A 576716-nucleotide genomic window follows, 5' to 3' on the forward strand; every position below is an offset into this window, starting at 1 on the left:
ACTTGCTGGCTGATTTGTGCCGCTCTGCCGTTAGCTTTGCGAAAATGGCATCTCGCCCTTAACCTCCCCATGAGTTTCATGAAGTTGCTGTATTTGCACATTAATTGCCCACCAAACGCGCCACAGAAAGTTAGGTCTAATGATGAACAGTGTGAGTACCCTGTTAACAATATGATCATTGTTAACGACTGCCAATCAACCTCCCTTGCCCAGAAAGTAAACAAGTAAAAGTGTGGAGTCTCATCCCTTCAGCTAGTGAATTGTAGATTTTTTAAATGTCATATTTTTAAGTTTGATTTTTTTTCTTACTTTTCCTTTCTGTCTTTTTTTTTCTCTTGTTCTTAATCCAATCTTTCTTCCCCTCTCTTTATTTCTCTTACCATACCTTTCAATCAGACATTTCTTTTTTTTGAGTGGCATGTCAGGAAATTTCTGAACACGATACTAAACGTCTGATTCTAATAACAGAAGTTTATTTTTCCTGCGTACTGAAGTATCAGTTATTAAGTTTATTAAAGTTTTTAATGAATTTTTACCAGTAGCAAAGCAAGCATTGAAATATAGGCTATGATCTCATCCACTGTTCGCTATTCTAGTTCCTCTCTGGTTTTTGATTTGAGACAAATATGCAGCTGTTGATCTTATATAAAACAGCACTTTGTACCTCTCTAGATGCATTCTGTGTAATAATATATAACTATATATCATTATTTTTGACATCATTGCTACATGATTTTCTTGTGCACAAGCGTCTAAAATTGCCTCTACCACCCACTGAAGTTCATCCACAATTCTGTCGAGTATAATTTCTGTTTAGATTTATTGAATAGGGAATGTGGAGCTTCCAACTGCAGCATTATCTAAGCATATCGTTTGTGTAGCTTTATTGTAACTTCTATCTCAACTCATAATAATAAAATGTATAGAATCATTTTCACGAGGAAAATAAACCTAAAAATATATACAGGTAGACTACCCTTTATCCGGACTTCCGAAAACCGAAACCCTCTAAAAACCGAAGGTTTTTTCGGTCAGCGTAAGTCGTGCGCACGACATGACCAGAGTGGCGCACGACTTACAGGCCTAGCCGGATAAGGGTTAGTGTAGCATTTTTCCGCACTTCTGAAAACCGAAATCGCTCAGCGTAAGTGTACCAGCCTTTATCCGCACATCCGAAACCAGAAAACCTCTGAAAGCCGAAAGTGGAGCAAAGCATGACTTCTGAAAACAGTATTTATAGTCGTTATTTATCCCACCCTTTCGGATAAGGGATAGTGTATCCTTTATCCGCACTCCCGAAAACCGAATTACCTCTGAAAACCGAAGTGTTTTCGCGCACCTTCCGAAATCCGAAATTTTCCTAAAACCGAAACACGGCTGGTCCCGAGGTTTTCGGATAAAGGATAGTCTACCTGTAGTATAAAAAGGCAGATAAAATGATATCAAACAATGGTTAATTCTGCACTCGCCTGAAAAGAGTAAACATGCATTGGCATGAACAAGAATTGCAGCAGATTACATCATTTGATTGTGTAATGTGAAAGAAATGGCTTGTATGTTATGAGATAAATGCCTTCGACCATATGCTTAATAATTTCTTGCTGAAAAAGTGCCACACCTGATGCATTAGAATATTATAAGGCATTTCTGAGGAGGCCTAGCTAAATCATCAATGGTGCTATCTAAATTTCTGAAAATGTAATCCAATAGCTCCCTCTACACATATAATCTGAAAAATCACATCACCTGGTACTGTTGCTAAATAATCCATTTCCTGTTCAATCAGCAAGATATACATACATACAGGAAACTTTTGTTTAATTCAGGAGCCATTTCCTATAAGTTTTTTTACTTCTCATTGCTTTTTTTTTCCAGTCAGGCTCTGCAAGGTCTAGCTGAAGCTATTGCTTAGCTACAGAGATGCTTTTAAGCTGCAGCCAACTGTTTTGAAGCTGTTGCAACAGGGTTTGTTGATTCACACGGAGCTCAAAAGCTCCGTATGTTTTAACATTAGCACTGGTTTCTACGGCAGTTTTGATGGTACGGCACCAGCTCGGTCCCATCAGTGCCGGATACCAGAAAGTTTTCTGTACAACATATATTAAAATAATGAATGCAAGCAAGAAGGGCTAAATATTTCATATAATCCTGTGACTCAAAACTGCAACAGATTGGCCATATAAATATTCATATATAAATACATTTTTCTCTGAAGTGGATCATGACTTTATTTTTTTGCGGTTGATATATCTATAATAGATTACAAGTCTTGCATACTATGCACACTTCCTGTTGGTGCCACACTAACTTTCGCTCATGCGTTCCCCATCACACTTTGTTGATAACATCTGTCATGTTATAAAGCAGTGTATCCTCCAACTCACCATAAGCAATGCCATGGGAGATCTGCCTGTAGCATAAGAAAATATTCACATGCAAACTTAAAATCTCAAAATTAAATCCTTTGCAAAAAAAAAGAACCAAAGTTATGGCAAAGAGTTACGCCCAAAATATTAACATGTTCTCTCTTTGCAAATGCTACATATTAGGGATATTGAAGGTGATATATGCTTAGAGGCACAGGGCAAGGCTAGAATACTCAATGAGTACTTTGTATCGGTGTTTACTAAGGAGGTGGATGCTGACAAAATATCGGTAGAAGTGAAAAAGTTAGAAGCAATGGAAGGGGTGAAAATTGATAGACGAGATGTACTAGAAAGGCTAGATATGCTTAGAGTGGATAGGTCGCCTGGTCCAGATGGCTTGCATCCCAAGTTGCTGAGGGAATTGGGGGAGGAGATAGCGGAAGGGCTTGCCATAATTTTCCAATCTTCCCTAGATGCGGGGGAGGTGCCTGAGGATAGGAAAGTGGCAATTGTGACACCATTGTTCAAGAAAGGGTGTAAGGACAATCCTAGTAACTATAGGCTGGTCAGTTTAACATCAGTGGTGGGTAAAGTTTTAGAAACAATAAACAAGGGAAAAATTAACGGGCACTTGGAGAGGCTTAAGCTAATTAAGGAGAGCCAACATGGATTTGTAAAGGGCAGATCGTGTTTGACTAATCTAATTGCATTTTTTGATGAAGTAACAGGGAGGATTGATGAAGTGAATGCAATGGATGTTGTCTACATGGATTTTCGGAAGGCATTTGACAAAATACCACATAGAAGGCTGATTAACAAAATTGAGGCTCTTGGAATAGGTGGGTCAGTGGCAGCTTGGATAAGGAATTGGTTTAAGGACAGAAAACAGCGAGTTGTGGTAAATGGCTATTTTTCAGATTGGAGGATGGTGGACAGTGGTGTTCCCCAAGGTTCAGTGCTGGGGTCACTGCTTTTTTGATATATATAAATGACCTGGATATTGGAATACAGCGTAGAATTTTTAAATTTGCCGATGACACCAAACTTGGGGGTGTGGCAAACAGTGAGGATGATACCAATCAACTGGAACAGGACATAGAAAGGCTAGCAGAATGGGCAGACACGTGGCAGATGGAATTTAATATAGAGAAGTGTGAGGTGATGCATTTTGGCAGAAGGAACAGGGAGAAGCAATATACACTTAATGGCACAGTTTTAAAGAGTGTGCAGGGACAGAGGGACCTGGGAGTTAATGTGCATAGGTCCCTGAAGGTGGCAGGACATATTGAGAGAGTGGTTGGCAAAGCATATGGGATCTTGGGCTTCATAAATAGAGGTACTGAGTACAAAAGTAGAGAAGTTATGCTGCACCTTTATAAAGCGCTGGTTAGGTCACAACTGGAGTATTGCGTCCAGTTTTGGTCACCACACTTTAGGAAGGATGTGAAGGCCCTTCAGAGGGTGCAGAGGTGATTTACCAGAATGGTTCTGAGAATGGGGAATCTTAGTAACATAGACAGGTTGGAGAAGCTGGATTTGTTTTCATTAGAGCAAAGGAGGTTGAGGGGTGATTTGATAGAGATGTACAAGATTATGATGGGTTTGGATAGGCTAGGCAAGGAAAGGCTGCTTCCACTAGTTGATGGTACAAGGACTAGGGGACACAGATTTAAGGTTTTGGGCAAGAGATGCAGGGGGTACGTGAGGAAAAACTTTTTTACGCAGCGAGTGGTGATGACCTGGAACTCGCTACCGAGGGAAGTGGTGGAAGCGGAGACACTCGGGGCTGGACTTTCATTGAGGAGGCGGGTAGGAGGTGGGACTACAACTTTTGGGGTTGTAGTCCCGCCTCCATCGAGTTCTAGCCAACCCACGCGATTTAGACTTGATTGACCTTGTTGAGCCCGCGCAGTGGGCTCAGCAGGCCAATTAAGGGCCACCCAGCAACAGGTGACATCACAGATTGAAATTTCATCTGTCAAGACCTTTTGACAGATGAAATATCAGCATTCAACAGCTGTCTGAAGCTGTCAAACACTGACAATCTGTACTCCAGGCTAATTCCTTCCTCTCAGGATGATTTAGAGATCTCCCTGGAACAGAAAGCAGAGGCTGCAGATTTTGACAGCTGGCGGCCATTCTGCTTTCTGTGCCAGTGAGATGAGGGACTGAAGGAAGGAAGGCTGTAAAGGTAAGTAAAGGTTAGTAGAACTTCTTTAAACACTTTATGTAAGAGTTCACACAACACCAGGTTATAGTCCAACAGCTTTATTTGAACCTGACTGACCTGTTTGGACACCATTCACACCTTTGACTGCTGTGATTATCTCTCTGCCGAGGTGTGATAAATGGCAGTTGGAAAGGTTACCTGTAAACATCTGACATGATTCTCTGACTATATAAGCTGTGTCTTTATGCATTTCTCCACTTCACCTGAAGAAGGAGCAGCGCTCCGAAAGCTTGTGATTTCAAATAAAGCTGTTGGACTATAACCTGGTGTTGTGTGACTTCTTACATTTGTCCACCCCAGTCCAACTCCGGCATCTCCACACTTAAACACTTTACACAGACCAAACACACTTACCTCTGCACTCATGCACCCATCACTCACCTGAACACCAGACATCTCGACCCCTCCAAGCCCTTCATCCCGACGGCCCGCCTTGCTAACTTGGCGCGGTTTGGAGCTGTCGGGAACAATGAAAATAGGGATTAGGCTAAAACCTACCTGTTAACAGGCAGTTAATTGGCACGAATCTCCTTCCCGCCTCGGGGAGGCGGGTCCCAGTGCGGGGCGGGTACCCGCCTCCTTTGAAACTTGCATGGAGGCGGATTGGGGGGCGGGATGGGGTCGGGACCCCCGATTTCAGGTTTTTAAACCCCCACACATCTCCAATCCCGACTCCACGGCCCAATGAAAATCCAGCCCTCAATGTTTTCAAGGGGAGACTGGCTAGGCACTTGAGGGAAATAAACTTGCAGGGCTATGGGTATAGAGTGGGGGAATGGGACTGACTGGATTACTCTGCAGACAGCTGGCATGGACTCAGTGGGCCGAATGGCTTCCTTCTATGCCATTATGATTCCATGACTCTATGGGGTCGATTTTCCTGGAGCCATCAGGCGGGGTTTCAGGTGTGTGGGGGGGGGGAAATCGCAAAATTAGGGGGTCATGACCCCCCCTGCCTGATTCCCCGCCCCATCTGACTTTCACCCCGGCATTTCACTCCTACCTGAATCAGTCCCGCCCGCAGCAGGCTGGACTGGTCTTTAGGCACCCTAATCGCCAATAATTGGCATCTATAATGCCATTTTAAGGGGCCCTTGCTACTTTCAGCCTTTTCCCATGCTAAACACGACTGGTGGGAACACCGCTGATGAAACCTGGCGTGAACAATATCGGCTCACTTACTTTCAGCTGCAGGTCAATCAGGAAAGAAGAGATTTAATCAGACAGCATTTGTAGTTTGCAGGACCTTGTTGTTTCAGGCTTGGGGCAACTTGTTCAAGGCTTAGGCACAGCTGTGGAAGGTTGGAGCCTCACACACTTATCCAGTGTGAGCTCCTGGGAAGCACCGCTCGGCACCCTCACTCAGCGCTTCCTCAACGGAGGCATCTACCAGAATTATGGGAGGCCTTTTTTCCCTTCCCTTCATGCCATTAGAGGATCTCCAGCAGCAGAGGCATCAGCAGCAGAACCAGGAACAGTAGCATCAGCAGCAGGAGTGCCAGGCTACTGCTCAGTCACCTGAAGCTGCACAGGCCAGAAGGGGCCTGTAATGATCAATAACATGTCATTCTAGAATAACACACTAGGTGGAGCTATAGAGCTATAGAGCTGTAGAGCTGTATAGAGCTGTATATTTAGTTGTATGTGTTTAAGACTACACTACCCACAATGCACTCGGCTACCCAGAAGGCAGTAATCAAGATGGCTGCCTGCACACAGAAGTACACATGCTGAATCTCTACAGGATGCTGTACCTAGAGAACATGTTTTGAATAAATGACTAGCCAAAGTTAGCTGTTCATAATAAGAATGTCTATTTATTAATGAACATAACATGGTACCAGGATTGGTGAAGATCTGCTGAAAATTGTGAAAAGCGACATGGAGAATTTGAGGCCACCGGAGTTTTTGAATCTCACGGGAAATGTCGACTACAATTGGCGGACTTTCAAACAACAATTCGAACTCTACATTGCTGCCATCGGATTCGGTACGAAGCCAGATGCAAGAAAAATAGCGTTGCTGCTTACGGTTGCAGGCCCACAGGCGACAGAGGTATTTAATACATTTGTATTTAATCCAGAGGAGAACAGAGAAAAATTAGACGATGTGCTAAAGAAGTTTGATACACATTGTTCTCCCAAAAAGAATGAAACCTATGAAAGATACGTGTTCCGTTCGAGGACACAGCGACAAAATAAGACTTCTGATAGCTTTGTGACCGATCTGAAACTGAAAGCACAGACATGTAATTTCTCTGAGCTGAAAGCATCCATGATTCGTGACCAGATTGTGTTTGGTATTCATGATAAAAAAAAGTCAGGGAATGTCTGTTGAGAGAAACCGAACTAACATTGGTAAATGCTGTGAATATATGCCAAGCCAGTGAGCTAGCTCAACCGCATGTGAAGACTTTCAGTGAAATCAATAATGATGCGATTGTAGTAAGTGCTGCTGTCGGTGCTGTGTTATACAAGGGGAAGCAACATGGGCAGAACAGAAATGAAAAGCAATCGGAGGAAGGAATTTTTAATTGTAAATGCTGTGGTTACAAACACCAGTTAAAACAATGCCCAGCGTTTGGAAAAATGTGCACAAAATGTCATGGAAAGAATCACTTTGCCAAACAATGCTTTTCAAAAGCAACAACAAAGAAAGGCAACAAGTCAATATGATTGAGGGCACTGATTTAAGTGAGACATTTTTTGTACGAATGGTGTCATGTGACAATGTCAAAAATGATACAGAAAATGTGCAGCCCTCAGATATGGACAATGCTGAACATAACGTCAATGCAGTAAAAGAGGACAAATGGATGATCCTACTGCAGGTAAATGGAGCATTAGTTACATTGAAACCAGACACTGGGGCAAAAGCAAACTTAATCAGTATGAGTGACATTAAAAATATGAAAGAAAAGCCCAAAATACAAAAAAAGTCAGTACTACTGAAGAACTATAATGGACAGAAAATAGATAGCTTAGGTGTATGCAGACTTAAAGTGACAGTCAAAGACAAAGTGCATCATCTCATGTTTTCTGTTGTGCTGAAGGACTTGATTCACTGCTAGGTGACAAAACTTGTGAAGACTTAGAACTGGTCAAGAGAGTATACCGTATAAACTGTGCCATAAGCAGAGCAGATGACTCGGTGGATTCTGTAGTAAATAATTTCCAGGATGTGTTCAAAGGATTTGGAGTTCTACCATTCACTTACAAGATGCAGCTAAAGGAGAATGCTCAGCCAGTGGTACATGCTCCACGAAGAGTTCCAGCACCCCTGCGTGACCGGCTCAAGAAAGAACTGGACAGAATGACCACACTAGGAGTCATCAGGAAAGTCGAAGAGCCAACAGACTGGGTTAACTCCATGGTATGTGTAAAGAAAAAGAACAATGATCTAAGAATATGCATGGATCCAAAGGACTTAAATGCAAACATAAAACGTGAACACGACCAGATTCCCAAGCGAGAAGAAATCACCAGTGAAATATCAGGTGCCAGATACTTCACAAAGCTCGATGCCTCACAAGGATTTTGGCAACTAAAACTGGATGAAGAGAGCACCAAATACTGTACCTTCAACACACCATTTGGCAGGTATTGTTTCCTCAGAATGCCTTTCGGGATAATATCTGCATCTGAAATCTCTCATAGAGTGATGGAACACATAATTGAAGGTCTGGAAGGAGTTCGGGTCTATGTTGATGACATCATCATCTGGGGCTCCACATTGAAAGAACACAATGAGAGACTGACTAAAGTGCTACAGAGCATACGCCAGAATGGACTGAAGCTCAACAAAGCCAAGTGTCAGTTTGGCGTCCAGGAAGTCACTTTCCTAGGAGATAATCTATCTGGTAAAGGAATAGAGCCAGATATGGAAAAAGTAAACGCCATACTCAAAATGCCCCGACCCACTGACAAAAAAGGAGTGCTACGCATCATGGGGATGATAAACTTCATTGGAAAGTTCATTCCTAACTTGTCAGCCAAGACAGCCTGTCTGTGAGACCTGCTACATAAAACAAATGAGTTCGCATGGACAGAAAGACATGAACAAGAGTGGATGAACCTCAAAACAATGCTGACAACCACACCTGTACTCACTTTCTTTGACCCGACAAAACGAATCAAAGTGTCAACGGATGCATCAAAAGATGGCCTAGGCGCGGTCTTGCTTCAAGCAGAGGGTGAAGATTGGAAGCCTGTTGCCTATGCCTCCAGGTCTATGACTGATTCTGAGTGTCGATACGCCCAGATTGAAAAGGAATGTCTAGGCTTGGTAGTTGGATTAGAAAAGTTTCATGGCTACATATATGGACTTCTCACCTTCACAGTTGAGACAGACCACAGCCCACTGGTTGCCATCATAAAAAAAAATCTGAATGAGATGTCTCCAAGGATTCAATGACTCATGATGAAGCTGCAAAGATATGACTTTGAACTGATCTACACACCAGGCAAATACATAGGGCTAGATTTTCAGTTGATAGCGCCAGCAGTTAGCGCCTTAAGAGAAGTGATTTTCGGGCGCTATGCGTGTAGCGCCCGTGCGCAGCGCAGTTTGCGCCCTGCCCCAAATTAAGTTGCCCGTTAGCGCCGGCGCAATGTTTAGCGCCCGCCCGGATGTGCACGCAGAAAATGACGTCACATCCTCGTGCAACGCCCTTTGTGCGCCCCGATTCCAAACTTCAGTCGGACCGCCCCATTGTGCGGCTGGTGGCTGGAGCGTTTGGAAAAAGGAACGCAACACAACCAGCGCGGGCCCCGGGGGGCGCAAATTAAAGGGGACGTGCTCTCGAGTATAAAGGCCAGCCTTCTTTCAGAAAACAGTCTTGTGCAACGCATTTCTGGAGACAAAACAACGAGGATAGCTAACTGGTTTCAAGCAGCAAGAGCTCAGGTATTTTTGGACTCAGGCCAGAGCGCTGCAAGTGGCCTTTTGGAAATTTGAGTGTTTGCCAGGATTTGACGGGGGTTGCATGGGGTGCCAACGCGGAGCTGCAGCTCCATGTCCGTAGGGCTCGCAGACGCATTGTGAGAGGGGCAGCCCTGGCTAGAGGCAGAGGGGGCTACAGGCGTTGGCCATGTAGGCCTTACCCAGTCAGGCTATACCGCCAGCAGCGCTCCTACCTAAACATGAGTGCCGCGCGATGTGTTAAAAGGCTCCGATTCCGAAAGGAGGTGATTGCAGAGATCTGCCACCTGCTTCGCCGAGATCTGCGGCCAAAGCTCAGGTGCAGGACGTCTCTGTCGGTGGAAGTGAAGGTGATGGTGGCATTGAACTTCTATGCCACCGGCTCCTTCCAATGCGCTGCTGGGGACATAGCAAACATCTCCCAGTACGGCGCACATGGCTGCATCCGCCAGGTGAGTGAAGCACTGTTCAGAAGGAGAAGCCAATTCATCTCCTTCCCCATGGCCCTGGAGAGCCAGCATCAGCGCGCATTGGGATTTTCCAGACTCGGGGTATTCCACTTGGTGCAGGGCGCCATTGACTGTACGCATATGGCTTTGCGGGCCCCTCTGGAGCATGGCGAGCAGTATCGCAACAGGAAGGGCTACCATTCTCTGAATGTGCAGCTGGTCTGTGACCACAAGGAGCGCACCATGGCAGTCAATGCCAGCTTCCCAGGCAGCAGCCACGATGCCTTTATCCTGCGGCAGAGTACTGTGCATGACATGTTCCAGGCACAGCCTCCCCCAAGAGGATGGCTACTCGGGGACAAAGGCTATCCTTTGTGCACCTGGCTCATGACCCCGCTCCGCGCGCCCAGGACCGCTGCTGAAGAGGCCTACAACGAGAGCCATCAAACCACCCGCAACATCATCGAGCAAACTATTGGGGTCCTCAAGCAGCGGTTCCGCTGCCTTGATCGCTCCGGAGGAGCTCGCCAGTATTCGCCGGACCGGGGTCTCCCAATTTGTGGTGGTTTGCTGCATGCTACACAACCTGGCTATCCGCAGGACTCAGGCACTGCCACCTGACGTTGGACCAGCACCTCAGGAGGAGGAGCAGGAGGAGCATGAGGAGGAGGAGGAGGAGAAGCAGGAGTACGTTCCCAGGAGGGAGCGACCAGGGCCAAGGGCCGCACGACGCCACCTTATTACACGGTACTTCTAAGCCCCCTGTCAGGGAATGGCCAGGGGCCATGAGGGAAGATGAATGCAGCTGCTCCACAAGCCCTCAGCCGGCGAAGCCAACAAACACTAAGAAGAACAACCATGGAGACTGCATGAATAAAGATAATTTTTTATTACACAAAAATGAAAAGCCCTTCCCACATGAATCCCCAAAAACAATAAACGGGCCCCACAAAAAGCCCAACAAACGACTCACTCCCACAAACTGGGGAGGAGTCACTCCACCTTTCTTCAAACCGGGCCTCAACGTCGGCCTAACGCAAAAAATAAGCCCTCCAACAACACAACCATGGGCAAAATAAAGATGGCCACCGCCAAATAAAAGGAAAGCTGGCCACACCCTCTACTGAGTGGTCCGCGAGGACGAGACCTTGCCCAGCCTTTTGCCTCCCCTGCCCGGCCTGCTGCTCCTTCGCAAGCTCTGCCCAGTGGCTGCTGCGAGGCTGGGGGAAGGTGCCTGAGGCTCAGATGCCCTTCCGCCAGATGCCGCTGCGGGGCGGCCTACACGGCGTTTGGGTCTCGAGGTGCCGTCTGCTGAGTGGTGCACCTGGGCCTGGCCACCATCAGCTGCAGCCGCTTGCCCTTGACGCCCCAGTGGGGGAATGGCGGCGACGGATGGCGCAATGTGGGCCAGCTGGCGTCTGGGATGCGCTGGCTGGTGCTGTGGCGCGGTGGCACTCGGCCGGGCCCGCACTGCAGGATCCGCAACAATCAGCCGAGGGGCGGCTTGCTGGGATGCTCCAGCGCGGCGGCTGCCCTGGCGATGCCTGCCTGAGACAGCGCGTGTGGCAGCAGTGAGTGCCCCTGTTGTCCTGGTGTGCGCCCGCATCACATCCGCCAGGGTCTTGACGGCATCAGTCAGCATGCCGCCACTCGCGGCAGTTGCTGCCCCGAACTCGCGCACACTGGTCACCAGCGACTCGATGGCCTCAGGCATGCGCCCCACCACACTCATGAGCTCCGTGTGGCGCCGGTCCGAATCCTCGGCCATCTTATCCAGCTTCCGCACCTCCTCCGAGGTGAAGGTGTCCGGACTGGAGTCGCGACTCTCCCGCTGGGGAGGAGGGGGCCGAACTAAGGGACCCTTGCCACGTTGGTGGCGGCGAGTGTGCCGATCAGCAGCACTCCCCTCTGATCCTTCCCCCCTTTGGGGGGAAGGCCGCGGGCCACGCGCATGGCTCCTGGGTGGCTGGACGCCACTGGTCCCAGAAGCTGCATTGCACTGCGACAGTTCCTCCAGGCACTCGTCCAGTGAGGAGGTGTCAAGCATTTCCTCCTCTCCTGCGGGACGTGACTGTTCCCCCGATGGTCTGGCTTGCTCCTCCTCCTCCTCCTGCTTGGAGGTGCTGTCACTGGCAGCTTCAGGGTCCTGGTCGTCACCAGCTGAAAGCAGGAATGCACAAGAGTAGCTTCAGAGTGAGGAGACGGCGTCAGCAAGGGAGTTAGGACTGGTGGCATTCAGCGCATTGGTGGGACAGTGGCAAAGGAGGTAGCTCGGATGGGCCAGTGCGACGCGAGAGGGCCAAAAGGCGAGGTCCTTACCATTGCCGGGCAGTGGAGGGTCGGATACTCCGCACGCTGTGGGGACGATCACACGGGCTCCCATGAGCACACACACGCGCTCCTCCAGCCGAGTGAGCTTCTGCAGCTTGGCGCGGCCACCCCTGGCACGGGCCTGGTGATTAAAGGCTGCTTTAGCCTGCAAGAGAAAGGACGGGCTGTAAGTGCGCTGTGTAGCCCTGATGTAGTGTGCACTGCCTCCCATGGTGGAATAGCTTGGCCAGAGTGAAGCCCTGATGTAGTGTGCACTGCCTCCCATGGTGGAATAGCTTGGCCAGAGTGAAGCCCTGACGTAGTGTGCACAGCCTCCCATGGTGGAATAGCTTGGCCAAAGTGTAGAGTGCCGAATGGCCATTTGATGCTCATGACTGTCCCAATGCTGCTAGCTGAGGGCTGGCCAATAGGACTTTCAGCTCCCTTTGCCCATCATGTCAGGTGTACATGCAAGAATGAGGAGGAGACTGGAAAGGCTACTCAGCTTGACAATCCTGTTCAGGTCGTTGTATTTTTTACGACATTGTTTGTGGGTCCTGGGGGCATCGCCGGTGAACGTCACCCTCTGGGCGATCTGCTTCCAGGCTTTGGTGTAGTCGTGGTGGGTTGAATTCCTCCCACTCTCTGGGAACAAGAACTTGCGCCTCACCTCCAGAGCTGTGACCATTATGTCCAGATCACCCTCTGAGAAGTGCAGGGCACGCTGACGGGCCTTCTCTGGCGTTGCCATGACTCCCTGGGGCTGAGCAGCAGTGTTGAGGCCTCTTTGCAAGGCTGCAGTGTGCAGGGCGTGGCAGCAGACCAATTCGTCCCTTCCCCCTTTAAGAGCTGGTCGGCGCCACGGGGTCTGCTGTCAGTCCAAAAATGACCGCACCCGCGCTGCGCCCCGCCTGGGCGCTATCCCTCTGGACCGCCGGCTTAGCGCCTAAAGATAGTAGTGGACCGCCTCTTTTAGCGCTCGACCAACCTCTTAGGGCGAAGCCACTGAATTCCCGGCAACAGGGCGCTACTTTGGGGCGGGCGCTAACTTCGGGCGGGCGCTAAGGTTAGCGCCCCAAAACTGCCTATACTGAAAATCTAGCCCATAGTGTTAGCAGATGCACTATCCCGAGCACCCACAATGAGTCATGTAAGTTCTACTGAAGAAGACGTGGATGTTCATGTGAGTATGGTCACTGCTGCGCTGCCCGTGTCAGACACAAAATCAAAGCAAATAGCAGAAGAAACAATAAAAGATACAGGGCTAGATTTTCAGTTGCTTGCGCCAGCAGTTAGCGCCTTAAGAGAAGTGATTTCCGGGCGCTATGCGTGTAGCGCCCGGGCGCAGCGCAGTTTGCGCCCCGCCCCAAATTAAGTTGCCCGTTAGCGCCGGCGCAAAGTTTAGCGCCCGCCCGGATGCGCGCGCAGAAAATGACGTCACATCCTCGTGCAACGCCCTTTGGCCGCCCCGATTGCAAACTTCAGTCGGACCGCCCCATTGTGCGGCGGGCGGCCGGAGCGTTTGGAAAAAGGAACGCAACACAACCAGCGCGGGCCCCGGGGGGCGCTAATTAAAGGGAACGTCCTCTCCAGTATAAAGGCCATCCTTTTTTCAGAAAACAGTCTTGTGCAACGCATTTCTGGAGACACAACAAGGAGGATAGCTAACTGGTTTCAAGCAGCAAGAGCCAGGTATTTTTGGACTCAGGCAACAGCGCTGCAAGTGGCCATTTGGAAATTAGAGTGTTTGCCAGGATTTGATGGGGGTTGCATGGGGTGCCAACGCGGAGCTGCAGCTCCATGTCCGTAGGGCTCGCAGACGCATTGTGAGAGGGGCAGCCCTGGCTAGAGGCAGAGGGGGCTACAGGCGTCGGCCACGTAGGCCTTACCCAGTCAGGCTATACCGCCAGCAGCGCTCCTACCTAAACATGAGTGCCGCGCGATGTGTTAAAAGGCTCCGATTCCGAAAGGGGGTGATTGCAGAGATCTGCCACCTGCTTCGCCGAGATCTGCGGCCAAAGCTCAGGTGCAGGACGTCTCTGTCGGTGGAAGTGAAGGTGACGGTGGCATTGAACTTCTATGCCACCGGCTCCTTCCAATACGCTGCTGGGGACATAGCAAACATCTCCCAGTACGGCGCGCATCGCTGCATCCGCCAGGTGACCGAAGCACTGTTCAGAAGGAGAAGCCAATTCATCTCCTTCCCCATGGCCCTGGAGAGCCAGCATCAGCGCGCATTGGGATTTTCCAGACTCGGGGAATTCCCCTTGGTGCAGGGCGCCATTGACTGTACGCATGTGGCTTTGCGGGCCCCTCTGGAGCATGGCGAGCAGTATCGCAACAGGAAGGGCTACCATTCTCTGAATGTGCAGCTGGTCTGTGACCACAAGCAGCGCATCATGGCAGTCAATGCCAGCTTCCCAGGCAGCAGCCACGATGCCTTTATCCTGCGGCAGAGTACTGTGCATGACATGTTCCAGGCACAGCCTCCCCCAAGAGGATGGCTACTCGGGGACAAAGGCTATCCTTTGTGCACCTGGCTCATGACCCCGCTCCGCGCGCCCAGGACCGCTGCTGAAGAGGCCTACAACGAGAGCCATCAAACCACCCGCAACATCATCGAGCTAACTATTGGGGTCCTCAAGCAGCGGTTCCGCTGCCTTGATCGCTCCGGAGGAGCTCTCCAGTATTCGCCGGACCGGGTCTCCCAATTTGTGGTGGTTTGCTGCATGCTACACAACCTGGCTATCCGCAGGACTCAGGCACTGCCACCTGACGTTGGACCAGCACCTCAGGAGGAGGAGCAGGAGGAGCATGAGGAGGAGGAGGAGGAGGAGGAGGAGGAGCAGGAGTACGTTCCCAGGAGGGAGCGACCAGGGCCAAGGGCCGCACGACGCCACCTTATTACACGGTACTTCTAAGCCCCCTGTCAGGGAATGGCCAGGGGCCATGAGGGAAGATGAATGCAGCCGCTCCGCAAGCCCTCAGCCGGCGAAGCCAACAAACACTAAGAAGAACAACCATGGAGACTGCATGAATAAAGATAATTTTTTATTAAACAAAAATGAAAAGCCCTTCCCACATGAATCCCCAAAAACAATAAACGGGCCCCACAAAAAGCCCAACAAACGACTCACTCCCACAAACTGGGGAGGAGCCACTCCACCTTTATTGAAACCGGGCCTCAACGTCGGCCTAACGCAAAAAAAAAGCCCTCCAAAAGCACAACCATGGGCAAAATAAAGATGGCCACCGCCATATTAAAGGAAAGCTGGCCACACCCTCTACTGAGTGGCCCGCGAGGGCGAGACCTTGGCCAGCATTTTGCCTCCCCTGCCCTGCCTGCTGCTCCTTCGCAAGCTCTGCCCAGTGGCTGCTGCGAGGCTGGGGGAAGGCGCCTGAGGCTCAGATGCCCTTCCGCCAGATGCCGCTGGGGGGTGGCCTACACGGCGTTTGGGCCTCGAGGGGCCGTCTCCTGAGTGGCGCACCTGAGCCTGGCCACCATCAGCTGCAGCCGCTTGCCCTTGACGCCCCAGAGGGGGAATGGCGGCGACGGATGGCGCAATGTGGGCCAGCTGGCGTCTGGGATGCACTGGCTGGTGCTGTGGCGCGGTGGCACTCGGCCGGGCCCGCACTGCAGGATCCGCAGCAATCAGCCGACGGCCGGCTTGCTGGGATGGTCCAGCGCGGCGCCTGCCCTGGCGATGCCTGCCTGAGACAGCGCGTGTGGCAGCAGTGAGTGGCCCTGTGGTCCTGGTGTGCGCGCGCATCACATCCGCCAGGGTCTTGACGGCATCAGTTAGCATGCGGCCAGTCGCGGCAGTTGCTGCCCCGAACTCGCGCACACTGGTCGCCAGCGACTCGATGGCCTCAGGCATGCGCCCCACCACGCTCATGAGCTCCGTGTGGCGCCGGTCCGAGTCGTCGGCCATCTGATCGAGCTTCCGCACCTCCTCCGAAGTGAAGGTGTCCGGACTGGAGTTGCGACTCTCCCGCTGGGGAGGAGGGGGCCGAACTAGGGGACCCTTGCCGCGTTGGTGACGGCGAGTGTGCCGAGCAGCAGCACTCCCCTCTGATCCTTCCCCCCTTTGGGGGGAAGGCCGCGGGCCACGCGCACGGCTGCTGGGTGGCTGGACGCCACTGGTCCCAGAAGCTGCATTGCCCTGCGACAGTTCCTCCAGGCACTCGTCCAGTGAGGAGGTGTCGAGCATTTCCTCCTCTCCTGCGGGACGTGACTGTTCCCCCGAAGGTCCGGCTTGCTCCTCCTCCTCCTCCTGGTTGGAGGTGCTGTCACTGGCAGCCTCAGGGTCCTGGTCGTCACCAGCTGAAAGCAGGAATGCACAAGAGTAGCTTCAGAGTGAGGAGACGGCGTCAGCGAGGGAGTTAGGACTGGTGGGATTCAGCGCATTGGTGGGACAGTGGCAAAGGAGGTAGCTCGGATGGGCCAGTGCGACGCGAGAGGGCCAAAAGGCGAGGTCCTTACCATTGCCAGGCAGTGGAGGGTCGGATACACCGCACGCTGTGGGGACAATCACACATGCTCCCATGAGCGCACACACGCGCTCCTCCAGCCGAGTGAGCTTCTGCAGCTTGGCGCGGCCACCCCTGGCACGGGCCTGGCGATTAAACGCTACTTTAGCCTGCAAGAGAAAGGACGGGCTGTAAGTGCGCAGTGAAGCCCTGATGTAGTGTGCACTGCCTCCCATGGTGGAATAGCTTGGACAGAGTGAAGCCCTGATGTAGTGTGCACTGCCTCCCATGGTGGAATAGCTTGGACAGAGTGAAGCCCTGATGTAGTGTGCACTGCCTCCCATGGTGGAATAGCTTGGACAGAGTGAAGCCCTGATGTAGTGTGCACTGCCTCCCATGGTGGAATAGCTTGGACAGAGTGAAGCCCTGATGTAGTGTGCACTGCCTCCCATGGTGGAATAGCTTGGACAGAGTGAAGCCCTGATGTAGTGTGCACTGCCTCCCATGGTGGAATAGCTTGGACAGAGTGAAGCCCTGATGTAGTGAGCACTGCCTCCCATGGTGGAATAGCTTGGACAGAGTGAAGCCCTGATGTACTGTCCACTGCCTCCCATGGTGGAATAGCTTGGCCAAAGTGTAGAGTGCCGAATGGCCATTTGATGCTCATGACTGTCCCAATGCTGCTGGCTGAGGGCTGGCCAAAAGGACTTTCAGGTCCCTTTGCCCATCATGTCAGGTGTACATGCAAGAATGAGGAGGAGACTGGAAAGGCTACTCACCCTCACAATCCTGGTCAGATCGTTGTATTTCTTACGGCATTGTGTGTGGGTCCTGGGGGCCTCGCCGGTGAACGTCACCCTCTGGGCGATCTGCTTCCAGGCTTTGGTGTAGTCGTGGTGGGTTGGATTCCTCCCACTGTCTGGAAACAAGATCTTGCACCTCACCTCCAGAGCTGTGACCATTATGTCCAGATCACCCTCTGAGAAGCGCAGGGCACGCTGACGGGCCTTCTCTGGCGTTGCCATGACTCCCTGGGGCTGAGCAGTAGTGTTGAGGCCTCTTTGCAAGGCTGCAGTGTGCAGGGCGTGGCAGCAGACCAATTCGTCCCTTCCCCCTTTAAGAGCTGGTCGGCACCACGGGGTCTGCTGTCAGTGCAAAAATGACCGCACCCGTGCTGCGCCCCGCCTGGGCGCTATCCCTCTGGACCGCCGGCTTAGCGCCTAAAGAGAGTAGTGGAACGCCTCTTTTAGCGCTCCACCAACCTCTTAGGGCGAAGCCACTGAATTCCCGGCAACGGGGCGCTACTTTGGGGCGGGCGCTAACTTCGGGCGGGCGCTAAGGTTAGCGCCCCAAAACTGCCTATACTGAAAATCTAGCCCACAGTGTTACAAACAGTAATAGAAAACATTCATCATGATTGGCCAAAAGGTTCCTGTCCAAAATACTTTCACATAAGGTCAGAATTGAGTGTCGCAAGTGGACTATTACTAAGACAGAACAGAATAGTCATTCCACAGGCTCTACGTCAAGACATGCTCAAAAGGATTCATGAGGGACACCTCGGAATTGAAAAATGCAAAAGGAGAGCAAGAGACACTGTTTATTGGCCTGGCATAAATAAGGACATTGAGAACATGATAGGCAGATGTGAGACATGTCAGAAACACCAGAGCAATCTCATGAAAACACATCAGACTTACCTGTGTTGAGAAGATCCACACGCGAAGTAAAAAAGCCTGATAGACTTAATCTTTGAGTACAAAGAACAACTATATTGAAAATGTATTGACTGTTGTGAAAATGTTTATGTTTATAGAGCACTAACAAAAGTGTTACTGATATCATCTTTATCGTTTTTCTTTGAAAGTTGATTGATATTGATTTTGTTAACCTCAAAGAAAGGGGGATGTAATGATCAATAACATGTCGTTCTAGAATAGTACACTATGTGGAGCTATAGAGCTATAGAGCTGTAGAGCTGTATAGAGCTGTATATTTAGTTGTATCTGTTTAAGACTACACTACCCATAATGCACTAGGCTACCCAGAAGGCAGTAGTCAAGATGGCTGCCTGCACAGATAAATACACATGCTGAATCTCTACAGGATGCTGTACCTAGAGAACATGTATTGAATAAATGACTAGCCAAAGCTAGCTGTTCATAATAAAAATGTCTATTTATTAATGAACATAACAGGGCCAGCGCTTGGATGTGGCTTGAGAGCACCTTGCTATGCATCAGGGGGCCATGGGTACCTGTATCTGCACTGGCAGTCCTACTCAGAAGGATTTCCATGAAGGTCTGGTTTCTCTGTTCAATAGATGCCCATCGCTCCTCAAGAGATGTCATTCCATTACGAACACTCACCATGTTTTCCATACCCTGGCGACTTATCTCCTGCATGGAGGGTGCCAACCTTTCCATGGTGATGCATTCATGCGCCAATGACTACGCAAAGGCTCAGCTCATCTTCGCTATGGAGTCCTCCATTCACTCCACACTCACAGCGACCCTAGAGACAAAACCTGCCAGAGACTCCTGCATCTGTGCATGGAGTTCCATCACCTCTGATCTTATGGATGGACCCAGATGCAGAGGGTCGACATGCAGGTGAGCTGAGCTGGCAGAGTCCTGCGCCCTCCGACGAGGACTCTCCACTGCTGTCCCTGTCCCCGCAATCTGCTGATGCTCACTTGTGAGCTGTGAAACACCAGGTGACAACACTACTCTATGTCCCGAAGGTCCCCCCGAGGTGTGAGTGTCTGCGCTGGTGCTGGGTGCGCTTACTTCTGCTAACGCTGCACCCTCTGAGGTTGGAGCTTCCTCTGAAGAGTTTGGCTGCACAGTCTCTTCCTCCTCCACAGTGGGGACGGGGGCTCTGGATGGTACTGTGGGGGAGTAAAGGAAGGAGTTAGAGATGTAATGCCAAGGTTCTTCTGGTGACTCCCAGCAAGTTGACATCTGCTGACACCTGCATCAATGCAGCCTTGGTCTCAGTGGGAGGCCTCTTCCTCCCTGACCTCGGGAAGAGGACCTCCCTGTGGGCCCTAACCACATCCAATAATGCCTGCAGTGCAGCCTCGTCGAATTTGGAGGCAGCTTGGGGTGTAGCACTGGCCACAACTGCTGCAGGCTCCTCTGCCATCCTGTATGGTTCGTTTGGAAGCCTTCAGAGGATGCACTGCTTGCTGTGGACCTTGAAAGCACCACGAATGATGACATCATACTGTGGGGCTTTCAGGCTGGAAATAGTCAATTAGCAAGGGTTCCCACACGCTGCAAATGAATTGGCCAATTGAGGGAAAATTGCATCTATGTGGCAGACCCATTTAGATTTGTGTGGGAACCCCAACATTCGGGGAACACGACAATTCCCCGCACTTGCGGGAAAATCAGCCCCTATGATTTCCAGCATTTTCTGTTTTTGTAGCACAAAATGTGTGGCCCACCAGTACAAAACAAATCTCTTCATGTGGTAATGTTATATATACACAAGTGGTGATGTTCTAAATCCAAGCCATCAGTTCATAAACAAAGTTGTATACATACTGTGGTCAGTAACAGGATATTATTGTACCACGTCCTTTGTCACTGCACATTGTTCAATTTGAAATCAAAATTACAGATAAATGCATTATAGAAATTTGCATGGTAGCAGGTAGCATTTCCTGAAACAGAATTTAACTCGGGAGCCAAGTTGGTGTAGTTTAAGCAGACTTTCATATCTAACTATTTTAAGAACTATACCTGTATGAAAGCTCTATATTATGTGACAAAACCCATTTCAAAAGCATTATTTAAGGAGTCAGCTATTCATCTTCTTTGCATTCAGGATAAAAGTAGTTAAAAGGCATCTATCGGAGATGATTTTAACCCTACCCGATCAGCAGAAACCTGGCAGGTGGGCAGTTTTAATCACCCTGGCTCTTACCTGTCTGAAAGCCGCCATCATCACAACATCTGCAATTTTAACCTGCTCTCCTGAGCAGGCAGCAAGGACATGCACCCGGAACCAACAGGGTCCTTCTTTACATATGCATGTTGTGGTCCGATTACATCATTGAGATACAGCTGTAATTTTAACTCCAGCTTGAGCAGGAAATCCACCTGGAATTAAAATCAGGGCCCAATTGGCTTCAAAAGAACATTGTGCAAAATGTTATTGAAATCTTCTGCATGTATCTCAGAGACATTAATTATAATTAATGTATAGAATGGATTGCTTGGGGAGGCAAAGGGGCTTTATTATGTCAGCAAATTCAAGAGAAAGTTAGATAATTATCAACTTTTTCTTCAGGTAAAGGGTACAAGAGGTGTCAGGGGAAAGGGTGTTTCCTGGACACTGGGACTGATCAGGTGGATTGCAATCATCTTTCCAGTCCTGTACATTCCTATGATCCACTTCACTTTTTGAAGTATGATCTCCTGATCATTCCAAGTTAAGGCTAAACATTTAGATACAAATAGAGAAACTGTTACTTACTTGGAATGCTATTACTTAAGTATTATTTAACGTGTCCAGGTGCTATATTTTTTGAAATATTACTGTTGCTATGCCTAAGTCTCTGTTTCCTGGGTTTGCCAAAGATAAAGCTGTTTATGTAGTGCTGGTTATCCGTAATGATAAGGCTTAATGTAGCACTAAATTGATGGATATTTACATTCCTAAGAACTCGTGGATTAGAAGAAATAATAGTCTGTTACAGGTTCCATAGCACAGCATTTTGCCTAAATTGATGACACAGAAGGATTCCAGTCATGTCAGAAAAAGAGTTGTACAGAGAGCTGAATTACGAGGTCAGAACACAAAAACAGGCCTTCGAGTGGGCATAGCTGGGCCTGATAAAGGATGCAGCAAGGAGCCGTAGGATAAAAAAGCTGTCTACGAGAGGGCAACAAGACCTTTAGAACCGAGATAAGGAGGAAAATATCTTCATGAAGCTGGGAGGGGCTGTCATAGATACCTATTCCCCTGTAATTAGACAATTGAATGGGTAACAAATGATTGACGTAAGGTATCCACCGGACCACCAGAATAAGGTATATATAAGGGCAGTCGAAAGGGAAAAACAGGCAGAGATTGGGAGAGCTTCCCCAGGGAGGCAGAGAGAGGGAGCTTCCTCGGGGCAGATTCAACACTAGCTTTGGCTTAACATGCTGGTCAAGCTTAACCTCTGAGGTGGATATCAATGCTTGCTTTGGCCTAACACCTCCACCAGCTCGGGAGATGACCAAAGAGGAAGAGACCACTGCCGCAGGCTGCAGGGATCCGAAACCACCATTCTGCCTCCACATCCGCCCATCCGTCTGTCCGTTCCGGGGCCAGTAAACCATTCTCATCTGTTACAGGTTGTATGCCTACTATTGCATGCTGTACTTAACTTAAACTGCCGTTCCTTAATAAAGTGACCTATGACTCCTAAGACACTTTGCGGGAGAAATTGGGTGAGTTGCGCCACTTGTTAGCGCCTAAAGAGGCAGGCAGTGGCTGTAGCGCCACTGGCTGCACCTCCCGCGATATTGAGATGGGGCGATAATGGTGGCGTTAGCCTTTTGCGCTGCGCCGCCACCGATGATGTCATCGGTGTGCGCAGCGCCCCATTCACGCCCCGTTCACGATATTTGGTTGCGAACGGCGCAGTTGTGCCGTTCGCTACCTGCGCCCGGTTCACGGGGCCTTACTGTGCTGGCAGCGGCGCAAGTTAAGGTGGAGGTGCGGGGCGGCTGTCTTTTTCGGCAGCCGCCTGCCAGCACCTCCGTCCCCGGCCTCCTGACCCGCCCCCCCCCCCCCCCCGCCGCGGCATTGCCAGCTGTTTCCCGAGAGCCCGGCACTTCTCCTCGGTGCCGGGCTCTTTTGCCAGCATTCACGATCGGGGATCGCGTTGTTGCAGGCCCCTCCCCCTTAACAATGGGAGGAAGGCCTGCAGTACCGCAGTGTGCCGTGCCGCAGTGTGTGGCGCTGTGGCACGTTGCGCTGCGATATTCAGTTTCAGCGCCCTAAGTGGGATGCGGAGCGCCTGTAGCCTCGCCCCGTCTCCCTCTAGGGGCAATGAAACTGAATATCGGACGATCGCTGAAGACTCGAACGCTGCGCTAAATCCTGTGCTCAGGTGAACTTGGCGCCAGTTTGGCGCCTCAACCCAATTTCTAGGCCTTTGGGTAATCTGTGTGTGACCTGTGATCCAAAATCTTACACATTGTTTTAGTCAAATTGACATGTTGGTGATAATAGTCTAATAACCTGCACAAAGTAAATGTGGAGGATTTTATAATTCAGAAAAGGAGGACCAAGAAATTGATAAAGAAAGGGAAAATAGAATATGAGAGTAAACTAGCGAGAGACAGAAAACATAGAAAACATAGAAAAATAGGAGCAGGAGTAGGCCATTCGGCCCTTTGAGCCTGCTCCGCCATTCAGTATGATCATGGCTGATCCTCTATCTCAATACCATATTCCCATTCTCTCCCCATACCCCTTGATACCTTTTGCGTCTAGAAATCTATGGCCTAGAAATTGGGTTTAGGCCCGCTTGGGGCGTTAGAATTGGCGCAGCGCAAAGTTTATAGCCAGACGCAACTTATCGCCACCTGCCGCGATATTGGGTTGCATCGCCCCTAAAGGTGATTGAGGCGCGAATTCAGGCGTTACACGGGGCTCCTAAGGCGCTAAACCTCCGGCGCAACCCAATATCGGAGCGGACGGGTGCAGCGCAGGTGCTCTCAATTACCGATGACCACGAGACTTCCAGGCGCCGGCCAGCTCTTAAAGGGGTGGGTCAGTCAGCTTCAGCATCCACACTCTGTGCCTTGCAGGCCTCAGAATCCACACTCTGCGCCTTGCAGGCCCTTCTCTGGCGCAAAAAACTTGGACCAGATGGAGAAGGTGAGACAGAGAGCAGAGCGCTTCACCAATGAGGCTCTGGAGCAATTGGTGGCCGCAGTGGAGCGCCGGCGAGATGTTCTCTACCCAGACAATGGCAGGAGGCCGAATCATAAGGACTACCGACGAGCTTGGAGGGATGTATGCCAGAGGGTCAACTCCAGCAGCATGGTGACCAGGAGCCCTGTCCAATGCAGAAAGAAATTCAACGACCTCACTCGGGTCGTGAGGGTGGGTGTTGTTTCTGCAAACTTCTGCATCCCTTCATTTGCACCTGACTTTATGGCTACAGGGTGGCCTGTGCTCCATTGGCCATCTGTCAGCAAGCACCCATGGCCCTTTCTGGGCACACACATGCACATTTGACTCAAGGCGTCATGTAAGGGCTCTTGCACCATGGAGGGCATGAGATGATCACTCAGGGCATCATTTAAGGGCTCTTCCACCATGGGGGGCATGAGATGATCACTCAGGGCATCATGTAAGGGCTCTTGCACCATGGGGGGTATGAGATGATCACTCAGGGCATCAGGTAACATAACTTCCCCTCCTTTCCCCTGCAGTCCAAGCTGGCGAGAATTGGCAAAGACCAGCTTCGCACCGGTGGAGGACCTCCACAAGTGGTCACTCTCACGGATCTCGAGGAGAGAGTCCACCAGATTCTTGGAGGACATCTGAGTGGTCCTGTAACCACTGCAGCTGCTGACCCCATTGTCAACAGCGATGGTAAGGTTCTCACCTTTTACAACTGTCTCCTTCCACTTGTTCCCCCCGCCAGCATGCTTTCTCACTGTGGACCCATGTCATAGCCTTGCCGCAATCCGGCATCCCTTGCTGCCAAGCTGTCCTTTTGCTAAAGCCACTCTTCCACCTCCCTGCTTTCAGATGCTGCATCACCAGCTCGGGAGCCAGGCCCTCAAGCTGCCAGTGCCAGTGCCTCCGAAGGCTCAATGAGAAAATTACTGTCCAACAGAAGGTCAGCAACTCTCTCCAGCAACGATCAGAATGGCCAGCCCAAATGGCTGCAGCTTTTATACTAGTGCTGTCCCCTTTAAATAGCGCCCCCCGAGTCCGAGAAGGGCCTGGGAACGCTCCATCCAACTGTCACTAATAGCGCCAGGCAGAAAGGTTGCGGGCGCCACCGAATATCCGGTCCGGGGCGCCAAAAAGGCGTTGCACACTGAAATGACGTCATGATCTGCCTGCGCCCGTGGGCGCGCGCAAAGAGTTAGCGCTGGCGCTAAAAGGATACTCAATATGGGAGGTGGCGCTATATTCACTGCGCCCGGCCGAAAATTGGGTAACGCCCCAATTCTCAGGCTCTTTAGGCACTAATCGCTGGCGCTACCAGCCGAATTTCTAGGCCTATCTGTCTTCTTCTTAAATATATTCAGTGACTTGGCCTCCACAGCCTTCTGTGGTAGAGAATTCCACAGGTTCACCACCTTTTGAGTGAAGAAATTTCTCCTCCTCTCAGCCCTAAATGTCCTACCCTGTATCCCGAGACTGTGACCCATCGTTCTAGAGTCCCCAGCCAGGGGAAACATCCTCCCTGCATCCAGTCTGTCTAGCCCTTAGCCCTTATTAAATCGCCCCTTAACCATCTCTGCTCGAAGGAGAACAATCCCAGCTTCTTTAAGTCTCTCCAGTAGCGGGTATGGGCAGAGAATTCAAATACATTGTGTGCAGGTCCTCCCCATTTCACAATCAGTATAAACAGACTGACAAAGCTTCTATAGGTATGTAAAAAGGGAAAGATTTGCGAAAGTAAATGTGAGTCCCTTACAGGCTGAGATAGGAGAAATTACAATGGGGAATAAGGAAATGGCAGAGAAATTAAACAAATACTTTGGGCTGGATTTTGCTGGTGCTCAGAGGGTGGGTTTGGAGGCGGGTAGGAAACCTGCTGTCAACCTGCCTCCACGCGAGTCTCCCAGGTGTCAGGTCTGTCTGCGGAGAACTGACCCAACACAAGGTGGCGGGGGAGACAATTTAGATAATTAAATGCCTTTTTAACAGCCTATTTTATGTTATTTTGAGGCTACCTTGCAATTTTACGTGCTCCCCCACGGGTTACCCACTGTTCGGGGAACACGCCAGCTCACCCTGTCATGATTTGAGTCTGCTGTGATGTTTCTGATAAGCTGACAGCTGCAGAAGTGGTGTAAAGGATGCCATGTTGCAGATGTTCAGTTTCAGAGCACAGAAACTGTTGGTTACTGCAAATGTAAGACATTTGGGGCGCTAACTTTGCCGGGGCGCTACTTTTAGCACCCTGAAAAAATTAGTGCCCCCGTGGCCGAAATTGAGTGGTAGCACCTCAAGAGGGAAGTGGTGCACTACAGGAAGCACCCCGCCTCCCTCTTGGTGCACTGTGAGGGAATAATGCGGCGCTATGTGCCGCAGTGCCACGTGCTGCAGCACATCGCGTCGTGGTATTGCAGGCCTTCCTCCCCTTCTTACAGGGGAGGGGCCTTCTGCAGCATGACCCAGGGCCCAGCTGGGCCACTGGGATCGAAGTGCCGGCAAGGGAGATGGCACTCAAGAGAAGTGCCGGGCTCATGGAGCACAGCCGGCACTCTGCAGGGTGGGGGGGGCAGGGTTGCTCAGGAGGCCAAGGATGGCAGCGGAGGCAGGTGCTGGCAGGCGGCCAGCAACAAAAATGGCCGCCCGGCACCTCGCCTTTAAATAGCACCGCCCCGGCCGCAGGTAGGGCCCCCCCGACCCCATCGGACATAGTGTCCAGCGGTAAATCAGAAGGCGCTACCGAAGATTGCGGCCGGGGCACGAGCGAGGCGTTGCGCATGGCATGGCGATGATGTCATCGTCGGTCACGCAGTGCCATGGGGCGTTAATGGTTACCGCCGCCGCTATCCTCCCACTGAATTTTGTGGGAGGCGTCGGCGGTGCTGCAACCAGGCGCTAGTTGGTTTGCGCCCCGTTAGCGCCCTCTTAAGACGGTAACGGGAGGCATGAAGCAAACATATTTTCCCCCCATAGAGATTTCTTTAGCTTGCAAGTGTTTAGAGCCAACTGTATATCCAGTGCCACCTCATTGGAACAACCTCTTTCACCATTGACAGATCACTTCTGTCATCTCACCTGCAGCTGCCATCTATTGCAGCAACATCAGTGCCCTTGGAAAAATCACACCTTGGTCCTCGGAATCCTTCCACGATCAGCCCCAACACCAACATCACCAGGCACACCAACACCACCAACAACATCACCAACTTTCTCTGCCACCATCTGATGCTGCAGAGGACACAAGGCGTCAGCCCTTGACAACATTTCTGCCTGGGAGGCCAGCGATGGCATCACCATGGCCAGATTTACTTCACTGAATGCTGTAAACCCTGGCTGCCACGTAATGCACCAAGTTGACACCATCCCACATCAGCACCGTAAAGCATCCCTTTAATGTCCAAGTCATTCCATTCACACTCCTCACTATAGCGGGGGTGGGGTGGGGGGGAGTTATGTCTCAACATTAACTGGAAGTCACTTAGACACTTCTCAGGGTGCACACAGATCTGTCCAATAAGGTGAAGTGTTGAAAATATAGATTTCACTGTATGACAACACATTACCAGTAACTTCACATGAACATTGGCTAAAACACTCAAGTGCCTACCATTGTGTGTTAGTTGGTATGCTTGCAGTAGGATGAGAGTGAGTGTGAGGGGTGGCTGGTGAGATGGGTAAGAGATATTGGCCCAGAAATTCGGGTCGGGTGCTTCCCACGGGTGCAAGCCCCTGACCTGCACTTACCTAGCGCGCCGGCCGCTGAGCTGTGGGCCCACGTGGGATTCCGATCCTCGGCCTCCTTCAACTGCCGCCGCGCAGTGCTTGTGTATCCCAGGGGCGCAGTTAGTTCAATGCGTCCCCTGGGATCACGTGGGCCATGGAGAGCCAATGGTAGCAGGGAATGCTTCATTCATAAGTTTGACAGGAAGAGCTGTCAAACCTATAAATACTATAAGCCCCAAAACATCACTAAAACTTCAAATACATTTTTTTTTAATCACATTTTTAAAATAACTATAAATTACATGAAATAACTATTTTAAACAATAATTTAAAATTTTGAAAAAATTAATTATATTTTCTAACGGGGCTGAAAATAAACTTACCTTTTTTTAAAGTATTTAAAAATAATAAACCTGTGGAAAAAATGTTTTAATTTTAATTAATCCACCACTTACCTTGTTAAAAGCAGGCCTTGCGCCTGCTTTTTAAATGTGTAACTGTTGGAGACGTACCCTCCCGGAGAAACCTGCAAAAAAAAGTAAGTTCGATGCGCACGCGCTGCCTCTCTGGCGCACACATTCCACCTGTCAACCCCTTCTTTCAGGGGAACGGAAATGCCGGTTTCCCGTGCATGCGTAGTGCATGCACGAAACCGGCACTTTCGTTGGGCCTACGCGTGAGTACCCCATGCGTACTCACGCATTGGGACCCGAATTTCTGGGCCAATGTAGATAAAGAGGGATGGGTGGAGGTGCAAGGTAAGTTGGTGTGAGTAAGGATGTGCAGGAGAAGGGTACAGAAGGCAGAGTGATGGGGATGTGATGAGTGGCACAGCAGGGTGAGGTTGAGTGTGGCACTGCAGTAACGTTTTGTGATCTACTGAGATCATTGAAAGGTTTGCGCCTCTGCAGCCAGGGACTCCTGACAACATCCCTGCTTGTGTCCTCATGTGCAATGTGCAACCAGAATGCATTGATCTCCTGGACAGATCGCCTCTGCCCATGGGAAGGGTAGAGAACCTCCCTGCCTGCTGTGACTCCCTCCATAATCATATGGAGGCAGTCATGCATGAGCCTGGGTGCAGACGTGCACCTTTGTGCAGTGTTTGTCGGTGTTTGCAGCACCTCAATGCTGCAGAACACTGCCAGCAGAACTGTCAAAATGAATGCGACCATGGTCCCTTTAAGGAAACCGTCTGATGACGCATCATCAAATGACATCATCAGACCCGCTTCCTGTTAATTGGCCAGGAACCCCACAGGGCAGACTTAACGAGGCCAATCTACGAAAAATCTTTTTGACAGAGCAGCTGCAGACGGGAGTGGGTCCAGAACCTGCCATCCAGCTCTCCTACCGCCAGCCCACCTCCGCAGGGAAAATCCAACCCTTTTTGTCTGTCTTTACGGAAAAAGATGCAAAATACTTCCCGGAAATAGTGGACATCCAAAGGTCTAGTGAGAATGAGGAACTGATGAGGAACTAATTTCTGGCCAACTCAGGGTGACATTTTTACTTTTTCACTACTATAGCTACTGGTCTTAGACTAGTGTCTGTACGGTGCAATCAGCAGCAGCAGCTCACTGGAATTATACTGCCATCTGTGCATCACAACTAGTTGCACTGAGGTTAACCCTTGTGATGTTGAGATGAAGGTGGAGGCAGCTAATTTTTAATGTAAGGAGAGCACAGGCTGGAGTACTACTCCTCTACTGGCTTTAAAAACAGTGAAAATGTATTTATAAAGTGCCCCAAGAGGACCACCTGAACATTTTTATGTAACTGCTTTGCGCCATGCTGTTGTTATACTGCATGGGATGTAAACTCAAACTGATGAGAGGGTCTGATACCTCCTGTCTCAGGAATCCGATCAAGACATTACTCCTAAGGTATGCTGCCACTTTTGTATGAATGCATAACCAAAACATTTTTGATTCAATGCAAAAAATGGCAGTACATCTGTACCTTAGTAACCTTTGGTATCATTTGTATTAACTGCTGCCACTATGAACCAAAGGTCCATACCCCATGTGTACCCTGTGTCCTAATCAGTTACAATGAGTCATTAGCGTTTTACATAGTTGTTAAAATTGATGGTAAACTACATACATCACCAGAGTGAAATATTCCCTCAGTTCGCTGTTGGTTGTGAAATTGTAAACATGAGTCTAAAGCTTTTGTTTCTGATTTTGCGACAGATATTGAATGGAGGAAATCTTCCCCTGATTCCCTTAGCTCCAGGTCACTTGGAGCAACGATTTTCTCTGTAAAATTGTAAACTCATTTATAAGGAATGCATCTGAGATTTCATTAAAAAAAAAGAACTTGCATTGATGTAGACCCTTCCACAAACTTGCAGCACTCGATAACGTAATCAAGTCTCCAGAGTGGGGCTTGAACCCACAACTTCTTGACTCAGAAGTGAGAATACTACCAACTAAGCCAAGGTTGACACTATGTCATAAGTGTACAGAGCGAATCTTCCCTCAGTGTAATAATAATGGCGCCAGCTGCTTTAAGAGCAGCCCAATTTTACAAAACGGGCCTCAAACAGGCGTTAGGCCCCATATTTGCATAAGCACGGGCCTAAAATCTATTCAGGCATGGACCCTGAAAGCCTCTTTTGGTGCCTATTCCAATATGGCGGGCAGCACATTTCTGGCATGGAATGTGCGTGTGCACGCCTCCCGCCATATTGAACGCTTTGGCTCCCATATTACACCTGTAATACAGGCGTTGCATCATTGAATTTCTAGACCTATTTTTTATTTGCAAAAAAATCTGTTGATTTATTTTTTAAGATTTATAATTATATTTTGTTGCTATTGTAAGCTTTATTAGCATTTCTGAAATTAATCTATGACATCATTTATCCATTAGCACTTCTTCCATCAGAAACAATGGTGTTTGTGCATAGGTACTGCCTGAAGGATTCATTATTTTTCTGTCCTCTATTTACACTGTGAAAACATACTCTAGATTTTTGATAATATTTTTTCTGGTGCTGGCAAGGGGTCTTCAAGTCTAACCCTGCAGGCATAGTGACAGGTACAATTTGTGCTTGCAATATCATAGAAGTTCAGGCCTGTCATTTGTGCTATAGACTCATATATATGGGAAGAGCTGCTATTTTTAGATCAATACATGGTATCCAATCAATAGATGTCAGATTCATGTGCTTACTATTTGCTTGAAAGTCACACTGCACAGGATCCAGTGTCCTTGTAGTGTCAGCTTTGGTTCAGTGCTAATACTCTCACTGCTGAGGCAGAAGGTCATGGGTTTAAACCCCACTCCAAAGTACTAAATCTTCCTCTGCATGGTAGATTTGCTGGTTTGTGTGCATTAACTGAAACAAAATGTCACGAATGGTAAGTATTATCAGAAATTCCTGAAAATCCTGAATTAAATGTGATAACCCCAGGCAATTACACTGATATAGATTGACTATTTTTTTTAAAAACTGCAAAATTCATTATATAGGGTCAGAACTTCGGGTCCCCACGGGTGAGTACGCGCTGGGTACTCACGCGTAGGGCCAACGAAAGTGCTGGTTTCGTGCATGCACTGCGCATGCGCGGGAAAACGGAACTTCCATTCCCTTAAAGGAAGGGGTTCACAGGTCGAACACGTGCGCTGGAGAGGCAGCACGTACGCCTGGAACTTATGTTTTTTTTGCAGGTTTCTCCGGGATGGTAAGTCTCCAGGAGCTACGCTTGTAAAAAGCAGTCGCAAGGCCTGTTAATAACAAGATAAGTGGTGAATTAAGTTAAATTAAAACATTTTTTCCACAGGTTTATTATTTTAAAATACTTTAAAGAAAGGTAAGTGTAAAGTCTGTGGCCTAGAAATTGGGTTCTGGTCTTGCCAGGGCTGTAGCGCCAGAAAGTTTGCGCCAGCGGTAATGCGGCAGCGCCCGACGAAAATTCGGGTGCGCCGGGCCCAGACGGCGGCGGGCGCTAAAACCCTCCTTTAGCGCCTCAAAACGGGCGTGAACTTGGGTTTCCTGGCGCTAATCCCCCGCTGCGGCACCCGATGCGGTGCGGCAGGCGGGGGAACTGCAGGCCTCCTCCTCCTGTTAAGGAGGAGCTGCCTGCAGCCGACAACTGTCCGGCGGATTGACCCGACATCTGAGCCCGGCACCTCGGGGAAGTGCCGGGCTCGCATGAGACACTGATCAGGGCCGCGGGGGGGGAATGCAGGAGTCCGGGAAGGGAGGTGCGGGCAGGCGGCCGCCGGGAACGCGGCCGGCCGCCGCTCCACCTTTATGCGCCGGCGCACACTGGGGGAAGACTCTGTTGCCACAGTCTTAGTTGCGCCTGCCACGGGCGAGGCGGGCGCAACTGAATTTCGGCTTGGGGCCGGGTTACCACGGCAACCGGGACGCTGCGTACACTGATGACGTCATCGGTGCCGGCGCAGCGCTACCGGTCTACCGCCGCGGAAGGGCCCCAGGCAATTTAGGAACCGGCGCCAATTGCAGCGCTAGGCCCTCTAGCGCCGCAAAATCGGTGCTAAGGGCACTGAATTTCTAGGCCTGTAGGTATTATGGCGAATTAATACACAGACTACAAGAGTAACTTTAACAGGACTTTACTATTCGAAGGTCAGGGCGAATCTGCCCAATAAATCCTGACACAGCACTTATATACCGGTGTGGTCACCGTCGGTATTACAGTATACAGCAGCCAAGATAAAGTAGTGCCACACCTAAGATAGTTCTCTTAAAGGTGGACGGTTACATACAATAGTTCTCTTAAAGGTAGAACAGTTACATACACTACAATCCTCCCTTTTTAGCTTACAACATACTTATTCCCCATTAACATAACATCATAACATATATACAACTTATGCAAAACAGTTCACAGATTCAGTCTCTCTGGAGGCTTCCTGACTCTGTCCGGATAACGCCTCGGTGGTGTAGTAGTTTTCGGCGGGGTAGTAGGTTCTTCTGGCAAGGTCGATTCGGCTTGAAGGACAGTGTCAGGTTCATCTGATTCCAGTATTACCAGATCGGAGGTAGGTGCTCTGGGTATCTCTGCTTCAACATTAGCCGTGTAAGGTTGTGGAGTAGGTTGGTCCTTTGTGGATGACCCTATGATCTGGTCAACATGGCGCCTTATTATGCTGTCACCAATGTCCACGGTATACATCAGCGGCCCTAGCCTTTTCCCAATAGTTCCAGGCTGCCATTTCTCGGTACGGTAGTCCCGGGCCAAAACTTGTTGACATATCTGAAAGGATCTAGTTGGCCTTTCATTCATGCCCTGAAATTGCCGGTTCTCTACGTCCCTTCTGACGTTTGGCTTAATCAAATCCAGCCGGCATCTTAGTCTTCTATTGAAAAACATCATGGCGGGAGTTTGGTTTGTGACCGCATGTGTTGCATTCCTGTACGCCAACAAGAAGTTATCTACCTTATGTTGTAGGTTGATGTCTTCATTACCCATGGCCTTTATGGCCTTCTTGAAGGTCTGGACAAACCTTTCAGCTAATCCATTGGTGGCGGGATGGTATGGGGCTGACGTGTAGTGATTGACCCCATTCCTTTTTAAGAACTTCCTGAATTCTGCGGACACAAATTGCGGTCCATTATCAGAACAGATCTGTTCCGGCAGCCCATTCCTGGCAAATATGGTCCTTAATACTGTGATGGTTTTTTCCGTGGTGGTGGAGGACATCTTTATTACCTCCGGCCACTTGGAGTGTGCATCCACCGCGATTAGAAACATTGAGTCCATAAATGGACCAGCAAAGTCGACGTGTACCCTTTGCCAAGGAGATGAGGGCCACTCCCATGGATGCAGAGGAGCTTGTGGTGGCGCGTTTTGGACCTTCTGGCATCCTAGACAGCTCTTGGTTATTTCTTCGATGTCTCCATCAATACCTGGCCACCACACAAATGCTCTTGCTAGGTTCTTCATTTTCACTTCACCCAGATGCCCCTCGTGAAGCTCCTTTAGCACCTTATGCTGAAGTTTGGGCGGAATCACCACTCTAGATCCACACATCAAGGTTCCTCGGCACACTGACAGCTGTTCTTTTCTTTGCGAAAATGCGGGCAGCGTTGGTTCGCCATGTGCTGGCCATCCCTCCACTGTTAAATCGTAGACTCGTGAAAGAGTCGGGTCATTTCTTGTTTCATTTTCGATCATCGAATTTGTTACTGGTAGACATTCCACTATGGATGAGTGGAACATCTCTACCGGGTCCACTGTAGCCGCCTCTTCTACTACTGGCAACGGTAGGCGCGATAACCCATCAGCATTTCCATGCTGTTTGGACCTTTTGTATTCGATGTCATATTGGTGTGCCCCAAGTAACACGGACCACCTCTGTAGCCTTTGCGCTGTCATAGTGGAAACGGCCTTGTTAGGGTTGAATATGGACACCAACGGCTGGTGGTCTGTCAGTAATGTGAACTTCTTGCCCTGCAGGTAATGATTGAATTTCTTTACTCCCCACACAAGGCTGAGGGCCTCCCTATCTATCTGAGCATAATTTCGCTCAGCGGAGGTCAATGAGCGGGACGCAAATGCGACTGGCCTTTCCGAGCCATTTGGTAACTTGTGTGAAAGTACTGCTCCAATTCCATAAGGGGAAGCATCACAAGCTAGAGGGAGAGGTAACGTTGGGTTGAAATGAGCCAACACTTCCTCAGAGGTAATCAACGCCTTGCTTCTGCGAAAGGCCTTCTTACAGTCCTCGCTCCACTTCCATGGTACTTCTTTCCGCAACAGAGCATTCAGCGGATGCAGCACCGTGGATAGATTTGGCAGAAACTTGTGGTAATAATTAATCAACCCCAGAAATGATCTCAACTGTGATACATTTTCCAGAGCGGGGGCCTTCACAACAGCTTCTATCTTGTCAGGTGACTTGTGCAGCCCCTCTTGGTCAATGACATGACCGCAGTACGAGATCCGTTTCTGGAAGAACTCACATTTCTGGCGATTAACTCGAAGGCCATATTCCTTCAACCTGGTGAGCACCAGTTTCAAATTTGTGAGGTGTTCCTCCTCGTCTTCTCCCGTAATCAGGATATCGTCCAAGTAACACTGCGTGCTTGGAATACCCTGTAAGACCTGCTCCATGGCCCTCTGCCAAATTGCTGGAGCTGAAGCTACTCCAAAAACCAGTCTATTATAACGATACAAGCCTCTGTGCGTGTTGATTGTGAGATACTGGCGCGACTCTTCCTCGACTTCCATTTGTAAGTATGCTTGTGCCAGGTCTATCTTGGTGAAGTGTTTCCCGCCAGACAATGAAGCAAAGATATCCTCAATCCGCGGGAGCGGGTATTGTACCGTGTGAAGCACCGGATTAACTGTGATCTTGAAGTCTCCGCAGATGCGGACCTTTCCCGGTCCCCCTGGCTTGTTACTTGATGAAGACTTCATGACGGGAACAATGGGCATGGCCCACTCACTCCAGTCCACCTTAGACAGTACCCCTGAACGTTCAAGCTCTTCCAGTTCTGCCTCCACAGCAGGTCGTATCGCGTAAGGTACCGATCTGGCTTTGAAAAATTTTGGGCTTGCATGTTCTGCAATCTTGATTTTTGCTTTAATTCCTCTCAGTGTTCCCAGTCCATGCTGGAATACCTCTTTAGCTTCGTCCAATATTCTGGACAACCGTTCAGGTTTGACATCTTCCTTTCTGGAATCTACCGTCATTGTGTTTAGTGAATGCCAGTCTATCTTTATTTTCCTGATCCACTCCCGTCCCAGAAGTGGTGGACCTCCCTTGGGCAGCACATACATGTCCATCCCTTGGTGATCTTTGTCCTTGTATCTCACCTTGACTTTTATCTTTCCGATGGGGTATACTTTGTGCCCCGTGTATGTCTGCAATACTATCTCCGTATCCCGTAGGGGAATATGTTTGAATAACTTTTTGTAATCTTGCTTATTCATGACCGTCAACGCCGATCCGGTGTCCACTTCCATCTTCACTTGGACTTTTGCAATCTGTAGTGTGACCCAAATAGTTTGTCGGTCAGCTTCTTTACTCACATTGTGAATCCTCAGACTACCCAGTTCCTTGCTGTTGGAGTCTGAGTCCGAATTCTGTTCATCTGGACTCTTCCCAGTCACCTTATGTACCTTTCTGTACTTCTTCTGCGGTGACTTATTATTGCTGGTCTTCTTTCCTGACTGGCATACCTTAGCTGTGTGACCAAGCTTGCCACATTTTCTACATTCCTGGTTTTTAAACCAGCATTGGTTCTGGTCGTGTGTTGTCTTCCCACAACGATAACATTTCGTTGTACCCGAAGTCATTTGATCCACACTGAGTACCGCTGTCTTCCGCTGCATTTCCGCCGTGCCTCTCGCTGCGGCTTCGTGCGATGCTGCAATAAGGACAGCCTTATCAAGTGTAAGATCGTTCTCTTCGAGCAGTCGTTTTTGTGTTCCTTCCTTCGACATCCCGCACACGAACTTGTCTCTCAGTGCCTCTGTCAGATTTACCCCAAACTGACAGTATTTTGCTAGCCTACGCAGTTCAACCAGGTACTCCGCGTTGCTTTCCTCTTTTCGTTGCGTTCTCACGTAAAATTTTGATCGTTCCGCTAACATCAGCGGTGCGGGGTTAAAATGATCCTTCAGGACAGCAACAATATTAGCGAAAGACTGATCCGCTGGTTTAGCTGGTGATAGAAGATGCTTCAATAACCCGTATGTCTTCGCACCCATTGAGTTTAGTAAGGTTAGAGCTTTGTCATAATTTGCTATCTTATTGACCTTACAATATATCTCGATGCGTTCTACATACGTGGCCCAATCTTCCACCTTGGAATCGAACCCGTTGATGTTACTATGCTTAGGCATCTTCACACTCTTCCTGAGAAACAACAACGAAATATTTCTTTAACTTTTTTTTTGCAAAATGGCGGTTTCCCGCGCTTGTCTTCTTTCCCCGCCCACTTTCAAAATGGCGGTTTCCCGCTTCTGTCTTCTTCCCCGCCTACTGGCGGCTTCCCGCGTTTCTTCCCCTGGCGGGAGGGGTAAGCTTTTCCCTCGGGCGACGACCGCTGGCTTTCGGGGTTCGCAGCCTGCGCGTCGGCTTCAGTGCGTTCCTTGTTCCCTTTTCTCGGCAGGGCAACCGGCGCTGGGTACAACCCGTTGGCGGCGAACAGTTTCAGCTGCTGGGCTGGATCTCGCTCAGTCTCCCTCGCTCGGGCTCTGTCTCTCCCGCTTGCTCGGGCTCTGTCTCTCCCTCAGCGGCTTCCAATCGCGCCTCCCAGCCCTCTCGCAGTCCGGTGCTTTCCTCCCCGGCTGCGGCTGAGTTCTCCGCGATTTATTTATTTTTATATCTTCCCGCGCCTTACGATCCCGGTCGCAGCGCTTCGTGGCCTCGGTCGCTGCCCGGCCTTTTTCACTCCAATCGCACCTCCCAGCCCTCTCGCAGTCCGGTGCTTTCCTCCCCGGCTGCGGCTGAGTTCACCGCGGTTTATTTATTTTTATATCTTCCCGCGCCTTACGATCCCGGTCGCAGCGCCTCGTGGCCTCGGTAGCTGCCCGGCCTTTTTCGCTGGTCGCGGTCTAGCTGTCTCACGACGCCATTGCGTCTCCCAGCCCGCTTGTACCGCGGCTTCCGTGCTCCACGCTGCCCCAGTCTCAGCGCCTCTGGGCCCGACTTCTGTCCAGCTCCTTTCCCCCGACCGTGGTCGAGTTCACCGCCCTTATCCTCCGTTTATTTTTTTTATTTTCCCTTTACTCACAGTCACCGTGGCCGACTTGCTTCTCGTGCTGATCGGCTCACTCACCACCGTGGCAGAAGGGACAATCAATGCCTGTTGCTGATGGAAGGCTTCGTGTCTGAATTCTTCCTTCTTCCTTGCTCTGCAGACTCGAGTTTTCTCTCAGCAGAACGACGAGGGCGGGTGCCTCTTCTCGACGCTCGTTAACTGCTTCGGAAGTATTGTTGCCGCAGGGTAAGATCGAACTCGTCGCCACTGTAAAGTCTGTAGGTATTATGGCGAATTAATACACAGATTACAAGAGTAACTTTAACAGGACTTTACTATTCGAAGGTCAGGGCGAATCTGCCCAATAAATCCTGACACAGCACTTATATACCGGTGTGGTCACCGTCGGTATTACAGTATACAGCAGCCAAGATAAAGTAGTGCCACACCTAAAATAGTTCTCTTAAAGGTGGACGGTTACATACAATAGTTCTCTTAAAGGTAGAACAGTTACATACACTACAGTAAGTTTATTTTTAGCCCCATTAGAAACTGTAATGAATTTTTTCAAAAATTTAAATTATTGTTTAAAATAGTTATTTTATGTAATTTAGTTATTTTAAAAATGTGTTTTTTTTTTAATTTATTTGAAGTTTTAGTGATGTTTGGGGCTGAATTGTATTCATAGATTTGACAGGTTTTCCTGTCAAATCTATGAATACAGATTCTCTGCTACCATTGGCTCTCCATGGCCCACGTGATCCCAGGGGACGCTTCAAACTAACTACACCCCTGGAATACTCAAGCACTGTGCGCCGGCAGTAGGAGCATGCCCAGGATCGGAATCCCACGCGGGCCCACAGCACAATGGCCGCGCGCTAGGTAAGTGCAGGTCAGAGGCTTGCACCCACGGGAAGCCCCCGACCCGAATTTCTGGGCCATGGTAGTGAAAGGATTTCCTTGTTTGACTTTTTAAAAAGTTCTGGAATGTAAAACGAAGGTCAGTATAAATCATCATTTTGTCAGAAAAATAAGTCAATCATTTAGCAGATTCTGAGATGGGGTAGAAATTCGTCTCAGGCCGTGGCACAAAACCGGCTCATCGGATCAGCGGCCCATTATACGCAGCACCTGATGTTGACTGCAATGGAACTGGCTATCAGGTGCCGCATATGACAGGCGGCCGATCCGATACCGTCTGTTTTGCTCCACCATCCGAGACGTATTTCTACCCCATAATGTGGTTCCATTATATATAGTAATATATTTACATAATGACTGATCAGACCAAATAATGCATAGGACATAGAAACATAGGAACGGAAGTAGGCCATTCAACCCCTCAAGCCTGTTCCGCCATTCAATGAGATCATGGCTGATCTGTGACCTAACTCCATATACCCGCCTTTGGCCCATATCCCTTAATACCTTTGGTTAACAAAAAGTGATCAATCTCCGATTTATAATTAACGATTGATCTAGCACCAATTGTCATTTGTGAAAGAGCGTTCCAAACTTCTACCATCCTTTGTGTGTAGAAGTGTTTCCTAATTTCACTCCTGAAAGTTCTGGCTCCAACTTTTAGTCCTAGACTCCTCAAACAGCAGAAATAGTTTATCTCTTTCTACCCTATCTGTTCCTCTTAATACCTTGAAAACTCCAATCAGATCACCCCTTAACCTTCTACATTCTAGGGAATGCAACCCTAATTTGTGTAATCCCTCCTCGTAAATTAACTCTGGGAGTCCAGGTATTATTCTGGTAAACCTGAGCTGCACTCCCTCCAAGGTCAATATATCCTTCCTAAGGTGCGGTGCCCAGAACTGCTCACAGTACTCCAGCTGTGGTCTAACCAGGGCTTTGTATAGCTGCAGCAAAACTTCTACCCCCTTGTATTCTAATCCTTTAGCTATAAAGACTGGCATTCCATCAGCCTTTTTAATTATTTTCTGTATCTGTTCATGACATTTTAATGATTTATGTACCTGGACCCCCAAGTCTCTTTGGACCTCCACTGTGTTTCGCTTTTCACCATTTAGAAAGTAGCCTGTTCTGTCCTTTTTAGGTCCAAAGTGGATGACCTCACATTTGACTGCATTGAAATCCATTTGCCACAGTTTTGCCCATTCGCTTAATCTATCAATATCCCTTTGTAAGTTTATGCTTTCATCTACACTGCCTACAATGCCGCCTATCTTTGTGTCATCGGCAAATTTGGATATATGATTTTCTATGCCATCATCTAAGTCATTAATTAATACTGTGAATAGTTGAGGCCCCAACACAGATCCCTGCGGGACACCACTAGTCACATCCTACCAGTTAGAGTTCCTACCCATTATCCTTACTCTCTGTCTCCTGCCGCTCAGCCAATTTCCTAACCAGATCAATAATTTGCCCTCAATCCCATAGGCTTCTACCTTAGTTAACAGTCTCTTTATTAAATGCCTTCTGGAAGTCCATATAAACAACATCCATAGACATAACATCCATAGACATTCCCCTGTCCAATACTTTAATGACCTCTTCAAAAAATGCAATCAGATTTGTCAGGCATGACCTACCTTTCACAAATCCATGCTGGCTTTCTCTGATCAACTGAAAATTTTTGAGGTGTTCAGTCACCCATTCCTTAATTATAGGCTCTAGTAATTTTCCAACAACAGATGTTAGGCTAACTTCCCTGGTTTCCCTCTCTCGCCATTCTTAAATAGCGGAGTGACATGCACAATTTTCCAATCTAAAGGAATGGTTCCTGAATCAAGAGAACTTTGGAAGACTATAGTTATTGGCATCTGCAATGTGCTCACCTAATTCCTTTAAAATCCTGTGATAGAAACCATCTGGTCCTAGGGATTTGTCACTCTTTAGTGCCATTATTTTCTTCATTGCTATTATTTTACTTATGTTACTTTCATTGAGTCCCTGTCCCTGATTCAATATTAGTTTCCATGGCATTTCCAGCATGCTATCTTCTTCTTCTACTTTAAATACTGATGCAAAGTAATTATTCAACATATCCACCATTTCCTTATTATCATTGACAATATCACCGGTTTCAGTTTTTAAGGGGCCAACATTGTTCCTGACTACCCTCTTTTTCCTAATGTAATTGTAAAAATTCTTTGCATTGATTTTGATATTCCTTGCAAGTTTGTTCTCATACTCCCTTTTTGTAGCTCTTACTATCTGTTATGTGACCCTTTGCTGTTCTTTGTATCTTTCCCATTTGCCAGGATCTGTGCTATTTTTTTGCATTTTTGTATGTTTTTTCATTTAGTTTTAAACTTACTTTACCTCTTCTATGGCTGTTTTTTGGCAAGTAGAGCTCTTGCAGTACAAACTGGTTCTGTATCACATTAAGTTCTTTTTTGAACATCTCCCACTGATCTTCTGTCATTTTTCCCATTAACAGGTTTGCCTAGTTTACTGTGGACAGTCTCTGCCTCATCCTGTTGAAATCGGCTTTGCCTAAATCTAGAATCATAGTAGCTGTTTCATGTTTCTCCCTTTCAAATGCTACATTGAACTCGATTGCTATTGGATAAATGTTCACATACAATTAGGCTGTTAACCAAATCTGGCTCATTACTCATTACTAAATCTAATATGGCATTCCCCTCTGTTGTCTCTAGGACATATTGTTGTAGAAAACTATCCCAGACACACTCAATCAGTTCACTACCTTTCTGACATGTGCTAGTCTGCTTATCCCAATCTATACAAAGGTTAAAATCCCCCATTAAAACCACTCTGCCTTTACTACATGCTTGTCTAATCTCTGCATTTATAAAATCTAGCACTTCACAGCTGCTAGCAGGGGGCCTATACATAACTCTCACTACAATCTTAAATCCTTTCTTATTTCTTAATTCTACCCATAAAGTCTCCACTGCCTGCTTACCTCTCTTTATACCCTCTCTTATCACTGAAGTGATTTGATCCTTAATCACTACGGCTACTCCTCCCCCTCTACCATTTTCCCTATCTTTCCTGTAGACCTTATAATCTGGTATATTTAGTTCCCAGTCCTGACTGTCTTGCAGCCGCGTCTCAGTAATGGCTACCATGTCATACCCTCCAACTTGAATTCGCGCCTGCAGTTCATTCAATTTATTCCTTATACTCCGTGCATTTGTATAAAGAACGCTTATTTGGGCCACACACCCTAGCCTGTCCTTCAGCTCTAATGTTTTACTCACATGTCTCATATTTCTCTCCTGGTTTAATCACTTTACATCTTTTAGTTTCCCTTTACCTGTAGTGCCTAAAGCACAATTTCTGACTGTTACTCTACTCTCTTCCCTTTCATTTGTTTTTGAACTACAATTTCCACCTGAGCCCTCCTTCCCCACCCCCACCCACCCATTTATTAGTTTAAAGTCCTTGTGACCACCCTATTTATCCTTTAATCCTAGGACCCTGGTCCCAGACCAGTTCAGGTGGAGCCCGTCCCAACAGTACAATTCCTTCCTATCTCAATACTGGTGCAATTGCCCCATGAAATGGCACCCCTCTTTCCCACACCACTCCTTTAGCCACGTGTTCACTTACCTAATCAGCTTATACCTATGCCAATTTGCACGTGATACATCTGTGATGATGTTGCGGATGTTTGCATACTGAGGCCATGAGTTGTATAAATATTAGGGATGATAAAATTCTAAACCACTATTGTTAATTTCACTATTACTATTCCTACGATTTGTGCTGCTACTATTTCCACTATTAGTACTTCTACTATTAATAGTTCTGCTACTATCACTACTACAACAACTATTACTTCTACTACGACAACACACCTCATGGCAGAAATATCTGAGGCTGAAATTTTCTGGGGGGTCAGCAGATGGGATTGGTGGTGGGTCAAGTGGGAAATTTGATATTTTTGACAACGGGTTGGGAACCCGTTGTCAACTCGCTCCCACGCGTCTTTCCCGATGTCGAGACTGTCAGTGCTGAGCAGACATGACAGGCAGTGGCGGGCAACCCAATTCAGGTAATTAGTGGCTTGATTAGAGCCACTTAAGAATGATTTTCAGCTTACCTTTTGCATTTGACAGCTCATCCACGGAGTCCACGCTGGTCGTGGATCACGTCTGTCAAGCTGAGGTGGGAGTTCAGTGGCCATTGCTCCAGCTGATTCCTTGACAGCTTCAAATGTACAATAAAACCTCCCACCTGACTGGTATTCACTTTCCTCAGGCAGAAGCTTTTTCTCACTCCATTTCCAGTGCACATTCTGCAGGCTTTCCACTTTCCACTCTCCAACCACTCTCACCTCATTGGAAGAACTCTCTCACCATTGACAGAATGCTTCTGTCATCTCTACTTCACCTGCGACCTATTCCATCAACATGGGTGCCCTTTATACTCTCTCACCTTGGTCCACAGAATCCCACTATGATCAGCCCCAACACCAGCAGCATTAGGCACACCAGCAGCACCACCAACAATACCAACACCAACCTTTTCCGCAATCAACTGATGCTGCACAGGACACAGGGCCTTAGCACCTGACCACATTGCTGCCCGGGAGGCCAGCGATGGCTTCACCATGGCCAGGTTTACTTCACTTGATGCTGTATACCCTGGCTGCCATATGATGCACCAGGTTGGCACCACCGCACACCGGCACTATAAAGCATCTCTACAATGCCCAAGCCATTCATTTCACACTCATCAGCATTGCGGGGGGTACTGTTATGTCTCACCATTCACTGAAACTCATTAAGCCACTTCCAAAGATGCACACACATCTGTCCAAGAACGCAAAGTGTTGAAAATAATGGTTTCAATGTTTGACACAACATTAACAGAAACTTTACATGAACATTGCATAAAACACCCAAGTGCCTACCCTTGTGTGTTGTTAGTTGGTATAATTTGAGTAGGAAGAGGGTGAGTGTGAGGGGTGGCTAGTGAGATGGGGATGTGATAATATCGATAGAGAGGGATGGGTGGCGGTCCAAGGTAAATTTGGTGTGAGTAAGGATGTACAGGGTTGGGATGGGGATGTGATGAGAGGCACAGCAGGATGAGGTTGCGTGTGGCTTTGTACTGATGTTTTGTGATCTACTGAGGTCATGAAATGTTTGCAGCACTGCAGCCAGGTCCTCCTGACCACATCCCTAATTGTGCCCTCCTCTGCAATGTACAACCAGGCTGTGTTGATCTCCTGGGAAGGTCTCTTCTACTCATGAGAAGGGAAGAGGACCTTCCTGCATGCTGTGACTCATGGGAGAGCCTAGGTGCAGCCCTGTGCCTTTGTGCCATCATTGTCAGTGTTTACAACACCTCAATGCTGCAGAACACTGACAGCACAAATGTCAAAATAAATTTGGCCATGGTCCCTTTAAGGAAGCCGACTGATGACGCATCATCAAATGACGTCACCAGATCCGCTTCCTCTAATTGGCCAGGAAATGCGCTGGGTGGGCTTAACAAGCCCAATCAAGGGAAATTCATTTCAGACAGCGAGATGGAGCCAGCAGCAGGGTCAGGACCTGCCACCGACATTGCCCGTCACAGACCCGCCGAGGTGAGCAAAACCCCGGCCAGAGTGTTTAACAAGGCAGAAAAATGATGGCAGGAAATTTATGGTGGAAGACCAAAAGCTGAAACCAAAGGGCCGATTTAGCCAATCCCATGCAGGGGAAAACGAGCAGTTAAAATAGCCACGGAGCGTTACCCGCTGCCTGTCAGAACTTTAACCTGTTTTTTTGAGTAGGCGAGCGGGACACCTGCCGGAAGGCAGTGGGGTTCTGCTTTAAATATACAGATCAGGTCCCAGTGACATCATTTTAACCTGAGGCCTACGCAGGGAAGCCATCACGGGTTCCCCGTCAGGCCACCAGGTGGCAAACAGAAGAAATCCATAAAGCTGAGTAAAGTATTAATTTTGTTTCCTTGTGGGCCAAGAGGAGCAAGAGTGCTCCTCATATGCACTAATTTCAGTGTAAAATCCCTTTCATACGCTCACAGAATACCGATAAATGTACTTCACATGTGTATATTTACTTAACAAACATTTACCACTATTCAGTAACCATGGAATTAAAGTAGTCACCATAATCAAAAAACACTCACACACTGCTTTTCGTCTTGCCATTTTATCAACAAACGCACAAAAAGGTTCAAGTTCACTTGCGTATGCATGTGAATATGAGTATTGAGATCATATTCCTAACAGTGGTGTCAATTACTCATTTTATATTAATAATCAGAAATGCATGTGGCGAATGTTTTGGGCAACACTGTTCTATGCATAGCATGGTCTGGTAGTTACAGTATTTAGATTTTTTGTTTTCTCAAATCAAAAGCTCATGCAAAGTTACTTCACAGCAGTGTTGTGTTGAATAATAAAAGGTGATTCATTAAAATAAGGGCAGTATGTTGGGTAGCACAGTGGGTTAGCACGCTACTTTTCATCTCTGGGGCCTCGACTTAAACTAGCACAGACTGCTGACAGGTGTGAGGGCTCTATGTGAAATTAATTTACGCAGTTCAACACAGTTTTGGGTAGTAACTAATACAGGAAACTTTGGTTTATCCGGAGGTTGTATGTCCGGAAACCTCGATCTACCGGCAGAAATCAGGAGCCGTTTGGTTAGGTTTTTTTTCTTCTCGTGGCTTTGTTTTCAACAGTCGGGCTCTGGAAAGTCTCTCTGAAGCTGTTGCTAAGCTACAGAGAAGCTTCCAAGGTACGGGCCGACTGTTTACAAGCTGTTGCTAAGCAACAGTGTTTGTTGTCAGATACAGAGATGAAAACCTCCGTATGCTTCAACATTAACTTTGTATGTCCAGCAGTTTTGATAGATCGGCAGCAGCTCGGTCCCATCGGTGCCGGATATAACAAAGTTTCCTGTAGTACAGAACTACCCACATCCAGTCCTAATTGGTACTGGATTAGAAATCTCATTCATAAGGATATATGGGAGATGGGCAAAATACTCTGAATCATTAGTCTACGCTTCTGAGGTTAGGGTTAAAAAGAATTGTTGGGACAATATGAAGGAACCTTTACTCAGTATCCAATTACACTATGGGCTGGATTTTCATTGAGGAGGCGGGTAGGAGGCGGGACTACAACTTTCAGGGTTGTAGTCCCGCCTCCATCGAGTTCTAGCCAACCCATGCGATTTTAACTTGATTGACCTTGTTGAGCCCACCCAGCGGGCTCAGCAGGCCAATTAGGGGCCACCCAGCAACAGGTGATGTCACAGATTGATATTTCATCTGTCAAGACCAGCTGTTTGAAGCTGTCAAACACTGACAATCTGTACTTTAAGTTAATTCCCAGGATGATTTAGAGATCTCTCCAGAACAGAAAGCTGAATGCTGCAATTTTTGACAGATCGCGGCCATTCTGCTTTCTGTGCCGGTGAGATGAGGGACTCCCGAGACCTGAAGGAAGGAAGGCTGTAAAGGTAAGTAAAACTTCTTTAAACACTTTAAACACACCAAACACACTTACCTCTGCACTCATGCACCCATCACTTACCTGAACACCGGGCATCTCGACCCCTCCAAGCCCTTCAGCCCGACGGCCCACCTCGCTAACTTGGCGTAGTTTGGAGCCATCGGGAATCCCACATTTCACCAATGAAAACAGGGATTAGGCTAAAAACTGCCTGTTAACTACCTGTTAACAGGCAGTTAATTGGCACTAATCCCCTTCCTGCCTTGGGGAGACGGGTCCAGTACAGGTTGGGTACCTGCCTCCTTTGAAACTGGCATGGAGGCGGGTTGGGGGCGGGTTGGGTTCGTGCCCCCCGATCTTGAGATTTTAACCCCCCACATGCCTCCAATCCCATCTCCAAGGCCCAATGAAAATCCTGCCCATATGTCAAACATAATTTACATGCCCTGAGTTTTCTTTTAATATGCAAAAAGGCAGAAGCAAGATTCATGCTGTGTAATTTAAGTGTTCCTGTGCAACATTTTCCGCATACAGCTTATCATATATAACTAGAAACACGCTAAACAGTGAAATAGAATGCTTTTCCATATTCTTAAACCATATAATAGAACAGTAGTTTGTATGTTATGGTCAACATCCAATAGCCCTGGGTTCACTTGATGATGGCCAGTGGCTTATAAACAGGTCAGTTAAGATATAATTTTGAATGAGTAATGCTGACATTCCCAATGTGAAAAGTGTTCTTTTTTCCAGCTGCATAAAAATAATTGCATCTGAAAAATACAAGTAGAGGTCAGGGCGTGTAAGTCACTGAGTCCTGATGGCACATACCCTAGTCTGTCAGAGAGGAGATAGCAGAGGCTCTGACCAAAATCTTTTATGCTTTTTGACTGAAGTGTAGCCAATATAGCCCCTTTATTCAAGCAGGGAGAGAAGGATAAATTGGTAATGATAGACCAGTTAGTCTAACATCAGTTGTGGGCAATACTCTTAAAATTTGTAATTTGAGATAAAATTAATGAGCATTTAGAAATGCATGGAAAAATGAAGGACAGCCAGCTTGAATTTGTTAAAGGCAAGTTGTGTTTAACAAATCTAATAGTTTATCAAGGAGGTGATTGATTGGATAAATTAAAGAAATGCAGTAGGATTCAGTACATATGGATTTTCAGAAGGTGTTCAATAAAATGTTTCATAAGCAAGTTGTTAGAAAAATTCAGGCATATGGTAGAAGAGAAATATAGCAGCATCGATAGAAAGTTGGTGGCTGGACAAAAATAGAGCTTTGGCAGACAACAAGGTGACGGTAAAAGACTTCGGGAAGACTTAGGCAGGTTCGTGGAATGGGCAGCCAGGTGGGGATGTAATTTAACATGGATAATTGTGAGGTAATGCATTTTAGGAGGGGAAAAAAAGAGTAGGAGTACTGTATATACTCAATGCAGAGATGCTGAAGAGTATGGATAAACAGAAAGACCTACAGGCTCAAATTCATAATTCTCAGAAAGTACATGTTCAGGTAGCATAAACCATAAAAAAGGACAGTAGCATTTTAAGTTTTATAAATAGGGGCATAGGGTATGAGTAAAGCAGTAACACATTTAAATAAAACATTAGTTGGACCACAGTTTGAGTATTATGTGCAGTTTTTATTGCCCCATTATAAAAAGGACATTAAAGCTATGGAGAGAATACAAGAGTACAGTGTATGTTCATCAGAATGATGATAACTACAGGAAATTATAGATATAGGGAAAGATTTTAATATACTTTGGCCTAGAAATTTGTTTCAGGCGGTGTCGCAAAATAGACGGTATGGGATCAGCCGCCTGTTGTACGCAGTGCCTAATATTCAGTTCCATTGCAGTCAATCCGATACCGCCCGTTTTTCGCCACTGCCTGAGATGAATTTCTAGGCCTAGCACTGTTTCCACTGGAGTAGAGACGTCTGAAAGATTTAATGGTGGTTTCAAAATTATAAAGGGTTTTGATGACGTGAATATGATAAGATTATTTCCTCTGGGGAGGCAGTGACAAGGGTTCAATTTAAATTGTCACTGAGAGTGCAGAGAGGTTAGAAGAAAATTCTTTATACAGGTTTGTTGGCGCATTAAATGATTTAACACAAGAAATGGTCCAGGCAGGGATCACTGCATCTTTTAAGTGAAAAGCAGAGGAAGATGAGGGGGGAAAGGGCGGAGGAGGGGGGCAAAGGGATTGGTTTTGGAACAAAGACAAAAAGTGCTGGAGCTACTCAGGTCAGCCAGCATCCGTCAATATAACATGAGACAGTTAACCTTTCAGGTATAAAACCTTTCCTCACAACACAAAATATTACAGATGAACAGCATTTAAGAATGAACAGAATGAGGGCAAAGGGGAAAACACACATACATAAAGGCCACACACAGAGGAAAAGATATAGAATGACCTAGAATGTGCTACGGTGGGAATCAGAAAATGGTTAACGGGAAGAAGTAATATGTGCAGGAGACAAATGGGAGTGTAATGAGGGAAATCAAAGAAATAAAAGACATATACAAGACACTGAGAAGGACTAAAGAGGGATAGGTACGTAGAATTGGAAGTCCTAAAACCTGGCAAAGTGGAGCAGGCTCCGAAGGCTCAGGAGTCTGGTGGAAGTAAAGTAGGTCTACACCAAAGGTGCAGACCACCAAGCTAACACAGTGTTCCGACAGGGAGGGTGAAGGTGGTTGGGGGCTCTCCACTCTTGGCAGCAGCCTGCTCGCCTGCCCCGTCGCTGGAAACAGTGGTACCCCACCCCACATTGCTGGAGAGAAAATGGAAATTATAGTTAAGGTCTGAAGTTGTTAAAGTCAATATTAAGGCCAGAGGGTTACAAAGTATCGAATAGAAAGATGAGATGCTGTTTCTTGAGCTTGTGTTGAGCCTCACTGGGACAGTGTAGAAGGCAAAAGACAGAGTGGTCAGAGTGGGAGTGGAGTGGCGACAAGCAACAGGGAATTTGGGGTCATGCATGCACATAGAGTAGAGGTGGTGATCAAAATATTCAGCTAATCTGTATTTGGGCTCCCCAATGTAGAGGTGGTGAATAGGCATTTCCTGCACTTTCATGGGTAGATGATAGGGTTGATGGAAGAGCGTGTCTTGGAAGGTTCGCCTTCTTTGGAATGCAGGCAGGGAAGCGAAAGATGTGTTTGGTGGTGGTATCGCGCGGAGGTGGCAGAAATGGTGGAAGATGATCTGCTGAATGCGGAGGCTGGTGGGTGCAGGGTGAAGAGAAGGGGGAACCCCATCACTCTTCTGAGAGAGGGGAGAAGGGTAGAGGGTAGAAGCATGGGTCATCTGGTCATTTGCTCCATCTGGCCTAACATTCATAAGAAAGTATGGAGCTAGAAAAGACAATTCAGTTCATGCAGCCTACTCCATCCACAGATCCTATTTATATGCCATATCATGGATACTACCAAATTCACTCAACCTCCTGAGTAAGGTGACTAATCAAACATAAAACCTCCAAGAGCATAAAATTCTGTGACATTTTCCCATGACCCCAAGATGATCCATAGTGCTCAATGAACCAGTCACATTCCACAAACATCCATAATTCCAGCAGCACAGGAAACACTACTGTACAGTGTTAAGGACTCTGTGAATAAAGGGAAACTGTTTCCAATGGTTGAGGGATCAATAACTAGAAGGCACAGATTTAAGGTATTTGGCAAAAGAACCAAAGTCAACATGAGGAAAACCTTTTTTATGCAACAAGTGGTTAGGATTTGGAATGCACTGCCTGATAGTGTGGTGGATACAGATTCAATAGTAGCCTTCAAAGGGAATTGGATAAATATTTGAGGGAGAAAAAATTGCAGGGATATGGAGAAAGAGCAGGGGAGCGGGACTAACTGGATTGCTCTTCGAAAGAGCCGGCGCAGACCTGATGGACTGAATAGCCTCCTTCTGTACTGTACTATTCTGATTCTGTGGGCTAGAAATTCGTTACAGCCAAGGAACGGGCAGTGTTTAGACTAAAAATTGTTAAGTAGTGCCAGATGAAAATCGTCTAAACTGCATGCAAAATTTGTCCTCACTCCTCAATAAAATGATTGCAATCATTATTCTAGTCTAAAAACCCAAGCTCATTGGCATTATACTGAAAAGATGGACCAATATTGGGTGTAGTCTAAATGCAAGTAATGATTGCCAAGGGCTTTTCTCACTACTTAAAGGGGAGGTTCATTGATGCTGCAACACCTCATTCTCAGCATTGTTGGTTGTGCAGCTGCCTCAACAATCATAAGAAGAAGAACAAGAAGGAGATTGCCGCCCCAGGGAGAGAGCCCGCAGGTTTTCCGATGAAGCTTTGGAGACGTTGGTTTTAGCGGTGGAGAGAAGGCAGGCAGGCCTGTACCAAGTGGCAGGAGGCCCTCGCCACAAGTCTGCCGGACTACGTGGAGGGAGGTGGCACACCATGTCACGGGCAGCACTGTGCTCCCCAGGTCTCACACCCAGTGCAGGAGGAAGTTTAACGAGTTCACACAGGTAGTCAGGGTGAGTGAAGGCTTCAACAAATGCTACATACCACCATATGTACCATAAGCTTCACACACTGCTCAATGCACCACACCCCCAGCACTCACCCACCAACAATCTCTACCTAACAACACTCACACCCACATCTCACACCTTGCACACAATGACAGCTATTCAATTATGGCAGGCACAAGGGTCATTAGTTATTAGAATTCATGTAATATGTGTGATATATTTATAGATAAATGTATTAATTGTGTTTGGAATATTTTGTGGTCTCTCATTTCACTTTTGCACCCAGGAGGACCCTGTGATATGGCATGAGACAGGGATGGTATGATGAGAATGTGGTGAGCAACGGGGATCTGGGGTTTCGTTCATTTGAATTGCAGTCTGATGAGCTGGTCACGGACAGCCTGTCTGGAAGGCTGATTGTCTTGCTGCCTCCTGCCTCCCTCCTGTTCCTCCTTCCTCCCTCCTGTTTCTCCTCCTCCTCATCCTCCTCCTCCTCCTCATCCTCATCCTCATCCTCATCTTCCTCTGCCTTGTCATCCCCCTGAGGTGATCCCGCAATCCTTGCTGGCAAGGGCTGCAACCTCATTATGGCCAGGTTGTGGAGCATGCAGCACACCACCACAAAATGGGACACCCGCTCCGCCGAGTACTGGAGGGCTCCTTCCGAGCGGTCAAGGCAATGGTCTGCTCGATGACATTCCTGGTGGCAGCATGGCTCTCATTATATGAGTGCTGGGCACGAGTGTTGGGGTTGCAGAGGGGAATCATGAGCCAGGTGGTGTAAGGGGTTTTCGATCGCTGAGGTCTCTCTCTCTCGCTCTAGAGGCCTCGCTCTCTTGCACAGTAATACACCAAGTGGTTCAACCCACTCACCCCTTAGGTTCTATACACTGGATCTTGAGGCAGGAACTACAATGCAGAGAATACTCTATAGACCAAAGTTTAATGAAACTAAATGAAATTTTATTGCACAAACGAAAAATTGAATATCAGCCAATAAGGTACATGGGAGGGAAAAGCAAATAATTATACAGTACTAACCAACATATCTACAGGCATATTATGTTTTACAAGGTTCATCCTGAAATAGGGAAACACACGGAACATCGAGGGACAACCACTCATTGTTAAATTATACCCAAAATGCCCACCCCCTAAGCCTAGCTAGATTAGATTATGAGGGGCCAGAAACATGCTCACCAATCCCAGTTAGAAACATAGAGGTTTTGAAGTGTGCATTTTGGTCCTCTCAGGCGTCCTGTCTCCATGTGGTCAGTGGACTGTAGGTGCAGCGGGCTGTCCAGGCTGATGGCGTCTCTCTCTTCAGCAAGACGCGCTGACCATCATTTCGCCCGCAGCTCGTTTTTCTCCGTACTCCTACACATGTCGCTGTAGGGCGTTTCGTCTTCTCTTTGTCTCGTCAATGGCCCAGGGTTTTTGTCGATGATCTCCCGATGACTACCCTGGGTCTCGTCTTCTTCTTCTACGAACCAACTTCTCCGATGTCAAGCCTTCCCAAGGCTAAGAAGCGTACCGAAAACTGCAAACGCTGCCAAAGCTCTCCACCAAGCTCCAAAAGCTGCAAAAGGCCTCCCGATGGCTCCCCGGGACTCCAGTCACACGTCTCAAAGAGGCCCCCATCTCCCGCCAAACCAAGGCCAGTCTTCGTCCAACCCCTGGTGGGCCTGTAGCACAGCGGGGCAGTCCCTGTTCTCAAAGTATCTTCGGGATGGCCGGCAGCTGCCATCTCCGGTCCGGTACGACCCCGTACTGTCCCTCTTCGAACCCGAATCCATTCCCCTCCATCTGGGTAACCCAGATGGCCCCCATCCACAGGCCGACCCGATCAGATCTGCATCCAATCCACACGTATGGGGCTCTGTCTGGCCTCGTCTTCCCCGAAACTGCCCCCCAGAACCCGCTGTGGGCCGAATCCACAAAAGCCGTCTGGGGACTGCAGGAACCACTCCAAACATAAGAACATAAGAACATAAGAAATAGGAGCAGGAGCAGGCCAATCGGCCCCTCGAGCCTGCTCCACCATTCAATAAGATCATGGCTGATCTGATCCTAGCCTCAAATCTACTATCACTCTACATTCCTCCCGAACCCATGTGATCTCCTGGGAGAGGCGAAAAACGAGATAAAAAACCCAATGGCCAATTTGGGAGAAAAAAATCTGGGAAATTCCTCTCCGACCCATCTAGGCGATCGAAACTCATCCAGGAGATCACTGTCCCTATATTTTCTACAGTACTTACCTTCTGTAAAAGGTGATCTCCACCCCAGCCAGGAACAGGAATAGAACCATCTCCTGAAATCTAACACATAATTAGAACACAAGAAGTAGGAGCAGAACCAGGCTACACGGCCCCTGGGCCCGCTCCGTTACCCACAGGGTCATGACCGTTCCGAACATAGACTCATGTCCAATTTCCTGCCCGCTCCCCGTAACCCCTAATTCCCTTCACTTCTAAGAAAGTGTCTATGTCTGTTTTAAATTTATTTAATGATGTAGCTTCCACAGCTTTCTGGGGCAGCAAATTCCACAGACCTACTACCCTCTGAGTGAAGAAGTTTCTCCTCATCTCAGTTTTAAAAGAGCAGCCCCTTATTCTAAGATTATGCCCCCTAGTTCTAGTTTCACCCATCATTGGGAACACCCTCACCACATCCACCCGATCAAGTCCCTTCACAATCTTATATGTTTCAATAAGATCGCCTCTCATTCTTCTGAACTCCAATGAGTAGAGTCCCAATCTACTCAACCTCTCCTCATATGTCCACCCCCTCATCCCCGGGGTTAACAGAGTGAACCTTCTTTGTACTGACTCGAGAGCAAGTATGTCTTTTCTTAAGTATGGACACCAAAACTGTATGCAGTATTCCAGGTGCAGTCTCACCAATACCTTGTTCAACTGCAACAATACCTCCCTGTTTTTATATTCTATCCCCCTAGCAATAAAAGCCAACATTCCATTGGCCCTCTTGATCACTTGCTGCACCTGCATACTAACTTTTTGAGTTTCGTGCACCAGGACCCCCAGATCCCTTTGTACTACAGTACTTTCCAGTTTCTTGCCATTAAGATAATAACTTGCTCTATGATTTTTCCTGCCAAAGTGCATAACCTCACACTTTCCAGTATTGTATTCCATCTGCCAAATCTCTGCCCACTTACTTAGCCTTCCTATGTCCCTTTGCAGGTTTTTTATGTCCTCCTCACTCACTACTTTCCTTCCCATCTTTGTATCATCTGCAAACTTTGATATGTTACACTCGGTCCCCTCCTCCAAATCATTAATATAGATTGTAAAGAGTTGGGGACCCAGCACTGACCCCTGCGGAACACCGCCAGTTACTGATTGCCAGACTGAGAACGAACCATTTATCCCAACTCTCTGCTTTCTGTTAGATAGCCAATCCTCCACCCATGCCAGAATATTACCCCCAATCCCATGATTTTTTATCTTGAGCAATAATCTTTTGTGTGGCACCTTGTCAAATGCCTTTTGGAAGTCTAAATACACTACGTCCACTGGTTCCCCTTTATCCACCCTGTATGTTACTTCCTCAAAGAACTCAAGCAAATTTGTCAAACATGACTTCCCCTTCATAAAACCGTGCTGACTTTGTCCTATTAAATTATGTTTATCCAAATGTCCCGTTACTGTCTCCTTAATAATGGACTACAAAATTTTACCAACCACAGATGTTAGGCTAACAGTACTATAGTTTCCAGCCTTCTGTCTACTACCCTTTTTAAATAAGGGCGTTACATTAGCAGTTTTCCAATCTGCCGGGACCTTTGCTGAGTCCAGGGAGTTTTGGAAAATTATTACCAATGCATCCACAATCCCTACCACCACTTCCCTTAAGACCCTAGAATGTAAGCCATCAGGTCCAGGGGATTTATCCGCCTTGAGTCCCATTATTTTACCTAGTACCACTTCCATAGTGATTTTAATCGTATTTAGCTCCTCCCCCCCTAGAGCCCCCTGTTTGTCCAGTGTTGGGATATTCTTAGTGTCCTCTACCGTAAAGACTGACACGAAATAATTGTTCAGCGTTTTTGCCATCTCCATGTTTTCCACCATTAATTTCCTGGTCTCATCCTCTAAGGGACCAACATTTACTTTAGCCACCCTTTTTCTTTTTATATAACTATGGAAACTTTTGCTATCTGTTTTTATATTTTTTGCTAATTTACTTTCATAATCTATCTTCCCTTTCTTAATCAATCTTTTAGTTATTTTTTGCTGTCTTTTAAAGACTTCCCAATCTTCTATCCTCCCACTAGATTTGGCTACCTTATATGCCCTTGTTTTTAGTTGGATACTATCCTTAATTACTTTACTTAGCCACGGATGGCTATCTTTTCTTTTACACCCTTTTTTCCTCAGTGGAATATATATTTTTTGGAAGTTGTAAAATAACTCCTTAAATGTACACCACTGATCATGTACCGTCTTACCCTTTAATCTATTTTCCCAGTCCACCCTAATCAATTCCGCTCTCACACCTTCATAGTCTCCTTTATTCAAGCTCAGCATGTTTGTTTGAGATCCAACCTTCTCACCCTCTAATTGAATATGGAATTCAACCATGTTATGGTCACTCATTCCAAGGGGATCCTTTACTAGGACATTTTTAATTAATCCTGTCCCAAAAGCTGGCCAAGGGGTCTGGCGGCCACCCTGCATGTTCCCCCTTTCTGGGCTTTTTCCAAAACAGTGCTCAAAAGTTAAGGCCTTTTCTGCCAATAGACCCCCACAGGACAATGTTCAACTTTGCAAATTCTACAGTCCCCCCTGATGATACTATAACTTGATTGAAGTATCATAATTCTGGGTGAGCATAATTTTTTGACTCTCCATAATCAAACCATCCCCTTTATTTACCTATCTATGACCCCACGACACATGCATTTCCCATTTCAGAGAAAACCCACAGTGTACATTAAGCAACTATAGATGGCAATACATTGGAATTAAAATCTGATACACACATTTCCAGGCATGGAGGGGGGCCTAATACCCCTACACCACCTGGTTCATACATATTATTTTTATTAACAACAACACACATAATAACCTTCAATAAAAATAATAAAGAAAGAAAATACACACAAAATCACACGTGAATACGATCAAAAGTAGAGGAGGGAGGGGAACTTTAACTCTATACATAGCAGCAAAATTTAAACGGGTCTCCTCGTCTACCCGCACATAATGCTCCCTCCATTCTCCCCTGTTCTCATACTTCTGGACACGCTTGTCCCTCTTACAATGTACAAAGAGTAAATAAATCACGATAAAAATCTGACATACTACGAGGATGTGTGAGGCTATCCTAATCCAAGAAGGGATTTCTATATTAGTGAACAGGTCCCACCACTGTGGTGTCACTATATCTAATATGTCTGCCCCTATTTCTAATGTCTTCTGCTCCAGCGTGTAAAAATGTTTCTGTGAAACGGCAACGGCTTTTAGTATCTTGGTGAGGTGTTCAGGGAGAGGGGGAATGATATAGCCAAAATGTGCAACGAATCGTTGCAGATCGGTGAAATTTACCTTGACAGTGAGGTGAACAGTGGAAGGTTCAGGAATAGGGACAATTCGCTCTTGGGCCACTTGAGCTTCTGCCTTGGGTTTGAAGCAGAAACTGCTGTCACTGACCGGACACCAGCCATGCTGTCCATGTTGGTAGTGGGGCACTGCAGTGGTGACACAGTATGTCCCACCTCCTATATATGCCACCTGCGGGGGCACATGGCCTTGTGCCATTGTCTCCATGGTGCAATTTATAGGCTTCGCGCCAGCAGTTCTGAACTTGCACTGTGGTTTCAAATAGGCATTCAAGTGCTGGGGACAGAGGATGATGTGTGCTCCCCAGCTCGGCACACCAAGAGGTCGGTACCCGTCATTGCATGCTCCCATCGAATGACGTAAGGTCGGACCGCTGTGTAGCGAATGTGTGCACCCCCTTGAATGACTCCAATGTTCTCCACCCTGTATACCAGGGCGGGTTTAGCTGTCTTTCCCATAACCGGCATTCTTACCACTATACCCATAATGGTGTGATTAGACTGCCCACAGTCCATTGGGACTGGGTAGGCCTCTTGAAGCTCGTCTGAGCTGGCATGGACTTAATGCATTCTCAAAAGGGTGGAGGGCTGCGAGGTGCTTATTGCCGATCCAGGAGGTGACCAAACCTTGTTTTAAGTCCTCCAGATGATTGCGGCCCTCGCCCAGTAATCACGCCCCATACAGCACACACGCTTCGTTCTGCGCAGCCTGATCTGATGCATTCCGATCCTCTCTGATGAGAGCATTTACCGTTTTAGCGTGTTTCTCCAGCTCAGCTATGATTTCCTTTAAGTGTAGTGTCATGGCCTGGTCCTCATGTAACTCAGAACCCACTACCTTATTCTTGTCCGTCAGTATCTTTCTTAACCGCCCTTTTAAACCATTGTTCTGGGTCTGCAGCTCCATGTCATCCAGAGTGTTGATGACAGAAGTCCCTGTGTTAAAAGCGGTAAAAACATCATTGACTGTACCCCTTCTTTGTCTCCCTACCCTGTCCACGACCTCGTGTGGTGTGCTGTACAATCCGGCTCGTTCGACATCGGCAAAGTCGAACTCATAAAATTGTCTGAACATGTTTGTTAACTGGACCTGGTGCAATTGCTCCGTTTCCTTGGGGCACCACTCTGGCAATCGCACCTCGGTGAGGTTTAAAATCACTGAGGCCACCGCGTAGTGCACCCCTTGGTACAGCACCTGACCTGTGGGCACTAATACCAATCCGTTCCCGGGTCCTTTGGTAGTGGTGGGGCACCCTTCCTTGTGGGCTTTGGCTACCGGAATCGTGGGCAGGTGCTTGCGGAGGCGGGTGAGGAGCTCAGTGGCATTCACCGGGATCTGAGAGTATGGGACTTCGCACAACCATGTGCTGACGCCCCACCTCATCCCTTTCCCAGCATCCTGCCACTGTCTTTGGAAAAAGATGGAGATGCCTGTGGGGCAGACGCGTTCTGAACCCCACATCCAGATGTAAATCCCCTCATCTGGTTCCCACCATTTGTCCCAACAGACACTCAATCCCCCATGAGTCCCCGTAATAGTCCAATGGGTATTGTTACCCAGTCGCTCCCACTCGACCGTGGAGTTCTTCATGGTCTTGCTCAACTTCCGGCGCCACCACCATCTGTCCAAAGGAACATGTCCATGGCAGATTAAACAAATCTTCCTTCCGACGGTGACGCTGACTCTGGGCGCGATGATCCTCACCCTGGGACACATTAGAGAAGTCTCTCTGTATGCGAACCCGGACTGGCTGGAGTATTCCATAGAGTTCGACCCCAGCCATCCTGGCCACCTCCCTTCGTGGAAGTAGATAGCTGTTTCTTCAATGTCCTGTACTCCTGTCACATCAGTCGCAATGGGGGCTGTGTCCCCGGAACATCCATATACGATGGAGTCCTTGGTGTAGCCCCGATAGGCCAAGCTACACCCGATCACCGCGAACACGATGAGAATCCTTTCCATAGTGCGTTTGGTTCCTGCAGCAGATTGAACGATACAGCCAGGCTCCCGAGAAATTCTGGCCTAGGTGAAGGCATGATCGGGTCTTTCGACCTCGATCCAAAACAGACACACATGCTGGGCAGATTCTAAAACTATTCCTTATAACACCCATCACCTTAAAAATTTACACACCTTATACTTAACCAAACTTAAACTTAACTTAACTTATGTACAGCGCTGCCCGCCCCCGGGCGGCCTACCTAATCCCTGTTCGGACTGCAACTCACCGCTCCCTGTGGTGGGGCCGCACTGACCTGTAGCTTGAGTCCCCTGCAGCCTTTTGCTGCCAATTGGGAACTGCGTCTTTCTAGGGATTTCCCAAGTCGGTGTCTGCCGAAGTAGGGGAATCGGGCCAGGGCTTTACTGGCTGAGGCGTTCGAGACGACCTGCGAGGGGATGCCTTGGGCGAGGCTCCCTTAGCGAGTGGACCTGTGGTTGGGACTTTAGCCCTCATAGCCCGTGGCTCCACCACGACTGCCGGCTTCGGCTCCCTTCCCTCAGGCTCCGCCCCTTTGGGATTTGGGTCTGTGGCGGACGACTCCTCCCTACCTGTCCCTACAGGTGGAGAATCCCCGCCCCCAAGTTCTACCTCCCCTACGCTTGAGTCGAGGGCGGGACCTCCGTCCTCCAACTGCACCTCCTCCAGAATCGTGTCAAGAGCGGGGCCCAGCTGTTCGGGCTCCCCACTAACTGTGCTCGGGTCAGACGACCTGCGGGGGAGTACTTCGGGCGAGGCTCCCTTTGCGAGTGGACCTTTGGTTGGGACTTTAGCCCTCACAGCCCATGGCTTCTCCATGACTGTCGGCTTCGGCTGCCTTCCCTCAGACTCCGCCCCTTTGGGATTTGGGTCTGTGGCGGACGACTCCTCCCTACCTGTCCCTACAGGTGGAGAATCTCTGCCCCCAAGTTCTACCTCCCCTAAGCTTGAGCCGAGGGCGGGACCTCCGTCCTCCGACTCCACCTCCTCCAGAATCGTGTCATAGGCGGGGCCTAGCTGTTCAGGCTCTTCCCCGTCCGAGTCCCAGGCCAATGGGGAAACCTCCCAAGTAAGCGGGATAGCTCCTCCCCTCAAGCAGGCTGTGGTGCCAGCCTGTGTGGTTTGTGACTTATTGCACGCCTCAGGCTGAGGATTTTTACCCTCAGACCTGGCCTCGGTTGTTGGCTCTTTTGCACCCGGCTTAAATAGTTTGCACTGGTTTACGTAAAACCATTTAGTGCGCCAGGGCTCCAGTCATTGGGGTGAAGCGTTCGGGGCTGCGGGAACGACAGGACCGGTGGTGACTGCAATCTTCCCCTGTGAGATCATAAGAGACCGCATTGTCTCTAAAATTGATTCTATCGCAGCGGGATCTATAGCTGCACCGGCTCCTTTTCCTGGGGTGGCGGTCTGGGCTTGGGCTTGGGCTATGGGAGATTTTCCCTTATTATCCTTCCACGGATTTTTACAGTCCCTGCGCCAATGTCCATCCTTCCCACACCCGCAGCAATTGAGCTTGGCTTGGGGAGGGCGATTCCCCTCCTGATGCCACTCCTTTTTACTTGGGGCTGCGGGTTTTGCCTCATGCACTTTTCCCTTAGAGGGTGGTGCCTCCTGACTCCTCCCATTCTTGTAAGCAATGGTGAGCTGTCGGAGCACTGTCTCCTCTGTGGTACCGGGACCTTGGGGGTCAAACCAAGATTTGGCTTGGGCCTGTACCTGTGGTAAGCTGTTGGCAACCAGGCAGTGGAGCCAATGAACGCGCTGAACATCATTCATTGCGACCCGTTCAGGCCTGCCCGGACAGCTGCGTCGATACACTGGCCACAGCCTTTCTGCGAAAACCCGTGGGGGTTCTCCAGTTAGCTGCACAGTCCCTTCCACACGGAGGAACGGATTGCCGTCGTCAACTCCCATAACCTCCAGGACCTCGTCCCTGAGTTCCACATACCCTTTCCGTCCTCTCTTACTCCCGTCTGAGAGGCAACATTTTCGCCTGTTCAGGATCATCACAATCATTGACGGCGGCTGTCTCCTCTATCTCTCTGAAATGGACTGAGGGATCTCCCTTCTCAGTGAGTTTTGGGAGGTGGCTCACCATCGCTCTGAGTTGTTGGGCACCGTGGGGCAACACGATCTGGTTCAGGAGGGGTCCGTCCGCGCCATTTGCGTCGGTGGGACCGTACCTCTGGTGCCGAGTAGGACACATTGGTGCCAGCTCCGGCTTCACTACCAGGGGTTGTTCCTCCACCGGTTCTGCCTCGGCTTCCTCCCCTTCCACCACCCCCCCTTTGGGCCAAACCTCATTATAGCTCGGCGGTGCTGAGGGTTCAGTGGCTGGTGCCACAACTACTTCGTGTGGAATCAGTCTTTTGGATTCCTTCAGGAAGTCTATTTGACTCGCTTTTGGGCTTACGAGGCATACCTTTTGCCTTTGCCAGGGCCGTTCTTAGGTCTCTAATGCCTTCTGGCAGGGGCCGTGGTCTGCACCCTCAAACCCGTTCTCAATGGCCAGCTTGTAAGCTGCCTTGACCTCTACTACTCTCTCCTCCTGCGCTCTTAGCTGTTGTGCGAGGCGGGCGCTTTTCTCCCGTACTCTCGCTTCATGCAACTTTGCCTCAGTAACCTGACATTCCAGGTACTCTATTTTAGCCTGATGTTGGCTGGCTACAGTTTGGCGTTCCTGATTCAGCGTGTGAAGTGCTGCGATTAGCTTTTCCCCACCCATGGCCTTTTCCTTTATCTCTGAAGCCTGGGTTTCGATCTTGGCTGCCTGTGCTGCAACGACTTTGTCCAAAATCTGGACTTGTCTTTTGTAGCACATCAACCACACTGCCTTCTCTACTGACTTTTTATGTTCTTTATTCTCTGTCCACCTGACGGCTGCGTCTACCGGACGCCCATCCAGTAAGGGCAGCACGGTGGCATAGTGGTTAGCACTGTTGCCTCACAGCACCAGGGACCCGGGTTCGAATCCGGCCTCGGGCGACTGTCTGTGTGGAGTTTGCACATTCTCCCCGTGTTTGCGTGGGTTTTCTCCGGGTGCTCCGGTTTCCTCCCACAGTCCAAAGATGTGCGGGTTAGGTTGATTGGCTATGATAAATTGACCCTTAGTGTTAGGGGGATTAAATACGTGGGGTTACGGGGATAGGGTGGGATATGTGTTGGTGTAGGGGTTACGGGGATCGGGTGGGATATGTGTCGGTGCAGGCTCGATGGGCCGAAATGGCCTCTATCTGCACTGTGGGGTTTCTGTGATTTCTGTGATTTCTGTGTGAAGAGATCGGAAATCCGCTGCTTAGTGAGATTTACATTGCCAAAAACATAATCCGCTATCCTTTCATCCATAACATTTCATCCATTTAAACCTGGGCCTAATACATTGCAATCCTGCTGCCAATGGCTTGCCGCGGTCGCCATTTTCTGTAAGGGGTTTTCGATCGCCGAGGTCTCTCTCTCTCGCTCTAGAGGCCTAGCTCTCTTGCACAGTAATACACCGAGTGGTTCGACCCACTCACCCCTTAGATTCTATACACTGGAATTTGAGGCAGGAACTACAATGCAGAGAATACTCTATAGACCAAAGTTTAATGAAACGAAATGAAATTTTATTGCACAAAGGAAAAATTGAATATCAGCCAATAAGGTACATGGGAGGAAAAAACAAATCATTATACAGTACTAACCAACATATCTACAGGCATATTGGCCTAGAAATTCAGTATAGCCACGTTTGGGGTGCTAAAGTCGGGCGGCCGCTAAAGTTCGCGCCCGGCGCAAAGTCGCGCCACCTTTGCTGATATTCAGTTGCATCGCCCCAAGAGGTTGCTGCTGCGCTAAAACAGGCAATGCACGACTATCTTTAGGTGCTAAGCCGGCGGTGCTGAGCGATACCCCCGAGGCCGGGCGCAGCGCAGGTGCGGCGAGTTGTTGATTGACGGCAGACACTCTGGCGCCGGTCAGCTCTTAAAGGGGGAGGGTGGATTTGTTTGCCTGCCACGCCCTGCACACTGCAGCCCTCAACCTAGGCCTGACCACTTCTGCTTCATCTGCACAACGCCCAGGGCTATGGAGAAGGCCAGGGAGAGAGCGCAGCGCTTCAGCGACGGTGACCTGAGGGTGCTGGTTGGCGGAGTGAAGCGCAGGCGCCATGTTCTGTTCCCAGAAGGTGGCAGGAGGCCGCTGCCCAGCGCCTACCGGAAAGCCTGGAGGGAGGTCTCAAACAGGGTGTCTTCCAACAGCGTGGTTGCCAGGACTCCTGTGCAATGCCGGAAAAAGTTCAACGACCTCACTCGGGTTGTCAGGGTGAGTACACTTTCCAGTGTCCTCCTCATCCCTGCATGTGCACCTCAGTTTATGGGCAAAGGGACCTGAAAGCCCTAATGGCCAGCCCTCATCCAGCAGCTATGGGACTGTCATGAAAATCACTTGCCCATTCTGCACTTTACACACTGTACAAGCTATTTGACCATGGGAGGCATTGCAGACAAGTTCAGGGCTTCACACTGTACAAGCTATTCGACCATGGGAGGCAGTGCAGACAAGATCAGGGCTTCTCACTGTACTTAGAGGCCGTCCTTTCTCTTGCAGGCCAAGGTGGCGCACAACCGGCGGAAACTAAGTGAGACTGGGGGAGGCCGTCCTGACGTCAAAGAGCTCTCCGACCTCGACCAGCATGTGGAGCGCATTATGGCAGGCCAGCTGATTGGCCCCGTCACCAGTGGAGATGCCGACCCTGTTCTGGGCACCAATGGTAAGGGCATCACCTTTTTGACCTCTTTCTTTCCACTTGCGCCTCAGATCAGCATCCTTTGCCACTGTCCGACCAATGCAGTGCATGGCAGCACTCATGCCTCCCTCGCTGCCGCCCTGTCCTCACTCTAAAGCTACTCTTGTGCCTTCCTGCTTTCAGATGGTGAATCGCCAGGTGAGGAGGCGGGCCCTCAAGCTGCCACTGTCAGTGATTCTGAATTCGAGGAGGAGGAAGAGGAAGCCGGCCCATCAGCGCCACCCTCAGCCGCGCCAGCCCATGGCGATGAAGGGGTCACGTCTTCCCTGGAGGGGAGCCGGGGGGAAGGGTCGGAGGAGAGTGAAGCTCCGGGGCCCAGCGGCCTGCAGCAACGCGGGAGGGGTGGGGAAGCTCAGCGGACTTCTCCCCAGAGGGTGAGTGCGGCCTCCAGTCCTGCGACGGTGAGCACAGAGGAGGTGCGGCTCCTGGAGGAAATGGCCGTCCAGGCTGTGCGCAGGCACAATGAGCTCATGGCTGCAGTGGCAAGGATGCCTGACTCCATTGAGTCTTTGTCAAGGAGTGTGTAGCAATTTGGAGCAGCACAGGCCAGGAGTCTACAGGACTTCGCGGCAGCACAGGCAGCTTCGAGCCAAGTGCTCAGTCGTGCCGTCCATTCATTGGCTGTTGTCATGCGGACACAGACCAGGGCCACATGGGCACTAACTGCTGCCACCCTCGCTGGATCAGCCAGGCATCGCCAGGGCACTCGCCGCGTAGCAGCAGCCCAGCAGTCTGTTCTTCAGCTGTTTGCTGCGCATGCTGCAGTGCTGGCCCGTGCGAGTGCCAATGTATCAGGCGACCAGGGAGCACCTGCGATCTGTCAGGTTGGTATCATTCCTGCAGCCGACACTGCCACTCCGCCATTGCAGCTGCCACGAGCCGCTGGACAGACTGCTGCCACCCAAGCAGAGTTGGAGCAGTCAGCAGCCGGCCCCTCCAGGACCAGAGCTGGTGCAGGCCGACCCCCAAGGGCATCTGCCGTCTCGCCATCTGACCCTCAGCAGCCTTCCCCCAGCCTTGCTGCAGCCACTGGGCTCCCATTGAGGAGGAGCTGCAGGGCAGACAGGGGCCAGGCAAGGATGCGAAAGGCATCGCCCTCGCAGGGCAAAAAGTAGAAGGTCTGTACAAATGCTTTGTGGTTGTTGAAAGGCCGAGACTGGTGTAGTTGTGTTTTTGTAAGGCCGAGACTGGTGTCTTTCTTTGTTTTTGTAAGGCCGAGACTGGTGCCTTTCTTTGTTTTTGTAAGGCCGAGACTGTTAGTTTTGTGTTTTTGGAGGGGGCTTCTCAACATGAGGTTGTAATGTGGGAAGGGCAGAGGTTTGCAATAAATTAATGTTCTTAAATCGCACTGTGCATGGTTTTTTTGGCAAGTCCTGGTTGCCCTGCTCGGCTGAGGGCTTGTGGAGCGGCTACATTCATCTGCTGACATTGGCACAAGCCATTCCCTGAGAGGGGGCCTAGAACCAACGTTCAATAAGCCGGCGACGGGCGGCTTGCACTTTCTGCCTCCCTCCTGTGCTGGTCCTCCTCCTCCTCCTCCTCCTCAGGTGGTCCTCCAATCTCTGGTGGCAGTGGCTGAGTCCTGCGGATAGCCAGGTTGTGCAGCATGCAGCACACGACCACGAAATGGGAGACTCGCTCCGGCGAATATTGTAGGGCTCCACCGGAACGATCCAGCCAGCGGAACCGTTGCTTCAGGACGCCGATTGTTTGCTCAATGATGTTCCTGGTCGCTTGATGGCTGTCGTTGTATCCCTCTTCAGCAGGGGTGCTGGGCGCACGGAGCGGGGTCATCAGCCAGGTACACAAAGGATAGCCTTTGTCCCCGAGAAGCCATCCTCGTGGGTGAGGCTGGGCCTGGAACATGTCTGCCACAGAAGTCTGGCGCAGGATGAAGGCATCGTGGCTGCTGCCTGGAAAGCAGGCATTGACAGCTAGGATGAGCTGCCTGTGGTCACACACCAGCTGGACGTTGAGCGAATGGTAGCCCTTCTGGTTGCGGTAATCCTCGGAATTCTCCAGAGGTGCCCGCAAAGCCACATGCGTGCAGTCAATGGTGCCCTGCACCATGGGGAAGCCCGCGAATGCTGCAAAGCCCATTGCACGCTGTTGCTGCTTGGCAAGGGCCATGGAGAAGGAGATGAACTGACGTCTCCTTTTCAAAAGGGCATTGGTCACCTGGTGGATGCAGCAATGCACGGCGAACTGGAAGATGTTGGAAATGTCCCCAGGAGCGGATTGGAAGGAGCCGGTGGCATAGAAGTTGAGAGCCACCGTCACCTTCACTGCCACCGACAGAGACGTCCTGCTCCTCAGATGTGGCTGCAGATCACCGCCAAGCAGGTGGCAGATCTCTGTGACCACCTCCCTTCGGAATCGCAGCCTCCGAACACACTGCTCGTCAGACATGTTCAGATAGGAGAACTGCTGGTGGTATACCCTGGGTGGGTAAGGCCTCCGTTCCCGACGCCTGTTGCCCCCTCTCCGTCTAGCCAGGACTGCCACTCTCTCACGGCGTCTGTGAGCCCTTTGGATGCAATGGAGAAGGCCAGAGTTTGCACCCATTGCAGCCCCCATTATATGTTAGCAAACAATGATATGTCAATGAAGGCAAAGACAAGTGGAAAGCTGTGGCCTGAAGCCACAAGTACCTGTCCGAGTGTTGAGCCAAAGCAGAAAGCTCTCTACCTTGGTCTCTCTGCAAAGATCCGTCGCTCAAGAAGGAGTGCTGCAAAATGGCAGCCTTTTCTAGTGCAGGAGGAGTGCCCTTTAATTTGCGCCCCCCGCGCCCCACATCGACTGAGCACCGTTCCACTCTACCAGTCGCTAGGGGCGCCAGGCGCACAAGAGGGCGTCATGACTGAATTTCCAGTTTGGGGCGCACAAAGGGCGTTGCACGAGGAAATGACGTCAGGATCTGCGCGCGCAGCTGAGCGCGCGCAAAGACTTTGCGCCGCCGCTAAATCGTGAGTGAAGTTGGGGAGAGGCGCAGATTGCGCTGCGCCCGGCCGCTAGCCGCCTAGCGCCCGACATCTACTCCTCCTAAGGCGCTACCGGCTGGCGCAACCAACTGAATTTCTAGGCCATTATGTTTTACAAGGTTCATCCTGAAATAGGGAAACACACGGAACATCGAGGGACAACAACTCATTGTTAAATTATACCCAAAATGCCCACCCCCCGAAGCCTAGCTAGATTAGATTATGAGGGGCCAGAAACATGCTCACCAATCCCAGTTAGAAACATAGAGGTTTTGAAGTCTGCGTTTTGGCCCTCTCAGGCGTCCTGTCTACACGTGGTCAGTGGACTGTAGGTGCAGCGGGCTGTCCAGGCTGATGGCGTCTCTCTCTTCAGCAAGGCGCGCTGACCATCATTTCGCCCGCAGCTCGTTTTTCTCCGTACTCCTACACATGTCGCTGTAGGGCGTTTCGTCTTCTCTTCTTGTCAATGGCCCAGGGTTTTTGTCGATGATCTCCCGATGACTACCCCGGGTCTCGTCCTCTTCTTCTTCGTACCACCTTCTCCGATGTCAAGCCTTCCCAAGGCTAAGAAGCGTACCGAAAACTGCAAACGCTGCCAAAGCTCTCCACCAAGCTCCAAAAGCTGCAAAAGGCCTCCCGATGGCTCCCCGGGACTCCAGTCACACTTCTCAAAGAGGCCCCCATCTCCCGCCAAACCAAGGCCAGTCTTTGTCCAACCCCTGGTGGGCCTGTAGCACAGCGGGGCAGTCCCTGTTCTCAAAGTATCTTCGGGATGGCTGGCAACTGCCATCTCCGGTCCGGAACGACCCCGTACTGTCTCTAATGTCCCTCTTCGAACCCGAATCCATTTTCCTCCGTCTGGGTAAACACCCAGATGGCCCCCATCCACAGGCCGACCCGATCGGATCTGCATCCAATCCACACGTATGGGGCTCTGTCTGGCCTCGTCCTTCCCGAAACTACCCCCCAGAACCCGCCGTGGGCTGAATCCACAAAAGCCGTCTGGGGACTGCAGGAACCACTCCAAAGTGTCCCAAAAGCTGGCCACGGGGTCTGGCGGCCACCCTGCGTGTCCCCCCTTTCTGGGCTTCTTCCAAAACAGTCCTCAAAAGTTAAGGCCTTTTCTGCCAATGGACCCCCACAGGACAATCTTCAACTTTGCGAATTCTACAGTGGAGAGCGGATAGCCCTTGTCTCCGAGCTGGAAGATTGTTGGCATACCAGTCTGGTGCAGGATGAAGACATCATGGCTGCTGCCAGGATAGTGGGCATTGACATTGAGGATTCATTGTCTGCGGTTGCACACCAACTGCACATTAAGTGAGTGTGTGATTTTTAGCAAGTGTTATACTTTGAAGGCTTTCAAAACTAACGAGGGAGTTTTGTACTTGCCAGAACACTCCCTGATACCAAAGAAACTTGAAATGACTAAGCAACACTCTTCCAGTAGCAGCAACTAGCACACAGCCACTCATTCTTCAAAACCCTGACAGGTGCAAGTGATTGGTGAGGATCCCTTTAAATAGCATTGCTGAAGCCAGCTTCCAGCTGCTGTAGTCCACTTGAAGCTGCCGTTGCTGTCTCCAACTGGTAAGTACCTTGGCTAAAATGAAGTTGAGAGATCAGACATCCAGTGGGTGTTGCACACTCACTGACGTCACGATCTCCATCATGGCGAGCTCCCTGGCGATTGAGGTTATCGGCAGCACTACTGGCACCAATGTGGTGTGTGGTGCTGGAACCGACATCAGCTGTCATCACAGCTGTCAATGGCACTTTAGCGCCAGCTGGCACTAACGTGTGGCACAAGCCACACGAATTTCTCCCCCTATGATTCTATGTCATCTATTGATTTACTGGTAACCTACAGTCCAAAAACATAATTAACCTTATGAGATATTGATTTGACTCTTTTTTAAAAAAGCTTGATATCTTTTGCTGGAATTCTAAACCTGGATCACTGTCAATGTTCTTTTCTGCAGCAAAGAGTTTAATTCTCTGAGCCTATCTTCAAAACGTAAACCCAAAATCCCACATTCATCCTTATCGCTCTTTTGCGAACTGTCAAATATCTCAATTTTCTGCTGAAGGTGCAGCACCCAAAATCATTGTAAATATGTCCTCACCAGTGAATTGTACATAGTTAGCAAAATATGCTTCAGATAGATCACAGTACTTGATGCATTCTGTTGATATTGATTGGTTGATTGGATAATTTAGTGAATGGTTAATAATCACACCCAGATCCTTTTGTCTTTTCAACTTTTGATAATGGATTCCCATTAAATATGTACATGTTTCAATGTTACAGTGCTCAATACTCTACATTAATATTGTATTGTCATTCATTAATCAATTCCATTTATTAGTCTAGAATCCTTTAAGTTGCTACCCATTTCCCTTGTATTTGCCACCTGGCCACATAGTCCTGTGTCGTTAACTATTTTTTCATTTTTCTGCAGCAATTTCCATCTGACATTCTTTAGCCTAACTGCATAATTTTCCAGATCCCTATCAATGATATTGGGCCATAATTTGCGGCCCCTTTTGGTGCGTACAAGGTGCACATGCGCCCGTAGGGGCCGCGCAAGTTCCGGGTTTAGGCATGTGCTAAAACACGGAACTTGCGATCTGTCAAGAATTCTCTTGACAGATCATAGCCATTCCCGAGAAATGGACATCCGCGGGTGGAGATTTGGGCTATTTCCCAACTGCTGCCCAGCGAATGCCTGTGAAATTCTTACGCCTGGCAAAACCAGGCATAAAGCCTGCTTTTTATCAGCGTAAGAGTTTTAAAAAACAGAAAAATAAAATTTTATCAATAATTTATACATTAAAAAACTTGTTCAATAAGGTAAGTTTTTTTAGTCCCTTTAAAACATTTAAATTTATTTTTCAAAAAATCAAATTTTTGTTCAAATATTTTAAAATGAATGCCATTTTAATTAATTTTAATATATGATTTTAAAACATTTTTATTTGATGTCTAGATGTATTTGGGTATTCCCATTCATACTTATGGGGTTTCCGTACATACGGAATCCCCATAAGCATGAATGGGGATTCCCTTCTGTCATTCATTGGTCCGGCCCACATGATCCCAAGGGTGCTCGTGAACCGCCTGCACCCCTGAGATACATGGGCCTCTACCCACATGTACCCGGGGAGTCCCAGAAGCGCGGGTCTCTGTGGATCCCGAGGTCTCAGGTACGTGGGCATTTTATTTGCGGATCGGAGGCATTTCCCCGCGGGAAGCCTCCGACTGCAAATTCAAGGCCATTTATTTGCCATTAACTAGTCAACTTGATGTCATTTATACCCAACAACCAGAAGTAGGGATCGTGGTGTTTTTGAATCATGGATAGGTTAGTTCAGTAGCATAAATTATATAAACATCAGTGCCAATTTAATTAAATTGAAACAGAAATGTTTCGATGCAGACTCCTCGCAATTGAAAAATATTCAAGTTCCAAAAAAAAGTCTAATTTCTGCCAAATGAGGCCGCATTTTAAATCCAAGTTGAATCACTGTGTATCTTTTTTCATGTTTCCTTTCACAAATGCCACTGATGCATTAAAATGTCTTCTCCAGACTCTATTTCCTTGACAACCCCAGTCACACTTATAGATTCAACCTTGAAGAGGATTATGCTGCCTGGCTGTGTGAACAGCACAACTGCAAGTACTTCTGGTGAAAATAGCACTCTTACCCTGCTTGTTCAGCTGTGCATTTGCATCTTCCTGCATAGAACAGCAGTTCCTGACAGCAGACCTGAAAACAACAAGCAGTAAGAATAAAAACAGGAGAAGAAATCTACTTTTCTAATTACGATGCTCAGTGGGAGAAATATGGATGTGGAGCATCTTAAGGGTTTGCTGTTCCAGCTGCTCACATTTCTCACTCTGCTCTTTCTCTCAATGCTCTTATTGCAGGTTAATCCTAGCATCACGGTGTGAGTGTGCTGCTTATTCCACTGATCATAGGATGGATTATGCACGTATTGAAACCCAAGATATCTGGAATAACCCCTGATTCCAATCAAAACAGACTGTAGTATCTTCTGACTATTTCCCTTGTTTGTCTCTTTTTGGCTGCTTCCGTCATATAGTCACCGCTATATTTTTGTGCTCAAAGTAGAAAAGTCACTCGGATGGGATGCATCCTAGGTTGCTGAGGGAAGTAAAGTTGGAAATTGCAGAGCTTGACCACAATCTTCCAATCCTCCTTAGATATGGGGGTGGTGCCAGAGGATTAGAGGATTGAAAATGTTACACCGCTGTTCAAAAAAGGGGAGAGGGATAAACCCGGCAACTGCAGGCCAGTCAGCCTAACGTCAGTGGTGGGGAATCTTTCAGAGACAATAATCCAGGAAAAAATTCATTGCCATTTGGAAATGTCTGGGCTAATAAATGAAAGTCAGCATGAATATGTAAAAGGCAAATCATGTTTGACCAACTTGATTGAATTCTTTGATGAAGTAATGGAGAGGGTTGACAAGGGTTGTATGGTTGATGTTGTTATATGCATTTCAAAGTGCCACATAATAAACCTGTTAGCAAATTGAAGCCCAAGAGATTAAAGTGGTGTCCAGGGGGCGGTATTAGGGCCACTGCTCTTTTTGATATTTATTAATGATCTGGACTTGGTTATACAGGGCATAATTTTAAGGTTTTAATCAATGGTGTAAGTACCCTTTTAGCAATATGATAATTGTTAATACGATAGCAAAATACTGCGGATGCTGGGAATCCAAAATAACAACAGAAAATGCTGGAAAAACTCAGCAGGCCAGGGCAGCATCCGTGGAGAGAGAAACGGAGTTAACATTTCAGGTTGAAGATCCTTCGTCAGAACTGGAAAAAAAGCAGGAAAAGGGATAGATTTTAAAGCAAGTGGTGGCTGGGAAAAGGGGGAGGGGATGAAAGAACAACAGGGAAGGTCAGAGATAGGATAGAAAGCAGGAGAGATTAAGAGACATTGAGAGACATTAAGAGATATTCAAGGAACAAAGGATGACTCTAGATGAAGTGTGAATGACCCTGGCAGAATGAAGGGCAGCTGCCATGTGGGAGGGAAGAAAAAAGCCCAGACAAAAGTGTGGATAAAAAAAAGAGAGAAAATATATATATATATCTTATATATATATAAAGCGGTCGATCTGTCTGTCTGTCATTCCGTCTGCCTGTCTGTCTGTCTGTCTGTATTGATTAAACTCGAAAGTTATAGAGCGTACCTACACGTGTGTTACATCGAAAGAAAGCTTACGATTTCAGAACCGTCATAAGCGTATTTACGTTTTGGCCAGACAAAAAATGCGCCCGCGGTATCCAGAAAACGTTCAACATTCCGCTCATTATCCGCTCATTAGCATCGAGTGACGTCGAGGTCGACCAATCGTACGGTCGAGCGACCCGACGGTCGACCAATCGCTGCGTGGTGGGGGCGGGTTCCTGGCACTTGTGGGCGAGCCCTCCTAGAGTCGAGTGACGGGACGATTGACCAATCCTACGCTTCGGTGACCTGAGGGTTGAACAATCAGTGCGTGTGTGGGCGGGCCTTATCGTTCTGAACCGAGTTGAGTCGCCGCCATCTTGATTCTAAACTTTTCATTTCTTTTTCCCGCTTTCTGTGTGTTTCTTTTCAAATCTACATTTCCAGCAAAAAAAAAAGTTGCTTTTAAAACATAAATTGTTTTTAAAAAAAGTTAATTAATTTGTAAATCTTTTCTGTAACATCTAGAATTTTCTTACCTTTAACCGTTTTTCCAGGCCTGTAAGCCTGGGCCTCTGTTGCCCAGCCACGCCCGAGCTAGGCACCTCCCGTCGCGCTGAACAAGCGGCTCACGATCTCCGCCATCTTTGTGCAGGCTGGAGGGGGCGGGCCTGAGCCGAGCGTCGCCACCCGCCGCCATGTTAGTAAAGGCGGGTGGGGCAGGAGTCAGCGCGCGCGACTTGAGTCCGGCCGGGCCTCACGCGGGAGGTTGCGCGGCGGCGTCTCTATCTCTGCTCTTGAAGCCGGCTCGGGCGGGAGGAAGGGCTCGGGAGATCGGGCCTCCGGAGATCGGGGAGGGGTGAGCCTCGGGAGATCGGGGGGAGATCGGCGCTCGGGAGATCGGGCCTCGGGAGATCGGCGCTTGGGAGCTCAGGCCTCGGGAGATCGGCGCTCGGGAAATTGGGCCTCAGGAGATCGGCGCTCGGGAGATCGGGGGGCAGGGCGTGGGGCTCCGGAGATCGGGCCTCGTGAGATCGGGCCTCGGGAGGGCGGGGCTCGGGACATCGGGGGCGGGGCTCGGGGACTCCCCCCCTCCCCCCTCCCTCCCTCTCCCCCTCCTCTACTCTCCTCCCCTCCCCCCCTCCCCCTCCGTTCCCCCTCCCCTCCCCCTCTACTCTCCCCCTTCACCCCCTCCCCTCCACCTTCCCCCCTCCCCTCACCCCCGCTCCCCCTCCCCCTCCCCCACCCCTCCCCCCTCCCCCACACCCCCTCCCCCCTCCCCTCTCCCCCTTCCCCACCTCCCCTCCACCCCGCTCCCCCTCCCCTCCTCCCCCCTCCCCCTCCCCCCTCCTCCCCCTCCCTCTCCCCCCTCCCCCCACCACCCTCTCCCCACCCTCCCCCTCCCCGCCCCCAATCCCCCCACCCCTCCCCCCCGCCCCCTCCCCCCTCCCCTCCCCCCTCCCTCCCCCTTCCCCTTCCCCCTCCCCTCCTCCCCTCCCCTCCCCTCCCCTCCTCCCCTCCCATCCCCCCTCCTCCCCTCCCCTTCCCCCCCTCTTCCCCCCTCCCCTTCCCCCTTCCCCCCTCTCCCCCTTCCCCCCCTCTTCCCCCCAGTCGCTCTCTCTCTTCCCCCCAGTCGCTCTCTCTCTTCCCCCCAGTCGCTCTCTCTCTTCCCCCCCAGTCACTCTCTCTCTCTTCCCCCCCAGTCGCTCTCTCTCTTCCCCCCCAGTCGCTCTCTCTCTTCCCCCCAGTCGCTCTCTCTCTTCCCCCCCAGTCGCTCTCTCTCTCTCTTCCAACAACAACATGCCCTCAAAAAAGCCTCGGCACCGCCGGGCACTCCAGCTAGTATCTAGATATATAAAGCGGGCGATCTGCCTGTGATTCCGTCTGTCTGTCTGTCTGTCTGTATTGTATAAACTCAAAAGTTATAGAACATAAGAACATAAGAACATAAGAAATAGGAGCAGGAGTAGGCCAATCGGCCCCTCAAGCCTGCTCCACCATTCAATAAGATCATGGCTTATCTGATCCTAACCTCAAATCTTCTATCACTGTGCATCCACCCCAACCCATGTGATCTCCCGGGAGAGGTGAAAAACCAGATAAAGACCCAATGGCCAATTTGGGAGAAAAAAATCTGGGAAATTCCTCTCCGATCCATCTAGGCGATCGAAATTCTTCCAGGAGATCACTCTGTCCCTATATTTTCTACAGTGCTTACCTTCTGTAAAGGCGATCTCCACCCCAGCCAGGAACAGGAATAAAACCATCTCCTGAAATCTAACACAGAATTAGAACACAGTAGGAGCAGAACAAGGCTACATGGCCCCTGGGCCCACTCCACTACCCACAGGGCCATGACCATTCCAAACCTAGACTCATGTCCAATTTCCTGCCCGCTCCCCATAACCCTTAATTCCCTTTACTTCTAGGAAACTATCTATTTCTGTTTTAAATTTATTTAATGATGTAGCTTCCACAGCTTTCTGGGGTAGCAAATTCCACAAACCTACCACCCTCTGAGTGAAGAAGTTTCTCCTCATCTCAGTTTTGAAAGAACAGCCCCTTATTTTAAGATTATGCCCCCTAGTTCTAGTTTCACCCATCATTGGGAACATCCTCACCGCATCCACCCGATCAAGCCCCTTCACAATCTTATATGTTTCAATAAGATCGCCTCTCATTCTTCTGAACTCCAATGAGTAGAGTCCCAATCTACTCAACCTCTCCTCATATGACCACCCCCTCATCCCCGGGATTAACCGAGTGAACCTTCTTTGTACTGACTCGAGAGCAAGTATGTCTTTTCTTAAGTATGGACACCAAAACTGTATGCAGTATTCCAGGTGCGGTCTCACCAATACCTTGTACAACTGCAGCAATACCTCCCTGTTTTTATATTCCATCCCCCTAGCAATAAAAGCCAACATTCCATTGGCCTTCTTGATCACTTGCTGCACCTGCATACTAACTTTTTGAGTTTCGTGCACCAGGACCCCCAGACCCCTTTGTACTACATTACTTTCCAGTTTCTTGCCATTAAGATAATAACTTGCTCTATGATTTTTCCTGCCAAAGTGCATAACCTCACACTTTCCAGTATTGTATTCCATCTGCCAAATCTCTGCCCACTTACTTAGCCTGTCTATGTCCCTTTGCAGGTTTTTTATGTCCTCCTCACTCACTACTTTCCGTCCCATCTTTGTATCATCTGCAAACTTTGATATGTTACACTCGGTCCCCTCCTCCAAATCATTAATATAGATTGTAAAGAGTTGGGGACCCAGCACTGACCCCTGCGGAACACCACTAGTTACTGGTTGCCAATCTGAGAAGGAACCATTTATCCCAACTCTCTGCTTTCTGTTAGAGAGCCAATCCTCCACCCACGCCAGATTATTACCCCCAATCCCGTGATTTTTTATCTTGAGCAATAATCTTTTGTGTGGCACCTTGTCAAATGCCTTTTGGAAGTCTAAATACACTACGTCCACTGGTTCCCTTTATCCACCCTGTATGTTACTTCCTCAAAAAACTCCAGCAAATTTGTCAAACATGACTTCCCCTTCATGAAACCATGCTGAGTTTGTCCTATTAAATTATGTTTATCCAAATGTCCCGTTACTGTCTCCTTAATAATGGACTCTAACATTTTACCAACCACAGATGTTAAGCTAACAGGTCTATAGTTTCCAGCCTTCTGCCTACTACCCTTTTTAAATAAGGGCGTTACATTAGCAGTTTTCCAATCTGCCGGGACCTTTGCTGAGTCCAGTGAGTTTTGGAAAATTATTACCAATGCATCTACAATCCCTACCGTTACTTCCCTCAAGACCCTAGGATGCAAGCCATCAGGTCCAGGGGATTTATCCGCCTTGAGTCCCATTATTTTACCAAGTACCACTTCCTTAGTGATTTTAATCGTATTTAGTTCCTCCCTCCCTAGAGCCCCCTGTTTGTCCAGTGTTGGGATATTCTTAGTGTCCTCTACTGTAAAGACTGATACAAAATAATTGTTCAGTGTTTTTGCCATCTCCATGTTTCCCACCATTAATTTCCCGGTCTCATCCTCTAATGGACCAACATTTACTTTAGCCACCTTTTTTCTTTTTATATAACTATAGAAACTTTTACTGTCTGTTTTTATATTTTTTGCTAATTTACTTTCACAATCTATCTTCCCTTTCTTAATCAATCTTTCAGTTATTTTTTGCTGTCTTTTAAAGACTTCCCAATCTTCCATCCTCCCACTAGATTTGGCTACCTTATATGTGTGGTGTATGTAACCTGTTCCACCTTAAGAGAACTTAAGCCTGTTCCACCTTAAGAGATGTACTACTTTCTCTGGCTGCTGTATACGTAATACCAGTGGTGACCACACATATAAGCACTGTGTAGTAATATTGTATTCAGTATAGTCCCGACCTCCAACCAGTAAAGACCTGTTGAATTTGCTCTTGTAGTCTGTGTAGTAATTATCACTATAACATACAGACTTAACAGTGGCGACGAGTCCGATTCTTACCCTGCGGCAGTTATTTCCACGGCGGCTTCGTCCACAGACAGGACGTCGAAGAGAGGTTTCCACCCTCATCACCCTACTGGAAGACACGTCGAGCAGCAGGCATGGAGAAACCGGAGTGCAGAAGACATCCTGACCTCAACGCCTCCATCAGCGACTGTCAGCTTTCTTCTTTCTACCTCGGTGGTGGGTAAGCCGGGCAGCGACGCGGCAGAAAGTCAACCGCGTTGGCTGTACAGACGGGGCTGGGAAGACGGAGGAATAAGGGCGGTGAGATCGATCGGGACCGGAGATAAGGGCCGGGCCACTTTCGAGCGAGAGGCGCAGCGCGGGGACATCGATCGTGACCGGAGATAAGGGCCGCATTCGGGCTAAAAGGCGCAGCGTCTGGGGAAACTGAAGGCGCGAGAGCCGCAGTGAAGCGGAGACAGCGTCGGGGGACGGTTGAAGACTGCCAAGCACGGGAAAACCGCCATTTTGTGGGCGGAGGACGACGACAAGAGCGGGAAGCCGCCATCTTGGATAACATAAAAATACAATAAATTGCAATGATGCCTAAACATGGGAACATTAATACCTTTGATAGTGACATCGAAGATTGGGCCATGTATGTAAAACGCATACAAAATTATTGTAAGGCAAATAAAATTCCGGATGCAGATAAAGCACTAACATTATTAAATTTAATGGGTGCGAAGACATACGGGCAATTGAAACACCTGTTATCACCAGATGAACCGGCGGATAAGACGTTCGATGAGATTGTTACTGTCCTGAAAAATCATCTAAACCCCACGCCGCTGATGCTAGCGGAACGATTTAAATTTTACGACAGAAGGCAGCTGCAGAATGAAAGCAATGCTGAATATTTGATGGAATAACGTAAGCTAGCAAAATATTGTCAGTTTGGAACGGGACTGACAGAGGCACTACGAGATAAATTTGTGTATGGTTTATTTAAACAGGATACACAAAAGCGACTGCTCGAGGAGAATGAGCTGACGCTTGAGAAAGCGGTCACTATGGCAGCAGCACACAAAGCCGCAGCGAGAGGCACGGCAGTAATGCAGCTACGGTCACCGGAACTCGGTACAAACAAATTGGGTTTGAGTTCTGTCAAATGTTATCGTTGTGGAAAGACAACGCACGATCAGAACCAGTGTTGGTTTAAAAACCAAGAATGCAGAACGTGTGGCAGGCTTGGCCACATAGCTAAAGTATGCTGGTCAGGAAAGAAGACCAGCAACAAAAAGTCACCGCAAGGAAAATACGCAAAGGTACACAAGGTGACAAAGAACAGTTTGACCGAACAGAAGTCAGATTCAGACGCTAGCAGTAATGAACTGGATAGCTTAAGAGTACACAACATTGGTAAGGATGCAGATCTCCAGACAATTTGGGTCACTCTTCAGATAGCAGGAGTCCAAGTAAAAATGGAATTGGACGCTGGATCGGCATTGACGGTCATGAATAAGAAAGATTACAGAAGGTTATTCCAGCATATTCCCCTACAGGATACGGAGATTATATTGAAAACATACACGGGGCAAAGAGTGTACCCCATCGGAAAAATAGAGGTAGAAGTGGTCCACAAGGGCGAAGAAAGCCAAGTAATGGACTTATATGTGCTACCTGAAGGAGGTCCACCACTACTAGGATGGGAGTGGATTAGGAAAATGAATATGGACTGGCACTCCTTGAAGGCACTAACGGTAGATTCCGGGGAAACAGATGTCAAACCTAAACGATTGTCCAGAATATTAGATGATGCTAAAGAGGTGTTCCAGCAGGGACTGGGAACACTGAGAGGAATTACGGCAAACATCAAGATTGATGAACATGCACAACCAAAATTTTTTGAAGCCAGACCGGTACCCTATGCAATACGACCTACTGTTGAAGCGGAACTGGAAGCACTAGAACGTTCAGGTGTACTGTCTAAGGTAGATTGGAGTGAGTGGGCTATGCCCATTGTTCCCGTTATGAAACGTCCTGCGAGCAACAAGCCAGGAGATCCAGGGAAGGTTCACATCTGTGGAGATTTCAAAATCACCATTAATCCGGTGCTTCACACGGTGCAGTATCCGCTTCCACGGATTGAGGATATTTTCGCTTCATTGTCTGGCGGGAAACACTTCACCAAGATAGACCTGGCGCAGGCGTACTTGCAGATGGAGGTTGAGGAAGAGTCACGCCAATACCTCACGATCGACACGCATCGAGGGTTGTACCGGTACAATAGGCTGGTTTTTGGAGCGGCATCGGCTCCAGCAATTTGGCAGAGGGCCATGGAGCAGGTATTACAGGGAATTCCAGGCACACAATGTTACCTGGACGATATTCTGATCACAGGTGATGGTGATGAACAACATCTCGCAAACTTGGAACTGGTGCTCAACAGACTGAAAGAGTATGGACTTAGAGTAAATCGGCAGAAATGTGAGTTCTTCCAGAAGCGGATCTCGTACTGTGGCCATGTCATTGACCGGGAGGGGCTTCATAAGTCTCCTGACAAGATTGAGGCAGTTGTAAAGGCTCCCGCTCCGGAGAATGTCTCTCAGCTAAGGTCGTTTCTAGGATTAATTAACTATTACCATAAATTTCTGCCAAATCTATCCACGGTACTGCACCCGTTAAACGCTCTTTTACAGAAAGGGGTACCATGGGAATGGGGCGAAAACTGTAAGAAGGCATTTCGCAAAAGCAAAGAATTGATCACCTCAGAGGAAGTGTTTGCTCACTTCAACCCGACACTGCCTATTCGGTTGGCTTGTGATGCTTCTCCATATGGTATTGGGGCAGTACTCTCACACAAGTTGCCAAATGGCATGGAAAGGCCAGTCGCGTTTGCATCCAGATCATTGACCTCCGCTGAGCGCAACTATGCGCAGATCGATAGGGAGGCTCTTAGCCTTGTATGGGGAGTGAAGAAGTTTAATCATTACCTGCAGGGCCAAAAATTCACACTTCTGACAGACCATCAACCGTTGGTATCCATTTTTAACCCTAAGAAGGGTGTTTCGGTGATGACAGCGCAGCGTCTCCAGAGATGGTCTCTTTTCCTAGGGGCACATCAATATCAAATAGAATTCAAAGGTACGAAACAGCATGGCAATGCTGATGGGCTGTCGCGCCTGCCACTACCTGAAGAAGAAGACACGACGAAAGTTGACCCTGTTGAGTTATTTCATTCGACCATCATCGAGTGTTTACCAGTCACCAATGCAAGATTTGAAAGAGAAACCAGGAACGACCCGACACTGTCCAGAGTCTACGAGGTGACAGTGAAAGGATGGCCAACACGGGGTGATCCTCTGTTACCGGCATTTTCGGCAAGGCGAGACCAGCTGTCCGTCTGCCATGGTACCTTGATGTACGGGACAAGAGTGATTTTTCCTCCCAAGTTAAGGGAAAGAGTTTTAAACGAACTGCATGAAGGTCATCTGGGGGGAGTTAAAATGAAAAGTCTTGCTAGGGCTTATGTATGGTGGCCGGGTATTGACCAACAGATTGAGGAGTTAACGAAAAGCTGCGCTGGGTGCCAAAAAGTGCAAAATGCACCTCCGATAGCACCACTACACCCATGGGAATGGCCTTCAGCCCCATGGCAACGCGTACACATTGACTTTGCTGGTCCATTCATGGACTTCATGTTCCTAATCGCGGTGGACGCACATTCCAAATGGCCAGAAGTCATCAAGATGAATACCATTACTTCAGAACAGACAATTGCGGTGTTAAGAACAATATTCGCAAGGAACGGATTGCCAGAACAGATCTGTTCGGACAACGAACCACAGTTTGTATCGGAAGAATTCCGACAATTCGTAAAGAAGAATGGAGTAAAACATTATACCTCTGCCCCATATCATCCGGCGACAAACGGGTTGGCTGAAAGATTTGTCCAGACATTCAAAAAGGCAATTAAGGCCATGAACGATGATGATCAGATTCCGCTGCAACACAAGGTCGACAAGTTCCTGATGTCATATCGAAACGCCGATCATGCAGTGACTAACCAAAGTCCTGCCATGATGTTTTATAACAGGAGGTTGCGGTCCAAGTTGGACTTGTTAAAACCAAATGTGCGGAGGGAAGTGGAAAACAAACAGTTTCGGCATATTAACAACAAGACCACTCGAACTTTCGACGTAGGACAACCAGTGTTGGCAAGGGGCTATGGAAATGAAAAATGGCAGTCCGGAACAATTCGGGCCAGACAAGGACCTCTGATGTACACAGTAGATATTGGTCATAATGTGATAAGGCATCATGCGGATCAACTGGTAGAGTCGAGAGCAAGGGTCGAACCCATGGTTGTGACAGAGACAACTGTGGAAGACGTTAATGAACCTGAAGCATCTACCTCAGCAGGGAATGTACTTGATGATGATGACACCCAATACATTGGAAACCAAATAGAGGAGGCACCTCAACAACAAGAATCAGAGACTACTGAGAGGCGTTATCCAAGCCGCATCAGAAAGCCTCCTGAGAGACTGAACCTTTGAACTGTTATACCTGAAGTTATATATGTATATATGTTATTATGTTATGTTAAATGGGGATATGACTGTTAAGCTAAAAAGGGAGGATTGTGGTGTATGTAACCTGTTCCACCTTAAGAGAACTTAAGCCTGTTCCACCTTAAGAGATGTACTACTTTCTCTGGCTGCTGTATACGTAATACCGGTGGTGACCACACCGGTATATAAGCACTGTGTAGTAATATTGTATTCAGTATAGTCCCTACCTCCAACCAGTAAAGACCTGTTGAATTTACTCTTGTAGTCTGTGTAGTAATTATCACTATAACACACAGACTTAACAATATGCCCTTGTTTTTAGTCGGATACTATCCTTAATTACTTTACTTAGCCACGGATGGCTATCTTTTCTTTTACACCCTTTTTTCCTCAGTGGAATATATATTTTTTGGAAGTTGTAAAATAACTCCTTAAATGTACACCACTGGTCATGTACCGTCTTACCCTTTAATCTATTTTCCCAGTCCACTCTAATTAATTCCGCTCTCATACCTTCATAGTCTCCTTTATTCAAGCTCAGCACGCTTGTTTGAGATCCAACCTTCGCACCCTCTAATTGAATATGGAACTCAACCATGTTATGGTCACTCATTCCAAGGGAATCCTTTACTAGGACATTTTTAATTAACCCTGTCTCATTACACAGGACCAAATCTAAGGTTGCTTGCCCCCTGGTCGGTTCAGTTACATACTGCTCAAGAAACCCATCCCTAATACACTCAATGAACTCATCCTCAAGGCTGCTCTGCCCAATTTGATTTGTCCAGTTAATATGATAATTAAAATCCCCCATAATTATAGCTGTTCCCTTATTACAAGCCTCAACTATTTCCTGATTAATACTCCGTCCAACAGAGTTGCAACTGTTCGGAGGCCTATAGACTACACCCACTAGTGTTTTTTTCCCCTTATTTTTCCTTATCTCCACCCAAACTGTTTCACTATCCTGCTCCTTCGACCCAATATCATTTCTCTGTATTTTAGTGATTCCTTCCTTTATTAACATAGCCACCCCACCTCCTCTCCCTTCCTGCCTGTCCTTCCTGATTGTTAAATAACCTGGTATGTTTAATTCCCAGTCATGGTCACCCTGCAGCCATGTTTCTGTAATGGCCACCAGGTCATACCCATATGTCGTTATTTGTGCCGTTAACTCATTCATTTTGTTACGAATGCTACGTGCATTCAGATAAAGAACTTTCAAATATGTTTTGTAACACTTAGTTCCTGTTTTTTCCCTTTTTAGTACTTTACTTTTTGCTCCATACCTTCTGTCCCTTCCTGACACATTCTGTTTTTTAATTCCCCCACTGCTACCTAAGCCTATGACCTTCTCTGTTGCCATTTCTATTATTTGCTCTCTAGAAACCTCCCCCCCACTAATTAGTTTAAAGCCCTCTCTACAGCCCTAGTTATATGATTCGCCAGGACTCTAATCCCAGCACTGGCCAAGTGGAGTCCATCCCAATGGAACAGCTCCCTCCTGTCCCAGTATTAGTGCCAGTGTCCCAAGAAGCAAAACCCATTTCTCCCACACCAGGCTTTGAGCCACGCATTTAACTCTTTAATTTTATTTATCCTAGCCATATTCGCTCATGGCTCAGGTAATAACCCAGCGATTATTACCCTTGAGGTTCTGTTTTTTAATTTGACCCCTAGCTGCTCATACTCCTTTAACAGAACTGTCTTCCTTGTCCTATCTACGTCGTTTGTACCAACATGGACCACGACAACTGGATCCTCCCCCTCCCACTCCAAATTTCTTTCCAGCCCAGAAGAGATGTCCCTAACCCTCGCACCGGGCAGGCAACACAGCCTTCGGGACTCCTGCTCTTGACTGCAGAGAACCTTATCTACCCCTCTAATGATACTATCCCCTACCACTACAACATTTCTTTTTACTCCCTCCACTTGAATGGCCCCCTGTACCACAGTGCTGTGGCCAGGTTGTTCATCCTCCCTGCAGTCCCCGCTCCCGCCCTCACAGGGAGTAAGAACCTCGATCCTGCTGGACAAGAACAAGGGCTGCGTCTCCTTCAACACTACATCCTGGATCCCTGTACCTTCCTCACTCTTAGTCACACCGTCCTGTCCCTGACCACGGACTACATCTGCAGTAATTAACTTCATAGGTGTGACCACCTCCTGAAACATAGAGTCCAGGAACTTCTCCCCCTCCCTGATGTGTCGCAGTGTCTGAAGCTCAGTCTCAAGCTCCATAACATGGAACTTGAGTTCCTCTAACAGCAAACACTTGTCGCAGATGTAATCACCGTGAGCCTCAATGGGGACCACCGGCTCCCACATCTCACAACAGTAACACATCACCTGCTCCATTCTATATAACTAATTAAATTTCTTATTATTAGTTATGAAGACCCTGCCCGGATATAGATGATAATGTCACACCACTATTCAAAGGACTTACCAACTTAAAGGTATAAAAGAGAAGAGAAGGGGGAAAACCAACCAACCAGCTGATCACCAACCTCCTCCTTGAATACTGTCTGTGGGGCCTGTTTGGTTGACTCGTCTCACTGCTCCGCCTCCGCAGTGTTGTCCAAGCCTGGGAGTGGGGAACAAAACAGAGCAAAAAACACACCCTCACCTCCCACTTATCCGAACTCTCCCACTTAGCAAAACTCCAGCACCACTCAATGCACAAGGCACTCCGTGCACTGCACTAGCCCCTCCCCTTTTATACCCGGATTCTACTTCCGGTTTAAACTGCCCAAGAGTTTAAAAATCCCTTAAAAAATTAAACTTACTTCAAATAATTGACTTCTTAACACACTAAAATTCACAAAATACACTTAAATGATTTTTCTCCCATTTAGCAAAACTCCAGCACCACTCAATGCACAATGCACTCCGTGCACTGCACTAGCCCCTCCCCTTTTATACCCGGATTCTACTTCCGGTTTAAACTGCCCAAGAGTTTAAAAATCCCTTAAAAAATTAAACTTACTTCAAATAATTGACTTCTTAACACGCTAAAATTCACAAAATACGCTCAAATGATTTTTCTCCCACTTAGCAAAACTCCAGCACCACTCAATGCACAATGTACCTACACGTGTGTTACATCGAAAGAAAGCTTATGATTCCAGAACCATCATAAACGTATTTACGTTTCGGCCAGACAAAAATTGCACCCGCGGTATCCAAAAAATGTTCAACATTCCGCTCATTATCCGCTCATTAGCATCGAGTGACGTCGAGGTCGACCAATCGTATGGTCGAGCGACCCGACGGTCGACCAATCGCTGCATGGCGGGTTCCTGGGGCGTGCGTGCGGGCCCTCCTAGAGTCGAGTGATGGGATGATTGACCAATCCTACGCTTCGGTGGCCTGACAGTCCACCAATCGGTGCATGTGTGGGCGGGCCTTATCATTCTGAACCGAGGTGAGTCGCCGCCATCTTGATTCCAAACTTTTCATTTCTTTTTCCCGCTTTCTGCGTGTTTCTTTTCAAATCTACATTTCCAGCAAAAAAAAAGTTGCTTTTAAAAGACAAATTGTTTTTAAAAAATGTTAATTAATTTGTAAATTTTTTGTCTAACCGCTATAATTTCACCGTTTTTCCAGGCCTCAAAGCCTGGGCATCGGTTGACCAGCCATGCCCGAGCTAAGCGCCTCCCGTCGCAATCGATAAAAGGCCAGCGATCGCCGCCATCTTTGTGAAGGCTGGAGGGGGCGGGCCTGAGCCGAGCGTCGCAACTGCCGCCATCTTAGTAAAGGCGGGCGGGGCGGGAGTCAGCGTACGCGTCATCTTCCGCCCGGAGCGCGACTTGAGTCCGGCCGGGCCTCACTCGGTAGGTTGCGCGGCGGCGTCTCTCTGGTCTTGAAGCCGGCTTGGGCGGGGGGCGGAACTCGGGAAGGCGGAGCTCGGGAGGGCGCGCTCGCGGGGCTCGGGGCTCGGGAGAGCGCAGCGGGAGGGCGGGGCTCCGGAGAGCGGGGGGGCAGGGCTCCGGAGAGCGGGAGGGCGGGGCTCCGGAGTCCGGTGCTCGGGAGGGCGGGGCTCGGGCTGAGCCATGTCAGTGCGTGGGGCGGCAAGGAGCTCCGCGGAGCCATCGGGTCTTCTAGCTCCCCCCCTCCCTTTCTCCCCCCACACCGCCCCCCTCCCTTCCCCTCTCCCCTTCCTCCCCCTCCCCTCCCCCCCTCCCCTCCCCCCATCTCCCCCCTCCTCTCCCCTCCCCCCTCTCCCCCCACACCCCCCTCCCTCCTCACCCCCCCTCCCCTCCCCACACCCCCTCCCTTCCCCACATCCCCCTCCCCTCCCCTCCCCCCATTCCCCCCTCCCCCCCATTCCCCCCTCCCCCTCCCCTCCCCCCCATTCCCACCCCCATTCCCCCCCATTCTCCCCCTCCCCCTCCCCCGCCACCCCCACCCCCACCCCCTCCCCCTCCCCCACCCCCTCCCACTCCCCTTCCCCCACCCCCTCCCCCCCAGTCGCTCTCTCTCTTCCCCCCAGTCGCTCTCTCTCTTCCCCCCAGTCGCTCGCTCTCTCTCTCTCTTCCCCCCCAGTCGCTCGCTCTCTCTCTCTCCCCCCCAGTCGCTCACTCTCTCTCTCTCCCCCCCCCAGTCGCTCGCTCTCTCTCTCTCCCCCCCAGTCACTCACTCTCTCTCTCTTTCCCCCAGTCGCTCGCTCTCTCTCTCGCTCTCCCCCCCAGTTGCTCTCTCTCTCTCTTCCAACAACAACATTCCCTCAAAAATCCCCTCAGCACCGCCGGGCACTTCAGCTAGTTATATATATATATGTGATAGGGGCCGAGGTTATGATCTGAAATTGTTGAACTCTATGTTGATCAGCCATGATCTCATTGAATGGCGGAGCAGGTTCGAAGGGCCGAATGGCCTACTCCTGCTCCTATCTTCTATGTTTGAGTCCAGAGGGCTGTAGAGTGCCTAATCAAAAGATGAGGTGCTGTTCCTCAATCTTACGCTGAACTTCCGTGGAACAATGCAAGATGCCGAGGACGGTGATGTCTGCGTAGGGATGGGGCGGTGAATTAAAGTGACAGACCACCGGGAGCTCGGGGTCCCCCATACGGACTGAATGGAGGTGTTCCACAAAGCGGTCACCCAATCTGCATTTGGTCTCCCCAATGTAGAGGAGACCACATCGTGAGCAGCAAATACAGTATACAGTACACAAATTGCAGGAAGTACAAGTAAATCACTGTTTCACCTGGAAGGGGTGTTTGGGGCCCTGGACAGTGGGAAGGGGGGAGGTCTAAGGGCTTGTGTTGCATCTCCTGCGCTTGCACAGGAAGGTGCCGGGCGAAGGGGAAGGCGTGCTGGGGGTGGTACAGGAGTGGACTAGGGTGTCGCGGAGGGAGCGGTCCCTATGGAATGCTGAAAGGGGAGGTGAGGGGAAGATGCATTTGGTGGTGGGATCACGCTGGAGGTGGCGGAAATGGCGGAAGATGAACCATTGAATTTGAAGGCTGGTGGGGTGAAAGGTGAGGACAAGGGGAACTCTATCGTGGTTCTGGGAGGGAGGGGCAGAAGTGCGGGAGATAGAATGGACACGGTCGAGGGCCGTGTCAACCACAGTCGAGGGGAATCCTCGGTTCAGGAGAAAGGAAGACATGTTGGAAGCACTGATATGGAAGGTGGCGTAATCAGAGCAGATGCGGCAGAGACGGAGAAACTGGAAGAATGGAATAGAGTCCTTACAGGAGGCGGGGTGGGAGGAAGTGTAGTCCAGGTAGCTGTGGGAGTCAGTGGACTCGCACTTCCAGCAACTTTGTGAGTAAAAATTTATAAAACCTAAATATACACGAACAAGTCTAACTGACGGGGCATGTCGCAAGATGCAGAATCTGACCCATTAGGTTATTTAATTGGGACACATTTAGGAGCAATGGCTCCGATCTGATAACATGGGGATGGACTGCAGTATGTACGGACAGAATGTCCAGGTCTGGTTTAATTTGATTGATAAGTTGGTAAAGGGATCCGTATGCATATGGTTGTCTCCCGAACTGCATGTGATGCCTAGTCATGTTTCATTACTGGTTGCAATTCATGCTTAGTGCACAAGCTCAATAAATATTAATATAAAAATAATTTCAGTTGGGGGAAATCAATACATGCCTGGCTGTCAAAACACTTTAATTCAGCAAACTCGATCTCACATGATTTTAATGGGGCGGAGCTATGATAATTAGCTGTTAAACTTTTTTGATGAGGGTCTCTGTGGAGCAGTGCAAAACTCCCAACAAATTTTAGTGAGCTGTATGTAATAGCATAAGTCACTCATGCCATAACTTCCTGGAATTTCTGCACCATGATAATGGCATGCGCCATTGATGCGTCATTACTATAGTGCAAGTTTTCAGCAAATTCAGGCCCATCAAGAATATAAGTACAGGATTCCAGAATGGGATTAAAAGTGAATGTTAAGGCTGTAACACACAATATCTGAAAAATTAAAGACTTTACATCTGGAAATAGATGAAGATTACCTCAATTAACAAAGAAGAAATACAGTGAACAGGGACATCGGCCATAAACCAATCAAAGCCTGTTGTTTCAAGTTTCAGGCCTGCCTTAGATATTCTCAGGTACAGTATTGTGAGTCATTTGCATCAGTGGTCCAAGCATCTTGCATCCAGGAGTATGCCTGTACTGCCCAATATATAATCATAGAATCATAGAATAGCACAGCATGGAAGGAGGCTATTCGGTCCATCGAATCTGCCTAGCTCTTTCGAAGAGCAATCCAGTTCGCCTCACTCCCCTGCTCTTTCCTCATATACCTGTAATTTGCTCTCCAAGTATTTATCTAATTCTCTTGAAGGCTACTATTGACTCAGTATCCACCACCCTATCAGGCAGTGCATTCTAAACCCTAACCACTCGTTGCAAAAAAAAATGTCCTCAAGTCGCCTCTGGTTCTTTTGTCAATCACTTTAAAGCTGTGCCCTCTGGTTATTGACCATTCAGCCATTGGAAATAGTTTTGTGTGCTACCTAGACCACTTTGACCCAGCGCAGCTAAACAGCACTGGGCTGTGACACCGCCCATATCCAATTTCTAGACCCATATATTTTACAGCTTCCACTATAGCATTTTAATTGCCCATTCTAGATGGCAGGCATCACCTTTCAGTATTTTTGATTTTTTTTTTCAGGGAAAGGATTTTGTGATTAAGTTGGACATAATCCAGTTGAGGTCAAGTACTTTGTCCCTCTCATGGCCTGATTTACGTGTTTTTGGCATAAATTATTGTTACACCCCTGGGTTATGCTAATATATTAGACAGGCTGCTGGAATGGGCGGACACATGGCAAATGAAATTCAATGCAGAAAAGTGTGAGGTTGTAGGAATGTCTAGTTCCTATCAAGAGACTGAGGTCGACTCAGGCGATCAAACAAACGATGTTTAATGTAAAACTAATTGAGTTTAACAAACAGATGCAAGAAAACTACGAATACAGGTCTAGTCAGATCGGAGGCTCCACGAGGACTGCTTGGGCAGTCCTGTGGCTGGCGTCATGACGTCATCACGTTTTTCCCACCGGTGGGGGATCACGTGATGAACGGCATGATGTCATCGCGTTTGCCCGCGCTGTTAAAGGGACCGCGCTCTGTACATGCAAACAGTATATACAAAGATACAGACTCAGGCTGTAGTTAACATATTGTTAAAGGGAATTATATACATTTGATCAGAGTCCCTTAGTGGCTCCGCCACATGCCCCCCCCCCAGAATTGTCTTTAACAGAAAAAGTGAAATGGCGAGGAGGCCTGACAAGCCTGTCAGAGCGACTTCTGTACACTTGGAGTGGAAGCTGCTGGACGCCGGGCGGGTTGGCGGGCGGCTGCGCTTGATCTGGCACGGCGACTGTGGGCGGTTGGCCACGTTTTGGCGGCTGTGTGGTCTCGACCGGGCGGTCAAGGTCCAAGTGTGCCGGCTTCAACCGGTCAACCGAAACGTGGTCCGGTTTACCTCCGATATCCACCGAGAAAGTTTTGTCTCCCGGCTCTAACACGTGGAAAGGACCAGTGTAAGGGGCCTTGAACGGATCCCGATGAGCGTCGTGGCGGATGAACACATATTCGGCATTCTTCAGCTCTGCTGGGACGTGGGAGCTCTGAAAGCCGTGATGCGACGTTGGTACTGGTGCAAAACACCTGGCTGCCTCCTGGTGGCTGATGAGTTGATTGGATGCGGACCATGGCTCTGTTGGAGTCGGAAGGAAATCCCCCGGTACGCGTAGCGGCTGGCCATAGACGAGCTCTGCCGAGGACGAGCGAAGATCTTCCTTGGGTGCCGTGCGAAGACCCAACAGAACCCATGGTAGCCTGTCCACCCATCCAGTGCCTTGGAGGCTGGCCCTCAGTGCGGCTTTGAGCGACCTGTGAAACCGTTCGCACAGGCCGTTCACCTGTGGATGGTAGGCTGTGGTGCAATGTAGCTTGATGCCGAGCCCCTGAGCCACTGCGTTCCAGAGCTCAGAGGAAAATTGCAGTCCACGATCAGAAGAGATGTCCGCCGGTACCCCGAAACGGGCGACCCAAGAGGAGATGAATGCCCTGGCTACGTCTGCCGAAGTGGTGGATGACAATGGAACTGCCTCTGGCCATCTAGTGGTGTGGTCTACCATCGTAAGGATATGTGTAAACCCATGAGAAGGTGGAAGTGGCCCCACCAGGTCCACATTCACGTGATCGAACTGTCGCTCCGGAACAGCGAAGGTGGCCAATGGAGCTTTGACGTGACGCTGCACCTTGGCCTTTTGGCAGACCACGCAGGTGTTGGCCCAGTCGTGGACATCCATATGCATGCCCCGCCAAATGAACTTGGATGACATCAGCCTTTGCAAGGCCTTCATGCCAGGGTGTGACAACCCATGTATGGCGGCAAACACTTTTCGGCGCCAGGCGACCGGCATGATAGGGCGAGGATCTCCTATGGAGACATCACAAAGTAACGTGGTGCTTGCGGCATGGAATTTGACGTCGGCCGCTTGGAGGCTAGAGGGGCTGGTTCGGTAAGCTTGCACCTCTGGATCCGAGGCTTGATCCGCAGCCATGAGGGCATAGTCGATGCCGAGCTGGACTGCCTGAACGGTCGCATGGGAGAGGCAATCCGCCACCAGGTTGTCTTTACCGGCCACGTGCTGAATATCAGTAGTGAATTCAGAGATAAACGTTAACTGACGCTGTTGTCAGGCTGACCACGGTTCGGCAGTCTTGGCCATAGCGAACGTTAGTGGCTTATGGTCTACAAAAGCAGTGAAAAGACGTCCTTCCACCAAGAACCGGAAATAGCGGATGGCCAGAAAAAGAGCCAGCAACTCCCGGTCGAAGGTACTGTACTTCCGCTCGTTTCGCCGTAGTTTGACGGCTGAGGAACGCCAGCGGTTGCCACGTTCCATTCACCCACTGGTCCTGCACTGGCGTAGTCTGACGCGTCGGTGGAGAGGGCGATGGTGGCACCTGGAGGCGGGTGCGCCAGCATGGTCGCGTTGGCGAGGGCACTTTTTGTGTCAACGAACGCCCGGTCCATGTCGACCGTCCAGCTTACCGGGTCCTTGCCAGACTTGCCCTTGAGGGCCTTGTACAGGGGCTGCCTTAGGCACGAAGCGGTGGTTAAAATTTACCATCCCGAGGAATTCCTGCAGGGCCTTGATGGTCTGCGGGCGCGGAAAGGATGTCACCGCCTCTACCTTTGCTTGCAAAGGCACCGTTCCCTCCGATGTAATGTGATGTCCCAGCAAATCAATGTGGGGCAGACCAAACTGACACTTGGCCGGGTTGAGAATCAGGCCGTGTTGGCTGAGGCGATGAAAGAGGGTGCGTAGGTACGCGATGTGTTCCTCCTTATTTTGACTGGCCATGAGGATGTCGTCTAAATAGACGAAAAGGAACTTGAGGTCCCGCAGCACGGAGTCCATGAGGTGCTGGAAGGCCTGGGCAGCGTTCTTCAACCCAAAAGGCATCCTCAAAAATTCAAAAAGACCAAATGGGGTGATGACTGCGGTCTTCTGCACGTCCTGCGGGTGTACCGGGACCTGGTGATAGCCTCGGACAAGATCCACCTTGGAAAACATGGTGTTCCCAGCCAAATGGGCAGAGAAATCCTGAATGTGGAGGATCGGGTATCGATCAGGAGTGGTAGCGTCGTTAAGTCGCCGATAGTTGCCGCATGGCCGCCATCCGCCGCCAGGTTTCGGTACTATGTGGAGAGGCGAAGACCAGGGACTATTGGACCGGCGAATAATCCCCAGGCTTTCCATCATAGCGAACACCGCCTTCGCGATCGCCAGCTTGTCGGGTTCGAGGCGCCGGGCCCGCGTGTGGACTGGGGGGCCGGTGGTGGTGATGTGGTGTTCCACACCATGCTTCGTGGCCGTAGAGGAGAACGTAGGTCTGGTCAGGTCCGGAAACTCACCGAGCAAGTGCAGGAGACGGTGCGCGACATGGTGGTACCACGGTGGCAAGGAATGGAGTGAAACGTGGCCGCGTTGATCAGCCGCCAGTTCCTCACATCGACCAGGAGGCCATTGGCGCACAGGAAATCCATGCCGAGGATGGCTTGTGAAACCCTGGCTGTAACAAATTCCCAAACAAATCGTTGGCCGCCGAAGCACACCTGGACCCGCCGCTTGCCGAAGGTCTGGATAGCTCCACCATTAGCCGCTTCGAGTGAGAGGCCGTGCCTCCCAGCTTGAACATCAATAGCGGACGCGGGTATAATGCTGCACTGAGCACCGGTGTCGCATAGGAATCGCCGACCAGAGATGGAATCGAAGATGAACAACAGCTTGCCAGAATTTCCGATTGCCATCACAGCCGTGGGGAACCCGTCAGACCCGTTCTTCTTTTGCTGGGGTTGCAGTTGTTTTTTTTTGGGAGAGGAGCTGCAGGGAGGGCGGCAACATCTGGCTTTCATGCCAAACCGTGCGTGGTAGGAGCACAGCCCCGAAGGTTGAGGAGCTGGGGTGGCATCTGTGGGGGATGGGCGCCTCGTGGCAGCGCAGTACTGCTGCGTCACTGCGAAAATCTTGTCTGCTTCGGCAGCAAGTGCTGCACAGTCTGAGACTTCGGACCTGGCCAGGGCAGCTTGTACTTGCTCCGGTAACTGACTGAGGAAGAGCTCCCTAAAGAGGAAGCATTCCGGTTCGGAGCCAAGGAGCGTGAGCATTTGGCTCATGAGCTCAGACGGCTTGCAGTACCCGAGGCCGGGCATAGCGAGCAGTCGGCGGGCGCGCTCCGACTTCATGAGCCCGAAGACCTGTAACAACCGCGCCTTGATTGTTTCATACTTGCGGTCGTCTGGGGGGTTCTCAAGCAGGCTGACGATCCACGACGCAGTGGAGCTGTCGAGTGCGGAGACCACGTAAAAATATCGGGTCTGATCCGCAACTATGTTCCGTAATGCAAACTGGGCTTCGACCTGGATGAACCAGGCGGTCGCTTGTTGCTCCCAGAATTGCGGTAGCTTCAATGCAACAGCATTCGTTTCCATGCTTTGTTCCTTTTGCGAAAACCGTTCGCAAAAGTCAGGGTCACCAATGTAGGAATGTCTAGTTCCTATCAAGAGACTGAGATCGACTCAGGCGATCAAACAAACGATGTTTAATGTAAAACTAATTGAGTTTAACAAACAGATGCAAGAAAACTACGAATACAGGTCTAGTCAGTTCGGAGGCTCCACGAGGACTGCTTGGGCGGTCCCGTGGCTGGCGTCATGATGTCATCACGTTTTTCCCACCGGTGGGGGATCACATGATGAACGGCATGATGTCATCACCTTTGCCCGCGCTCTTAAAGGGACCGCGCTCTGTACATGCAAACAGTATATACAAAGATACAGACTCAGGCTGTAGTTAACATATAGTTAAAGGGAATTATATACATTTGATTGGAGTCCCTTAGTGGCTCCGCCACAAGGTGATACATCTTTGTAGGAAGAATGAGGAGAGACAATACCAGCTAAATGTTACAATTTTAAAGGGGGTGTAAGAAGAGAGAGACCTTGGGGTGTTTGTGCATAAATCTTTAAAGGTGGTAGGAGACAGGTAAACAAAGCAGTTAATAAAGCATATGGGATACTGGGCTTACTCAAAATACGAGCTCATATCTGTAATGATATCAGCAAATAGTGATGGCATTTGCCTGTTTGATTATGATGCCTTACCAGCATATTTGCCTGATTGATTACTTATGCCTGACCAGCAGAAGGCATGTGACAGAGACAAGCAGTTTGGTTTTGGTTTCGTTCTAGATGGATCACTAGCATGGTGTCTCCTGTAATGCTGTAAAAAGAGTTGAACAGACTTTAGATTAAAAGACATTGGCCGAGAAATTCATTACAGCCACTTTTGGGGCGGTAAAGTCGGGCGGCCGCTAAAGTTTGCGCCTGGCGCAAATTCGAGGCCACTTCTCCGATATTCATTAGCTTCGCCCTAAGAGTTTGCTCGAGCGCTAAAACTGGCGATGCACGCCTCTCTTTAGGCGCTAAGCCGGAGGTGCTGAGCGAGAGCGCCGAGGCCGGGCGCAGCGCAGGTGCGGCCATTTCTTGATTGACAGCAAACACCCTGGCGCCGGCCAGCTCTTAAGGGGGAAGGGTCGACTTGGTCTGCTGCCACGCCCTGGATAGTGGAGCCCTGCAGCTAGGCCTGAACACTGCTGCTGGACCCAAATAGCGCCTGAAACCATGGAGAAGGCCCGTGAACGAGCGCAGCGCTTCTCAGAGCTTGATCTGAGGGTGCTGATTGGTGCTGTGGAGAAGAGACGCCATATTTTGTTTCCAGACAATGGCAGGAAGCCGCCGGCCCGCGTCTACCGGAGAGCCTGGAGGCATGTCGCCACCAAGGTGTCATCCAACAGTGAGGTCCCCAGGAGCGGTGTCCAATGCCGCAAAAAGCTAAATGACCTCGCCAGGATTGTCAGGGTGAGTACCCTTTCCAGTGTCCTCCTCATCCTTGCATATGCACCTCACATTATGGGCAAAGGGACCTGAAAGCCCTAATGGTCAGCCCTCATGCAGCAGCTATGGGACACTCATGAACATCAATTGCACATTGTGCACTTAACACACTGGCCAGGCTATTCGACCATGGGAGGCAGTGCACACAAGATCAGGGCAACACACTGGCCAGGCTATTCGACCATGGGAGGCAGTGCACACAAGATCAGGGCTACACACTGTACTTAGAGGCCGTCCTTTCTCTTGCAGGCCAAGCTGGCCAATAATAAGAGGAGCCGGACTGCGACCGGGGGAGGCAGACCCCAGATCCAGCCGCTCACCGAGCTGCAACATCGTGTGGAGCGCATCATGGGTGCCCGGGTGATTGGCCCCGTTGCATATGGAGATGCCGACCCTGTTCTGGGCACCAATGGTAAGGACATCACCTTTTGGACCTCTCTCGTCCCACTTGCGCATCAGATCTACATCCTTTGCCACTGTCCGACCAATGCCCTGAATGCCACCACGCATGCATCCCTCGCTGATGCCCTCTCCTCACTCTAAAGCTACTCTCGTGCCTTCCTGCTTTCAGATGGTGAGGAGGAGGTCCCTGAAGTTGCCAGTGACAGCCCCTCAGAAGAGGAGGAGGAGGAGGAGCAAGAGGAAGGCGGCCCATCAGGGGCACCCTCAGCCGCGGCAACCCATGCCAATGTAGGGGACACGTCTTCCCTGGAGGGGAGCATGGGGGAAGTGTCGGAGGGGAGGGTAGCTCCTGGGACCAGCGGCCTGCAGAAACGCGGGAGGGGGTGGAAGCTCAGCGGCCTTCTCCCCAGAGGGGGGAAGGGTCGGAGGGGAGTCCAATTGCTGGGCCCAGCGGCGTCCAGCAACGCAGGAAGGGTCGGCCAGCTTGGCGGCCTTCTCCCCAGAGGGAGAGTCCGGCCTCCAGTCCGGAGACGGCCAACGCCGAGGAGATGCGCCGCCTCGAGGACTTGTCCGCGGACTCGGAGCGCCGGCACACGGAGCTCATGGGGGTAGTGGCACGGTTGCCTGAGGCCATCGAGTCCCTGTCTCGGAGTGTGACCGAGTTCGGGACCTCACAGGCCACCAGTCGGGCGGAATTCGGGGCAGCTCAGGCAGCGAGTGGCCAGGTGATCAGTGGTGCCGTGCAGTCACTGGGTGCTCTGATGCAGCCACTGAACAGGTCAACACGGGCACTCACTGCTGCCACACTCGCTGTGTCAGCCAGGCATCGCCAGGGCACCCGGCGCGCTGCAGCAGCACAGCGGTCTGTCCCTCGGCAGATTGGTGCGCATGCTGCAGTGCTGGCCCGGCCGAGTGCCAGTGCCTCAGGCGACCAGCGAGCGCCTGCCATCCGCCAGCTTGCCCCCATTTCTCCAGCCACCACTGCCACTCCCCCAGTGGAGCTGCCAGGAGCTGCTGCAGCGACTGATGCTGGCCAGCCACAGCTGCAGCATTCACCAGCCGGCCCCTCGACGGCCAGGCCTCGTCTAGGCCGACCCCCAAGGGCATCTGCCGTCATGACATGTGCCCCTCAGGAGCCTGCCCCCAGCCTTGCAGCAGCCAATGGCCTCACTTTGAGGAGGAGCAGCAGGGCGTGCAGGGGCCGCCAAATTTTGCAGAAGGCATCGCCCTCGTGGGCCACTAAGTAGAGGATGTGTCCAAATGTTGTGTTTTCTGGAATGTGTGTTTTCTGAAGGCCGAGGATGAAGGCCATTTTTATTTACATCTTTTGTTAATGCTCCCCAGGTTGTGGGAGTGAGTCATGTGTGTGAGTGTTTTTTTGGGGGTTTCGTCTGTTTTTGGTTTTCATGTGGGAAGGGCCCTGAGTTTGTACAATAAACCATTTTATTTATTCACATTGTCCATGTTTGATCTTTGAAGTGTTTGTTGCCTTAACCGGCTGACGGCTTGCGGAGCGGCTGCAATCATGTTCTTTCATTGGCACAAGCCATTCCCTGACAGGGGGCCTAGAAGTGACGGTCAATAAGCAGCCGACGGGCGGCCCTTGGACCTTCTGCCTCCCTCCTGGGCTGGTACTCCTCATCCTCCTCCTCCTCCTGCTCCTCCTCCTGAGGTGGTGGTCCAATGTGAGGTGGCAGTGCCTGAGTCCTGCGGATAGCCAGGTTGTGCAGCATGCAGCAAATGACGACGAATTGGGAGACTCGCTCCTGCGAATACTGGAGGGCTCCCCCGGAGCGATCCAGACAGCGGAACCGTTGCTTGAGGACGCCGATTGTTTGTTCTATGATGTTCCTAGTCGCTTGATGGCTCTCGTTGTATGCCTCTTCAGCAGGGGTCGTGGGCGCGCGGAGCGGGGTCATGAGCCAGGTACACAAAGGATAGCCTTTGTCCCCGATAAGCCATCCTCTTGGGTGAGGCTGTGCCTGGAACATGTCAGCCACAGTTGTCTGTCGTAGGATAAAGGCATCGTGGCTGCTGCCTGGAAAGCGGGCATTGACAGCTAGGACGTCTCTGTGGACGCAGATCTCTGTGCAGCAGCTGGCAGATGTCTGCAACCACCTCCCTTCTGAATCGCAGCCTCCTAACACACTGCGCGGCAGACATGGTCAGATAGGAGGACTGCTGGCGGTATACCCTGGGTGGGTAAGGCCTCACTTGGTGACGCCTGTTGCCCCCTCTGCGTCTAGCCAGGGCTGCCACTCTCTCACGGCGTCTGTAAGCCCTTCCGGCATAAGGCTGAAACTCAGCGTTGGCACCCAATGCAGCCCCCATTATATGCTGGCAAACACTGAGATCTCAATGAAGGCAAAGATAATTGCTAAGCTCTGGCCTGAGCCAAAAATACCTGTCCTAGTGTTGGGCCAAAGCAGTAAGCTCTCCTCCTTGGTCTCTCTCCAAAAAACCGTTGCACAAGAGTGAATGCTGCAAAATGGCTGGCCTTTATAGTGCAGGGTAAGTGCCCTTTAATTTGCGCTCCCCGCGGCCCGCCTCGGCTGTGTACCGTTCCACTTCACAGTCATTAGGGCTGCCCGGCGCACAATGGGGCGGCGCGAGTGAAGTTCCGGTTCCGGGCGCACAAAGGGCATTGCATGACGAAATGACGTCATGATCTGCGCGCGCAGCAGGGCGCATGCTAAGACTTTGCGCCGGCGCTAAATGTCTACTGAAGTTGGGGCGAGGCGCAGATCGCACTGTGCCCGGGCGCTAAGCGCCTAGCGCTCGAGATCTACTCCTCCTAAGGCGCTAACGGCTGGCGCGCCCAACTGAATTTCTAGGCCATTCTCTTTCATAAATGTCTTGTCATTGATCCCACAAAGAAATCAATACATGATGTCAGAAGTGATTGAAAGAGATGAAGAGGAAAATCTGAAGTTAAATCAGCTCTCCACATATTAACAAGCCAAAAGAGAACATCGTTACTTACCATTGGAGAATAGCTAACGAAGTGAAAAAATGGTAGGATTACACCCACCGGCGAAGCTTCAGTTGACAGGTAATGTGGCTGAAAATTGGAGGAGATTCAAACAACGTGTGGGGTTGTATTTAGCGGCACTCGGAGCTGACGAGAAAAGTGATAAAAAGAAATCGTCAGTGTTCTTACATGTCGTGGGTGATGGAGCGCTGGAGGTGTATAATAACTTCACATTCGCTGCTGATGGAGTCAAAATGAAGCTAGATAAAATATGGAACAGTTTGAGGCCTACTGCATACCTAAACGTAACGTGATGTTTGACAGGCACAGATTTTTCACATGTGTACAGAAAACGGGAGAGACTATTGATCAGTATGTGACTGAACTGAGAAACAGAAGCAAATTGTGTGAATTTGGGGGACTGACAGACTCGCTGATAAAAGACAGACTGGTGTGTGGTATTCCGGATAATGGTCTAAGGGAAAGGCTGCTAAGAGAGCAAGATCTAGACCTGGGAAAAGCCATAGCACTGTGTAGGGCTACAGAGACTGTGAAGTTGCAGGCAAAGGAGCTGTTCAGTGACAATAGCTGCAACATGGATGCAGTGAGAATGAACGGACACAAACCGGTTAACAAAAAGAGCGCTAATGTGAAAAAAGAGGCGTGGCCAGCGAACAAAACTGAAAGGGACAATCGAAAGTCATGTAATCGATGCGGTACACAGCATACACCAAGAAAGTGTCCAGCATATGGTAAAACATGCAATAGTTGCAACAAAAACAACCATTATGCCCGTTGCTGCAAGAACCAAGCGCAACAAAGCAAGGTCCATGCAGTAGATGAAAGCGAGATAGAGGAGTCCAATGTAGATGTTGTGTCTGAAAACAAAGAAGAAAAAAGAGACTGGACGTTGACACTAAAAGTGAATGACATACACATTCCATTTAAATTGGATACTGGAGCACAAGTTAATGTGATATCAGAGACTGATTTTAAGAAAATTAGACCCAGACCAAAGATACAAGGAATAAAAGTGAAAGTGACAGGATACTCAGGTACTGACATACCAGTGAAAGGAAGATGCATTGTCAAAGTGACACACAAGGACAGAGAGCACACGCTAGCATTAATCGTGGTGCCAAAGGATGTGCAAGCCATACTAGGTTTAAAAGCCTGTGAGAGACTGAACCTGGTAAAGAGAGTCCTTGTTGTGGAAAGCGAAGGAGAGACAGTCTATGATGAACTCATGAAAGAGTACAACGACCTATTTAAGGGTCTAGGCTACATTCCAGGAGAACACATGATCAGAGTAGATAAAAGTATGCCAACGGTCATACATCCATGCAGAAAAGTTCCGTTTGCTCTTCAAAAGCAACTGAAGGCAGAGTTGGACAGGATGGAAAGCCTGAACGTGATTCAGAAGATAGATGAGCCAACTGAGTGGGTGAGTTCCCTCGTCGTTGTGGACAAAAAGAATGGAAAGCTCAGAATTTGCCTGGATCCAAGAGATCTAAACAGAGCAATAAAGAGAGAACACTTCAAGCTTCCTACACGTGAGGAAATCATTTCACAGTTTGCAAATGCAAAGTATTTCAGCAAGTTAGATGCATCATCAGGATTTTGGCAGATGAAATTGGACGAGGCAAATTCAAGACTGTGCACGTTCAACAGTTCATTTGGCAGATACAGATTCCTAAGGTTACCGTTTGGCATTGCCTCAGCTCCTGAAGTGTATCACAAAACTATCCATATGATCTATGAGCACCTGGAGGGAGTTGATACATCAATGGATGACATCATAGTATGGGGAACCACGAGAGCTGAGCATGACGAGAGACTGAAAAAAGTGTTGGAAGCAACAAGGAAAACAAACCTGAAGCTGAATAGAGAGAAATGCCAGCTCGGGGTGACAGAACTGACATTCGTGGGAGATATCCTTAGCGGTGAGGGCATCAGACCAGATCCCAGAAAGGTGTCCGCCATTGAGAATATGCCAAAGCCACAATGCAAAAAGGACGTGCAGAGGTTTAATGGAATGATCAACTATATGGGTAAATTCATATCCAACCTCTCAGAAAAGATGGCGCCACTGAGAAGACTAACTGAAAAGAACATAGAATGGGAATGGAATCATGAGCATGAGAAGTCATGGAGCGATCTAAAGAAACTGCTCACAGAGGAACCAGTTCTGAGGTTTTATGACCCAGCGAGACCCATCAAGATATCATCAGATGCATCACAGAGTGGGCTCGGTGCCGTTCTTCTGCAAAAATATGACTACTGGCAACCTATTGCATATGCATCGCACTCAATGACAGACGCGGAGACGCGATATGCTCAAATAGAAAAGGAGCTGCTCAGCATCACATACGCCTGTGAAAGATTTCACCAGTTTGTGGCAGGACAAGCAATCAGTGTAGAGACTGACCATAAGCCCTTGATTGCATTGTTCCAAAAGCCACTAAATAGCTGTCCGCTTAGAATACAAAGAATGATGATCAGGCTGCAACGCTATACACTGAATGTTGCGTACACACCAGGTAAGCTGATGTACACAGCAGACACGTTGTCCAGAGCTGTAGACCCAAGTGAGCCCGCAAACACCACAATGGATGAAAAAGTGAACGCCTACGTGGACATGATCACAAGTGCACTGCCCATAGCAGATGCAAAAATGGAGCTCATAAAGACTGAGACAAACAAAGATGAAACAATGAGACGACTGAGGAAAAGCATCTTGGATGGATGGCCCAACATGAAGCAAGACTGCTCACCTGACATGGCAGAGTACTGGAACTGCAGGGCGGAACTATCAGTGGTCGAAGACATCATCTACAAAGGAAGTAAAATAGTTATCCCAAAGAGTCTGAGAAAAGAGATGCTAAAAAGGATCCATGGAGGACATCTGGGAATCGAAAAGTGTAAGAAAAGAGCACGAGAGGTGATGTACTGGCCACGAATCAACCAAGATGTGACAAATGAGGTGTCAAACTGCACAATATGCCTGAAATATCGAGCAAGCAATCCGGTAGAACCACTAAAGCCACACCCAGCACCAGACAGACCTTACCAGAAGGTAGGCGCTGACCTATTCGTATGTCAAGGGAAGGACTATCTTGTAGTCACAGACTATTACTCCCTGTATCCAGAGGTTTGTAGACTGTACACCACCACTGCAGATGCTGTGATAAGATGTATGAAAGCCATATTCTCCAGACATGGCGTGGCAAGCGAGGTCGTCACAGACAACGGACCTCAATTTTACAATGCAAGTTTCCGACACTTTGCCAAAGAGTGGGACTTTGTCCACACAACGTCAAGTCCTCACTTTCCACAGTCCAATGGATTAGTGGAAAAATCGGTCCAGACAGTGAAACGACTGATGTACAAGGCAAAAGACAGTGGAACTGACTTCTACCAGAGCATGCTTGTATACCGCACAATGCCGCTCAAGTGTGGTATGTCACCAGCCCAACTCTTTATGGGACGTCGGCTAAGGTCAAACCTACCCATCCCGGAGAACCTCCTGAAAACAAAAGAGGGGGAGAAAGTGAGGAAGTTCAAAGAGCAACAGAAAGAAAAGCAAAAGTATTACTATGACAGAGGAACACAAAACCTACCTGAACTCCACACTGGTGACCAAGTTAGGTTCAAAGACAAAACAAACATATGGACTCAGAAGGGAACTGTCCTGAGTGAAGTTCAACCAAGATCATACACCATTCAGACAGATGAGGGTGTTGTTCTGCGAAGAAATCGTCGAGATCTTCTCATGGGACCAGCCACAGCAAGTCAAAAGACTGATACTGTTGAACAACCTGATCACACAGCAGGTCAAAAGACTGATACTGTTGGACAACCTGATAACACAGCTGAGAACACATCATCTGAGGCAACAACTCAGATTCAAGGACAATCAATCAGAAAATCCTCAAGATGCGTGAAGCCTCCTGAGAGACTCATTGAGCAAATTTAAGGACTATTGTTATAGAAGGAAGTAATGTTATCTTATTCTTTCTTCAAGTTCTAGTATATTTACATATTTCATGTGAACACACAAAACAAGGTTAAAAAACCTTGATCGTGATAATGATAATGTAAGTTCATTAAGTGTTACAGTTAAAATGCAGATTAATACAAAGAAAACATGTTGTTCGTTAAAAGTAAAATACTTTTGTTTTAAGAAAAGGAGATGTAATGATATCAGCAAATAGTGATGGTATTTGCCTGTTTGATTATGATGCCTTACCAGCATATTTGCCTGATTGATTACTTATGCCTGACCAGCAGAGGGCATGTGACAGAGTCAAGCAGTTTGGTTTTGGTTTCGTTCTAGATGGATCACTAGCATGGTGTCTCCTGTAATGCTGTAAAAAGAGTTGAACAGACTTTAGATTAAAAGACATTCTCTTTCATAAATGTCTCGTCATTGAACCCACAAAGAAATCAATACAATATCGTTGGGGGTAATATATTAGCATGGTGGCAGATTGGTTAAAGAACAGAAAACAGACAGTAGGAATAAACAGGTGATTTTCAGGTTGGTAAGCTGATAATAGTTTTGTGCCACAAGGATCAGTGCTGGGGCCTCAACCATTTACAATCTATATTAATGACTTAGATGAGGGAACGAGTGTAATGCATCCAAGTTTGCTGACGATACAAAGCTAGATGGGAAAGTAAGCTGTGAGGATACCACAAAGAGTCAGCAAAGGGATAGAGACAGGTTGAGTGAGTGGGGAAGAAGATGGCAGTTGGAGTATAATGTGGGGAAATGTGATATTATTCACTTTGGTAGGAAGAATAGAAAAACAGAGTATTTCTTAAATGGTGAGAAACTATTAAATGTTGGTGTTCAGAGAGATTTGGTGTCCTTGAAGAAAGTTAACATGCAGGTACAGCAAGCAATTAGGAAGGCAAATGGTATGTTGGCCTTTATTGCAAGGGGGTTGGAGTACAAGAGTAAGGAAGTCTTGCTGCAATTGTACAGGGCTTTGGTGAGACCACACCTGGAATACCTGTCTGTTCACACATAGTGGGCTGGATTTTCATTCAGGTGCGGGTTGGTGTCGTGTAATCCACATTGCGTGTTATCCACACAAATCTAATTCGATGTGGGAGATTGATGCAATTTTAAGATAATTGCCCAATTGAGTTCCAGCATGTGGGAACCCATGGCAAATGAGTATTTCCAGCCGGAAAGCCGTATAATATGACATCATTATTGCTGCTGCATTTAAGGTCTGCAACAAGCCTTGCTTCTTCTGCAGGCTGCCAACCTTTTGGCATTTACTGTAAGAGGAACCTGGAGTCACAATGGCCACGACAGACCTAGGGCTGCTCCCAGGTTCGATGACGTTGCCCTGCAGGCTTTAGTGGAGGGAGCAAGAGCTCACAAGGAGGTGCTCTTCCCTTCATCAGGGAGGAAGAAGCCTCCCCAGCAGACAAAGGCTGCGTGGCAGCAAGTGGCAGAGGAGGTCAACTCCTTATCATCTACCCGCTTAAACTGGATACAGTGCAGGAAGAGATTTCATGACCTTCAGCGCACTGGAAAAGCGAGTATGAATTTCCCATCACTCTCAATCTGATCCCCATTGCCTTTCCTCACCAGCACTCAGCTTTAGCAATCTCTTCCTCCACATCCCACTTGACACTGACATCCATGCACCCTTACCCATTCCCTCTCTCTCTATGGTCACATTCACCTAACTATTCAACTATGCAGCCCTCACACTCCCTATCACTGTGATGCTATGAAAACAACTGACAACACACAGGGAGGGTCATCATCATCACAGAAACCCCACAGTGCAGATAGAGGCCATTTCGGCCCATCGAGCCTGCACCGACACATATCCCACCCGATCCCCGTAACCCCTATACCAACACATATCCCACCCTATCCCCGTAACCCCACGTATTTAATCCCCCTAACACTAAGGGTCAATTTATCATAGCCAATCAACCTAACCCGCACATCCTTGGTCTTGACACCTCACTCCATTTTTGTCTCCTTCTAAGCATCTATGCTATGGATTCTCTACACTGACTCCTTCATTCTCACTCAGCCTCCACATGTCTCCCTCATTGCAGGAAAAGAGAGCTCACAATAAAAGAGAACGAGCGAGAACAGGAGGAGGGCCACCATCAGTAGCCCACCTCAGCCCCTGGGAGGAGTCGGTCCTGGAGATCGTAGGAGTGGAGGACAACGCGCATGTGGGAGACAGACAGATGGGTGCATCACACCAAGCTGGTGACAGAATAGTTTTCCATCTCATTGACATTGCATGAGTCACTGATAATGTTTCGGAAGCTCTAACAGATGGACTAATGATCATCTGCAATGTGCAATGTGCATGTAACCTTGGCATCACATCTCTGACTCTTTCCTTTACTCCCCCACAGGACCATCGCAAGCACCCGTCCCCACTAGCCAGGAGGAACAGGCTGAGCCTCCAGAACCATCAGAGGAAGCTGCAACCTCTGAGGGTGCAGAGTCAGTAGAATTCAGCGCACCCAGCACCAGCGCAGACACTCACACCTGAGTGGGACCTTCGGGACATAGAGTAGTGTAGTCACCTGGTGTATCACAGCTCACAAGTGAGCATCAGCAGGTTGTGGAGACAGGGACAGCAGTGGAGAGTCCTAGTCGGAAGGCGCAGGAATCTGCCAGCTCGGCTCAGCTGCATGTCGACCCTCTCCCTCTGGGTCCATCCACAGTATCAGCGGTGATGGCACTCCAGGAAAAGATGCAGGAGTCTCTGGCAGGTTTTGTTTCCAGGGTCTCTGCGAGTGTGGTGTGAATGGAGGAGTCCATAGCTGTTACGTCCATGTGTAATTGAGACACGGGCTGCAGGAGTTGGTTATAACAGGTGTTTACTGAGTGGAGACAAAACTGGAACTACTATACAAAGTTACTACACAGGCTTATATACAGGGGTGGTCACTACTGGTACTGCAGTATACAGGGGCTGCAGAATATAGTTCCTTCTTCAAAGTACATACACTATAATTCCTCCCCTTTTAGCTAAACAGTACATAACATTTGATTAATAATTAAATAACATATTTACAATTACAGTTGCTATACACATTAGCTGAAGTTAAGCAATTATAAATTCAGTCTTTGAGGAGGCTTCCTGATTCTGTCTGGATAACGCCACTTTGGGGTATCAGGTTCTTCTGGCAAAGTTGATTCAGGATCAACGTCGTTGTTTGGTTCGTCTGCTTCCAATATCACCGATTCTGAGGTAGATGCAATTGGTACTTCGGTTTCATCACCAGGTGTATCGGATCGTGGTGTGGATTTGACGTTTTCCAGTGACTCTAGAATCTGGTCAGCATGGCGTCTTACAATGCTCTCTCCAACGTCCACGATATACATTAGAGGTCCTTGCCGTGTGCAGATCGTTCCTGGCTGCCATTTCTCTGTGCGGTAGTCCCGGGCCAAAAATGGTTGACCTATCTTAAAACTCCTGGTCGGCCTTTCATTCATATTCTGAAACTGCCTGTTCTCCACATCTCTTCTGATGTTTGGCTTAACCAAATCCAAGCGGCATCGTAGTCTTTGATTGAAGAACATCATGGCTGGAGTTTGGTTGGTAACCGCATGTGTCGCATTCCGGTAGGCAAACAAGAAGTTATCCACCTTGTGTTGTAGGGGTATGTCTTCATTTCCCATTGCCTTGATAGCCTTCTTGAATGTTTGAACGAACCTCTCAGCCAATCCATTGGTGGCTGGATGATATGGGGCGGATGTGTAATGCTTAACACCATTGTTCTTTAAGAACCTCCGGAACTCTTCAGACACAAACTGTGGTCCATTGTCGGAGCAAATCCGTTCAGGCAGCCCATTTCTGGCGAATATGGTTCGTAAGACTGTGATAGTTATTTCTGTGGTGGTTGAGGACATTTTTATTACTTCTGGCCACTTTGAATGTGCATCCACCGCAATTAAAAACATCGAGTCCATAAATGGACCAGCAAAATCAATGTGCACCCTTTGCCATGGAGATGAGGGCCACTCCCATGGATGTAGAGGGGCTTATGGTGGGGCGTTTTGGACCTTCTGGCATCCTGTACAGCTCTTGGTCATCTCTTCGATTTCTCTATCGATTCCCGGTCACCACACAAACGCTCTGGCTAAGTTCTTCATTTTTACCCCTCCCAGATGACCCTCATGAAGCTCATTGAGCACTCTATCCTTCAATTTGGGTGGAATTACTACTCTGGATCCACACATCAAGGTTACTCGGCACACTGACAGCTGTTCTCTTCTCGGCGAGAATGCTGGCAACAGTGGTTCGCCATGTGCTGGCCATCCCTTCACCGTTAAATCATAGACCCTGGAGAGTGTCGGGTCATTTCGTGTTTCCTTTTCTATGTTTGCATTCGTCACAGGTAGACATTCGACTATGGTCGAGTGGAATATCTCCTCAGGATCCACTGCAGCTGCTTCTTCCACCGTCGGCAACGGTAGGCGCGACAATCCATCAGCATTCCCATGCTGTTTAGTTCCTTTGTACTCGAAGTCATATTGGTGTGCCCCTAGGAAAAGGGACCACCTCTGTAGCCGTTGTGCTGTCATTATCGGGACGCCCTTCTGAGGGTTGAAACTGGAGACAAGAGGTTGATGATCAGTTAGTAGAGTAAATTTCTGACCGTGCAGGTAGTGATTGAAGTTCTTCACCCCCCACACCAGGCTGAGGGTCTCTCTGTCAATCTGGGCATAGTTACGCTCGGCTGAAGTTAACGAGCGTGACGCAAAAGCTATCGGCCTCTCTGAACCATCAAGGAATTTACGTGACAGTACCGCCCCAACACCGTAGGGAGACCCATCACACGCCACTCTTATCGGTAATGATGGGTTGTAGTGAGCCAATACTTCTCTTGAAGTGATTAGGTCTTTACTCTTCTGAAAGGCCCGCTTACATTCATCGCTCCATTTCCATGCTACTCCAATTTGTAGTAGGGCGTTCAGTGGGTGCAGAATTGTGGACAAATTCGGCAAAAACGTATGGTAGTAATTCACCAATCCGAGGAATGACCTCAGTTGCGACACATTTTCAGGCACTGGAGCCTTAACTACCGCTTCAATTTTGTCAGGGGACTTATGTAACCCCTCTTCATCAATCACGTGGCCACAATACGATATCTGTTTCTTAAAAAACTCGCACTTGGGGCGATTGGCTCGTAGCCCATGTTCTTGTAGTCTAGAGAGCACCTGCTCTAGGTTGGCAAGGTGTTCACTGTCATTTTCACCTGTCACTAGGATGTCGTCCAAGTAACACTGAGTCCCCGGAATCCCTTGCAGGATTTGTTCCATCGCTCTTTGCCATATCGCTGGAGCTGATGCTACTCCGAATACCAGTCGATTATACAGGTAAAGACCTTTGTGAGTGTTTATCGTGAGATACTTCCTAGAGGATTCTTCACCCTCCATCTGCAAATATGCTTGTGCTAGGTCAATTTTTGTAAAACGCTTCCCTCCAGATAGTGAGGCGAAAATATCTTCTATCCTCGGGAGAGGATACTGTACTGTGTGAAGGATTGGGTTCACCGTCACCTTGAAGTCCCCACAGATGCGAACCTTCCTTGGCTCCTCAGAATTATTGTTTAACGTTTTCTTCATGACAGGAACGATGGGTGTCGCCCACTCGCTCCTGTCTACCTTAGATAACATGCCTGCATTCTCCAGATTCTCCAGCTCTGCCTCGACGGCTGGGCGAATTGCATACGGTACCGGTCTTGCTTTGAAAAACTTGGGAATTGTATTCTCTTCTATTTTTATCGAGGTGGTTACGCCTTTAAGAGTTCCCAGTTCTTGTTGAAATACCTCTTTAGCGTTAGCTAAGATTTTTGACAATCGTCCAGGTGTGACGTCGTCATCCTTTTTACCAGCCACAGTCAGTGCCTGAATGGAGTGCCAGTCTAAACTTATCTTTCTGATCCACTCACGTCCCAATAACGGTGGTCCACCATCTTGCAGTATGTACAGATACAATTTCTGTATATCCTTGCCGTTGTATTCGACAGGCACCCTTATTTTCCCTCTGGGGAATAATTTCTGCCCCGTAGACGTCTTCAAGACAATGGATGTGTCTTTCAAGGGTATGTGTGAGAATAGCCGCTCGTAGTCTCGTCGATTCATGACTGTCAGGGCTGATCCTGTATCCAATTCCATTTTGACTTGGGACCCTGCTATCGTGAGGGTGACCCAAATGGTTCGGTGATCCTCTTTTGCGATTATGTTGTGAAGTTTGAGACAGCTTAGTCTCTTGTTCCTGGATTCACTATCGCTCTTCTGGTCTTCGGAACTACTGGCCGTCATCTTTTGTACTTTCCTGTACTGTTCCTTAGTAGCCTTTTTGTTGTCATTAGTCTTCTTCCCAGACCTGCAAACTCGTGCAATGTGTCCCATCTTTCCACATTGCCTGCATATTTTGTCCTTGGACCAGCAGTCCTTCTGTTCATGGGTTGTTCTGCCGCAGCGATAACATTTTTCAAATCCCCGTGTCATTTCATGGGTGCCGTATTCCTGTGGCTTTTGCTGTATTTCCGCAGCTCCCCTTGCTGCTGCTTCGTACGATACTGCCACGCTGAAAGCCTTGTCTAGCGTCAGCTCTTTCTCTGAGAGTAATCTCTTCTGGGTTCCTTCACTCAGGAGTCCACAGACAAATTTGTCCCGTAGGGTATCTGCCAGTCCTGCTCCGAACTGGCAGTGCTTTGATAGCTTGCGTAGTTCCGTAAGGTAATCAGCATTGCTCTCATCTTTATGCTGATTTCTCTTGTGGAATTTAAATCTTTCTGCTATCAGCAGCGGTGTAGGATTTAGGTGTTCCTGTAGGATATCAACAATTTCGTTAAAACTCTTTGCCATCGGTTTGGCTGGAGTGATCAGGTTCTGCAATAGGCCGTATGTTCTTGCGCCCATTAAGTTTAGTTGTACCGATGCCTTTTTCTCATCGGCTACTTCGTTTGCCTTGCAATATAATTCGACTCTTTCCACATAGGTGGTCCAGTCTTCTATTGCATTATCGAAGGCAGTGATATTGCCAGTCTTCGGCATCTTGGAGATCTAAGATGGCGCCTCCCGCGCTTTGCCTTCTTCCCCGACTGAACAAAATGGCGCCTCCCGCGCTTTGCCTTCTTCCCCGCTGGATTAAGATGGCGCCTCCCGCGCTTTCTGTCTTCTCTGCTGCTGCTAGCACTGTTGCTGGCGTTTTTATGCCTTGATGGCGATGCCCTATGGTCTTCGCGCACTTCCCGCCCGCGCTGCTGCTAACGCCGCTCTCCGCGGTCCCTGTGGCAAACTGCAGCTCCTCGCGGCTTTCTGCGCTTCTAATTTATTTTATTTTAATTACTGTTCCCGTCGTCAGAGCAAACCCTACGGGACACTTTCCTCCCTCTTCTCGGGTCTGTACACTGCCCGGCTTTGTAGCACCAGCCGCGCCCTGTGTGCTCCACCCTCTCTCTCTCTCTCTCCTCTTCCCGACAACGCTGCTCGGCCCCGTTGAAAAGCCACCCGATCGAGCTCTAGCCCGCCGCAGCCCAGGAAGGATCAGTGTACTACCTGCCACCAACCCGATTAGCTGGAACACCACAGGCAGGATAACCAAGCCCCGCTCTCGACAGCCTCTCCTGCAAATCTTCTAATTCGATGAATCAGAGGCGGTTGCCCACGGTCAATGCCCGTTTCTTCTGTTTGTTTGTTTTTTCTTTTCTTCCTTCTGGCCTCGACCTCTAACAACTTCGCTTCAGGGATGGATCCCCATGAGGTGGTGCAGAACTGTAGGTAAGTTCGGATCTGTTCGTCGCCAGTGTTACGTCCGTGTGTAATTGAGACACGGACTGCAGGAGTTGGTTATAACAGGTGTTTACTGAGTGGAGACAAAACTGGAACTACTATACAAAGTTACTACACAGGCTTATATACAGGGGTGGTCACTACTGGTACTGCAGTATACAGGGGCTGCAGAATATAGTTCCTTCTTCAAAGCACATACACTACAATAGCAACCATGAGAATCATTGGTGCATGAACGCATCACCACGGAAAGGATGGCAACCTCCGTGGAAAGGATGGCTGCAGTAGAAGAGAGGATGGCTACGGCCATGGAGGAGCTAAGTCACCAGAGTGTTGAAAATATGGTGAGTGTTCAGAATAGACTGCCATCTCTGGAGGAGCAATGGTCAGCTATTGAACAGAGAAACCAAACCTTCATGGCAGGCCCTCTGAGTAGGACTGCCAGTGCAGATACAGGTCGCCATGGCCCCCCTGATGTGCATCAAGGTGCTCTCAAGCCACTTGCAAGGTCTGAGGGGGACCTGACCCATGAGAGGGAAGTTGGTGGCAGACATCAAGGAAGTGGGGGCTCCTCTCCAAGCGTTCACACTTCCATGCCACTGCAGAGCCCTCAGTCAGATCCCCACCAGAGTACACACCCAAGTGAGATAGGCGTCTCAACCTCTGCACAGCCGCAGGAGCAGCAGACTGCTGATGAGCCCTCACAGGTTCGCCACCCCAGAGGACGCCCGCCAAAGGTGTCAAGACAGGAGCAGCAAAAAAGTGAGCAAGGGGCCTCCACACCTGCTGAAGCCACAGGGGACGCACCACGTAGGAGCACGCGTAAGAGAAAGATACTGCACAAATCATCACAAGGGTAGTCACTTGGGTGAAATTTGATGTTTTATGTGTAAAAGCCATCATATGAATCATGTACATAAAAAATCTGATGGCTACTGCTGTAGTTGTGGCGGTGTCATTTCACAAATGGGACTTCCACATTGCTGGTTTAGGATTACTTGCAATTGTCAATGTGGTGGTCAAATTGTTAGGAATCAGCTGGTTCATGGCCATTGTCGATGCTCAGGTAAGAAGATGCGAGGCTAAGCTAAGCAAATTTGGCCAAGATGAATGCGTTCCTTGCATCCCAGGCAGCTATGTTCTCGTGTACTGCTGCCGCTGGTTGATGGACCTCTGCAGGATGTTCATTTTCGCTCTCCTCCTCCTCCTCATCTGAGGAGGATATGTGAGGAGCCACTTGATCCTCAGGAATCTGCAAGACACGACGCTGTGCCATGTTGTGAAGCGCACAGCAAACCATGATGATTCTGGAGACCCTGGCTGCTGAGTACTGCAGGGCTCCACCTGATCTATCCAGGCATCTGAAGTGCATCTTCAGCAAACCGATGGTTTGCTCGATTATGGCTCTGGTGGACATGTGGCTGGAGTTGTAGCTCTCCTCAGTTTCATTGGATGGTCTCCTCAACGGCGTCATTAGCCACTTCCTTAGGGGATAGCCCTTGTCTCCAAGTAGCCATCCGTTAAGTTGATCTGGCGGACTGAATAGCGGAGGCACACTAGACTGGTGCAGTATGAAGGAGTCATGGCAACTGCCAGGGTACTTGGCACAAACATGCAAAATTTCCTTCTTGTGGTCACACACCAGCTGAACGTTAAGGGAGTGGAAGACCTTGCGATCGACAAAAATACCTGGATTGTGATGGGGTGCCTTAAGGGCCACATGTGTGCAGTCAACGATGCCCTGCACCCTTGGAAAGCCTGCCAGATGAGCTAATCCAACCGCACGCGCCGTGACACTTGCTCGATCCTTGGTGAAATGGATGAGATTGTGCACGAGGGCAAAGAGGGCAACGGTTACCTGTGTGATGCAAGTGTGTGCGGCCGCCTGGGAGATGCTACTGATGTCTGCTGCTGATCCCTGGAATGAGCCTGAGGCAAAAAAGTTGAGTGCGGTGGTGACTTTGACGGCCACTGGTAAGGCTTGTCCACCTGGTCCTCTGGCCTGCAGGTCTTGTTGCAGCATTGCGCAGATGTCACCCACTACCTCTCACGAAAGTCGGAGCCACCTTTGGCACTGCTGCTCAGACATGTTGAGATAGCTGACCCTGTGTCTGTAGACCCTGTTTGGGGGGTATCTCCTGCGCTGATGGGCTTCCAAGCACTGGCCCCTTCTGGCCTGTGCATCTTCAGGTGGCTGAGCAGCAGCCTGGCGCTCCTGTTGTTGCTGCTGCTGTTGGGGCTGCTGCTGTTGTTGCTGCTGCTGTTGGGGCTGCTGTTGTTGTTGCTGCTGTTGTTTGGCCTCATCTAATATCCAGAAGGGAACGAAATAAATGGCCCCCATGCTTCTGGTAGATGCCTCAGTTGAGGAAGTGCTCAGTGAAGGTGACGAGAGGGGTTTCCCAGGAGGTCACACTGGAGATGGGTGTCAGGCTCCAAACTTCCACAGCTGTGGTTATGCCTTCTAAAAGTTCCCCCAGACCTGAGACTACAAAGTCCTGCCACCTGCAAATGATGGCTGATCAAATCTCCTCTTTAATGGTTGACCTGCAGCTGATAGTCAGCAATCCAATTGTGCTCCCACCAGGTTTCACCGTCTTGTTTCCCACCAGGCGTGTTTCACGTGGGAAAAAGGTTAAAATCGCAATGGTCATTCAAAATGGCATTATAGAGGCAATTTAGAGCTTGTTAAGGGCCTTAACGGTCTATCCCGCCTGCTGGAGGCGGGACAGAGTTGGGAACATTAGACGCGAATTTTTGAAAATTGCGAGGAGGTGGGATGGAGTCGGGGTCTGGCTCGCCTGCCAGTTTTTGCAATTTTAACCACACACATGCCTCCAATCCCACCTCCACGGCCCAATGTAAATCCTGCCCACTCTATCAACTAATCACCCTTGTGCAATCCCTTAGTGCCTGTCATTCGGGTGCACACGACTCAGATGAGGACCTCGATGGGGCAGCCTTCAAAAGAAGGGTGATGGACATGCATACCGAGTTGCTAGCTGCAATGTCAAGCTTGCCAGAGAGCTTCTTACAATGTCAGGGAGCATGGAGGAGTCCACTTCCAAAATTAGCCAGGGCTTTGCACAAAGCTTGGAGCCCATGATTTCCAGGCTGGAAACGATGGAAAGACCAGGAGAGATCGTGTCAACCCAGGCATGATGCTGCGTGTGATGGGTGATGTTGCGGCAGCCATTGCAGCACATGCAGAAGCGACCTAACGTCTTAGTGCTGCGCGGAAGCGCAGTCGGCTGTCCTACAGTTTCAGCTTGCTGTTACGCAAGATCAGACTGCTCTCATGCAGTATCAGCTTCCTGCCACCCAAGTTCAGACTGCTACTATCATGGCTGGGTTTACCACTGCCGAACGGGGCTTGCAGGGTGTTGCAGCAGGCCAGCAATCTGTCCTCCAGCAGATTGCTAGGAATGCTGTGGTGCCACCCCTAGGGAGTGTCAGTGGGTCTGTGGAGCAGGACCCTGCCGTCCTCTCTCAGGATAACAGCATTCCTGTTCCTACCACTGCCACTTTGCCATTGCCCTTGCCCTTGCTGCTGCTTGTCAGCCCGCAAGCCCAGATTACTGCCGCCCATGCCAAAGTGGTCCAGTCCACATCCAGGCATTCTATGTCTTGAGCTGCTCGAGGTCGTCCTGCAAGGCCATCTGAAGTCTCCCATATGGAAACTCAGCAGCCTTCCACCAGCAAAGCTGCAGTCACTGGGAGAGCACTTTACAGAAGCACTAGAGCAGGAAAGGGCACCCGAATGACAGGCACTAAGGTATTGCACAAGGGTGATTAGTTGCTATAGTATGTGTGAATTGATTAATTTAATAATTTTGACTGGAATCTTTGTTTTGTGGTGGCTCCCATTTCAGCTTTGTGCCCAGGAGGATGCTGTGATATTCTGTAACAGAGGGATGGTATGATGGGGATATGGTTGATGAGGATGTGGTGAGCAACGGGGATCTGGGGTTTCATTCACTGGAATCGGAGTCTGATGAGGCGTTCACAGACAGCCTGTGCCTTAGGCAGATTTGCTGCCTGCCTCCTCCCTTCTTCCTTGTCCTCCTTGTCCTCTTCCACTTCCTCTTTATTATGTCTGTGTATAATTGAGACACGGACTGCAGGAGTTGATTATAACAAGTCTTTACTGAATGGAGACAACCTGGACACTGAAAATACAGAAGCCTGCTAGGGCCTTTTATACAGGGGTGGTCACTGCCGGTACTGCAGTCTGAGACCAGTTATTCCCTTAAAGGTACATACACAACAATTCCTCCCTTTTTAGATAAACAGTACATAACATTCATTTAACAACTAAATAATAACTAATTACAATTACAATTACGGTTGCTAGATACATTGGTTGAAGTTAAGCAATTATAAGTTCAGTCTTTGAGGAGGCTTCCTGATTCTGTCTGGATAACGCCTCTTTGGGATATCAGGTTCTTCTGGCAAGGTTGAGTTGGGATCAATGTTGTTGTTTGGTTCGTCTGCTTCCAATATCACCGATTCTGCGGTAGATGCAATTGGTACTTCGGTTTCATCGCCAGGTGTATCAGATCGTGGTGTGGAGTTGACGTTTTCCAGTGACTCTAGAATCTGGTCAGCATGGCATCTTACAATGCTCTCTCCAATGTCCACGGTATACATTAGAGGTCCTTGCCGTGTACAGATCGTTCCTGGCTGCCATTTCTCTGTGCGGTAGTCCCGGGCTAAAACTGGTTGACCTATCTTAAAGCTCCTGGTCGGCCTTTCATTCATATTCTAAAACTGCCTGTTCTCCACATCTCTTCTGACGTTTGGCTTAACCAAATCCAATTGGCATCGTAGTCTTCGATTGAAGAACATCATGCTGGAGTTTGGTTGGTAACCGCATGTGTCGCATTCCGGTAGGCAAACAAGAAGTTATCCATCTTGTGTTGTAGGGGTATATCTTCATTACACATTGCCTTGATAGCCTTCTTGAATGTTTGAACAAACCTCTCGGCCAATAATTTAGTGGCTGGATGGTATGGGGCAGATGTGTAATGCTTAACACCATTGTTCTTTAAGAACCTCCGGAACTCTTCAGACACAAACTGTGGTCCATTGTCAGAGCAAATCTGTTCAGGCAGCCCATTCCTGGCGAATATGGTTCGTAAGACTGTGATAGTTTTTTCTGTGGTGATTGAGGACATTTTTATTACCTCTGGCCCCTTTGAATGTGCATCCACCGCAATTAAAAACATTGAGTCCATAAAGGGACCAGCAAAATCAATGTGCACCCTTTGCCATGGAGATGAGGGTCACTCCCATGGATGTAGAGGGGCTTGTGGTGGGGCGTTTTGGACCTTCTGGCATCCTGTACAGCTCTTGGTCATCTCTTCGATTTCTCTATCAATTCCCGGCCACCACACAAACGCTCTGGCTAAGTTCTTCATTTTTACCCCTCCCAGATGACCCTCATGAAGCTCATTGAGCACTCTATCCTTCAATTTGGGTGGAATTACTACTCTGGATCCACACATCAAGGTTACTCGGCACACTGGCAGCTGTTCTCTTCTCGGCGAGAATGCTGGCAGCAGTGGTTCGCCATGTGCTGGCCATCCCTTCACCGTTAAATCATAGACCCAGGAGAGTGTCGGGTCATTTCGTGTTTCCTTTTCTATGTTTGCATTCGTCACAGGGAGACATTCGACTATAGTCAAGTGGACAACTCCACTGGATCCACTGCCAGTTCTTCTTCCACCATCGGCAACGGTAGGCGCGACAATCCATCAGCATTCCCATGCTGTTTAGTTCCTTTGTACTCGATGTCATATTGGTGTGCCCCTTGGAAAAGGGACCACCTCTGTAGCCGTGATGCCGTCATTATCAGTACGCCCTTCTGAGGGTTGAAAATGGAGACGAGAGGTTGATCATCAGTTAGTAGAGTAAATTTCTGACCGTGCAGGTAGTGATTGAACTTCTTCACTCCCCACACCAGGCTGAGGGCCTCTCTGTCAATTTGGGCGTAGTTACGCTCGGCTGAAGTTTACGAGCGTGATGCAAAAGCTATCGGCCTCTCTGAACCATCAAGGAATTTATGTGACAGTACCGCCCCAACACCGTAGGGAGACCCATCACACGCCAGTCTTATCGGTAGTGATGGGTTGTAGTGAACCAATACTTCTCTTGAAGTGATTAGGTCCTTACTCTTCTGAAAGGCCCGCTTACATTCATCACTCCATTTCCATGCTACTCCCGTTTGTAGTAAGGCGTTCAGTGGATGCAGAATTGTGGACAAATTCGGCAAAAACTTATGGTAGTAATTCACCAATCCGAGGAATGACCTCAGTTGCGATACATTTTCAGGCGCTGGAGCCTTAACTACCGCTTCAATTTTGTCAGGGGACTTATGCAACCCCTCTTCATCAATCACGTGGCCACAATACGATATCTGTTTCTTAAAAAACTCGCACTTAGGGCGATTGGCTCGTAGCCCATGTTCACGTAGTCTAGTGAGCAACTGCTCTAGGTTGGCAAGGTGTTCACTGTCATCTTCACCTGTCACTAGGATGTCGTCCAAGTAACACTGAGTCCCCGGAATCCCTTGCAGGACTTGTTCCATCGCTCTTTGCCATATCGCCGGAGCTGATGCTACTCCGAATACCAGTCGATTATACTGGTAAAGACCTTTGTGAGTTTTTATCGTGAGATACTTCCTAGAGGATTCTTCAACCTCCATCTGCAAATATGCTTGTGCTAGATCAATTTTTGTAAAAAGCTTCCCTCCAGATAGTGAGGCAAAGATATCTTCTATCCTTGGAAGAGGATATTGTACTGTGTGAAGGACTGGGTTCACCGTCACCTTGAAGTCCCCACAGATGCGAACCTTCCTTGGCTCCTCAGAATTATTGTTTAATGTTTTCTTCATGACAGGAACGATGGGTGTCGCCCACTCGCTCCAGTCTACCTTAGATAACACGCCTGCCTTCTCCAGATTCTCCAGCTCTGCCTCGACGGCTGGGCGAATTGCATATGGTACCGTTCTTGTTTTGAAAAACTTGGGAATTGCATTCTCCTCTATTTTTATTGAGGCGGTTACGCCTTTAAGCGTGCCCAGTTCTTGTTGAAATATCTCTTTGGCGTCAGCTAAGATTGTTGACAATCGTCCAGGAGTGACGTCGTCATCCTTTTTACCAGCCACCGTCAGTGCCTGAATGGAGTGCCAGTCTAAACTTATCTTTCTGATCCATTCACGTCCCAATGACGGTGGTCCACCATCTTGCAGAATGTAGAGATACAATTTCCGTATTTTCTTGCAGTTGTATTCGACAGGCACCCTTATTTTCCCTCTGGGGTATACTTTTTGCCCTGTATACGTCCTCAAGACAATGGATGTCTCTTTCAAGAGTATGTGTGAGAATAGCCGCTCGTAGACTCGTCGATTCATGATGGTTAGAGCTGATCCTGTATCCAATTCCATTTTGACTTGTGTTTGTATTCCTGTTTGTCCTGTTTGTATTCCACTGTGTACATGCCTGGACATGCCTTGGCTGACTCCTCCCACAGGTCCTAGTATAAAGGTGACTGCTCCCCAGCCCTTAGTATCATGGACCGGTCGACCACGCGAGGCAGACCTCCATTCTGTTGTTAATAAAAGCCTTTGGTTACTCTTCTAACTCTCAGTCTTTTATGAGTAATTGATAGCGCATCAATTTTATTAACAACATTTTTATAATGGAGAAGATCCTCACACCAGCATGCCTGGACTTAGATCATCGGGAGGCGGACTCATCCACCAAGTTTACTCACTGGCTTAAGTGTTTCGAAAAATTCCTGACCGCCTCCGAAGCAATCAAATCGGACGAGGACAAACTGGATGTCCTGACCTCCAAAGTGAACCACCGAGTGTACTCGGTCATCCAAGACGCGACCTCGTACGCGGACGCTATCAAGCTCCTCAAGGACCAGTACACGCGCCCAGTGAATGAAGTGTACGCCAGGCACCTCCTGGGGAGTCGTAAACAACAACCTGGGGAATCGACCGTGGAATACCTTCAGGCACTGTTTGTGCTTGGCCGGGCCTGTGGTTGTAAGGATGTAAAGGCCGCCGTGTACACAGAGGAACTTATCCGGGACGCTTTTGTAGCGGGCCACAGATCCAATTACACCCGACAGCGACTGTTGGAGCAGAGTAACCTCGACCTCAACAAGGCCTCTGAACTCGCACTATCGTTGGATGCAGCCTACCAGGGCATGGATGCCTACTCCTCTGCACCGTGGACGCCGCGGGGAATGACAGCCTGGGACACGGTAGGACCGCCTCATTGCGCCGTGCCACCCCAGCCACACCCCAACAACGGCCCAACTACCGCAGCAGTGTCCCAAGGCCAGACAGCAGTGCCCCAAGGCCAGAAATGCTACTTCTGTGGCCAGGCAAAACACCCCAGAGCGCGCTGCCCGGCGAAAAACGCGATCTGCTCGGGCTGCGGGAAGAAGGGACACTACGCTAGCGTCTGCAGGGCCAAAGCCACCCCGAACCCCAGCAGCGCCGCATGTGGGCCATGCGGGCCGCCATCTTGGACCTCCCCGGCCATGTGCGAATCACCGGTACAGCAGCCATTTTGGACGCCTCCAGCCACATGGGGATCATGGACGCCGCCATCTTGGACGACAGCCGGGACGCAGCAGGCCCCCGACACTGCCTCATCTGATACCCGCAGCGACACGCCGACCCCTACGCTGGCATCCGTTACACTGGACCAAGCGAGACCGCACCAACTGGCCAGTTCCACAATGGACATTAAGGTAAATGGTCACGATACAATCTGCCTTTTTGACTCTGGGAGCACGGAGAGCTTCATCCACCCCGACACAGTGCGGCGTTGCTCTCTCCCAGTCCTGCCTGCGCAACAGCGGATTTCTATGGCCTCCGAGTCCCAGTCGGCGGACATCGGCGGCTACTGCGTGGTGACACTCGTAGTAGACGGGACCGTGTACGATCATTTTAAACTTCTGGTCCTGCCTGACCTCTGCGCTGCCGTCCTGCTGGGGTTAGATTTTCAGTGCCACCTTAAAAGTGTTACGATGGCGTACGGTGGACCCCTACCCCCACTCACAGTCCGCAGCCAGCAGCTTCCAAACTGCCCGCCGCGCACCAGGTGCAACCTCTCCACACTCAGAGTCACCCCCCCCCAACTGTTTGCTAACCTCACCCCCGACTGTAAGCCCATCGCCACAAAGAGCAGGCGATACAGTGCCGGGGACAGGGTTTTCATTAAAACCGAAGTGGAGCGGCTCCTGAAAGAAGGGATTATTGAGGGCAGCACCAGCCCCTGGCGAGCCCAGGTTGTGGTCGTTAAGACCGGCGAGAAGCAGCGCCTGGTCATCGACTACAGCCAGACAATAAATCGCTACACCCTGCTGGACGCCTACCCACTCCCCCGAATAGCTGATATGGTCAACCAGATCGCGCAGTACCGCGTCTTCTTGACCATTGACCTGAAATCAGCGTACCACCAGCTCCCCATCCGCCCTGAGGACCGCCAGTACACTGCCTTTGAGGCAAACGGCCGCCTCTATCACTTCCTTAGGGTTCCCTTTGGCGTCACCAACGGGGTCTCCGTCTTCCAAAGGGAGATGGACCAGATGGTAGATCAAAATGCGTTGCAGTCCACTTTCCCATATCTGGACAATGTGACCATCTGCGGCCGTGACTTGCAGGACCATGACGCAAACCTCGAAAAATTCCTCCGCACCGCCCAACTCCTAAACCTGACATATAACAAGGAGAAGTGCATATTCCGCACAAACTGCCTCGCCATCCTTGGCTGTGTTGTGGAACACGGAGTCATCGGCCCCGACCCCGACCGGATGCGTCCCCTTATGGAACTTCCACTGCCCCACTGCCTCAAGGCCCTGAAGAGGTGCCTAGGGTTTTTCTCTTATTACGCCCAGTGGGTCCCCTACTATGCGGACAAGGCCCGTCCGCTGATCAAGTCCACCTCTTTTCCCTTGACGGCAGAGGCCCGCTTAGCCTTCCACCGTATCAAGGAGGACATTGCTAAAGCCACCATGCACGCAGTGGACGAATCCATCCCCTTCCAGGTGGAAAGCGACGCGTCTGACTTTGCCCTGGCCGCTACCCTCAATCAGGCGGGGAGACCCGTGGCCTTCTTTTCACGAACCCTCCAAGGCCCGGAGACCAGACACTCCGCTGTTGAGAAGGAGGCCCAGGCGATTGTGGAGGCTGTGCGTCATTGGAGGCACTACCTGGCCGGAAAACGATTTACCCTGCTCACTGACCAGCGTTCAGTTGCTTTTATGTTTAACAACAAGCAGGGGGGCAAAATCAAAAATGACAAGATCTTGAGGTGGAGAATCGAACTTTCCACCTACAACTACGAGATCTTGTACCGGCCCGGGAAGCTAAATGAACCCCCGGATGCGCTATCGCGTGGCACCTGCGCCAGCGCGCAGATCGATAGACTGCGGGCCCTCCACAATGACCTCTGCCACCCGGGGGTCACCAGGTTCTTCCACTTCATCAAGGCCCGCAACCTGCCTTACTCTATTGAGGAGGTCAGGACCATGACCAGGAACTGCCAAGTCTGCGCTGAGTGCAAACCGCACTTTTATAGACCAGACAGGGCCCACCTGATAAAAGCCACTCGCCCCTTCGAGCGCCTGAGCGTCGATTTTAAAGGGCCTCTCCCCTCCTCCGACCGCAATGTGTACTTCCTCAATATTATTGATGAGTACTCCCGTTTCCCGTTTGCCTTCCCCTGCCCGGACATGACCAGTGCCACGGTCATTAAATGTCTGAACAACCTCTTCACCCTGTTCGGCTTCCCCAGCTATATCCATAGCGACCGGGGCTCATCGTTTATGAGCGACGAACTCCGTCAGTACCTGCTAACTAGGGGTATTGCCACAAGCAGGACCACCAGTTACAACCCCCGGGGGAACGGACAGGTGGAAAGAGAAAATGCGACAGTTTGGAAGGCCGTCCTGCTAGCCTTAAAGTCTAGGGGCCTTCCAACCTCCCGCTGGCAGGATGTGCTCCCCGATGCGCTCCACTCTATTCGGTCACTGCTCTGCACTGCCACTAACGCCACCCCTCATGAGAAAATGTTTGTCTTCCCAAGGAAGTCCACATCAGGGACATCGCTACCGCCATGGCTGACGTCCCCAGGGCCGGTCCTACTGAGAAGACACGTGAGGACCCATAAAACGGACCCCCTGGTCGAGAGGGTCGACCTCCTCCACGCCAACCCCCAGTATGCTTACATCGCATACCCGGACGGGCGGGAGGACACAGTCTCCATAAGAGACCTTGCACCCTCGGGGGCCGCAGTAACCCACTACCCACTACCACCCCCCCCCACGATCCGATATCCAGCCCCAGCAGACGGCAGGCCTGGGCCCCGCGACCCGCTCGACATCTACGAGGACGACACGCCTGTGCCACAGCCTACGCTGGACTCGACGCCGGAAACTTCACTACCCCTGCCGTCGCCACGCAGATCACAGCGGCAGACAAGACCTCCGGAGAGACTCCAATACACTAACTTTTAATACACTTCACCCCGCCGGACTCAATTTTAAACAAGGGGTGAATGTGGTAAACCACTGTTTGTATTCCTGTTTGTCCTGTTTGTATTCCACTGTGTACATGCCTGGACATGCCTCGGCTGACTCCTCCCACAGGTCCTAGTATAAAGGTGACTGCTCCCCAGCCCTTAGTATCATGGACCGGTCGACCACGCGAGGCAGACCTCCATTCTGTTGTTAATAAAAGCCTTTGGTTACTCTTCTAACTCTCAGTCTTTTATGAGTAATTGATAGCGCATCAACTTGGGACCCTGCTATCGTGAGGGTGACCCAAATGGTTCGGTGATCCTCTTTTGCGATTACGTTGTGAAGTTTGAGACAGCTTATTCTCTTGTTCCCGGATTCACTATCGTTCATCTGGTCTTCGGAACTACTGTCCATCATCTTTTGTACTTTCCTGTACGGTTCCTTAGTAGCTTTTTTGTTGTCGTTGGTCTTCTTCCCAGACCTGCAAACTCGTGCAATGTGTCCCATCTTTCCGCATTGCCTGCATATTTTGTCCTTGGACCAGCAGTCCTTCTGGTCATGGTTTGTTCTGCCGCAGCGATAACATTTTGCAAATCCCCGCGTCATTTCGTGGGTGCCGTATTCCTGCGGCTTTTGTTGTATTTCCGCAGCTCCCCTTGCTGCTGCTTCGTACGATACTGCCACGCTGAAAGCCTTATCTAGCGTCAGCTCTTTCTCTGAGAGTAACCTCTTCTGGGTTCCTTCACTCAGGACCCACAGACAAATTTGTCCCGTAAGGTATAGAAACATAGAAACATAGAAGATAGGAGCAGGAGTAGGTCATTTGGCCCTTCGAGCCTGCTCCGCCATTCAACGAGATCGTGGCTGATCATCCAAACCCTAGCACCCGATCCCTACACCGACAGCCATCCCACCCAAGCCCTATCCCCGTAACCCCACGTATTTAATCCCCCCTAACACTAAGGGCCAATTTTTATCATGGCCAATCAACCTAACCCGCACATCTCTGAACTGGCAGTGCTTTGATAGCTTCCGTAGTTCCGTAAGGTAATCAGCATTGCTCTCATTTTTATGCTGATTTCTCCTGTGGAATTTAAATCTTTCTGCTATCAGCAGCGGTGTAGGATTTAGGTGTTCCTGTAGGAAAGCAACAATTTCGTTAAAACTCTTCGCCTTCGGTTTGGCTGGAGTAATCAGGTCCCGCAATAGGCCGTACGTTCTTGCGCCCATTAAATTTAGCAATACCGATGCCTTTTTCTCATCGGCTATTTCGTTTGCCTCGCAATATACCTCGACTCTTTCCACATACGTGGTCCAGTCTTCTATTGCATTATCGAAGGCAGTGATTTCGCCAGTCTTTGGCATCTTGAAAATCTAAGATGGCGCCTCCCGCGCTTTGCCTTCATCCCCGATGGATCAAAATGGCGCCTCCCGTGCTTTGCCTTCTTCCCCGCTGAGTTAAGATGGCGCCTCCCGCGCTTTCCCGCCGCTGCCGCTGCTGCCAACGCTGTTGCTGGCGATTATATTTATTTTACTATCCTGTAATGGCGACGCCCTATGGTCTTCGCGCCTCCCCGATCACTGCTGCCAACGCCGCTCTCCGCGGTATTTTTATTTTTCTATCGCGCTTCAATATTTGCTCCGTTAATTGAAGAACCATTCCCGTCGTGGAGCGGACCCTCTGGGGCACCTCCCTCCCTCTTCTTAGGTCCGAACGCTGCCCGACTGTGAAGCACCGGCCGCGCCCTGTGTGCTCCACCCTCTCTCTCTCTCTTTGCTTCCCGACTCGCTGCCCGGCCCCATTGCAGAGCCACCCGATCGAGCTCTCGCCCGACGCAGCCCAGGAAGGATCAGTGCATTACCTGCCACCAGCCCGATTAGCTGGGAAACCACAGACTGGAGACCAAGCCTGGCTCTCGACAGTCTCTCCTGCACTTTTCAATTCAATGATTTGGAGGGCGGTTGCCCACGGTCGATGCCCGTTTCTCAAGTTTCTTTGGATTATTATTTTTTCTTTCTTCTGGCTTCGACCTTCAATAACGTCGTCTGAGGTGCTGCCGAGTTGCAGGTAAGTTCGTTTCTTACTCGTCGCCAGTATTATGTCCGTGTATAATTGAGACACGGACTGCAGGAGTTGATTATAACAAGTCTTTACTGAATGGAGACAACCTGGAAACTGAAACTACAGAAGCCTGCTAGGGCCTTTTATACAGGGGTGATCACTGCCGGTACTGCAGTCTGAGACCAGTTATTCCCTTAAAGGTACATACACAACACTCCTCCTCCTCTCCCTCTTCCTCTTGAGGTGGAAAGGGCTGTGCCCTCATGATGGCCAAGTTGTGAAGCATGCAACAGACACCCTTTCCATCAAGTATTGGAGGGCTCCTCCCGAGTGGTCAAGGAACCATTGCTTCAGCAGCCCGATGGTCTGCTCGATGATGATCCTGGTGGCAGCATGGCTGTCATTATGAGTGCTGGCCACGAGTGGTGGGATTGTGGAGGGGAGACATCAGCCAGGTGCAGAGCAGATAGCCCTTGTCTCCGAGCAGCCACCCTTGGGTTTGACATGGTGGCTGGAAAATTGTTGGCACAGGGCTGAGGCAGGGTGAAGGCAGGCTGGCTGCTGCCGGGATAGCCGGCATTGACCATCAGGAAGTGCATGGCATGGCTGCAAAACAACTGCACTGTTATGTCTGACATTGGTGATAGGTACTCGATTACCTTGGCCTGAGAACATGGAGTTTGATAGTGCTGTTATCATTGTGTTGTGTATAGGTATTTGATTGCTTGTGCCTGGAAGTGTGTGCGTGTGGCAGCCATTATAAAAGCACCATGAACTGAACTCTGCTGACGGTCTCTGGATTATCTTTGCAAACGCAACATTTGGCAACAAGGATGGCTGAAATCTCTCTTCCACCACCTCCTCCCTTCCTTGCACCACCAGGTGAGCCCCTAATCCCATGGGTTCACTGGTTACAGTCCTTTGAAACCTACCTCATTGCTCTTGGACTAGAAACTGTGAGTACGGCTCGGAAAAAGGCACTGTTATCCCATTGCTTGGGAGCGGAGGGCCAGCGTGTTCTTGGGACATTATGCACAGCAGACTCAATCCAAACATATGATGAGGTTGTGGCTCTGTTAAGCACACACTTCTCTGCCCCACAAAGTGCCCTCCTGCGGCGATTCATTTTTGGACAGCGTCACCAACTCCTTGGCGAGTCGGTGCATCAATACGTGGCTAATTTGAGGGGGTTAGCTAGCTCGTGCAAGTTTGGTGCACTACAAGATGAGATGGTGCGTGATCAACTAATAGAGCACACAAACAACGTGAGAGTGCGTGAAAGACTGTTACTCGAGTCCGACGATCTGTCGTTGTCACAGGCAGTCAACATTGCCTTTCAAGTGGAGTCTGCAGCCGAATGTGCAGCGAAACTAGCACACACACCCAGTGACAGCGCCCTCGGCCCCGACAGCTCTGACACGGTAATGCTTGCACGACGGCAGCAATGCGCGCTACCGCGGCAACAGTGTGGAAACTGCGGATCTCGTTCACATGCTACCAGAGCGCAGAATTGCCCCGCGCGCAGCCAAGCCTGTCGCAATTGTGGAAAACAAAATCACTTTGCCAATGTCTGCCGCTCTGCCCCGGTTGCTACAAATGAACACTCTCAGTCCTCAAGCACTATAATTCACAACATGAGCCCTGGGCCAGTAGTGGCTTTCAAGTCATGCACAATTAACCTGAATGATGTGTGCATCCCGCTGTTGTTGGATACCGGTGCCAGCGTCTCACTGCTGAATGTGGACACATTCAAACGCTTTTTCAGCTCCCTGCCACTCTCTGCGCCCTCCACTACCCTTTGCGGGTATGGTAATTCGAAAATTGGACTAGTGGGCTCAGTCAACCTCACTGTACGCTATGGAACAAAAGTTTTGCCAGATTTTTGTTTTCATGTGGCACACCAAGGAGCTAACCTGATGGGACTGGATCTTTTCACTGACCTGGGTTTTTCTCTCTTGGACACCGGCGGGTCTGCGATTCTGCACGTTGCCTCACCATGGCGCCAAACATGGCCAGCACTCTTTGAGGGTCTGGGCTGCCTGACTGCCTTCACCCACCAGCCCATGGTTAACTCCACCGTTACCCCTGTCATTCAGCCACTGCGCCGCATCCCACTTGCTCTCCGCGATGGGGTCACAGCTGAACTAAAGCAGCTACTGGAAGCCGGCATCATCGAACCAGTTGATGTCTCCCCATGGGTCTCCAACCTGGTGGTCGCAACGAAAAAGTCAGGTGGTCTACGCATCTGTGTCGATCTTCGAGCAGTGAATAAGGTGGTAATCCCTGACAAGTATCCACTGCCTACGTCAGAGGAACTCACAGCGCAGTTCTATGGTTCCATCCTGTTCTCGAAACTGGACCTTCGACAGGGCTATCTACAGGTTCCCCTCCACCCCAGCAGCAGGGACCTCACTGCTTTTGTGACACATGCTGGCATCTTTCGGTACACCAGGATGTCATTTGGACTTTGCTCTGCACCCAGCTGCTTCCAAAAGGTGATGTCCTCTGTGCTCGCGGGCATTCCTGGGGTGGCCATCTACCTGGATGACATCGTCGTGCATGGGCCCTCGACCTCCACTCACGACGAACGCCTTCACAGAGTTTTCACAGCACTAGCAAAACACAAGCTCACACTGAATGGCGAAAAGTGTGTCTTTGCTGTTTCAGAGATCGAATTTGTGGGGTTTCGGTTGTCGGCTGATGGTATATCCCCACTCCAGTCAAATGTGGATGCCATTCACAGCATCCCAGAACCCAGCTCTGCAGCACAGGTTGCCTCCTTCCTTGGCATGACTGGGTACTACCTGAAGTTTTTGCCCCAGTACTCAGCCACCACAGCCCCACTGCGCCAGCTTCTGTGAAAGGATGATCCCTGGGTGTGGTCACAAGCCTGTACGGAAGCTGTTCGCCTCCTCAAATCGCAGCTCACGTCGCCTCCAGTTTTGGCTCACTTTGACGTCGCCAGCCCCACCCTCGTCACCTGCGATGTGTCCGCTGCAGCTGTGGGGGCGGTGTTATCGCAGATACAGAATGGAGTGGAGAAACCAATCGCCTTTGCCTCCCGAGCCCTTAGCCCCACCGAACAGAAGTACTCAGTAGGCGAGCGTGAGGCGCTGGCGTGCGTCTGGGCATGTGAGCGGTGGCACCTGTACACGTATGACCGTGCCTTCACCCTGCGAACCGATCACCAGGCTCTCACTGCCCTGCTGTCGACATCCGGCACGGGCCACAGACCACTGCGTCTACACCGCTGGTCTGACCGCCTCCGCCAATACAATTTCAGTCTCCAGTTCATACCAGGACGTGACAATGTTGTTGCAGATCTGCTCTCCTGCACTGTCTCTGCCCCAGCCCCACTCGTCGGGTCTGAACATGTGGAACAGGATATCGTCCAGATGTTGCACATGCCTCTCCAAACCACAGTCTCTCTCCAGGAGCTCAAAGAGGCCTCTGAACAGCATCCGGCCCTCTCCCAGCTGTGCACCTTCATCAGAGATGGCTGGCCTCGCAAGGTGCCTGAGGAACTGTCTGCCTACTCCAGAGTTAAAGAGGAGCTCTCCTGCTGGAATGACTCCTGTGTTGCATGTGGGCTCTGCACTGTGGTCCCAAGGGCCCTTCGTGCGCGTGTTTTATCCATGGCGCATGAGGGCCACTTGGGCATAGTGAAGCTCAAACAACGATGCCGAGACCTAGTGTGGTGGCCGGGTATCGCCAGGGAAATCGAGGCCCTGGTCAAGGACTGTGCAGCCTGCCTTGTAAGTGGCAAGACTGGCCACCAAGCTCCCCCGCCCCTGCAACCCTTTGCCTGGCCCTCTCAGCCCTGGGAGCACCTGCAGCTGGACGTCTGCGGGGAGATCCATGGTGTCCCCCACCATCAACGGTTCCTAGTGGTGACCTATGACCTGCACTCAAAATGGCCAGAGGTCACTGCCGTGGGCTCTGTCACCTCTCGGGTCATCATTGATATCCTTGAGTCCCTCTTCTCCCGCTGGGGGCATCCAAAGGCCATCACCACAGACAATGGCCCCCAAATGGTCTCTTCGGAACTCTCCTCTTACCTTGAGAGCAAGGGCATCCGTCACATTCGCACAGCGTACTACCACCCCGAGTCAAATGGGAGGGTGGAGCGTTTTAACCAGACACTGAAAAATGGCCTCAGAGCACACCTATCCCAGGGGTGTGCGTTTGACAAGGCCCTCCTCCACACACTGCTGCACTACAGAGCCTCCCAGCATTCCACTACAGGGGTCTCACCCGCATCCCTCATGCTAGGCCGTGAGCTCATGCTGCCCCTTGGCAGGCTCCGCCCCTCGCTAGCTCAGAGCCCTGCTCCACCGGCTCAAGCCACAGTCGCTAGACAGCAGGAGAAGATGAAACTCTGCTTCGACCAGTCGAAGAGGGCCAAGGCGCCCAACATCTCAGTCTCCGATTGGGTCAGAGTCCGCAGGCCTCACCGCAATAATAAGATGGCGTCATTCTGGTCCTCCCCTCTCCAAATCAGCCGCCAACTTGGACCAGCCACTTTCTGCCTCACTGACGGCTCTCGGTGGCATGCCAGCCGTCTTCGGAAGGTGCCAGCACCCCCTGATGCGGGATTATATGGATCTAACCCCTAAGCCTTACCCCTAGAGTGGCGGGATGCACATGTGACTCAGCCAGCCAACCCCCAAGCAGATGTTGTGCCTCATCCTGCTCCTCAGCAGTCCCCACTTTGGCCTGCTCTTCACCAGTCCACACCTCGGCCTGTTCGTACTCGTTCTCGCCCTGGCCACCTACAGGACTTTGTCACTACATTTCATGTTTGAAATTCTGTGAGGGGGGAGGAAATGTTATATCTGACATTGGTGATAGGTACTCGATTACCTTGGCCTGAGCACATGGAGTTTGATAGTGCTGTTATCATTGTATTGTGTATAGGTATTCAATTGCTTGTGCCTGGAAATGTGTGTGTGTGGCAGCCACTATAAAAGCACCATGAACTGAACTCTGCTGACGGTCTCTGGATTATCTTTGCAAACGCAACATGCACATTAAGTGCAGTTACAAAAGATCTCAGGATTTTTATACGGCGCCCGTAAAGCCACATGGGTGCAGTTGATGGTGCCCTGCACCATGGGGAAGCCTGCTATCCTGGCAAAGCCACATGCGCACTCATCCTGCTTCTCTCTGCTCAGAGAGAAAAAAATCATAATCCTTTCTCCTGGCGTAGAGAGTCTCAGTGACCTCCCGGATTCAGCCTTGGACGGTGAAATGTGAGATGTTAGCAATGTCTCCTGTTGCAGACTGGAAGGATTTGCTGGAGAGGAAATTGAGGGCCTTGGTGACTTTGAGGGCCACTGGGAGAGCCGTGGTCGCCCTGCTCTCAGGCAGCAGGTCTGGATGCAGGAGGTGGCAGAGTTCTGTGACCACCTCTTTGCTGAAGCGGAGCCTCTGAATACACTGCCCCTTGCTTAAATGGATATAAGAGAAGTGCTCTCTGAAGACACTAGGTGGGCAAGGCCTCCTGTTGAGAGCCCTCCTGGCCTTCCTCCTCCACCCTCTGCACGTATCTTCTCTTCTTCTCTGCCTCTGCTCCATCTCCCTAAGACACTCAAGCGTGAGGGGGACTGCCAGTAGAGCCTCCATGCCTGTGTGCAGGTATTGTGAGCAGAAGCCATTAACTAAGAATGGAGGGGTTCTCCACTTGCCCCAACACTCCCTGTTACCTTAAGACCTTGAAAGAAGTTTATAAAGCTGCTGGAGTTGCAGGAAGTTCCACAGAGCGACTCAAACTGCAGAAACATGTCAGCTGCAAGTTGTTGCTGATGATCCTTTTAAATAACGCTGCTGGAGCCTCCTTCCTGCTTGTCAAATGATTGCTCAGCTGGTCGCAATTAAGACATGCCGATAAGTGGAGCGGCGAACTTGAAAAGCACAGATTTGGCTTCAAATGAGCATTGCACATCACAATCTGCATATTTTCCATAATTATAACTAACGTGGACATTGGCAGTGCAGCTGCCTACCCAAAAATGGCGGCCACCGCGAGACCAGCAGGCAGCGGGCAGAATTGCGGCAGCCGTCACTTTTTCCCCCAAATCGGACGGTAATGGTCGGCCCTAAACTCCTGAATTTCTAGGCCACGGACTTTCATGGAAGGGCCTGGGGCATAGGAAGCCAAGATAATTCCTAATATCATTTGATTGATGGCCTACAACACAAGACATAGCCTGAGGAATAAATGTAAAGCACCATCGGTTCACTGCTTCTCTTCTGTAACCTGATTTCTTGGATACTACGTGCACATGTTCACTCACTCTTTCCGTCTGTCTGGCTCTTCCTTTCTCTCTCTTTTTCTCTCTCTCTCTCCCTTTTTCCTCTCTAATACACCATCTCCTTGGTCATTATTTCTACATCTGAATTCTTAGATTTTCAGTGTTAAATGGAGGAAGGGAGTTTAACTGCACAAGAGACAGCCCGAGGATTTTCTCACACTGGGAGATGGTTTTCAGGTTTGACAGAACTAGGGTGGGGGTCCTGGATTTTGGCAGCATGGGAAGGATCCTCTGGTCTGGCATCACAGTGGAGGGGAATCCTAGGCTTTGGCAGAACTTGGAGGTTGAAATATGGGGCTTGGCTGGTTTGGATTCCTGGTATATGTCAGTAGTGAGAGGAGGGGAAGGTTATGGGCTTGATCGCATTGGCTTTGGGGAACTATGGCAGCATTGGTTTGCGATTGGTATTGTGATTGGTTCTTTGATGTACATCTCTGTGTCTTGCAAAGATGTTGTAAAAGGACAAAATGGTGTGCTTTGTTTTATAAAGAAATAGTCCTGTTAATAATAATCTGTGGTTGTTGGAGGTCATTCATCTCAATCACATGACATCTCTGCAGGAGTTCCTCAGGGCAGTGTCCTAGGCCCAACCATCTTCAGCTGTTTCATCAATGACCTTCCCTCCATCATAAGGTCAGAAGTGGGGATGTTCGCTGATGATTGTACACTGTTCAGCACCATTCGAGACTCGTCAGATACTGACGCAGTCCGTGTCCATATGCAGCAAAACCTGGACAACATTCAGACTTGGGCTGACAAGTGGCAAGTAACATTTGCACCACACAAGTGCCAGGCAATGACCATCTCCAACAAGCGAGACTCTAACCATCTCCCCTTGACATTCAATGGCATTACCATCGCTGAATCCCCCACTATCAACATCCTGGGGGTTACCATTGACCAGAAACTGAACTGGACCAGCCATATAAATACTGTGGCTACAAGAGCAGGCCAGAGGCTGGGAATTCTGTGGCGAGTGTCTCACCTCCTGACTCCCCAAAGCCTTTCCACCATCTACAAGGCACAAGTCAGGAGTGTGATGGAATACTCTCCACTTGCCTTGATGAATGCAGCTCCAACAACACTCAAGAAGCTCGACACCATTCAGGATAAAGCAGCCCGCTTGATTGGCACTCCATCCACCACCTCCAACATTCACTCCCTCCACCACCGGCGCACTGTGGCTGCAGTGTGTACCATCTACAAGATGCACTGCAGCAACTCGCCAAAGCTCCTTCAACAGCACCTTCCAAACCCGCGACCTCTACCACTTAGAAGGACAAGGGCAGCAGACGCATGGGAACATCACCACCTACAAGTTCCCCTCCAAGTCACACACCATCTTGACTTGGAACTGTATCGCCGTTCCTTCACTGTCGCTGGGCCAAAATCCTGGAACTCCCTTCCTAACAGCATTGTGGGTGTACCTACACCATATGGACTGCAGCGGTTCAAGAAGGCGGCTCACCACTATCTTCTCAAGGGCAATTAGGGATGGGCACTAAATGCAGGCCTAGCCAGCCAGCGACGCCCACATCCCATCAATGAATAAAAAAAATAAAAAAAATACCCTATTTGTCTTGGCTATTGCTTCTCGGCACTGCTCATGAATCTTTAGAGAATTTTGAATTATAACGGCAACATCCTCTTTTCTCTCAATCTGTTTCAGTTCTGTTCCATGTACAGTTTAAGTTTACTTGATGTTGGCCCTGCCCATATAGAGAACACTATCCTTATACAATTTGCCAGTGTTTCACCCACTCTCCCAGTGCATCTAAATCTACTTACAGAATTTTGTTCTCCACCACAATCGTAACACTTTTCACAAATTTTTGTATCATCCATAATCTTGCAGACCTTTCCAGCAATCCTATACCTAGGTAATTTATAAAGATAGTGAATAATCAGAGCCTTTCTGTTAGCTTTCAAAATTTAACTTTTAGTGGAAGAAAATCTCAGACTATAAAAGGTGGAAACACACACTGGCCGCAAAATTTGGCTCCTTGGCGCCTGCCATTAGCACCTCCAGGGACTGCTAACGGGGCGCAAAGGGCTTATCGCCCGGGCAGGGGCAGAGGCAGTGCCACAGAGAAATTTGACGGGGCACTACCGAGGTGCTAGCCGATAGCGCTGCACCCCCACCGGTAGCACCACAGGCCGTTGCGCTGCCAGCGATGACGTAATCGGCTCGCGCCTCGACCCCTTACCACCCTGTGGCAGAAATTCGGCTGCGATCCGCAAGGCTGCTGTGGGCAATGTTAGCGTCAGCTGGGCCGACCTCTGCTCGCGGGACGCTAATTAAAGGGAGGTGTGGCCGCAACCCGCACTGCAATGTAATTTTTATTTGCCCGACCTCCAGTTCAGCCCTCCATGGCGACGCTTGCCGTGGTCCGTGGCCACCATCCGGCAGCCCGGCACTGCGTCTCAGTGCCAGGTTGTAGCCACTGCACCATGCCGTCCTGGTGGGCTAATGTGGGCCATCGGAGGCCCTGCAGAGCTCGCAGCGTCTCTCCCCTTTAATGGAAGGGGAGGGGCGCTGAAATGCATCAGCGCTATACATAGCGTCCACATAGCGCTCCAGCACTACGGTGCTTTGTGCCCCCGACACCACCCCGAGAGGAAGTGGAGCACCCGAGATAGCGCTCCGCTTCCTCACCGGGGCGGGAAGCCGAATTTAGCGGCCGGGGCGGTACTTCCGTGCAAGCTGCTAAATCTCCAGTGATAATTCAGTTACTGCCCCCAAACGGGACATAACTGAATTTTGCCCCCTCTCTGTTTCTTTCAGTTCAATTCATTTTCTGAAGTTTAGAGAATAGTAGTTGATCTTTCATGACTTTGTTCACAGGGAACCAGAGGATTTCAAGTGTTCGAAGGAAGTGGATCTTTAATGGCACTGGTTATAGTAGGTCAGGCAATGTGGTATGTGGATTAGATTATTTCGTTTCCAAGGATTTGAGAGGGTGTGAGAGTAATGATGTGGTTTGGGATTGGTGAAGAAAATATTGTAAATTGTAACATAGTACTTGGGGCATTATATTGAAGCATTGCAGAAAGTATTGCAGTAGTAAGCATTTGGGGTGATTGAAGTTCTGAAGAAGTGAGTTTTTTTTTAAATTTGTTTATGGGATGTGGGTGTCGCTGGCAAGACCAGCATTTATTGTCCATCCCTAATTGCCCTTGAGAAGGTGGTGGTGAGCCGCCTTCTTGAACCGCTGCAGTCCGTGTGATGAAAGTACTCCCACAGTGCTGTTCGGGAGGGTGTACCAGGATATTGACCCAGCGATGATGAAGGATCGGCGATATATTTCCAAGTCAGGATGGTGTGTGACTTGGAGGGGAACTTGGAGGTGGTGGTGTGCGCCTGCTGCCCTTGTCCTTCCAGGTGGAAGAGGTTGCGGGTTTGGGAGGTGCTGCCGAAGAAGCCTTGGCGAGTTGCTGCAGTGCATCTTGTAGATGGTACACACTGCAGCCACAGTTCACCAGTGGTGGAGGGAGTTAATGTTTAATGTGGTGGATGGGGTGCCAATCAAGCGGGCTGATTTTTCCTGGATGGTGTCGAGCTTCTTGAGTGTTGTTGGTGTTACGTCCGTGTATAATAAGAAACGGACTGCGGAGAACGGTACAACAGATGTTTACTCAACGTGGTTCAAACTGCAACTGATCTGTACAGATCACTACTCAGCGTTATATACAGGTGTGGTCACTGCCGGTACTACAGTATACATGAGCTGTACAAAGTAGTTCCCCCCTTAAAGGTACATACAATACAATTCCTCCCCTTTTAGATTAACAGTACCATAACACTCATTTAACAATTAAATATCAAACTAATTACAATTAACACTTTTAACATGCAACATTAGCTGAAAATAGTCTATTTATAAATTCAGTCTTTGGGGAGGCTTCCTGATCCTTTCTGGATAGCGCCTTTCCCGAGTGTCTTGCTCTTGGTGCGGAGGCGATTCTGGCCCCCTGTCATCGGTTGGTTCATCAGCTTCTGATGCTACTCTTTCTGGGGTAGATGCTACCTGTATGTTGGGTTCATCACCAGGTACGTATGGGCGAGGCATGGGGTTGACTTGTTCCTGTGACTCTAGGACCTGGTCAGCATGGCGTCTCACGATGCTCTCCCCAACGTCCACTGTGTACATTAGTGAGCCCTGCTGTATGCATATCGTTCCTGGCTGCCATTTTTCTGTTCGGTAGTCGCGGGCCAAGACTGATTGCCCTACATTGAAGCTCCTTGTTGGCTTCTCATGGATGTGCTGGAATTGCTTACTCTCAACATCTCTTCGTACGTTTGGTCTGAGCAAATCCAGGCTAGATCTTAACCTTCAGTTAAAGAACATCATGGCTGGGGCCTGGTTGGTGACTGCATGTTTCGCATTCCGGTAGACGAACAGGAAATTGTCCACCTTGTGCTGCAGCGGAATGTTGTCATTATACATAGCCTTTATTGCCTTCTTAAAGGTTTGTACGAACCTCTCAGCCAATCCATTTGTGGCTGGATGATACGGGGCGGATGTGTAATGCCTTACCCCATTCTTTTTCAAGAAGCTCCGGAACTCTTCGGACACAAACTGTGGTCCGTTGTCGGAGCAAATCTGTTCTGGCAAGCCATTCCTGGCAAAAATGGTCCGTAGGACTGCAATAGTTTTCTCCGTGGTGGTGGAGGACATTTTGATGACCTCAGGCCATTTCGAGTGCGCATCCACGGCTATTAAAAACATTGAGTCCATGAATGGACCAGCAAAATCAATATGCACCCGTTGCCATGGAGATGAGGGCCACTCCCATGGGTGTAGAGGGGCCTGTGGTGGTGCATTTTGGACTTTCGGGCATCCTGAGCAGCTCTTGGTCAGGTCCTCGATTTGTTTATCGATTCCTGGCCACCACACATAAGCCCTGGCTAGGCTTTTCATTTTTACCCCTCCCAGATGACCCTCATGAAGCTCATTGAGCACTCTATCCCTTAACATGGGTGGAATTACCACTCGGGATCCACACATCAAGGTCCCCCGGCACACTGACAGCTGTTTTCTCCTTGTCGAGAATGCTGGCAACAGTGAGTCGCCATGTGCTGGCCATTTCTTCAGCGTCAAATCGTATACCCGAGACAGTGTCGGGTCATTTCGGGTTTCCTTTTCGATACAAGCGTTAGTTACCGGTAGGTATTCAACTATAATCGAATGGAATATTTTGACAGGATCCACTGCTGGTGCTTCCTCCGCAGTAGGCAGTGGCAGGCGTGATAGCCCATCAGCATTTCCATGCTGTTTCGTGCGCTTATATTCAATCTCATAGTGGTGCGCCCCTAGAAAAAGTGACCATCTTTGTAGTCGTTGCGCAGTCATCACCGGAACGCCCTTCTTCGGATTAAAAATGGAGACAAGAGGCTGGTGATCAGTCAGCAAGGTGAATTTCTGCCCGTGCAGATAGTGATTGAACTTTTTCGCTCCCCACACTAGGCTGAGGGCCTCCCTGTCAATCTGGGCATAGTTACGCTCGGCTGAGGTTAGTGATCGTGATGCAAAGGCTATTGGCCTCTCTGAGCCGTCCGAGAATTTGTGCGGCAGCACCGTTCCAATGCCGTAGGGTGACGCATCACATGCCAACCGAATTGGTAATGCTGGGTTGTAATGGGCCAATACCTCTTTCGAAGTGATTATTGTTTTGCTCTTCTGGAAAGCTCGTCTACATTCGTCACTCCACTTTCATGGCACCCCAGTTTGCAGTAAGGTGTTCAGTGGGTGTAGTATTGTAGACAAATTTGGCAAGAACTTATGGTAGTAGTTTACCAGCCCGAGGAACGACCTCAGTTGTGACACATTTTCCGGTGCTGGAGCCTTGACTACTGCCTCAATCTTCTCTGGGGACTTATGTAACCCCTCTTTATCGATAACGTGGCCACAATATGAGATCTGTTTTCTAAAAAACTCGCATTTGGGGCGGTTAGCTCGGTGCCCATATTCCTGCAATCTAGTGAGCACCTGCTCCAGGTTGGCAAGGTGATCACTGTCATTTTCGCCCGTGACCAGGATGTCGTCCAAATAACACTGGGTCCCTGGGATCCCTTGCAGGACTTGTTCCATTGCCCTCTGCCAAATAGCCGGAGCTGATGCTACCCCGAATACTAGCCAGTTGTATTGGTAGAGACCTTTATGGGTGTTGATTGTGAGGTATTTTTTTGATGCTTCTTCTACCTCCATTTGCAGATACGCCTGGGCCAGATCAATCTTAGTGAAGCGTTTCCCTCCAGATAGCGAAGCAAAAATATCTTCAATCCGTGGAAGTGGATATTGTATGGTGTGAAGGACCGGGTTCACTGTTACCTTAAAGTCCCCACAGATGTGAACCTTCCTTGGTTCCCCAGGCGTGCTGCTCAACGACTTTTTCATCACAGGGTCGATGGGAGTAGCCCACTCGCTCCAGTCTACCTTGGACAATATACCTGAACGTTCCAGACTCTCCGGCTCTGCTTCGACGGCTGGGCGGATCGCATGAGGTCTTAAAAAATTTTGGGCTTGCGTTTTCTTCAATTTTAATCGTCGCTGTCATGCCTTTTAGTGTTCCGAGTCCTTGCTGGAACACTTCTTTCGCGTCAGTTAGGATCTTTGACAGTCGCCCAGGTGTGACGTCGTCATCCTTTTTGTCAGCCACAGTCAGTGCCTGTATGGAATGCTAATCCAGTTGTATTTTCCAGATCCATTCACGTCCCAGTAATGGTGGTCCTCCATCTTGCAATACATACAGGTCTAGTTTTGGTGTTTCCCTACCGTTGTATATAACGGTCACCCTTATTTTTCCTTTGGGGTAGACTTTTTGCCCCGTGTACGTCTTCAAAATAATTTTTGTTTCTCTCAAGGGTATGTGTGAGAATAGCCGCTCGTAGTCCCATCGGTTTATGACTGTTAGGGCTGATCCTGTGTCCAATTCCATCTTTACCTGGACTCCTGCTATCTTGAGAGTGACCCAAATGGTTCGGTGATCCTCCGTTGTGATCACATTATGTAGTTTCAGACAACTCAGTTCCCTGCTTTTGGAGTCGTTATCACTCTTTTGTTCATCTGAACTATTCTCCGTTATCTTATGTACCTTCTTGTACTTCCCTTTGGTCGGTTTCTTATTGCTGGTTTTCTTTCCCGACCTGCAGACTCATGCTATGTGTCCTACTTTTCCACACTGTCTGCACACTTTGTCTTTGAACCAGCAATCATTCTGGTCGTGTGTTGTTCTGCCGCAGCGATAGCACTTCTCTGTTCCATATGACATTTCGTTTGTGCCATATTCTTGCGGTCTCTGTTGTATCTCTGCAGCGCCCCGTGCTGCTGCTTCATATGATACCGCAATGCTGAAAGCCTTTTCCAGCGTAAGGTCCTTTTCAGATAAAAGACGTTTCTGGGTTCCTTCACTTTGAATCCCACACACAAACTTGCCCCTTAAGGTATCTGCCAGTCCCGCTCCAAACTGGCAGTGTTTCAATAGTTTGCGCAGTTCTGTTAAATAATCAGCATTGCTTTCCTCCTGATGCTGGTTCCGTTTGTGAAACTTGAATCTTTCTGCTATCAGCAGCGGTGTGGGGTTTAAATGTTCCTTTAGTATCGTTACTATGTCTTCAAAACTCTTTTCCATTGGATTTGTTGGGGTTACTAGATTTCGTAATAAACCATACGTCTTTGCACCCATTAAATTTAACAATACCGACGCTTTCTTGTCATCTAACACCTCATTTGCCTTGCAGTACACCTCTATTCGTTCGACATATGTAGTCCAATCTTCGACTTCATTGTCAAATGCGGTGATACTGCCACTCTTCAGCATTTTGTGTGTGGTTTAAAATGGCGTCTCCCAATGGCTTAAAATGGCATCTCCCGTGCTTTCCTTCCTCCCCCGCTGCTGCCGACACCACTCCCGGCGGTCCTCGTGGCAATGGCGGTGCCTCGCGGGTTTCTGCACGTCTCTCTCTCCCTCTCTCCGATGCTGCTCTGCCCCTGAACACCGGCTGCACCCTGTGCGCTCTGCCCACTCTCTCTCTCCCCGTCGACACTGCTCGGCCCTTTGCTGTGCCGCTCGGTCAGGCTCTAGCCCGCCACCGTCCGGGAAGGGTCTGTGCACTACCTGTTGCCAGCCCGTTTCGCTCGACCACCTCGACTGGAAAGCCAAGCCTGGCTCTCGACAGCCTCCCCCGCAATTCTCGAGTCTCTGCTGGATGACTGGGCGATTGCCCGTGGTCGACGCCCGAGTCTCTGGCCTTGACCTCCAATCCACTGATCTCCAGGAACGAATCCCCGGGAGGTGATGCAGAGTTGCAGGTAGGTTCGAACCTGTCTCGCAGCCAATGTTACGTCCGTGTATAATAAGAAACGGACTGCGGAGAACGGTACAACAGGTGTTTACTCAACGTGGTTCAAACTGCAACTGATCTGTACAGATCACTACTCAGCATTATATACAGGTGTGGTCACTGCCGGTACTACAGTATACATGAGCTGTACAAAGTAGTTCCCCCCTTAAAGGTACATACATTACAGTTGGAGCTGCACTCATCCAGGCAAGTGGAGAGTATACCATCTTACTTGAGCCTTTTAGATGGTGGAAAGGCTTTGGGGAGTCCGGAGGTGATATACTCACCACAGAATACCTAGCTTCTGACCTGCTCTTGTTGCCACAGTACTTATGTGGCTGGTCCAGTTAAGTTTCTGGTCAATGGTGACCCCCAGGCTGTCGATGGTGGGGGATTTGACGATGGTTATGGCGTTGAACATAAAGGGGAGGTGGTTAGTGTTGGATCCATGGTTCAGTGGATATGCTGTTATTAAATAATCACACGGATGCTGTACATTAACAATAAACAGGTCTTTACTGGAGGAGGGTAGTCTGAAGACTGGGGGTACAGAGGCATGCGCAAAGCTTATATACCGGTGTGGTCACTGCCGGTACTACAGTATACAGGAGCTGTAAATGTAGTTCTGACTTAAAGGCACATACACTACAGTTAGACTCTCGCTTGTTGGAGATTGTCATTGCCTGGCACTTGTGTGGCGCGAATGTTACCAGCCACTTATCAGCCCAAACCTGAAAGTCGTCCAGGTCTTGCTGCATGTGGGCATGGACTGCTTTATTATCTGAGGAGTTGTGAATGGCGCTGAACACTGTGCAGTCATCAGCGAACGTCCCCATTTCTGAACTTATGTTGGACGGAAGGTCATTGATGAAGCAGCTGAAGATGATTGGCCTAGGACACTGCCCTGAGGAACTCCTGCAGCAATGTCCTGAGGCTGTGATGATTGACCTTCAACCACTACAACCATCTTCCTTTGTGCTAGGTATGACTCCAGCCAGTGGAGAGTTGTCCCCCCAAGTCCCATTGACTTCAGTTTTACTAGGGCTCCTTGATGCCACACTCAGTCAAATGCTGCCTTGATGTCAAGGGCAATCACTCTCACCTCATCTCTGGAATTCAGCTCCTTTGACCATGTTTGGACCAAGGCTGTAATAAGGTCAGAAGCCAAGTGGTCTTGGCGGAACCCAAACTGGGCATCAGTGAGCAGGTTATTGGCGAGTAAGTGCCACTTTATAGCACTGTTGATGACACCTTTCATCATTTTGCTGATTGAGAGTAGACTGATGGGGCGGTAATTGGCCAGATTGGATTTGTCCTGCTTTTCGTGCACAGGACATACCTGGGCAGTTTTTCACATTGTCACATAGATGCCAGTGTTGTAGTTGTACTGGACCAGCTTGGCTAGAGGCATGGCTAGTTCTGGAGCACAAGTCTTCAGCACGATAGCCAGGATGTTGTCGAGGCCCATAGCCCATATCCAGTATGCTGAGCCGTTTCTTGATATCACTGACTTCTGTGATGGTGAGGACCTCAGGAATAGGCCGATATGGATCATACAACGGCATTCTGGCTGAAGATGGTTGCAAACGCTTCAGCTTTGTCTTTTTACTCACATGCTGGGCTCCACCATCATTAAGGGTGGGGATATTCATGGAACCTCCTCCTCCCGCCTCATCCTATTCCTGGCCCACAGCGCCTCATGGATGCCCAGTGTTGAGCTGCTAGATCTGTTCTGAATCTATCCCATTTAGCACAATGGTAGTGCCACACAACACAATGGAGGGTGTACTCAGTGTGAAGATGGGACTTCATCTCCACAATGACTGTGCGGTGGTCACTGCTACCAATACTGTCATGGACAGATGCATCTGTGACAGGTAGATTGGTGAGGACGAGGTCAAATAGGTTTTTCCCTCATGTTGGTTCTCTCACCACCTGTCGCAGGACCAAACTGGCAGCTATGTCCTTCAGGACTCGGCCAGCACATTCAGTAGTGGTGCTACCGAGGCACTCTTGCTGATGGACATCGAAGTCGCCCAGCCAGAGTTCATTCTGTGCCCTTGCTACTCTCAGTACTTCTTCCAAGTGGTGTTCAAGATGGAGGAGTACTGATTCATCAGCTGAGGGAGGGCGGTAGGTGGTAATCAGCAGGAGGTTTCCTTGCCCATTCTTGACCTGAAGCCATGAGACTTCAAGGGGTCCGGAGTCAATGTTGAAGACTCGCAGGGCCGCACCCTCCCGACTGTATAACACTGTGCCATCACCACTGTGCTGGTAGGATAGGACATACCCAGGGATGGTGATGGAGGAGTTTAGGACATTGGCTGAAAGGTTTGATTCTGTAAGTATGACTATGTCAGGCTGTTGCTTGACTAGTCTGTGGGGCAGCTCTCCCAATTTTGGCACATGGCCCAAGATGTTGGTGAGGAGGACTTTGCAGGGTCGACTGGGAGTGGTATAAATGGAAAAAATTCCAATCTGTCTAATGAGTTACAAACTGTCCTTACAAACCAGCTGCAATGTTTAAAATATTCCTCTTTCCATGTATTAAGATCCTTTCAATAATGCCATTTTTTTCCATTATCTACCATTCTACTTGAATAAAAATAATTTGTATAAGACATTATAGACAAAGTAATCAATGTGCTTGAAGTGCTGCAGTGACAAGTTTCCAATGCAATGCGCAACCAATCTCAGTCACACTTCTATTCAAGCAGAGTGTTTGGAATATAAGTTGTACTTGTGTTTGGTGTTGGAAAACTAGAGTATTAACTGGATGATCCATTTTGATCTTAGCTATTTTCCTAAACTCAAATAAAAATTTGAAGCTCCCAAATTCAGTACATCCGTTCGCTGGTGTATAAAAGATAATGGGGATGAAATTGATCTTGTGCAGTAGCACTGACTTTCCATTGACTTCAATGGAAAGGAAAATTGGGTGGGGTGTAAAAAGGGCTGCTGATTCGCTATCGCCCATTTTGCGCTATCGCCCAAGACCAATTTCACCCCCAATATTTTGTAGTTGTTTGTGTAGAATATCACAACAGCTAGTCATTTCAGAAAGACACCATCAGTGAACCTTATTCAAACTAGAATGAACAACAGCAGAGAAGCATCTCCCAGTGGCTGGGAACAGTGATAGCGGCATCACATCACATCAATCTGATTATGGCATGTAGATATAACGAATCTACTGCAAACCAAACTTTCTAGTGATCCGCTGCTCCAAGCAATCTGATTATACCCTTTCATCAATCATTTTAACACTCTGACACAAAGTGCTGATGATGTAGAATTGGCATGATGGTTAATTGCTCCCAAAATAATTCATGTAGTTGGATACCGAACAGCTTCCATTGCACTACGAGCATCTTCCATGTAACAGCAAAGTGCTGCAAAGGAAGCTCGGGCAGCTGCCATCGCGGCTCTGGGCTCCTCAGTTGAAAGGAGCTTACAGAGTCTCTCCACTGCCCAGAGATCTGTCCTCCAACAGATCACAGGGCTGGCTGAACAGAGGCCCCAAGGTAGTGGCGTGGGAAACATGGAGCAGGAACCTACTGGCCTCTCTCCGGATGGCAACATTCCTACTCCCTCCCCCGCCACTCCACCATTGCCCTTGCAGTTGCCTGTAAGCAATGCGGCCCAGGCTGCTGACGCTTATGCTGTGATGGTACAGTCTGAGGCGGGGCCATCACAGCTCACAGCCTCTCGAGGGCGTCCCAAGAGGACATCTGAACTGCCTTCTTCAGATTCTCAGCAGTTGGGATGCACTTTGTAGAAGCACCAGTGTAGGCAAAGCACTTATGGGATAGCCAGTAAGGATAAGCACCAGGGTAAATAGTTTAATATTTGTAAGTGCTGTTGCTTGTTGTAATGTTTTCATTGTTTGTTTTTGGTATAGATAAAGAGTGATTATGGTAATTGGGTAGTGCTGAAAACGGTGGTCTTTTTCATTGTGTTCATGATGGGGAAGGGGTTGAAAGGATTGAGTGCAAATGGTGGACTTTTTGATGGATCCTCAGTCCTGGAAGGTAAGGCATGTGGCAACAGTGCTCTGAAGTGTGATGGTGGAGGCTGTCTCTCAGAAGCAGTCTTCAATTAGATGGTGGCGAGGTCTCTCCCAGGTGTGGGCCATCCACCTGGAACCCTCTGGTACTCCCCCTGTTACCCCTCATCATCCTCCTCCTTCTGCTCTTGTGGCTCCTGAGCTTGGCCCTCTGGCACAATTGCTGGTGGTAATGGCTGGACTCTCATGATCACCAGATTGTGGAGCATGAAGCAAGTCAGCACGAATCTGGAGACCTTCTCGGCCAAGTACCGCAGGGCACCACCTGAATGGTCAAGGCATGTAAACCTCTGCTTGAGGACCCCAATGATCTGCTCAACGATATTCCTGGTAGCAGAGTGGCTTTCATTGTATGAGTGCTCAGCTGGTGTCTGGGGCTTTCTCAGGGCAGTCATGAGCCTGGCATCAGAGGGTATCCCTGGTCAGTATGCAAAGATCTGTGGGACGGAAGACTGTCTCATTATAAAAGCATCATGGCAGCTCCCTGGATAGCAGGCATTCACCTGCATGATGTGCTGCCGGTGGTCACACACGAGCTGCATATTGAGGGAATGGAATCCCCTCCTGTTCCTGATCACCTCCGAGTTTAAATGAGGGGCTCACATGGCCACATGAGAGCAGTCAATGGCTCCCTGCACCATGGGGAATCCTAGAGTTCTCTGCCTGTGGTCTTCTCTGGCAATGTGGAATTATATAATAATTTCTTACAGCATATAGAGCCTTGGTGACCTCCCTTATACAGAAGTGCACAGAGGTTTGTAATATGTGACTGATATCACCTGTGGCAGCCTGGAAGGTTCCAGTAGCATCAAAATTAAGTGCTACTGTGACCTTGACTGCCACAGGCAATGCAGTCCTGGCTGTGCTGTGAGGTCTGAGTCTTCCTTCCACGAAGCCACAGATCTCTGTGATGACCTTCTGGTAAAGCGCAGCCTCCCCATGCACTGGTCTTGGGTCTGATTGCATTAATTACAGAGGAGTTTCCCTGCTGTCTACCACAGGGAAAGTCATCGCAAGAATCCTCCTTAATCGCCTACTCCCAGTGGCTGAAGAGCTCCTCCCAGAGCCGCAATGCGGATTCCGCCCACTAAAGGGCATAATGGACATGATCTTCACCACGTATCAACTACAAGAGAAATGCAGGGACAACACCAACCGCTGTACATGGCCTTCTTTGACCTCACAAAGGCCTTTGACATTGTCAACCGTGAGGGATTATGGAGTGTCCTCCTCAAATTCGGCTGCCCTCAAAAGTTTGTCACCATCCTCCGCCTGCTTCACGACAACATGCAAGCCATGATCCTGACCAACAGTTCCACCACAGACCCAATTCACGTAAGGGCCGGGGTCAAGCAAGGCTGTGTTATCGCACCAACGCTCTTCTCGATCTTCCTTGCTGCAATGCTCCATCTCAACCTCAGTAAGCTCCCCGCTGGAGTGGAGCTAATTTACAGAACAAATGGGAAACTGTTCAACCTCCGTCGTCTCCAGTCATGATCCAATGTCGTCCCATCCTCTGTTGTCGAATTACAGTATGCAGATGACACTTGCGTCTGCGCACACTTGGAGATCGAACTCCAAATCATTGTCAACACCTTCACCGAAGTGTACGAGAGCATGGGCCTTACACTAAACATCTGTAAGACAATGGTCCTCTACCAACCTGCCCCCATCACACAGTACTGCTCCCCAATTATCAAAATCCATGACAAGGCCTTGAACAATGTGGACCACTTTCCATACCTCGAGAGCCTACTGTCAACAAGGGCAGACGTCGATGACGAAGTCCAACACCACCTTCAGTGTGCCAGTGCAGCCTTTGGTCGCCTGAGGAAGAGAGTGTTTGAAGACCAGGACCTCAAACCCGGCACCAAGCTCGTGGTCTACAGAGCAGTAGTCATACCCGCCCTCCTGTATGCCTCAGAGACTTGGACCATTTACGGCAGGCACCTTAAAGTACAGGAGAGGTACCACCAATGCTGCATCCGCAAGATCCTGCCAATCCATTGGCAGGATAGGTGCACCAAAGTCAGTGTTCTTGCTCTGGCCAACACCCCCAGCATCGCAGCTCTGACCACGCTCGAACAGCTCCGATGGATGGGTTACATCATCCGCATGCCCGATACAAAACCCCCAAAACAAGCGCTCTACTCGGAGCTCCGACATGGCAAGAGAGCCCCAGGTGGGCAGAGGAAATGCTTCAAGGACACCCTCAAAGCCTCCTTGAAAAAGTGCAACATCCCCACCGACACCTGGGAATCCCTGGCCCAAGACCGCACAAAGTGCAGGAGAAGCATCCGGGAAGGCGCCAAACAGCTTGAGTCTCTTCGCCGGGAGCAAGCGGAAACCAACCGCAAGCAGCGTCAACCCAAGCACCCCACCCACCCGTCCCTTCAACCACCATCTGCCCCACCTGTGACAGAGACTGTAGGTCCCGCATTGGACTCATCAGTCACCTGAGAACTCATTTTTAATGTGGAAGCAAGCCATCCTCGGTTCTGAGGGACTGCCTAACAGAGAAGAGAGGTCTTGGGTCATGTGAACGTGGGAGTAGTGCTCTCTGAAGACGCTGGGTGGATAGGGCCTCCTGCCCTTCTCTCCTCTAGCAACTGGGGTTGCCCTGCCTGGCCACATCCTCCTCCAGACCAAGGGGGACCCCTAGCAAGATTTCCATGACCAACCACTCCCTTTCTCCTGGTGCCTCCCATAATATCTCAATAAGGTGCAGTATCGCAGCACTGACTCTTTTTACGTAAAATCCTCAGAGTGTTGGTGAAGTTTTGACAAAGTGTTCAAGAAAGTCTCCCTATGTGAATCAAAATCCCTCTTCAAACACAGTGTAGTCAGTCAACCTCAATCAGCAAGTGAACAGTGAAAGCTGAGCATGGCTTTCAGTCGCGCTCGCATTCCTCACCAATGACTTCTTTACTCCTATTCAGCTGGTTGCTGTTAGGAGAGGTTGTTAATTGCAGCACTAGCCAGCAAAATGGCATGCAGCCTCTTTAATAAGCATTAGGAGCCAATTTAATTGGTAATCAGAGGCTTAATAATCCTTGGGGCGGCCGTTCTTAGCACGCGCTTAAACTCCTTTACCAAATCCCTGTAGTAGGATGTGTCACCATACCAGTGAAATACAAGGATTTTTGTCGGCGATATTTTTGCACCACGCATTCTGAGAGAGAGAGAGAGACTTCTGAAGAGATTCAACACTGTATGAAGGAGTTTTGGGTACTGAGCAGCACTTTGCAGGTTCATTTTGATTTGACCTTCCTTGCATCGATTTAGAAGAGACTATGAGGGCTGCACTCTGAGCTCTTTCACTGGGCTTCTCCATTGTTCTTTCCAGCAGATTTGATGTACAGGTCTCTCCAGGCCGAGATTCAAGGCTGCAATGAGCAGGGTGTGGATGGAGAGCAAGATCGACCCTTCCCTTTAAGGACTGGCCAACGCCAGTGTGTCTGTGTTCCATTGCTGACTGACATCACATGAGCTTCGCCCGCGCTCTGAGTTAGCGCCTTGCTTCTCGGCCTTTGCACCTTAAGACAGGTGTGCAGCGCCTGATTTAGCGCTCCAATCAGCTCCAGGGGCAATAAAAGCCAAGTTTGCAGTCGGAGGCGATAATTAGCACCAGGCGCTAAACTTTGCGCCCAGCTGATAATTGCGCCCCAAACGGGGCAATACCGAATTTCTACCCCATTATCTCTAAGGTAGATCTGAGTAATTGAGCTACACCCATTGTTGTACCTAAGTCAAATCGTAAGGTAAGGTTGTGTGGTGATTATAAGGTAACCATAAACCAGGTTCTAGAGTGTAATCTATCCAATACGTTGCCAAATGTGGAAGATTTGTTCACAACGCTGACAGGGCCAGATCTTTTCAAAGTTAGATCTAACACACGCCTACTTACAACTTGAGTTAGATGAAGAGTCCAAGTCATGCTTGACTATAAATACTCACCAAGGCCTATATCAGTTCAGTAGGCTACCATTTGGAGTGTCTTCTGCCCCTGACATATTCCAGGGAGCGATGATCCAAATTTTTCAAGGGATTGAAGGGGTAGTGTGTTATTTGAGTGACATACTCATTTCAGCACCAAACAGGAAAATCCATGCTGAGGCATTGAATGAAGTGCTCAAATGGCTAGAGAAGCACAGAGTACGATTGACAGCTCACAATTGTGAGTTGTTTCAAAACTCAGTGGAATATTTAGGGCACAGAGTAGACAAAGATGGTTTACATCCAACCAAGGGAAAGCTGGATGCAATCAGAAATGCACCCACTCCCAAGAATGTTTCTGAACTTTAATAATTTTTGGGTCTTTTGAATTATTACGGAAAGTTCCTCCCAAACTTAGCTACATTGTTACATCCACTGAATGAGCTGTTGAGAAAACAGGTCCCAAAAGAATGCAACACAGCATTCCAAGAGTGTAAAAGCCAGTTAGTAGAGAGTACCATGTTAGTTCACTATGATGTATCTAAGGAGATCAAGTTAGCGTGTGACGCTTTTCCGTACGGAGTTGGGGCAGTGATCTCTCATGTACTAGATAGAGGGGAGGAGAGACCAATTGCTTTTGCTTCATGCACTTTCAGTGCCAGTGAGCAGAATTATGCGCAGATCGAAAGGGAAGCTTTGTCATTGATTTTTGGGGTCAAGAAGTTTCATAAATACTTGTTTGGTAGTAAGTTTACCATAGTTACTGACCATAAGCCCCTGACAGCAATCCTCCATCCAAAGTCCCCAGATCCAACCTTAGCTGCAACCCAAATGCAGAGATGGGCTTTGATTTTGTCAGCGTATACGTCTGACATTGAGTACAGACAATCAGCTGACCACAATAATGCTGATGCTATGTCCAGGTTGCCATCCCCATCACAAGTTACACCCAATAAGGAAGAAGTGTTCTATTTCTCGTACATTGCTGAGCTGCCAGTCACAGCTGAAGAGATGGGTAGGGCAACCAAACGTGACCCAATTATGTCAAAGGTGCATGATTACATAGCAAATGGATGGCCAAACCAGGTATCAGAGGAAGATATCCAACAATACTTTGTCCATAGAAATGAATTGTCAGTGGGTAAAGATTGTATCATGTGGGGAGCAAGAGTCATTATCCCAAAATAGGTTCAGGTCTAAATTGTTAGGAGATCTTCATGACCAACACCTGGGAATGTGCTTGTGGAAGAGCTTTGCATGCAGTTACTTATGGTGACCAGGTTTAGATAAAGAGATAGAGTACATAGTCAGTCAGTGTACAACATGTCAATCGGTGAGCAAGAAACCATCATCAGTACCATTACAGCCATGGAAATGACTTCCCAGAGTGTGGCAAAGGTTACATGTAGATTTTGCTGAGCTAGAAGGACAGCAATTGTTCATAGTGATAGTCACTCAACGTGGGTAAAAGTGTTTCCGATGCAGATAATAACAATAAGCAAAACACTAGACAATTTGCGAAGATTGTTTTCTTCATACAGCCTCCCAAAAGAAATTGTGTCTGATGATGGGCCGCAATTTTGTTCAGAAGAGTTCACACAGTTCATGAGCAGAAATGGTGTGAAACATACTAAATTTCCACTGTACCACCCTACTTCAAATGGTGCAGCAGAGCGCACAGTACAAATTGTCAAACATGCCCTCATCAAGCAAATGTTGGATCCAAATCCAAAAAAATGTCAGTTGTCGTTAGACCACAAACTGGCCAATTTTCTGATTACCTATCAGAATACGGCTCATACCACTAGTGGTAGAAAACTAGTGGAGAAATGAGAACCACGAACCAGTTTCTCGTTGTTAAAGCCAAGCTTGGCACAGTCCATAGAAGAGAAACAATCAAGGCAAAAATAGAGTCATGATAAAGGTAGAGTCAGAGAGAGGAGTGTGATGTTGAACCAAAAGGTTAAAGTGAAGAACCATCACCATAAATGGTTAAAGTGGTTACCAGAAAGAATAGTGAAGATATGTGGCCCTCGCACATATTTGGTCAAGATGCTGATCATGGAAAGGTTAGGTTTGTTCACATTGATCATATCTTACCTAAAGATGTGGAAGGAGTTGAGAGCTGGGATGATTCAATTTATTCTGATGAGTCAGATAGTCTTGTTACAGGTAGAGTACAAGTAGCAAATCCTACATCAGAAGTGCCAGAAACAAGTCCAAGACAAAGACAGAATTTAAGTCTGAGCCCGAGTCAGGCAGGCAAACAGTCTGAAAGAGTAGAGAGTCCAAATGTAGATCAAGGAGAAAAATCCTTCGCAGGCTCAACCTAGAATGAGTCAAAGTCGTACAACAAGATCTGAAAGTTCTATTCAAGAAAGAAGGTATCCTCTTTGAAACAGAAAACCAGTGGTTAAGTTTAATCTGTAAATATGGAAAATAAGTTCATATCTTTTGTTTGTGTTACATAAGAACATAAGAAATAAGAGCAGGAGTAGGCCATCTGGCCCTTTGAGCCTGATTCGCCAATCAATAAGAACATGGCTGAACTTCAACCTCATCTTCACTTTCCTGCACTATACCCATATCCCCTGATTACCTTAATATTCAAAAATCTATCGATCTCTGTCTTGAATATACTCAATGACTGAGCTTCCACAGCCCTCTGGGGTGGAGAATTCCAAAGATTCACCACTCTCTGAGTGAAGAAATGTCTCCTCATCTCAGTCCCAAATGGCCGACCCCTTATTCTGAGTCTGTGACCCCTGGTTCTAGACTCCCCAGCCAGGGGAAACTATCCTCCCTGCATCTACCCTGTCATGCCCTGTGAGAATTTTATATGTTTCAATGAGATCACCTCTCATTCTTCTAAACTCTAGAGAATATAGGCCTAGTCTACACAATCTCTCCTCATAGAACAATCCCCCACCCATCCCAGGAACTAGTCTGGTGAACCTTTGTTGCACTCCCTCTATGGCAAGTATATCCTTCCTTAGATAAGGAGACCAAAACTGTACACAATACTCCAGGTGTGGTCTCACCGGGGCCCTATATAATTGCAGTAAGACGTCTTTACTCTTATACTCAACCCTCGTGTAATAAAGGCCAACATACTATTTGCTTTCCTAATTGCTTGCTGTACCTGCATGTTAACTTTCAGTGATTCATGTACAAGGATACCCAGGTCCCTCTGAACACCAACATTTCCCAATCTCTCACCATTTAAAAAGTATTCTGCTTTTCTATTGTTCCTATCAAAGTGGATAACTTCACATTTCTCCACATTATATTCCATTTGCCATGTTCTTGCCCACTCACTTAGCCTGCCTATATCCCCTTCAAGCCTCCTTGCATCCTCCTTACAACTTACATTCCCACCCAGCTTTGTATCATCAGCAAACTTGGATATATTACATTTGGTCCCCTCATCCAAATCATTGATGAAGATCATGAATAGTTGAGGCCCAAGCACTGATCCTTGCGGTACCCCACTAGTTACAGCCTGCCAACCCGAAAATGACCCGTTTATTCCTACTCTTTGTTTTCTGTCCGTTAACCAATCCTCAACCCATGCTAGTATATTATCCCCAATCCCATGAGCCCTAATTTTGTTTAATAACCACTTGTGTGGCACCTTATCGAATGCCTTCTGAAAATCCAAATACACCACATCCACTGGTTCCCCCTTATCTATTCTGCTAGTTACAACCTCAAAAAACTCTAACAGATTTATCAAACATGATTTCCCTTTCATAAATCCGTGTTGGCTCTGCCTAATATTATTATTTTCTAAGTGCCCTGTTACCACATCCTTAATAATAGATTTTAGCATTTTCCCTACTATTGATATCAGGCTAACTGGTCTGTAGTTCCCCATTTTCTCTCTCCATCCTTTCTTAAATAGCTGGGTTATATTTGCTACCTTCCAATCCGCGGGAACCATTCCAGAATCTATGGAATTTTGGAAGATGACAACCAATGCATCCATTATCTCTATAGCCACCTCTTTCAATACCTTAGGATGTTGGCCATCATGTCCAGGGGATTTATCAGCTTTCAGTCCCATTCATTTCTCCAGTACTATTTTTTTACTAATACTAATTTCTTTAAGTTCCTCATTCTCACTAGAGCCTTGGTTCTCCACTATTTCCGGGATTTTTTTGCGTCTTCTTCCGTGAAGACAGACAGAGAGGCCACGATTTTATCAGCACTGAGTGGGCGGGTTTGGAGGCAGGTCAAAGGTTAAAATCTTTCTGATTGACGGCAGGTTGCGATCCCGCCGTCAACGCGTCTCCACGCTACTTTACCAACTGCCGGCTCTGGGAGTTCCAATTGTTCCTGCCACCAAGCGGTGGGAGAGGCACTTAAGGCAGAGGAGGAGGATGAGGATTAGGATGAGCAGGAGGAGGAGGAGGAGAACCTTGCGGAGGCGGATGTGCCAGTTCCGCCAGCACGCGAACACATTGCTGCCCGTGATGCAAGGGATGCACTAATCTATGCCAGATTCGCTTACATAGACGAAGCAATCACATGTGGCTGCCACCTTCTTAACACACCATACACCATCTGTACAATAAACTGTGGGTTCCTATCACTCTCACCACCATCATTACAGATGAAAGGTGCCCTGGCACCTCACTGTGACACTTCCATTTCTGGGCACACATAGGCCAACTCTTTCAATGTTTGCCATCGCATTTCTTTATTGACATTGAAATGGCGATGATTATATTAAAGATGTATTACATCAAAACACCCAAATGACTACCCTTGTGACTATAGGTGCTTCATCTTTCTCTTACGCGTACTTCTACATGGTGCTTCACCTATGGCTTCAGCAGATGTGGAGATACATTGCTCACTTTCATGCTGCTCCTGCTTCGACACCTTTGGCGGGCGTCCTCTGGGCTTGCGAGCCTGGGAGGGCTCGGCAACAGTCTGCACTTCCTGCGGCTGTGCAGGGGCTGAGACAGCCATCTCAGTTGGGTGAGGACTCTGGTGGGGCTCTGAAAAAGGGCTCCGCAGTAGCATAGGAGTGTGAGCGCTTGGAGAGGAGCCCACACTTCTTGTTGCCTGCCAGCAACATCCCTCTCATGGGTCAGCCGCACCTCAGTGCTGGCAAGTGGCTGGAGAGCACCTTTCTGCACATCATTGGGGCCATGAGGACCCATATCTGTACTGGTAGTCCTCAAAAGAACATCCATGAAGCTCTGGTCTCTGCTCAATAGCTGCCCATCGCTCCTCCAGAGATGTCATTCTATTCTGAACATTCACCATGTTTTCCTGACTCTGGCGACTTATTTCCTCCATGACCGTAGCCATCCTTTCCACGGAGGTAGCCATCCTTTCCATGGTGGTGCGTTCATGCGCCATTGCCTCCACAAAGGCATTGCTCATGTTAGACATGGACTCCTCCATCCTCTCCACTTTCGCAGTTACCCTGGATTCAAAACCTGCCAAAGACTCCTGCACATGTTCCTGGAGTTCCAGCACCGCTCTCTTTCTGGATGGCCCCAGAGGCACAGGGTCCAAATGCAGCTGAGCAGAGCTTGGAGAGTCCTGTGACCTCCGACGAGGACTCTCAACTGCTGTCCCTGTCTCCACCATCTGCTGATGCTCACTTGTGAGCTGTGACACTCCAGGTGACAACACGACTGTATCTCTCGAAGGACCCACCGAGGTGTGCGTATCTGCGCTGGTGCTGGGTGCGCTTAATTCTACTAACGCTGCACCCTCAGAGGTTGCTTCTTCCTCTGAGGATTCTTCCAGCTCTTCCGCCTGGACAGTGGGGAGGGGGACTCTCGATGGTCCTGTGGGGGAGTAAAGGCATGAGTTAGGCATGTGATATTAACATATGCACATCAAATTGTGCAGATGATCATAACTCAATCTGTATCAGCATCAGATGCCATATCAGTCACTCATGCAATGTAACTGAGAGGGCTGCAAATCTATTATGTCACCAGCTTGCTCTACTATGCCTGTCTGACAGTCCCCCACTTCCCACAGCTACCTGGACTACACTTCCTCCCACCCCGCCTCCTGTAAGGACTCTATTCCATTCTCCCAGTTTCTCTGTGTCCGCCGCATCTGCTCCAACGATGCCACCTTCCATACCAGTGCTTCCGACATGTCTTCCTTTTTCCTCAACCGAGAATTCCCCTCTACCGTGGTTGACACGGCCCTCGAACGTGTCCGTTCTATCTCCCGCACTTCTGCCCTTGCCCTGCCCCTCCCTCCCGGAACCACGATAGGGTTCCCCTTGTCCTCACCTTTTACCCCACCAGCCTCCACATTCAACGGATCATCCACTGCCATTTCCACAACCTCCAAAGTGATCCCACCACCAAACGCATCTTCCCCTCCCCTCCCCTTTCAGCATTCCGTAGGGACTGCTTCCTCCGAGACACCCTAGTTCACTCCTCTATCACCTTCAGCACCCCTTCCCCTTTGCCTGGCACCTTCCCGTGCAAGCGCAGGAGATGTAACACCTGCCCTTATACCTCCCCCCTTCCCACTGTCCAGGGCCCCAAACACCCCTTCCAGGTGAAACAGCGATTTACTTGTACTTCTTGCAATCTAGTATACTGTATTCGCTGCTCACGATGTGGTCTCCTCTACATTGGGGAGACCAAACGCAGATTGGGTGACCACTTTGCGGAACACCTCCGTTCAGTCCATAAGGGTGACCCCGAGCTTCCGGTCGCCTGTCATTTTAATTCACCGCCCCATTCCCACTCGGACCTCACCGTCTTTGGCCTCTTGCATTGTTCCACGGAAGCTCAACGTAAACTCGAGGAACAGCACCTCATCTTCCGATTAGGCACCTTACAGCCTTCCGGACTCAATATCGAGTTCAACAATTTCAGATCATAACCTCGGCCCCTATTACATTTTTACTTATATTTTTTATCCACACCTTTGTTTTGTGCCCTTCCCCCTCTTTTTCCCTCCCACATGGCAGCTGTCTCCCATTCTGCCAGCACATTTCACACCTAATCTAGAGCTGTCTTTTGTCTCCACTAGTCCTATCACCATCTCATCTCGTTTTGAATACCTCTTAATGTCTCTTCTTCTCTTTTGTTCTCTCCCAGCCCGGCCTCTTAATCTATTTCATTCCCTGTGCCTCTTTAGTCTTGACAAAGGGTTTTGACCCGAAACGTTGACTCTAATTTCTCTCCACGGATGTTGCCTGGCCTGCTGAGTTTTTCCAGCATTTTCTGTTGTTATTCCCCACTTCCAGATCCTCAGCACCTCCTATGATCTCCAGAGCAGCTTCCTCAGCGGTGGTCAGCTGGGCAATGGAAGGTGGCCCTCCTCCTGTCCTGGCCCTCTCTCTCTTATTGTGGGCTCTCTTTTCCTCTAATGAGGGACACAAGTGGAGTTGGAGTGAGAATGTTGGATGGAGTGTAGGGAATCCATAGCATAGATGCTTAGAGGGAGACAAAGATGGAGTGAAATGCCAATACCAATGGCCCTCCCTGTGCATTGTTAGTGGTTGTCATTGCATAACAGTGATAGCGAGTGTGAGGGGTGTATAGTAGAATAGTGAAGTGAATCTGTAAATAGAGGGAGAGGGATGGTTAAGGGTGCAAGGGATGTAAGGGTGAAGTGGGATAGAAACATAGAAACATAGAAGATAGGAGCAGGAGTAGGCCATTCGGCCCTTCGAGCCTGCTCCGCCATTCAACGCGATCATGGCTGATCACCCAAACCCTAGCACCCGGTCCCTACACTGACAGCCATCCCACCCAAGCCCTATCCCCGTAACCCCATAACCCCACGTATTTAATCCCCCCTAACACTAAGGGCCAATTCTTTTTTTTATCATGGCCAATCAACCTAACCCGCACATCTTTGGACTGTGGGAAGAAACCGGAGCACCCGAAGGAAACCCACGCAAACACGGGGAGAATGTGCAAACTCCACACAGACAGTCACCCGAGCCCGGATTTGAACCCGGGTCATTGGCGCTGTGAGGCAACAGTGCTAACCACTATGCCACCGTGCTGCAGGAGTAGGTTGACAATGCAGAGTGCTGGTGATGAGAGGAGATGGGGAGCAGATTGAGGGTAAATGTGATGTTATACTCACTTTTGCTGAGCGTACCAAGTCATTAAACCTTTTTCTGCACTGGACCCAGGAGCGAGAGCACAACGATCTGGAGCTGACCTCCTGAGCAATTTGCAGCCAGGCTGCTTTGCTTTGCTGAGGAGGCTTACTCCGCCCTCTCACTCTCTCCACAAGAGCATGGAGGAAGTCATCATCATAGCGGGGAGAGGCCTTAGCTCTTGCAGAAGTCATGGCAACAATTTCAAAATGAGAAGCAGCAGGAAAGGAAGGATTTGAAACAAAGCTGCATGGGCCCCTTAAATACAGCTGGCTGACAGACGTCAGCAGAGGTGAGCAACAGACCCAAAACCACTAATTGGGACGGATAGCACGCATGGACACATTAAGTAGGCCACAGAAGAGAAAATCAATTTTTCTGGATAGCTGAAATCGGAGGTGAGACCGCCGAACCTGAAACCCGCACCCAACCCGCCACCAATGATAAAATTGCGGCCAGAGTATTTGTTTAATTTCCTCACCATTTCCTTATTTTCCATTATAATTTCTCCTGTCTCAGCCTGTAAGGGACCCACATTTACTAATGTTTTCCTTTTTACATACTTATAGAAGCTTTTACAGTCTGTTTTTATGTCTCTCGCTAGTTTACTCTCATATTATATTTTCCCGTTCTTTATCAGTTTCTTGGTCCTCTTTTGCCGAATTCTAAAATCCTCCTAATCCTCAGACTTACTACTTTTCTTGGCAACATTATAAGATTCTTCCTTTGATCTAATACTATCTTTAACTTCTTTTGTTAGCCACAGTTGGACCACTTTTCCTGTGGGGCTTTTGTGCCTTAAAGGAATGTATACTTGTTATAAATTATATATTAATTCTTTAAATGCTAGCCATTGCTTGTCTACCATCATACCTTTTAACGTAGTTTCCCAGTCTACCTTAGCCAACTCGCCCCTCATACCTACGTAGTTTACTTTGTTTAGATTTAAGACCCTAGTTTCGGATTTAACTAAATCACTTTCAAACTCAAAATAAAATGTTATCATATTATGGTCACTCTTCCCTAAAGGCCCCTTCACTGCAAGGTTATTGATTAACCCTTTCTCATTGCAACATACTAGATCTAAAATAGCCTGTTCCTTTGTTGGTTCCTCAACATACTGATCTAGAAAACTATCTTGCATACATTCCATGAATTCGTTCTCCACACTATTACTGCAAATTTGGTTTGCCCAGTCTCTATGTAGATTAAAGTCCCCCATGATTACTGTATTACCCTTGTTACATGCGCCTCTAATTTCCTGATTTATACTCTGCCCTACATTACAACTTCTTTTTGGGGGCCTATAAACAACTCCCACCAATGTTTTCTGCCCCTTGCTGTATCTTAGCTCCATCCAAACTGATCCTACTTCTTAACTTTTGGAGCTATTGACTTCTATAGTGGAATTTGGAAACAAAGAAGGGGTTCCATTTGAGAAATGCATACCAAGAGTTGTGTATACCATGCAAGTCATGTACAATGATTATTTGCTATGATTAACTTCTTCAATAAGGAGGGAGGAGTGTAATAGAGCCACCTGGTGAACTACTGATATATATATAATAATAAATAATAAAGCCATGTGTAGTACAGTTCTTACTGGAAACCATGTTGTGCTGCTTTATGTATATGCTGTGTCCCAAGATATCACAGGGCGGTCGCTTGGTCAGCTAACTCAGTACAGACAGGGTATTGAACTCAACACCTTCTTGGACCGTATGGCTTAACTACTGATTGGTAAACTTTCTGTGCCATTAATGGAGCTGTGCTCATTTCCTTATGTTTCTCATTCTTCCCCTCCTCAGTTCCTACTTAATTTGTTTTTGAACTTTATTACTTCTCTTCTAGACAATCGTAAGCAGAACATTTTATTTTGTTACTCTTACCCTTCCCCTCCACTATTCTTCCTTCTACTTTTGCTTTTCCTTTTCTGATAAATTCTATAGAAGTTTCCCTTTTCTTTTTTGAGCTATCAACTATTTGTACTTACTTTATTTTCCAATTGTATCTGTTTGTTAAATTTCTTTAGCGAGCTATTGTGCAAGTGGAATGGATTTTTGCCACAGTAAAGAGCAGCATGTGCTGTAGAAAGGCTGCCTTCTGTGTGTCTCTGCATTTTGAGAAATTCATTGCCGCATCTAGCCTGAGCACCATATTGGACTCAGAGCTGGAGCTGAGATTCAAGGTGGGGTGGCGAGAAAAGCATGAGGAAGGCACAAGCTTATGAAGGCCGGTGGGGGTAAGTGGGAGTGGGACGCAAAGATCCTGCTGTAGATCAGGACTGGTAGAAAACAGCAGTTTATTCAACCCTAAATTATCACTATATGTAATACATTTACTGGAAGGCTGATATCCTCCCCACTCCCTTTACATAACCCCTGCAGCCATGAATTTTTTGCATCTCTAAAGCTGGCTGGAGCTTCTGATCATCATCCGTGAGAGTTTCAATTTTGTGCTGTATGAGATCATTAGAATCTCTTTGCAGCCTGATGTTTCTGCTGCCAACATCAATTATTCTATAAATTACAACATCAAATCTCCTTGGGTCTCAGCCTGGTCAGTCAGCAGGAGGGTTTTTTTTATGGTTTATCTCTGTTGGAATTGAAAATGTTCATTTAGTTAAAGGAAAAAGGAAAATCAGTTGTTGCAGATTCAAACTGTGCCTTGGCTGTCAGGCACCACAGTCTCGTATCAAAACCAAGGGTGGTTGAGATCTGTGAGCAGCTCCTTACTTGGCTGTCTCTGACAGCACGTAAAAGTAGTGAGTGGTAATGTCATCACTGATGAAGACAAATGGTGGGGTTCAGCAGTAGAAATGTGCTTGTTTCAATCCTCCTCCTGATCAAGAGGAGATAGACATGTTTATAGATGTCACTCACATCCATCAGCTCAATCCAAGCCAAACTGTTTCTGTTGCACTTGAAAATGGTAACTATTTGGCAAGTTCATTACTTGTCCACAGCCTCCATTTCTGTCTCTATTGTTGTTTAGCCTTCCCTTGGTTTTTGACAGCCGCATTGTTTCCCCTATACAGCCATTGGAAAGGCTGAAAAATACATTTAAAGTATTTGCAGCCTTTGGAAAAGCTGAAATAAATTTTGTCCCCCACTTATCTTAAAATGGCTGCATCGCATAAATGTTGCCTGCAGCCTGTTTAAAAACTGATTACTCTTAAAATTTACTACTGCTCTCCTCTTAGACAAGACCTGAGCCCTGGTCAAGTATAGGATGGTTGGGTGGTGGTGGGGGTGGGGGAGGGACCCATGCTAATTAGGGATGGCCCTGGGAAATCCAATGGGTTCGGCCCAAGGTGATGTCTGTGAGCGCTAAATTTGCTGTTCTCAAATCCTGCCGTTTCAGCACTGGGACTGGATAATTCTTCTTCATGTGACCTTTAAAAAGGTTCCTCAACAACAATATCCTTACTCAAAGTGTATAGTCCCTCATATTTGCACTTTCATTGTTGGCCCTTCATTGTTATATAGTAAATAAAATGATCCGGAGAAGTGTATTTGTTACAAGCTTGGGAACGATGCTATTGTTTTTCACATTTTCTAAGTACATTTCTATTTTTTAAATGTGCTTTCTATGTGATCCACAATAACACTTGTGGTGAACAGCTTATGAAATTGATTTACAGTTTTGAGGTTATCATGAGATTGAGAGCAATATTTACCTAATAGTGAATCTAGTAACAGACTGATGCAAATTAATTTAAAACAATCCTAATATCATTTGCTGTTACAATCCCAGGTGCCAAATAATTTCAATTTCCAAAGATAATTAATTTGCTCCTGTTTCTCCTACTGTATTGGAGAGGATTTAATCAACATAATGAGAGGGAGAGCAGATGTGAGTCCTTGTTAATGCTGGACTCTTAATTGTTTTATGGAAAGTGTATTCCTCAATAAATATCAGTGTTTTCAATTATTTTACTGCCAACAAATTCATGCTTGCAACTTTTTAAAAGGCTAGTTTTTTTAGTCAGTTCTGCAGAATATCAATGTGCATTTATTTCAGTATTTTATAGATGATTATTAGTATTTACATACCATTCACCTCTTACCTGCATTTAATTTATTGCACTTTATTTGCCAAACATTCTGGCTTTTAAAACAAGTCTTTGTTTTATAAGATGAAAGAAACGCAGAACCTTTGATGCTGTCAATTTTCAACACTGCATTTCGCTCTCTTCCACATTTAATTATGTAGTCAAGCTTTTTTTCCCCCTTGGATCTTAGCCTCCTCCAGCATTTTTTGTGATCAAAGAAGTAAAATTGATAATTGAAGTGCATTAAATACAGAACAAATGTAACCAGCTGACATCATCAAAAATTACACTTTCAGAAAAGATGATATCATTAAGCAGACACTGTATTGGGAAATAAATTTCCTTCTTTCATTTGATACCAAGGCATATTGAACAGTGCAGAGCTGAGGTCAGCTTTTCTATCCTTTGAATACTGTGAATAAGAATGTTACCTTTTACTTCACTATTATTTTGCTGAACATAATAGGCTGTAGTGTATGAAGCATTTTTCTATCAGCAGACTCACACAATAATTACATTCAATAAACTTCACACTATACAATGAAAAGAGAATATAGTTTCTTTTATCACCATTAGAAAATGCTGAATCTCACTATACTTTTAATATTTCAGGTCAAACTGACTCCATTTGAACTGCCCCTCCATAACATGTAACAGCCCTGCAGATATTTTCCTCCCTTTATTCCAAATCGTCCTCCATGACAGCAGTAAAAAGCAGAAAGCACACATAGCTCTTGGAGTGAAACACAGGCCACTTATGAAAAAGAGAGGAGAGAAGTGAGGCAAATGGGAGGGTTTACGTGCAATAGAATGAGAAAGGACTAATTCAGAATCCCGCGTTAAATGTTTCTCACCCCACACAAGCTCTTCAAATTCTATCCTATCTTATCACACGGTGCAAATTTTGGTCGTGCTCCTGGCACCAGTCCTTTTGTAAAGAGGTCTTGGGTGCCGCAAGGCCCATGAGCAGCATTGCCCATACCAAACCCATGATTATTAGGTCTCCTGCCAACAGGACAAGGAACTTCTGAAACTCTCATTCTTGCAAAATTCTCACACTTAGCTGAGGGGAGTAGCATTTCTTAATTGTGGGCCCATTGTGAACCCCGATAACAAGTGAGTGGACAAGATACCTGCGTGATGTACTAATCTGAGCGAGTAATGCGCAAGCTTCATCTAGAGCAGGGAAAGCAGCAAAAGGTATGGACCCCATTCTTGTGGGTTCACTACACCCAAGCCCCAAACCCAACTACAGACTGGAAACCACATGCAATTCCAGTTATTCTCTTTCAGATGGTTTACAACCTTGGTGTCCTATTTGACCCTGAGATGAGCTTCCGACCCCATATCTGCTCTATCACCAAGACTTCCTGTAATGTATGTACCTTTAAGGAGGGAACTACTTTTTACAGCTCCTGTATACTGTAGTACCAGCAGTGACCACACCTGTATATAAACCCTGAGTAGTGATCTGTATAATTAGTTCTAGAGTAACCCTCATTCAGTAAACATCTGTTGAATCGTTCCCTGCAGTCTGTTGTCTGATTATTGAAGGACACAACATTAAGATACACGGATCTAACATTGGCGACGTGGCAGATTCGAACCTACCTGCAACTCTGCATCACCTCCCAGGAATTCGCTCCTGGAGAACAGTGGAAGAAGGTTGAGTCCAGAAGCACGGGCGTCGACCACGGGCAACCGCCCAGTCATCCAACGGAGATTTCAGCATCGCAGGGGAGGCTGTCGAGAGCCAGGCTTGGCTTTCCAGTCACGGTGGTCCAGCGAAACGGGCTGGCAACAGGTACTGCACAGACCCTTCCCGGACAGCGGTGGGCTAGAGCCCGACCGATTGGCACAGAAAAAGGCCGAGCAGCGTCGACGGGGGAGAGAGAGAGGGCAGAGCGCACACGGCGCAGCCGGTGTTCAAGACCGAGCGGCGTCAACGGGGGAGAGAGACGAGAGAGAGCAGAGCGCAGCCAGTGTTCAAGGGCCGAGCAGCGTCAATGGGGGAGAGAGGCGCACAGGAAAACGTGAGGCGCTTCCATTGCCACGAGGACCGCAGAGAGCGGCGTTGGCAGCAGCACAGGAGCAGCGCACGAAACCCACAGGGCATCGCCATTTGCCACGAGGACCGCCGAGAGCGGCGTTGGCAGCAGCGCGGGATACGCCATTATAAGCCGCAGCGGGGAAGAAAGGAAAGCGCGGGAGACGCCATTTTAAGCCAGTCTAACCACACCCAAAAATGCCGAAGAGTGGCAGTATCACAGCGTTCGACAATGAAGTCGAAGATTGGACGACATATGTCGAACGCATAGAAGTATACTGCAAGGCGAATGAAGTGCCAGATGACAAGAAAGCGCTGGTATTGTTGAATTCAATGGGTGCAAAAATGTATGGCTTACTTCGAAACCTAGTAACCCCAGAGAAGCCAGTTGAAAAGGATTTTGAAAACATAGTGTCAATCCTACAGGACCACTTAAACCCCACACCGCTGCTGATAGCAGAAAGATTTAAGTTTCACAAAAGGAACCAGCATAAAGACGAAAGTAATGCTGAGTATTTAACGGAACTGCGCAAGCTATCGAAACACTGCCAATTTGGAACGGGACTAGCAGATACTTTAAGGGACAAGTTTGTGTGTGGGCTTCAACGTGAAGGAACCCAGAAATGGCTTCTATCAGAAAAGGATCTTACGCTGGACAAGGCTTTCAGCATTGCAGTATCACACGAAGCAGCAGCATGGGGCGCGGCAGAGATACAATGGAGACCGCAAGAATATGGCACAAATGGAATGTCATACGGAACAGTGAAGTGCTATCGCTGCGGCAGAACAACACACGACCATAATGAATGCTGATTCAAGGACAAAGTGTGCAGACAGTGTGGAAAAGTAGGACACATAGCAAGAGTCTGCAGGTCGGGAAAGAAAACCAGCAGCAAGAAATCTCCACAGGAGAAGTACAAGAAGGTACATAAGGTGACGGAGAGTAGTTCAGATGAACAGAAGAGTGATACAGACTCCGGAAGCAAGGAGCTGGGTTGTCTGAAACTACATAATGTGATCAAAATGGAGGATCACCAAACTATCTGGGTCACGCTCAAGATAGCAGGAGTCCAAGTGAAAATGGAATTGGACACAGGATCAGCCCTAACAGTCATAAACCGAAGGGACTACAAGCGGCTATTCTCACATATACCCTTGAGAGATGCAAAGAATGTCTTGAAGATGGACACGGGGCAAAAAGTCTACCCCAAAGGAAAAATAAGGGTGAACGTTATATATAACGGCAAGGAAACACCAAAAATGGACCTATATGTATTGCCAGATGGAGGACTACCACTACTAGGACGTGAATGGATCCGGAAGATACAGCTAGATTGGCATTCCATACAGGCACTGACTGTGGCTGACAAAAAGGATGACGACATCACACCTGGGCAACTGTCAAAGATCCTAACTGATGCGAAAGAAGTGTTCCAGCAAGGACTCGGAACATTAAAAGGCTTGACAGCTATGATTAAAATTGAAGAAAACGCAAGCCCAAAATTTTTTAAGGCCAGACCGGTACCTTATGCGATCCGCCCAGCCGTCGAAACAGAGCTGGAGAGTCTGGAATGTTCAGGATTACTGTCCAAGGTAGACTGGAGCGACTGGGCTACACCCATCGTCCCTGTGATGAAAAAGTCGTTGAGCAGCACGCCTGGGGAACCAAGGAAGGTTCGCATCTGTGGGGACTTTAAGGTAACAGTGAACCCGGTCCTTCACACCGTACAATATCCACTTCCGCGGATTGAAGATATTTTCGCCTCGCTATCTGGAGGGAAACGCTTCACTAAGATTGATCTGGCCCAGGCGTATCTGCAAATGGAGGTAGAAGAAGCATCAAAAAAATACCTCACAATCAACACCCATAAAGGTCTCTACCAATACAACCGGCTGGTATTCGGGGTAGCATCAGCTCCGGCTATTTGGCAGAGGGCAAAGGAACAAGTCCTGCAAGGGATCCCAGGGACCCAGTGTTATTTGGACGACATCCTGGTCACAGGCGAAAATGACAGTGATCACCTTGCCAACCTGGAGCAGGTGCTCACTAGATTGCAGGAATATGGGCACCGAGCTAACCGCCCCAAATGCGAGTTTTTTAGAAAACAGATCTCATATTGTGGCCACGTTATCGATAAAGAGGGGTTACATAAGTCCCCAGAGAAGATTGAGGCAGTAGTCAAGGCTCCAGCACCGGAAAATGTGTCACAACTGAGGTCGTTCCTCATGCTGGTAAACTACTACCATAAGTTCATGCCAAATTGGTCTACAATACTACACCCACTGAACACCCTACTGCAAACTGGGGTGCCATGGAAGTGGAGTGACGAATGTGGACGAGCTTTCCAGAAGAGCAAAACACTAATCACATCAAAAGAGGTATTGGCCCATTACAACCCAGCATTACCAATTCGGTTGGCATGTGATGCGTCACCCTACGACATTGGAGCAGTGCGGTCGCACAAATTCTCAGACGGCTCAGAGAGGCCAACAGCCTTTGCGTCACGATCACTAACCTCAGCCGAGTGTAGCTACGCCCAGATTGATAGGGAGGCCCTCAGCCTAGTGTGGGGAGTGAAAAAGTTCAATTGCTATCTGCACGGGCAGAAGTTCACCTTGCTGACTGACCACCAACCACTTCTCTCCATCTTTAATCCAAAGAAGGGCGTTCCGGTGATGACTGCGCAACGGCTACAAAGATGGTCCCTTTTTCTAGGGGCGCACCAATATGATAACGAGTATAAGGGCATGAAACAGCATGGAAACGCTGATGGGCTATCACGCCTGCCACTGCCTACTGCAGAGGAAGCACCAGCAGTGGATCCTGTCGAAATATTTCATTCGACTATAATTGAATACTTGCCAGTAACTAACGCTGGTATACAGAAGAAGACCCGAAATGACCCGACACTGTCTCGGGTATATGATTTGACGGTGAAGGGATGGCCAGCACATGGCGACTCACTGTTGCCAGCATTCTCATCCAGAAGAGAACAGCTGTCAGTATGCCAGGGGACCTTGATGTGTGGATCCCGAGTGGTAATTCCACCCAAGTTAAGGGAGAGAGTGCTCAATGAGCTTCACGAAAGTCATCTGGGAGGGGTGATAATGAAAAGCCTTGCTAGGGCTTATGTGTGGTGGCCGGGGATCGATCAGCAAATCGAGGACCTGACAAAGAGCTGCTCAGGACGTCAGAAGGTCCAAAATGCACCACCACAGGCCCCTCTACACCCATGGGAGTGGCCCTCATCTCCATGGCAACGGGTGCATATTGATTTTGCTGGTCCATTCATGGACTCAATGTTTTTAATAGCCGTGGATGCGCACTCGAAATGGCCTGAGGTGATCAAAATGTCCTCCACCACCACGGAGAAAACTATTGCAGTCCTACGGACCATTTTTGCCAGGAATGGCTTGCCAGAGCAGATTTGCTCTGATAACGGACCACAGTTTGTATCCGAAGAGTTTCGAAGATTTATGAAAAGGAATGGGGTAAGGCATTACACATCCGCCCCGTATCATCCAGCCACAAGTGGATTGGCTGAGAGGTTCGTACAAAGCTTTAAGAAGGCAATAAAGGCTATGTACAATGACAACATTCCGCTGAAGCACAAGGTGGACAATTTCCTGTTCGCCTACCAGAATGCGACACATGCAGTCACCAACCAGGCCCCAGCCATGATGTACTTTAACCGAAGGTTAAGATCTCGCCTGGATTTGCTCAGACCAAACGTACGAAGAGATATTGAGAGTAAGCAATTCCAGCACATCTATGAGAAGCCAACAAGGAGTTTCAATGTAGGGTAACCAGTCTCGGCCCGCGACTACCGAACAGAAAAATGGCAGCCAGGAATGACATGCACACAGCAGGGCCCACTAATGTACACAGTGGACGTTGGGGAGAGCATCGTGAGACGCCATGCTGACCAGATCCTAGAGTCACAGGAACAAGTCAACCCCATGCCTCGCCCATACGTACCTGGTGATGAACCCGACATACAGTTAGCATCTACCCCAGGTTCTCCTTTATCCACCCTATATGTTACTTCCTCAAAGAACTCCAGCAAATTTGTCAAACATGACTTCCCCTTCATAAAACCATGCTGACTTTGTCCTATTAAATTATGATTATCCAAATGTCCTGTTACTGTCTCCTTAATAATGGACTCCAACATTTTACCTACCACAGATGTTAGGCTAACCAGTCTATAGTTTCCAGCCTTCTGGCTACTGCCCTTTTTAAATAAGGGTGTTACATTAGCAGTTTTCCAGTCTGCCGGGACCTTTGCTGAGTCCAGGGAGTTTTGGAAAATTATTACCAATGCATCCACAATCCCTACCGCCACTTCCCTCAAGACCCTAGGATGTAAGCCATCAGGTCCGAGTGATTTATCCACCTTGAGTCCCATTATTTTACCGAGTACCACTTCCTTAGTGATTTTGATCGTGTTTAGCACCTCCCCTCCTATAGCCCCCTGTTTGTCCAGTGTTGGGATATTCTTAGTGCCCTCTACTGTAAAGACTGATACAAAATACTCATTCAGTTTTTTTGCCATCTCCATATTTCCCACCATTAATTTCCTGGTCTCATCCTCTAAGGGACCAACATTTACTTTAGCCACCCTTTTTCTTTCTTTATAACTATAAAAACACTTACTATCTGTTTTTATATATTTTGCTAATTTACTTTCATAATCTATCTTCCCTTTCTTAATCAATCTTTTTGTTATTTTTTGCTGTCTTTTAAAGTTTTCCCAATCCTCTATCCTCCCACTAGATTTGGCTACCTTATATGCCCTTGTTTTTAGTCGAATACTATCCTTAATGTCTTTACTTAGCCACGGATGGCTGTCTTTTCTTTTACACCCTTTTCTTTTCAGTGGAATATATTTTTTTTGGAAGTTGTTAAATAACTCCTTAAATGTACACCACTGATCATGTATCGTCTTACCCTTTAATCTATTTTCCCAATCCACTCTACTCAATTCCACTCTCATAACTTCATAGTCTCCTTTATTCAAGCTTAGCACGCTTGTTTGTGATCCAACCTTCTCACCCTCTAATTGAATATGGAATTCAACCATGTTATGGTCACTCATTCCAAGGGGATCCTTTACTGGGACATTTTTAATTAATCCTGTCTCGTTACACAGGACCAGATCTAAGGTTGCTTGTCCCCTGGTCGGTTCAGTTACATACTGCTCAAGAAACCCATCCCTAATATACTCAATGAATTCATCCTCAAGGCAGCCCTGCCCAGTTTGATTTGTCCAATTAATATGATAGTTAAAATCCCCCATAATTATAGATGTTCCCTTATTACAAGCCTCAACTATTTCCTGATTGATACTCTGTCCAACCGAGTTGCAACTGTTCAGAGGCCTGTAGACTACGCCCACTAGTGTTTTTTTCCCCTTGTTATTCCTTATCTCCACCCAAACTGTTTCATTATCCTGATCTTTTGACCCAATATCATTTCTCTGTATTACAGTGATTCCTTCCTTTATTAACATAGCCACCCACCTCCCCTTCCTTCCTGCCTGTCCTTCCTGATCGTTAAATAACCTGGTATGTTTAATTCCCAGGCATTGTCACCTTGCAGCCATGTTTCTGTAATGGCCACAAGATCATACCCATATGTAGTTATTTGTGCCATTAACTTGTCTATTTTGTTACGAACTTTCAAATATGTTTTGTGACACTTAGTTCCTGCTTTTGCCCTTTTTATTACTTTACCTTTTACTCCATACCTTCTGCCCCTTCCTGACACACTCTGGTTTTTAATTTCCCCACTGCTACCTAAGTCTATGACCTTCTCTGTTGTTATTTTTATTATTTGCTCTCTAGGAACTTCCCCCCCACTAGTTTGTTTAAAGCCCTCTCTACAGCCCTAGCTATATGATCCACCAGGACTCTAGTCCCAGCACTGGCCAAGTGAAGCCCGTCCCAATGGAACAGCTCCCTCCTGCCCCAGTACTGGTGCCAGTGTCCCAGGAAGCAAAACCCATTTCTCCCACACCAGTCTTTGAGCCACGCATTTAACTCTCTAATTTTATTTGTCCTAGCCAAATTTGCTTGTGGCTCAGGTAATAATCCAGAGATTATTACCCTGGAGGTTCTGTTTTTTAATTTGACCCCTAGCTGCTCATACTCCTTTAACAGAACTGGCTTCCTAGTCCTATCTACGTCGTTTGTACCAACATGGACCACGACGACTGGATCCACCCCTTCCCACTGCAATATGAGAGTAGAATGGCAGTTAATATAAAAGGGAACTCTAAAATCTTCCACCTGCATTTGAACAGTAAGTGGGTAGTAAGAGGCGGGGTGGAGCCTATTAGAGACAAAGAAGGTGATATATGCTTAGATGTGCAGGGCAAGGCTAGATTACTCAATGAGTACTTTGTATCGGTGTTTACTAAGGAAGTGGATGCTGACAAAATATTGGTAGAAGTGGAAAAGATAGAAGCAATGGAAGGGGTGAAAATTGATAGAAAGGATGTACTAGAAAGGCTGGGTATGCTTAGAGTGGATAAGTCGCCTGGTTCAGATGGCTTGCATCCCAGATTGCTAAGGGAATTGGGGGAGGAGATAGCGGCGGCGGTAGCAACGGCGGCGGACCTGCAAGGAACCAGGCGGCAAGTTTAAGAGGCAGCGGCAGAGACCAGGTAGGCTTACCAATCTCCAATCAGAGGGAGGAAGAGAAGTAAAAAGTAATCAAAGTCTGATGTCACCAGAAAGCAGGTAAGTGATTGGTTGGTGAGTATTTCTCTCTTTTTTAAACTTAAACTCTGTGGTTTATAGTTTGTAAGCGCTCTGTGGTGTAGCGGGGACTGCTTGTAAACCAGGTCCCTTAAATATATCATTTAACTGTAGTGTAATTGGTGGGATTGATTTGATTTAATTTATTTTGAATTAATTAAAGGGTAAGTCATGACAGGAGAGCCCGGCCCCATGGTATGCTCCTCCTGCGCTATGTGGGAACTCAGGGACACTTCCTGTGTCCCTGACAATCATGTGTGCAGGAAGTGTATCCAGCTGCAGCTACTGGCAGACCGCATTGCGGCACTGGAGCTGCGATTGGATACATACTGGACCATTCGCGATGCTGAGGACATCATGGATATCACGTTGAAGAAGTTGGTCACACTGCAGGCAAAGGTTGTACAGGCAGAAAGGGAAAGGGTGACCAACAGGCAGAGTATTAGGTGCAGGCAGGTAGTGCAGGAGTCCCCTGTGGGCATCCCCCTCTCAAACAGATATACCACTTTGGATACTGATGGGGGGGATGGCTTACCAGGGGAAGGCAGCAGCAGCCAACTTCCTGGCACCAGGGGTGGTTCTGCTGCACAGGATGGGAGGAAAAAGAGTGGGAGAGCTATAGTGATAGGGGATTCTATTGTAAGGGGAATAGATAGGCATTTCTGCAGCCACAAACGAGACTCCAGGATAGTGTGCTGCCTCCCTGGTGCAAGGGTCAAGGATGCCTCAGAGCGACTGCAGAACATTTTGGAAGGGGAGGGTGAACAGCCAGTTGTCATGGTGCATATAGGTACCAACGATATAGGTAAAAACTGGGATGAGGTCCTAAAAGCTGAATACAGGGAGTTAGGAGGTAAATTAAAAAATAGGATCTCAAAGGTAGTAATCTCAGGATTGCTACCAGTGCCACATGCTGGTCAGAGTAGAAATAGAAGGATATTTCAGATGAATATGTGGCTAGAGGAATGGTGCAAGGGGGAGGGATTCAAATTCCTGGGACATTGGAACCGGTTCTGGGGGAGGTGGGACCAGTACAAAATGGTCGGTTTGCACCTGGGCAGGGCCAGGATGAATGTCCTAGGGGGAGTGTTTGCTAGTGCTCTGGGGGAGGGTTTAAACTAAAATGGCAGGGGGTTGGGAACCTGAGCGGGGAGACAGGAAAGAGAAACAAGGATAAAAGCAAAAGAAAGGAAGGAGTAAAACAAAAGTGGCATACAGAGAAGTCAAGGGTTTAAATCAAACATGGCCACAGCAAGTAATAATTCTAAAAGATCTAAGAGCGTTAAAAAAACAAGCCTGAAGGCTTTTTGTCTTAATGCGAGGAGCATTCGGAATAAGGTGGATGAATTAGCTGCGCAAATAGAGGTAAACGAATATGATATGATTGGGATTACGGAAACATGGTTCCAGGGTGGCCAAGGCTGGGAACTCAACATCCAGGGGTATTCAATATTCAGGAAAGATAGGCAAAAAGGAAAAGGAGGTGGGGTAGCATTACTGGTTAAAGAGGGGATTAACACAATTGTAAGGAAGGATATTAGCTCTGATGATGTGGAATCTGTATGGGTAGAACTGAGAAATACCAAGGGGCAGAAAACGTTAGTGTGAGTGGTATATAGGCCTCCAAACAGTAATGCGGAGGTCGGGGAAGGCATTAAAAGGAAAATTAGAGAAGCGTGCAATAAGGGCACAGCAGTTATCATGGGTGACTTTAATCTACATATAGATTGGGCTAACCAAATTAGTAACAATACTGTGGAGGAGGAATTCCTGGAGTTTTATGGGATGGTTTCCTGGACCAATATGTCGAGAAACCAACTGAAGATCAGGTCATCTTAGGCTGGGTATTATGTAATGAGAAAGTATTAATTAGCAATCTTGTTGTGCGAGGCCCCTTGGGTCGGAGCGATCATAATATGATAGAATTCTTCATTAAGATGGAGCGTGAAGTAGTTGACTCAGAGACTAGGGTCCTGAATTTAAATAAAGGAAACTACAATGGTATGAGGCGCGAGTTGGGTAGGATTGATTGGGGAATGTCACTCAAAGGGTTGATGGTGGATAGGCAATGGCAAACATTCAAAGATCGCATGGATGAACTACAGAATTTGTTCATCCCAGTTTGGCATTAAAATAAAACAAAAAAGGTGACTCAACCATGGCTAACAAGGGAAATTAGGGATAGCATAAGATCCAAGGAGCGGACATATAAATTGGCCAGAAAAAGCAGTAAACCTGAGGATTGGGAGCAGTTTAGGATTCAGCAAAGGAAGACAAAGGGATTGATTAAGAGGGGGAAAATAGAATATGAAAGTAAGCTTGCAGGGAACATAAAAACTGACTGTAACAGCTTTTATGGATATGTGAAAGAAAAAGATTGGTGAAGTCAAGCGTAGGTCCCTTGCAGTCAGAATCAGGGGAATTTATAATGGGGAACAAAGAAATGGCAGACCAATTAAGTACATACTTTGGTTCTGTCTTCACAAAGGAGGACACAAATAACCTCCCAGAGATGTCGGGAACATAGGGTTTAATGCAAGGGAGGAACTGATAGAAATCAGTATTTGTATGGAAATGGTGTTAGAGAAATTGACAGGGTTAAAGGCCGATAAATCCTCAGGGCCTGATAATCTACATCCTAGGATACTTAAGGAAGTGGCCCTAGAAATAGTAGATGCATTGCTGGTCATCTTCCAAAATTCGATAGACTCTGGAACAGTACCCATGGATTGGCGGGTAGCTAATGTTACCCCACTGTTCAAAAAAGGTGGTAGAGAGAAAACGGGGAATTACAGACCAGTAAGCCTGACATCGGTAGTGGGGAAAATGCTAGAGTCCATTCTAAAAGATGTAATAGCAGAGCACTTGGAAAACAGTGACCGGATCAGACAAAGTCAACATGGATTTACAAAAGGTAAATCGTGCTTGACTAATCTACTGGAATTTTTTGAGGATGTAACTGGTAAAATAGATAAGGGAGAACCAGTGGATGTGGTGTATTTGGACTTTCAAAAGGCTTTTGATAAGGTCCCACATAAGAGATTAGCATGTAAAGTTAAGGCACATGGGATTGGGGGCAAGGTATTGACTTGGATAGAGAACTGGTTGGCAGGCAGAAAACAAAGAGTTGGAATAAACGGCTCTTTTTCCGAGTGGCAGGCAGTGACTAGTCGGGTACCGCAGGGATCGGTCCTTGGACCCCAGCTTTTCACAATATATATTAATGATCTGGATGAGGGAACTAGATGTAATATCTCCAAGTGTGCTGTGAGGAGGATGCCGAGAAACTCCAGTATGATTTGGACAGGTTGGGTGATTGGGCAGAAGCATGGCAGATGCAATATAACGTGGATAAATGCGAGGTTATCCACTTTGGTGTCAAAAACAAGAAGGCAGATTATTATCTGAATGGCAATAGATTGGGAGAAGGGGAAGTTCAACGAGACCTGGGTGTCCTTGTGCACCAGTCGCTGAAGGTAAGCATGCAGGTGCAGCAGGCGGTTAAGAAGGCAAATGGTATGTTGGCCTTCGTAGCGAGAGGGTTTGAGTACAGGAACAAGGATGTCTTGCTGCAGTTGTACAGGGCCTTGGTGAGACCACATCTTGAGTATTGTGTGCAGTTTTGGTCGGCTTATCTGAGGAAGGATGCGCTTGCCATGGAAGGAGTGCAGCGAAGATTCACCAGGCTGATACCTGGGATGGCAGGAATGATGTATGAGGAGAGATTGTGTCAATTGGGCTTGTACTCGCTGGAGTTTAGAAGAATGAGAGGGGATCTCATTGAAACTTATAAAATTCTAACAGGACTAGACAGACTAGATGCAGGAAGGATGTTTCTGATGGTCGGGGAATCCAGAACCAGGGGTCACAGTCTAAGGATAAGGGGTAAGCCATTTAGGACAGAGATGAGGAGGAATTTCTTCACCCAGAGAGTGGTGAACCTGTGGAATTCTCTTCCACAGAAGGCAGTAGAGGCCAATTCATTAAATATATTCAAGAAGGAGTTGGATATATTTCTTAAGGCTAAAGGGATCAAGGGATATGGGGAGAAAGCAGGGACAGGGTACTGAATTTGGATGATCAGCCATGATCGCATTGAATTGCGGAGCAGGCTCGAGGGGCCGAATCGCCTACTCCTGCTCCTATCTTCTATGTTTATCTATGCCATAATTTTCTAATCTTCCCTAGATGCGGGGGAGATGCCTGAGGATTGGAAAGTGGCAAATGTGACACCATTGTTCAAGGACGGGTGTAAGGACAATCCTAGTAACTACAGGCCGGTCAGGTTAACATCGGCGGTGGATTAAGTTTTCGAAACAAAAATCAAGGAAAAATTAACGGGTATTTGGAGAGATTTAAGCTAATTAAGGAAAGCCAACATGGGTTTGTAAAAGAAAGATCGTGTTTGACAAATCTAATTGAATTTTTGATGAAGTAACAGAGAGGTTTGATGAAGGGAATGCAATAGATGCTGTCTACATGGATTTTTGGAAGGCATTTGACAAAGTATCACATAGAAGGATGGTTAACAAAATTGAGGCTCATTGAATAGGTGGGTCAGTGACAGCTTGGATAAAGAATTGGCTTAAGGACCGAAAACAGCGAGTTGTGGTAAATGGCTGTTTTTCAGACTGGAGGATGATAGTCAGTGGTGTTCCCCAAGGGTCAGTGCTGGGGCCACTGCTTTTTTTGATATATATAAATGAACTGGATATTGGAATACAGAGTAGAATTTCTAAATTTGCCGATGACGCCAAACTTGGAGTTGTGACAAACAGTGATGATGACATCAATCGACTGCAACAGGACATAGAAAGGCTAGTAGAATGGGCAGACAAGTGGCAGATGGAATTTAATAGAGAAGTGTGAGGTGATGCATTTTTGCAGAAGGTACAGGGAGAGGCAATGTACACTTAATGGCACAGTTTGAAAGAGTGTGCAGGGACAGAGGGATCTAAAGGTGGCAGGACATATTGAGAGAGTGGATAACAAAGCATATGGGATCTTGGGCTTCATCAATAGTGGTATCGAGTACAAAAGTAGAGAAGTTATGCTGAACCTTTATAAAGCGCTGGTTAGGCCACAACTGGCGTATTGTGTCCAGTTCTAGCCACCATACTTTTGGAAGGATGTGAAGGCCCTTGAGAGGGTGCAGAGGAGATTCCGGGAATGGGAGATCTTAGCTACAAGGACAGGTTGGAGAAGCTGGATTTGTTTTCATTAGAACAAAGGAGGTTGAGTGGTGATTTGATAGAGGTGTGCAAGATTATGACAGGTTTGGATAGGTTAGACGGGGAAAGGCTGTTCCCACTAGTTGATGGTACAAGGACTAGGGGACACAGATTTAAGGTTCTATGGGTTGGATTTTCCAGGCCCGAGGAGGTGGGTTTGGAGGCGTGTGAGGTGTTAAATTTGCAAAAAATGGCGGGCAGCTCCGATCTCGCATGCAGCCCACCTCTGAGCAATTTTCCCTAAAGCGACCTTCTAGACCCCATTTCCATCCCGCCTCCAAGAGGCAGGATAGGCCCGTAAGGCCCTTAGCATGCACTTAATTGCCTCTATAATGCCATTTTGAGAGGCCTTTCTAGGTTTAACACATTTCCCCATGCTGCACGTCTCCTCTGGAACACACCAGTTAATCCTGGTAAGCTCACAAGTGGATGGCTCACTAATAGCTGCAGCTCCACCATTAAAAAGGATTTTTCAACAATGATCATTTGCAGGTGGCAGCACTTTGTTTCCTCAGGTCTGAGAGAATTTTAGCAGGCCTACTCATTGTGGAAGTTTTGAAGCTGAGATCCATCTCCATGTGACCACCTGGGAAACCCCTCTCCCCACGTTGACTGAGCACTTCCTCAACTGAGGTATATACCAGAAGCTTGGGAATCATTTATTTCCTTTCCTCCTGGACATCAGATTCGGATGAAGACCAGCCGCAGCAGCAGCAGAACCCGGAACAACAGCAGCACCAACAGCAGGACCAACAATGAGAGCGCCAAGCTGCTGTTCACCCACCTGAAGCGGCACAGGCCAGAAGGCGCCAGCACAGGGAAGCACGTCGCCGCAGGAGATACCCCCAAAACAGGGTCTACAGACAGAGGATCAGCTATCTCAACATGACTGAGCCGCAGTGCCAAAGGAGGCTGAGATTTTCGTGAGAGGTAGTGGGTGACATCTGCACAATGCTGCAGCAAGACCTGGAGCCCAGAGGAGCGTGTGGACACCCCTTACCAGTGGCCATCAAAGTCATCACCGCACTCAATTTTTTTGCTTCAGGATCATTCCAGGGATCAGCAGCAGACATCAGCGACGTCTGCCAGGCAGCCGCACACACTTGCATCACGCAGGTAACCAATGCCCTCTTTGCCAACGCGCACAATTACATCAACCTCTCCAAGGATCAAGCAAGTGTAACAGCGCATGTGGTTGGATTTGCTAATCTGGCAGGCTTTCCAAGGGTGCAGGGCATCGTTGACTGCACACATGTGGCTCTTAAGGCACCCCATCACAATCCAGGTATTTTTGTCAACCGCAAGGGCTTCTACTCCCTTAACGTGCAGCTGGTATAACCACAATAAGGAAATTTTGCATGTTTGTGCCCAGTACCCTGGCCGTTGCCATGACTCCTTCATCCTGCGGCAGTCTAGTGTTCCTCTGCTCTTCAGGTCTCCGGACCAACTTTGCGGATGGCTACTTGGTGACAAGGGCTATCCCCTGAAGACATGGCTAATGACGCCGTTGTGGAGGCCATCCAATGAAGCTGAGGAGTGCTACAACTCCAGCCACATTTCCACCAGATCCATCATCGTGCAAACCGTCGGCTTGCTGAAGATGTGATTCAGATGCCTTGATAGACCAGGTGCAGCCCTAGAGTACTCAGCAGCCAGGGTCTCTGGAATCATCATGATCTGCTGTGCACTTCACAATATGGCACAGCATCATGGCTTGCAGCTGCCTGAGGTACAAGTGGCTCATCGCATTGCCTCCTCAGAAGAGGATGAGGATGATGAGGAGGAGGAGGACAATGACCAGTTTGCGGAGGTGCATCAGCCAGCGGCAGCAGGACACGAGCACATTGCTGCCCGGGATGCAAGGGATGCACTCATCTTGGCCAGATATGCTTAGCCTGCCCAATCAAACACATTTGCCTCGCACCTTCTTACCACACCATCGACAATGGGCAATAACCTGCAGCTTCCTATCACTCTGACCATCATACTGACAATTTCAAGTCGCCCTGAGCCCTCAATGAGGAAGTCCCATTTGCGAAATGACACAGCACACAACTTCAACAGTTTGCCATCAAGTTATGTTATCACATAAATGCATGGATGGCTTTTCAAAAATAAACACAACAGAACACCCAAGTGAGTACCCTTGTGACTACTTGTGATTTATCTTCCTCGTACACGTGCTCCTACGTGGTGCTTCCCCTGTGGCTTCAGCAGATGTGGAGGCCCCTTGCTCATTTTCTTGCTGCTCCTGCCTCGACACTATTGGGAGGCATCCTCTGGGGTTGCGAGCCTGTGAGGACTTGGCAACAGCCTGCTGCCCCTGTGGCTGTGCAGGGGCTGAGACGCCGATCTCCGTTGGGTGAGGACTCTGGTGGAGCTCTGACTGAGGGCTCTGCAGTGGCATGGTCATGTGAGTGCTTGGGGAGGAGCCCCCACTTCCTTGTTCTCTGCCACCATTGCTTTAGTCTTTTCGGAGGTTTTTTCCACCCAGAAGAACGAAACAGCACTTCCTTATTAGCTCTTGCTCCCTCCACCAGAGCTTGGAGGGAGTCCTCTGGAGCTTGCCATTGTTGGAGCCCTAATCCCTCAGAAGTGTAATCCAAAAGTTGTAAGGCAGAAAATGAACCAAGGCTGCTTGCAGGCTTTAAATGCAGCTGCATAGATGACGTCATCAGAGGTGAGTTTCAGGACCAAAAGACTCATTGGGCCAGGGGTTGCCACACACTGGAAATCAAGTGCACAATTAGGGCAAAATAGCTCAATTGTCATGCCTCACATCGGCGGCGGGGGCGGAACCTGCCGACCACCTGACCAAACCCCAATCTGCCCCCAATGACAAAATCCAGCCCTATAAGTCCCATTCACCTATCTCCCCTGTGCTCGCTGACCTACATTGGCTCCCGGTCCAGCATCACCTCGATTTCAAAATTCTCATCCTTGTTTTCAAATCCCTCTATGGCCTCGCCCCTTCCTATCTCTGTACCCTCCTCCAGCCCTACAACCCTCTGAGATCTCTGTGCTCCTCCAAATCTAGCCTCTTTTGCATCCCTGATTTTAATCACTTCACCATTGGCAGCCATGCCTTCAGCTGCCTAGGCACTAAGCTCTGAAAATCCCACCCTAAAGCTCTCCACCTCTCTACCTCTCTTTCCTCCTTTAAGATGCTCCTTAAAATCTATCTCTTTGACTAAGCTTTTGGTCACCTGTCCTAGTATCTCCTTATGTGGCTCGGTGTCAATTTTTGTTTGATAACGCTCTTGTGAAGCACTTTGGGATCTTTTACTACATTAAAGGCAGTATATAAATGCAAGTTGTTGTTTCTGCCAAGGAAAGAGACCCTGATGCTGTCAGTGCCACAAGCTACCCAAAGGGATACGACTATGTTAGCAGAGAGGTCAATAAGCAGGGGGCATAGATTTAAAGTAATTGGTAGAAGGATTATAGGGGCGATGAGGAGAACTTTTTTCACCCAGTGGGTGGTGGGGGACTGGAACTGACTGCCTGAAAGGGTGGTAGAGGCAGAAACCCTCATTGCATTTAAAAAGTACTTGGATATGCACTTGAAGTGCCGTAACCTACAAGTCTACGGACTGAGAGCTGGAAAGTGGGATTAGGCTCGATAGCTCTTTTTCGGCTGGCACAGACACAATGGGCCGAATGGCCTCCTTCTGTGCTGTAAATGTCTATGATTCTTTGTTAGGCCTGCAATATATTCATGTCCAAGTGCTAGGTGCTGTAATCTATACTGTAGTGTGATCCAAAGCAACATGTAAAGATGGTGTGAGTAAAAGGTTACATTGAGACATTGATGAGACCTTAAACCCCTTCTGGTTAATAAATGGAGATTGCTTTCTCTAAAGACAACCTGCTGTGAGAGTGTGCTGGCTTATTACCACAAGTTTTCAAAAGCAAGTGGCAGAGTTAATATCAGACTTCTAGAATGAAAACAATGGAAAGTTGAGTAATTCACTTTTCTTTTACGAAAAGGGCACAAAATATTATATCGCCAGCTTTCCATTCACAGATCTTAATAGTATACAGATCCATTGCTTGGCTCTATTAAGATGCATTGCCTGGCTCTCTGAATATTTTCCAATTTTCTTTCTAAGAGTTGAATTAGTATGCCACTGCTGTCGGGTATGTTTGATGTCTGTGTGATCTTATGTGGACCTTTGCATGGCTTACGGCTCAATTGATCAAATTCCCTCTCGGCACCTGGGGAAGTCTAATTTGCTTTCAATCCAGAAAATAAAATATTATGAGTGAGAACATTTTAAAAAAAAATTAGGTTTCTTTTAAACTAATTGAGTATAAGCTACAGTAAAAGATTCCTAATCTTGAGATTCAAATGACATCTCCCTGCTCTAAAAAAAAAATTCTGTCATGTACTACTTTCAGATGTCTCCTGATTGAATTAGTTTTGAAAATCATGTTTTACTAATTATTTTAACAGTTAAAAGCAGCGGCAGTGGCGAGAGGAGAAACAGCAGCCCGAGAGCGGACCTGAATTAAAGCAGCGGCAGCAGTGAGAAGATAAAGAGCAGCCCAACAGCGGAACTGAATTAAAGCAGCGGCAGTGGCGAGAGGATAAAGAGTGGCCCGAGTGCGGAGCTGAATTAAAGCAGCGGCAGCGGCGAGGCTCCGATTCAAAAACAACATTAAAGAGTAACGTCACAGGAGAGCAGGTATGTGATTGGTTGGTGAGTATTACAGCTCTTTTTTGCTCTCTAATTTAGGGAAGGGGTTAAATTAAGAGCTGAGAAACTAACTTGCTAGTACTTCTTAAATTAATAACTTAAACTAAATAAAATAATCAAACAATAAACCTAAAATATCGATTGAATAAAATCTTTAACTAATTAATTAATAAATTAAACAAGGTTAGAGATGGCAGGGCAGGTGGTGTGTCATAACTGCAGCATGTGAGAGTTCAGCTCGAGGAACTTTGGCTCAGAATTGTTGAGCTGGAGTACGAACTGCAGACATTGCGATGCATCAGGGAGGAGGAGAGTTACCTGGACACTTTGTTACAGGAGGCAGTCATACACTTTAGGTTAAGTAGTACTTTAGAGTTTGTCAGTGGTCAGGGACAGGAGGGTGTGACTGCAAGTTAGGAAGGTATGGGGACCCAGGATGTAGTGATGGAGGAGCCTCAGCCCTGGACCTTGTCCAACAGGTACGAGATATTTGCTACCAGTATGGATGAGGAAAAGGACTGCAGGGAGGATGGGCAAACTGATTACGGTACTGTGGTAAAGGGGGCATCCAAGTGGGGGGAGAAGGAAGGAATGTGGTAGTAGTAGGGGACAGTATAATCAGGGGGATGGATACTGTTCTCTGCAGCTGCAAAAGAGAGTCCCGAAAGCTGTGTTGCCTGCCCGGTGCCAGGGTTAAGGATATCTCCTCGCAGCTGGAGAAAAACTTGGAGTGGGAGGGGGAGGATCCAGCTGTCGTGGTCCATTTAGGAAACAATGACATAGGCAGAACTAGGAATGAGGTTCTGCTGAGGGAGTTTGATGAGCTGGGGTCTAAATTAATAAGCAGAACCACAAGGGAAATAATCTCTGGATTCCTACTTGAGCCACGTGCAAATTGGCATCGGGTCAAGCAGATCAAAGAGTTAAATGCATGGCTCAAAGAGTGGTGTGGGAAAAAGGGGTTTCAATTCATGGGGCACTGGCACCAGTCCTGGGGAAAAAGGGAGCTGTTCTGTCGGGATACACTCCACATAAACCGGGCTGGGACCAGCGTCATGGTGAATCAAATAACTAGAGCTGTAGCCAGGGCTTTAAAATAAAAAAGGCGGGGAGGGGTCAGGTGAGGGGAAATTTAGAAATCTCAAGGCAATAGAGCAGTGTAGCGATTTGGGTAAAAATAGGCAGAGGGTGACAGGAAGGAACAGAAAGTTTAATGGTAGCAGTACAGCCGAGAATAAGGTCAAAGCAGGGAATAATGGTAAAAAATTTAAATTAAAGGTTCTTTATCTGAATGCACGAAGCATTCATAACAAGATAGATGAACTAGTGGCACAAATAGAGATAAATGGGTTTGATCTAATAGCCATTACAGAGACATGGTTGCAAGGTGACCAAGGTTGGGAACTAAATGTTGCAGGGTACTTGATGTTTCGAAAAGACAGGCAGAATGGAAAAGGAGGGGGAGTAGCCCTGATAATAAAGGATGACATAAGGACAGTAGCGAGAAAGGATCTCGGCTCGGAAGATCAGGAATTAGAATCAGTATGGGTGGAGATAAGGAATAACAAGGGGCAGAAAACATTGGTAGGAGTAGCATATAGGCCTCCGAACAGCAGCTATACCGTTGGACAGAATATTAATCAAGAAATAGTTGGAGCTTGCAACAAATGCAATGCAATAATCTTGGGGGACTTCAATCTTCATATAGACTGGACAAATCAAATTAGTAAAGGTAGTCTGGAGGACGAGTTCATGGAATGCATTCGGGACAGTTTCCTAGAACAATATTATGTCATGGAACCAACCAGGGAACAGGCTATTTTAGATCTTGTATTGTGTAATGAGACAGGGTTAATTAGCAATCTCATAGTAAAGGATCCTCTGGGGCAGAGTGATCATAATATAATAGAATTTCAAATTAATTTTGAGAGTGACTTGCCTAAGTTCGAAACTAGAGTCTTAAACTTAAATAAAGCCAATTACATAAGTCTGAGAGGCGAGTTGGCTAAGGTAGATTAGAAGAATAGATTAAAAAGGTATGACTGTAGATAAGCAGCGGCTAGCATTTAAAGAAATATTTCATAATTCTCAACAAAAATACATTCCATTGAGAAACAGAAACTCCACGGGAAAAGTGATCCAACCATGGCTAACTAAAGATGATAAGAATAGCATTAGATTGAAAGAAGAAGCTTATAATGTTGCAAAGAATAATAGTAAGCCTGAGGATTGGGAGAGGTTGACCAAAAACTTGATAAAAAGGGAAAAAATAGAATATGAGAGAAAACTAGCAAGAAATATAAAAGCAAATTGTAAGTGTTTCTACAAGTATGTAAAAAGGAAAAGAGTAGCCAAAGTAAACATTGGTCCCTTAGAGGCTGAGACAGGAGAAATTATTATGGGGAATAAGGAAATGGCAGAAACGTTAAACAAATATTTTGTTCACTTCACAGTAGAAGACACAAAAAGCATACCAAAAATGGTGGGGAACCAAGGGTCTAATGAGGGTGAGTAACTTAATGTAATGAATATAAGTAGAGAAAAAGTACTAGTGAAACTAATAGGATTAAAGGCCAACAAATCCCCTGGACCCGACGGCCTACATCCTAGGGTTCTAAAAGAGGTGGCTGAAAAGTTAGAGGCCTAGAAATTCGGTTTTGGCGCAGCGAGGGCTTTAGCGCCGGAAGTTAGTGCCGGCGCTAAGTCCCCCTGCGCATGCCAAAAATTCAGTCGCGCCGCGCCCAAACGGCTGCCGGCGCTACTGAGGGGTCTCAGCGCCTCAAAACTGGCGCCACGCGCCGCATTGCGGCGCTATTCCGGCGCTGCGGCGCCCGCTGCGGTGCGGCAGGCTCGGGAAGTGCAGGCCTCCTCCTTCCGTTAAGGAGGAGCTGCCTGCACCCGGCCGCGGCCCGCGATAATCTTTTTAAAAATGAGCCCGGCACCTCGGACAAGTGCCGGGCTTGCTTCTGTTCCGGGGGGGGGGGTGCGGGAAGTCCGGGGAGGGAGCTGCGGCCAGGCGGCCGGCGGGAAAGCGGCCGGCCGCCGCGGGGCCTTTAATGCGCCGGCGCAAAGTTCTGTAAGGCACCTCTGCCAGAACGTTGCTTGCGGCTGCCACGGGCGAGGCGGCCGCAACTCAATTTCCGAGTTCGGGCGGGTTACCATGGCAACCGGGACGCTGCGCACACCGATGACGTCATCGGTGCCGGCGCAGCGCTACCGGCCTAACGCCGATTTAGGGCCCCTGTCAATTTCTAAACTGGCCATAACTTCGGCGCTAGGCCCTCTAGCGCCTCAAAAGCGGCGCTAAGGCCAGTGAATTTCTAGGCCAGAGGATGCAATGGTTTTGATCTTCCAAAATTCCCTAGATTCTAGAATGGTCCCAGCGGATTGGAAGGTTGCAAATGTAACACCACTATTCAAGAAAGGAGAAAGCGAGAAAACAGGGAACTACAGGCCAGTTAGCCTGACATCAGTTGTCGGGAAAATGCTGGAATCCATTGTTAAGGAAGTGGTATCAAGTCACATACTCCAGTCACTACCAATAGTCTTACATGCCCACACTGTAGTATAGTCTGTGGATCTCGGATTGGCCTCCACAGCCACCTGAAGACCCACAAGTAGATAACTGATGAAGGACATACCATACTCAAATTCGAGTGGTCGCCGATGATGATGATCAAGTCACATAGAAAATCATAACATGATTAGGCAGAGTCAGCATGGTTTTATGAAAGAGAAATCGTGTTTGACAAATTTATTAGAGTTTTTTGAGGATGTAACTAGCAGGGTAGATAAAGGGGAACCAGTGGATGTAGCATATTTGGGTTTCCAAAAGGCATTCAATAAGTTGCCACATAAAGGGTTATTACACAAGATTAGGGCTCGTGGGGTTGGGGGTAATATAGTAGCATGGATAGAGGATTGGTTAACGGAGAGAAAACAGAGTAGGGATAAACACATCTTTTTCAGGTTGGCAGGCTGTAACTAGCAAGGATCAGTGTTGGGGCCTCAGCTATTTACATTAATGACCTAAATGAAGGGACCAAATGTAATGTATTCAAGTTTGCTAATGATACAAAGCTAGGTGGGACAGTAAGCTGTGAGGAGAACACAAAGGGCTCGATTTTACCAGCCCTGAGGAGGCAGGTTTGGAGGTGTGTCAGCTGGTAAAATTGGAAAGAAATGGCTTCAGACACCCAACCCACATCCACCCCGCCCCCATACGATTTTCCTGAGTGTCTGTTCAGCTGCTCCCAAACTGATCCAACTCCAACCGGTGGGACAGGTAGTTAAGGCAGTTAAGAGCCTGTTAACTGCCTTGATAATCCTATTTTGACAGAGGTTTCCCATTTTCCTGCCTCTGGTTCCTGTTTCCCGTCTTGTCAGAAACAGTCCTGCTGCAAGGGGACGAGTTAGTGGAGGACATGATCTGTAGTCATTATTGGTGCAGAACATTAAAAGCATTCCTGTAACATGGCTGGCATTCAAATGCAACAACTTTGTTGTTGGGGGTTTGTGATAAGATTTTGTAAATCTACTAACCTTGTGACTGGTCAAGCTGACACACATCTGCTGTTTGAACTGATTGGAATAATTTCAGGCCACTTTGAGTGTGCGCTTGCAAGCTTCTTGCCTCAACTGAAATCTATAACAACGGGATGGGAACCATTTACACCCTCTCATCCTGGTCGCCAGATTTGGAGGAAGAGCAGCGCGGCTTAGTGCTGCTGGATGAACAAGTGACTGAGCACACAGCCTTGGAGGAAGATGAAGAGGACGATGAAGAGGATGAGGAAGAGGATGAGGAGGAGGATGGGGAGTGACGCCTTGCGGGGTCGGATGTGGCTAATCCAGCAGCAGACAACCACATTGCTGGCTGTCAGTCAAGGGATGCACTCATCCATGCCAGATTTGCGTAATCTTATGCTTCAACCACAGGTGGCTGGCACATGGAGATGAATATAAGTATGACATTCTCAAAACCCCAGGCATCATCTGTCCAATAAACGGTGGTTTGCGCTCAGTGTCACCACCAACATTCTACATGGAAATCACCCTGAGCCCTCACTCTTGAGCTTCCATTTCCCAGAACACAGAGGCCACACTTTAGGTGATCTCAGCAGGTTATTAAACCTTTTTCCACTCTGAACCCATGTGCATCTGCACACAGACCGCGAGCTCACCTCCTCAGCAATTTGCAGCCAAGCTGCCTTGGTTTGCTGAGGAGGCCTCCTCCTTCCATTTCCAGGGAAGAGGAGTTCCTTAAATCCTCTAACTCCCTCAACAAGAGCATGGAGAGGGCCCTCATTGAGCCTGGGTGCAGCCTTAGTTATTGGGGCTGCCATTCCTGCAGCAGCCAGCACCTTTAAGAGAAAAAAGCATTAATATCACTAAGCCAATGATTGGAACAAATCTGGCATCTTTTTCATTTCATAGTCAGATTATAAATTGATATATACAAAAAATCATAAAAATCTTTCTGGAAAAATATGACCAGCAATTTCATTAGTTAAATTTTGTTCAGGACAGACGCTGTCAACTCCCCTTTCTATATAATTCAGCACCAAACCATCACATTGACATTTTTCCCAAGGGGGACATGGCCCCTTTAAATTTTCTTTGAAACAACGCATCATCAGACGCGAGAAACTGACAGCCTCTAAGCAATTGCCTGGAGGGACCCGCACGTCGGCCGTAAAGAGGCCAATCAACGCAAATTCGTAAGTTCTGGGAAGCGGCTGCCGAGAGCGGGTCGGAAAGCCTCCGAGCAGCGGACCTGCATTCAAGCTACCTCCATTAGTAAAATCGCGGCCAAAGAGTCTGCAAAGGGATATAGATAGACTAAGTGAGTGGGCAGTAAGGTGGCAGATGGAGTATAATGGAGGGAAATGTGAGGTTATCACTTTGGTAGGAAGAATAGAAAAACAGAATATTTTTTAAATAGTGAGAAACTTTCAAATGTTGGTGTTCAGAGCGATTTGGGTGTCCTCGTGCAAGAAACACAGAAAGCTAGCATGCAGGTACAGCAAGCAATAAGGAAGGCAAATGGCATGTTGGCCTTTATTGCAAGAGGGTTGGAGTATAAGAGTGAGGAAGTCTTGCTACAATTGTACAGGGCCTTGGTGAGACCACACCTGGAGTACTGTGCACAGTTTTGACCTCCTTATCTAAGGAAGGATATACTTGCCTTGGAGGCGGTGCAACAAAGGTTCTCTAGATTAATTCCTGGGACAAGAGAGCTGTCCTATGATGAGAGATTGTGTAGAATGGGCCTATACCCTCTGGAGTTTTGAAGAATGAGGGGTGATCTCATTGAAGCATACAAGATTCTGAAGGGGATTAACAGGGTAGATGCTGAGAGTTTGTTTCCCCTGGCTGGAGTGTCTAGAACTAGGGGGCTTAGCCTCAGGATAAGGGGTCGGCCATTTAAGACTAAGATGAGGAGGAATTTCTTCACTCAGAGGGTTGTGAATCTTTGGAATTCTCTACCCCAGAGGGCTGTGAATGCTGAGTCTTTGAGTATATTCAAGGCTGATAGATTTTTGGACTCTAGGGGAATCAAGGAATATGGAGATCAGGCGGGAAAGTGGAGTTGAGGTCGATGATCAGCCATGATCTTATTGAATGGCGGAGCAGGCTCAAGGGGCCGTATGGCCTACTCCTGCTCTTATTTCTGATGTTCTTATGTTTCTTATCTGACTATATGGTCCTGTAGGAGCAAACATTCTTCTGGAGACACGCTTAAGGACAAATAGCTACATTATTACGTTTCACATTAAAATCTACTTGGCTTTTCAAGAATGGACCAATACTTATTTTTCAAACTGTTTCCAGAATATGAAGCTCCATATCAACCTGTTGTCAAGTAAACAAAAACTCCCAGATGCTTAATTTTATTTAATAAGCAATAAGAAAACTTGACCATCAAATGATTCATTATGGTATTAAAACTGATCGCTGGAAGTTCTTTACAAAGGCTTGGGGATTGATGTAAGAGATGACTAAATGGATTCTTCAAAGGATGAAGTGGCTACTCAGCTGAAATACAATACACAGGGTACTGTCTTGGAATGTAGATGTTACATATTAACGAGAGGCACAAAGTGGGATTTTACTGATTTTTCTTTCAAAGTAAGCACAGATGACTCATCCTGTAATAATGTTATATAAACTTACTCACTATAATTTAAAAATATATCAATTTAGAACTGTGGTGAAGATTAAATTTTATAAATCTCTAAAGATAAGCTGATGTCAAATTGTTCCCAGTGGTTTGTTTTCAAAGGAGCGTTTAGCTGCTTGGCCATTGTAAAGGTTCACGGTTAATGTAAACTGCAGAGTTCAAGAATTAAAAAGGTTATTTTGTCTTCTAATTTAGGTGAGTGTTGTGACAATGTACAAAATCTGTTGCAAGTATCTATGTGAAGATTAGCCAGTCTAATAAGCTCATCACTACTCTGTAAAGTGCTAATTAAAATAATTACTTATAATTGAATCCTCATCATGAAACACCTGCAGGCATAATGCACTCCGACTGAGACTCATCACAAACTGGAGATAATGTTATACACAATCAAGCTATATTAACATCATTTTAAAACTGTTTTCCATATTGATATAAAATAAAGAGAAGCAATGAAAAAATTCTACTTTCTAGTAGCCTTATTTTTTAACCTTTGTTTGCCTACTTGTACAGTACAGGTGAAGTCTCCTTGCATTGGAAGGTTAGGACAGGCTACAGCTGTGGACTTCTCCATGACTGCTGATAGGATGTGGCTGGACAGTGGAGCAAGAATATAAGGCTGGGCTTATTACTACAGCACAGTGATCTCATATATATGTGGGAACACCCATAGTTCACACAAAAATATAAGCGATAATGTCCTGAAGTCTCAAAAATAGTGCGTTAGTTTGTGGAGAGTTTGAAATGTGAACATTATAGATTGCATGAAGCAGAAGAAACAGTATATGTGCATTTTCCAGGTAGTGCACCTAGTGATCCCCAAATGCGTAACATTTAATGTAGATGTTGTATTCATAATTATACTTCACACCACATGTCTATGTGATTCATTTGCAGCTAGTCTCAACCATGTGTAGTGTGATGAAATATTCCATTCACCACTGCCTGTGACTGAGATCGGTTTCAGTGTCATTTCCCTTCCCCCAGACCTCATTGTATTGTGTACTGGAATGTGCTGTATTGTATACTGGAATGTGCTGGAATGTGCTGTGTGTAGGGCTCCGCCCATACCTGGCCCCGTTTGTAAGCTAGCTTCAGTCTGGCCTCAGTCTCCAGAAGGAAGACATCTCTCTCTCTTACGTGTTACTTTCTAAGTTAATAAAAGCCTTGTTTTTGTTCTGCTAACTTCGAGTCTCGGAATTATTGAGGCACATCAATTTTATTAACTTATTTTTCAACACTATGGATCAACTCCTGAAACCCGAACGTTTGGATTTGGATCAACATGCTCCGGACGCATCAGCACGCTTCGGACACTGGTTTGAGTGTATGGAATTCTTCCTGGACAATTCCGCAGCCGTCAAAGACGCTACGGACGCTGCGAGGATGAGACTCGGAATTCTGCGGAATTGGGTAAGCCACCGGGTTTACCCCCTCATCCAAGACGCCGAGACGTACCTGGCCACCTGCAACATCTTAAAGGCGCATTACCAGCAGCCTACGAATGAGGTGTATGCTAGGCACCTGCTCGCCACCCGCGCACAGCGACCTGGGGAATCGGTGGAGGAGTTCCTAAGCACCCTGAAAATGCTTGGGAAAGACTGCAAGTGCCGAGATGTAAAACCCGCAGTGTACACTGACGAGCTTGTTCGCGATGCCTTCATCACAGGCCTCAGCTCCACTTACATCCGGCAAAGACTGCTGGAAAAAACGGGGTTGGACCTGAAACAGGCTGCGGACACCGTGCGATCCCTGGATGTGGCCCAGAGAAACTCGGACGCCTACTCTTCAGCCCGCGCCGTCCACGCCACCACGTGTGCACCGAGGGCGCCGCCATCTTGGAAGGCATCTTCCCCGCCCGACAGCCCGACACCGGCTGGGCCCCGCTCTCCCCCCAAAAGCCCTACGACAGCCGCAATGCGTCAGGGACCCAACTGCTACTTCTGCGGGCAGCCAAAGCACACCAGAAACCTGTGCCCGGCGAAAGGCACCACCTGCTTTAAGTGCGGTAAGAAGGGGCACTTCGGGAAGGTGTGCAGAGGGAACCCCGCCGGAAAACCAACCGCCGGAAAGCCCGCCACCGCCGCGTGTGCGCCGTGGGAGCGGCCATCTTGGACGCCATCTTGCCCGACCTCGTGGGGTCCGCCATCTTGTGAGCAGACAGTGTGGACGCCATCTTGTATCGATCAGGGCCCTACAGTGGCATCGGTCACAGTGGACCAGACCAGGCCGCACCCGCTATCCAGATCAATGGTGGACATCGAGGTAAACGGGTGCCGGGTTAAATGCTTAATTGACAGTGGAAGCACGGAGAGCTTTATCCACCCAGAACTGACACAACAACTCTCCCTAAAGGTTGTCCCTACTCAGGGTACCATCTCTATGGCTGATAAAACCCAGACATCGACCATTCTGGGTCACTGCATGGTACAATTGTGCGTTAACGGAACTGTATATGATAATTTTAAAGTATTAATCATGAAGAACCTATGTGCGAGCGTGATCTTGGGCCTGGATTTCCAGTGCAACCACCAAAGCATCACGCTCAAGTACGGTGGGTCCCAGCCGCCCCTCACAGTGTGCGGTCTGGCTACCCTGAAGGTAAAGCCGCCTTCGCTATTCGCGAACCTTACCCCTAACTGCCGGCCAATAGCGACCAAAAGCAGGAGGTACAGCTGGGAGGACAGGCGGTTTATCGCGACCGAGGTAGAAAGGCTCCTGAAAGAGCGCATTATTGAACGCAGCAACAGCCCGTGGCGCGCCCAAGTGGTAGTGGTAAGGGGTAGCGAGAAGAAACGGATGGTGATCGACTTTTGTCAAACGATCAACAGGTACACCCTACTAGACGCCTACCCGCTACCCCGCATATCAGAAATGGTGAACCAAATCGCCCAATACCGGGTGTTCTCCACCATCGACCTCAAGTCAGCGTACCACCAGCTCCCTATCAGACCAGAGGACCGCCCGTACACTGCCTTCGAGGTGAACGGACGCCTCTACCAATTCCTCAGAGTCCCCTTTGGGGTGACGAATGGGGTCTCGGTCTTCCAGAGGGAGATGGACCGCATGGTCGATGACCACCACTTGCAGGCAACCTTCCCCTACCTCGACAACGTCACCATCTGCGGTCACAACCAGCAGGATCACGACTCGAACCTCGAGAGGTTCCTGAAAACCGCACAAAAACTCAACCTCACCTACAACGAGGACAAGTGCGTTTACAACACCACGCGCCTCTGCATACTAGGCAGCGTGGTGGAGAATGGGGAAATCGGGCCAGATCCCGACCGATTGCGCCCCCTACGGGAGCTGCCCCTGCCCAACACTCCCAAAGCCCTGAAAAGGTGCCTGGGGTTATTTTCTTATTATTCCCAATGGGTCCCCAACTACTCCGACAAAGCCCGCCCCCTCTTGAAAGCATCCTCTTTCCCGCTCTCTGCTGAGGCCCACGCCGCCTTCAAAAGCATTAAGCAGGATATTGAGCGGGCCACGCTACAGGCAGTGGACGAGAACACTCCATTTCAAGTGGAAAGTGATGCGTCTGACTTCGCCTTGGCGGCCACCCTCAACCAGGCGGGGCGGCCCGTAGCTTTCTTCTCGAGGACCCTCCAAGGGCCCGAGATCAGACACTCCTCCGTGGAAAAGGAGGCCCAAGCCATCGTGGAGGCAGTGCGCCACTGGCGCCACTACCTAGCCGGCAAACGCTTCACCCTACTTACCGACCAGCGGTCGGTAGCGTTTATGTTCAATAATAAACAGAGGGGGAAGATTAAAAATGATAAGATTCTTAGGTGGCAGATCGAGCTCTCCACCTTCGAGTACGACATCATTTACCGGCCAGGGGCCCTTAACGAATCCCCTGACGCCCTCTCACGAGGGATGTGTGCCAGCGCCACCGGGGATCAGCTACAGACCCTCCACAACGACCTCTGCCACCCAGGGGTCACGCGGCTGTTCCACTTCATAAAGTCCCGTAACTTACCCTACTCGATTGAGGAAGTTCGGTCCCTGACCAGGAACTGCCGCACTTGCGCTGAGTGCAAGCCTCGGTTCTACCGCCCAGATAGAGCCCACTTAATCAAAGCTACACGGCCCTTTGAGCGGCTCAGCTTAGATTTCAAGGGCCCCCTCCCGTCCGTCGACCGCATGTTTACTTCCTGAACATTGTGGACGAATACTCCCGGTTCCCATTCGCCTTCCCCTGCCCAGACATGACCAGCGCCACGGTCATTAAATGCCTCAACAGCCTGTTCTGCCTGTTCGGTATGCCGAGCTACATCCATACGGATAGGGGGGCGTCCTTCATGAGTGAAGAGCTACGCCAGTACATGCTGTCCAAGGGGATCGCCACGAGCCGTACCACCAGCTACAACCCCCGGGGTAACGGCTAAGTGGAGCGAGAGAACGGGACAGTATGGAAAGCAGTCACTCTAGCTCTAAGGACCAAGGGCCTCCCTATCTCCCGCTGGCAGGAAGTCCTCTCAGATGTGCTCCATTCGATATGGTCGCTATTGTGTACGGCCACTAATACCACGCCTCATGAACGAATGTTTGTCTTTCCCCGGAAATCCACCTCAGGCGTATCCATGCCGTCATGGCTCTCCACCCCAGGTCCGGTACTCGTGCGAAGGCATGTGAGGGGCCACAAGACGGACCCTGTCGTGGAGCCAGTACGCCTACTCCACGCCAACCCCCAATACGCATATGTCCGGCACGCCGACGGAAGGGAGGACACCGTGTCCATAAAAGACGTCGCCCCAGCCGGCATCGACAACAACCACGGCAATAGCGGCAACGACGATCACAGCAACTCTTACCCACCCACTACTCTTTCATCACCCCCGGAAGAACACCGACCAATGGCACCCCCACCAACTACCCCTCCAACAACCCTGGCGGCACCCCCGGCAGAGACCCAGGAGGCTACCGGGGACACCCAGCCGACACCCGCGGCACCGCAACAGCCACGTCGGTCGCAGAGGACTATCAAACCCCCGAACAGACTAAATCTATAGAAGGGGTGAATGTGATGAAATATTCCATTCACCACTGCCTGTGACTGAGATCAGTTTCAGTGTCATTTCCCTTCCCCCAGACCTCATTGTATTGTGTACTGGAATGTGCTGTATTGTATACTGGAATGTGCTGGAATGTGCTGTGTGTAGGGCTCTGCCCATACCTGGCCCCGTTTGTAAGCTAGCTTCAGTCTGGCCTCAGTCTCCAGAAAGAAGACATCTCTCTCTCTTACGTGTTACTTTCTAAGTTAATAAAAGCCTTGTTTTTGTTCTGCTAACTTCGAGTCTCGGAATTATTGAGGCACATCATGTAGTTAATTTATTTCTTTACTATTGTTAGAATCCCCCTTTTTGGGACCTCTATTCCAAATAATTCGACGTTGACCCGTGTTGGTAACAGCGATTTAAAACTTTATTCAGTGACTGTATACAATGACTGTAACTTATGCAGCAGTTTACAAGGTATAAGGAATAGTTATACATCCCCATTATGCCTTGGGTAAAAGAAAAAGTTGTCTGCATCCTATGGTTCGTGCCCTCTCTGGCCTGTCTCCACTTCTGAGTGTCTCTCCGAATTCGGCAAAGTTCCCTGCACCCCCTTGCTCGTGCCCTCTGGCCCATCTCCACCTCTGAGTGCCTCCCTGAATTCACTGAACTCGACTCAAATCTTCTACCGTGAAGCACTGCTGGGGGTCCCCTGATACAATTACTTTCAATTCAAACCAATGGAGCTTCCCTGGACCTATCACCAGTTGACACTTAACCTTTCTTTCTCCATAGGGTCTCTCATGTCACCTGACCTTCTGCAGTCTTTTTTTGGTACTTTTCCACAGCAGTTAAACTACTCAAGAACCTTGATTCACACACAGGCTCCTTCCCTATCTGTCTGCTTCGCTACCTTATCAGTCTAGTTGCTATGGTTGAGCAGTTCCCTGCCCTTTTTGTCTGTGTCCATTTGCTAGCAGAAGACATAAAAATGGGAAAACATTAAAATTAGTCATTTTTAGTTATCTGCCCAGCCATATTATTTATAATATAAATGAATCTGGTGAAAAACAGACAACAGCTATTGTCTTAACTTATAGACCTAACCATTTAAAAAAATAAAATGAACAGTTAAAAAAATTGTGTGAACCATGTAACAGATAGCTGTTTCAAGGGAAACTGAGTAGATTGTTTTTTGTTCTGAAAATAATCTCTTCAGGAAATAAAAAAGCCTGATCATATTCAGCATTTAGGTTACCCAAGGTATAAAAACCCTTTTTAGGAGTTGAGATAATCTTCTTACAGGGATTTATGTTTTGTTATCAGATCCTGCCACATCTAATCTCTTGATTCTAATGAATTGGATTTATTGCTGTCTGGTGCAGAAACTTTGTTGCTTTTCTGTCTGGCTAGTCATTGCTCTATTGCACTTAATAGTTGGACAAACTCTTATTAAATAAAAGAAAAATCAAAAATAATTTGTCTTTAATATTTTAAATATAAACCCTTGTTATTTCTTAATTGGAGCTACAAATGAATCATGGACATGTGGCATAAAGTATAGTTATGAATACAGCATTTCTAACTTGCTCCACAAAATCAGTTTTTACTATATTGTTTCTTTAGACTTATGTGTCATATACCGTATGTCTTTATGATAGAGGCAGAGCAGGGCAAAGAAAAAAATGAGAGAGCCACACAGGATAAGGCTTCACCAAAGAAGATAAGGACCAACTAGGAAGTACTCTTCCAGAGTCTACTGACCCTGCTGTTTCCATGATGATGTCTCAGATGAGGTCTGGTTAATGGGGCAATGGTTCAGTAAGGAGGTCGGGAAGGAGCTCTGTCTCTCATTGCAAACTGACCACCAAACATCCTCTCAAACAGAAAAATCAAAGAACAGAATTACTTCCAAACACAACTTCATGGCCTGGATTCCAATTTTGGAGTGGTTTTGGGGCAGCCAACAGTATAAAATGGGTTCTTAGAGACCAGCACTTCAAAACTGCCGCTAAACATAAATGGGATCACCAATAGCTCACCCCTTTAATGCATTTTTCCCAATTTCCACCCAAATAATTAGCACCATTATAAAAGTAGTAGTAGGAGCTGCAGGAAAGTATCCCTTTTTGTGCACTGCTGCCGAAGGTTGGTGCTACTTTGCTTGCAAATCAATCTATTTAGTACTTTGGAAGATCAGTCGGGACTTTTGCTGCAGTTTTACTCAGCACTGCTCAAAATACTGCTTTGTACTGGGGACATAGATTTCCCAATGGGAACCCTTCTATTCTTGACCTGTGAAGAGGAGGAGGACAGTGAGAAGGAAAAGGCTGGATTGGAGGCTCTTCAGGGTCATTTTGATTTTGTGCATTCGTGTAAAACTAATTTAGCGAATCGGCAGCACGTTTTACATCTCTCCGGATTTGTATTTCCCTTGAAGTCAAATTCTTACATTTGATGAGCGAATAAGATGTATTTGTATAATGCATTTTAAGTGTCCTTAGTAGCTAATTAGCTATTAGCATACATTCAAATGGTACTTTCAAAAGTTAATTAAACAATAATTTGTGTAATGATATCAGCAAATAGTGATGTTATTTGCCTGTTTGATTATGATGCCTTATCAGCATGTTTGCATGTATTGATTACTTATGCCTGACCAGCAGAGGTCATGTGACAGAGACAAGCAGTTTGGTTTAGTTTCAGTTTCGTTCTAGATCCATCACTAGCATGATGTCTCCTGTAAATGCTGTATAAAGAGTTGAACAAGCTTTAGATTAAAAGACATTGGCCTAGAAATTCGCTATCGCCGCGCCAGGTCTTTAGCGCCCGAAAGTTAGCGCACGCCCGGATTCCCGTAGCGCCCGCCTGAAATTCAGTTGCAGCGCCCCAAGACGGAGGCGGGCGCTATTGCAGGGTTTGGCCGCCTCCATTTGGGGCGCTGAATGTCAATTTCAGGCGTCCAGCTGCCGCAGCGCCACCCGATGTGGTGCGGCAGGCTGGGGTACTGCAGGCCTCCTCCTTCTCTTAAGGAGGAGCTGCCTGCAGCCGTGAGATTGCCGCTGGATTCCCCCGGCAAATGAGCCCGGCACCACGGAGAAGTGCCGGGCTCGCGGGGGTCAGAGCCCAATGCCGTGGGGGGGGTGGTGTGGGAGTCCGGGGAGGAAGGTGCGGCCAAGCAGCCGCCGGGAAAGCGGCCGGCCACACCTCCACCTTTACGCCCCGGCCTCTCGGCGCTGCAAGGCCCCGTTTTACAAACGCTCTTTGCACCCGCTACGGGAGAGGCGGCCGCAACTGAATTTGGGCGTCGGGCCGGCATCGCGTTGGAACCGGGGCGCTGCGCACACCGATGACGTCATCGGTGCCGGCGCAGCGCTACCGGCTAACGCCACCATTTGCGCTACACTGAATTCCAGGCTACCAACAGCGCCGGCGCAAAAGACCTCTTTAGGCGCTAAGTGGGCGCTAACACCACTGAATTTCTAGGCCATTCTCTTTCATAAATGTCTCGTCATTGAACCCACAAAGAAATCAATACAATGTGTACCCATGTATATTATTTCAGGGAACGAGGGATAGATAAGCTGCTTAATAGATATAACCCCCAGGTCGAGATTCCCTCATTCATCAAGTTTATGTTAATTGATTTTCCTTGGGAGCTTTTTAAACAAGATGGCTGCAGCTGTCAATATTCCACTGGTCTATTGTATTTGAGATGACCCCCCTCTCCCACCCTGAAGCTAGCAATGCAGAATAAACTACCCAAGAATCTCTGTTACAAAAAGGGTAGCTTATCTGAAATGTTTTATTTTATTTCAACATGTTGGTACCAAAGAAACTGACAAATCAATCATTTATAGCTTTGTAGGAATCAACGGATTCCTATCTAAATCACTGAGGTCGAGTCAGTTCAGTAAATTAACTGAATTTAATTAAACTGGTGAACAAAACAAAAACATGCAGGAGCAAACAGGTCTATACAGTAGCTTGTTCCACGAGGTCTGAACCTAGAACCTCCCACCTCTGATGTCATGACGTCATCACGTTTCCCGCCACTCGGGGCGCCACGTGACCAACGTGATGACGTCATCACGTTGTTTCAGGGTTTTTACAGAAAGCTTGTTTACACTCAGCAAACGAACATAGGTGCTGTAACATTGCTTTAAAGACAGTTATTCATTTGTACAGGAGTTCATTAGTGGTTTTACCACATGCGCCCCCCCAGAAGTGTCTTTAATCATCAAAGTCAATCGCAGAGGAGGTCGGACAATCCTGTCGGAGCGACTCAGATATTCCCGGAGAGGAATGGATGGTGCAGGAGAGGAGCTGGGCCGTGGGGCCAATGGGCCAGGCGTAGCGGCCGCAGGCAGTCACCCACGATGCGGCGGCTGCGCTGTTTCGACTGGCTGGCCGAGGTCCAGGTGTGCAGCCTTGAGGCGGTCCACGGAAATGTAGTCGGGCGTCCCGCCGACGTCTACCAGAAAACTCTTGGCGCCCGCCTTCAGCACCCAGAAGGGGCCCGTGTATGGAGGCATGAGGGGACTACGGTGGGCATCGTGCCGTACAAAAACGAATTTAGCCCTCATGAGCGTTGGCGGAACATGTGACGCAGGCAGTCCATGCTGTGAAGTCGGAATGGGCCAGAAAGCGTGTGTCGCGGCTCGGTGAGCCTCCAGTTGTTCAGTGGTGGACCACGGATGCGTCGGCGACGGGAGAAACTCGCCGGGGACCCTGAGCAGCTGGCCGTAGACCAGTTCGGCGGCCGATGCCTTCAGGTCCTCATTAGGTGCCGTGCACAACCCGAGCATTACCCATGGCAACTTTTCCATCAACGCGGTCCCTTGGAGGGTAGCCCGCAGTGATGCCTTCAGAGAACGATGGAAACGTTTGCATAACCCATTGGCCTGCGGGTGGTAAGCCGTGGTGCGATGGAGCTTGGTGCCCAATTCCGAAGCCACGGCGTTCCACAAAGCAGAGGAGAACTGCGGCCCATGGTCCGATGAAATGTCCGACGTCACGCCGAAACGGGCAACCCAGGACGAAAGAAAAGCCCGGGCGATGTCCGCGGAGGTGGTGGACATCAATGGAATGGCCTCTGGCCATCTGGTGGTACGGTCGACGATCGTCAGCAGATGCGTGAACCCTTGTGACGGTGGTAGTGGGCCCACGAGGTCGATATGAACATGATCGAATCGCCGCTCCGGTACCTTGAAAACGGCGACAGGAGCTTTAACGTGGCGCTGCACCTTCGCTCTCTAGCACACGACACAGGTGTTGGCCCAGTCGCGCACATCTTTTCGCATTCCCCTCCAGACAAACTTGGATGCTAACAACTTCCATGAAGCCCGCACACCCGGGTGGGCGAGGTTGTGCATGATATCGAAGACTTTCCTGCGCCAGGATGACGGAACGATCGGGCGTGGGTCTCCCAGGGAGACATCGCAGAGCAAGGATGTGCCGTCTGAGTGGAAAAGTATGTCCACTGGACGAATCGGAACGGAAAGCATGCGCCTCCGGGTCAGCCGCTTGGTCGACCGCCATTAGTGAATAGGCGAGACCCAGTTGGACGGCCTGGATGGCCGCACGCGAAAGGCAGTCGGCAACCACGTTGTCCTTGCCGGCCACGTGAAGGATGTCGGTGGTAAACTCAGAGATGAAAGTGAGTTGCCGTTGCTGTTGGGCCGACCACGGCTCAGTCGTCTTGGCCATGGCAAATGTCAGGGGCTTGTGATCCACGAAAGCGACGAATTGGCGTCCTTCCAATAAAAAACGAAAGTGGCGGATGGCCAGGAACAACGCCAACAACTCTCAGTCAAATGTGCTATAGCTACATTCATTACTACATAACTGGCGGCTAAAAAGCGCCAGCGGTTGCCATGCCCCGTCGACCCATTGCTCTTGCACGGCGCCGACAGCGTAGTCAGACGCATCTGTCGTGAGCGCGATGGTGGCGCCGGGCAGCGGGTGCGCTAACATCGTCGCATTGGCGAGGGCCTCCTTCATGTCCCCAAATGCGCGGTCCATGACCGACGACCAGATCACCGGTTCTTTCCCCGGTTTCCCTCGGAGTGCCTCGTAGAGCGACCACATGAGCTGGGCGGCCCGGGGGACAAAGCGATGGTAAAAGTTTACCATGCCGAAGAATTCTTGGAGCGCCTTGACGGATTGCAGCCGCGGGAACGCAGCGATGGCTGCCACTTTCGCCCTGAGTGGCAGTGCCCCTTCCGCGGTGATGCGGTGGTCCAGAAATCGATCTGCCTCAGTCCAAATTGGCACTTGTTTGGGTTAACTATAAGGCCATGCTCCTGGAGACGGCGGAAAAGGACGCGCAGGTGACGTAGGTGTTCTTCCTTTGACGCGTTGGCGATGAGGATGTCATCAAGGTACACGAAAAGGAATTTGAGATCCCGGAGCACCGAATCCATGAGGCGTTGGGACGCCTGCGCCGCAATTTTTAAGCCCGAAAGGCATCCGTAAAAATTCAAAAAGGCCAAATGGGGTAATGACCGCTGTTTTCTGGACATCCTGAAGGTGGACGGGCACCTGGTGGTACCCACGGACGAGGTCGATCTTGGAGAAACACGATGTGCCGGCCAAATGGGCGGAAAAATCTTGAATATACGGTATCGGGTACCGGTCTGGAGCTATGACCTCTTTGAGGCGCCAATAATCACCACAAGGCCACCACCCACCGCCGGGCTTTGGCACAATGTGTAGCGGAGACGACCAGGGACTATCAGATCGGCGAATGAAGCCCAACCGCTCCATAGTGGCGAATTCTGCCTTCGCGGCCTCGAGTTTACTGGCCTCTAATCGCTGAGCCCGGGTGTAAACCGGGGCGGCCGGTCATCGCGATGTGGTGTTCAACACCGTGTTTGGCGGTCGTTGCAGAGAAAGTGGGTCGAGCGAGCTCCGGAAATTCCTTGAGCAGGCGGGCGAACTCGTTGGGCGGCGACTCGGCGTGGGCAACCGCGTGGGTCGCGCCGGAGCCCCGAAAACAGGGGATGGGGGCTCGTGAGGCGGCATGGATCAGGCGGCGATTACGTACATCGACCAGTCGGCAGCATCTGGCTTTCTGACCGAAACGGGCGTAGTAGTAGCAAAGGCCGGTCTGTGGAGGTGCCGAGGCGGGGTTCTTGGAGGCAGGGCGCGTCGCGGTGGCACAATACTGTTGCATCACCGCGTAAATGGTGTCGGCTTCGGCCGCGAGCGCCACACCGTCCGTAGCCGTCGACCTGGCCAGGGCTGCTTGTACCTGCTCAGGGAGCTGACTCAGGAACAGTTCATGAAATATAAAACACTGCGGCTCAGACCCGAGGAGGGTGAGCATGTGGCTCATCAACTCGGAAGGCTTAGCATCGCCTAACCCAGGGAGTGCGAGCAAGCGTCATGCGCGCTCCGCCTTTGTGAGACCGAATACTTGCATGAGGCGCGCCTTGAGCGTTTCGTACTTGTTCTCCACGGGCGGGGTCTCCAGCAGGCTGATAATGCGGGAAGCCGCCGAGCTGTCCAGTGCAGAGACCACATAAAGGTAACGGGTCTGATCCAGCACTATGTTTCGACAGTTGGAACTGAGCCTCCGCTTGAACGAACCAGGAGGCTGCCTGTTGTTCCCAAAATTGAGGGAGCTTCAAACTCGCTGCATTTACATCCATCTTGTTCTCGAGCTTGCCTCCGCGAAAATCGTCCGCGAAGCTTCGGGGTCACCAATGTAGGAATCAACGGATTCCTATCTAAATCACTGAGGTCGAGTCAGTTCAGTAAATTAACTGAATTTAATTAAACTGGTGAACAAAACAAAAACATGCAGGAGCAACAGCAAACAGGTCTATACAGTAGCTTGTTCCACGAGGTCTGAACCTAGAACCTCCCACCTCTGACGTCATGACGCCATCACGTTTCCCGCCACTCGGGGCGCCACGTGACCAACGTGATGACGTGATCGCGTTGTTTCAGGGTTTTTACAGAAAGCTTGTTTACACTCAGCAAACGGACATAGGTGCTGTAACATTGCTTTAAAGACAGTTATTCATTTGTACAGGAGTTCATTAGTGGTTTTACCACAGCTTAATATTTTAGTGTCAAGAAAGTTTTTAGTTGTTGCTGAATCAATACTTGTAAGATCTTTTATAGGGTTATTATTAGTCTCAATGCTTTTTTGTTTGGTGTGAAGAAAATTAATAATAGTAAGCTCAAGCCTCTGGATGGGAACAGCTTTTCAAGAAAAATTATAATTGATAAGAATGAAAATAAAACTTCATGTACCAAGCATTATTACTTTGCATTTGATAGCAATATCTAGTATTCTCAAACTAATTTCTGCAGCTTTGGATATTACACTTGTGTAATTTCAGAGACAAGTCCAAGCTATGTGGTTACTTGATAAAGCACAAGTCAAATCTGAGGCAGATGCTTGGAGCATCTGATATATCTTAAGCGGGTGTTGGATTAGGAGAGAATATAGTAAGCAAATTTGAACTCAATAGGAACGCAAATCAGGAGAAGTGTTTACCAGGAGGCCGAGCCGACATTGTGGCCTAGAAATTCGGTTGGTAGCGCCAGCGATTAGCGCCTAATGAGTCCGAAATTTGGGGCGTTACCCAATGTTCGGGCGGGCGGGCGGAATGAAGATAGCGACACCTCCCATATTGACTATACATTTAGCGCCTGCGCTAACTGTTAGCACGCACCCGCGTGCACAGGCAGATCATGACGTCATTTCAGTGTGCAACGCCTTTTTGGCGCCCCTGACCGGATATTCGGTGGCGCCCGGAACCTTTCTGCCTGGCGCTATTAGTGACAGTTCGATGGAACGTTCCCAGGCCCTTCTCGGAGTCGGGGGGCACTATTTAAAGGGGACAGCTCTAGTATAAAAGCTGCAGCCACTTGGCCTGTTCATTGTGATCGTTGCTGGATAGAGTTGGTGAGCTACTGTTGAGCAGTTTTTTTTGGATTTAGCCTTCAAATACTTGGGACCTTCAGACCTGTCCGGAGCAGTTGGAGCACTACACATTACAGCGTGTTGCCCGTCTGGCATCGGAATGGGAGCTGCTTTGGAGGGGAACGTCCTCATGGCCAGACACTTTGAAAGGGCACAGAGACGGCGGGAGAGAGGGCCGGGGTTGGCCAGAAGGAGGAAGGGCAATGGAGGTCGGCCAATCCGAAGATACACTGCGAGGGTATTCAGGCAGCAGGTGTCATACCTTGCCATGTCGGAGGAGCAGTGTATGCGAAGGCTCCGATTCGGTTAGGAGGTTGTGACTGAGCTGTGCCACCTGCTTGCTGAGGATCTGCAGCCGCGTCTACGATGCAGGACCTCTCTGTCGGTGGCCGTCAAAGTGACTGTTGCCCTCAACTTTTACGCCAGCGGATCCTTTCAGTCAGCCACTGGGGACATTGCGAATATATCTCAGTTTACAGTGCATTGTTGCATCTGGCAAGTGACAGCTGCCCTTTATAGAAGAAGGCGTCAATTCATCACCTTCCCTCTGACCCTGGAGAAGCAGGCGGAGTGCGCGCAGGGCTTCGCTGCTATTGCTGACTTCCCCATGGTGCAGGGGGCGATTGATTGCACACTCGTGGCTTTGCGGGCGCCATTACTGAATCCTGAGGACTTCCGCAACCGCAAGGGGTTCCACTCCCTCAATGTCCAGCTGGTCTGTGACCACCGCCAAATGATCATGGCAGTCAACGCGCAATTCCCTGGGTGCAGCCACGATGCGTTCATCCTGCGGCAGACCTCAGTTTCTGACCTTTTTGAGCGGCCGGCTCACCCACGAGGCTGGCTTCTTGGTGACAAGGGCTACCCTCTCAGCCCATGGCTCATGACCCCACTCCGTTTGCCCGCCACCCCGGCAGAAGAGCTGTACAACAGCAGCCATCAGGCGACCAGGAACATTGTGGAGCACACTATTGGTGTGCTCAAACAGCATTTCCGCTGTCTAGACCATTCAGGGGGAGCCCTGCAGTACTCGCCGGAGCAAGTGGGTCGCATCATCGTCGTCTGCTGCATGCTCCACAACTTGGCCATTCGACGAACCCAGCCAATGCCAGCTGTCCCTCATGGTCCAGCAGAGCAGACGGACGAGGAGGAGGAGGAGGAGGAAGAGCAGGCGGACGAGGAGGAGGAGCATGCGGGCGAGGAGGAGGAGGAGGAGGAAGATGGGAGGGCTCCTGAAACTGGAAGGGCCGTCCGTCAGAGGCTCATCAGGACTCGGTTCGAGGCCCCTCTGATGGAATGATGGGTGTCAATCGTCCTGCGCACTTCGGATCATACAAAGCCTCTGAAGGCCACCATAAGTGTAAATAGTTACGAGTACCATTGTAAATTAAAACTTTTCTTTATTGTCAAAAAAGCCCTTCCTTCCAGCATAACAAAGTTATGTCAACAGAAACCATAACTAACAAAATAACAGTTAACTCTTTGGCAAAGCCGCAAAACTAAACAAACCATTTCCAACAATCACAACAGGTGAGGGAGTCCTTGAATTTGGGCAAAGAAATGTCTCAGCACCTCCCTCTACTGCTGGCCCCTTGATGGAGACCGACTTCTCTTTCGCGGTCGGCCCCTTCCCTCCCTGCTTCTCCTACGTAATTGAACCCCAGTGGCGGCGTCAAGGCTGGGGGATGCCTGCTGACTGTCTGGAAGCGCAGAATGCCCTGAGGGACGGCCTGGACGACCTCTGGGCTTGGAGGGTGTGGAGGCTGGCTGCTTGATCTGGGCATGGCTGGAAGCAATCTGCACTGCAGGTGGTGGCAGCTGCACTGCAGACGTAGCAGCAGTGGCATGAGCAATGGTCACCTGCCGAGAGAGGACACCTGCACCATGGTCGGGTGACACACGGGCTCTCTGAGGGGACCGGCTCGGCTCATCCGTCACAATTGACTGCTTCACTGATTCCTGGCCTCGTGTGGTACTGGAAGGGTCCGGGGTGATCCTAGCTGATGCAGATAGGGTGGCAGCAGTGAGAGTTTGCGTTGCCTCAATCTGGGTGTTGACGAGGCCAGCAAGTGACTGCGTGGCAGCAGTAAGGATCTGTGTGGCAGGTGCCAGTGCTTCGGAGAAGCCCTGGACAGTTCTTTCCATTGCTTCAGACAAGGCCGGAGCAGTCCATTCCACTGCCTCGGACAAGCCCTGGACAGACCTTTCCAGGGATTGTCCGAAGCTCTGAACAGTCCTTTCCATAGTGGCCTCGAAGCCCTGGACAGTCCTCTCCATTGCTGCCCCGAATCCCTGGGCAGTCCTCTCCATTGCTGCCCCAAAGTCCAGCACACTCTTTGCCAGTGTTTCTATCAACTGAGGCATCCTCCCCACTGCAGCCATAAGCTCAGTGTGCCTGAGCCGGGCCTGGGTGCTCATTTCAGCCAGACTACGCACCTCCTCTGCACTCTCTGCAGCAGTCATCGCTCCCTGCCTTGCCCTCTGGGGAGCCGGCGCCCGAACTTGCCTACCCCCCTCGCGTAGCTGCAGGCCGCTTGTTCCGGCAACTGGCTCCTCATCAGAGCCCCGCCCCCTCCCCTCCAGGGAGCTACTATCCCCAGTCTGCAGATGTGTAGGCTCCCCTGAGGCTGGAACGGATGGTCTGGCTTCCTCCTAATCCTTGCCTCCGGAGGCACTGGCACTGGCAGCTTCAGGGCGAGGATCCCGAGTTGGTGATGCAGCATCTGAAAGCAGGGAGGTGGAAGAGTGGCTTTAGCAAAAGGACAGGTTGGTGGCAAGGCATGCCAGATTGCGGCAAGGCTCTGACATGGCTCCACAATGAGAAAGCATGCTGGCGGGGGGACCAAGTGGAAGGAGACAGTTGTAAAAGGTGAGAACCTTACCATCGCTGTCGACAATGGGGTCGGCAGCTGCACTGGTAACAGGACCACTCCGACGTCCTCCAAGAATCTGGTGCACTCTCTCCTCGAGATCCGTGAGAGTGACCACTTGTGGAGGTCTGCCACCGGTTCAAAGCTGGTCCTTGCGGATCGTTGCCAGCTTGGACTGCAGGGGAAAGAAGGGGAAGTTCTGTTACATGATGTCCTGAGTGATCATCTCATGCCCCCCATGGTGCAAGAGCCCTTACATGATGCCCTGAGTGATCATCTCATGCCCCCCATGGTGCAAGAGCCCTTACATGACGCCTTGAGTCAAATGTGCATGTGTGTGCCCAGAAAGGGCCATGGGTGCTTGCTGACAGATGGCCATTGGGGCATCGCGCACCCTGTAGCCATGAAGTCAGGTGCAGATGGAGGGAATCAGAAGTTTGCATAAACAACACTCACCCTAACGACCCGAGTGAGGTCGTTGAATTTCTTCCTGCACTGAACAGGGCTCCTGGTCACCATGCTGCTGGAGTTGACCCTCTGACAAACATCCCTCCAAGCTCGGCGGTACTCCTTTTGATTCGGCCTCCTGCCATTGTCAGGATAGAGCATCTCGACGGCGCTCCACTGCGGACACCAACTGCTCCAGAGCCTCAGTGCTGAAGCGCTCTGCTCTCTGTCTCACCTTCTCCATCTTGACCAAGTTTTGTGCGCCAGAGAAGGGCGAGCGCCGATTCTGAGGCCTACAAGGCGATGAGTGTGGAAGCTGAGGCTGACTGACCCAGTCCTTTAAGAGCCGGCCGGCACCTGGAAGTCTCGTGGTTATCGCTAATTGAGATCACCTGCGCTGCGCCCGTCCGCGCCGATATTGGGTAGCGCCGGAAGTTTTGCACTTTAGGAGGCCCGTGCAACGTCTGAATTCGCGCCTCAATCCCCTTTGGGGGCGATGCAACCCAATATCGCGCCAGGCGGCGATAAGTTTCGTCTGGCTATAAACTTTGCGCAGCGCCAGTTCTAACGCCTCAAGCGGGGCTATACCCAATTTCTCGGCCTGTGTGTTTTACACTGTCGTCCAAAGTCAAAATGACCTCCTCTCTCTGCGTAGTGTCAAATATTGGCTGCCAGACCAGTTAGAATGGAAATGGAGAAGTAACAGTTTCAGGAACACTAGGTAGCTGAAACAGTGGCAATAAATAGCCTTCACTGGTTTGTAAAATAACAATACTTTGTTTTTCTAATTAAAAAAAGTAACTCACATTTAAAAAACTTTATATAAGGTGAATAAAGCTGTTGCCAGTGTCAACGTAACATTTTTATAAAGATAGTTATATCTCCTGTAATAACTTAGAAATACAATTTCTTGCAATGACAATCCAATTTCAGTCTTGTTACTACTGAAATCACCACATAAGGAACAAACATTGCTCTGTGACAATCATTCACAAAGGACATCAGTGCAACCGATGGTATAAAGCTCATTTACCAAACTTACCGTATTATCTGTACTCTCTGAAAGCTTCTTATAGGAAAAATAAACATTTGTGTTGTTTGGTTTACTTGAGAGGGTAAAATATTGAGTTCTGGGTTTGACTTCTGAGCCTGTCACTGTGTGGCTTTCACTACCAGTGAGCTTATTCCTTGATCTTTGACCTCCAGGATTGAGTTACCTTCAGCGGTGCATGGTGTGGGCTGCGAACACGCATCGAGCAAAACAAGCATTGTAAATAACAGCAACTGCACAGGTCATGCTCTCTGGGCCCTTTCAACATCATTGGACTTTTTCTGTACTCCGCACATTATTGCTGCATTCTCCCATTATATTTTTGCTCTTTCCTCTGTATTTTCCTTTACGATAAGAACAAAGCAGGATGTCCATCCGCTTCCTCCAGCAGCACGCCCCCTGTGCGCTTCTTTCATCAATGCTGTGAGCCAGCCAGTCCTCCTCGTTCCCCACCCCCCCTCCTCTCCAATAACCAGTTTTGGGAACCTTTGTTCTACCCCCATAACCCAAGGAAAAACAACTACCGCCATGTTTTTGTCAGCAGCATGTTGCAGTCCACCTGCCCACTTTCATGAGAACCCTACCAGTACTCTTATATGCAGAAAGACATCTCCTTAATGCTCCCACATCTGTGCCAGTGCCACCCTTCCACCATGTCCACCAACGTTCCCCTAAGGTGCATGGCTGCACTTCAATCGCAAGATCCTGCACAGGCCGCTCACCAGCTGCTGCCGGGCACGAAAGAAAGAAATTAGAGGGAACATTGATGTCCACCCATCCACAACTTCTACCACAACTACAACCCAGGCAATCTCTACCACTCCTCCCATACCAGAGAAGTCCTTCAGTACTTCTATAGCCCAACACACCACTCCTACTCCTGCCAGACACCATTTCCCAGTCATCCCAAACATGAAGACTGCTACTCCCAGTGCTTCAACATCATGCAAACCCCCTCTTTAATGAACCACCCTCATGACTCCTCCCTCAGACGCTAGTGTTGCTCCATATGGTTTGTGAAATTTACCTCCTAGGGATCTGCAACCTGCAAAATCTTCCCAACTTTCTTTCTCTGGATCATGGACTTTACAAAAAGGTAAATAATCAAATTAACTTGTAGTTAAATGTGCACTCACACATTCTTGATTCTGATTTACATTTAAATGCATATACACATAATCATGGAATTCAAGCCTGAAAATATCACAAGTATTCCTAAATACACAGTTTGATTTATCCAATCATTGGAAATCAGTGGCCCTGTATTAACAACTCATAAAACAGGTAATTTTGTAACTCACTATGAGCGATGCGAAGGGTGATCCTATAGTTTCTCATCTTGAGTGATAGGTTTTCTTGATGACATTTCCGCTCTTGAATGCTTTCAAGGTTAAGCACAAATTGGTGTTTTACATCAATAAAAACAATTATATTTTGTGTACGATTTACTGCTTGGGGGGAATCTAGACAAGTGCGCTGTCTTTATTTATGTGTTTTATCTGAAGAATTTTGCATAGCTAGACTTATGTGACTTCTGTAAAGAGGCACAGACCAAATCAATATCACTACAATAATTTCATGATTTGTACCATCAACTTTGCTGTCAGAACTGTATCTTTGCTTATATTTGATCTAAAGCTGCAATCGACAGAGTATTCAGCAAATCATTCAAGCAATTTCTCACCAATTATAATAAGGAGTGCATCTGTGTTTTAGTAATATTATATATTAATAAAAAAATTGTATCAAGCACACACTTCCTGTCCATAAATCTTGTTTCTTCTTGTCACAATTGTTGGCCATGCTTTTCTTTTAACATTCACCATTTCAAATTGCTGTGTCCATTCAATTTTGCCATGTCCACATTCACAATGTAGTGCAGGGTCTGGCCATTATGTGGAGTGAGTTCCTAAAGTCTCTCTCCCAATTCTGTCATTATCTAGTGTATTGTGGCGGAGACCACATAGGGACAATAACAAAATTCACGATGTATAGCCAATGTGGTTATATGTACCTAAACACAATTCACTATGTACAGCCACTGTTGTTATATGTACGTACTTGGTTGGGTTATCGGGGCAGGGTCCCTTTAAGAGCGTCGGTAGCATGATGACGCCATGCGTCGGTAGCGTGATGACGTCATAGCCCTGCAACGAGGCTGAGAACCTCAGTCCTCATGGAGAGTGAATAAAGTAACACGCGTTTTGCCTTTGCTGCAACAAAAGTCTCAGAGCCTGTTGATTTCTAGCGACTCCAACAGTATAAAAAAATGATACTCATCAATTGACTGTGAACAATGCCATGGGCAATTTACTAGTAGTAAAATAGATATGGAAGTCGGAATGTAGTTTTACACTTGTACCAATTGTCGCAATGTTTCATAGATTGGGTTTTTGAATTAGAATTAAGTCTTGCAGACTATGACCATTACAGCACACTAGAGAAAGAACTTGCATTAGGTGCCTTATCACAACCTGAGGATATCCCAAAGCACTTCATATCCAATAAATTACTTTTGTTATATGGGTAAATACAACAGTGAATTTTCAAACAATATCCCACAAATAGCAAATAAGATGAATGAGCCCAGTATCTGTTTTTGGTGATGGAGAAATAAATGTCGACCAGGACATCAGGGAAGCTCCCTGTTCTTTAAATAATATCATCCACCTAAACAAACAAATAGGCACTATTTCATTTGAGAGATAACACGTCCAACAATGTATCACTCTCTCAGTACTGCACTGAAGTGTCAGTCTAGATTAGGTGCTCAAAGAGTGGAGTTTGAACCAAGCTGACAATACAATACAAATGAACAATAGTTTGCTTCTTTTACTTTATTTGAACATTCTAAAATATACCAACAGAGAGTACTTGTTGAGCTGAGCTTAGAACAAAGCTCACTTAGGCCAAGACACAATCCAGGCTAAAATCAGCAAACTAAGTATTCCTTACAAAATCATAGAATGCATTGCGTTGCAAGAAATACTTAAGAAAAATGTACATCAATGTTGACTGCAGATTCAGCAATCTTGGATTTGAGCTTGAGAATGATGGGCTGGAGCTGAAATAGAATGAAGCAAGCTGAAAATCGAAATCACCCAGAGTACTTATACTTAATGCCATACAAATAAATCCTATTTGTGTGCATTGTCCAATTCATAGAGTTGTGTTCTCTTGATAGATGCTGCCTAATCTGTTGAGTGTTTCCAGTGTCTTATGTTGATGCTTCAGAATTGTATTCCCTGATTACATTTTTGGGTCTTTTTCTTGGATTCAGTGTCTCAGACCACTGCTGCAGGCACGTCCTTGCTTCCTATGATCCTGAGTGTGCCTTTATCTGCCTGATAGCTAGGTAACTTATAGTGTGCTTGGGTCTTTGAACAGATTTATTTATTTAGCGTATGCAGATTCAGCAGGTAATTCTAGCCTGCTTAGAGCATTGTCATCACCAGCATGCAGAGTGCGTAGGCCCCCAGATAGTTTAGTTAGTGGGCATGATTCAGCGATGTGGGACGTGGTTTGTGTTTGTTCGCAAGGTTATTTATCGTTGTCATGAGGGGCCCACAGGTGAAGATTTGGGGCACATTGTCCCTGTCCAGTTTGAAAGTGGTTGAGAAATGCCCAACTACAGCGTGACCAGTTAAATCATGGTTGACACTCTGTAGGGTCGGAGATGATATGTTGATTTATAGAAGCATCTGCTGTCCTCAAGATTAAAACAAACACAGGAAATTAGAAATGGGCACTTACTGCCAGAAACTCTGCTGCTTGCCCATATATATATGCAGTCATTCACAGGTTCAGATTAATTTTCTCTCTGTGATTTTGAAGATACAGCACAATACTTGTGCACTTGGAAATACCCAGTAGATACATTACTGGAGTGGACAAGGCCGGTAAACTTCATTTTTGCTTAAAATATTAATTTCAGATATGACCCCACCAACTTTTGAATATAGTTTTGATCAAATGCCTTGCATTTTACCAAAATAATTTTGAGAACTAATTCTGCCCCAAGCTAACAGCATATCTCTTCATTTGTGGGTCCAATAAATATATTGTTAAGTTTCAAATCCTAAATATATATCTCAAGGTTACGTGTTGTAAGTAGGTTGCCATTCTCTTAGCAATTTAATTATTCTACCAGTTGACATCATAAAATGAGCAGATAAACCAAAGACACAATCAGTCAAGCAGCCTTTTGAAAGCAAGGAAGCAATGTAATAATAATGTTTCAAAATCCTTTTAAAAACATCTTAATATTTCACCACAAATATTCAAATGTAAAATGCAATACAAAATACCATTTGAGTCTATTGTTTAGCAATGCTTTAAAGAATTGAGCACTGACGTTTTGCAGGGAAATTCCCTGTGATACTTGATTAAATAAATTCATGCCTCCACTGTTGAACTTTCTGGGGTAGATTTTGACTTTTGGGCGACTGATCAGCGGATCATGCCACCAATCCCAGCGGCAAAGAGGCCCTGGTATTTTTGGGGCTCTGGCCTAATTTAAATTTGTAAGTCGAGCTGCGGGGTGCCAAGCAGTCATCCCGACTGGAAATCGGACCGGAGCTGCTGCTAGCAAGGCAAGTTGCGGTCGGGATCCAAGAGCGGCAACAGCAACAGCAGCAGCAGCAGCCCAGGTTATTTTTGCAGGCCCTCCTGCTCTTCCGGGGCCCACAAAAATAATTGAACCTTCTTCCATTGCCCATGGGACTGATTGGAGCCTACGCTACACAGGTTCCAACAAGTTCCTACCTAAAATGGCAACATTAAAAGGGGCCTATTGCCTGAATCAGGTGGACGTTTTGGACACCTGGTAAAATGTAACCAGCTGCATTGCTGGTGTTAATGGGTCAGTAAGGTTACCAACCCCATTTTGAGGCCACTAGTTCCCCATTAACGCCAGGTGAGGCACTCAAAATTGACCCCTCTATGTGTATGCACCCACTGAATATGGAGAAGAGATCTAGATTTTTTTTGGGGGGGTGGGGGCAGCAGAGAGAAGGGGAATATGCTTCATTGAAATGATAACTAAAAATTGCTACAATTATTTTTATTTAGCTTTTTATGATGTTTTAAATTATTCAAATCTGAAATCTGTTGGCTGTAATTATAATAAATAGCATTGGATAGCAACGATCAAACAATTTGATGGTGTAATCATTTTTATGTTTGGACTAACATGTTTTTGGGGTAAATTTAATTGCTTGATAATTTTTGGAATAAAGAATCACAGATAAACTTCAGAATCTAGGCCATGGTCAGTCTTGGATTACAGCATCGGAATTACTTCTAAGTAAGGTTGAGTCAATCCAAGTTTGGTTTGTATGATGAGGCAGGGTCTGAATTTCTTGTGAAATACTGTAATTCTGAATTCCACCAGAAATCTTTCCATGAGCCAACCAAAAACATGAACTCACTTTTTCACATATCACTGATTCTGACAATAAATGTGGCAGTTCATATCTTCTATAGCACTGTGTTTGAAAGACTGTGGTTAATTCAGGTCAAAAATAACCATAAGTCCAAACTGAGGCCAGTCCACTCATCCCTACTTAACCCATTTACATTGACAGTTGCAGCTTGGAACAACACTCTTATATAAATCCAGCAGTTCAGTGGCCAACATGAAATCATCAAATTCTATGCACTGAATAGCTCCTAGTATGGGGAATCCCCCCATCTCTAGAGTAGGTCCCATTCCAGAACCCACTCAGAGGTAGTAATGTACAAGGTACTGGTGGTTATGCTGTTAATTCCACTCCATCCTATTCAATCTATTTCAGTCATCTTCCCCCAGCCAGAATTAGCTCTGTTCTATTTGTTACAACATATCAACTACATCAGATTTGATCAATTTTTCTGGACTAATATGTTGAATTTATGAGATTGGTAGCTGCAGTGCTAGTTCCAGCTAAACATTACCCTGTTTACAATGCCTGGCTGTAATTTTGATTCTTGTATCTAGGAGAGAGCTCTGTGCATGTGTGGTCACATGGTGCATGCGTGGTTACTCAGTGCATGTGTGGTCACACGGCGCATGTGTGGTCACATGGTGCATGCGTGTTCATGCAGTGCGTGTGTGGTTACATGCATGCACAGAGCTGCTCTCCCCGCAGTTAAAATTTAAATATTTAGAGATTGCTGCCAGCAATGCCCACACTATTTAAGCATTTCAATTAACAGGTAGGTTTAAAAAGTGCCTAGTAGTATCTTTTCAGTCAGCGCATTTACAGAACTTTAGCTTTGCACCAATGCAAAAGTTGTAGTGTAAGTACACTCTTGCTATCTTTTTTCTGCCACATTTGGTCCTCTTTGGCCTCTCCATGTAAAGCTGCTCTATTCACAATGATAAAAGAGATTGCATAATAAACATTGACATTTAGAGCATGTTTCTAGAATGCAAATTATAAAATGAATCAGTGGACTTGCTCTCCTCTCCACGCACCCCCTCCCTCCCCCCGCCCACCCACCAACCATAAAGATGAGAGACATGACGTGCTAAAAGGAAAAAGAATACTTTATAACTTCAAGATTCTTTTTCACAAAGGTTTCACTTTAGCAGATATTAGTGCATTTCCAATTGTTTAATAGTTAGAAAATATATATGAGTTCATAGAGAAATAGAGATTAGAAATGAGTCATTTAAAAAGCTGGAATAACTTCAGTATTCATAAGGCATCCAAAACTGACCAAATTTGCCCAACAGCACTTAAGAAATTAAGAGTAGAGGTTGTGGGAGAATTTGTTTTGCATCTCATTGAATACAGGACTAGGGGCAAATGATGGGAAAATTGTAAAGTCCGCGCCTCAATAATACACGGACTTCGGAAGAACAGTTTAACAGGTACTTTACTGAACAAGAGGCAGCTTGAAACTGAAACTACAGAAGCCTGCTAGGGCCTTTTATACAGGGGTGGTCACTGCCGGTACTGCAGTCTAAGACCAGTTATTCCCTTAAAGGTACATACACAACAATTCCTCACCTTTTAGATAAACAGTACATAACATTCACTTAACAACTAAATAATAACTAATTACAATTACAATTTCTCAGTAATATATACACCAACTGAAATAGTCATTTATAAGTTCAGTCTTTGAGGAGGCTTCCTGATCCAGACTGGATTACGCCTTTCTCGAGTATCCTGTTCTGGCGGTGGAGTCAATTCTGGCTCATGGTCATTGGTTGGTTCGTCAGCTTCCAATACCCCTGCTTCTGAGGTAGACACAATCTGTACTTCGGGCTCATTACCAGGTGCACATGCTTGTGGTACAGGATTGGCTTGTTCCTGTGACTCTAGAATCTGGCCAGCATGGCGTCTCACGATGCTCTCTCCAACGTCCACTGTGTACATTAGTGGTCCCTGCTGTGTGCATATCGTGCCTGGCTGCCATTTTTCTGTTTGGTAGTCACGGGCCAAAACTGGTTGCCCTATCTTGAAACTCCTGGTTGGCTTCTCATTTATGTGCTGGAACTGCTTATCCTCAATATCTCGTCTTATGTTTGGTTTGAGCAAATCTAAGCGACATCTTAGTCTCCGGTTTGAAAAACAGTATGGCTGGAGTTTGGTTGGTTACTGCATGTGTCGCATTCCGGTAAGCAAACAGGAAGTTATCCACCTTGTGTTGCAGTGGTATGTCATCATTATACATTGCCTTTATGGCCTTTTTAAAGGTCAGAACAAACCTCTCAGCCAATCCATTTGTGGCTGGATGATATGGGGCAGATGTGTAATGTTTCACCCCATTATTCTTCAGGAACCTCCGGAAATCCTCAGATACAAACTGTGGGCCATTGTCGGAACAGATCTGTTCTGGCAACCCATTCCTGGTGAAGATGGTCCTTAGGACTGCAATAGTTTTCTCCGTGGTGGTGGAGGACATTATAATGACCTCTGGCCATTTCGAATGGGCGTCCACAGCGATTAGAAAATTTGAGTCCATAAATGGACCAGCGAAATCAATGTGTACCCGTTGCCATGGAGATGAGGGCCACTCCCATGGATGTAGCGGGGCCTGTGGTGGAGCGTCTTGGACCTTCTGGCATCCTGTGCATCTCTTGGTCATATCCTCGATTTCTATATCGATTCCCGGCCACCACACAAACGCCCTGGCTAGGCTCTTCATTGTTACCCCTCCCAGATGACCCTCGTGAAGCTCATTGAGTACTCTATCTCTCAACTTGGGTGGAATTACCACTCGGGATCCACACATCAAGGCTCCCCGGCACACTGACAGCTGTTCCCTCCTTGGCGAGAATGCTGGCAACAGTGAGTCACCATATGCTGGCCATCCCTTCACCGTCAAATCATAGACCCGAGAGAGTGTTGGGTCATTTCGGGTTTCCTTCTCAATACTTGCGTTTGTAACAGGCAAACATTCGACTATGGTCGCATGGAATATCTCCACCGGGTCCACTGCAGGTGCTTCTTCCACCGTAGGCAACAGTAGGCGCGACAGCCCATCAGCGTTTCCATGTTGTTTCGTACCTTTGTACTCTATGCCATACTGATGTGCCCGTAGAAAAAGTGACCATCTTTGCAGCCGTTGCGCCGTCATCACCGGAACGCCCTTCTTTGGGTTAAAAATTGAGACCAGGGGTTGATGATCAGTTAGTAGGGTGAATTTCTGCCTGTGCAGATAGTGATTGAACTTCTTCACCCCCCACACCAGGCTGAGGGCCTCCCTGTCAATCTGGGCATAGTTACGCTCGGCTGAGGTTAGCGAGCATGATGCAAAGACTATTGGCCTCTCTGAACCGTCACGGAATTTGTGTGACAGCACCGCTCCAATGCCGTAAGGTGCCGCATCACATGCCAACCGAATCAGTAGTGTTGGGTTGTAGTGGGCCAATACTTCTTTTGAAGTGATTTGGCATTTACATTCCTGAAAGGCACGCTTACACTCATCACTCCATTTCCATGTTACACCAGTTTGAAGGAGGGCGTTCAGTGGGTGCAGAATTGTAGATAAATTCGGCAAGAACTTATGGTAGTAGTTCACCAACCCGAGGAACGACCTCAGTTGCGACACATTTTCTGGTGCTGGAGCCTTGACTACAGCCTCAATCTTGTCCGGCGACTTATGCAACCCTTCATCATCAATCATGTGGCCACAATACGAGATTTGTCTCCTGAAGAACTCGCATTTGGGATGGTTGGCTCGTAGCCCATATTCCTGCAATCTCGTCAGCACCTTTTCCAGGTTGGCAAGGTGTTCATTGTCATTTTCGCCCGTAACCAGGATATTGTCCAAATAACACTGGGTCCCCGGGATCCCTTGCAGGACTTGTTCCATTGCCCTCTGCCACATAGCCGGGGCCGATGCTACCCCAAATACCAGTCGATTGCACTGGTAAAGACCTTTGTGAGTGTTTATCGTGAGATATTTCCTAGATGCTTCTTCCACCTCCATTTGTAGATATGCTTGAGCCAGGTCAATCTTTGTAAAACGTTTCCCTCCAGATAGTGAGGCAAAAATATCTTCTATCCGCGGAAGCGGATACTGTACTGTGTGCAGGACTGGGTTCACAGTCACCTTGAAGTCCCCACAGATGTGAACCTTCCTTGGCTCCCCAGGCGTGCTGCTCAATGCTTTCTTCATTACAGGAACGATGGGTGTGGCCCACTCGCTCCAGTTCACCTTAGACAGCACCCCCGAATGCTCCAGACTCTCCAGTTCAGCTTCCACAGCTGGGCGTATCGCGTATGGCACCGGTCTGGCCTTGAAAAATTTTGGGGTTGCGTTATCCTCAATCTTTATGGTTGCCTTTACTCCTTTTAGAGTCCCAAGTCCTTGTTGGAACACCTCTTCCGCGTCAGATAGAATTTGTGACAGACGTCCAGGTGCGATGTCATCCTCTTTTTTGTCAGTCACAGTTAGTGCCAGAATGGAATGCCAATCCAATTGTAGTCTTCGGATCCATTCACGTCCCAATAATGGTGGTCCTCCATCTCGTAGTATATACATGTATAGTTTCTGTGTTTCCTTTCCGTTATATTCAACTGGCACCCTTATTTTTCCTCTGGGGTAGACCTTTTGCCCCGTGTATGTCTTCAATACAATGGACGTGTCCTTTAAGGGTATGTGTGAGAATAGCCGCTCATAGTCTCGTCGATTCATGACAGTTAGGGCTGATCCTGTGTCCAATTCCATCTTCACTGGGGACCCTGCTATCATGAGGGTGACCGAAATGGTTCGGTGATCTTCTTTTGCGATCACGTTGTGTAACTTTAAACAACTTAGTCGCCTGCTCCCGGAGTCCTTATCACTCTCCTGATCTTCTGAACTACTATCTGTCAGTTTCTTTACTTTCCTGTACTGTTCCTTAGTAGTTCTTGTCGTGTTGTTCTTCTTTCCCGACCTGCAGACTCTTGCTATATGTCCCATTTTCCCGCATTGCCTGCATATTTTGTCTTTAAACCAGCAGTCCTTCTGCCCGTGGGTTGTTCTGCCGCAGCGATAGCAATTTTCGGCTCCATACGCCATTTCGTTAGCGCTGTATTCTTGTGGTTTCTGTTGTATTTCCGTAGCTCCCCGTGCTGCTGCTTCATAGGATACTGCCACGCTGAAAGCCTGTTCTAGCGCCAGGTCCTTTTTTGAAAGTAGTCGTTTCTGGGTTCCTTCACTCTGGAGCCCGCAGAAAAACTTATCCTGTAAGGTGTCTGCCAGTCCTGCTCCAAACTGGCAGTGCTTCGATAACTTGTGTAGTTCCATAAGATAGTCAGCATTGCTCTCATCTTTGTGCTGGTTTCTTTTATGGAACTTGAATCTTTCTGCTATCAGCAGTGGTGTAGGGCTTAGATGTTCCTGTAAGATATGAACAATCTCCTCAAAACCTTTCTCCATTGGTTTAGCTGGGGTAATTAAATTCCGCAATAGGCCGTACGTACTCGCACCCATCAGATTTAATAATACCGATGCCCTCTTTCCATCAGCCACCTCATTTGCCTTGCAGTACACTTCAATTCTTTCCACATACGTGGTCCAGTCTTCTACATCGTTGTCGAAAGCAGTGATACTGCCACTTTTTGGCATCTTGGGCGATTTAAAATGGCACCTCCCGCGCTTTTGCTTCTTCCCCTTACTGCCACGCTGCTCCTAGCGTTCTACGGGGTAATGGCGGCGACCCGCAGCTTCGGCGCGTCTCGCTTTCCTTCCCCCCCGTTTAGTTTCTCTCCGCTGTCCTGTTCTCGAGCACCGACCGCGCCCTGTGCGCTCCACCCTCTCTCTCTTGTTTTCTTTTCCCGGCGACGCTGTGCGGCCCGATTTGTAGAGCTGCTTGATCGAGCTTGAGCCCGCCGCAGTCCGGAAGGGTCAGCACGCTACCTGCTACCAGCACGATTCGCTGGAACCACAGTCTCTCCCGCAATTCTCCAAACACCAATGGATTCTTTGGGCGGTTGCCCTCGGTCGACGCCCGTTGCTCAGACTACGACCTTCCAGGACCTTCCTTTCAGGCGAGATCCCCGTGAGATGATGCCACACTGCAGGTGAGTTCGAACTTACTCATCGCCACTGTAAAGTCCGCGCCTCAATAATACACGGACTTCGGGAGAACAGTTTAACAGGTACTTTACTGAACAAGAGGCAGCTTGAAACTGAAACAACAGAAGCCTGCTAGGGCCTTTTATACAGGGGTGGTCACTGCTGGTACTGCAGTCTAAGACCAGTTATTCCCTTAAAGGTACATACACAACAAAAATAACCTGTGTTTCAATTTTAAAAAGCATGACCTTGAGAATATTAGTTGTGCTAAGTTGGTATGTACTGCAGAAAGGACAATGAAGTCTATTATAAAGGAAGAGATTCAAGCACATTTAATGAAAATAAATAATTCCAGTTAAATGCAGGTTAATGAAAAGCAGATCATGCCTATTGAATTTATCTGAATCCTTTGAGAATGTAAAACATTTGGTAAACTGTAATAATACTGTATTATATATCCCTAGAATCATGGAATAATACAGCACAGAAGGAGGCCATTCGGCCCATCGCACCTGTGTCGGATCTTTGGTAGAGTTATCCAATTGATCCCACTCCCCTGCTCTTTCCCCATAGCCCTGTATTTGTTTTCCTTCAAGTATTTATCCAATTCCCTTTTGAATGTTACTATTGAATCTGCTTCCTCACCTTTAATCTGTGTCCTCAAGTTACCGACTCTTCTGCCACTGGAAACAGTTTCTCCTTACTTACTCTATCAAAACCCTTCATAATTTTAACACCTCCTATCAAATCTCTTTACCTTCTCTGCTCTAAGGAGAACAATCCCAGCTTTTCCAAGTCTCTCCACATCTCCAAGCCTCTCCACATAACTGAAATCCCTCATTCCTGGTACCATTCTAGTAAATCTCTTCTGCACCTACTCCAAGCCCTTGACATCCTTCCTAAAGTGTGGTGCCCAGAACTGGACACAATACTCCAGCTGAGACCTAACCAGTGATTTATAAAGGTTTAGCATAACTTCTTTACTTTGTAATCCATTCCTCTATTAATAAGACCAAGGATCTCATATGCTTTTTTAACAGGCTTCTTAACTTGTCCTGCCACCTTCAAAGATTTGAAGCGTATCTTCATCATGCCAATTGCTTGCTCTATGACACATCTGGTGGACGTGTGGCCATCATTATAATGCTCCTTGGCCTTATTACTTGGCCTCTGCAAGGGTGTCATCAGCCACATCTTCAGTGGATAGCCCTTGTCTCCAAGCAGTCAGCTGGTAAGTCTGTTTAGAGGTGCGAAGAGCTGAGGGAGGGTGGACTGGCACAGCACAACAGAGTCATGACAGCTGCCAGGAAATCTGGTGCACACATGCATGATGATCTTTTTATGGTTGCAGATGAGCTGCACATTGAGGGAGCGGAAGGTCTTGTGGCTCACAAACACTCCTGGGTGATGATGGGGTTCCCTGATGGCCACATGTGTGCAGTCGATTATGCCATGCACCTGTGAGAAGCCAGCCAGAGCAGCAAAGCTGAGCGCCCGCTCAGTAACACTGGCTTTATCAGTGGCAAAGTATACATAAGTGGCTGACTTGTCAAACATGGCATCAGTCACCTGGGTGACCATCGGTCATCTGTGGGCGGCTGGTTGCAAAATCCTGCAAATGTCTGCTGCAGATCCCTGGAAGGAGCTTGAGGTGAAGAGGTTGAGGGTGGTGGTGACTTTGACAGCCACCGGTAAGGTGTGTCCACCAGGTTCTCTGGCCAGCAGGTCTTGTTCCAGCAAGCTACAAATGTCTGTGATGACTTGGCACGATAGCTTGAACCTCTTGAAACACTGCTGTTCAGTCATGTTCAGGAAGCACATTGTCTGCCTGTATACCCTGTGTTGGGGGTATCGTCTCCGGCACAGTGCACCCCTGTGCTGATCCCCTCTCTCCTGTGGAGCATCAGGTCATTGAGGAGAAGGCTGCTGATGTTATGGCTGCTGCTGCTGTTGTGGTGGCTGGTGTTGTTGGTGCTGAGGCTCATCTAGTTTCGGTTCTGAGGTCCAAGGTGAGACAGCATAAGCAGCACCCAGGCTGATGTAATAGATGGCAGGTAAAGTGGAGATCAGAGGCCCAATCCCTCAATGTTCTGATAGTGACTAGCCATGTGGTGAGAGTGGGTTGCGAGGTTACAGAAATTACCTTCAAACTCCTGACAGCGAAATCTCTGCACATAATCGAGTCAGCAAGAGTCTTTCCCTTAGGCAAGGAAGCAGGTGTAATGTGGGAGCATTTATGTTTTTTCCAGCTGTCACTTAATGAACTCGCACAATGGCCACTGAGCTCCCGCCTCCCCATCACAGACGAGATTCCCGAGGTGTGTGAATCCCATGCTCAAGAAGTTAAAGCCAAAACTTGCTGTTAAAAAACTTCTTAAGGGTCTCGCAACAAGCATTTAATAACTTCAACGAGGTTGCCCGCCTCACCCGAACTGGTCCGTGGTGAACTGGGAAACATGACCAAGTTAAATGCGGAAGTCGGCAGGATGATGGCGGGTTCCCGTTGGGTTGGCAATTTCCGCGATTTTTACTGCGGACCCACACACTCCATGCGAGGAAAATTCCGGCCTATGTATAGAATATTGTCTAGTTGTGATCATTATACTTTTAAAACAAAATGCAGTGAACAGGACTTTAAAAAGGGCAACAGAGACAATCTCTGATTTAGGTCACTGAGATATGAAGAGAGGCTGCGGAAGATAAGTCCATTTTTATTGGAAAAAAAGATAAAGAGGAACACCATCCAAATAATCAAAATAATGAAAGTCATGAATAATGTGATGTGGAGAAGTATTTTGTTCCAAAACCAAAATAAGTGAAACAACATAGTGTGGTGAATAAGGTTGGTGAGCTACAAGCACAATTAGCGATGTGGCAATACGATGTTGTGGCAATAATGGAAACAATATACACTTAATGGCACAGTTTTAAAGAGTATGCTGGGTCAGAGGGACCTTGGAGTTAATGTGCATAGGTCTCTGAAGGTGGCAGGACATATTGAGAGAGTGGTTAGTAAAGCATATGGGATCTTGGGCTTCTTAAATAGAGGAATTGAGTAGAGAAGTTATGCTGAACCTTTATAAAGTGCTGATTAGGTCACAACTGGAGTATTGCGTCCAGTTCTGGTCACCACACTTTAGGAAGGATGTGAAGGCCCTTGAGAGGGTGCAGAGGAGATTTACCAGAATAGTTCCAGGGATGGGGGATCTTAGCTACAAGGAAAGGTTGGAGAAGCTGGATTTGTTTTCATTAGAACAACATCTGCAGCTTTTTCCAGTTCTGATGACGGGTCCCAGACCTGAAACGTTAACTCTGTTTCTCTCTCCACAGATGCTGCCTGGCCTGCTGAGTTTTTCCAGCGTTTTCTGTTGTTATTTGAAATTGAGGGGTGATTTGACAGAGATTATGACGGGTTTGGATAGGCTAGACGGGGAAAGGCTGTTCCCACTAGTTGATGGTACAAGGATTAGGGAACACAGATTTAAGGTTTTGGGCAAGAGATACAGGGGAGATGTGAGAAAAAAAAATTTTACGCAGCAAGTGGTGAGGACCTGGAATTTGCTGCTGATGCAAGTGGTGGAAGTGGAGGCACTCAGGGCTAGATTTTCAGTCGCTTGCGCCAGCAGTTAGCGCCTTAAGAGAAGTGATTTTCGGGCGCTATGCGTGTAGCGCCCGGGCGCAGCGCAGTTTGCGCCCCGCCCCAAATTAAGTTGCCCGTTAGCGCCGGCGCAAAGTTTAGCGCCCGCCCGGATGCGCGCGCAGAAAATGACGTCACATCCTCGTGCAACGCCCTTTGTGCGCCCCGATTCCAAACTTCAGTCGGACCGCCCCATTGTGCGGCTGGCGGCCGGAGCGTTTGGAAAAAGGAACGCAACACAACCAGCGCGGGCCCCGGGGGGCGCAAATTAAAGGGGACGTACTCTCCAGTATAAAGGCCAGCCTTTTTTCAGAAAACACTCTTGAGCAACGCATTTCTGGAGACACAACAAGGAGGATAGCTAACTGGTTTCAAGCAGCAAGAGCCAGGTATTTTTGGACTCAGGCCAGAGCGCTGCAAGTGGCCTTTTGGAAATTAGAGTGTTTGCCAGGATTTGATGGGGGTTGCATGGGGTGCCAACGCGGAGCTGCAGCTCCATGTCCGTAGGGCTCGCAGATGCATTGTGAGAGGGGCAGCCCTGGCTAGAGGCAGAGGGGGCTACAGGCGTCGGCCACGTAGGCCTTACCCAGTCAGGCTATACCGCCAGCAGCGCTCCTACCTAAACATGAGTGCCGCGCGATGTGTTAAAAGGCTCCGATTCCGAAAGGAGGTGATTGCAGAGATCTGCCACCTGCTTCGCCGAGATCTGCGGCCAAAGCTCAGGTGCAGGACGTCTCTGTCGGTGGAAGTGAAGGTGACGGTGGCATTGAACTTCTATGCCACCGGCTCCTTCCAATACGCTGCTGGGGACATAGCAAACATCTCCCAGTACGGCGCGCATCGCTGCATCCGCCAGGTGACCGAAGCACTGTTCAGAAGGAGAAGCCAATTCATCTCCTTCCCCATGGCCCTGGAGAGCCAGCATCAGCGCGCATTGGGATTTTCCAGACTCGGGGAATTCCCCTTGGTGCAGGGTGCCATTGACTGCACGCATGTGGCTTTGCGGGCCCCTCTGGAGCATGGCGAGCAGTATCGCAACAGGAAGGGCTACCATTCTCTGAATGTGCAGCTGGTCTGTGACCACAAGCAGCACATCATGGCAGTCAATGCCAGCTTCCCAGGCAGCAGCCACGATGCCTTTATCCTGCGGCAGAGTACTGTGCATGACATGTTCCAGGCACAGCCTCCCCCAAGAGGATGGCTACTCGGGGACAAAGGCTATCCTTTGTGCACCTGGCTCATGACCCCGCTCCGCGCGCCCAGGACCGCTGCTGAAGAGGCCTACAACGAGAGCCATCAAACCACCCGCAACATCATCGAGCTAACTATTGGGGTCCTCAAGCAGCGGTTCCGCTGCCTTGATCGCTCCGGAGGAGCTCTCCAGTATTCGCCGGACCGGGTCTCCCAATTTGTGGTGGTTTGCTGCATGCTACACAACCTGGCTATCCGCAGGAGTCAGGCACTGCCACCTGACGTTGGACCAGCACTGCAGGAGGAGGAGCAGGAAGAGCATGAGGAGGAGGAGGAGGAGGAGCAGGAGTACGTTCCCAGGAGGGAGCGACCAGGGCCAAGGGCCGCACAACGCCACCTTATTACACGGTACTTCTAAGCCCCCTGTCAGGGAATGGCCAGGGGCCATGAGGGAAGATGAATGCTGCCGCTCCGCAAGCCCTCAGCCGGCGAAGCCAACAAACACTAAGAAGAACAACCATGGAGACTGCATGAATAAAGATAATTTTTTATTACGCAAAAATGAAAAGCCCTTCCCACATTAATCCCCAAAAACAATAAACGGGCCCCACAAAAAGCCCAACAAACGACTCACTCCCACAAACTGGGGAGGAGTCACTCCACCTTTCTTCAAACCGGGCCTCAACGTCGGCCTAACGCAAAAAATAAGCCCTCCAACAACACAACCATGGGCAAAATAAAGATGGCCACCGCCATATAAAAGGAAAGCTGCCCACACCCTCTACTGAGTGGCCCGCGAGGGCGAGACCTTGCCCAGCCTTTTGCCTCCCCTGCCCGGCCTGCTGCTCCTTCGCAAGCTCTGCCCAGTGGCTGCTGCGAGGCTGGGGGAAGGCGCCTGAGGCTCAGATGCCCTTCCGCCAGATGCCGCTGGGGGGCGGCCTACACGGCGTTTGGGCCTCGAGGGGCCGTCTGCTGAGTGGCGCACCTGAGCCTGGCCACCATCAGCTGCAGCCGCTTGCCCTTGCCACCCCAGTGGGGGAATGGCGGCGACGGATGGCGCAATGTGGGCCAGCTGGCGTCTGGGATGCGCTGGCTGGTGCTGTGGCGCGGTGGCACTCGGCCGGGCCCAAACTGCAGGATCCGCAACAATCAGCCGAGGGGCGGCTTGCTGGGATGGTCCAGCGCGGCGGCTGCCCTGGCGATGCCTGCCTGAGACAGCGCGTGTGGCAGCAGTGAGTGCCCCTGTGGTCCTGGTGTGCGCGCGCATCACAGCCGCCAGGGTCTTGACGGCATCAGTCAGCATGCGGCCACTCGCGGCAGTTGCTGCCCCGAACTCGCGCACACTGGTCGCCAGCGACTCGATGGCCTCAGGCATGCGCCCCACCACGCTCATGAGCTCCGTGTGGCGCCGGTCCGAATCCTCGGCCATCTTATCCAGATTCCGCACCTCCTCCGAGGTGAAGGTGTCCGGACTGGAGTCGCGACTCTCCCGCTGGGGAGGAGGGGGCCGAACTAGGGGACCCTTGCCGCGTTGGTGGCGGCGAGTGTGCCGATCAGCAGCACTCCCCTCTGATCCTTCCCCCCTTTGGGGGGAAGGCCGCTGGCCACGCGCACGGCTCCTGGGTGGCTGGACGCCACTGGTCCCAGAAGCTGCATTGCCCTGCGACAGTTCCTCCAGGCACTCGTCCAGTGAGGAGGTGTCAAACATTTCCTCCTCTCCCGCGGGACGTGACTGTTCCCCCGACGGTCCGGCTTGCTCCTCCTCCTCCTCCTGGTCGGAGGTGCTGTCACTGGCAGCTTCAGGGTCCTGGTCGTCACCAGCTGAAAGCAGGAATGCACAAGAGTAGCTTCAGAGTGAGGAGACGGCGTCAGCGAGGGAGTTAGGACTGGTGGCATTCAGCGCATTGGTGGGACAGTGGCAAAGGAGGTAGCTCGGATGGGCCAGTGCGACGCGAGAGGGCCAAAAGGCGAGGTCCTTACCATTGCCGGGCAGTGGAGGGTCGGATACTCCGCACGCTGTGGGGACAATCACACGGGCTCCCATGAGCACACACACGCGCTCCTCCAGCCGAGTGAGCTTCTGCAGCTTGGCGCGGCCACCCCTGGCACGGGCCTGGCGATTAAACGCTACTTTAGCCTGCAAGAGAAAGGACGGGCTGTAAGTGCGCAGTGAAGCCCTGATGTAGTGTGCACTGCCTCCCATGGTGGAATAGCTTGGACAGAGTGAAGCCCTGATGTAGTGTGCACTGCCTCCCATGGTGGAATAGCGTGGACAGAGTAAAGCCCTGATGTAGTGTGCACTGCCTCCCATGGTAGAATAGCTTGGACAAAGTGTAGAGTGCCGAATGGCCATGTGATGCTCATGACTGTCCCAATGCTGTTGGCTGAGGGCTGGCCAATAGGACTTTCAGCTCCCTTTGCCCATCATGTCAGGTGTACATGCAAGAATGAGGAGGAGACTGGAAAGGCTACTCACCTTCACAATCCTGGTCAGATCGTTGTTTTTTTTACGACATTGTTTGTGGGTCCTGGGGGCATCGCCGGTGAACGTCACCCTCTGGGCGATCTGCTTCCAGGCTTTGGTGTAGTCGTGGTGGGTTGGATTCCTCCTGTAGGGGGTTTTTTCCTGCTCTCTTGCCCGATCTGGCCTCCTGCCAGGCTTCGTGCAAGAATTACCCTTGAGTGGTTCGACCCACTCCCCCTACGGTTCTAGACCTTGGACTTAGATGCAGAGAACAGTAGTGCAGAGAAAAGGACTCAATAGACCAGGCTGAATAGCACGAAATGGATGCTTTTATTTTTAAACAGTTTGAAGCATTACAAAATACATGTCATAGGCACAGATTAAAGTAACTACAATCATGCACAAATTTATGAACTTGACTCTATGGAAATGGGGAACACACGGCACATCGTAAAAGGGGAAACACATTACGATTTCCCTTAACACCCTCCCCTATACCTAAACTAAGTTTCGACCTGGGGAACCCGGGATCATGCTCACCACTCTCGAAATCATGAGAAAGGGGGGTTCGCAGCCCTTTTGGCACCACTTTCCGTCGTCACGTGGATTTGGAAACTTCTGGCGCAGTCGATATTCTCTCTCTCTCTCTCTCTCTCTCTCTCGAGGCGATGGGGTAGACACAGCCTCGATGAGCGCTCGTCAAGGTTGAGATCCACTAAGCCTGTCGTGGATTTCTGTTCATGGAGTAGAACAACAATCCAATGGGATGTTGAGACACGGAAGTGTCAGGCCCGGACTGTCTTTTTGTCTCCGGCCTGGTCGGTTTTCCAGAGGGTTTCTTCTCCGTCGGCCTGGGTCGTCGATGATCTCCCGACCCCAGTACCCGGGCCACCCTCGTCGTCTTCTCGTCGTGGCCGAGCCTTGTTTGGCTGAACACCGACCACGTTGTCCTTTTACCGAAACCGTCCGTCTTTAAAAAGATGAAAACGTTTTCATCGATTCTGCATCTGCCGAAGTGGAAGAGGCGCCGATCCTGGCCCCGTCCGAAGAAGTTGAAGTAACGTATATGGACTTTCAATCCATAGTTATACTCTTTTGGAACAGTCTTATCTCCCGCCAAATCATAGTCCTGTCTTTGTATTAATTTTGGCGGGCAGAAATCTCTGCAGGGGCGCTTTGTCTTGTAACGGAGCCGGTGATAACTTAAACTGGCCTTCCTGGCCGATAATGTCTTTTAATGTCTTTTGCATTGTCACCGTGGCTCGGTTCGCATATTGATCGGTCCGGAGATTTTCCTTGATGGCTGCTAAACGGTTTTTCCTTTGTACAATAAATGGGTATGAGTGATTTTGCATTGTCCGCCCATATCTTGATGGGCCCCATCCTGTACTTGTAATCCATTGAATATGTATACTGTTCCTCTGAGTTTCGGTTCCCAGATACTGGCTTTCGCGGGCTCACTGTCTTCAATCCACAAGCCTGTCTGGCTTGCAGTAACAGAAATAAAATGGTTCAGAAACTGATCACGGGGCCTGGCGGCCATTTTGTATGCCCTTTTATCAAAGGTTTTTCTGTGCAAGCTTACTTCGGTCAATAAACAGTCTTATTTTATCCAGTTATCTTGCGTGATTTTTGCTGAAAATTGCGAATCTTACAGGCCCCCCTGTGATACTGATAGCTTGCTTAAAGTATCAATAATCCTTGATGAGCAAATTTTCCCTGATTCCCCACATCCAAACATTCCTGGCACTTAGCTATCTATGACCCTCACGACACATGCAGTTCCCATTTCCGCAGAAAACGAAAATTACCTTTTCTAAATTTGGACAATCATAGACAGCGTATTTTAAACTATAACACATTCACTTGTCAGATGTGCGGGGGTTGATACCCCCTGGCACCATCTGCATGCATCTTTTATTAATCCAAAAAAACTTAAGAACGACTAATAACATAACAATACTTATTTCCTTATAACCCAAAACAATCACAAAAATTTTTAAAATGGAGCGACGCTTAATCTTATACTAGCAGCTTAGAGTGGGGTATCTGCTTCCCCCATTCGCACATAGCGTTCTCTCCATTCTCCTGTGTGCTCGTGCCTCTGGAGGCGTTTGCCTCTTTTGCAATGCACGAAGAGCAAAAATATCACAATCAAAACCTGACATACTACTAGGATATGGGATGCTATTCTAATCCAGGCGGGGACCTCTATGTTGGTGAACAAGTCCCACCATGGTGGGATGGTTATGTCCAATATGTCTTTTCCTATCTCTAAAGTCTTCTGCTCCAGTGTGTAGAAATGTTTCTGTGAAATTATAACGGCTTTTAAAATCTTGGTGAGGTGTTCGGGAAGAGGGGGAATGACATAACCAAAATGCGCGACAAATCGTTGTAAGTCTGTGAAATTCTCTTTGATAGTGATGTGAACGGTGGAGGGCGCAGGAATGGGGACAATTCATTGTTGTGCCACTTGAACCTCGGCCCTGGGTTTGAAACAGAAACTGCTATCACCGACCGAACACCACTCGTGTTGTCCATATCGGTACTGAGGCGCTGCAGTCGAGACGCAGTATGTCCCACCCCCGATATATGCTACCTGTGGGGGCACATGGTCCTCTGCCATTGCCTCCATGGTGCAATTCACCGGCTTTGCGCTAGCAGTCCTGAACCCGCACTGCGGTTTCAGAAAGGCGTTCAAGTGCTGGGGACACAGGATGATGTGTGCTCCCCGGCTCCGACATCCCGAGAGGTCGGTGCCTGTCATCGTACGCTCCCATCTGATGACGTAAGGCGGGACCGCTGCGTAACGAATGTGTGCGCCCCCCCGAATGACTCCAATGCTCTCTACTCTGTACACCAGGGCGGGCTTTGCTGCGGGACCCAACACCGGCATTCTTACTACTATTCCCATAATAGTGTGATTTGAATGTCCGCAGTCCACTGGGACTGGGTATGCTTCTGCGGCTAGTCTGAGCTGGCACGGGCTTAATGCATTCTCAAAAGGGTGGAGCGCTTGCAAGTGCTTGTTGCTGATCCAGGACGGGACCAAACCCTGTTTTAAATCCTCAAGATTACTGCGGCCCTTGCCCAGTAACCACGCCCCGTACAGCACACAGGCCTCGTTTTGCGCAGCTTGATCGGACGCATTCCGATCCTCCTTAATGAGTGCATTTACCGTTCTCGCGTGTTTCTCCAGCTCAGCAATTATGTCCTTAAAGTGTAGTGTCATGGCCTGGTCCTCATGTAGCTCAGAACCCACTACCTTATTTTCTTCTGTCAATATGTTCCTTAACTGGGCTTTTAAACCGTTGATCTGTATCTGCAGCTCCACGTTATCTAGAGCGTTGACAACAGATGTCCCGGTATTAAAAGCAGTGAATATGTCATTTACAGTACCCCTTCTTTGCTTCCCGACTTGATCCAAAACTTCTGGCGGTGTGGTGTATAATTTGTCTCTGTCGATGTCGGCAAAGTCAAATTCGTAAAATTGTCTAAACATACGGGTTAACAGGACCTCGTATAATTGTTCCGTTTCTTTGGGACACCACTCCGGCAATCTTACCTCAGTGAGATTTAAAATCACTGAGGCCACCGCGTAGTGTACCCCTTGGTACAGCACCTGACCGGTGGGTACCAATACTAAACCGTTCCCGGGTCCCTTGGTGGTGGTTGGGCACCCTCCTTTCTGGACTAGTGCTACCGGAAGCGTGGGCAGGGGCTTGCGTGGGCGGGTGATGAGTTCAGTGGCGTTCACCGGAATAGGGGAGTATGGGGCTCCGCACGCTCGAGTGCTAACATCCCATCTCATCCCCTTCCCTTCATCCTGCCACTGCCTCTGGAAGAAGATGGACACGCCCTTGGGGCAGACGTGTCTCGAACCCCGCATACAGACATATATTCCCTCATCTGGTTCCCACCATTTGCCCCAACACACACGTAATTGTCCGTGAGTTCCCGTAATAGTCCGATGGGTATTATTACCCAGTCGCTCCCACTCGACCGTAGAGTTTCTCATGTCCTTTCCCAGCTTTCGTAGCCACCACCATCGCCTTAGTGGTACGTTCCCATTGCACACCAGACAAATCCTCTTTCCCACGGTGACGCTGACTCTGGGCGCAAGGATCCTCACTCGAGGGCACGTTGACAAAGTCTCTTGGTAGGCAAAACCGAAGTTGCTGGAATATTCCGTGGAATTTGTTCCCAACCAACCTGGCCATCTCCCTTTGTGGAAGTAGGTGGCGGTTTCCTCAACCTCTCGCTTCCCCGTCCCATCCGTTGCGATGGGGGCCGTGTCCCCGGAGCATCCGAAAATGATGACGTCCTTGGTGCGGCCTCGGTAGGCCCACCCGCACCCGATCGCCATGAACGCGATGAAAATCCTTTCCAATATATCCCAGGTTTCTGTAACCAACAAAATGATGTAGCCGGGCTCCCGATAGGTGCTGGCCTAAATTAATTGGACGCGCGGGTTCCTGGACCCCGCTCCCTAACAAACACACATACCGGGCAGACCTCAAAATTGTACTCTTAACACCATATACTTTACATTCCTTAAAACTATGACCATAATTACCTAACCTAACTTATGTACAGCGCCGCCCTCCGTGGGGCGGCTTTCCGAATCCCTATGAGGCCTGTCGTGTGCCACACCCTGCGGTGGGGCTGCATTGATCTTTGGCTTTGATCCCCCGCAGCCTGTCGCTGCTGAACGGGGATCATGCCTTCCTGGGGCTGCTCTAAACCGTGGTTGGGAAGGATGGGGAGAATCTGGCCAAAATTTTCTGGGCTGTGGCGCTCGAGCCGACCTACGAGGGGCTGCTTTGGGTCGGGCTCCCGGGGCCGATGGACCGGGGGTTGGGACTGTTACCGTCACAGCCTGTGGTTCCTTCACAGCTGCCGGCTCCAGCTCCCCTTCCTCAGGCTCCACCCCCCCGGGGTTGGGATCTGTGGCTTCTGACTCCACCTCACCTGTCCCTACAGGTAGTGGGTCTCCGCCCCCATTCCCTACCTCCCCCAAGCTTGAGTCGAGGGCGGGATCGTCGCCCTCTGACTCTTCCTCCTCCATGACTGGGTCTAAGGCGGGGTCGAGCTGTTCGTGCTCTCTCCTGCCTAAATCCCATTCAAAAGATGAGACCTCCCACTCCAATGGGATGGCCTCTCCCTTTACGCAGGCTACGGTACCAGCCTGTGTGGTCTGTGACTCTGTTACAGGCTGAGGATCTTTGTTCTCCGACCTGGTCCCCTTTGATGGCCCTTGTGCACCCGATTTAAATAGTTTACACTGGTTGATGTGAAACCATTTGGTACGTCGGGGCGTTTTCACTGCATAAACCATGGGGCTGGCCTTGTCCACAATGCTGTAGGGCCCCATGTACAGTGGTTCAAAACTCCCTACCCTGGCGTAGTTTCAGACCATGACCTGGTCTCCGACTACCCACTCTTGTTGTTTCCGAGGTTCCAACAACAGTTTATTTCCCTGGTGCTGTCTTCCCATGTTCCCAGCCGCCTGCCCATAAATCTGTCTCAGGCGCTCCAACGGGGTTTGGGCGAATTTGTCCCGTTTCACCTCTCGGAGCTGGCCCTCAGTGAGCACCGGGGCTAGCACATGGGTGGGTGTTCGCATGATCCTTCCAGTCATTAACTCGTGCGGGGAATACCCCGTGCTTTTGGACTGGCTGGCTCGGATCCCCATGAGGACTAAAGGCAGGACCTCCGCCCATTTCTGGGGCGAGCCCATTGTCTCTTTCCTCAGCTTTTCCTTGAGGGTCCGATTCATACGCTCAACAATCCCGGATGACTGGGGATTGTATGCTACGTGCCACTTTCCCTCAATGCCCAAGAGCATGAGGGCGTTCTGCATTGCTTGACCGGTGAACTGACTCCCCTGGTCGGACTCTACAAAACGGGGGAGTCCCCACCGTGAGAACACTTCCCGAATCAAGATCTTAGCAGTACCCAGTGCCGTAGCTGTTCTGCACGGGAAGGCTTCTACCCATTTGGTGAACACATCTACCAGGACAAGGCAGTACTTATAGCCTCCCTGGGCGGCGGGCAGGGGCCCTATGTAGTCGACCTGAATCGACTGCCATGGTCCCTCTACCCTCCTGATGTGCCCCATGGGCACCTTCCTTTTGTGGGGGTCTGGGTTGTTAGCAGCACACACAAGACAGCTTGCGCAGAACTCGCGGACATCGTCCCGAAGTCCCGGCCACCATCCCGCCTGCTCCACCCGTTGCCAGGTGACCTCAGGTCCGGGGTGTCCCGCTCCTGGACCCTCGTGGGCCAATTGCAGGAATTCCCTCCGGTGCTGCTGCGGCACAACCCACTGCTCCTCTCGGAACAGCATACCTTCTTTGACTGTGAGGGCTGCCGTACTGTACGGACCTTCTACCTGTTTGCCCTCTGTGAAGGCTTTTAGGACTGCTTTTAGGGCGGGATCCAGGGTTTGGACGGTCTTTAGGTCTGGGGGCGGTGTCACCCCTGTGTTCCCGGGAATTCCCTCCCTGCCTTGGATCGCCGCCACGGGTCCGGGTTCGTATGGGTCCCAGAGAATGCCGTTGCGGGCACCCTCCCTGGCTAGCGCATCCGCCTGCTGGTTGCCCTGACTGCGGGGTTCTGTGGTGGAGTGAGCCTTCACCTTATGGATGAACACCTCTCCTTTCTCCCCCACAGCTGCTAGGATCTTCTCCAGCAAGGGCTTAACTGTTAAAGGCCGCCCGTCCGCGGAGGTGTACCCGCGTCGGGACCAGATGGCGAGGTACTCTGTACACGAATTGCACGTGAACATGCTGTCTGAGCAAATCGTGTATGGGGTTGGGAAAATCTCGGGGTGGGTAACCACGTACGCCACCGCAGACAGTTCAGCCTGCTGCGCGCTCATAGTGCTGGGGAGCTTAATTGCCAGGGCAATGTTTGCCGCAGGGTCATAAACTCCACACCCTGTGAGTCGCTTGCCGTCAGCTACAGTGCTAGAACCGTCTACGTAGATCTCGCGGCCTGTGGGATGTATCCCGGCCCGTAAACCTATGTTAACTTCCCATACCCCTTCTACGGAACATTGATGGGCTGTCCCGGGATATGCCATATTGGCTGCGAGCCTTGGCGCGCAGAGGCCTTTAACTTTGAGATCCATCTGGGAAAGGAGGAGGGTCCAGCGCGCAATCCGAGCGCTGCTTACGGTCCCATCCTTAATCCTCCCATCCAGAAGCATCTTCGTGGGGGTGTGATGGGTGAGGAGCGTAATGGGAGAGGTCCCTGTGAAGGTCACTGATCTGTTCACAGCCCAATGCGTGGCTAGGAGATGCCGTTCGCAATTGGAGAAACTCCTCTCCACATCCGTGAGCACCCTGGAGGAATAAACTACTGGTCTTAGCTTGCCATGCCGCTCTTGGAGCAGCACTGTGCTCAGGCTGTCCCCACTAGCGGCTACCTCCAGAAAGAACTCCTCTCCCCCATCTATGGCCCCTAGGGCTGGCGCGGTCTGCAGATCTCTTTTCAACTTCTCGAACGCTGCCTGGCACCCCTTGTCCCAAGACCACTCGACTCCCTTGTGTAAGAGTCGAAGTAGCGGGGCCGCTGTGGCAGCATAGTCCTCGATGAAATCTCTGCAGTACCCGGTCAATCCCAAAAAGGACCTTACACCCGTTACTGTGTTGGGAATCGGCAGATCTTGTATAGATTCCCGCCTGGCCTTATCTATGGCTCTTTCTCCCTCGCGGATGGCCAGACACAGGAATTTGACTTCCTGCTGGCCGATCTGGGCTTTCTTTGGGTTTACTTTGAAACCCTTCCTTTCTAACAGTTCCAACAATTCGGCTAACAGTGGGCCGTGCTGCTCCCTTGTATCTGTGAACAGGAGTAAGTCGTCCACATACTGCACTATCTGGTTGGGCTGGCTGAACTCTTTCAAACTCCCCGCCATGCACTGATGGAAAATGCTGGGGCTGTTGTGAAAACCCTGTGGTAAGCAGTTCGAAGTGTACTGTTGCCCTTTGAATGTAAAGGCAAACTTGTACTGGTCCTCCCGCCGCAGCGCAATGGACCAAAAACCGTTCGAGATGTCCAGCACAGTGAATGTGGTCGCCGATGCTGGAATACTCCCTATTAAGTCTGCAACTGCTGCTACTGTGGGCGCGCAGGCCAGGATATTACTATTGAGGACTCTGTAGTCCACCGTGGCTCTCCACAAATTGTCCGGTTTCTTTACCGGCCATAATGGGGAGTTTACGTGGGTGGCTATCGTCCTCAACACGCCCTGCTGTACCAATGAAGATATTGCTGTCTCCATGTCGGGTTCTGCCTCCTTGGGGAAACTATACTGCTTTTGGGGTCGGATCATGGGGTCCCCGTCTACGCTGACTTCGAACCCAGTGACTCTCCCGCAGTCGTGCTTGTGGGTGGCGAACGCGGTCAGATTTTCTGACACACACGCCTGCAAGTCCGTTGGGATGTTTGTTATCATGAGCTCGAGATCGTAACCTCCTGACGGCTTCATAGTGCACAGGGTCCCCTTTTCTTCCTTCCCCGGGATTACGACTACCTTACCTAAACCGCCCTCGGCTCCCCAGAGACAGTGATTTCTCAGGTCCACGAGGATCCCGTGTTCCACCAAGAAATCAGCCCCGAGGATGCCTTCCCCCCCCCCCTCATTCCACTTCAATAGGATGCACGTCCATGTGGTGTGAAGTGCTCCCAACTGAATGGAGAGCGGGAGGGAGTACGCGCCAGCCTGTTCTCTACCTGTGAAACCCGCTACTAAATATGGAGCCTGGGCGGACAGAGGTGAGACAAAAGGTTTGTCCGTGTGGATCACGGTACACGAAGCTCCCGTATCCAACAGGTAACTACCCCTTTGTTTCTCCACCTCCATCTCCACCACAGGTCTTCTCCAAGCCTCATAGCGGAGCGGACACAAGTAGACGGGCGCGCGGGCGTCAGTCATTTAGGTGTTTCGGCTGGGGTCTCGGGGGCGATAGGGCTGTTAGCAACCGCTACCTTCCCCTGCCAGGTCATCAGAGACCGCATAGTCTCCAAGACTGACTCGATCGCAGCGGGGTCCACAACCGCACCACCCCCTTTAGTCGGGGCAGAGGCTACGGTTGGGTTCTGGACTGGTGTTGGGGCAGCGGCCTGCACTTGTGGTTGTGCTGGTGTTGGGTAAACTCTCAGGCCGTTGGCGACTCGGGCTTGGGCTTGATCTTGGGCTGCGGCGAACGCTCTCTCCCTCTTATCCTTCCAAGGATTCCTACAGTCCTTGCGCCAATGACCCTCCTTCCCACACCCGTAACAACTGCTATTGGCTTGAGGAGGGCGATTTCCCTCCTGACGCCATTCCCTTTTAGCAGAGGCTGCGGGCCTCACCTCATGCACCTTTCCTTTTACAACAGGCGTTTTCTTGCCCTTGTTATTCCTATAACTGATCGTGAGCTGATCTAGCAATAGATCCTCCGTGGAGCGGGCGTTGGTGGGGTCAAACCATGCTTTGGCCTGTTCCTTCACTACTGGCAGGCAACCTGCTACCAGGCACCAAAGCCAGTGAGCCCTTTGTTCGCCATCCAGCCCGGCCCGGGCCGGCCCGCCCGGGCAGCTGCGCCGATACACTGGCCCAACCTGTCGGCGAAAACCCATGGGGGTTCTCCCTCTAGCTGCACTGTCTTTTCTAAACGGAGGAACGGAGTTCCGTCCCCCTCTCCCATGATCTCCAGAATCTCATCCCGTAGCAATTCATAGTCCCTGTGCCCTCTCTTGCTCTCGTCAGGGAGACACTGGAGGAGCGAACTGTCCAGGGAGAACAGCAGCATTTTAGACTGTTCAACCCCGTCGCAGTCATTGACTGCTGCGGTCTGCTCCACGTCCCTGAAATGCACGGAGGGATCTCCTGACTCGGAGAGTTTTGGGATGTGACTTATCATCTCTCTTAGCTGTCATGCGCTATGAGGCATTATGATCTGACTCTCAAGGGGTCCGTCATCGCCATTTTCTTCATTTGGACCGAGCTTCCGGTGCCTCGTTGGACACAACGGCGCTGGCCCCGACTCTACTGTCTGGGGTTGCTCTACCTCAGGGCTCTCTTCCTCTACCGCCTCCGTCCCCTGTCCCGGAGTCCAAGACTCCTCATAGGCAGGAGGCGCAGAGGGTTCGGGGGTTGGTACCCCAACTGCCTCTTGTGGAATCGGTCTTTTGGATTCCTTGGCTAGCAACAGCTGACTCGCTGGTGGATTTATGAGACACACCAACCCGTTTGCCTTCGCTAGGGCCTTTATCAGGTCCTCTAGCTCCCGACAGCAAGTGCTGTGGTCGGTGTTCTCAGATCTATCCTCCATGGCCATCTTATATGCTGCCCTGGCTCCCAGGAGTTTTTCCTCTTGGGCATCTACTTGTTTGGCTAGACGGAAACACCTCTCTCTCATTCTACCTTCACTGGCCTTGGCCTCAACAATCTGACATTTTAAATATTCTACCAGGGTTTCGTGGCAGCGAATTACAGAGCGGCGTTCCTGATTCAGCGCGTCAAGCGATTCAATCAGTTTTTGACCTCCCGCAACCTTTTCCTCTACGTCTTTAAGCAAGCCGTTGATCTGGACTGTCTGTGCTGCAACTACCTGGTCCAAAAGCTGGACTTGCTTCTTGTAGCACATCAGCCAGACCGCCTTTTCTACAGATTTCTTATGCACTCTACCCGCTGTCCACTTGATGGCTGCGTCTAGCGGGCGCCTATCCCTTAATAGATCAGATATCCATTGTTTCGTGAGGTTGACTTTTCCGAAAACATAATCTGCTATTCTTTCATCCATCACATTTCGTTTATTCAGATCTTGATCTAACACACTACTTTCCTGCTGCCAAGGTCCTGCCGCGGTCGCCATTTCTGTAGGGTTTTTTTTCCTGCTCTCTTGCCCGTTCTGGCCTCCTGCCAGGCTTCGTGCAAGAATTACCCTTGAGTGGTTCGACCCACTCCCTCTACGGTTCTAGACCTTGGACTTAGATGCAGAGAACAGTAGTGCAGAGAAAAGGACTCAATAGACCAGGCTGAATAGCACGAAATGGATGCTTTTATTTTTAAACAGTTTGAAGCATTACAAAATACATGTCATAGGCACAGATTAAAGTAACTACAATCATGCACAAATTTATGAACTTGACTCTATGGAAATGGGGAACACACGGCACATCGTAAAAGGGGAAACACATTACGATTTCCCTTAACTCCCTCCCCTATACCTAAACTAAGTTTCGACCTGGGGAACCCGGGATCATGCTCACCACTCTCGAAATCGTGAGAAAGGGGGGTTCGCAGCCCTTTTGGCACCACTTTCCGTCGTCACGTGGATTTGGAAACTTCTGGCGCAGTCGATATTCTCTCTCTCTCTCTCTCTCTCTCTCTCTCTCTCTCTCGAGGCGATGGGGTAGACACAGCCTCGATGAGCGCTCGTCAAGGTTGAGATCCACTAAGCCTGTCGTGGATTTCTGTTCATGGAGTAGAACAACAACCCAATGGGATGTTGAGACACGGAAGTGTCAGGCCCGGACTGTCTTTTTGTCTCCGGCCTGGTCGGTTTTCCAGAGGGTTTCTTCTCCGTCGGCCTGGGTCGTCGATGATCTCCCGACCCCAGTACCCGGGCCACCCTCGTCGTCTTCTCGTCGTGGCCGAGCCTTGTTTGGCTGAACACCGACCACGTTGTCCTTTTACCGAAACCGTCCGTCTTTAAAAAGACAAAAACGTTTTAATCGATTCTGCATCTGCCGAAGTGGAAGAGGCGCCGATCCTGGCCCCGTCCGAAGAAGTTGAAGTAACGTATATGGACTTTCAATCCATAGTTATACTCTTTTGGAACAGTCTTATCTCCCGCCAAATCATAGTCCTGTCTTTGTATTAATTTTGGCGGGCAGAAATCTCTGCAGGGGCGCTTTGTCTTGTAACGGAGCTGGTGATAACTTAAACTGGCCTTCCTGGCCGATAATGTCTTTTAATGTCTTTTGCATTGTCACCACGGCTCGGTTCGCATATTGATCGGTCCGGAGATTTTCCTTGATGGCTGCTAAACGGTTTTTCCTTTGTACAATAAATGGGTATGAGTGATTTTGCATTGTCTGCCCATATCTTGATGGGCCCCATCCTGTACTTGTAATCCATTGAATATGTATACTGTTCCTCTGAGTTTTGGTTCCCAGATACTGGCTTTCGCGGGCTCACTGTCTTCAATCCACAAGCCTGTCTGGCTTGCAGTAACAGAAATAAAATGGTTCAGAAACTGATCACGGGGCCTGGCGGCCATTTTGTATGCCCTTTTATCAAAGGTTTTTCTGTGCAAGCTTACTTTGGTCAATAAACAGTCTTATTTTATCCAGTTTTCTTGCGTGATTTTTGCTGAAAATTGCGAATCTTACACTCCCACTCTCTGGGAACAAGATCTTGCGCCTCACCTCCAGAGCTGTGACCATTATGTCCAGATCACCCTCTGAGAAGCGCAGGGCACGCTGACGGGCCTTCTCTGGCGTTGCCATGACTCCCTGGGGCTGAGCAGCAGTGTTGAGGCCTCTTTGCAAGGCTGCAGTGTGCAGGGTGTGGCAGCAGACCAATTCATCCCTTCCCCCTTTAAGAGCTGGTCGGCGCCACGGGGTCTGCTGTCAGTCCAAAAATGACCGCACCCGTGCTGCGCCCCGCCTGGGCGCTATCCCTCTGGACCGCCGGCTTAGCGCCTAAAGATAGCAGTGGAACGCCTCTTTTAGCGCTCCACCAATCTCTTAGGGCGAAGCCACTGAATTTCCGGCAACGGGGCGCTACTTTGGGGCGGGCGCAAACTTCGGGCGGGCGCTAAGGTTAGCGCCCCAAAACTGTCTATACTGAAAATCTAGCCCTCAATGTTTTCAAGGGGAGACTGGATAGGCACTTGAGGGAAATATACTTGCAGGGCTACGGGGATAGAGCAGGGGAATGGGACTAACTGGATTGCTCTACAGAGAGCCGGCACAGACCCAATGGACCGAATGGCCTGTTTCTGTGCCGTATGACTCTATGACATGCATGAGGGTAACCTGAAGAAACCATGAACTAACTTTTACTTGGATATCTGAGATGTTTGGATTTCCAGAACAGACTGGCATCTTGTGTACCAAACATGAATACAGCGCAAACTATTCATGATGGAAGTTAATAGATTGTAATTCATAAGGGAGCAGTGGGATCTAGGACATATTTTTGAATATTTATCGAGAAAGTGAATGTCATTGTCCTCTTCTACTTTCCAGCACGGTGGGGGTTTCACTTTCACTCATTTACGTTTCCCTCTGTGATCTCACTCAGTGATATCAACTTTAACCAAGTCCAATGCCAAACGATGGACAGGCTCAGGATAGAGGGAAGGCTGGTTTCATTGTTGGAGTCCTGAGATTTTCTTTGCTGATGGAAAATTTGTCAATCTACTTAATAACAGCAACAGCCAATGCCTTCACATTACGAGATACAGTAAGAAGTGGAAAATGGAGGTTTTTTAAAAATGTTTTGTTTTTAAACCTTGAGTCCAATCTGCATCTTAAACATTTCTAGACAGCTCACTCAAAACCACTGTCCAGTTCAAAACCAGATACATGGCAAACCTAATGCCACTAGATAATGGTCATCAGTGCTATTCAGGCTGCATTGCTGATGTGGCAATGTGCTGTGGGCTCAGTAACTTGTGCATGCATAGTGCAGACTTTCCATTTCTGTTGAGTGGGTCAACCCTACCTTGAAACTTGTCCTCAGTCCGGAGGTCTTTTTTCCTCATGTGTCCCCATGACCTATGAAAGTGGGGGATTGCTGCCATGCGAATTAGCTCGATTAGGAAATTTCAAATTAGCACCCAAAATGGCCACCTTTCTTTGCTGCACCTCATCGAGCAGCACCTGCAGCTTTTCTTCAGTGAAGGGGCAGTTTTCCCAGTTGCTGCTGACACATCTTAGGTTCAGTGCGTCAGAACAGTTGCACTCCAGAAAAAATGAACTGCATCCGTTTAAGAGCTGCTCCATGCCTCATTCCCTCCTATCTATTTCCATATTACTCCCCGCATATCTGGGAAACATGCAGAGATCGAAGTTAAATTATTTAAATCAAGTGACCCGGCTGAATCTGACAAGGTCTGCAGGTCACTCTGTTAGTGTAGGGTGTGTGCAAGCACCGCGAACTTGGCCCCAAGGCAATCAACCCTATGGAGCATTTTTATACTCTTCTTTTACATTACCCAGACCTTGAATGTTTTGGGTAAACAGCTCACTAAGTATGCCTTCATTTTTAACACTGTACTTCCTTGAACAGTCAGTCTGATCTACAGAAGGTAGCTGAATAAAAATCAGGAAAATCTGTGACAGGTTCTCTGTTTTATTTTTGTTTATTTTCCTTTCCTTTCTTTTTTTCTTTGTTTTGCAAATATGATAATAAACTGTCAGTTTTGACAATAATTTTAGAAAAGTTACTGGACCTGATCGGTAAAGTACAGCCCACTACAGACCCCCTACAGAGCAGGAAAGTCAGTGAATGTTCATCTCATTCTCTGCAGTTTGACAGCATCATTAATCATTCAGGCTGTACATTACTCAAAATATATCAGCTGGAAACAAATTGAAAACTGAAATATTAACAATGGGTTCCATTTTCCTCTTCATAAAAAGCAAAAAAAAGCCAATTTTTCTTTATTATTTTCAACCCACTAATGAAATTGTGCAAACTCTCAGTTTTGAAAGTTGCACTTCCTGTGAATGTGATTTTGTTAACTGGAGCCAAAAAATATTATGTAAATGGTAGGCCTACTGCCTGTTTCAGGCCTCTTTGCTAAACTGGATCACGTCTGACAACAGCATGTGCTGTGTATGCTGCGGTCAGCTTTCTCAGGCCTTGAAGCAGCCAAATCAGAGATCGATACAGGGCGGCTGGAGGCTGCGACCAAAAGGCTCCTACTGGCTTCACAATGAAATTGCTGGTCACTGCCAGTCGCCACTCAAACACCTCCCGATCTCCATCTGTAAGGGGGGTGGCGGGTGTGGCGCGTGCGCCCAGTCAGTTATGCCCCTGACTGTTTTGTGAATGGTTCGAATCGCTCCCACGCCCCTTGGGGTCTAGACACCGGACTTAGGTACAGGCGGCGATACAGAAAGACTCAAGTAGACAGGTGATTTGGATGTAAGAAAACCAAGATTTTATTAAACAGAAAATATAACAGTCTTACGAGAAATTACTAGCATAAAATACAGGCAAATACAAAATAACTATACTTATACAGGAAATGGGGAACACACGGCACATCGAGGGGAAACAAACTATATTAACAATCCCCTTATCCTTATCCCACCCCCTATACCTAACTAGATTAAGTTATGAGGGGCCAGAATTCATGCTCACCAATCCAAAGCAAGGCCAACTGTTAACGAAATGCAGGTTTTGAGGTTTGGTCTTTTGCCCTCTCAGGTACCCTGTCGCCATGTGGTCTTCAGGGGCGCAGTGTGGGAGCTGCCACTGAGACGCACCTTCTCTCCTCTGCTACTGTCGTCGTCTCGTCTCGATGGGTTCTCCTATTCTTCTCCCTTGGGCGGTCGTCGGCGGTACCGTTATGGTTACTGGACAGTTAACAGTCTTTTAGATTTTGCTACCCAAGCGTCAAACGCCAGTATATTCGCTGTGGCGTAGACACCTGCGTTTATTCGCAGTGTTCAACAAGATGTTCGTCTTCCCAAGCGCCAGCTTATAACTCGGTACTTGATCTTTATCGATACATTTTTCACTGACCTGCTCTGCCCTTATCAAGTTTTATCATCTCCTTCATCTCTATTCATCTCGTCTCGGGCTACCTGCTCGAATTTCGTCTCGCCCCCTTTTGCGGCCTGGGCATCCCAGATGACGAGGGACTTGGGTCTTGTTCCCATCCCCGGCTGTTGGTATGGTGTCTTTTACTGCTGAAAACTCACCGCGGGGAGTGAGGAGAGACCCACCACGAGGCCAGGGCACGAGTGAGCCAGGAACCAAGAGCGAGGGCCAAGCGCAAGAGAGAGCAGAGAGCGACATTGCTACCCGGGGCCTGCAGTTATACCTGTCGTTTCATCCCCTATCTGTGCGCCAAATCAGGGTAGTTCATTGTTCCAATTTTGGTGGGCTGTTTTAAATAATTACACATATTTAAACTAACTTTTTTAGATGGTCGTTTGTCGCACCTAATGGCTTGATGTCCGAGCTGCATTGTTATTAATGCTTTCTAATCGGCCTGTCCAGCCTCGATGGCTTCCTTAAGCTGTTTCCGATTATTTATGCAGACAACTTGATGGCCTCAAGTATAGGCCTAACTAGTTCTGATCTGTCTACGATCTGGCTTAATGCATATTCAATGTTCGCTGTCTGCTTTTCCAAAACACAAAGTCCTTTTCACAGAAACTGCATTTTAGGTTTCGATTTCCCCACAAGCTGCTTGTGCTGCCGCAGAGTCCAAGCTTTAAAAATCTTGCAGGCTTTTGGCCACAAGGTGCGGATGCCACCTTTTGGGTACCCTTTTTAAAATGTCCATGCAGGGTCCCTTTTATTAATAACTTTGGGGGAAATGTGGGAATTTTGCAAATCTTACACCCCCCGCTGTAATACTAAAACTTTCTTGAAGTATCATTCTTATAGGGTGAGCAAAATGTTCTGACCCTCCATAGTCAACCTTCCCCTGTAATTACCTATTTAACCAACCCACGACACATGCACTTCCCATTCCGCGAAAATGTAGTGTACATAAGCATGCATAGGATAAACTACAGACTTTTACACATATCCAAGCATGGCGGGTCCAACACCCCTGCACCACTTGGTACACATACATCTTTATTAAACATGTCACAAAAGGAAAAAACTTTATTAAAAACAACAAACACAAAAAAACAACAATCTTTAATCAAAATACAAGGAAAGGACTTAAACAGGCGTATCTCCCTCCACCCTCACATAATGTTCCTTCCAGATCTTCTGGTTTCAGAACTCTAACAACTGCCCTTTTCCCTTACATTGAATACAAACTAGATACAACAGTATCCCTAACTGGCAAGCTACGAGAATGTGGGAAGCCAGTCTGATCCACGAAGGGACCTCTATGTTATTGAAAATGTCCCACCAGGGTGGAATCACAATATCCAATATCTTAGCCCATATCTCTACTGTTTTCTGCTCTAGAGTGTAAAAATATTTCTGCAAAACTATGACGACCTTGAGTATTTTGTTAAGGTGTTCAGGGAGAGGGGAAATTTCATAGCCGAAGTGCACTACGTACTTTTGCAAATTTGTAAAATTCTCCTTCACAGTGAGGTGAACAGTGGAGGGTTCAGGAATGGGGACAATTCGCTCCTGGGCCACTTGAACTTCTGCCTCGGGTTTAAAACAGAAACTGCTGTCCCTAACCAGACACCAGCTATGCTGTCCATGCTGGTAGTTGGACGCGCCGGTGGTGACACAATATGTCCCACCCCCTATATATGCTACCCGCGGGGTGACATGCCCTTGTGCCATTGCCTCCATGGTACAATTTATAGGCTTCGCGCCAGCAGCTCTGAACCCACACTGCGGTTTTGAATAGGCATTCAAGTGCTGGGGACACAGGATTATGTGTGCTCCCCGGCTCCGGCACCCTGAGAGGTCAGTACCTGTCATAGCGTGCTCCCACTTAATGATGTAAGGTGGGACTGCTGTGAAACGAATGTGTGCACCCCCTTGAATGACTCCAATGTTCTCCACCCTGTATACCGGTGCGGGTCGGGCTGTCCTACCCATGACCGGCATCCTAACTACTACTCCCATGATCGTGTGGTTGGACCGTCCACAATCCATGGGGACTGGGTAGGCTTCGGAGGCTAGCCGGAGTTGACATGGGCTTAATGCATTCTCAAACGGGTGGAGGGCTGCGAGGTGTTTGTTGCTGATCCAGGAGGGGACTAAACCCTGTTTTAAATCCTCCAGATTACTGCGGCCCTCGCCCAGTAACCATGCCCTGTATAGCACGCACACCTCGTTCTGTGCAGCCTGGTCAGAAGCATTTCTGTCCTCCCTTATGAGGGCATTTACCGCCTTTGCGTGCTTTTCCAACTCCGCTATGATCTCCTTTAAATGGACCGTCATGGCCTGGTCCTCATGCAACTCCGAGCCCACTACCTTGTTCTCATCCAATAATATCTTCTTCAACTGTGTTTTTAAACCATTTATCTGGGTCTGCAGCTCTATGTAATCCAAACTGTTGATGACAGAGGACACAGTATTAAACGCAGTAAAAACATCATTCCATACACCCCTTCTTTGTCTCCCTGCATTACCCCAAAACTCTCGGTGTGTGGTGTACAGTTCGGTTTTGTCCACATGGGCGAAATCAAACTCATAAAACTTCTTGAACATGTCCTTTAATAGGGCCTGGTATAGCTGCTCTGTTTCTTTGGGGCACCACTCCGGTAAATGTACCTCGGTGAGATTTAAAATCACAGAGGCTACCGCGTAGTGAACCCCCTGGTACAGCATCTGATCGGTAGGGACTAGTACCAACCCATTCCCTGGTCCCTTGGTAGTGGTGGGGCACCCTTCCCTGGGTAACCTCGCCGCCTGCATCGTGGGCGGGGCACCAGCTCAGTTGCGTTGACTGGGATCGGGGTGTATGGGACCGCACACACCTTCAGGCTGGTATCCCACTTCATCCCCTTCCCGGCGTCCTGCCACTGCCGGTGGAAAACAATGGATATGCCTATGGGGCAGACCCTCTCTGACACCCACATAGAGATATAAATCCCTTGATCCGGTTCCCACCACTTGTCCCAACACACAATTAATCCTCCGTGAGTCCCTGTAATCGTCCGGTGGGTATTGTTCCCCAACCGTTCCCACTCGACTACGGGATTCCTCATATCTTTGCTCAGCTTCCTGAGCCACCACCATCTATCCAGAGGAATGTGTCCCTTACACGTTAAACATATACACTTTCCAACGGTGACGCTGGTCCTCGTGGTAATGACTCGTACCCTGGGGCACAGGAGGGAAGCCTCCCCGTACGTGAATCCGGTTTGGCTGGAGTACTGAGACAAATTGGACCCCAGCCACCCTGGCCACCGTCCCTCGTGGACGTAGGCGGCGGTCTCCGCATCCCGTTCGCCGCTTCCGTTGGTCACTATAGGCGCCCTGTCTCCCGAGTACCCGTAGATGTGGGAATCTTGCACATCGCCTTGCCGTCCGACGCTCATCCCAATCAGGGCGAATAGGACTACGATCCCCTTCATCCTGAAAGTCTTTCTGCAAAAAGATGCAAACACATGCAGCCAGGTCCTCAAGAGATTCTCTGGCTTGGTGAAGCATGGTCGGGTCCCGCAACCTCGACCCAAATATACACACTCTTAGCAGATTACTACTTAATTAAAACTACCCGTCACCTTATTTAACTTAAACTAAAACACACAGGGTGAAAAATTGTTGGAGTGCCCCAAGAGGGACTCGGGGCGCTGCTCGAGGCTCCTCGTGTCCCGCTTGGGGTGCTCAAACTGAATATCACAGCGCTACGTGCCACAGCGCCACGTGCTGCGGCACGGCGCGCTGCGGTACTGCAGGCCTTCCTCCCCTTCTTAAGGGGGAGGGGCCTGCAAAAGCGCGATCACCGATCGCGAGTGCCGGCAAAAGAGCCCGGCACCGAGGAGAAGTGCTGGGCGCTCGGGACACAGCCGGCACTGCCTGGGGGGGGATCAGGAGGCCCGGGAGGGTGGCGTGAGGAGGTGCTGGCAGGGGGCCACTGAAAAAAATGGCTGCCCCGCACCTCCACCTTAATTTGCGCCATTACCGCCACAGGTAGGTCTTATATTCATTAATAAATAGACATTCTTATTATGAACACAGCTAGCTTTTGCTAGACACTTTATTGAGCCCATGTGGGCTAGGTACAGTATCTGTAGAGGCATCCATCTTGACTGCTGCCTTGTGGATAGCCTAGTGCCTCATGCGTAATGTAATCTTAATATACATACAGCTGGGTAGTGTAGTCTTATATATATATATATATATATCTACACAGCTCTACAGCTCCAACTAGTGTCCACTATAGAATGACATGTTATTGATCATTACATCCCCCTTTCTTTGAGGTTTAACAAAATCAATATCAATCAACTTTCAAGAAAACAATAAAGATAATATCAGTAACACTTTTGTTAGTGCTCTATAAACATAAACATTTTCAAAACAGTCAACACATTTTCAAAGCTTTACATTGTACTCAAAGATTAAGCCTATCAGGCTTTTTTACTTCACGTGTGGATCTTCTCAACACGGGTAAGTCTGATGTGTCTTCATGAGATTGTTCTGGCGGTGAATGACAAGATGCAGTTGCGGCATTGTCATCAATCTGGTCTTGAATAGTCTCTTGTGTTTTTAGGAGGGAACGGCGGTTCCTCCTGAGAATCTGTCCTTCCTCAGTTCTAACAGTGTATGACCTTGGTCCTACTTCCTCAAGAACTGTAGCTTTCCTGTTCCATGCATTTGGATCCTCAATCCTGACCACATCATCCCTTGTCAATGGTTTTAGAGTTTTGGATGACTTGTCATAGTATGATTTCTGTTTCAGCTTTAACAGTTGAAGTCTCTGTCTCAGTTCCTCACTTTGCTGTTCTTTTGCACAGCAGGGTAGCGTGGTGCGCAACTTGCGACCCATTAGTAGTTCAGCAGGTGAAGAACCACAGTCTAAAGGTGAGGCTCGGTAGCTCAGCAGGGCGAGATAAGGATCAGACTTGCTTTCTGTCGCTTTCTTCAATAGCTGCTTGAGAACTTGAACACCTTTCTCTGCCTTACCATTTGACTGAGCATACAAAGGACTGGATGTGATGTGCTGGAAGTCATAATGTGCTGCAAACTGTTGCCACTCCTTACAGTTGAAGCACGGACCATTGTTGCTAACGGCAATCCTGGGAATTCCATGTCTGGCGAAGATGGATTTCACATGCATTATGACACTGCTTGCTGTGGTGCTTGAGAGCAGCGCCATCTCAGGATAGTTAGAATAGTAGTCAATCACTATTCGATAGTCTTTACCATTTAAATGAAAAAGGTCCATACCAACCTTTTGCCATGGTGCTGTTGGTATGTCAGCTACTATCATTGGATCCTTTGCTTGTTTGTTTTGGTGTTTCTGACATGTCTCACATTTGCCTATCATGTTCTCAATGTCCTTATTTATGCCAGGCCAATAAACAGTGTCTCTTGCTCTCCTTTTGCATTTTTCAATTCCGAGGTGTCCCTCATGAATCCTTTTGAGCATGTCTTGACGTAGAGCCTGTGGAATGACTATTCTGTTCTGTTTTAGTAATAGTCCACTTGCGACACTCAATTCTGACCTTATGTGAAAATATTTTGGACAGGAACCTTTTGGCCAACCATGATGAATGTTCTCGATTACTGTTTGTAACACTGTGGCCTAGAAATTCAGTTGGTTGCGCCAGCCGGTAGCGCCTTAGGAGGAGTAGATGTCGGGCGCTAGGCGGCTAGCGGCCGGGCGCAGCGCGATCTGCGCCTCGCCCCAACTTCACTCAAGATTTAGCGGCGGCGCAAAGTCTTTGCGCGCGCTCAGCTGCGCGCGCAGATCATGACGTCATTTCCTCGTGCAACGCCATTTGTGCGCCCCCAACCGGAAATTCAGTCGCGACGCCCCATTGTGCGCCTGGCGCCCCTAGCGACTGTTAGAGTGGAACGGTGCTCAGTCGATGCGGGGCGCGGGGGACGCAAATTAAAGGGCACTCCTCCTGCACTATAAAAGGCTGCCATTTCGCAGCACTCCTTCTTGAGAGACGGATCTTTGCAGAGAGACCAAGGTAGAGAGCTTTCTGCTTTGGCCCAACACTCGGACTGGTACTTGTGGCTTCAGGCCACAGCTTTCCACTTGTCTTTGCCTTCATTGACACCTCATTGTTTGCCAGCATATTATGAGGGCTGTAATGTGTGTAAACGCTGGCTTTCTCAATTACATCCAAAGGGCTCACAGACGCCGTGAGAGAGTGGCAGCCCTGGCTAGACGGAGAGGGAGCAACAGGCGTCGGGAAAGGAGGCCTTACCCACCCAGGGTATACCGCCAGCAGTTCTCCTATCTCAACATGCCTGAGGAGCAGTGTGTTCGGAGGCTGCGATTCAGAAGGGAGGTGGTCACAGAGATCTGCCAGCTGCTTGGTGGTGATCTGCAGCCACAGCTGAGGAGCAGGACGTCTCTGTCGGTGGCAGTGAAGGTGACGGTGGCTCTCAACTTCTTTGCCACCGGCTCCTTCCAATCCGCTACTGGGGACATTTCCAACATCTCCTCGTTCGCCGTGCATTGCTGCATCCGCCAGGTGACCAATGCCCTTTTCAAAAGGAGACGTCAGTTCATCTCCTTCTCCATGGCCCTTGCCAAGTAGCAACAGTGTGCAATGGGCTTTGCAGCATTCGCAGGCTTCCCCATGGTGCAGGGCGCCATTGACTGCACGCATGTGGCTTTGCGGGCACCTCTGGAGAATTCCGAGGATTACCGCAACCGGAAGGGCTGCCATTCGCTGAACGTCCAGCTGGTGTGTGACCACAGGCAGCTCATCCTAGCTGTCAATGCCCGCTTACCAGGCAGCAGCCACGATGCCTTCATCCTGCGACAGACTTCTGTGGCAGACATGTTCCAGGCCCAGCCTCACCCACGAGGATGGCTTATCGGGGACAAAGGCTATCCTTTGTGTACCTGGCTGATGACCCCGCTCCGTGCACCCAGCACCCCTGCTGAAGAGGGATACAATGATAGCCATCAAGCGACCAGGAACATCATCGAACAAACAACCGGCATCCTGAAGCAACGGTTCCGCTGTCTGGATCGTTCCGGTGGAGCCCTACAATATTCGCTGGAGCGAGTCTCCCATTTCGTGGTCGTTTGCTGCATGCTGCACAACCTGGCTATCCGCAGGACTCAGCCACTGCCACCAGACATTGGAGGACCACCTGAGGAGGTGGAGGAGGAGGAGGAGGAGGAGGAGGAGGACCAGCACAGGAGGGAGGCAGAAAGTGCAAGGACCGCCCGTCGCTGGCTTATTGAACGTCGGTTCTAGGCCCCCTCTCAGGGAATGGCTTGTGCCAATGTCAGCAGATGAATGTAGCCGCTCCACAAGCCCTCAGCAGAGCAGGGCAACCAGGACTTACCCAAAAAACCATGCACAGTGCAATTTAACAACAATAATTTATTGCAAACCTCTGCCCTTCCCACATTACATCCTCATGTGGAGAAGTCCCCTCCAAAGACACAAAACTACCAGTCTCGGCCTTACAAAAAGAAAGAAAGACACCAGTCTCAGCCTTACAAAAACACAACTGCACCAATCTTGGCCTTACAAAAAGCACCAGGCATTTGTGCATACCTTCTACTTTTTGCCCTGCGAGGGCGATGCCTTTCGCATCCTTGCCTGGCCCCTGCCCGCCCTGCAGCTCCTCCTCAATGGGAGCCCAGTGGCTGCAGCAAGGCTGGGGGAAGGCTGCTGAGGGGCAGATGGCGAGACGGCAGATGCCCTTGGGGGTCGGCCTGCACCAGCTCTCGCCTTGGAGTGGCCGGCTGCTGACTGCTCCAACTCTGGCTGGGCGGCAGCAGTCTGTCCAGCGGATCGTGGCAGCTGCAATGGCGGAGTGGCAGTGTCGGCTGCAGGAATGGTGCCAACCTGGCAGATCGCAGGTGCTCGCTGGTCGCCTGACACATTGGCACTCGCACGGGCCAGCACTGCAGCATGCGCAGCAAACAGCTGAAGAACAGACTGCTGGGCTGCTGCTGCGCGGCGAGTGCCCTGGCGATGCCTGGCTGATCCAGCGAGGGTGGCAGCAGTTAGTGCCCGTGTGGCCCTGGTCTGTGTCCGCATGACAACAGTCAGTGAATGGACGGCACGACTGAGCACTTGGCTCGACGCCGCCTGTGCTGCCGCGAAGTCCTGTAGACTCCTGGCCTGTGCTGCTCCAAATTGCTGCACACTCCTTGACAAAGACTCAATGGAGTCAGGCATCCTTGCCACTGCAGCCATGAGCTCATTGTGCCTGCGCTCAGCCTGCACGGCCATTTCCTCCAGGAGCCGCACCTCCTCTGCGCTGACCGTCGCAGGACTGGAGGCCGCACTCACCCTCTGGGGAGAAGTCCGCCGAGCTTCCCCACCCCTCCCGCGTTGCTGCAGGCCACTGGGCCCCGGAGCTTTACTCTCCTCCGACCCTTCCCCCCGGCTCCCCTCCAGGGAAGACGTGTCCCCTACATCGCCATGGGCTGGCGCGGCTGAGGGTGGCACTGATGGGCCCGGCTTCCTCTTCCTCCTCCTCGTATTCCGAAGCGCTGACAGTCGCAGCTTGAGGGCCCGCCTCCTCACCTGGCGATTCACCATCTGAAAGCAGGAATGCACAAGAGTAGCTTTAGAGTGAGGACAGGGCGGCAGCAAGGGAGGCATGAGTGGTGCCATTCACTGCATTGGTCGGACAGTGGCAAAGGATGCTGATCTGAGGCGCAAGTGGAACGAGCGAGGTCAAAAAGGTGATGCCCTTACCATTGGTGCCCAGAACAGGGTCGGCATCTCCACTGGCGACGGGTCCAATCAGCCGGCCTGCCATAATGCGCTCCACACGCTGGTCGAGGTCGGAGAGCTCTTTAACGTCAGGATGGCCTCCCCCGGTGTCAATTCGTTTCTGCCAGTTGTGCGTCACCTTGGCCTGCAAGAGAAAGGACGGCCTCTAAGTACAGTGTGAAGCCCTGATCATGTCTGCACTGCCTCCCATGGTGGACTGGCCCTGACAGTGTGAAGCCCTGATCTTGTCTGCACTGCCTCCCATGGTCGAATAGCTTGTACAGTGTGAAGCCCTGATCTTGTCTGCAATGCCTCCCATGGTCGAATAGCTTGTACATTGTGTAAAGTGCTGAATGTGCAAGTGATTTTCATGACAGTCCCATAGCTGCTGGATGAGGGCTGGCCATTAGAGCTTTCAGGTCCCTTTGCCCATAAAGTGAGGTGCACATGCAGGGATGAGGAGGACACTGGAAAGGGTACTCACCCTGACATCCCGAGTGAGGTCGTTGAACTTCTTCCGGCATTGCACAGGAGTCCTGGCAACCACGCTGTTGGAAGACACCCTGTTTGAGACCTCCCTCCAGGCTTTCCGGTAGGCGCTGGGCAGCGGCCTCTTGCCACCTTCTGGGAACAGAACATGGCGCCTGCGCTCCACTCCACCAACCAGCAGCCTCAGGTCACCGTCGCTGAAGCGCTGCACTCTCTCCCTGGCCTTCTCCATAGCCCTGGGCGTTGTGCAGGTGAAGCTTAAGTGGTCAGGCCTAGGTTGAGGGCTGCAGTGTGCAGGGCGTGGGAGGCAAACAAATCCACCCTCCCCCTTTAAGAGCTGACCGGCGCCAGAGTGTCTGCCGTCAATCAGCAACTCGCCGCACCGGCGCTGCGCCCGGCCTCGGGGGTATCGCTCAGCACCGCCGGCTTAGTGCCTAAAGATAGTCGTGCATCGCCTGTTTTAGCGCAGCAGCAACCTCTTGGGGCGATGCGACTGAATATCGGCGAAGGGGGCGCGACTTTGCGCCGGGCGCAAACTTTAGCGGCCACCCGACTTTACCGCCCCAAAAGTGGCTATACTGAATTTCTAGGCCTGTATCTTTTACTGTTTCTTCTGCTATTTGCTTTGATTTTGTGTCTGACACGAGCAGCGCAGCAGTGACCATACTCACATGAACATCCACGTCTTCTTCAGTAGAGCTCACATGACTCATTGTGGGTGCTCGGGATAGTGCATCTGCTAACACTATGTATTTGCCTGGTGTGTAGACCAGTTCAAAGTCATATCTTTGCAGCTTCATCATGAGTCGTTGAATGCTTGGAGACATCTCATTCAGGTTTTTTTTTATGATGGCAACCAGAGGGCTGTGGTCTGTCTCAACTGTGAAGGAGGGAAGTCCATATATGTAGCCATGAAACTTTTCTAGTCCAACTACCAAGCCTAGAGATTCCTTTTCAATCTGGGCGTATCGACACTCAGTATCAGCCATAGACCTGGAGGCATAGGCAACAGGCTTCCAATCTTCACCCTCTGCTTGTAGCAAGACCGCACCTAAGCCATCTTTTGATGCATCCGTTGACACTTTGATTCTTTTTGTTGGGTCAAAGAAGGTGAGTACAGGTGTGGTTGTCAGCATTGTTTTGAGATTCATCCACTCTTGTTCATGTCTTTCTGTCCATGCAAACTCATTTGTTTTATGTAGCAGGTCTCGCAGACAGGCTGTCTTGGCTGACAAGTTCGGAATGAACTTTTCAATGAAGTTTATCATCCCCATGATGCGTAGCACTCCTTTTTTGTCAGTGGGTCAGGGCATTTTGAGTATGGCGTTTACTTTTTCCATATCTGGCTCTATTCCTTTACCAGATAGATTATCTCCTAGGAAAGTGACTTCCTGGACGCCAAACTGACACTTGGCTTTGTTGAGCTTCAGTCCATTCCGGCGTATGCTCTGTAGCACTTTAGTCAGTCTCTCATTGTGTTCTTTCAGTGTGGAGCCCCAGATGATGATGTCATCAACATAGACCCGAACTCCTTCCAGACCTTCAATTATGTGTTCCATCGCTCTATGAAAGATTTCAGATGCAGATATTATCCCAAAAGGCATTCTGAGGAAACAATACCTGCCAAATGGTGTGTTGAAGGTACAGTATTTGGTGCTCTCTTCATCCAGTTTTAGTTGCCAAAATCCTTGTGAGGCATCGAGCTTTGTAAAGTATCTGGTACCTGACATTTCACTGGTGATTTCTTCTCGCTTGGGAATCTGGTAGTGTTCACGTTTTATGTTTGCATTTAAGTCCTTTGGATCCATGCATATTCTTAGATCATTGTTCTTTTTCTTTACACATACCATGGAGTTAACCCAGTCTGTTGGCTCTTCGGCTTTCCTGATGACTCCTAGTGTGGTCATTCTGTCCAGTTCATTCTTGAACCGGTCACGCAGGGGTGCTGGAACTCTTCGTGGAGCATGTACCACTGGCTGAGCATCCTCCTTTAGCTGGATCTTGTAAGTGAATGGTAGAACTCTAAATCCTTTGAACACATCCTGGAAATTATTCACTACAGAATCCACCGAGTCATCTGGACTGCTTATGGCACAGTTTATATGGTAGACTCTCTTGACCAGTTCTAAGTCCTCACAAGCTTTGTCACCCAGTAGTGAATCAAGTCTTTCAGCCACAATAGAAAACATGAGATGATGCACTTTGTCTTTGACTGTCGCTTTAAGTCTGCATACACCTAAGCTATCTATTTTCTGTCCATTATAGTCCTTCAGTAGTACTGACTTTTTCTGTATTTTGGGCTTTTCTTTCATATTGTTAATGTCACTCATACTGATTAAATTTTCTTTTGCCCCAGTGTCTAGTTTCAAGGTAACTAATGCTCCATTTACCTGCAGTGGGATCATCCATTTGTCCTCTTTTACTGCATTAACTTTATGTTCAGCATTGTCCATTTCTGAGGGCTGCACATTTTCTGTATCCTTTTTGATATTGTCACATGACACCATTCCTACAAAAAATGTCTCACTTAAATCAGTGTCCTCAATTACATTAACTCGTTGCCCTTTCTTAGTTTGTACTTTTGAAAAGCATTGTTTGGCAAAGTGATTATTTCCATTACACTTTGTGCACATTTTTCCAAACGCTGGGCATTGTCTTAACTGGTGTTTGTAACCACAGCGTTTACAATTAAAAATGTCATCCTCCGATTGCTTTTCATTTCTGTTCTGCCCACGTTTCTTCCCCTTGTAGGACACAGCACCAACAGCAGCATTATCACTCATTACAATCGCATCATTATTGATTTCACTGAAAGTCTTCGCGTGCTTTCGAGCTAGCTCGCTGGCTTGGCATATTTTCACTGCATTTTCCAAATTTAGTTCGGTTTCTCTCAACAGACGTTCCCTGACTTTTTTATCATGAATACCAAACACAGTCTGGTCACGAATCATGGATGCTTTGAGCTCAGAGAAATTACATGTCTGTGCTTTCAGTTTCAGATCAGTTATAAAGCTATCAAAAGTCTCATTTTGCTGCTGTGTCCGAGAACAGAACATGTATCTTTCATAGGTCTCATTCTTTTTGGGAGAGCAATGTGCATCAAATATTTTTAGCACATCTTCTAATTTTTCTCTGTTCTCCTCTGCATTAAATACAAATGTATTAAATACCTCTATCGCCTGTGGGCCTGCAACCGTAAGCAGCAACGCTATCTTCCTTGTGTCTGGCTTCGTACCGAACCCGATGGCTGCAATTTAGAGTTCAAATTGTTGTTTAAGAGTCTGCCAATTGTAGTTGATATTTCCTGTGAGTTTCAAATGCTCTGGTGGCTTCAAATTCTCCATGTCACTTTTCACAATTTTCAGCAGATCTTCACCATCCTGGTACCATCTTATGTTCATTAATAAATAGACATTCTTATTATGAACACAGCTAGCTTTTGCGAGACACTTTATTGAGCCCATGTGGACTAGGTACAGTATCTGTAGAGGCATCCATTTTGACTGCTGCCTTGTGGGTAGCTTAGTGCCTCATGGGTAATGTAGTCTTAATATACATACAGCTGGGTAGTGTAGTCTTATATATATATATACTAGCTGGGGGTGCCCGGCGGTGCCGAGGCTTTTTTGAGGGCATGTTGTTGTTGGAAGAGAGAGAGAGAGCGACTGGGGGTGGGGGGAAGAGAGAGAGAGCGACTGGGGGGGGGGAAGAGAGAGACAGAGCGACTGGGGGGGAAGAGAGAGAGCGACTGGAGGGGGAAGAGAGAGCACGACTGGGGGGGGGAAGAGAGAGCGCGACTGGGGGGGGAAGAGAGAGAGCGACTGGGGGAAGAGAGAGCGACTGGGGGGGAAGAGAGAGCGACTGGGGGGGGAAGAGAGAGAGCGACTGGGGCCCAAGATCCGCACTCCCGAGAGCCCCGCCCCCCCGCCCGAGCCGAGCGGGGAACAGAGTGACCTGGCGGCTCTGGGGCGGGGCTGTTGACGCCGCGGGGAAGTTTTGTGCGCGGCGGCTCCCGGCACGGCCCGCAACTCAAGGCCCAGGCTTCCCGGGCTGCTAGGCCGCGCCCGGCGCCAGCACAGCCGCTCGAAATGGCCGTCAAAGTAGGCGAGCCTCCAGGCGAAGGGCAGGGGATCACTTCATTTCCTCCTGTTGCTAAACACAATTTAAAACTCAAATAAATTGTTATTTAATTCCCTAACACATAATTCAAATAATTACCTTAGTTCCCTAACACACAGAAACTGTGGGGAAAAAATCGTGAAAAATCAAGATGGCAGCCACTCACCTCGGTTCAGAACGATAAGGCCCGCCCACACATGCACCGATTAGTCGACCGTCAGGTCACCGAAGCGTAGGATTGGTCAATCGTCAAGTCACTCAATACTCAACTGTAGGATGGCGACGCCAGGAACCCGCCGTACGATTGGTCGACCTCGATGTCACACGGTCGCTAATGAGATGCTAATGAGCGGAATGTTGAACGTTTTTTGGATACCGTGGGCGCAATTTTTGTCCGGCCGAAACGTAAATATGCCTATGACCGGTCCGTAATCGTAAGCTTTCTTTTGACGTGACGCGCGCGTCGGTATGCTCTATAACTTTCAAACGTATAGAGAACAGACAGACAGACAGAAGAGCCGCTTTATATATATAGACTAGCTGAAGTGCCCGGCGGTGCCGAGGCTTTTTCGAGGGCATGTTGTTGTTGGAAGAGAGAGAGAGAGCGACTGGGGGGTAGAGAGAGAGCGACTGGGGGGAAGAGAGAGAGAGACTGGGGGGAAGAGAGAGAGCGTGGGTGGGGGGAAGAGAGGGCGGGGGGGAAGGGAGGGCGGGGGGGAAAGGGAGGGCGGGGGAGGGCGGGGGGAGGGCGAGGGGGGGAAGGGAGGGCGGGGGGGAAGGGGGGGCGGGCGGGTGAAAGGGAGGCCGGGGGGGAGGGCGAGGGGGGGAAGGGATGGTGGGGGGAAGGGAGGGGGGGAAGGGAGGGGAGGGGGGGAGGGAGGGGGAGGGAGGGAGGGCGGGGGGGGAAGGGAGGGTGGGGGAGGGGGGAAGGGAAGGGGGGAGAGGGGGGGAGGGGGGGAAGGGGGGGAAGGGAAGGGGGGAAGGGGGAGGAGGGGAAGGGGAGGGGGGGCGGGGGGGAGGGAGGGGGGCGCGGGGGGGAGGGAGGGCGGGGGGCCCCCTCCGAGGGTCGCGGCCCCCCGAGGGTCGCGACCCCCCCGAGGGTCGCGGCCCGAACCCGAGGGTCGCGGCCCCCCCCGAGGGTCGAGGCCCCCCCGTGGGTCGCGCCCCCCGGGGGTCGCGGCCCCCGCAGAGGGTCGCGGCCCCCCGAGGGTCGCGCCCCCCCCGAGGGTCGCGGCCCCCCCCCCGCGAGGGTCGCGGCCCCCCCGAGGTGAAGACCGCCGATTGCGGCTGTGCGAGACGGCCGGCGGGTCCGGTTGCCAGGGTAATGCTGGATGCTCAGCAAGCCCCGCCCTCCGGCCGAGCCAGAGAGAGACGCCGCGTCTCAGCTCCTGCTGCGCGCGCACCCTAGCGGCGCTGGGCTGAGGCTCGGCCCTCCAGCCTTCGAGTGGGGCCGGGAGGTGCCTAGCTCGGGCGTGGGTGCAGAGGAGACGCCGAGGCTTCTAGGCCTACCTGGAAAAACGGGGAAAGGTAGGAAAATTAATGAGATTCGATAAGTTAATTACTTTCTAAATCATTTTTTTTTAAAACAATGGCCTAGAAATTGAGTGGGCTTCGCGCCCATTTTGCGGCGCTAGAGGGCATTGCGCTGGACATACAGCCGGTTTTGAAATTGACTAGGGCCCAACATCGGCGTTACACCGGTAGCGCTGCGCCGGCACTGATGACGTCATCGGTGTGCGCAGCGTCCCGGTTGCCGTGGTGACGGGCCCCAGCGCCGAAATTCAGTTGCGGCCGCCTCGCCCGTGGCAGCCGCAACTAAGAATCTGGCAACAGAGTCTTGCACGACTTTGCGCCGGCGCATAAAGGTGGAGCGGCGGCCGGCCGCTTTCCCGCCGGCCGCCTGCCCGCACCTCCCTCCCTTCCCGGACTCCCCCACCGCCCCCCCGCGGAACAGATGCTTCTCGGCTGCGAGCCCGGCACTTCCCCGAGGTGCCGGGCTCATTTTTGTGAAGATTTTACCGGCCAGCGGGCGGGTGCAGGCAGCTCCTCCTTAACTGAAGGAGGAGGCCTGCACTTCCCGAGCCTGCCGCACCGCATCGGGCGCCGCAGCGCCGGAATTGCGCCGCAATGCGGCGCGTAGCGCCAGTTTTCAGGCGCAAACAGCCTTCAGTAGCGCCGGCAGCCGTTTGGGCGCGGCGCTACTGAATTTTTGGCGCGCACAGCGCGACTTAGCACCGGCGCTAAATTTCCGGCGTTAAGCCCCGGCGCAGCGCAACCTCAATTTCTAGGCCAATATGTGTTTTAAAAGCAACTTTTTTTTTAGGACGCAGAAAGCGGGAAAAAGAAAGGAAAAGTTTTGAATCAAGATGGCGGCGACTCACCTCGGTTCAGAAGGATAAGGCCCGGCCACACACGCACCGATTGGCCCGGCGGCACACGCCAGCAACCCGGCGTACGATTGGTCGAGCTCGAGGTCACTCTGTCGCTAATGAGCGGATAATGAGATGCTAATGAGCGGACTGTTAAGGTTTTTGGGATACCGCAGGCGCGATTTTAGCCCGGCCGAAACGTAAATACGCTTAAAACCGTCTCGGAAGCGTAAGCTTTCTTTGGAGGTAACGCGCGCATAGGTACGCCCTGTAACTTTCGAGCGCATACCCGACAGACGCACACGCGATGACAGACAGACAGAATGACAGACAGACAGACAGAAGTACCGATTTATATATATAGATATCTCTACACAGCTCTACGGCTCCGCCTAGTGTCCACTATAGAATGACATGTTATTGATCATTACAGTAGGCCCCGCGAACCGGTCGCGATTTGCGACCGGCGCTACAGGGGGGAGGCGCTCGGGGCGGTAGCGGGGCGCTGCGCACACCGATGACATCATCAGTGCTGGCGCAGCGCTACAGCCTAACACCGCCATTAGCGCCCTGCTAAATTTCGCGGGAGGCGTGGCCAGTGGCGCTAAAGCCACTGAGTGCCCTCTTTAGGTGTTAACTGGTGGCGCAGCCCACTGAATTTCTAGGCCCCAAACTTAAGCTAAATATTTAAACTTAACAATAACCAAAACTTAAACTACCTAAACTATATACAACTGCCGCCCGTCTCCGGGCGGCCAGGCTAATTCCTGGTTGGACTGCGGCTCACCGCTGTTGTGTCGGTACCTTTCTACCTAGACACAATTTAGGACTCAGAACTCAGAGATTCAAATTTGAAGTGCTTTATTCAGGAAGGAAGGAAAGTTCTGGAAAGTTCCGAACAAAGAGGGCTAAACTTAACCAAGAGAACACCCAACCATTTATCTGCTGTGACAGCGCCACCACAGGTGGGAGGAGAACACACAATACATAACATATTCCTCCCCTCTTAAATGAAAGGTCCACATTATTCCTCAACAGGTAAGTTACTTTCAATGCACTCACTAACCAAGGGTAGAGGTAGACTGCCTCAAACCCTGACTTTACCCTGAGGTTTATTTTGCCCCGGTCTTGTGGGTAAGTCACTAAGCCTACAGATCCAAACGTCTTGGAGGCCGCCGCTCCCTGACAGGATACCGGCGGTCATCGCTGGCTTCCACAGCAGCAGGCATTGACACAGGCCTGGATGGAGAATGTGCCTGTGTCAGTCGAAAGTCAGGAGTTTGCACAAGTGGAACAGTCTCTATGACTTCCTGTGTTGGAGAAGAGCACTGTGGCAAAGGATGCTGGTTTGCGGTATCATCCATAAACAGTTCAGGCCAACCAGCCGTTGGAGCCTCTGTGGCTGTCTCTGCTCCTAGCAACAGTTGATCTGTGTGTCTCCTCCAGACGACGTCCTCGGCAGTCTCAACCGTGTAAGACACAGGGCCTGTCTGCGCGATCACCGTAGCAGGAATCCATTTCGGTCCAGTGTTGTAGTTTCGAGCTAGGACGTGCTCTCCAGGGTGAAACCGTCTCTCCTTGGCTCTTCCCTCTCTCTTTTCAACTTGAGCTTGTTGTTGACAATGGACAACCTGTTCTGCCCTTGGAGGTTTGAGTAAGTCAAAACTTGTCCGCAACTGCCTCTTCATCATGAGCGAAGCGGGGGAAGTTTTGGTTGTGGCATGCGGCTCCTTCCTGTAGGACAACAGGAAGCTGTTCAGACGTTGGTGGATGGAGTCCTGACCTTGCGATGCCTTCAAGGCGTGCTTCAAAGTTTGCACGAACCTTTCTGCCAGGCCGTTAGTAGAGGGATGATAGGATGCAGACTTGAAGTGTTGGACAGCATTCACATGCAGGAAGGTTGCAAACTCCTGTGATACAAATTGTGGACCGTTGTCACTTACGAGTTGTTCCGGTGAGCCATAACGGCTGAACATCTCACCAAGTTTCTCAATTGTTTTCTCTGCCGTGGTAGACCTCATCACAGCGACCTCCGGCCACTTGCTACGAGTGTCCACAACCACCATAAACATCTTCTCTTCGAAAGGACCGGCGAAGTCCATACCACATGTACTCACTGACACACTTCTGCAGGCCAATCCCAGGGGTGTAGGGTTGCCAGCTGTGGAACATTCTGGACACTTTGACATGGGGAACATGTTTTGGCTTTCTCCTCAATATTTCCATCAAGACCTGGCCACCAGAAGTAGCTTCTTGCCATTTCCTTCATCCGAACCATCCCACTGTGGCCTGTATGAAGTTGTTGCAGTATAGGTTCCCTCAGAGGTGGCGGAATGATGACATGGTGTCCCCAAAGAAGACAACCTGCCTGGACGGAGAGCTCATTTCTTTTTGAAACGTAAGGTTTCAAACTAGGAGGATCTCCTAAAGCTCTCCCTCGAATGATATTGTCCATTATCTCAGACAGGACTGGATTGTTGTGGGTGTACCTTCGCACCTGAACTGCTGTGACAGGTGCTCCCTCCACTTGTCTAAAGTAGAAGATGTCTATCTGACGAGACTCTGGGGGAGTAACAGGCAAGGGTAGCCTCGAGAGACTGTCTGCGTTGCCGTGCAAGTCTGATTTGCGATATTTGATGTCGTATGTGTGTCCTGACAACAGTAAAGCCCACCTTTGCATCCTGCTTGCAGCAAGAGACGGAATTTTGGTGTGGGGCCCGAAGATTGAAGTCAATGGACGGTGGTCCATCAGGAGTGTGAACCTTCTCCCAAACAGGTACTGATGAAATTTTTGAATTCCAATAACGATTCCCAAGGCCTTGCGCTCAATCTGTGCATCGTTACTCTCGGCCTTGTTCAAGGTGCGTGATGCGAAGGCGATAGGTTTCTCTTCACCAGAAGGCATGATGTGGGATATGACTGCTCCCACACCATATGGTGACGCATCACATGCTAGCTGCATGGGTAGCTTTGGGTCGATGTGTGTCAGGACCGCCGATTTCAGCAATGCTTTCTTTGCTTGGGCGAAAGCTTCGTTGCACAGTTCAGTCCATTTCCATGTTTTGCCTTGACATGTAAGGGGTTTTCCTCAAGATGTTTCCCTGAGGTTTCTCTCTCTAGAGGCCTCTCTCTCTTGCAGAGCAAACCTTGAGTGGTTCGACCCACTCGCCCCTTAGATTCTATACTTTGGACTTAGGCGCAGGAACTACAATGTAGAGAAAACTCTTGTAGACCAAGTTTGATGAAACAAAATGAAATTTTATTGCATAAGGAAAAATATCAAATCAAATGCAAGCAGATAAGGGAGTACATGGGAGGGAAAAACACACAAACAAATCATAACGACACAGTACTAACTAAAACAAATACAGGCATCTTATACTCTACAAAGATCATCATGAAATAAGGAAACACACGGAACATCGAGGGACAACAACTCATGTTAATTGTACCCTTAAATCCACCCCCTTATTAAACCTATCTAGATCTGATTGTGAAGGGCCAAAAACATGCTCACCAATCCCACTAGGAAGTGTAAGGTTTTGAAATCGAGTCTGTGTTTGGTCCTTTCAGGTATCTCGTCTCCACGTGGATTGTGGAGCCCCTGCAAGCTGCGCCACACCTCTCTCCTGAGGTGGGGGTCGGGGGCAGCTGGACACCGGCGGGCCTGGATGTCGGCGGGGTCGAGGATCGTCGGCTTGACCCTGGTTAGAGGAGCCTTGGGCTGGCTCCCATCGCTTCTTCAGTTTCTTTTCTCTTCTCCCGAGCCAGGGTGGCTGGAAGGTTTCTTCTCTTGGGACCTTTATTTTTTTCTTTCTTCTCCCAAGTTGGGTCGATGGCCTCTCATTCCGGCAATGGCCCGGGGACGGTCGATGATCGCCCGATGTGTTTCCCTGGGGCGGAACGCTGGTTTCGAGATGGCCTTTTCGATGTTGGCTTTCTTCTTCCTCCTGCGGGTGCCTCTTTCTTCTTCTGGGTGTCCGGATTCAAACTGTGTGTCCAACGTCTGAGCTCAAGCTGCAAGCCTGCGTCTCAACTCAGTACCTCTCCAAGCTTGCCCCAACTGCCGAAAAGTCTCTCCAGATATACCTTTTCTCCAGAAACTTCCGTCTCCCGCCCAAAATCAGGTTAGACTTTGTTTTACTTTTGGCGGGCTGGGAGCACAGTGGGGTAGTTATTATATTTTAAAATGTCTTAAACGGCTGGTAAAGGCTCATCTCTGGTCTGGAAATTACCTTCATTGTTTTTAATGTCCTGCTGATCTCGTTATCTAGTCCTGGGTGCTGTTCTCATGAATGTGAAATTGCCCCCTTTTGTCTGGGGCAACATTTTGATGGCCTCTGTATCCAGGCTGATCTTGACTAGATCTGCATCTAATCCATATGCATACCTGTGGGTCTGGTTTCGTTCTCTCAGAAACGGCTTCCAGAACTTACTGTGGGTTGAATCCACAAATCTGTCTGAGGTTGCGCAGGAACCATTTTAAAGTGTCCCAATAAGCTGGTCACATGGTACGGTGGCCATTTTGTATGCCCCTTTTTCTGGGCTTCTTTTAAAACAGTCTTTAAAATCATGGCCTCTTCTGCCATTTGACCCATATTAATATAAAGTCCAATTTTGCGAATCCTACAGACATAGCAACTGATGTAACGGCTTCAGCAATGTTGCTAAGTCTGGAATATACTTCCCATTGTAGTTAAGTAGCCCCAGAAATGAACGTAACTGGCTCACATTCTGGGGTGCTGGGGCTTCCATGATCGCCTTGACCTTTGATGGCACCTTATGCAGGCCAGTAGCATCAATCACATGCCCCAGGTACTCAACTGAAGACTGAAAGAATTCACATTTGTCCTTACGAACTCTGAGACCGTACTCTTTCAGTCGTTGTAGTGTCGCATCCAAGTTCAGAAGATGATCCTCCTCATTTGTCCCAGTGACAAGGATGTCATCCAGGTAGCACTGGACTCCTGGCAGTCCACTCAAAATCTGATCCATTGCCCTTTGAAATAGAGCAGGGGCCGACGTAATTCCAAATGGAAGGCGGCAGTACCTGTATAGCCCCTTGTGTGTCAAAATTGTCAGCAGCTCCTTTGATTTGTCATCGACATGCATTTGTAGATAAGCCTGGCATAAGCCTATTTTGCTGAACTTTTGCCCTCCGGCCAGGCCCGTAAAAAGATCATCAATGAGGGGAAGAGCGTTCTGTTCCGCAGACAGCACCGAGTTAATAGTCACTTTAAAATCCCCGCAGATTCGAACAGATCCATCCTTTTTCAGGACAGGAACAATGGGTGTGGCCCATTTGCTCACGCTCACAGGCTCCAGGGCTCCATTCTCGACTAAGGCCTCCAAGTTAGCCTCAACTTTTGGCCTAATTGCATAGGGTACAGGTCGGGCTTTGTGAAACTTCGGCTTGCTGTCAGGTTTAATGTCCAGTCTCACGCTGATCTTTTTCATGCTCCCAAGTTCCCCATTGAAGAGTTCTGCATGTTTGTTTAACACTGCAGTCAGACCTGACTCCCCTTTTGACATCATGCGGACTGCAGGCCAGTCCAGCGTGATTTTCTCTAGCCACGTACATCCCAGTAGTGATGGGTAATTTCCCTTTACCACATATAGTGGCAGTTTCACAGTCTGTCCGTTCAATTTAACTGTCACCTCAATGGCGCCTCTCATGGCCACAGGTTCGCCGGTATACATCTTTAGCACAATGTTTGTTGGCTGAAGGGTAAGATGGTTTAGCATTTTGTTGTAGACAGTGTCTGAAACAAGGGACACAGCCACGCTGTGTCCACCTCCATCCACACTGATTGTCCCTCCACCAGTGGTGATACCCAGTAGCCATTTGAACCACCTGCAACCATCAGTATTTGCACCTCTCCTCCTCAGAGGTGTCGCTCCCCTCTGTTTTGCTTGTTCCATCATACTGCACTGAATGAACACTCCTTTTCCTCTCTTGTCCAAATACAGACATTTTGCTTTCATGCTTCCCAGCTCTGTTCTTTTTTTACCTCTACAGGCACGTTCAATGTGACCCTTTATGCCACAATTTTGGCATTCCAGCTCCGTACACCAGCAGTCATTAGCGTGATGGCCCGTTTTCCCACAATGGTAACATGTGCCATTCCACGCACCTTTAGGCTCAGACGACACCTTGTGAACTGTCCCTGTTGAACTCAACTGGTGAGCCTCCTTTTCCGCCATCTCCATGGAGACACTAACTTCAATGGCCTTTTCAAGAGTAAGGTTGTCCTCAGTAAGAAGGCGCTTCTGTGTGGTTGCATTTTGCAGACCACACACGAGTCTGTCTCGAATGGTGTCCTTCAGCACCTCCTTGAACTCGCAGTGTTCTGACAACCTTTTTAAAGCAGCAATAAACATCATCACTGATTCCCCCTCCTCTTGATTCCGTTTGTGAAATCTAAATCTCTCAGCAATAACCAGAGGTTTTGGTGAAAAATGTGCTCCAAGAATTTCCACTAGTTGCTTATATGTTTTAGTTCCTGGCTTATCTGGCTGCACGAGGCTGCGAAGTAAATTGAATGTCTTTGGCCCCATTACAATCAAAAAGTTAGGCACGACCTTTTCGTTTGCCACCGCATTCGCCAATACAAAATAGTCAAAACCTTCCGTATATGCGCTCCATTGCTCCACATTTTCATCAAAATCACCGATGTTTCCTAATATAGTAGCCATCTCACGTTTCAAATTAAAATTTCTGTTTACTCACTGCCGTAATGTTAATGTGATGCTGCAATCTCTGTTCCGAGTGTTTTGTAGTCGAAAACAAGAAAGTTCCCACAATGCAGATTCATCCGATCCTCGTCGCCATTTTTTCTGTCGGTACTGTAACGTCCGTGTGTAATTGAGACACGGACTGCAGGAGTTGGTTATAACAGGTGTTTACTGAATGGAGACAAAACTGGAACTACTATACAAAGTTACTTCACAGGCTTATACACCGGGGTGGTCACTACTGGTACTACAGTATACAGGGGCTGCAGAATATAGTTCCTTCTTCAAAGTACATACATTACAATTCCTCCCCTTTTAGCTAAACAGTACATAACATTCGATTAATAATTAAATAACATATTTACAATTACAGTTGCTATATACATTAGCTGAAGTTAAGCAATTATAAATTCAGTCTTTGAGGAGGCTTCCTGATTCTGTCCGGATAACGCCTCTTTGGGGTATCAGGTTCCTCTGGCAAGGTTGATTCGGGATCAACGTCGTTGTTTGGTTCGTCTGCTTCCAATATCACCGATTCTGAGGTAGATGCAATTGGTCCTTCGGTTTCATCACCAGGTGTATCGGATCGTGGTGTGGATTTGACGTTTTCCAGTGACTCTAGAATCTGTTCAGCATGGCGTCTTACAATGCTGTCTCCAACGTCCACAGTATACATTAGAGGTCCTTGCCGTGTGCAGATCGTTCCTGGCTGCCATTTCTCTGTGCGGTAGTCCAGGCCAAAACTGGTTGAACTATCTTAAAACTCCTGGTTAGCCTTTCATTCATATTCTGAAACTGCCTGTTCTCCACATCTCTTCTGATGTTTGGCTTAACCAAATCCAAGCGGCATCTTAGTCTTCGATTGAAGAACATCATGGCTGGAGTTTGGTTGGTAACCGCATGTGTCGCATTCCGGTAGGCAAACAAGAAGTTATCCACCTTGTGTTGTAGGGGTATGTCTTCATTACACATTGCCTTGATAGCCTTCTTGAATGTTTGAACGAACCTCTCAGCCAATCCATTGGTGGCTGGATGATATGGGGCGGATGTGTAATGCTTAACATCATTGTTCTTTAAGAACCTCCGGAACTTTTCAGACACAAACTGTGGTCCATTGTCGGAGCAAATCTGTTCAGGCAGCCCATTTCTGGCGAATATGGTTCGTAAGACTGTGATGGTTTTTTCTGTGGTGCTTGAGGACATTTTTATTACCTCTGGCCACTTTGTATGTGCATCCACCGCAATTAAAAACATCGAGTCCATAAATGGACCAGCAAAATCAATGTGTACCCTTTGCCATGGAGATGAGGGCCACTCCCATGGATGTAGAGGGGTTTGTGGTGGGGCGTTTTGGACCTTCTGGCGTCCTGTACAGCTCTTGGTCATCTCTTCGATTTCTCTATCGATTCCCGGCCACCACACAAACGCTCTGGCTAAGTTCTTCATTTTTACCCCTCCCAGATGACCCTCATGAAGCTCTTTGAGCACTCTATCCTTCAATTTGGGTGGAATTACTACTCTGGATCCACACATCAAGGTTCCTCGGCACACTGACAGCTGTTCTCTTCTCGGCGAGAATGCTGGCAACAGTGGTTCGCCATGTGCTGGCCATCCCTTCACCGTTAAATCATAGACCCTGGAGAGTGTCGGGTCATTTCGTGTTTCCATTTCTATGTTTGCATTCGTCACAGGTAGACATTCGACTATGGTCGAGTGGAATATCTCCACAGGATCCACTGCAGGTGCTTCTTCCACCGTCGGCAACGGTAGGCGCGACAATCCATCAGCATTCCCATGCTGTTTAGTTCCTTTGTACTCGATGTCATATTGGTGTAACCCTAGGAAAAGGGACCACCTCTGTAGCCGTTGTGCTGTCATTATCGGGACACCCTTCTGAGAGTTGAAAATGGAGACAAGAGGTTGATGATCAGTTAGTAGAGTAAATTTCTGTCCGTGCAGGTAGTGATTGAACTTCATCACCCCCCACACCAGGCTGAGGGCCTCTCTGTCAATCTGGGTGTAGTTACGCTCGGCTGCAGTTAACGAGCGTGACGCAAAAGCTATCGGCCTCTCTGAACCATCAAGGGATTTATGTAACAGTACCGCTCCAATGCCGTAGGGAGACGCATCACATGCCAGTCTTATCGGTAGTGATGGGTTGTAGTGAGACAAAACTTCTCTTGAAGTGATCAGGCCTTTACACTTCTGAAAGGCCCGCTTACATTCATCGCTCCATTTCCATGCTACTCCAATTTGTAGCAGGGCGTTCAGTGGGTGCAGAATTGTGGACAAATTCGGCAAAAACTTATGGTAGTAATTCACCAATCCGAGGAATGACCTCAGTTGCGACACATTTTCAGGTGCTGGAGCCTTAACTACCGCTTCAATTTTGTCAGGGGCCTTATGTAACCCCTCTTCATCAATCACGTGGCCACAGTACGATATTTGCTTCTTAAAAAACTCCCACTTGGGGCGATTGGCTCGTAGCCCATGTTCTCTTAGTCTAGTGAGCACCTGCTCTAGGTTGGCAAGGTGTTCACTGTCATTGTCACCTGTCACTAGGATGTCGTCCAAGTAACACTGAGTTCCCGGAATCCCTTGCAGGACTTGTTCCATTGCTCTTTGGCATATAGCCAGAGCTGATGCAACTCCGAATACCAGTCGATTATACTGGTAAAGACCTTTGTGAGTGTTTATCGTGAGATATTTCCAAGAGGATTCTTCAACCTCCATCTGCAAATATGCTTGCGCTAGGTCAATTTTTGTAAAACGTTTCCCTCCAGATAGTGAGGCGAAAATATCTTCTATCCTCGGAAGAGGATGCTGTACTGTGTGAAGGACTGGGTTCACAGTCACCTTGAAGTCCCCACAGATGCGAACCTTCCTTGGCTCCTCAGACTTATTGTTTAACGTTTTCTTCATGACAGGAATGATGGGTGTCGCCCACTCGCTCCAGTCTACCTTAGTTAGCACGCCTGCATTCTCCAGATTCTCCAGCTCTGCCTCGACGGCTGGGCGAATTGCATACGGTACCGGTCTTGCTTTGAAAAACTTGGGAATTGCATTCTCTTCTATATTTATCAAGGCGGTTACGCCTTTAAGAGTTCCCAGTTCTTGTTGAAATACCTCTTTAGCGTTAGCCAAGATTTTTTGACAATCGTCCAGGTGTGACGTCGTCATCCTTTTTACCAGCCACCGTCTGTGCCTGAATGGAGTGCCAGTCTAAACTTATCTTTCTGATCCATTCACGTCCCAATAATGGTGGTCCACCATCTTGCAGTATGTACAGATACAATTTCTGTATTTCCTTGCCGTTGTATTTGACAGGCACCCTTATTTTCCCTCTGGGGTATACTTTCTGCCCCGTATATGTCTTCAAGACAATGGATGTGTCTTTCAAGTGTATGTGTGAGAATAGCCGCTCGTAGTCTCGTCGATTCATGACGGTCAGGGCTGATCCTGTATCCAATTCCATTTTGACTTGGGACCCTGCTATCGTGAGGGTGACCCAAATGGTTCGGTGATCCTCTTTTGTGATTACGTTGTGTAGTTTGAGACAGCTTAGTCTCTTGTTCCCGGATTCACTATCGCTCTTCTGGGCTTCGGAACTACTGTCCGTCATCTTATGTACTTTCCTGTACTTTTCTTTTGTAGTCTTTTTGTTGTCGTTAGTCTTCTTCCCGGACCTGCAAACTTGTGCAATGTGTCCCATCTTTCCGCATGGGTTGTTCTGCCGCAGCGATAACATTTTTCAAATCCCCGTGTCATTTCATGGGTGCCATATTCCTGTGGCTTTTGCTGTATTTCCACAGCTCCCCTTGCTGCTGCTTCATACGATACTGCCACGCTGAAAGCCTTATCTAGCGTCAGCTCTTTCTCTGAGAGTAACCTCTTCTGGGTTCCTTCATTCAGGAGTGCACAGACAATTTTGTCCCGTAGGGTATCTGCCAGTCCTGCTCTGAACTGGCAGTGCTTTGATAGCTTGCGTAGTTCCGTAAGGTAATCAGCATTGCTCTCATCTTTATGCTGATTTCTCTTGTGGAATTTAAATCTTTCTGCTATCAGCAGCAGTGTAGGATTTAGGTGTTCCTGTAGGATATCAACAATTTTGTTAAAACTCTTCGCCATCGGTTTGACTGGAGTGATCAGGTTCCGCAATAGGCCATACGTTCTTGCGCCCATTAAGTTTAGTGGTACCGATGCCTTTTTCTCATCAGCTACTTCATTTGCCTTGCAATATACTTCGACTCTTTCCACATACGTGGTCCAGTCTTCTATTGCATTATCGAAGGCAGTGATATTGCCAGTCTTCGGAATCTTGGAGATCTAAGATGGCGCCTCCCGCGCTTTGCCTTCTTCCCCGATTGAACAAAATGGCGCCTCCCGCGCTTTGCCTTCTTCCCCGCTGGATTAAGATGGCGCCTCCCACGCTTTCTGTCTTTTCTGCCGCTGCTAGCGCTGTTGCTGGCATTTTTATGCCTTGATGGCGACGCCCTATGGTCTTTGCGCACTTCCCCCCCGCGCTGCTGCCAACGCCGCTCTCCACGGTCCCCGTGGCAAACTGCAGCTCCTCGCGGCTTTCTGCGCTTCTAATTTCTTTTATTTTAATTACTGTTCCCGTCGTCAGAGCAGACCCTATGGGACACTTTCCTCCCTCTTCTCTGGTCTGTACGCTGCCCGGCTTCGTAGCACCAGCCGCGCCCTGTGTGCGCCACCCTCTCTCTCTCTCTCCACTTCCCGACAATGCTGCTCGGCCCCGTTGAAAAGCCACTTGATCAAGCTCTAGCCCGCCACAGCCCAGGAAGGATCAGTGTACTACCTGCCACCAGCCCGATTAGCTGGAACACCATAGACTGGATAACCAAGCCCAGCTCTCGACAGCCTTTCCTGCAAATCTTCGAATTCGATGAATCAGAGGGCGGTTGCCCACGGTCGACACCCTTTTCTTCTGTTTGTTTTTTTTTTCTTTTTGGATTCCTTCCTTCTGGCCTCGACCTCTAACAACTTCGCTTCAGGGATGGATCCACGTGAGGTGGTGCAGAACTGTAGGTAAGTTCGGATCTGTTCGTCGCCAGTGTAACGTCCGTGTGTAATTGAGACACGGACTGCAGGAGTTGGTTATAACAGGTGTTTACTGAGTGGAGACAAAACTGGAACTACTATACAAAGTTACTACACAGGCTTATATACCGGGGTGGTCAGTACTGGTACTGCAGTATACAGGGGCTGCAGAATATAGTTCCTTCTTCAAAGTACATACACTACAGGTACCTTTCTACCTAGACACAATTTAGGACTCAGAACTCAAAGGTTCAAACATGAAGTGCTTTATTCAGGAAGGAAAGGAAGTTCTGGAAGGTTCCAAACAAAGAGAGCTAAACTTAACCAAGAGAACACCCAACCATTTATCTGCTGTGACAGCGCCACCACAGGTGGGAGAAGAACACACAATACATAACAACCGCTACCTCCAGCATGGCCGCACCGTCCTTCCCTGTTGGTCCCTCGCAGCCCGTGGCTGCTGGCTGAGGACCTTTGTCCCTGGACCTCCCCCTAACTCGAGGGGCGGCCCTTGGTACCTGGAGAGCCGGTGACCATGGCTTTCTCAACTGGGGCGTCCATGGGGACCTTCTGGGGGCCTTGGCGGGTGGGGCTTTCTTGGCCGATGGGCCTTTAACCCGAACCGCCGTTCTCTCAGGCTTGACCTCTCCTGAACCTGGGCCGGGGCAAGTAACTCTTTGCAGCCTGTTGCCGTGAGCTGAGAGTCTCTGCCCCCAGGTCCCATGGCTGGGTCCGGGGCGGGGTTTTCGACCTCAGGTCCCTCCCTCTCGACACCTGGGTTAGGGGCGGGGTTTTCGCCCTCAGGTTCCTCCCCCTCGTCTGGATCCCAGAAGAGTGGAGGAGTGTCCTAATCGATGGGCGGGATGGCCCCTCCCTTTAAGCAAGCCACAGCGCCGGCCTGTGCAGTCTGTGAACTCGCTCCTGCTGCAGGCTGAGGATCTTTATCCTCAGACCTTACCCCAACTGGCTGCTTTCCCCTTTCAGGCCTGAACAGCTTACACTTTGTATGCCGGGGCATCTTCACGGCATATACCATGGGGCTGGCTTTATCTACAATGCTGTAGGGCCCCATGTACAATGGCTCCAAACTTCCTACTCGAGCATAGTTTCTTACCATAACCTGATCTCCTACCTCCCACTCGTGGTGCTTTCTGGGTTCGAGCAGCAATCGGTTACTCCGATGCTGCCTTCCCATGTTCCCAGCCATCTGCTCGTGGACCTGCTTCAGGTGCTCAAAGAGGTTTCGGGCGAACTTGTCCCAGTTTACCTCTCTGAACTGACCCTCCGTGAGCACCGGGGCTATTACATGGGTGGGGGTCCGCATAACCCTGCCAGTCATTAGCTCATACGGGGAATACCCCGTGCTTTTCGGCTGGCTGGACCGGATCCCCATCAAAACCAACGGTAGGACCTCGGCCCATTTACAGGGCGAGTCCACCGTTTCCTTCCTTAACCTTTCCTTTAGGGTCCGATTCATATGTTCCACAATCCCCGATGACTGTGGGTTGTGGGTCACGTGCCAGTTCCCCTGAATGCCTAACAGCATAAGGGTGTTCTGCATCACCTGTCTGGTGAAGTGACTCCCTTGGTCGGACTCCACATACTGTGGTAGTCCCCACCGCGAGAACACTTCCCGGACCAGGATCCTGGCAGTACCCAGAGCTTTGGCTGTCCTGCAGGGAAAGGCCTCTACCCATTTGGTGAACACATCCACCAGGATTAGGCAGTACTTATAGCCTCCCTGGTCGGCAGGCAGGGGCCCGATGTAGTCGACCTGTATCGACTGCCATGGTCCCTCTACCCTCCTGACGTGTCCCATAGGTACCTTCCTTTTGTGGGGGTCGGGGTTATTCGCAGCACACACAAGACAGCCTGCACAGAACTCATGGACATTGTCCCTGAGTCCCGGCCACCATCCCGCCTGTTCCACCCGCTGCCAGGTGGTCTCAGGCCTGGGGTGTCCCACTCCTGGACCCTCATGGGCCAGTTGAAGGAATTCCCTCCAGTGCTGCTGCGGCACAACCCACTGTTGCCCCCGGAACAGCATGCCCTCTTTGACGGAGAAGGTTGCTGTGCTGTATGGACCCTCTAATCCTTTTCCCTCAGTGACTGCACGGAGGACTGCTTTGAGGGCGGGGTCTTGGGCTTGGACCGTCTTAAGGTCCGGGGCTAACGCTACCCCTGCACTCCCTTGGGTCCCGTCCCTACCTCTGACCGCTGCCATGGGTCTGGACCCAAATGGGTCCCAGAAAGTGCCTGTGCGGGCACCCTCCTTGGCGAGCAAGTCAGCCTGCTGGTTGCCTTGGCCGCGGGGTTCTGTGGAGGAATGGGCCTTCACCTTGTGGATGAAAACCTCCCCTTCCTCCCCCCTCACTGTGAGGGGTCTCCCGTTGGCAGAGGTGTATCCGCAGTGGGACCAGATGGCCAGGTACTCCGTACATGAATTGCACGTGAACATGCTGTTCGAGCAGATCGTGTAGGGGGTGGGGAAGATTTTGGGGTGTGTAACAACGTACACTACCGCGGACAGTTCAGCCTGCTGGGCGCTCATGGTGCTGGGGAGCTTAATCGCCCGGGCAATGTTTGCTGCTGGGTCGTAAGCTCCACACCCCGTGAGACGCTCGCCAGCAGATACCGTGCTGGAACTGTCTACATAGATCTTGCAGCCTGTGGGATGTGTCCCGGCCCGTAAACCTATGTTCACCTCCCAAACCCCTTCAATGGAACACCGGTGGGCTGTTCCAAGATATACCAGGTTGGCTGCGAGCTTTGGCTCACAGAGACCCTTCACCTTCAGATCCATCTGTGAGAGGAGTAAGGTCCAGCGAGCAATGCGGGCACAGCTCACTGTTCCATCCTTGATCCTCCCATCCAGAAGCATCTGGGTGGGTGTGTGATGGGTGAGGAGGGTGATGGGAGATATGCCTGTGAAGATCAGTGATCTCTTCACAGCCCAATGCGTGGTCAAGAGGTGCCGCTCACAGTTGGAATAGCTCCTCTCCACATCCTTGAGTATCCGGGAGGAGTAGACCACCGGCCTCAGCCGGCCGTGCCACTCTTGGAGCAGCACAGCACTCAGGCTGTCTCCGCTGGCTGCTACATCCAGGAAAAAATCTTTCCCCCCATCTATGGCCCCTAGAGCTGGTGCGGTCTGCAAGTCTTTCTTGAGCCTGACAAATGCTGCCTGGCAACCCTCATCACAAAACCACTCCACTCCCTTGTGTCGGAGTCGGAGCAGAGGGGCTGCGGTGGCTGCATAGTCCTCAATAAAGTCTCTGCAGTACCCGGTTAGCCCCAGAAACGACCTCACACCCGTTACTGTGTTGGGGACCGGTAGCTCTTGTACCACCTCCCTCCTAGCCTTATCTCCTATCCCCGGCACTGTACCGCCTGCTTTTAGTAGCAATTGGCTTGCAGTCTTTGGCGAGGTTAGCGAACAACGGGGGGGGGGGGTTTGACCTTCAGGGTGGACAGGCTGCATACTTTGCACGGCGCCGTGTTTAAATTCTGCTGGCTGCAGACTGTAAGTGGGGGCAGGGGCCCGCCATATGCCATCGTGACGCTCTCCAGATGGCACTGGAAGTCTAATCCTAGCAGTACGGGAGCGCAGAGCTGTGGCAGGACGAGGAATTTAAACTCTCTGTACTCCACGCCGTTCACTGTCAGAGTCGCTACACAGTAGCCGCCGACGTCCGCCGTATGGGACTTTGAGGCCATAAAGACCTGGTGGCGTGTGCGCATAACCGATAGGGAGTAGCGTCGCACCGTGTCGGGGTGGATGAAGCTCTCCGTGCTTCCGCAGTCGAAAAGGCAATTTGTGGCATGGCCATTTACCTTTACGTTCATCATGGACCTGGCTAGTTGATGGGGCCTAGATTGGTCCAGGATGATGGAGGCCATCGTCGAGGTCGGTGGGTCGCTGTAGTATTCGCCCGCGCCGATGGCCTGGTCCCGAGATGGTGTCCAAGATGGCGGCTCCCCCTCAGCTGGTGGTGTCCAAAATGGCGGCCCGCACGGCTCACACGTGGTTGGTGGGGTCCAAAATGGCGGCCTGTACGGTTCACACGCGGCGCTGCTGGAATTGGGGGTCGATTTCGCCTTGCACACTCTCGCGTAGTGGCCTTTCTTGCCGCATTTGGAGCAGGTCGCGTCCTTTGCTGGGCATTGCTGTCTAGGGTGCTTGGCCTGGCCGCAGAAGTAGCATTTCTGGCCTCTGGTCATTGCAGCTGTAGTTGGGCTGCTGGCGGCTTGTGGCCTTACCGGGTCCCAAGATGGCTGCTCCCGTGGCATCCACGTGGCCATCCGGTCAGGGGGGTAGGCGTCCATGTTCTGGAGGGCCACGTCTAACGAGTTAACGAGGGCCACCGTCTTCTGCAGGTCGAGCCCCCTCTGTTCCAGCAGCCTCTGCCGAGTATAGTTGGACCTGATGCCGGCTACGTAGGCGTCTCGGATCAGGTCTTCCGTGCATTCCTTGGCCGTCACCGCTTTGCAATTACAGTCCCGGCCGAGGACTCTCAGTGCCAGTAAATATTCAGCGCCCGATTCCCCGGGGCGCTGTTTTCGGGTAGCCAGGAGGTGTCTGGCGTAGACCTCGTTAACAGGCCTCACGTATCGTTCCTTTAGCGTCGCGATGGCGGCCGCGTAAGTAGTGGCGTCTCGGATGATCGAGTAGACTCGGTGGCTCACCCATGAGTTCAACACAAGCCGTTTCGCGTCATCTGTAGTGACAGTAGTGCTGGAGGCCTCCAGGAAGGCTTCGAAACAACTCAGCCAGTGTTCAAAGTTATTGGCTGCATCTGCTGCTTGAGGATCCAGGTCTAAATGTTCCGGCTTCAAGATTTGCTCCATGTTGAAAATTAGTCAATATAATTGATGCGCTATCAACAATACCAAAGACTACGAAATGGACTTATATGAAGTAGGCTTTTATTGACTAAGAACTAGAGCATGCCTCTGCTAGTGAATCCATCCTAAGAGCTCCCGGGGGAAGGGTGGTGAGTCACCTTTATACCCGGGCTTAGGGGTGGAGCCAGGGGCTGAGACATGCCTGGACTTGTACAGGGTTAACAGTGCTTTACCACACAGGCATGTACAGGTTAACAGTGGTTTACCACACTATGGCCCTTTCTCCAGCGCGCACGGTCAGGCCTAGGAATTTTACTTCCTGCTGGCCGATCTGCGCTTTCTTGGGGTTTACCTTGAAACCCTTCTGCCCTAGCAGCTCCAGCAGTTCGGCCAATAGCGGGCCATGCTCCTCTTTCGAATCAGTGAACAGGAGCAGGTCATCCACATATTGGACCAACTGTCTGGGCTGGCTAAAATCCCTTAAACTGTTGGCCATGCACTGATGGAAAATGCTGGGGCTGTTGTGGAAGCCCTGAGGCAAGCAGTTCCACATGTACTGTTGCCGTTTAAACATAAAGGCAAACTTGTACTGATCCTCCCTCCTTAGAGGGATGGACCAAAACCCATTGGAAATATCTAGCACCCTGAAAGTGGTCGTGGATGCTGGGATACTCCCTATGAGGTTGGCAACTGCTGCTACTGTGGGTGCACAGGCTGGGATGTTACTATTGAGCACCTGATCGTTCACCATGGCCCTCCAGGAATTGTCCGGCTTTCTGACCGGCCACAATGGAGAGTTCACGTGGGTAGCTATCGGTCTCAGAACTCCCTGCTGCACTAACGAGGACATGGCTGCTTCCATGTCTGGCTCTGCTTCCCTGGGGAAGTTATACTGTTTCTGTGGTCGGGCCATGGGGTCCCCGTCTACGCTGACTTCAAACCCGTTGACCCTCCCGCAGTCGTGCTTGTGTGTGGCAAATGTGACCAGGTGGGCCTGCACAAATGCCTGGAACTCCTGTGGGGTGTTGCTGACCATAAGCTCGAGGTTATAATCCTCTTTGGGCTTCATGGTGCAGAGGGTCCCCTTCCCTTCCTTTCCTGGGATTACGACTACCTCTCCATTCTTTACTTTACCTGCCCCCCAAAGGCAATGATTTCTCAAATCCACTAGGATCCCGTGGCCTACAATAAAGTCGGCCCCCAGGACCCCTCTTCCACCCTCCACTTCCCATTTCATCAGGACACAGGCCCACTTGGAGCGGAGCGGTCCTAACCGAATGGCGAGCGGGATGGAAAACGAGCCAGCCTGTTCTTTACCCGTGAACCCCGACAGACTGTATGGGACCCCGTTAGAGAGAGGCGAGGTGGTGGGGTTTGCTGAATAGACCACGGTGCATGATGCCCCCGTGTCCAACAGATAGCTCCCTGTTAGAGCCGTGATTCTGAGGATATGCTGTTATTCAATAATCACACGGATGCTGTAAATTAACAATAAACAGGTCTTTACTGGAGGAGGGTAGTCTCAAGACTGGGGGTACAGAGGCATGCACAAAGCTTATATACAGGTGTGGTCACTGCCGGTACTACAGTATACAGGAGCTGTAAAAGTAGTTCTGACTTAAAGGCACATACACTACAGTCCCCGTCACCTTTTCTACCTCCATCTCCAAAAGGGGTCTTTTCCACTCATCATACCGGAGAGAACACAGGTAAACAGGCTGCGTTGGCTCTAGTCACGGCTGTGGGTTGGATGGGGCGGATGGGGTGAGAGCACTGGTGGCGGCTGCTACTCTCCCCTGGCCAGTCAATAAGGACCTCATGGTGTCCAAAAGTGACTCGACCTCTGCGGAAGGGATCCCTGCCCCCGCCTTTTGGGCTGGAGCTGTGGAATGCTTTCCCTTGTTATCCTTCCAAGGGTTTTTGCACTCCTTCCACCAGTGACCATCCTTTCCACACCCGTAACAATTGGTCTTTGTGTTGGCGGGGTTACTCCCTTCCTGGTGCCACTCTTTCCTACCCGGTCCGGGCTTTACCTCATGCACCTTTCCCTTGGGTGGGTGTGCATCGGCTCCCCTACCATTTTTATAGGCCAGAGTTAGCTGCCTAATCACCGTAAGCTCGGTGGTCTGGGGATTTTTGGGGTCGAACCAGACTTCTGCCTTGGCCCGGACCTGTGGCAAGCTGTTCGTCACCAGGCAACGGAGCCAATGGGCCAGGAGATCCCCGTTCAGGAACACTCGGTCCAGGGTCCCTGGACAGGCCCTCCGGTACACCGGCCACAGCCGGTCCGCAAAAGCCTGCGGGGTTTCCCCTGGGAGCTGGATCGTCTTCTCCACACGGGAGAAAGGACTTCCCTCATTCATCTCCATGGCCTCCAGAACTGCATCTCTAAGCTCCTCGTACCCACTCTGCCCCCTTTTACACTCATCAGAGAGGGATTGGAGGAGACTACTCTCCAGGGAGAATAGCAGCATCTTGGCCTTCTCAGCGTCATCGCAGTCGTTGACGCTGGCTGCCTGCTCTACTTCCCTGAAGTGGATCGAGGGGTCTCCCTTTTCGGAGAGCTTCAGGATATGGTTGACCATAGCCCTAAGCTGTTGGGTGTTAAAGGGTAATACGAACTGGTTTTGGAGGGGTCCCTCATTGTCGCCATTGGCGGGTGGGCAGAACCTCTGATGCCATGCTGGGCACATCAGTCCCGGCTCCGACTTCTCTGGCGGGGGTTGCTCCACCTCCGCCTCCACCTCTGGTTCCGCCCCCCCCTTGCTGCCAAACCTCGCTGAAACTTGGCGCTACAAGTGGTGGTTGTGAGATCTCCTCTCTCTCAACCGGGTCATCCCTGGGCACTACCGGTGACATTGGAACTGTCCTCCCCTCGTTCCCCATAAAATCTGCCTGGCCTGCCTTTTGCCTTCTGGAGGGCCCGGCTCAGATTTTCTATCCTCTCTTTACAGGGGCCGTGGTCTGCCTCCTCAAACCCCTGCTCGCTCGCTAGCTTGTAAGCGGCCTTTACCTCCTGTACTTTCTCTTCCTGTTACCTAATCTGCCTTGCCAAGCGGGCGTTCTTCTCCCGCAACCTTAACTCATTTCCCTTGGCCTCGGTGACTTGGCACTGTAGGTATTCCAACTGGGCCTTGTGTTCTCCCATTAAATGCACTCTCTCCTGATTCAAGGCCTGCAAAGCTACTGATAACTTCTCCCCTGCTAGAGCCTTATCCTGGATCTCCAGGGCTGACTCCCTTAACTCGACTGCCTGTGCTGCAACGAGCTTGTCCAAAAGTTGGACCTGCTTTTTAAAACACATCAGCCAAACTGCCTTCTCTAAGGACTTCTTGTGTTCCTTTCCCTCTGTCCACTTAGCTGCTGCGTCTACCGGACACCCAGCCTTTAACAGAGTGGTGATCCACTTCTTTGAGATATTCACCTTGCTAAACACATAATCAGAAATCCTTTCCTCCATCATGGTTTGCTCATCCGAACCATTGTCTACTGTATTGGCCTTCATAGCCCTTCATAGTTATGCCCCTGACTGTTTTATGAGCAGTTCGAATCGCTCTCACGCCCCTTGGGGTCTAGACACCGGACTTAGGTACAGGCGGCGATACAGAAAGACTCGAGTAGACAGGTGGTTTGGATGTAAGAAAACCAAGATTTTATTAAACAGAAAATATAACAGTCTTATGAGAAATTATTAGCATAAAATACAGGCAAATACAAAATAACTATACTTATACAGGGAATGGGGAACACACGGCACATCGAGGGAAGAAAAACTATATTAAATATCCCCTTATCCTTATCTCACCTCCTATACCTAACTAGATTAATCTATGAGGGGCTAGAATTCATGCTCACCAATCCAAAGCAAGGCCAACTGTTAACGAAATGCAGGTTTTGAGGTTTGGTCTTTTGCCCTCTCAGGTACCCCGTCGCCACGTGGTCTTCAGGGGCACGGTGCGGGAGCTGCCGCTGCGACGCACCTTCTTCTCATCCGCTATCGTCGTCGTCTCGTCTCGATGGGTTCTCCTCTTCTTCTCCCTCGGGCGGTCGTCGGCGGTAACGTTATGTTTACCGGACAGTTAACAGTCTTTTAGATTTTGCTACTCATGCGTCAAACGCCAGTATATTCGCTGTGGCGTAGACACCTGTGTTTATTCGCAGTGTTCAACAAGATGTTCGTCTTCCCAAGCGCCAGCTTATAACTCGGCGCTTATCTTTAGCGATATATTTTTCGCTGCCCTGCTCTGCCCTTATCGAGTTTTATCGTCTTCTTTGTCTCTATTCGTCTCGTCTCGGGCTACCTGCTCAAATTTCTTCTCGCCCCCTTTTGCGGCCTGGGCGTCCCAGATGACGAGGGACTCGGGTCTCGTTCCCCTCCCCGGCTGTTGGTATGGTGTCTTTTACTGCTGAAAACTCACCGCGGGGAGCGAGGAGAGACCTGCCATGAGGCCAGGGCATGAGTGAGCCAGGAACCAAGAGCGAGGGCCAAGCGCAAGAGAGAGCAGAGAGCGACATTGCTACCCGGGGCCTGCAGTTATACCCGTCGTTTCATCCCCTATCTACGCGCCAAATCAGGGTAGTTCATTGTTCCAATTTTGGCGAGCTGTTTTAAATGATTACTCCAATCTAAGCTAACTGTTTTTTAGATGGCTGTTTGTCGCACCTAATGGCTTGCTGTCCGAGCTGTATTGTTATTAATGCTTCTAATTGGCCTGTCCAGCCTCGATGGCTTCCTTAAGCTGTTTTGGATAATTTATGCAGACAACTTGATGGCCTCAAGTATAGGCCTAACTAGCTCTGATCTGTCTACGATCTGGCTTAATGCATATTCAATGTTCGCTGTCTGCTTTTCCAAAACACAAAGTCCTTTTCACAGAAACTGCATTTTAGGTTTTGATTTCCCCACAAGCTGCTTGTGCTGCCACAGAGTCCAAGCTTTAAAAATCTTGCAGGCTTTTGGCCACGAGGTGCGGACGCCATCTTTTGGGTACCCTTTTTAAAATGTCCATGCAGGGTCCCTTTTATTAATAACTTTGGGGGAAATGTGGTAATTTTGCAAATCTTACACATCCTCCCCCCAATCTCCTTCCTCCTGATCTCTGTCCTCCCGATCTACTTCCCCCCCGTCTCCATCTACCCCCCCATCTCCTTCCCCCGATCTCCATCCCCCAATCTCCATCCCCTGATCTCCTTCAATCCAATCTCCTTCCCTCAAATCTCATACCCCACAATCTCCCCTTACACCTGTCTCCCCTCTCCTCCCCCCTCCTTTACCAGACATCCATCTGACCACCCAGGACCACCCTCCCTCCCACGGGGTCCGGGCTCGGCCCTACCTGGAGCTTCGGCCTCTTCTCTCGCATTCCCCGCCCGACTGGTAGCCAAGCCTGTCAATCAGGCTGACTTCCAGGTGGAGAACCTGTCAGTGACGTCACACGCATGCTGTAGATTTAAAACTCCACAGCGTGCGGGGAGACCGTGCCCCAGCCCCCGCTCCCGGTGGGTCCAAAAGTTAAAATTCCCCCCAGATTCTTAAAAAGAAGAGCCTTTTCTCAAGACATTTTCATGAACATTCATTAATTTATGTTAGGGGAAAAACAAATCCTCAAATCACTGCTAAACACAGACAGATTAGAGCATTCTATAAATATTTCATCAACTTTTACTCATGTTTACTGTTTTGCTAAAATTATTGAATGGTGAACAATACAGCCCAAAGACTGAGAAAGGACCAAGCACTGAAAGTGGAGAATTGCTGACACACACACACCTGAAAAAACATTGCACAAGCCACAGAAAATGTCTGACTAATTAATGTTTCGGTTCGCACGTATCAGTGTTGGAAAGTTGTTCTTTTGTTTTTTTCTAGATTCATTTTTGAGCTTCAAGAATATATACAATAGAATTTCCAAGAGCTCCAGTAATCTTTCCAATAAAAACACAAACTATGGAAGTACAGCTGATCTCCGTTCCTGGACTTCACACAGGATGTGGAATTTTCTGCCTAAAATGGTTATCTGTTGATACAGGGATAATCAGGGATTAATTCTGATTTCTCTACTCAAAGTAGTAGCCTGTGAGCCCATTAATTCTTTTAAATAACTTTCCTCCACAGGTTTCAGGGAGCATGCTTTCTCTTTTATAACATCTAACAACATGAGACTTTGTGCAATAGTGTAAAATGAGTGATCGTGAGACGGCAGCCCGTTTTACATCTCTCCTGATTTTTATTTCCATAGAAGTCCATTTTGGACACGTTTAAAAATGTCTGTCAGGTGGTAGATTGGAAATTATACTCTGATATTATCATGCAAACGATTAACAGGTTTGCATCAAATTTCTCTGCTATTTTAGTGGAGGCATTAACCCAATTATTTCAAATAGGATAAAGGTTCCATTAATATATCAGACAAAGGAATAGTATACAGTATAATTTCCAGGCTAAAATGATTATTAGCTTTAGCCTTTGCAATATTTGTAGCATGCATATTAATAAATGGAAAATGAGGTGGCTGGTTGAATAAAATTTGCAATTTAATTAGTCTGAAAGGTTCCAGAAATGAAATGTTCTTCATATTTTAAATGCTGTAGCAGTGAAAAACATAAATCTCAAGCAAAATGAGGTAAGGCAATTTGAAATTATCTAATACTGTGTATAAAAAAGTTTATAAGATTTTGCACCAAAAATAAAAGCGGTGCCTGACTATTATTTACAGGTAACCCTGCAGCAAATTCTATTATGCATAGCTCCACTTAAACAGTATAGAATCATAGGGCTGGATTTTGCGGGGGGTCAGCGGTTGCGATCGGTGGCGGGTCGGGTGGGAAAGTATTTTTTTCCCCAGCAGGTTGGAACCCCGCTGTGAACCCGCCGCCATGTGCCTTTACCAAATATCGGGTCTGTCAGCGCTGAGCAGACCCGACACACAGCAGCGGGGGAGACAGTTAGAATCATTAGTGGCTTGCTTACAGCCACTTATCAATGGTTTTTCCCCAGCTTTTTGGATTTGACAGGTCGCCCACCGGTTTCCCGCTGTGCCGAGACCTCGTCTGTGAAGCTGAGGTGGGAGGTCAGTGGCCATTGAATCAGCTAATGTGTTAACAGCTTCAAATGTCAAGTCAAAGCTCCCAGCTGATTGAGAAATGTTCCCTTAACCACTAGCTTCTCTAAACTGCATTTCCACTACAGATTCAGGACGCTGCAAGTCTTTACACAAGCCTCCATCCAGTCTGACCTCATTACCTCTCCCACCATTGAGAGATCACTTCTGTCATCTCTACTTCACCTGCAATCTATTCCATTAGCATGGGTGCCCTTGAAACTCTCTCACCTTGGTCCTCAGAATCCCACCATGACCAGCCCCAACACCAGCAGCACCAGGCATACCAGCAGCACCAACAACACCAACCTTCTCTGCAATCAACTGATGCTGCACAGGAAACAGGGCATCAGCACCCGACCACATTGCTGCCCGGGAGGCCAGGGATGGCCTCACCATGGCCAGATTTACTTCACTTGATGCTGTTCACCCTGGCTGCCACATGATGCGCCAGGTTGGCATCACCCCACACCAACACCATAAAGCATCCCTACAATGACCAATCCATTCCTTTCACACTCATCACCATTGCGGGGGGTACCGTTATGTCTCACCATTCATTGCAACTCACTAAGCCACTTCCATAGATGCACACAAATCTGTCCAAGAACGCAACGTGTTGAAAATAAAGGTTTCAATGTTTGACACCGCATTAACAGAAACTTTACATGAACATTGCATAAAACACTAAAGTGCCTACCCTTGTGTGTTGTTAGTTGGTATGATTGCACTTGGTTGAGGGTGGGTGTGAGGGGTGCTAGTGAGATCAGGATGTGATAGTGTAGATAGAGAGGGATGGGTGGAGGTGCAAGGTAAGTTGGTGTGAGTAAGGGAATGCAGAGTGATGCGGATGTGATGAGAGGCACAGGAGGATGAGGTTGAGTGCGGCTTTGTACTAATGTTTCGTGATCTACTGAGATCATTGAAACGTTTGCGGTACTACACCCAGGTCCTCCTGATCACATCCCTGCTTGTGCCCTCCTCTGCAATGTGCAACCAGGTTGTGTTGATCTCCTGGGGAGGTCTCTTTCGCCCATGGGAAGGGAAGAGGATCCCGCTGCGTCATGGGAGAGCCTGGGTGCAGCCCTGCACCTCTGTGCAGTGCTTGTCAGTGTTTGCAGCACCTCAATGCTGAAGAACACTGACATCACAAATGTCAAAATAAAGTTGCCATGGTCCCTTTAAGGAAACTGGCTGATGATGCATCATCAAATGACGTTACCAGACCCGCTTCCTCTAATTGGCCGACAAACAGGCTGGGCGAGCTTAACAAGCCCAATCATGGGAAATTCATGTCACAGTGCGGGATGGAGCCAGCAGCGGGGATCAGGACCCGCCACCAACGTCGCCCACCATGGACCCACCGAGGTTAGTAAAATCGCAGCCAGAGAATCATAGAATAGTACAGCACAGAAGGAGGCCATTTGGACCATCGAGTCTGCACCAGCTCTTTCAAAAAGCAATCCAGTTAGTGCCACTCTCCCCCATCTCCCTGCAATTTTTTCTCATTCAAGTATTTGTCCAATTCCCTTTTTTTATATTTATATTTACATCCTACTGTGAAAAAGTTAAGTAATTTTGTGGTAAATTTGAATTGTTTCCAGTCATCTTAGTGCAACGTGAAAGAAAGACTTGCATTTATATAGCCCTTTCACAATCTCAGAAAGTCCAAAAGTGCTTTACAGCAAATGAAGTAATCTAACTTAGTTTAGATTTTATTTTGAAAGATAATGCTGTTGTGAATACAGTTAGGAAATGGACATTGTTCTATATTCACTCAACTAAAGATTTTGAAAAGAAATTAACAAATGTTATATGGAGGTTAAGTGTTGGTATTCCTTGTTAATGTGATATGTTCTGACTTACCGTAAATTTGACTCAAATTTTCAAGTATATCAGGGAAAGGAAAATGCAACACTATAGGACTACTCACTAAAATAATTCACTTTATTCGAAGACAATCAAAATGGGATACGTATGAGAAATAAGATTTTAAGAAAATAATTAATGTATGAAAGAAAAAGCATTAACTCACGAAAATAATTCACTTTACTTGAAAACAATCAAAGTGATAAATAGTACTAAAAGTTATTACATTTGAAGACAATCATGCAAAATGTACACTTGGACAATAATATTAAATGACTCTGGTACCAAACACTGTACCTGGATTTAAACTATCAAATACATAGAAGAAGTAATGCAACTGATCTTCCATCAAAATGTCATACCCTGTACATGTATTTATACTTCAATGGAAATGTTCTGTTAAGCTGTTTTGTTTCCATATATTTGAAAGTAAAATTAGACGGCTATAATTAGGATTATAACGGTTATCAAACATGTGCTTGTAGAACAGGATTTTATTAATTGAATAACTTTATTAAACTGTTAAATTATTACAGAACAGAGTTGTTTAATAGAGACTAATGATTTATGTTGCCTCTCAGATGTAGTTTCATGCAGAAATTCATGTGGAGACCTGGTTGGAGTGTTTTATGTGGCATCAAATGTGTCCACAGGGAGGCTGAAGGACCTGTGTAGAAGACAAAAGCTATTGACAGCCTACGTGACACAAAACTAAACCAGAAACCTGAGGAATCTATAGAAAAATAATAATATTGCATGATGGAGTAAAATAGAACTAAATGAGAAAACTGAAGCAGACATGGAACAAATGGAAGAAGATATCAATTGGATAATAGATCAGTGCTAGTGAGCTGCAAAGGTTAAGGAAGAACTGGTATAACACAATGGGATAGAAATTTCTTCATGCCCCATGATTTTTCCAGCATGAATTCAGCGTTGGACTTAAAAATTTTGCAGTCGGAAGTGCCCACAAAATGTGCCTGCACTATATTGGTAAAAGCGGACATTAGGCGCCCCTGGCGGCTGCTTGAAATGTACACTGGCCACATTTTAATATGTTAATGGTGTCCTGTGCTTGAATTAGCACTGCTTTATGATACTGGTGTCTGGGAGCCTTTCGTTTGCGCTTTCATATACCCACCCAGAAAAACATGGTGTCAACACACAGGAAACTGGCTGAAGCAGCACTATTTAAAGGGGCCCATATCCTCATAAGGTAAGTTGCTGGAATGTTGTTTTTGGCTACTGGGAATTTTAAAAGCCATTTTATTGGGTTGCTTTTGCTGAGTTTTAGCAGTAGTTCAGAGTACATAGCAGTTAGACTGCTGACTGCTGGCTGCAGCTGTGCTGTTTGACTGCATTGGCTGCAGGAGGACCAAAGAAGGTGGAAATATTGCTGGGATTACCATTAAGGTTGCCACAGCGATGGCAACAGCAATAGCAGGCATGGCAGCAAAGACATGTGGAGCATCAAAAGAAGATGGCGAAGGAGGCAAGGGCCAAGGAGGTGTTTTTGGTCTTCCAGAACAGGATGTCATACCTCAATATGTCAGAGGAGCAGTGTGTGACGAGTCTGCATTTCAGCAGGCAGGCAGTTGGGCATACAGGAATTTCAACCCCAATGACTTTGGCCTAGAAATTGGGTTGTGGGTTCGCCAGGGCTGTAGCGCCAGAAATTTTGCGCCAGCGTTAATGCGGCAGCGCCCGACAAAAATTCGGTTGCGCCGGGCCCAGACGGCGGCGGGCGCTAAAGGAGGGTTTTAGCGCCTCAAAACGGGCGTTCAATTGGGTTTTCCGGCGCTAATCCCCCGCTGCAGCACCCGATGCGGTGCGGCAGGCTGGGGAACTGCAGGCCTCCTCCCTCTGTTAAGGAGGAGCTGCCTGCAGCCGACAACTGACCGGCGGATTCCCCCGACATCTGAGCCCGGCACCTCGGGGAAGTGCCGGGCTCGCAGCACACACACATCAGGGCCGCGGGGGGGGTGATGCAGGAGTCCGGGAAGGGAGGTGCGGGCAGGCGGCCGCCGGGAACGCGGCCGGCCGCCGCTCCACCTTTATGCGCCGGCGCAAAGGCGTGTAAGAACCCTTTCCACAATCGTTGGTTGCGCCTGCCACGGGCGAGGCGGGCGCAACTGAATTTGGGCTTGGGGCCGGGTTACCACGGCAACCGGGACGCTGCGCACACCGATGATGTCATCGGTGCCGGCGCAGCGCTACCGGCTAACGCCGATGGTAAGGCCCAAGTCAATTTCAGAAACGGCTATAATTCCAGCGCAATGCCCTCCAGCGCCGCTAATTGGGCGCTAACCCCACTCAATTTCTAGGCCTTTAGGTTTAAAACAGACAGGAATTCTGAATTTAAAGTGAATTTTAATGTTTAAATTTATGGCTTTATGTTGTGGCATTAGATCTTAACTACTTAGTGATTAGCAATTTACTATCTTGTGATTAGTAACTATGACTTGTCAGGTTAATCCCTCCATGTTGTATATCTGTTTTTCAGGGTAGCTAATCCTATTTTGTGAATGGGATAATATCTGGCTGCAATTTTACTGAGCAGTTTTTGAAGACTTAAACCACAAGAGCTAACCTCAAACAGTTTCTAAAATGTAATCAGAACACCAAAACAGAATTTCAACCTTGCGGTTTATTGCAGTATAAAATACATACAGAATCATCTTTTTACTTCTCCTTCCAATATGTAGCAAGGTAGGCATAACATAAGTGAAAGAATTAGAAATCCAGTCAGTACAGGAAGGCTCATCTGACTTGTTCTCTCACTTCCATGAGAACAAATTAAGTCATTTTCTATCTGCATTTAATTTGTGTTTCTGTCAACTCATTGCAACGTATGATTACAGCTCCTGCCTGTTCCCTTGTACATAACTGAGAATTGTTTGCAAAACTGTGGAGATTGCATTAGCTTGAATGCATACTTTGAGCGAGCCCTGCCCTTGATGCTTCTCACTTGTTGGTCCACTGCGATACTTCCAAAGCTTATGCTTGATTAAACTCTGCAAGGCCAACCATACAATTGGCATACTGGAAGAGAAAACTCTGAGCTGCCTCTGATAACACTATCTGTCAATTTCAGTTCTAGCCTGTCAGTCAGTGCCATGGGCCTGTAGACATATATCCAATCTAAAGAGCCAAAAAAAGACTAATCAGACAATCAGAGAATCAGCGTGCTCTTAAAAGACACTCACAGCAATTGCTAACATATCCTGTCAATCTAAATCTCAATCCGTCTCTTGGTAGTGGTATCCTGTAGTCAAATTTCTACTTTAAGTTATTGATGTTGTTTAAGTATTTTCAAGATGTTTCCAAATAGTCCTGCCTTCATTGTTTATCAACTAATTAAGTGTGCAACATTTTGTCAAATAGTTAAAAGCTATAGAATCACAATACAAACCATTCCCAAGCATCTCATATTAGACAGAACTAGACTCATCTACTGTAATCCTCAATCTAAAGTTTATTTGAAAGTCCACAAAAATAATCCAACAGAGATCTTGCTGCACTGTGGCTCATTCTGTTGTTGATTCATCAGTAGAGTAAGGAAGTCAAATTAACACAAGATTTTTAAAAATGCCCTAGGATAAACATTTTAACTGATAACTTGGTAGTTTATATTGTTATATAGAATGCTACAGCACTGAAGGAGGCCATTTGGCTCAACGTGCCTCGGCCAGCTCACTTCAAGCCAGCAGCTTGAAGATCAGCCATGATCTTATTGAATGGTGGAGCAGGCTTGAAGGGCCATATAGCCTACTCCTGCTCCTATTTCTTATTTCATATCCACTTAGTCCCATTCCCCTGTCTTTTCCCCATACCTTTTAAATATTTCTTTATCAAAGTTTATCCACTTCCCTTTTCAAACTATTATGAATTCTGCTTCAGTCTCTGGGCTGGATTTTATCAATGGGGACACGTTGGGGGTGGGACTCCTGGTTGTCGGGTTTCAGTCCCGTCCCAATGATGTCCGGCCAACCCACACTATTTTCCCTTGATTGACCTTGTTAAGCCCACCCTGCGGGCTTACCAGCCAATTAAGGGAAAGCCGGTGACAGAGAACGTCAGCGTATGACGTTTCATCTGTCAAAAATTTTTGACAGATGAATTGTCAGCATTTGACAGCTTTGAGAAGCTTTGAAAAGCTGTCAAACACTGACAATCTCTGTTCTATGGTGAGCCCTTGTACTGAAGACTCACCAAACCTCTTTCCTTAGCAGAAATCAGATGGCTGCTGCATCTGAGAATGCAGCAGCCATTCTGTCATCTCTGCCGTTGAGATGTGGCACCTCCAGATCCCCAAGCGTTGAAGCCTGCAGGAAGAAGCAAAGGTAAGTAAACTTTTTCTAACACTTTACACTCACCTCTCATACTTACCTCTCCACACTTGAACCCATCACTCACCTCCACAGTGGACTTTTCAATCCCTCTCACCCCCGCAGACCCACTGCTCGCCTAGCTGACCCTGGCGAGGTTCACAGGCAGTTAATTGGCTGTAATCCCCTTCCCACCTTGAGGAGACGGGTCCCTGAGCGAGTCGGGGACCCGCCTCCCGGGAAGATGGCACGGAGGCGGGTTGGGAGCAGGTTCGGTATCCACTCCCAGTTTCTGCCATTTTCCCGGCAGTCCCGCCTCCATACCCACCTCCCCAGGGCTGGCAAAATTCCCCCCTCTGTTTCTGATAGGACATTCCATGCCCTAACAACCCTCAGTGTGTAAAAAACATTCTCTTAATCTCTTCCTTTGTTCTTTTCCCTGTTTACCTTATCAAAACCATTCATACTTTTGAACACATCTATCAGATCTCCCCTTCACATTGCTCCAATCAAAAAAGCCCAGTTCCTCTTCATACTAAAGCCTCTTGTACCATCTTATTAAATCTCTTCTACATTCTGCCCATGGCCCTGACATCCTTCCTAAAGTAGGGTGCCAAAAGCTGGAAATTATATTTGATCTACGACCCAAACAATGGTTTGTATACATTTAACATGGTTTTTGTACTTGATGCCCCTATTTATAAAACCTAGGATCTCATCTGTTTTTTTTAACAGCTTTATCAACTTGTTCTCCCACCTTTATAGCTCAAGTAAAGTAAGCGGTGATGGATCAGCCACCAGTTATACACCCCATCTGATTTTCCTTGCAAGGCAGCGAATCCGCAGTTCCAAGTTACCACCTGGCAATTAAAGTTAAAATCTGCACATAAGAGGTCTGATTTGCTGCTTTTTATAAATACAATATTTGAGTCTATCAGTTACAGGACATTTGCATATGAAAGAATATGATGTGACACAGCAAACGTGACTGTGAAAAAGAAAGCATATGCATATGTACCAATTTTATAATATTTTAGGCGATAGATAGAAAATAGTACCATATAACAATAGGACATGTGTTTTAAACATTTACCGTGTAAATTGCATGTTATTTGTCCTCCCCCTCCCAAAATCTTATCCACCCCCCGCCCCTCCAGTGGATAACAAAAATTGTTGGATTTGATTTAGCATGTATGGTATAGTAAGATAATAGACATTGTACATGAACTGAGTTTAATCTTCCTTGGACTATGAAGTTGCTTTATGTCACATTGGAGGAGATTGGTGTTAGCCGGCTGGGCAATGAATTATTGTCTCACACAAGGCTTTGTACCCTGAACATTCTTGCGGATAATCAGTAAGGCAGATAATTAAAGCACAGAAAATAAAGGTTTCACTTATTTGAAATTCGCCTGAAGTGGAATGCGTTTAGCAGAAACCGTGGGCACAGGTAACAGGTTACATTTTCACTGGATCCGTTAGGTGCAAGTGGAGTAGCATGAAATCTCAGAAATCATGGGGAAAAACTTACTGCCCCATTCCTGCTGCTGATCTGGCTGATGCCATTTTGTTTGGGTACTTCTGCTACCCAGGCACCCACCTGTGGCAGGCAGGAGGCTCATTCAGATAATTCAATCAGGGTCCTATGACGTCAGTCAGAAATGGATGCTATTCTGACTGATCAAGGCAGAAGTAATGCTGAGTAATGGAGCTGCTCAGTCATACAGGTTGGTACAACCAGGAAATGGCAACTGCCGAGGGCTACTTAAAGACATTCACCTGCAACTGCCATGTCAGGAATCTGCTGGAAAGTGGTTTGGTCACATTTCTGGAGCTTTTGGAGACTCTTGAAGAGTTTATGCTGCTTTTTTCTAGAATCCGTTTTGTATCTGATGAGATACTGCTGTGGGTCAGTGTGTCTGGTGTGGCACTCCGTTGTTGGTCAGTGTGCTGTTGTATTCAGGCCTTCCGCTCATGTGATCGGGCTGCCGGCCCAATCCCTCTGCACACCAGCCGCCCAAAACTAAATCGCTAAAAAAATTCTACCCCTATGCTACTTTAAAATGTCCGTTGGTATTTATTTTCCGTCATGAAACATGACCTGAATTAGGAAAGGACTACCATGCCTCTATATAATTATGTTGATGGTGAAGACATAGGGGGAAAAATTCAGTTGTTTACGCCTCCCGTTAGCGCATTAAGAGGGTACTAATTGGGCGCAAAGCAACTAGCACCCGGGTGTGGCGATGTTTGCGCTGCTCGCAAAATTCACTAGACATTTTGCGGTGACGCTAAACACTACTTCCACGATCTCCTGCGCCGGCAGATCATGACGTCAGTCAAGTGTGCAATGCCCCGGTAGCGCCCCGGACCAGATATTGAGTGGCGCCCCTGCCTTACCGCCTGCCGCTAGCAACGACAGGTTGAGGGGAGTGTTTTGCAGTCAGAAAGGGACTGGGGGAGCGCTACTTAAAGGCGACCGCTTCTTGACTTTTTTTGTTGGTGACATTTTTGCACCACGCATTCTAAGAGAGAGAGAGAGAGAGACTTCTGGAGAGATTCAATGCTGTGTGAAGGAGTTTTGGGTATTGAGCAGCACTTTGCAGGTCCATTTTGATTTGCCCTTCCTTGTATCTGAAGTAACCAAATTACTACTATACTTTAATTTTTATGTTAGAATATGTATAATGTAGCACCAATGTACAAGCTGGAGGTAATGAGTTAATTCATACCCTGAGTTAAACGATATATGGGTCTGTATAGTGCATTTACCCAGTTAAGCTTTAAAAACATGATTAAGTGACTTCAAATGCTGAGAAATTAAACTACAGAGCAACTCGTGGGAAGATTGGGGAGGATGTCTGCTCGGCCAGGTGAGGCAGCACATATACAAGATAACATATCTAAGAATTCGTTTGTTGTAAACTCACAACAGTGTTCCATTACATCAAAGTATGGTGGGACTAATCAGGATGTGCTTGCTTTGCTGAAGTAACCCAGAGACAAGGCCAAAAGTCTGTGCTTTGCACAGTGAATGAGGACTGTTATCTTAAGAAAACATGTAACAAGCAAACGACCTCGCTAGAGACAACTGGATGGTTGTAAAGCAATTAAGATGGGGCCCCAGTCACAGAAGGTGACAGGACCAACTGATAACAGAACTGCGAGTTTGTAGGCGGCAGGAAGGATTAAATGTTATGGTTTATAATTGCCATTTAGCTATAACTCTGTATATGCTGATAAGCTTTGCACCCGCCCCTAGGGTAGGGGTTTGATTTTTGTATAATTGTGAACGTTGCTAGGATATCGGTGGAGTCGGATTCAGACAGTGATCTGAAAGGTTCTCCCCAGGCCTGAATAAACCGTTGTGACTTCAATTAGTTGGTCTGTCTTTCTTACAACAAGCTGGTGACGTCGACCTTGTATATCACTTGGTCCGCACTTTGGGGGCTTACTTCATTTTGATTTAGAAGAGAATGTGGGGGCTGCACTCTGAGCTCTTTCCCTGGGTCTCTCCATTATTCTTTCCAGCAGATTTGATGTACAGGTCTCTCCAGGCCAAGATTTAAGACTGCAATGAGCAGGATGTGGATGGAGAGCAAAATCAACCCTCCCCTTTAAGATAAAAACAGAAAATGCTGGAGAAACTCAGCAGGTCAAGCAGCATTTGTGAAGAGAGAAACAGAGTTAACATTTCAGGTCGATGACCTTTCGTCAGAACTCCCCTTTAAGAACTGGCCGCGCCAGTGTGTCTGTATTCCATTGCTGACTGACATCACATGAACTTCGCCAGCGCTCTGAGGTAGTGCCTCGCTCCTCGGCCTTTGCGCCTTAAGACAGGTGTGAAGCACCTGATTTAGTGCTCCAATCATCTCCAGGGGCGATAAAAGTCAAGTTTGCCGTCGGAGGCGATAATTAGCTCCAGGAGTTAAACTTTGTGCACGGCCGATAATGGTGCCCCAAATGGGGCGATACTGAATTTTTCCCCCATAGTTTTGCCATCAGCAATGGATGGGAATATATAGATGAGCAATTTGTGGACTAATTCTGTGAATAATAAGGTAATTCTTATATGCTTTTCTTTATAAAATCTGAAAAACAAAATGTTACCCAAGCCAACTAAACTACATTGTTAGAAATGTACTTTGTTAGAAAACTTATTGGGGCTGTCATTACTACTATTCCCAGGAAACAGGACTTTAAAAAACAACTTTTCCAGATGTTAATATGTTAAGGTTGTCATTTGCAAGACTAATCCTTATGTACTAAAAAAATGATCCATTATATCATCTTCCATCATAAGCATAAATCTATATTCTAGTTTGAATGCACTCGGGGAAGCATTGACTAGTTTGTTGGCACTGCTATTGTTATTTATATATAGTCAATGTGATGTCACTGCTAAGAGTGAAATTGAAGTGTATTAAAATAAAGTTGTGAAATAATTAACATCAGTAAGAAGTCGCAAACATCACGAGAAGCTCACTAAACAATAACCAGAATTAATCTTATAGCAAGAGGGTCTCAACTATCCATTGTAATTGCTTTAGATGAATGTTACTCCAACTCCGACCAGCTTGTCTTTGCAAAAAAATTGTAACTGAAGTAAGAGCACATATTTTGAATATAAATATTGTTGGTTCTCTTTTTGTTTTTCTTTATAAAATCTATGTTTTACTATAAACCTACCACTATACAACAATTCTGGTTTCCTGACAAGGAATGAAAAAAGATAACAAAAATCTTCATGACCTCAACGCTAACCATGCAGATAAAAATCAATCTAGTTAGAAAATGATTTGAAACAGAACTAAATCAATTTCTTTTGAAATTCTGGAACGTAATATTGATTTTCTGTAAGTCACAGAGAGTAAGGGCTGGATTTTGCCAATGGGGAGCTTTTGGAGGTGGGGCTCCACTTGTCGGGTTTTAGTCCCGCCTCCATCGACTTCTGGCCAATCCACACTATTTTCCCTTGATTGGCCTTGTTAAGGCCGCCCAGCAGGTTTAGCAGGCCAATTAAGGGAAAGCCAGTGACAGAGAACGTCAGCGTATGACGTTTCATCTGTCAAAAATTCTCTGTTGTTTGATGAGTCCTTGTATTCAAGACACATCAAACCTATTTTGTGAGCAGAAATCAGATGGCTGTTGCATCGGAGAATGCAGCAGGCATCCTGTCATCTCTACCGGTGAGATACAAGAGTCTCCGCATCCCCAACTGTTGAAGCCTGCAGGAAGAAACAAAGATAAGTAAACGTTTTCTATCACTTTACACTCACCTCACATACTTACCTCTCCACACTTGCACCCATCACTCACCTCTACAGCACAATTTTGGACCTCTCCGACCCCAGCAGACCCACTGCTCGCCTCGTTGACCCTGGCATGGTTTCCCGACGTCGGGAAGCCCGTACTTGCAGGAGTAAAATGGGGAAAATCCTTTTAACTGCCTGTTAACTACCTGTTAACAGGCAGTTAAGTGGCAGTAATCCCCTTCCTGCCTCAGGGAGTTGGCTCCCAGCATGGGTCGGGTACACACCTCCTGGGAAGATGGCACTGAGGCGGGTTGGGGTGGAATGGGCACCCGCCCCCAGATTCTGCCATTTTCCTGGCAGTCCTGCCTCCAAACACACCTCCCCAAAGCTGGCAAAATTCCCCCCTAAGTGTTGTTCTGCAAAGCAAAATAATGCCAATACAGGAAACTTTTTTTTTATCCGGCACCGACGGGACTGACGTGGTGCCGGTTCATCAACAATTCCGGATAACTGAAAGCTATAGTAAAAGATATGGAGCTGAGAGCTCCGTATAAAGCAACAAACCCTGTTGCTTAGCAACAGGTTCAGAACAATGACCACAAGTTCCAAGCATCTCTGTAGCTTAGCAACAGCTGCAGCCACACCCTTGCACAGCAACAGATGGAGGAAGGCAAGTAATAAAACTTACCTGAACCTACTCCTGAATTTTGCCGGTTAACTGAGATTTCTGGTTATTTAGGTGCCGGTAAATCGAAAGTTTCCTGTATATGTATAATAAGATTACTACATCACATCTCTGGATAGTCAAGAATGCCTGGGTTGACAAATTATTCAATGAGTAGCTCTCAGCGAAAATAGTAAGGTATCATTGCAGAAGAGGAGTCTTGCCACGTATCATAAACTAATCTGCAACAACATATCTTTGCAATAAATTGATCTAAATAGGCTAGTTTAACATGGAAACATCTATTTGAAGGTGGATTGTTTGAACTATACTTTTGATAGGTTTCTGCTCAAAGAAAGATAAGGGACCTTGTTATCAGTATATTTTGTCTAGTATTTCTTATTTCTTTCCAATATATCTTATGAATGAATCTTGTAGTTGTTAAGCATACTGAGCACCATGTAATAATGATGCATGTTCTAGCTGCAGTGAGAGTAGCTTTATGAAGATTGTAGTCATATCAATAAGGAAAATGTCTATAATACTTTCCAAGATGCATCAACTCTATCTTGGAACTGATAATCAAAATTTACACAATCATTTTCATGTAGAATAATAGTTGCCAGGACCATGTTATTACTTTAATCACCAATTTATGTGTAGGAGGAATTGAATGGAGAATCCTAGATAGTATGCACAATAATGCAAGAATTGGGTCAGGATCTGCTGTTTATATCTAGGATTTTATATCTGATGTTGTTTGACTCTCCAGGTGTCCTACATGAATCAACTCAGTTGAAGAAACTGGCACAGCCAGTGGGTTAATGTGAGCATCATGTCATTCTGCAATGATTAGCACTTGACACATTTGGAAAAACTTAAAGCAACATTCAATTTATTTACTAAAACACATCTACTACCATTAGAAGGTTCAGCACCCATGATCAAGTAAAAGTAACTGACATTTAGTATGATTGACAGAATCTAAATCATGAAATATTGTAGCATTGGCTGGGTTTAGCTCAACACTAGATCAGAAGAATTAACAGTTAACAAGGTAGACAGTTCGCAGAACACTAGAATAATTAAGTTAAAGATTACAGCTTGTACTTGACAGAGTTTAAAGTACTACCAGTGTTCTTTGAGGTTAAGTCTTTAACTTTGATTTTCAGTTAAAATAGATACAATCTCTTTCATGTAGAAACAGGTTAAACCATTCATTTGGTTTCAGTGGTGCGCTGATTTCAGTTTTTCAGCATCTTCCTGCCTCTCAATCTACTTTCTTCTTCGGGTGTTCCTTGAAATCTAATTTAAATGAACAATGTTTGATCTTAAACACATTAACCTGCTATAATTGAATGTCACTTCAGGAAATCTGACCAATTGTATCAAATAAATCCATTGTCATCAATCATTTTAAAACAGGTGATTAAACCAGAAATGGCATGTTTGAGAAATTCTGACTTTCAAGCTCACTTTACCAGGAGAAACTTTTGACCTACGTGTGCTAAATTAATCAAACACAGGACCAGATTAAAACAGAACTTATAATTTTTTGTTATCATACTTGTTGATCAGTATCACTGCACTACAGTGATACAGTCCAGACCCACAACAATGTGTTTGACTCTTAACTGCCCTCTGAAATGGCCTAGCAAGCCATTCAGTTATGTCAAACTGCTAGGAAAACCTTCACCTCATGGACTGCAGCATTTCAAGAAGGCAGCTCACCACCACCTTCTTCTCATGGGCAATGAATGCTGGACTTGCCAGCGACGCCCACATCCCATGAATGAATAAAAAGAAAAATATTAAGTAAACTTATTTTAAAGAACTTAGTTTTGAATTCAGTTTAGAATTTGAGCTTCTCCTGCAAGTGCTATGCCAATGATATGGTCTTTTTTCGTGGAAAATGAGCAACATCTGTCTGAGATTCTCAACTGTCAAGTTCAGAATAAAAATCAACTGGTCTGTGACTAAATTAATGAACTCCCATTGATAGCCTTTACCAACTATTTGTCTACAAGTCAGAAAGAACACCGTGTTAAACAATTTCTGAATTGTGGTTGCAATATCCACTATGAAAACAACATTATTGTAGACATGAAGCAAACAAGTGTCCAGCCTTCAACAGTACCTGTGATAGTGCAGACCCATTAGTCTCCAGTCAAAACTCTGAATCTTTCCTGCTGCTGTACTACCAGCACTGATGTATGACAATCAAACTTTGAACTCTAGCTGGGACTCAACTGCAGCACCTGTCAGCCTTTCACATGGAATGCCAGTGCTGCCTTCTCCACATCAACTGGCAACACTACATAACAAATTTTTGTTTTTCTTTATAAAATCTATGTTTTACTACAAAGTTACCACTATACAACAATTCAGGTTTCCTGAAAAGGAATGAAGAAAGAAAACAAAAATCTTCATGACCTCAATGCTAACCATGCAGATAAAAATCAATCTACTGTAGTTAGAAAATGATTTGAAACAGAACTAAATCAATTTATTTTGAAATTCTGGAACGTAATACTGATTTTCTGTAAGTCACTAAGTGTTGTGCTGCAAAGCAAAAAAATGCCAATATATGTATAATAAGATTACTGCATCACATCTCTGGATAGTCAAGAATGCCTGGGTTGACAAATTATTCAATGAGCAGCTCTCAGCGAAAACACTAAGGTATCATTGCAGAAGAGGAGTCTTGCCACGTATCATCAATTAATCTGCAACAACATATCTTTGCAATAAATTGATCTAAACAGTCTAGTTTAACATGGAAACATCTATTTGAAGGTGGATTGTTTGAACCATACTTTGGTTAGGTTTCTGCTCAAAGAAAGATAACAAATGTTATTATCCACCAGCAGGCTAACATTGATCCATTACCTGCAACGTTGCTCATCGTGCTACTTTGCTTGTGTTGCTTAACAGTCACCAGAGATGATGATTAACCAGATTTTTTGGACAACCCACACCCAGCAGAATGGAGGCATTTTTGATAACAACCACACTCTTGCTAGGCTGATCAACAATGTAAGATTGCTATCTACACTGGCGAGGTGTACTCTATAAGCCAACTAACAATAGGATTGTTGGCATCATTTTATTTCTGAGTCCAATATGAACATAGTTACTATATGGAATTCATTGATTGAGGAGCATGTTACAAGGGGTTCAAAGGGTTTTTCAAAGGGTTCAAATGATAAATAACACTGAACTAAATGAGTTACTTTAACACAAGTGAGAGTTCCCAAATACCCTCCTTGATGTTTTCTGTTTAAAACATATTTAAGCAAATAAAAAAATTTACAACATTTACCATCTCCTTGACAGTTCAGTGACGAAGTGCACCACACAAGACAGGTGGCCCAGGTTTGATCCCTGTATTGTGCTGACGCCAGTTAAGGCGCTAGTGAGGGCCCTACAACTGGTCTCAGTGGGAGTCGTTTTTCAGATGCTGGGTGGGAAACCTTTGACCTTCATTGGGTTCAAAGTATCTCAATGATTTGTCTTGCTGTGCTACCTCTTCCAGATGTTCAGATCGCTCACAAGCTGTTTTCAAAAGAATAATGTTTCAGGGATAAATAAAGGAGAATTAATGCACAGTGACCTTGTATCCATGTTGTATTGCTGTTAAATATGTCACAAGTGATAAAATTGCTGAAAGCCAGCCAGAAAGACCAGCCAAAAAGAAAAAATGTAATTTTGTTTCCAAGTGGAATTCAGTTTAACAGCTGTATCTCAGTTTTGGAATTAGACAGTGCAACAAATATTAGCTACTCAAATTAAACAACTTACGTGGGTTTGTACACCTTGGTGAATTTTAATGAATTTCAGAATATTCAATTTAATATGATATTGCTAAAACCTCTGCTCCATTAAATGTTAATTTGCCGACTTAGAAAACAGATGTAGGTTAACAACACTCTGGCATAATAACAGAGCCTTGGCATCATTATCTTGGCCACTGCACATCCCAGAAGTGCTCCCACGCTGCCAGGGAGGGGAAATATAGTTTTAATACTCTTCTTATTGAAAACAGCTGGGGAAAGTGTCCAGTTTGTTTAATGAATGCTACATCCATCAATTATGGTTAGATGGACAACACATGCTCCTAAACACATGAGTATTTTTTTGCATATGCTGTGGTTTAGATGTAAGTGATTGTACCTCCCTAGTGTCATTTCTGAAAATCAAATCCAATTAGGAACCAGTCTTTACAGGTAGCTAGGGACTTGACTTACATATATAGTCATAATAATGTGCCACTCAGTGTGTAAAATAAAATCAAGTCGTACCAAACATGACATGGCACAGCAGTAGTTTTAATTATAAAACACTAAGGCCTAGAAATTCAGTATCGCCACGTTTGTGGCGCTACAGTCGAGCGTGCGCTAAATTTAGCGCCCGGCGCAACTTAGCGCCACCTTCAGCGAAATTGAGTTGCTTCGCCCCAAGAGGTTCTTGCTGCACTAAAGCAGGCGCTGCACGACTATCCTAAGGCGCTAAGCCGGAGAGGCGAGGCGCTACCACCGACGGCGGGCGCAGCGCAGGTGCGGCCAGTTAGCGATTGCAGGCAGACATGCTGGCGCCGGTCACCTCTTAAAGGGGGAGGGTCGATTTGGCTTGCAGCCATGCCCTGCACATTGGAGCCCTGATTCTCGGCCTGGACAGACCTGCTGCGACATCATTATGCCTATGACCATGGAGAGGTCCAGGGAGCGAACGCAGCGCTTCAGTGAGGGGGCCCTGAAGGTTCTGGTTGCTGCAGTGGAGTGCAGGCGACCTATCCTCTTTCCGGACAGTGGCAGGAGGCCGCTGCCCAAAGAATATCGAAAAGCTTGGAGGGAGGTGGCACACAGAGTGACCACCAGCAGCATTGTACCTAGGACCCCAACGCAATGCAGGAAGTTCAACAACCTCACGTGGATTGTCAGGGTGAGTACCCTTTCCAGTATCCTCTTCATCCCTGCATGTGCACCTCACTTTATGGCCAAAGGGTCCTGAAAGCTCCAATGCTCAGCCCTCATCCAACACCTATGGGACTCTCATGAAAATCACATGCCCATTCACCACTTTACACACTGTAAGGGCTATTTGACCATTGGAGGCAGTGCAGCCAAGATCAGGGCTTGACACTGTAAGGGCTATTCGACCATAGGAGGCAGTGCAGCCAAGATCAGGGCTTGAAACTGTAAGGGCTATTCGACCATGGGAGGCAGTGCAGCCAAGATCAGGGCTTCACACTGTAAGGGCTATTCTACCATGGGAGGCAGTGCAGCCAAGATCAGGGCTTCACACTGTAAGGGCTATTCGACCATGGGAGGCAGTGCAGCCAAGATCAGGGTTTCACACTGTACTCAGAGCCCATCCTTTCTCTTGCAGGGCAAGCTGGCCCACAATAAGAGGCAGCAGCAACGGACCGGGGGAGTCCATCCTGAACTTAAAGACCTCAACGATCTGGAGCAGCGAGTGGAACAGATTATGGCAGGCCGGCTGACTGGCCCCATCGCCAGTGGAGATGCCGACCCCATTCTGGACAGCAATGGTAAGGTCATCACCTTTTTGACCTCTCTCTTTCCACTTGTGCCCCACACCAGCATCCTTTGCGACTATTGAACCAATGCAGTGCATTGCAGCACTCATGCCTCCCTCGCTGCCGCCCTGTCCTCACGCTAAAGCAACTCTTGTACCTCCCTGCTTTCAGATGCTGATTCGCCAGGTGAGGAGGCGGGCCCTCAAGCTGGCACTGTGAGTGAATCGGAAGGCGAGGAGGAGGAAGAGGAAGCCGGAACATCAGTGCCACCCTCAGCCGAGGCAGCCCATGGTCATAATGGGGACACGTCTTCCCTGGAGGGGAGCAGGGGGGTAGGGTCTGAGGAGGGTGAAGCTCCGGGGCCCAGCGGGCTGCAGCAATGCAGGGGGGATAGGGAAGCTCGGCGGTCTTCTCCACGGAGGGAGAGTGTGGCCTCCAGTCCTGCTACAGTGAGCGCAGAGGAGGTGTGGCTCCTTGGTGAAATGGGCGCCCAGGCTGAGCGCAGGCACACGGAGCTCATGGCTGCAGTGGCAAGGGTGCCTGACTCCATCGAGTCACTGGCAAGGAGTGTACAGGAATTCGGGGCAGCACAGGCAAGGAGTCTGCAGGACTTCGGTGCAGCACAGGCAAGGAGTCTGCAGGACTGCGGTGCAGCACAGGCAAGGAGTCTGCAGGACTGCGGTGCAGCACAGGGGGCTTCCAGCCAAGTGCTTAGTCATGCCATGCAGTCACTGGCTGGTCTGATGCAGACACATATCAGGGCCACATGAGCACTAACTGCTGCCACCCTCACTGGATCGGGCAGAATTCGCTGGGGCACTCGTTGTGCCGCAGCAGGCCAGCAGTCTGTGCTTCAGCAGATTGCTGCGCATGGTTCAGAGCTTCCCCGTGCGAGTGCCAGTGTCTTGTCTGACCAGGGAGTGCCTGTGCTCTGTCAGGTTGGCAGCATTCCTGCTGTCAACACTGTCACTCTTTCACTGCAGCTGCTATCACCCGTAGGGCAGACTGCTGCCGCCCAAGCAGAGTTGGAGCAGTCAGCAGCTGGGCCCTCCAGGCCCAGAGCTGGTACAGGCTGTCCCCCAAGGGCATCTGCCGACTCACTATCTGACCCTCAGCAGCCTTCCCCCAGCCTTGCTGCAGCCACTGGGGTCCCATTGCGGAGGAGCTGCAGGGTGGGAAGGGGCCAATCTCGCAAGCGAGGCAGATCACCCTCGCAGGCCAAAAAGTAGGAGGTCTGGCAAAATGCTGTGTTTTTTTTTGTGAAGGCCGAGGCTCATGGTCATTTTTGTTTAACTCTTTTGTTCATTGTCTCTAGGTTGTGAGAGCCAGTTATGTGTCTGACTGTTTTTTGGGGGGTTTCTCTGTATTTGCTTGTCATGCAGGAAGGGCACAGAGTTTGTTAAATAAATAATTGTCTTTATTCTGATTGTGCATGTTTGCACTTTGAACTATTTGTTGCCTTGACCAGCTCAGGGTTTGTGGAGTGGGTCCATTCATGTTCTTTCAATGGCACAAGCCATTCCCTGAGAGGGGGCCTCGAACCGACTTGCAATAAGCCATTGACGGACGGCCCTTGCACTTTGTGCCTCCCTCCCATCTTGGTGCTCCTCCTCCGCCCCCTCCTCCTCCTCCTCCTCTGGTGGTCCTCCAATGTCTACTGGCAGTGGCTGAGTCCTGAGGATAGCCAGGTTGTGCAGCATGCAGCACACTACAACGAAATGGGAGACTCGCTCAGGCGAGTACTGAAGGGCTCCCCCGGAATGGTAAAGAGAGCGGAACCGTTGCTTTAGCACGCCGATTGTGTGCTCAATGATGTTCCTGGTCGCTTGATGCCTGTCATTGTATCGCTCTTCAGCAGGGGTGCTGGGCGCACGGAGCGGGGTCATCAGCCAGGTGCACAAAGGATAGCCCTTGTCCCCGAGAAGCTAGCCTCCTGGGTGAGCCGGGGCTTTGAAAAGGTTTGCCACAGAAGTCTGGCGCAGGATGAAGGCGTCGTGGCTGCTGCCTGGAAAGCGGGCATTGACAGCTAGTATCAGCTGCCTGTGGTCACACACCAACTGCATGTTCAACGAATGGAACCCCTTCCGGTTACGGTAATCCTCGGCATTCTCTAGAGGCGCCCGCAAAACCACATGCATGCAGTCAATGGCACCCTAGACCATGGGGAAGCCCGCTATTCTTGCAAATCCCATTGTGCGCTCCTGCTGCTTGTCCAGGGTCATGGGGTAGGAAATGTACTGATGTCTCCTTTTGAAGAGGGCATTCATGACTTGGCAGATGCAGCAATGCACCGCGAACTGGGAGACATTGGCAATGTCCCGAGTAGCGGATTGGAAGGAGCCTGTGGCATAGAAGTTGAGAGCCACTTTCACGTTCACTGCCACTGACAGAGACGTCCTGCTCCTCAGCTGAGGCTGCAGATCTCTCTGAAGCAGGTGGCAGATCTCAGTGACCACCTCCCTTCTGAATAGAAGCCTCCGAATGCACTGCTCCTCAGACATGTTGAGGTAGGAGAACTGCTGGCGGCATACTCTGGGAGGGTAAGGCCTCCTGTGCCAACGCCTGTTGGCCCTCCTCCATCTGGCCATGATTGGCACTCTCTCTCGGCGTCTCTGAGCCCTCTCAATGCAATGGAGAAACCCAACATTTCCACCCATTGCAGCCCCCATTATATGTGGCCACTCAAGGCTATGGCACTGAGAAATCAATCCAACTGCAAAGCTCTGGGCTGAAGCCAGTAGTACCTGTGCGAGCGCTGAGTCAAAGCAGAAAGCTCTCTCCCTTTGTCTCTCTGCAAATCTCCCTCTCTCTCACACAGAAGGAGTGGTCCAAAATGGCTAACACTAAGAAGGCAGGAAGAGCCCCCTTTAAATAGCGCCGCCCCCAGCCCCACAGCGACTGGGAACCGTTCCACTCAACCAGTCGCTGGGAGCGCCAGGCGGAAAGAAGGGGGCGCCACTGAAGTTCCAGTTCGGGGCGCACCAAGGGCGTTGCACCATGAAATGACGTCAGGATCTGCGCGCGCAGCTGAGCGGGCGTTGCGGTTGTGCGCCACCGCTAAATGTCCACTCAAGTTCGCGAGAGGCGCAGATCGCACCGCGCCCGGGCGCTAGCTGCTTCGCGCCCCACTTATCGCCCTCTTAAGGCGCTAGCGGCTGGCGCTACCAACTGAATTTCTAGGCCTAAAACTTTCATACCAAATCTTTTTCTCAGTTCATGTAAACACAGTAGCCTGAACTGTAGAACTATGCATGCCACTCTTTGATTGGCTGACAGAAAATGCAATTGTGACAGTGAGGCAGTAAGGACTGTGTTTCCTTTTCTCCCTCCCCCACCCTCCCCAAAAGAAAATGTTACAATACACAGTCCTGTAATTTGCCACTTTGTGCCGCAGCTGAGAATTGTCACAACAGCCACTCGAATTATGATTGACATATTCCACGGAAATGTAACTCAAGCCGGTAACTATCTGTATAAACAAGGACCCTATCTTAGTAGAATCCTTACTGCTTGTATTTAAGAGTAAGGAGAAAATATAATTGAGAATTCCGAACTGAGAATCACTGTGCTAAACTGATTCTTTTTAATGTTTTATAGATTGCAAAAATTCTTGAATTACATTATGCTTAACTAGCACTCTGAACCCTTGTAATATAAGCAAAGTATACCTTGGGTGTTGAGTCTGTGTTTCCAAATGTAGTTATGCTGAATAACTGGACACAGACTACAGAAATAATTAAATAGGTCTTTAGTAATTGAGGGTCCTCTTTTAATTTGAACCCAAAAAGCCCAATTCGACTGTAAATAAACAAAAGTTCAACTAAATCTTAACAAATCAAATTAAAATTTGGTGTTCCGAATTGATGATGCACTCCAGTCCCCGCGGTGCCCAGCGGTCGCGGAAAGACTCAAGCGTACCAGCGGACACCGCGTGCTCCATCTCCAGGGCCACCCAGGTGCGAACATGGCCGCGGAAGAGAGGCAGGCAATCCGGCTGGACGACCCCCTCGACCGCCCGCTGCCTGGACCAATTGATTGCTCTTTCAGCCAGGCCCAGGAGCAGGCCCACAAGGAGGTCCTCCAGCCTGTTCGCTCCCCTCCGCACCGGGTGACCGTAGATCAAGAGCGTGGGACTGAAGTGCAACCAAAAATCGAGGAGCAGCCCCTTCAAGTAGTGAAAGAGGGGCTGCAACCTCTCACACTCCATATAAACATGAAACACGGATTCCTCCAGGCCGCAAAAAACGCAGGCGGCCTGGGAGTCCGTGAACCTACTTAAAACCTTATTGCACGGGACCGCTCCGTGCAACACCCTCCAGGCCAAGTCCCCGATGGAACAAGGGAGGACTCCCGCGTAGAGAGCCCTCCATTGGGGACCTCCGCCTCCGCCAGTCGGCAAGACGCCACGCCAAGGCGTGTCCGGACGGCAGACGAAGATGGCAAAGTGGAGAATGTGCAGGAACAGTCCGTACAGGAAACCCCTCCACGCGGAATGAAAAGGCAGGGAGGGTATTTCCTCGAGACGGCTCAAGTTGTGAGGCGCCGGCTCCCGAGGGGAGTTTCGGGGCCGGGCGCCGATGAGGAATTCCGTCCGGGGGTAAGCTCGGACAGGATCGCCCCACGTGCTTGAGCCGCCTCGATACACCTAGTGGAGTCGGGGCCCAGTGCCGCTTTCACCGACTCGATGGCTTCGGCCGCGAGCCGGACGTTGGCCCAGGACAGGCGCCACGCCAGCTCCTCTGGCGCCATCCAGCCCGCTCCTCCGACATCGAGCAGGTCCCCGACTCTGGTCACATTGCCAGTCACAGCCCTGCCCTCCGCCAGCCACCCGAACCCGCGTCCGTGGAGGTGCGGATTCCTGAGCAGCGGCTCCCGAAGGAGAGCCGCCGCTCCTGACGGGGGAGAGCTCCGCCTGGAAGCGAGGTAGTTCCAAACCCATAGTAGTTCCTGGTAGAAGACAGGCAGCTCCTGCAGGTCGGCACGCCTACCGCCCACTTTCACAAACAGGAGCTGCGTGTCGTAATTGAGGCCGTGCAGCTGGCGGAAGAGAAACGTCGCCAGCGCACACCATCTCGGAGGAATCTCAAGGTACAGGTATCTCTGCAGCGTCTGAAGACGGAAAGTCGCAGCCTGGGTGCGAAGGCACACCAGCGCCTGACCGCCCTCCCTAAGCGGGAGACACAGAACCGCGGCAGAGACCCAGTGCTTCCTTTTGTCCCAGAAGAAGTCGATGAGCTTCTTCTGCATCTTGGCGACAAACGCAGGGGGAGGGATCAAAGTGACCAACCGGTACCACAACATGGCGGCCACCAGCTGGTTTATGACCAGCGCTCGACCCCTGTAGGACAACACTCGGAGCAGGCCTGTCCAGTGTCCAAGGTGAGCGGTGACTTTGGCCTCCAGCTCTTGCCAGTTCGCCGGCCAGGCGTCCTCGGCAGGGCTAAGGTAGACTCCCAAATAGAGGAGGTGCGTGGTGCTCCAGGCGAAAGGCCTGAACTCCTCCGGCAGGGAGTCCACCCGCCACTGACCCACCAGGAGTCCGGAACATTTCTCCCAGTTGACCTTGGCGGAGGATGCGTCCGAGTAAACCTGCTGAAATTCCCTCATCCTCCGCAAGTCAGCGGGATCCGTGACCGTGAGGAGCACGTCATCGGCGTAAGCCGAGAGGACCACCTCCACACCCGGCCCTTGCAGAGCCAGTCCCATCAACCTCTTCCGCAAGAGGCGCAGGAATGGCTCCATGCAAATGATGTATAACTGACCGGACATGGGGCATCCCTGATGCACCCCCTCCCGAAGCGAAGGGGCGCCGTCAAGGACCCGTTAACTTTAATCAGACACTCTGCGGCGGCATACAGAAGTTGGATCCGGGCAACGAAATGCGTCCCGAACCCGAATGCGCACAGAGTCCCGAAGAGATACTCATGATCCACCCTGCCGAACGCCTTCTCCTGATCCAGGGAGAGGAAGGCGACCGACAGACCAGCCCTCTGGCAGTGGTGGACCAGGTCCCGGACCAGATGGATGTTATCGTGGATGGTCCGGCCCGGGACCGTGTAGGACTAGTCGGGGTGGATCATGTGGGCCAGCACAGTGCCAAGGCGAGCAGACATGGCCCTGGCAAAGATATTATAGTCCGTGCTGAGGAGGGAGACCGGGCGCCAGTTCTTAAGGAGGCGGAGATCGCCCTTCTTAGGCAGCAGGACAATGACTGCCCTGCGCCAAGAGAGGGGCATCTCCCCGGTCGCCAAACTTTCCCCCAGGACCCGCGCGTAGTCGCCCCCCAAGATATCCCAGAACGTCCTGTGGAACTCCACGGTCAGCCCGTCCAGCCCCGGGGACTTTCCCCTAGGGAGCTGGCGGAGGGCTCCGGTCAGCTCCGCCAGGCTTAGCGGAGCGTCCAATTTTTCGGTGCCCTCCGGACTGACCTTCGGCAGGTCCTCCCACAAAACTCTGCGCGCATCCTCGATGGATGGATCCGGAGAGAACAGAGCCCCGTAGTAGGCGTGGGTCTCCACGCTGATTCCCTCCGGATCTGAGACCAGAGATCCGTCGTCGGCCAGCAGCCCCAAGAGCTGCTTACGGACCCCTCGTCTTTTTTCCAGAGAGTAGAAGAAGGGGGAGCCGCGGTCCAGTTCCCGCAGGAGCTGGATCTGCGACCTCACGTACGCGCCTCGGGACCCAACGGGCTGCAGGTCCTTCAGCGCACCCTTCTTCTCTTCGTACACCTTCCGCAGGGCCGAGTCCCCGACGACTTGACCGAGACGGGACTCCAGGTCGAGCACCTCCTTCTCCAACCGCCCGACCCGGGCCTCCCGCCTCTTGGTCGACCCCTTCGCGTACTCTTGACAGAAGAGACGCACGTGAGCCTTGCCCACGTCCCATCACAGCCTCAAGGAGGGGATGCCCCCCTGCTTCCTTCTCCAGTCGGCCCAGAAATGACAAAACGAATCCCGGAACCGCGCGTCCTCCAGCAGCAGGTTGTTAAAGTGCCAGTACGCGGACCCCCCCCGTGCGCGCAGCAGAACGAGCTCCGCCCACACCAGGTGGTGGTCCGTGCACGGCACCGGCCGCATGGGAGCCGCCGGAACGCAGGAGACGTACGCCCAGAAAATGTAGAGGCGGTCGATTCTGGACCCTCCTCCTCCAGACCTCACGCTACTGAAGGCGCTGGAGTCAGGATGAAGATTTCACCAGACGTCCACCAAGTCGAAGGACCCGACCAGGTCCCTCAACTTCTCCATCGCCGGCGGGCATCGCGGGGGACCCGGACGGTCCCTCGCCTCGAGGGTGCAGTTAAAATCCCCCCCGAGGATGACGCACTCGCCCACGTCGATGGAGCCCAGAAGAGCGGACACTTCTTCAAAGAAGCGCACTTGCTGCGCACCGGCCTGAGGGGCATACACGTTCACTAGATGGAGCGGCACGCCCCCCAGGCGAACAGTGACCTGGAGCAAGCGGCCCGGCACGTGCTCCTTGACCCCCAAGATCTCCGGCTGAAAATGCGGGGCCAGCAAGACAGCCACCCCGCTGGAATTATTGGAGAGGTGACTCATGCTGACCCCTCCTTGCCACTCCAGGAGCCACATGGCTTCGTCTCCTGGAACGGTGTGGGTTTCTTGCAGGAAGCACACCACATACTTCCCGTCCCGAAGGACCGAAAAGTTATTGAATCTGCGGCGCGCCTCCCTGCTGCCGTTGATGTTGAGGCTGGCTATGGTTATCTTCATGTCAGAAGCATAGTGCAACCTCGACCTACACCTAACGGGGGGAGGAAGCACAGCCGCTAGTCAGCCGCCACTTCCTCAGCAGCCCAGTGAGAAACGTTCTGAGCCGACGCAGCTCAAGCGGGTTCACACCCTTGTCCGCGCCCATGATCTTAACGGCGGCGCGGACGGAAACGATGAGCAGCGCCAGCTCCGACCACCTGTCGAGGGCCAGCCGGACCTTCTTGCGCTGACCCAGGCACGTGGCCATAAAATCCCGGAGTTCCCTTACGGGAATGAGGGGAGACTCGGCAAGGGGCAGGAGGTCGTCCATCGCCTCGTCGGCACTGGAGTCCGAATCATCCTCTGTGCCCATCACCGAGTCCCCATCCTCCTCCAGGGGGTCGTCACCAGCGGCCGACCCGTCCACCGTGCAGTGCGCAGCGAACAGCTCAGCCGCACCAGCCAGCCCCGCCTCCGCCCGGATCCCACCCCCAGGATCGGCGGCAGAGGATTTCTCCCTGGGCTCCTCTAGGGGTGCTGGGCCAGAAGACGGCAGCGGTTCAGAGCTCCCCTCCGCCCCAGACGCCGGAACGACTGGAGAAACCAGGGAAAGAACAATTCCCAGCTCCTCCAGTACGTCCGGCACCAGAGACGTAGCCAGGGGGCCATCCTCCTACCCGTCACCAACCTCCGACCCAGCGGATGGGGTGTGTGATAATAATAATAACTTCCGGGAAGTTATGTCATCACTTCCTGTGAACTGTGAACTGTGAACTATGAACTATGAACTGTGTACATACCTCACTTCCTGTCATATGTCACTTCCTGTTGGACTGGTATAAATACTGGACTGTTCAGTACTGTAAGAGGCTTCTACCAGAGGCATGGTAAAGACCTCTCTTGTATATAGTGTGTTTGTAAGTTGCTTAAAGCTTACCTTAAAGTTACTTGATGTGTAAGACTCCTTTTCTTACATCAATTTAAGCAACTTAATATTTACACTCACAAATACTAGACCTTCGGACAAACTCGAAGTTAAGGATCCAGGGAACCACCCATCATGGAGAGAATCCTTAGACCTATTCGTCTGGACTTGGACCCGAATACACCAGCAGCTGGCAGGGTATGGAAGCATTGGTACCGTACTTTTGAGAATTTTCTGGATGAATGTGAAGCGGATGCTCCTACTAGATTGAGGATACTTATCAACTATGTAACCCCAAAAGTGTTCGAATATGTTGATGAATGGGATAATTACGATGAGGTGATTCGGGCACTTAAGAAACTGTATGCCAAGACTCCAAATGAGGTCTATGCTAGACATCTACTGGCCACAGCCCAACAAGGGCCAGGGGAATCGATTAACGAATTCCTCCAAGAACTTCGCAGGCTCAGCATAGATTGTAACTTTCAGGCAGCCTCAGCTGAGCTGTACCGCGAAGAAATGATTCGTGATGCTTTCATCTGCGGGATTGCCTCTCCATTTATACGCCAGCGTCTACTAGAAAGTAAAACACTTGAGCTACAAAAAGCTTTTGACCTAGCTTGTTCTCTGGATTTGGCAAAGAGAAATGCAGACCTCTATCAGCTGCCCAGATCTCGATCTGCTGCTGTAACTGCAACCAGACAATTCAAGCGGTCTCAGGTGAACCCTATCATGGGGGAATCTAATTCTGATAATTCTGATGAAGAAGAGGAGGATGACTCCACTTTAGCAGCCTCTTGGCAATCTAGGAGGGAATGCTTCTTTTGTGGAGATGCTTTTCACCCTAGGAAAACCTGCCCTGCTCGCAATGCAATCTGCAGTTATTGCAAAAAAAAAAGGACACTTTGCTAAAGTTTGCCTATCAAGGGCCTCTACGAGGGCAAATCCAGCTAAGGCCTACCGAACTGCCCCAATTAGGGCCTATCAGGATGCTCCAGCTAGGACCTATCAAGCTTCCTCTCGAGCTCTCTCCCGAAGAAGCACACCGAGAGTTTTAGCCACTCTCTGTGCAACGACACCAATTACAGCTGCTTGCCCACAGAACCTGTCTCATGCAGCTACAAAAGTTTCAATTAAAGGGCATACCTTAGATGCCTTAATTGACTCAGGAAGTACTGATAGTTTCATTAAGGAACAGATTGTTGCGAAATTGAAACTACATGTCTTCCCATCGGACCAGGCAATTGTGATGGCTCAGTCATCACTGAATACCAGAATCTCCGGCTTTTGTATTGTTGATATGACACTTAATGGTCGCATGTATCCCTCCACCCGACTTTCGGTACTCAAGGACTTATGTAGTGATCTCCTCTTAGGGCTGGATTTCCAGAAACAGCATAAGAAACTCCCTATTGAGTTCAGCGGATCCAAACCTGGTCTTACTATTTCTAATATACCGTCTAAATTACCGTTTTGTGCATTGTCAGCAGCTTCACTTGATGAACCCTCATTATTTGCCAGTATTCCGCCTCGATGCAAACCAATAATAATGAAATCGCGGCGCTTTAATCAGGAAGACCAATCTTTTATTGAGGCTGAAATCTCTCGACTTCTAGCAGAGGATATCATCGAACCATGTTCATCGCCCTGGCGGGCTCAAGTCGTCATTGTCAAGAACCCTCTAAAACCTCACAAACAGCGACTATGCATTGATTATTTGCAAACCATCAATCAATATACTGACTTGGACGCCTACCCATTGCCACGCATTGATGATATGGTTAATAAACTGGCCGAATACAAAGTGTTCTCAAGTTACGACTTAAAAAGTGCCTATCATCAGGTACCCTTGAAGGTCTCAGATAAGCAGTACACGGCCTTTGAGGCTAATGGACGGCTGTACCAATTTCGTCGCCTCCCATTCGGGGTTACTAATGGAGTGGCTGTCTTCCAACGGGCAATGGATGGCCTGGTTAAACAGGAAAACCTAAGGGATACTTTTCCCTATCTTGATAACATCACCATTGCAGGTCACGATCAACAGGAACACGACGCCAACCTCCAAAAATTTCGGGATGCCCTCCATCGCCGTAATTTAACCCTGAATGAATCCAAATCTGTTGAGTCACAACCGACCATCAACATCCTTGGCTAATGCGTAGGCAATGGTATCATTAAGCCAGACCCAGAAAGACTTCGCCCGCTCCAAGAGCTCCCGTCACCTAAGAATCCGGCTTCTTTACGTCGGGCTCTCGGTCTGTTTGCATACTACGCTAAATGGATTCCTCATTTTTCGGACAAAATCCAACCCTTGCTGCATGCTAGATCATTTCCACTGGGAACAGCAGCTGTTGCAGCCTTTAACCTTCTCAAAAAACAGTTGGAGAAAGCGGCTCTTCACTCCATCGATGAGAATCTCCCTTTCGTGGCTGAATGTGATGCCTCGGAGGTGGCGATCTCGGCTACTCTGAATCAGGAAGGTCGTCCTGTAGCATTTATGTCCAGGACCTTACAAGGTGCTGAGCTACATTATCCTCCGGTTGAGAAGGAAGCCACAGCCATCATAGAGGCAGTACGGAAGTGGAACCATTTTCTAGCTCGCCAGCACTTTACATTAATCACGGACCAACGATCAGTCGCCTTCATGTTCGATAATCGAAAACAAACCAAAATTAAGAATAATAAAATACGACTTTGGAGGATGGAACTGGCCTCTTTTGGTTATACCATTCTCTATCGGCCAGGCAAGGAGAATGTGGCCCCGGACACCCTCACACGGGCATTCTGCTCCACTATGTCGTCCTCGACTCTCATGGATGTCCACAATGGATTGTGTCATCCTGGCGTTACGCGCATGCTACATTTTGTACGATCACGGAATCTCCCTTTTTCCACTGGAGATGTAAAGAAAATATGCTCAGAATGCCGGCTTTGTGCGGAATTAAAACCTCAGTTCTTCCGCCCCTCAGATGGTATACTCATACATGCAACCCAACCGATGCAACGACTTAGCATCGATTTTAAGGGCCCAGTGCCCTCTTCAACTCGGAACACATATTTGCTCACCATGATCGACGAATATTCACGTTTTCCGTTTGCCTTCCCCTGCTCCAATATGCTGGCGTCCACAGTAATCTGCTGCCTTGAGCAGGTATTTTCTCTCTGTGGCATGCCGGCTTATATTCACTCAGATCGGGGTCCATCCTTTATGTCAAGGGAACTCAAGGACTACCTCTCAGAACGGGGAATTGGTACAAGCAAAACAACACCATACCATCCCATCGGAAATGGGCAGGTAGAGAGGTATAACGGTATCATCTGGAATTCCGTACGTCTCGCTTTAAGATCTCGGGGCCTACCAGACCAGCAATGGGAAACAGTGCTTCCGGATGCATTGCACTCTATACGGTCCCTGCTTTCTACAGCCACAAATACTACACCTCATGAGCGGTTCTTTGGATCCCAGCGTCGCTCATCTCATGGGACATCACTCCCGTCATGGCTAACTACTCCTGGACCTGTATTACTCCGAAGATACGTTCGGACGTCTAAAAATGACCCTCTCGTAGACGAGGTCGAACTAACCGATGCCAACCCCACCTATGCAAACATACGATATTCCGACGGCCGAGAATCTACCGTATCATTACAGGATCTGGCTCCCTGCCCACCAGGACCTAGTGGGACATCGGGGGATGGCATTTCACCAGGAAACTCTTGGGACCTATCAGGTACCCCTCTCCAGGATCCTGATCGGACACCAACTAGCTTGGTGCCGGTAGAATCCCGTACTCAAAGTTGCGACCCTCCCAGTACCGCGCATGAAAGTACTGATCCGCCACAGACCAGCTCTTCACCTCCCTCTGAACAGAGGCAGTCCGACTTTGAACCTATTGGGGCTCGTACACGGAGCCATGATCTCCCCGACCCTTCACAGGGTAATCCAGGCCACACAGACTCCAACCAATGGCCAACCGCATGTAAGCGGACCAGCGACCCTCTACGACGGGAACCCAAACGGGTGCGACTCTTCCTCGTTCGGCGGCTGCGGAACAAAAAGTAGACCACAGCCTCCTAATCCTGCAGGAGGGAAGAATGTGATAATAATAATAACTTCCGGGAAGTTATGTCATCACTTCCTGTGAACTGTGAACTGTGAACTATGAACTATGAACTGTGTACATACCTCACTTCCTGTCATATGTCACTTCCTGTTGGACTGGTATAAATACTGGACTGTTCAGTATTGTAAGAGGCTTCTACCAGAGGCATGGTAAAGACCTCTCTTGTATATAGTGTGTTTGTAAGTTGCTTAAAGCTTACCTTAAAGTTACTTGATGTGTAAGACTCCTTTTCTTACATCAGGGTGTTCTGAATAAAATCCTCAACCAGGTCGAGCAGCCCCTGGGAGATGTCCGGGTCGCATTGGGCGAGCTCATTATCCCCGAGCTCGCCCGACCCAGACCCCAGGCCGCCCGACCCGGCGAGGGGTAACGGCACCGATAGAACATCAATTTTGTTTTCCGCCACGGGTTGTTCCGCGACCCCCCCCATGGGCAGGGTCTCGTCCCCATCCCCAGGAGGCATGCGCCAGACAGACACATCTGCCTCAGCCTCCCGAGGGACAGGCGACCCCTGCCGATCGCTGGTGATGACGACAGCGGGGGGGGGGGCGCAGTACCCGCGGCAGGCGACGACTCCCCCTGCTCAGAGGGACCTTCCTCCTCCCGGACCTCCTCCTCTTCCAGGGGGTCGCGCCTTCTTTTTAGCACGGAGGGAGCGAGGGAGACCTCCATGCCTGCAAAGGCCTCCTCCTCAACGCCCTCCGGCGGTGCAGGTTTGTCGGGTTCCTCGGGCCCGAGCCCGGCCGCAGGTATTGGCATTACCGCTGCGGCGGTTGCGGCCACAGGCTCGGGCACGAGGCCCCTCCCGCTCGTGTCTGCCCCGATCAACTCCGCGAGGAGCGCAGGTGTAAGGGGCTCAGGGGCAAGGGCTGGCCATCCATGGGGGGACCCGCCCTAAGGTGTTTCTTTTTTCCCCGCGCCTTCCTTCCGGCCGGACACGCTCCCTCCCCCCCGCCGGATGCCTTGGTGGCATCGGCCCCCGACGTCAACCACGCATCAGACGTTCTTGACGCGCGGGCAGACCCGGGGGGAGGAGCGGCGGCGAAGCCAGCCTCGGCCGCACGAGATGATCCGGTGGCCTTGGAGGCGGGGCAGTTCGTCCTGATGTGCCCCACCTCCTTGTAGGCGTGGCACCGCACACCGTCCGATGTCCAAAAGACGCGATAGGCAGTTCCCTTGTGGAGGACGATGAACGCTCCGTCAGTGTCCTCCTCCCGCGCCAGCTGGATAAACAGCTGGCGCCGGAAGGAGAAGACGTGGCGAAGGCTGGCCTCCCGGAAGCCGAGCGGGATGGGTGTGATCCCCGACCTCACCTCCCCAAGTTGACGCAAATGGGGAAGGAGGAGCTCACCAGGAACATAGGGCGGGACGTTGGAAATGACGATCCTCTGCGCGGTGGCCTCGAGAGGATCCACCGGCAGGAAGGTCCCGCCCACGGTGAGCCCTTTGGTGACAGCCAGGGACACCGCCCGCTCCGACCCCAGGAAGAATACAGCCTTCCCATACATTTTCGAGGCCGCGACGATGGCTGAGGGGCCGACAAACCCAGCCATGGCTTTGACGCAGGCCTCAATGGTCATACTGGGGTGAGTGTAGCTCTTCACCCCAAGCTTTTTTGTTATTAATCTAAATGGTGACGGGGCAGCAGAAACAGCGGGAGCAGCTGTGGCTGTGGCTGCCACTCGTGCATAAGTCCTGGCTGGCCCCACCACCGGTGAAGATGCAGTCGCCATTCTGGGGTGCTTTTATGAGGGTTACACTCACCCCAAGTCACAGGCCTGAAGGTTTTAATGGCCTCGGGTATATATATTTTTTGGTCCTCTATTGAGCAGAGAGAGCTGTTTAAATTGAAGGCACACCTCTCCCCCTTATTGATTGAACTTGGGAGAGGGGCCTTCTCCCCTCTGCTCAATAGGCAATTAATAAAAAAAGAGATGAAACTGAGGTGCCTTAGAGAAACAGGCAGAGAGAGACAAAGAGAGAGAGAGAGGGGGGGTGGGAAGGAGGGAGGGCGCAAGGGCAGTGTTGCCACTCAGGATGGTGGGTGGGTGTTGGCAGGGGTGCACTCTCCGATGGAGTTTAAAAGTCTTTGGTGGTGGTGGTCTTCTGGCAGGGGGAGAAGATGTCTTCACCTGGGAAAGCTGGAGATGCCCAGGCTCAGTCCTGCAGCAGGTCTTAACGATGCAATTAATAGGATTAAATTAAAGACTTCACCTGGGCAGCTCCAGCTCTCCCAGGCCAGGCAATAGAAGGGATGCTAATTAGTGGTGTGCGTGGCCTAGCTTTTAACACGAGCCACACACACACACACTACACCCCTTGATGATCCGGCCTTGCTTCTTCTTTTCTCCCCCCACCTAAAATACAAAGTCTTTGGGAGAGTGCCCCAAATAACACCCACCTGTAGATGTTCGGAACGATGTTTCTTCCCTCCTTCCAAACAGTTGGTTGTTTTCTGCTGATGTTTCTCTCCCCTCTCTCCCTCTCCTGAAGTAGAGGCCAATTTGGGGAGGCAGTGATAGAAAAGGCTTCTCCCCTGGTTGGTGTTGATGCTGGCCTCCTTTCTCCTTCTCCTCCTCTGTCCTGTCTCTCCAGGCACCCCAGTTGCTGTGATGATGTTGGAGGAGGTGGAGGCGGTGGTCTATCGTTCTCCTCCACTTCCTGGTCAGGAGATCACCACTTTCCACTCTCCATTCTCTTGGTTTGGCTGCTCCTTCTCCTCCTGCTGATTGAAGCTGCACAGCCAGAAATACACTGAGGTCTGTAGTAATTGAGGTCAGGGCTGAACTGGAATACACATTGCTCCACAGGGTTTATATACCGGTGTGGTCACCACTGGTACTACAATGTACAGGAGCCATCAAAAAGTAGTCCATCACCTTAAGGTATCCTCTTAAGGTGGTACAGGTTACATACACTACAATTCCTCCCCTTTTAGCTTAACAGTGTACACCCCAATTTAAACATTACATGGATAACATATATACAACTTTCACACAAAACTGTTCAAAGATTCAGTCTCTGAGGAGGCCTCCTGATCCGGGCCGGATAACGCCTTTCAGGGGTCTCTGGTTCTCGTTGCTGGGGTGACTCATCCATTTGATCTCCTATGGATTGAACATCATCATGTACGTTCGAGTCTGAGGTAGATGCTACAGGCTCAATAACTTCTTCAACTGGTGTCTCTGCCGTAGACATGTGGTCGACCCTTGTTCTCGATTCCACAAGTTGGTCAGCATGACGTCGTATTACGTTCTCTCCAACGTCTACCGTGTACATCAAGGGTCCTTGTCGGGCACGAATTGTTCCGGATTGCCATTTATCATTCCTATAGTCCCTGGCCAACACTGTTGTCCTATTTCGAAACTCCGAGTGGCCTTGTTATTTACATGCTGGAATTGCTTCTTTTCGACTTCCCTATGCACATTGGGTTTTAACAAATCCAACCAGGACCGCAACCTCCTGTTATAGAACATTATGGCAGGGCTTTAATTTGTCACTGCATGCGTGGCGTTTCGATATGCCATCAGGAAATTGTCCACCTTGTGTTGTAGTGGAATATGGTCTTCGCTCATGGCCTTTATCACCTTTTTGAACGTTTGTACAAATCTCTCGGCCAACCCATTTGTAGCCGGATGATATGGGGCAGATGTATAGTGTTTCACCCCATTCTTTTTCATGAATTTCTGGAATTCTTCTGACACGAACTGTGGTCCGTTGTCTGAACATATTTGTTCCGGCAACCCATTCCTTGCAAATATGGTTCTTAGAACTGCGATCGTCTTTTCAGAGGTAGTGGTCGACATCTTAATCACTTCTGGCCATTTAGAATGTGCGTCTACTGCTATCAAAAACATGGAATCCATGAATGGACCTGCAAAGTCGATATGCACACGTTGCCATGGGGTTGAAGGCCATTCCCACGGATGCAGCGGTGCAATTGGAGGTGCGTTTTGAATTTTTTGGCACCCTGAGCAGCTTTTAGTCAGATCCTCTATTTGTTTGTCGATACCTGGCCACCACACATAAGCCCTAGCAAGGCTTTTCATCTTGACTCCCCCCAGATGACCTTCATGCAATTCCTTCAGAACTCTCTCCCTTAATTTAGGAGGAATAATCACCCTTGTTCCATACATCAATGTTCCTTGACAGACGGACAGCTGTTCTCGTCTGGCTGAGAATGCTGGTAACAGTGGGTCACCATGTGCTGGCCATCCCTTCACTGTCAAGTCGTAGACCCGAGACAGTGTCGGGTCATTTCGGGTCTCTCTCTCAATACCCGCATTGGTGACTGGTAAGCATTCGATGATGGTCGAGTGAAATATCTCTACAGGGTCAACTGCCGGTGCCTCTTCCGCTGTAGGTAGTGGCAGGCGCGACAGCCCATCAGCATTACCATGTTGCTTTGTACCTTTGAATTCGATATCATATTGATGTGCCCCTAGGAAAAGGGACCATCTCTGAAGCCTCTGCGCCGTCATAACCGGAACACCCTTCTTAGGGTTAAAAATGGAAACCAACGGCTGGTGATCTGTCAGCAGCGTAAACTTTTGGCCTTGCAGGTAATGGTTAAATTTCTTAACTCCCCACACGAGGCTGAGAGCCTCCCTATCTATCTGAGCATAGTTGCGCTCTGCGGAGGTCAATGATCTGGATGCGAACGCGACTAGCCTTTCCAAGCCATTTGGAAACTTATGTGAGAGCACTGCCCCAATACCATATGGAGAAGCATCACAAGATAAGCGAATAGGCAGCGTTGGGTTAAAGTGAGCCAACACTTTCTTAGAGGTGATCAGTGCCTTGCTTTTTTGAAAAGCCCGCTTACAATCATCACTCCACTTCCATGGTATTCCCATTTGCAAAAGAGTGTTCAGTGGGTGTAACACCATGGATAAATTTGGAAGAAACTTGTGGTAATAGTTAACCAACCCAAGGAACGACCTCAACTGGGATACATTTTCCGGAGCGGGAGCTTTCACAACAGCTTCGATCTTGTTAGGTGACTTATGGAGCCCCTCCTGGTCAATGACGTGGCTGCAGTACGAGATTCGCTTTTGAAAGAACTCACATTTCTGGCGATTAACTCTGAGCCCATATTCTTTCAATCTGGTGAGCACCTGCTCCAAATTCGCGAGGTGATCCTTATCATCATCTCCTGTAATCAGAATGTCATCCAGGTAGCATTGTGTGCCTGGAATTCCCTGCAATACCTGCTCCATGGCCCTTTGCCAAATCGCTGGAGCCGATGCCACTCCAAAAACCAGTCTATTATACTGATATAAGCCCTTATGTGTGTTGATCGTGAGATACTGGCGTGACGCTTCATCAACTTCCATCTGTAGGTACGCCTGCGCCAGGTCTATCTTGGTGAAGTGTTTCCCGCCAGACAGCGAAGCGAAGATATCTTCAATCCGCGGAAGCGGATATTGCACTGTGTGAAGAACCGGATTAACAGTGATCTTGAAATCGCCACGGATGCGAACCTTCCCAGGTTCCCCTGGCTTGTTGCTCAATGAACGCTTCATGACAGGAACAATGGGTGTGGCCTATTCGCTCCAGTCCACCTTTGACAGTACTCCTGAACGTTCTAGCCCTTCCAGCTCTGCTTCCACAGCAGGTCGTATCGCATAAGGTACCGGTCTGGCTTTGAAAAGTTTTGGGTTTGCATGTTCTTCAACCTTGATGTTTGCCGTAATTCCTTTCAGTGTTCCCAGTCCCTGTTGGAACACCTCCTTAGCATCGTCCAATATTTTGGACAGTCGTTTAGGTTTGACGTCGTCCTCTTTACAGGAATCTACAGTCAGTGCTTGTATGGAATGCCAGTCCACATTTATTCTCCGGATCCATTCCCGTCCCAGTAGTGGCGGACCTCCATCAGGTAACACATACAAGTCCATTTCCTGACTTTCTTTACCATTGTAGACCACATTTACTTTTATCTTTCCGATGGGGTATACTATTTGCCCCGTGTATGTTTTCAATACAATCTCCGTATCCCTCAGGGGAATGTGCGAGAATAACCTTTTGTAATCTTGCTTATTCATGACCGTCAATGCCGATCCAGTGTCCAATTCCATCTTCACTTGGACTCCTGCTATCCGAAGCATGACCCAGATAGTTTGGTGGTCTGCTGTGTTACCCACATTCTGTATTTTTAGACAACCCAGTTCCTTACTGCTGGAGTCTGAATCCATCTTCTGTTCATCCGAACTGTTCTCTGTCACCTTGTGTACTTTTTTGTACTTCTCCTTCGGCGACCTTTTGCAGCTGGTCTTCTTTCCTGACCGGCATACTCTCGCTATGTGACCAAGTTTGCCACATTGCCTGCATTCTTTATCTTTGAACCAGCACTGGTTCTGGTCATGCGTTGTCCTTCCGCAACGATAGCACTTTACTGCGCCCAATGCCATTTCATTGGTGCTGAATTCCAATGGCCTTTGCTGTATCTCTGCAGTGCCTCGTGCTGCTGCCTCGTGCGATGCTGCAATGCTGAAAGCTTTGTCCAGTGTAAGATCCTTTTCCTCTAGCAGTCGCTTCTGGGTTCCTTCCCTTAGGAGCCCACACACAAACTTATCTCTCAGTGCGTCTGCTAGTCCTGTACCGAACTGACAGTACTTTGATAACTTGCGCAGTTCGATTAAGAATTCTGTGTTGCTTTCCTCTTTAAGTTGAATTCTTTTGTAGAATTTAAATCGTTCCGCTATCAGCAGCGGCGTGGGGTTTAAATGCTCTTGCAGGATAGTAACAATATCCGTGAAACTCTTTCCTACCGGTTTATCTGGTGTTACAAGGTTCCTTAATAACCCATACGTCTTCGCACCCATCGAGTTTAATAGGGTTAGTGCTTTCTTATCCTCCGGTACCTCATTCGTTGTACAGTAAACTTCGACGCGTTCCACATAAGTGGCCCAATCTTCCACATCGCTATCAAAAGCAGTGATGTTACCCGTTTTTGGCATCCTTGTTGAGTTTCCTTTCCTTCGGATATCATTATTATTTTATGTTATTTTTTTCAAAATGGCGGCTTCCCGCGCTTGGCTGCTTTTCCCGCGCTTGTCTTCTTCCCCCGCTGACTCAAAATGGCGATTACCGCGCTGTTGCCATTCTTGCCTCCCAGCGGTCCTTTATTTTCCCCTACGCTGCTGCTCTTGTTCCCCGCCGCTCCCGCGGTCCTTGTGGACATAAACGCTTTTCTGGCTGCTGCGTGTCTCTGCCCCGATTGCAGTCCGGCCCCTGACACCGGCTGCGGTCGTGTTCTCCGCCCTTTTCGTCGTTTCCCTCCCCTTCTCTTACTGACAACTCGGCCGACTTCCCCCCCATGCCGCTCGATCGTGCTTACCCGCCGCTGTCGTCGAAGGGATGTTCACTGATGTTTGACTTCGTGGCCAGAAACCAACCCGGGTTCCCGATTGCCTCCCGTGCTATGCAGTGCCCAGCAGGATCTCGAGGGTGGATGTCCTTGATCGACGCCCGTTTCAGAGGCGAAGCTTCCTTTGGTGCAACTGCCGCCAGGTAAGATCAGACTCGTTGCCACTGTTGAGTCTGTGTTTCCAAATGTAGTTATGCTGAATAACTGGACACAGACTACAGAAATAATTAAATAGGTCTTTAGTAATTGAGGGTCAGGGCTGAACTGGAATACACTTTGCTCCACAGGGTTTATATACCGGTGTGGTCATCACCGGTACTACAATGTACAGGAGCCATCAAAAAGTAGTCCATCACCTTAAGGTATCCTCTTAAGGTGGTACAGGTTACATACACTACATTGGGCTCCATTCTATTCCAATCAGTGAAATGTAAGTAAAGGAAGGTGACGCAGAAGAAAGAACAATTTTCTAACACTGAAGTGTATTTTTCTGATGGTGAAACATACAAACTGGCAGCAGTGATAGTATCTGAAATGTATTAGGGAGCCTCGGCCAAATTCCTAGGAATTGCAAATCCAAAACCAAAATTTCCCTAAACTTGCACAGCTTTGCATTAAATTAACAAGCTAAACCAGGAGAGGCTGTCGGAAATTGAACAAAATTAAACTGGCATCACAGGGTGTGGTCTTCTGAACTTGAGGTTACGGTGGATTGCTAGAGTGGCATGGAAGGATTTGACTATGCTACATGGGGAATGCATGTTGTGGATGTCCAAAATGGAAAAATATTCCATTCCCCAACACTGGCATCCTTCATCTTAATATTTCATAGCGAGACCCAATCTCCAAAATACAGGTTATAGTCATGCATCTGACCTATAATGGGTCATTATATGAGTCTGTGCTTCTGACGGTGAGCCTGTCTGCTGAGAGTGCATATCAGAAAGTTATGTTTCATGGGCAGGGAGTGGCAGAATTTCTGAATCATGCTTCCTACAGGCGAAGCTCTTCACCGGAAGCAGAAGCTCAAAAAATTACCCCCTTATGTATTTTCACACGGTGTGGTGAAAATAACCTCACTTATGCTTCACATAATTGATCCAAACATTGACTCAGCACTAAATGCAGGGAATAAATTCAACATCAATTTCATCTTCAAAAATGAAAAAACACATGTAGCTCATGGGATATGCAGCCAGCATATTCATATGGACAATTATCTAAATTCTAGACATAATTCATAGTTTTACAAAATGGTCTAATGCTCCGATTCCAAACTGCCACAATCCATCAGGCTTGTTCAGGCTGATAAAGATGTGGTTACCACAAAGGTTTGAAATGAAACATTTCCTCATCAAATGTTGCTTAAGTCACTACAAGAAACTTCAGTTATTTGATCATTTTGAACAAAACTTTCCAAGAGGTTGCACAGATGCTAGTCATTAGCTTGAGAACTCTACATCCTGCTCTTTCTGGCTGAATCTGGTCTGATCTATTGCACCGCATCAAAAGGGGCAACTTAGGAACATAGGAACAGGAATAGGCAATTTAGCCTCTCGAGCCTGTTCCGCCATTCAATGAGATCATGGCTGATCTGTGACCTAACTCCATATACCTGCTTTTGCCCCGTATCCCTTAATAGCTTTGGTTAACAAAAATCTAGCAAGCTCAGATTTAAAATTAACAATTGATCTCGCATCAATTGCCGTTTGCGGAAGAGAGTTCCAAACTTCTACCACCCTTTGTGTGTAGAAGTGTTTCCTAATTTCACTCCTGAAAGGTTTGGCTCTAGTCCTAGACTCCCCAAACAGCGGAAATAGTTTTGCTCTATCTACCCTTAATATCTTGAAAACTTTGATCAAATCACCCCTTAACCTTCTAAATTATAGGGAATACAACCCTAGTTTGTGTCGTCTCTCCTCGTAATTTAACCCTTCGAGTCCAGGTATTATTCTGGTAAACCTATTCTGCACTCCCACCAAGGCCAATATATTCTTCCTAAGGTGTGGTGCCCAGAACTGCTCACAGTACTCCAGGTGTGGTCTGAAAGGGTTTTGTATAGCTGCAGCATAGATTCTGCTCCCTTTTATTCTAGTCCTCCAGATATAAAGGCCAGCATTCCAAAAGCCTTTTTGATTATTTTCTGCAGCTGTTCATGGCATTTTAATCATCTATGTACCTGGACACCCAAGTCTCTTTTAGCTGCTTTTAGCTTTTCACCATTTAGAAAGTATCCTGTTCTATCTTTTTTAGGTCCAAAGTGGATGACCTCACATTTGCTTACATTGCAATCCATTTGCCACAGTTTTGCCCATTTACTTAATCTATCCATATCCCTTTGTAATTTTATGCTTTCATCTACACTGCCTACAATGCCACCTATCTTTGTGTCATCGGCAAATTTAGATATGTGGCTTTCTATCCCATCATCTAAGTCGTTAATAAATACAGTGAATAGTTGAGACCCCAACGCAGATCCCTGCAGGACACCACTAGTCACATCCTGCCAGTTAGAGTACCTGCCCATTATCTCTACACTGGGGAAAAAATTCCATTACTTTGTGCCCCGAGGGGGCGCTAACGGTGCGCAAAGCAAATAGCGCCTGGGCATGGCACAGCGCCACTAAAACCTCCCGCGAAATTCAGCAGGAGGTTAGTGGCAGCGGTAGCCGACAGGCCCCATGGCGCTGCGCCTCCAGCGATTACGTCATCACCGTGCGCAGCGCCCCGCTCACATCCCGGCCGCAAACTTGGCTAGCACCCCCTGACCTACCACCGGACGCTATGTCCTACAGGGTCAGGGTGGCGATTTTGCGGCCAGGGCGGGGATAGTTAAAGTGAGGTGCCGGGCGGTCATTTTTTTTGGGGCCGCCTGCCAGCACCTGACCCCTCTGGCCTCCTCCTGCGGGGTGCCGGCCGCGATCCGTCAGCCTGGCACTCCTCTTGAGTGCTGGGCTATTTTGCTGGCACCCCGCTCCCCAGTGGTCCAGCAGGGCCCTGGTGTGCACTGTACTAGGCCCCTCCCCTTTAATCAGGGGAGGGAGGCCTGCAGTACCGCGGTGCTACGTGCTGGCTTGCATAGTGCTGCTGCATGTAGCACCGCGATATTCAATGGGAGTGCCCCAAGAGGGAGTGGTAGAGCTTCCAGTAGCGCCCTGCCTCCTGCTTGGGGCGCTGCCATTGAATTTCAGGCGCAGGGGCACTAGCTTTTTCGGGGCACTAAAGGTAGCGCGCTGACAAAGTTATTGCCCCAAAGGGGGCGCGAGCCAGTTTTCCCCCCTCTGCCTCCTGCCGCTCAGCCAATTTCCTAACTAGGTCTTCAATTCCATGGGCTTCAACCTTAGTTAACAATCTCTTATGAGGGACTTTAATCACATTGCTTCTGGAAGTCCATATAATCCATAGACATTCCCTTGTCGACTACTTTAGTTACTGCTTCTGCTTCAATAAATTCAATCACGTTCATCAGGCATGACATACTTCTTACAAATCCATGCTGGCTCGTTCTGATCAGCTGAAAATTTTCAGCGTGTTCAGTCACTCTATCCTTAATTATAGACTCTAGTAATTTTCCGACAGCAGATGTTAGGCTAACTGATCTATTAATCCCTGGTTTCCCTCTCTCGCCATTCTTAAATTGCGGAGTGACATGTGCAGTTTTTCAATCTAAAGGAACGGTTCCTGAATTGAGAGATCTTGTAAAAAGATTGGGGAGCATTGACCTTTGGAGGGCCCGCCAAAGTCTGCTCCTCCTGTGGCTGTGCAGGGGCAGAGTCGGCCATCTCTGTTGGGTGAGGCACCTGGGGCTCTGACCGAGGGCTCTGCAGTGGAATGGTAGTGTGAGCGCTTGGAGAGGAGCCCACACTTCCTTGTTCTCGACCACCAACATCCCTCTCATGGGTCACCTGCACTTCACTGCTAGCAAGTAGCTGGAGACACCTTGCTGCACTTCAGTGGGGCCATGTGGACCTGTCTCTGTACTGACAGTCCTCATAATGGGGACGCCTATGTACCTCTGGTTCCTCTCCACGATAGATGCCCATCTATCCTCCATAGAAGACCATCTATCTAGAAGGGTCACCATGTTGGTTTGTGTCTGGCGATTTATTTCCTCCATGGAGATTGCCATCCTTTCCATGGTGGCACCTACATTCGCCATTGAGTGCACCACAGCATTGCTCATGTTTGAGATGGACTCCTCCATTCTCTGCACACTCACAGTTACCGTGGTTGAAAACCCAGTCAGAGCCTCCTGCACTTGTTCCTGAAGCTCCAGCACCGCTCTCTTTCTGGATGGCCCCCGAGGCTCAGTGTCTACATGCAGCTGAGCAGAGCTAGGAGCGCCCTGTGGCCTCTGATGGGGACTTTCCACTGCTGTCGCTGTCTCCACCATCTGCTCCTGCTCACTTGTGAGCTGTGATACACCAGGTGACAACACTACAGTATCTCACGAATGACCCACCGCGCTGGTGCTGGGTGCACTCATTTCTGCTGATGCAGCTCCCTCAGAGGCTGGAGGTTCCTCTGAGGAGTCCTCCTGCTCTTCCTCCTGGACAGTGGGGAGTGGGGGCTTTCGATGGTCCTGTGGGGGAGTAAAGGCATGAGTTAGACATGTGATATGTAGGCTGCAGACACATCCCATTGTGCAGATGATCAGCACTCAATTTTTATGAACATCAGATCCCATATGAGTCACTCATGAATGCAAAATCAGAGGGTTGGAAATCAATTCTGTCACCAGCTTGCTGTACTGCACCCGTCTCTCTGGCCCCCACTTCCAGCTCCTCTGCACCTCCCACGATCTCCAGAGCTGCCTCCTCAGCATGCATTAGATGCACCATGGATGGTGGACCTCCTCCTGTCCTCCTCTCTCCCTCTTATTGTGTACTCTCTTTTCCTGCAATGAGGGGCACAAGTGAAGTTTCAAAGAGATTGATGGAGTGAGTATAAAGAATGGATAACAGAGATGTTTAGAGGGAGACTGTGATGGAGTGATGTGCCTTTACCAAGGTCCCTCCCTGTGTGTTATTAGTTGTTGTCATTGCACAACAGTGAGAGCGAGTGTGAGGGCTGCATAGTAAGATGGTGACATGAATCTGTACATAGAGAGAGAGGGATGGGTGAGGGTGCAAGAGATTTTATGTTGATTTGGGATGTGCAGGAATAGGTTGCCAATGCAGAGTGATGGGGATGAGAAGAGATGGGAAGCAGATTGAAGGTAAGTGTGATGTTAGACTCACTTTTGCTGAGCACCCCAGATCATTAAACCACTTCCTACACTGCACCCAGGTGCATGTACAGACCAACCTTGCACTGACCTCCTCAGCAATTTGCAGCCGGGCTGCCTTGGTGTGCTGAGGAGGCTTCCTCCTTCCATCTGAAGGGAAGAAAACCTCCTTGCATCCTCTTGCTCCCTCCACAAGAGCATGGAGGGAGTCATCATCAAACCGGGGAGCAGCCTTTGTTCGTTGTGCTGCCATGCCTGCAGCAACCAGCACTCGGGAGCAGAAAAAAGAAACTACTAATCAAAGGGGACATGGCCCCCTTTAATATAGAGGCTCCAACCCCCGCAGACCGACGGCCCGCCTCGCTGACCCTGGCGAGGTTTGGAGCTGTCGGGAAGCCCACACTTCAGGCATTAATTGGCATTAATCCCCTTCCCCCCTCGAGGAGGCGGGACCCAGCACGGGTCGGCTACCCTCCTCCTGGCAAGATAGCATGGAGGCGGGTTGGGCACCCGCCCCCAAATTCTGCCATTTTCCCGGCAGTCCCGCCTCCAAACCCGCCTCCCCAGGGCTGGCAAAATCCAGCCCATAGCCTAAAAATTAGAGCCTGGCCTTTCAGGAGTGATGTTAGGAAACACTTCTACATGCAAAGGGTGGTAGAAGTTTGGAACTCTCTTCCACAAATGACAGTTGATGCTGGGTCAATTGTTAATTTTAAATCAGAGATTGATAGATTTCAGTTAAACAAAGTTATTAAGAGATATGAGGCAAAGGCGGGTATATGGAGTCAGGTCACAGATCAGCCATGATCTCATTGAATGTTGCGGCTCGAAGGCTTAATGGCCTATCCTGTTCCTATGTTCCTAGATGATGATGGAAGAGTCAGGGACGTTGGTTTGTTTCTGTGTGTACGACTATGTTAGGCTGTTGCCTGACTCGTCTGTGGGACAACCCTCCCAATTTTGGCCCCTGTCCCCAACATGATAGTGAGGAGGACCTTGCAGGGTCAACTGAGCTGGGTGTGCCTTTTTCGTGTCCTCATCCTATGCATGGGTAACAGCCGAGTGGCTCGTCCAGTTTATTCATTCTTGTTTTCCTTGACATCAGTTTAATACAATTGAATGGCTCACTTAGCCACTTCAGAAGGTAGTTATGAGTCAACCATGTTGGTGTGGGACATATAAGCCAGACTGAGTAAAGATGGCAGGTATCCTTCCCCAAGGGACATTAGTGAATCAGTTGGGTTTTTATGACAATCTGACAGTTTCACTTTTACTGTTACCAGCTTTTTATTTCCAGAATTTTTAAGCTGAATTCAAATGCTTAAACATCGATGCTGGGATTTGAACTCATGTTCCCTGGATTATAAGTTCAGGCCTCTTGATTACTAGTCCAGCAACATAACTACTACATTACCAGAACAACAACAGAAAATGCTGGAAAAACTCAGCAGGCTAGGCAACATCTGTGGAGAGAAAATAGAGTCAACGTTTCGGGTGAAAACCCTTTGTCAAGACTAAAGAAGCACAGGAAATGAAATAGATTAAGAGGCCAGGCTGGGAGAGAACAAAAGAGAAGAAGAGACATTAAGAGGTATTCAAAATGAGACGAGATGGTGATAGGACTAGTGGAGACAAAAGACGGCTCTAGATTAGGTGTGAAATGCGCTGGCAGAATGGGAGACAGCTGCCATGTGGGAGAGAGAAAAAAAAAGAAGAAAAGGGGGGGGGGGCGGGGAAAGGCCAAAACAAAGGTGTGGATAAAAAATATAAGTAAAAATGTAATAGGGGCCGAGGTTATGATCTGAAATTGTTGAACTCGATATTGAGTCCGGAAGGCTGTAAAGTGCCTAATCGGAAGATGAGGTGCTGTTCCTCGAGCTTACGGTGAGCTTCCGTGGAACAATGCAAGAGGCCGAGGACAGTGAGGTCCAAGTGGGAATGGGGCGGTAAATTAAAATGACAGGCGACCGGAAGCTTGGGGTCAACCTTATGGACTGAACGGAGGTGTTCCGCAAAGTGATTTCAGATCATAACCTCGGCCCTATTACATTTCTACTTATATTTTTTATCCACACCTTTGTTTTGGCCTTCCCCGCCCCTCCCCCCACCGCTTTTCTTCTTTTTTTTCTCTCTCCCACGACAGCTGTCTCCCATTCTGCCAGCGCATTTCACACCTAATCTAGAGCTGTCTTTTGTCTCCATTAGTCCGATCACCATCTCGTCTCGTTTTGAATACCTCTTAATGTCTCTTCTTCTCTTTTGTTCTCTCCCAGCCTGGCCTCTTAATCTATTTCATTTCCTGTGCTTCTTTAGTCTTGACAAAGGGTTTTCACCCGAAACGTTGACTCTATTTTCTCTCCACAGATGTCGCCTGGCCTGCTGAGTTTTTCCAGCATTTTCTGTTGTTATTTCGGATTTCCAGCATCTGCAGTATTTTGCTATCGTACTACATTACCAGACCCTGCTGTGATAAATGAGGGATCATGCATTTCTTTGCGTATGCTGCCCAGTAACTAAAAATAAACCTCATATTTGTTCCACATTTTGTTGAAGAATAGCTTGAATTTATAACGATACAAATTCATTTCTCAATGATTGTGGTGAATCATCAGAGCAGGCAAACTGATAATAACGTCTGTGGCAAGTTGAGCTTGTCAAGATTCATATATTAAACTTGTTCGAATGGGTGCATGTCCTCGCCTCATTAATGCTAATGTGTTAAATCTTCAACTAGAACATTTGAGTTTGAATCAAGAAAGACACTCACATTAGCCCCAGCTCAGTCAGCATTGAAAATGCCATCGGGTCCTAATTACATCATATTGTTCTGTTAATGAGGCTCCCCTTTGAGTCTTTTACACCTTAAATAAAGAGCCCCGTTAAGGTAATGGCAGGAATGGTTTAAATTGGAGGCAATTTTAACTGCGTGGCTATCCCATTCTGCCCAGGCGGGATGGACCGGGTTAAAATCGCTTAAAGGCATCACTTTGTCAGCTTACCTGAGTGTATGCTTTGAGTATAGTTTCCCAGGAGGCATCATTCGGATTTGTTCACTGCAAATGGAAAGGATGCTCTCCTCATGGTGTAACTAGTTCACTGAAGTTCACTTTTCAAAATTATTTGAAATCAGGCTGCAGAATGAATTACGCTTAAAGTTTTATATTTGCTGTCAGCTGCTTAATCCTTAGTTCAAAAAAGCACAAGTCAGTGACAGCTTGCCCACCAGAGATGGGAAAGATAGAGAGAGAGAATGTTCCTTTCCACTACCTGTGCTTTCTTTAGTTGAAATTCAAAAATATATTTTGAGCAGGAAGATACTTATATTTGAAAATTATTATTTATAGAATATTTGAGTAAATTAAATATTTTATAGAATATTGTATTTTATTTTTCTCAGTGTCTTTCTTTATGATGATTTCCGAAGGATTTTCCCCCAAACAAATACTGCAATTTAGTACTGGAAACTTTCCAGGTAAAGGTTTTACAAAGACAAAGGCTAATTCTGGACAGCTGTGCTTTGGTTAGAGCTTCAGTTTGAAAAGATTCAAATTACTGCAGCTGTATGGGGAGGGAAAACAAGGGAAAGGAACTTTGGAACTTTATTTGAGCAAGAATGCTGCAGATGAAAACTATTATCGACTCCCACCCATGTCTGCCAAATCCAAGAGCACCCTCATCCGGTGTTACCAAAGACCAGGACCCCCTCCCCAGTGCTGTCACACCCCATCATTCACTCCCTTCCCCAGTGCTGCTAAAAGCCAGATACCTACCTCCAGCCTACATATTGCATCTTGCTGTGTATCCTGGGTTTAAAAAGATAAGTGATAAAAATTGAGTAAAGGTGTAATGAAAGAAAGACTTACATTTATGTAGCTGTAGGAACTGGGGTTCCTAGCCGAAGAATTGAGATCGCCTCAGAAAATCAAAAACAATAAAATTTAATGAACAAACGAAGCTGTACAGGAAACTGTAGGATACAATGCAAATAGTTCTGGTCTGCTTGAAAGCCTCTCTGGAAACTGCTAGAAGGTTCCGAGCTCAACTGCTAGCTAGCAGGTTCGGCGCTCAACTGCTAGCAGGTTCCAAGCTCAACTGCTAGAAGGTTCCGAGCTCTACTGCTAGAAGGTTCCGAGCTCTGTCGTCATGACGTCATCACGTTCTTCCCGCCGTTGAGAGATCACGTGACGGACGGCATGACGTCATCGCGCAGAGTACAGGAAAGAAGCCCTAGTACAGTTAACAGATACATTAAAGGTGCAGCCCCCAGCTGTACTACATTGCTTTAAAAGGAATTATATACAATTGTCTGTAATCCTCTGGTGGTTCCGCCACATGCGCCCCCCCAGAATTGCTTTTAACAGAGAAGGTAAGGCGAGAAGGGGGTCTGACGAGTCTGTCCGACCGACTGCGATACCCCAGCAGCTGGAACGGAGCGCTAGAAGATGAACTGGCCGTTGGCTGTGGTTGGGATGACACCGCAGGTGGAGGAGAAGAAGAGGCCGGTTGTGGTCGACCCGATGAGGCGGGCACTGGCGACTCGGCGGATGACTGTGGCTGTACTGGACCGGCAGTCGACGGTGGACGACCACGACGAGGCGGCTGAGCGGTGACGACTGGTTCGCTCAGATCCAGATGCGCCGGTTTCAACCAGTCGATGGAGATGTGGTCAGGCTTACCGCCGACGTCGACTGTGAAGGACTTGTCACCTGACGCGGAACGGACCTGTGTAAGGCGGTTTGAGCGGGTTTTTGCGAGCATCCTGCCGAATGAACGCGTATTCTGCGCTCTTAAGATCCACCGGGACATGGGAGCGCTGCAGGTCATGATGCGACATAGGCACTGGGATGAAATTCCTAGCCACTTCCTGGTGGCTGACGAGCTGCTGAGCTGGGGACCAGGGTTCCATGTGAGGAGGAAGAAAATCGGCAGGCACTCTGAGTGGTTGGCCGTAAACCAGCTCTGCTGAAGAAGAATGCAGGTTGTCCTTAGGCGCCGTGCGAAGACCTAGCAACACCCAAGGGAGCCTGTCCACCCAACTAGGCCCACGGAGACTAGCACGCAGTACGGCTTTAAGGGACCTGTGGAATCTTTCACACAGACCGTTCGCCTGTGGATGGTAGGCAGTGGTACGATGAAGCTTGGTGCCCAAACCTTGAGCTACGGCATTCCAAAGCTCAGAGGTAAATTGAGGTCCCCGGTCGGAGGAGATGTCAGCCGGTACCCCGAACTGAGCTACCCACGACGAGATGAAGGCTCTGGAGACGTCTGCCGCTGTGGTGGCAACCAAAGGAATTGCCTCTGGCCATCTGGTGGTGCGGTCTACCACGGTGAGGAGGTGCGTGTACCCGCGAGAGGAAGGGAGAGGACCAGCCAGGTCCACGTGCACATGGTTGAATCGACGCTCCGGAACCGGAAAAGTGGCGACTGGGGCCTTATCATGGTGTTGTATCTTGGACTTCTGGCAACTCATGCAGGTATTGGTCCAGTCATGGACGTCGAGATGCATGCCCTTCCAGACGAATTTCTTTGCCATGAGTCGTGACACTCTCATGCCAGGGTGTGACAACCCGTGGATAGTGTCGAAAATTCTCCTGCGCCATTCGACTGGAACGATTGGACGTGGGATGCCCATCGAGATGTCACACAGGAGTGTGGTCCCTGCGGTCTGGAAACTGACATCAGCCACTTGTAAGCTGGAAGGTGCGGTCCGGTATGCCTGCACTTCAGGGTCTGCCTTCTGTTCTTTTGCCAAACCAACATAGTCGACTCCCAGGTGTACTGCGTGGAGCTGGGCACGGGAGAGACAATCCGCCACCAGGTTGTCTTTGCCCGAGACATGTTGTATGTCGGTTGTAAATTCAGATATGTACGTAAGATGACATTGTTGCCATGCCGACCATGGTTCCACTGTCTTGGCCATCGCAAAAGTAAGTGGCTTGTGGTCTACAAAAGCCGTGAATGGGCGTCCTTCCAGTAGGAAGCGAAAATGGCGGATGGCCAGAAACAATGCCAAAAACTCCCTATCAAAAGTACTATACTTGCGTTCGTTCTTCCGCAATTGGCGGCTGAAGAAAGCCAGTGGTTGCCATGTGCCGTCGACCCACTGCTCCTGTACTGCCCCGATGACATAATCAGATGCGTCAGTGGTAAGGGCAATGGTTGTGCCCGGAAGGGGATGTGCCAACATGGTCGCAGCAGTCAAAGCGTTCTTAGTGTCGAGGAAAGCCTGGTCCATCTGGGGTGTCCAATCGATTGGGTCTTTGCCCGATGTACCTCTGAGGGCCTCGTACAAAGGTTGCATCAATAATGCCGCCTTGGGGACGAACCGATGATAAAAATTGACCATTCCCAGAAATTCCTGGAGGGCCCTGACGGTCTGAGGAAGAGGGAACGAGGTGACTGCTTCCACCTTCATGGCCAGCGGGACGGCGCCTTCTGAGGTGATTCTGTGTCCCAGGAAATCAATGCTGTGCAACCCAAACTGGCACTTGGCCGGGCTGATAATAAGGCCATGTTGGCTGAGACGAGAAAAAAGGGTATGCAAGTGCGTAATGTGTTCTTTCGTGCTGTTACTGGCAATCAGGATGTCGTCTAGGTAGACGAAGATGAACGGCAGATCGCGCAACACGGAATCCATGAGACGTTGGAAGGCTTGTGCTGCATTCTTCAGCCCAAACAGCATATGAAAGAACTCAGAGCCCAAAAGGTGTGATGACGGCAGTTTTGGGGACGTCCTGAGGATGCACGGGCACTTGATGATAGCCTCGGACGAGGTCTACTTTGGAAAAGATGGAATTCACTGCCAGATGGGCCGAAAAATCCTGAATGTGAGGAATTGAGTACCGATCAGGTGTGGTAGCCTCATTCAATCATCTGTAGTCGCCGCATGGTCGCCATCCGCCTCCCGGCTTAGGAACAATGTGTAATGGCGAGGACCAAGGACTATTCGAACGTCGAATACTACCCAGGCATTCCATTGTATGGAACTCCGCCTTGGCGGCCGCGAGTTTACCGAGTTCCAGCCTTCGAGCTCTCGCATAAACGGGGGATCCTGTCATGGTAATATGGTGCGCCACACCGTGCCTCGCGACTGAAGAAGAAAATGTGGGCCTGGTGAGCTCAGGGAACTCACTGAGAAGACGAGAGAACTCATTTGGAGATGGGACTGCACAGGCAACTGACCAAGACATCGCGGTGCTTCGGTGGCAGGGGACCGAGTGAAAAGTGCAGGCAGTGTCGGACGTCGATGAGAAACCCGTTTGCGCAGAAGAAATCTGCCCCCAGGATGGCCTGTGAGACTTTCGTCATGATGAACTCCCAAACAAAACGTTGGTCGCCAAAACTCAACTGGACCCTACGCTTTCCGAACGTGCGAATGGCCGCACCATTGGCTGCCTCGAGGGGGGGGACCTTGACCGCCGGATTGAAGATCTAGCTTCGACGCTGGTAGGATACTGCACTGGGAGCCAGTATCACAGAGAAAACGTCGCCCTGACAGGGAGTCTGTAATGTATAGGATTTTCCCTGCGGACCCGACGGCCATCGCAACTCCGGCGCGTCCCTTAGGCCTTATTGATCTTCTCAGAAACTGCTGGTTTGAGGTAGGTTTTTTTTTTGGCGAGAAACTGCAGGGCGGATGGAAATTTCTGGCCTTCGCACCGAAACGAGCGTGGTATGCACACCAGCCTGCAGGAGGAGGAGTTGGATTTGCTCTTATGGGGGATGGGCGCCTCGTGGCTGCACAAGATTGTTGTGAGACGGTGAATATTTTATCCGCTTCCGCGGCGAGTTCAGCACAACCCGTGGTCACGGGATTGGCCAAGGCCGTCTGTACTGGCTCTGGTAGTTGACAGAGAAACAGCTCGCGGAACAGAAAACATTGCGATTCCGAGCCCAAAAGCGTGAGCATTTGGCTCATGAGCTCTGAGGGTTTTGAGTCCCCGAGGCCGGGCATGGAGATAATTCTGCGAGCGCGCTCCGACTTGGACAGACTGAAAATCTGCAGTAAACGTGCTTTTAAAGCTTCGTACTTGCCATCGTTCGGCGGACTCTCGAGGAGGCTGACGACCCACGAGGCCGTGGCGCTTTCGAGGGCGGAAACCACGTAATAATAACGGATTGAATCCGCTGCTACTCCCCGGATTGCAAATTGGGCTTCCGCCTGGAAAAACCACGCGGCCGGTTGTTGCTCCCAAAATTGCGGCAGTTTGAGGGTGACGGCGTTCGTGTTCATGATGTAACTTCAACGAAAATTGTTCGAAGAAATCGGGGTCACAATGTAGGATCTGGGGTTCCTAGCCGAAGAATTGAGATCGGCTCAGAAAATCTAAAACAATAAAATTTAATGAACAAACGAAGCTGTACAGGAAACTGTAGGATACAATGCAAATAGGTCTGGTCTGCTTGAAAGCAATTCTGGAAACTGCTAGAAGGTTCCGAGCTCAACTGCTAGCAGGTTCCAAGCTCAACTGCTAGAAGGTTCAGAGCTCTACTGCTAGAAGGTTCTGAGCTCTGAAGTCATAGCGTCATCACGTTCTTCCCGCCGTTGAGAGATCACGTGACGGACGGCATGACGTCATCGCGCGGAGTACAGGAAAGAAGCCCTAGTACAGTTAACAGATACATTAACGGTGCAGCCCCCAGCTGTACTACATTGCTGTAAAAGGAATTATATACAATTGTCCGTAATCCTCTGGTGGTTCCGCCACCTTTTACAACCAGCAGACATCTCAAACACTTTACAGCCAATGAAGTATTATGTGAAGTGGAGTCACTGTTGTAATGTGGGAAACACGGCAGCCAATTTGCACACAGCAAGGTCCCACAAACAGCAATGTAATAATGACCAGAGAATCTGTTTTTGTTATGCTGGTTGAGGGATAAATATTGGTCAGGACACTGGGGATAACTCCCCTGCCCTCTCTTTGAAATAGTGCTATGGGATCTTTTATGTCCACCTGAGAGAGCAGACAGGACCTCAGTTTAACATCTCATCTGAAAGACAGCACCTCCACCACTCCCTCAGCACTGCACTGGAGTATCAGGATAACATTATGTGCTTAAGTCCCTGGAGTGGGACTTGAGCCCACAAACCTTTTGACTACAGAAGCAAGTGTGCTACCAACTGAGCCACAGCTGACTCTGGGAAAATATAGCAATAGTCAAGGCCATTAATTTAGAGTTTTCATGGAAAAATGAACAGAATTGTGGAATTCAATCACAAAAGTAGCAGTTCAAGACCCAGAGGAGGAAAATTTGGTTGCATTGCGTCTCCCATTAGCGCCCTAAAGGTAGTGCCCTGGCGAAGTTAGCACCCCAAAAGCCCAAAGTTCCTCTAATACAAATGCAATCTGACACAGTCAGTCACCATAAATCAGTGGTTTTGGTAATGTACCTTACATGGCATAGCACCTCATTGTTGTAAACAACAAATTCTTGGACTCACCACATGGCACGCCACAGGCGAGCCACTCGTATATGTGCATGATCAATGTTCATTTTTCCTACGATATGCTTTTCTGGAGGGGCAGGATAGGGAAAATAAGACCCTTTGTAGTTTTTTTGAAAAAGATGGTAACCAGTCCCTTCCTATGAAAGTACTTTAGAGTTTATCATTAAAATTAAAAGAAACTATTCACTGTTCGATAAAATAAACAATAAATGGTGCTTAATGCTTCACCTAACTTCAATAATGTTGTGATTCCATAGAAATTAGTGTCTTTGCTCTTTTTGAGCTATTTGAGCTCCTAGTATGAGAACTGTAGTGTCCAAAAAAATAAAATATCATCCATGATTGATTGCTTTCTAAATTAAATAATAAATAAACAGTGACTAGTTGATTTTATTTTAAGTGGCAATTAAAAAGTGCTTACAAATTAGTGCAGTGAAAATACCACTTAGAGTACAATTTGTTGTTTAATTAATAGGTATCCTCGGGAAGTCATTGATTGTTGAATACATTAAGAAATTTAATGTGAGCTGTGAAAAATCACAAGTATTGATTTGATACAGAGAGTAGAAAAATCAACCAGGGTTCCCATTCGTGATCACTATCTAAGTGACCCCTGCTGGATGGTGTGTATGTACAGAGATTAGGTGAGAGCATTATTGGATTCTGCTATGACTCCCCCTCTGCACATCATACAGCCTGCCAGCACTTGCTGCCTAGGCTTATACATAAAGAAAAGCCACTTGGATAAGGTACTGAAGGTCAGCTGGCACTGAGAAACATAGAAACATTGAAGATAGGAGCAGGAATAGGCCATTCAGCCCCTCGAGCCTGCTCCGCCATTTAATGAGATCATGGCTGATCATCCAAATTCAGTACCCTGACCCTGCTTTCTCCCCATATCCCTTGATGCCTTTAGCCTCAAGAAATATATCCAACTCCTTCTTGAATATATTTAATGAATTGGCCTCAACTGCCTTGTGTGGCAGAGAATTCCACAGGTTCACCACTCTCTGGGTGAAGAAATTCCTCCTCATCTCAGTCCTAAAAGGCTTACCTCTTATCTTTAGACTGTGACCCTGGTTCTGCATTCCCCCGCCATTGGGAACATCCTTCCTGCATCTAGTCTGTCTCGTCCTGTAACAATTTAATAAGCTTCAATGAGATCCCCTCTCATTCTTCTAAATTCTAGCAAATATAAGCCTAATCGACACAATCTCTCCTCATACGTCATTCCTGCCATCCCAGGTTTCAGTCTGGTGAATCTTCTCTGCACTCTCTCCATGGCAAGAACATCCTTCCTCAGATAAGGTGACCAAAACTGCACACAATACTCAAGGTGTGGTCTCACCAAGGCCCTGTACAACTGCAGCAAGACATCCTTGCTCCTTTACTCGAATCCTCTCGCTATGAAGGCCAACATACCATTTGCCTTCTTAACCACCTGCTGCACCTGCATGCTTACCTTCAGCGACTGGTGCACAAGGACACTCAGGTCTCGTTGCACTTCCCCTTTTCCCAATCTATTGCCATTCAAATAATAATCTGACTTCCTGTTTTTGCCACCGAAGTGGATAACCTCGCATTTATCCACATTATACTGCATTTGCCATGCATCTGCCCAATCACCCAACCTGTCCAAATCATACAGGAGTTTCTCTGCATCATCCTCACAGCACACATGCCCACCCAACTTTGTGTCGTCTGCAAACTTGGAGATATTACATCTAGTTCCCTCGTCTAGATCATTAATATATATTGTGAATAGCTGGGATCCTAGCGGTACCCCACTAGTCACTGACTGCCACTCGGAAAAAGACCCGTTTATTCCAACACTTTGCTTCCTGCCTGCCAACCAGTTCTCTACCCAATCAATACCTTACCCCCAATCCCATGTGCTTTAATTTTGCACGCTAATCTCTTAAGCAGGACCTTATCGAAAGCTTTCTGAAAGTCCAAATACACCACACCCACTGGTTCTCCATTATCTATTCTACCATTTACATCCGCAAAAAATTCCAGTGGATTAGTCAAGCATGATTTACCTTTTGTTTATCCATGTTGACTTTGTTCAATCCTGTCACTGTTTTCCAAGTGCTCTGCTTTTACATCTTTTATAATAGACTCTAGCATTTTCCCCACTACCGATGTCAGGCTTACCGGTCTATAATTCCCCATTTTCTCTCTATCACACTTTTTAAATAGTGGGGTTACATTAGCTATCCTCCAATCCATGGGGACTGTTCCAGAGTCTATAGAATTTGGGAAGATGACCAGCAATGCATCTACTATTTCTAGGGCCACTTCCTTAAGTACCCTAAGATGTAGATTATCAGGCCTTGAGGATTTATCGGCCTTCAATCCCGTCAATTTCCCTAACATCATTTCCCTACAAATACTGATTTCATTCAATTCCTCCCTCTCATTAGACCCTATGTTCCCTGACACCTCTGGGAGGTTATTTGTGTCCTCCTTTGTGAAGACAGAACCAAAGCATGTATTTAATTGGTCTGCCATTTCTTTGTTCCCCATTATAAATTCCCCTGATTCTCACTGCAAGGGACCTACGCTTGACTTCATCAATCTTTTTCTCTTCACATATCTATAGAAGCATTTACAGTCAGTTTTTATGTTCCCTGCAAGCTTACTCTCATAATCTATTTCCCCCCTCTTAATTAATCCCTTTGTCCACCTTTGCTGAATCCTAAACTGCTCCCAATCCTCAGTTTTGCTGCTTTTTCTGGCCAAATTATATGTCCTCTCCTTGGATCTTATGCTATCCCTAATTTACCTTGTTAGCCACGGTTGAGTCACCTTATTTGTTTTATTTTTATGCCAAACAGGGATGAACAAATTCTGTAGTTCATCCATGCGATCTTTAAATGTTTGCCATTGCCTATCCACCGTCAACCCTTTAAGTAACATTCCCCAATCCATCCTAGCCAACTCGTGCCTCATACCACCGTAGTTTCCTTTATTTAAATTCAGGAGCCTAGTCTCTGAGTCAACTACTTCATTCTCCATCTTAATGAAGAATTCTATCATATTATGATCATTCCTCCCCAAGGGGCCTCACACAACAAGATTGCTAATTAATCCTTTCTCATTACATAATACCCAGTCTAAGATGGCCTGATCTCTAGTTGGTTCCTCGACATATTGGTCCAGGAAATCATCCCGTATACGCTCTAGGAATTCCTCCTCCACAGTATTGTTACTAATTTGGCTAGCCCAATCTATATATAGATTAAAGTCACCCATGATAACTGCTGTGCCCTTATTGCACGCATCTCTAATTTCCCGTTAAATGCCATCCCCAACCTTAGCATTACTTTTTGGGGATCTGCATACAACTCCCACTAATGTTTTCTGCCCCTTAGTATTTCTCAGCTCTGCCCATACAGATTCCACATCATCAGAGCTAATATCCTTCCTTACTATTGTGTTAATCTCCTCTTTAACCAGCAATGCTACCCCACCTCCTTTTCCTTTTTTCCTGTCCTTCCTGAATATTGAATACCCCTGGATGTTGAATTCCCAGTCTTGGTCGCCCTGGAGCCATGCCTCTGTAATCCCAATTATATCATATCCGTTTACATGTATTTGCACAGCTAATTTATCCACCTCATTATGAATGCTCCTCACATTAAGACAAAGCCTTCAGGCTTGATTTTTTAACACTCTTAGTCCTTTTTGAATTATTATGTACTGTGACCCTGTTTGATTTACACCCTTGATTTCTCTGCCTTCCGCTTTTGCTTTTCTCCTTCCTGTCTTTTGTTTCTTTCCTTGCTTCCCTTTCCTCTGTCTCCCTGCACAGGTTCCCAACCCCCTGCAATTTTAGATTAAACCCTCCCCAACAGCACTAGCAAACACTCCCCCAGGACATCTGTTCCAGTCCGGTCCAGGTGCAAACCGTCCAGTTTGTACTGGTCCCACCTCCCCCAGAACCGGTTCCAATGTCCCAGGAATTTGAATCCCTCCACATTGCACCATTCCTCTAACCACGTATTCATCTGAAATATCCTTCTATTCCTACTCTGACTAACATGTGGCACTGGTAGCAATCCTGGGATTACTACCTTTGAGGTCCTATTTTTTTAGTTTACCTCCTAACTCCCTATATTTATCTTTTAGGACCTCATCCTGTTTTTTACCTATATCGTTGGTACCTCTATGCACCACAACAACTGGCTGTTCACCCTCCCCCTCCAGAATGCCCTGCAGCTGCCCCGAGACACCCTTGACCCTTGTACCAGGGAGGCAACATACCATCCTGGAGTCTCGTTTGCGGCCGCAGAAATGCCTATCTATTCCCCTTACAATAGAATCCCCTATCACAATAGCTCTCCCGCTCTTTTTCCTCCCGTCCTGTGCAGCAGGACCACCCATGGTGCCAGGAAGTTGGCTGCTGCTGCTGCCTTCCCCCGATAAGCCATCTCCCTCAACAATATCCATAGTGGTATATCTGTTTGAAAGGGGGATGGCCACAGGGGACCCCTGCACTACCTGCCTGTGCCTACTACTCTGCCTGGTGGTCATCCATTCCTTTCCTGCCTGTGCAGCCTTTACCTGCGGTGTGACCAACTGCATAAACGTGCTATCCACGATGTCCTCAGCATCGCGAATGCTCCAGTATGTATCCATTCGCAGCGCCAGCACCGCAATGCGGTCTGTCAGTAGCTGCAGCTGGATACACTTCCCGCACACATGGTCGTCAGGGACACAAGAAGTGTCACAAGAAGTGTCCCTGATTTCCCACATAGTGCAGGAGGAGCATGCCACGGGGCCGAACTGTGCCGCCATGACTTACCCTTTAATTAATTCAAATTAAATTAAATCAAATCAATAATTACACTACAATTAAATGATATACTCAAGGGCCCTTGTTTACTACCACTCCCCGCTACACAACAGAGACCCTAGAAACTATAAACCATGAAAATTAAGTTTGGAAAAAAGCAAGGAAGAGAGAAATACTTACCAACCAATCACTTACCTGCTTTCTGGTGACATCACACTTCGATTACTTTTTACTTCTCGCTGCCGCCGGTGACTCTGGGCCGCTCTCTCTCTCCCTGCAACTTAACTCCTCGGTCTCTGTGCTCAGTCTCTACCCAGGGCCGCTCTCTCTGCTGCCGCTGGTGACTCTGGGCTTCTCTCTCTCTCCCCGCAACTTAACTCCTCGGTCTCTGTGCTCAGTCTCCACCCAGGGCTGCTCTCGCTGCTGCCGCTGGTGTGTCTGGGCCGCTCTCTCTCCCCGCTCCTTAACTCCTCGGTCTCCGTGCTCAGTCTCCACCCAGGGCCGCTCTCGCTGCTGCCGCCAGTGTGTCTGGGCCGCTCTCGCTCCCCGCTCCTTAACTCCTTGGTCTCCGCGCTCAGCCTCCACCCAGGGCTGCTCTCGCTGCTGCCGCCGGTGACTCTGGGCTGCTCTCGCTCCCCGCTCTTTAACTCCTCGGTCTCCACGCTCAGTCTCCACCCAGGGCCGCTCTCGCTGCTGCCGCCGGTGAGTCTGGGCCGCTCGCTCTCCCCGCTCCTTAACTCATAGTCATAGTCATAGAGTTTTACAGCACAGAAAGAGGCCCTTCGGCCCATCGTGTCTGCGCCGCCCATCCCTCCCTTTCCAGTCTAATCCCATTTTCCAGCATTTGGTCCATAGCCTTGTATGCAATGGCATTTCAAGTGCTCATCCAAATGCTTCTTGAATGTTGTGAGGGTTCCTGCCTCTACCACCCTTTCAGGCAGTGAGTTCCAGCTTCCAACCACCCTCTGGGTGAAAAAGTTCCTCCTCAAATCCCCCCTAAATCTCCTGCCCCTTACCCTGAATCTGTGCCCCCTTGTTATTGACCCCCCTACTAAGGGGAAAAGTTCCTCTTTATCTACCCTATCTATGCCCCTCATCATTTTGTACACCTCAATCAGGTCCCCCCTCAGCCTTCTTTGCTCCAAGGAAAACAACCCCAGCCTGTCCAGTCTCTCTTCATAGCTGAGGCGCTCCATCCCAGGTAACATCCTGGTGAATCTTCTCTGCACCCTCTCCAAAGCAATCACATCCTTCCTATAGTGAGGTGACCAGAACTGCACACAGTACTCCAGCTGTGGCCTCACCAGCGTTTTGTACAGCTCCATCATAACCTCTCTGCTCTTATATTCTATGCCTCTGCTAATGAAGGCAAGTATCCCATAAGCCTTTTTAACCACCTTATCTACCTGTTCCGCTGCCTTCAGGGAATTATGTACATGTACACCAAGGTCCCTCTGACCCTCTGTACTTCCTAGGGTCCTACCACTCATTGTGTATTCCCTTGCCTTATTTGTCCGTCCAAAATGCATCACCTCGCACTTTTCCGGGTTAAATTCCATTTGCCACTTTTCCGCCCATCTGACCAACCCGTTAATATTGTCCTGTAGCCTGAGGCTTTCCTCCTCGCAATTTACCACCCCACCAATTTTCGTGTCATCCGCGAACTTACTGATCATACCCTTTACATTCTCATCCAAATCATTAATGTAGATCACAAACAGCAAGGGACCCAGCACCGATCCCTGAGGTACCCCACTGGACACAGGCGTCCAGTCACAAAAGCAACCTTCGACCATCACCCTCTGCCTCCTGCCACTCAGCCAGTTTAGGATCCAACGCGCCAAGGCCCCCTGGATCCCATGGGCTCTTACCTTCTTGACCAGTCTCCTATGCGGGACCTTGTCAAAAGCTTTACTGAAGTCCATGTAAACCACATCCACAGCATTTCCCTCATCCACACACCTAGTCACCCCCTCGAAAAATTCAATCAGATTGGTCAGACATGATTTACCCTTGACAAAGCCATGCTGACTATCCCCGATTAATCCTTGCCTCTCCAAGTGGAGACTAATTTTGTCCCTCAGAATTTTTTCCAATAATTTCCCTACCACAGATGTTAGGCTCACTGGCCTGTAATTCCCTGGTTTATCCCTGCTACCCTTCTTGAATAATGGTACTACATTAGCTGTTCTCCAGTCCTCTGGTACATCCCCTGTGGCCAGAGAGGTTCTGAAAATTTGTGTCAGAGCCCCTGCAATCTCCTCCTTTGCCTCACACAACAGCCTGGGATACATCTCGTCCGGGCCTGGGGATTTATCCACTTTTTGGCCTGCTAAAACCGCTAGTACCTCCTCCCTCTCGATGCTAATATGTTCAAGTATGTCGCAGTCCCCTTGCCCGACTTCTATATCTACATCGTCTTTCTCCATAGTGAACACTGAGGCAAAAAATTCATTTAAAACCCCACCTACTTCATCTGGCTCTACACACAGCTTGCCACTTTGGTCCCTAATGGGCCCTACCCTTTCCCTGGTTATCCTCTTGCCCTTAATATACTTATAAAACATCTTAGGATTTTCCTTTATTTTGCTCGCCAGTGTTATTTCATGGCCCCTCCTCGCCCTCCTAATTTCCTTTTTAAGTATGCCCCTGCACCTCCTATACTCCTCTAGGGCTTCCACCGTCTTTTGTCTTTTGTAACTGCCAAAAGCCCCCCTTTTTTTCCTAATGCATTTTTGTATATCCTTTGTCATCCAAGGTTCCCTTTGCTTGTTGGTCCCACCCTTGACCTTTACAGGAACATGTTGGTGTTGTACTCTCTCTATTTCCCTTCTGAAAGCCTCCCACTGTTTTGATGTGGATTTTCCTATAAGTAGCTGCTCCCAGTCCACTTTTGCCAGATCCTGTCTTATCTTATTAAAATCGGCCTTCCCCCAATTTAGAACCCTGATTTCCGGGCCGTCTTTGTCTTTTTCCATGACCACCTTAAATCTCACCGAATTGTGGTCACTATCGCCAAAATGCTCTCCTACAGACACTTCCACCACCTGCCCGGCTACATTCCCTAGAATTAGGTCCAGTACCGCCCCCTCTCTTGTAGGACTTTCTACATGTTGGCTCAAAAAGCTTTCCTGGATGCACTTTAAGAATTCTGCTCCCTCCAAGCCTTTCACGCTCTGACTATCCCAATTTATATTGGGGAAGTTGAAATCCCCCACTATTACTACCCTATTATTTTCACACTTTTCTGATATCTGCCTGCATATCTGTTCCTCTATCTCCCCCTGACTGTTTGGGGGCCTATAGTACACTCCCAGCAAGGTGCTTGACCCCTTTTTGTTTTTAAGTTCTACCCATATGGCCTCATTAGAGGAACCCGCTACTATATCATCCCTCCTTACAGCAGTAATAGACTCCTTAATTAATATTGCAACACCCCCTCCCCTTTTACACCCCCCTCTGTCTCGCCTGAAGATTCTATACCCCAGAATATTTAGCTGCTAGTCCTGACCCTCCCTCAACCATGTCTCCGTGATAGCAACAATATCGTACTCCCATGTGTTCAACAACAACTTCAGTTCATCCACCTTATTTGCAAGACTCCTTGCATTAAAATAAATGCCTTCCAGCCCTGCCATATTCCCTTTTGCCTTCACATCTTTGCTCTGCCTTCCCTGCTGACTTGTTTTTTCCTCCTTATTTGGCTGTACATCACCCCCTACTATAGCTCCACTCTGTATCCCATCCCCCTGCCGAATTAGTTTAAACCCCCCCCAGCAGTGCTAGCAAACCTCCCCGCAAGGATATTGGTTCCCCTCTGGTTCAGGTGTAAACCGTCCGACTTGTACAAGTCCCACCTTTCCCAGAAGCAGACCCAGTGATCCAGGAAACTAAAGCCCTCCCTCCTGCACCATCCCTTTAGCCACGCATTCATCTGTTCTATCCTCCTATTCCTATACTCACTAGCACGTGGCACCGGGAGTAATCCAGAGATTACAACCTCTGAGGTCCTGCTCCTTAATCTTGCCCCTAGCTCCCTAAATTCTTGCTGCAGGACCTCATCCCTCTTTTTACCTATGTCCTTTTTACCTCGGTCTCCGCGCTCAGTCTCCACCCAGGGCTGCTCTCACTGCGGCCGCCGGTGGAATTTAAATTAACATGAGTCAGTACATTCAAACGAGGAGGGAGAAACTTGGCGGGAGGGTAGAAAAAGGTGGTGTCTTTATACCGTTATTATTGGTCATCTGGTCACGTAGAAATACCACAAGTTATTCCAATATGCTCTACTCTTAAAACAACTGCCAAAATGGTTTTAGGCTATTAGATTATTTGTGTTGCAAAGTCAGTAAGAATTTCAACTGACAACAAGATGTATGGTTGTACACGGTGGTGTTGGTTGAATATATTGGAAATGCTAAATGGGCCCTACTTATAATTCATAACATGAAAATTAGGTGAATAATATTTGGGTCTGAATAAATAAGTTCACTTACATCCAGGTGGCCAGGCCATTATTAGGTTGAACTATCAGATTGATTGTTCACAGATTGATTGTTCAGCTTCCCAAAATGCAGTAAAAGTATGACAAAAAAAGCATGTTTTACAAATTAGCGCTCTGAATAGAGCTCCACAGATCAGAGTGTATATTGGGAGGTTAAATCCATTAAAGAATTTGGTAACTGTAATGTATATACCTTTAAGGGGGGAACTATGTTTTACAGCTCATGTATACTGCAGTACCGGCAGTGACCACACCTGTATATAGCACTGAGTAGTAATCTGTACAATAGCAAAATACTGCAGATGTTGGAAATCCGAAATAACAACAGAAAATGCTGGAAAAACTCAGCAGGTCAGGCAACATCTCTCCACGTAATCTGTACAGGTCAGTTGCAGTGAGAGCCACGTTGAGTAAACACCTGTTGTACCGTTCTCCGCAGTCTGTGTCTTATTATACAGGGACACAACATTGGCGACGAGGCAGGTTCGAACCTACCTGCAACTCTGCATTGCCTCCCGGGGATTCATTCCTGGAGATCAGTGGATTGGAGGTCAAGGCCAGAGACTCAGGCGTCGACCACGGGCAACCACCCAGTCATCCAGCAGGGACTCAAGAATTGCGGGGGAGGCTGTCGAGAGCCAGGCTTGGCTTTCCAGTTGAGGTGGTCCAGCAAAACGGGCTGGCAACAGGTAGTGCGCAGACCCTTCCCGGGCAGCGACGGGCTAGAGCCCGACCAAGTGGCACAGCAAAGGGCCGAGCAGCGTCGACGGGGTAGAGAGAGAGAGGGCAGAGCGCACAGGGTGCAGCCGGTGTTCAGGGGCCGAGCAGCGTCGGAGAGAGGGAGAGAGAGACGTGCAGAAACCCGCGAGGTGCCGCCAATGCCACGAGGACCGCCGAGAGCGGCATTGGCAGCAGCGCAGGAGAAGCGCGCGAAACCTACAGGGCGCCGCCATTGCCACGAGAACCGCTGGGAGCGGTGTTGGCAGCAGCGGGGGAGGAAGGAAAGTGCGGGAGACGCCATTTTAAGCCATTGGGAGACGCCATTTTAAACCACACCCAAAATGCCGTAGAGTGGCAGTATCATCGCATTTGACAATGAAGTCGAAGATTGGACTACATATGTCGAACGAACAGAGGTGTACTGCAAGGCAAATGAGGTGTCAGATGACAAGAAAGCGTCGGTATTGTTAAATTTAATGGGTGCAAAGACGTATGGTTTATTACAAAATCTAGTAACCCCAACAAAGCCACTGGAAAAGAGTTTTGAAGACATAGTAACGATACTAAAGGAACCCAGAAATGGCTTTTATCTGAAAAGGACCTTACGCTGGAAAAGGCTTTCAGCATTGCGGTATCATATGAAGCAGCAGCACGGGGCGCTGCAGAGATACAACAGAGACCGCAAGAATATGGCACAAACGAAATGTCATATGGAACAGAGAAGTGCTATCGCTGTGGCAGAACAACACATGACCAGAATGATTGCTGGTTCAAAGACAAAGTATGCAGACAGTGTGGAAAAGTAGGACACATAGCACGAGTCTGCAGGTCAGGAAAGAAAACCAGCAATAAGAAACCTACCAAAGGAAAGTACAAGAAGGTACATAAGATGATGGAGAATAGTTCAGATGAACAAATGAGTGATAACAACTCCGAAAGCAGGGAACTGAGTTGTCTGAAACTACATAATGTGATCACAACGGAGGATCACCGAACCATTTGGGTCACTCTCAAGTTATCAGGAGTCCAGGTAAAGATGGAATTGGACACAGGATCAGCCCTAACAGTCATAAACCGACGGGACTACGAGCGGCTATTCTCACACATACCCTTGAGAGACACAAAAATTATTTTGAAGACGTACATGGGGCAAAAAGTCTACCCCAAAGGAAAAATAAGGGTGACCGTTAGAACATAAGAACATAAGAACATAAGAAATAGGAGCAGGAGTAGGCCAATCGGCCCCTCGAGCCTGCTCCGCCATTCAATAAGATCATGGCTGATCTGATCCTAACCGCCAATCCACTATCACAGAACTAGCTCCTGAATCTAACAGAATTAGACACACGAAATAGGAGCAGGATCAGGCTACACGGCCCCTGGGCCCGCTCCGCTACCCACAGGGCCATGACCGATCTGAACCTAGACTCATGTCCAAATTCCTGCCCGCTCCCCGTAACCCTTAATTCGCTTTACTTCTAGGAAACTGTCTATTTCTGTTTTAAATTTATGTAATGATGTAGCTTCTACAGCTTTTTGGGGCAGCATATTCCATGGACCTACCACCCTCTAAGTGAAGTAGTTCCTCCTCATCTCAGTTTTGAAAGAGCATCCCCTTATTCTAAGACTATGCCCCCTAGTTCTAGTTTCACCCATCATCGGGAACATCTTCCCCGCATCCACCCGATCCAACCCCTTCACAATCTTATATGTTTCAATAAGATCGCCTCTCATTCTTCTGAACTCCAATGAGTAGAGTCCCAATCTACTCAACCTCTCCTCATATGTCCATCCCCTCATCCCCGGGATTAACCGAGTGAACCTTCTTTGTACTGACTCGAGAGCAAGTATGTCCTTTCTTAAGTATGGACACCAAAACTGTACGCAGTATTCCAGGTGCGGTCTCACCAATACCTTGTACAACTGAAGCAATACCTCCCTATTTTTATATTCTATCCCCCTAGCAATGAAAGCCAACATTCCATTGGCCTTCTTAATCACTTGCTGCACCTGCATACTAACCTTTTGAGTTTCGTGCACCAGGACCCCCAGATCCCTTTGTACTTCAGTACTTTCCAGTTTCTTGTCATTAAGATAATAACTTGCTCTACGATTTTTCCCGCCAAAGTGCATAACCTCACACTTTCCAGTATTGTATTCCATCTGCCAAATCTCTGCCCACTTACTTAGCCTGTCAATGTCCCCTTGCAGGTTTTTTATGTCCTCCTCACTCACTACTTTCCCTCCCATCTTAGTATCATCTGCAAACTTTGATATGTTACACTCGGTCCCCTCCTCCAAATCGTTAATATAGATTGTAAAGAGTTGGGGACCCAGCACTGACCCCTGCGGAACACCACTAGTTGCTGATTGCCAGTCTGAGAATGAACCATTTATATATAACGGTAAGGAAACACCAAAACTAGACCTGTATGTATTGCAAGATGGAGGACCACCATTACTGGGACATGAATGGATCCGGAAAATACAACTGGATTGGCATTCCATACAGGCACTGACTGTGGCTGACAAAAAGGATGACGACGTCACACCTGGGCGACTGTCAAAGATCCTAACTGAGGCGAAAGAAGTGTTCCAGCAAGGACTCGGAACACTAAAAGGCATGACAGCGACGATTAAAATTGAATAAAACGCAAGCCCAAAATTTTTTAAGGCCAGACCCGTACCTTATGCGATCCGCCCAGCCGTTGAAGCAGAGCTGGAGAGTCTGGAACGTTCAGGTGTACTGTCCAAGGTAGACTGGAGCGAGTGGGCTACACCCATCGTCCCTGTGATGAAAAAGTCGTTGAGCAGCACGCCTGGGGAACCAAGGAAGGTTCGCATCTGTGGGGACTTTAAGGTAACAGTGAAACCGATCCTTCACACATTACAATATCCACTTCCGCGGATTGAAGATATTTTCGCCTCGCTATCTGGAGGGAAACGCTTCACTAAGATTGATCTGGGCCAGGCGTATCTGCAAATGGAGGTAGAAGAAACATCAAAAAAATACCTCACAATCAACACCCATAAAGGTCTCTACCAATACAATCGGCTGGTATTCGGGGTAGCATCAGCTCCGGCTATTTGGCAGAGGGCAATGGAACATGTCCTGCAAGGGATCCCAGGGACCCAGTGTTATTTAGACGACATCCTGGTCACGGGCGAAAATGAGAGTGACCACCTTGCCAACCTGGAGCAGGTGCTCACTAGATTGCAGGAATATGGGCTCCGAGCTAACCGCCCCAAATGCAAGTTTTTTAGAAAACAGATCTCGTATTGTGGCCACGTTATCGATAAAGAGGGGTTACATAAGTCCCCAGAGAAGATTGAGGCAGTAGTCAAGGCTTCAGCACCGGAAAATGTGTCACAACTGAGGTCGTTCCTCGGGCTGGTAAACTACTACCATAAGTTCTTGCCAAATTTGTCTACAATACTACACCCACTGAACACCCTACTGCAAACTGGGGTGCCATGGAAGTGGAGTGACGAATGTAGACGAGCTTTCCAGAAGAGCAAAACACTAATCACATCGAAAGAGGTATTGGCCCATTACAACCCGGCATTAACAATTCGGTTGGCATGTGATGCGTCACCCTACGGCATTGGAGCGGTGCTGTCACACAAATTCTCGAACGGCTCAGAGAGGCCAATAGCCTTTGCGTCACGATCACAAACCTCAGCCGAGCGTAACTATGCCCAGATTGACAGGGAGGCCCTCAGCCTATTGTGGGGAGTGACAAAGTTCAATCACTATCTGCACGGACAGAAATTCACCTTGCTGACGGATCACCAGCCTCTTGTCTCCATTTTTAATCCGAAGAAGGGCGTTCCGGTGATGACTGCGCAACGACTACAAAGATGGTCACTTTTCTAGGGGCGCACCACTATGAGATTGAATATAAGGGCACGAAACAGCATGGAAATGCTGATGGGCTATCATGCCTGCCACTGCCTACTGCGGAGGAAGCACCAGCAGTGGATCCTGTCGAAATATTCCATTCGACTATAGTTGAATACCTACCAGTAACTAACGCTTGTATCGAAAATGAAACCCGAAATGACCCGACACTGTCTCAGGTATATGATTTGACGGTGAAGGGATGGCCAGCACATGGCGACTCACTGTTGCCAGCATTCTCGACAAGGAGAGAACAGCTGTCAGTGTGCCGGGGGACCTTGATGTGTGGATCCCGAGTGGTAATTCCACCCAAGTTAAGGGATAGGGTGCTCAATGAGCTTCATGAGGGTCATCTGGGAGGGGTAAAAATGAAAAGCCTAGCCAGGGCTTATGTGTGGTGGCCGGGAATCGATAAACAAATCGAGGACCTGACCAAGAGCTGCTCAGGATGCCAGAAAGTCCAAAATGCCCCTCTACACCCATGGGAGTGGCCCTCATCTCCATGGCAACGGGTGCATATTGATTTTGCTGGTCCATTCATGGACTCAATGTTTTTAATAGCCGTGGATGCGCACTCGAAATGGCCTGAGGTCATCAAAATGTCCTCCACCACCATGGAGAAAACTATTGCAGTCCTACGGACCATTTTTGCCAGGAATGGCTTGCCAGAACAGATTTGCTCCGACAACGGACCACAGTTTGTGTCCGAAGAGTTCCGGAGTTTCTTGAAAAAGAATGGGGTAAGACATTACACATCCGCCCCGTATCATCCAGCCACAAATGGATTGGCTGAGAGGTTCGTACAAACCTTTAAGAAGGCAATAAATGCTATGTACAATGACAACATTCCGCTGCAGCACAAGGTGGAAAATTTCCTGTTCGCCTACCGGAATGCGACACATGCAATCACCAACCAGGCCCCAGCCATGATGTTCTTTAACCGAAGGTTAAGATCTCGCCTGGATTTGTGTTATGGTACTGTTAATCTAAAAGGGGAGGAATTGTAATGTATATACCTTTAAGGGGGGAACTATGTTTCACAGCTCATGTACACTGCAGTACCGGCAGTGACCACACCTGTCTATAGCACTGAGTAGTAATCTGTACAGATCAGTTGCAGTGTGAGCCACGTTGAGTAAACACCTGTTGTACCGTTCTCTGCAGTCTGTGTGTTATTATACATGGACGCAACAGTAACCAAGGGCTGGCCATTAAAATTAAAAAAACAATTTAAGTGACTTTACACTTTTGAAAGATTGGGGAGAAAACAGTCTTTCATAAACAGCTTAGTTTTATATACACACAGTATAGCCTTGGATACTTCTGAATTCCTGCCCTAAGCGATTTCAATTGTTAAAGCCAGCATAATTCCCTCTCCTTGCTGCTTGTCCTGGCCATGTTGTTTGAGATTGGTGGGTGGACTTCTACATATTTAATCTGGCCATCAGAGCAGAAGAGGAAAAGGATAAATGTTGGCCAGGACACCTCCCCTGCTCTTCTTTGCAGTACTGCCATTGGATCTTTTCTGTCCACCTGAGAGGGCAGATGGGGTCACCATTTAACATCTCACCTGAAAAACAACACTTCTGACAGCACTCCCCTAGAGTGTCAGTGTAAACTTTGTGCTCAAATTTCTGGAGTGGGACATGAACCTGCAACCTTCTAACACAAAGGCAGGAGTGCTATCAACTGAACCACAGCCAAAGTGTTAGGCTGGTCGATTTACCATCAGTAATAACAAAGTCAAAGTTGTGCATTTTTATTCCCCCTGTCATGCCAGCTAATTATATATCAAAGTAGGACAGAGAAGGAATGGGAGGAATTTTAACCTAAAAAACAGTTGGGTTGGGGCCATGGGGGTAGTTAACTTGTTCCAAATGGGATTCCCAACCTGAACCCACCTCCAACCCACCCAATTCCGGTTTTAACGGAGGCAGGGACAGGGGTGGGCGACCAACACACTCTCAGGAGGTGGGACATCAATTTAAATATTACAATGAGGTTGGAAGCCTCTTTCTTAACCTCCATTTTTTTTTAACTGCATGTGTGTGCATTTTACACAATTCGTAAAACTTGGCAGTTACAGCAAGGCGGTTACTGCTGGATCCAGGAGGTGAGTGCCTTTATACCTACCTCCTGGATCCAGGGTACCAAACCAACTCACCCCCGAGACCTCCCCCCATCCACCAATGATGCTGAGGCCGGTCACAATCCTCCGGTGACCAGACACGTTCTTCTCTTCACCCACCCTGATCATCCGGCCCCGATCCTCTCTACCCCCCACCGCAATTGCTGCCCGACCCACCCCAATCTTTTTAACGGCACGTCCCCCCCCCTGGCTGAACCCCCGCCCCTCCCCCTGATCCTTTTAACGGCACGGCCCGATCCCTGGCTGAACCCCCGCCCCTCACCCGATCCTTTTAACGGCACGGTCCGATCCCTGGCAGAACCCCCGCCCCTCCCCTGATCCTTTTAACGGCACGGCCCGATCCCTGGCTGAACCCCCGCCCCTCCCCCGATCCTTTTAATGGCACGGCCCGATCCCTGGCTGAACCCTCGCGCCTCCCCCGATCCTTTTAACGGCACAGCCCGATCCCTGGCTGAACCCCCGCCCCTCCCCCGATCCTTTTAACGGCACGGCCCGATCCCTGGCTGAACCCCCGCCCCTCCCCCTGATTCTTTTAATGGCACGGCCCAGTCCCTGGCTGAACCCCCGCCCCTCCCCCGATCCTTTTAACGGCACGGCCCAGTCCCTGGCTGAACCCCCGCCCCTCCCCCGATCCTTTTAACGGCACGGCCCAATCCCTGGCTGAACCCCTGCCCCTCCCCCGATCCTTTTAACGGCACGGCCCGATCCCTGGCTGAACCCCTGCCCCTCCCCCGATCCTTTTAACGGCACGGCCCGATCCCTGGCTGAACCCCCGCCCCTCCCCCGATCCTTTTAACGGCACGGCCCGATCCCTGGCTGAACCCCCGCCCCTCCCCCGATCCTTTTAACGGCACGGCCCGATCCCTGGCTGAACCTCTGCCCCGCCCCCGATCCTTTAAACGGCACAGCCGATCCCTGGCTGAACCCCCGCCCCTCCCCCGATCCTTTTAACGGCACAGCCCGATCCCTGGCTAAACCCCCGCCCCTCCCCCGGTCCTTTTAACAGCACAGCCCGATCCCTGGCTGAACCTCTGCCCCTCCCCCCATCCTTTTAACGGCACGGCCCGATCCCTGGCTGAACCCCCGCCCCTCCCCCGATCCTTTTAACGGCACGGCCCGATCCCTCCCTCTGTCCTTTGTGCAGCCTAGTGCCGCAGGCCTACCCACCTACAGCTAGCCAGCCTCTCAATCTGGCTGACTGCGGGCAGGAAACCGAGGCCTCACATGCAAATTAGGCCCTACCGTTAAAGCCGACAGGGCCTGCAGGAAACCCGGCCTCCCATCTTGGAGCCCCAGCCACCACCGCCACCCCCCCACTGCCCACAACTCGCCCTCCTCCTTAAAATCCAGCCCAATATCTCTGTCTCCCATCATCTCAGACTCTAAGGGGGGAATTTTCCCAGCCCTGGGGAGGTGGGTATGGAGGCGGGTCTGCCGGGAAAATGGCAGAAACTGGGAACAGGTACTGACCCTGCTCCCAACCCACCTCTGTGCCATCTTCCCGGGAGGCGTGTCCTCGACTTGTGCAGGGACCCGTCTCCTCAAGCCTGGAAGGGGATTAGAGCCAATTAACTGTCTGTTAACTGCCTGTTAACAGGTAGTTAACAGGCAGTTTTGAGGCTTATCCCCATTTTACACCTGCAATTGTGGGCTTCCCGACGGCTGCGAACCTCGCCAGGGTCAGTGAGGCGAGCAGTCGGTCTGCGGGGGTGAGAGGGGTCGAGATGTCTGCTGTAGAGGTGAGTGATGGGTGCAAGTGTGGACAGGTAAGTATGAGAGGTGAGTGTAAAGTGTTAGAAAAAGTTTCCTTTCCTTTGCTTCTTCCTGCAGGCTTCAACCCTTGAGGATTCGGCAGCAGCCATCTGATTTCTGCTGAGGAGGGAGGTCTTGGTGAGTCTTCTGTGCAAGGGCTTACCTTAGAACAGAGCTTGTCAGTGTTTGACAGCTTCTCAAAGCTGACAAACGCTGATAATTCATCTGTCAAAAAATTTTCGACAGATGAAGCATCATACATTGACGTCATCTGTCACTGGCTTTCCCTTAATTGGCCGGGCTTAACAAGGTCAATCAAGGGAAAATAGCGTGGGTTGGTCAGATGTCGCTGGGGGCAGGACTGAAACCTGAAAAACAGCAGTCCCGCCCCCCAATGCGCTCCCATTGACAAAATCCAGCCCTTAGTTCATTGAATACCTATGCATGCTCATTGAGCCGTGTGATTGGCTGATAATCAGCAGGAGTCAAATGGCAAAGGATCTCTCACTGTCACTTACTGCGAGTTAGTGACATTGAGTATATAATGTTGCAAGACTTCCTGTGAAGGCATTGTGACATGGAAGACTGCAAGCAGGAAAGGAAAAGTAACAAGAGTCAGGCCAGTTCCAGCAGCTGGATCTACTCAACAATCAGTACAATAAACACTACAACCGCAAGTTTATTAAATACTGGCCACTGACAAAAGATAGAAGTTGTGCACAGCATGGTTTATTATCCAGTTCTGAGAAACTGATGCCTTGTGTATTTCTAGTTTGTAATCATTCCATTTAGATAACAGTACAGTCAAATATCAAGTCCTTTTAGTTGGCTCGGCTGAGTTAGAGCAGCTCAGTAGCTGCTAACCTTTTCATAATTTGACCAATTAAGCTTCCACAGAAACTCCATTGATCACTTTGAGTGAAAAATTGCTTTACTTCTGCTTAAGATAAACAATTTATAGTTGGTAGGCATGTGGAAAATTTGACAAGGTACATTACCCACAGCCATAATAAACTTACAGTGATAAATCAATAATCCCTGTTTTACTCTAATCTGAGTTTGCAGGGATGTTATTTATGTTTCTTTGCTGAACCTTTCTGAGCGACATTTTGTTCACATACATTTGCATTTTAATCATTAAAATTAATAGGCTTAGTGACCTTTGGAATATTTACAAGTATTCTGTTATAGTTTAATTTATGTCTGCCCCCTGAACTATTCTTATAGATGAAATGTAAGGGATTTTAGATCACAGAGGTTTCTCGCGAGAGAGGCCTCTCTCTCTTGCACAGTAAAACCGTGAGTGGTTCGACCCACTTGCCCCTTAGATTCTGTACTCTGGACTTTGGGGCAGGAACTACAATGTAGAGAAAACTCTTATAGACCAAGTTTGATGAAACGAAATGGAATTTTATTGCATAATGTAAAACAAATCAAATGCAAGCAGATAAAAGGGTACATGGGAGGGAAAAACACAAACAAATCATAATGACACAATACTAACTAAGGCAAATACAGGCATATTATACTCTACAAAGATCATGAAATGGGGAAACAAACGAAACATCGAGGGACAACAACTCATGTTAATTATACCCTTAAATGTCCACACCCTTAAACCTATCTAGATCTGATTATGAAGGGCCAGAAACATGCTCACCAGTCCAATGGGAAAAGTATAGAGTTTTGAAGTCTTGTGTTTTGATCCTTTCAACCGTCCTGTCTCCACGTGGTTAGTGGAGCCCCAGTGAGCTGCGCCACATCTCTCTCCTGAGGTGGGGGTCGGGGATGGCTGAACACCGGCTGGCCTGGATGTCGGCGGGGTCGGCGATTGTCTGCTCGACCCCGGTCAGAGGAGCCTCGGGCTGGCCTCCATAGTTTCTTCAGATTTTCGTTGTCTCTTCTCCCGAGCCGGAGTGGGTCGATGGCCTCCCGTTTCGTCAATGGCCCAGGGTTGGTCGATGATCTCCTGATGTTTTACCCCGGGGCGGGACGCCGGCTCGAACTGTCTTCTTCTCCTTCTTCTAGCGATGACACCACCGATACGATGGTAGCACCATGGTGACTGTTTTTTTCTTGCTACCCCTGGGTTCCCCAGATATACTACTCAGGAGAAGCCTTTTTCTCCCGCCCAAATCAGGTTAGTCTTTGTTTAACTTTTGGCGGGCTTATCGCACAGCAGGGTAGTTATTATATTTTAAAATACTTTGGGATGGCCGGTAAAGGGCCATCTCTGGTCTGGAATGACCTTCATTGTTTTTAATGCCCTGGTGATGTCCTTAACGGGTCCTTGATGCTCTTCTCATGAATATGAAACTGTTCCCTTTTGTCTGGGTAAACATTTAGATGGCCTTTATCTGCAGGCCGATCTTGACTGGATCTGCATCCAATCTATATGTATATGTGGATGTCTGGTTTCGTTCTCTCAGAAATGGCTTCCAGAACTTACTGTGGGCTGAATCCACAAAGCTGTCTGAGGACTGCAGGAACCATTTTAAAGTGTCCCAATATGTTGGTCACGGGGTCTGGTGGCCATTTTGAATGCCCTTTTTTCCTAGGCTTCTTTTAAAACAGTCTTTAAAATCATGGCCTCTTCTGCCATTCGACCCTTTATAATATAAAGCTCAATTTTGTGAATCCTACACTCCCCCTTGATGATACTGTAACTTGCTTGAAGTATCATAATTCTGGGTGTGCAAAATTTTCTGACCTTCCATAATCAAACCATCCCCAGCATTTACCTATCTATGACCCCACGACACATGCATTTCCCATTTCAGAAAAGCCTAGTGTACATTAAGCATCTATAGATGGCAATACTTCAGATGTGAAATCTGACATACTCACTTCCAGGCATGGAGGGGGGCCTAATACCCTTACATCACCTGGTGCATACACACTATCTTTTAATAATAACACATCTAATAAATTTCAATAATAAAAAAAAATAAAGTACACACACGAAAATTAAATGCACATGAATACATACCAAAATAATGCAGAGGAAGGAGGGAAAACTTTAACTTTATACAGAGCAGCAAAAATCTGACCAGGTGTCTCTTCTTCTACCCGCACATAATGCTCCCTCCATTCCCCTCTATTCTCGTACTTTTGCGAATGTTTGACCCCTTTACAGTGTACAAACAGTAAATAAACTACAATGATAACCTGGCACACTACAAGAATGTGGGAGGCTATCCTAATCCAAGAAGGGACTTCTATATTAGTGAACAGGTCCCACCATGGTGGGGTCACTATATCCAATATGTCTGCCCCTATCTCTAAAGTCTTCTGCTCCAGTGTATAGAAATGTTTCTGTGAAACAACAACGGCTTTTAATATCTTGGTGAGGTGTTCAGGGAGAGGGGGAATGATATCTCCAAAATGTGCAACGAATCGCTACAGATCGGTGAAATTCTCTTTGACAGTGATGTGAACAGTGGAAGGTTCAGGAATGGGGACAATTTGCTCTTGGGCCACTTGAACTTCTGCCCTGGCCTTGAAACAGAAGCTGCTGTCACTAACCGAACACCAACCGTGCTGTCCATGTTGGTAGTGGGGCGCTGCAGTGGTGACACAATATGTCCCACCTCCTATATATGCCACCTGCGGGGGCACATGGCCTTGAGCCATTGCCTCCATGGTGCAATTTATAGGCTCCATGCCAGCAGTTCTGAACCCGCACTGTGGTTTTGAATGGGCATTCAAGTGCTGGGGACACAGGATGATGTGTGCTCCCCGGCTCCGGCACCCCGAGAGGTCGGTACCCGTCATTGCATGCTCCCATCGAATGATGTAAGGTGGGACCCCTGTGTAGTGAATGTGCGCACCCCCCTGAATGACTCCAATGTTCTCCACCCTGTATACCGGGGCGGGTTTAGCTGTCTTTCCCATCACCGGCATCCTTACCACTATACCCATAATGGTGTGATTAAACCATCCACAGTCCACTGGGACTGGGTTGGCTTCTGAAGCTAGCCTGAGCTGGCACGGGCTCAATGCATTCTCAAAAGGGTGGAGGGCTGCGAGGTGCTTGTTGCTGATCCAGGAGGGGACTAAACCTTGTTTCAAATCCTCCAGGTTACTGCGGCCCTCGCCCAGTAACCATGCACCGTATAGCACACAAGCTTCGTTCTGCGCAGCCTGATCGGACGCATTCCGATCCTCCCTCATGAGAGCATTTACCGTTCTGGCGTGTTTCTCCAGCTCAATTATAATTTCTTTTAAGTGTAGTGTCATGGCCTGGTCCTCATGTAACTCAGAACCCACTACCTTATTCTCATCAGTCAGTATCTTTCTTAACTGTGTTTTCAAACCATTGATTTGGGTTTGCAGCTCCACATCATCCAGTGTGTTGATGACGGAAGTTCCTGTATTAAAAGCTGTGAAAATATAATTTCCTGCACCCCTTCTTTGCCTCCCTATCCTGTCCAAGACCTCATGTGGTGTGGTGTACAATTCGGCTTTATCGACATCGGCAAAGTCGAATTCGTAAAACTGTTTAAACATATTTGTTAACAGGACCTGGTATAAGTGCTTCATTTCCCTGGGGCACCACTCTGGCAACCGCACCTCGGTGAGGTTTAAAATCACTGAAGCCACCGCGTAGTGTACCCCTTGGTACAGCACCTGACCTGTGGGTACTAATACCAATCCGTTCCCGGGTCCCTTGGTAGTGGTGGGGCACCCTTCCTTGCGGGCTTTGGCTACCGGAATCGTGGGCAGGGGTCTGCGGGGGCGAGTGATGAGCTCGGTGGCGTTTACTGGGATCTGAGAGTATGGGACTCCGCATGCCCATGTGCTGACGTCCCACCTCATTCCTCTCCCAGCATCTTGCCACTGCCTTTGGAAAAAGATGGAGACGCCTGTGGGGCAAGCGCATTCTGAACCCCACATACAGATGTAGATCCCCTCATCTGGTTCCCACCATTTGTCCCAGCAGACACTCAACCCCCCATGAGTCCCCGTAATAGTCCGATGGGTGTTGTTACCCAATTTCTCCCACTCGACCATGGAGTTCTTCATGGTGCTGCTCAACTTGCGCAGCCACCACCAGTGATTCAAAGGTACATGTCCATTGCAAACCAAGCAAATCTTCTTCCCGACGGTGACGCTTATTCTGGGTGCAATGATCCGCACCCTGGGGCACATCAGAGATGTCTCTCTGTATGCAAACCCCGTCTGGCTGGAGTATTCAGTAGAGTTCGACCCCAGTCAGCCTGGCCATCTTCCTTCATGGAAGTAGGCAGCAGTCCCTTCAGCGTCCCGTGGGCCGGTTCCATCGATCGCGATGGGGCCTCTGTTGCCAGAGCACCCATAGATCGTGAAGTCCTTGGTGTGGCCCCGATCTGCCCAGCTCCACCCGATTACCACGGCCGTGACGAGAATTCCTCTCGTCATCTTTTTGGTTCCTGTAACAAAATTAAACAATATAGCCAGGCTCCCGAGAGATTCTGGCTTAGGTGAAGGCATGATCGGGTCTTTTGACCTCGATCCAAAGCAACACACATACTGGGCAGATTCCAAAACTACTTATAACGCTAATCACTTTAATATTTACACACCTTAAACTTAACCTAAACTTAAACTTAACTTATGTGCAGCGCCGCCCGTCCCCGGGCGGCTTGCCTAATCCCTGATTGGACTACAGCTTGCTGCTCCCTGTGGTGGGGCTGCAGTGACCTGTGGCTTGTGTTCCTCGCAGCCTTTTGCTGTCAACTGGGGACTGCGTTCTGCCAGGGGTTTCCCAAGTCTGCGTTTACTGAAGGTGGGGGAATCGGGCCAGGGCTTCCTTGGCTGGGGCGCCCGAGGCGACCTGCGAGGGGGTGCCTTTGGCGAGGCTCCCGTAGCGAGTGGACCTTTGGGTGGGACCTTGGCTCTCATAGCCCGTGGCTCCTCCACGACTGCCGGCTTTGGCTCCCTTCCCTCAGGCTCCGCCCCTTTGGGATTTGAGTCTGTGGCAGACAACTCCTCCTCACCTGTCCCTACAGGTGGAGGATCTCCGCCCCCAATTTCTAACTCCCCCAAACTTGAGTCGAGGGCGGGATCTCCCTCCTCCGACTCCACCTCCTCCAGAATCGTATCAAGGGCGTGGCCCAGCTGTTCGGGCTCCTCGGCTCCGATAGTGTTCGGATCAGGGGGAGGGCCTTGATCTTCGGGCTCCTCCTCGTCCGAGTCCCAGGCCATTGGGGAAACCTCCCAGGTGGGCGGGACGGTTTTTTCCCCTCAAGCAGGCTGCTGTTCCAGCTTGTGTGGTCTGTGACTCATCGCACGCCTCAGGCTGAGGATCTTTACCCTCAGACCTGGCTTCGGTTGCTGGTACTCTTGCACCTGGCTTAAACAGTTTGCACTGATTGATGTGAAACCATGTAGTGCGCCGGGGTAACTTCACTGCATATACCATGGGGCTGGCCTTGTCTACAATGCTGTAGGGTCCCATGTACAGTGGTTCTAAACTCCCTACTCGGGCATAGTTTCTCACCATGACCTGATCTCCAACTTCCGACTCATGTGCTTTTCGGGGTTCAAGCAGCAATAGGTTGCCCTGATGCTGCCTTCCCATGTTCCCAGCCGTTTGCCCATAAATCTGTTTCAGGCGCTCAAAGAGGGTCCGGGCAAACTTGTCCCGATTTACCTCTTGGAGCTGACCCTCAGTGAGCACCGGGGCTAGTACATGGGTGGGGGTACGCATGACTCTCCCAGTCATTAATTCGCGCGGGGAGTACCCCATACTTTTAGACTGGCTAGCCCGGATCCCCATGAGGACTAGGGGCAAGGCCTCCGCCCATTTCTGGGGCGAGTCCCTCGTCTCCTTCCTCAGCTTTTCTTTTAGGGTGCAGTTCATGCGTTCCACAATCCCAGATGACTGCGGATTGTGGGCCACGTGTCACTTCCCTTCAATGCCTAAGAGCATGAGGGTGTCCTGCATCACTTGGCCAGTGAAATGAGCCCCTTGGTCAGATTCCACAAATCGTGGTAGTCCCCACCGCAAGAACACCTCCCGGACCAAGATCCTGGCAGTACCAAGTGCCGTGGCTGTTTGGCATGGGAAGGCTTCTACCCACTTGGTGAACACATCCACCAGGACGAGGCAATACTTATAGCCTCCCTGGGCAGTGGGTAGTGGCCCGATGTAATCGATCTGTATCGACTGCCATGGTCCCTCTACTCTCCTGATATGTCCCAAAGGCACCTTCCTTTTCTGTGAGACTGGGTTGTTTGCAGCGCACACTAGGCAATTGGCGCAGAACTCGCGGACATTGTCCCGAAGTCCCGGCCACCATCCCGCCTGTTCCACCCGTTGCCAGGTGACCTCAGGCCCGGGGTGTCCTGCTCCTGGACCCTCATGGGCCAGTTAAAGGAATTCCCTCCGGTGCTGCTGCGGCACAACCCACTATTCCTCTCGCAACAGCATGCCTTCCTTGATGGAGAGGGCTGCTGTACCATATGGACCCTCTACTTCCTTGCCCTCAGTGATGGCATTGAGGACTGTTTTTAGGGCGGGATCTAGGGTTTGGACGGTCTTGAGGTCTGGGGGCAGTGTTACCCCTGTGGTTCCCTGAGTCCCATCTCTGCCTCGGATTACTGCCACGGGTTTGGGCCCATAGGGATCCAAGAAAGTGCCGGTGCGGGCACCCTCCCTGACTAGCGTATCCACTTGCTGATTACCCTCGCCGCGGGGCTCCGTGGAGGAATGGGCCTTTACCTTGTGGATAAAGACTTCCCCTTTCTCTCCCACTGCAGCCAAGATCTTTTCTAACAAGGGCTTTACGGTTAAGGGTCGCCCGTCCGCAGAGGTATATCCGCGACGGGACCAGATGGCTAGGTACTCCGTACACGAGTTGCATGTGAACATGCTGTCCGAGCAAATCGTGTATGGGGTGGGGAAGATCTCGGGGTGTGTGACGACATACACTACCGCAGACAGTTCAGCCTGCTGGGCGCTCATGGTGCTGGGGAGCTTAATCGCCAGGGCAATGTTTGCCGCGGGGTCATAAACTCCACACCCTGTGAGTCATTCGCCAGTGGATACCGTGCTGGAACCGTCTACGTAGATCTCGCGGCCCGTGAGATGTATCCCGGCCCGTAAACCTATGTCCACCTCCCATACCCCTTCTACGGAACACCGATGGGCTGTTCCGGGATATACCATGTTGGCCGCGAGCTTGGGCTCACAGAGACCCTTTACCTTCAGCTCCATCTGTGAAAGGAGGAGGGTCCAGCGCGCAATGCATGCACTGCTTACTGTCCCATCCTTAATCCTTCCATCTAGAAGCATTCGGGTGGGTGTGTGATGGGTGAGGAGTGTGATGGGAGAGGTGCCTGTGAAGATCAGAGACCCTTTCACAGCCCAATGCGTGGCCAGAAGATGCCGCTCGCAATTGGAAAAACTCCTTTCCACATCAGTGAGCACTCTGGAGGAATAGATCACTGGCCTCAGCTTGCCGTGCCGCTCTTGAAGCAGTACAGTGCTCAAGCTATCCCCGCTAGCTGCTACCTCCAGGAAAAACTCCTCTCCCCCATCTATGGCCCCCAGGGCTGGCGCGGTCTGCAAGTCTCTCTTGAGTTTCTCAAATGCTGCCTGGCAATCCTGATCCCAGGACCACTCCACTCCCTTGTGTAGGAGTCGGAGCAGCGGGGCGGCTGTGGCTGCATAGTCCTCAATGAAGTCTCTGCAATACCCGGTCAGTCCCAGAAAGGACCTCACACCCGTTACGGTGGTGGGGATCGGTAGTTCTTGCACCGATTCCCATCTGGCTTTATCTATGGCTCTTTTGCCGGCACGGATGGTCAGACCTAAGAATTTTACTTCCTGTTGGCCGATCCGTGCCTTCTTCGGGTTCACCTTAAAACCCTTTCTGCCTAACAGCTCCAACAACTCGGCCAATAGTGGGCCATGCTCCTCCGTGGAATCCGTGAACAGGAGCAGGTCGTCCATATATTGCACTAGTTGGTTGGGCTGGCTGAACTCCTTTAAACTCCCTGACATGCATTGATGAAAAATGCTGGGGCTGTTTGGAAACCCTGTGGCAAGCAGTTCCAGGTATACTGTTGCCCTTTAAAGGTAAAGGCAAACTTGTACTGATCCTCCCTCCTTAAAGGGATGGACCAAAACCCATTGGAAATATCCAGCACCGTGAACGTGGTCGCGGAGGCTGGAATACTTCCTATCAGGTCGGCAACTGCTGCTACCGTCGGCGCGCAGGCTGGTATGTTGCTATTGAGGACTCTGTAGTCCACCGTGGCTCTCCAGGAATCGTCCGGCTTCCTCACCGGCCATAACGAAGAGTTTACATGGGTGACTATCGGTCTCAACACGCCCTGCTGCACCAGTGAAGACATTGCTGTCTCCATGTCGGGCTCCGCTTCCTGGGGGAAGTTGTACTGTTTTTGGGGTCGGGCCATGGGGTCTCTGTCTACTCTGACCTCAAACCCGGTGACCCTCCCACAATCGTGCTTGTGCGTGGCAAATGTAGTCAGATTGTCTGACACAAATGCCTGCAGATCTTGTGGGACGCTTGCGATCATGAGCTCGAGGTCGTAGTCCTCTTTTGGCTTCATGGTACACAGGGTCCCTCTTTCTCCTTTCCCTGGGATGACGACTACCTTGCCCGGCTTACCCTTACCCGCTCCCCAAAGACAATGATTTCTTAGATCCACGAGGATCCCGTGTTCTACCAATAAATTGGACCCGAGGATCCCTTTCCCATTCTCCACTTCCCACTTCATTAGTATACACTTCCACTTGGTGCGGAGTGGCCCTAAATGAACGGAGAGGGGAATGGAAAATGCGCCAGCCTGTTCCTTGCCTGTGAAGCCCGACAGAATATATGGAACCCCGGTGGATAGAGGCGAGGCGATAGGGTTATCTGCGTGGATCACGGTGCACGATGCTCCCGTATCCAACAGATAGGTCCCTTTTACCTCCTCCACTTCCATCTCCATGAGGGGTCGCCTCCATACATCATATCGCAGTGCACACAAGTAAACGGGCTGCGCCGGCTCTAGTCATTTGGACACAGTGGTCGGGGTTTCGGGAACGACAAGACCAGTGGTGACGGCTATCTTCCCCTGCGTGATCATCAGAGACCGCATTGTCTCTATGATTGATTCTATCGCAGTGGGATCCATAGCCGTACCGGCTCCCTTAGCTGGGACAGGAGATATGGCTTAGGTTTGGGCTGGTACTGGGGCGGCGGTCTGGGCTTGGGCTGCGGGAAATTTTCCCTGATTATCCTTCCACGGATTTCTACAGTCCTTGCGCCAATGTCCATCCTTCCCACACCCATAGCAATTGAGCTTGGCTTGGGCAGGGCGATTCCCCTCCTGACACCACTCCTTCTTGCTTGGGGCTGCGGGTTTTGCCTCATGCACCTTTCCCTTCTGGGGAGGTGTTTCCTGACCTCTACAATTCTTATACGCAACGTTGAGCTGGCGGAGCACCGTCTCCTCCATGACACCGGGACCTTGAGGATCAAACCAAGATCTGGCTAGGGCCCTTATCTGTGGCAAGCTGTTGGTAACCAAGCAACGGAGCCAATGAACCCGCTGTTCGGCGCTCATTGCAACCCGTTCAGGCACACCCGGACAACTGCGTCGATACACTGGCCACAGCCTTTCTGCGAAAACCCGTGGGGGTTCTCCAGATAGCTGCATGGTCCCTTCCACACGGTCGAACGGACTACCGTCGTCCACTCCCATTACTTCTAAAACTTCCTCCCTGAGATCCACATACGTTTTCCGTCCCCTCTTACTCTCATCTGAGAGGCACTGAAGGATTGTGCAATCCAGGGAGAAGAGCAACATTTTCGCCTGTTCCTGATCATCACAATCATTAATGGCGGCTGTCTCCTCTATCTCCCTGAAATGAACTGAGGGATCTCCCTTTACTGTGAGTCTTGGGAGGTGGGTCACCATGGATCTTATTTGTTCGGCACTGTAGGGCACCGCGAGTTGGTTCAGGTGGGGTCCGTCATCGCCATTTGCGGCGTTGGGACCGAACCTCTGGTGCCGAGCAGGACACATTGGTGCCGGTCCCGGCTTTGCTACCAGTGGCTGCTCTTCCTCACATTCCACCTCGGCTACCTCCTCTTTTACCACCCCCTGTTTTTCCGGCCAAGCCTCACTATAGCTCGGCGGTGCTGAGGGCTCGGTGGCTGGTACCACAACTACTTCGGCTGGAATCGGCTGTTTCGATTTCTTTAAAAAGTCCATGTGACTGGCTTTCGGGCTGACGAGACACACCATGCCTTTTGCCTTAACCAGGGCCATTCTTAGGTCCTCTATGGTCTTTTGGCAGGGGCCGTGGTCTGTGCTCTCAAACCCGTGCTCAAGGGCTAGCTTGTAAGCTGCCTTAACCTCCACTACTCTCTCCTCCGGCGCTCTTAGCTGTTGTGCGAGGCGGACGTTTTTCTCCCGTATTCTCGTTTCATTGATCTTTGCCTCAGTAACCTGGCACTCCAGGTACTCTATCCTAGCCTGATGTTGACTAGCTACCACTTGGCGTTCCTGACTCAGCGCGTGAAGCGCTGTGATGAGTTTTTCCCCACCCATGGCCTTTTCCTCTATCTCTGCTGCCTGGGTTGTGATCCTGGCTGCCTGTGCTGCAACGACTCTGTTCAAGATCTGGACTTGCTTCTTGTGACACATCAGCCACACTGCCTTCTCCACTGACTTCTTATGCTCTTTGCTCTCTGTCCACCTGATGGCTGCGTCCACCGGACGCCCATCCAGTAAGAGATCGGAAATCCACTGCTTAGTGAGATTTACCTTGCCAAAGACATAATCCGCTATCCTCTCATCCATACCATTTTGTCCATTCAAACTTGGATCTAGTACATTGCAATCCTGCTGCCAGAGTCCTGCCGCGGTCGCCATTTTCTGTAAGGGGTTTTAGATCGCAGAGGTTTCTCTCTCTAGAGGCCTCTCTCTCTTGCACAGTAAAACCATGAGTGGTTCGACCCACTCGCCCCTTAGATTCTGTACTCTGGACTTTGGGGCAGGAACTACAATGTAGAGAAAACTCTTATAGACCAAGTTTGATGAAATGAAATGGAATTTTATTGCATAATGTAAAACAAATCAAATGCAAGCAAATAAAAGAGTACATGGGAGGGAAAAACACTAACAAATCATAATAACACAATACTAACTAAGGCAAATACAGGCATATTATACTCTACAAAGATCATCATGAAATGGGGAAACACACGGAACATCGAGGGACAACAACTCATGTTAATTATACCCTTAAATGTCCACACCCTTAAACCTATCTAAATCTGATTATGAAGGGCCAGAAACATGCTCACCAGTCCAATGGGAAAAGTATAGAGTTTTGAAGTCTTATGTTTTGATCCTTTCAGGCGTCCTGTCTCCACGTGGTTAGTGGAGCCCCAGCGAGCTGCGTCACATCTCTCTCCTGAGGTGGGGGTCAGGGACGGCTGGACACCGGCTGGCCTGGATGTCGGCGGGCTCGGGGATCATCTGCTTGACCCCGGTCAGAGCAGCCTCGGGCTGGCCCCCATAGTTTCTTCAGTTTTTCGTTGTCTCTTCTCCCGAGCCGAAGTGGGTCAATGGCCTCCCGTTTCGTCAATAGCCCGGGGTTGGTCGATGATCTCCCGATGTTTTACCCCAGGGCGGGATGCCGGCTCGAACCATCTTCTTCTCCTTCTTCTAGCGGTGACGCCACCGATACGATGGTAGCACCACGGTGACTGTTTTTTTCTTGCTACCCCCAGGTTCCCCAGATATACTACTCAGGAGAAGCCTTTTTCTCCCGCCCAAATCAGGTTAGTCTTTGTTTAACTTTTGGCGGGCTTATCGCACAGCGGGGTAGTTATTATATTTTAAAATACTTTGAGATGGCCGGTAAAGGGCCATCTCTGGTCTGGAATGACCTTCATTGTTTATAATGTCCTGGTGATGTCCTTAACGGGTCCTTGATGCTCTTCTCATGAATATGAAACTGTTCCCTTTTGTCTGGGTAAACATTTAGATGGCCTTTATCTGCAGGCCGATCTTGACTGGATCTGCATCCAATCTATATGTATATGTGGGTGTCTGGTTTCGTTCTCTCAGAAACGGCTTCCAGAACTTACTGTGGGCTGAATCCACAAAGCTGTCTGAGGACTGCAGGAACCATTTTAAAGTGTCCCAATAAGTTTGTCACGGGGTCTGGCTGCCATTTTGAATGCCCCTTTTTCCTAGGCTTCTTTTAAAACTGTCTTTAAAATCATGGCCTCTTCTGCCATTCGACCCCTTATAATATAAAGTTCAATTTTGCGAATCCTACAGTAACTACAAAGATGAAAGGCATGTTATATGCAGCTCATAGAGTCATAGAGTAATACAGCACGGATAGAGGCCCTTCGGCCCATTGTGTCCGCGCCGGCGATCAAGCCCTGTCTAATCTAATCCCATATTCCAGCATTTGGTCCGTAGCCTTGTATGCTATGGCATTTCAAGTGCTCATCCAAATGCTTCTTAAATGTTGTGAGAGTTCCTACCTCCACAACCCTTTCAGGCAGTGAGTTCCAGACGCCAACCACCCTCTGGGTGAAAAAGTTCTTTCTCAAATCCCCTCTAAACCTCCCGCCCTTTACCTTGAATCTATGCCCCCTAGTTATTGACCCCTCTACTAAGGGAAAAAGCTCCTCAGCATCCATCCTATCTATGCCCCTCATAATTTTGTACACCTCAATCATGTCTCCCCTCAGCCTCCTCTGCTCCAAGGAAAACAAACCCAATCTGCCCAGTCTCTCTTCATAGCTGAAGCACTCCAGCCCTGGTAACATCCTGGTGAACCTCCTCTGCACCCTCTCTAACGCGATCACATCCTTCCTGTAGTGTGGCGACCAGAACTGCACACAGTATTCCAGCAGTGGCCTAACCAGTGTTTTATACAGCTCCATCATAATCTCCTTGCTCTTATATTCAATGCCTCGGCTAATGAAGGCAAGTATCCCATATGCCTTTTTTACCACCTTATCCACCTGTTCCGCCGCCTTCAGGGATCTGTGTACTTGCACACCCAGATCCCTCTGACCCTCCGTCTTGCCTAGGGTCTTACCATTCATTGTGTATTCCCTTGCCTTGTTAGTCCCCCCAAAGTGCATCACCTCGCACTTTTCCGGGTTAAATTCCATTTGCCACTGTTCCGCCCATCTGACCAACCCATCTATATCGTCCTGCAGACTGAGGCTACCCTCCTCGCTATTTACCACCCTACCAATTTTTGTATCATCCGCGAACTTACTGATCATACCTTTTACATTCATATCCAAGTCATTAATGTAGACCACATACAGCAAGGGACCCAGCACCGATCCCTGTGGTACCCCACTGGCCACAGGCTTCCAGTCACAAAAACAACCTTCGACCATCACCCTCTGCCTTCTGCCACTAAGCCAGTTTTGTATCCAATGTGCCAAGGCACCCTGGATTCCATGGGCTCTTACCTTCTTGACCAGTCTCCTGTGCGGGACTTTATCGAAGGCCTTACTGAAATCCATGTATACCACATCCACTGCGTTACCCTCATCCACACACCTAGTCACCCCCTCAAAAATTTCAATCAAATTAGTCAGACATGATCTTCGCTTGACAAAGCCATGTTGACTATCCCTGATTAATCCTTGCCTCTCCAAGTGGAGACAAATTTTGTCCCTCAGAATTTTTTCCAATAATTTTCCTACCACTGATGTTAGGCTCACTGGCCTGTAGTTCCCCGGTTTTTCCCTACTACCCTTCTTGAATAATAGTACTACATTAGCGGTTCTCCAGTCCTCTGGCACATCCCCTGTGGCCAGAGAGGTCCTGAATATATGTGTTAGAGCCCCCGCAATCTCTTCCTTTGCCTCACACAGCAGCCTGGGATACATTTCATCCGGGCCTGGGGATTTATCCATTTTTAGGCCAGCTAAAACCGCCAATACCTCCTCCCTCTTGATGTTAATATGTTCGAGCATATCACAGTCCCCCCGCCCTATTTCTATGTCTACATCGTCCTTCTCCATAGTGAAAACAGATGCAAAAAATTCATTTAGAACCCCTCCTACATCTTCCGGCTCCACACACAGATTGCCACTTTTGTCCCTAATGGGCCCTATTTTTTCCCTAGTTATCCTCTTACCCTTAATATACTTATAAAACATCTTAGGATTTTCCTTTATTTTGCTCGCCAGTGTTATTTCATGGCCCCTCCTTGATCTCCTAATTTCTTTTTTAAGTATCCCCCTGCACTTTTTGTACTCCTCTAGGGCTTCCTCCGTCTTTAGCCTTTTGTATCTACCAAAAGCCCTCCTTTTTTTCCTAATCCATTCTCGTATATCCCCTGACATCCAAGGTTCCCTGTGGTTTTTGGAACCACCCTTGACCTTTACGGGAACATGTTGTCATTGTATGATCTCAATCTCCCTTCTGAAAGCCTCCCATTGCTCCGATGCAGATTTTCCTACAAGTAGCTGATCCCAGTCCATTTTGGCCAGATCCTGCCTTATCCTATTAAAATCGGCCTTCCCCCAATTTAGAACCTTTATTTCCGGCCCATCCCTGTCCTTTTCCATGACCACCTTGAATCTTACCATATTATGGTCACTATCACCAAAGTGCTCACCTACTAGCACTTTTTCCACTTGGCCGGCCACATTCCCTAGAATTAGGTCCAGTGCCGCCCCCTCTCTTGTAGGACTTTCTACATGCTGGCTCAAAAAGCTCTCCTGGATGCACTTTAAAAATTCTACACTCTCTGAGCCTTTCACACTCTGACTATCCCAGTTAATATTGGGGAAGTTGAAATCCCCTATTATTACCCTACTATTTGCACATTTCTCTGAGATTTGCCTACATATCTGTTCCTCTATCTCCCCCTGACTGTTTGGAGGCCTATAGTACACTCCCAGCAAAGTGCTTGCCCCCTTTTTGTTTTTAAGCTCCACCCATATGGCCTCATTAGAGGAACCTGCTAATATATCATCCCTCCTTACTGCAGTAATTGACTCCTTAATTAATATTGCGACACCCCCTCCTCTTATACCTCCCCCTCTGTCTCGCCTGAAGATTCTGTACCCCGGAATATTGAGCTGCCAGTCTTGCCCCTCCCTCAACCATGTCTCCGTGATAGCAACAATATCATACTCCCATGTGTTTATCAACACCTTCAGTTCATCCACCTTATTTGCAAGACTCCTTGCATTAAAATAGATGCCATCCAGCCTTGCCCTTATATATTTGCCCTGTCTACCAAGCTGACTTGTTTTTTTCTCTATAATTGGCAGCACATCACCCCCTATTTCAGCTCCCCTCTGTATCCCACCCCCCTGCCAAGTTAGTTTAAACCCCCCCCAACAGTGTTAGCAAACCTCCCCGCAAGGATATTTGTCCCGCTCTGGTTCAGGTGCAACCCGTCCGACTTGTACAAGTCCCACCTTTCCCAGAAGCAGGCCAGGTGATCCAGGAAAGTAAAACCCTCTCCCCTACACCAACTCTTTAGCCACCCATTCATCTGCTCTATCCTCCCATTCCTATACTTACTAGCACGTGGCACTGGGAGTAATCCAGAGATTACAACCTTCGAGGTCCTGCTCTTTAATCTGTTACCTAGCTCCCTAAATTCTTGATGCAGGACCTCATCCCCCTTCCTTCCTATGTCGTTGGTCCCAATGTGGACCATGACCTCTGCCTGCTCACCCTCCCCCTTGAGAATGCCCTGTAGCCGCTGTATAACAAAATCAAATTGTTCAGGGGACAGATTCTCTTGCAGATATAGAGGTATATTTTTCATTATTTGGTAAGAAATAGTTCTTCTTCAAATGCTGTTTTTTGTAAATTGAAATCAAAATGTTGACTGGTTTCAGTATTCCTGTCAGTGACTTTGTTGCCAGGGGGAACAGCGAAGAAACAGCCAATCGTGAAAACTTGTTAACATACTGCCTCTTACCTGGTATAAGAAAAACAATGTAATTAGTCTAGCTGTGCAATGTGCAAAACTGAACTGTTTACAGCTGTCAGAATGAAATTTCTGGAAAGTCCAGATCATTAGTGACAACTGGAAGGCATCATAGAGATATTGGCCGTGATTTCCCCTACATCGGCCAGTACGTTGCTGTCATGGACGGTGGCGGTGTGCGACCCCGCTGTTGGCTCCAGCCCACTGTCCAAAGTGATCTTACGTTGATTGGGCTGTTAAGCCCACCCAGCGCATTTCCCAGCCAATTGAAGGAAGCAGGTCTGATGACGTCACTTGATGATGCGTCATCAGCCAGTTTCCTTAAAGGGACCATGCGCAAATTGATTTTGACATTTCTGCTGTCAGTGTTCTACAGCACTGAGGTGCTGCAAACACTGACAAGCACTGCACAGAGGTGCACGGCTGCACCGAGGCTCTCCCATTACTCCCTCCATTTGCTTATTGATTGCGGAGAAGGTTGGTGTTGTTGGTGGTGCTGCTGGTGTGCCTGATGCTGCTGGTGTTGGGGCTGATCGTGGTGGGATTCTGAGGACCAAGGTGAGATAGTTTCAAGGGCACCGATGCTGATGTAATAGATGGCAAATGAAGTTGAGATGACAGAAGAAATCTGTCAATGGTGAGAGAGCTTTTTCCAATGAGGTGACATTGGATAGAGAGTTTACTCTAAACACTTGCAACCTGCATAAAGCTCCATCTGTCTTTCAAATGCAGTAAACAACAGATTCTGAGCTTGGAAAGTGAACAGCTGTGAGATGGCAGCTTTTATAGCACATTTGCAGCTGTCAAGTAAAGAGATTAGTTTATGGTGACACAACTCCCGACCTCCTTACCTGGCATGATTCCCGAGCAGTTTGGAACCTGTGGGCGACCGCATAAAATGTTAAGGTGTGCTCAAAATTCTCTTTAACAGGCTGTTAACAAGCTCTTAATCACTTAACTTGCCTCCCCCACCACTTGGGGTCGGGTCTGTTCAGTGCTGTCAAAAAAACCTACCCATCTGACCCGCCACCAAACGCGCCCGCTGATGCCCCGAAAAATTCCCCCCATTGTTGTCACACTGATAAAGGAACAAGTGAATATCCATAATAACAACAGAAAATGCTGGAAAAACTCAGCAGGCCAGGCATCATCTGTGGAGAGAGTTATTTCTGTTGTTATTTCGGATTTCCTGCATCTGCAGTATTTTGCTATTGTACAAGTGAATATCAATGAGTGACAATTGATCCTTTGTCTTCATATGGAGATGAGGAACAATATGGATGCAGTTGTTTGTTGCTAGAGAAATTTTCCAAGTATACTCATACTAAGAAAGGAATAAATAAATTTCTATGAATGCAAAATTATTTCCTATTTGCTGCCATATGGAGGTGAAGGATATATGTGGAAATGCACACCAGGGAGACAGTTAATAAACATTTTGTAAAAAAGGAATTGAGCTCCTGGGTGTGAGTAACATTGTCATGTGTAATTAATCTAAGCAATGGATAATTTAAATTGTGTCAGATCTAGTCCAGATTCCAACTATTGTTATTTTTGTCTATTTACCCCCTGGATATAATAGATGAACTGAAAAAAACAGTTTGTATATGCTATGAATAGCTCCAGACATGTAGCAGTTGCTGTGAATAGTCTCAGTTACATAGCTGTTTAAGACGAGCACATTCAGATCAAATAAGTTTGGGCACTGTATGCTTTTTGTTAATCTACGCAAGCAAAATCATTCATAAGAGAACCTTCACAACCTCTCTATATAACCAAGTGATACCCAAAAGACAGTGACTGTTGCCATGGTTACAGTTGTGGCAGTTTCTTTTATACAGCAAATAGCAGTTTGGAAGAAAATCAGTTTAAATTTTTTTAGAAGCTCTTGTATACAGTTTCAAATTCATAAATTTCAAATTGGAAGTTGAATTATTACCCTTACTTTAACCACACAAGTACAGTATAAGCACAAGTAGCAGTTGTGCATTAGATTACAGAGACCATCACATAACGATGCGATTTAGCTTCAGTTGGAGTTAGGCCAGGATAAGTCAGGTTGGAGCTGCCAGAGAGTAAGATCAGGGCTGACAGCAGGAGTTGAGTGGTCGTGAGTGCCGGTTAGAGTTAAGTTAATAAGGGACTTGTGGCAACATCTCTTCTAAATTCACCACTGATTACTTCTAAAAAATAAGTAGGATCTCTGCTGATACTTCAAAATCTTGCCCATCTCTGTATCACCAAGCCCCATTCTGAATTATACCTGACTTACCTTCAACAAGGTCTACACAATCCTTGACAAGCCTACAACAAGCAACGTCTTGTTGCTTTTCTCCTTCATTTATTTACATTATTTTCAGCAATGAGCAAGACTCAGGCTAGCAGCATTAATGGATGGAAAAGCCCATTACTACTTTCCACCAGTCTTGCTCATGTAATAATAGAAATTGCAGCCGAGAGAGGCCGTTCGGCCCATTGCACCTGTGCTGGTGCTACATCATCAACTGGGGCTATCTACTCTAATCCCATTTTCCTGCCCTGTCCTTGTATCTTTTTATACTCTTCCTTTTGAAATATTTATCCAATTCCTCCTTAGGTGATGCCCTAGGGGTAGATTTTAACCTTGCTCACCAAGCAGAAACTGGATGGGTGGGCAGTTAATAACTAACTGCTTACTTACTCACTCAGAACTAGACCCTATCCCGCCATCTCCACGATTCACCTTTAGCGTTCTGCAGGCGGAACATGAATTTATGCAAATTAGAGCCCTGATGATATTTTAACCGGAACCTGAGCAGGGAAGTCATTGCGGCTTTCCAGGCCCCAAAAGGAAAGTCACCGCCACCCCTGACCTAGAGTCAACTCCCCTTCCCTCCCATGAGACCTTCCCAAAACTTGCTCCATGCTACTTTCCTGGAAGCCGATGGGCAGACAAGGGCCATCCATTCTTCCCCTCCCGACAGCTGCTCTGCTGCCTATCTGGGCGGGAAGTGGACCAGTGCCATTTAAGTCAAGCCCTGTAGTTAAAGTTGCCATGGCTTCCTACTGCCTCTGGTGTGCAGGAAATTAACTCACCGGAGCGGTTCCCATCGAAAATCCATCTCATAGGCCGCGATTTTGTCATTGGTGGTGGGTTGGGAGTGGATCACGAGGTTTCCGGCTTCCAGTCCCGCCCCCCAACTGCATCCGGCCCACGGACGTGATTTTAAGTTGATTGGCCTTGTTAAGCCCACCCTGCGGGCTTGCCAGCCAATTAAGAGGAAGCCGGTCAGATGACAACATTTGATGACATGTCATCTGCCGGTTTTCTTAAAGGGACCATGCACAATTTTTCTTTGACAGCTCATTTCTCAGTATTTGACAGCATTGAGGTGCTGCAAACATTGACAATCACTGTACAAAGGTGAGCTCTTTCACCCAGGCTCTCCAGTGACTCCCTCCATAGGCTAGAACAGATGGCAGCTGCAGGTGAGGTTACAGAAGCGATCTGTCACTAGTGAGAGAGGTTCTCCCAATGAGGTGGGACTAGACATTGAATTCAAAAGTTTTTACCTTCAGAAATGTGTAAATGCATTAAAAATGATTTTCCCAACATTTCCTTGCCCCTGAAACTCACCAGTGCACCATTGGATCCTTCACCCTACTTCTGCAGCTGCCATCAATACAGAAACATTACAGAAGACTCACAATACGCCACACTTACCTGGCGTGGTGTCCGGATGTCGGGAACCCCGAGGCAGAAGCAGCAAAATTGAAAAAGAGCCTGTTAACAACTATCAAGTACCTGTTAACAGGAAGGTAAGTGGCTTTAATCCTCTGCCCACCACTAGGTGTTGGGTCCATGCACAGATCAGGGACCCGACACTTGGGAAAATTGTTTGGAGGCGGGTTGACGGTGGGATCTGACCCCGCCATCAATCAAAACAATTTTAACCCTTGACACACCTCCAAACCCGCCCTCTCAGTGCTGATAAAATCACGGCCATAGTCTCTGTCCCAAAAGCCACTTGTGGTCAAGCTTCCCACGTTCTAATAATCCACTGCATTAAAAAAATTCTAATTTTACCCTTTCATTCTTCTACTGATAATTGTTAGTTGATGCCTCCTTGTTACCCATTATCTTAACAAAGCCTTTCATGATTTTGAAAACCTCTATTAGATCTCCCTCAGCCTTATCTATCCCAGTGAACATGCAATTATAGCTATAATTTCTTATTCTTGGTTTAATTCTAGTCAATCTTTGCTGTGCCCTTGCTATATCTCTACTTCACTGTGCTCTAACCAATGTATTGTATAAATTCAACATCACTTCATTGCTTTTGATTTCAATACTCCTGTAAATCAAACTCAGAGGGGGAGAAATTTGGTGGGTTAGCGCCTCCTGTTAGCACCCCCACAGGGCGATAACGGGGCGCTAATGACTTACCACCCAGGCGCGGTGAGATGAACAACTCCTGCTAACTTGGCCAGGAGGTTTGCGGCGGCAGTAATACTTTCCGCCATGATCTCCTGCGCCTGGAGATTGTGACATCATTGCCGTGCGCATCGCCCCGGTAGTGCCCTGGTCCTGAACTTCAGTTCCGCCGCCTGCAGCATCGCTGGGCAAAAACACCGACAGCTGCAGGAGGCGTTGTTCGGGAGGCCGGGCGCTTCAGGGGTTGAAGTTAAAGGGGAGGTTGCCGAGGTAAGTAGCAAAACTTCTGAAATTTCTTTTGCAACTTTTTTCAATTTTCCTGTACCGCAATCAATCAGCCTGGCACTCTGCTGGAGTGCATGGGGCTATTCGGGCTGGATCGAGGCTGCCGTTAGGGACCAGCTAACTGGTCCCAATGCAGAGCCTGCAGCGTGGCCCTTCCCTTTAAGGGAGGGACGGAGCTTCGGATCACGGCAGCGCTGCACGGGACATTGTGCAGCACTGCACCACTACCGCCCCGCCTGCGTCCTTTAGCTCCACACGAGGCGATAATGAATTTCTCCCCCAGAATCTCATTTGCCTTTTTATGGTGTTTTCTACCTGCACTACCATCTTTAGAAACCTATACTTAATAATCTGTGTTTAAAGATGAACCTTTTACTCATGACAACTTTTATGAAAACTAATACCCAGTGAAAAATATACCCATAACCAGACTGGATTGAACTCCTATGATGAAATCAGGCTCAGCTGATTGTCCAACATACATTTCGTTGGAGAGTTTGTTTAATCCATGATACTGTAGCATTGCACCAATTATCAGCATCTTCAATTACTGGTCTTAAAGAATACATGAAAATAAATCGGTTCATAATCATTTACTTTTTAATTATTACACACGACACTTTTCGAATTGAAATGGATCACAAAAAAAATCATACTCTCACATGAAAAAAAGAAAACTAGCTATCCTGGAGTTTTGCAGAGTTAAAGTAACAATCTCATGTAGACTGTTACATTTTGAATGTGTTGCTTATTCTATAATGTGTTTACTTTATTTAATGTGGTTCACGGCATAAATATTCCACGAGCCCTTCACACCCAATACTGCTCAGTGCTTCCTGTCCTATTCTCCTCAATTTTGTATGCAAGCATCGCTGAGCTCCTCTGTTAGATTTCTTGCATGAAGAGAATATTTTTCAAATTCATTCACAATATTCATTTCCCCATCGGATGACGTTACAACTCGTAAAAAGCGTTGATTACCAGAGAGTGGATTCTGCTGCTTATCTCCCTTGTCGTTAAAATATGTGAATTTAAATAACGTGCACAGGGACTGATCAGCATTGTAAAATCAGCAGTGAGCAGTGCAATTTTATTTTCAACTTGTTACAGTGAGAAATAAATGAATCCAAAGGGACCCAAATCATCAAAATATGTATTTGTCACTTTCCCAGAAATGCTATTTATATAGAAATGTCAAATGTATTTCCTAATGATTTGGCAGTTGCCAAGTAAAGAGCAGCTACTGTACCATAGGAAGAGGAAGAAAACTGGAGGAGCAATAGTTTTAGTAAATACTTCTATTCTGATCATTTCCATTCACATGCTCTGTGGATGCTGGGGTGATCCTGTCTTTTAATAGACTTCCCTCATCTTTTCTTACAGGACAGGAGACATTGCTCAATCCCAGCTCCTGTTTATTGTCATTAGCTATTATTATTATGTTTAATCCACGCTATTTCCTATATCTTTGCCCAGCTAACTGAAACCCATTCTCACCTACATAGAAAATGCTGAAAATACTCAGCAGGTCAGGCAGCATCTGTGGAGAGAGGAAAGTAGGGTTTGTAGGAGTCTGTGCACTCCTAACAAAAGCACTGTGAACTAAACTGGTAGTTAACAAACTTAGTTTAATGCACTGAAAGTATTACAAAACAAAAATGCAGGAGAAACTCCAAACAGGTCTGTACACTAGCTCACTCCACGAGGACTAACTTGAAACACCCTCCAACCCTGACATCATGACGTCATCACGTTTCCCGCCGTTGGGAACGTCACGTGACCCACGTGATGATGTCATCGCATCAGATCGCGATTTTATCGATCCCGCGCTGTTTAAACAGGGCAAACATTAAAAGGTAACAATAATGATTAAAGACAATTGTACAAATTACTGTGAGAGTCTTTTGGTGGCTTTGCCACATACGCCCCCCCAGAATTGTCTTTAATGAGGAAAGTCAATCGCCGAGGAGGTCGGACAAGCCTGTTTGACCGACTCCTAAATTCCCAGAGAGGAAAACGCTGAGCAGGTGGCGAGTTGGCAAGTAGCACGGTGCGGTTAGGCGTAGCGGCGACTGGCCCCGGCACGGAGGCTGCGCCAGTTCGACCGGCTGTTCGAGGTCCAGGTGCACAGGTTTGAGGCGATCAACAGAGATGTGATCAGGCTTGCCCCCGACGTCGATCACAAACCTCTTGTCCCCGGTTTGTAGAACCTGGAACGGACCTGCATAAGGAGGTGGGAGCGGGGTACGATAGTCGTCTTGGCGCACAAAGACTAACTTGGCCTTTGACAGCTCCCCAGGGATGTTGGAAGAAGGCAAACCGTGCTGCGAGGTTGGAACTGGGCGGAAACACTGAGCTGCGTCCCGATGGGCCTCTCGCTGACTGGCTGCAGACCACGGCCGCGTAGGGGACGGCAGGAACTCGCCCGGAACTCGAAGTGGCTGACCATAAACCATTTCCGCGGCCGATGACTGTAGATCCTCCTTCGGCGCCGTGCGCAGTCCCAGCATCACCCATGGCAGTTTATCGACCCATGCTGCATCCAGAAGGCTGGCCCTGAGCGACGCCTTCAATGAACGGTGGAACCGCTCGCACAAGCCGTTCGCTTGCGGGTGATAAGCCGTAGTGCGGTGTAGTTTAGTGCCCAATACTGAGGCCACCTCATTCCATAGTTCCAACAAAAATTGCGGCCCGCGATCCGACGAAGTATCCGCAGGGACCCCAAACCGGGCTACCCATGATGAAATGAAGGCTCGCGCGACATCCGCAAAGGTGGTGGATGTCAGGGGAACCGCCTCCGGCCACCTCGTGGTGCAATCCATCATTGTCAGAAGGTGCGTAAAACCACGGGATGGTGGAAGTGGGCTCACTAGGTCAACGTGAATGTGGTCGAAATGCCACTCCGGTAACTCGAAGGTGGCCAGAGGGGCCCTGACGTGCCGTTGCACCTTGGCCCGTTGACAAACCACACAAGTGTTCGCCCTGTCGCGGACGTCTTTGCGTATTCCTCTCCATACGAATTTGGAGACTAGCAGCTTCTGTGATGCCCATACTCCAGGATGCGACAGCCTGTGTATGGCGTTGAAAACGCCTCGGCACCAGGTGGACGGCACAATCGGATGGGGTGCACCCAACGAAACGTCGCAGAGTAGAGTGGTACCTGCCGCATGGAATGGTACATCTCTCGGCTGGAGGCTGGCGGGGAGAGAACGAAAGGCCTGAGTCTCCGGGTCGGCAGCCTGGTCAGCTGCCACTCTTGCGAAGTCAATGCCTAATTGAATGGCCTGGACAGCGGCGTGGGAGAGGCAATCAGCGACGATGTTGTCCTTGCTGGCCACGTGCCTGACGTCAGTGGTGAACTCAGAGATGTAAGTCAGCTGCCGTTGTTGCCGAGCCGACCACGGTTCAGCTGTCTTGGCTATCGCGAACATCAATGGTTTGTGGTCAACAAACGCAGTGAAGCGGCGCCCTTCGAGGAGGAATCGGAAGTGGCGGATGGCCAAAAACAAAGCTAACAGCTCCCTGTCGAAAGTACTGTATCGACGTTCGTGCTGTTGCAGCTGGCGGCTAAAAAATGCCAGAGGCTGCCATGCGCCATCGACCCATTGCTCCTGGATGGCCCCCATAGCGTAATCCGACGCGTCCGTCATGAGGGCGATGATAGCTCCTGGAAGGGGATGTGCCAACATCGTCGCGTTCGCTAGCGCGGTCTTCGTATCCTCGAAGGCACGGCCCATTTCTTGCGACCAAACCACGGGCTCCTGTCTTGTCTTGCCCCTGAGGGCCTCCTGAGCGGCCGCATGAGCTGTGCGGCCCTGGGGATGAACCGGTGGTAAAAATTAACCATCCCCAGGAACTCATGTAAGGCTTTCACGGATTGCGGCTTCGGATACGCCGTGGCCACCTCCACCTTAGTTCGAAGCGGCATTGCCCCTGCGGAAGTTATGTGGTGGCCGAGAAAATCGAGCTGCGCCAGGCCAAAACGGCATTTGTCCAGGTTCACACTGAGGCCGTGCTGCTGAAGCCGTCGAAAAAGGACACGGAGATGCTTGAGCTGTTCATCCTTTGTGGTGCTAGCAATCAGAATGTCATCCAAGTAGACGAACAAAAAATCGAGGTCCCGCAGAACCGAGTCCATAAGGTGCTGGAACGCCTGCGCCGCATTTTTAAGCCCAAAGGGCATGCAGAGGAATTCAAAAAGTCCAAAAGGGGTGATGACAGCTGTCTTTTGGAAATCCTGGGGGTGCACTGGGACCTGATGGTACCCACGGATGAGGTCTGTAATGATCAATAACATGTCATTCTATAGTGGACACTAGGTGGAGCTGTAGAGCTGTATATAGCTTATTGTATAAGACTACACTACCCAGCTGTATATATATTAAGACTACATTACCCATGAGGCACTAGGCTACCCACAAGGCAACAGTCAAGATGGCAGCCTGCACACAGGAGCACACATGCTGCATCTCTACAGATACTGTACCTAGAGAACGTGTACTCAATAAAAGTGTCTAGCAAAAGCTAGCTGTGTTCATAATAAGAATGTCTAGTTATTAATGAACATAACATGGTACCAGGGTGGTGAAGATCTGCTGAAAATTGTGAAAAGTGACATGGAGAATTTGAAGCCACCAGAGCGTTTGAATCTCACAGAAAAAATCGGCTACAATTGGCAGACTTTTCAACAGCAATTCGAACTCTACACTGCAGCCATCGGATTTGGTATGAAGCCAGACGCAAGGAAGATAGCGTTGCTGCTTACGGTTGCAGGCCCACAGGCGATAGAGGTATTTAATACATTTGTATTTAATCCAGTGGAGAACAGAGAAAAATTAGAAGATGTGCTAAAAAAATTTGATGCACATTGCTCTCCCAAAAAGAATGAGACGTATGAAAGATACATCTTCCGTTCTCGGACACAGCAACAAAATGAGACTTTTGATAGCTTTATAACTGATCTGAAACTGAAAGCACAGACATGTAATTTCTCTGAGCTCAAAGCATCCATGATTCGTGACCAGATTGTGTTTGGTATTCATGATAAAAAAGTCAGGGAACGTCTGTTGAGAGAAACCGAACTAAATTTGGAAAATGCGGTGAAAATATGCCAAGCCAGCAAGCTAGCTCGAAAGCACGTGAAGACTTTCAGTGAAATCAATAATGATGCGATTGTAATGAGTGATAATGCTGCTGTTGGTGCTGTGTCCTACAAGGGGAAGAAACGTGGGCAGAACAGAAATGAAAAGCAATCGGAGGATGAAATTTTTAATTGTAAATGCTATGGTTACAAACACCAGTTAAGACAATGCCCAGCGTTTGGAAAAATGTGCACAAAGTGTAATGGAAAGAATCACTTTGCCAAACAATGCTTTTCAAAAGTACAAACTAAGAAAGGGCAATGAGTTAATGTAATTGAGGACACTGATTTAAGTGAGACATTTTTTGTAGGAATCGTGTCTTGTGACGATATCAAAAAAGATACAGAAAATGTGCAGCCCTCAGAAATGGACAATGCTGAACATAAAGTCAATGCAGTAAAAGTGGACAAACGGATGATCCCACTGCAGATAAATGGAGCATTAGTTACATTGAAACTGGACACTGGGGCAAAAGCAAACTTAATCAGTATGAGTGACATAAAAAATATGACAGAAAAGCCCAAAATACAGAAAAAGTCAGTACTACTGAAGGACTATAATGGACAGAAAATAGATAGCTTAGGTGTATGCAGACTTAAAGTGACAGTCAAAGACAAAGTGCATCATCTCATGTTTTCTGTTGTGGCTGAAAGACTTGATTCGATACTAGGTGACAAAGCTTGTGAAGACTTAGAACTGGTCAAGAGAGTCTACCGTATAAACTGTGCCATAAGCAGACCAGATGACTCAGGTGATGAAGCAGAGAGCCCATCAAGGATGAAAAGGCCAAAGGGTATCCATGTCTTCAAAAAGCCTAGTTTCTCCAAGAAGAAAGAAAAAGACTTTAAGGTCAAAGAGAAGCCAAAGGAAGAAAAGCACAAAGAGGAAAAACACAAGGAGAAAAAGTCCAAAGATATAACCACAGCCGATGTTGTTAAGCAGTGGAAAGAGAAAAAGAAAAAGAAGAAGCCTGCACCAGAGCAGGAAGCAGTTCCGGTGGATACTCCTTCTTTCCTCAGGCCAATCTTTGGTGTTCCATTAGCCGAGGCTGCTGAGAGGACTATGCTGTATGATGGGATCCAGCTGCCAGCAGTTTTTCAAGAGTGCATTGACTACATTGAGAGTTATGGCATGAAGAGTGAAGGAAACACTGAAACCCTCTCCAAGCAAAGATCGCAAGGAGACCTCGATCTATTCAAGACCAGATTGATGACAATGCTGCAACTGCATCTTGTCATTCACTGCCAGAACAATCTCATGAAGACACATCAGACTTACCCATGTTGAGAAGATCCACACGTGAAGTAAAAAAGCCTGATAGACTTAATCTTTGAGTACAATGTAAAGCTTTGAAAATGTGTTGACTGTTTTGAAAATGTTTATGTTTATAGAGCACTAACAAAAGTGTTACTGATGTTATCTTTATTGTTTTCTTGAAAGTTGATTGACATTGATTTTGTTAAACCTCAAAGAAAGGGGGATGTAATGATCATTAACATTTCATTCTATAGTGGACACTAGGTGGAGCCGTAGAGCTGTATATAGCTGTATGTATAAGACTACACTACCCAGCTGTATATATATTAAGACTACATTACCCATGAGGCACTAGGCTACCCACAAGGCAACAGTCAAGATGGCAGCCTGCACACAGGAGCACACATGCTGCATCTCTACAGATACTGTACCTAGAGAACGTGTACTGGCCGTGCTAGACGTGCTCCTATCTAGTTATCCAGCAAGTTAAACACTTATTCAAAAATAATTCTTCGTGAAGCCGGTTGCTGTTTTGAAGCTTTACTTGAACAAATTTTTGTGAAAAGATATTGCACTTGGCCTAACATAGAACATCAGATTACATTAGATTGTGAATCCCTTATGGAATCCTCCATTACTGCCAGGTTCTTCCTGGAATTCTACTTCCTGGGTTACACAGGAAGAAAGGTACGAAGGTCAAATGACCCTCACAGGAAGAAAGGAACAAAGGTCAAATGACCTCTGTTTCATACAAACACACTGCTAACACAATAACCACCACCAGAGGGTGCTACTACATGTAAAAATGTCCAGAATGTCACATAATATCCAGAACAGAACGTGTACTCAATAAAAGTGTCTAGCAAAAGCTAGCTGTGTTCATAATAAGAATGTCTAGTTATTAATGAACATAACAAGGTCGACCTTTGAGAATATTGACTTCCCCGCCAAATGCGCAGAGAAATCTTGTATGTGGGGATGGGGTAATGGTCGGGCGTCGTTATCTCATTGAGGCGACGATAGTCGCCACAGGGCTGCCATCCCCCACCGGGCTTTGGGACGATGTGCAGCGGTGAAGACCATGGACTACTGGACCGGCGAATAATCCCCAGCTTCTCCATCACGGCGAACTCCGTCTTTGCCACCGCGAGCTTGCTGGGCTCCAAACGTCGCGCCCTGGCGTAGACGGGAGAGCCGGTTGTCGAAATATGATGCTCCACCCGATGCTTGGCGGTCGAAGCTGAAAAGGTGGGCTTTGTCAGCTCGGGGAAGTCCCCGAGAAGGCGAGAGAAGTCGTCGGGAGGTGGCCGCGCGCAGGAGACTGAGTGCGGTGCAGCTGTGTTGCGCGCACCTGAAACACCGTCGAGCGTGGCGGCGTGAATGAGGCGTCGATTTTTCACATCCACCAACAGGCCATTGGCGCCTAAAAAGTCAGCGCCCAAAAGTGCCTGCGAAATTTGAGCGGTGACGAAATCCCAGGTAAAGCGCTGGCCACCGAAACAGACTTGCACCCGTCGTTTCCCGCAAGTGCGGATCGTACCCCCATTGGCAGCTTGGAGGGGGGGACCCCGTCCGCCGGACCGAAGGTCGAGGACCGAGGCGGGCAGTATGCTGCACTGTGCCCTCGTGTCACACATAAAACGACGGCCCGAGATGGAGTCGGTTAAATACATGAGATTCCCGGAGTCGCCGATCGCCATCTTGGCCGTGGGGGATGCACCGGGCCCGGTGTTCTTGACTCGCGGCGGTCTGTTCGACGGCCTGGGCACGAAACCACACGGTGGTTGGCAGCAGCGGGCCTTCGGGCCGAAACGAATGTGGTAGTAACAGTAACCGGCCGATGGAGGCGCCGGGGCTGGGCCCCTTGGGGCGGGGCGTTGCGCAATGGCGCAGTGTTGCTGCTGGACGGCGTAAATTTTATCCGCCTCTTCGGCGAGCGCGATGCAGTCCCCGGTGTCCGACCTGGCGAGGGCTGCCTGGACGTGTTCGGGCAGCTGCGTAAGGAACAGCTCGTGGAACAGGAAACATGGGGGTTTGGACCCCAGGAGCGTTAGCATGTGGCTCATTAGTTCCGAGGGTTTGAAGTCACCTAACCCTGGTAGTGCCAGTGAGCAGCGAGCGCGCTCCGCCTTGGTAAGGCCAAATACCTGCAGCAGCCGAGTCTTGATGGCTACATACTTGTCAGCATTCGGGGGGTTCTCCAGAAGGCTGATGATCCTCGATGCCATCGAGCTATCGAGGGCGGAGACCACGTACAAATATCGGGTCTGGTCCTGCACGATGTTGCGGAGTTCAAATTGCGCCTCAGCCTGCACAAACCAGGAGGCCGCCTGTTGTTCCCAGAATTGGGGGAGCTTCAAGGCCACAGCGTTGGCATCCATTACTGGCCTGCGTTCCGTGTCCACCGCGAAAAATGATCGCGAGGATTCGGGGTCACCAATGTAGGAGTCTGTGCACTCCTAACAAAAACACTGTGAACTAAACTGGTAGTTAACAAACTTAGTTTAATGCACTGAAAGTATTACCAAACAAAAACGCAGGAGAAACTCCAAACTGGTCTATACACTAGCTCACTCCACGAGGGCTAACTGGAAACGCCCTCCAACCCTGACGTCATCACGTTTCCCGCCATTGGGAATGTCACGTGACCCATGTGATGATGTCATCGCATCAAATCGCGATTTTATCGATCCTGCGCTGTTTAAACAGGGCAAACATTAAAAGGTAACAATAATGATTAAAGACAATTGTACAAGTTACTGTGAGAGTCTCTTTGGTGGCTTTGCCACAGGTTAACTTTTCTCAAACCTCAAACGTGAACCCTATCTTCCATTCGCAACAGATGCTGCCTGACCTGCTGAGTGGTTCCAGCATTTTCTGTTTTCATTTCAGTTTTCCAGTATTTGTAGTTTTTTACATCTCATCTACAATCCTGGAACTCCCTACCTAATAGCACTGTGGGAGTACCTTCATCACACGTACTGCAGCGGTTCAAGAAGGCGGCTCACCACCACCTTCTCAAGGGCAATTAGGGATGGGCAATAAATGCTGGCCTTGCCAGCGACACCCACATCCCATAAAAAAATGAATTAAAAAAAAACTTTTGCTGGTTAAAGAATCAGTGTTGCAAATTCAGTAGATGTACTAATATTTAATAAATAACTTCCTTTTAGAACAATCCATAGTACAATTCAAATGATCACTTTTCATTTATTTTCATGTTAGGAAAGTCTGTACTTTTCCTTTTTAAAGAGTTCTTATTTAATTTACTGTCTGACCTCTATATTACAAAATAATTCTTCCTAATATGGCTGTATTGCAGTCTAAAGCCCGATTGTAAATTTAAAGAAACTTTCAGTAAGGAAACGTTTGTCATGATGGGGGCTTGCAATGACATAGGCTGCGATTCCGCCTACCGCGTGGGTCCAGTGCGGCTGGAGTTGGTGGCGGGGTGTGAACCCGCTGCTGGCTCCAGCCCGCTCTGTGAAATGATTTTATGTTGATTGGGCTGGTTAAGCCCACCCAACATGTTTCCCAGTCAATTGAAGGAAGTGGGTCTGATGACATCATTTGATGATACGTCATCAGCCTGTTTCATTAAAGGAACCATGCGCAAATTGATTTCGACAGTTGTGCTGTCAGTGTTCTACAGCATTGAGGTGATGCAACACTGACAAGCACTGCACAGAGGTGCAGGGCTGCACCCAGGCTCTTACATGAACCCCTCCATATGCTTATGGAGGGAGGTATAATACGCAGGGAGGTCTTCTTCCCTTCTCATAGGCAGAAGAGACCTCCCCAGGAGATCAACGCAGCCTGGTTGCACATTGCGGAGGCAGAGACAAGCAGGGATGTCGTTAGGAGGACCAGGCTGCAGTGGCGCAAACCTTTCAATGATCTCAGCAGGTCACGAAACATTACTGCAAAGCCACACTCAGCCTCATCCTGCTGTGCCACTCTTCACATCCCCATCACTCTGCCTTCCCTACCCTACTCCTGCACATCCTTACTCATACCAACTTACCTTGCACCTCCACTCATCCCTCTCTATCTATATTATCACATCCCCATCTCACTAGCCAACCCTCACACTCACCTTGGGTGTTTTAGCCAATGTTCATGTGAAGTTTCTGTTAATGTGGTCTCAATTATTGAAACCTTTATTTTCAACACTTTGCATTCTTGGACAGATTTGTGTGCACCTTTGGAAGTGGCTTAGTGAGTATCTTTGAATGGTGAGACAACGGTACCCCCAGAATGGTGATGAGTGTGAAAGGAATGGCTTGGGCATTGTAGGGATGCTTTATGGTGTTGGTGTGGGGTGGTGCCAACCTGGCGCATCATGTGGCAGACAGGGTGTACAGCATCAAATGAAGCAAATCTGGATATGGTGAGGCCATCCTTGGCGTCCCGGGCTGCAATGTGGTTGGGTGCTGATGCCCCGTGTCCTGTGCAACATCAGGTGATTGCGGAGAAGGTTGGTGTTGTTGTTGGTGCTGCTGGTGTGCCTGGTGCTGCTGGTGTTGGGGCTGATCGTGGTGGGATTCTGAGAACCAAGGTGAGATAGTTTCAAGGGCACCAATGATGGAATAGATGGCAGGTGAAGTTGAGATGACAAAAGTGATCTGTCAATGGTGAGAGAGGTTGTTCCAGTGAATACTGAGGATACAGAGTTTGATCCAAACACTTGCAAGCTGCATAAAGCTAATCTGTCTTCCAAATGCAGTTAACAGCAACTTCTAATCTTGGAAAGCGAACAGCTATGAAATGGGAGCTTTTATGGAACATTTGCAGCTGTCAAGTTAAGAAATCATCCCATGACACAACTCCTGACCTCCTTACCTGACATGATCCCTAAGCAGCGGGGAAGCCATGGGCGAACTCTAAAAATCTAAAGGTGAGCTTAAAATTGTTTTTAAGTGCCTGTTAACAAGCTCTTAAAATCTAAATTGCCTCCCCCGCTGCTTGGTGTCGGGTCTGTTCAGCGATGACAGACCAGACATCTGGGAGACTAGCGTGGAGGTGGGTTGACAGCAGGTTCCCTACCCGCCGTCAAAAAAATGTTTTTCCCAGCTGACCCGCCACCGATCGTGCCCGCTGACCCCCCAAAAAATTCCCCCCATAGTGTGTGATAACAGGTCCTATTGTATTTTGTGTTGAAACCTTTTTCATAAAAATGTAATTGTCATTAGTTATCACCGGCTTGTCTGTAAAGCTGTCCAGAAAATGGCTGGCAATTCTGACTTGAGCTTCTTACAAGGAAACATCTTTCACGGGTTGATGCAGTTTCAACATTTCTTCTGGTGTGATGCTTCCACCTAGTGGACTCGCTAAGCACTGACCAACTTTATCACAGACAAAGTGGGTGTGCAACCAGAACATATACCTTTTTATAACTATGGAATTCCACGATTTTTTGATGCATTGCTTGATGAATTGATAAGATACTAAGGCATTGCTGGTTGGAGAATACAATACTTTACAAGGACAATAACAGAATACCAGATCATGCACAATGTAATGTATTATTATTCTGCTGAAGTGCAGACATGTGTAACTTTGCTTTTCCCTGTAAAGCAAGATTTAATTGCTGTAACATCTTGAGATTGATTAGAGGCTAATTGCTCTTAGCGATACTGAATCCTGATGTCAATTTGAAGGTATTTTCTGCTCCTGGGTGGTGTTGGCCTGTAGATTAAAAATGATTGTTAACTTTTTCTTTACTATACTTTTTTTTTGAAGTGTGATACAGAGATTTGCATATGCGCCTGAATACCTTTCTCTCTCTCACTCACTATATGTATATAGAAAGAAAAGAAAAAACTTGCATTTATATAGAACCTTTCACAAGTTCAGGACTTTACCATCAATGAAATACTTTTGAAGTATAGTCATTGTTGTAATGTAGGAAATGCGGTAGCCAATTTGCGCACAGCAAGGTTCCACAAACAGCAATGAAATAATGAACGCATAATCTGTTTTAGTGATGTTAGTTGAGGAATAAATATTGGTCAGAACATTGTTGAGAAGTACCCTGCTCTTCTTCGAATAGTGTCATGTGATCTTTAACATCCACCTGAGAGCAGACGGGCTCGGTTTAACGTCTCGTCTGAAAAACAGAACCTCTGATGGTGCAGCGCACTCTCAGTACTGCATAGAAATGTCAGTCTAGATTTTGATGTCTAGCCTCTGGAGTGGGGCTTGCACTTTTGACTCAGAGTGCTACCACTGAGCCTTATATATTATGGCCCAGAAATTCAGGTCCCCACGGGTGAGTGCGCACTGGGTACTCATGCGTAGGCCTAACGAAAGTGCTGGTTTCGTGCATGCACTGCGCATGTGCGGGAAACCGGAACTTAAAGGAAGGGGCTCACAGGTCGAACGTGTGCTCCGGAGAGGCAGTGCGTAGACCTGGAACTTCCGTTTTTTTGCAGCTTTCTCCGGGAGGGTATGTCTCCAGGAGTTACACTTTTAAAAAGCAGTCGCAAGGCCTGCTTTTAACAAGGTAAGTGGTGAATTACGTAAAATTAAAACATTTTTTCCACAGGTTTATTTTTAAAAAATACTTTAAAGAAAGGTAAGTTTATTTTTAACCCCGTTAGAAACTGTAATTAATTTTTTCAAAAATTTAAATTATTGTTTAAAATAGTTATTTTATGTAATTTATAGTTATTTTAAAAACGCGATTTTTAAAAAATTTATTTGAAGTTTTAGTTTTGTTTTGGGGCTGATTTGTATTTATAGTTTTGACAGCTCTTCTTGTCAAATGTATGAAATTCCCTGCTACCATTGGCTCTCCATGGCCCACGTGATCTCAGGGGATGCTTCGAACTAATTGCGCCCCTGGGATACGCAAGCACTGCGCGCCGGCAGTTGGAGCAGGCCCAGGATCGGAATCCCATGCACAACAGCCGGTGCGCTAGGTAAGTGCAGGTCCAGGGCTTGCACCCACGGGAAGCCTCTGACCTGAATTTCTGGGCCTATATATTGTGTGTACATATTTATATATTTTGCTTAACAATTAAGATGAATAAACAAAATGTCTGTTTGTCTGTCTGTCTGTTTGTCTGTCTGTCTGTCCGGCTATACAATCAAAAGTTATAGAGCATACCTACACATATGTTATATCAAAAGAAAGCTTATCATTAGGGGAGTCTAATAGGTGTATTTACTTTTTGGTCAGACAAAAATTGTTCGGACAGTAAACAAAAAAGATTCAAATAACGGCAACATTCTGCTCATTAGCATTGAATGATGTGATGGTTGACCAATCGTACAGGGGATTAACCTGATGGTTGACCAATCGGTGCGTCATGGGGGGGCGTTTCATTGTGTATGTGGGCGGGCCTAATCCTTCTGAGATGAGGTGAGTGGCCGCCATCTTGATTCCTAACTATTGATTTATTTTTCCCATTTTCTGTGTGTTTATTTTGAAATATAGATCTCCAGCAAAAAAAAAAGTTGGTTTCAAAAGAAAAAAAATTTCTTTTGCAAAGGGGATTCGGGCTTTCCCCCCCTCGGCGGTGGATGAGCTGCCTGCAGGCCTCAGGCCTCGAAGCCTCAGCCTCTCCTCGCCAACCACGCCCGAGCTAGGCACCGTCCGTCCCACTGGGCCCGATTCCAAACCAGCGGCCTGCGATCACCGCCATCTTGGTAAAGGCTGGCGCGGCCGGGACTGAGCCGAGTGTAGCCATCGTCGCCATCTTGGTAAAGGCTGGTGGGGCGGGAGACAGTGAGCACGTGAACGTCGGCGGCGGCCCAGAGCGGGACCTGAGAGTTGGGCCGAGCCTCACGCGCTCGGCCGCGCACCGGCCGGCCCTGAGGCGCTGATCCGCACACGGGGGCTTCAGCTCACCACGTCCGGGCTCGGAGAAAAGGGAGAGAGAGGGGGGAGGAAAGGGAGAGAGAGGGGGGGAGGGAGGGAGAGAGAGAGGGGGAGGGAGGGAGAGAGAGAGGGGGAGGGAGGGAGAGAGAGGAAATCAGGGAGAGACACAGGGAGGGAGAGGACAGGGGGAGGGAGAGGACAGGGGGAGGGGGAGGGAGAGGAGAGGAGGAGGGGGAGGGAGGGAGAGGAGAGGGGGAGGGAGAGGAGAGGGGGAGGGAGGGAGAGGAGAGGGGGAGGGAGGGAGAGGAAGGGGGAAGGGAGGGAGAGGAGAGGGGGAGGGAGGGAGAGGAGAGGGGGAGGGAGGGAGAGGAGAGGGGAGGGAGGGGGAGGAGAGGGGGAGGGAGGGTGAGGAGAGAGGAGGGAGGGAGAGGAGGGAGGGAGAGGAGGGAGGGAGGGAAGGAGGGAGAGGAGAGGAGGGCAGGAGGGAGAGGAGAGGAGGGAGGGAGGGAGGGAAGGAGGGAGAGGAGGGAGGGAGATGAGAGGGGGAGGGAGAGAGGGAGAAAGCGTGGGGAGGGAGAGAGGGGGAGGAGAGAGAGGGGGAGGGAGAGAGAGGGGGGAGCGAGGGGGAGGGAGGGGAAGGTAGGGAGAGGGGGGAGGGAGAGAGAGGGGGAGGGAGAGAGAGGGGGAGGGAGGGGGAGGGAGAGAGAGGGGGGAGGGAGAGGAGGGGGGGAGCGAGGGGGAGGAGGAGGGGTGGGAGGGAGAGGGGAGGGGGAGGGAGGGGGGAGGGAGAGGGGGAGGGAGGGAGAGGAGAGGGGGAGGGAGGGGGAGGAGAGGGGGAGGGAGGGGAGAGGAGAGGGGGAGGGAGGATGAGGAAAGTGGGAGGGAGGGTGAGGAGTGGGGGAGGGAGGGTGAGGAGAGGGGAGGCAGGGAGAGGAGAGGGGGAGGGAGGGAGAGGAGAGGGGAGGGAGGGAGAGTGAGTAAAGCAGGGAGAGACAGGGGGAGGGAGAGAGAGAGGGTGAGGGAGGGAAAGAGTGAGGGGGTGGGAGAGGGAGGGAGAGCTCACCTTCTTCCTTCCTTCCTTCCTTCGTAGGGGTCCATCGGGCCAGGCCTGAGGCGCTCCTTTCCCCCCCTCTCTCTCCAGGCTAATCCCGAACTAAATCCAGCAGTCTCTCTCTCTCTCTTCCCCCATCTCTCTCTTCTCCCCCCAGTCTCTCTCTCTCTCTCCCTCCCCCTCTCTCTTTCCCTCTCTCTCTCTCCCCCCAGTCTCTCTCTCTCTCTCTTCCCCCCAGTCGCTCTCTCCCCCCCCCAGTCTCTCTCTCCGCCCCCCCAGTCTCTCTCTCTCTCTCTTCCCCCCCAGTCGCTTCTCTCCCCCCCTTCCCCCCAGTCGCTCTCTACCCCCCAAGTCTCTCTCTCTCTCCCCCCAGTCTCTCTCTCTCTCTCTTCCAACAACAACATGCCCTCAAAAAAACCCTCGGCACTGCCGGGCACTCCAGCTGGTATATAAATAATGCAAACATATACACACTGTTGCACAAATACTGTCTCACCTGTGAAAGTAGTAATGAGCTCAAACATGAATTTCAGCTCAGCATTGTCACCATACTCTGTTATTCTGAAAAGCATTTTACTGAACAAGACTTTTTACTTTTATTTCACTTTTCTTTTACAAGGAAAGAGGAAAGGACTTCATTTTTTTTACATTCTATTTTTCCAGCACTGGTTTTCTAGATACGAAGGGCTGGATTTTAATTCAGGGTCGGGTTGGGGTCGTTGTAATCCGCATTTTGTTTTATCCCACACGAATCTAAATCGATGTGGGAGATTGATGCGAATTTAACTTAATTAGCCAATTGAGTTCCAGCGCGTGGGAACCCATGGCAAATGAGTATTTCCAGTCGGAAAGTCGCCTCTGATGACGTCATCATTGCTGCTGCATTTACGGTCTGCAACAAAGCCTTGCTTCTTCTACAGACTGTCAACCTTTTGGCCTTTGCTGCTACAGGGACCTGAGGCAGAATGGCTAGTGAAAGACCTAGGTCCTCCTCCAAGATTTCCTTCTGAGTAGGACTGCCAGTGCAGATACGGTTCCCCATGGCCCCCCTGATGTGCAGCAAGGTGCTCTCAAGCCACTTGCAAGCGCTGAGGTAATCTGACCTATGAGAGGGAAGTTGGTGGAAGACATCAAGGAAGTGGGGGCTCCTCTCCAAGTGTTCACACTTCCATGCCACTGCAGAGCCCTCGGTCAGAGACCCACCAGAGTCCACACCCAACTGAGATTGGCGTCTCAACCCCTGCACAGCCGCAGGAGCAGCAGCCTGTTGACGAGCCCTCACAGGTTCACCACCCCAGAGTACGCCCGCCAAAGGTGTCAAGACAGGAGCAGCAGGAAAGTGAGCAAGGGGCCTCCACAGCTGCTGAAGCCACAGGGGAAGCACCACGTAGGAGCATGCGTAAGAGAAAGATACTGCCCAAATAGTCACAAGGGTAGTCACTTGGGTGAAATTTGATGTTTTATGTGGAAAAGCCATCAGATAAATAATGTAAATAAAAAATCTGATGGTTACTGCTGTAGTTGTGACGTGTGTCATTTTGCGAATGGGACTTCCACATTGAGGGCTTAGGATTACTTGCAATTGTCAGTATGGTGGTCAAATTGCTAGGAATCCCTTAGCAGAGAGGTCAATAATCGATAGAAGAATTAGAGGAAGTTGAGGAGAGCTTTTTTCACCCAGAGGGTGGTGGGGGTCTGGAACTCACTGCCTGAAAGTGTGGTAGAGGCAGAAACGCTCATCACATTTAAAACGTACTTGGATATGCACTTGAAGTACCAGAGCCTACAGGACTACGGACCAAGAGCTGGAATGTGGGATTAGTTTGGATAGCTCTTTTTCGGCCAGCACAGACACGATGGGCTGAATGGCCTCCTTCTGTGCCATAAATTTCGGTGATTCTATGATCAGTTGATAATTTATATATACAAAATCCCATGCATTTCTTTCATTAAAGCAAAAAATGATTTACTAAAAATTTCTTAATCGATCTGTGATTTTAGAATTGTCTGTGTATGAACTTCCAGTGAAACAAACAGAGAATGAACAAATAGATAATAGGTGATTGGATGAGATGGAAAATAATCACATCACTGACATATATTGAGCAAGACTGACAGCAGCAAATTAATTTGTTTAATAGCTATTTCAATTGCATTAGAGTACAGATGTACTAAAACACCCATCCAGTTTTCAAGAACTTACAAATGCATTAATGTTATGAGCATTATGTTCTAATCTGCAAGTGTGGTGTAAAAATCAACAATAAAATCTCTGTTGCTAACCTGCAGTTAAATATCCTCACAGCAATATTTTACTCTTTATACATTTACCCTGTTAAAAGCCATTGCTGTCCCATTAGAGAGTACAGGACGGTATTCATTAATGCTTACTGTTTGCAACAGTACTTTACCAACAGTGAAAGGGATTTCTAACCTGGTGCAAACTGTGATTCTGTAGGAATGGTTACAACAATGACTTTTTAAAAAAGACTTAAGCTTTTCTATCTCAAGTTTGTTTGCCACAGATTTCTGACGACACAATCAGCTTGTACTGTAAGAAACATAGTCCGAATTTGGACGAGCTTTGGACCTCATCAGCATATTTTTGACAAGTTGCGGCCGCCAATCGGGTGTCCAGAAGCAGCTCACTGGTTTAACCAATTTTGGGCCAGTGGCCCTCAGGTAAGTACAGTGAGAGGAACGGGGGAGGAGGTAGTGCAGCAGCCTGCAGTAGTACAGTGGGGTTAGATGGAGTTCTCCTGCTCCTCCTGGCCCCACATAACGAGAAAACTTACCTTTTATTGGTAACCTCCAATGGTCCCTTTAAGGACCGCTGGTTAGGCTGCTGAAGCACCTAATAAGTTGTGTGGAACAGGCCTGACGAATGCTCCACTCAGTCCTCACGAAACTCCAGGAGAGATTCTGAAATAGGAATTAGGCCCCTCATTAACATGTGCAAGGGCCTAATGCCTATTTTAGGCAGTTGCCAGGGACACCTGAATATCACTTGACTCAAAATGCTGTCAGATGTATTTCAGGCACCCTTGGGGTGCTGGAGACAGTAGCGGAAAATTGGCACTTTTTGCCCCTGTTCGTTGCCTGAAAAATCGTTGCAAAGGCTTTCAATTTCTACCCATTTGTGCCTTCCTGAAGGGATAATTACTCGTCCTAGCCCCTTTAGGGCAACCCCGGATCAGGCGTATTCCTCAGGCATTCACTTTCAACTAAAGTTTCAGGTAGCCGAATCCTAAAGATGCTTAATTGGGTCTAAAGGTCCAGACTATCTCTCACTAAAAGAAAGGAACAACCTGAAGATGTTACCGTCCTCCAGATAGCACTTTTAATAAGTTTAGCCAGACTGTAATGTTCTGAATATTATGAGGGTCCAGAAAACTCCCCCAGAATTCTGCAACTCCTCACCAAAGAGCGTACAGAAATTGAGTTTGCGAGTTTGATACAGAAGTATTATGTGAGACAATTCTAAAAATATATAGATTTATTAAAGAACCGACATGTAATTTACAGTTGGTGATTCAATCACAACATTAACAGTTCCAATACAAAAAACTTACAATTCTATTATCAGAGATCCTTATTCTCAAATCTTAACTTCGCTAGTTTTACAGTTCTTAGTTTATTCTAGGATATCCACCAAAATCAAATACAATACCTTGATCCCCGAGATACAAAGAGTTGAAGACTTACAGAGCTTGCCTCTGAAGCCTGAGAATCGTTTTGCCCTTTACAGCGAATCTATCTTCCCATTTGAAAGTTCAATTTTTATACCCTTTTGCATTGGTATTTCCTTTGAAGTTTTCTGCTGATGTAAGTTAATTATCTCTAGTCATTTTTCTGATGACTCCTGCTATTTTTACAGTTGGATCAGCTTATAGCATTAAGAATGCCTCTACCCTTAGGTGTTCGAAGCTTATCATAAAAAACGGCATGGAGCAGGTGCATGTATTTGATGTCATTCTTAACAAAGTCTTCTGTTTGTGTTTCTTTACGACGTGTAAATTAAAAACACCTCAACCGGGTGCACCATTGTCTTCTTAGTTACCTCAGCTTGTTGTAACACAGACTTGTGTCTCCCGTGTTTCATTTGATGTCATTTTTACAAAGGCATATATTTCTTTAATTTTCTGTGATTCTTTCCGAAGTGTTGGTTTAAGACACCTTAACAGGATGTACCATTGTGTTCTTTCCAAGGCTTCAGGCTATCAGGAACCTCCAACCTCCTGTTTCAATAAGGCTATTGATTCAGTGTCAACAACTTGTCTTATCTCAATAGCCTGTATGCTGTTCACAGCTTCTCCATTGTTAGGTTTCCAGATTTCCAGGCCTAGTATGTCATATTTTAATAAAGTCAGAATTCTTTTATAAAATGGCGTATTTTTCTGAATAGGTATATTTCTTATTCTTTCACATTCCTTCTCACCTCACTGGGTTTTTTTGGTCCCTTCACATATTTTCATCAAAGCAGTACCCACCCTTGTTGAAATCAGTGCTTCAAATGCTTTATTTTTACTTCCATGAATTGCAGAATTATCTCATCTTGAAATAAATAATGTATACACATGGTTCAGTGCCACACCACACAATATAGTGAAGTCACATGTAATGATGCCATTATGGAAACCACTCCATAAAAAATATATCATTTTTTCAAATGTCAGTGTATCATCAACACCAGTATAGTGCACTATTGAGTGCAGCTTTCTGGTGTTGTAAAAAATGCAGCTGTAAGTCTATGTTGTACTAATGCAATTTAATGGCTTTAAAGTCATATTTGGTTTGACCAAAATGCTGGATTTTTTTCCACCAGTTGGGAGCCCATTTTGAGGAACATCCAGAAGTAAACCTAAGACTATAAGGCCAGACTCTCTGAAATTGAAGGGTTGGCGAGAGCCAGACAGCAACCCTGAGCAGGCACATTGGGCCAGAGATCAGCTGGAGGCCTTCTGGTGGCCATTGCCACTATGCAGGCTTCTCTGGGTTGCCACTGTGGCTAACTTTCCTCTCCAATTCCATGCAATAAGCCCTCCCAGGAGGTGGGTCTGTACCAGGGGCGCATCTAGGCAATTTAAATCATAGAAAGTTATAGCACGGAAGGAGGCCATTTCGGCCTATCGTGTCTGCGCCGACCAACAAAGAGCTAGCCAGCCGAACCCCACTTCCCAGCTCTTGGTCCGTAGCCCTGCAGGTTAGAGCATCCCAAGTGCATATCCAAGTACTTTTTAAATGTGGTTAGAGTTTCTGCCTCTACTACCCTTTCAGGCAGTGAGTTCCAGACCCTCACAACCCTCTGGGTGAAGAAATTTCCCCTCAAATCCCCTCTAAACCTTCCCCCAATTACTTTAAATCTGTGGCCCCTCGTTATTGACCCCTCTGCTAAGGGAAATAAGTCCTTTCTATCCACTTTATCTATGCCCCTCATAATTTTATACACCTCAATAAGGTCTCCCCTCAGCCTCCTCTGTTCCGAGGAAAACAGACCCAGCCCATCCAGTCTTTCTAATGATCTAAATGATTGAGACCCACTAGCACAGTGTACTTTAAACATGTTGTGCCTGCCCTGCACTCAAGGGCGGGGCCCACATGAGGTCAGCCTCTAAAATGCTATATAGTAAATAAAAGTAAGTTCAATTCATTGCAGCTGAATGTCAAGTGCTCTTGATTTTTGGATTGCAAACTGAAGAAAAACAGAATCAGAATCTGCTGGGTTTTTGTCTCCACAGACTTGTTGTGAACATATGTCTGTTCCTCCAACCTCTACCATGTGCTCGATTACTAGCATTTGTACATACTTTCACTCAATTATAATTAGGATACAAGGCTCTTTGGGTTCCTGAATTATGAATCGTTCCAAGTTTTAATCATTGGTTTGAACAAATAATATTGTGGTTTTGTTGCTATGCTACAGTATCACGCAGTACTGTATTTATTAGCAAATTAGTTCTTTTTGATAGGGGGCTAACGTGCATTTTACCTTAAATAAAAACAGAAAATGCTGGAAATACTCAGCAGGTCAGGCAACATCTGTGGAGGGAAAAACAAAGTTAACGTTTCAGGTCAATGACCTTTCGGCAGAACTGGAAAAAGTTAGAGATACAACAGATTTTAAACAAGTGCAGGGACAGGGAAAGGGGGGAGGGGAGGAAAGAACAAAAGGGAAGGTCTGTGATAGGGTGGAAGGCAGGAGAGATTAGATGACAAAAGGTACGACTGTATAAAGCAAAAGGAGATGGTCATGGGACAAGTAAAGAAACAAAAGATGAGTCTAGAAGGGGTGTAAATGGGAATGGCAGAATCATCAACAGCTGCCGTTGGAAAAAATAGGGGCAGAGGTTATGGTCTGAAATTGTTGAACTCGATGTTGAGTCCAGAAGGCTGTAATGTGCCTAATCTAAAGATGAGGTGCTGTTCCATAAGCTTACGATGAGCTTCATTGGAACAGTGCAAGAGGCTGAGGACAGAGAGGTCAGAGTAGGAGTGGAGTGGAGAATTAAAGTGACAGGCGACCGGAAGCTCGGGGTCATGCTTGCAGATTCAACGGAGGTGTTCCGCAAAGCGGTCACCCAATCTGCGTTTGGTCTCTCCAATGTAGAGGAGACTGCATTGTGAGCAGCGAATACAGTATACTAAATTGCAAGAAGTTGGAAGAAGCACTGAGGGAACCAAGTGCAAAGAATGTACTCTGGGTATGTGACTTCAATGTCCATCACCAAGAGTGGCTCGGTAGCATCACTACTGACTGAGCTGGCTGAGTCCTGAAGGATATAGCTGCCAGACTAGGACTGCGGCAGGTGGTGAGAGAACTAACACAAGGGAAAAACCTACTTGACCTCTTCCTCACCAAGCTACCTGCCGCAGATGCATCTGTCCATGACAGCATTGGTAGCAGTGACCACCGGAAAGTTCTTGTGGAGACAAAATCCCGTCTTCACACTGAGGACATCCTCCATCATGTTGTGTGGCACTACCACCATGCTAAATGGGATAGATTCAGAACAGATCTAGCAGCTCAAAATTGGGCCTCCATGAGGCACTGTGGGCCATCAGCAGCATCAGAATTGTATTCCACCACAGTCTGTAACCTCATGGCCCGGCATATCCCTCACTCTACCATTACCATTAAGCCAGGGGACCAACCATGGTTCAATGAGGCGTGCAGAAGAACATGCCAGGAGCAGCACCAGGTGTACCTAAAAATGAGGTGCCAACCTGGGGAAGCTGCAACACAGGACTACATGCATGCTAAATAGTGGAAGCAGCATGCTATAGACAGAGCTAAACGATCCCACAATCAACGGATCAGATCAAGGAACCTGAGCAGGGAGACAGAGGAAAGGAAAACAGGGATAAAAGCAAAAGATAGGAAGGAGAAAAACAAAAGTGGCAGTCACAGAAATCAACGGTTTAAATCAAACGTGGCCACAGTAAATAATAATTCTAATAGGTCTAAGAGCGTTAAAAAAACAAGCCTGAAGGCTTTGTGTCTTAATGCAAGGAGCATTTGTAACAAGGTGGATGAATTGGCTGCGCAAATAGAGGTAAACGAATATGATTTGGTTGGGATTACGGAAACGTTGCTCAAGGATGGCCAAGACTGGGAAATCAACATTCAGGGGTATTCGATATTTAGGAGAGATAGGCAAAAAGGAAAGGGAGGTGGGGTAGCATTACTGGTTAAAGAAGGGATTAATACAATTGTAATGAAGGATATTAGCTCTGATGATGTGGAATCTGTATGGGTAGAATTGAGAAATACTAAGAGGAAAAAAACATTAGTGGGAGTGGTATATAGACCTCCAAACAGTAAGGCGGAGGTTGGGGGTGGCATTAAAAGGGAAATTAAAGAAGCGTGCAATAAGTGCACAGGCATCATGGGTGACTTTAATCTACATATAGATTGGGCCAACCAAATTAGTAACAATAATGTGGAGGAGGAATTCCTGGAGTGTTTACGGGATGGTTTCCTGGACCAATATGTTGAGGAACCAACCAGAGATCAGGCCATCTTAGACTGGGTATTATGTAATGAGAAAGGATTAATTAGCAATCCTCTTGTACGAGGCCCCTTGGGTCGGAGCGATCATAATATGATCGAATTCTTCATTAAGATGGAGAATGAAGTAGTTGACTCAGAGACAAGGGTCCTCAATTTAAATAAAGGAAACTACGATGGTCTGAGGAGCGAGTTGGGTAGGATTGATTGGGGAATGGCACTCAAAGGGTTGACGATGGATAGGCAATGGCAAACACTCAAAGACCGAATGGATGAGCTACAGAATTTGTTCATTCCAGTTTGGCATAAAAATAAAACAAAAAAGGTGACTCAACCGTGGCTAACAAGGGAAATTAGGGATAGCATAAGATCCAAGGAGAGGACATATAAATTGGCTAGAAAAAGCAATAATCCTGTGGATTGGGAGCAGTTTAGGATTCAACAAAGGAGGACAAAGGGATTAATTAAGAAAGGGAAAATAGAATATGAGAGTAAGCTTGCAGGCAACATAAAAACTGACTGTAAAAGCTTTTATAGATATGTGAAGAGAAAAAGATTGGTGAAGTCAAGCGTAGGTCCCTTACAGTCAGAATCAGGGGAATTTAAAATGGGAAACAAGGAAATGGCAGACCAACTAAATACATACTTTGGTTCTGTCTTCACAAAGGAGGACACAAATAACCTCCCAGAGATGCCGGGGAACATAGGGTCTGATGAAAGGGAGGAACTGAAAGAAATCAGTATTTGTAGGGAAACGGTGTTAGGAAAATTGATGGGACTGAAGGCCAATAAATCCCCAGGGCCTGATGGTCTACATCCCAGGGTGCTTAAGGAAGTGGCCCTAGAGATAGTAGATGCATTGCTGGTCATCTTCCAGAACTCGATAGACTGTGGAACGGTACCCATGGATTGGAGGGTAGCTAATGTTACCCCACTATTCAAAAAAGGTGGTAGAGAAAAAGCGGGGAATTATAGACCGGTAAGCCTGACATCGGTAGTGGGGAAAATGCTAGAGTCTATTATAAAAGATGTAATAGCAGAGCACTTGGAAAGCAGTGACAGGATCGGACAAAGTCAACATGGATTTACAAAAGGTAAATCATGCTTGACTAATCTACTGGAATTTTTTGAGGATGTAACTGGTAAAATAGATAAGGGAGAACCAGTGGATGTGGTGTATTTGGACTTTCAGAAGGCTTTCGATAAGGTCCCACATAAGAGATTAGCATGCAAAATTAATGCACGTGGGATTGGGGGCAAGGTATTAGCTTGGATAGAGAACTGGTTGGCGGACAGAAAGCAAAGAGTTGGAATAAACGGGTCATTTTCCGAGTGGCAGGCAGTGACTAGTGGGGTACCGCAAGGATCGGTCCTAGGACCCCAGCTGCTCACAATATATATTAATGATCTGGACGAGGGAATTGGATGTAATATCTCCAAATTTGCAGACGACACAAAGCTGGGTGGGAGGGTAAGCTGTGAGGAGGATGTCGTGAAACTCCAGTACGATTTGGACAGGTTGGGTGATTGGGCAGAAACATGGCAAATGCACTATAATGTGGATAAATGTGAGGTTATCCACTTTGGTGGCAAAAACAGGAAGGCAGATTATTATTTGAATGGCAATCGATTGAGAGAAGGGGAAGTGCAAAGAGACCTGGGTGTTATTGTGCACCAGTCGCTGAAGGTAAGCATGCAGGTGCAGCAAGCGGTTAAGAAGGCAAATGGTATGTTGGCCTTCGTAGCAAGAGGGTTCGAGTACAGGAAAAAGGATGTCATGCTACAGTTGTACAGGGCCTTGGTGAGACCACACCTTGAGTATTGTGTGCAGTTTTGGTCACCTTACCTGAGGAAGGACGTTCTTGCCATGGAGGAAGTGCAGCGAAGATTCACCAGGCTGATACCTGGGATGACAGGAATGACGTATGAGGAGATATTGTGTCGAGTGGGCTTATACTCACTGGAGTTTAGAAGGTTGAGAGGGGATCTCATCGAAACCTATAAAATTCTGGCAGGTCTAGACAGACTAGATGCAGGAAGAATGTTTCTGATGGCCGGGGAGTCCAGAACCAGGGGTCATAGTCTAAGGATAAGGGGTAAGCCATTTAGGACTGAAATGAGGAGGAATTTCTTCACCCAGAGAGTGGTGAACCTGTGGAATTCTCTGCCACAGAGGGCGGTGGAGGCCAGTTCATTAAATATATTCAAGAAAGAGTTGGATATATTTCTTGAGGCTAAAGGGATCAAGGGATATGGGGAGAAGGCAGGGACAGGGTACTGAAATTGGATGATCAGCCATGATCTCATTGCAGGCTCGAAGGGCCGAATGGCCTACTCCTGCTCCTATCTTCTATGAATCTATGAATCTATGAAAGCTCTGCAGTCCTGCGACATCCAGTCATGAATTGTAGTGGACAATTAAACAACTAATGGGAGGAGGAGGCTCCATGAATATCCCCATCCTCAATGATGACGGAGCCCAGCATGCGAGTGCAAAAGACAAGGCTGAAGCGTTTGCAACCATCTTCAGCCAGAAGTGCTGAGTGGATGATCCATATCGGCCTGCTTCTGATGTCTCCACCATCACAGAAGCCAGTCTTCAGCCAATTTGATTCACTCCACGTGATATGAAGAAACGGCTAAGCGCACTGGATACAGCAAAGGCTGTGGGCGTTGACAATATCCCAGCTGCCGAGCTGAAGACTTGTGCGCCAGAACTAGTCTGACAATAGATGTGCGGGTTAGGTTGATTGGCTATGATAAATTGACCCTTAGTGTTAGGGGGATTAAATACGTGGGGTTACAGGGATAGGGTGGGATATGTGTTGGTGTAGGGGTTACGGGGATCGGGTGGGATATGTGTCGGTGCAGGCTCGATGGGCCGAAATGGCCTCTATCTGCACTGTGGGGTTTCTGTGATTCTGTGAATATCCCGGCTGTCATGCTGAAGACTTGTGCACCAGATTTACTGACAAACTGGTGTGTGCTTTCTGTCAACATGTAAAATTGGAGCACAAAATTAGATGTGCCAAACGTGGCCAGAGGTCCAATGTAACAGGTCTCCACCCAGATTTCTGATCAGGCTTGTCTGATTTATGTTCAAAACTCAGGGGAATGTGATTACAACATAACATAAGAATTAGGAACATGAGTAGGCCATATGGCTCTACAAGCCTGCTCAATAAGATCATGGCTGATCTGCTACATCAATTCCAATTTCCCGCCCAATCCACATATCCCTTGATTCCCTGAGTGTCCAAAAATCTATCAATCTCAGCCTTGAATATATTCATGTTTAATTCATATTCATTCTTAAAATTACTCAAAAAGTATTCATCAACACGAAGAATGTCACTTAAATGACACCGACCCCCCAAAAATAAACAAGCAACTTGTCAGGGTTCTTACTCGGTTCTTTAAACTTACTTCCATATACTCTTTAAGTATCAAAATGTCAGTAGCTGGTATAACATTGACAAACGCAGTACGGCTTCTTCTAATTATCCGTAACAACATGTTATGCTCTTAAATTCAGAAGAGCAGACATTTCTGCTTCTCACACCGACCATCTTTATGGCTTTCTGAGTCAGTTGGCCAATTGGGAAAGTAAGCTGTGAGGAGGACACAAAGAGCCTGCAAAGGGATACAGACAGGTTAAGTGAGTGGGCAATAAGGTGGCAGATGGAGTGTAATGTGGGGAAATGTGAGGTTATTCACTTTGGTACAAATAGAAAAACAGAATATTTTTTACATGGGGAGAAACTATTAAATGTTGCTGTTCAGAGAAATTTAGGTGTCCTCGTACAGGAAACAGAGAGTTAGCATGCAGGTAGAGCAAGCAATTAGGAAGGCAAATGGCATGTTGGCCTTTATTGCAAGGGGGTTGGAGTACAAAAGTACTGAAGCCTTGCTACAATTGTACAGGGCTTTGGTGAGACCACACCTGGAGTACTGTGCATAGTTTTCGTCTCCTTATCTGAGGAAGGATATACTTGCCTTAGAGGCAGTGCAACAAAAGTTCACTAGATTGATTTCTGGAATGAGAAGCTTGTCCTATTGTTATGTATTGTGTGTTCTATTGTGTGTTCTCCTCCCACCTGTGGTGGCGCTGTCACAGGAGATAAATGGTTGGGTGTTCTCTGTTAAGTTTTAGCTCTCTTTGTTCGGAACTTTCCAGAACTTCCTTTCCTTCCAATAAAGCACTTCATGTTTGAATCTCTGAGTTCTGAGTCCTAAATTGTGTCTAGGTAGAAAGGTACCGACACAACAACTCCTATGAGGAGAGATTGAGTAAATTGGGCCTATACTTTCTGGAGTTTAGAAGAATGAGAGGTGATCTCATTGAAACATATATGATTCTGAGCGGAATTGACAGCGTAGATGCTGGGACGTTGTTTCCCCTAGTTGGAGAGTCTAGAACTAGGGGGCATAGTCTCAGGATAAGGGGTGGTCATTTAAAAGGAGGAATTTCTTCACTCAGAGGGTTATGAATTTTTGGAATTCTCTACCCCAAAGTGCTATAGATGCTCAATCGTTGAGCATATTCAAGGCTAAAATAGATAGATTTTTGGGCTCTAGGGGAATCAGGCGGGAAAGTGGAGTTGAGGTTGAAGGTCAGCCATGATCTTATTGAATGGTGGAGCAAGCTCAAGGGACCATATAGCCTACTCCTGTTCCTAATTCTTATGTTCTTATGTTATGTTTTTATGTTCTTAATTCAGTATCAATTGCTACCTAATGAGTAGTTTTGTGCTTTGGCTTACATCCATTTAGAAATGGATTAAGACTTATTTTTACATAGGACTTATTTTACATAATTCCTCTCTTCCCACTGTCAGGGCCCCAAACATTCCTTCTAAGGTGAAACAGAGATTTACTTGTGCGTTTTTTTAAATTCACTCCTGTGATGTGGGCAAGGCCAGCATTTATTGCCCATCGCTAATTGCCCTTGAGAAGGTGGTGGTGAGCTGCCTTCTTGAACCGTTGCAGTCCTTGTGGTGAAGGTACTCCCACAATGCTGTGCGGGAGGGAGTTCCAGGACTTTGACGCAGCAACGATGAAGGAACGGCGATATATTTCCAAGTCAGGATGGTGTGTAACTTGGAGGGGAACTTGCAGGTGATGGTGGTCCCATGCACCTGCTACCCTTGTCCTTCTAGGTGGTAGAAGTCGTGGGTTTGGGAGGTGCTGCTGCAGAAGCCTTGATGAGTTGCTGCAGTGCCTCTTGTAGATGGTGCACACTGCAGACACGGTGCGGTGGTGGTGGAGGGATTGAATGTTTAAGGTGGTGGATGGGGTGCTAATCAAGCGGGTTGCTTTGTCTTGGATGGTATCTGTGGTGTATGTGCCTTTAAGAGCCCCCTGTGTACTGTAATGCCGGTAATGGCCACTCGGGCTATATAAGCCTGTATATTGTCTTGTATCTGTTAGTTCACCTCCAGACTTTGTTCAGTAAACACCTGTGAAACCAACTCCTGCCTTCCGTGTCTCTATTAACACACGGATACAACAGTGGTGACGAGTTGGAAATGGACTTACCTGCAATTCGGCAGCACCTCAAGGAGATCGATTCCTCAGACGAAAGTCGAAGAAAAGCAAGAAAGAAAATAAAACTGTGGTTTCACCAGCTAGCCGAGCTGGTGGCAGGTACTGCAATAATCCTTCCTGGGCGGCGGGCTGGGGCTCCATCGGCTGGCTCTGCAGCGGGGCCGAGCAGCGAAGGCGGATGCAAACAGAGACAGAGGGGGGGAGACAGAGGGGGGGAGCACTCGGGAGACGGCCGGCGCTGCAAAGCAGGTCGGCGTTCGGACCAAGCAGAGGGAGGGAAAAGTCCCAGAGAGTCCGGCGGGAACGAGTCTCCACCTGTAAATAAAAACCGTGGAAAACAGCGTTGTCAGCAGCAGCAGCGGCGGGAAAGCGCGGGAAGCACCATTTTTTTAATGCTTTCGACAACGATATAGAGGATTGGACCACATATGTGGAAAGAGTGGAGGTATATTGCACAGCAAATGGAATAGAAAATGATAAAAAGGCATCAGTACTTCTAAATCTAATGGACGCAAGGACATACGGGCTGTTACGAAACTTAATCACTCCAGCCAAACCAAAGGACAAGAATTTTAAGGAGATTGTTGATACCCTACAGGAGCACTTAAACCCAACACCGCTGCTGATAGCAGAACGATTCAAATTCTTCAAGAGGAATCAGCACAAGAATGAAAGTAACGCTGATTACCTCACCGAATTAAGGAAGCTATCAAAGCACTGCCAATTCGGGGCAGGACTGGCAGATTCTCTTCGAGACAAATTCGTCAGCGTTCTCCTAAGTGAAGGAACACAGAAAAGGCTACTTTCTGAGAAAGATTTGACACTGGACAAGGCTTTCAGTATGGCTGTATCATACGAAGCAGCCGCAAGAGGAGCTGCAGAGATACAGGAAAAGACACAAGACTTCGGCACCCATGAAATGACACAGTGTTTCGAGAGATGTTATCGCTGCAGCAGATCCACCCATGACCAGAGGGACTCCTGGGTCAAGGACAAAGCATGCAGGCAATGTGGAAAGATTGGACACATTGCATGTGTATGCCGATCTAGACACAAAAAATCCACGGACAGGAAAAAAATCAATAAGGAAAAGTACAGAAAGGTACAAATGATGACGGACAGTAGCTCCGAAGACCAGAAGAGCGATAGCGACTCCGGAAACAAGAGACTAAGCTGTCTCAAATTACATAATGTAATTGCCAAATAAGATTACCAGACCATTTGGGTTACCCTCACGATAGCGGGGTCCCCAGTTAAAATGGAGCTAGATACAGGATCAGCTCTGACCGTCATAAGTCGACGGGATTACGAGCGGCTATTTCTGCATATACCTTTGAAAGACACATCCATTATCTTGAAAACATATACGGGGCAGAAAGTATACCCCAAATGGAAAATAAGGGTGCCTGTTGTATACAACGGCAATGAAATACAGAAGTTGTATTTATACATTCTGCAAGATGGTGGTCCACCGCTGTTGGGACATGAATGGATCAGGAAGATACGTTTAGACTGGCACTCTATTCAGGCACTGACGGTGAACAGTAAGAAAAAAAATGATGATGACGTCATACCTGAACGATTAAAAGACATCTTGGCCAACGCCAAGGAAGTGTTTCAACAGAAACTAGGAACCTTGAAAGGCATCACCGCCTCAATAAAAGTGGAAGATGCGGCAATTCCCAAGTTTTTTAAGGCAAGGCTGGTGCCATACGCAATTCATCCAGCAGTTGAGGCAGAGCTGGAGAATTTGGAAAAGGCAGGCATATTATCCAAGATAGATTGGAGCGAGTGGGCAACACCCATCGTCCCGGTCATGAAGAAAACGTTGAATAATGATAAACCTGAAGAACAGAGAAAAATTCGCATCTGTGGGGACTTCAAGGTGACTGTAAACCCAGTCCTTCACACGGTACAGTATCCTCTTCCGAGGATAGAAGATATTTTTGCCTCACTATCCGGAGGGAAACGTTTCACCAAAATTGACTTGGCACAGGCATATCTACAGATGGAGGTTGAAGAGGCCTCTAAAAAGTATCTCACGATAAATACACTCAAAGGCCTGTACCAGTACAATCGACTGGTTTTCGGAGTAGCATCAGCTCCAGCTATCTGGCAAAGAGCTATGGAGCAAATCCTCCAAGGGATTCCGGTGACTCAATGCTACCTAGACGACATTCTTGTAACAGGAGAAAACGACAACGAGCACCTTGCCAATTTGGAGCAGGTGCTCACTAGGCTGAGAGAACGGGGCCCATGAGCAAATCGCCCCAAGTGCAAATTTTTCCAGAAACAAATATCATATTGTGGCCACATAATTAACGAGGAAGGGTTGCATAAGTCACCTGAAAAAATTGAAGCGGTCATAAAAGCCCCAGCACCTGAAAATGTCTCACAATTAAGGTCGTTCCTGGGATTGATAAATTACTATCATGAATTTTTACCGAACTTGTCAACCCTTCTGCACCCTCTTAACGAACTGGTAGAAACGGGAGTAATTTGGAAATGGAGCGAAGACTGTACACGTGCCCTCCATAAATGCAAAGGCTTGATCATGTCCAAGGAAGTTTTGGCTCATTACAACCCATCACTGCCAATCAGACTGGCGTGCGATGCATCCCCTTATGGCGTAGGAGCGGTATTATCGCATAGATTCCCTGATGGCTCAGAGCGGCCGATAGCTTTTGCGTCACGCTCATTGAACTCAGCTGAGTGTAACTATGCCCAGATCGACAGGGAAGCACTCAGCCTGGTATGGGGAGTGAAGAAATTCAACCATTACCTACACGGACAAAAATTTACCTTGTTGACTGACCATCAACCCCTCGTCTCCATATTCAACCCTAAAAAGGGTGTTCCCATTATGACAGCGCAAAGGCTACAGAGGTGGTCCCTTTTCCTAGGGGCACACCAATATGACATAGAATACAAAGGATCAAAACAGCATGGGAATGCTGACGGTTTATCACGCCTACCGTTGCCAACGGTAGAAGAGGCACCTACAGTAGACCCAGTGGAGATGTTCCACTCAACCATAGTGGAATGTCTACCAGTAACAAATTCTGCCATTGAAAAGGAAACGAGAAATGACCCGACTCTCTCACGAGTCTACGATTTAACGGTGAAGGGATGGCCAGCACATGGCGAACCACTGTTGCCAGCATTCTCGCAAAGAAGAGAACAGCTGTCAGTGTGCCGAGGAACCTTGATGTGTGGATCCAGAGTGGTGATTCCACCCAAACTCCAGGATAAAGTGCTAAAGGAGCTTCACGAGGGGCATCTGGGTGGAGTGAAAATGAAGAACCTAGCCAGAGCGTTTGTGTGGTGGCCAGGTATCGATGGAGACATCGAAGAAATGACCAAGAGCTGCCTAGGATGCCAGAAGGTCCAAAACGCCCCACCACAAGCCCCTTTACATCCATGGGGAGTGGCCCTCATCTCCATGGCAAAGGGTACACATCGACTTTGCTGGTCCATTTATGGACTCAATGTTCTTAATCGCGGTTGATGCACACTCCAAGTGGCCGGAGGTAATAAAGATGTCCTCCACCACCACGGAAAAAACCATCACAGTATTAAGGACCATATTTGCCAGGAATGGGCTGCCTGAACAGATCTGTTCTGATAATGGACCACAATTTGTGTCCGAAGAATTCAGGAAGTTCTTAAAAAACAATGGGGTTAAGCACTACACGTCCGCCCCATACCATCCCGCCACCAATGGATTGGCTGAAAGGTTTGTCCAGACCTTCAAGAAGGCCATAAAGGCCATGGGTAATGAAGACATAAAACTTCAGCATAAGGTAGATAACTTCTTGTTTGCATACAGGAATGCAACACATGTGGTTACAAACCAAGCTCCCGCCATGATGTTCTTCAATAGAAGCCTAAGATGCCGGCTGGATTTGATCAAGCCAAACATCAGAAGGGACGTGGAGAACCGGCAATTTCAAGGCATGAATGAAAGGCCAACTAGAACCTTCCAGATAGGTCAACAAGTTTTGGCCTGGGACTACCATGCCGAGAAATGGCAGCCTGGAACTATTTGCACACGACTAGGACCGCTGATTTATACCGTGGACATTGGAGGAAGCATAATAAGGCGCCATGCTGACCAGATCATAGAGTCATCCGAAAAGGGACAACCTACACCACAACTCTATACGCCTAATGATGAAGTAGAGATACCCATAGTATCTACCTCCAATCCGGTGATACTGGAACCAAATGAACCCGACACTGGCATTCAAGCCAAATCAGCCTTGCCAAAAGAACCTACTACACCACCAGAAACTACTACACCACCGAGGCGTTATCCGGACCGAGTCAGGAAGCCTCCAGAGAGACTGACTTATAATTGATTAACTGCAGCAAATGTGTCGATTATTGTTCTTGTAACATGTTAATTAATGATTACTTAAAATATTATGTACTGGTTGTCTAAAAGGGGAGGAATTGTGGTGTATGTGCCTTTAAGAGGCCCCTGTGTACTGTAATGCTGGTAATGGCCACTCGGGCTATATAAGCCTGTATATTGTCTTGTATCTGTTAGTTCACCTCCAGACTTTGTTCAGTAAACACCTGTGAAACCAACTCCTGCCTTCCGTGTCTCTATTAACACACGGATACAACAGTATCTAGCTAATTGAGTGTTGTTGGAACTGCACTCATCCAGGCAAGTGGAGAGTATTTCATCACACTCCTGACGTGTGCCTTGGTGGAAAGGCTTTGTGGAGTCAGGAGGTGAGACACTCGCCGCAGAATACCCAGCCTCTGACCTGCTCCTTGCAGCCACAGTATTTATGTGGCTGGTCCAGTAAAGTTTCTGGTCAATGGTGACCCCCAGGATGTTGATGGTGGAGGATTTAGTGATGGTAATACCGTTGAATGTCAAGGGGCAGTGGTTAGACTCTCGCTTGTTGGAGATAGTCATTGCCTGGCACTTGTGTGGCACGCATGTTACCTGCCACTTATCACCTCAAGCCTGCATGTGGGCATGGACTGCTTCATTATCTGAGGAATTGTGAATGGAACTGAACACTGTGCAATCATCAGTGAACATCCCCACTTCTGACCTTATGATGGAGAGAAGGTCACTGATGAAGCAATTGAAGATGTTTGGACCTTGGACACTGCCCTGAGGAACTCCTGCAGTGATATCCTGGGTCTGAGATGATTGTCCTCCAACAACTACTGAAGGGATAATTACAAGTCCTAGCCCTTCTCAGGCTACCCCAGATCAGGCGTATTCCCCAGACGTTCACCTTCAACTTAAGTTAGAGATAGCCGAATTCTATAAGACGCTTAAATGGGTCTGAAGGTTCAGGCTAACTTTCCCTAAAGGGAAGGAATGACTGAAGATGTTACCGTCCTCCAGATAGCACTTTTAATAAGTTTAACTAGACTATAACCTTCCGGATACTATGAGGGTCCGGAATACCCCCCATAATTCTGCAACTCCTTACAAAAGGGTGTACAGAAATTAGGTTCATGAGTTTATACAAAAATACTCTTTGAGACAATTCTAAAAATATATTGTTTTCTTTAAGAGCCGACATTCATTTAACAACTGTTGAGTCAGTCACAACATTAACAATTCAAAATACAAATAGCTTATATTTCTTATTTCTCAGAGATCCTTATTCTCAAATCTGTACTTCGTTACATTTCTGCATTTCTTACTTATCTCTAAATCCAGAACATCCACCAAAATCAAATATCTTGATTACCCGAGACTCAAAGGTAAAAACTTACAGATGGTGCCTATAAAGTTGAGAAACGCTTGGCCCGTTCAGCAACTTCTGACTTTCTGTTTGAAAAAGTCTATCTTTTATACATTTTTTGCAGTAGTTTATTCTTTGAAGTTCTCTGCTGATGTAAGCTAATTGTCTTTATTGATACGTCTGTTGAATGTTTTCTATCTTACTGTCAATTCAACTATTGCATGCATAATTATGTCTCTACCTTTAGGTGTTTCAAAAACCATCATAAAAACAATATGACAGCAATGGTTTCTGTTTGATGCCATTCTTACAAAATGCCTTCATTCAATTCTTAATATTGGCTTAACTGTTTTTTTAGCAGACATTGTGACTCTGTGGTGTTCCAAGTTCAATACAAAAACAATGTAATTGCTTGGTGCATCTACTGAAGTCATATCTTCAAAGTGTGCTGCAGGTATCATACTTACTATATGTAAATTAAAACCACTTTAACCAGAGTGTTTGCTTGTTTTCTAGCTATCTTAGTTGGTTGCATATTTAATCGTGTTTCCTGTCTTCCAAGTTTAACATAAAAACTATTTGACCAGCAAGTTTCTTTTACTTGGTGTTATCTTTTCAAAGGCACATGGTTTTTTAATATTCTGTTCCTGTTTCCCTGAGTGTTAGATTATAATGCTTTAAACTGGGTCTTTTCATTGTGTTGGTTGCAAACCCCAGACCTTCTGGAAGCGCCAAACTGCCATTTCAATAGGGTCATTGTTTTAGTATATTTAACTAATCCCCATTTCAAAGCTTGTATGTTTACAACTTTGTTAAACAACTGATCTTTATCTCAGAAGCCTGTATTTCTGTTTGCAACCTGTGTCTCCAAGGCTTTAGATTTTTAAACCCAGTATATCATGTATTAATAAATATCAGAATTCTGTTCATATTATGGTGTATCTTTCTGAAATATGGTTTATTCCTTCACACTACTACCATATTCCTTTGTGCTAGATATGACTCCAGCCAGTAGAGAGTTTTCCCCCCAATTCCCATTGCCTTCAATTTTACTAGGGCTCCTTGATGCCACGCTCAGACAAATGCTGCCCTGATGTCAAGGGCAGTCACTTTCACCTCGCCTCTGGAATTCAGCTCTTTTGTTCATGTTTGGACCAAGGCTGTAATGAGATCTGGAGCCAGTGGTCCTGTCGGAACGCAAGCTGAGCATCGGTGAGCATGTTATTGGTGAGTAAGTGTCACTTGATAGCACTGCCGACGACACCTTCCATCACTTTCCTTGAGAGTTGGCTGATGGGTCGGTGATTGGATTTGTCCTGCTTTTTGTGGACAGGATACCTGGGCTGTTTTCCACATTGTCGGGCAGATGCCAGTTATGTAGCTGTAGTGGAACAGCTTGACTAGAGGCGTGGCTAGTTCTGGAGCACAAGTCTTCAGCACGACAGTCGTGATATTATCGGGGCCCATAGCCTTTGCTGTATCCAGTGCATTTAGCCATTTCTTGATATCACGTGGAGTGAATCAAATTGGCTGAAGGCTGGCTTCTGTGATGGTGGTGACCTCAGGTGGAGGCTGAGAGGGATCATCCACGCAGCACTTCTGGCTGAAAATGGCTGCAAACACTTCAGCCTTGTCTTTTGCACTTGTGTGCTAGGCTCTGCCATCATTGAGGATGGTAATGTTCATATAGCCTCCTCCTCCCGTCAGTTGTTTAATGGTCTACTACCATTCACAGCTGGATGTGGCAGGTCTGCAGAGCTTTGATCTGATCCGTTGGTTGTGAGATCACTTAGCTCTGTCTATAGCATGCTGCTTCCATTGTTTAGCATGGATGTAGTCCTGTGTTGCAGCTTCCCAGGTTGGCACCTCATTTTTAGGTACGCCTGGTGCTGCGCCTGGCATGCTCTTCTACACTCCTTGTTGAACCAGGTTTGGTCACCTGGCTTGATGATAGTTGTAGAGTGAGGGATATGTCTCCACAAGGACTGTGCGGTGGTCACTATTACCAATACTCTCATGGACAGATGCCCATGCAACAGGTCGATTGGTGAGGATGAGGTAATGTAGGTTTTTCCCTCATGTTGGTTCTCTCACCACATGCTGGAGGCCCAGTCTGGCAGCTATATCCTTCAGCCATGCTATACTTACTTCCCCAGAACAGTGTAGCCTGCAGGGCATGTGGAATTACCCCTCGCCCCGTCCAACAGGCTATAGAGTTTGGACTTGAAACTTATAAGAAATTACACCAGACACATGGCTTTTGCCTTTAACTTTTTATTGTTCCAAATACAGATTCAAATCCCCAACCACTATTCGAGCCACTATTCGAGCAGTCCACCAATAATGTTACAAGAAATCATACATACAACCACCCGCGGAAGATCAGTCCAGCATTGATTGTAGGCCACGTCCTTTCGGCTGAAGCTCTTCACCTTGAGACTGCAGCTCTTCGCCTTTCGACTGCAGCTCTTCACCTTTCGACTGCAGCTCTTCACCTTCTGACTGCAGCTCTTCACCTTCCGACTGTAGCTCTTCACCTTCCGACTGCAGCTCTTCGCCTTCCGACTGCAGCTCTTCGCCTTGAGACTGTAGCTCTTCGCCTTCCGACTGCAGCTCTTCACCTTTCGACTGCAGCTCTTCACCTTCTGACTGCAGCTCTTCGCCTTGAGACTGCAGCTCTTCACCTTCGGACTGCAGCTCTTCGCCTTCCGACTGCAGCTCTTCACCTTGAGACTACAGCTCTTCACCTTCCGACTGCAGCTCTTCACCTTTCGACTGCAGCTCTTCACCATCCGACTGCAGCTCTTCGCCTTGAGACTGCAGCTCTTCACCTTCCGACTGCAGCTCTTCACCTTCCGACTGCAGCTCTTCACCTTTCGACTGCAGCTCTTCACCTTCGGACTGCAGCTCTTCGCCTTGAGACTGCAGCTCTTCGCCTTCCGACTGCAGCTCTTCACCTTTCGACTGCAGCTCTTCACCTTTCGACTGCAGCTCTTCACCTTTCGACTGCAGCTCTTCACCTACCGACTGCAGCTCTTCGCCTTCCGACTGCAGCTCTTCACCTTTCGACTGCAGCTCTTCACCTTTCGACTGCAGCTCTTCGCCTTCCGACTGCAGCTCTTCACCTTTCGACTGCAGCTCTTCACCTTCCGACTGCAGCTCTTCGCCTTCCGACTGCAGCTCTTCACCTTTCGACTGCAGCTCTTCGCCTTCCGACTGCAGCTCTTCACCTTCCGACTGCAGCTCTTCACCTTGAGACTGCAGCTCTTCGCCTTCCGACTGCAGCTCTTCACCATGAGACTGCAGCTCTTCGCCTTCTGACTGTAGCTCTTCGCCATCCGACTGTAGCTCTTCACCTTCCGACTGCAGCTCTTCGCCTTGAGACTGCAGCTCTTCGCCTTCCGACTGCAGCTCTTCGCCTTCCGACTGCAGCTCTTCGCCTTCCGACTGCAGCTCTTCGCCTTCCGACTGCAGCTCTTCGCCTTGAGACTGCAGCTCTTCGCCTTCCGACTGCAGCTCTTCGCCTTCCGACTGCAGCTCTTCGCCTTCCGACTGCAGCTCTTCACCTTCCGACTGCAGCTCTTCGCCTTCCGACTGCAGCTCTTCGCCTTCCGACTGCAGCTCTTCACCTTCCGACTGTAGATCTTCACCTTCTGACTGCAGCTCTTCACCTTCTGACTGCAGCTCTTCACCTTCCGACTGCATCTCTTCGCCTTCCGACTGCAGCTCTTCACCTTCCGACTGCAGCTCTTCGCCTTCCGACTGCAGCTCTTCGCCTTCCGACTGCAGCTCTTCACCTTCCGACTGCAGCTCTTCGCCTTCCGACTGCAGCTCTTCACCTTCCGACTGCAGCTCTTCGCCTTCCGACTGCAGCTCTTCACCTTCCGACTGCAGCTCTTCACCTTCTGACTGTAGCTCTTTGCCTTCCGACTGCAGCTCTTCGCCTTGAGACTGCAGCTCTTTGCCTTCCGACTGCAGCTCTTCACCTTCCGACTGCAGCTCTTCACCTTCCGACTGCAGCTCTTCGCCTTCCGACTGCAGCTCCTCGCCTTCCGACTGCAGCTCTTCGCCTTGAGACTGCAGCTCTTCGCCTTCCGACTGCAGCTCTTCGCCTTCCGACTGCAGCTCTTCACCTTTCGACTGCAGCTCTTCACCTTCTGACTGCAGCTCTTCGCCTTGAGACTGCAGCTCTTCGCCTTCGGACTGCAGCTCTTCGCCTTCCGACTGCAGCTCTTCGCCTTGAGACTGCAGCTCTTCACCTTCCGACTGCAGCTCTTCACCTTCCGACTGCAGCTCTTCACCTTTCGACTGCAGCTCTTCACCTTCTGACTGCAGCTCTTCGCCTTGAGACTGCAGCTCTTCGCCTTCCGACTGCAGCTCTTCACCTTTCGACTGCAGCTCTTCACCTTTCGACTGCAGCTCTTCACCTTTCGACTGCAGCTCTTCACCTTCCGACTGCAGCTCTTCGCCTTCCGACTGCAGCTCTTCACCTTTCGACTGCAGCTCTTCACCTTTCGACTGCAGCTCTTCGCCTTCCGACTGCAGCTCTTCACCTTTCGACTGCAGCTCTTCACCTTCCGACTGCAGCTCTTCGCCTTCCGACTGCAGCTCTTCACCTTTCGACTGCAGCTCTTCGCCTTCCGACTGCAGCTCTTCACCTTCCGACTGCAGCTCTTCGCCTTGAGACTGCAGCTCTTCGCCTTCCGACTGCAGCTCTTCACCTTGAGACTGCAGCTCTTCGCCTTGAGACTGCAGCTCTTCGCCTTCTGACTGTAGCTCTTCGCCTTCCGACTGTAGCTCTTCACCTTCCGACTGCAGCTCTTCGCCTTGAGACTGCAGCTCTTCGCCTTCCGACTGCAGCTCTTCGCCTTCCGACTGCAGCTCTTCGCCTTCTGACTGCAGCTCTTCGCCTTCCGACTGCAGCTCTTCGCCTTGAGACTGCAGCTCTTCGCCTTCCGACTGCAGCTCTTCGCCTTCCGACTGCAGCTCTTCGCCTTCCGACTGCAGCTCTTCGCCTTCCGACTGCAGCTCTTCACCTTCCGACTGTAGATCTTCACCTTCTGACTGCAGCTCTTCACCTTCTGACTGCAGCTCTTCACCTTCCGACTGCATCTCTTCGCCTTCCGACTGCAGCTCTTCACCTTCCGACTGCAGCTCTTCGCCTTCCGACTGCAGCTCTTCGCCTTCCGACTGCAGCTCTTCACCTTCCGACTGCAGCTCTTCGCCTTCCGACTGCAGCTCTTCACCTTCCGACTGCAGCTCTTCGCCTTCCGACTGCAGCTCTTCACCTTCCGACTGCAGCTCTTCACCTTCTGACTGTAGCTCTTTGCCTTCCGACTGCAGCTCTTCGCCTTGAGACTGCAGCTCTTCGCCTTCCGACTGCAGCTCTTCACCTTCCGACTGCAGCTCTTCACCTTCCGACTGCAGCTCTTCGCCTTCCGACTGCAGCTCCTCGCCTTCCGACTGCAGCTCTTCGCCTTGAGACTGCAGCTCTTCGCCTTCCGACTGCAGCTCTTCGCCTTCCGACTGCAGCTCTTCGCCTTCCGACTGCAGCTCTTCGCCTTCCGACTGCAGCTCTTCGCCTTGAGACTGCAGCTCTTCACCTTCCGACTGTAGCTCTTCACCTTCCGACTGCAGCTCTTCGCCTTCCGACTGCAGCTCTTCGCCTTCCGACTGCAGCTCTTCGCCTTCCGACTGTAGCTCTTTGCCTTCCGACTGCAGCTCTTCACCTTCCGACTGCAGCTCTTCACCTTCCGACTGCAGCTCTTCGCCTTCCGACTGTAGCTCTTTGCCTTCCGACTGCAGCTCTTCGCCTTCCGACTGCAGCTCTTCACCTTCCGACTGCAGCTCTTCACCTTCCGACTGCAGCTCTTCGCCTTCCGACTGCAGCTCTTCACCTTCCGACTGCAGCTCTTCGCCTTCCGACTGCAGCTCTTCGCCTTGAGACTGCAGCTCTTCACCTTCCGACTGCAGCTCTTCGCCTTCCGACTGCAGCTCTTCACCTTCCGACTGCAGCTCTTCACCTTCCGACTGCAGCTCTTCGCCTTGAGACTGCAGCTCTTCACCTTCCGACTGTAGCTCTTCACCTTCCGACTGCAGCTCTTCACCTTCCGACTGCAGCTCTTCACCTTCCGACTGCAGCTCTTCACCTTCCGACTGCAGCTCTTCGCCTTCCGACTGCAGCTCTTCGCCTTCCGACTGCAGCTCTTCGCCTTCCGACTGCAGCTCTTCGAGTTGAAATGATCAGCCAGGCCCCTCCTTCTGACTGCAGTGCCGATATTTTGTAGTCACTGGTTTTGATACAGATTTCCTTGCCTTTCTCAGCAAATCAATCATTCAGAGATTGTGTGATGTTCCTTTAATGTTCGACCTAAGTTGTTTGAGCTGTCAAATGTTCACACTCATGTATCCTGTATGGCTACCCATTAGCTGCCTTTATCAAAGCCCAAAATTGTTCATTCACTCATAAAAGTTTACAAAAGTGGCATAAAACCACTTGATCACATTTCACGTGTTACGTCGCATCCTGTATTTTAGAACTCCAAAAGTTTGACTCCTCCCCTTTAGCAACCAAAAGTCATTCTGCAACCTTGTAGCCTGTTTTGTTGTAGGTCTGCAAATCTAAGGGGGTTTGTTTATCTCTGTTGTCTATGACTACCCCTTGCAGTCACAACCATGTTTGCTGCCTTTTAATAAAGCACATTCCATGTCCACTTATTAGTGAAAGACCGTCTGTTCATTCACCAACTATATTTCACTTCAAAAAAACCTTTTGGCCTGGCAAAGCATTTTAATATATACTAAAATTAAAAATTAACGGTCTGTGTATACTTACAAGTCAGAGCCCCTTATAACCACTTAATCACAGCTACTGCTACAGTTTAAGCCACTTCTTTGTTTTTTTTTTCCTTTCATTGTTGCTTTGATGGATTACTGACTGTGCTCAAGCAGAAGCAAGTAACTGCAGTGCTTCTGACATGCTGCAGGCAGTGATTGGTTGATATCTCATTGCACGCTAGAGTGTCTCTTGTTGGTTGGGCCTGCTTGTCCTCAATTGAGTTTGAAGTACAGTGTACAGCCACTCAGAATGTGATATTTTCAAACATGCAATCAAAATATAATAAAAATTGGAAACAGACTCTGTGCACTGTCTGGTCGTAAAGCAGTGCAGCAGACTTACAGAAATGAAATAAATAAAGCTGCATATTGAATGTGGAACAGTTAAAGAGTAGATCATGTCAAAACAGATTTGACAACGAAGAACGTCATGTTAAATGCAAAGCTTGTAGAACTGAAGGGGACAAAGCTATGGGAAAGGGTTATGAAACATGATGTCAGAGATGATAAATGAGTTTGAGTAGACACCAAAACAAATGAAGCTGGGCAAGCAAATGTGACATGTGACTGCAGGAGTTATCCTCAAAATGACTAAACTATTGTCTGGGCAATAAAGATAACCGTAACACCAGTAAAGGAGAAATAGAGGAAAATGCTGAGACCTTAGAAGGTGAAAGTGAAAAAGAAGCTAGAGAATGCAATCAAGTAACCTAGGACAAATGGAAAATTTAAAATAGATAATGAATTGTTAAGTCTGCCGTAGGGAGAGAAAGCAAGCTCAGGACTAAAAAAAATAGAATGCCAATGATTGCAGCCAATGGGACAAAGATGACCCAGTTGAGTAGAAATTAGAGCGCGTTACGACCATTTTATGGGTGTAAATTGGTGCAGCAAAGTCCAATTACAGGTACTAACATCCTGTACCCAAAGAATGCCTGAAAGACATCTGATCCAATATTGGATTGGGCAATTTTTCAAGTTTCCAACAGGCATTAGACCCCATATGTATGTAAATGAGGACCTGTTTTAGGCCCCTTTGCTGATATTCAATGTCGCAGAATGGGGCAGGAGCTGACGGCAACAACAACAACTTGTATTTATATAGCACCTTTAACGCAAACATCCCAAGGCGCTTCACAAGAGCGTTATCAATCAAAATTTAACACTGATCCACAGAAGGAGATATCAGGACAGATGCCCAAAAGTTTGGTCAAAGTTTTAAGGAGCCTCTTAAAGGAGAAGGGTGAGCTCGAGAGGCAGAGAGATTTAGGGAGGGAACTCCAGAGCTTAGGGCCAAGGCAGCTGAAAGCACGGCCACCAATGGTGGGGGTGCAAGATGCCAGAATTGGAGCAGCGCAAAGATCTCGAAGGGTTGTCGGGCTGGAGGAGGTTACAGAAATAGGGGAGGCAAAGCCATGGCGATTTTTGAAAACAAGGAAGAGAATTTTAAAGTTGAGGTGTTGCCGGAGTGACGTAGGTCAGTAAGCACGGGGTGATGGGTGAACGGGACTTAGTATGAGTTAAGATATGGGTAGCAAAGTTTTATATGAGCACAAGCTTATGTAAGGTGGAAGAAGGGAGGCCAGCCAGGAGAGCATTGAAATAGTCAAGTCTAGCATTAACAAAGACATGGATAAGGGTTTCAGCAGCAGATGAGCTGAGACAGAGTCGGGTGATGTTACAGTGGTGGAATTGGTGATGGAGCAGATATGTGGTTGGAAACTCATCTCGGGGTCAAACACAACACCAAGGTTGTGAACGGTCTAGCTCAGTTTTAGACAGTTACCAGAGAGAGGGATGGAATCAGTGGTCAGGGAACGGAGTTTGTGGCGGGGACCAAAGGCAATGGCTTCGATCTTCCCAATATTTAGTTGGAGGAAATTTCTGCTCATCCAATTCTGTGTGTCGGACAAGCAGTGTGACAAATCAGAGACGGTGGAAGGGTCAAGAGAGCTGGTGGTGAGATAGAGCTGCATGGCATCAGCTTACATGTGGAACCTGACGTCGTGTTTTCAGATGATGTCGCCAAGGGGCAGCATGTAGATGAGAAATAGAAGAGTGCCAGGGATAAGTCCTTGGGGGACTCCAGAGGTAACAGTGTGGAAGTGGGAAGAAAAGCCATTGCCGGTGATTCTCTGGCTTTGATTCGATAGATAAGAGTGGAACCACAGCGCACCATGTGGGTGGGACCCGGCAAAGTCCAGCCCTATGTGTTTCTTAAAAAATTAACAAGAAAATCATTGCTATGGAGCCAGGAGGAGCAGAAATGCTCCCTCAACTCCATTGTATACCAATCGTATCCTCCCCATTCCACCGCCCCCGCCCCCCCCTCAGGATTTACCTTCGGACCGCTGCCGGAGAGGCAAACGGCCCAAATGTAATTGCTTCAAATGGGTGAGCTACCTGTGAAGGGGCCACAGGCATTAGTCTGTTGCCAAATTAATATTAATGAGGCTTAAGGCCCAATTTCTGGCCAGCCTCGGTCCTCCTTGTTCAGATGCACATTGCGGCCATGTCGTTGCCTTTGTGCCCAAAGCCAGGTGTCGAGGAATTTCTACCTCAATGACCTTAGCTTGGCTCAGTTGGTAGCATTCTTGCATCAGAGTGAGAAGCTCATGGGTTCACGTTCACCTTCAGGACTTTACTGGATAATCTAGACTGATGCTTAAGTACTATACTGAGGGGGAGCTACATTGTTTGGGGAGCTGTCTTTCTAATGCCCCATGAAACCCAGACCCTGCCTGCCAGTTTGAATGAATGTAACAGATCCCATAGAAATATTTGAAGAAAAGCAGGATTGTCTGGTGTCCCGGGTGATATTCTTTCATCAACCATCAGCACCAAAAAAGAAGATGAACCAGTCATTCATTTTATCTGCTGTTTGTCAGGCCTTGCTGTGTGTAATTGGTTGCTACTTTTGCTTACATAACAACAATTCTTCAAGCGGCTAATAATATGATGGTGGGTGTGCGATGTGCATTAGGTGCTTACTTCTCAAAAAATCAGGCAGAGAGGCAAAGCACTCTGCGCACCTTGATTTGGGCAGTGCATGCAAATGGGGCAAGGAGCCAGTGCACAAGTCGTGTCAGACTCTTTAAGTTCGTAGGTTCTATTTAAATAAGGTGCCCACCTATAATGTGTTTGTAGTGTCTAAGCAGTGCTTCAGATACACAGCATCTATTTGAAATGGGGAGGCTGTCATTAAAAATTTGTTTAAAAAACTCAGCCACTCATTGGTCACCCTTTGGTCCCCTCCCCTCATCACTCCTCCCTCCAGCACCATTGCGCCGATCCTTGTTTTTTCAGTCAACACCCAGTGCCCTTTCCCCTGCCAGGAAAGAGCTTGGTGCACAATAGGCTGCTAGCAGACTTTCACTGGTTGCTGGACCCGACAATGTGAACCTATTATTATGTAAATAGGCATTTATCTGAGTGAGATCAGCCTATTGGCACGCAGGTGCATATAGTGACTGTGCAGCATTGGTACCAGTACCATGGGACTCAGACCACATTATTGGCCTTCATCTGTTGTGAAGCACTTTGTGGGGCCTGAAGATCAGATAAGGTGTTAGATAAATGCAAACTCTTTCTTTTATAAATCTGCAGCATTTGTTGAAACTGTAGTGTATGTGCCTTTAAGTCAGAACTGCTTTTACAGCTCCTGTATACTGTAGTACCGGCAGTGACCACACCGGTATATAAGCTTTGCGCATGCCTCTGTACCCACAGTCTAGAGACTACCCTCCTCCAGTAAAGACCTGTTATTTGTTAATGTACAGCATCCGTGTGATTATTTAATAATAGCATATCAACTGAACCACGGATCCAAAAGTGGCGACGAGTGTCGATTCGAATCTACCTGCAAAAAATTTTTTTTTTAAATAGTCGAGGCCAGGAACACGGGCGTCGACCATGAGCAACCGCCCAGCAGTCAGGAAGAGATCCAACTTCACAGGGGAGGCTGTGGAGAGCCGGGCTTGGTTCCCCAGCCACAACGAGCAGTAAGAGACCGACGACAGGTCCAGCGCAGGCCCTTCCTGAGCAGCGGCGGCTGGAGCAGACCGACGGCGGAGAGAAAGCCAAGCAGTGTCGACAGGGTAAGACAGAGGGTGAAGAGCGCAGGGCACAGCCGGGGGTTGATCACCGAGCGGCGTCGAGAAAAAGAAAACAAACCGGAGAGAGAGAGGGTAAAGAAACAGCCGGGTTCTAGACTGAGCGGCGTCGAAAAATATAAAAAGAAGAACGCGCAGAGCACAGCCAGGGCTCACGGGCTGAACAGGGTCCGTGGGGCGAAGAAAGGGGAGACGCCATTTTGTGCCAGCGGAGAAGAAGGGGAAGCGCGGGAGGCGCCATTTGTGATAGTTAACTCACACCCAAGGATGCCGAAGAGTGGCAGTATCTCTACGTTCGACAATGAAGTCGAAGATTGGGTGACATATGTGGAACGTATTGAGGTGTACTGCAGGGCGAATGAAGTGCCAGATGCTAATAAAGCACTGGTTCTGTTAAATTCCATGGGTGCAAAAACTTATGGGTTACTGTGAAATCTAATAACCCCAGAGAAGCCGGTAAACAAGAATTTTGAAAGCATAGTAGAAATCCTACAGGACCACTTAAACCTCACACCGCTGCTGATAGCAGAATGATTTAAGTTCCATAAAAGGAACCAACACAAAGACGAAAGCAATGCTGAGTACCTAACGGAACTGCGCAAGCTATCGAAACACTGCCAGTTTGGAGCGGGACTAGCAGACACGTTAAGGGACAAGTTTGTGTGTGGGCTACAAAGTGAAGGAACCCAGAAACGGCTTCTATCAGAAAAGGACCTTACGCTGGACAAAGCTTTCAGTATGGCAGTATCACACGAAGCAGCCGCAAGGGGCGCTGCAGAGATACAACGGAGACCGCAAGAATATGGCACCAATGAAATGTCCTATGGAACAGGGAAGTGCTATCGCTGCGGCAGAACAACACATGACCAGAAAGATTGTTGGTTCAAGGACCAAGTGTGCAGACAGTGTGGGAAAGCAGGACACATAGCAAGAGTCTGCAGGTCTGGGAAGAAAACCAACAGTAAGAAATCTCCACAGGAGAAGTACAAAAAGGTACACCAGGTGATGGACAGTGGTTCAGATGAACAGAAAAGTGACACAGACTCCGGAAGAAAGGAGCTGGGTTGTCTGAAACTACATAAGGTAACTGAAATGGAGGATCACCAGACTATCTGGGTTACACTCAAGATAGACGGAGTCCAAGTGAAAATGGAATTAGACACAGGGTCAGCTCTAACAGTCATAAATCAAAGAGACTACAAGCGGCTATTTTCACACATACCCTTGAAAGCTATAGAGATTGTCTTGAAGACGTATACGGGGCAAAAAGTCTACCCCAAAGGAAAAATAAGGGTGAAAGTGACATATAAAGGCCAGGAAATACCTAAAATGGATATATATGTATTGTCAAATGGAGGACCACCACTGCTAGGACGTGAGTGGATCCGGAAGATACAATTAGATTGGCATTCCATACAGGCACTGAAGGTTGAGACCAAAAATTATGACGATGACACCAGGAGGGACTAGGAACACTAAAAGGATTAACAGCAACGATTAAAATAGAGGAAAATGCAAGCCCAAAGTTTCTGAAGGCCAGACCAGTGCCTTATGTGATCAGACCAGCTGTTGAAGCAGAGCTCGAAGGGTTGGAACATTCAGGAATACTGTCCAAAGTGGACTGGAGCGAGTGGGCTACACCCATCATTCCTGTAATGAAGAGGTCATTGAGTAATACGCCTGGGGAAACAAAGAAGGCCCGCATCTGTGGGGATTTTAAGGTGACAGTGAACCCAGTCCTTCACACGGTGCAATATCCGCTTCCACGAATTGAGGATATTTTCGCCTTGCTATCTGGAGGTAAACGCTTCACCAAAATTGATCTAGCCCAGGCGTACTTGCAAATGGAGGTAGAAGAAGCTTCGAAACATTATCTTACGATCAACACTCATAAAGGTGTCTATCAATACAACCGGCTGGTGTTTGGAGTAGCCTCAGCTCCGGCTATTTGGCAAAGGGCGATGGATCAGGTCCTGCAAGGGATTCCAGGGACCCAGTGTTATTTGGACGACATCTTGGTCACGGGCGAAAATGACGGTGATCACCTCGCCAACTTGGAGAAGGTGCTCACCAGATTAAAGGAGTATGGGCTACGAGCTAATTGCCACAAGTGCGAGTCTTTCCAGAAACAGATCTCGTATTGTGGCCACGTCATCGATGAAGAGGGGTTACATAAGTCCCCTGACAAGATTGAGGCAGTAGTCAAGGCTCCAGCACCGGAAAATGTGTCACAACTGAGGTCGTTCCTCGGGCTGGTAAACTACTACCACAAGTTCTTACCAAATTTGTCTACGGTATTACACCCACTGAACACCCTACTGCAAACAGGGGTACCATGGAAGTGGGATGACGAACGTAGGCGAGCTTTCCAGAAGTGTAAAGAATTGATCACATCAAAAGAGATGTTGGCCCATTTCAACCCAGCACTACCAATTCGTTTGGCATGTGATGCATCACCCTACGGTATTGGAGCGGTGCTGTCGCACAAATTCCCAGACGAGTTGGAGAGTCCAGTAGCCTTTGCGTCTCGGTCACTAACCTCAGCTGAGCACAACTACGCCCAGATTGACAGGGAGGCCCTCAGCCTAGTATGGGGAGTAAAAAAATTCAACCACTATCTGCATGGGCAGAAGTTTACCTTGCTGGCTGACCACCAACCACTTGTCTCCATCTTTAATCCTAAGAAGGGCGTTCCAGTGATGACTGCACAGCGGTTACAAAGATGGTCCCTGTTTCTAGGGGCGAATCAATATGAAATATAATATAAAGGCACGAAACAGCATGGGAACGCTGATGGGCTATCACGCCTGCCGCTGCCTACTGTGGAGGAAGCACCAGCAGTGGACCCTATCGAGATATTTTATTCGTCGATAATTGAACGATTGCCAGTAACAAACGCGGATATAGAGAAGGAGACCCGCAATGATCCGATGCTGTCACGGGTATATGAATTGATGGTGAGGGGATGGCCAACACATGGCGACTCACTGTTGCCAGCATTCTCATCGAGAAGAGAACAGCTGTCAGTATGCCAGGGGACAGTGATGTGTGGATCCAGAGTGGTGATTCCACCCAAGTTAAGGGAGAGAGTGCTAAATGAGCTACATGAAGGTCATCTGGGGGGAGTGAAAATGAAAAGCCTTGCTAGGGCTTATGTGTGGTGGCTGGGAATCGATCAACAAATCGAAGACCTAACTAAGAGCTGCTTAGGATGCCAGAAGGTCCAAAATGCACCACCACATGCCCCTCTACACCCATGGGAGTGGCCCTCCTCTCCATGGCAACGGGTGCATATTGATTTCGCTGGTCCATTCATGGACTCAATGTTCTTAATCGCAGTGGATGCTCATTCAAAGTGGCCTGAGGTGATAAAAATGTCTTCAACCACTACAGAGAAAACAATTGCAGTCCTACAGACCATATTTGCCAGAAATGGTTTGCCAGAGCAGATTTGCTCTGATAATGGACCACAGTGGCAGCACGGTGGCATAGTGGTTAGCACTGTTGCCTCACAGCGCCAGGGACCCGGGTTCAAATCCGGCCTCGGGTGACTGTCTGTGTGGAGTTTGCACATTCTCCCCGTGTTTGCGTGGGTTTCCTCCGGGTGCTCCGGTTTCCTCCCACAGTCCAAAGATGTGCGGGTTAGGTTGATTGGCTATGATAAATTGACCCTTAGTGTTAGGGGGATTAAATACGTGGGGTTACGGGGATCGGGTGGGATATTTGTCGGTGCAGGCTCGATGGGCCGAAATGGCCTCTATCTGCACTGTGGGGTTTCTGTGATTTCTGTGATTTCTGTGAGTTTGTGTCCGACGAGTTCCAAAAATTCATGAAAAGGAATGGGGTAAGGCATTACACATCCACCCCGTATCATCCAGCCACAAATGGATTGGCTGAGAGGTTCGTACAAACCTTTAAGTAGGCGATAAAGGCCATGTGCGATGATGAAATTCCACTTCAGCATAAGATGGACAATTTATTATTAGCCTACCGAAACGCGACACATGCAATTACCAACCAGACCCCGGCCATGATGTTCTTTAACCGAAGGTTGAGATCTCGTCTGGATTTGCTCAGACAAAATGTGTGAAGAAATGTTGAGGACAAACAATTCCAGCACATCAATGAGAAGCCGACAAGGAGCTTCAATGTAGGGCAACCAGTCTTGGCCCGTGACTATCGAACAGAGAAATGGCAACCCGGAACGATATGTACAAGGCAGGGGCCATTAATGTACACAGTGGATGTCGGGGAGAATATTGTGAGACGCCACGTCGATCAGATCTTAGCGTCACAGGAACGCGTCAACCCCATGTCTCGAGTACCTGGGGATGAACCCGACATACCGGTAGCATCTACTTCAGACCCAGTAGCAGTGGAACCCGATGAACTACCCGATGAAAAGGGGTCAGAATCGCCTCTGCACCAAGTACAAGAACCTCCGGAAAGGCGCTATCCCGAAAGGGTCAGGAAGCCACCCCAAAGACTGAATCTATAAATGGGCTTTTGTTGTTTAATGTACATGTTGAAATGTTAATTGTTATTTGAATATTAGGGGTATTACTAATCTAAAAGGGGAGGAATTTTAGTGTATGTGCCTTTAAGTCAGAACTACATTTACAGCTCCTGTATACTATAGTACCGGCAGTGACCACACCGGTATATAAGCTTTGCGCATGCCTCTGTACCCCCAGTCTAGAGACTACGCTCCTCCAGTAAAGACCTGTTATTTGTTAATGTACAGCATCCGTGTGATTGTTTAATAATAGCATATCCACTGAACCACGGATCCAACAGAAACATCAAAGGAGCTATAGTTTCCATAAACGCTCTATTTTGTAATCATAACATGAAGAAAGAATTTCCACAATGCCTTAATGCATAATGACATGTAGACGTTGAGGAAAGTAGTGGCAATTGTTGGGACAAAATAGAAAGAGTTTATTCTGCATTTTGCTGTGTTGTACTTGACCTGGGAGTGAATGATGCTGACACTTGGTAATCAACTGGAAACATTTCTTTCACTCCTCAGGATTGATTTGCTGCACTTGAAGTGCACCAAAAAGTAACATCACTGCCAAGATTGTGGGTTATCTGCCCTCATATTTGACTGACTGACAGATCTTGCTAATGCAGATGACACTGTACCTACAACAACTGACAATATCAGTTGAACTTCTAAAGTTGATAAGCAGTGGGAAATCTGTGGCATTGATACAGTACAGTACTAACTCAAGTTGTTTCACTTTATTACTGCTGACTTAGCAGCATATATTAGTTGAATTAAGTGTTAATTACTTCAAATATCTACACAGTATTGTGACTGAAGAAAATGCAAAGTGTGAAATGCAAAGTCAGACAGCTAAAACAAATAGTGGCTTTAAAACATTGACATGGTTTGGTTGAATAAGCAAACTAATGAATAACAAAGTGAGGTTGTACAGTAATATGCGGATGGATGGTATCAAGACATGACATTGTTATTAAAAAGTAATGGGGAGGAAATAAATTAGAAGCCAACTCTTACAAGCATCTCTATAAAATGCTGAAGATTAAGTGGCAGGACTACATCACTAAGGATGAGTCAGAGAAGAAGACAACTGCAGTTGAAACAATAAGAATGAAGTAAATGAAGTAGACATAGATACAGGATGGACAAAGAATAATGGTCAAAATAAGCCATGACATTGACACCAGCAAGCAGGAAAAGGATTTAGGATACACAGCAAATGTGATGACAAGAACAGATGGAGAAAAAACCTGAAAGTATCTGAGAGGTGATCTTATAGAGGTATACAAGATAGCAAATGGTATGGATAAGATTGATCTGGAATATTGCTTTGAAATAAACTGTGGGAGTAAAACAAGGGAACACAGGTTCAAACTAGTAAAAGGTAACTTTAGCACTGATATCAAGAGGTTCTCCTTCAAACAGGGGGTGATCAATACTTGAAATGGACGTCTAGGCAGAATTGTGGAAGTGAAAAATCCTGGAATCATTTAAGATGCAACTAAATGCTGCAATGGGGGAGTGCAGGATTTTTCTGTATGGTTGAACTCATCCGTAAGCACCTTGTAATGTCACAGCCATTTAAAAGGCTTCTTTTGTTTACTCTTGTAAAGCAGGTCTGCCTGGCTACTGATACAGCAGTGCACTAAGTTCTAATAAACAGAGGAATGGACAGAATAAGTAGCTTCCATCTGTGCTGAGACCAAGTAAGGGATTCTGGGGTATAAATTTGTCTTGGGCAATAGTGCAAAACGGTCAATAGCGAATTGGCAGCCCGTTTTGCACTCCGCTCGGTTTTCTTTTCCGTTGAAGAGAATCAGCCGCCAATTCGCTATCATCTGTTTTGCACTACCACCTAAGACAAATTCATACCCCACTGGGCTGAGAATGAGGGAAAATTTGTGTGGTGAGATCTACTGCCAACCGGGATTTCCCTTTCCAACCCCGAAGGTAACACTGCTCTTTCCCCAGATACACAGCATGTCTATCTCTACTTGAAAGAGAAAAATTGGCTAATGATTTTTTTGGGAAGGTAACCGTCATCCAAATCTATTTTTTTTATTTCAGATTAGGAGTTGTATATTTGCTTATTATTCCTTTTACATTTTTCATTTTTTTTGGCTGTAATTAAACATGTTGGTATACTGTAGTCAATGATATATGCTATCCATCGATATCCTTACCAGCAAATAAAAACATAAAGAACTTGGTTGGACTTTGCAGCTTGTGGTAGTTGGGAAAGATATTACCGCTAGAAACAGGAAATTCCCTATTGTTTGTCCTGCGGAAGACTACGCTCATGTGTACTGTTCTGGTCTGTTTCACCAAAAAATTCTTAATTAGTAGACCAAGTCAAGGGATGACATCATCACAAAGCATGAATATCAGCACATTACCAACCATAATAGTGCCTTGGCCTGCATCAATGAGCCATATTAGATCAAATGTGCGTATTAAAGTAACTTTAGAAATGGCTTTTAAACTGACTATTTCTACAGGCATGTTTTTACCCTATTGTAGCCAGAAAACTTAACGAAAAAGAATTCGAAAGTAAGCACGGCTGTTTTGGGGATAACAAAACAAGGTACTGGTTATAATCTTTTCACTTATACTCATATGTACAGGAAACTCTTTGGTATCCGTTGCACTCCCTGTGCAAAGCCTCACCCACCAGGAGAACATATCAGAGAATTACATGTGTGTAGCCCAAATTTAATGGATGGATATCATGGACTGCACATGTGCAATTACCCAGTATATGTTCCCAGTGGATAAGGCTCCACAAGAAGTGTGCAAGCAAAAAATATATTCTTGTGTACTCTGCTCAACAATGGCATTAACATTGACAGAAGTAGCACAAGTAATATTTAGTCCTGTTTTACACATACATTATTTTCAAAATACTCACTGTGTGCTGGTTTGGCTCAGTTAGTAACATCTTTGCCTCTGGATCAGATGGTTGTGGGTTTGAGCTCATAACCTAGGCCCACACTTCTGTTTGGGACTCAGATACCTCCTTGTTATTGGATTCACTGTCCTTTTGAATAGATGTCAAACTGAGGCACTGGCTGCCTGTCCAGTGTTTCAGATGGACATTAAAGATTCCATAGAACTATCCAAAGAAGAGCAAAGATTTCTCCCTGTGTCCTGGCCAACATTCCTCCTTCAAACAGTGCCACCGAAATGCAAATCAGCTGCTCTTTCATTTCTGCTATTTGTACAAAGTTGCTGGTGCAGAATGCATACCATGTTTGTCTACATAACAATAATAATCGCTGCACTTCAAAGTAATTAATTTTCTAAAATAATTTAAATTACTTTGATGTGATAAGGTGTTACACAATTGCACGCACTATATTATTATTGTGTTATATTACTGTATCTCACTGCCAATTCTTTGTTTTGTAAGATATGGTACTGTCATTGCCTCTCATTCTATTTATTGTTCATATACTGTTTCCTGGAGTCAGAGATTTAATGTAACCATCTCTCATTTGGCCTTGGGAGATGTGGTCCAACAGGGGTGCTGTGGCATAATAAACCATCAGCATAGTTACTTTCTAGGTGGTGGTCACCTACAGTTGAGTTTTGTGTTTTGGGAGGCATCACATAGAACTATGAGGGAAGAGAGACACTTGCGGAGCCAGCCACATCAACTGAATCAAGAGATCAATGAGGGGACTGATATGGCAGCCAGATCACCCTCATACTCGGGAATTTAGCATGCAACAGGTAGTGCAGGGAAATCTTGGCAAGGCCGGGGACGTGGAGGTCCTGCCGAATTTAAATTTTTTTCCTTCCGTTTCCCACCCAGAAGCCGGTCAAATTGACAGGCTGGCCAGCTGCCAGGCGGGTAAACCCATGTCAGGAGGCTGCAGACAGGAACCCTTGGCAATTAGGAGCGAGAGATCGGGGCTTAGGGATGGGAGGAGAGAGACCATCACAGGAGGGATGGAGCGAGTGGCGGTGGCTTCAGGAGGGGAGAGAGAGGCCATCATGGGAGTGAGCGAGCGAGAAATCGGGCTTGGGTGGGGGGGTGGGGGGGAGATCGCAGCAGGGGGAAGGCCGAAGATTCCTTGAGGGTCCTGGGGAAGCACACGAAGAGTGCGGTAAAAGGCACTTACCTTCTTGAGCAGGCAGCTCCCGCCTCTCTTTTGTTGCCGGGTTTCCCGAGCACTGGGAAACACAGCCGACAACTGTTAAATTTAAATCAGGCTCCCAATTGCACTGTTGGAGCCTGATTTAAATATGTTAATGAAGTGTCCCGCCTCCTGAGGGTGAGACAGTTGCACGACATAAAACTCACCAGCGTAAAAATGACAATGGCCATGTACACCTATGCAGCGGGTTGGGGACGGGTTCCCCTTTTAAAATGTTTTAACCCCGCCTCTGATCCTCTCCCACCCATCGTGGTGGGTTTAATTCCACTGGTCAGCAAAACAGTAACAGAAGGACCTCAGATTAAGAAAATCCTCCAAATACTTGTGGCAGAGTTAATAAATATTTTTTTAATAAGTTGCGTGAAGAAGAGGATAGTAAGGGATATGGGAGGGAGCAAAAAGTAAGATTAGACCAAGCAGCTGATGTAGAGAAAAATGTCACATTGCCTTAATGAGCTGAAGGGTCTGTTTCTGTATTGTAGCATTCTATTATTCTATGAAATGCAGCATTCTAATGACACATAATAAACACATGATGTGTCATATGCTTCATTGCAGAATTTCAATAGCGCACAAAGGTGTTCAAAGTAGCATTTTTGTATCTCGTCACAAAGAAACTGCACAGTGCAATTACCAATTGTGCATCAAAACAATAAACTTTTAAGAATATACTGCTCTGCACTATGTCCTGGATTAATGGCACTATGTAAATTAGCCACTGACTTACAGGAACAATGAACAGCACTGGGTCCTATTATCAACTAGAGCTGCCTGTGAGAAGAACCTGCGTCAACAATCCTGCTCTATCTCTGAACCAAAGTTAACAGTAGTAGTTTCATGGTGGATACTAGTATAATGATACAATATGTATCGTTTTACATGCAGAAGGAGTCCTTATATTACTAATTGTACCACTTAAAGGATTAAAATAAATAAAGCCCATAATTCGATAAAAAAGAGCCTTGGATTAATAAAGTCGCTTATCATATGTCAAAGCACTTCAAATTATTTGAAATGCAGTAACTTGTTATGTAGGTAATTGTTCTGCACGCACGATCTCACAAACCATTAAAAATGCATCTGCAGACAATTTGGGTACAAGACCCCTCCTCAAAAGCCAGAATGGTGGTGGTAGTGGTGGTTGAGAAAGCAATGTTCTCAGAACATCAAAAGAGTTCCCTATCATTCTTTAAATAGCGCGATGTGATCTTTAACCTCCTTACGAGCTGTCTCAGTTAACACCTTATCTGAAGAACGGCATCTTCAACAATGCAGCACTCCACAGATGCTAGTGGCTATGCCAGCCTAGACCCTGCACTACAGTAAGACTTAAACCCACAGCCTTCTGACCCAGAGGTAAGAGTGCTACCAACAGATCCAAACTGACACAAAAATGAACATCAACAATGAATTAAATCGATGATATACATTAGTTACATTTTCACATCTTTCATTGTATTTATTTTCAATTATTTAGATTCAGTTATTTAGATTTTAAATTTGATTTTGCCTCATGTATTTTTTCATCTTGTTTTCATGGCCTCATATTCAGCTAGACTCAAAGAAAATGTTCCACACTTGATAATAAATATGCTAATAGACTTATTTAACAATTTATTAGTGAAAACTTTGATGTACTATAAGTAGATTATATTTCCATTGTATTTTGTATTATATTAAGGAAGATAAATTATATGAGACACATCCTAAAGCTATTATACTAACTCTACGTTAAGTTTAATAACATAAAGCAAAATATGTTATATCCTTTGTTATTTGGTAAACTTGTCAAACCATTCTGCATAAAACAATATTTCTTCAGGAAGCATTATAGTAAAATGGCTTTAAATCAGAAATACCATTTTCAACAACGTAAGTGTTTCAATTCCTCTCAAGTCCTTTTACCACAGTAAAGTAGACATTAGTGTCCAAGAGACTGAGAAGCTAATATCACCGGCGATTAACTGCTGTAATAGAAAAATGGAGTAAGCGACCATACAGCATTTTATTATGTTCTGTGTGATGTATGATTATGAATACATAACATAACCAGGATAGTTATTACACTGAGGCTTGTTGGAAGAAGTTAATAATTGCTTAAAAGGCATATCATTGTACATTATTACATTCCCATAATGTAATATTTTATTGCACCAAGTATTACATATGCATCTTTTGTTTGAGGATAAATGGATTTGTTCATTCAGGAGTAAAAATATTAATTTTGTGATAATTTAACATTGGTTTAAAGACTGGTAATAGCTGTAGCTGATGAATTCTGATAATGGAATATTTAATCCTGTGGTGGTGCTTGTCAGTAAAGTACATTTTAGACACAGTCCCTTAAAGTAATTCCAATCAAAACTACAAACTGTTATGGTTCATAGTGTTTCCTTTTGCCACACTCCATCTGTACAGCAAGCTGTGTTTTGTGCTTTATAATCTATTTACATGTACATAGCAGTGGCTCTCCTCCCTGTTACTGTCATCTTTATCATTGTGTACATTTTATATATTAAGTACACATGTTGAATTAATCGTTAAATGAAAAAATACTAAGAATGCATTACAAATCACATCTAATATAACTGAGTAAAACAGTTCTTGTCAAACAGCTAGGAAAAGACAGACCATTCTCAACAACAGTAAGCTGAGTAAATTGCTTTCTTTTCATAAATACGGTGCATGCTAATTATTGTAATGCATGTTTAACATATTTTCATACATCTTTATTGTGTTTTCTGAGATTTCTGTATTGCGAGACATTAATCAGAGACTTCTAAAGACTGTTTAATGCATTGTACCTTCTTGATGTTGTATTCAGAAAGCATTTTTGACTGATTCTTACCAATTTGGTATACATAGAAAAACAGTGCAAAAGACTAGTTGTCAGAGGCAACTCAAAGTCAATAGGAATTGCAATGAAAATGTGTTTGTCAATTTGCCAAAAGAAATAATTACTTTCTAAAATACCCATTTACTTTAATAATACACTGTATCGGTAATACTATACAAAACGCAACAGACCAATTGAACTGACAAATATGAATATCAGTTAGCTTTTAAATGTTATTTTCATTGTTGTTAATATATAGTAACAGCATGAATGGTTTTATATTTTATCAAAAATTGTTTCACTGAAATGTATTATTTATGAACATAGGCCAACAGTGTTTAATATATATTTTACAAGTGCATTTAATTACTACTGAAATGTTGATAGGAACAGCATCGGTTGAACCTCCTGCTGATTACCACCTACTGCCTTCCCTCAGCTGATGAATCAGTACTCCTCCATGTTGAACACCACTTGGAAGATGCACTGAGAGTAGCAAGGGCACAGAATGTACTCTGGGTGGGGGACTTCAAAGTCCATCACCAAGAGTGGCTCAGTAGCACCACTACTGATCGAGCTGGCCGAGTCCTGAAGGACATAACTGCCAGTCTGGGCCTGTGACAGGTGGTGCGAGAACCAATCGTCCTCACCAATCTACCTGCCGCAGATGAATCTGTCCATGACAACATTGGTAGCAGTGACCACCACACAGTCATTGTGGAGACGAAGTCCCGTCTTCAAACTGAGGACACCCTCCATCGTGTTGTGTGGCACTACCACCGTGCCAAATGGGATAGATTTAGAACAGATCTAGCAGCTCAAAACTGGGCATCTATGAGGCGCTGTGGGCCATCAACAGCAGCAGAATTGTATTCCACCACAATCTGTAACCTCATGCCCCGGCATATTACTCACTCTACCATTACCATCAAGCCAGGGAACCAACCCTGGTTCAATAAGGAGTGTAGAAGAGCATGCCAGGAGCAGCAGAAGGCATACCTAAAAATGCAGTGCCAACCTGGGGAATCTGCAACAAAGGACTACATGCATGCTAAAAAGTGGAAGTAGCATGCTACAGGCAGAGCTAAGGGATCCCACAATCAACGGATCAGATCAAAGCTCTGCAGTCCTGCCACATCCAGTTGTGAATGGTGGTGGACCATTAAACAACTAACGGGAGGAGGAGGCTCCATGAATATCACCATCCTCAATGATGGTGGAGCCCAGCACATGAGTGCAAAAGACAAAGCTGAAGTGTTTGCAACCATCTTCAGCCAGAAGTGCCAAGTGGATGATCTCCTCCTGAGGCCTCCACCTCCACAGAAGCCAGTCTTCAGCCAATTTGATTCACTCCACGTGATATCAAGAAACGGTTAAGCGCACTGGATACAGCAAAGGCTATGGGCTCTGACAACATCCCGGTTATCATGCTGAAGACTTGTGCTGCAGAACTAGCCACGCTTCTAGCCAAGCTGTTCCAGTACAGCAATAACACTGGCATCTATCCGACATGTGGAAAACTGCCCAGGTATGTCCTGTCCACAAAAAGCAGGACAAATCCAATCCGGCCAATTACCGCTCCATCAGTCTACTCTCAATCATCAGCAAAGTGATGGAAGATGTTGTCGACAGTGCTATCAAGCGGCACTTACTCACCAATAACCTGCTCACAGATGCTCTGTTTGGGATCCGCCAGGACCACTCGGCTCCAGACCTTATTACAGCCTTGGTCCAAATGTGGACAAAAGAGCTGAATTCCAGAGGTGAGGTGACAGTGACTGCCCTTGACATCAAGGCAGCATTTGACCGAGTGTGGCATGAAGTCAATGGGAATTGGGGGAAAAACTCATAATGAAGCAGTCCATGCCCGCATGCAGCAAGACCTCGTGACATTCAGGCTTGGCCACACAAGTGCCAGGCAATGACTATCTCCAACAAGCGAGCATCTAACCACCGCCCCTTGACATTCAACGGCATCACCATTGCCGAATCCCCCACCATCAATCTCCTGGGGGTCACCATTGACCAAAAACTTAACTGGACCAGCCACATAAATTCTGTGGCAACAAGAGTAGGTCAGAGGCTGGGTATTCTGTGGCCTGTCAACTCCTGACTCCCCAAAGCCTTTCCACCATCTACAAGACATAAGTCAGGAGTGTGATGGAATACTCTCCACTTGCCTGGATAAGTGCAGCTCCAACAACACTGGAGAAGCTCAACACCATCCAAGACAAAGCAGTCCGCTTGATTGGCACCCCATCCACCACCTTAAACATTCACTCCCTCCACCACCGGCATACAGTGGCTGCAACGTGTACCATCTACAAGATGCACTGCAGCAACTGGCCAAGGATTCTTCAGCAGCACCTCCCAAACCCACGACCTCTACCACCTAGAAGGACAAGGGCAGCAGGCGCATGGGAACACCACCACCTCCAAGTTCCACTCCAAGTCACACACCATCCTGACTTGGAATTACATCGGCGTTCCTTCATCGTCGCTGGGTCAAAATCCTGGAACTCCCTCCCTAACAGCACTGTGGGAGTACCTTCACCACACGGACTGCAGCGGTTCAAGAAGGTGGCTCACCACCACCTTCTCAAGGGCAACTAGGGGTGGGCAATAAATGCTGGCCTTGCCAGCGCCATCCACATCCCATGAATGAATTTAAAAAAATTGTTGATGTCATTAAATATCACAGTTTCAGAGATTTTTGATTATGCAATCAAATCTTAATTATGTAAAAACATGCTTTATCTTAAAAATTTTACAGTGGTGATTTATTTATTCAATTCATTTTCCTCCTCAAAAAATCTTTATTTGTTGTATCTAAATAGCGCTTACTCTAACTTCATAATGGAACTTTCTATTTATGAAATAGAATTAGTCCTCAGATTATGACACTGAATTTTGTCAGGTAGATGTTCCACAAGAGCCTAAAGTCAATGTTTTATGCAATTGGTGGACCATGATGTCATCATGTTCAAGTGATATAGTGACATTTGAACAGTGCAACCTTTAGGTGGCAAAGTCATGGATGAAGTAAGTGTGACCTGATAAGGAACAAAATTGCAAATTGACAATCACTGTACAATGCTCAGCAGGCCATGTGATATGATTCTATCAAGGAAAGGGCAGAAGGCACAAAACCTCTCACCCGTGCGCCCACCGATTGCTTTGTCATTCCCACCCCTGAGTTTGAATCATCTTGGAGGATGATAATGAGGCCCAGGAGTTAAAATTGCCTGGATGTCCATCTTGATCCCTTCCCCTGGAGTTAAAATCAAAGCTGCGGTAACAACACAAAGATAGTGACCAACAGATTCAAAATAAAGTACTGAAAAAAGGGTTGTAAACCTCATATAAAATTGATGTGAATGAATAGCAAATGAACTATAAATCCTGAGCTATTCATGTGATTAAATAAGATTGGAATAGTTCATGTATATCTGCATGTTAGGATTACTTATAAAATGAATCCTCTGAGTTAGATTTAGTCTATTTATACCTGTGGACAAATCCATTTAAAGTTATTTTTTTATCTGGGCACATGCACACTTGTGCATATGTTAAACAATGGCCCAGAAATTTGGGTCGGAGGCTTCCCGTGGGTGCAAGCCTCCGACCTGCACTTACCTAGCGCGCCGGTCGTTGTGCTGTGGGCCCGCGTGGGATTCCGATCCTGGGCCTCCTCCAACTATCGGTGCGCAGTGCTTGCGTATCCCAGGGGCGCAGTTAGTTCGAAACGTCCCCTGGGATCACGTGGGCCATGGAGAGCCAATGGTAGCAGGGAATGCCCATTCATAAATTTGACAGGAAGAGCTGTCAAAACTATAAATACAAATCAGCCTCAAAACATAACTAAAACTTCAAATAATTTTTTAAAAAACATCACATTTTTAAAATAACTATAAATTACATAAAATAACTATTTTAAACAATAATTTAAATTTTTGAAAAAATTACTTACAGTTTCTAACGGGGTTAAAAATAAACTTACCTTTCTTTAAAGTATTTAAAAATAATAAACCTGTGGAAAAAATGTTTTAATTTTACTTAATTCACCACTTACCTTGTTAAAAGCAGGCCTTGCGACTGCTTTTTAAAAGTGTAACTGCTGGAGACTTACCCTCCCAGAGGAAGCTGCAAAAAAACCGGAAGTTCCAGGCGTACGCGTTCAACCTGTGAACCCCTTCCTTTAAGGGAACGGAAGTTCCGGTTTCCCACACATATGCAGTGCATGCACGAAACCGGCACTTCCGATGGGCCTACGCGTGAGTACCCAGCGCGTACTCACCCATGGGGACCTGAAGTTCTGGCCATTGTGTATTGGAGATATGGAACAGACTGCCATAAAAAGCAGTTGAGACTGTGTCACTTAACTTCTTCAAAAGGGACGCAATTTAATATGTGACTGAAAATGATAGGAATACAGTGAGATGATTAAATACTTCATGAGTCATGATGGTCCTCTGCAGCTAGGGCCGAGTGGCAGTGGGTAGGATGTTCCTGCAGCATATAGCAGGCCTGTGTTGAATAGGGGATGAATATTCTAGAAATATACTTGATTACTGTGGTGTATGTAACCGTTCCACCTTTAAGAGAACTATTTTAAGAGTTGCACTACTTTATCTTGGCTGCTGTATACTGTAATACCGGTGGTGACCACACTGGTATATAAGTGCTGTGTAATGATTTATTGGGCAGTTTAGCCCTGGACCTTCGACTAGTAAAGACCTGTTAAAATTTACTCTTGTGGTCTGTGTAGTAATTCTCACTATAACACACAGACGTAACAGTGGCGACGAGTACGATCTTACCCTGCGGCAGAGATACATCCAAGGCAGTTTAACGGGTGTTGAGAGGAGGCATCCGCCCTCATCATCCTGCTGAGAAAAGACGCGGGTTTGAAGAGCAAAGGAAGAATTCTGACACGAAGCCTTCCATCAGCAACAGGCAGTGATCATCCCTTCTATCACGGTGGTGGGTAAGCTGATCAGCGACGAGCAGCAAGTCGGCCACGTTGGCTGTGAAGTAGGGGAGGGAAAAACGGAGGATATAAGGGCGGAGAACTCGACCACGGCCGGGGAAAAGAGCCGGACAGAAGTCGGGGCCAGAGGCGCTGAGACTGGGGCAGCGTAAGGCACGGGAGCCGCGGTGAATGCAAACGCAGCCGATGTAAAAGACCGGGCTGCAAACGGGCTGGGAGACGCAACAGCGTCGAGAGAGAGCTCGACCGCGACCGGTGAAAAAGGCCAGGCAGCTACCGAGGCCGCGAGGCGCAGTGACCGGGACAGCGTAAGGCGCGGGAGAAAATTTAAAAAAAAACGCGGAGAACTCAGCCGCAGCCGGGGGAAAGGACCGGACTGCAAGAGGGGCTGGGAGGCACGATTGGAGAACCGCTGGGGAGGGCGAACGCAGCAATACGGCAATCGCCATTACAGCCAGCGGGGGAGAAAGGCAAACGCGGGAAGCCGCCATTTTTGTAGGCGGGGGAAGAAGACAAGTGCGGGAAACCGCCATTTTAAAAAAAAAAGAAAAGTAAAAATTTCTTTTTGTTCCTCAAGAAGATTGCGAGGATGCCTAAGCGTGGCAACATCAACGATTTTGATTCCGATGTTGAAGATTGGGCCACGTATGTAGAACGCATAGAGATTTATTGTAAGGCAAATAAAATATCAGATGAAGATAAAGCACTAACCTTACTAAACTCAATGGGTGCGAAGACATACGGGCTATTGAAGCATCTTCTATCACCAGCTAAACCGGCGGATCAGACTTTCGCTAATATTGTTGCTGTCCTGAGAAATCATTTGAACCCCACACCGCTGATGTTAGCGGAACGATTTAAATTTTATGCGAGAACGCAACTGAAAGAGGAAAGCAACGCGGAGTATTTAATTGAACTGCGTAAGCTAGCGAAATACTGTCAGTTTGGGGAAAGCCTGACAGAGGCATTGAGAGACAAATTCGTGTGTGGATTGTCGAAAGAAGGAACACAAAAGCGGCTGCTTGAAGAGAATGATCTTACACTTGATAAGGCTGTCACTATTGCAGCATCGCACGAAGCCGCAGCGAGAGGCACTGCGGAAATGCAGCTGAAGGCAGCGGTACTCAGCGTAGATCAAATGGCTTTGGGTACAACGAAATGTTATCGTTGTGGAAAGACAACACACGATCAGAACCAATGCTGGTTTAAAAACCAGGAATGTAGAAAATGTGGCAAGCTTGGTCACATAGCTAAAGTATGCCGGTCAGGAAAGAAGACCAGCAACAAAAAGTCACCGCAGGAAAAGTGCAGAAAGGTACATAAGGTGGCTAGAAGAGTTTGGATGAACAGAATTCGGATTCAGACTCCAACAACAAGGAACTGGGTAGTCTGAGAATTCACAATGTGAGTAAGGAAGCTGACCTACAAACTATCTGGGTCACACTGCAGATAGCAGGAGTCCAAGTGAAGATGGAATTGGACACCGGATCGGCGTTGACGGTCATGAATAAGCAAGATTACAAAAGGTTATTCACACATATTCCCCTACGGGATACGGAGATAGTATTGCAGACATACACGGGGCAAAGAGTATACCCCATCGGAAAGATAAAAGTCAAGGTGATACACAAGGGCAAAGAACACCAAGGAATGGACTTATATGTACTACCTGAGGGAGGTCCACCACTTCTGGGACGGGAGTGGATCAGGAAAATAAATATGGACTGGCACTCCCTAAAAGCAATAACGGTAGATTCTGGAAAAAAAGATGTCAAACCTGAACGATTGTCCAGAATATTGGATGAGGCTAAAGAGGTGTTCCAACAGGGACTGGGAAAACTGAGAGGAATTAAGGCAAAAATCAAGATTGCAGAACATGCAAACCCAAAATTTTTCAAAGCCAGACCGGTACCGTATGCGATACGACCTGCTGTGGAAGCTGAGCTGGAAGGGCTAGAACGTTCAGGAGTACTGTCTAAGGTGGACTGGAGTGAGTGGGCCACGCCCATTCTTCCCGTCATGAAGCGTTCATCGAGTAACAAGCCAGGGGAACCGGGGAAGGTCCGCATCTGTGGAAACTTCAAGATCACAGTTAATCCGGTGCTTCACACGGTGCAATATCCGCTTCCGCGGATTGAGGATATCTTTGCTTCATTGTCTGGCGGGAAACACTTCACCAAGATAGACCTGGCGCAAGCGTACTTACAGATGGAAGTTGAGGAAGAGTCGCGCCAGTATCTCACAATCAACACGCACAGAGGCTTGTATCGATATAATAGACTGGTTTTTGGAGTGGCTTCGGCTCCAGCAATTTGGCAGAGGGCCATGGAGCAGGTATTACAGGGAATTCCAAGCACTCAATGTTACTTGGACGATATCCTGATTACAGGAGATGACGATGAGGAACACCTTGCAAATTTGAAACTGGTGCTCACCAGATTGAAGGAATATGGACTTCGAGTTAATCGCCAGAAATGTGAGTTCTTTCAGAAACGGATCTCGTACTGTGGTCATGTCATTGACCAGGAGGGGCTGCACAAGTCACCTGACAAGATCGAAGCTGTTGTGAAGGCTCCCGCTCCGGAAAATGTATCCCAGTTGAGGTCGTTCCTAGGGTTGATTAACTATTACCATAAGTTTCTGCCAAATCTATCCACGGTGCTGCACCCGCTGAATGCTCTTTTGCAGAAAGAAGTACCATGGAAGTGGAGCGAGGACTGTAAGAAGGCCTTTCGCAAAAGCAAGGCATTGATCACCTCAGAGGAAGTGTTGGCTCATTTGAACCCAACGCTACCTATTCGTTTAGCTTGTGATGCTTCTCCTTATGGTATTGGAGCAGTACTCTCACACAAGTTACCAAATGGCTTGGAAAGGCCAGTCGCATTTGCATCCAGATCATTGACCTCCGCTGAGCGCAACTATGCTCAGATAGATAGGGAGGCTCTCAGCCTGGTGTGGGGAGTAAAGAAGTTTAATCATTACCTGCAGGGCCAGAAGTTTACACTGCTGACAGACCACCAGCCGTTGGTATCCATATTCAACCCTAAAAAGGGCGTTCCCATTATGACAGCGCAAAGGCTACAGAGGTGGTCCCTTTTTCTAGGGGCACACCAATATGACATAGAATACAAAGGATCAAAACAGCATGGGAATGCTGACGGTTTATCGCGCCTACCGTTGCCAACGGTAGAAGAGGCGCCTACAGTGGACCCAATGGAGATGTTCCACTCAACCATAGTGGAATGTCTACCAGTAACAAATTCTACCATTGAAAAGGAAACGAGAAATGACCCGACTCTCTCACGAGTCTACGATTTAACGGTGAAGGGATGGCCAGCACATGGCGAACCATTGTTGCCAGCATTCTCGCAAAGAAGAGAACAGCTGTCAGTGTGCCGAGGAACCTTGATGTGTGGATCCAGAGTGGTGATTCCACCCAAACTCCAGCATAAAGTGCTAAAGGAGCTTCACGAGGGGCATCTGGGTGGAGTGAAAATGAAGAACCTAGCCAGAGCGTTTGTGTGGTGGCCAGGTATTGATGGAGACATCGAAGAAATGACCAAGAGCTGTCTAGGATGCCAGAAGGTCCAAAACGCCCCACCACAAGCCCCTCTACATCCATGGGAGTGGCCCTCATCTCCATGGCAAAGGGTACATATCGACTTTGCTGGTCCATTTATGGACTCGATGTTCTTAATCGAGGTGGATGCACACTCCAAGTGGCCGGAGGTAATAAAGATGTCCTCCACCACCACGGAAAAAACCATCACAGTATTAAGGACCATATTTGCCAGGAATGGGCTGCCGGAACAGATCTGTTCTGATAATGGACCGCAATTTGTGTCCGAAGAATTCAGGAAGTTCTTAAAAAACAATGGGGTTAAGCACTACACGTCCGCCCCATACCATCCCGCCACCAATGGATTAGCTGAAAGGTTTGTCCAGACCTTCAAGAAGGCCATAAAGGCCATGGGTAATGAAGACATAAATCTACAACATAAGGTAGATAACTTCTTGTGTGCGTACAGGAATGCAACACATGTGGTTACAAACCAAACTCCCGCCATGAAGTTTTTCAATAGAAGACTAAGATGCCGGCTGGATTTGATCAAGCCAAACATCAGAAGGGACGTAGAGAACCGGCAATTTCAAGGCATGAATGAAAGGCCAACTAGAACCTTCCAGATAGGTCAACAAATTTTGGCCCGAGACTACCATACCGAGAAATGGCAGCCTGGAACTATTTGCACACGACTAGGACCGCTGATGTATACCGTGGACATTGGTGATAGCATAATAAGGCGCCATGCTGACCAGATCATAGAGTCATCCGAAAAGGGACAACCTACACCACAACTCTATACGCCTAATGACGCCCATAGGATCTACCTCCGATCCGGTGATACTGGAACCAGATGAACCCAACACTGGCATTCAAGCCGAATCGACCTTGCCAAAAGAACCTACTACACCACCGAAAACTACTACACCACCGAGGCGTTATCCGGACCGAGTCAGGAGGCCTCCTCAGAGACTGAATCTGTGAACTGTTTTTACATGAAGTTGTGTATATATGTTATTATGTTATGCTTAATGGGGAATATATACTGTTAAGCTAAAAAGGGAGGATTGTGGTGTATGTAACCGTTCCACCTTTAAGAGAACTATTTTAAGAGTTGCACTACTTTATCTTGGCTGCTGTATACTGTAATACCGGTGGTGACCACACCGGTATATAAGTGCTGTGTAATGATTTATTGGGCAGTTCAGCCCTGGACCTTCGACTAGTAAAGACCTGTTAAAATTTACTCTTGTGGTCTGTGTAGTAATTCTCACTATAACACACAGACTTAACAATTACCCTTCAGGAAACAGGAACAATATTTTTAAGAACTTTCTCTTCGGGGATGAAATGGGTGGAGTGAAGTCAACGATTGAATAAGTTAGACACAACAGTCCCTGGAAAAATTGGAATTGCTGGGACGAATAGCTTTTCCTCAGTCCATTCCTTTTGATTCAATGTGCATCGAGGGTTAAGATGGCAGATGAGGCTGCCACTTTATACTGGCAAACATCTACATATGTTTGAATCAGCATCAGCATGAGATGTACTATTGAGGCAGGCTTCATTCTGACAAGTGCTGATACAAAACATATAATTGAGGGAACTTACAGTGAAAAACATTAGTTAGATCATGGACCATGTGGGGTAAACCTGGCCACTGTTGAAACTGGTTTGTGATCTCGCCCTGTTTTTGCCGTTCCAGCGAAAATGTGATTTTTATTTCCACCCATATTTCACTATATTAGTGTCACAGACTGAAATGATTAAAAACCACTCGGCCTTTGGATAAACATGTGATACAGTATAAAAAGAGAGGCACTTTCAAAGGCATCTTTCCACATGTTTGAGCAAACAAGATTCATATACTGTATACTAAAATAAGTACAAGGTAAGTTTAAGTGAAAGCAAAGGCTGGCGGCAGTAACATCTGTTTCAGGACCCTGAAGGCACTTTGCCTAGAACACAAACAAGATGCTGAAATTGCCCTAAAATAAAGATTATAACATTCTACGCACTATTGATTTTCCACAGGGAGTAGCTGCAGGAAGCTGAGTGCTTACATTTGTTAATGATAATGTTTAAAAAGTCCCTTGACTATGTTTCACAGAAGAGCTAATTTACAAATAAGGCTTGTTAGGCATGCTACAATAACAAAGTATACATTCAAGAGCACTCTGAAGTATGCATCACTCACAAGGATGTACTGTTGGCCCATTGTTAATGTCAAGTTCATGAAGTTCATAAATCTCTGTCCGAGAGTGAACTTGTTATTATAACATCCCTCAAACTGATATTCTTTGAGCTACAATTTTCACATGATGTTGCGACTATGCAACAACAAGCTGTGACTGACAACCAGAGAGGGCCATTAATCACCTCTGTGTGACAATGTCATAAAGTGAAGAAATAAAAAGGAAAAAAAGGATAAAATCTGGGTATAACTTGCAAAGATTTTTTTGTTAGCAATATAACTGTTATTTTTGTGCAGTATTCATTTAATGCATTCATTTGATCATTCAGGCGTACTGAAATTTTGAATTGCAACTTCATCAAGAATATGCATAGCAACATAATTATATTACAGTACATTGACAGGGAAAGTGAATCAAGCCCTGTGGATCTACTACCTTGTTTGGTAAGCTTCTCAAACAGAAGGGAGGAAACCATGATTTAGATGCCCCAATATGTAAGCAAGCACATCTTGTTTTACATAAAATTGTCTTAACTATCGTCAATAGTTTATTAAGATGTTACTTCAGTACTGTCAGATTGTCTTTACATTATGCAACTTTGTATCGACTAATTTGTATATGACAACAAACCCGAGACTTCATTTACTGCATTATATATGATGATGACTTATGCTCCAGAACTAGCCAAGCCTCTAACCAAGCTGTTCCAGTACAGCTAGATCACTGGCATCTATCCGGCAACAAGGAAAATTGCCCAGATATGGCCTGTGATGTAAGAAAAAGGAGGCTTACCATCAAGTAACTTTAAAGTAAGCTTTAAGTAACTTATAAACACACTATATACAAGAGAGGTCTTTACCATGCCTCTGGTAGAAGCCTCTTACAATACTGAACAGACCAGTATTTATACCAGTCCAACAGGAAGTGACACATGACAGGAAGTGAGGTATGTTCACAGTTCACAGTTCACAGGAAGTGATGACATAACTTCCCGGAAGTTATTATTTTTATCACATTCTTCCCTCCTGCAGGTTTAGGAGGCTGTGGTCTACCTTTTGGTCCGCAGCCGCCGAACAAGGAAGAGTCGCACCCGTTTGGATTCCCGTCGTAGAGGGTCGCTGGTCCGCTTACATGCGGTTGGCCATTGGCCAGAGTCCGTGTGGCCTGGATTGCCCTGTGAAGGGTCGGGGAGATCATGGCTTCGAGTACGAGCCCCAATAGGTTCAAAGTCAGACTGCCTCTGTTCAGAGGGAGGTGCAGAGCTGGTCTGTGGCAGACCAGTACTTTCATGCGTGGTACTGGGAGGGTCGCAACCTTGAGCACGGGGTTCTACCGGCACCAAGCTAGTTGGTGTCCTATCAGGATCCTGGAGAGGGGTACCCGATAGGTCCCAAGAGTTTCCTGGTGAAATGCCATCACCCGATGTCCCACTAGGTCCTGGTGGGCAGGGAGCCAGATCCCGTAATGATACGGTAGATTCTCGGCCGTCGGAATATCGTATGTTTGCATAGGTGGGGTTGGCATCGGTTAGTTCGACCTCGTCTACAAGAGGGTCATTTTTAGACGTCCGAACGTATCTTCGGAGTAATACAGGTCCAGGAGTAGTTAGCCATGACGGGAGTGATGTCCCATGAGATGAGCGACGCTGGAATCCAAAGAACCGCTCATGAGGTGTAGTATTTGTGGCTGTAGAAAGCAGGGACCGTATAGAGTGCAATGCATCCGGAAGCACTGTTTCCCATTGCTGGTCTGGTAGGCCCCGAGATCTTAAAGCGAGACGTACGGAATTCCAGATGATACCGTTATACCTCTCTACCTGCCCATTTCCGATGGGATGGTATGGTGTTGTTTTGCTTGTAGCAATTCCCCGTTCTGAGAGGTAGTCCTTGAGTTCCCTCGACATAAAGGATGGACCCCGATCTGAGTGAATATAAGCCGGCATGCCACAGAGAGAAAATACCTGCTCAAGGCAGCAGATTACTGTGGACGCCAGCATATTGGAGCAGGGGAAGGCAAATGGAAAACGTGAATATTCGTCGATCATGGCGAGCAAATATGTGTTCCGAGTTGAAGAGGGCACTGGGCCCTTAAAATCGATGCTAAGTCGTTGCATCGGTTGGGTTGCATGTATGAGTATACCATCTGAGGGGCGGAAGAACTGAGGTTTTAATTCCGCACAAAGCCGGCATTCTGAGCATATTTTCTTTACATCTCCAGTGGAAAAAGGGAGATTCCGTGATCGTACGAAATGTAGCATGCGCGTAACGCCAGGATGGCACAAACCATTGTGGACATCCATGAGGGTGGAGGATGACATAGTGGAGCAGAATGCCCGTGTGAGGGTGTCCGGGGCCACATTCTCCTTGCCAGGCCGATAGAAAATGGTATAACCAAAAGAGGCCAGTTCCATCCTCCAAAGTTGTATTTTATTATTCTTAATTTTGGTTCGTTTTCGATTATCGAGCATGAAGGCGACTGATCGTTGGTCCGTGATCAATGTAAAGTGCTGGCGAGCTAGAAAATGGTTCCACTTCCGTACTGCCTCTATGATGGCTGTGGCTTCTTTCTCAACCGGAGGATAATGTAGCTCGGCACCTTGTAAGGTCCTGGACATAAATGCTACAGGACGACCTTCCTGATTCAGAGTAGCCGAGATCGCCACCTCCGAGGCATCACATTCAACCACGAAAGGGAGATTCTCATCAATGGAGTGAAGAGCCGCTTTCTCCAACTGTTTTTTGAGAAGGTTAAAGGCTGCAACAGCCGCTGTTCCCAGTGGAAATGATCTAGCATGCAGCAAGGGTTGGATTTTGTCCGAAAAATGAGGAATCCATTTAGCGTAGTATGCAAACAGACCGAGAGCCCGACGTAAAGAAGTCGGATTCTTAGGTGACGGGAGCTCTTGGAGCGGGCGAAGTCTTTCTGGGTCTGGCTTAATGATACCATTGCCTACGCAGTAGCCAAGGATGTTGATGGTCGGTTGCGACTCAACAGATTTGGATTCATTCAGGGTCAAATTACGGCGATGGAGGGCATCCCGAAATTTTTGGAGGTTGGAGTCGTGTTCCTGTTGATCGTGACCTGCAATGGTAATGTTATCAAGATAGGGAAAAGTGTCCCTTAGGTTTTCCTGCTTAACCAGGCCATCCATTGCCCGTTGAAAGACAGCCACTCCATTAGTAACCCCGAATGGGAGGCGACGAAATTGGTACAGCCGTCCATTAGCCTCAAAGGCTGTGTACTGCTTATCTGAGACCTTCAAGGGTAACTGATGATAGGCACTTTTTAAATCGTAAGTTGAGAACACTTTGTATTCGGCCAGTTTATTAACCATATCATCAATGCGTGGCAATGGGTAGGCGTCCAAGTCGGTATATTGATTGATGGTTTGCGAATAATCGATGCATAGTCGCTGTTTGTGAGGTTTTAGAGGGTTCTTGACAATGACGACTTGAGCCCGCCAGGGCGACGAACATGGTTCAATGATATCCTCTGCTAGAAGTCGAGAGATTTCAGCCGCAATAAAAGATTGGTCTTCCTGATTAAAGCGCCGCAATTTCATTATTATCGGTTGGCATTGAGGCGGAATACTGGCAAATAATGAGGGTTCATCAAGTGAAGCTGCTGATAATGCACAAAATGGTAATTTAGACGGTATATTAGAAATAGTAAGTCCGGGTTTGGATCCACCAAACTCAATGGTGAGTTTCTTATGCTGTTTTTGGAAGTCCAGTCCTAAGAGGAGATCACTACATAAGTCCTTGAGCACCGAAGGTCGGGTGGAGGGATACATACGACCATGAAGTGTCATATCAACAACACAAAAGCCGGAGATTCTGGTATTAAGTGATGACTGGGCCATCGCAATTGCCTGGTCCGATGGGAAGACATGTAGTTTCAATTTCGCAACAATCTGTTCCTTAATGAAACTATCAGTACTTCCTGAGTCAATTAAGGCATCTAAGGTATGCCCTTTAATTGAAATTTTTGTGGCAGCATGAGACAGGTTCTGTGGGCAAGCAGCTGTAATTGGTGTCGTTGCACAGAGAGTGGCTAAAACTCTTGGTGTGCTTCTTCAGGAGAGAGCTCGAGAGGAAGCTTGATAGGTCCTAGCTGGAGCATCTTGATAGGCCCTAATTGGGGCAGTTCGGTAGGCCTTAGCTGGATTGGCCCTCGTAGAGGCCCTTGATAGGCAAACTTTAGCAAAGTGTCCTTTTTTCCCGCAATAACTGCAGATTGCATTGCGAGCAGGGCAGGTTTTCCTAGGGTGAAAAGCATCTCCACAAAAGAAGCATTCCTTCCTAGATTGCCAAGAGGCTGCTAAAGTGGGGTCGTCCTCCTCTTCTTCATCAGAATTATCAGAATTAGATTCCCCCATGATAGGGTTCACCTGAGGCCGCTTGAATTGTCTGGTTGCAGCTACAGCAGCAGATCGAGATCTGGGCAGCTGATAGAGGTCTGCATTTCTCTTTGCCAAATCCAGTGAACAAGCTAGGTCAAAAGCTTTTTGTAGCTCAAGTGTTTTACTTTCTAGTAGACGCTGGCGTATAAATGGAGAGGCAATCCCGCAGATGAAAGCATCACGAATCATTTCTTGGCGGTACAGCTCAGCTGAGGCTGCCTGAAAGTTACAATCTACGCTGAGCCTGCGAAGTTCTTGCAGGAATTCGTCAATTGATTCCCCTGGCCCTTGTCGGGCTGTGGCCAGTAGATGTCTAGCATAGACCTCATTTGGGGTCTTGGCATACAGTTTCTTAAGTGCCCGAATCACCTCATCGTAATTATCCCATTCATCAACATATTCGAACACTTTTGGGGTCACATAATTGATAAGTATCTTCAATCTAGCAGGAGCATCCGCTTCACATTCATCCAGAAAATTCTCAAAAGTACGGTACCAATGCTTCCATACCCTGCCAGCTGCTGGTGCATTCGGGTCCAAGTCCAGACGAATAGGTCTAACGATTTTCTCCATGATGGGTGGTTCCCTGGATCCTTAATTCCGAGTTTGTCCGAAGGTCTAGTATTCGTGAGTGTAAATACTAAGTTACTTAAATTGATGTAAGAAAAAGGAGGCTTACCATCAAGTAACTTTAAAGTAAGCTTTAAGTAACTTATAAACACACTATATACAAGAGAGGTCTTTACCATGCCTCTGGTAGAAGCCTCTTACAATACTGAACAGACCAGTATTTATACCAGTCCAACAGGAAGTGACACATGACAGGAAGTGAGGTATGTACACAGTTCATAGTTCACAGTTCACAGTTCACAGGAAGTGATGACATAACTTCCCGGAAGTTATTATTTTTATCACAGCCTGTCCACAAATAGCAGGACAAATCCAATCTGGCCAATTACTGCCCCATCAGTCTATTCTCAATCATCAGCAAAGTGATGGAAGGTGTCGTCGACAGTGCTATCAAGCAGCACTTACTCACCAATAGCCTGCACACTGATGCCCAGGTTGGGTTCCGCCAGGACCACTCAGACCTTATTACAGCCTTGGTCCAAACATAGACAAAAGAGTTGAATTCCAGAGGTGAGGTGAGAGTGACTGGCCGTGACATCAAGGAGCCCTAGTAAAACTGAAGTCAATGGGAATTGGAGGGTGGGGGGAAACTCACCACTGGCTAGAGTCATACCTAGTACAAAGGAAGATGGTTGTACTGGTTGGAGGTCAACCATCACAGCCCCAGGATATTGCTGCAGGAGTTTCTCAGGGCAGTGTCTGAGGCCCAACCATCTTCTGCTGCTTCAGCAATGACCTTCCCTCCAACATAAGGTCAGAAGTGGTGATGTTTGCTGATGATTGCACAGTGTTCAGTTCCATTCACAATTCCTTAGATAATGAAGCGGTCCATGCCGCATGTAGGCTTGGGCTGATAAGTAGCAAGTAGCATTCGCACCACACAAGTGCCAGGCAATAACTATCTCCAATAAGCGAGAGTCTAACCACCGCCCCTTGACATTCAACGGCATTACCAGCTTCAGCTGCTTCATCAATGACCTTCCCTCCATCATAAGGTCAGAAATGGGGATGTTCGCTCATGACTGCATAGTGTTCAGTGCATCTCCTCAGATACTGAAGCAGTCCATACCCGCATTCAGCAAGACCTGGACTACATTCAGGCTTGGGCTGATAAGTAGCAGGTAACATTTGCGCCACAGAAGTGCCAGGCAATGACTATCTCCAACAAGCGAGCGTCTAACCACCGCTCCTTGACATTCAACAGCATTACCATCGCTGAATCCCCCACCATCAACATCCTGGGGGTCACCATTGACCAGAAACTTAACTGGACCAGCCACATAAATACTATGGCAACAAGAGCAGGTCAGAGGCTGGGTATTCTGCAGCGAGTGTCTCACCTCCTGATTCCCCAAAGCCTTTCCACTATCTACAAGGCACAAGTAAGGAGTGTGATGGAATACTCTCCATTTACCTAGATGAGTGCAGCTGCAACAACACTCAAGAAGCTAGATATCATCCAGGAGAAAGCAGCCTGCTTGATTGGCACCCCATCCACCACCTTAAACATTCACTCCCTCCACCACCGATGTACAGTGACTGCAGTGTGTACCATCTACAAGATGCACTGCAGCAACTGGCCAAGGCTTCTTTGGCAGCACCTCCTAAATCCGTGACCTCTTCCACCTAGAAGGACAAGGACAGCAGGCGCATGGGAACACCACCACCTCCAAGTTCCCATCGAAGTCACACACCATCCTGACTTGGAAGTATATCGGCGTTCCTTCACCGTCGCTGGGTCAAAATCCTGGAACTCCCTCCCTAACAGCACTGTGGGAGTACCTTCACCACACAGACTGCAGTGTTCAAGAAGGTGGCTTACCCCGTCTTCTCAAGGGCAACTAGGGATGAGCAATAAATGCTGGCTTTGCCAGCGACGCCCACATCCCATGAATGAATTTAAAAAAATAGAGCTGAAAGGAGAAGGAGTAACTTTACCTAACTCTCATTATATCACTACCACAGGCTGTCACCGAGAACTCATTTGAGAGCACAGGTTGCAAGGCCTTTGAATGAAGAGAGTAATGGAATGCTCGCTGATGTTTCTTTCTCATCACATCAATTAAGCTGCTAAATCTGACAGGCAAGTGACTCTGAATTTTTTAACAACTATAACTCTTAGCCATAAAAGAGGTTGAGAGAATGCTGATTTTTCAAACATGAAAGATGTACCAAGTGCTATCATCTATCTGCCACATCAAGGCTGATATTGACTTTCCGACAGACTGATAAATCCTCAGAACTGATCTGACAACCTTAATTAAGAGAAGGTGTTCTGCATGGAGAAATGCATATAATTATGTAGGAGTGAGTTGCATGATTTTACCTAATTGAGCCTTTAACTGTTATCTTTCCTAACATTTGCTGTTCCTCACAGTTTTGGGCTGTCTTCCAATATTTTTGCTGGATTCTGAGAGACACAGGTTGCAATTTCCTCCAGGTAGGCAGATTGTAGGCGGGGGAACCTCCGAGGCGGGCGGGAAACCCAGGCAGCCGGGTTTCCCGCCGGCCCTGCTGACTTTAACGGCAGGGCCTGATTTGCATGTAAGGCCTCGGTTTCCTGCCTGCAGCCAGCCAGATTGAGAGGCTGGCTGGCTGCGGGCGAGTAGGCCTGCAGATACAGAGAGGGAACAAGGGGTCGGTCCAGGGGATGGATCATGGAGGGCTCGTTCAGGGATTGCGGGTGTGGGGTGGGGGGGGAGAGTCAGAGATCGGCGGGAGGGGAGGATTGGGTATGGGGGGGAGGATCGGTGCACAGGAGGGGATCAGGAGGTGGGTATCGGGGTTCGTGGGGCAGGGTTGGAGGTTCCGCGGGGGTGGCTTGGCCAGGGATCAGGGGGGCCGAAGGATGGGTGGCCGACAGGGTGTGGGGTGTTGGCCGAAGCATCGCCAGGGGTGGAGAGAGGATCGGGGCCAGCCACCGGAGGATTGTGTCCGGCCTCAGCATCATCGGTGGGGTGGGGGCGGAGGCCTCATGGTGGGGATCGGGGGCCCGGGAAGGCATTTAGAGGACTTGCAGGGGGAAGTTAGTAAGGGACCCTGGATCCAGGAGGTAGGTATAAAGGGGGAAAAATTCAGTGACGTAATAAAACTCACTACGCACTTGGTTTGAGCTTAAAGCAAGGCTTTAATCAACTTGTTTCAGAACATGGAGGTCTAGTTGTACTTCACTAGTTCCTTGTCTTACAAAATGTCCCTAGAAAGCTGGGCCCACGCCCAAGTATTTATACTCCTTGGATGGCACCACCAGCTGGCCATCCAGCGTTATTTCATGAGTAGTTTCTTGATGAATGATGAGATTTATAACATTCTTCCTGCCTAAAAGATTTGAAGTCCGATGACTTCCTCTTAACATATTAGGCGGACCACAAATAGCCGCAATCTTTTAGATTTTTGTTTATGGCTAGAAGGCACATCTCCCCAGACCGTGTCTTGGTCCCTGGACTGCTTGATCCATACCAGTGGATCGACAGGGTACATGTTGCTCTGATTGACCCAAGGGAGGCTGGGGAGATTGTGACTCCGGGTGCGGGTCCCCACAGGCGCAGAACTGGCATCATCCTGTTGGCTAGCTGGGGACTGACCGACGTCCTGGCCTCGGGTGGCCATCCCACGGGGAGCGCTCGGCTCCCTGAGTGGATCCGGTGGGGTAGCCGGCAGATCTCTCGATGTCGCAGGTAGGGCGTCATCTTCGGGGGAGCGCAGATTGTCGGCATCACCCCCGTGTGTCCCTCTATCGGTTGGGTCCATGGAACTGGCCGGACAGGGAGTCAGGTCCCGGAGCGAAACAGTGGACTCACAGCCATCAGGGTACCGCATGTGTGCATATGTGGGTTTGATGTCCGTGAATTCTACCTCGTCGACGAGAGGATCTGTTTTAGATGATTGGACGAATCTTCAGAGCAGCACGGGGCCGGGAGCTGCCAACCATGAAGGTAGAGACGTCCCATGGGTGGAGCAACGCTGGAAGCTGAAGAATCGCTCGTGAGGTGTGACATTGGTAGACGTAGTGTAGGGGGTGGCCTGAGGGGTGGCGCGTGCGCCCAGTCAGTTATGCCTCTAACTGTTTATGAGCGGTTCGAATCGCTCCCACGCCCCTGGGTTCTAGACACCGGACTTAGGTGCAAGGCTGTGGTACAGAGAAGACTTGAGTAAACAGGTGGTTGGACATAAACAAAAACCAAGATTTTATTGAGGAAGAAAATTAATACAATCTTATGGAAAATTACTAGTGTACACTTCTACAGGCAAAATACAAAAGAATAACTATACTTATACTGGGAACGGGGAACACACGGCACATCGAGGGAAAACAACTATCTTAACAATCCCCTTATCCTTATCCCACCCCCTATACCTAACTAGATTAAGCTACGAGGGGTCAGAACTTCATGCTCACCAATAAAAGGGGTCTGCTGAACTCAAAACAGCGGTGGGGTTCGGGGTTCGCTCTTGGTGCTCTCTGGAGCCTGCCGTCATCACGTGGTCTCCGAGTGCTGCGAGGGAGTTGTCCAGGTACACGTACCCCAAAGTTAAAGTCTCTGCTTGGGTACTTTACCTTGCAGGGATGATTCTTCTTCTTCGGCCGATAGTTTGAGTTTGTATGAAGATAGTCGCAGGTCGGCTGAGGCTGAAGGCCCGATGATTCGAAGCCTACCCTCAGTCCATCTCCTCAGTTGGTCTTCCTCAGTTGGTCTTCCCTCCTCCCCTCGTCGTGTCCTGCCTCGCCTGGCCTGAATTGTCCGTGTTTGCCCGATGCAGTACCTGGGCGATTTCCAGATGGAGTGGGGAAAGGCACGGGCAAAGGCCAGGGGGTAAGCGCAGGACGGGGAAAGAGCGACAGCCACGAGGGCGAGGGGCAGAAGAGCCGAGCAGAGAGCAGAGCACACCAGAGCAGAGTAGAGATTGCTACCCGGGGCCTTCAATTATACTTCTTTCGAAGACCCTTATCTGTGCGCCAAATCAGGTTAATTCTTTGTCTTAATTTTGGTGGGCTATTTTAAATAATGGTAGCAATCTATACTAACTGTTTTTAGATGGCCGGTAATCGCATCTACCGGCCCGATAATTGACTTGTTTTGACATGAATGTTCCTTGATGGGCCTGTCCAGCCTCGATGGCTTCCTTAATCTGTTGTCGATTATATATGTAAACTGCCTTAACTATAGGCCTAACTGAATTTAGATTTGTCTCCAATTCGATCTAATACATAATTCAAAGTCCCGTCTGGTTTCAAAATACAAAGTCTCTCTTCACAGAAACTGCAGCTTTGGTTTCGATTTCTCCACAAACTACCTTCATTGCAGAGTCTAAGTTTTAAAATCTCACAGGCTTTCTGCCACGAGGCGCGGATGCCATTTTGGGTACCTGTTGTGTTTGTACCGCTATACACAACTACATAAAATAATAAAGCAGCAGAGACTGAGAGTAACTTCAAGTGATCTTTACTGGCTAACTGGAACTTCGGCACTGACTATACAAATCGATACGCATCTGTTATATACGCTCGCAACTAACGATGTATATCCGCAAAACAAAGTAGTCCCTTCAATGTTGTATACATTACACTTCCTCCCCCTTTAGTTTAATAGTATATTAATGCAAAATTTCTATAATTAACATACAGAGCCTGTCTTTACAGTAACCTTTTTGTTTTCTTAAAAGTAACAAAATTCAAATTCCAACATAACATTTTATTTTGTCAACAGCCCTTTTACAAGTCAAGTCTCTGGGGAGGCCTCCTCTGCCTCTCTGGGTAATGGCTCTCCAGACTCTTTTGCTTTGGGGAATGAGACTGTACAGGTACAGTTGCATCAGATGAGCTATCAGCACAGGTAGAGCTCTCAGCTGTGGATGGGGCTGGTGCTGATGCTGATGAATCAGGAGTGTCTGTTTCCATGTCAGGTGAGTCTGGGCGAGGTATAGGGGTGTTTTCCACCTGAACATCCAGAATTTGGTCCACATGACGTCTCAAAACATTCTCTCCCACATCCACTGTATACATCAGTGGTCCCTCTCTTGTGGATATTGTCCCTGGTTGCCACTTTTCCGTCCAGAAATCACGAGCAAGAACTGACTGTCCCACACTGAAGCTTCTTGTTGGCTTAGCATTCAAATGTTTGAACTGTTTGTTCTCTACATCACGACGTACATTCGGTTTAAGAAGGACCGTGCGAGATCTCAGGTTCCTGTTCAGAAACATCATCGCTGGAGTCTGATTAGTGGCTGCGTGTACTGCGTTCCGATAAGCAAAGAGGAAATTGTCTATCTTGTGTTGCAGTGGTAAATTCTCGCTGTACATTGCTTTGATGGCCTTCTTGAAAGTCTGTACAAATCTTTCTGCCAAGCCATTTGTAGCTGGATGGTACGGGGCAGATGTGTAGTACTTGATTCCATTTTTCCTCATGAAACCTTGGAATTCGTCAGAGACAAATTGTCGTCCAATATCTGTGCAGATTTGTTCTGATAGGCCATTTCTAGCGAACACGGTCCTCAGAACTGAAATGGTCTTTCCAGATGTGGTTTAATTTCATTTTAATGACCTTGGGCCATTTGGAATGTGCATCAACTGCAATCAAGAACATGGAGTCCATGAACGGTCCAGCAAAGTCGATGTGCACACGTTGTCATGGTGATGAGGGCCATTCCCATGGATGGAGAGGGGCTTGTGGTGGTGCGTTCTGGACATTTTGACATCCTGAGCAGCTCTTTGTCAGGTCCTCGATCTGTTTGTCAATTCCCGGCCACCACACGTATCCACGAGCAAGGCTTTTCATCTTTACCATACCTAAGTGGCCTTCATGCAGTTCACCTAGCACTTGGTTACGAAGCTTGGGAGGAATCACAACTCGTGAGCCGCATATCAGTGTTCCCTGACACACTGATAACTGCTCCCTCCTAGCTGAGAATGCTGGAAACAATGAGTCACCATGCGCTGGCCATCCCTTCACAGTGATGTCATAAACTTTTGACAATGTAAGGTCATTGCGTGTTTCTCTTTCAATGAGGGAGTTTGTCACTGGTAGCTGCTCAACTATTGTTGTGTGAAATACCTCTGCTGAGTCAACTGTTGTAGTTCTTTCTGAGGTCGGCAGTGGTAAACGTGACAAACCATCGGCGTTGCCATGATGCTTGGTCCCCTTGTATTCAATGTCATACAGGTGAGCCCCTAGGAAGAGTGACCATTGCTGTAGCCGTTGTGCCATCATCACTGGAACGCCCTTCCTTGGGTTGAAGATTGAAACAAGAGGCTGGTGGTCAGTTAACAGTGTCAACTGTTGACCATACAAGTAGTGGTTGAATTTCTTGACTCCCCACACAAGGCTGAGGGCCTCTCGGTCAATCTGTGCATAATTGCGTTCAGCTGTAGTCAATGATCTTGAGGCAAAGGCTATTGGTCTTTCTGAGCCGTCTGGGAACATATGTGACAACATGGCACCAATGCCATGGGGTGAAGCATCACATGCCAGTCGAATAGGTAAGGATGAGTCAAAGTGAGCTAGCACCTCTTCTGAAGTAATGAGTCTTTTACTCTCTTGAAAAGCTTGTTCACAGCTGTCACTCCACTTCCATTGTGACCCTGTCTGTAGCAGTGCATTTAGTGGATGTAACACTGTGGATAGGTTGGGCAAGAACTTGTGATAGTAGTTCACCAGTCCAAGATATGATCTCAACTGAGACACATTTTCAGGTGTTGGTGCATTAATCACAGCTTCAATCTTGTCTGGAGACTTGTGTAAACCGTCCTTGTCAATCACATGTCCACAGTGTGAGATTTCCTTTTTGAAAAACTCACACTTGTCTTGGTTCGCTCGGAGCCCATACTCCCGTAACCTGATGAGCACCTGTTCGAGGTTGGAAAGGTGGTCGTTGTCATTCTTGCCAGTAATGATGATGTCATCAAGATAACACTGAGTACCTGGGATCTCCTGCAGGACTTGGTCCATCGCCCTTTGCCAGATTGCAGGAGCTGATGCTATTCCGAATACCAGCCGATTGTACTGGTAAAGGCCTTTGTGCATATTTATTGTCAGGTACTTCTTTGATGCATCATCAATTTCCATTTGGAGATAGGCCTGGGCCAAGTCAATCTTTGTGAAGCGTTCCCCTCTTGACAGGGAAGCAAAGATGCCCTCAATGCGAGGCAATGGTACTGTACTGTGTGGAGGACTGGGTTAACAGTCACATTAAAGTCTCCACAGATGCGCACTTTTCTTGGCTTTCCTGGTTTTGTGCTGGAGGTTTTCTTCATCACTGGAACTATAGGTGTGGCCCATTCACTCCAATCCACCTTGGACAAGACCCCTAACTGCTCCAAGTTCTCCAGCTCTGCTTCTACTGAAGGGCGAATTGCATAAGGCACTGGTCTGGCCTTATGGAACTTTGGATTTGCGTTCTCCTCAATCTTAATTTTTGCTTTCATGCCCTTATGTGTTCCTATTCCCTTCTGGAACACTTCCTGAGAGTCAGTGAGTATTTGTGACAGTCTCACAGGAATGGCATTGCTGTCCTCCTTTGCTGACACAAACAGTGCTTGGATGGTGTGCCAATCCAACTGTATTTTCCTGAGCCATTCGCATCCCAGCAATGGTGGTCCTCCATTTTCCACTACATAGAGGTTCAATTGCGGTATTTTTTTTCTTTGTATGTCACTGTCACTTTTATTTTACCTTTGGGGCACACTCTTTGTCCTGTGTATGTCTTTAACAGTACTTTAGTTAGCCTTAGCGGTATGTGTGAAAACAATCGTTTGTAGTCATGTACAGAGATCACTGTTAAAGCTGAGCCTGTGTCCAACTCCATTTTCAGCCTAACTCCTGCCACTTCTGGAGTAACCCATATTATTCTGTGATACCCTGTCTCTTTCACACTGTGTAGTTTTAGACAAGCCAGATCCTCTTCCTCTGAGTCTGTGTCACTTGTTTCTTTATCTGAACTGTCTCCAGTCACGTAGTGTACCTTCTTGTATCTATCTTTGAAAGGTTTCTTGTTTTCAGTTACTTGGTGTACCTTTTTGTTACTCTGTATTGTATCAGTTTTCTGCTTCTTATTTGCTTTGCAGACTCTTTCAATGTGCCCTCGTCTGCCACATTGTCTGCAGTCTTTGTCTTTAAACCAACATTCATTGTGGCCATGTGACATTTTGCCACAGCGATAGCACTTCTTTTCTTGTTTCAGTGACATTTTATTAGTTGAATATTCCAGGGATTTTTGTTGAATTTCTAAAGCGCCACGTGCTGCTGCTTCCATTGATATTGCAATACTTAGAGCCTTCTCCAATGTTAGGTCTTTTTCAGACAGGAGCTTCTTTTGTGTGCTTTCACTTTGCATGCCACACACAAATCTGTCCCTCAATGCGTCTGATAAGCCCACTCCAAATTGGCAATGTTCTGATAATTTGCGTAACTTTGCCAAATATTCAGAAATGCTTTCATTTTTGCTCTGGTTCTGTTTATGGAATTTAAATCTTTCGGCTATGAGCAGTGGTTTGGGGCTTAAATGGCCTTGGAGTGTGTCCACTATTTGTTTAAATGTTTTGTTTGCTGTCTTTTCAGGGGTTAATAAACTACGTAGCAGCCCGTATGTCTTTGCGCCCATAACACTCAGCAAAACAGTGGCCTTCTTTTCTACCTCCACTCCGTTAGCCTCACAGTATAACTCCACTCTTTCAATGTAAGTTGCCCAGTCTTCAATGCTGCTATCAAATGCTGCAATAGTGCCAATCATCGCCTTTTTTTTTCCAAACCCGTTTTTCTTTCTTTACTAGTTAGCTAGCGTCATGCAAGTCCTGTGCACTTTTCGCTTGACTTATGTATCCCCTGCCTAGCTTAGCAAGCATGCTCCGTTTTCTCTACCTTCTCGCTCCTTTCTTCCAAGTTTCGGCGTCCTCTGGATGCGATGCCAGGATAGGAAGACGTAGGTTCATAATTCTCATCACCAATTTGATGTGTTTGTACCGCTATACACAACTACATAAAATAATAAAGCAGCAGAGACTGAGAGTAACTTCAAGTGATCTTTACTGGGTAATTGGAACTTCGGCACTGACTATACAAATCGATACGCATCTGTTATATACGCTCGCAACTAAGGATGTACATCCACAAAACAAAGTAGTCCCTTCAATGTTGTATACATTACAGTACCCTTTTTCATTAAAATGTCCATGCAGGGTCGCTTTTCTTATTAATAACCTTCGGGAAAATGTAGAAATTTTGCGAATCTTACATTTCTCCCTGTGATACTAAAACTTGCTTGAAGTATCATTTTTTCAAGGTGAGCAAAACATTTCTGACCATCCCCTGTAATTACCTATCTAATATACCCACAACACATGCACTTCCCATTCCGCGAAAATGTAGTGTACGTCAGCATACAGAGAGTAAAATTACAGACTTTACACACATCCAAGCATGGAGGGGTCCAACACCCCTGCACCACTTGGTACACATCTTCTCTTCTTCTTAGGCAGTCCCTCGGAACTGAGGATGACTTGCTTCCACATTAAAAATGAGCTCGCAGGTGACTGATGATTCCAATGCGGGACCAAAAGTCTCTGTCACAGGTGGGGCAGATGGTGGTTGAAGGGGCGGTAGGGTGGGGTGCTTGGGTTGACATGCGCTCCTTGCGCTGCCTGTGCTTGGCTTCCGCTTGCTCCCGGCGAAGAGACTCGAGGTGTTCGGCGCCTTCCCGGATGCTTCTCCTCCACTTTGTGCGGTCTTGGGCCAGGGATTCCCAGGTGCCGGTGGGGATGGTACACTTTTTCAAGGAGGCTTTGAGGGTGTCTTTGAAGCATTTACTCTGCCCACCTGGGGCTCTCTTGCCGTGCCGGAGCTCTGAATAGAGCGCTTGTTTTGGGAGTCTCGTATCGTGCATGCGGACGATGTGACCCGTCCATCGGAGCTGATTGAGCGTGGTCAGAGCTTCGATGCTGTGGATGTTGGCCTGAGCAAGAACACTGCCGTTGGTGCGCCTATCCTGCCAATGGATTTGCAGGATCTTGCAGAGGCAGCATTGGTGGTACCTCTCCAGTGCTTTGAGGTGCCTGCTGTACATGGTCCATGTCTCTGAGGCATACAGCAGGGCAGGTATCACTGCTGCCCTGTAGACCATGAGCTTAGTGCCGGGTTTGAGGTCCTGGTCTTCAAACACTCTCAAACACATACATCTTTATTAACCGCGTCGCAAAAAACCCCAGAAAAACCATTATTAAAAATAACAAACACAAAGAACAATCTTTAAACAAAATACAACAAAAAGGACTCAAACGGGCGTATCTCCCTCCAACTTTACATAATGTTCCTTCCAGATCTTCTGGTTTCGGATTCCGACTACTGACCTTTTCCCTTACACTGAATGCAAACTAAATACAACACTATCCCTAACTGGCAAACCACGAGCATGTGGGAAGTCAGTCTGATCTATGAAGGGACCTCTATATTATTGAAAATGTCCCACCAGGGTGGAATCACAATATCCAATATCTTAGTCCCTATCTCTACTGTTTTCTGCTCGAGAGTGTAAAAATGTTTCTGCGAAACTATAACGGTTTTGAGTATTTTGGTATGGTGTTCAGGGAGAGGGGGAATTTCATAGCCAAAGCGGGCTACGTACTTTTGCAAATCTGTAAAATTCTCCTTCACAGTGAGTTGAACAGTGGAGGGTTCAGGAATGGGGAAAATTCGCTCCTGGGCCTATTGAACTTCTGCCTCGGGTTTAAAACAGAAGCTGCTTTCACTGACCGGACACCAGCTATGCTGTCCATGCTGGTAGTGGGATGCACCGATGGTGACACAATATGTCCCACCTCCTATATATGCTACCTGCGGGGGAACATGGCCTGGTGCCATTGCCTCCATGGTGCAATTTATAGGTTTCGCGTCAGCAGCTCTGAACCCACACTGCGGTTTTGAAAAGGCATTCAAGTACTGGGGACACAGGATTATGTGTGCTCCCCGGCTCCGGCACCCGCAGAGGTCAGTACCTGTCATAGTGTGCTCCCACTTTATGACGTAAAGCGGGACCACTGTGAAACGAATGTGTGCACCCCCTTGAATGACTCCAATGTTCTCCACCCTGTATACCGGTGCGGGTCGGGCTGTCCAACCCATGACCAGCATCCTAACTACTGCTCCCATGATTGTGTGGTTGGACCGCCCACAATCCACGGGGACTGGATAGGCTTCGGAAGCTAGCCGGAGTTGACATGGGCTTAATGCATTCTCAAAAGGGTGGAGGGCTGTGAGGTGTTTGTTGCTAATCCAGGAGGGGACCAAACCCTGTTTTAAATCCTCCAGATTACTGCGGCCCTCACCCAGTAACCACGCCCCGTATAACACGCACACCTCATTCTGCGCAGCCTGGTCAGAAGGATTTCTGTCCTCCCTTATGAGAGCATTTACCGTCTTTGCGTGCTTTTCCAACTCGGCTAAGATCTCTTTTAAATGGATCGTCATGGCCTGGTCCTCATGCAACTCCGAGCCCACTACCTTGTTCTCATCCAGTAATATCTTCTTTAATTGTGTTTTTAAACCCTTTTTCTGAGTCTGCAGCTCTATGTCATCCAAGCTGTTGATGACAGAGGACCCAGTATTAAATGCAGTAAAAGCATCATTCCATACATCCCTTCTTTGTCTCCCTGCATTACCCAAAAACTCTCGGTGTGTGGTGTAGAGATCGGTTTTGTCCACGTGGGCAAAATCGAACTCGTAAAACTTCTTGAACATGTCCTTTAATAGGGCCTGGTATAGCTGCTCTGTTTCCTGGGGGCACCACTCCGGCAAATGTACCTCGGTGAGATTTAAAATCACGGAGGCTACCGCGTAGTGTAATCCCATGGTACAGCATCTGATCAGTGGGGACTAGTACCAACCCATTCCCTGGTCCCTTGGTGGTGGTGGGGCAACCTTCCCTGGGTAACCTTGCTGCCTGCACCGTGGGCGGGGGCTTACAGGGGCGGGTTGCCAGCTCAGTGGCATTGACTGTGATCGGAGAGTATGGGACTGCGCATGCCTTCAGGCTGGTATCCCACTTCATCCCCTCCCCGGCGTCTTGCCACTGTCGGTGGAAAAAGATGGATATGCCTGTGGGGCAGACCTCCTCTGACCCCCACATACAGATATAAATCCCTTGATCTGGTTCCCACCACTTGTCCAAACACACGCTCAATCCTCCATGAGTCCCTGTGATCGTCCGATGGGTGTTGTTCCCCAACCGTTCCCAGTCGACTTCGGGGTTCCTCCTGTCCTTGCTCAGCTTTCTGAGCCACCACCATCTATCCAGTGAAATGTGTCCTTTACACGTCAAACATATTCGCCTTCCAACGGTGACGCTGACCCTCGTGTTAACGAATCTTACCCTGGGGCACAGGAGGGAGGCCTCCCCGTACGTGAATCCGGTTTGGCTGGAGTACTGAGACGAATTGGACCCCAGCCACCCTGGCCACCTTCCCTCGTGGAAGTAGACGGCGGTTTCCTCTGCATCCCGTTCACCGCTCCCATCGATCGCTATGGGCGCCTTGTCTCCTGAGCACCTGTGGATGTGGGAGTCTTGGACGTCGCCCCTCCTCTCTACACTCATCCCGATCAGGGCGAATAGGATCACGATCCATTCCATCCCGAAAATCTTTCTGCAAAAGATACAAAAACATGCAGCCAGGTCCCCAAGAGATTGTCTGGCTTGGTGAAGCATGGTCAGGTCCCGCAACCTCGACCCCAAATATACACTCTCTTAGCAGATTATATACTTAAAACTACCCATCACCTTATTTAACTTAAATCAAAAACACCCAAGCTTAAGCTAAATAATTACTCAACAATAAACTTAAACTTAAACTAAAACTATATACATCCGCCGCCCATCTCTGGGTGGCCAAGCTAATCCCTGGTCGGACTGCGGCTCACCGCCACCCCTGGCGTGACCGCACCGTCCTTCCCTGTTGGTCCCTCGCAGCCCGTGGCTGCTGGCTGAGGACCTCTGTCCTTGGACCCTTCCCTGACTCGAGGGGCGGCCCTTGGCAACTGGAGGGCGGGTGACCATGGCTTTCTTGGCTGGGGCGTCCGTGGGGACCTTCTGGGGGCCTTGATGGGTGCGGATTTCTTGGCCGGTGGGCCTTTAACCCGAACCGCTGCTCCCTCAGGCTTGACCCCTCCCGAACCTGGGCTGGGGGCAGGTAACTTTTCGCAGCCTGCTGCTGCAAGCTGAGAGTCTCCGCCCCCAGGTCCCATGGCTGGGTCCCGGGCGGGGTTTTCGACCTCAGGCCCCTCCCTCTCTACACCTGGGTTAGGGGCGGAGTTTTTGCCCTCAGGTCCCTCCCCCTCATCTGGATCCCAGAAGAGGGGGGGAGTGCCCCAATTGATGGGCGGGAAGGCCCCTCCCTTCAAGCAAGCCACAGCGCCTGCCTGTGCAGTCTGTGAACTCGCTCCTGCTGCAGGCTGAGGATCTTTATCCTCAGACCCTTTTCCAACTGGCTGTTTTCCCCTTTAGGGTGTAAACAGCTTACACTGGTTGATATGAAACCATTTTGTACGCCGGGGCATCTTTACAGCAGAAACCATGGGGCTGACTTTATCTACAATACTGTAGGGCCCCATGTACAATGGCTCCAAACTCCCTACTCGGGCATAGTTTCTTACCATGACCTGATCTCCTACCTCCCACTCATGGTGCTTTCTTGGCTCGAGCAGCAATCGGTTACTCCGATGCTGCCTTCCCATGTTCCCAGCCGCCTTCTCATGGACCTGCTTCAGGTGCTCAAAGAGGTTTCGGGTGAACCTGTCCCGGTTGACCTCTCTGAGCTGACCCTCCGTGAGCACCGGGGCTAGTGCATGGGTGGGGGTCCGCATAACCCTGCTGGTCATTAGCTCGTATGGGGAATACCCCGTGCTTTTAGGCTGGCTGACCCGGATCCCCATGAAAACCAATGGTAGGACCTCGGCCCATTTATGGGGCGAGTCCACCTTCTCCTTTCTTAACCTTTCTTTGAGGGTCCGATTCATATGCTCCACGATCCCTGATGACTGCGGGTTGTGGGCCACGTGCCATTTCCCTTCAATGCCCAACAGCATAAAGGTGTTCTGCATCACCTGTCCGGTGAAGTGATTCCCTTGGTCGGACTCCACAAACTGTGGTAGTCCCCACCACGAGAACACTTCCCGGACCAGGATCCTGGCAGTACCCAGAGCTGTGGCTGCCTTGAAGGGAAAAGCCTCTACCCACTTGGTAAACACGTCCACCAGGACTAGGCAGTACTTATAGCCTCCCTGGGCGGTGGGCAGGGGCCCGATGTAGTCGACTTGTATCGACTGCCATGGTCCCTCTACCCTCCTGACGTGTCCCATAGGGACCTTCCTTTTGTGGAGGTCAGGGTTGTTTGCAGCACACACAAGACAGCCTGCACAGAACTCGCGGACATTGTCCCTGAGTTCCGGCCACCATCCCGCCTGTTCCACCCGCTGCCAGGTGGTCTCAGGCCCGGGGTGTCCTGCTTCTGGACCCTCATGGGCCAGTTGAAGGAATTCCCTCTGGTGCTGCTGCGGCACAACCCACTGTTCCCCTCGGAACAGCATACCTTCTTTAACGGAGAGAGTCGCTGTGCCTTCTATCTCCTTTCCCTCAGTGACTGCACTGAGGACTGCCTTTAGGACGGGGTCTTGGGCTTGGACCATCATAAGGTCCAGGGCTAACGCTACCCCTGCACTCCCTTGGGTCCCGTCCCTACCTCTGACCGCCGCCATGGGTCTGGACCCAAATGGGCCCCAGAAAGTGCCTGTGCGGGTACCCTCCTTGGCGAGCAAGTCAGCCTGCTTGTTGCCTTGGCCGCGGGGTTCTGTGGAGGAATGGGCCTTCACCTTATGAATGAAAACCTCCCCTTCCTCCCCCACTGCTGCCAGGATCTTTTCCAGCAGGGGTTTTACTGTGAGGGGTCTCCCGTCGGCGGAGGTGTATCCGCGGCAGGACCAGGTGGCCAGGTACTCCATACACGAATTGCATGTGAACATGCTGTCCGAGCAAATCGTGTAGGGGGTGGGGAAGATTTTGGGGTGTGTAACAACATACACCACCACGGACAGTTCAGCCTGCTGGGCGCTCATGGTGCTGGGGAGCTTAATCGCCAGGGCAATGTTTGCCGCTGGGTCGTAAACTCCACACTCCGTGAGACGCTCGCCAGCACATACCGTGCTGGAACTGTCTACATAGATCTCGCAGCCTGTGGGATGTATCCCGGCCCGTAAACCTATGTTTACTTCCCAAACCCCTTCAATGGAACACCGGTGGGCTGTTCCAGGATATACCAGGTTGGCTGCGAGCTTTGGCTCACAGAGACCCTTCACCTTCAGATCCATCTGTGAGAGGAGTAAGGTCCAGCGAGCAATGCGGGCACTGCTCACTGTTCCATCCTTGATCCTCCTGTCCAGAAGCATCTGGGTGTGTGTGGGATGGGTGAGGAGGGTGATGGGAGAGGTGCCTGTGAAGATCAGCGATCTTTTCACAGCCCAATGTGTGGCCAAAAGGTGCCGCTCACAGTTGGAATAGCTCCTCTCCACATCCGTGAGCATCCATGAGGAGTAGACCACCGGCCGCAGCCGGCCGTGCCACTCTTGGAGCAGCACAGCACTCAGGCTATCCCCACTGGCTGCTACCTCCAGGAAAAACTCTTACCCCCCATCTATGGCCCCTAGAGCTGGTGCAGTCTGCATGTCTTTCTTGAGCCTGACAAATGCTGCCTGGCAACCCTCATCCCAAAGCCACTCCACTCCCTTGTGTAGGAGTCGGAGCAGAGGGGCTGCGGTGGCCGCATAGTCCTCAATGAAATCTCTACAGTACCCGGTTAGCCCCAGAAACGACCTCACACCCGTTACTGTGTTAGGGACCGGTAGTTCTTGTACTGCCTCCCTCCTAGCCTTATCTATGGCCCTTTCTCCAGCGCGCACGGTCAGACCGAGGAATTTCACCTCTTGCTGGCCGATCTGCGCTTTCTTGGGATTTACTTTGAAACCCTTCTGTCCTAACAGCTCGAACAGTTCGGCCAATAGTGGGCCGTGCTCCTCTTTCGAATCAGTGAACAGGAGCAGCTCATCCACATATTGAACCAACTGTCTGGGCTGGCTAAAATCCTTTAAACTGTTGGCCATGAACTGATGGAAAATGCTGGGGCTGTTGTGGAAACATAGAAACATAGAAACATAGAAGATAGGAGCAGGAGTAGGCCATTCGGCCCCTCAAGCCTGCTCCACCATTCAATGAGATCATGGCTGATCGTCCAAATTCAGTACCCTGTTCCTGCCTTCTCTCCATATCTCTTGGTCCCCCTAGCCTTCAGAGATATATCCAACTCCTTCTTGAATATATTTAATGAATTGACCTCTACTGCCTTCGTTGGTAAAGAATTCCATAGGTTTACCACTCTCTGGGTGAAGAAATTCCTCCTCATCTCTGTCCTAAATGGCTTACCCCTTATCCTTAGACTGTGACCCCTGGTTCTGGACTCCCCGACCATCGGGAACATCCTTCCAGCATCTAGTCTGTCTAGTCCTGTTAGAATTTTATAAGTTTCGATGAGATCCCCTCTCATTCTTCTAAACTCCAGCGAGTACAAGCCCAATCGACCCAATCTCTCCTCATACGTCATTCCTGCCATCCCAGGTATCAGCCTGGTGAATCTTCGCTGCACTCCTTCCATGGCAAGAACATCCTTCCTCAGATAAGGTGACCAAAACTGCACACAATACTCCAGATGTGGTCTCACCAAGGCCCTGTACAACTGCAGCAAGACATCCTTGCTCCTGTACTCAAACCCTCTCGCTACGAAGGCCAACATACCATTTGCCTTCTTAACCGTCTGCTGCACCTGCATGTTTACTTTCAGCGATTGGTGCACAAGGATGCCCAGGTCTCGTTGCACTTCCCCTTCTCCCAATCTATTGCCATTCAGATAATAATCTGCCTTCCTGTTTTTGACACCAAAGTGGATAACCTCGCATTTATCCACATTATATTGCATCTGCCATGCTTCTGCCCAATCACCCAACCTGTCCAAATCATACTGGAGTTTCTCGGTATCATCTGTAAGTCATAGAGTCATAGAGTTTTACAGCACAGAAAGAGGCCCTTCGGCCCATCGTGTCTGCGCCGCCCATCCATCCCTGTCCAGTCTAATCCCATTTTCCAGCATTTGGTCCATAGCCTTGTATGCAATGGCATTTCAAGTGCTCATCCAAATGCTTCTTGAATGTTGTGAGGGTTCCTGCCTCCACCACCCTTTCAGGCATTGAGTTCCACATTCCAACCACCCTCTGGGTGAAAAAGTTCCTCCTCAAATCCCCTCTAAATCTCCTGCCCCTTACCCTGAATCTATGCCCCCTTGTTATTGACCCCCCCACTAAGGGGAAAAGTTCCTCTTTATCTACCCTATCTATGCCCCTCATTATTTTGTACACCTCAATCAGGTCCCCCCTCAGCCTTCTCTGCTCCAAGGAAAACAACTCCAGCCTGTCCAGCCTCTCTTCATAGCTGAGGCGCTCCATCCCAGGTAACATCCTGGTGAATCTTCTCTGCACCCCCTCCAAAGCAATCACATCCTTCCTATAGTGAGGCGACCAGAACTGCACACATTACTCCAGCTGTGGCCTCACCAGCGTTTTGTACAGCTCCATCATAACCTCCCTGCTCTTATATTCTATGCCTCGGCTAATGAAGGCAAGTATCCCATATGCCTTTTTAACCACCTTATCTACCTGCTCCGCTGCCTTCAGGGATCTATGTACATGTACACCAAGGTCCCTCTGACCCTCTGTACTTCCTAGGGTCCTACCACTCATTGTGTATTCCCTTGCCTTATTTGTCCGTCCAAAATGCATCACCTCGCACTTTTCAGGGTTAAATTCCATTTGCCACTTTTCCGCCCATCTGACCAACCCGTTTATATCGTCCTGTAGCCGGAGGCTTTCCTCCTCGCAATTTACCACCCCACCAATTTTCGTGTCATCTGCGAACTTACTGATCATACCTTTTACATTCTCATCCAAATCATTTATGTAGATCACAAACAATAAGGGACCCAGCACCGATCCCTGAGGTACCCCACTGGACACAGGCTTCCAGTCACAAAAGCAACCTTCGACCATCACCCTCTGCCTCCTGCCACTCAGCCAGTTTAGGATCCAACGCGCCAAGGCACCCTGGATCCCATGGGCTCTTACCTTCTTGACCAGTCTCCTATGCGGGACTTTGTCAAAAGCTTTACTGAAGTCCATGTAAACCACATCCACAGCATTTCCCTCATCCACCCCACTAGTCACCCCCTCGAAAAATTTGATCAGATTTGTTAGACATGATTTACCCTTGACAAAGCCATGCTGACTATCCCCGATTAATCCTTGCCTCTCCAAGTGGAGATTAATTTTGTCCCTCAGAATTTTTTCCAATAATTTCCCCACCACAGATGTTAGACTCACTGGCCTGTAATTCCCTGGTTTATCCCTGCTACCCTTCTTGAATAATGGTACTACGTTAGCTGTTCTCCAGTCCTCTGGTACATCCCCTGTGGCCAGAGAGGTTCTGAAAATTAGTGTCAGAGCCCCTGCAATCTCCTCCCTTGCCTCCCACAGCAGCCTGGGATACATCTCGTCCGGGCCTGGGGATTTATCCACTTTTTGGCCCGCTAAAACCGCTAGCACCTCCTCCCTCTCGATGCTAATATGTTCAAGTATGTCACAGTCCCCTTGCCCGATTTCTATGTCTGCATCGTCTTTCTCCATAGTGAACACAGATGCAAAAAATTCATTTAAAACCCCGCCTACATCCTCTGGCTCTACACACAGATTGCCACTTTGGTCCCTAATGGGCCCTACCCTTTCCCTGGTTATCCTCTTGCCCTTATTATACTTATAAAACATCTTAGGATTTTCCTTTATTTTGCTCGCCAGTGTTATTTCATGGCCCCTCCTCGCCCTCCTAATTTCTTTTTTAAGTATGCCCCTGCACTTTTTATACTCCTCTAGGGCTTCTTCTGTCTTTAGTCTTTTGTAACTGCTAAAAGCCCCCCTTTTATTTCTAATGCATTTTTGTATATCCCTTGTCATCCAAGGTTCCCTTTGCTTGTTGGTCCCACCCTTGACCTTTACAGGAACATGTTGGCGTTGTACTCTCTCTATTTCCCTTCTGAAAGTCTCCCACTGTTTTGATGTGGATTTTCCTATAAGCAGCTGCTCCCAGTCCACTTTGGCCAGATCCTGCCTTATCATATCACAGGCTCACACAGATTACCCAACAGGGCTTTAGAAGTTGTAAGGCTTTTATTAAAGAGCTACAGTTTTAAAGCATAATCAGATATTACATATGGTTTAAGCCGAGTATAATAGACATACAACCCGTGACAGTAGGAGCGATCTATGACTCCCAAATCAGAATGCCACGACCGGATGGATGGGGAGGCAGTACGGTGGTCTCGGATTAGATGGATTCCTGCAGTCTGCTGCAGTGGTCACTTCCGTTGGGTCATCTCTCAAGCTGTTGGAGGTGTGAGGCCATCAGCCACCTCAGAGGCTAAACTTAACCAAGGTGTTAGGCCGTAGCCACCTTGGGGAAGCCTTCGCCCCTGACTGCCTGATTTCCTCTCTCGGTCGTCTATATTTACAGTTATTTCGGGGAGCTGGTAATCACCCGGTGTCAATCATTTGACCCCCATCCTATTGTCCAAATGTGAAGTGGGAAGGCATCCCTCACCGTCCCTTTCTGCATGGCTGATGAAGCCTCCCTCTTATCTTTCTGAGGAATGTTTTGTTATGTTTCTTTAAGGACATTTTATGACTTTTCGGCTCCATTTTTGTCGATTATCCCACCACCCTGTGATGTTTTGCATTTTACGATTCCCTTATCACTTCTATTTGTCTTTTGATGTGTGATATTCGACCTTGCTGGTATTTCTGCTATCTGTTCCCAGCTGCATGTTGTCAGTCTCTGTTCTAAGAATTAAAACCCATCTTTGAACCTAACAACTATTTCTTACACCTCCTCACAGCACACATGCCCACCCAGCTTTGTGTCGTCTGCAAACTTGGAGAAATTACATCTAGTTCCCTCATCCAGATCATTAATATATATTGTGAACAGCTGGGGTCCAAGGACCGATCCCTGTGGTACCCCACTAGTCACTGCCTGCCACTCGGAAAAAGAGCCGTTTATTCCAACTCTTTGCTTTCTGTCTGCCAACCAGTTCTCTATCCAAGTCAATACTTTGCCCCCAATCCCATGTGCCTTAATTTTACACGCTAACCTCTTATGCGGGACCTTATCAAAAGCCTTTTGAAAATCCAAATACACCACATCCACTGGTTCTCCCTTATCTATTTTACCAATTACATCCTCAAAAAATTCCAGTAGATTAGTCAAGCACGATTTACCTTTTGTAAATCCATATTGATTTTGTCCGATCCGGTCCCTTTTTTCCAAGTGTTCTGCTATTACATCCTTTATAATGGACTCGAGCATTTTCCCCACTACCGATGTCAGGCTTACCGGTCTGTAATTCCCCGTTTTCTCCCTACCATCCTTTTTGAACAGTGGGGCAACATTAGCTACCCGCCAATCCATGGGTACTGTTCCAGAGTCTATCGAATTTTGGAAGATGACCCGCAATGCACCTAGCCCTGAGGCAAACAGTTCCACAGGTACTGTTGCCCTTTAAACATAAAGGCAAACTTGTACTGATCCTCCCTCCTTACAGGGATGGACCAAAACCCATTTGAAATATCCAGCACCGTGAAAGTGGTCACGGATGCTGGAATACTCCCGATGAGGTCGGCAACTGCTGCTACTGTGGGTGCGCAGGCTGGGATGTTACTATTGAGCACCCAATAGTCCACCGTGGCCCTCCAGGAATTGTCCGGTAACAGAGAATTCACATGGGTAGCTATCAGTCTCAGAACTCCCTGCTGCACTAACAAGGACATGGCTTCTTCCATGTCTGGTTCTGCTTCCCTGGGGAAGTTATACTGTTTCTGTGGTCGGGCCATGGGGTCCCCATCTATGCTGACCTCAAACTCTATGACCCTCCCGCAGTCTTGCTTGTGAGTGGCAAATGTGGCCAGGTGGTCCTGCACAAATGCCTGGAACTCTGGTGGGTGTTGCTGACCATGAGCCTGAGGTTATAATCCTCTTTGGGCTTCATGGTGCAGAGGGTCCCCTTCCCTTCCTTTCCCGGGATTACTACAATCTCTCCATTCTTTACATTGCCTGCCCCCCAAAGGCAGTGATTCCTCAAATCCACTAGGATCCCGTGGCCTACGCTAAAATCGGCCCCCAGGACCCCTCTTCCACCCTCCACGTCCCATTTCATCAGGACACAGGTCCACTTGGAGCGGAGCGGTCCTATCCGAATGGCGAGCGGAATGGAAAATGAGCCGGCCTGTTCCCTACCCGTGAACCCCGAAAGACTGTATGGGACCCTGCTGGAGAGAGGTGAGGTGATGGGTTTAGCTGAGTAGACCATGGTGCATGGTGCCCCCGTGTCTAACAGATAGGTCCCTGTCACCCTCTCCACCTCCATCTCCAAAAGGGGTCTTTTCCACTCATCATATCGGAGAGAACACAGATAAACAGGTTGCGTTGGCTCTAGTCACGGCTGTGGGTTGGATGGGGCAGATGGGGTGAGAGCACCGGTGGCGGCTGCTATTCTCCCCTGGCCAGTCAGTAAGGACTTCATGGCGTCCAAAAGTGACTCAACCTCTGCGGAAGGGGTCCCTGCCCCCGCCTTTTGGGCTGGGGCTGTGGGATGCTTTCCCTTGTTATCTTTCCAAGGGTTTTTGCACTCCTTCCGCCAGTGACCATCCTTCCCACACCCGTAACAATTGCTCTTGGTGGTGGGGGGGTTACTCCCTTCCTGGTGCCACTCTTTCCTACCCGGTCCGGGTTTTACCTCATGCACCGTTCCCTTGGGTGGGTGTGCATCGGCTCCCCTACCATTTTTGTAAGCCAGAGTGAGCTGCCTAATTACGGTGAGTTCAGTGGTCTGGGGATTTTTGGGATCGAACCAGGCTTCTCCCTTGGCCCAGACCTGTGGCAAGCTGTTTGCCACCAGGCAACGGAGCCAATGCGTCAGGGAATCCCCGTTCAGGAACGCCCGGTCCGGCGTCCCCCAGCAGGCCCTCAGGTACACCGGCCACAGCCGGTCCGAAAAAACCTGCGGGTTTTCCCCTGAGAGATGGATCGTTTTCTCCACATGGGAGAAAGGACTTCCCTCATCCATCCCCATGGCCTCCAGAACTGCATCTCTCAGCTCCTCATACCCACACTGCCCCCTTTTACACTCGTCAGAGAGGGATTGGAGGAGATTACTCTCCAGGGATAATAGCAGCATTTTGGCCTTCTCCGCGTCATCGCAGTCATTGACGCTGGCGGTTTGTTCTACTTCCCTGAAGTGGATCGAGGGGTCTCCCTTTTCGGAGAGCCTCGGGAGATGGCTGACCATCGCCCTAAGCTGTTGGGTGTTAAAGGGTAATACGAACTGGATTTGGAGGGGCCCCTCAATGTCGCCATTAGCGGGTGGGCCTAACCTCCGATGCCGCGCTGGACACATCGGTCCCGGCTCCGACCTCTGGTGGGGGTTGCTCTACCTCCGCCTCCACCTCTGGCTCCACTTCGGGTTCCAACCCCGGTTCCAACTCCCCTTGCTGCCAAACCTCGCTGAAGCTTGGCGCTACGGGTGGTGGTCGTGAGGTCTCCTCTCTCTCAACCGGGTCGTCCCTAGACACTACCAGTGACGTTGGAACTCTCCTCCCTTCATTCCCCATAAAATCTGCCTGGCCTGCCTTTGGGCTTATGAGGCAAACCATGCCTTTTGCCTTCCGGAGGGCCCGGCTCAGATTTTCTATCCTCTCTTTACAGGGGCCGTGGTCTGCCTCTTCAAACCCTAGTTTGCTCGCTAGCTTATACGCTGTATTTACCTCCTGTACTTTCGTTTCCTGTTTCCTGATCTGCCTTGTCAAGCGGGCATTTTTTTCCCACAACCTGAACTCATTTCCCTTGGCCTCGGTGACTTGGCACCGTAGGTATTCCAACTGGGCCTTGTGTTCTCCCACTAGATGTACTCTCTCCTGATTCAAAGCCTGCAAAGCTACTAATAACTTTTCCCCCACAAGAGCCTTATCCTGGATCTCCAGGACTGACTCCCTTAACTCGGATGCCTGTGCTGCAACAAGCCAGTCCAAGAGCTGAACCTGCTTTTTAAAGCACATCAGCCAAACTGCCTTCTCTAAGGACTTCTTGTGTTCCTTTCCCTCTGTCCACTTACCTGCTGCATCTATTTGACGCCCAGCCCTTAACAGAGTGGTGATCCACTTCTTAGTGATATTCACCTTGCTAAACACGTAATCAGAAATCCTTTCCTCCATCATGGTTCGCTCATCCTAACCACTGTCCACTGCATCGCAACCTTGTTGCCGGTGTCCTGCCGCGGTCGCCATTTCTGTAGGGGGTGGCCTGTGGGGTTGTGTGTGTGCCCAGTCAGTTATGCCTCTGACTGTTTATGAGCAGTTCGAATCGCTCCCACGCCCCTGGGATCTAGGCACTGGACATAGGTACAAGGCGGCGGTACAGAGAAGACTTGAGTAGACAGGTGGTTGGATATAAACAAAAACCAAGATTTTATTGAGGAAGAAAATTAATACAATCTTATGGAAAATTACTAGAGTACACTTCTACAGGCAAAATACAAAAGAATAACTATACTTATACCGGGAATGGGGAACACACGGCACATTGAGGGAAAACAACTATCTTAACAATCCCCTTATCCTTATCCCGCCCCCTATACCTAACTAGATTAAGCTACGAGGGGTCAGAACTTCATGCTCACCAATAAAAGGGGTCTGCTGAACTCAAAACAACGGTGGGGTTCAGGGTTCGCTCTTGGTGCTCTCTGGAGCCTGCTGTCGTCACGTGGTCTCCGAGTGCTGCAAGGGCGTTGTCCAGGTACACGTACCCCAAAGTTAAAGTCTCTGCTTGGGTACTTTACCTTGCAGGGATGATTCTTCTTCGGCCGACAGTTTGAGTTTGTATGAAGATAGTCGCAGGTCGGCTGAGGCTGAAGGCCCGATGATTTGAAGCCTACCCTCAGTCTATCTCCTCAGTTGGTCTTCCTCAGTTGGTCTTCCCTCCTCCCCTCGTCGCGTCCCGCCTTGCCTGACCTGAATTGTCCGTGTCCGCCCGATGCAGTGCCTGGGCGATTTCCAGATGGAGTGGGGAAAGGTACGGGCAAAGGCCAGGGGTTAAGCGCAGGATGGGGAAAGAGCGACAGCCACGAGGGCGAGGGGCAGAAGAGCCGAGCAGAGAGCAGAGCACACCAGAGCAGAGCAGGGATTGCTACCCGGGGCCTTCAATTATACTTCTTTCGAAGACCCTTATCTGCGCGCCAAATCAGGTTAATTCTTTGTCTTCATTTTGGCGGGCTATTTTAAATAATGGTAGCAATCTATACTAACTGTTTTTAGATGGCCGGTAATCGCATCTACCAGCCCGATAATTGACTTGTTCTGTCATGAATGTTCCTTGATGGGCCTGTCCAGCCTCAATGGCTTCCTTAATCTGTTGTTGATTATATATGTAAACTGCCTTAACTATAGGCCTAACTGAATTTAGATTTGTCTCCAATTCGATCTAAAACATAATTCAAAGTCCCATCTGGTTTCAAAATACAAAGTCTCTCTTCACAGAAACTGCAGCTTTGGTTTCAATTTCTCCACAAGCTGCCTTCGTTGCAGAGTCTAAGTTTTAAAATCTCACAGGCTTTCTGCCATGAGGCGCGGACGCCATTTTGGGTACCTTTTTTCATTAAAATGTCCGTGCAGGGTCCCTTTTCTTATAAATACCTTCGGGAAAATGTAGAAATTTTGTGAATCTTACAGTAGAAAGGAGAGACCTGATGGAATGCAACACATCAGGGAGCATAGTTTCCCACTGCTGGTCTGGTAGGTTGCGTGACCTTTCTTGCTGCAATGATTGTGGGTTGCGTTACGAGCAGGACAAAATTTCCTATAATGGAACGCACCTCCACAGAAGAAACACTTCCTTCCAGATTGCCAGGATGCTGCTAGGGCGGGGTCGTCATCAGTGTAGGTTTCTAGGGTAGGGTTGTCATCAGCCAGGTTGGAGTCGTCATCCGTGAGGGCTTACGCCCGAAGCTTATCGAAGGAGTCACTAAAAGTGATAGCAGCAGCCCATGCACGTGGTGAAAGATAGGTATCTGCATTCCTCTTTGCTAAGTCCAGAGAACATGCCTGGTCATAGGCAGCCTGTAACTTGAGGGTTTTATTCTCCAACAGACGCTGACGTATGAAGGGAGACGCAATCCCATTAATAAAGGAATCACGAATTAACTCCTCCTGGTACTGCTCAGCTCTGACACCTTTCAGATTACAATCCTTGCTGAGCCTGCAAAGTTTCTGAAGGAATTCGTCAAGTGATTCCCCGGGTTTTTGTCGAGTTGTGGCCAGTAGATGCCGAGCAAAGATTTCATTTGGGGACTTGACATATAGCTGCTGTAGTATTTGGATAGTGGTGTCATAGTCTACACAGTCTTCGATATAATCAAACACACGAGGGGATACATAATTAGCAAGTATCTCTAATTTATCAGGAACATTTTCACCACACACCCTGAGGAAGTTGCTGAAAGTACGATACCAGTGTTTCCATACCTTAGTAGCTGTAAGTGAATTCGGGTCCAGGTCGAGACGAGCGGGTCTGAGTAGTTTCTCCATGATGGATCTATTACTTGTCTGAGTTCCCTTCAACGGTTCGGGTCGTAGCTGGCTGTTCCCGAAATCACCCCAAAGCGTGGAGTCGATATCAAGTTGATTAAATTGACATAATAAAACTCACTACGCAGTTGGTTTGAGCATAAAGCAAGCCTGTAATCAACTTGTTTCAGAACATGGAGGTCTAGTTGTACTACACTAGTTCCTTGTCTTACAAAATGTCCCTGGAAAGCTTGGCCCATGCCCGAGTATTTATACTCCTTGGACGGCGCCACCAGCTGGCCATCCAGCGTTATTTCATGAGTAGTTTCTTGATGAATGATGAGATTTATAACATTCGGTATCGAACATTTTGGGGTGCTAACATCACCAAGGCACTAATTTTAGCGCAGTGCCAGTGACCGCCAAATTCAGCTTTAGCACCCCAAGAGGGAGGTGGAGCAGTAAATCAACCACTCCACTACCTGGATCATCGGGGAGCGAGGTGCCGTGCCAGCATCCCAGCACACAAGAGGGGTGCCGGGCTGCCAGACTGCGGCACAGACCCTGCTTTCAAAGACACAACAGGCCGCGTCAAGTAAGTCGGCTGATTTTTTTCCCCCCACCCACCACCTCCCTGTTGCTTACCGCCCCGTGAGCCTCCTGCTGCTCTGTTTCCGCCCCCTGAATCGGTCGTTGTCATCGTCCAGCGCAGATTCAGGGGCGCAGGCCAACTTTGGAGGCGGAGCGCTGTGCACAGTGATGATGTCGTCCGGTTACATAAGAATATAAGAACTAGGAGCAGGAATAGGCCACTTGGCCCCTCGAGCCTGCTCCGCCATTCAATAAGATCATGGCTGATCTTGGGCTCAAAGCCACTTCCCCACCTGCTCCCCATAACCCTTCACTCCCTTATCTTGCAAAAATCTGTCTGCCTCCACCTTAAATGTATTCAATGACCCAGCCTACATAGCTCTCTGGGGCAGAGAATTCCATAGATTTACGACCATCTGAGAGAAGAAATTCCTCCTCATCTCAGTTCTAAAAGGGCAATCCTTTATTCTGAAACTATGCCCCCACGTTGTAGATTTCCCCACGAGGGGAAACATCCTCTCAGCATCTACCTTGTCGAGCCCCCTCAGTATCTTATATGTTTCGATAAGATCACCTCTCATTCTTCTAAATTCCAATGAGTATAGGCCCAACCTGCTCAACCTTTCCTCATAAGTCAACCTCCTCATTTCTGGAATTAACCTAGTGAATTGTCTCTGAACTGCCTCCAATGCAAGTATATCCTTCCTTAAATAAGGAGACCAAAACTGTACGCAGTACTCAAGGTGTGGTCTCACCAATACCCTGTACAGTTGTAGCAGGACTTCCCTGCTTTTATACTCCAACCCCTTTGAAATAAAGGCCAACATTCCATTTGCCTTTTTGATTACCTGCTGTACCTGCATGCTAACTTTTTGTGTTTCATGCACCAGGACCCCCAGGTCCCCCTGAACTGTAGCATTTTATAATCTCTCTCCATTTCAATAATAATTTGCTTTTTTATTTATCCTGCCAAAGTTTATAACCTCGCACTTTCCCACATTATACTCCATCTGCCAAATGTTTGCCCGCTCACTTAGCCTGTCTATATCCCTTTGCAGGTTCTTTGAGTCCTCTGCACAACTTGCTTTCCCACCCATCTTTGTATCATCCACAAACTTGGCTACATTACACTCAGTCCCTTCATCCAAGTCATTAATGTAGATTGTAAATAGTTGAGGCCCCAGCACCGATCCCTGTGGCACCCCACTAGTTACCGTTTGCCAATCGGAAAATGACCCATTTATCCCGACTCTCTGCTTTCTGTTAGTTAGCCAATTCTCTATCCATTCTAATATATTACCCCCAATTCTGTGAGCTTTTATCTTATGCAGTAACCTTTTATGTGGCACTTTATCGAATGCCTTCTGGAAATCCAAATACACCACATCCACTGGCTTACCTTTGTTTACCCTGCTCGTTACCTCCTCAAAGAACTCCAGCAAATTTGATAAACATGATTTCCCTTTCATAAAACCATGCTGACTCTGCTTGACTGCATTATGATTTTCCAAATGCCCTGCTACTGCTTCTTTAATGAAGGACTCCAGCATTTTCCCAACGACAGATGTTAGGCTAACTGGTCTATAGTTTCCTGCTTTCTGTCTCCCTCCTTTCTTAAATAGGGGTGTTACATTTGCGGTTTTCCAATCCACTGGGACCTCCCCAGAGTCCAGGGAATTTTGGTATATTGCAACTTAGCGGGAGTCATTAGCGGTGCTGCACCCAGGTGTAAAGTGATTTGCGCCCTGTTAGCACCCCCTGGAGGTGCTAATGGGAGGTGCTAAGGTGCCCAAATTCTAGCCCATTGTTACTTACCTCCTGGATGCAGCAGTCCCCACCCCGGTTTAACTGCCGGGATTCACGAATTGTGTAAAACCCGTTCACATGCAGTTAAATTCAAAATGGAGGTGAGAAGAAGAGTTCCAGCCTCCATATAATATTTAAATTGATGTACCATCCCCTGGGAGCGGGTTGGTTGCCTGCCCCCCACCCCCCCTGCATCCCACCTCCATTAAAAACGGAAGTGGACAGTTTGGAGGTGGGATCAGGTCAGGAATCCCATTTTTAACAATTTAACTGCCCGTATGCTGCAAACCCACACATTTTTTAGGGGAAAATTCCGACCACAGTATCTCAGTACAGTGTACAAGATTGTTTAGGGAACAGGTTAGGCTCCTCTGCTGTGTCACTCTAGTAGATTCACCAGAAAGAATTCACAGTAGATTGCAGAAAAATCCTATATACTAGGGTAAATTCTTCAATTCTGCACTCCTAGTTAGGAACCATGCTTGAAGGGAGTTTACCCGAAAGTAGATATTATTTATATTTTAAGTAATATTTATTGATTTAAAAAAAAACTTTTTATCGTCAGATCTGAAGCACATCTGCAACTATTGTATAATTAAGGAAGATTAACATATGATGAAGAAATCTCAAGTGTAAAGTAAATGAGCAGTGACAAAACAATAGAAAAATGTAAGCTCTACAGTCTTGAAAGAAAGCAATTAATTTTATATCAAGGTAAACAAAATATTAAATGATAACAATAAGGTAAACCCAAAATATTACTTCAAATTGAGCCAGAAAAGTAGGACAAGAGGACAGAGTGTTAAAAAGTGATAAATATTTGGTAAATCTGTAAAGCAGGACATTAGAAACAACATTAGGAACCTTTGAAATACAGCTGTATGTTCTAAAGGAAGAATTAAGATACTAAAGGGATGAACTTTGATGTACTGAAAGGCCTTTTCTTATCCTTAAATTTTCTTATGTTTTTAACACAAGCTGTGTAACATAACAAAAAAAAAACAAGGATAACAGCAATACCAGAGAAGAAAATCAAAGAAATACAGCTCAGGCCAATTGAGAAGGTTATCTGAATAAAAGACAAACATGTGGTGAAGGAAAGTTTCCAATTGTTCCTTCCTTGCCACCCCATCCTTGCCACCCAGAATAAAATTGGGGGAACAGATCATACAGCTGACTTAAATAGTGATTTTGCAATGCACAATGCACAGTAAAATCTATAGTACTGGCTTCGATAGTCACCAGGCTGCAGGACATTCGGTACTCAATCATGCTTCGTATGATGAGGAGATGGATTTTGTTTAAATGTACTTTTTGCTGTGCAAGGAGTGTTTTGAATAATTTAAGAGATACTAATGGGAACTCCATTATTTGTATGTCTGCTTCTTCATGGTTTTCTGCTAGCATAAACTTTCAGGTTAATAATTTAGAAGGTGAGAGGTTACTACAAAGTAGAAATAAACAAAGTAGGTTCCCGTAGGGTTGCCTCCCAGTTGGGTACACCTGCATTTTTGGTCATTAGCCACCTTGTAACTCCTAAAATCTATTATGTGCAGAATAGGTTGGAAGCATTCATTTGCCGCTATTTAAGGTTATTGTGGGAGAAGTGGCAATATCCATGTAACAATGTGATGCAGAATTACAGAAACCAAAAAGAGATTCTGTCTTAGAATCATAGAATGATACAGCACAGAAGGAGGCCATTCAGCTGATTGTGCATGTACCGGCTCTTTGGTAGAGCTATCCAATTAGTCCCACTCCCCTGCTCTTTCCCCATAGCCCTGTAAATGTTTTCCCTTCAAGTATTTATCCAATTCTCTTTTGACTGTTATTATTGAATCTGCTTCCACCACCCTTCCAGGCAGTACATTCCAGATCACAACTTGCTGTTTAAAAAAATGTTTCCTCCTCTGTTTCTTTTGCCAATCATCTTAAATCTGTGTCCTCTACTGATCCTTTTGGCTACTAGAACAGTTTCTCCTTATTTACTGTATCAAAACCATTCATGATTTTGTACACCTCTATCAAATCTCCTCTTAACCTTCTCTGCTCTAAGGAAAACAACCTCAGCTTCTCCAATCTCTCCATATAACTGAAATCCTTCATCCCTGGTATCATTCTAGTAAATCTCTTCTGCATTCTCTTTAGTTTCCTTCCGAGCTCCTGAAACTCTGACTGCAGGACCTCAACCCTTTTCTTTTGTATGTCATTCATTCCCACATGGACCACGACCTCTGGCTGTTCCCCTTCCCCCCTCAAAATGTTCTGCACCCTCTCAGTGATGTTCTTTACTCTGGCACCAGGGAGGCAACACAACATGCGAGACTCATGTCACTGGTTGCAGAAATGCCTGTCTATCCCCCTGACTATTGAATGTCCTATGTCCACTGCATTTCTACACTTTGCTGTGCCCCCCTGTGCAGCCATTTGCCCCACAGTGCTGTGGATGTGCTCTAGACTGCACTCCCTAAGGTGTCGTCACCCTCACTGGTATTCAGCACTGAAAACCGTTTTGAGAGTGCCACACTCCCGGAGGGTTCCTGCACTGCCTGTCTGTTCCTACCCTGCTGAATGGCCACCCACTTATTATTCTCCTAAATCTCTGTAGCTGTGAAGTTAACGCCTCCTGGAACGTGCACTACAAGAAATTCTCAGCTTCCTGTATGCCCTGCAGTGACTCCAGACGCTCTTCAAACTCAGAAAACCTGAGCTCAAGTTCAAGCAACTGGAGGCACTTCCTGCACACATGGGCCAGAATTTTGTGGGGAGTTCAGTGGGTGCGATCGGTGGCAGGTCGGGTGGGAAAGTGTTTTTTTTCACAGCGGGTCAGGACACTGCTGTCAAACCGCCGCTATGTGCCTTTACCAATGTTGGGTCTGTCAGCGCTGAGCAGACCCGACAGGCAGCGGCAGGGGCCCCAATTCAGGCCATTAGTGGCTTCTTTAGAGCCACTTAAGAATGATTTTCAGCTTAACTTTTGCATTTGAAAAGTCGCCCATGGGGTCCACGCTGGTCATGGACCATGTTTTCAAGTTGAGGTGGGAGTTCAGTGGCCACTGAATCAGCTGTTGAATTGACAGCTTAAACTGTAAAGTAAAAGCTCCCACATTACAGAGGTAGATTCCCTCAGCCACAAGCTGTTCTTCACTGCATTTCCACAACAGATTCCATCCAGTCTGACCTCATTACCTCTCTCACCATTGACAGACCACTTCTGCCATCTCTACTTCACCTGCCATCTAATCCATCAGCATGGGTGGCCCTTATACTCTCTCACATTGGTCATCAGAATCCCACCACGATCAGCCCCAACACCAGCAGCACCAGGCACACCAGCAGCACCAACAACAACACCAACCTTCTCCACAACCAACTGATGCTGCACAGGACAGAGGGTATTAGCACCCGACTGCATTGCTGCCCGGGAGACCAAGGATGGCCTCACCATGGCCAGATTTACTTCACTTGATGCTGAACACCTTGGCAGCCTCATGATGCACCAGGTTGGCACCACCCCACACCAATACCATAAAGCATCCCTACAATGTCCAAACCATTCCTTTCATGCTCATCGCCATTGTGGGGGGTACCATTATGTCTCGCCATTCACTGCAACTCACTAAGCCACTTCCAAAGGTGCACACAAATCTGTCCAAGAACGCAGTGTTGAAAGTAAAGGTTTCAATGTTTGACACAACATTATCTTAATTATGATGAGGGATGTTTAATTCCTGTAGTACAACTCCAGGTCATAGAAACATAGAAGGTAGGAGCAGGAGTAGGCCATTCGGCCCATCGAGCCAGCTCCACCATTTAATGAGATCATGGCTGATCATCCAAATTCAGTACCCTGTCCCTGCTTTCTCCCCATATCCCTTGATCCCTTTAGCCTTAAGAAATATATCTAACTCCTTCTTGAATATATTTAATGAATTGGCCTCAACTGCCTTCTGTGGTAGAGAATTCCACAGGTTCACCACTCTCTGGGTGAAGAAATTCCTCTTTATCTCAATTGGATGAAGACTACACCATCCAGGACAAAGCAGCCCACTTGATTGGCACCCCATCCACCAACTTAAACATTCACTCCCTCCACCACTGGTGTACCGTGGCTGCAGTGTGTAGCATCTACAAGATGCACTGCAGCAACTGGCCAAGGCTTCTTTGGCAGCATCTCCCAAAGCCGCTGTTGTGTCTGTACCTTTCTACCTAGACACAATTTAGAACTCAGAACTCAGAGATTCAAACATGAAGTGCTTTATTCAAAAAGAAGGTTCTGGAGAGAACCGAACAAAGAGAGCTACAACTTAACCAAGAGAACAACCCCAACCATGTATCTGATGTGACAGCGCCACCACAGGTGGGAGGAGAACACACAATACATAACATATTCCTCCCCTCTTAAATGAAAGGTCCACATTATTCCTCAACAGGTTAGTTACTTTCAATGCGCTCAACTAACCAAGGGTAGAGGTAGACTGCCTCAAACTCTGACTTTACCCTGGGGTTAAATCTGCCCCAGTCTTGTGGGTAAGTCACTAAGCCTACAGATCCAAGCAACTTGGAGGCCGCCGCTCTCTGACAGGATACCGGCGGTCATCGCTGGCTTCCACAGCAGTAGGCATTGACACAGGCCTAGATAGAGGAGGTGCCTGTGTCAGTCGAAAGTCAGGAGTTTGCACAGGTGGAACAGTCTCTTTGACTTCCTGTGTTGGAGAAGAGCACTGTGGCAAAGGATGCTGGTTTGCGGTATCATCTGGAAACAGTTCAGGCCAACCAGCCATTGGAGCCTCTGTGGCTGTCTCTGCTCCTAGCAACAGTTGATCTGTGTGTCTTCTCCAGACGACGTCCTCAGCAGTCTCAACTGTGTAAGACACAGGGCCCGTCTGCGCAATCACTGTAGCAGGAACCCATTTCGGTCCATTGTTATAGTTTCGAGCTAGGACATGCTCTCCAGGATGAAACCATCTCTCCTTGGCTCTTTTCTCTCCCTTTTCAACTTGAGCTTGTTGTTGACGATGGACAACCTGCTCTGCCCTTGGAGGTTTGAGTAAGTCAAAACTTGTCTGCAACTGCCTCTTCATCATGAGCGAAGCGGGGGATGTTTTGGTTGTGGCATGCGGCTCATTCCTGTAGGACAACAGGAAGCTGTTCAGACGTTGGTGGATTGAGCACTGACCTTGCGATGCCTTCAAGGCGTGCTTCAAAGTTTGCACGAACCTTTCTGCCAGGCCATTAGTAGAAGGATGATAGGGCGCAGACCTGATGTGTTGGACACCATTCACATGCAGGAATGTTGCAAACTCCTGTGATACAAATTGTGGACCATTGTCACTTACGAGTTGTTCCGGTGAGCCATAACGGCTGAACATCTCACCAAGTTTCTCAATTGTTTTCTCTGCCGTGGTAGACCTCATCACAGCGACCTCCGGCCACTTGCTACGAGTGTCCACAACCACCATAAACATGTTCTCTTCGAAAGGACCGGCGAAGTCCACATGTACTCGCTGCCACACTTCTTCAGGCCAATCCCAGGGGTGTAGGGTTGCCAGCTGTGGAACATTCCGGACCCTTTGACATGGGGAACATGTTTTGGCTTTCTCGTCAATATTTCCATCGAGACCTGGCCACCAGAAGTAGCTTCTTGCCATTTCCTTCATCCGAACCATCCCACTGTGGCCTGTATGAAGTTGTTGCAGTATAGGTTCCCTCAGAGGTGGCGGAATGATGACACGGCGTCCCCAAAGAAGACAACCTGCCTGGACGGAGAGCTCATTTCTTTTTGAAATGTAAGGTTTCAAACTAGGAGAATCTCCTATAGCTCTCCCTCGAATGACATCGTCCATTACCTCAGACAGGACTGGATCGTTGCGGGTGTACCTTCGCACCTGAACTGCAGTGAGAGGTGCTCCCTCCACTTGTCTAAAGTAGAAGATGTCTATCTGACGAGGCACTGGGGGAGTAACAGGCAAGGGCAGCCTCGAGAGACAATCTGCGTTGCTGTGCAAGTCTGATTTGCGATATTTGATGTCGTATGTGTGTCCTGACAACAGTAAAGCCCACCTTTGCATCCTGCTTGCAGCAAGAGACGGAATTCCGGTGTGGGGCCTGAAGATTGAAGTCAATGGACGATGGTCCGTCAGGAGTGTGAACCTTCTCCCAAACAGGTACTGATGAAATTTTCGAATTCCAAAAACGATTCCCAAGGCCTCGCGCTCAATCTGCGCATAGTTACTCTCGGCCTTGTTCAAGGTGCGTGATGCGAAGGCGATAGGTTTCTCTTCCCCAGAAGGCATGATGTGGGATATGACTGCTCCCACACCATATGATGATGCATCACATGCTAGCTGCATGGGTAGCTTTGGGTCGAAGTTTGTCAGGACCTCCGACTTCAGCAATGCTTTCTTTGCTTGGGCGAAAGCTTCGTTGCACAGTTCAGTCCATTTCCATGTTTTGCCTTGACATAGCAACTGATGTAACAGCTTCAGCAATGTTGCTAAGTCTGGAATAAACTTCCCATAGTAGTTAAGTAGCCCCAGAAATGAACGTAACTGGCTCACATTCTGGGGTGCTGGGGCCTCCACGATCGCCTTGACCTTTGACGGCGCCTTATGCAGGCCAGTAGCGTCAATCACGTGCCCCAGGTACTCAACTGAAGACTGAAAGAATTCACATTTGTCCTTACGAACTCTGAGTCCGTACTCTTTCAGTCGCTGTAGTGTCGCATCCAAGTTCAGAAGATGATCCTCCTTATTTGTCCCAGTGACAAGGATGTCGTCCAGGTAGCATTGGACTCCTGGCAGTCCACTCAAAATCTGATCTATTGCCCTTTGGAATAGAGCAGGGGCTGACGTAATTCCAAACAGAAGGCGCCAGTACCTGTATAGCCCCTTGTGTGTCACAATTGTCAGCAGCTCCTTTGATTTGTCATTGACATGCATTTGTAGATAAGCCTGGCGTAAGTCTATTTTGCTGAACTTTTGCCCTCCAGCCAGGCCCGTAAAAAGATCACCAATGAGGGGAAGAGAGTACTGTTCCGCAGATAGCACCGGGTTAATAGTCACTTTAAAATCCCCGCAGATTCGAACAGATCCATCCTTTTTCAGGACAGGAGCAATGGGTGTGGCCCATTTGCTCACACTCACAGGCTCCAGGACTCCATTCTCGACTAAGGCCTCCAAGTTAGCCTCAACCTTTGGCCTAATTGCATAGGGTACAGGTCGGGCTTTGTGAAACTTCGGCTTGCTGTCAGGTTTAATGTCCAGTCTCACGCTGATCTTTTTCATGCTCCCAAGTTCACCATTGAAGAGCTCTGCATGTTTGTTTAAAACTGCAGTCAGACCTGACTCCCCTTTTGACATCATGCGTACTGCAGGCCAGTCCAGCGTGATTTTCTCTAGCCACACACGTTCCAGTAGAGATGGGTAATTTCCCTTTACCATATATAGTGGCAGTTTCGCAGTCTGTCCGTTCAATTTAACTGTCACCTCAATGGCGCCTCTCATGGCCACAGGTTTGCCGGTATACGTCTTTAGCACAATGTTTGTTGGCTGAAGGGTTAGCTGCTTTAGCATTTTGTTGTAGACAGTGTCTGAAACAAGGGACACAGCCACGCCTGTGTCCACGTCCATCCGCACTGATTGTCCCTCCACCAGTGGTGACACCCAGTAGCCATTTGAACCACCTGCAACCATCAGTATGTGCACCTCTTCCTCCTCAGAGGTGTCGCTCCCCTCTGTTTTGCTTGTTCCATCATACTGCACTGAATGAACACTCTTTTTCTTCTCTTGTCCAAATACAGACATTTTGCTTTCATGCTTCCCAGCTCTGTCTGTTCTTTTTTTTACCTCTACAGGCCCATTCAATGTGACCTTTTTTCCACAATTTCAGCATTCCAGCTCCGTACACCAGCAGTCATTAGTGTGAAGGCTCGTTTTCCCACAACGGTAACATGTGCCGTTCCGCGCACCTTTAGGCTCCCTGTTGAACTCAACTGGTGAGCCTCCTTTTCCGCCATCTCCATGGAGACACTAACTTCTATGGCCTTTTCAAGAGTAAGGTTGTCCTCAGTAAGAAGGCGCTTCTGTGTGGCTGCACTTTGCAGACCACACACAAGTCTGTCTCTAATGGTATCATTCAGCACCTCCTTGAACTCGCAGTGTTCTGACAACCTTTTTAAAGCAGCAATAAACATCGTCACTGATTCTCCCTCCTCTTGATTCCGTTTGTGAAATCTAAATCTCTCAGCAATAACCAGAGGTTTTGGTGAAAAATGTGCTCCAAGAATTTCCACTAGTTGTTTATATGTTTTAGTTCCTGGCTTATCTGGCTGTACAAGGCTGCAAAGTAAGTTGAATGTCTTTGCTCCCAGTATACTCAAAAAGGTAGGCATGACCTTATCATTTGCCACCGCATTCGCCAAAACAAAATAGTCAAAACGTTCCGTATAAGCGCTCCATTGCTCAACATTTTCATCAAAATCACCGATGTTTCCGAATATAGTAGCCATCTCACGTTCCAAATTTTAATTTATGTTACTCACTGCACCCGTAACGTTAATGTAATGCTGCAATCTCTGTTCCGAGTGTTTTGTAGTCGAAAACAAGAAAGTTCCCACAATGCAGATTCTTCCGATCCTCATCGCCACTTTGTTGTGTCTGTACCTTTCTACCTAGACACAATTTAGCACTCAGAACTCAGAGATTCAAACATGAAGTGCTTTATTCAAAAAGAAGGTCTGGAGAGAACCGAACAAAGAGAGCTACAACTTAACCAAGAGAACAACCCCAACCATTTATCTGCTGTGACAGCGCCAGCCGCGACCTCGTCCACCTAGAAAGACAAGGGCAGCAGACGCATGGGAACACCACCGCCTCCAAGTTCCCCTAGAAGTCACACACCATCCTGACTTGGAAGTATATCGCCGATCCTTCATCGTCGCTGGGTCAAAATCCTGGAACTCCCTACCTAACAGCACTGTGGGAGTACCTTCACCACACGGACTGCAGTGGTTCAAGAAGGTGGCTCACCACCACCTTCTCAAGGGCAACTAGGGATGGGCAATAAATGCTGCCTTGTCAGCGACGTCCACATCCCATAAAGGAATAATAATAAAAATTTAAAGGGATCATGAAGTACTTACTGGTTAGTTGTTGGATTATTTCTTCTGGCTGCTGGTGCAATTGTTAGCATTTTTGGAAGTTTCCTAAAGTTTGACTACTCTACAGGGAGTGGTCTGGCTGGCCTTGCAGTAAGTTTTTTGTCAAATAAAATATTGTGCTGAAAAATGTTGCTTCCAGACATAGGTGTCCTGGTAGGGCTTCCACTTGGAATTGAACATGACTGGGAGAATGAAGGGAGGCCATATCCCTAGAAGAGGGAGGAGAAGGAGTGAAGAAGGGCTCTCGTCAGGAGGCCATATCCACCAAGGGTCTTAAGGGAGCAAGGGGGCTAAATTTGGTTGATCTGCGCCTCCTGTTAGTGCCCTAAGGCTTCGTTTGCTGGCACTCCCGATCCCTGCTGGCCCAGCCGGGCGCCGGGATGCACTGCGCCAGGCCGTCCCCTTTAATACGGGGAGGAAGGCCTGCAATTCCGACATGCACTGCGGCACGTAGCGCCGTGATATTGGCTCGTAGCACCCCAAGAGGGACGCGGGGCGCTTCCAGTAGTGCCCCTCCTCCCTCTCGGGGCGCTACCTGGGAAAATCGGTCATGGGGGTGCTAACTTTTTCGGGATTAGCGCCCGGCAAAGGTAGCGCCCCCCAAGTCTCTTACCTCAACTTCAGTGACAACCAGTGCATGAGACATCTTCGGTTCACAAAAGAAGTCATGAGTAAAGCCTGTCAACTGCTGCAGCCACAACTGCAGCTTCAAAGCAGGGCAAGGACAGCATTGCCGGTAGCTGTCAAGGTGACCATGAATCTTCAAGTTTATGCATTTGGCTTCTTTCAGGCTGCTGCTGGAGATATAAGCAGCATCTCGCAGTTTACACTGCAGTGCTGTATAAGGGAGGTCACTGAGGCTCTCTTTACAAAGAAAAACACATTAACCTCATTCTGTCTTGCCAGAGACAAGCAGGAGGAGAGACCCAAAGGTTTTCCATGGATTGCACACTTCCCCATGGTGCATGATGCCATTGACTACCCGCACATTGTCTTGCGTGCTCCTCATCTGAACTCTGCCATTTTCATCAACCGCTCGGTATTCCATTCCCTCAGTGTGGAGCTGGTGTGTGAGAACAGGCAGCGCATCATGCAGGTGAATGCCCATTATCCTGGCAATAGTCACAGTTCTTTCATTCTGCGGCAGTCCTCTTTACAACCTGTATTTGAACCATCATGGCAAGCCAAACATTGGCTACTGGGTGACACATATTATCCTCGTATGATATGGCGGAAGACCCCATCAGGAACTCACTCACATGTTCACAGCAGGCGTACAATGAGAGCCATGCTGCCACAAGGAACATTTTCGAGCGCACCATCGGTGTCCTCAAGCAATGCTTCCAGTACCTGGACAGCTCTGGAGGAACCATGCAGTACTCAGCTGAGCGAGTATCAAAACATTTTGATGGACTGCTGCGACACCCTGGAAGCCCCTCAGAACAGTGATATCCAGAGAAACGATGGCAGGAGTCTGAGCTTGCAAGGCAGCAGTCTGAGATTTCAATACAGCACTCAGACCTTTGATGGAAGATGTTTGTGCTGCAGAAGCTGTGATAACGGCCATCAGATGCTGCACCATGGTGGGTTCCATAGGTATGCTGATGGAAGTGACCACCCATTCCATCTTTAAAAGGATTGGCTCCAAGCACTGTGCAAAGCCCTGTAACAAGTTGGAGCTGGACTCCTCCATCCTCCTTGAAATTGAAGCAGGCTTTCCAGTGCACCAAGCATTTGGTTCTGTACATCCATCAGCCTTCTTCTGTAGCCTGCACCATAGAAGTCCTCACCTGACTCCTCTGCAGCAGAAGTAGTGTGCGACCTCGCCCTCCGGCGAGCTGGCACCTGTGCTACCCTTTCCCCCTGCCCTGGCTGCTGCACACTTGTGCCCTTTGTGTCACCACGTGCAGATCCCTCCTCTATCCTAGCTTCTAAAATATGCACAGTGTCAGTCTCTGAGCTGCTGGCTGCGAGTGCAAGATTGTGTGACGGTATCTCTTCATCTTCACTGTCTGTTTCCTCTTCCTCATCTGACTGGGAAGGCTCCAGTTCTCAGGTATCTGAAATGAAAAAGGGACAAGTGTTTGGTGTGGTGCAAAGAGAAGAGAAAGTAGGAAGTGCGTGCTTACACCATCTGCAGCTTGTGAGTCAAAAGAGATTGTGGGATGAGGAAGAAGTGGGAAGAGAGAAGGAAGATTAGGTATGCAGATACCCTCATCATTGATCCCTTCAGGATCACCAATGGCCATGGCCTCAGCAATGCCCCTTCCCATGATGGGCAGCACTATCTCTTCCATGGTGGTTCTTTCCTGCTTCCTCCTGTTATGCACAACGTTTTCCTGCAAGAAAGAGGGAAGTGTGTCAGTGAGTGTCCTTCAATATCTTTGGAAGATGTAGCTGTCATGGTTGAATAGCTGCCAGTGTGTGATTGTGTGTGTGAAGCTTGCAAAAGTGTTAAGTGTGTGAGGGTGAGGTAAACCATATGAATTAAAGGGTGAATATGGATTGATAGAGATTGTTGGTACATGGATGATGGGGTGCAGTGAATTGAGCAGTGGATGAGGCGAATAGCGCAAAGGATATGCCATTTGAAGATTGAACTCCAGCACCTTGACAACGCGTGTCAGATTGTTAAACTTCTACCTGCCCTGCATCCATGTTCTTGGAGCTACACTCCTGGCATTGACCTCTGCCTCTACTCCTTCCTACTGCCTCCTGAGCATATGTCTCGAGGGCCTCCTGTGCCCCCTGTGGATACAAGTGTCTATCCTTCTCTCCACCTCCTGCACCACGGCATCCAGTGCATTATCAGTAAACTTTGGTGCATGCTCTCTTGCATGTTCAGCCATATGAGAGCACAGATTCAGTTCACAAAGGACGTTCACCACTTCTTGCAGCTACAATGCACCTCCCTTTTAAGAGGTGCAGGCTGCCTTTAACTAGTGTTAACCACCCGCGATATCGGGGCCCCTGCTGATATGTGTAGCCAATGAACAGTGCAAGTAGTGCTGGCTGCACGTAGCAATCATGTAAAACAACAGGCAGCACAAATTTAACATGATTCCTGCAACGCAATGAACCGGCGCGGATTAATCGCATACCGCAATCCTACAGCTGTTTTTGGGGGTTAACCAATTTAACTCCCACTATCCCTGAAAATCAGTGTGCCATGAGTCTGCAATTGTGCAAGGATCATACCCGCTGTGTAATGATCAGTAACCTGTCATTCTAGAATGGTACACTAGGAGGAGCTGTAGAGCTGTATGTGTATAAGAGTAGGCTACCCAGAAGGCAGTAGTCAAGATGGATGCTGTAGAAGTCCACATGGCATGAATAAAGTGACTAGCTAGAAGCTAGCTGTTCATAATGAAAACGACTAGTTATTAATGAACATAACATGGTACCAGGATTGGTAAAATCTGCTGAAAATTGTGAAACGTGACATGGAGACTTTGAAGCCACTGGAGGGTTTGAAACTCACGGGGAATGTCGCCTGCAATTGGCGGACTTTCAAACAACAATTCGAACTCTACATTGCTGCCATCGGATTCGGTACGACACCAGGCGCAAGGAAAATAGCGTTACTGGTCACGGTTGCAGGCCTGCAGATGATAGAGGTATTTAATACATTTGTATTTAATCAAGAGGAGGACAGAGAAAAATTGGATGATGTGCTAAAGAAGTTTGATGCACATTGTTCTCCCAAAAAGAATGAAACCTATGAGAGATACGTGTTCCATTCAAGGACACAGCAGCAAAATGAGACTTTTGATAGCTTTGTGACTGATCTGAAACTGAAAGCACAGACATGTAATTTCTCTGAACTGAAATTATCCATGATTCATGACCAGATTGTGTTTGGTATTCATGATAAAAAGGTCAGGGAACGTCTGTTGAGAGAAACCAAACTAACATTGGAAAATGCTGTGAAAATATGCCAAGCCAGTGAGCTAGCTCAAAAACCCGCGAAGACTTTCAGTGAAATTAATAATAATGCGATTGTAGTAAGTGATAGTGCTGCTGTCGGTGCTGTGTCCGACAAAGGAAAGAAACATGGGCAGAACAGAAATGAAAAGCAATCGGAGGAAGGAATTTTTAATTGTAAACGTTGTGGTTACAAACACCAGTCACGACAATGCCCAGTGTTTGGGAAAATGTGCACAAAATGTCATGGAAAGAATCACTTTGCCAAACAGTGCTTTTCAAAAGTAAAAACAAAGAAAGGGCAACGAGTTAATGTGATTGAGGACACTGATTTAAGTGAAACATTTTCTGTAGGAATGGTGTCATGTAACAATAGAAAAGGATACAGAAAATGTGCAGCCCTCAGGAATGGACAATGCTGAACATAAAGTTAATGCAGTAAAAGAGGACAAATGGATGATGCCACTGCAGGTAAATGGAGCATTAGTTACATTGAAACTAGGCACTGGGGCAAAAGCAAACTTAATCAGTATGAGTGACATTAAATATATGAAAGAAAAGCCCAAAATACAGAAAAAGTCAGTACTACTGAAGAACTATAATGGACAGAAAATAGATAGCTTAGGTGTATGCAGACTTAAAGTGAAAGTCAAAGACAAAGTGCATCATCTCATGTTTTCTGTTGTGGATGAAGGACTTGATTCACTACTAGGTGACAAAGCTTGTGAGGACTTAGAACTGGTCAAGAGAGTCTACCGTATAAACTGTGCCATAAGCAGACCAGATGACTCAGTGGATTCTGTAGTGAGTAATTTCCAGGATGTGTTCAAAGGATTTGGAGTTCTACCATTCACTTACAAGATCCAGCTAAAGGAGGATGCTCAGCCAGTGGTACATGCTCCACGGAGAGTTCCAGCACCCCTGCGTGACCGGCTCAAGAAAGAACTGGACAGAATAACCACAATAGGAGTCATCAGGAAAGTCGAAGAGCCAACAGACTGGGTTAACTCCATGGTATGTGTAAAAAAAAAGAACAATGATCTAAGAATATGCATGGATCCAAAGGACTTAAATGCAAACATAAAACGTGAACACTACCAGATTGCCAAGCGAGAAGAAATCACCAGTGAAATGTCAGGTGCCAGATACTTCACAAAGCTCGATGCCTCACAAGGATTTTGGCAACTAAAACTGGATGAAGAAAGCAACAAATACTGTACCTTCAACACACCATTTGGCAGGTATTGTTTCCTCAGAATGCCTTTCGGTATAATATCTGCATCTGAAATCTTTCATAGAGCGATGGAACACATAATTGAAGGTCTGGAAGGAGTTCGGGTCTATGTTGATGACATCACCATCTGGGGCTCCACACTGAAAGGACACAATGAGAGACTGACTAAAGTGCTACAGAGCATATGCCGGAATGGACTGAAGTTCAACAAAGCCAAGTGTCAGTTTGGCGTCCAGGAAGTCACTTTCCTAGGAGATAACCTATCTGGTAAAGGAATAGAGCCAGATATGGAAAAAGTAAACGCCATACTCAACATGCCCCGACCCACTGACAAAGAAGGAGTGCTACGCATCATGGGGATGATAAACTTAATTGGAAAGTTCATTCCTAACTTGTCAGCCAAGACAGCCTGTCTGCGAGACCTGCTATATAAAACAAATGAGTTTGCATGGACAGAAAGACATGAACAAGAGTGGATGAATCTCAAAACAATGCTGACAACCACACCTGTACTCACCTTCTTTGACCCAACAAAGAGAATCAAAGTGTCAACGGATGCATCAAAAGATGGCCTAGGCGCGGTCTTGCTACAAGCAGAGGGTGAAGATTAGAAGCCTGTTGCCTATGACTCCAGGTCGATGATTGATTCCGAGTGTCGATACGCCCAGATTGAAAAGGAATGTCTAGGCTTGGTAGTTGGACTAGAAAAGTTTCATGGCTACATATATGGACTTCCCACCTTCACAGTTGAGAAAGACCACAGCCCACTGGTTGCCATCATAAAATAGAACCTGCATGAGATGTCTCCAAGGATTCAACGACTCATGATGAAGGTGCAAAGATATGACTTTGAACTGATCTACACACCAGGCAAACACATAGGCCTAGAAATTCAGTATAGCCACTTTTGGGGCGGAAAAGTCGGGCGGCCGCTAAAGTATGCGCCCGGCGCAAAGTCGAGGCCACTTCGTCGATATTCAGTAGCTTCACCCTAAGAGTTTGCTCGAGCGCTAAAACTGGCATTACACAACTATCTTTAGGCGCAAAGCCGGCGGTGCTGAGCTAAACCGCTGAGGCCGGGCGCAGCGCAGGTGCGGTCATTTCTTGATTGACAGCAGACACCCTGGCGCCGGCCAGCTCTTAAAGGGGGAAGGGTCGAGTTCATCTGCTGCCACGCCCTGGACACTGCAGCCCTCCAGCTAGGCCTAAACACTGCTGCTGAACAGAAATAGCGCTGGGAAAGATGCAGAAGGCCCGTGAACGAGCGCAGCGCTTCACTGGCCATGATTTGAGGGTGCTGGTTAGGGCTTTGGAGAGGAGACGCAAACTCTTGTTCCCGGACAGTGGCAAGAAGCCTGCCACCAGCGTCTACAGGAAAGCCTGGAGGGAGGTTGCCCACAGGGTCACATCCAACAGCGAGGTCCCCAGGACCGGTGTCCAATGCCGGAAAAAGTTCAATGACCTCACAAGGATTGTTAGGGTGAGTCCCCTTTTCAGTGTCCTCCTCATCCTTGCATGTGCACCTCACATTATGGGCAAAGGGACCTAAAAGCCCTAATGGCCAGCCCTCATCCAGCAGCTATGGGACTGGCATGAACATCAATTGCACATTCTGCACTTTACACACTGGCCAAGCTATTCGACCATGGGAGGCAGTGCACACAAGATCTGGGCACCACACTGGCCAAGCTATTCGACCATGGGAGGCAGTGCACACAAGATCTGGGCACCACACTGGCCAAGCTATTCGACCATGGGAGGCAGTGCACACAAGATCAGGACACCACACTGTACTTAGAGGCCGTCCTTTCTCTTGCAGGCCAAGCTGGCACACAATCAGAAGAGCCGGACTGTGACCGGGGGAGGCCGTCCCCAGATCCAGCAGCTCAGTGACCTTGAAGAGCGCGTGGGTAGTGTAGTGTATGTAACCGTTCCACCTTTAAGAGAACTATTTTAAGGGTTGCACTACTTTATCTTGGCTGCTGTATACTGTAATACCGGTGGTGACCACACCGGTATATAAGTGCTGTGTAATGATTTATTGGGCAGTTCCGCCCTGACCTTCGACTAGTAAAGACCTGTTAAAGTTTACTCTTGTGGTCTGTGTATTAATTCTCAATATAACACACAGACTTAACAGTGGCGATGAGTACGATCTTACCCTGCGGCAGAGATACATCCAAGGCAGTTTAACGGGCGCCGAGAAGAGGCATCCGCCCTCATCATTCTGCTGAGAGAAGACTCGAGTCTGCAGAGCAAAGGAAGAATTCTGACACGAAGCCTTCCATCAGTAACAGGCAGTGATCATCCCTTCTATCACGGTGGTGGGTAAGCCGATCAGCGACGAGCAGCAAGTCGGCCACGTTGGCTGTGAAATAGGGGAGGGAAAAACGGAGGACATAAGGGCGGAGAACTCGACCACGGCCGGGGAAAAGAGCCGGACAGAAGTCGGGGCCGGAGGCGCTGAGACTGGGGCAGCGTAAGGCACGGGAGCCGCGGTGAATACAAACGCAGCCGGTGCGAAAGACCGGGCTGCAAGCGGGCTGGGAGACGCAACAGCGTTGAGAGAGAGCTTGACCGCGACCGGTGAAAAAGGCCGGGCAGCTACCGAGGCCGTGAGGCGCAGCGACCAGGACAGCGTAAGGCGCGGGCGAAAATAGCGGGCTGGGAGACGCAACAGCATCGAGAGAGAGCTCGACCGCGACCGGTGAGAAAGGCCGGGCAGCTACCGAGGCCGCAAGGCGCAGCGACCGGGACAGCGTAAGCGCAGAGAAAATAAAAAAATTAAAAAAATGCAGAGAACTCAGCCGCAGCCGGGGGGGAAAGGACCGGACTGCAAGAGGGGCTGGGAGGCACGATTTGAAAACCGCTGGGGAGGGCGAACGCAGCAATATGGCAATCACCGTTACAGCCAGCGGGGGAGAAAGGCAAACGCGGGAAGCCGCCATTTTCGGAGGCGGGGAAGAAGACAAGCGCAGGAAACCGCCATTTTTTAAAAAAAAGTTAAAGAAAAATTTCTTTTTGTTTCTCAAGAAGATTGCGAGGATGCCTAAGCGTGGTAACATCAACGATTTCGATCCCGATGTTGAAGATTGGGCCACGTATGTAGAACGCATAGAGATATATTGCAAGGCAAATAAAATATCAGATGAAGATAAAGCACTAACCTTACTAAACTCAATGGGTGCGAAGACATACGGGCTATTGAAGCATCTTCTATCACCAGCTAAACCGGTGGATCAGACTTTCGCTAAAATTGTTGCTGTCCTGAAAAATCATTTGAACCCCGCACCGCTGATTTTAGCGGAACGATTTAAATTTTATGCGAGAACGCAACTGAAAGAGGAAAGCAACACGGAGTATTTAATTGAACTGTGGAAGCTAGCGAAATACTGTCAGTTTGGGGAAAGTCTGACAGAGGCACTGAGAGACAAATTCGTGTGTGGATTGTCGAAAGAAGGAACACAAAAGCAGCTGCTTGAAGAGAATGATCTTACACTTGATAAGGCTGTCACTATTGCAGCATCGCATGAAGCCGCAGCGAGAGGCACTGCGGAAATGCAGCTGAAGGCAGCGGTACTCAGCGTAGATCAAATGGCTTCGGGTACAACAAAATGTTATCGTTGTGGAAAGACAACACACGATCAGAACCAATGCTGGTTTAAAAACCAGGAAAGTAGAAAATGTGGCAAGCTTGGTCACATAGCTAAAGTATGCCGGTCAGGAAAGAAGACCAGCAACAAAAAGTCACTGCAGGAAAAGTGCAGAAAGGTACATAAGGTGGCTGAGAAGAGTTCGGATGAACAGAATTCGGATTCAGACTCCAACAGCAAGTAACTGGGTAGTCTGAAAATTCACAATGTGAGTAAGGAAGCTGACCGACAAACTATTTGGGTCACCCTGCAGATAGCAGGAGTCCAAGTGAAGATGGAATTGGACACTGGATCGGCGTTGACGGTCATGAATAAGCAAGATTACAAAAGGTTATTCACACATATTCCCCTACGGGATACGGAGATAGTATTAAAGACATACACGGGGAAAAGAGTATACCCCATCGGAAGGATAAAAGTCAAGGTGATGCACAAGGGCAAAGAACACCAAGGAATGGACATATATGTACTACCTGAGGGAGGTCCACCACTTCTGGGACGGGAGTGGATCAGGAAAATAAATATGGACTGGCACTCCCTAAAAGCAATAACGGGAGATTCCGGAAAAAGAAAAGGTGTCAAACCTGCACGATTGTCCAGAATATTGGATGAGGGCATATGCAGCAGTGACAGTGACAAAGCTGAGAGTGAGAACTCGATGAAGACAATCAGCTCAGACCCTGGAACTGATGATGGTAAGACCAGCCCATGTGCAAAAGATAAGTCTAAAATGGACTTGCAGACTAATGATGGAAAAACGAAGGAGTGTATAAATGCTTCAGGAGAGAACAAAGTATCAGAACAGAATTCCACTGAACAACAACAACATAGTTTGACAGAGAATTCTGAGTCTGTCCAGTCTACAGACATGCACATTTCTGAGGAACACCGGGCTCGAACTCAACTCAATCTCAAACTACAACAGCAATTAGAACAAATGATTCGCCGTTTTGAGCAAGAGATGAATGCAAAGAAAAAGTTCTTTGACACAGAGTTGGAGAATCTGGGAAGACAGCAGAAGCAGCTGATTGAGAAAATGGAGCAGGAACACACAAACCGTCTGCGCGATGAGGCCAAATGAATCAAAGCTGAGCAAGAAAGGGAATATGTCAAATTCATCGGTCAGTTGAAAGCTAAGAAGAAAGAGCACCCTTTTGTGAGCAGTGTCAGCAGTAATAAGCCACTCAGGGAATTGGTGGGAGAGGCAAAAGCTGAAGTGATGGAGGAAATAGAAGACAATGGAGAAGAAGCAGAAGATGATGACTCATCTGAACCATTATCATCCCTACCAGGTCACGCACGTGGTCCCTCCAAACTGAGCCAAATCAGTCTGGATGTAGAAAAACTTCCCAAGGTACTCGAGCCTTTAGAAGTCAGCAATGCTGGTTCTGAAGTTACGAAAGTTCAAGCTGTTAAGGCCAGTGAAGGACTATTAGATGAGTCACCCCAGCAACGACAACCTACTCCACAACTCTATACGCCTAATGATGAAGCAGAGATATCCATAGTATCTACCTCCGATCCGGTGATACTGGAATCAGATGAACCCGACACTGGCATTCAAGCCGAATCGACCTTGCCAAAAGAACCTACTACACCACCGAGAACTACTACACCACCGAGGCGTTATCCGGACCGAGTCAGGAAGCGCAGGAGGCGCCTCCGCAGAGATTGAATCTGTGAACTGTTTTTACATGAAGTTGTGTATATATGTTATGATGTTATGTTTAATGGGGAATATATATACTATTAAGCTGAAAAGGGAGGATTGTAGTGTATGTAACCGTTCCACCTTTAAGAGAACTATTTTAAGGGTTGCACTACTTTATCTTGGCTGCTGTATACTGTAATACCGGTGGTGACCACACCGGTATATAAGTGCTGTGTAATGATTTATTGGGCAGTTCCGCCCTGACCTTCGACTAGTAAAGACCTGTTAAAGTTTACTCTTGTGGTCTGTGTATTAATTCTCAATATAACACACAGACTTAACAGGTAGCCTCATGGGTGCCCGGGTGATTGGCCCCGTTGCATCTGGAGTTGCTGACCCTGTTCTGGGCACCAATGGTAAGGACATCACCTTTTGGACCTCTCTCGTCCCACTTGCGCTTCAGATCTACATCCTTTGCCACTGTCCGACCAATGCGCTGAATGCCACCACTCATGCCTCCCTCGCTGATGCCCTCTCCTCACTCTAAAGCTACTCTTGTGCCTTCCTGCTTTCAGATGGTGAGGAGGAGGTCCCTGAAGCTGCCAGTGACAGCCCCTCGGAAGAGGAGGAGGAGGAGGAAGAGGAAGAGGAAGGCGGCCCATCAGGGGAACCCTCAGCCACGCCAGGGGATGCCAATGGAGGGGACATGTCTTCCCTGGAGGAGAGCCAGGGGGAAGTGTCGCAGGGGAGTGTAGCTCCTGTGCCCAGTGGCGTGCAGCAATGCGGGAAGGGTCGGCCAGCTCGGCGGCCTTCTTCCCAGAGCGGGGAAGGGTCGCGGGGAGTGAAGTTGCTGGGCCCAGTGGCATCCAGTAACGCGGGAAGGGTCGGCCAGCTCGGCGGCCTTCTCCCCAGAGGGAGAGTCCGGCCTCCAGTCCGGAGACGGTCCTCGCCAAGGAGGTGCGCCTCCTCGATCAAATGTCCGTGGACTCGGATCGCCGGCACACCGAGTTCATGGGGGTTGTGGCACGGTTGCCTGAGGCCATCGAGTCCCTGGCTCATAGTGTGGCTGATTTCGGCACCTCACAGGCCAGGAGTTTCTAGCAATTTGAAGCAGCACACGCCGCGAGTCGGGCCGAATTCAGGGCAGCACAGGCCGCGAGTCGGGCCGAATTCGGGGCAGAACAGTTTGCGAGTCAGGCCGAATTCGGGGCAGAACAGTCCGCGAGTCGGGCCGAATTCGGGGCAGAACAGTCCGCGAGTCGCCAGGTGATCAGTGGTGCCGTGCAGTCACTGGCTGGTCTGATGCGAGCACAGACCAGGGCAGTACGGGCACTCACTGCTGCCACACTCGCTGTGTCAGCCAGGCATCGCCAGGGCACCCGCCGCGCTGCAGCAGCACAGCGGTCTGTCCTTCAGCAGATTGCTGCGCATGCTGCAGTGCTGGCCCGGACGAGTGCCAGTGTCTCAGGCGAGCAGCGACTGCCTGCCATCAGCCAGCTTGCCCCCATTCCTGCAGCCGCCACTGCCACTCCCCCAGTGGAGCTGCGACGAGCTGCTGGAGAGACTGCTGCTGGCCAGCCACAGCTGCAGCAGTCACCAGCCGGCCCCTCGAGGGCCAGAGCTCGTCTAGGCCGACCCCCAAGGGCATCTGCCGTCACGCCATGTGCTCCTCAGGAGCCTTCCCCCAGCCTTGCAGCAGCCACTGGGCACACTTTGAGGAGGAGCAGCAGGGCGGCCAGGGGCCGCAAAAGGCTGGTCAAGGAATCGCCCTCGCAGGCCACAAAGTAGGTGGTGTGGGCAAATGTGTTTTTATATGGGGATGGTTGTTTTTATATGGGGATGGTTGTTTTGTTTATGGGGATGGTTGTTTTTGTAAGGCCGAGGATGAAGGCCATTTTTGTGGAAATGTTTTGTTATTCCTCCCCAGGTTGTGGGAGTGAGTCATGTGTGTGACTGTTTTTTGGGTGTGTTGTCTGTTTTTGGGCTTCATGTGGGAAGGGCCCTGAGTTTGTTCAATAAAGCTTTTTATTTATTCAGCTTGTCCATGTTTGATGTTTGAAGTGGTTGTTGCCTTAACCGGCTGAGGGCTTGCGGAGCGACTGCATTCAGGTCCCTTCATTGCCACAAGCCATTCCCTGACAGGGGGCCTAGAAGTGACGTTCAATAAGCCGCCGACGGGCGGCCCTTGGACCTTGTGCCTCCCTCCTGGGCTGGTACTCCTCCTCCTCCTCCTCCTCATGCTCCTCCTGCTCCTCCTCCTGAGGTGGTGCTCCAGCGTGAGGTGGCAGTGCCTGAGTCCTGCGGATAGCCAGGTTGTGCAGCATGCAGCAAACGACCACGACCTGGGAGACTCTCTCCGGCGAATACTGCAGAGATCCTCCGGAACGATCCAGGCAGCGGAACCGTTGCTTGAGGACGCCAATCGTTTGTTCTATGATGTTCCTAGTGGCTTGATAGCTTTCGTTGTATGCCTCCTCAGCAGGGGTCCTGGGCGCGCGGAGCGGGGTCATGAGCCAGGTACACAAAGGATAGCCTTTGTCCCCGATAAGCCATCCTCTTGGGGGAGGCTGTGCCTGGAACATGTCAGCCACAGTAGTCTGTCGCAGGATAAATGCATCGTGGCTGCTGCCTGGAAAGCGGGCATTGACAGCTAGGATGCGCTGCCTGTGGTCACACACCAGCTGTACATTGAGGGAATGGTAGCCCTTCCGGTTGCGGTAATCCTCGGCATTGTCGATAGGCGCCCGCAAAGCCACATGCGTGCAGTCAATGGCGCCCTGCACCATGGGGAAGCCCGCTATTCTCGCAAATCCCACTGCACGCTGCTGCTGCTTCTCCAGGGTCATGGGGAAGGAGATGAATTGGTGTCTCCTTCTGAAAAGGGCATTGGTCACCTGGCGGATGCAGCAATGCACGGCGAACTGGGATATGTTAGCAATGTCCCCAACAGCGGCTTGGAAGGAGCCGCTTGCATAGAAGTTCAGAGCCACCGTGACCTTCACTTCCACCGACAGAGACGTCCTGCACCTCAGCTGTGGACGCAGATCTCTGTGAAGCAGCTGGCAGATCTCTGCAACCACCTCCCTTCTGAAGCGCAGCCTCCTAACACACTGCGCGGCAGGCATGGTGAGATAGGACACCTGCTGGTGGTATTTCCTGAGTGGGTAAGGCCTAGGTTGCCGACGCCTGTTGCCCCCTCTGCGTCTAGCCAGGGCTGCCCCTCTCACACAGCGTCTGCGAGCCCTTCGCACATAATGCTGAAACTGAGGGTTGGCACCCCATGCAGCCCACATAATATACTGGCAAATAATGACCTCACAATGAAGGTGAATTGCCAAGCTCTGGCCTGAAGCCAAAAATACCTCTCCTATGTTGGGCCAAAGCAGTAAGCTCTCTTCCTTGGTCTCTGTCCATAAGTCCGTTGCACAAGAGTGATTGCTGCAAAATGGCTGGCCTTTATAGTTCAGGGTAAGTGCCCTTTAATTTGCGCTCCCCGCGGCCCGCATGGCCTCTGCTGCGTTCCAGTTCACAGTTCTTAGGAGCGCCACGCCCACATTGGGCGGGCGTGACTGAAGTTCCGGATTGGGGTGCACAAAGGGCGTTGCACGAGGAAATGACGTCATAATCTGCGCGCGCAGCTGAGCGCATGCAAACACTTTGCGCCGGCGCTAAATGTCTACTGAAGTTGGGCGTAGGCGCAGATCGCGCTGCGCCCGGCCGCTAAGTGCCTAGCGCTCGAGATCTACTCCTCCTAAGGCGCTAACGGCTGGCGAACACAACTGAATTTCTAGGCCATAGTGTTAACGGATGCACTATCCCGAGCACCCACAATGAGTCATGTGAGCTCTACTGAAGAAGGCGTGGATGTTCATGTGAGTATGGTCACTGCAGCACTGCCCGTGTCAGACGCAAAATCAAAGCAAATAGCAGAAGAAACAGTAAAAGATACAGTGTTACAAACAGTAATAGAGAACATTCACAATGGTTGGCCAAAAGGTTCCTGTCCAAAATACTTTCACATAAGGTCAGAATTGAGTGTTGCAAGTGGACTATTACAAAGACAGAACAGAATAGTCATTCCACAGGCTTTACGTCAAGACATGCTCAAAAGGATTCATGAGGGACACCTCGGAATTGAAAAATGCAAAAGGAGAGCAAGAGACACTGTTTATTGGCCTGGCATAAATAAGGACATTGAGAACATGATAGGCAAATGTGAGACATGTCAGAAACACCAAAACAAACAAGCAAAGGAACCAATGATAGTAGCTGACTTACCAACAGCACCATGGCAAAACGTTGGTATGGACCTTTTTCATTTGAATGGTAAAGAATATCTAATAGTGATTGACTACTATTCTAACTATCCTGAGATGGCGCTGCTCTCAAGCACCACAGCAAGCAGTGTCATAATGCATGTTAAATCCATCTTCGCCAGACATGGAATTCCCAGGATTGCCATTAGCGACAATGGTCCGTGCTTCAACTGTAAGGAGTGGCAACAGTTTGCAGCACAATATGACTTTCAGCACATCACATCCAGTCCTTTGTATGCTCAGTCGAATGGTAAGGCAGAAAAAGGTGTTCAAGTTCTTAAACAGCTACTGAAGAAAGCGACAGAAAGCAAGTCTGATCCTTATCTCGCCCTGCTGAGCTACCGAGCCTCTGGTTCTTCACCTGCTGAACTCCTAATGGGTCGCAAGTTGCGCACCACGCTACCCTGCTGTGCAAAAGAAAAGCAGAGTAAGGAACTGAGACAGAGACTTCAACTGTTAAAGCTGAAACAGAAATCACACTATGACAAGTGATCCAAAACTCTAAAACCATTGAAAAGGGATGATGTTGTCAGGATTGAGGATCCAGATGCATGGAACAGGAAAGCTACAGTTCTTGAGGAAGTAGGACCAAGGTCATACACTGTTAGAACTGAGGAAGGACAGATTCTCAGGAGGAACCGCCGTTCCCTCCTAAAAACACAAGAGACTGTCCAAGAGCAGATTGATGACAATGCCGCAACTGCATCTTGTCAATCACCACCAGTGTTAAGTCTGTGAGTTGTTCAAGTAATTAATACTGAGACTTAATCAGTAACAATAAAACAGGTCTTTACTGGTTGGAGGTAGGGACTACACGTAGGTCTTTACTTCATGCCCACAGGCGGGAACTGAGGGGAGATCAGTACCCACAGTACTATTTATACCCCTATGGCCAGGAGTGGTACTGCGTATCACTACGCCCTACAAGTAGTGCAGTCCTGTCCATAGGTTCAAAGTAGCACACATATTACATACACAACATTCCTCCCTTCCTAGCTTTACAGTCATCTCCCCATTTAACATAACGTAATAACATATATACATATATAACTTCAGGTTTACATAACAGAATAACATAGATACATAGATAACTTCATGTCAAAACAGATCACAGATTCAGTCTCTGCGGAAAACAGTTCACAGATTCAATCTCTGTGGTGTAGTCGGTTCACGTTGCTGGAGTGACTCATTCAATAGTCCTTCCATGGATTTAACAGTTTGAACTTCCGAACTGAATTGGCTCCGTTCGGAGGGACCACGTGTGTGATCTGGTAGAGGTAATAATGGTTCAGATGGGTCATCTTCTGTTTCGACTTTTCCTTTTCTGCTTCTTGGAGACTCTCTGGGCTCCGTCAGCTGCCAGCTGCATGCGCAGTTCCTCCTTCTCTTCCTCCTTTTTCCGTAGTAGAGCCACCTTCTCCCGATGTTCCGTAGACTTTCGGTGCTCCTCCATGATTTCTGTATGGTGGGAGTCGAAGTTACAAGTTGGGCAGGACAGGACATTGTAATATTCGGTGTCGTCCTGATCTAGGCCAGCGAGAGGGTCTTCTATTTCCTCCATACCCAGCTGGGCGTTAGCCAGCTTTTGTTCCAAGTCCAGACATCTTTCCTGAAGAGACTTCTTCATGCGTACCTCTTCATCCAGCTTTTTCTGGGCTTTCAGCAAGTCGTTTACTAATGACCTCATTTGAGATTTTACTACTTCAACTTCTTTTGGAGATTGATTGATCGGACTATTCAATCCCTCTACCGGAGCAGCTGTTTCAGCGGTCTGTTGTTCTACGTTGACGTGAGTCAGCGTACTTTTGGCATCCAAGGGCTGCTCTGTTGCAGTCATCTCAGTCTGTGTTGCCACCTCAGCTCTTCCAATAACCTTTGAGAGCTCCGAACCCCTTTCGTTTGAATATTGAAGTTCGTGTTCAAGTTTTTCCCATTTCAGAGTCCTGTCCTTCAGCATATGCAGGAGTTGGCTGACCGTTAACTCCTCTGACATCAGACGTTTTGTGTGCTCCTGCTCCATTTTCTCCATCAGCTGCTTCTGTTGTCTTTCCAGATTCTCCAACTCTATATCAAAGAACTCTTTCGTTGCATTCAACTCTTGCTCAAAACGGCGAAGCATTTGTTCTAATTGCTGTTGTAGTTTGAAATGGAGTTGAGTTCGAGCCCGGTGTCCCTCAGAAATGGGCACATCAGTAGACTTGCCAGACTCAGAATCCACAGTTAAACTATGTTGTTGTTGCTCAGTGGAATTCTGTGCTGAAACTTTGTCTTTTGCACCTGAGTTGGGCTTACCATCATCCGTTCCAGAGTCTGGGCCGACTATCTTCACCGAGTTCTCACTCGTTATTGTTTGTAGGAAATGCCAGTCCATATTCATTTTCCTAATCCACTCCCATCCTAGTAGTGGAGAACCTCCTTCAGATATCACATATAAGTCCATTATTTGACTGTCTTCGCCCTTGTGGACCACTGCAACCTCTATTTTCCCGATGGGGTACACTCTTTGCCCCGTGTATGTTTTCAATATAATCCCCGTATCCTGTAGGGGAATATGTTGGAATAACTTTCCGTAATCTTTCTTATTTATGACCGTCAATGCCGATCCAGTGTCCAATTCCAGTTTTACTTGGACTCCTTCTATCTGAAGAGTGACCCAAATTGTCTGGAGGTCTGCACCCTTACCAGCGTTGAGTACTCTTAAGCTAGCCAGTTCATTACAGCTTAAGCTAGCCAGTTCATTACTGCTAGCGTCTGAATCGGACTCCTGTTCGGTCACCTTGTGTACCTTTGCGTATTTTCCTTGCGGTGACTTCTTGTTGCTGGTCTTCTTCCCTGACCTGCATACTCTAGCTATATGTCCAAGCCTACCACAAGTTCTACATTCTTGGTTTTTAAACCAACACTGGTTCTGATCATGCGTTGTCTTTCCACAACGATAACATTTGCCAGAACTCACACCCAATTTGTGTGCACTGAGCTCCGGTGACCGTAGCTGCATTACTGCCGTGCCTCTCGCTGCGGCTTCGTGTGCTGCTGCCATAGTGACCGCCTTCTCAAGCGTCAGCTCATTCTCCTCGAGCAGTCGCTTTTGTGTATCCTGTTTAAATAAACCACACACAAATTTGTCTCGTAGTGCATCTGTCAGTCCCGTTCCAAACTGGCAATATTTCGCTAATTTACGCAATTCCAGCAAATATTCAGCATTGCTTTCATGCTGTAGCTGCCTTCTGTCATAAAATTTAAATCGTTCCGCTAGCATCAGCGGCGTGGGGTTTAGATGATCTTTCAGGACAGTAACAATCTCATCGAACGTCTTATCCGCCGGTTCATCTGGTGATAACAGGTGTTTCAATTGCCCGTATGTCTTCGCACCCATTAAATTTAATAATGTTAGAGCTTTATCTTGGTCACGAATTTTATTGGCCTTACAATAATTTTTTACTCTTTCAACATATATGGCCCAATCTTCGAGGTCACTATCAAAGGTACTAATATTCCCGTGTTTAGGCATTGTAGATTTGCAATTTCTCAGATTTTATTTTGTTTACTTGTTATCAAAGATGGCGGTTTCCCGCTCTTGCCGTCGTCCTCCGCCCACAAAATGGCGGTTTTCCCGCGCTTGGCGGTCTTCACCCGTCCCCCGACGCCGTCTCCCTTCAGCCCCCGAGTGCGGCCCTTATCTTCGCCGCGATCGATAGCCCGCGCTGTGCACCGCGGCTCTCGCACCTTGAGCTTCTGCAGCCGCCGCGCCTTTCAGTCCGAGTGCGGCCCTTATCTTTGGTCCCGATCGCTGGCCCGCGCTGCGCCTCGCACTTGAAGCGGCTCCCGGCCTCTGGCTCACCCGCTCGCGCGGCTCTTGCTTGCTCCCTCCCGGGCTCTGGCTTACCCGCTCGCGCGTTTCACCGCGGCTCTTATCAGGGATTGCGATCGCCCTTATCTTCTCCAACTTCCCCAGCCCTGTCTTTGCAGCCAACGCTGCACGGCTTACCCCACCACCTAGGTTGAAAAAGAAGCTGCAGGATGTCTTCTGTCCTCCAGTTTTCAGTCGCTGATGGAGGCTTCAGGGTCCTAATGCCTGTCGCTTCCAGTGGGGTGGTGAGATTTGAAACCTCTCTTCAACGTCCTGTCTGTGGACGAAGCCGCCGTGGAATAACTGCCGCAGGGTAAGAACCTGACTCGTCGCCAGTGTTAAGTCTGTGAGTTGTTCAAATAATTAATACTGAGACTTAATCAGTAACAATAAAACAGGTCTTTACTGGTTGGAGGTAGGGACTACACGTAGGTCTTTACTTCATGCCCACAGGCGGGAACTGAGGGGAGATCAGTACCCACAGTACTATTTATACCCCTATGGCCAGGAGTGGTACTGCGTATCACTACGCCCTACAAGTAGTGCAGTCCTGTCCATAGGTTCAAAGTAGCACACATATTACATACACAACAACCAGAACAATCTAACACAAACACACATACAGGCTCTCATGGAAATACATCAGACTTACCTGTGCTGAGAAGATCCACACGTGAAGTAAAAAAACCTGATAGACTTAATCTTTGAGTATAAAGTAAAGCTTTGAAAATGTGTTGACTGTTGTGAAAATGTTTATGTTTATAGAGCACTAACAAAAGTGTTACTGATATCATCTTTATCGTGTTTCTTGAAAGTTGATTGATATTGATTTTGTTTAACCTCAAAGAAAGGGGGATGTAATGATCAGTAACCTGTCATTCTAGAATGGTACACTAGGTGGAGCTGTAGAGCTGTATGTATATAAGAGTAGGCCACCCAGAAGGCAGTAGTCAAGATGGATGCTGTAGAAGTCCACATGGCATGAATAAAGTGACTAGCTGTTCATAATGAAAACGACTAGTTATTAATGAACATAACACGCTGGTGCCTTCCAGGGCTGACTCTGCCTGATTGCCTGAATGCCTGAATGCTTGCTCTTGCTACTTTAGCAATATGAAAGCTCAGATTCTGGTCATTCATATCTCAGTACTGGATGCTAATATATTTTAAAATTAGATGTTAGGATTTTCAATTTTTCCTTTCCATACAGGTGTCAAAATTGTTATTGTTTGCTTTTTCAGATCCTTCAGATAAAGTGCTTACATGAGGATTGATCATTTTAAATCTGAAGCAATGCCCCTTGGATATTCTGTCATATGTTACCAGCACACAAGTTAATATTTTCCTCTGTCAATGTATGTAATAATACATCAGCATATTATTCATCCCCAATTCCAGAATTATTATCATTGATGATGCTTCAACATCTGTCACTCATACCTCAACACATATATTAATAAAGAAAACACTGATGCACAAGAATACCATGCGGCTAACTGGAGTGATGCATAAGGAAATAAGCATATCATTGGGAAACTTTCAATGAAAGGCTTTTAGGCAAATGATAGATTTCTTTTGGCAGTGAAGTGTGTAAGGTTTTGTGCAGACATACTTTATAACAAAGGACAAGGGAAATGATTTTCCCCAGGGATGATTGTGGTGAACTTAACACTGCCTTTGCCATCAGAAATAATGCGACTGGCCAGAAATCTAATTTTCTGCTCACTAGTGATATGTATAAATTTAAATATAAATGCGTACCAATTGGATTTTTCTGGGCTATGAAGTTCATTTTCTTCAAGTGGCACTTGGGAGAATAGCAGTAGTTATTAATAATCTCCAAACTGTAAGGATATTATATTTTTCTATTCATTATTTCATATGTTTTTGAAAAATTATTTTTACTCCATGCATGGCCGAAATTGTGACTCTCTGAAAACAGAAGTATAAGGCAATTGGGGTGATTTTAATCCTACTCGCTCAGCAGAAAACTGGTGGGTGGGCAGTTAAAATCACCCTGGCTCTTACCTGTCGGAAAGCCGCCATGATCATAACATCTGCAATTTATACCTGCTCTCCTGAGCAGGCAGCAAGGACACACGCCCAGAGCCAACAGGGTCCTTCTTTGCATGTTGCGAGCTGATGACATCATTGAGACCCACCTCTAATTTTAACTCAGACCTCAGCGGGGAATCCAGCTGGAGTTAAAATTGGGGCCAAGACACTTCCTCAGTGTAGGGAGATTTAATAGTGATTTCTGTCTGGCTAGTTACACAATGGTAAAACCAAATGTTATTTGATATCACTGGTTCTGAAAGAAAGGAAAACATTAACAAACTGCTGGGATTGGTAAAAATAATTTACTACCAACTCAGGTTATAGCTAGTATCAATGTCTATTGCTGCTGTTGGAAAATTTGTACCTAGAAGAGGAACAGAAAAGTCAGTCACTGCTCTTGGCTGAGAGGCCTGCAGCAACAGTTATGACCACCAACTATGGAGCCTTCAAGCAGCTGTCTCAAAACAGGAGTCAGGATGCCTCCAGCCAGAATCTTCAGTGCAGAACTTAAAATGACTCTTGCCATTTTGGGGCCTCTAACTCCTCTGCCTGCCCCTCTCAGACCTTGCAATCTGAGCGGGAATGGACACAAGGCTTAAGTAGGGTTGCCAACCTTCCTGGATTGTCCTTGAATCATGACATCTATCACTTCATGTTTCCAAATTGCTAACTGGTACCAAAGAACTCATGGTTGGCTCATATGCTAATAGCAAAAGGCTTGGTTGTAAGGGCAAGCAGTTAACTGTACAGTTTATTGTGTTGAAGAAGTCAATACCGTTACCACCTACAATGGAATGAATTAAGAACATAAGAACATAAGAAATAGGAGCAGGAGTAGGCCATTTGGCCCTTCGAGCCTGCTCCACCATTCATTAAGATCATGGCTGATCTTCTACTTCATCTCCACTTTCCTGAACTATCCCCATATCCTCTGATTACCTTAATATTCAAAAATCTATCAATCTCTGTCTTGAATATACTCAATGACTGAGCCTCCACAGTCCTCTGGGGTAGAGAATTCCAAAGATTCAACACCCTCTGAGTGAAGAAATTTCTCCTCATCTCAGTCCTAAATGGCCGACCCTTTCTTCTGAGACTCTGACCCCTGATTCCAGACTCCCCAGCCAGGGGAAACATCCTCCCTGCATCTACTCTGTCAAGCCCTGTAAGAATTTTGTGTTTCAATGAGATCACCACACATTCTTCTAAACTCTAGAGAATATAGGCCTAACCTACTCAATCTCACCTCATAGGACAATCCCCCCATCCCAGGAACCAGTCTGGTGAACCTTTGTTGCACTCCCTCTATGGCAAGTATATCCTTCCTTAGGTAAGGAGACCAAAACTGTACACAATACTCTAGGTGTGGTCTCACCAGGGCCCTATATAATTCCAGTAAGACATCTTCACTCTTATACTCAAATCCTCTTATATTAAAGGCCAACATACCATTTGCTTTCCTAATTGCTTGCTGTACCTGCATGTTAACTTTCAGTGATTTGTGTACAAGGACACCTGGGTCCCTCTGAACACCAACATTTCCCAATCTCTCACCATTTAAAAAATACTCTGCATTTCTATATTTCCTACCAAAGTGGATAACTTCACATTTCTCCACATTATATTCCAATTGCCATGTTCTTGCCCACTCACTTAGCCTGTCTATATCCCCTTGAAGCCTCCTTGCATCCTCCTCACAATTTACATTCCCACCCAGCTTTGTATCATCAGCAAACTTGGATAAATTACATTTGGTCCCCTCATCCAAATCATTGATGTAGATTGTGAATAGCTGAGGCCCAAGCACTGATCCTTGCAGTACCCCTCTAATTACAGCCTGCCAACTCGAAAATGACCCGTTTATTCCTACTCTCTGTTCTCTGTCCGTTAACCAATCCTCAATCCATGCTAATATATTACCCCCAATCCCATGAGCCCTAATTTTGTGGGGCACCTATTGAATGTCTTCTGAAAGCCCAAAAACACCACATCCACTGGTTCCCCCTTATCTATTCTGTTAGTTACAAACTCAAAAAACACCAACAGATTCATCAAATATGATTTCCCTTTCATAAATCCATGTTGAATCTGCCCAATCCTATTATTATTTTCTAAGTGCCCTGTTACCACGTCCTTAATAATAGATTCTAGCATTTTCCCTACTATTGTGTCAGGTTAACTGGTCTGTAGTTCCCCGTTTTCTCTCTCCCTCCTTTTTTAAATAGTGGGGTTACATTTGCTGCCTTCCAATCTGCGGGAACCGTTCTAGAATCTATGGAATTTTGGAAAATGACAGCCAATGCATCCACTATCTCTATAGCCAACTCTTTTAAAACCCTAGGATGTAGGCCATCAGATCCAGGGGATTTATTGGCTTTTAGTCCCATTAATTTCTCCAGTACTACTTTTTTACTAATACTAATTTCTTTCAGTTCCTCATTCTCGCTAGACCCTTGGTTTTCCACTATTTCCGGGAGTTTTATGCATCTTCTTCCTTGAAGACAGACGCAAAAGTTTGGATTTTCTCAGTGGTGGCGGGATAGCTGTTTGCTGGGTTCCGGTCCCGCTCTCGGCTGCAGCCACTCTGCCAATGGGATGTTCCCTTGATTGGCCTTATTAAGCCCATGCTGCGGGCTTCCCAGCCAATTAACAGGAAGCAAGTCTGATGATGTCATTTGATGATGCGTCATCAGCCAGTTTCCTTAAAGGGACCACGGCCACATTGAGTTTGACAGCTGTTCTGTCAGTGTTTGACAGCATTGAAGTGCTGCAAACACTGACCAGCACTGCACAGTGGTGGACGGTTGCTCCCAGGCTCTCCAATGACTCCCTCCATATGCTTTTGGAGGGAGTCACAGCACGCAGGGAGTTTCTCTTACCTTCCAAGGGTAGAAGAGCCCTCCCCAGGACACCAACGCAGCCTGGTTGCACATTGCGCAGAAGGGCAAAAGCAGGGATTTCGTCAGAGGTCCCTGGCTGCAGTGGCGCCAATCTTTCAATGATCTCAGTGGATCACAAAACATTACTGCAAAGTCACACCCAAACTCACCCTGCTGTGCCACTCAACACATCCCAATCACTCTGCCTTCCCTACCCTACTCCTGCACATCCTTACTCACACCAAATTAACTTGCACCTCCACCCATCCCTCTCTATCTACACTATCACTTCCCCATCTCACTAGCCACCCCTCACACTCACCCTCATCCTACTGCAAGCATATCAACTAACAACACACAAGTGTATGCACTTCAGAGGTTGTAGGGGGTGGTGGGTTGGCGCGTGCGCCCAGTCAGTTATGCCCCTGACTGTCTGTGAGCGGTTCTAATTGCTCCCACGCCCCTGGGTTCTAGACACCGGACTTAGGTGCAGGCGGCGCTACAGAAAAATCGAGTAGACAAGTGGTTTGGTGTAAGAAAACCAAGATTTTATTAAAACAGAAATAAAACAACAGTCTTACGAGAAATTACTGGTCGACAATTACAGGCATAAACAAATAACTATACTTATACAGGGAATGGGGAACACATGGCACATCGAGGGAAAACCGACTACATTAACAATCCCCTTATCCTTATCCCACCCCTATACCTAACTAGATTAAGCTATGAGGGGCCAGGAATTCATGCTCACCAATCCAAAGCAAAGCCTGTTGTTTTAGCAATTGCGAATTTTGAGGTCTGGTCTCCTGTCCTTTGGGGTACTCCGTCACCACGTGGTCTCAGGGCACGGTGCTGGAGCTGTTGCTGTGACACACCTTTCCTCTCCTCAGCTACCGTCGCAATGGGTTCTCTTCTTCTCCTCCCTCAGGCGGTCGTCGGCGGTAACGTTGCGTTGGCAGTCTTTATTGCTTAGATTTCTCTACCCATTCTTAGAACACCTTCATATTCATTATGGCGTGAACACCTGCATTTAACGCTAGTTCATTCGCAGTGTTCAATAGCCAACTTATTCTCTTCCCCAAGCGCCAGCTTATAACTAGGCGCTCGGTCGTTATCAATGCGTCTTTTGCGGCCCTTCTCTGCTCTTGTCGGGTCTCTATCTTATTCTTCGTCTCATTTCGTTTCGCCTCGTTTCCTCTGCCCTCTCTCATGGCCCGGGTGTCCTGGGTGACTTTGGACTCGGGTCTCGTTCCCCTCCTCCACTCTTGGTATGGATGTCCTTGGTTGCAAAACTCATGCGGGGAGCGAGAAGAGAACCCGCCACGAGGCCAGGGCGGCAGCAGCCCACGAATCAAGAGTAAGAGCAAGAGTAAGAGAGACAAGAGCGCGATTGGTACTGATGGGCCTACAATTATACTCCTTCGGAAGGCCCTAATCTGCGTGCCAAATCAGGTAAGTCCATTGTTTAACTTTTGCCGGGCAGTTTTAAATGATTACCCCAATCTAAACTAACTGGCTTTAGATGGCCATTTATCACACCTGATGGCCTGGTGTCCGAGCTGTATTGTCATTGATGCATTTTAATCAGCCTGTCCAGCCTTGGTGGCTTCCTTAAGCTGTTTCCGATTATTTATGCGGACAAACTAATGGGTTTACGCTTAGGCCTAACTGGGCTGATCTGTTCCAATCTAACGAAATGCATATTCAGTGTTTGCTTAACTGTCTGGTTTTCCAAACACAAAGTCCTTTTCACAGAAATGCATTTTAAGTTTCGATTTCCCGAAACTGCCTGTTCTGTGCTACAGAGTCCAAGCTATTAAAAATCTCACAGGCTTTTGGTCACGAGGCGCGGACGCCATCTTTTGGGTACCCTTTTAAAATTGTCCATGCAGGGTCCCTTTTATTAATAAACTTGGGGGAAATGTGGGAATTTTGCGAATCTTACAAGATTTAGCCGATGTCCATGTGAAGTTTCTGGTAATATGTTGTCATACAGTGAAATCTATATTTTCAACACTGCCCCTTATTGGACAGATCTATGTGCACCTTGAAAAGTGTATTACTGAGTTCCAGTGACTGTTGAGACATAGCTTCCCCCCCACCGCCACGCCCCCCCCGCGCCCACCCCCCCCCCCGCGCCTACCCCTGCTATAGTGATGAGTGTGCATGGAATGGCTTGGACATTAAAGGGATGCTTCACAGTGCTGGTGTGGGATGGTGTCAACCTGGCGCATCATGTAGCAGCCAGGGTTTACAGTGTCAAGTGAAGTAAATCTGGCCATGGTGATGCCATCACTGGCGTGCCGGGCAGCAATGTTGTCAGGTGCTGATGCCCTGTGTCCTGTGCAGCTTCAGCTGATGGTGGTGAATTGTGGTGATGTTGTTGGTGCTGCTGGTGTGCCTGGTGATTTTGGTGTTGGGGCTGAGTGTGTAAGGAATCAGAGGACCAAGGTGAGATAGTTTCTAGGGCAACCGATGTTGCTGCAATAGATGACAGAAGCGATCTGTCAATGGTGAGAGAGATTGTTCTAATGAGGTGGCACTGGATATACATTTGGCTCTAAACAATTGCAAGCTAAAGAAATCTCTATATGTCTTACAAATGCAGTAACCAATAGTTTCTGAGCGCTGAAACTGAACCTCTGCAACATGGCATCTTTCACACCATTTCTGCAGCTGTCAGCTTATCAGATACATCAAAGCAGACTCAACTCATGACAGGGTGAGCTGGCGTGTTCCCCGAGCAGCGGGTAACCTGTGGGGGAGAACGCAAAATTGGAAGGAAGCCTCAAAATACCATTAAATTGGCTTCTAACAAGCCATTTAATGAGCTCAATTGTCTCCCCCGCCGCTTGGTGTCGGGTCAGTTCTCCGATGACAGACCCAACACAAGGGAGACTCGCGTTGAGGCAGGTTGACAGCGGGTTTCCTACCCGCTGTCAATCTTTGCTATTTTGACAGCGAACCCGCCTGCAAACCCAAACTCTTTGTGCCGACAAAGTCCTGCCCAAAGTATTTGTTTAATTTCTCTGCCATTTCCTTATTCCCCATTATAGCTTCTCCTGTCTCAGCCTGTAAGGGACCCACATTTACTTTTTACATACCTATAGAAACTTTTACAGTCTGTTTTGATGTCTCTCGCTAGTTTATTCTCATTCTATTTTCCCTTTCTTTATCAATTTCTTGGTCCTCCTTTGCTGAATTCTAAAATCCTCCCAATCCTCCGGCTTGCTAATCTTTTTGGCAGTATTATAAGCCTCTTCCTTTGATCTAATACTATCTTTAAATTCTCTTGTTAGCCACGGTTGGAGCACTTTGCCTGTGGGGTTTTTATGCCTTAAAGGAATGTATATTTGTTGTAAATTATGTATTAATTCTTTAAATTCTAGCCATTGCTTGTCCACTGTCATACCTTTTAATGTAGTTTCCCAATCTACCTTAGCTAACTCGCCCCTCATACCTACGTAGTTTGCTTTGTTTAAATTTAAAACCCTAGTTTCAGATTTAACTAAGTCACTTTCAAACTCAATATAAAATTCTATGGTCACTTTTCCCTAAAGGCCCCTTCAGGCTATTAATTAACCCTTTCTCGTTTCACAATACTAGATCTAAAATAGCCTGTTCCTGAGTTGGTTCCTCAACATACTGATCTAGAAAACTATCTTTCATACATTCCATGAATTCGTTCTCCACACTATTACTGCAAATTTGGTTTACCCAGCCTATATGTAGATTAAAGTCCCCATGATTACTGTATTACCCTTGTTACATGTGCCTCTAATTTCCTGATTTATACTCTGCCCTACATTACAATTACTGTTTGGGGGCCTATAATTAACTTCCATCAATGTTTTCTGCCCCTTGCTGTTTCTTAGCTCCACCCAAACTGATTCTACTTCTTGATTTTCAGAGCTAAGATCCTTTCTCTCTACTGTCTTTATCCCATCCTTTATTATCAGGGCTACACCTCCTCCTTTTCCATTTTGCCTATCTCTTCTAAAAGTTATGTATCCTGGAATATTTAGTTCCCAACGTTGGCCACTTTGCAACCACGTCTCTGTTATGGCTATTAGATCAAACCTGTTAATTTCTATCTGTGCTATTAATTCATCTATTTTGTTGTGAATGCTTCGCGCATTCAGATATAGTGCCTTTAGCTTTGATTTATTTCTCTTTTTCCCTGATGTCACTTTAGTCACTGATGCCTTATTAATTCTCCACAATCTCTATATAATGAGAGGAATTTCAAACTCAGCACATTGTGGCTGTTAGTTTAAGCTGCCAAAGGAGGCAGTTTGTAATTAAGGGTGTACATATGGATGAACCTGATGTATATGGAATTCACAAAATCGGTGTTAGGACAGTTGGCAGGTTTATGAATCATGATGGGCTGTCTTATTATTAGTGATAATTTAGGTAATCTGACATCAGCATATTGCAGTTTGAAAGGAGAGAGGTTATCACAAACCTGTCTGATGCAAAAATCAACCTGTAATTATGGCTTTTTCACAACATATACCTGCCAACCTCTGTTCGTGTGATGGTTCCTATAAGCACTTTTCAGGGTCTGGATGGCTGTCACCCCCGTGAAGCATAGCGATGCAGCTCTTCTGTGTACATGCTGAAATCACACATGCATAGATGAGATAACCTGCAGTGTTTTGGGCCAGTGTTTAAAGTTCCCAGAATAAGTCACCGTATGGAAGACTGCGCAAGTAGCACAAATGAAGGCCCAAAACTCTGACCACTTGCTCAAACTGCCAGTGTTCGGCAACTACAAGAGTCTGAATTTTATACTGTATAAAGAACCCATCTATTTCAGGCCCAATGTATCATAAAAGCTTTCTACACAGAAAAGGCCACTTGGCCCATCAATCTGGGTTGCTGTCTTTCTCCACCTGAGCTACCAAGTCCTTACCTGGTCTGGCCTATGTATGACTGCAATCCCACACTACTGTAGTTGACTCTGAAATTACCTCGTAAGCCACTCGGTTGTATCAAACCACTACAGAAAACACTAAGAAGACCAGCTGCGACTTAGGCATCGAATTCGGACACCACGAAGTCGACCCTGCAAAGGTGATGGTGCTAACGTTGGGAGAGTCATGCAACTTTCAGAATCTTAACACTCATCTTCCCAGATTCCTCTATCATCCTCCCTGGGTATGTCCTGTCCCACCAGCAGGACAGACCCACCAGTAGTGGGGGCACAGCGGTATACAGTGGGAGCCTTGGGAGTCCTGAACATTGACTCCGGATCGCATGGAGTCTCATGGCTTCAGGTCAAACATGGGCAAGGAAGCCTCCTGCTGATTATCACCTACCACCCTCCCTTGGCTGATACTCCTCCATGTTGAAAACCACTTGGAGGAAGCACTGAGAGTAGCAAGGGCACAGAATATACTCTGGACGGGGGACTTCAGTGTCCATCACCAAGAGTGGCTTGGTAGTACCACCAATGAAGGTAAGTTATGCAAAGCTGCTGGTTGGGTTAAAAGGTGAGTAGTTAATGTTTTTTTTATTCAATGATCTACCCTATTTGTTTTGAAAGAATAATGAATATGCAGGATTCAAATGAAGTCATGAATCTCGTATAAAATCTGTTTGGAAATCACTTCCATCTATCCATTATTTTTAAGACAGTATACTGTGGCGTTGGTAGGGATAGTTTCAATTTATTTGTAATCTGGTTCCTTTTTTGGAAGCAGTGGCAGGAGATGATGCATTTTAATGACACATGCTCCCCATGCAGCGACTCAAGATGATATTCTCACTGAAGGACTAACAATTGTGATACAATATATACCAATGAATCAAGTGATAATCTGCAATTGATCTGAAACATTGCCTAGACTGTGTAGATTTTAAAGATATGTGCAATTACTTGATGTTTCACTTTGTCAGGAGTCAATAATTAGCTTCTGACGATTACCTGTTGAGCTCACAGGTAGTGGAATTGAATCTAAATGAAACAACTTTCTATTGCCACATGTAAACCTCTGCTTGCTTCATATAATATCCCATGTAAAGCTCCTCACTGCATATATTAGAATCTCTGGTGCAGAGTTACAGATTCACAGTAGCATGATAAAATATTAATTTAATAATATCAGTTGTTTCAACAGATTCTAATAAGGATGTGGCCACCTATAGCATGGAGCAATAGTGGTAAACAATCAGCAGCCTCTCTGCTTGACCAGTGAACTTACACCTCATCCTGGCCTCCTGAGTGATCATGAGTATTATTCCTCAGGAATTCAGTCATTATGTAACTTACTTCTTGCCAAGGACCCGATTGTCCCTCCTTTCAATTTTTGCTCGACTCATTCCTCTTTTTGTCTCTGTAATGTCATCTTCCTCTACTCCAGCTCTTTTAGAAGGTATGGATCCTAATCTGAGTGCTGCCTTCGTTCAATTTCCTCTTTTTGGTATCTTACTGATGTTCTCTTATCACTCTTTCCTCTAAGTGCTGTCCTTTGGCCTTTAAATGATTGGTAACATTTACAATATCTAACTGTCTACATTTGCTATTGCTGTTCCAGGAAATGCCCATTCACCAATGGTGGGACTAGTGGACATTTTGGTCTAGAACTATGATCGTGCTGTACCCAAATTGACTCGTTGTGCACAAGCTCCCTAGCAGGCTGCTCAGTGCACCTAACATTTCCTGGTGAAGGCCCATTAGCCTTCATCGGTCGCCTGGGCCCTCGAAGTCAGCAGCTGAGTCCTCTGCAGTGGAGCTAGTTTGTGATCTCACCCTCTGACGAGCAGCCACCTGTGGAATCCTGTCCCCTTGCCCTAGATCCTGTACACTTCTGGCTGGCGATTCACCAGTTGAAGACCCGTCCTTTAGTCTAGCCTCTATAGTACGTGTGTTGACAGTCTCTGAGCTGGTGCTTGAGAGGGTCAGATCGAGTGAGGCTGTATCTTCAGGAAGGCTGGCTTCACCTTCTTGAAGTGGCACAGGGGTGTCGACATTTTCAGCATCTGAAATGAAAGAGATGGTTAAGGGTAATCTTTTAATGTGAATTGAGAGCAGAGAGAGATGAGTAGCTGGTGGAAACAGCTGCAGTTTGTCATTCAGAGTGTGTAGGGTGAGATTGAAGTAAGAAGAGAAAAAGAAGCTAAGCTATGAAGAATCCTGCACAACATCTCCTCCGGTTTTGCCACTTGCCACGGCTATGACTCAGCCCATGGTCCTGATAACTGGCACATTTACTTCCAGAGGGGACAGGGTGTGAAGGCGGGTACGAACTCCCCCTGGTCGTGGCTTCCCACTGCATGTTGTGTACGACCTTCTCTCGTAAAAAAGAAACAGCCGTGTTTCACTCGTGTGTGAGTAAGAGAAGGGGGTAAGGTATGGTGCAGTAGTTGTAGGAGAGTGAAAGGAAGAGGAGGAGGGGACTGTTGTGAGTAACGTACCTGGAGGTGTGAGCAAAGAGTAATTGAGGTGAGAGGTAAGTCATTGAACTATTTTTCCTGCATTGCAGCCAAGTCCTGGGAGCTAAGCTCCTAGCATTAACCTTCTCTGCAACCTCATTCCCACTAGTGACAGAGGTGCTGCTTGGATGGCTTTCTGCTACCCACAGCCCCGCCACCCCCCTCCCCGCCCCCACTGGGGGAGCAGGTCCCACCCCTATGTGACTGTTTTCGGGCAATCGAATTTCTAGGCTTTTGTCTTTTTGGATAGTAGTATATATTCACTATTGTTTTAAAGGTACCAGCTAAAGTTGGGAATTCTGTATGGCCAATCAGTGGCTGCTGCATCTACTACTGCTGCAATGCAATGTTCAATCACTTCTTTGTTCCTCATCTCCCCCAGTGAACTTACTTTCATCAGAGTCAGCTAGACTAATGAGAAAACTCCCTTGCCAGCATCTGTACACAAGTTTGTAACCAAAGTAGTATTAGTAGCTGTTGGTAGTGATGAAACTGCACTTTAGCGGGATTGGCTCTGCCTTGTGTGCAATAGGGAATAACTGAAAATGACCTGCTAGCACTGCTGGCTCACCACATACCTTACACCCTGTAGTGTATGTACCTTAAAGAAGGAACTATATTCTGCAGCCCCTGTATACTGCAGTACCAGTAGTGACCACCCCGTATATAAGCCTGTGTAGTAACTTTGTATAGTAGTTCCAGTTTTGTCTCCATTCAGTAAACACCTGTTATAACCAACTTCTGCAGTCCGTGTCTCAATTACACACGGACATTACATTGGCGACGAACAGATCCGAACTTACCTACAGTTCTGCACCACCTCACGGGGATCCATCCCTGAAGCGAATTTATTAGAGGTCGAAGCCAGAAGGAAGAAATCCAAAAAGAAAAAAAAAACAAACAGAAGAAACGGGCATCGACCGTGGGCAACCGCCCTCTGATTCATCGAATTCGAAGATTTGCAGGAGAGGCTGTCGAGAGCTGGGCTTGGTTATCCAGTCTATGGTGTTCCAGCTAATCGGGCTGGTGGCAGGTAGTACACTGATCCTTCCTGGGCTGCTGCGGGCTAGAGCTCGATCGGGTGGCTTTTCAACGGGGCCAAGCAGCGTTGTCGGGAAGAGGAGAGAGAGAGAGAGAGGGTGAAGCACACAGGGCGCAGCCGGTGCTACGAAGCCGGGCAGCGTACAGACCCGAGAAGAGGGAGGGAAGTGTCCCATAGGGTCTGCTCTGATGACGGGAACAGTAATTAAAATAAAAGAAAAAGAAATTAGAAGCGCAGAAATCCGTGAGAAGCTGCAGTTTGCCACGGGGTCCGTGGAGAGCGGCGTTGGCAGCAGCGCGGGGGGAAGCGCGCGAAGACCATAGGGTGTCGCCATCAAGGCATAAAAATGCCAGCAACAGTGCTGGCAGCAGCGGAAAAGGCAGAAAGCGCGGGAGGCGCCATCTTAATCCAGGGGGAAGAAGGCAAAGCGCGGGAGGCGCCATTTTGTTCAATCGGGGAAGAAGGCAAAGCGCGGGAGGCGCCATCTTAGATCTCCAAGATGCCGAAGACTGGCAATATTACTGCCTTCGATAATGCAATAGAAGACTGGACCACGTATGTGGAAAGAGTCGAAGTATATTGCAAGGCAAATGAAGTAGCCGATGAGAAAAAGGCACCGGTACTACTAAACTTAATGGGCGCAAGAACGTACGGCCTATTGCGGAACCTGATCACTCCAGTCAAACCGATGGAGAAGAGTTTTAACAAAATTGTTCATATCCTACAGGAACACCTAAATCCTACACCGCTGCTGATAGCAGAAAGATTTAAATTCCACAAGAGAAATCAGCATAAAGATGAGAGCAATGCTGATTACCTTATGGAACTACGCAAGCTATCAAAGCACTGCCAGTTCGGAGCAGGACTGGCAGATACCCTACAGGACAAATTTGTCTGTGGACTCCTGAGTGAAGGAACCCAGAAGAGGTTACTCTCAGAGAAAGAGCTGACGCTAGATAAGGCTTTCAGCGTGGCAGTATCGTACGAAGCAGCAGCAAGGGGAGCTGCGGAAATAGAGCAAATGCCACAGGAATACAGCACCCATGAAATGACACGGGGATTTGAAAAATGTTATCGCTGTGGCAGAACAACCCATGACCAGAAGGACTGCTGTTCTAAGGACAAAACATGCAGGCAATGCGGAAAGATGGGACATGTTGCACGAGTTTGCAGGTCCGGGAAGAAGACTAACAACAACAAAAAGACTACTAAGGAAAAGTAGAGGAAAGTACAAAAGATGACGGACAGTAGTTCCGAAGACCGGAAGAGCAATAGTGAATCCGGGAACAAGAGACTAAGCTGTCTCAAACTACACAACGTAATCACAAAAGAGGATCACTGAACCATTTGGGTCACCCTCACGATAGCAGGGTCCCAAGTCAAAAGGGAATTGGATACAGGATCAGCTCTGACCATCATGAATCGACGAGACTACGAGCGGCTATTCTCACACATACGCTTGAAAGACACATCCATTGTCTTGAAGACATATACAGGGCAGAAAGTATACCCCAGAGGGAAAATAAGGGTGCCTGTTGAATACAACGGCAAGGAAATATAGAAATTGTATCTGTACATACTGCAAGATGGTGGACCACCGTTATTGGGACGTGAATGGATCAGAAAGATAAGTTTAGACTGGCACTCCATTCAGGCACTGACTGTGGCTGGTAAAAAGAATGACTACGTCACACCTGGATGATTGTCAAAAATCTTGGCTAACGCTAAAGAGGTATTTCAACAAGGACTGGGAACTCTTAAAGGCGTAACCGCCTCGATAAAAATAGAAGAGAATGCAATTCCCAAGTTTTTCAAAGCAAGACCGGTACCTTATGCAATTCGCCCAGCCGTCAAGGCAGAGCTGGAGAATCTGGAGAATGCAGGCGTGTTAACTAAGGTAGACTGGAGCGAGTGGGCGACACCCATCATTCCTGTCATGAAGAAAACGTTAAACAATAAGTCTGAGGAGCCTAGGAAGGTTCACATCTGTGGGGACTTCAAGGTGACTGTGAACCCAGTCCTTCTGAGGATAGAGGATATTTTCCCCTCACTATCTGGAGGGAAACGTTTTACAAAAATTGACCTAGCACAAGCATATTTGCAGATGGAGGTTGAAGAATCCTCTAGGAAATATCTCACGATAAACACTCACAAAGGTCTTTACCAGTATAATCGACTGGTATTCGGAGTTGCATCAGCTCCGGCTATATGGCAAAGAGCGATGGAACAAGTCCGGCAAGGGATTCCGGGGACTCAGTGTTACTTGGACGACATCCTAGTGACAGGTGAAAATGACAGTGAACACCTTGCCAACCTAGAGCAGGTGCTCACTAGACTAAGAGAACATGGGCTACGAGCCAATCGCCCCAAGTGCGAGTTTTTTAAGAAACAAATATCGTATTGTGGCCACGTGATTGATGAAGAGGGGTTACATAAGTCCCCTGACAAAATTGAAGCGGTAGTTAAGGCTCCAGCGCCTGAAAATGTGTCACAACTGAGGTCATTCCTCGGATTGGTGAATTACTACCATAAGTTTTTACCGAATTTGTCCACAATTCTGCACCCACTGAACACCCTGCTACAAACTGGAGCAGCATGGAAATGGAGCGATGAATGTAAGTGGGCCTTTCAGAATTGTAAAGGCCTGATCACTTCAAGAGAAGTATTGGCTCACTACAACCCATCACTACCGATAAGACTGGCATGTGATGCGTCTCCCTATGGCGTTGGAGTGGTACTGTCACATAAATCCCTTGATGGTTCAGAGAGGCCGATAGCTTTTGCGTCACGCTCGTTAACTGCAGCCGAGCGTAACTACGCCCAGATTGACAGAGAGGCCCTCAGCCTGGTGTTGGGGGTGAAGAAGTTCAATCACTACCTGCACGGACAGAAATTTACTCTACTAACTGATCATCAACCCCTTGTCTCCATTTTCAACCCTAAGAAGGGCGTCCCGATAATGACAGCACAACGGCTACAAAGGTGGTCCCTTTTCCTAGGGGCACACCAATATGACATCGAGTACAAAGGAACTAGACAGCATGGGAATGCTGATGGATTGTCGCGCCTACTGTTGCCGACGGTGGAAGAAGCACCTGCAGTGGATCCTGTGGAGATATTCCACTCGACCATAGTCGAATGTCTACCTGTGACGAATGCAAACATAGAAAAGGAAACACAAAATGACCCGACACTCTCCAGGGTCTATGATTTAACGGTGAAGGGATGGCCAGCACATGGCGAACCACTGTTGCCAGCATTCTCGCCGAGAAGAGAACAGCTGTCAGTGTGCCGAGGAACCTTGATGTGTGGATCCAGAGTAGTAATTCCACCCAAATTGAAGGATAGAGTGCTCAATGAGCTTCATGAGGGTCATCTGGGAGGGGTAAAAATGAAGAACTTAGCCAGAGCGTTTGTGTGGTGGCCCCGAATCAATAGAGAAATCGAAGAGATGACCAAGAGCTGTATGGGATGCCAGAAGGTCCAAAACGCCCCACCACAAGCCCCTCTACATCCATGGGAGTGGCCCTCATCTCCATGGCAAAGGGTACACATTGATTTTGCTGGTCCATTTATGGACTCGATGTTTTTAATTGCGGTGGATGCACATTCAAAGTGGCCAGAGGTAATAAAAATGTCCTCAGCCACCACAGAAATAACTATCACAGTCTTACGAACCATATTCGCCAGAAATGGGCTGCCTGAACAGATTTGCTCCGACAATGGACCACAGTTTGTGTCTGAAGAGTTCCGGAGGTTCTTAAAGAAAAATGTGTTAAGCATTACACATCCGCCCCATATCATCCAGCCACCAATGGATTGGCTGAGAGGTTCGTTCAAACATTCAAGAAGGCTATCAAGGCAATGTGTAATGAAGACATACCCCTACAACACAAGGTGGATAACTTCTTGTTTGCCTACCGGAATGCGACACATGCGGTTACCAACCAAACTCCAGCCATGATGTTCTTCAATCGAAGGCTAAGTTGCCGCTTGGATTTGGTTAAGCCAAACATCAGAAGAGATGTGGAGAACAGGCAGTTTCAGAATATGAATGAAAGGCCAACCAGGAGTTTCAAGATAGGTCAACCAGTTTTGGCCCTGGACTACCGCACAGAGAAATGGCAGCCAGGAACGATCTGCACACGGCAAGGACCTCTAATGTATACTGTGGACGTTGGAGAGAGCATTGTAAGACGCCATGCTGACCAGATTCTAGAGTCACTGGAAAACGTCAAATCTACGCCACGATCCTATACACCTGGTGATGAAACCGAAGTACCAATTGCATCTACCTCAGAATCGGTGATATTGGAAGCAGACGAACGAAACAACGACGTTGATCCCGAATCAACTTTGCCAGAAGAACCTGATACCCCAAAGAGGCGTTATCCGGACAGAATCAGGAAGCCTCCTCAAAGACTGAATTTATAATGGATTAACTTCAGCTAATGTATATAGCAACTGTAATTGTAAATATGTTATTTAATTATTAATCGAATGTCATGTACTGTTTAGCTAAAAGGGGAGGAATTGTAGTGTATGTACCTTGAAGAAGGAACTATATTCTGCAGCCCCTGTATACTGCAGTACCAGTAGTGACCACCCCGGTGTATAAGCCTGTGAAGTAACTTTGTATAGTAGTTCCAGTTTTGTCTCCATTCAGTAAACACCTGTTAAAACCAACTTCTGCAGTCCGTGTCTCAATTACACACGGACATTACACAGCCTAATAGTGGTTTCCTGTAGTATAGAAAGACTACACTCTATTTTCAGGCCAACAATACTTTACTATTGCCAATGCCTCCATCTGCCAGCACTGTAAGCTGTGAAAATATTGACATTATATGGTTCATGATAGTTAACACCATTAATTCAGCTTGAGCAACTATTATAATAAGGATGTGTCCACCTATAGCACGGAGCAATAGGGGTAAAACATTTGATTTTTACATTTAATTTGAAGAACATTACACTTGACACTCTATTATAGGAACATAGGAATGGGTGTAGGCCATTCAGCCCCTCAAGCCTGTTCCGCCATTCAATTAGATCATGGCTCATCTGGGTCGGATCTGTATCGTAACTCCATCTACTCGTAACCCTTAATACCCTTGTCTAACAATAATCTATCAGTCTCCATTTTGAAATTTTCAATTGACCCAACCTCAACAGCTACCCTTTATGTTAAGAAGTGTTTCCTGATATCACCCCTGAATGGCCTAGGTCTAATTTTAAGGTTATTCCCCCTTGTTCTGGCTTCCTCCATCAGAGAAAATAGTTTCTCTCTATCTACCCTATTATTCCTTCAATCATTTTAAACACCTCAATTAGATCATCCCTTAATTTTCTTTTTTATATTCGTTCCTGGGATGTGGGTGTCGCTGGCAAGGCCAGCATTTGTTGCCCATCCCTAATTGCCCTTGAGAAGGTGGTGGTGAGCCGCCTTCCTGAACCCCTGCAGTCCGTGTGGTGAAGGTACTCCCACAGTGCTGTTAGGGAGGGAGTTCCAGGGTTTTGATTCAGCGAGGAAGTAATCTTCTATACTCAAAGAAATACAAGCCGAGTCTGTGCAACCTGTCCTCATAATTTAACCCTGTTAGCCCCGGTATCATTCTAGTGAATCTGCGCTGCACCCCCTCCAAGGTCAAAATATCCTTCCTGAGGTGCGGTGCCCAGAACTCAATGCAGTACTCTCGATAGGGTCTAACCAGAGCTTTAAATACCTGTAACATAACTTTCATCCCTTTGTATTCCTGCCTCTTTGGAAGGACCGTTTTTTCCAGTGGGCAAATTTAATTCCTTAATCTGTTCATGATTTCCTGGCGGTCTAATGAGGAGCAACCAGGCAATGACTATCTCCAGCAAGCAAGAATCTAACCACCTCCCCTTGACATTCAATGGCATTACCATCGCCAAATCCCCCACCATCAACACCTTAAACATTCACTCCCTCCACCACCGGCGTACTGTGGCTGCAGTGTGTACCATCTACAAGATGCACTGCAGCAACTCGCCAAGGCTTCTTCGGCAGCACCTCCCAAACCCACAACCTCTTCCACCTAGAAGGACAAGGGCAGCAGGCGCATGGGAATACCACCACCTCCAAATTCCCCTCCAAGTCACGCACCATCCTGACTTGGAAGTACATCGCCGATCCTTCATCGTCGCTGGGTCAAAATCCTGGAACTCTCTGCCGAACTAACTGGCAGGTAAGACTTAAGCTTGGACTCATCACAAATTGATGTCCATCATAACTCCAGCTATGGCAAAAGTAAATGGATTTCAGTAAAACCACAAACTCCACAGTATATGATTCATAAAAATAATGAATACATAGGAATGGTTTCAAGACTATAATCTGTTCATGATGTTCAGGTAACACTTATAAATTGCTAATGCTTTGCCCTCATAGTTTATGGTGAAACCCTCAACGTGATTACTGCCTTGTAATTACTTTAGAGCATCTATTATTCTCTACATAATAAATACTAAACTTATAATTTCAACTGTAGATCATTTTTGATAAACTTGATAAATAGAATTTATGTCCTAATCATTAATCCTCTTGAGTGATGCTATTGCACATCAAACATATTAAGTGCCCTGTCAACCCACATCCATAATTATAGTCTCTGCAAGAGTAAAAAAAAGGACAAAAAAAATAACACTCCTGTATAAAGCTGAAACATTATACAGTGGGAAAGGTCATTAATACCAGAGAGTGCTTCAAGGCTATAATCTAATATTGGGATTCAGACAGCAATTTACAATGTCTTGATTAAATTAGTATCTTCATTTTGACCCTCAGGGATTAGACTAAGTAAATCTCAGTAATCCATCATTTTATTCTTAGTTCTTGCACAATAATGAACGACTTACTTGTTAGCTAAATGTCCTCGTTCAGTGTGTGGTTTATTTACATGGAAATCTATTCTGTTGGGTATGTAGGCCCAGAAATTGGGCTACTTACCGCCACCTGTTTGTGCCGCAATCGTGGGAAAAAATGGCGGCCGCCGCCCTAATGTCCGCTTCTGGCGCTGGACTCAGCAGCCGCCATTTTGGTGAGGGCATTAGCGCTGCCAATAGCAGCACTGGCCCTGGACATGTAAATATGGAGAGCGTGACATCAGTCGGGTGCAGCGCCAACTTAATGCCACACTCTGCGAACTTGGACTTTTGCACTGAGCTTAGCGCTGGGTCCTAAGCTCGTTCTGAAGTACGAGCTTGCAGCGGACTGACAGAGACACTGTCAGCACTTCTTAAAGGGACACACACATCTTTCAGGTAAGTTTGCATTTAAGCTTTTCAACTGGATTTTTAATATTTTATTGACGTAGTGGCTTGGTGCAATACATGTTAAAAGTTTTTAAAGCATGCAGGGAGTGCTGCTGGATGCTTGCAAGGCCTCGGATGGTAAAGGAAGGCCTCTGAGAAGACAGAAAATGCTGGAAATGCTCAGCAGGTCAGGCAGCATCCATGGAGAGAGAAACAGAGTTTGCGTCTCAGGTCGAGATGCTGCCTGACCTGCTGAGTATCTCCAGCATTTTCTGCTCTAATTTCAGATTTCCAGCATCCGCTCGCAGAGGGAAGAGAAAGACGCAGAAGAGGAGGAAGCAGAAGAGGAAAAAGGATGCAACCCAGACAGCCCCTTTCTGATCGGGAAATCTGGGATGGAATCAACTGCCTGCAGTACCAGAGACCACAACCCCAATTCCCCTTTCAACATTTGTCCCACACCTTACCTTCCCTCTTTTACTGACTATCACAGCATCCTCTTGGCCACAATGCTGAAATAAAAGCCATCACAAAGCAAACTTTCTAATCCAACTTTATACATCTATCCATCCAATATGACATCAAGAAACCAACTCATCACCCTTATGCATTCCCTTAGTGACTGTCTGGTGTGTGCCTTTGCCTATCCTACTGACGCCATGCAGTGTTACCCCAGTGGCTGCAGCATGGCTGGTGAAAGGCTACTGACTTTCAGTGGGGGACACTGCAAATGGCCTTGTTGGTTGACCTCGAGGAGCTGGTGGCTGGGAGTGTGAAATCGCGTGATGGTGTTTCTTCTTCCTCTTCACTCATCTCTCTCTCTTCTTGGTCAACCACTGGCTGGGCAGGCTACATTTCTTGGGTGTCCGAACTGAGGAAGGCACAAGGATAGAGTTGTGTTGAGGGGGGGGCAGGAAAGCAAGAGGTGCATGTAAAAAGGAGGGTAATGTATGAGATTACCAGCATCTTGTATCCTTTCAGCCCCACCCTGGCCAAGTGCTCAGCCGTGCCCCTGCCAAGAATGGCCAGCCCCATCTCCTTCAAGGGGATGAGGTGAGGCTAGAATGGGAGGTGTGCCTTGTGTTTGGTAGAGATTGTTGATAGGTGAGTGATTGGGGGGCGGAGGAGTCGTACAATGAGAAGTATGTGAGGCTGGTGGTGCAGTTGGTAGGACGGCTTTTGAAGATGCATTCACTGACCTTCACCACTCAGCTGAGGTCATGAAGCTTCTTTGGGTACTGGAGCCAAGTGGTGGGGGTGACACTGCTGGCAGTGACTGTCTGGGTGATCTGGTCCCACATCGTTCTTTCTGCAGGGCCTCCTGGCTCCTGTCAGTAGAGGACTTCTCTTGCAGTGTTGACCCTGGAGTGCTGCATGCGAGACCCTGGGCGCCCCTTCCCTAGCTTACTGAGCTAATTGTGTTAGTGCTGAAGCATTTTTCCCTTTTTTTTAGGTGCAGAAGGCAATTCAGCTTTAAGAGCTGAAGACTCCCATTTGGGAATTCTTTTTAATGTTACTTTTTTTTCAGAAGGAAGTTGAACTGTAAGGGCTAAAAACTGCCTATTTTTAAATGATTTTTACTTTTTTCATTTTAGAAGACAGTTCTCCTTTAAGGGACCGCACTACTTTCTAAAATGACAGCTTTGCTTTAAGAGAAGGCTGTTCTTTCTGTAATGATGCTATGGCCACATTACATTGGGCCCCCTGCTTGGTCTACCACCACAAAAACGGCCTTGCATAGTGAGTTTAGTGCTGGGCTAATGTTAGTTAGCGACCAGCACCAATATCCCAGTCCTGCCAGCGCCAGTAATTTCAGCGGCTGTTAACTCCAGCCCGTGGTGACGCCATCAGGTTTTTAGCGATCTCAAATTTCTTGGCCTCTCTTTTGCAGTCTATGCTTATTTCTTACCATCATAAATGGCAATCGTTAATATTAGACTTTAATACAAAGTTAATTATTATACGTTCCTAAAACAGAAAGTTTATAAAACAAATTTTGAAATATAAGTATTGTTTGGTATGTATTGCTGATAATTGTATAAAAATTGTGAGTGATTGACCTAGAATGCTGCTGAATTGTATTTAACAGGATCGCTTATTTATTTTCTCACCTCCCTTCCTCTCTTGAAGATGTTGGCTTCTTGCTGGGCTACAGTTCCAAGGATGTCAGTTGCCCTTTGGTACCTCACCCAACTAACCATCCTTCATGTGTGATCCTTGATAGTGAGGCCCCGATATTCATTGGGTGATGTGCTGGGAGCGGGAGGGGGGCGGTCCGATATTGCGTGGGAAACCCGGAAGTAAGTTCAGTGCGCCTATCAGTGGCTTTTTAACGCAGCCACACCATTATCATTTTACTTCCGGGTTTCTCGTCCAATCAGCGATAGTGGGCATGATGAGGACACGCATGACGTGATCTGAACTCCAGTATTTAAAGGGCAAATCCAAAGATGGAATTTGGAGGAGTTTGGAGTTGGAAGCAACAGAGGAAGCAGTTTCAGTATGGAATCAGGATGCTCAAAGTCTGCGCCCCACTTTAATGACACGACATCCTAAGCCTCCTGAGACACTGCTGTTCAGACATGTCAAAGAAATTGAGCCTCTGCCTGTAGGCACTGTTTTGCGGGTATGGGCTCCTGCAAGCTGCACCCTCTTTGCTGGTACCCTCTCTGCAGCTCCCCTCTCTGCTGGTCCCCTCTTTACTGGTCCCATCTCTGGTGTGCAGCTACAGGCTGCTGGTGCTGGTGCTGCTGCTGCTGGTCATGTTGCTCCTAATCTGAGGTCCAATCTAAGGCAGTATCAGCAGCACCCATCCTGGTGTGATAGAGCAAACCTCCAAAGTGTGGAAGAAACCTCCAAAGTGTAGAAAGTCAACTCTCAGCAAATGTACTGTGAGCACCCTTTCCCACTAGCAGGTAAGAAAGCAGCTGTGCGTATTGAGTATTTATTGCCATATTTCCATGCAATTAATTGACACCCTTAATTGCCGCCTTGCTTTCACTGGTGAGATTCAGGAAGCCCAGGAAACCCATGGACCCGATGTAAAAGTGAGTTGAAATATCGCTCTAATTGAACGATTAACATATGTTAATTGGCAGCCCGCCTCTCCCGAGGGGGTTGCGCATATACAGCCTAATGCGTTCGATTTAAGTGCAGAAGTCGGCGTGTTGGCGCTGGCTTCCCATTGTGCTGTCAATTTCCCCAGTTTTTACCCCCCTACCCACATGCTCCAACATGTTAAAAGTGCCCCCCCCCCCCCCCCACAAGCATCAGCACTCTATTTGGCAGTGTAGGGACATCACTGCTGAGCCCAATCATGTTCTCAGCTAACGTTGGCGCATGCACAGTTCCAATAGAAACCACTGGTTAGAATACAGGAACAGGAATTGTGGCTCTGAGGTCAACTGTAGCGTCCCTACCTCTGCCTTAGGTAGGATCAGCTAACTTAGCACAGGCCAATGATTAGTTCTTTCATTCTGGTCTATATGAATGAGTTACTCACTGGATGAACTCATTAAAGCCATTACGTTACTTTTCATTTTTGAGAAACTCAACGGTTTGGCCAGAGAACCGTGACATCATTGTACTCCATGTCAGAGCCATCAATCCATTTTTTATAATTAGTTCTTTTTTAAATTAAGCAGTCGTCACACATTCTAAATGTGGCTGTGATTCACACCGTTTCTTGGAAGAAGATAAATATTTTTGCAGCAAATATTCTTCTGCCAATGTTTGCAACTTTTAGTTATTAAAGGATTTATTCAATTTTAATAAGAATTTAACTAACACGCATTGTCATTAAAGGGTCCTTTCATTCTGCTCTTGTTTCCCGTGAGAAGGAGTCAGAGGTTGACTCTTGTGACCACTATTAGTCACCTGTAAAACAATACATTCTCCTCAGTATCTGGATTGATTTAAAACAAAGATTTTGAAGAGGGAATAATGTCGGAGACTGATGTCTCAGTTAATAGCACCACCTAGGCCCCCCATCTATGTTGTCCTTTGAATTTATTGAGTTGACAATGTTGTAAAACATGTTCATTGTTTCACAATACTATGTCACCTTCTCGTCTTTTCTTGTGTCAGTAAGTCTCACAATGCAAGAAACCAGTATTATGGCTTTTGTCATCACTATGGTACGTTTACAATAATTTTTGTGATTAAAGGAAAGATCTGAGTAGCTTTGGAAATTTAATAAATATGGTATGAATTACTGACATCAATATATCTTTTTTTTTTAATTACCTTATGGCAAAGGTCAATAGAAATTGGTAAGAAAGTCAACAAAATCTTGTGAGATCTGTGGTATATTGGACTCAGTAAGAAACTGCTAATGGCATCCTTTTTCTATTAATAAGAAGGCAACAAGGCAAGTTTAACCAGTATATGTCCCCAAATTTTCAGGAGATATAATATTACTTCACTCTTGACATAGCAGTGTCAATCCCAGTTGTTCATTAAAGCAAGCTGGCCTGATTGACAGATTAGGTCTAAATGTTGAAGGGCCATGAGGGGGCACTCTAGTTCCAACAGAAGTGTCACTGATGATTGACTGGCAGACATGACAGACTAGTGCATTTACTTTCTATTTTTGCAGATAAGCCAGATAGCCATTTTGAGTGATGGAGCAGCTATTTTATAGCAGGGGTAACAGCTATTTGCAGCACCATAAAATGTGATCTGTAATTAGGGGCAGACTTTCAAAAGTGTGTCCAATTTGTTTACTTTTTGATTTAAATTGCATTGAAATTTAAAATAATTTTCACAGGCTCTGTAAGAAAAATTGTTGCAATGTGGATATAATTTTATGAGAATGCACAACTGTGATAAAAGATAAAGAGTAGAAGCCAATGCTGCACTCTGCTGTTAGCTAAGTAAAATGCAGCCTAAGGCACGGCGCTGTTAAAAAAAGAACCTTAGGTATGAGAATTTCCATTGTAAGCCATATATTTTTGAGTATCACCCCATGCCAAAAATAAAACCATGGTTAAAAATGGCAAGCTACATATCTCTCGTGGTCACAAGGGATAGTTAAGCGATATTTAGATATTCGTCTCTCTTTTCCTGTCTTTATTCCCCTTTTCTCTTTTTCTTTCTCCCTTTTTCTGTATTTTTCTATTTCTTTTCACAGCCGGCTTGATTGAAAGATTTTTGAAGAGATACTTGGATCAGCTGTGAATCTCACATGAAAATTGAGCACAGAAGCGAGGTACCAGAGGGCACCAGGACCGTGCAGCAAAAGCCCAACGAGGAATCAATCCACCTGGGAGAGGGGGCGAGAACGGGAGAAAAGACATTGGTTTACACTGGAGATGTTGAGAGGTTTTGCTGTTTCTTATACTTTTGGTCATTTTGTTTCTTGTAATGGTATATCCCAGCAGTCTTTTTCCACACCTCTAAGCAACCAATATTTGCCAGCATTCCTGCAATTAAATGAGTACTCCTGATCCTGAACTGGAAAACATTGCAGTGAACACAATTTATTTAATGATTAGACTATAAGTTTCATACCAGAAACCTTCCAAGTTCATCCAAAATCTAGTAATGTATATGTGCCTGTGTATCTGTCTACGAACTCTTAGTGTACTCTCAAATTGCAAGGCATTGAACAACTTAACTGAATTTCATTGTTTCCAGATTTTATGTCTTGAGGTGCAATGCAGCAATGATGTGCATGGTGTCAAAGGCGATATAATGTTGAGTACATAGACACAACAATAGAATACAAGTCACCAGAAGTTGTTATCAGATTATGCAGACCACACTTTGAGTGCTATGTCCAGTTCTGGTAACTGAGGCACAAGGGAAAAATTCAAGTGTTGGAGGCACTGCGGAAAATAGCCACGAGGCTCATCTCCAGTCTTCGAGGTCTGAGTTATGAGGAAAGATTAGAGCAACTTGGGCTATTTAGCCGTGCAAGGGAACATGTGAGAATTGATCTTGTACAGTTATATATTATAAATGGTTTGGAAAAGGTAAATCTGAAAAATCACTTCAAATTAAATTGCAGGAATAGAGCCCTTGTCAGGTTCAAACTAGTAAAAGGCAAATTTAAGACTGATATCAGGAAGTTCTTCTTCACACAAAGAGCAATCAATGTATGAAATGGATTCCTGGATAGGGTAATGGAGGTGGAAACCCTGGAATCATTTAAGAATCAATTGAATGCTGTAAAGGGGGATGTTCAGGATCATCGTGGATCGATGATTAAGATGGGTCAAATGGCCTTTTTCACCCATAATTAGCTTGTGATCATATCACTGTGTGGTGCATTATTGAGTAATTTGTATGTGTGTCCTAGACATTTAATGAAATATGTATTACTGGAACTAAGTTTGCTTCTGGTGCAAACAGAATCCTATCCAGATTCAGGGTATCAGAATCAGGTGTAACTGGGACAATGGAATAACTCTTGTGTTAAGCGTATCCTAGGTGGTAACACAGTTAAAAGGTTCTGACCATCAGCTTTTAATTCACTCCAACATAATGATATAAAGCCTGTGTGATTTTCTTACATACCATTGATTACAATAAAATAACTTTTGATTTATGCTGTATGGGCTCACATTATACATCATATGATAGGAACATTATGACACTTATGTATTTCTTATGAATTTGGTCTGCCTTAGATATTCTCTCAGGTACAATGGTGAAATTCACTTCTGTAATTTCTTATATTTATGGATGTGCCCACACTGCCCAATATCATAGCATATTGCAGAGGTGTAACAATAGTACCCATTTGTAATCCAAATTGATTTGTAATCTGAACTGAATATTGTCTTTAACACATGCCCCTACATGCGCCTTTCCAATCTTTTCAAAGATGATTCGAGAAAATACTTGGTAAGATGATGTAAAATATGAATCATTAAGCTGCTTTATTTCACAGCAAGTGTACATACAGAACAACAGATGATCAGATTCACTTATTTCAATAATTTGTCTTCATGTAATAATACAAACTAATGAGTGGGTCATTCTGCTTGACATAAACAAACTAGCTTCTAATTACCCTTCTGCATGCTAACCTTCTAAGTTTGGCAAAAGCTTGCCCTTCGAGCCCTCTCTTTTAAAAACATCTGCCTGGCAGTGAGTGTTTCTGTCTCTGTTTTTATCTCCCTCTGTTCACAAGCCAATGGAAAGGCCTAACCCAGAGAACCACTGCCAAGCCCTGGGAACCAGGCCCTTCTAACACACAGTGAGGTGTTTATTGATTAATGAGACAGGCTAATGAATTGCTTATTGTTTTCAGTCTTTGGGGAAAGAAAGCCGAGCTTATTAGCATTTTAACCACCTTTCACCTCAGTGTTTTCTTTTAAGAACGCGTGTGAATACATTTTGGTTTAAACCCCAACATTTAAATGTAACTCAATGCAAAAACGGAAAAAGCTGGAAATACTCAGGTCTACAGAATTAGAAACAAAAGTAAGTCAGTCACTGTTTCATGTCTAAGACCCTGTAAATGTAACTATTTTCCAAATCCCTTCTGTGGAAAACTGTTTAAAAACCCTGAAACATAACAGCTGGGTCATGTAATGTTAGCTAATATTAAGAGAGCAGAGAGAGAGAAAGAGCGATTACATGTAGTAATCTAATTGAAGGTTCCAGCAATATCATTAACTGCAAGTACATAACCCGAGTGGTTTATAACTCTCCTCTGCACTGCAAGATTATATTACTGCCCTGAAACCATGCCATCATCCTTTTTCTAATGTACATACAGTTTTTATAGCAAGGGTGGTTTCCTTCAGTTTTGGACTCTTTTGTATTGGCAATGCAGTCAGTGCAGCTGTCGACTGCCAGAACCATTTGTGTTGACAAGTAAAGACATTCACACCACAGCATTAAAAAAGTGTGAATGTCATTACTGCAGAGTTTTTACTAAATCACTTGCAGTTGATTACCAGGAAGTTCTATGGCTAGTGTATGTGTGGCAATTTGTCATTTCATGAGGTAAAACCTCAGAACTGTTTATCACTGGCCCTATTTACATGAAGGTGCCTAATTTTCCTCAATGACCACTAAGATCACAAGAAGATTCTGGGGCAACATCACAGCTAGGATAAAATGAACCAGTTAATAGTTTCTGAAAATCGTGGCACATTTATATTGCGGAATGAATTCTATTTGAAGTGGTTCCACAAAGCGCTGCGTCTGCCAATGCTACAGAGCTGCTTTTAAGCTGCTATACATTGGCCCGAGTGGGGTGATTGTGCCGCCAGTTTGGAAATGTAGGTCTTATACATCCGGCAGCACGTTCATTGTAAACTTGTCGGATTAGCTACGACTGGCCAGTGGGACAATCTCTCTACTGCCAATGTAAAAGAAGCTTCAGACTAGTGCCGTGCTAATAATTCTGGCTCTCGCAGTGCAGCTCTGGTGCAGCAACATCACGATTAACCAACCAGATTCGCTAAGACTGGTAGTTGGGAGGACTGTGTTTGTTTTATTTGACTGGCCTGAATTAATTTAGCAAGTTTACTTTGGATTTGCTGCCAACTGCAGGATACCCACGTTTCAGAAGCCAGTGTCACTAAGCAAAATATTAAAGCAATTTAAAAGTGGCATATTGACACTGTGGGGCATATATGAGGGCACTGCCAGCACGTGGGCTGTTATTGGGAAGGAATATGGTTTTAATTTTCTGGCTACAAAATGTTTCTGATGGTAGCGGAAAGGTCCATATATTCCCAAAAAGCTCTCCCAGCAGGTGAAACTCTGCACTTGGAACATTAATTCACACAATCTACCCTCACATTACTGACCTGTGTAGTTTGCCTTAAAGCTCAGTCACCTGTGACCTTTTAGGGATCTTCTGCATTTGCTGCCAGTTGAATCAGCTAATTCAAATTTCCTGTGCTGTGGGAGCCTATGTAACTGAAGGGGCAGATTATTGGCATGTGGGAAATTTTATCTGACTGGCTGCAAAGGACAAGTGGAATGCTTTTGTTATGTGTTGGCACTGGTCCTGGATAACACTGAGCAAAGGCAATCATCTCAGGTTGGGGTTTCTTGTTCAATATTATGACTGGGAGAATTGTTGCTTCCCCCGATCAACACCTGCACTCATCGTGTAAAATGAAACCAAAGGGGAAAAAGGCCACTTCAGAGGGTATTAAGAGTCAACTACATAATGTGGGTCTAAAGCCACATGTAGGCCAGACCAGATGGTTCAGTTGGTAAATGATCAGTTCAGCATGGAACCAAGCACTGTAGGCCACCAGGTCCCAGGTTCAATCCTGGTCTATTTTGAATTAATTGTGGTGATGGTAAGGGCATTACAATTGCCTCAGTACCCTTGGACTAGGGAACAGAAAAATCAGCCAGGGTTCGCAGTCACAATTGTTACCCAGTGGCCCCTGCTGGAACACGTAATTGTGTAGCCAGCACATTTATAGAATCATAGAATAGTACAGCACAGAAGGAGGCCATTCGGCAACTGGAGTCTGCGCCGGCTCTTTCGAAGAGCAATCCAGCTAGTCCCACTCCCCCGCTCTTTCCCCATATCCCTGCAATTTTTTCTCCTTCAAGTATTTCACCAATTCCCATCCTCATCCTTCCAAGACTCCAATCCAACTGCCTTCCCATTATAACTTCAACATCCATTTGAACTGTCAAACAGGTTGAACATCTCATTCAGAGAATGCCTCCAACAATGCAGCACTTTTTCAGTGTAGCATTGGATTGTCAGCCTGGATTATGCACGATCCAAACCCATAACTTTCTGACGTATAGCTGAGGGTACTATGAATTGACACTTAATTAGATGAAGACAGGATTAAGCTCAGCTGTAGTATGCCTTACGGTCGATTACTGTCCAGGGTCACAAATAAAGAATGGTAATTTTGTCAAGATAACAGAGGCCTATGGCATCTCTGGAATGGTGTTCCAACATATGTTTGCACCTTCAGGAGAAGAGGAGAAAAAATAATCGGAAAAAAACATTGTGCATGTGCACATAAACCCAGTGGAGGTCATTGTAATCCCCAAGAATGGGTGGGTTTGGGTCGGGTGAAAAGTTAAATTTGAAGAATTTCAATCACGACTCCAACCCGCCCACTTCAGGTTTTAACAGAGGCCAGATGTTGGGCGGGCGACCAATCCGCTCTCAGGAGGCAGGTCGGTCGGTAAAAGCTTTTAAGGAGACTGCATGCCTTCATTTTTGCATGCTTTTTATTTTTAACCCATTTCGACCAAGTTTCCCGGGCCTCAAAAACCTGCGGGTAAAAGGAAGGCTAGATTCATATTTACAGCACTGCTTGTGGGCCAGGAGGAGCAAGAGATTTTCTTCCAGGACAAACAAGCTTACCTGATTCTGGATCCACGATTGCTGACTCCCCCCGGCACTCCCACCTGCAATCTCCCCCCACCTCCACGATCTCTCCACCCCCCCTCCCCCCATCACCATGATCCCTCCCTCCCTCCGTACCTGCTCTCTGCTCCCAGGCTATAGTCTTGTGTCATAGGCTTTCCCGTCCAACAGGCAGCCAGCCTGTCAATCAGGCTGGCTCTCGGGTGGGAAATCTGGGGGAAAAAACCTGAAATATGTCCTGCAATTAATTTCTGCAGGACATCCGGGAAACCTCTACTTCCAGATATCCCATCCAGAACTCCTCCCCACCGCCTGCTTCCTCCTGCCATCCCATAGATATCGGGGCTAGTATATTCTATTCGCTTATGAGATCTGGGTGTCGCAGGCAAGGCGAGCATTTATTGCCCATCCCTAGTTGCCCTTGAGAAGGTGGTGGTGAGCCGCCTTCTTGAACTGCTGCAGTCCGTGTGGTGAAGGTACTCCCACAGTGCTGTTAGGGAGGGAGTTCCAGGATTTTGACCCAGCGACGATGAAGGATCGGCGATATACTTCTAAGTCAGGATGGTGTGTGACTTGGAGGGGAAATTGGAGGTGGTGGTGTTCCCATGCGTCTGCTGCCCTTGTCCTTCTAGGTGGAAGAGGTCGCGGGTTTGGGAGGTGCTGCCAAAGAAGCCTTGGCGAGTTGCTGCAGTGCATCTTGTAGGTGGTACACACTACAGCCATGGTACGCCAGTGGTGGAGGGAGTGAATGTTTAAGGTGGTGGATAGGGTGCCAATCAAGCGGGCTGCTTTGTCCTGGATGGTGTCGAACTTCTTGAGTGTTGTTGGAGCTGCACTCAACCAGGCAAGTGGAGAGTATTCCATCACACTCCTTACTTGTGCCTTGTAGATGGTGGAAAGGCTTTGGGGAGTCAGGAGGTGAGACACTCGCCACAGAATACCTAGCCTTTGACCTGCTCCTGTTGCCACAGTATTTGTGTGGCTGGTCCAGTTAAGTTTCTTGTCAATGGTGACCCCCAGGATGTTGATAGTGGGGGATTCAGCGATGGTAATGCCACTGAATGTCAAGGGGAGGTGGTTAGACCCTCGCTTGTTGGAGATAGTCATTGCCTGGCACTTCGGTGGCGTGAATGTTACCTGCCACTTATCAGCCCAAGCCTGAACGTCGACCAGATATTGTTGCATGCGGGCATGGATTGCTTTATTATCTGAGGAGTTGTGAATGGCGCTGAACACTGTGCAGTCATCAGTGAACATCCCCACTTCTGATGAATATATGTGTGTCTACACAAAATATCTGGGACTCTGTATAAACACAGTATAAAATTGGGAACTTTTATTGGGGTACACAGACAAGTGGAAATTTTAAAAGCTGTAGCACTAAGCAATTTTGAAGTTAGTTTGTTCTGTTTTCTTTAATCCTTTCTTTCCTGAATTCCATCCACAATACTGAGTTATCCTGACGGATAATTTATGATGAATCACAGGATTTGCTGCTCTGTAATGAGATATGCTTGCATATGTCACCATTGGACTACTCCTGAATCACTTATACAGCTCCAGTGATTACAGTACCTATAATTTCTTTGTTGGTGAATTATTTTTAATTTAATGCTTCTTCAGTTCAGGCCATGGGTGATTTGCAACCATTCGTTATCCCCCCACTCTTGCATTGCTACAACCAGCTTCATTATGCTAACAGCAGAACTGCAAACTCATCATTTAACGGGTCTATTATGGTGTCAGGATAAGGGAACCAGATTTATTTGAACTATGGAGTACAGCCAACAGAGTTCAGAGGTTCCCCTCTGTTTGCTTATACTGGTATACTGAAAAAGTGCCCTTTAACTGATGCTATTGGTTTTAATAGTCTAATTTGCTGTTTCTGGAATATGATAAAAGATTAGGCAAACTATGCTGGAAATCTGAAAATATTCCTCAGTTTAATCTACATATGAAAGCAAAAGGTAGGTTAACCTTTTAATTGTAAGCCTCCAACAGAACAGTTCTGATGAAGAGAGCCACAGTGAAAATGTGAACCTTTCTCTCTCCAATATTGATCAACCTGCTGTGTATTTTTAGCATTTTCCATATTATGTTCAAAATAGCATTTTTTCAATTTATGTAATTCAATAATATAAAATTGTGGTGTCAGTTTGTTATCAATTGTACACAATGTGCGGCTGACTGCTGAATGATCTTCTAAGTGCAATGTGGAGATTGAAGCACCATTAAAACTAGAACCCTGGACTTTTACCCAGGTGATCAAATTGCAAAGGCTCCCTTGGACTGACTCATAAATGGAGTACCTTCCCCCCACCCCCAGATTAACAGGCTATGTGAAGTGTGATTTATGAATCATATTTCATCTTCTGAAAGAAAGAAAGAACTTGTATTTGTATAGTGCCTTTCACAACTTTGGGACATCCCAAAGTACTTCACAGTCAATGAAGTACTTTTTTGAGTTGTTTGGTAGCCAATTTGCATGCAGCAAGCTCCCACAAACAGCAATGAGCTAAATGACCAGATCATCTGTATTTTAGTGATGTTGGTTGAAAGATAAATGTTGGTCAGGATAGTGGAAGAACTCGCCTGCTCTTCTTCCAATAATGCCATGGGATCTTCTACACCCTCTTGAGAGAGCAGACGGGTCCTTGGTTTAACGTTTCTTCCAAAGACGGCACCTCCAACAGCATCAGCCTAGATAATGTGCTCAAGTTTGTAGAGTGGGGCTAGAACCCAGAACTTACTGACTCAGCAGTGAGACTGCTACCACTGAGCCAAGGCTGCTAGCTTTTAACTCATTTATTGCAATAAATTATGTTTATTCATCTATTTTACAAATTCGTTCTTTACTATGAATCTTGACATGTTTATTGATGAATGTGTTTTTCTTATAGATGATTTTATTTTAAGTACAATTAATAATTTTGTAACTTTAAATGAAACAAAGGAAGGACAACAGTAAAAGGAAGAGGATGGACACCAGGCACCAGAAAATTCTCTAAAATGTTTCATCTTTGTTTCAATTTTAATGATTATTTTGTAGTTCAGGTCATGTCTCGTAGACAGTGAGGGCAGTCCTAGTCTGTTTCTAAGTCAAACAATTGCAGTCTAGGTCAGCCCATGGAGAAAGACTGGATGTGCGTAACAAGGGAAGAAAATGTAGTCCATTTTGTTTTAAGTGGAGGGACACACCTTGTTAAAACATAAGAACATAAAGTGAGGTGTGCATGCCCCTGTCCTCTGCCATTGTGACAGATGAAACTCTGTCTTCTGTCAGTGAGGAGAAATGGACAAGATCTTGTGATAAAAATAATAACTTCCGGGAAGTTATGTCATCACTTCCTGTGAACTGTGAACTATGAACTATGAACTGTGTACATACCTCACTTCCTGTCATGTGTCACTTCCTGTTGGACTGGTATAAATACTGGTCTGTTCAGTATTGTAAGAGGCTTCTACCAGAGGCATGGTAAAGACCTCTCTTGTATATAGTGTGTTTATAAGTTACTTAAAGCTTACTTTAAAGTTACTTGATGGTAAGCCTCCTTTTTCTTACATCAATTTAAGTAACTTAGTATTTACACTCACGAATACTAGACCTTCGGACAAACTCGGAATTAAGGATCCAGGGAACCACCCATCATGGAGAAAATCCTTAGACCTATTCGTCTGGACTTGGACCCGAATGCACCAGCAGCTGGCAGGGTATGGAAGCATTGGTACCGTACTTTTGAGAATTTTCTGGATGAATGTGAAGCGGATGCTCCTGCTAGATTGAAGATACTTATCAATTATGTGACCCCAAAAGTGTTCGAATATGTTGATGAATGGGATAATTACGATGAGGTGATTCGGGCACTTAAGAAACTGTATGCCAAGACCCCAAATGAGGTCTATGCTAGACATCTACTGGCCACAGCCCGACAAGGGCCAGGGGAATCAATTGACGAATTCCTGCAAGAACTTCGCAGGCTCAGCGTAGATTGTAACTTTCAGGCAGCCTCAGCTGAGCTGTACCGCCAAGAAATGATTCGTGATGCTTTCATCTGCGGGATTGCCTCTCCATTTATACGCCAGCGTCTACTAGAAAGTAAAACACTTGAGCTACAAAAAGCTTTTGACCTAGCTTGTTCACTGGATTTGGCAAAGAGAAATGCAGACCTCTATCAGCTGCCCAGATCTCGATCTGCTGCTGTAGCTGCAACCAGGCAATTCAAGCGGTCTCAGGTGAACCCTATCATGGGGGAATCTAATTCTGATAATTCTGATGAAGAAGAGGAGGACGACCCCACTTTAGCAGCCTCTTGGCAATCTAGGAAGGAATGCTTCTTTTGTGGAGATGCTTTTCACCCTAGGAAAACCTGCCCTGCTCGCAATGCAATCTGCAGTTATTGCGGGAAAAAAGGACACTTTGCTAAAGTTTGCCTATCAAGGGCCTCTACGAGGGCCAATCCAGCTAAGGCCTACCGAACTGCCCCAATTAGGGCCTATCAAGATGCTCCAGCTAGGACCTATCAAGCTTCCTCTCGAGCTCTCTCCCGAAGAAGCACACCGAGAGTTTTAGCCACTCTCTGTGCAACGACACCAATTACAGCTGCTTGCCCACAGAACCTGTCTCATGCTGCCACAAAAATTTCAATTAAAGGGCATACCTTAGATGCCTTAATTGACTCAGGAAGTACTGATAGTTTCATTAAGGAACAGATTGTTGCGAAATTGAAACTACATGTCTTCCCATCGGACCAGGCAATTGCGATGGCCCAGTCATCACTTAATACCAGAATCTCCGGCTTTTGTGTTGTTGATATGACACTTCATGGTCGTATGTATCCCTCCACCCGACTTTCGGTGCTCAAGGACTTATGTAGTGATCTCCTCTTAGGACTGGACTTCCAAAAACAGCATAAGAAACTCACCATTGAGTTTGGTGGATCCAAACCCGGACTTACTATTTCTAATATACCGTCTAAATTACCATTTTGTGCATTATCAGCAGCTTCACTTGATGAACCCTCATTATTTTCCAGTATTCCGCCTCAATGCCAACCGATAATAACGAAATCGCGGCGCTTTAATCAGGAAGACCAATCTTTTATTGCGGCTGAAATCTCTCGACTTCTAGCAGAGGATATCATTGAACCATGTTCGTCGCCCTGGCGGGCTCAAGTCGTCATTGTCAAGAACCCTCTAAAACCTCACAAACAGCGACTATGCATCGATTATTCGCAAACCATCAATCAATATACCGACTTGGACGCCTACCCATTGCCACGCATTGATGATATGGTTAATAAACTGGCCGAATACAAAGTGTTCTCAACTTACGATTTAAAAAGTGCCTATCATCAGTTACCCTTGAAGGTCTCAGATAAGCAGTACACAGCCTTTGAGGCTAATGGACGGCTGTACCAATTTCGGCGCCTCCCATTCGGGGTTACTAATGGAGTGGCTGTCTTTCAACGGGCAATGGATGGCCTGGTTAAGCAGGAAAACCTAAGGGACACTTTTCCCTATCTTGATAACATTACCGTTGCAGGTCACGATCAACAGGAACACGACTCCAACCTCCAAAAATTTCGGGATGCCCTCCATCGCCGTAATTTGACCCTGAATGAATCCAAATCTGTTGAGTCGCAACCGACCATCAACATCCTTGGCTACTGCGTAGGCAATGGTATCATTAAGCCAGACCCAGAAAGACTTCGCCCGCTCCAAGAGCTCCCGTCACCTAAGAATCCGGCTTCTTTACGTCGGGCTCTCGGTCTGTTTGCATACTACGCTAAATGGATTCCTCATTTTTCGGACAAAATCCAACCCTTGCTGCATGCTAGATCATTTCCACTGGGAACAGCGGCTGTTGCAGCCTTTAACCTTCTCAAAAAACAGTTGGAGAAAGCGGCTCTTCACTCCATTGATGAGAATCTCCCTTTCGTGGTTGAATGTGATGCCTCGGAGGTGGCGATCTCGGCTACTCTGAATCAGGAAGGTCGTCCTGTAGCATTTATGTCCAGGACCTTACAAGGTGCCGAGCTACATTATCCTCCGGTTGAGAAAGAAGCCACAGCCATCATAGAGGCAGTACGGAAGTGGAACCATTTTCTAGCTCGCCAGCACTTTACATTGATCACGGACCAACGATCAGTCGCCTTCATGCTCGATAATCGAAAACGAACCAAAATTAAGAATAATAAAATACAACTTTGGAGGATGGAACTGGCCTCTTTTGGTTATACCATTCTCTATCGGCCTGGCAAGGAGAATGTGGCCCCGGACACCCTCACACGGGCATTCTGCTCCACTATGTCATCCTCCACCCTCATGGATGTCCACAATGGTTTGTGCCATCCTGGCGTTACGCGCATGCTACATTTCGTACGATCACGGAATCTCCCTTTTTCCACTGGAGATGTAAAGAAAATATGCTCAGAATGCCGGCTTTGTGCGGAATTAAAACCTCAGTTCTTCCGCCCCTCAGATGGTATACTCATACATGCAACCCAACCGATGCAACGACTTAGCATCGATTTTAAGGGCCCAGTGCCCTCTTCAACTCGGAACACATATTTGCTCGCCATGATCGACGAATATTCACGTTTTCCGTTTGCCTTCCCCTGCTCCAATATGCTGGCGTCCACCGTAATCTGCTGCCTTGAGCAGGTATTTTCTCTCTGTGGCATGCCGGCTTATATTCACTCAGATCGGGGTCCATCCTTTATGTCAAGGGAACTCAAGGACTACCTCTCAGAACGGGGAATTGCTACAAGCAAAACAACACCATACCATCCCATCGGAAATGGGCAGGTAGAGAGGTATAACGGTATCATCTGGAATTCCGTACGTCTCGCTTTAAGATCTCGGGGCCTACCAGACCAGCAATGGGAAACAGTGCTTCCGGATGCATTGCACTCTATACGGTCCCTGCTTTCTACAGCCACAAATACTACACCTCATGAGCGGTTCTTTGGATTCCAGCGTCGCTCATCTCATGGGACATCACTCCCGTCATGGCTAACTACTCCTGGACCTGTATTACTCCAAAGATACGTTCGGACGTCTAAAAATGACCCTCTTGTAGACGAGGTCGAACTAACCGATGCCAACCCCACCTATGCAAACATACGATATTCCGACGGCCGAGAATCTACCGTATCATTACGGGATCTGGCTCCCTGCCCACCAGGACCTAGTGGGACATCGGGTGATGGCATTTCACCAGGAAACTCTTGGGACCTATCGGGTACCCCTCTCCAGGATCCTGATCGGACACCAACTAGCTTGGTGCCGGTAGAACCCCGTGCTCAAGGTTGCGACCCTCCCAGTACCACGCATGAATGTACTGGTCTGCCACAGACCAGCTCTGCACCTCCCTCTGAACAGAGGCAGTCTGACTTTGAACCTATTGGGGCTCGTACTCGAAGCCATGATCTCCCCGACCCTTCACAGGGCAATCCAGGCCACACGGACTCTGGCCAATGGCCAACCGCATGTAAGCGGACCAGCGACCCTCTACGACGGGAATCCAAACGGGTGCGACTCTTCCTTGTTCGGCGGCTGCGGACCAAAAGGTAGACCACAGCCTCCTAAACCTGCAGGAGGGAAGAATGTGATAAAAATAATAACTTCCGGGAAGTTATGTCATCACTTCCTGTGAACTGTGAACTATGAACTATGAACTGTGTACATACCTCACTTCCTGTCATGTGTCACTTCCTGTTGGACTGGTATAAATACTGGTCTGTTCAGTATTGTAAGAGGCTTCTACCAGAGGCATGGTAAAGACCTCTCTTGTATATAGTGTGTTTATAAGTTACTTAAAGCTTACTTTAAAGTTACTTGATGGTAAGCCTCCTTTTTCTTACATCAGATCTTATCGACAAAAATGGATGAGAGCCTGTTCTCTCAGTGAGGATAGGACCATGTACTCTCTGAGCAAAGGGGCAACAGTTAACTGCTATTTATGTTTGTACTGAAGAGGTTTTGGTTTTGCCAGCAGGTTCAATAGGGAAGGGCACTGCAGGTTTAGCATGCAAATACATAGAACATTGACAATCGTAATGTGTTGCCCATCACTATTGCACAAGCTCTCTGAAAAAGTAATTTATTCCCTTCCCCTGTCCTTTCCCCATAATATTTATTTTTTGAATATTTACCCAATTGCCTTTACATATATAAATATGCCTAATCCTGTTATGGAACATATGGCTAGAAGTTCCCCCATGTATCCCTTGGGCAAGGTTATGTATCCATTATTACTTTACCACGGAGTTCTGGCAGTACAGGACATCCGCCCGTCCCTTGATATTCACCCTAGCCCCGACCCACTTTCCTGGTCAGGGTTAACTAAGTATGCATGACAGGCTCAAGGTAAGTGAAAAAGGAAGGGACTCTTCTGTAGCATCAGAAGATCCAGTGAGGAACATTAAAGGGTCAGACGTGCCCCAAAGATCGTAAAACAAGACCCACTGGAGACCAAGACCTTTAACAGGTAAGTCACTGGAGTCACAATCAAGGGAGAGGAGGATGCTACAAGGCTCTCTCCCTGTCTGGGGACCGCTCGAGGCAGTTACTGCTGTTCCCCAGGGCCCACTGCAATCTTCCCCATGGCCCCAAGAAGCAGCGGTGACATGAGTGGAAAGGAGGAAAATCCCCTGGGACCTGGGCCCATTTGCGTATGGCAGGTGGGGAAGAAGCGAACGGCAGTGTTCCCATTGAGGGTGGGGGAGGGAAATCCTGGTCAGAATGATGCAGAAGATGTAGGTGTCATTACCCCATTTCTGCTGTGATCAAATTTCAGGTGGGATCATGGAGGAAAATCCCTCCCAGGACCTTCCTAGTCTACATAATCTGACGAAGTACTACACCGAATAGTTCATTTATCCACTAAGCTGTCAGAGGAACTCACATACTGTTGTGTCTTCTATGCATTCTGATCTTCCTCACTTGAAGATGTGTCGAGGAGCCTCAGTGAGTGCCAGAAGTTGTTATCATGATTGCCTGTTTTATTCAGCACTCCAGTACTGTACCAACAAAATGAGTTGGTCAAATCTCATATATGGTCACATGCAGTGTCTAATGCTGCATGGTCCTAACCCATGTGATGAGATATGTAGAGTTAAAATGTAATTACCCAGAAAGAATAATGGTTTGTAAATTAGATGCTAACAATACCTAGCTTTGCCAAAAAATATTATTTGATACTAATGGACCGTGAAATACTTTCTAATTACAGCATGATTTTAGAAAATTGCAAACAGATTTCACAGAGACCAGCATACATGTTTCATAATTGGTTCTCGCAAGAAGATGTAAGGTGCAGCCTAACAAATTGCTGTGATAATATATTCTGGTTCTTGAGCAAAAGTTAGAGGGAACATTGTTGAGCAATCAAATTAAGCAAAAGTGCAATTATGGCATGTTTTCATTACTTTGAACTTTATAAGCCTGAATTCTCATAGTTAGTTGAGTGAAGTTAAAGAATTATCAAGTGAAGTCTGTGAATGTTTGTATTTCCTGACCATTCTGTGAGCACTTAATTTAAGTGTAGTCAATGCATTCACTGAACCTTATAAATTCACAGATTACATGTATGAAAACATACTCTGTTCCTAATTACACCTGAGCAATTACAGTATGTTAGATTATGCGTGAATTAAATTTTGCGCAGTGTCATGAACCATAAAATGTCTCACTATAATTATCTGGAACAGGAAGAAATGTTTAACACTCTAAGGGCATTGTTCTACTACAGGTACATATTTGAAACCAGCATCCGTTAAGAGTGAAGCAGTGCTTGCAGATCCTAGTTACTTTGGTGACACACAATTAACAGAATTCACTCACTGGTATCTGAATGCCAGCTGAATTCTCAAAGTTAGCAAAGAGCCGGTGCGACAGTTGGCTCTTTACTAACATTACATTTTTAGAAATGAAGCTTGAAAAGTTCCCTGGTGGTCCTGAGAACTTCATCAATTTTGCTTCCATCTATTGATGTGCAACATCAAAATGGTGCGAGACTTCTTCCTCAACGTGGCCTCATACCATCTGCCCAAATTACTTCACACCTAAGCCATATTTTTTTGCATTGATGCAAAGCTGAAATCATTCTGGCCGCGATTTCGCCAGCGGAGGCGGGGTCGCGGAGGGAGAGGTGGTTGGCAGGTTCCGGTCCCGCTTCTGGCTGCAGCAACCCTGTAAAAAGGATTTTCCATTAATTGGGCTTGTTAAGCCCTCCCTGCGGGGTTCCCAGCTAAGTAAAAGGAAGCGGGTCTGATGACCTCATTTATTGACGCGTCATCAACCGGTTTCCTTAAAGGTACCATGGCTGCACTCATTTTGAAAGTTGTGCTGTCAGTGTTCTGCAGCATTAAGGTGCTGCAAACAGTAACAAGCACTGCACAAAGGTGCACAGCTGCACCCAGGATCTCACACCATTGACAGATTTGTTTCTGTCATCTCAACCTCACCTGCCATCTATTACATCAGCATCGGTGCCCTTGAAACTATCTCACCTTGGTCCTCAGAATCCAACATTGATCAGCCCCAACACCAGCAGCACTAGGCACACCAGCTGCACAAGCAACCTTCTCCGCAATCAACTGATGCTGCACAGGACACAGGGCATCAGTACCCGACCACATTGCTGCCCAGGATGCCGGGGATGACCTCACCATAGCCAGATTTACTTCACTTGATGCTGTACACCCTGGCTGTCACATGATGTGCCAGGTTGGCACCACCTCACACCAACAGCATAAAGCATCCCTACAATGCCCTAACCATTCCTTCCACACTCATTGACATTGTTGGGGGTACCATTATGTCTCACTAAGCCACTTCCAAAAGTGCACACAAATCTGTCCCAGAATGCAAAGTGTTGAAAATAAAGATTTCAATGTTTGACAGCACATTAACAGAAACTTCACATGAGCATTGCATAAAACACCCAAGGGCCTATCCTTGTGTGTTGTTAGTTGGTATGATTGCACTATGATGAGGGTGAGTGTGAGGGGTGGCTAGTGAGATGAGGAAGTGATAACGTAGATAGAAAGAGATGGGTGGAGGTGCAAGGTAAGTTGGTGTGAGTGAGGGTGTGCAGGAGTAGGGTAGGGAAGGCAGAGTGATGGGGATGTGATGAGTGGCACTGCATGGCGAGGTTGAGTATGGCTTTGCAGTAACGTTTCGTGATCTACTGAGATCATTGAAAGGTTTGCGGCACTGCACCCAGGTCCTCCCGACAACATCCTTGCTTCTGTCCTTCTGTGCAATGTGCAACCAGGCTGTGTTGATCTCCTGGGGAGTCTTATTCTGAAGTACAGATGCATTTTACGGCAGCTGTGAGCAATTTATAGGACAGTTATACATTTTGCACTGATACAAAGGGCTGAATTTTGCCGCCGCTCAGAATGCAGGTTTGGAGGCGGGTCCGCTGTCAAAATCGAAATGATTGACAGCGGGTTGGGAACCCGCTGCAAACCCGCCTCCATGTAAGTTTCCAAAGTGTCGGGTTTACAATTTCAGAACAGACCCGACACCAAGCGGGGGGGAGGCATTTAAGATACTTAACTGCTTGTTAAGTGCTTGTTTACTACTATTTTGCCAGCCTTTTTCTATTTAACCACATTTTTAACAGGGTTCACATCGCTCGAAGATCACATCAGGTAAGTAGGTCGGGTTCTCTCTGTCTCCCCATTGCTGTGAATAGGTGACAGCTGCAAAAGTGGTATGAAAGCTACCATTTCCCAGCTGGTCACTTTCCAATGTCAGAAGCTTGAGTCTTCAGGATTGGAAGACACTTTTGAGCTGTATGCAGTTTGGAAGTGTTTGGAGTAAATTCTCTATCCAGTGTCACCTCCTCGGTGCCCTTGAAAAAATCTCACCTTGGCCCTCTGAATCCTCTGAATCCCTCCACGATCAGCCCCAACACCAACATCACCAGGCACACCAACATCACCAACAACAATACCAACCTTCTCCGCAATCACCTGATGCTGCACAGGAAACAAGGCATCAGCACCCGACAACATTGCGGCCTGGGAGGCCAGGGATGGCCTCCCCATGGCCAGACTTAGTTCACTTGACGCTGTACACTCTGTGCCAGGTTAACACCAACTCACACCATGACCATAAAGCATTCCTACAATGACCAAGCCATTTCTTTCACTATCATCGCCATTGTGGGGGGGTACCGTTATGTCTCACTGTTCACTGCAACTCACTAAGACACTTCTGAAGGTGAGCACTGATCTGTACAATAAGGCAAAGTGTTGAAAATAAAGATTTCAATGGTTGACAACACATTAACAGAAAATTTACATGAACATTCCATAAAAACCCAAGTGCCTACCCTTGTGTGTTGTTAGTTGATATGCTTGCGGTAGGATTAGGGTGGGTGTGAGGGGTGGCTAGTGAGATGGGGAAGTGATAATGTGGAGAGAGAGGGATGGGTGGAGGTGCAAAGTAAGTTGGTGTGAGTAAGGATGTGCAACAGTAGGGTAGGGAAGGCGGAGTTATGGGGATGTGTTGAGTGGCACAGCATGGTGAGTTTGAGTGTGGCTTTGCAGTAACATTTCGTGATCTACTGAGATCATTGAAAGGTTGGCGCCACTGCAGCCAGGGACCCTTGACGACATCCCTGCTTGTGCCCTCCTATGCAATGTGCAACCAGGCTGTGTTGGTGTCCTGGGGAGGTTTCTTCTGCCCTTGGAAGTGAAGAGAACCTCCCTGCGTGCTGTGACTCCCCCCATAAGCATATGGAGGGAGTCATGTGAGAGCCTGGGTGCAGTTGTGCACCTTTGTGCAGTGCTTGTTACTGGAGTAAATATCCTGCAACATCCAGAAGAGATAAGGCAAGAGAAAGAAAACCTGACAGCCCTGCAGTTTCTCTAGAGAAACTGGAATGTGGATTATTTGACAAGCTTGCTGAAATGTAGTCATTTTTCCATGTGATTTGACACCATCTTCAAAGCATGGATATTGAGACTCATATTTTAATAATATTTTACATGTTTTACTTGACACGGTTCTGTGCGATAGGAAAAATGACTGCGACAAATAGTTTAAAGATGTGAACCATATGTAGTACGCCATCACCTATGATTAATTGGGTAGATTACAATAATTTCAGTCATTTAAAATTAGCCAACCAATAATATCCAGATATTCTGGCTAAATTGGAATGAGATGATCATAAATGGGAAGCCTGGAATAATAAAGAAATATTCCTGGTCAGTGCAAGCTTTAAATTTTATTCTCAATGATGACAACCCCAAACTCACAAACAGCAAAATTAAGAATGTTTCGCATGAGGGGGAAATAAAACAGCAGGCTCTCTCTGCCAGTGCTGAGGTGAATTGATTATTTTATAGAAGAGGCAAGTAGATTTAAGGGTGCATATTTCTCAAACACTGGTTGCTGTTGACAGTTAAGTTCAATTCAACATCTGTGATTTTTTTTTTCATTTTCTCACACGTGAAATATCCAAACCTGTGGACAGTGAAATTACCACGGTGCCTACTGAATTAATTTAAATAATGCTTGGACCTGTCAAGATGCAAGAAAATTACAAAAACTCAGACAGAAGATAATGTGCTTTTATTTAGATACTAGCTGGAGTGCCCGGCGGTGCCGAGGGTTTTTGAGGGCATGTTGTTATGAAAAAAGTAGAAATAATTTTTAGATATATAAATGAGTTTGTCTGTCTGTCTGCCTGTGTGGGAAGGAGAGAGAGAGAGAGACTGGGCGGGGGGAGAGAGGCCCAGCGATCAAGAGAGAGACTGGGGGGAGAAGAGAGAGACGAGGGGGGAGAGAGAGACTGGGGGGGAGAGAGCGACTGGGGGGAGAGAGCGACTGGGGGGAAGAGAGAGAGAGACTGGGGGGGAGAGAGAGAGAGACTGGGGGAAGAGAGAGAGAGAGAGAGACTGGGGGAAGAGAGAGAGAGAGAGACTGGGGGGAGAGAGAGAGAGACTGCGGGGGAGAGAGAGAGAGAGACTGGGGGAGAGAGAGAGAGAGAGACTGGGGGGAGAGAGAGAGAGAGAGACTGGGGGGAGAGAGAGAGAGAGAGACTGGGGGAAGAGAGAGAGAGACTGGGGGGAAGCGAGAGAGAGAGATGGGGGAGTGAGAGAGAGAGAGACTGGGGGGAAGAGAGATAGCGAGACTGGGGGGAAGAGAGAGAGAGAGAGACGGGGGAAAGAGAGAGAGACGGGGGAAGAGAGAGAGAGAGACTGGGGGGAGAGAGAGAGAGAGAGAGACTGGGGGGAGAAGAGAGAGACGGGGAAGAGAGAGAGAGAGAGAGAGAGAGAGACTGGGGGGAGAAGAGAGAGACGGGGGGAAGAGAGATAGAGAGACTGCTGGATTTAGTTCGGGATTAGCCTGGAGAGAGAGGGGGGGGGGAGGAGCACCACAGGCCTGGCCCGATGGACCCCTGCGAAGGAAGGAAGGAAGGAAGAAGGCGAGCTCTCCCTCCCTCTCCCACCCCCTCACTCTTTCCCTCCCTCACCCTCTCTCTTTCCCTCCCCCTCTCTCTCCCTGCCCCCTCTCTCTCTCCCCTCTCTCTCTCCCTGTCCCTGTCCCTCCCTGCTCTCTCTCCCTCCCTCTCTCTCCCTCCCTCCCCTCTCCCTTTCTCTCCCTCTCCCCCGCTCCTCTCCCTGCCTCTCTCCCTCCCTCCCCCCTCTCTCTCTCCCTCCGCCTGTCTCTCCCTGCTTTCCTCTCTGTCCCTCCCTCCCCTCTCCCTCCCTCCCCTCCCTCCCCTCTCCCTCCCTAGCGCCTCAGGCCCGGACACTGAGCCGAGCCCCGGGACCGTGCCGAGGGGGGGAAAGGCCAAGTTCCCGGCCCGCAGCCGCAAACGGAGCCGAGCCCCGGGACCGGGCCAAGGGGGGGAAAGGCCGAGTCCCCGGCCCACGGCCGCAACCGGAGCTGAGCCCTGGGACCGGGCCGAAGGGGGGGAAAGGCCGAGTCCCTGGCCCGCGGGCGCAAACAGAGCCGAGCCCCGGGACCGGGCCGAGGGGGGGAAAGCCCGACTCCCCGGCCGCAAATGGAGCCGAGGACCGGGCTGAGGGGGGGGAAAGCCCAAGTCCCCGGCCGCAAACGGATCCAAGGACCGGGCCGAGGGGGGGAAAGCCCGAGTCCCCGGCTGGGGCCTCCAGCTCCACAAGGTGGGGAGACCTTCCCTGGAAGACAACTGAGTTCCTTCATATTTGAAATGGATCACTTCATTTCTAACTGTTCCTAAAAACTATTTAAAACTGAATTAATTTGTTCTTTTCCTTAGTTCCCTGTATTAAAGTTCAGGTTTTAAGCACCCCATAGCTAAGAAGACAACTGCACTACATGATCTGGCATTAAGCCATATAGAACAGGAAGGTGGCAGCTGTTAAAATGTGAATAAAATTTAAAGCTGAGGTAAAGATGGCCGAATTAACGGCAGTTTGAAAGATTAGGCCCCGCCCACACACGCCATGAAACGCCCCTCGTGACGCAGCGCGCTCCCCCCGTAGGATTGGTCAACCTTCACGTCACTCAATGCTAATGAGCGGATTCCCCTCGTATGATTGGCCAACCGCTAATGAGCGGAATTTTGAACGTTTTTTGTCTACTGTCCGAACAATTTTTGTCTGACCAAAAAGTAAATACACCTAGGACACCCTCCTAATCATAACCTTTCTTTTGATATAGCATATTTGTAGGTACGCTCTATAACTTTTGAGTGATGCTCGGACAGACAGACAGACAGATAGACAGACTGACAGACAGACACCACTATCCTTTTATATACATAGATTCTAATCTGCATTTACACAAAGCTTGAAAATAAATAATCTGGGAATAAACATTCTCGAACATTAACAATTGGATTTTACATAGGCATTATTTTTTATTTCATCAGAATGGCTTTTGATATAAAGTTTATCCTGAGAAAGGAAGGGGACTTAGGCTAGAATTATACTGCACTTGGTAAAACCTTGAACTACTGTGAGATGGCCCCCTGGAGAGGGTCTTACCTGTGTGCTTTAGTGTGTTTGAGTCTCTTGAATTATACTGTCACTTTTGTGTTGATATGCACCCAAAAGCCCGTCACATCAGAATGGATATACCCGTAAAGCGCTGATACGTAGGGCACAAATACCACATCTGCATAGAGTGCAGATTCTGGGTGTGGTCTCGTGAAATGCATAGACTGTAACTGTGTCTCACACAGCTTTAGATGGGGTTAGTATTTCATTACATTCTTCAAATTTTTTATATGAGAATTATATCCATCTGAAAAAGCAAAAACAGTTGAATGAAAAGGGAATGAAGTATCACTGCTTTAGTTCAAATACAGCTAGTTCAAGTTGGAGTGAAAAAAAGATTGGTGAAAAAAGATCTGATCCAAATTCATCCTTATACCTACCATTGTGGATGTAGATGTTCAGTAAAGAGCAATCACTCTAAAATACAAGTGCAGAGTTCTCCTGGGTTAATGTAATAGCTAATGAAAACTCATGAAGAAATAATACACAAGCAAAATACTGCAGATGTTGGAAATCTGCAATAAAAACAGAAAATGCTGGAAATACTCAGCAGGTCAGGCAGCATCTGTGGAAAGGGAAACAGAGTTAACAGCCGTGATTTAGTCTAACGAGGCGGGTCCGGTGCAGCCAGGGTCGATGGCAGGATGTGGCTCCGCTGCTGGCTCCAGCCCGCTCTGTAGAGTGATCTTACGTTGATTGGGCTTGTTAAGCCCACCCAGCACGTTTCCCGGCCAATTGAAGGAAGCGAGCCTGATGACGTAATTTGATGACGCGTCATCAGCTGGTTTCCTTAAGAGGACCATGCGCAAATTGATTTTGATAGTTGTGCTCTCAGTGTTCTACAGCATTGAGGTGCTGCAAACACTGACAAGCACTGCACGGCTGCACCCAGGCTCTTGCATGACTCCCTCCATATGCTTATGGAGAGAGTCACAGAACGCAGGGAGGTCCTCTTCATTTCCCTTGGGCAGAAGAGACCTCCCCAGGAGATCCACACAGCCTGGTTGCACATTGCACAGGAGGACAGAAGCAGGAATGTTGTCAGGAGGACCTGGGTGCAATGCCGCAAACCTTTCAATGATCTCAGTAGATCACAAAACATTACTGCAAAGCCACACTCAACCTCACCATGCAGTGCCACTCATCACATCCCCATCACTCTGCCTTCCCTACCCTACTCCTGCACACCCTCACTCACACCAACTTACCTTGCACCTCCACCCATCCCTCTCTATCTACGTTATCACTTCCTCATCTCACTAGCCACCCCTCACACTCACCCTCATCATTGTGCAATCATACCAACTAACAACACACAAGGGTATGCCCTTGGGTGTTTTATGCAATGGTCATGTGAAGTTTCTGTTAATGTGCTGTCAAACATTGAAATCTTTATTTTCAACACTTTGCATTCTGGGACAGATTTGTGTGCACTTTAGGAAGTGGCTTAGTGAGTTGCACTGAATAGTGAGACATAATGGTACCCCCCACAATGTCAATGAGTGTGGAAGGAATGGTTAGGGCATTGTAGGGATGCTTTATGCTGTTGGTGTGGGGTGGTGCCAACCTGGCACATCATGTGACAGCCAGGGTGTACAGCATCAAGTGAAGTAAATCTGGCTATGGTGAGGTCATCCCCGGCATCCTGGGCAGCGATGTGGTCGGGTACTGATGCCCTGTGTCCTGTGCAGCATCAGTTGATTGCGGAGAAGGTTGCGTGTGCTGCTGGTGTGCCTAGTGCTGCTGGTGTTGGGGCTGATCATGGTGGGATTCTGAGGACCAAGGTGAGATAGTTTCAAGGGCACCAATGCTGATGTAATAGATGGCAAGTGAGGTTGAGATGACAGAAACAAATCTGTCAATGGTGGGAGAGGTTGAGAGATGGGAGCTTTTATACCACTTTTGCAGCTGTCGAGTAATCAGATAATTCAATGCTGAATCCACTCATGACCTGCTAACCTGACGTGATCCTCGAGCAGTGTATAACCTGTGGGGGAACTCGTAAAATTGAAAGGTAAGCTTAAAATAGTATTTAAGTGCCTCTTAACAATCTCATAATGATCTAAATTGCCTCCCCCACGGCTTGGTGTCAGGTCTGTTCTGCGCTGACAGACCTGACATCTGGGAGACTAGCATGGAGGCGGGTTGGCAGTGGGTTCCCTACCCGCTGTCAAAAAAAGATTTTTCCCAACCGACCCACCACCGGTCGCGTCCGCTGATCCCCCGAAAAATTCCCCCCAACATTTCAGGTTGATGACCTTTCATCAGAACTGATGAAATAAAGAAAGCAGTCCAGTGTAGATAAAAAGAAGAAATCTGGTCTTAAATCAAGTTGTAATTTTCAGTTAAATGCTATAATTCTTTTGTTTTTGTGGTTTTGAAATGAGGCAACACAGTCTACATGCACCCAATATTGCTGCGGTAAATTGTGAATCTGGCTTAAGGAGAAAAAAATCAACACAGACCATGCCCATAGCTGCATTTGAGCTAAATCCATCTCTTGTTCATCTGAGAGATGGATTTCTCTTTGCTTAATGCAGTGTGAAAAGGGAATAGTTAATACTGCCATTACAGGTCCATACCATATATTTTGTTATTTGAGGAAGGAATTATGTAATGTCTTTAATCTTATCTCCCAAGTGTCTGAGACACCACCCCTAGTTGAACTTTCCTGTTAGTAATGAGACTACTTTGCACTAAACAATCCTGAAAAATACTGTTGTTATGTGGCTTTTGATAGTTTCTGGGTAGTAGCTGATGCATGACTAACATAACACTAAGGCACTATTCCTACTCGAACTAATGAGACCACAATTAGTCAGCTGAGTGGGCAGCAGAAAAGAGTCAGCATCAATAAAATCTGGGCTACTTCAAGTGCTGGCAGTACAGACACTGCCAAAGGTTACCTAAAGTCACTTTCCAATTATTTAGGAAGAAAAAAAGAAAGGATATGGCCTAATTATATCCAGGGCCAATGGCAGGGGGTGTGCAATGCAAACATTCTATGGCGCCCTGAGGCAGAAATGGGGCCCACTACCATTTAAGGAATATAACATCAAGGACATAGGACACCCTTTGTTTATGAAAGGGGCACAGTCTTTGTCCAAAAGTGTTTGACAGACTTTTATTTGTTTGTTTGCCTGACATGGCAAGATGGCATCATTTGTATCAAAACATGTCCTTGCCTTGCATAAACACCATCTTGTCATTTACACATGGCATCACCGCGACATTTCTTTCCCTCCAATTTTCACACAATCCCTCCTGCCCTGTCTTGAATATGGTGTGCAGTTTAACAGGCAGCTCGCCAGTACTTTGACCAAGTGTTCATTCTTCATGTGTGAGCCTAGACAATGAGTGTCGACAAGCAGTTCGACTGGCGGGGATGAGACTGGTACAAAGGTTCAAGCCAAGCCCATTTCTGTTGCCATCCATAATCCACATACACTTCCCAGCAGAAATCAATGGATAGATTAGAAATGGGAACCAAACCAATTCTTCTCTTGAGACACTGCTGTCCTGAGGGCAACTATGTCATCACAAATCAGGGATTGAACTGGGTCATACCTGGTCTATATTTCTCAGTAAACATGTACATTTTTCTAGCTCTTCCCAGTGCCTCTTAAATAATAAACCCATTTTTTTTGGATTCAGATAGTTTTACTGGAATCAAATATTTGATAGCCAGATTTTTGTTTCTAACTAATTGATTGGTCATCCATATCTAATTATCAGATAAGTTAAGTTTTATATATCTGCTGCCCAGTTAAGGACTTGCAGGGTAATACTACTTTACAGAAACCTAGCAAGCAGGTGGTAAAATAGCCTTTTTACTTATTGATGTTGTTGCATATAGAGTAACAGTTGTTCAGGGTTATAATTCGGGGCTGTAACATAAATAATGGTTCCCATCTAAATCTTGTGATTCAGTTGCACCCTATTCTCTTACTTACTGATACTTTGTACAGTCCACATCGGTTAGATTGATTTGTAGTTGTAGTGCTAAAATGACTTTCCCTGTGGCAGACAGCAGGGAAACTCCTCTGTAATTACCGTAATCAGACTTGTCACCTTTCTTGAAGATGGTCACAATTACGGCGTCTCTAAGATCACCTGGCATGCTCTCCCCCTTCCAGATAAGAGAAATTCGTTCATGAATTCGCGCCAGTAGTGCTTCTCCGCCATGCTTTAGTGCCTCAGCAGGGATTCCATCTGCTCCTGAGGCCTTGTTGTTCTTCAGTTGTTGGATGGCCTTTTCAACCTTATGTCGGGCTGGGGTTGTGCTGAGGTGGTGGTGGGTAGCATGCTGCGGGATGGATTTTAGGATGCTCGCGTCGAAGATAGAGTCTCAGTTAAGGAAATCTTCGATGTGCTCCTTCCAGCGGGCACTGACTGCCTCCCTGTCCTTGATGAGTACCTCTCCGTTCTTGGCCCACAGTGGGATAGGGCCTTGGGTGCTTGGGCTGTAGGTGGTCTTGACTGCACTAAAGAATCCATGCATGTCATGGTTATCGGCTAGCTGCTGGATCTCCTGCGCTTTCTCCACCCACCATCTGTTCTTTAGGTCACGAGTTTTTTGTTGGACCTCGGCCTTCATGCGTCTGTAGAGCTGCCTGCTTGCTCGCGCGTTCTGTTGCTGTTTCCAGATCAGGAATGCGTTGTGTTTGCGGCTTATTAGCTCCTGGACCTCCTGGTCATTCTCGCCGAACTAGTCTTAGTGTTTCCTGGTTGAGTGACCGAGTGTCTCCTCACAGGTGCTGATTATGGAGGCCTCAATCGCCTTCTCCCAGTGACTGAAGAGCTCCTCCCAGCGTCGCAATGCGGATTCCGCCCACTAAGGGGCACAATGGACATAATCTTCACCATGCGTCAATTACAAGAGAAATGCAGGTAACAGCACCAACTGCTGTACATGGCCTTCTTTGACCTCACAAAGGCCTTCGACGCTGTCAACTGTGAAGGATTATGGAGTGTCCTCCTCAAATTCGGCTGCCCTCAAACTTATGTCACCATCCTCCGCCTGCTTCATGGCAACATGCAAGCCATGATCCTGATCAACGGTTCCACCACAGACCCAATTCACATAAGGACCGGCATCAAGCAAGGCTCTGTCATCGCACCAACACTCTTCTCGATCTTCCTTGCTGCAATGCTCCATCTCACCCTCAGTAAGCTCCCCACTGGAGTGGAACTAATTTACAGAACAAACGGGAAACTGTTCAACCTCCGTTGCCTCCAGTCCAGATACAAGGTCGTCCCATCCTCTGTCATTGAATTACAGTATGCAGACGCCGCTTGCGTCAGTGCACACTCGGAGGTCGAACTCCAAACCATCGTCAACACATCCACCGAAGCATACGGGAGCATGGGCTTTACACTAAACATCCGTAAGAGAAAGGTCCTCTACCAACCTGCTCCCGCCACACAGTACTGCCCCCCCACCCCCCGATCATCAAAAACCACGACAAGGCCTTGGACAACGTGGACCACTTTCCATCCCTCGGGAGCCTACTGTCAACAAGAGCAGACGTCCAACACCGCCTTCAGTGTGCCAGTCCAGCCTTTCGTCCCCTGAGGCAGAGAGTGTTTGAAGACAAGGACCTCAAACCCGGCACCAAGCTCATGGTCTACAGAGGAGTAGTGATACCCGCCATCCTGTATGCTTCAGAGACATGGATCATGTACAGCAGGCACCTCAAAGCACTGGAGAGGTACCACCAATGCTGCCTCCACAAGATCCTGCAAATCCATTGGCAGAATAGGCGCACCAACTGTAGGGGGTGGTGTGTTGGCGTGCCCAGTCAGCTTTGCCTCTGACTGTCCCTTGAGCGGTTTGAATTGCTCCCATGCCCCTGGGTTCTAGACACCGGACTTAGGTACAGGCGGCGATACAGAAAATTGAGTAGACAAGTGGTTTGGTGTAAGAAAACCAAGATTTTATTAAAACAGAAATAAAAACACAGTCTTAAGAGAATTACTGGTATAAAATACAGGCATAAACAATTACAGTTATTCAGGGAATGGGGAGCACATGGCAAAGTGAAGGAAAAACAACTACATTAACAATCACCCTTATCCTTATCCCACCCCCTATACCTAACTAGATTAAGCTGTGAGGGGCCAGGAATTCATGCTTACCAATCCAAAACCTGTTGCTTTAACGTTGTGAGTTTTGAGGTTTGGTCTGCTGTCTTTTGGGGTACTCCGTCACCACGTGGTCTCAGGGCGCGGCACTAGAGTTGTTGATGCGACACATCTTCCCTTTCCTCAGCTACCGTCATCGTCTCGTTGCAATGGGTTTTCTTCTTCTTCTCTCTTGGGCGGTCGTCGGCGGTAACGTTACGGTCGTGGTTCGGTTGGCGGTTTTCACTGCTTAAGAGATTATACTACCCAAGCTTTGAACGCTAGCATATTCGTCATGGGCATGGACACTCGCGTCTAATGCCTGGTATTCGCAGTGTTCAAATGCCAACTTATCCTCACTGTTCAAGCATACACTACTAATTTCTTCCCCAAATGCCAGCTTATAACTAGGCGTTTGGTTTATTTTTACCGTTGTGTCTTTTGCTGCCCTTCTCTGCTCTTGTTGGTGTTACCTTCTTCTTCGTCTCGTCTCGTCTCGTCTTGTCTGCCCGTTCGTGGCCTGTGTGTCCTGTGTGACTTTGAACTCGGGTCTCGTTCTCCTCCTGCGTTTGGCCCCGGTGTAATGGGTGTCCTTGGTTGTTGATCGGTGCGGGGAGTGAGAAGAGAGCCCGCCACGAGGCCAGGGCATGAGTACGAGCGGCAACAGGCCAAGGCCACAGACACGAGTCAAAGCCAGAGAGAGCAGAGCAGAGAGATTGCTACTGATGGGCCTACAGTTATACCCGTTCTTCCACTCCTTATCTGCGTGCCAAATCAGGTCAGTCCATTGTTTAACTTTTGGCGGGCTTGGTTTAAATGATTACAACCATTTGTTTTAACGACTTTAGCAGTGGTTGTCTCCGGGTCTAATGACCCCGATGTCCTGGTTGCTTTGTCATGGATGAGACTTAATTGTCCCCATCCTACCTTGATGGCTACTGTGAGCTGTTATCGATTAAACATGCAGAAAGCTAATGGCCATGGTTATAGGCCCATTCTACTTTGATTGGACTCAAGTTGAATAAATGCGTATTCTGTGTTTACTCTCTCTGGCAGGCTCCAAAGAGTCCCTGTTCACAGATTCCTACATTTTAAATATCGTCTCTGAGCCTGCTTGTCTGCAGAGTCTTGCTTTTAAAAATCCTGTCAATTTTGGTCACGAGGTTTACAGAAGCCATTTTGGGTACCCTGCTTTTAAATAACTTGTCCAAAACAGGGTCCCTTGATCCATAACTCAGGAGTGCGGGAATTTTGAGAACCCTGTAACTTACACTCCCCCCTGTTGATACTAAACTTGCTTTAAGTATCATCCTGATGAGGTGAGCAAAATTTCCGACCCTCCATAGTCAACCTTCCCCTGTAATTACCTATCTAATATACCCACGACACATGCACTTCCCATTCCGCGAAAATGTAGTGTACATAAGCATACATAGAATAATTACACTCGTTTACACACATCCAAGCATGGAGGGGTCCAACACCCCTGCACCACTTGGTACACATACATTTTTATTAAAAATGACGTGTCGATAAACTTTATTAAAAATGACAAAACACAAAAGAAACAACAATCTTTAATCAAAAATACAAAAACTCAAACAGGTGTATCTCCCTCCACCTTCACATAATGTTCCTTCCAGATCCTCTGGTTTCAGAATTCTAGCATCTGACCTTTTCCCTTGCACTGAGTGCAGACTAGGTACAACACTATCCCTAACTGGCAAACTACAAGAATGTGGGAAGCCAGTCTGACCCACGAAGGGACCTCTATATTATTGAAAATGTCCCACCAGGGTGGAATCACAATATCCAATATCTTAGCCCCTATCTCTACCGTTTTCTGCTCTGGAGTGTAAAAATGTTTCTGTGAAACTATAACGGCTTTGAGTATTTTGGTAAGGTGTTCTGGGAGAGGGGGGATTTCGTAGACAAAATGCGCTACGTACTTCTGCAGGTTGGTAAAATTCTCCTTTACAGTGAGTTGAACAGTGGAGGGTTCAGGAATGGGGACAATTCGCTCCTGGGCCACTTGAACTTCTGCCTCTGGTTTAAAACAGAAGCTGCTGTTACTAACCGGACACCAGCTATGCTGTCCATGCTGGTAGTGGGGCGCACCTGTGATGACACAATATGTCCCACCTCCTATATATGCTACCCATGGGGGAACATGGCCTTGTGCCATTGCCTCCATGGTACAATTTATAGGTTTCGCGCCAGCAGCTCTGAACCCGCACTGTGGTTTTGAATAGGCATTCAAGTGCTGGGGACACAGGATTATGTGTGCTCCCCGGCTCCGGCACCCTGAGAGGTCAGTACCTGTCATAGCGTGCTCCCACTTTATGACTTAAGGTGGGACTGCTGTGAAATGAATGTGTGCACCCCCTTGAATGACTCCAATGTTCTCTACCCTGTATACTGGTGCGGGTCGGGCTCTCCTACCCATGACCAGCATTCTAACTACTATTCCCATGATGATGTGGTTAGACCGCCCACAATCCACTGGGACTGGGTAGGCTTTGGAAGCTAGCCGGAGTTGGCACAGGCTTAATGCATTCTCAAACGAATGGAGGGCTGCGAGGTGTTTGTTGCTGATCCAGGAGGGGGCTAAACCCTGTTTCAAATCCTCCAGATTACTGCGGCCCTCGCCCAGCAACCATGCTCCATACAGCACACACACCTCGTTCTGCGCAGCCTGGTCAGAAGCATTTCTGACCTCCCTTATGAGTGCATTTACTGTCTTTACATGCTTCTCCAACTCCACTATAATCTCCTTTAAATGGACTGTCATGGCCTGGTCCTCGTGCAACTCCGAGCCCACTACTTTGTTCTCATCCATTAATATCTTCCTTAACTGTGTTTTTAAACCGTTTATCTGGGTCTGCAGCTCTATGTCATCCAAACTGTTGATGACAGAGGTCCCAGTATTAAACGCAGTAAAAACATAATTCTATACTCCCCTTCTTTGTCTCCCTGCATTACTGAAAAACTCATGGAGTGTGGTGTGCAGTTCGGTTTTGTCGACATTGGCGAAATCGATCTCATAAAACTTCCTGAATATGTCCTTTAATAGGGCCTGGTATAGCTGCTCTGTTTCGTTGGGGCATCACTCCGGTAAATGTACCTCAGTGAGATTTAAAATCACGGAGGCTACTGCATAGTGTACCCCTTGGTACAGCACCTGATTGGTAGGCACTAGTACCAGTCCATTCCCTGGTCCCTTGGTGGTGGCGGGGCACCCTTCCCTGGGTAACCTCGCCACCTGCGCCATGGGCAGGGGCTTACGGGGGCAGGTTACGAGCTCAGTGGCATTGACTGGGATCGGGGAGAATGGGACCGCACACGCCTTCAGACTGGTATCCCACTTCATCCCCTCCCTGGTGTCTTGCCACTGCCGGTGGAAAATAATAGATATGCCTACGGGGCAGACCCTCTCTGACACCCACATACAGATATAAATCCCCTGATCTGGTTCCCACCACTTGTCCCAACACACACTTAATCCTCCGTGAGTCCCTGTAATCGTCCGGTGGGTATTGTTCCCCAACCGTTCCCACTCAACTGCGGGGTTTCTCATATCTTTGCTCAGCTTCCTGAGCCACCACCACCTATCCAGAGGAATGTGTCCCTTGCACGTTAAACATACATGTTTCCCTACGGTGAAGCTGACCCTTGTGGTAACGACCTATACCATGGGGCACAGGAGGGAGGCCTCCCCGTACGTGAACCCGGTATGGCTGGAGTACTGAGACGAATTGGACCCCAGCCACCCTGGCCACCTTCCCTCGTGGAAGTAGACAGCGGTCTCCTCCACATCCCGTTCGCCGCTTCCGTCGGTTGCTATCGGTGCTCTATCTCCTGAGCACCCATAGATGTGAGAATCTTCCACGTCGCCTCTTTTTCCCAGGCTCAGTCCTATCAGGGCAAGTAGGATTATGCTCCTCTTCATCCTGACAGTCTTTCTGCAACAGATACAAAAACATACAGCCAGGTCCCCAAGAGATTCTCTGGCTTGGGTGAAGCATAGTCGGGTCTCGCGACCTCGACTTAAATACACACACTCTTAGCAGACCACTACTTAATTAAAACTACCCATCACCTTACTTAACTTAAGCTAAAACACCCAAACTTAAGCTAAATACCTAAACTTAAAATTACCTAAACTATGTACATCCGCCGCCTGTCTCCGGGCGGCCAACCTAATCCCTGTTAGAACTGCGGCCCACCGCTTCCTCCGGCGTGACCGCACTGTCCTGCACTGTTGGTCCCTCGCAGCCTGTGGCTGCCGGCTGGGGTCCTCTGTCCTTGGACTTACCCCTAACTCGGGAGGCTGTCCCTTTAAACTGGGGAGCAGGTGACCACGGTTTCCTTGGCTGGGGCGTCCATGGGGACCTTCTAGGGACCTTGGCGGGTGGGGTTTTCTTGGTTGGTGGGCCTTTAACCCAAACCGTTGCCCCCTCCGGCGCGGCCTGTGGGCTCACCACTGCTGCTGGCCGGGGATCTTCGCCCTCAGGCTTCACCTCTCCCGAACCTGGGCTAGGGGCAGGTAACTCATCACAGCCTGTTGCTACAGGCTGAGAGTCTCCGCCCCCAGGTCCCAAAACTGGGTCCGGGGCGGGGTCTTTGACCTCAGATCCCTCCTCCTCTACACCTGGGTTAGGGGTGGGGTCTTCACCTTCGGGTCCCTCCCCATCTGGATTTCAGAAGAGTGGGGGGGTGTCCCAATCGGTGGGCGGAATGGCCCCTCCCCTTAAACAAGCCACAGCGCCTGCCTGTGCAGTCTGTGAACTCGCTCCTGCTGCAGGCTGAGGATTTTTATCCTCAGGCCCTACCCCAACTGGTTGTTTTCTCCTTTCGGTTTTAAACAGTTTGCACTGATTAATATGAAACCATTTTGTGCGCCGAGGCATCTTAACAGCGTATACCATGGGGCTGGCCTTGTCTACAATGCTGTAGGGCCCCATGTATAATGGATCCAGACTCCCTACTCGGGCATAGTTCCTCACCATGACCTGATCTCGTACCTCCCACTCGTGGTGCTTACGGGGTTCGAGCAGCAATCGGTTGCTCCGATGCTGCCTTCCCATGTTCCCAGCCGCCTGCTCGTGGACCTGCTTAAGGTGCTCAAAGAGGTTTCGGGCGAACCTGTCCCGGTTTACCTCCCTGAGCTGACCTTCTGTGAGCACCGGGGCTAGTACATGGATGGGGGTCCGCATAACCCTGCCAGTCATCAGCTCGTACGGGGAGTACCCCGTGCTTTTCGACTGGCTGGCCCGGATCCCCATCAGAACCAACGGCAGGACCTCAGCCCATTTACCGGGCGAGTACACCGTCTCCTTTCTCAACCTTTCCTTTAGGGTCCTATTCATTCTTTCCACAATCCCTGATGACTGTGGGTTGTGGGCCACGTGCCACTTCCCCTCGATGCCTAGCAGCATAAGGGTATTCTGCATCACCTGTCCGGTGAAGTGACTCCCTTGGTCGGACTCCACATACTGTGGTAGCCCCCACCGCGAGAACACTTCCTGGACCAGGATCCTGGCAGTACCCAGAGCTGTGGCCATTCTACAGGGGAAGGCCTCTATCCATTTGGTGAACACGTCCACCAGGGCTAGGCAGTACTTATAGCCTCCCTGGGCGGTGGGCAGGGGCCTGAAGTAGTCGACCTGTATCGACTGCCATGGTCCCTCTATCCTCCTGATGTGTCCCATAGGTACCTTCCTTTTGTGGGGGTCAGGGTTATTAGCGGCGCACACAAGACAGTCGGCATAGAACTCGCGGACATCTTCCCGATGTCCCGGCCACCATCCCGCCTGTTCCACCCGCTGCCAGGCTCCTGGGCCCTCATGGGCCAGTTGAAGGAACTCCCTCCGGTGTTGCTGCGGCACAACCCACTGTTCCCCCGGAACAGCATGCCCTCTTTGACGGAGAGGATTGCTGTGCCGTATGGACCCTCTACCCTTTTTCCCTCTGTCACTGGACTGAGCACCGCCTTGAGGACGGGGTCTTGGGCTTGGACCATCTTAAGGTCTGGGGCTAAAGCTACCCCTGCACTCCCTTGGGTCCCGTCCCTACCTCTGACTGCTGCCATGGGTCTGGACCCATAGGGGTCCCAGAAAGTGCCTGTGCGGGCACCCTCCTTGGCGAGCATGTCAGCCTGCTGGTTGCCCTGGCTGCGGGGTTCTGTGGAGGAATGGGCTTTCACCTTGTGGATGAAAATCTCCCCTTCCTCCCCCACTGCTGCTAGGATCTTTTCCAGTCGGGGTTTTACTGTGAGGGGTCTCCCGTCGGTGGAGGTGTATCTGCTGCGGGACCAAATGGCCATGTACTCCGTACACGAACTGCACGTAAACATGCTGTCCGAGCAGATCGTGTATGGGGTAGGGAAGATTTTGGGGTGTGTAACGACGTATACTACCACGGACAGTTCAGCCTGCTGGGCGCTCATGGTACTGGGGAGCTTAATCGCCAGGGCAATGTTTGCCGCTGGGTCATAAACTCCACACCTTGTGAGACGCTCACCAGCAGATACCATGCTGGAACCATCTACATAGATCTCGCGGCCTGTGGGATGTATCCCGGCCCGCAAACCTATGTTCACTTGCCAAACCCCTTCTATGGAACACCGGTGGGCTGTTCCAGGATATACCAGGTTGGCTGCGAGCTTTGGCTCGCAGAGACCCTTCACCTTAAGATCCAACTGTGAGAGGAGCAGGGTCCAGCGGGCAATGCGGGCACTGCTCACTGTTCCATCCTTGATCCTCCCATCCAGAAGCATCTGGGTGGGTGTGTGATGGGTGAGGAGGGTGATGGGAGAGGTGCCTGTGAAGATCAGTGATCTCTTCACAGCCCAATGTGTGGCCAAGAGGTGCCACTCATAATTGGAGTAGCTCCTCTCCACATCCGTGAGTATCCTGGAGGAGTAGACCACCGGCCTCACAGCACAGCACTCAGGCTATCCCCGCTGGCTGCTACCTCCAGGAAAAACTCTTTCCCCCCATCTATGGCCCAAGAGCTGGTGCGGTCTGCAAGTCTTTCTTGAGCCTGACAAATGTTGCCTGGCAACCCTCATCCCAAAGCCACTCCACTCCCTTGTGTAGGACTCGGAGCAGAGGGGCTGCGGTGGCTGCATAGTCCTCAATAAAGTCTCTGCAGTACCCGGTTAGCCCTAGAAATGACCTCACACCCGTAACTGTGTTGGGGGCCAGTAACTCTTGTACCGCCTCCCTCCTAGCCTTATCTATGGTCCTTTCTCCAGCGCGCATGGTCAGGCCTAGGAATTTCACCTCCTGCTGGCCGATCTGCGCTTTCTTGGGATTTACTGTGAAACCCTTCTGCCCGAGCAGCTCCAGTAGTTCGGCCAATAGTGGGCCATGCTCCTCTTTCCAATCAGTGAACAGGAGCAGGTCATCCACATATTGTACCAACTGTCTGGGCTGACTGAAATCCTTTAAACTGTTTGCCATGCACTGATGGAAAATGCTGGGGCTGTTGTGGAAACCCTGAGGCAAGCAGTTCAACATGTACTTTTGCCCTTTAAACGTAAAGGCAAACTTGTATTGATCCTCCCTCCTTAAAGGGATGGACCAAAACCCGTTGGAAATATCCAGCACTGTGAATGTGGTCGCGGATGCTGGGATGCTTCCTATCAGGTCGGCAACTGCTGCTGCCGTGGGTGCACAGGCTGAGATGTTACTATTGAGCACCTGATAGTCCACCGTGGCCCTCCAGGAATTGTCCAGCTTTCTAACCGGCCACAGTGGAGAGTTTATGTGGGTGGCTATCGGCCTCAGAACCCCCTGCTGTACTAACAAGGACATGGCTGCTTCCATGCCTGGCTCTGCTTCCCTGGGGAAGTTATACTGTTTCTGTGATTGGGCCATGGGGTCCCCGTCTACGCTGACCTCAAACCCGTTGACCCTTCCGCAGTCATGTTTGTGTGTGGCAAATGTGGCTAGGTGGGCCTGCACAAATGCCTGGAACTCCTGTGGGGTGTTACTGACCATGAGCTTGAGGTTATAACCCTCTTTGGGCTTCATGGTGCATAGGGTCCCCTTCCCTTCCTTTCCTGGGATTACTACTATCTCGCCGTCCTTTCCTATACTTGCCCCCCATAGGCAATGATTTCTCAAATCTACTAGGATCCCGTTGCCTACAATAAAGTCGGCTCCCAGGACCCCTCTTCCACCCTCCACTTCCCATTTCATCAGGACACAGGTCCACTTGGAGCGGAGCGGTCCTAACCGAATGGCGAGTGGGATGGAAAACAAGCCGGCCTGTTCTTTGGCTGTGAACCCCAACAGACTGTATGGGACCCCGTTAGATAGAGGCAAGGTGGTGGGGTTATCTGAATGGACCATGGTGCATGATGCCCCCGTGTCCAACAGATAGGACCCCTTCACCATTTCCACCTCCATCTCCACGAGGGGTCTTTTCCATTCATCGTACCAGAGAGAACACAGGTAAACAGGCTGCGCTGGCTCTAGTCATGTCTGTGGGTTGGATGGGGCTGACGGGGTCAGAGCACCGGTAGCGGCTGCTACTCTCCCGTGGCCAGTCAATAAGGACCTCATGGTGTCCAAGAATGACTCGACCGCTGCGGGAGGGATTCCCAACTCTGCCTTTTGGGCTGGGCCCGTGGAATTCATTCCCTTGTTGTCTTTCCAAGGGTTTTTGCACTCCTTCCGCCAATGACCATCCTTCCCACACCCGTAACAATTCGTCTTTGTGTTTGGGGGGGTTATTCCCTGCCTGATGCCACTCTTTCCTACCCGGTCTGGGTTTTACCTCATGCACCTTCCCCTTGGGTGGGTGTGCATCGGTTCACCTATCGTTTTTATAGGCTAAATCAACTGTCTGATCATCGTGAGTTCGGTGGTCTGGGGATTCTTTGGGTCGAACCAGACTTCCGCCTTGGCCCGGACCTGTGGCAAGCTGTTTGCCACCAGGCAATGGAGCCAATGGGCCAGGGGATCCCCGTTCAGGAACGCCCGGTTCGGCGTCCCCGGACAGGCACTCCAGTACACCGGCCATAACCGGTCCGCGAAAGCCTGCGGGGTTTCCCCTGTGAGCTGGACCGTCTTCTCCACACGGGAGAAAGGACTTCCCTCATTCATCCCCATGGCCTCCAGAACTTCATCCCTTAGCACCTCATACCCGCTCTGCCCTTCCTTACACTCGTCAGAGAGGGATTAGAACATAAGAACATAAGAAGTAGGAGCAGAAGTAGGCCATACAGCCCCTTGGGCCTGCTCCGCCATTCAATAGGATCATGGCTGATCCGAATCTAGACTCACGTCCACTTCCCTGCCCTCTCCCCGTAACCCCTAATTCCCTTATCTGCTAGGAAACTGTCTATCTCCGATTTAAATTTATTTAATGTTGCAGCTTCCACAGCTCTCTGGGGTAGCAAATTCCATAGATTTACTACCCTCTGAGTGAAGAAGTGTCTCCTCATCTCAGTTTTGAAAGGGCAGCCCCTTATTCTAAGATTATACCCCCTAGTTCTAGTCTCACCCATCAGTGGAAACATCCTCACCGCATCCACCCGATCAAGCCCCCTCACAATCTTATATGTTTCGATAAGATCACCTCTCATTCTTCTGAACTCCAATGAGTAGAGGCCCAACCTACTCAACCTTTCCTCATACGTCAACCCCTCATCTCCGGAATCAACCGAGTGAACCTTCTCTGAACCACCTCGAGAGCAAGTATATCTTTTCTTAAATATGGAAACCAAAACTGCATGCAGCATTCCAGGTGTGGCCTCACCAATACCTTGTATAACTGCAGCAAGACATCCCTGTTTTTATACTCCATCCCCCTTGCAATAAAAGCCAAGATTCCATTGGTCTTCCTGATCAACTGCTGCACCTGCATACTAACTTTTTGTGTTTCATGCACCAGGACCCCCAGATCCCTTTGTACTGTAGCACTTTGCAGTTTCTCTCCATTTAGATAATAACTTGCTCTTTGATTTTTTCTGCCAAAATGCATAACCTCACACTTTCCAATATTATATTTCATCTGCCAAATCTCTGCCCACTCACTTAGCCTGTCTATGTCCTTTTGCAGGTTTTTTATGTCCTCCTTACTCACTGCTTTCCCTCCCATCTTTGTATCGTCGGCAAACTTGGATATGTTGCACTCGGTCCCTTCCTCCAAATCGTTAATATAGATTGTAAAGAGTTGGGGTCCCAGCATTGACCCCTGTGGAACACCACTAGTTACTGATTGCCAGCCCGAGAACGAACCATTTATCCCAACTCTTTGTTTTCTGTTAGATAGCCAATCTTCCACCCATGCCAGTATATTTCTCCCAATCCCATGATTTTTTATCTTGATCAGTAATCTTTTGTGTGGAACCTTGTCAAATGCCTTTTGGAAGTCCAAATACACTACATCCACTGGTTCCCCTTTATCTACATTTTATGTTACGTCCTCAAAGAATTCGAGCAAATTTGTCAAACATGACTTCCCCTTCATAAAACCATGCTGACTCTGTCCTATTAAATTATGTTTATCCAAATGCTCTGTTACTGTTTCATTAATAATGGACTCCAACATTTTGCCAACCACAGATGTTAGGCTAACTGGTCTATAGTTTCCAGCTTTTTGTCTACATTAGCAGTTTTCCAATCTGCCGGGACCTTTCCTGAGTCCAGGGAGTTTTGGAAAATAATCACCAATGCATCCACAATCCCTACCGTCACTTCTCTCAAGACCCTAGGATGTAGGCCATCAGGTCCGGGGGATTTATCCGCCTTAAGTCCCATTATTTTACCGAGAACCATTTCCTTAGTGATTTTAATCGTGTTTAGCTCCTCCCCCCCCCCCCATTGCCCCCTGTTTGTCCAGTGTTGGGATATTTTTAGTGTCCTCTACTGTAAAGACTGATACAAAATATTTGTTCAGCGTCTTTGCCCCACCACTAGTTTCCCGGTCTCATCCTCAAAGGGACCAATGTTCACTTTAGCCACCCTTTTTCTTTTTATATAGCTGTAGAAACTCTTGCTATCTGTTTTTTTTTTGCTAGTTTACTTTCATAATCTATCTTCCCTTTCTTAGTTAATCTTTTAGTTATTGTTTGCTGGCTTTTCAATGCTTCCCAATCTTCTATCCTCCCACTAGATTTGGCTACTTTATATGCTCTTGTTTTCAGTTGGATACTATCCTTTATTACTTTACTAAGCCACGGATGGCTGTCTTTTCTTTTTCTCCCCTTTTTCCTCAGTGGAATATATTTATCTTGAAAGAGGTGAAATATCTCCTTGAATGTAGACCACTGCTCTTGTACCGTCTTACACTTTAATCTGTTTTCCTAGTCCACTTTAGTCAATTCTACTCTCATACCTTCATAGTCTCCTTTATGTACGCTCAGTACGCTGGTTTGAGATGCAACTCTCTCACCCTCAAACTGAATTTGGAATTCAACCATATTATGGTCACTCATTCCAAGGGGATCCTTTACTAGGACATTTTTTATTAATCCTGTCTCATTACACAGGACCAGATCTAAGATTGCCTGCCCCCTGGTTGGTTCAGTTACATACTGCTCAAGGAACCCGTCCCTAATACACTCTATAAACTCTTCCTCAAGGCTGCCATGCCAAATTTGATTAGTCCAGTCAATATGAAAGTTAAAATCCCCCATGATTATAGCTGTTCCCTTATTACAAGCCCCAACTATTTCCTGATTTATACTCCGACCAACAGAGTTGCAACTGTTAGGAGGCCTATAGACTACGCCCACTAGTGACGTTTTCCCCTTATTATTCCTTATCTCCACCCAAACTGTTTCACTATCCTGATCCTTTGACCCAATATCATTTCTGACTATTGCAGTGATTCCATCCTTGATTAACATAGCAACCCAACCTCCCTTTCCTTCCTGTCTGTCCTTCCTAATTGTCAAATACCCTTGTATGTTTAGTTCCCAGTCATGATCATCTTGCAGCCATGTTTCCGTCATGGCCACCAGATCATACCCATGTGTTGTTATTTGTACCGTCAACTCGTCTATTTTGTTACGAATGCTGCGTGCATTCAGATAAAGTACTTTCAAATATGTTTTCTGACAATTTATTCCTGCTTTTACCCCTTTTACCACTTTACCTTTATCATTATACATTCTGTCCCTTCCTGACATGCTCTGGTTTTAAATTTCCCCACTGCTACCTTGCTCTATTGCCTTCTCCGCTGTCATTTTTATTTTTCGCTCTCTTAAAACCTCCCCCCCACTAATTAGTTTAAAGCCCTCTCCACAGCCCTAGTTATTCGATTCGCCAGGATTCTAGTCCCAGCACTGGCCAGGTGAAGTCCGTCCCAACGGAACAGCTCTCTCCTGTCCCAGTACTGATGCCAGTGTCCCAAGAAGCAAAACCCATTTCTCCCAGACCAGTCTTTGATCCACGCATTTAACTCTCTAATTTTATTTACCCTAGCCAAATTTGCACGTGGCTCAGGTAGTAATCCAGAGATTATTACCCTTGTGGTTCTGCTTTTTAATTTGGCCCCTAGCTGCTCAAACTCCCTCAGCAGAACCTCTTTCCTTGTCTTATCTATGTCATTGGTACCAACATGGACCACGACAACTGGATCCTCCCCCTCCCACTCCAAGTTTCTCTCCAGCCCAGAGGAGATGTCCTTAACCCTGGCACCGGGCAGGCAACACAGCCTTCGGGACTCTCGCTCTCGGCTGCAAAGAACCCCATCTATCCCCCTAATGATACTATCCCCTACCACTACAACATTTCTTTTAACTCCCCCCACTTGAATGGCCCCCCGCTCCACGGTGCTGTGGCCAGGTTGCTCATCCTCCCCGCAGTCCCCGCTCCCATCCTCACAGGGAGTAAGAGCCTCAAACCTGTTGGACAAGAGCAAGGGCTGTGGCTCTTCCAACACTACCTCCTGGATCCCCGTACCTGCCTCATTCATAGTCACACCATCCTGTCCCTGACCACGGACTACATCTGAATTAATTAATCTAATTGGTGTGACTACCTCCTGAAACACAGAGTCCAGGTAACTCTCCCCCTCCCTGATGTGTCACAGTGTTTGAAGCTCGGACTCCAGCTCATCAACACGGAGCCGGAGTTCCTCGAGCAGCCAACACTTACTGCAAATGTGATCACCGTGAGCGTCAATGTTGTCCACCAGCTCCCACATATTGCAGCAGTAACACATCACCTGCTCTCCCATTCTATGTAATTAATTAAATTTATTAATATTATTTTTAATGATATATTTAAGGGCCCTGGTTTACAAACTGTCCCGTTACACCACAGAGACCTTATAAAAACTATAAACCACAAAGTTAAAGTTTTTTAAAAAGAGAGAAATACTCCCAACCAATCACTTACCTGCTTTGTGGTGACGTCACAACTCAATTACTTTTTACTTCTCTCCCTCTGAGATTGGAGATTGGTGAGGCCTACCCACACCTCGGGCTTACCTTAAATACTGCCGCCACTCGAGCTCCCGCTGCTGCCGCACTGAGGCCTACCCACACCTCGGGCTTACCTTAAATACTGCCGCCGCTCGAGCTCCCGCTGCTGCCGCACTGAGGCCTACCCATGCCTCGGGCTTACCTTAAATGTTGGAGCAGTGCCTACAGCATAGATAACCTGTCCCTAGTAAAGGTTTGGGACCTCTTAAGCCTACTCTCCAGGGAGAATAGCAGCATTTTGGCCTGCTCAGCGCCATCGCAGTCATTGACGCTGGCTGCCTGCTCTACTTCCCTGAAGTGGATCGAGGGGTCTCCCTTTTCAGAGAGCTTCTGGATATGGTTCACCATAGCCCTAAGCTGTTGGGTGCTATAGGGTAATACCAACTGGTTTTGGAGGAGTCCCTCATCGGCGCCATTGACGGGTGGGCCGAACCTCCGATGCTGGGCTGGGCACATAGGTCCCGGATCCGACCTCTCTGACAGGGGTTGCTCCACCTCTGCTTCCACCTCTGGCTCCACCCCCCCCTTGCTGCCAGACCTCACTAAAACTTGGCACTACGGGGGCGGTCGTGATACCTCCTGTTCCTCAACCGGATCATCCCTGGGCACCACCAGTGATGTTTTAACTGTCTTCCCCTCGTTCCCCATAAAATCCGCCTGGCCTGCCTTCGGGCTTATGAGGCACACCATGCCTTTTGCCTTCCTCAGGGCCAGGCTCAGACTTTCTGTCCGTTCCTTGCAGGGGCCATGATCTGCATCTTCAAACCCCTGTTCGCTCGCTAGCTTATAGGCTGCCTTTACTTCCTGTACTTTCTCCTCCTGTTCCCTAACTTGCCTTGCTAGGCGGGCATTCTTTTCCCGCAACCTTAACTCATTACCCTTGGCTTCGGTGACTTGGCACTGTAGGTATTCCAACTGGGCCTTGTGTTCTCCCATTAAATACAACCTCTCCTGATTCAGGGCCTGCAATGCTATCATCAACTTCTCCCCTGCTAGAGCCTTATCCTGGATCTCCAGGGTTGACTCCTTTAACTCGGCTGCCTGTGCTGCAACGAGCCTGTCCAAAAGCTGGACCTGCTTTTGGAAACACATCAGCCAGACTGCCTTCTCTAAGGACTTCTTGTGTTCCTTCCCCTCTGTCCACTTAGCTGCTGCATCTACCGGACGCCCAGCCCTTAACAGAGTGGTGATCCACTTCTTAGTGATATTCACCTTGCTAAACACATAATCAGAAATCCTTTCCTCCATCATGGTTTGCTCATCCGAACCATTGTCTACTGTATCGCAACCCTGTTGCCGGAGTCCTGCCGCGGTCGCCATTTTCTGTAGAGGGTGGTGTCATCGTGGTGCCCAGTCAGCTTCGCCTCTGACTGTCCCTTGAGCAGTTCAAATTGCTCCCACGCCCCTGGGTTCTAGACACCGGACTTAGGTACAGGCGGCGATACAGAAAATCAAGTAGACAGGTGGTTTGGTGTAAGAAAACCAAGATTTTTTTAAAACAGAAATAAAAACACAGTCTTAAAAGAATTACTGGTATAAAATACAGGCATAAACAATTACACTTATTCAGGGAATGGGGAACACACAGCACATCGAGGGAAAAACAACTACATTAACAATCCCCCTTATCCTTATCCCACCCCCTATACCTAACTAGATTAAGCTATGAGGGGCCAGGAATTCATGCTCACCAATCCAAAACCTGTTGCTTTAACATTGTGAGTTTTGAGGTTTGGTCTGCTGTCTTTTGGGGTACTCCGTCGCCACGTGGTCTCAGGGCGCGGCGCTGGAGTTGTTGATGCGACACACCTTCCCTCTCCTCAGCTACCATCATCGTCTCATCGCGATGGGTTTTCTTCTTCTTCTCCCTCGGGTGGTCGTCGGCGGTAATGTTACGGTCATGGTTCGGTTGGAGGTTTTCACTGCTTACGAGTTTTTACTACCCAAACTTTGAATGCTAGCATATTCGTCGCGGGCTTGGACACTCGTGTCTAACGCCTGCTTATTCACAGTGTTCAAATGCTAACTTATCCTCACTGTCCAAGCATACACTGCTAATTTCTCCCCCAAACGCCAGCTTATAACTAGGCGTTTGGTTTATTTTTACCAATGCATCTTTTGCTGCCCTTCTCTGCTCTTGTTGGTGTTACCTTCTTCTTCGTCTCGTCTCATTTCGTCTCGTCTGCCCGTTCATGGCCTGTGTGTCCTGTGTGACTTTGAACTCGGGTCTCGTTCTCCTCCTGCATTTGGTCCCAGTGTAATGGGCATCCTTGGTTGTTGATCGGTGCGGGGAGCGAGAAGAGAGCCCACCACGAGGCCAGGGCATGAGTACGAGCGGCAACAGGCCAAGGCCACAGACACGAGTCAAAGCCAGAGAGAGCAGAGCAGAGAGATTGCTACTGATGGGCCTACAGTTATACCCATTCTTCCACTCCTTATCTGCGTGCCAAATCAGGTCAGTCCATTGTTTAACTTTTGGCGGGCTTGGTTTAAATGATTACAACCATTTGTTTTAACGACTTTAGGAGTGGTTGTCCCCGGGTCTAATGGCCCCAATGTCCTGGTTGCTTTGTCATGGATAAGGCTTAATTGTCCCCATCCTACCTTGATGGTTACTGTGAGCGGTTATCGATTAAACATGCAGAAAGCTAATGGCCACGGTTATAGGCCCATTCTACTTTGATTGGACTCAAGTCGAATAAATGCGTATTCTGTGTTTACTCTGTCTGGCAGGCTCCAAAGAGTCCCTGTTCACAGATTCCTACATTTTAAATATCATCTCTGAGCCTGCTTGTCTGCAGAGTCTTGCTTTTAAAAATCCTGTCAATTTTGGTCACGAGGTTTACAGAAGCCATTTTGGGTACCCTGCTTTTAAATAACTTGTCCAAAACAGGGTCCCTTGATCCATAACTCGGGGAGTGCGGGAATCTTGAGAACTCTGTAACTTACACCAACGTCAGTGTTCTCGCTCAGGCCAACAACCCCAGCATCGAAGCTTTGACCACGCTCGATCAGCTCCGATGGACGGGCCACATCGTCCGCATGCCCGATACGAGACTCCCAAAACAAGCGCTCTACTCGGAGCTTTGACACGGCAAGAGAGCCCCAGGTGGGTAGAGGAATTGCTTCAAGGACACCCTCAAAGCCTCCTTGAAAAGTGCAACATCCCCACCGACACCTGGGAATCCCTGGCCCAAGACCGCACAAAGTGGAGGAGAAGCATCCGGGAAGGTGCCGAATACCTCGAGTCTCTTCGCCGGGAACAAGCGGAAGCCAAGCGCAGGCAGTGCAAGAAGCGCACGTCAACCCAAGCACCCCACCCACCCGCCCCTTCAACCACCGTCTGCCCCACCTGTGACAGAGACTGTAGGTCCCGCATTGGACTCATCAGTCACCTGAGAACTCATTTTTAATGTGGAAGCAAGTCATCCTCGGTTCCGAGGGACTGCCTAAGAAGAAAAGTGCTATAAAATCTACTGGAACAGGTGGGTCAGCAAATGATATAAAGTTGTGACAATGGCCATCAATTCATCTCAAGATGCCTGGAATGCTTGATCTTTTGAAAGCTCACAGCACTAACACTCCTCTGAATACCTCACTGTTAAAAAAAAATCTTATTTAAAATCAATCAAATGGAAATGTTTTCAGCTAAAAGTTCTGTTTCATGCAGAGGTAACCATGGTACTTTGTCCTTAGTGATCTGAAGTTGGTGTAAATCCATACTTGGAACATGAATGATTTTGCTTTCCATTGGTGACACAGAGTGTTAGTATTTATCATGCCTATCTCACCAACATAGATATTCTCTGCTTTAAACAGTATCATTAATGCAGCAAACTCTGAAGAAAGTGAGGACAGATTCACCTCAGTGGCTGATCTTCTGTTTCATCTTCTACAATTTTTACCTCAGGTTGCGCTGGTAAGTTATCAATTTCTTTGACTTTGCTAATGTTCTCTTGCCTGCTTATTCTCGGGTGGAGGGTACAGAACACTTTAGCAATCTAATCACCGTTGTATAAACTGAACATTTTTGCTAAGTGCTTTCTCTTGGTCTTGGTTAGATTGAATTTCTGCATGAATTATTAAATAAACTGGGGTACATAGCTGTGCAAATTGTCTGGCTTTACCCACCATTTTCAGAAATGCCAAACAAAGCATAATGTTGAAGCAGACAAACTATATTTTGACAACTAAAATATCTCCTCAAACTGGTTATGCATTTATCAGTATTTAACTGTGCATATAAAGACCCCAGGCTGCAAAGTGCATGAATCTGAAAGGTGCGAGTCCACCATAATTCTGGTGGGCGGGTCAGAGCAATCTGGGGCTCGATGTGGATCCACCACATAATTGGTCCTTTTAAACATTGGCAGGAAACTGTTCTCGAGGGAGGATGGATGCTTCATGTGCCATTAAATCACCGAACAGTTATGGGGGCATGTCTCAGGGTGTTCCCAGGCTACCCCAGTAATTCTGCTCAGAGCAGCGCTGACAGGCCCAGTAGTGGGATTTATGTTTGCTGATCACCTTCACAAAATTGCTGCTCTGTTGCCTGATGGGAATTAGCAAAGCTGCTGCATTACTTTTCTTTGGCTCAATCAAGAGCTCACATTTCCAATGGGGCAGACACCTCTGTTGCACCGCTATGGGCATGGGTCCTGTCTCTATTATGCAAATGATCCCAACCTCACGATTATGACGGGGTCAGCAGCAGTTCACAACACTGTGCAGGAGTCCCATCCCGCCGCCCTGCTACAACATCAACAACAACAACTATAGCGCCTTTAACGTAGTAAAACATCCCAAGGCGCTTCGCAGGACTATTATAAGACAAAAATTTGACACTGAGCCACATAAGGAGAAATTAGGGCAAGTGACCAAAAGCTTGGTCAAAGAGGTAGGTCTTAAGGAGCGTCTTAAAGGAGAGAGAGGTAGAGAAGCGGAGAGGTTTGGGGAGTGAATTCCAGAGCTTAGGGCCGAGGCAACAGAAGGCACGGCCACCAATGGTTGAGCGATTATAATCAGGGATGCTCAAGCGGGCAGAATTAGAGGAGCAGAGATATCTCAGGGTGGGGGGGGGGGTTTGTGGGGCTGAGATTACAGAGATAGGGAGGGGTGAGGTCATTGAGGGTTTTGAAAACAAGGATAAGAATTTTGAAATTGAGGCGTTGCTTAAACGGGAGCCAAAGTAGGTCACTTAGCACAGGGGTGTTGGGTGAACAGGACTTGGTGAGTTAGGACATGGCCAGCCGAGTTTTGGATGACCTTAAGTTTATGTAGGTAGAACGTGAGAGGCCAGCCAGGAGTGCATTGGGATAGTCCAGTCTGGAGGTAACAAAGGCATGGGTGAGGGTTTCAGCAGCGGATGAGTTAAAGCAAGGGCAGAGACGGACAATGTTACGGAGGTGGAAATAGGCGGTCTTAGTTATGCCTCGGATTTGTAGTCGGATGCTCATTTCAGGGGCAAATATGACACCAAGGTTGTGAACAGTGTGGTTCAGCCTCAGACAGATGTTAGGGAGAGGGATGGAGTCAGTGGCTAGGGAACGGAGTTTGTGACGGGGACTGAAAACAATGGCTTCGGTCTTCCCAATATTTAATTGGAGAAAATTTCTGCTCCTCCAGAACTGGACGTCAGACAAGCAGTCTGAAAATTTAGAGACTGTGGCGGGTGGTTGAGAGAACTGGTGGTGAGGTAAAGCTGGGTGTCATCAGCGTACATGTGGAAACTGACGCTGTGTTTTCAGATGATGTCGCCAAGGGGCAGCATGTAGATGAGAAATAGGAGGGGGCCAAGGATAGATCCTTGGGGGACACCAGAGGTAACGATGTGTGAATGTGAAGAAAAGTCGTTGCAGGTGATTCTCTGGCTACGATTAAATAGATAAGAATGGAACCAGGTGAGTGCAGTCCCACCCAGCTGGACGACGGTGGAGAGGGGTTGGAGAAGGATGGAGTGGTCAACCGTGTCAAAGGCGGCAGACAAGTCAAGAAGGACAAGGAGAGATAACTTACCTTTGTCACAGTCACAAAGGATATAATTTGTGACTTTGATGAGAGCCGTTTTGGTACTGTGGCAGGGGCAGAAACCTGATTGGAGGGATTCAAACATGGAGTTGCGGGAAAGATGGGCACGGATTTGGGAGACGACAACACGTTCAAGGACTTTGGAGAGGAAAGGGATCTTGGTGATGGGGAGGTAGTTTGCAAGGACAGAGGGGTCAAGTGTTGGATTTTTGAGGAGAGGGCTGATGACAGCAGATTTGAGGGAGAGGGGGACAGTACCTGAGGAGAACCTACTGCTTAAACAGGCCCATGAGATTTCTATCCTTTCAATTATAACTAGCCAGTGCCAATGCATCATAAGCTCATATGGTAACATGTAAAGAAAGACCTTGATACAGTTCAAGGAGATGTCTGTAAGAACATAAGGAAAGTTAGGAACATAGGAACACGAGTCAGCCATTCAGTCCCTCTGGCCTGTTCTCTCATTGGATTAGATTATGGCTGATCTGTGTCTTAATTTCATCTACCTGCCTTGGTTCCGTAACCCTTAATACCCTTGCCTAACAAAAATCTATGAATCTCAGTTTTTAAATTTTCAGCTGACTTATCATCAACAGCTATTTCGGGGAGAGATTTCCAGATTTCCATTACCCTTTAAGAACATAAGAACATAAGAAATAGGAGCAGGAATAGGCCACTTGGCCCTTCGAGCCTGCTCCGCCATTCAATAAGATCATAGCTGATCGTGAGTTCAAAGCCACTTCCCTGCCCGCTCCCCGTAAAAATTAATTTCCTTATCTTGTAAAAATCTGTCTATCTCCACCTTAAATGCATTTAATGACCCAGCCTCCACGGCTCTCTGGGGCAGAGAATTCCACAGATTTAGGACCCTGTGAAAGAAGAAATTCCTCCTCTGTCCATGCTAATATATTAACCCCAATTCTGTGAGTTCTTATCTTATGCAGTAACCTTTTATGTGGCACCTTATCGAATGCCTTCTGGAAATCCAAATACACCACATCCACTGGCTCAACTTTGTCCACCCTGCTCGTTACATCCTCAAAGAACTCCAGCAAGTTTGTTAAACATCATTTCCCTTTCATAAAACCATGCTGACTCGGCTTGACTGCATTATGATTTTCCAAATGCCATGCTACTGCTTCCTTAATGAAGGACTCCTGCATTTTCCCAGCGACAGATGTTAGGTTAACTGGTGTATAGTTTCCTGCTTTCTGTCTCCCTCCTTTCTTAAATAGGCATGTTACATTTGCGGTTTTCCAATCCGCTGGGGCCTCTCCAGAGTCCAGGGAATTTTGGTATATTGCAACCAATGCATCCACTATCTCTGCAGCCACTTCTTTTAAGACCCTGGGATGCAGGCCATCTGGTCCAGGGAACTGTCTTTTAGTCCCATTATTTTACCAAGTACTATTTCCTTAGTGATATTGACTGTCTTTAGTTCCCCCCTCCCTATGGCCCCTTGATTATCCATTATTGGGATGTTGTCAGTGTCCTCTACCTTGAAGACAGATACAAAATATTTGTTCAGGGTCTCTGCCATTTTCCCGTTCCGCATTATTAATTCCCCAGTCTCATCCTCTAAGGAACCAACATTTATTTTAGCTCTCTTCCTTTTTATAAACCTGTGGAAGCTCTTACTATCTGTTTTAATATTTCTTGCCAGTTTACTCTCATAATTCATCTTCACTCTCTTTATTATTTTTTTAGTTATCCTTTGCTGGTTTTTAAAAATTTCCCAATCCTCTGGTCTCCCACCAATCTTGGCAACATTGTAGGCCTTCATTTTCAATTTGATACCATCCTTTACTTCCTTAGTTAGCCACGGATGGTGCTCCCTTCTCTTAAAATCTTTTTTTCTCACTGGAATATATTTTTGTTGAGAGTTATGAAATATCTCCTTAAATATCTGCCACTGCATTTCATTTCATTTATTTTTTCCAGTCCACTTTAGCCAGTTCTGCCCTCATGCCATTGTAATTAGAAACATAGAAACATAGAAGATAGGAGCAGGAGTAGGCCATTCGGCCCCTCGAGCCTGCTCCGCCATTCAATGAGATGATGGCTGATCATCCAAATTCAGTACCCTGTCCCTGCCTTCTCCCCATATCCCTTGATCCCTTTAGCCTTAAGAAATATATCCAACTCTTTCTTGAATATATTTAATGAACTGGCCTCCACCGCCCTCTGTGGCAGAGAATTCCACAGGTTCACCACTCTCTGGGTGAAGAAATTCCTCCTCATTTCAGTCCTAAATGGCTTACCCCTTATCCTTAGACTATGACCCCTGGTTCTGGACTCACCGGCCATCAGAAACATCCTTCCTGCATCTAGTCTGTCCAGGCCTGACAGAATTTTATAGGTTTCGATGAGATCCCCTCTCAATCTTCTAAACTCCAGTGAGTATAAGCCCAATCGACACAATCTCTCCTCATACGTCATTCCTGCCATCCCAGGTATCAGCCTGGTGAATCTTCGCTGCACTCCCTCCATGGCAAGAACGTCCTTCCTCAGGTAAGGCGACCAAAACTGCACACAATACTCAAGGTGCGGTCTCACCAAGGCCCTGTACAACTGTAGCAAGACATCCTTGTTCCTGTACTCGAACCCTCTTGCTACGAAGGCCAACATATCATTTGCCTTCTTAACCGTCTGCTGTACCTGCATGCTTACCTTCAACGATTGGTGCACAAGAACACCCAGGTCTCTTTGCACTTCCCTTCTCCCAATCTATTGCCATTCAAATAATAATCTGCCTTCCTGTTTTTGCCACCAAAGTGGATAACCTCACATTTATCCACATTATAGTGCATTTGCCATGTTTCTGCCCAATCACCCAACCTGTCCAAATCATACTGGAGTTTCACGACATCCTCCTCACAGCATACCCTCCCACCCAGCTTTGTGTCATCTGCAAATTTGGAGATATTACATCCAATTCCCTCGTCCAGATCATTAATATATATCGTGAACAGCTGGGGTCCTAGGACCGATCCTTACGGTACCCCACTAGTCACTGCCTGCCACTCGGAAAACGACCCGTTTATTCCAACTCTTTGCTTTCTGTCCGCCAACCAGTTCTCTATCCAAGTCAATACCTTGCCCCCAATCCCATGTGCCTTAATTTTGCACGCTAATCTCTTATGTGGGACCTTATCGAAAGCCTTCTGAAAGTCCAAATACACCACATCCACTGGTTCTCCCTTATCTATTTTACCAGTTACATCCTCAAAAAATTCCAGTAGATTAGTCAAGCATGATTTACCTTTTGTAAATCCATGTTGACTTTGTCCAATCCTGTCACTGCTTTCCAAGTACTCTGCTATTACATCTTTTATAATGGACTCTAGCATTTTCCCTACTACCGATGTCAGGCTTACCGGTCTATAATTCCCCGCTTTTTCTCTACCACCTTTTTTGAATAGTGGGGTAACATTAGCTACCCTCCAATCCATGGGTACTGTTCCAGAGTCTATCGAGTTCTGGAAGATGACCAGCAATGCATCTACTATTTCTAGGGCCACTTCCTTAAGTACCCTAGGATGTAGATTATCAGGCCCTGGGGATTTATCGGCCTTCAGTCCCATCAATTTTCTTAACACCATTTCCCTACAAATACTGATTTCTTTCAGTTCCACCCTTTCATCAGACCCTATGTTCCCCGACATCTCTGGAAGGTTATTTGTGTCCTCCTTTGTGAAGACAGAACCAAAATATGTATTTAGTTGGTCTGCCATTTCTTTGCTCCCCATTATAAATTCCCCTGATTCTGACTGCAAGGGACCTACGCTTGACTTCACCAATCTTTTTCTCTTCACATATCTATAAAAGCTTTTACAGTCAGTTTTTATGTTCCCTGCAAGCTTACTCTCATATTCTATTTTCCCTTTCTTAATTAATCCCTTTGTCCTCCTTTGTTGAATCCTAAACTGCTCCCAATCCTCAGGATTATTGCTTTTTCTGCCCAATTTATATGTCCTCTCTTTGGATCTTATGCTATCCCTAATTGCCTTTGTTTAAGATCAGGACACTGGTTTGAGATACAACTTTCTCACCCTCCAACTGAATTTGAAATTCAACCATGCTATTATCACTCTTTCCTAGAGGATCCTTTACTATGAGATCATTTATTAATTCTGTCTCATTACACAGTACCAGATCCAAGATAGCCTGCTCCCTGATTGGTTCCTATACATACTGTTTGAGGAAACCATCCCGGATGCACTCTATGAACTCCTCCTCAAGGCTACCAAGTCCAATTTGATTTGTCCAATCAATATGGAGATTAAAATCACCCATGATTATTACCATTCCTTTTTTACAGGCCTCCATTATTTGTTGATTTATACTCTGTCCAACAGCATTGCTACTGTTTTGGGGCCTGTAGAGTATGCCCACCAGAGACTTTTTCCCCATTTTTTTTATCTCCACCCAAACCGACTCCACATCTTGATCTTCTGAGCCAATATCACTTCTCACCACTGCACTGATCTCATCCTTTACCAACAAAGCCACCCCACCTCCCTTTCCTTTCTGTCTATCCTTCCGAATTGTCAAATACCCTGGAATATTCAGTTCCCAGCCCTGGTCACCTTGCAACCACGTCTCTGTAATGGCGATCAGGTCATACCCATTTATATCTATTTGTGCCGTCAACTCATCTATCTTGTTACGAATAATGCGTGCATTCAGATATAGAGCTTTTAACTTTGTCTTTTTACCATTTCTCCTTGTTCTGGCCCCATTTTCTGTTGCACTCATATTTTTAAACATTCTGTCCCTTCCTGTCACACTCTGGTTATTATTTCTCCCATCTCTATCCTGTTCTATTGTTTTCTCATTCCTCATTGACTTTTTAAATTCCCGCTCACCTGGATCCTACCCTCCTCTTTGAGTGAAGAAGTGCTTCATGACATCATCCCTGAACTGCCTAGCTCTAATTTTAATGTGATGCCCCTTTGTTCTGGACTCCTCACCAGAGGAAATAGTTTCTCTCTATCTACTCTATGAGAAAGAGCCATTTGAGAAAGAGTTGTTTGGCTCACAAAAGTTCATCCCTCTAGTAGGTTAACTCTCCCACCATGGTATCTAATTCCATTTTAAATAACCTCAGTATTTATCCTGATATTTGCTCTGTGTCATTTCCAAGTATGTAGTCCTATTGTCTTGATTTACATTTGGCTTCATTTTACCTGTACCATTAGTAAAATTTAAAATGTTAAACTTTTTCAATTGTTGTAAATGTATTAATCCTAGTAATCTGAGATATGGGAAAATAGACATTTCCTAAATCTGATTGGAGTTTTCCTTTAGTTGGACAAGATCAGCAAAGAAGGAGGCTATTTGGCTTATTATACCATTGCCTTCAGCTGCAGAATTTACATTAATCATGTTTCCTTGCTCTTTTCCTATATTCTTTCATTTTTGTCCTTTTCAAATACTTATGTAATTCCTTTTTAAAAGAGGCTCTAGTCTCTGGCTTAGTTATCATTAATGGTAAAGCATTCCTTGTTCTAATAACTCTCTGTGGAAAAAAAACTCTTTGGATAACTTTACTGCACATTCAAATTGAAGGTTAATGATGAGGAACTTGTGAAGTTCTAATGTTGCATTTCTGCTAGTTTACTTCCTCTCCATAAATTCCTCCCATGTGTTAGTAAATCCCGCAGAAAGTAACCCAAATTACATGTGTAAGTGTTGTTTGGACTGTTAAAACTTGCTAAAGCAACTATGTGCAAAATTTCACAGCCCTGGACTTCTTGCGGTGTTAAAAAAGCAAGCCTGAAGGCTTTGGCCTAGAAATTGGGCGTTAGAACTGGCGCTGCGCAAAGTTTATAGCCAGACGCAACTTATCGCCGCCTGGCGCGATATTGGGTTGCATCGCCCCCAAAGGTGATTGAGGCGCGACTTCAGACGTTGCACGGGACTCCAAAGGCGCAAAACTTCCGGCGCAACCCAATATCGGCGCGGACGGGTGCAGCGCAGGTGCTATCAATTACCGAAAACCACGAGACTTCCAAGCGCCGGCCGGCTCTTAAAAGGGTGGGTCAGTCAGCCTCAACTTCCACACTCAGTGCCTTGTAGGCCTCAGAATCAGCGCAGGCCCTTCTCTGGCGCAAAAACCTTGGACCAGATGGAGAAGGTGAGACAGAGAGCAGAGCTCTTCAGCAATGAGGCTCTGGAGCAATTGGTGGCCACAGTGGAGCGCTGTCGAGATGTTCTGTACCCAGACAATGGCAGGAGGCCGAATCAAAAGGAATACCGCCGAGCTTGGAGGGATGTTTCTCAAACGGTCAACTCCAGCAGCATGGTGACCAGGAGCCCTGTACAGTGCAGGAAGAAATGCAATGACCTCACTCGGGTCGTGAGGGTGAGTGGTGTTTATTCAAACTTCTGAATCCCTCCATCTGCACCTGACTTTATGGCTACAGGGTGCGCGATGCCCCAATGGCCATGTGTCAGCAAGCACCTGTAAAGTCTGTAGGTATTATGGCGAATTAATACACAGACTACAAGAGTAACTTTAACAGGACTTTACTATTCGAAGGTCAGGGCAAATCTGCCCAATAAATCCTGACACAGCACTTATATACCGGTGTGGTCACCGTCGGTATTACAGTATACAGCAGCCAAGATAAAGCAGTGCCACACCTAAAATAGTTCTCTTAAAGGTAGAACAGTTACATACACTACAATCCTCCCTTTTTAGCTTACAACATACTTATTCCCCATTAACATAACATCATAACATATATACAACTTATGCAAAACAGTTCACAGATTCAGTCTCTCTGGAGGCTTCCTGACTCTGTCCGGATAACGCCTCGGTGGTGTAGTAGTTTTCGGCGGGGTAGTAGGTTCTTCTGGCAAGGTCGATTCGGCTTGAAGGACAGTGTCAGGTTCATCTGATTCCAGTATTACCAGATCGGAGGTAGGTGCTCTGGGTATCTCTGCTTCAACATTAGCCATGTAAGGTTGTGGAGTAGGTTGGTCCTTTGTGGATGACCCTATGATCTGGTCAACATGGCGCCTTATTATGCTGTCACCAATGTCCACAGTATACATCAGCGGCCCTAGCCTTTTCCCAATAGTTCCAGGCTGCCATTTCTCGGTACGGTAGTCCCGGGCCAAAACTTGTTGACCTATCTGAAAGGATCTAGTTGGCCTTTCATTCATGCCCTGAAATTGTCGGTTCTCTATGTCCCTTCTGACGTTTGGCTTAATCAAATCCAGCCGGCATCTTAGTCTTCTATTGAAAAACATCATGGCGGGAGTTTGGTTTGTGACCGCATGTGTTGCATTCCTGTACGCCAACAAGAAGTTATCTACCTTATGTTGTAGGTTGATGTCTTCATTACCCATGGCCTTTATGGCCTTCTTGAAGGTCTGGACAAACCTTTCAGCTAATCCATTGGTGGCGGGATGGTATGGGGCTGACGTGTAGTGCTTGACCCCATTCCTTTTTAAGAACTTCCTGAATTCTTCGGACACAAATTGCGGTCCATTATCAGAACAGATCTGTTCCGGCAGCCCATTCCTGGCAAATATGGTCCTTAATACTGTGATGGTTTTTTCCGTGGTGGTGGAGGACATCTTTATTACCTCCGGCCACTTGGAGTGTGCATCCACCGCGATTAGAAACATTGAGTCCATAAATGGACCAGCAAAGTCGACGTGTACCCTTTGCCAAGGAGATGAGGGCCACTCCCATGGATGCAGAGGAGCTTGTGGTGGCGCGTTTTGGACCTTCTGGCATCCTAGACAGCTCTTGGTTATTTCTTCGATGTCTCCATCAATACCTGGCCACCACACAAACGCTCTTGCTAGGTTCTTCATTTTCACTCCACCCAGATGCCCCTCGTGAAGCTCCTTTAGCACCTTCTGCTGAAGTTTGGGTGGAATCACCACTCTAGATCCACACATCAAGGTTCCTCGGCACACTGACAGCTGTTCTTTTCTTTGCGAAAATGCGGGCA

Source organism: Somniosus microcephalus, chromosome 8 (genome assembly GCF_052327205.1).
Source record: "Somniosus microcephalus isolate GS21.2 chromosome 8, FLI_Smic_1.0, whole genome shotgun sequence".
NCBI lineage: Eukaryota > Metazoa > Chordata > Chondrichthyes > Squaliformes > Somniosidae > Somniosus > Somniosus microcephalus.